This window comes from Ochlerotatus camptorhynchus, unplaced genomic scaffold, assembly GCF_037179485.1.
Source record: "Ochlerotatus camptorhynchus isolate MF236.1 unplaced genomic scaffold, CSIRO-AGI_Acam_v1.1 ptg000022l, whole genome shotgun sequence".
In the NCBI taxonomy this organism is placed as follows: Eukaryota; Metazoa; Arthropoda; class Insecta; order Diptera; family Culicidae; genus Ochlerotatus; species Ochlerotatus camptorhynchus.
The window spans coordinates 7,097,845-7,674,560 of NW_027040514.1; the positions used below are offsets into that span (position 1 = coordinate 7,097,845).

A 576,716-nucleotide genomic window follows, 5' to 3' on the forward strand; every position below is an offset into this window, starting at 1 on the left:
AATGAAAGAAGATTTTTCGAAGATTGATTCGCTAGTGTGAGATTTGTTGAGCATCTAGACTTGAGATTTAGATGTGTCGCCCTCGCATTTTTTATTTAGTTTAAAATCGATTTTATATCACACACGAAGATTTAAACAAAAGGCAACACTGCATGCACGAAGGTGCTTTGTGAGTCAGTCGATCTAAATGACGTACGTTCTCCCTCCTCTTGGGGAGGGGAAGAATATTGACTAAGTGAAATGCAAATAACTTTTTCAACAATACTCGTCAGCAATCCATCGTCATCAATATTACCTTTTCAATAATATTGCCAGTATGTCAATTTATTGTCAATATATTGATCTGTGTAACGAGCGCTCAAGCGTGTTATCATTCATGTTGTCAATATTTATGTATTGATAATATTGTAAGGAAAATTGACAATACGATGTTTGTCAATAAATTGATACATGTAATGGGCGCTATATATCAAAGTAGAACGGTTGTCATACAGTTCCCCCCCAGCCTGTACCGTGGGAATTAAAATCTCCCATAATCAACCGTGGAGTAGGAAGAACTGAACAGATATCTGAAAGTTGTTTTTGACTAATCGAAACTCGGGGAGGAATATACACAGAAGCAATACAAAAGCTCTTGTCTTTAACAAAAGCCTGACATGCGACAACTTCAATACCTGGAAATTGTGGAAGATTCACTCTATAGAAGGAATGGCACTTTTTGATCCCCAAAAGTACTCCTCCTCCACGCGAATCCTCACGATCCAGTCGAATAATGTTAAAATCATGAAAAGGAAGATCGATATCTGAAGATAGCCAAGTTTCACACAGAGCAAATGCATCACAATCATTATTGTGAACCAAAAACTTAAACGATTCTATCTTAGGAATAAGACTTCGACAATTCCACTGTAGAACAGTGATCAAATCCCCGACCTCGTTTGGAAAATTATCCATCGAAGGAGATGATTGCTGCAAGGAGGGGGTATACACACACACACGTAGCATATGGGATTAGAGCTAATTGGGACCAAACACTGATTGTACGGCAATTTGAAGAGATAACTTCCTGATGTCTTTGGAGAAGTTGTGAAGTCAGTTTCTGGTAGGACACAAGTCCGGTCCTGTGGAAGATCCGTAATATCCGTAAAAGTGGTCAATTCATGAAACTTATCCTATAGAGCTCCGCGAAACCACTCATAGACGTTTTATCAGAAGAGAAGAGTGCTGTGCTTGTAGATGAAAGCAAAAATTTTGCTCCCGTCAAATTTTTGGATTTTGTAAAGTGATATTAGTGACGAACGGATACTTGAATTTCCTGAATCGAGTTCCACAGTGTGCGGATTGTTTCGGACGGCCAAGAGGTGTTTCAAGACTACATTCGGGACATTCCGTGCAAGCTCTACCACAAACCGGATTACTCCGTGAAGCGAACCGTCTACAATTGCGACTTCCCCTCTAGCACATCAGGCTAGCTGTTAGGTTCACTTGGCCAGATTTGGTGAGTTCGTTCCATTTTGTCCTTTATAATGTTTTCATACCTTATTTCCGAGTACTAGTGATACTACAAACCTTTCCAACTCATTAAATACGCATCAATCAAGCAATACAGCTTGATTGAAAGTTCCAGTATATTATTAATGATTCCCACATTGAAATGAATTGGAGCGGGGCTTACCGTATACGAAAATAGCTTCGAAATGCTTGTGTTCTTGAAATGGGCTTTTAGAGTTGCGATAAAGCTGTCACCTTCTAACTCCCGGATTTGAGCTTCTGGCAATTATTTATATAAAAGATGGTTGCATGAGGATTCTATCCATAATTCGGAGTTGTGAACGGAATATGGACGCTGGGGACAACGGGATGGCTCACCGGAAGATCCGGATAACCATAAAAGTGGTAAACTCATGAATTGATCCTAAAGTTCTGCGAATTTTTCGCAACCACTCATAAACATCTTGCCAGAATGTGGTTGTGATCGAAATATGGACGCTCTAGACTACGGGATGGTCCTCTAGAAGATTTGAAACGTCCGTAAACGTGGTCACTTCATTAAATTGATCCTCGTGCTCCTCTTTTTTTGTAACCACTCATAAATACCTTATCAGAATGGATTCGGGGTTGTGACCGGAATATGGGGCCTTATTACGGGTGTCACTACACGGTGATAAGCAAGTGATACTCAGAATAAGAGCCGTGATTACCGTACAAATCAAATGGGAATCACTTCACCGTGACGACAAGTGACAACTTTTCACCGTGATGTGACATCCGTAATAATCCCATGGAGACTGGGCACAACGCAATGGTCAACTAGAAGATCCGGAACATCCGTAAATGTGGTCAAGGCATGAAACTGATCCTAAAGCTCCACGTATTTTTCGAAACCAATCATAGACGTTTTATAACATTGAATTCGAAGTTGTGACAGGAATATAGATCCTGAAGACCACACGATGGTCCACCGGAAGATCCGGAACATCCGTAAAAGTGGTCAATTCATGAAACTGATCCTAGAGCTGCTCGTTTTTTTTTTTCAAAACCATTCATTGACATCTTATCAATACGAATGGAATTGTGATTGGGAAATTTACTCTTGGGCTAGCTCACGCTAGTCCACGAAATGGCCCTCCAGAAGAGCCAAATCATCCGTAAAAGAGGTAAATTCATTTTCTTTCCTTTGGTTTGTTTTTCGTCGATCTTGTTTTCCATGCTGAGCACCAATGCTACCGACGCCAGGGAGGCAGCTCCCACACCTGGACCCTACCTATCAACCCATCAACTCATGAACCGGGGACCAACGGCTTTACTTCCCTTCCGAAGGAAGGCGTGATCAGAGATGTTGGCCCTTATTACCGATGTCACTTCACTGTGAAGTGACAACTTATCACTCACGGTGAAGTGATTCCCATTTGATTTACACGGCAATCACTTCACCGTGAGTGACAACTGGTCACTTCACTTCGTTTTCACCGTGAACTGACACCCGTAATAAGGGCCTATGCCTCAGAACATTCCGACGGCGCTTACTGGGATTGAACCCCAGGCCTACTGGGGTGAGAGGTAATCACGCTTACCACTATACGCTTGAAAATGAGAGGAATGTTTTACCACAGACAAACAGACATAACACATTGAATATTTCTCATTGTAAAACATTGTCGCTAAAACATTACCGCCATCTGTTGAGTACACTGTGGTGGGTAGTATCAACAATCAATACGAAACTAACGATTTTAAATTGGCTCACTACTTGACTAGCCTATTGGTCCCAAGCAAACGATTAACGTACCCCATTCTAGTCGAAATTCTAGTACTACACAATGTTTGTTTTGATTCGCTATGAAAGTTTGACAGATAAAATGAGGGGTTATTGGTTTTTCCCGAGGGGGACGAAACTCCTAGATTTATTCAAGTTTTATGAAAAGATAATCTTTATTTTGGTGAATCTCTTCATATCTGAATGAATCCACTTTATCCGATATAATCTCCAAAATTAATAGTATCGTTTTTTATCGATCACATCTCTATAATAGCGGGTCACATCTCTTACTACCTCATGACAGATTACGGTATTTGAGGACGCTGTGAAGGAGCGTCTCGGCGCGGTCCAATGCGATGTAAACATTACCGTTTTGTCGTCTCTTTCATTCTCCCGCTGTTTGATTGATTGATGGAGTAATGGAAAAACAAACACATTGCCTCCCCTGCATGTTTACATCACATTAAGTGGTCGTATGGGGGAAGAAACCAAAAGATCTTTCGGTTTCCATAGTGGCTGTACAATTAAAAAAGGGAGCAAAACAATGGAAAACGAAAAGATGAGGACGATGATGCCACGGTTTGGAGGTGTTCCAAGTCGAAGGCGGAATTGGTTGCGAAGGCAAACAAATTTCTGGTGATGGCTGGACTTCGGAAGTATTCGGTGAGATCCTATGAAAGAAATTCGTTGGTTGGGAGCTTCATACGAAGAGCTTCGGAGTGTGCTTCTGCTGTAGATGGTTGGTGGAATGTGGCATTTGGGTGGGTTATGTTATTTCCGCAGAACTTTTTGAAAATATCAAAAAGCAGCTGCTGCAGGCTAGCTATAAGTATAGTCGCTATATTACAAATTGGAAACCATTTGGCTGTTAAATAGCGAGCAAATCACGACCAAAAACAGAAAAGAGCACATCAGCTATTGCGAACAAAACTTCGGAAACCGTTTTCTCGTGATTCAAGGCTCGCCTATGCAAATTTACACCATCTTTGGGTTGGGGAAAGATTCCTCTATCCGATGATGCCGGTAATTTGCGTTCGATCGTCGAGGAAAGAATAATCAACGTTTTGTTTATAAAAGTTGATAGGGCATTTTTCAATTCATGGTCTACAATATATTGAATTGGTTCCGTTTTTTATAGATCAAAATTCTATCCGCCAGACCGTGATACACTCTAAACATTCAGACTTATTCAATATTTTCGATAAATAGCGGATGAAATCGGATGATATCGGCAAGCGCGTGTTATTATTCTTTACTAATCGAAAAAATCCACAAAAATCGACTTTATGATGCAAATTTTATTGAAATCCGTTAAAAGAAATGTTGAATGGATTACTTTCGTCCCCCTCGGTTTTTCCTATGTTTCGAGGGGTGAATCGATTAGCTTGGGACCGAAGAGAGTACCAGGGCTGAGCTAAAAAGTTGAGCACGTTTCTTCGGGACCTTCTAGTCTTAGAGTTACCTCTATGGCTCTACCTCTCACTGCGTGACAAAAAGTTTTTTCAGCGATTGTCGGTTGATGTGTTGACGAGTGTCGAGTGAGTGTCATGATATTTTGCATCACTGGCTCAGATAGATCTATCGTTAATGCAATATCTCGACATTCAACAAGTAGGAAGGAGAAATTATCAAAATTCGTCAAGTCTAAGGGTATCTCGGTCAAGCGAATCGACCTAACGAAGAACCGGAAGTATGCCAAGATCGAAATCAACGGCTCAACCAAAGATGAATACTAAGATGAAACAGTCGGAAGAAAAACTTTCTATTTTAGTGTCCTCTTTCACGGTCTTTTTCATTCAATGAATACCCCCCGTATGCAAGGTAATTTTGGTGTTTTGCTGCCCCCTCGGTAGACATGAAATTTTGCGCTCTTTTTTATCAAAACAATCACACCAAAATCAGAGATGTCCCATTTTTTAAATTATTCGATTAACATCTAATCGAATATTTTTTGTTCGCTGTGCTGTCATTTTTCCACCAATGAGAGTGCAGCATATGTTTGAAACGATGGGTGATGATCCTCTGGTGAGGTTAATGCTTATATCAGCATGAATATAACCGATTACAAATATTTTAATTTTCGGTTCGTTAATCGATTAATCGATTATTCGAATGAAAATCGGCCATCACTGGATGAATGTGAAACGTCATTTCAAATTTTAGGTCGTACATAAATAATGATACAATTTGAAAGGGACCGGGGCTAATCACAAATTATGTCCCCATGGTAACTGAAATAAACACGAGTGCGAACCGGCTGGCTCAACAGCGACATTGCAGCTCGATTGTGCTTCAGACATCACCATTATTTCCAAGCAGACTTGGATTGCCGTGGGTCATCGCAGTGAGTGCATCAGGTGACAGCATCGACATCAGGTGACAGCATTGACATCCGGCTATCTCCGAGATGCCACCACCGATGAATGTATCGCAACTACGTTCGTACCTTGGTGTGATCAACTATTACGGACGATTCGTTGGCCAGATGAAGGAACTTCGAGCGACGCTTGACTGTCTACTAAAGAAGGATGCTCCTTGGAAATGGACCGCGGACTGCCAAAAGTCGTTTGACCGTTTCAAAACTATCCTGGTCTCCGATCTCCTGCTGACTCATTTCGACCCCAACAAGGAAATCATCGTCGCTGGAGTCGCTTCCAAGAATGGTTTGGGCGCTGTAATCCTACATCGCTTCTCCAACGGCTCCGTTAAAGCCGTAGAGAGCCTCCAGGTCACCCAAGACTGCGTCATGTTCGCTGACAGAGTTGTAGTTTCAGAACGATTCCGCAAGCGCATCATCCAACAACTCCACCGTGGACACCCCGGAATAGACCGAATGAAGTCACTCGCAAGAAGTTTTGTTCACTGGCCCAACATCGACGACGATGTTGAAACGTTTGTGCGCCAGTGTCGCCCCTGTGCTGTTGCAGGAAAATCGCCCCGTAAGAATCGTGGCCGATACCAACGAAACCGTGGTAGAAGATCCACATCAACTACGCAGATCCAGTTGATGGTTATCACTACCTCGTCGAGGTCGACGCCTATTCGAAGTGGCCGAAAATCTTCAGGTCCCGCAGTACAACTACTACAACGACATTGGAAATTCTGCATAACATTGCAACCCACACACCCTCGTTTCGGACAACGGTACCCAGTTTGTAAGTGCTCGATTCAAGCAATTTTGTGAAGAAAATGGGCAAGCTGAACGCTTTGTCGACACCCTTAAGAGAGGACTGAAGAAACTCACCGAAGGGGAAACCATGGTAACATTCCAGAATCTCCAGACGTTCCTCTCATTTTTCCGGTCAACTCCAAATAAAAGCGCTCCGGATTGTAAGACACCTGCCCATCTATTTTTAGGAAGACCAATACGAACAACGCTGGACCTATTGAAGCCCTGTGTTCAGAGTCCAACCTTGGAGAACAAGAAGCAGAAGGCTGAATTCAACAGACGGCATGGCGCAGTGAAGAAATCATTCGATCCGGATGATTTGGTCTACGCTCAGGTCCATCGTCGCAACACAATCGATTGGATTCCAGGACAGGTAATCGAGCGCAAGGGCAAAGTGAACTACACTGTTTTGCTCGAACATGGACGCTTGGACATGGACACACCAACCAGCTAAAACAACGATATCCGGTTGAAAATGATGCCGATCAATCTCCAAATCCACGCAATCAACTTCCCTTGACCTTGCTAGTTGACGAGTTCCACCTACAAGCTCCGAAACCGTTGGTCCCAGCAGTGCTGATACTTATCCAGGCCTCTTCTACAACGGGAGTCCAACAATGAGTGGTTGTCCCGTTTCCTGCTGTTTTTGCAAGCCTTCCGGACTGGTGAGCTAAGATCCTTCAAGTTTCCTATTTCCGTTGCTTCCAGTTTTGTCAGGTGCTCGTTTATTTGTTTTTTGTTGTAAATCCATCGTCGTTCTGAGTCGTTGATCCTAGGCTTGACTGATAATTTTCGCAATTAAAATTCAATTCGACAGTGAGCATGCATAAGGGCGAATATGCGATGATCGATTCTCTTCATCGATTTTCTCTTTGCATTGCTACAGCTAACCGAAACAATTTTCTAGAATTTGTTCAATGCAGAGTAGTAACAGGTTGTCTTGGCTATCAAAAGTAACAGCAAACGCACCGAGAAACGTTAAATCTAGCGAGTTATTAACAAAAGAGATAATCGACGAAGAGAATCGATCATCGCGTGTAGGCCCTTATGCATGCTCACTGTCGAATAACCCGGTGAACCGTCAAGATCCGATCTGCGGAAGCACTGAATTTAGAAAAGACCTCCCACTCACATACGGCCAGTTCGAAGCGGTTTTTGTAATGAAAGTCACGAGGCTTGTTCTTGGAGGGAATATCTGTCTCTTCTCTATTTTTTTTTATTATTTATTGTTGATTGGTTGAGCTCACAACCAAGTTTACTACAATGAATGCCGGCAATTGGGAATGATTGATGAAAGAAAGAGGAAGTTGACAGAAGAAGAAAAGTTGAAGTTACTTACTCAGAGTAGTGCCTACTATGCGATACAACGACGACGACGACGACGACGACGACGATTGAATGCATGGATGAACAAACACGAACAGGAAACAGACTCCGGATGGTAACTAAGGGGCGGTGGAGGGTCAGGGCAGCTTAAATTGACTTGATGCTTAATCTAATTCAATTCACTACTGCAGCAGCAGTCTCCATCAATTCGCTAGGTTCTCGGCGTCTTCGTCCAGTTTTTGCTTCCTGCTGCGTCAGCTGATTGCATCGACGAGATTGCCTTCTGATTGGGCTGAGTTCACTGGATCTTGGCCGGGATCACGACGCAAATGACGTCCTTATCGTCGAATTTCAGTTCCCATTTCACTTCCACTGCCACCTGTTGAAAAGGAGGGAAGATGCTTAGTTGGAAATTGGTGATTCGGATTTTTTTTAAGTGGATTGACCACATACCTTCGGGTACTGCTTCAATACTGGCAACGTGGTGCTGTACTTGTATTCGGTATCCTTAGCCAAGGGGCACTCCAGACCACTGTCTTTGCAGCCATCGTTGTTGGGCAGCTTGAAGGGGACTTCCATGCCAAGGATGATTCCATGGACGACTGCTTTCAGCTCGGTGACTTCCTCATCTAGAGAGAGGAGAATATTCAATGATAATTTTACAGTTACAGGTGTTCTTCACTTTAAAGAAAAACAAAGTTCTGTCAATCAAAGCAAACGTTAAATATTGATTATTGGAAACTGTATAGAAATCGCAATGCTGGACACAATTCGCAAATGAACGTATTTCCCACCGAACAGCCAACCACAACCTTACCGCATTATATAGAGGGGAAAAACGAAGCAAAAGTACAAAACGGACGTAGAAGCTTAGCAGATTATCAGTGTAGTGTTCTAGGGGTTCTTTTTCATATTTACGACAACATACTACCTAGATAGTAGGTAAGAAGCTAAATATCTAACAAGTTAGTGATCGCGCTTCCCCATTTAGAATCAAGTCTAGCATTTAAAGGTCGCGAAGCAGGTCAATCATAAACTGCGTAACGGTTGGTGTTTTTTTTCTTCGAATTTGTGCCTAACCATTTGATAATGCTTGACAAAAAATGGTGTGATAATATGTATTAGCAAGATTTTGCGTGTCATAGTTCAAGGATGATCCCTATTACAACTATCACATATGCTACTGCGAATGTTGAAATAATAATAGCATATCAGTCGGAAGCGTAATTGCAAAAAATAAAAGCATGACGTCCAAACATAGAATCCATGAAAGCACATAGCTTATTCTAAAACGTAAATTTGTTAGAAGAGATCAGATCGAATCACGCGCAATTGGAGTTATCATTCCGGAAAACGCAAATGTAAAATGATTCATTGACAAAGCGAACCGACTGGAGCAGAAAATGAACTCATTTTGAGTTAACGATGATACCCCGTTCAGAGCGAGTGCGCATAGTGTACTATATCATCATCGGTCGGATTAATCATAGGGCTTGACCGTGGCACAACGAACGTGAATTGGTAATTATTCCATTAAGATCAATCCCCACATTGTACACAGTGTCACTTTTGCTGGCAGATCGCAGTAGCTGATGAGTGAAAGTGCGGTAAATATCGTTGTTTACGTCGCGCGGCAATCTTGATGACAGTTTTAGATTTTTCTTAATTGTGGGTGGCTTGGATCCGATGTCAAAGGGAGACATTGAATGCAATTTAACTGAAGGGTTAGGTACTTACCACTGGTGAACGTAATCGAGATGGTGGCGTTGCTGTTTCGCTTCAGAATGCATGTTGGCTGCGCCAAGTCACAGTTGGACACTTCCACCAGGGTGAAGTTTCCGATTGTGTCCGAGTTGCCTGGAATGATGACGGAGAGGAACGGTATCAGTTAAAATTGAAGATCGTCACCAATATTCTGAACACAAAATATAAATTTAAATTTTTCTTATGAAACATACCACAATTCTCAAACTCCACTCCTCGTACGCCGAGGCAGCTGCTGGTCAATGCCAAAGCCAAAAGAAGGCCAACCGTGGAAGCTGATAGCGTTTTGTACATGATTTAGGCTGTCTGTTATTGTCTTCCTTATCACTCAGAACTTAAATCTTTCTCTACAGAATCACTTTGGCGACCGTTTCACTGCTATGACCACTCGGTTCGGCTGTCGGCTAGGAACTGTCGTCACCGTCGGTGTTCTGATGAGCGTTGTGAGCATTGTTCTGAGTCAACCACACCGACAAACAGTATGCCATGTGCGTTTGGATTCGTGTTGTGTTGTGATCTGATTATAATCGAGTTTTGCATTACTGGACAATACTCGTCGACTGCAGAGCAGAATGGGTATGGAGAACAATGAATGGGACTGTACTAACCTACGAAGCTCGTCGGTGGTCGGATTAAATTTACACAAACGAAATTTGAACTTGCGATAAGCCGTGTACGTAGATGGGCTGTTTGTGACAGTGGGGTGAGTGTGCCATTGGCTGGATATTTGCGTTCATGTTGATTTTATTTATGCTCGCTGGTATTTGTTATACTGAAGGTAGAGACATCAATAGGATGATGCTGTAAGAAGAACCATTGTGGCCTTGAAAATCAGCTAAACCCGCGCGATATGAAAATCTCAATTCTAAATGCTCAACAAATCTCACACTAGCGAATCATTCTTCGAAAAATCTTCTTTGATTTCTCGCAACTACTTGCATTGCTCATAATCTTTTTGCAGGAAATCTTCAGAATCGTCATCAATCTTCTTTCTATCTACTCAGCGTGAGCGCAGCTAACCGCAACAAAACACAATTTTTCCTGCATCGTAGATAGAGTCGTTCCCCTCGTCAAAAAGATAAGTGGCCCTTCTCGAGCGCAGCAGAAAAATACTGATCTAACACAAATCGTTTAATAGCTTCGATGAATCATGAATAGTTTTGCTACAAAATTAAAATAACTTATCTTTTGTTAGAGCCTTTTTGAATATATGATTTACACGTTTTTTTTTTAAATATCTTGACACTTTTGGTACTGCAACAGGCATTCGAATCTCGATTCGTGTAGAGCTCACCCGAGGAATCGAATTAATTCTAGGTAAATATAGCCAATCATGTATTAAAGGGTGGTCACTCTTAACATTTTGCGCCAACTTTTTTCTCAATGTGCCTCAGTGTGCCGCAGCTGTGCTGGCAGTACCGAGAAGTCATTGAACTGACTTTTGCTTGCCTGTGAATAATACCTTGTTCAATCATTAGTCAACCATGGTCTTAAGCCAGCCCTTCTGGGAGCCAGCGGAGAAAACGGATTTGTACAGAATTTTTCACCGCCCGAGTATCATCCGTTCGAAAACAGTCGAACGCAGCATCCAGCACTTGAACAACATTCCAATCGGAAATGATGGTAGCAAAATTCAGATAGCATTTTCCACACAGAACTACTCGTCAGAGTCCGTCTCCTCTAAAATTCGTCAAAAGAATGTTGCAAGGCAAAGACAAAGAGTTTCTCATCAGCAAACACGAACTCCTGACCTGAGTGCCGCGTATCAGTTTGGCTCTATTCATCCTCTTCTTCGTTGTAGCCTCCGTTACCCCGTGAACATTGCATTCCTTGTACGGCTTGTATCCCAGGTCCTTCGTCATGATGGTGAGGGCAGTCCCGATCGACACATCCAGGTCAGCAGCGGTCTTCCGGATCGAGCGGTTCATTTTTCGACAAACCCGCTCCCCCACCACCTTGATGCCGCCCGGATCTCGAACGGTCCTTGGCCGAGTCCGTCTCCTGGTACCGACGTATGGTGGTATAGATGAAATTCCGCTTCACCCCGTGGGATTTCAACTGCCGGAATATGTCGCCGGGTCGCTCACCTCTCGCAAACAACTTTACTACGACGTCGCGGTACTCCTTCATCGTGCGCGGTAAACATACAACAAATGACAGCAAGTCGACACCGTGCGCGTCGGTTAGCCTGTATATCGGTGATGGTATCGGGGGCTTCCGGCCTGCAACCTCAGGCGAGTATGATTGCGATTCCGAGCTTTCGGTACCAGATGTCCTTTCGATTTCCAGCTCCCGTGATTGCTCCTCGAATGGTCTCAGGATCTACTACCAAAACGTGCGTGGGCTGAGAACTAAAATCGACTCATTTTTCCTGGCTGTTGGAGAGGCCGAATATGATTTGATTGTGCTGACGGAAACGGGGCTGGACGACCGAATTTACTCATCGCAACTTTTCGGGTCACTCTATTCCGTCTTCAGAGCTGACCGGTCTCCCCTAAACAGTCAAAAATCGCGCGTTGAGGGAGTCCTGATTGCAGTATCAACGAGACTAGCCAGCTACGTTAGTACGTCACCCATTGCCGGTTGCTTGCTGTGCTCTTTTGAACGGTTTTAACTTTTGCGGGTTCACACAAGCGAATACTTTTCCGAACCGAAATAGACGTTTGCTAGATCTTGTCCTGGCAAATAATTCCGCATTACTGGACACTTCTGTTTCCTTGCCGGTCGAGCCACTGATTGATCTAGATGCCGATCATCCCGCTCTCGTCGGGTCATTTAGTTTACCTTCGCCGATTGTTTTTACGCCGTCATCTGAGTGCTACTCTTTGGACTTTCGCCGGGCTGATTATGTTGCATTGAACAATGCGCTTGCGGAAATTGATTGGTAATTTAGAGAAATTAGTGGATTTTTCCAGTGCTGCACTGGGAGATGCTATTTTCCGCATTGTCCCGGCACGACGATCCCCGCAAAAGCCTCCATGGTCTAACCCACGCCTACGTGTGCTAAAACGTCAACGCTCTGCTGCCCTCCGAAAGTATTGCAACTCTCGCTACACATACGGCTGTTCAATTTTACGAGTCGTATTTATCGAAATTACAATCGTTTTCTCTATAATCGACACGTGAGATGCACTGAAGCGAACCTTCGCACGAATCCGAAAAGTTTTTGGTCGTTTGTCAACTCCAAACGGAAGGAATCCGGGTTGCCTTGTTCCATGTTTCTCAGGAATGACTCGGCTCTGCGTTTTCTATGCAGACGATACGAAAATCTACAAAATTATTAAAAGTCTTTCGGACTGTTGGGAGTCTAAGCATAGAAAAATGTAACATTGTTTCCTATCACCGAAAAATCGAACCAATCATGTTTGACTATGTTTTCTACGGACGCTGTCTTGCTCGTGTAGAGCACATAAAGGATCTGGGCGTTACCTTGGACAGCAGACTCACTTTCAGAATCCACTACAATGACATCATCTCCAGAGCTAATCGATAATTGGGCTTTATTTTCAAAATTGCCGACAAGTTTGTGAGATATGCTCTTCGTTTCATCAACTGGCGTGACCCAACAAACTTGCAACCGTACGAGGAACGTTGCCGTCGCCTGGGAATCGAACCATTAGAGGTGAGACGGACGGTCGCTCAAGCTATGTTTGCTGGAAAGCTGCTTACGGGTGACATTGACATTCTTCGTCTAGGAGGAAATGTGGACGCGACTGCCCGACTGATGTAACGATTTTGATAACAGAGTGTTGCTATGCAAGCGATTGCCCTGATTTCTTCATGCTGGGTGGTCGGAATGATTGTACGCAGTCAGGTGAGAAATGATGTACCTACACAGCAAAAAAAAAATGTAATATCGATCAATGTAATTCAAGCTGATGTATGAAATAATGATGTAATAGCAAAAAGCAGATACAATATTACATCAATGGATGTAATTTTGTTCGCAAAATCGATGTACACCGTACAACGTAATATTACATAACCGTCGGAATGATCTCTGTGTAGCTGTTTGGATGTAATATTCAACAACTTTTTTTTTCTGTGTAGTTATTCGGACAGGCATTGGGATGTGCGCTGACAAATCGATTTAGGAGAATCCATGATGAGACTTGGTGGAGATTCTCGGTTGTGTATTGAAAATAATTCGATTATATTGTGGCAACATCAATAACAAATTTTGACACATGCACACTGCGCAGGCGCAGAAAAAGTTCAGTGTTGCCAGAGTGAGATCAGAAAAATTGTAACCATGGGTGCCAATGACTGTGCCCAGGGTGTGCCCAAGCTAGTTTTGACTTTGACAAAATCTTTTGACAGATCAGAGTAGAACTGGCAGCTTATTTTCATATGAATTTCTGCTTTATTTATGTTTACATTCAGCACCATTAACACCAGATCACTCACACACTGTAGATATCTAGCTGTCAGTTCCACAGAGAAACGTCTCTTGGATCACCTGTTTCTCCACTTTATTTTTAAGCTGCGGTCGAAGATCTGGATGAGGAAGGAGGTGGGAAGACACCTAAAGCTGCAAATAAAGGGTGTTGCGATCAACGATTATGTAGGTGTGTGCGTGAAGAATGAATATTTTGATTTTGCCATTTGCTCTTCAGTTATCAAAATGGCGTCCAAGCAAGAGGAGCAACTCATCAAAATTTTGCATGTGCACCGCAAAAATCCGAACTACGCGCAAGTTGAGTTAGCGAAATCGTTAAAAGTGGCCAAATCTACTATCACGAATTGTCCATGAAGCCCGGATTGGGGGGAAATCGAAGCTGGAAGTCGCAGTGACGACAAAAAGAGTGGCCAGCGGTTTCAAGTGGAACCACAACCTCTCCGCACCGACGAACCGATATGCCACTGGAGCATTTCATTTGTCCGCTATTCGATTTGTCAAATGAGCTGTTCAATCTATCAAACGGGTGATCAGATCTGTCAAACGAGATGAGACGCAAACCAAGTCAATATAAACTTTACGTGTGTACGTGTCCTTGCTTACGATATGACGCGATCGGATGAGTAGATGGCGGTAGTGTTTAAGGTAATTTAAATATGGTGTCTTGGGCAAGAATTTAAATGTGGCTTCTATGAGCTGTCACGTCGGTTCGTCGGTGCTCTCCGTCCGAGATGTTGCAAACATGACGAGGCTCGGTAGCTCAGTGGTTACCGTTTCTGCTTACTGAGCAGAAGGTCGGGAGTTCAATCCCAGGCCCGTCCCTTTCCTTGCAATTTTTCACTTTGCCTTATTCTCTATACCCACTAGATTTTAATGAAAACAAATTCTTCTTTAACACCGATCGCATCACTTACCACAGTGTGGGTCCTGATCTAAAAATAGAAATTGGATGAGTGCGCGCGCGTGTGTGTGTGTGTGTGTGTTTGTGTATTATAATCGCTCTACCAAAAAACGATCCCTACGTGTGCGTGCAACGTTTCCCCACATCCAACATCCCAGTGATTTCTCGTGGAAGCGTAGAGGATTTCTCGGTTTCCTTCACAGCGAGTACCACGTCAACACATTCCTTCCCATTCCCTAGTTGACCTGCATTCGGACACGGCCGGCGCTGGTATTGCTAAATATTAGATCTCCAGTTCTTACACATTGAGGATGAATGTTAGTCCCAAACATCATCTGTTGGTTCTCTGTGTAATTGCAGCTGATCTGGTAATAACAGAGCAGCAACCGTGGGTGGTCAATAAATCATGCTGCTGCGCCGTCCGAGATGTTGCAAACAAGCTGGGAGTGTCGTCGACAACCGTGCATCGAGCTAAAATATCGACTTAAAAGAAGGTAGTGACTCCAAATTGCGACGATAATCAAAACAAGACGGCTAAAACACGATCCCTGAAGCAGTAACTACACGACGATGCTGACGAAGTTCGATTGCGTAGTAATGGACGACGAAACCTACGTCAAGGAAGAATTCAAACTGTTTCCTGGGCACGAGTTTTATACGGCAACCGGAAGGGGAAAGTACCGATGCCGGTGGTGTAGTGGTAAGCGTGACTGCTTTCTAACACCCCAATGGGTCTGGGTTCAATCCCAGCCGAGGTCGGTGGGGTTTTTCTGAGCCATAAAAATCTCTGGTCTCGTCTTCCTTCGGAAGGGAAGTAAAGCCGTTGGTCTCGGCCCATGTGTGTTTGAATGGCTGCGATATCCTACGCAGGTGTGGAAGCTGCCTTCCTGCACATTCGATTGCCGTCAATGGATGGCAAGAAGAAGATTGATGACGATATTGAAGATTTCCTGCAAAAAGATGATGCACGATGCAAGTAGATACGAGAAATCAAAGAAGATTTTTCGAAGTTTGATTCGCTAGTGTGAGATTTGTTGAGCATCTAGAATTGAGTTTTAGATGTGTCGCCCGCCTCGGATGTTTCCTACATTACAATTTCTATTCGAGTGGAAACAACCATTGGCTTTTTCTCAATGTTGTGACTATGGCACGACCAGACACTCCCGGGTAACTAGATCAGTGGCATGAGACCCCTGAACTGTGTCGCAGGGCCGGCATGTTACTGGGTTACTGGGGCTACGCGGACAAAGTATGAAAACAGGAATATCCACATTTTCTATAACCCTTTTCTGTGGCGTCTGAGTGTGGGTTTTCACATATATGTGGCGTGTATGCGAGGGTTTAAAATTGGCACTATACTCACTGCTGCAGCGGGATCTCCTACGGCGTCGCGACGCTGGCGTTGGCCCACACGGCTGTTCCTGCACTACCGTGTGGCCGGAAACTTGCGACGCGAGCTGTAAATAGCGTTTCGTTGCTGAATTGGGAGAATGGCGGATCTGGTAGCGTACATCAGCCACATACGGCTCAGCAGGCGTTGCTGGCTCGTTTGGCTGACAGGCGTCTTCCGTCGTTGACAGCATCGGCTGACCGTGACAAGGCCACCTTGGTCGAGCCGAGACGGAACCCTCCTTGGCAATTAAGGCCAGCGGCCTGAGGGAATCGTCCCTGACGGACGATCGGGGTTAATTTGCGATTAGGCTCGGAAGCCATCTTGACTTTGTTACACTTTTCGAAGTTATGCCGACAAAAATGCGCCAACAATTATCGAAATTACCTTTCATATCAGCTTTAAAATAAAACCACATCACCAACGCAACATTTTAAACCCTTCCTCTCGCACGGCGCCACTGCATTGATCCATAGGAATGGATTTATCCCACTCTCGCACGGTCGCACCTAGAGAACAATCAGTCCGGGATGGGACAATAGAACGGTATTGTACCATTTGTGAAGCTGGCCGGTGGTAGGAAGAATAAAAGTGCCTGTGAAAAGTGCCCACAAATCGGAAATTATCCCAAATTAAAACTGATAGTGGCTTGACGCATGAAGGGACCAGTTCAGTGTAGAAGATAGAGTTAGTGTTGAATAAATAATGAGTAGAATCAAGTGAGCGTGAAGCGTGATAGTTCGTATGTAAACAGAATCTCATTGGTTAGAGAATTTTGATAGGTTAGCAGGTATAAATATCCTAAGCTCGTTGAAGTCATTCTTGTAACGAATTTTGGAGGTGACGGACCACCAGCAGCAGCAGAAACAGCAGCAACAGAAACCTCAGCAGCAGAAACAGCAGCAGCAGCAGCAATAGAAGCAGCCGCACCCGTGGGAGCTGCATCGCTAATTCGTGTTGCCGTGGCCGAGGCTGGAAACCTCGGTCCAGTCACGACAATGGCGCAGTTGAAGAACTGAAGAATTATTTTGAAAAAATTGCCATGACCTGATGGATGATAGATAGAATTACCATGACCTGATGGATGGTAGAAATAATTACCATGACCTGATGGATGGTAGATAGAATTACCATGACCTGATGGATGGTAGATAGAATAACCATGACCTGAAGGATGGTAGAAATAATTACCATGACCTGATGGATGGTAGAAAGAATTACCATGACCTGATGGATGGTAGATAGAATTACCATGACCTGATGGATGGTAGAAAGAATTACCATGACCTGATGAATGGTAGACAGAATTACCATGACCTGATGGATGGTAGAAAGAATTACCATGACCTGATGGATGGTAGATAGAATTACTATGACCTGGTAATTCTGGAACGGATGGTAGATAAGAATTTCTATTACCTGATGGTTGGACTGAAGAAATTTAGAAATAGTTGGAATTGCCATAACTTGATGGAGGAAATTTTTAAATAGTTGGAATTGCCATGACCTCATGGATGAAATATCTCTGAGATGGTAGATGAAAGTCCCCCGAGAGGGTGGATAAAATTCCACCAAATGGGTGGATATAATGCCCCCCTTCCTCAATTAAGGAGAGTAGAAGAGGGGAAGAATGTAGAAGATAGAGTTAGTGTTGAATAAATAATGAGTAGAATCAAGTGAGCGTGAAGCGTGATAGTTCGTATGTAAACAGAATCTCATTGGTTAGAGAATTTTGATAGGTTAGCAGGTATAAATATCCTAAGCTCGTTGAAGTCATTCTTGTAACGAATTTTGGAGGTGACGGACCACCAGCAGCAGCAGAAACAGCAGCAACAGAAACCTCAGCAGCAGAAACAGCAGCAGCAGCAGCAATAGAAGCAGCCGCACCCGTGGGAGCTGCATCGCTAATTCGTGTTGCCGTGGCCGAGGCTGGAAACCTCGGTCCAGTCACGACATTCAGCATTTAAGATTCACGAACCAGGTAAATGGTATTAGTTTTCACTAATCTCTGATGACTAATATAGTCCCATCCACCAGAGGAATGTACTATCTGCCGAATTAAGGACGTGCGTGACAAATTCGGAGGAATCCTGAAATTCCACCCAAATAGTTGGAATAGCCAGAGCCACTCAACGGAATAGTATTCGGAGAATTCCAATCCAACCACAATTGGACAGCGATCGGTTCAAGCGACCTAACGCCACCATTGGTAATACACCTTCGCATTTTCAATATTGAGTTGGTTGTAAAAACCCACTTTCCAGTGCAGGTGTTACACTCGTGTATCGGGCAACGTCTCACTTTACGACGCACATCTCCAAAAGGTTCTCAGAAGGTAAATACAATTATAAGCGGTTATGGGAACGTCTGGCTAACGCTGTGCCACCTCAGAAGAGGGCCTTTTATTGCAGTTTCCATTTCCCCTGCAAAACCGATGCGACGATGATCGAACTCGATCGAGAGGACCCACGAGAGCCGTTCCCATCGCACCCACAGTCATCCTCGTAGTGTCTACGAATCCTGGGCGGTTGCCATTGAACGTAGCGAGCTGTGGTGCATCGAATCGGCCAAGTGCAGCGTGGAACATCCATAGGTGGGGCGATAGTATCGTGCGACACAACGGTGCAACGTGCATGGTCAGTGAGACATCACCGTGCGACGTACATAGCCGGTGCGACACTACGGTGTGAAGCGACATCGCAGATGCGGCAAGTTGCTACACCAGTGCAGTGGAGTGACGGAGGCTGGTGCAGCGTGCGGCGATTGCATACCGCGCACTAAAACAACGTTGATTCAACGGTGCATCAGCGCAACAGTGACGCAGTAGATCTACGGTGCAACGAAGGACAACGACCTGGTAGAGTTCGTGCGATCAGCGGTGCATCAATCAGCATGCAGGTGAGACAACATCACGGGGCCTCCAACGACAAGCGCAGTGAAGAACAAATACTGTGAGAGGAGTTTAATCAGACCCCCTTCACTCTTGGGAATTTATAGAGACAGATAACAGCGCCAAACGGTTTGTGACGAGACAACGTTGAACTGCAGCTTTGGAAGAAAACAAGCACACCAACATCACGAACATGTACGAACCCACACAACTGAGCGGACCGTACAGCGCAAATCAAAACACGAAGCGGTGTCATCACTCATCGTCATCATTCACCTTCGGCTACTTCCGTTTGCCTTTGCTTTGACCGGCGTTGACAAATACTTCCTACGTTATAAAATAAGAAAGTATTGATTATTCCAACGTTATTTTTGAATATAATGCGTGCTGCGTTGCCCAAAGAAGACGGCATATTTTATTACGTTTAGCAATGATTTCGATACGTTTCCAGTGGCTGGGGTTTTGGAATAATTCTTGAGAGAGAGTGAATGTTTTTCCCATGTTTACTTCTATGCCTATTAAGATTATTTTGGGCACCAGCTCCGCAAATCATCAATTCCTATTAGAGATTTGCATCTTACAGATACCGGTGGTATATTGGAAACTCTTTCGCTCGAAAGCAAAACATATTACAAGCACATCATGATGCGCGCTTGGATGTATGATTGTTTTCTCAAGTGTTTCGGTGATTGAAAATCGGAGCAATCACAAACAAGTAAGAATCTTGCTATTGCAATATAATGATGATGACTTCGAGGATGATATCGTCTTTCCTCGGCTGATCCTCAACCTCGTCCTCAACGTCCGCGTTGACATCTATCATGCTGACACCTGTCAGTTATTGAGCCCTGGTGGTGAAGTTGGCGGGAAACTTCCAACAGTTTCAATGTGCACTCAACAGATGGCACTGCGAGAACATAAGAGTGGTCATTATATGACTTGTATGAGGAATTGCTTAGTGGGATATCTTGTTAATAAGATAGCTTTGGTTTAATGTATGTATGCATGTAGACAATAGGAATGAGATACAACCTGTACCATTAAGCAGCAAATATTATTTTACGCTATCGTTTTGAGATTGAGTAATTTCTTTTCAATGAAATTCACTGCATTTCATTCCCGGTCATCGATTGCTAGTGCACGTTATTCACTGTTAGTGACTAGCCGACCTGAATAAGAGTTTGAGCAGTGTTTTTACACCGAAGGACCACTTTTCTCTTTTGTGGTGCCAATTCCGTCATTAGCACTTTTGATTGACTTGATCGTTCAAATTATCGACAATTCTCCATTTCTAATCGGAAATTGTCGCAACTTCCGAGCCGAGCCGCGTGAGACCGTTTTATTTTACGGGGGGTATAAACTATTTCACTGCACTTCACTATGCTCTTGTTCACACGGACGCCTCTTTACTTCTGCCTAATTTTCCATATCTAAGATGGCTCTCTTCAATCAATTTTGCCAATCCTCTTTTCAGCATATGCGCATCCATTTTTAGCTTAAGGTTCTACAAAGGGTAAGTAATTTTGTGTTCTTCTTCTTTTTTAAATATCATAAAATCATCATCATTAGTTTACACATACATTCATATATTATGAATACGAAAACTTAAAAGATGTATTTCGTGGGTAAAACACGAAAATTTCCTGGGGAAAACACATTCACTGTATTTACTTACTTGTGTTCTTCGAAGTATAGCACAATTAAACGCAATCGAATACACGAAACTCAAAACAACTGCTTCACAAAACTCTTGGTGAACAAAATTCATCACAAAGAAAACCATTTCAAGAGCAAATTTTCATTACGTCGAATGTAACAAAGGTAAACAAAGTCGAGCTATCAGTGTCAATCGATTCTCCTGCTATTACACTATATACTGTCCGAATATAGGATCAAATCCCATTTTTAAATTTATTTACCAGTCAAATTGCTTTTTGACGTAATCACCTTCGGATCAAAATAGTTTTCGATGTTACTTAAGTCACCCAATTTCTATGGAGATGCCGTTTGACTTAAGTAACAGCGTGAAGAAACCCGTGAAAAGTGTACGTTCGTCGTTTCGCTTTCTCATTATTAAAGTGAACAAATCGAACTGTTTGTTGCTAAGATGATTTCGGTGGTCCTAAAATGATGAATGGGCTGCACGTATGGAGACGTAATTGATAATTCTCCCGAATATCCTGGTAAATACATTTTGACTTAAGTAACAATAAGGGCCACCAAACGACGTATAATAACTTTTGACTCAAAAACCAGTATTTTTTAGCATGAAAGCTAGCGATTTGCATTTGTATGATTAAAACCCTGCTAAATATGTTAAACATTGCTATCACTATGAGATTATATGTGTTTACTTGCAAATAGGAATAACTTTTCGGTCATCAAAACAAAACTTTATTTTTCTCGGATTGGTGCGAATGTTACTTACGACATAATGAAAATTTGCTCTTGATTTCTACTTTACTGCTTTGCTAGCAATCGTGAAAGTATCATTGAAACAGCGGTGCCAGATGTATTGCCTCTAGCAATGAATTTAAGTTTATTAAAACAATTAATTGCGAAGTCTGCCTTATTAACATAGATAAGTGGATGTATTTAATGGTGGATAAATATCAAAAACTGATTAAATAAAACATAAATGACCATTTTAAACATTTTACCGGTCTAATTAAAAAAGTCACAGAAGATTGAATTCAACACTAACAAGGTTGATGGCAGCAGTGCACGTAGCCTGTTATACACTTTCCCGCTCAGGGGTGTAAACAAACTTGCATATAGAGTTCTCCAGATGCACAAAAGTGTGCGTGAGACCGCGCGCTACCTTTTTAAGTAGTTGTGATATCGCGATACCTTTTTGTTTCTTCTTCTTCTTTGTTTTTATGTATGGATGTTGGATTTTAGTGTTCGTGAAATTGCGCTTGGAGATCTCTATAGCGCAGTCTGGCAGTGCTTATGTTTTGTCTGCTACATTCTTATCCACTAGATAGTGTGACATCACATTTGCTGTTGTATTGAAATGAAGGAAGAAAAGAGATGGTTAAGTTTTCCTCACCATACCAGTTGATATTTATGAAAAAAGGGCAGTTTTGGCGTGGGTACATGCACTTCCAATGAATTTTACCAATACATTTAGAAAATGATGATCGAAGAATATTTCAAAAAGAAGAAGTAAACAAAATAATGACCCTTTGTAGAACCTTAAGGCTTCGATTTTCCTCCCTTTAGTATCGTTCGAGTGTTTTTGCAGCGGTACTAACCTCTCGCTGTTGTGCGTTGCCTTCTGTCTTTGATATTAAAATACGTGAATTTTCCAAACAACAACTCATACAAATGAAAATCCACGGATTGTAACCAACTGGTTACAACGTACCGTATGCGTGATAATGTTTGCACCATTGAGCAATGTCAATTTCGTTCCCGAGTTTTTTTTATTTATTCAAAGAGGGGATGTTTCTCAGAGTCTTAAACTATGTTAATCATCGATCGAGTTTCCACTTGCTGCGATTACGGCCTCCACCCGCTTTCGGAATGCACGGCAGGTTCTAATAATGTAGTCTGGATCCATTTCTCGCCAGGTACGGGTCAATGTTTGTCTGAGGCTTGCTGTACTCGGGTGGCGTTTAAAACAGGCCTTGGCCTTCATGACGTGCCATATTGAGTAATCCAGCGGATTCAGATCGGGGCTGGATGGCGGCCACATATCCTTCGCCCAGAACGGAAGATGTTCCTGCAACCTGAGTGCGGTTCGAGGTGTGGCACGGAGCCCCATCTTGTTGAAATACAACATTTGGCTTCGGACCGTACTGTTCTTTGATCCACGGAAGAACATACTTACTTAAAATCCCAATGCAGACCTCCGTGTTGACCTTGTCGCCTTCTGGAATGAACACCGGGTCCATTTTTGCCATCGGAAGCCACCAATCCAAACACCATAACGCTAGCAGGATGCTTGGTCAGATACACGTTCTTGTGCTCGTTGGCCACGTCTTTTACCGGAAGAGAACTAATATACCGGTCGGTTCTGGAATTTGATACGGGATCGACGGTAAACATGCTCTCGTCGGTGAACAGGATTACCGGATTTTTTCGCTTAAGGAAGTTCAAGATTTTCTTGCATCATTCGACTCGTAGCTCCCGGATGCGGTTGGTAGTCATGTGAGTATTTTTTGCGTGCCCTCGACTTCACCCCGCAATCTTCTTTTACGATCTTCCGTGCCGTAGAGTCACTGATCCCGTGTTCCTTTGCCATTTTCCTTATTGAACGCACTGGATTCACCGCACTGATAGCAGCGATAACCCTCGGAACCCGAGCTGACCTCGGACGACCAGTGGCAACCTTCGCGGATAGTTGTCCTTTCTTTTCTCGATCTAAAACCATTTTGACGGTTCACCGGGACACTTCCACGGCGATTGAAATGTCTTTTTGCGACATTTGCGCGTGAAACAAATCACGAATACGCTGCCACTTCGTCATAGTGCAACTGTCAAACTAAGTAAATAATTTTCTTTTATACACAGCCTACTACGGTATGAGCTACAGGTTACGTGCATGCAAAGAAAACCAAGGCATTTTATGCACAGGTGAAACGGGAACCTTATTTGCACGATGGTGCAAACAGTATCACGCATACGGTAGAACAGCAACTGTTGGTCAAATTAAGTAACCTTTTGATAGTACGCTTTGTTGCGTAATTTTTGCTTTCATCAGAACTGTCATAACAAAGAACCAGAAGATATCATTCCATGCTAAGAAGGCATTTACAATTCACTGCTATCCTGTGGCTGTGATATCTACCACCAGGGCAGCGAAAGCGGTCCCGTGTATACTTCATTTTTTAATCTAAAATTTTTTCTCAGTGCATTTCGTTCACTCGTATATACATTCTTCTGCTCATGCTCCACAGGTTTCTTCTCCGTCTTTCTTTGTTTGTTAACCCATTTATAAGTTTTGTATTTTTTTCTTCTGTTCTTTTGCTTACTTCAAACACGTTATCTTTGCTCGATCTCTTCCTCTTTGCTTCTAAACACAGCTTAATAAAAAAAAATGTTGCTTCATTTTACCGTTCTAACTTCAGTTTGCTTTGCTGTCGTCCGTCTTCAACTTCCACCGGATTTTGTTTATTTAGCTTTTAGCATAATTCTGTTCCACTTTAGTAATTGTTACCTTTGATTTCCACTTTGCTTCCTTCGGCCAAAGCCGCTTCTTCTTCTTCTTCTACGTTGGTTTTGATGTACAATTTATAAAAATCTCTGCACTTTCCCCACTCTTGTTAAACACTAATATGTATACAAACAATAAAAGTCGCGTTTTTACTGTGTTTACGTGTTGCGGCTCCTGGGTTGAAGGATTTGCTGGTGGTGGTTGTGGTGGGGCGGGACTCGAGGGGGGAGAATAAATGCAATCACTATTATTTGTTTGTCTCTTACCATTAAATATTATCATCATTTATGAAACGATCAACTACGATCAACAGGGATGCGTGTGTCTCTACCAACAGCACACGGCACTTTCTCTAACTTCTATGAATGCGTGTGTTTAGTTGTTTGTGAGTGTGAGTGTGAGTGTGTGTACGTTTGCAGTTGACTGCCTCTTATTGTTGTTGTTGTTTTGTTTTGTTCAGTTAAAAATTTGCATGCTTTTCATTTGTTTAGAAAACATCGACTTCCATCCATGTGGGTTAATTGCGTTCTTTGTTCTAGAGTTTACCTATAGCCATTACAGTGTTGCGGTTTGTAAATTGTAATACTTCTCCTAAATACAATGTGTGTACAATATGCTGCCTCTCAGCGTTGTGTAACAGTGTGTAATAGAGTGTTAACAATACTTATTTTTTGTTTTGTTTTGCTTTCATCTATCATCGAGTGAAAGAGAGAAAAAGCACACAGCACTTTTCAGAGCCTGCTTCGTCGTCTATGTGCAGCTTACACGAACTCTTCTGCGGTTGCTTTGATTCTTGTTTTTATTTTTTTTTAGAAATATCGGAATACTTTAACATTTATCTATACAGGTTTTCTTCATTATTTTTTTCACGTTTATGTGTGCATATTTACAGTTATAATCGAAATCAGTATCAGTTGCAATGGTTAAAAGTGAATAAAAAGTGGTTTGTATGTTTTAAAATAGGCAAGTTAACTTTGCAGTATCTTGTTCAGAATTGTTCATACGATGAGTAATATAAGTGTTAAAGCTCCGTCATATTCATGTGCAACAACTTTTAATAAAGTTAATATTTACTCTTTGAATTTTGTCGTCGTGCTTTGTACGATTGTAGATTTTTGTGAAGAATTTTTCAAAATTCTAAAACTGAACTCAATTCCAACCGAATTTACGAATACTCGGAAGTAATTTCAAGAGCCGGAAGGCAGTACTTTTTCTTGGGAATTGGATGATTGCATTAGAGGAGTTTTAGTTGACCGTTTGTTCTTTTGTTTTTCGTTCACTGTGATGCTCTTTTTACCGAAGAACTAATGGATAAATATCACTTGGAGTTTGGAATTATCTCAACCGAGGGAACTTGAAGTGAGAGAGCAGTGTTTTGACAAACGTAAATTTTCAACTATTCATTAAATTTTTATGTGAGCATCATCTTACGCACACACAGAAAAACTATTACCAACAATCAATACGAAACTAACGATTTTAAACTGGCTCGCCACTTTAGTAGCCTATTGGTCCCAAGCAAACGATTAACGTACCCTATTCTAGTTGAAATTCTATTACTACACTATGTTTGTTTTGATTCGCTATGAAAGTTTGACAGATAACATCAGGGGTGTGTGGATTCATGCAGAACATGCAGGGGTGAGTGAAATAGCTTGGGACTGCTTGGGACCGTTGTTCTGGTACTGAGTGAGCCAAAAATAATAATGATTTTCTTCGGGACCCAGTGGTCTTAGAGTTACCTCTATGCTATTACCGTGGGCCCCGCTAATTTGACCGTTTTGAATCTGAACACTTTTTAGTTTGAACCCCGCTAATCTGCACGGCGTGCAAATTACAAATAGCTCAAACGTCATTGAGCACATGGAATAGAGAAAAGCGAAATGAAACGATGCGAAACGGAACGCAGAATCAAAACAAAAATAAGGCTACCAGCAACTTGCTTTCGTGATGGTCGTACGGTTACTAGGAGTTCAAATTAAAAATGAACCCCGTTAATATGCATGAAGTGTCGTTTGGATTAACGGGGGTCCACGATACAATTTGGAATGCCGTCCACAGCTTTCCCTACACGGTAGGATTTGATTACAAAACTCGTTAAACAAATTCCCAAATTCCAATTCCGAACCACAAGATCGATATATCTTATTGAATGTTGGCGTTCTCCCTTACGTTGTGATGTTCAGAAACCCAAAACCGCTCTCAGCCGATTACCAAGCTAATAAGGTGATCCAGTCAGTTTCACGATCCATGAACCTCCAACCCTTTTATGCAGATCTGACAAAAAAGGATTGCTTCGCTATCCAGATTTCCATGCTCGGTAATGGCGGCCTGTTTGTATGAACAAATTTATCCTTCACTGTGATTTTTGACACTAACTGGAGGGCGTATGTTGTTCCATTCTTCTGTTACTGGGAGAGGGAAAGGGAGGGGTCAAAACCCGAACATCTAGATAGTGTAAAAAGCACAGTGAAGGATACATTTATTCATACAAACAGGCCGCCATTACCGAGAATGGAAAGCTGGATAGGTTCAAACGTCGACATGAGCGGAGCTCCCGAAAACTCCAAAACAGGTCAACTCCGGGCTTCGTCCCAGACCATAGCATATTACAAATAAGAGTTTTCGCCATTACACAACACAGCATTTGAACATTTCCTTGCTAATCCTGATCATTCCTCTTATCCCTCATCTTTTCTACACAGTGCACTTTGTTCCTTGATTCACCGACTTCGAGCCATCTCTTCTGATGATGTTCCTGGAATTGCCCTGAAATTAATTAAACTGCCCTAAAGATCTCCGTGAATTCCTCGCAACTTCAGCGAAAGTTTTGAGATTTTTCATAAGTTCTTTGTCAGTAGTTTCCTGAATTCATTGAAACTGCCCTAAGGTTCTCGAAATTTACCTGGAGTTCACAGAACTTCCCTAAAATTTCCGCAATTTGGCCTGAAGCTATCCTGAACTTATCTAAACGGCCTTAAAACTTGCCCGTATTTCTGGACGTTCTTGAAGTTTTCGTGACTACCCTCAAGTTTTCGAAACTCCCTTTAAATTCCAAGAAATTCCCAAGATCATTTTTCCGATCCTAATGGAACTAAGATAAAGTTCTCAAAATTTTCCTGAAATTCAATTTTTCTGACGTTCTTTAAAGTCTTCTGGACTGTGTTCTTAGAAAATCGGTAAACTTTGCATTTTTTCTGAATTTGATTTAAGTTCTCGAAATTTTCGCAGAAATTCTATGCAGTCTGCAGAAATTTCCTGAAGTATGCATAAACTCCTGAAAGTTTGTAGAGCATCCTTCAAGTTTGCAGGACATCTCTAAGATTGGCAAAAAAAATCTGAAGTAAGCAGCAATTCCTTGAAGTTCGTAAGTTTGCAGAAATTCGCTGAAGGTCTAAAAAATTCTCTGAAGTTTGCACAACTACCTCAAGTTCCCTGAAGTTCGCAGAAATTCTCGAAATTTCGTAGAACTTCTCTGCAGTTCGCAGAAGTTTCCTGAAGTTCCCAGAAATTCCCTGAAATTAGCAGAAATTTTTTGAAGTTCCCTGAAGTTTGCAGAGCATCCCGGAAGTATACAGACTATGTTCATAGAAGTTTCCGAAAATTCCTTGTAGTTCTCAGAAATTACCTGAAGTTCTCAGGAATTCTCTGGAGTTCGTAGAAATTGCCTCATGTTCTCTGAAGTTCGCAGAAATTCTATGAAGTCTGCAGAAATTTCTCGAAGTTCGCAGAAACTCCTGAAAGTTTGCAGAGCATCCTTCAATTGCAGGACATCTCTGAGGTTTGCAAAAGGAAGTTAGCAGCAATTCCTTGATGTTCGTAAGTTTGCAGAAATTCCTGATGATCTAAAAAATTCTCTGAAGTTTGCACAACTACCTCAAGTTCCCTGAAGTTCGCAGAAATTCTCAAAATTTCGTAGAACTTCTCTGCAGTTCGCAGAAGTTTCCTGAAGTTCACAGAAATTCCCTGAAATTAGCAGAAATTTCTCGAAGTTCCCTGAAGTTTGCATAGCATTCCAGAAGTATACAGACTATGTTCACAGAAGTTTCCGAAAATTCCTTGTAGTTCTCAGAAATTACCTGAAGTTCTCAGGAATTCTCTGGAGTTCGTAGAAATTGCCTCATGTTCTCTGAAGTTCGCAGAAATTCTATGAAGTCTGCAGAAATTTCTCGAAGTTCGCAGAAACTCCTGAAAGTTTGCAGGACATCTCTGAGGCTTGTAAAAAATAATCTGAAGTTCGCAGCAATTCCTTAAAGTTTGTAAGTATGCAGAAATTCCTGATGATCTAAAAAATTCTCTGAAGTTTGCACAACTACCTCAAGTTCCCTGAAGTTCGCAGAAATTCTAGAAATTTTGTAGAACTTCTCTGCAGTTCGCAGAAGTTTCCTGAAGTTCACAAAAATTCCCTGAAATTAGCAGAAATTTCTCGAAGTTCCCTGAAGTTTGCAGAGCATCCCGGAAGTATACAGAATATGTTTACAGAAATTCTGATGTTCACAGAAATTCTCTGAAGTTTCCAAAAATTTCTTGTAGTTCTCAGAAATTACCTGAAGTTCTCAAGAATTCTCTGGAGTTCGTAGAAATTGCCTCATGTTCTCTGAAGTTCGCGAAAATTCTCGGAAGTTCGCCGAAATTCTATGAAGTCTGCAGAAATTTCTCGAAGCTCGCAGAAACTCCTGAAAGTTTGCAGGACATCTATGAGTTTTGCAAAAATAATAATCTGAAGTTCGCAGCAATTCCCTGAAGTTCGTAAGCAGGAATTCCCTGAAGATCTAAAAAATTCTCTGAAGTTTGCACAACTACCTCAAGCTCCCTAAAGTGCGTAGACATTCTTTAATGTCTGCCCCGAAGTTTGCAGAAATTTTTAAAATTCGTAGAACTTCTCTGCAGTTCACAGAAGTTTTCTGAAGTTCACAGAAATTCCCTGAAATTTGCAGTACTTTCTCGAAGTTGCCTAAAGTTTGCAGAGCATTCCGGAAGTATACAGAATATGTTTACAGAAATTCCCGGAAGTTTGCAGAAATTCTCTGAACTTCGCGAAATTGCCTCAATTTCCCTGAAGTTCGCAAAACTTTTCTGAAGAACACAGAAATTCCCTTTAATTTTCGGAGATCCCCGAAATTCGCAGAAATTCCTCGCGAAACTTCATGCAAATCGGAGAAGGTCGAGTAAACAGTGAAACTGTTTCGGATCAGATCGAAATTCTAACCTAGGCTTTCTGCGGTTTTCCTAAACTTTGTTGAACATCATTCATGTTGTCTAAACTTGTCTGGGATTTTCTAACCCTCGATGAACTTTCCCAAAGTACCTTGTGTTTATCTAAAGTTCTCGGAAGTAACCTAAATTTCTTTCAAACTCTCTAGTGCTCCTCTCAAGTTTGCTGGGACTTTGCAGCAGAGTTAGTTTTGCTAAACGATAAGTTTAATTGATGTCCTATCGATCATATAACGCGAAGGAGCTTGGGTTTGAACCCACGGTCTTCTGCTTAGTAAGCGGCAGACGAGCTCCTTTTTAATCATCGAGTTGCTGTTATTACCATATAGTCATGTTAACAAATAAAACGATTGACGAATCTTGAATGTGGATGGGCTTGAGATTAGACTCATGATGTTCTGCTCAGTAAGCAAAGACGGTTGCTCTAAGGCCACCGAGCCCTCATATTACATTATACAGTTACTCAAGTTGTTATGAATAGTTATGAACTCGGCACCGACGACAACGAAAAGTTTTACAAAATACACGATAAACAAGCGATCATCGTCGTCGACTTCAATGGGCACCATCCGGACTGGGGCAGCCCTCGCCCAGACGACCCCAGAGGTTCTACCCTGGTGAACATCTTCGAGAGTGAGGACCTGGTGGATCTGAACGACGGCGCTCCCACCTTTTTTAATGGACGACACACCACCGCGATCGAAATTGCCACTGCCAGTCGATCTATCGCGAACAGGACTTTGTGGAATATCAGTAACGACCTGCACTGTAGTGACCATTACCCGATCCGCATACAGCTTTCCGTGGGTGCGAACCCTCCAACGATTCGGAGACCCAGATGGCGCTACGAGGAAACCAACTGGGACGACTTCAGGGAGAAATCCGACGCTCTCCTTCTGCAACGCGATCCAAACGACATCTCCAGCTTCACGGAAGTACTCTACGAAGCTGCAACAGTATCTATCCCAAGGACAAATTGGTTCCTGATCCAGAACTGTGTTGGAGCTCGTCGTCAAATTGATAAAGTGACGTGAACAATAAATTACAAAACGAGAACTAATAAACAGTTTGGAAAAAGACATGGCATCGAAACAAACATTACCAAAAGAAAAATTAAAGTAGTGTTTAGATTTCTTTCTCGTGAAGTGCAACACTGGAGACGATTAATCGCAAAAAGAAGACAAGTGAGTGAGGAGGAAGTCCTCGCGAAAAAGGAGATAATCGACGCTGTGTTCCGGGTCGCGGCGGTAGCTGTCCAAGAGATAGGATCACCGGGAGAGATGCTGACTCTGGATTTTCACCACAGAGAGCTGATCATGATGCTGGAGTAGTATAAAACCATAATCGGTCTCTAAAAGAAAAAAAAGAAGGAAACGGAGAAGAAATGGTGTGAAGCAGACAGCAGCAGTATTCAACAACGGCCAGGTATAATTTTTTTTTTTTTTTTTTTTTTTTTCTTTATTAGAGTGACTTTCAGCCACTGGCTGGTTCGTAGGTATAATTAAAAATAAGGTAAAATAAAAACAAAAACCCGAAAATGAGTGGGTAATAGATAAGAAATATGGAATGGATAGATTTTTTGAAGTGGAAGATGCAATATTTAAGCTGCACCAGGGTTTGAAAAAATTCAGCAATTGAAACAAAAGAAAGGAAGGCAGCTGATTTAACAAAAATTTAAAAGAAGAGTTGAAGGCAATTGTGAGAGATAGTTCCATAGATTTTGCGTCAAGAATTCACTTGTTTTCTAGATACAAAAAATTAAGATCGGTTATCCATGATTGTCTGAAAATACTTCAAGCGCCTTTGGACGAATCGACGTTAGGGAATTTATTCAGTTCAGAAGTTGAAGGTCAGGAAAAGGAATTTGACGGAATTGAAAGGAGCAGCGCACGGTGCGATTGATAACTCAACAACCGTTGCTGATGCTCTGCAAAAATTGCGCCAAAAATGCGCCATTAAAGTCACCCCCAGAGCGGTTCAAAATGAGATGAACGCTCTAAAACAGAGTCAAAAGTCAATATCTGACTCAATGGGTATACCTTTCCAAATGAGGCTGCAGCTGTAAACATTGTGGAGCCAATTGCGGTTCAATCTATTTATTGCTGGGTTGAAAGACCCGTCGACCAAGTTTTTCCTGAAAGCGAGAAATCCGTCGGCTTTAAATAAGGCAATTTCCGATGCATTGGAGTGTCAGACGACAAATGCTGATACTAACAATGATAATATGATAGCACTGTGGTGCACATCAAATGGAATGAGCCTCAACAGTAGCTTTCATGCGAGAGGTCGCAGAGTTTACGGTAGATATCGCGGGTACCAAAATACTCGTGGTAAAGGTTACGGACGTGGTAGAGGACAATACCAAAACTACCACCAGAGAAATTTTGACCAAAATTACCAGCCTCAATTCCATCATAATGGAAGAGGGAGCAGAGGCAACCAACCACAACGTTGCGGAAATTACAGTAATACTGGTAACGGTCACAGGGTACATACGGCAAATGTGGCTGAATCCGTCCCAGAGCAACCACGTGAGCGTCAACATGTTAACCAAAATCAACAACCCAATCAGCCAGCAGAGGAGGCTAATTTAATTGATCTCTTTCGCTAATTTTAGCGCAAGGAAAGCTCTTCGAGCAAAATTTATGCTGTTTAGCAATAAATTAGAATTAATAGTATATAGCGGAGCGTCCTGTTGCCAACTTGATAAAAAGTATGTTCCAGAAGGTATCAAAATTGACAGGTCAGTTACCATTGATTGAACAGTTACCAGTTAGATTGAATACTTTTACGGATGTTCCGGATCTTCCGGAGGACGGTCTGATGGCCATCCGAGTCCATTTTTATGTCATGAACCCAAATTCTTTCTTATATCACAGTTCCTAATGTTTTCGAAAAAACCGCGGAGTTCTAGGATCAGGTTTATGGATAGACCACTTGTACGGATGTTCCGGATCTTTCGAGGACCATTCCGTTATCTCCAGGTTCATTATATGTAGGAACCATGTCTGTAATCTGGCTTATTATGAACATTTGTGCCCATTAATCTAAATTATGGATCTTAAACCACTTGCAAAACCCAAAAACACACCTTTAAAAAAAAACGTGTAACGACTCTTTTCGCTTTTGAAAAAAGTAGAAGGGTCTGGCCTAGGGGCACGAACGGAAGCTTGACGTAGGACCGCTAGTGGACGGAATAAATGTGAAGAGCATTTAGTTCTTTTAATTGATCAATTATCTATTATCTCAGCTCTTTCCGTTTTTGAATTGTAGGCGTACCAAATTTGTAGTATTTTTTTTAAAGAGAAAGTTGATACAGAGAATCAATCAAAATCACTTGCACCCCTGCTTCCAAGTTTGGTTACAAGATTACAACTCTGGAGAGCATTTTGTGTGGTCGTTGGGGGCTTGTGGTTCTGAATATGGACAAACAAGCACAGATAAATTCTATTCCAACTCTTTACTGATGTAAGCTTGATGGCCCTGAAAAGGGCCGTTTTGTTGAAGAGGACATCCATGGCCACTAACGCTTGGCGTGTTTAGTGTAGGTGATAGCCTCACGGACCTCATTTTCCAGGAACACCTTCAGCACACCTCGTAGATCAGACCGGAGATACGTTTGACACCACCACGGCGAGCCAGACGACCGATGGCGGTTATCTCGAAGAACTTTGCGATGACGCTTGGCACCTCCTTTACCAGACCTTTTCCTCCTTTGCCACGACCAGTCAATTGTTGCTTGTTAGGTGTGAAGGAGTGGACTAGCCACCACCTTCCTACTGCTGCTGCTGTCCGAAGCAAAAATGAGCTAATGCCATACGGCAGCGCTCTTTTATATCTTTTCAGATTAAAGCAGAATGTGTGCAACCAAGTGGTATAAAAGCTACAAAGACTCCTCCCATTATGAGTAGTTTGCTATCAAGTAGCGACACTGGCTCTTTTCCTTTTGCCTACACGGCGAATGAGAACGACCCAAATTTGAGTTTGGTTTACTCATAATCGCCAAAAGTGCAGGAACTCAGCGATGAGTAAATTTGCCTCATGGTTTCCTGTGGAAAACCTAAAAAATCTGCCAGAAAACGAGGAAATTGACGAAAATTTTATTTAGTTTCGGAGTAGTACCAATAGACTGAGTGAATCCAATCTTAACTTTTCTCAAATTCGGGAATTTTTCTCTGGAAAATACTGGAAAAACCTGGGAAAACATGAGGCAAATTTACTCATCACTGAGTTCCTGCATTTTATTTCTTATTTCTGAGATAACTAAACTCAAATTTGGGTCGTTCTCATTCGCCGTTATATCACCTTGAAAGGTATCGGCGCCGGTGATTAGCGTAATTACCTCTCACCCCAGCAGGCCTGGGTCCAATCTCAGTCGGCGCCACCGGCATGTTCTAAGGCATAACATCTCTGATCACGCCTTCCTTCGGGAAGTAAAGCCGTAGGTCCCCGGTTGAGTTGATGGGTCGATTGGTAGGGTCCAGGTGTATCAGTTCAATGACTTTTTGGCACTGCCGGTACAGCTGCGGCACACTGAGGTACACTGATAAAAAAGTTGGCGCAAAACAAGTGTGTAGAGTGACCATCCCTTGTCATCAGCAGCGAGTGTAGCGTTTTGCTTGTGAGCAGTGACCATTACTAATGATTGTTGTTGGCCATGGCTCTAACTGTCACTGCGTGACAAAACGATCTGTCAGCGATAGTCGGTTGGTGCGAAGACGAGTGTCACGTGAGTGTCATGATATTTTGCATCACTGGACACTGGCAAAGGGGTAAATAACTGTGAAAGTGCATCTATTGAGAGCCGGAAAAACGCTCGTTAAAGAAGCGGCGTAAAAAAAACCTAGAAGAAGAAGAAGGGCTTATTGGTTACTTGGGTAATAATTCGCGAAGGACCATGCTCCTTCTCCGACTTTTAAAAACCCGTGATTCAAAGTTTAGACTAAACACTGATCGCTCGACTTCAAAGTCCCCCTTGATTGGCCACCATGAACGGAAAGATTGAGATCATTTTCAATTACAAAAAAAAATCTCGATATTCTGCTGTAAATCTTCTGTAAATTGGGAAAATAAGCTTCCGTTCTTCAACTCATTACCCTTCTCTCATTGGGCTAGTTGTGATCCATTGGATGAAAATATAAATTCGACATCGTTTCAGTGCCACTCGCGATGATGATGTGTGTATGCATGCATTTTTTTTTCGGTATAGGTACATAATAATGCAGTTCGGTTAGACGTGGGTGTGTGAGTGTGTGTGTGTGTTGAGTATGAGAAAGAACCGAAATCAAATCTACTCTAAAGTTTTGGTGTTGCATAACAGTGAGCTGCTGAATTATTACGACTTTTAATATTTCGATTTCTTCTTCTTTATCGTTTGTTTTCGTTTTTATTCTTTGTCGCATTGCTGGTTACTTTAAATCTTCTCATTGTTTTAAATGTGTGTGTGTGTACGTAATGCATATAATAAACTTTGAATCAATTGTTTAAATGTGATTATTCTCGGTATTTAACAACATTTTTCTTCACTGTTTTTTTTTTGGGCTGTTAAATAGGGCTTTATCTGTGTTTTGTCTTCCGAGGAAAGGTTTCTATATAGGTTGTTATTTGTTTTGCTTTCGCTAGATTGACTCTCTTCCTAGTAACAGTTGTAAATAAGAGTGAGTAGAAATTTGTTCTTCTGTTAAGTGTCAAAGTAGAACGATTGTTCGTGCGCTTCTCTAATTTATCTGTTCTAATAAAATTCATTTTACGTGATTTTTACTTGGAGAGAGGAAGAGCTTCTCGGTTTCACCCGTACGTTTGTTTGTGTTTGTGAGTGTGACTTCAGCCTGGAAAACCAGGTTGCTACGATCGATCGATCGGAGAAGATGCATTTGCTATTGTCATTGTTGTTGATGTCATTGTCTGATTGGAAAAGAATACTAATTTCACACAAACTCAAACCGCTATTGCTCGCAATTGGACCTAACATTGTTGTTCGACATCCTACTTAACGATAAACGGAACGATTATCATTACAGCTTTTGGAAAGGGGAAAACAACTAGATGACACTCGTGATCTTTAATGTTAAAGATTGTTTCATTTTTGGCTTACTCAACAGTATTCATTTAGTTCATCTAAACGATTACGCTTTTGATCGGCTTAATTTGCATTTTTTTTTCTTCTTTAAATATACTCCACACACATACAGACAGACATATAAAAGGCTTAGTATTGTTTGTGTTTCCTCACTTGGATTCTAGATTGCTATACAAATATATATAACAGTAGTAGTTTGTTGTAGTAGTAGTAGTAGTAACACATACCAATTTTCGTGAGGGTTGGATTGACATTGAATATAGTTTGACGTTTTCCCGAATCGCTACATGAAAAATATTTCACAACAGAAAAAAGAAACTGAAACAAACAACTACCATTTTACTTCTTTTGGTTTTTTTTATACACGAATGATGAACGACGCCTACGATGACACATGTCATCGCGTTGCCTTTGTCACATGGTTGCTGTGATTGTTTTAACAATACTTTAGGATAGCTACGCCTAGTTTTGTTTGTTCTGTTCTTATCTTAATAAACGACTCTGCGCAAACCATTTGCCTATCGTATCCTAGTAATTAAGGTTAATTTTTCTTCATTTTTTATTGTTTTCTTCCATTAAATCTGTCCGGTTGTATAAACATCGCTAAGTTATTACTTTCATGATTTCCTTCTTCGGATATAAAGAAGTACAATACTAAATTGACACATTTATTCGCTAACCCTAGGAATTATTTTTGCTATAATTTGTGTTGTGTGTTTCACGACTGCTCCACACCGAGTCCGAAGTGGCGATTTTTCCACTTTCATGTACCTCGGGTTACTCCATTACTAAATCGGTTGATCCAATTTAATCATATAAAGTGCCATTTGTCCCCGATCGAATATTTGAAAATCAACCGATTTAGGAATCCAAGCGGCACTTCGGCCTCGGCGTGTGCCCCAATACTGACTTGCCTTCTTCGCGTTCCAAAGCAAAACAGATGAAAAACCGAAACTAATACTCAAACGAATAAAAAGTACAACAATGAAATGACCGCACGACGCGACGGACACAGCAAGCCGTTCCGGTTAACGAAACGGTTTGCTTTGTTTGTCGCTTGCGGAACGAAATCAAAACCGCATCCCATCCAAGTCAGCACTGACCGCGTCCTGTCATTTCGAAATAGGAAAAACAAAACGTGGACCTCCATCGCTTATTGTATGTGTGTGTATAATTGTTATAACTCCTAAGGATTAAAATATTTCTTTTGTTGTTACTTTGTTCATATCACTGTCAAAAAACAATTGTTACTTGTTTTCTGTCCCTCATATCATATTTAGCAGTACGATTTTTTTCTCTCTTTAGAATTTCGTCACCGAAAATGTCCCGCGGTTTAAGCCAATTCGTTCCGATTGAACCCGTTTGTTGTTGCTTGCCTAGGTGCTACACTAAGCAAGAAATGCTTTCATAAATACTCACGAATAATAAGAAAAAAAAAGAAAACGAAAAACACAACAACTAACTAAAGACTGGTATTAAAATTGATGTGAACTAAACCGAAATATCGCAAAACAACAATACTTGAAGAAGAATACTGCTGGAAACTTAGGTGTCCTTGCACTTCATCTTCAGCAGCGGTTCCTTGAGACGACTCGGTTCTATGAAGCAGGACCGAGATCGCAACAGTAACCGCTAGTTGGACGATCCATTCGCGTTCCGTTGGCCACTGGCGGCGGCGGCCGAGGCATTGGCATTGGAATTGGCATTGGAGGCGGCCGACGATGAGATCAGAACGTTCGCTTTCGAGGCGTCCCGTTCGGTGCCGTAGATTTTGCCGGCCTTCTTGGCCATCGAGCCGAGCAGTTCTTGGCTTTCCTTGTGGGCACCGCGCAGCGACAGGAACCACTCCTTGAGGCCGATTTCGTCCTGCGAAAGGGGGAGAAAAGATCACATTAGGCGAATGGGAACAATGGCAATAAAGAACAGTTCCACGCCAAAAGACGGCTCGACGTTTTCCGATTTGCATTAATCTCTAGTAGTAGCAGAAAATCAAGCTAAAAATATTTTTAAAAAAATTGACGTGTGAGACAGAAATCCAAAAAATCCAAATCCAAATCCAAAAATCCAAAAACAAAAAAGTTACTTATTAAATATTTTCGATTTTTTTTTTATTAAAAAGCTCATGAAAAATTCAATTTTTTGAATCATTGAAAACCATGGACACTAAGACATTTACAAAAAATCGTAGAACTTCAACTTTAAGCCAAATTTCAGATGTTTGTTTAAAACCTTTTAAATCGTTTTTTGTGCAAACATTTCTAAAATTTAGACCAAAAAAATAAGTTGACCAAAAGTTGTTGTTCTACAATTTTATTCAATTTTTAGGAGTTCATGGTTTTCATTGTTTTTGAAGTTAGGATTTTTATAGTAAAAAAAATCCTAAATATTTGAAGATGTAGGTAAACATCTTTTTCAAGCTAAATATGTCAATTTCTTCTTCTTATTTTTCTTCTTCTTCGCATTTCAAGCTTATTGCATATCGCATATTAGCTTATTGCGTGCTCTCAACTTAGTGTTCTAGATGCACTTCCACAGTTATTAATTGAGAGCTTTCGATGCCTGTACCATTTTAGCATTGATATAATTGTGTGGCAAGTCCAATCATACTTCTATGCCTAGGGAAGTCGAGAAATTTTCCAACCCGAAAAATTCCTAGACCGAACTGGGAATCGAACCCTTGCATGGTCTTGCTTGGTAGCTGCGCCTTTACCGACTGAGCTAAGGGAGGCCCCAAAAATATGTCAACTTATCATACCGAAATTGAGTGAAAGTCCCGCGTAATCAAATAAACAAAAAATAAATGATAGTCACAGTTAATTTCAAACAATTTTTACTCTATAGATATCTCTACAGTAAAAAATACTCTGAATAATATTCTTATACATCATTGCATGAAAAAAGTAATACTTAAACAAAAACATGCTCCGATTTCACTCAAACCTTGCACATTTGTTAGTTATCAAAACATTTTAGACCGGTAACCTTCTTGAGTTAGGGTGGTCAAAAAAAAACAACTTTTTTACCTATATACCCGACCTAGAAAAGTCATAACTTTTGAACTACTGAAGCGAATCAATGGTATTAACATGAGCTATCTAGAGAAAAAATTGGAAACTGAAGGTCAAATTAGTTTTAATTTTTTTTTTCCTTTGGTTTGTTTTTTTCCGTCGATCTTGTTTTCCGTGCTGAGCACCAATGCTACCGACGTGCCAGGAAGGCAGCTCCCACACCTGGACCCTACCTATCGACCCATCAACTCATGAACCGGGGACCAACGGCTTTACTTCCCTAAATTAGTTTTAAAATACTAGAATATTTTTTTTATGGATTTTACAGTTTTGAAACTAAAGCGTGTTTATTTTTTTTTAAAAAGCTCATACTTTTTTACTTAACATATAACAAATCCAGGAAGGCAGTATATTGCGTTTTTGAAATATATTTTTTTTATAAAATAATAAGTCTTATGTTTTTGCTTCAAAACTACCATGCGCCTCCATAAACCTTTTTAATAGAAACTAAGCGATCGATTCAACCTCTGGTGGGGAATAGGAGAACGTCAACAATAGTGACATAAACATAGGAAGCGGAACACTTTTTATTTTTCCTGATAAATTGATTCATCTGAGATGCTGAAAAAAAAATGGCTGAATAAAACGGTCCCCATTAAAATTCTCAATATTTCATTTATTCCAAAAGTAAGTTTTACGATAATTGATCATAATATTCGAGAGTAAGTGTAGATTTATTCAGCATCAGCTTATTTAAAATGGGAGCTTTTTGCTAGAATAAGCTTCGTCAAACAATCAGCAACAGTCGAGCAGCTGGCTCGAACGATTTCTTCAGAAACATCGTCTCAGGCTCTTTGTATAGCGTCCTTATTGCTTCTTGGTTTAGCACTACTCGCCCTTTCTACGATGCCACACATCGCGATATCTAGCGGGTTAATATCCGGAAAAGAAGGAGGCTTTGCTCTGAGTTGCTTTTTTGCAGCGAGTAACTCGCGAGTAACTCACTATACCTCAAAATTTAATCGACGTTCATCGATGTTTTTGTCTGGTTACTCCGTTTATCGCTTTAACATATTAGACGTAAGTCTTGTTTGTAAACAAAATAGAATTGTTCGGCTATTGAAACGATGTGAATTCCAGATTTTGTTCTGAAAATGGCTTGAACGATGCTGGAAAAGCTTCGAAATGCATTGGCCATGGCGTAGCTAATGGGGGTGCCCCCTCCAGAATGATCTAAGCCCCCTCCAGAATTTTTTGAAGATTTATATAACTTAAATTGTTGGTATTAGCATCTCAAAAAAAAAATCTGAAGCGAGCGTGGATCATTCTGGAGTGAGCCAGGCACCCTAGGCACCCCCATTAGCTACGCCAAGGCGCATTGGCGTGGATTTTCATCTGCTTCTCTGTGCTGATTGGCTGCTGTTGCTGCTGTTATTGTTTTGGAGCTGCTTTTTGTTCGTATTCCTCCGTTTCAAAACATTGAATATGAATTAACTGTAGGTATATACAATTTGTCCTCGTAAAATAACCACACGAATCGTTTTCAGATGTCCACCGAGGAGAACGTGAAATCGTTGTGGGAAATCACTGGCATACATAGGAAATATCTCCCCTGTTGGATAAAAACCGATTAACACCCGATTTACAATTCCAGCTCCGAAGGAAACGCTGCCAACCTGCTGAAGTCGAAGAGGAGGAGGACGATGAAGACACAGCTGCCAATGTTTCCGGTGAGTACGATCCTCATCCGGACTTAAAACCCATTATCGATATACTCGATGAAATCGAAGTGAAAACCGGTGTTTGCGTTCGGTCCAAGCTACTGCAGATGGTTCAGAAAGAGTGGTAGGAAAGGGTTCTTGGCGATCTGAAGATTCTTAAGAGTAAATCCGATCCAACTAAGTACAGAATAATCGCTACAGAATTTGCTTCCGAGAAACCGAAGAACGAAACATGCTCCGAATGTAATTTCTTCTGGATGAAATATTTTCTTTTTTTTTTCTTCTGGATGAAATATTTTCTTTAAAGAAGTTATGTTCCACTTCAACGGAGACTTCCTTTGACGGCAGTAGCAGAATCTCGGTGGTGTATCGCAGAAAACGGCCCATTTCACGATCGCAGTTTCATCTAGTGGCATGTTGTTGAGCGATGGGAACGGGATCGCTTCGACGAGTATCGGAGGTCGGCGGTGTACGTATAATTTGGCGGATCTTTAGTATTTGGTCAGGTGGATCGAGTTCTTCTACCACATCAAGTCGGTTGTTTGTTGTTGTTTTGCTTGACAGCAGCTTTTCGGCTTCGCACCTTCATATGTTGCTGCGGTGTGAGAAGTGGAGAAAGCAAATGACAGTCATTTTGCTCACTGAGCAAGGTGAGTTACTCGAGGTGCCTCAAACGCAGCTCTAAAATTGCTCATGATTAGCTGTCTTACCTTGTAACGTTCTTGTCTCGTCTAAAGAAAACGGCTTATGCGCCACCTCCAGATAGAAGGACCGTTATCTCTGACCAATAGCCCGGCATGAGACTGCCTTCTCAAGGCAGGTCAATACAGTTTTTAAGCGAACCGAACAACTACAAATTGACCCAACCGATGAAGCAAACTTAACCGTATTACTCGAGTGATTACTGTACCAAAAGAACCAATTTAGCTATTGCAATAATATCGAGCAGTAGTGGTGTGTGTCTTAGCGAAATAGACCAACCAATTCACCAATAATCATACAATTCGCCGCGAACAGGTGAAGTGTGTACTAAAATAGAAGTATTCAGTCTTGTTTCATAATTTCAACGCAAAAATGGAAGAAAAGAAAAAGATAAGATTATCAGGTTTGTTTCAAGCTTTACAAGTAAGCAAAAGAATTTAAAATTTATTATTATTTACTTTATCAGGTTTAATATCCAAAGGAAAACCCTATCTTCTAGTGGGTGACGTCACGTCTAGCTCTGAATAATACTTTTCATTCGTAGGAAAATTCAAACAACTTTCTTCGGTCAATTTATTCTTCGGAAACAGTACACTTCTTCTGCGCGGTGACGGTCCCACGTGGTCCGGCGACGAAGACCGACGACGTCTGGAAAGTTTCAACTACGATAGCTACGGGCCCGTTTTTAGAAGCGGATTATTTATCTTGACCGTTATCGAATGGACTCGGCTAAACCCGTGGGTATCGACTGGTTCAGGGTGAATGCGTCCCTGTATTCAGCGGAGTGACGAGCACGTTGACGAGGCTCGATGTCGTACCACTTGGCAAAACGGGCAAAAATTGGGAACTCGAGCAGTGCTACACGCTCGAGTAAGCCTGAACGCAAACCGTAGTTTCGTTCACCGACAGAGGTCCAATTAAAATCTCGAGTATCAATTTATATTGCGCGCGCAAACGGTCGTTGGACGGGTATAAACCTTCCGTCACACAGGGTCTACTAAACAGTGACTTACCGCTTCTGTTCCGACTTGGGTTGCAGACAAACCTTGATTCGCCTGGGAAGGTGACCCGAGGTACTTCGGTCAAACCTTCACTCGACTGGGAGGTGACCAGATACGGCGGTCAAACCCTCGAATATCCGGTCTCGATGCACTCCGGACGAACTTTCGAGTTTCCGGATTCGCTGACTCCAGACAAACCGCCCTCGTTGGATGGGCAGGGCCTATTCAACGCAGGTAATTAATTTTCTTCCCTTAAGGTCGAACTAGTTATAGTTTTTTTTGGCTTACCTGAACCAATTTCAATAATTTTGCACAATTGGTTTTGAACTGTCGATTTAACAAAATAACTTAAAAAAAACCTGTAATTAAATAAATCGCACTGAATCACTGAATCAAATTTAAATTTACTGTCCCGGAAATTACTTCGATTTTAGACTTCGACTAAAAGAACTTTAAAATATTTTCCAATAAGAATCACTTTTGATCTTTTCGATTCGAGCACTCCACTAAGATTAAATGTTCGATCGCGTCACGAATTGGTTTAGACTCAAAAAGTAAGACGCAATTTACTACGCTCGATGTGCAGGAGCTTTACTACGCGGTTCCTGATTGGAATTTCCGAAAACGATGGAATTTTCCGTTGATCCTGAAGTTTGATTGGTGGTGAGAAATTGCGCAGTAATTAATTAATTTAGATCAGGTCAATCCGCCAACAGGTATGCTACTTTAAGAACTTGAACCTTAATCGTCTTTTTATCAAAGCTTTTCATGCCGAAATATTTCTCAGGTTACTAATTTCAAAGATAGGTGGCGCAGCGCGTAAAAATAGAGCTTTACGTAATAGTTTGGATACAGCGGCACACCCATAGAAGTAAGCAATTTTTGGTAAGTGGTATCCGTGCTTTAATTGAATTTAATTACTTTATTTAGAAATACAACTTTTAAAGATTAATTGATGTCAAAATGTCGTTACAACCTTTTGGAAGCCACCAAGGGGCAAGACAGCTCATGAGCAATTTCAGAGTTGCTTTTGAGGCACCTCGAGTAACTCACATCGCTCAGTGAGCAAAATCAGTGTCATTTGCTTTCTCATTTTTCGCTTCCGCCGGTCAATCCGCCGGACCAAATACTTCCCGTACGTCATATGTACCCGTACGTCATCTGATACTAGTTGAAGCGATCCCGTTACCATTGCTGAACAACCTTCCCTGTATAAAACTGCGATCCGAGCTCTGGATTACTACGGTGACGTTCTGCTGCCAGCAGGCACTATCCCATTTCTGGTGCTACTGATGTGCCTTCTGGATCATCGTGATTTTTTTTTTATCTAGTTCGTTTATTTGGAAGGCTCAATCGCGTTAGCTTTACGGAGCCGATAATTCATTGTTCACTGTGTGTAACAAAATTCACTTAATTCTATGTCTAGTAGGAGTTGGGCCGATTACTCGCGGCTTACTCGAGGTTAGAAGGGTACATTTTCGAAGGATAGGATCAGGGGAGGAGCTTGGGGTAGGGTTTCGTTGTCTCATCAGAGCGTTGTCGCCAGTATGAACGGTAGTGCTGTTCTAGCTTCGTCCGGTGTTCGACCGGCTATGGTGGGTGACCAGTGGGCGACGATGAGACTCATCGAGACGGGGGGACAAGACAAACAAAAACTAATAAAGAGAGACAAAAGACTAAAGGAATTAAATTCTTATACTAGACATTTGAAGAAAAACATAAACGGACTGCATATAGCAGAGATCACGGGTTGCCAGCACGTCTCTGACAGGAACATAGGGTTGTCTTCCTTGGGCCTCGAGGGTATTCAAAAGTCGCTCTCTGGCGGCGTCATTATCCGTACATTGCCAAACTGCGTGTTCGATGTCATCGTAACCGTTTCCACACCGACAGATGTTGCTGTCCACGAGGTTTATTCTATTGAGATGAGCATCTAGCGAGTAGTGGTTGGACATAAGTCTACTCATCACGCGAATGAAGTCACGACTTAAGCCCAAGCCTTTAAACCACGCTCTCGAAGAAACATTAGGAATAATTGAATGTAACCACCGTCCAAGATTTCCAGTGTCCCAATCGGTTTGCCAACTCGAAAAGGTACTCTGACGCACTAAATGGTAAAATTCATCGTGTGAAATTTGCCTGTCATACAATTCGCCTTCCTGCGCGCCCATCTTTGCGAGAGAGTCCGCCTTCTCATTGCCTGGGATTGAGCAATGTGAGGGGACCCATACAAAGGTAATCATATATGATCTTTCGACCAGCACACTCATCTGCTCCCTTACCTTTGAAAGGAAATAAGATGAGTGCCTACTTGGTTTCATCGGCCTCAATGGAACCCGAGATGGTTCTGCAGAGTGAGGGCCACACTTAATTGAAATGATGATTGGCAAATGATCGCTACCATGGGGATCATTGATAACCTTCCACTGACAATCCAATGATAGCGATCTTGAACACAAAGATAGGTCGAGTCGGCTTTCTCGAGCCGGAGGTTTTGCTATACGTGTCGCTTCACCAGTGTTCAAAATAGTCAAATTGAAATCGTCACATAAATCGTAAAAAATAGCCGCTCTATTGTCGTCATATAGATCGCCCCACCCAGTACCATGGGAGTTCATATCACCCAGAATTAATACTGGGGATGGAAGAATCGAAACTAGATTCCAGAGTTGACTACGGCTAATGGAGGTTCTTGGTGGAATGTATACTGAAGCTATGCAAAGATCTTTGTTCTTCACATTTATTTGGCAAGCAACGATTTCGACGCCGGATAGAGCAGGAAGGGAAATTTTGTAGAAAGGGTAGCACTTTTTGATCCCTAAAAGTACTCCTCCATAAAAATCGTCTCTATCCAGGCGAATAATGTTAAAATCGTGGAAGTTGAGTTCTTTATCGGAAAAAAGCCATGTTTCACAGAGAGCAAATATATCACAATCAGAATTGTGAAGTAAAAATTTGAACGAGTCTACAGGGTAGGCCCAAAGAAGTGACGCATGAATTAAGGATCGGATCTCCCAAGGAAAGACAAATGATTTTAATGGTTCTCTTCTATTCGCTTTATTACATTTTATAGTTTAAATGTACATATTTACTTTTCGATTTTATCACCTTTTGCTTTAACCATTGCCCTTAGTCGCTTCGGAAAGGCGTTACAAGCGGCACGCACCTGATTTTCGGGAATTTCATCCCATATCTTCTGTATAGTAGCCTTGAATTTTTCTATTCCCATTGGCTTAAGATCCCGAAAATGTGCTTCCATGATTCCCCATATAGAGAAATCCAGAGGGTTTGCATTTGACGAAGAAGCTGGCCATAACTCCTTAGGAATGAAATCTGGCAAATTTGCGGTACACCATGCTTGGGTAATCTTTGCTCCATGGGACGGGGCAGAATCCTGCTGGAACACCCATTTGCGGTTACCGAACATCGTTGAAGCATGCTTCTTCAAATGGTACTCAAGAACCTCTCTTACATAGTAAGCCGCGTTGATTTTCACTCATTTGTTAATAAAAAGCAGTGGTAGACGACCTTCTGCAGAAATCGCTCCCCGCACCATGACAGAAGTATGATTTTGGAATCGTTGAACTCCGCGAATTGAAGAAGGGATATCCTGAATCGTCGCTGCATAACCCTGTCGTTTTGAGCGTTGAAACTTTGCTGCAATACGAAGTTTTTTTCGTCCGAATACACGATCAAGGAATCACCGTGTTGGCGAAGCAGTTCACGACAGCGAATAATTCGGTTCTTCTTGTTAGCTTCTGAAAGTCCATGAATTCTTCTTTTCTTGTACGGCACCAATCCCAAATCGTCTTTGAGAACTGATCTGATAATTTTCTTGGAAACCGCCAGATCCTGAGCGAGTTTATATGACGATCGACAAGGATTTCGTCGAATTTGTTCTCGTACTACCTTCACAAGCTGTTTAGTGCGTACGCTGCGCGGACGACCAGGTTTTAACTTCGGAACGATGGTCCCCTCCGTCCTCCATCTTCTCAACGTCCGGTCGATTAATGTGCGACATATTCCTTCCTTCCTGGTCTCAGCCAATATCTGGTAAGGACGCTTACCCTCCAAATGCAACTGCAAAATCCGTTTTCTTTTGAAATCCATCTCTAACTGAGGCACTTCCTGTTAATGTAATATAGCGCACAGTAGTTGGTTTACATTTTAATCAGTCACTCTTTCATGTGTTAGCCACCAGATAGCTCTCGCATAATCCAGAAGAACTTTACACTGAAGCAAAAAAGTGCGTCAGTTATTAAGGCCTACCCTGTAGTTTAGGCACTAGACTACGGACGTTCCACTGTAGCACAGTCATCATATCTTCAACCTCGTTCGACGAATTATCCATCGAAAGATATGATTGATGCAAGGAGGGGCCATGAAACAGTCAATTGCTTAAGATATGATTCTAACGTTGGAAGCAAGGCAGAAACTAAGCTTCTTAGAGGGTCTTGTATGTTGAACATGTTTAATATGAATTCCACAATGTCCGAAAAAGCTAGCAAACCTCGTTCGGACTTGGATTTCTTTTGAGAAGTTTGAGGAGCAGCTTTTTTATTTTTTTTATCTTTGTTGGACAATGGCGGATAATTCTTGCTGCATCCAGGGATTGGATCAGCAGGAGCCTTCGATTTTGTTTTTTCATCCCCATTACCCTGGGAATTTGGCAATCTTCTGGAGGTGATTTTAGTTTTCTTACGGCGCACTTTCGGGGAGGGGCATTTTCTTTTTGCGGATCTGTCCATTTTTGAAGGTGCGTGTACCACCGTAGAATCACCTTCATCCGATGAGTCAGAGTCCGATTCTTCAGCTGACAAAATCGAAAATTGATTTTCATCTTGGACGGCTGATGCAGCCTTCACCATTTGTGCATATGACTGCTTGGAGCGACCAGAGATTGAACGCTGCACTTTAACGGAGTGCTGCTTGTACATCGGGCACTCCTGCAAGGGGTGAGGATTCTCGCCACAATAAGCGCATTTTACTGATTCTTTGTGGCAAGAATCCTCTTTGTGGTTTTCACCACATTTGCCACAACGAGTTTTGTTGCCGCAATGGCTGGCTGAGTGTCCCAGCCTTTTGCAGTTGGTACAATTATATACCCTCTGTACAAACAACCGCACCGGAAAAAAAGCACCATTAACTTTGACAAAGTTTGGGAGAACTGAACCAGCGAAAGTCACCCGAAACGAGTCTGAATGCTGATAAACTTTCTTGCCATCTTGCAAAGATACTGAATGCAGTTGCCTAACATCCAGTATCTGTACCTGCTGACCGATTTTCGAGTTTTTGAAGCAACCCGATGCTCGTTTTAAATCCTCGACACTCAGACTCGCGTCGGAGACCACACCTTCTATCTCCACATCTCGAGAAGGGATGTAGATGTTGTACTCAACACTAAACAGCTCATGTTCAGCAATTTTATTTGCCACATCATAAGTCGGTGCTTCTACACGCAGTTTATTGAATCTCTTCTTATGTACCAAGATTCCCGGATACTTCCGCAGCAAGTCTCTCGAAATGTCGAGAGTTTTCAAAGGTTTATTTTTAGGCCGAAAAAAGACAACCCATGGTCCTTTCGAAGACGGTTGGTAGTATCTAGTTCGCGCAACGTAGGTATCCGAAGACGCCATGAATGTTGCTCAAAAGCGGTGCACAACCGCTTAAAAAGGAAAGGAAAAAAAACTACAAAAAAAAACCCTTCACCAATTAAACTACTTAACTACTAGATGTTAATATTTTGTTGCCCAGTGTATAAACAACCAAGCAAAACAAAAACAAAATTATCAAAAAAAAAAAAAAAAAAAACGTTTCACTAGTTGCAAGAAGTTGCACCACTATAGCCCTCACAACCCTATCAGGGGAGAGGGCAAAGCCACGCGCAAAATTTTATAACAAAAGCGCGGCAATGGGCTAGAGAAGACTATTGTATAGTATACTTAACACCGGCCGGTGCCGGCTGTGTGAGCTGGTGCAGCCACTCCGTTTGCTGCTTTGTTGTTGTTGCTTGCTGCTTTGGAGTGGTGATGAGACGATGACGGTGAGATGATAGTCCACCTATAGCGTCGCTAAAGGTGGCTACTTCCTCTGCTGACTGCGGTTGCCTTGGGCACTGAACTTCGTCCACGGTAGGTAAAACGCGCGATATAAAAAACCACTATGGTGGGAAAAAAAACTCCACCGGCTACGAAACCAATACCCGCAACGGAGACACGAACAAACTACGTCCGGCTACTTCAAGCTATCGGCGAGGAATGGTCATCGTGATATGGTGCGATACACCACCAAGATTCTTCTGCGGCCGTTGACGGAAGTCTATATTTTCTTTCAGAAAAAAAAACAATGTTTTTTTTTCGTTAGTTCAATTCTTGATAGCGCTGGAATTAGGGCGTAACAGCTTTTGTAAACAATGACTTCTCTCGATGATTTCTCGAAACTCAAGGCACGCCTACGAAAACATACATAACCAACGTGAAGGGGAGGTCTTCCTCTACACGATGGTGTCGTTGATTTGAGTAGGCGAGCCTTGGTTTTCTAGAAATCATCGAGAGACGTCATTGTTTACAAAAGCTGTTACTCCCTAATTCCAGCTTAATCTAGAATTGTGTATTTTTTCTATTATGTATTATATCCGGAGCATGTTTCTTTTTCCAGTTTCTCGTCGGCAAAGACCATAGCGATGATCCTGTAAATGGTCAGATCAGATTTACTATTGAAAATCTTCAGATCGCTCTTTCCTTCCTCTCTTTCTGAAACATATGCAGGAATCGATTTCGTCCAGTAAATCAATGATGGGATTAAAGTCCGGACGACGATCGAGGATCGTACTCACTGGCTTCGGCAGTGGCGCCTGCACTGGATACTCTGGTCTCTTCTATACCGGTGATTTCGCGTTATCTTCGGTGTGCATCTGAAAACTATTCCTCTGGTTGCCTAGCCTGCCTTCACCTACCTCCAGCTCCAGCTTTAAGAGACGGAAGAATACCAACAAATATCACTTCCAAAACAGTTGCAGCAGCTGTTGACGGAGGCCCCCTGTGGAATCATTCTTTTGATCCAAGTGGTACTGGAGTTCACATCGTTTGAATAGCAGATCTGAACAATCTTACTATGTTTACAAACAAAACTGACGTCTATTATGAGATAAATCTTTTCAAAGAGAGTAAAAGGAGTAAGCAGAGAGAAAAAAAAATCTATGAACGTCGATTGAATTTTGAGGTACATTGAGCTACTCGCGAGTTTCTCGCAGCAAAAGAGCAGCTCAGAGTAAAGCTTTCTCACCCCTTGGAGGCCACATTTCCTTCAACCAAAAATGATCGAAGTTCTGTTGACGCCACGCTTGAACGCGTTTGGGTGAAGCAAAGCTCTGTGCCTGTGAACTCCGGCTGGACCTGTTACATTCCGGTATATATACATATTTGCTTCACCCCCTTCACACCTTTTTACTACTATCTTGATTCCCGCTCCAGTCAGTATAATAAAGCTCTTTGTGAAGGAAAGACTCACAAAGCCTTTTACTCTGAACCATATACGAAACAGAACCCACGGCAACACCTTCTGTTGTAAAAAGTCCAGATATACCTCCTGGTTTATTTTTACCCCACCCTGAATGCGAAAAACAGGAGATTTTTTTCCCATTCGATGCAACTGCTTCCCAATTCGTCACCAATTCTGGTTTTTGCGCTCTGTAGACGAATTTGTTGTTGCGATCAGCCAAACTCCGATGCTTGCATAGCACACTGTCATTTTGCCGGTTGAATTTGCGACGTCAAATAGTTTCTCATCCGAATAAATCACCACGACGTCAGGGTTATCCACGAGCCACTTCTTCAGGATTTTAATTCTTTCCAGCAGCTCCTTTTTTGCTGCTGAAAGAAGTTGACGTTGTTGCAGTTTAGAAGGATAGAAGCCAAGATCCTTTTTAACCACGGTTTGCATCGTCATACGCGACACCTGATAGTCCTTGGTCATTTGGTTCATATACCTTACCGGACTCCAACGAATTTTTTGACGTTGGATAACGTCTTTCGGCAACATACGGGGGTACAAAATTGAAAACAGTCATTTTGAATGCGTTACGAAAAATTAAAAGATTTTGAACGATAATAACGCAACCGTCTCTCAATAGATTTACGAGATAATGGCATCAATCGATTGGAAATATTTCTAGCAATTTGCTGAATGTTTCAAAACTATTGATTTCATTCTGTAAACTATTGAAAAATTGTTAAAAGTAAACCATTGTCTAAAGATGGTGAAAATCGATTGATTTTTTTTTATATTCTTATACCGGAGATGAACCAGCCTGCGTCTGAAAATCTCCTAAATAGAGATAATAATAATAATAATTATATTCTTATACTTTCTCCAACCAAGACATCAGATGCGAGTATCTGACACCTCTGATATTTTCTGTTCTACTATATAAGCGTCAACCCAACAAAACGGCCCTTTACAGGCCACCAAACTTTCGCAAAAGAGTTATTAAGGAATATTCCTAAAATATAATAGGGTAAATGTTGGCTTCGGCACCCATTGACTGTTTTCGGCAACCAAAATTTAAACGTTAATTTCACTATGTTTTCCCATCAACGCACTTCCCTGAATGTGTCCAAACGATTGTTTAGCCTTTCAGCTTCAATCTGATTATATTTGAACGATCGAGCAATCCAGTAATGCTACATTTTTCTTCAAATAAAGCATACGCACTACAAAATGAGGTTGATTTCGAGTTGCCGATAATAGAACAGCTGGTTAACACGCAGTTCTAATGGGAAGGTTGCCGAAGAAAAAGAGACTGCCGACAATAGTCACACTCACCTGAGAAGTTTGGAGCGTTGTAAAAACGCTTTCAAAACGTTTTGAAAAATTCTGTCGATTGGAATGGATAGAGAAGCAAGCAGCAGATGAATGTAAACAAACAGACACATCATATATGTGCGTGACGCTGAGAAAATGCTAGTAGAAGTGCAGACGCTGCTTAGATTGACGAGAATACGTAAATTCCCCTATACACAATTAAGTACAACACATAACAGACGTTATCCAACGCCAACCATGCGGTCGTATCTAGTATACAACCCTTCCAACTGTTTGGCCACCCCCTTTATCAACGCCCGTGTCCGAACAGAACGGGGTCTCCCTGACACAGATCTTCTTAAAGCTCCACTTCCATCCTCAAATCGTTTTTTTGCATCGCCAGACAAACTTTCGATTCACACCAAGCAGCTTGGTTATCTGCCCTAGTAAGAAGGCCCAAACGGATGCCAGCGTGCTTCGGATGACGCAGCAAATCGGCTACTACAGAGCAACCAATTGTCGGTGCTCGAGGTAGAAAATGGTGGTGGTGACGCCGCTGAAATTGTCAAAAAAGAGTGGATTCCCCCGCTGTTTACCCCGTTGAAAGACGTCGCCCAGCTTAGGGATGAGCTGGCAAAACGCAAATTGTTCCCGCGATTCAAGATCTGTAGCGTTGGAACAAAGATCATGTGCTCCAGCCTACAGCAATACAAGTCTGTCGGTGACCTGCTCAAGAACAGCACAGTGGAGTTTTACACCCACGATTTGCCTTCGATGAAACCATTGAAGGTTGTTTTACGGGGACTGCCATCGTATGAAGCGGCTGCCGTAAAAGATGAACTGGTGAGGCTCGGATTAAAACCAGAGGCAGTCCACCCAATAAATCGACGGACTATGCCCAATACCAACTATCGTGACCAGCTGTTTCTGGTCCACTTCATGAAGGGCTCCACCACCCTTGCTGCGCTGAAGAGCAACATACGTGACCTGTTTCAGGACATTATCGACACGCAACACCGTGATGTGACCCAACGCACAAGCTGCTTCTCCTTCGTCCATGGCACGAAGAACTGTCATATGAAACCACGCTGCGACAAGTGTGCTATGGCCCACACGACACTACTCGAGACTTCCCCAAGCGAACAGAATTCATCAACATCAGAAAGAAGGTGGCAACTAGCAACCAGCCAGGCCGACATCGAAACAAACGTACACCACCAGCCATCACGGATGAACAATACCCGGCAATCCAGCCTCGTCGCCTGGTCCCAAATCTCCCACCGCTACCCATCACCCGGTGCCTGATCTATCGTATGCCCGTGTTGCCTCAAGCGATTCAGTTGACGAATCTCCTTTCACATTGGAAGAACTAGTAATGCTGGTTGCAGAGGTGATCGTCATCCTGTGAACCTGCAAGACTCGATCTCAACAGCTTCATGCTGCCTTTTCACTCGTCACCAAGTATGGACCGTGAAGCTATTAATTGCAAATTGGAACGCTTGCTCGCTTGACGAACAAGCATAAAGAGCTACTCGATTTCCTCAACACCAAGGAAGTCGACATTGCTATTATCACCGAGACTTTCGGCTCGTCAGACTTGACCGCACCTGCTCCGGTGGTGGAGGAGTGGCCATCGTTGCAAGACGTAACATCAGTTGCCGGCTACTACCAAGCTTCCAGCTGAAAACAATTGAAGCCATCGGAGAGGAGGTGAGCACATCACTTGGCGCAATCACCATCATCGCGGCCCAATGCCCCAAGCAAACCAACATCAGGGACGGGTGGTCAGTGGCCCTCCGGTAAGACATCATCAAACTCACCCGGAGGAGCGGGAACTAAATGTCAAACATCAAGCTTGGAAAAACAGTCGGAGCAATCGAAACGGCACCATCCTGAACGAGGACCTGCAAGAGGGGCATTACACCATCTTGGCCTCGAACACTCCTACCCGGGTGAGTCGAGTGAGTTCATGCAACCTCACAACCTGTGGCCTACCAGGAGCTGAGCTCGAACCACTATCCGGTGGTGACTGTAAGCTAACCAAACTCCTTAAAAATAAGCCAAGACCCATTGTGCCGTTGAATCAACCCAATGATTCAGTTGCTCATCTGATAACCCCTGAAGAGAAGGCTGATGCTATAGGTCAACACTTCGTCAGTAAATGCAACCAACCTCCATCAAATTCCCAACAACTTTTCTGTGGAATCCAAGATTACGGCTGATGAACTGTTGACCTATACCAAATCATCTAAAAATTTGAAGACCCCAGGTTTCGACCAGATCCTGAATCTGGAACTCAAACATTTGAGTTCCAGATTCTACAACCAACTGGCACTGATTTCCAATCAGTGCCTAAGACTTGGCTACTTCCCCTTGAAAACAACTTGTTGCTCGAGGAACAGTTTGGCTTCCGTGAAGGTCGCTCGACTGACAAACATCTAACTCGAGTGACAAACATTCTCAGACGGAACAAGTCTATATCTAAAGCATCTGCCATGGCATTGTTGGCCGTTGAAAAAGCGTTCGACAATGTCTGGCATGATGGCCTGGTCTACAAATTGCAGCGATACGGTCTTCCAATCTTCCTTGTGAAGATCATTAAAAACTATCTCTCGGGCAGGACGTTCCGAGTCTCTCTGAATGGCATCACATCGGATGCTTTCCACACTGGTGCGGGTGTCCCACAGGGATGCATCCTTGGCCCCATATTATTCAACCTGTTCACCTCCGATATGCCGGCTCTCCCTGAAGATGGATCGCTGTCTCTGTTCGCAGATGACACATCCATCATATTTAAGGGTAGGGTCATCGAAGCTCTGACCGCCAACTTCAGAGAGGCCTAAATGTTCTATCAGAATACTTCAACAGCTGGAAGATCCGTATCAACTCGGCAAAGACCCAGGTCATCATCTTTCCTCATTCCAAATCACCCAGACTTGTTCCGTCTGAGAATAATAAGATCAACTTGAACGGTACAGTGGTCGAATGGCCTTACATTCGACAGCAACCTGCTTTTCACGTTGATAAAACTCATCAACAGGAGATCCACTCTGTCTCTGAAAAACAAGCTTGCTGTCTATAAGCAAATAATCCTTCCCGTGATAGAATACGGGGTCCCAATCTGGGAGAGTACCGCGGAGTGCCATCACCTAAAATTACAAAGGGTCCAAAACAAGATCCTGAGGATGATCCTCAACTGTCCTCCACGCACTCGGAACTCTGAGGTCCATCGTCTGGCTGGTCTTCAGACGCTGGAATTACGGAGAACTGCTACCATCGAAAGGTCCAGAGATTGCTGTAGGCGATCCGATCAGCAGATGATCAGGGATCTGGCACGTTAGGTTATAGGGTATAGGTTATAGGGTAGGTTATCAAATTTTTAAAACTCAAACTCAACAACTCCTAAGGCTAATCAAATGTACTGCAAAACCAGTGTTAAAACATAATGAATCAACAAATAAATGTAAATTTTACTACTACTACATGATTGTTACTTCGGTCATTTGGACTGCCTAACATTATTGGTGCAGCAAAAAAGGTTATCTTCCATTTAATTCCACTTAATTAATTTTGGTATCCATGACAGATACGTATTTCGACTACAATGTGCAGTCTTCATCAGTGTCATTCCCACTAAAGAACTTATCAAAATCTAACCCCCTTAAGTACTCATCCCCTAGGTAAAAAAGTCAAGATCATAGGTATAAAAATGAAACTACAATGTGTTGAATCGGAACCTACCTAACTAATAAAAACCAAAGATTTAAGTAAGCTAAAGGAGAAAAATCTATACAACTCTCTAATAAGGAAAATCCCAAAGGCTTGGTAGCCATCATAATGAAGTAATGAAATTGGGTTGTTAGCGGAATGCTAAATAAAACAGCAAAAAAGGTTATCTTCCATTTAATTCCACTTAATTAATTTTGGTATCCATGACAGATACGTTTGTTTTATTTAGCATTCCGCTAACAACCCAATTTCATTACTTCATGGTGCTCATTTTCTAAACGTGGGGCCAATCTAAAGTTAAGTACTCTACTCTGAAATCTGTGGAAGGGAATCTAGTACCATGTAGAACAAAACGTCACATGTAACACTCATTGATTATGTCATTGAGAAAAATCGTCCAATGTAACATGACCGATGTACATCTTGAATAGTCAAAGCGTCCTATGCGGTTTTCTATATTGTAGCGTGAAATTCAAAGTAAAATTGTGATTTTACCATTTCTACTGAATTTTAAACGTTATTATCCACTGACTACATTGAAAATAGTATAGGAAAATGTATTGTTTCTAAACAATTAAAATAATAATCTGTCGAACTTTGTTAGAGCGAGAAGACAAGAAGTATCGATGCCACAGTTTTGCATGTGCATCCCTAGAAAACTGTATATGAGAGAGAATCTCTCAGGCCGGGCCGCTCTTGATCTCTATGTACATACAGCTGACGATCGATCGCTACCGATCGGGTCAGCTGTGTGGCACATAGGTACGTAGATTGAAAAATATCAGTTACAATAAACCGTCGCGGAGGAAACATCTCCTTAGTAATTTCGTACTCTAATAAATGTATTTTTGTGTTCGCGTAATAAAAGGTGTTTGTATGTAAACCGCGAGTTCTTTTATGTGTGTCCGAAAGATTTCCCGCGACGGGCGCGAACAAACTTCAACTTCGATTTTCTCAAAATGGTGGATATGTAACATTGGTCTATTTGAAAAGTGACGCGAGAATTCATTCATGGAGCGCCCCGTCGTGTGGCTGTTTTTTCGCTTCGCTGTTTTGTGCGAGCATTCCAAATCACATTGTTCTTCAACCTGAAGCATGCTGACGCACAGATACATGCAAAAGCCAGTTGATTGCTTAGGAAAACGAAATCTAATGTTTGGAATTGCGTTACAAAAAAAAAATTGTTTGCATTGAAATAATACATTTTACAGGTATGTTGTCTTCAGAGGAAATGTTCCTAACAATATTTTGAAACGATCTACGCGAGTGAAATATGACCTTTCATACGAACTATTTGTGTAAATGATGAGCAAAGTTAGCGACCACTATGATTGTGGTCCTAAAATTTAACTTAGAAAATGGTTTTCAGTCAATCTTGTAGAAATTGCTAGAGATAGAAATTTCAGTTCTTTAATTTTGCACGGAAGAGTTTTTTCGATTGAGCGCTGCGTTATTTTGTTAAAAAATCGATAAGGTGAGTCATTCTAATCCAATCCACTTCCACCTTAACACACAGGCATGTTCCGGGTAACTAAGCAACAATTATCAGAATGTTGAATACCAGCTATTTAATATTACACAAGAAAGGCACTTGACACCGGTAGGTGGATTAATCGGAGTTCAGTTATTCAAATTTTTAGTTTTTTTTTTTAAATTGACGAACATTTGTTGATTTTTTTTAGTGTGTATTTTTTTTCTGAAAAGACAATCTTGTTTCCTAATAAAGACCGGCGCACAATAGATACGTTTTCAGGTTTTTTGACAGTTAGCCCATGCATTATCTGTCAAAAAACCCGAAAACGTATCTATTGTGCGCCGGCCTTTACTCGTCAACAACAAATGAAGTCAAGTGAGGGAAGCGATGATTCTTCATTTCCACCCGAAATAATTTGCATTCTAGAGAAAGAAATCGATGCTGTATTCTAAAGAGCCTAAATTTATAAAGAGGCGACATATCAAAATTGGAACAATCGATTGTCTGTCAAAATCATAGGAAAAGTCATTCCAATCGAGCAGAAGATCTGTCAAATTGAAAAGATGTCTCTTTATAAATTCAATAATAGTGTATAACCGAGACGGGACTTGACAATCGAGCTTCTCACTCTTCTTAATGTTTTTAAAGAATGCCCTTCGGAAAGTTGTGCGTGATGTTTGACGTAAAGAGCCTGAATTTATAAAGAGACGACATCTTATCCATTTGACAGGTCTTCTGCTCGATTGGAATGACTTTTCCTATGACTTTGACAGACAATCGATTGTTCCAATTTTGACACGTCGCCTCTTTATAAATTTAGGCTCTTTAGTTTGACGGAGTTGATGCCAATGATGCCAGGAATGTAAAATAGTTTTTTTTTTCTATTTTTATTTGGATTTTATTCTGAGTTTCTACCTCAGGTTAGCAGCTTGATCATCATTTTTGCTCAACACAATAAAAACAACCATAAACAAACATCAATATCCTAGGGGTGAGACAGCTTTTGATAAAGTAAATTTTGAGACGCTCTGAGTATCTCGAGTTGCTGAATATTATATGCACGGTGACATAGCAACCTGTTAGTTTTGACTTCATTCCACGATTGTCAAGCAAAGACGTTTGACGAGGAAAGTCTACGGTCATCATTTAACAACATTACATACCGGATTGCCAACCACAAAATCCGTGTCGCAACCTGCAAACCCTGTGTATGCTTATCATTGGTTGACGATGATAATAATTGTATTTTCAAGTGAATATGGAGTTGACATAATTTAACGTATTGATGACAGCCACCAACAAGATTCCAAATGTGTCAGTGCCCCTTACAAGTTTCACTTCACGTGGCGTCAAAGACGACTGTTTTGTGATTCCAGGACTGTATTGCTGAATGAAAACGGAAGTTTTTGATGGTAGTTTGTCTCTTCCTGCAGTTTTCACAAAGTATAAACCGAGATTATTGGAAAGATCATAGTCTAGTCACATATACAAATTTACTGCTCTATCAGAACAATTCAAACTAGAATTCGCAACTCATGTTGACTTATTTATATTTAAGATGCTGAAATTAAATCATGCATTTGAAGTGGTTTCAACTCTTAATCTTGATCGATTTTGCTTGATTTATCAAATCTTGAACAGGTTTAAAACTAGGATTAGGTCCAAGCAGCACTTTTCCAATGTATGATCATTATAAGAGACAATGCCAAAACTGTTAATAGAATGCTAAATTAACCATCGAAAGAACACACCCTTTGCAACCCGTAATAAAGCACGCCAAATAACGGGTTCGTTTCTCTGGATCATATCGGAAATGTCTTTTGCTGATTTGTCAAATTGTTTTTTGCCCACGATAGTAGAGACCACGCATATAAGAGTAATTCATACTGAAAAGAAGCACGCACGGATTAATGATTATTTGATGTAAGAATACAAAAATAAAATACTGATAGGATCACTCTGACACTCTGACAGATAATGTATGTTTATATTGATATAATTTTTAATTTCTTGACGAATGTGAGACTACTTTGATCACTTTTGAGTAAATATGAGTTACTCAAATCAGCTCGCTGTGAAAATATTAACTCTGAGTACAGCCGTCTTGCCCCTAGCCTATATCCATTCCTTAAAACAGGCAGGGCACTCAGTTGGTCAACTTTCCTTTCGCAAAAATAAACAATTAACAACGCCATTGAAGTCAACATTGATTCCGGCATCACTGCCAGCCAGATTGATGCGATCCCTCTATCCTTTTTATTCCATGGATTGCTACTGCCAAATCGACCAATCAGAAACTATAGTCGCTATATTCATAGTCTGGCGGATATAATCTCGGGAACCAATTGAGCTGTCAAATAGCGGAACCCATCGAGCAAATCACGACCAACAACAGAAAAGAGCACATCAGCTATTGTGAACATAACTTCGGAAACCGTTTTCACGTGACTCAAGGTTCGCCTACGCAAACCACAATATATTGAATTGGTTCCGCTTTTTGATAGATCGACCAGACTATAAATATAGCGACTATATCAGAAACTGGCTCGAATTTGACAGCAAATTGGCTTGAAATCGCTACCCGATTGTCAAGTCCCGTCCCAGGTGTATAATAGAACTTCTATTACAAAACATTGTCAAACTTATCAAATTTATTGCTCAATGTCTCGTCTTGCTTCTACTACAAGCCTTGCAATGTTGTTTAATATCACTTGGAAACATATGATCTGGGTCTTCTATGGCCATATTCTGAATAACATATAACAAGGCTTGCAGTATGAACAAGGCAACACGGCGAATGAGAACGACTCAAATTTGAGTTTAGTTCACTCATAATCGCCAAAAGTGCAGGAACTCAGCGATGAGTAAATTTGCCTCATGGTTTCCTGTGGAAAACCTAAAAAATTTGCCGGAAAATGAGGAAATTGACGAAAATTTTATTCAGTCTCGGGGTAGTACCAATAGACGGAGTGAATCCAATCTTTACTTTTCTCAAATTCGGGAATTTTTCCCTGGAAAATCCTGGAAAAACCTGGGAAAACATGAGACAAATTTTACTCATCGCTGAGTTCCTGCACTTTTGGCGATTATGAGTGAACTAAACTCAAATTTGCGTCGTTCTCATTCGCCGTGAATATATTTATTTATGCTACCGCGAGGCAATTAATTTAAAACCAAAACCATAAGATAACCACATAGTTGCATCCCGTTTGCATAGCCCTAGCTGACGTTGATACCAAGGCCAAGAATATGAAATGAAAAGTAGGGCAAAAGGAGCGAGAGCTCGTTTTACATAATCTAACTGCAGTATTTACTTAGGAACGTTTCTGCGTTCAAGTAGGATAAACACGCCCACGCATGGCATGCTTGCGCATCTAGGTTACGTTTAGCTTTCCCTCTCTGTTTATCCTTAACGAAGGATATAATTATAATGTTTAAACGTTACAAATGTTTCATTCTTATTTGTAGAGCCATATCAGATCTGAGTTACAAAAAGAAATAAACTTACAAGATAACCCGAGAAATCCCAGATCTGAGAGGGCATAGTATATAAGATCCAAATAACACAAATTTACCCTTTCAAGGGCGATCGAAATCCTAGCTAATAGAATAGGCAAAATTAGGTCAAAAGTCCGGTATTGAAAGGGATATGTAAAACCCTGGACGAACCAAGTAAAAGTTTTACATAATTACAAGTTGCTAATGCAACACGTAGCTGTAAGATCACTTTGTACAATTTTGTTGAATAAAATTAAGTTTCATAGGTTACTCCAGATTCTTCTCTTTTTTGAATCCGAAAGAACTTTCGGCCTAGAAGTGAAAACTTCTCTCCTTAACCGGGGAAAAAAGTAGCTCCTAGAATCGAGAAACAGTGTCTGACCTGAAAGCGAAAGACTCTCCTTAACCGGAGAAGAAAGTAGCTTTTGGCGGCGACAATTTAAATCAAAGATATCTAATTAACAAGATATCCCACTACTCAATTCCTCATACAAGGCATATAATTAACACCCGTATATGATCGCAGTGCCATCTGTTGAGTGCACATTGAAACTGTTGGGAGTTCCCCGCCAACTTCACCACCTGGGCTCAATAACTGACAGGTGTCAGCATGATAGATGTCAATGCGGACGTTGATGATCAGCCGAGGAAAAAGGACGATATCATCCTCGAAGTCATCATCATTATATTGCGATAGCAAAATTCTTACTTGTTTGTGATTGTTCCGATTTTCAATCATTACCACTTTATACGCAACAGAAACACTGGAGAAAACAATCACACATCCAAGCGCGCATCATGATGTGCTTGTAATATGTTTTGCTTCCGAGCGAAAGAGTTTTAAATATACCACCGGTATCAGTAGGATGCAAATCTCTAATAGTAATTGATGATTTGCGGAGCTGGTGCTCAAAAGAATCTTAATAAACATAGAAGTAAACATGGGAAAAGCATTCACTCTCTCTAAAGAATTATTCCAACACCCCAGTCACTGGAAATGCAACGTATCGAAATCATTGCTAAACGTAATAAAATATACCGTCTTGGTCTTGGCCAACGCAGCACGCATTGTATTAAAAAATTACATTGGAATACTCATTACTTCCTATTTTATAACATAGGAAGTATTTGTCAACGCCGGTGAAAGCAAACGCAAAAGGAAGTAGCCGAAGCTGAATGAAGACGATGAGTGATGGCACCGCTTCGTGTTTTGATTTGCGCTGTACCGTCCGGTCAGTTGTGTGGGTTCGTACATGTTTAGATGTTGGTGTGCGTGTTTTCTTCCAACGCTGCAGTTCAACGTTGTCTCGTCACAAACCGTTTGGCGCTGTTATCTGTCTCTAAAAAATCTAAAGAGTTAAGGTTCAGCTGTGGCGGCGCACACGACGGCCTCCAATCATCAAATTGATTGGAAAAGTGCGAAGCTCATCAAAACAATACGAAAACCCTCACACCTCAATGCATGGGAATCAATGCATATCAACAACACACAGGAACCACTGATGAATGAAGATGATCCTCCCATCACATCATCTTTGTTCAACTTGACGAAGCTGAAAATACAGTAACAACTCTCTTCTCTGGACGTCTACACAACAGCGTAGCAATCCTATTGTAACCAGTCGGACATTGTCCCGTAGATGGGCAGCATCGCGCCCGAAACCGGTCGACAGAAAGGTAATTTTTAATCCGTTTTAAATGTTGTAAGAACGAAAAGTGTTGTGTCTTGTCTCGCGTCGCGTGTTATGTGTGTGAGTTAAGGGGGTCTGTTTAAATCCATTTTCAGCATAAATGAAATCCAAGGATAAATTAGTTAAACTTAAAGTGATAGATTGTTAATATGAGTATGGTTGATATTTCGAGTTCAAAGCACTGCACATCAACAACGATGTGTAATACAGTCTAAAACGAAGTGATTTGCTGTTGATTTAATTGTGCTTCGATATGATCTCTTCCAAAGGATTTGCACATCGAATTGCAATGTTTGGCAAGTAGTGCAAATTCAACAGCAAATCACATTAATTACATTAACATGAGGTTTTTTTTATCGTGTATAATAAATTGAAAAATCGAATAAACCATTTTTAAAAAAATAGGTGAGAGTCAAAATCGATTTGTTAGTCGGCTTTGCTCAATTCTCAACAGAGTCAACTTTCATACTATTCTGCTACGGTGAGTTAGCTTCAAAAATACACTTTCCAAGGAGACGCATGGTAGTTTACAAAATCACATTTCTCATCTACAGGCACTTACCACCATCGTCAGTGTCAGCTTCCCATCCCGGATGCCGTCCCGAATCTTGACCTGTATGCACTGTTCGTTCTTGAACTGCACATAGTCCGGCGCCACCTCCTCGATCTGATCCATAAACACTAGATCCGGCTTCGTACTACTGCTTTCCGTATGCAGTTCTAGCCTGTTTGCGACGAACGCGAAAAACAAAAAAAGAATCTATCAGTCAACGAAAGCCCATCGATAAATATAAGACTGCATACCTATTTGGATAAAGCTTCGCGTACCGCGTCTGCCAAACCGTCGCGAACGAACCGCTGTACTTCTTGAGATACCCGTGCAGTATGCAGTCCGAGTCCTTCTCGTCCGCATCGAACTTCTGCTTTTGCTTGGCTTTCCGCTTCTGCTCCAACCGATCCGCTTCCAGATTGACGGTTTCGAATACTGTTTCCGCTACCTCCTGCTGCCATCTGCCAATGGAGGGGGGTTTTCATGTGAAAGTGTTAAGATCGAAAAACGTATTACGTACCTTTCCGAAATGGTCAGCGGGAAGTACTTGTAAAGCTCTTGATCCTGTTCAGTCAGTTTGATACCTTTGGTGTCCTCTTCGTCGAACGAACCGATATCGAAGGCGTCCGCTGCGTTGACCTCCCCCCGGGGCGGTATCAGTGGTGGGGTGTACTTCTGGTAGTACACCTGGTTCCAGTCGATGCCGGCAAAGAACGGATGGGCTTTGACTTCGTCCGCTCTGAAAGTTAAAGTTCAGTTGAGTGTTTTACCATTTGATTCCGAGGACAACCTACCCTCCCCCTTTACAGCCTAATCGTTTGTCTATGTCCCGTTGTAGCAGTCCTTCCAGCAAGTCCCTCAGTTCTTTGCTAAACGATTCCGGCAGTTCGACATTCTGTGGAGGACAATCACCGAAATCAAATGTTATCTGGAAAATATAGCAAGGCATCCGCACACAAAGGCTCACCATCGTCAGTGTCATCCGGTCGATTTCGTGCTTGTCCTTGGTCTTGTGCTGCCGGAAGGGCGAGTGGCCCTTGAGCAATTTGTACAGCATACACCCGAAGCTGAACCAGTCGGCACTGGAATCGTACGGTGTGCCCTTGGAAAGCACTTCCGGTGCCATGTAGCCATGTGTTCCTACCGAGGCGTGGGGCTTCTTTTTGCTGAAATCGCACGCCAGCCCCAGATCCGAAATCCGCACGTGACCGTTCTCGTCCAGCAGAATGTTGGCCGGTTTCAGGTCCCGATATACGATGAACCGCTTGTGCATGTGGTCCAGCCCGAGAATGACCTACATTAGATTCGATGGGGGGGTGGTAATAAAAGAGAAAAGAGATAAGTGAAAATGGAGAAAATTAAAACGGAAATGAAGCAGATAAGGTTTCGTTCGATTTCTCGCTTGGACAAAGTGGAACAAATGGGAATTGTTGAAGGCTGGGGTAGGGCAGCAGCAGCAGTAGCATTTCGCATTCGATTACATTGTCGAACGACACTGTTGTCATGTAAGGAAGGAATTGTGCGAGTGTATGATTGCATCCCAACGGATTTTGAAAACTTTTCCCCTCATTCCACAAGGAGCAGGAAATTCGATTCCATTACTCAAACCGTCTCCCAATGAATAATGAAACCGATAGCCGCTGCTACTGGAATTATGTCTTCATCCATTTCCCACATTTCGCCAGCAAAGCTCGCGGCAACCCAATTTCCGATCGCGTTTCACGGGAAGATTAATTCATTCTACCCTTGACAGTTCTTTTCCGTGTGTTGGCACCATCTTATATGTAAACGGTGCACTAGAGGCAAGCAGGCCGTGCCATATTCTGCATTCATGGCGACGACGACGACGACGAAGACGTCGCAGGCTGCTTTTTTCTTCCATCATCGAATATTAATATCCTAAAAGTGGAAAGGAGGCGCCGCTGCAGCTCACGGCCAAATTGATGAAGAGAAAATGCATCCCTTTTTCTGGTTTTCTTTATCGGAGTTCAAATTGGAAGTGGAAGGCACCTATCCATTGCCTATGGAAATTTTTCTAATAGAGCTAAAACGATTTCAGAAGAAGGCACTGTCGTCCTTAAATTTGGTATTTCGTTAACTACTATAATGCAGCTTTAATAGTTAAAGAGGATGCATCTGACCTTAATAATCAACCTTAAGGTCCGTTTTGACTATCTGATTTGTTGGTTTGGTTTTGGCCGCTGCCGTTGGACCAAGTCCAACTTGGTGTGTTACTCTGTGCTCTAAAAATTGACCATGAGCCCGGAGATTTTTCTATAACTTCTGGGAACTTGGTAAAACTTCAAGGACTTCTAAGAAATTCAGGGAAACATCGTAGAAATTCAGGAAACTCTGAGGCGCTATGTAACCTGCACAAATTCCTGAGACACTTCACATTTCAGTTAAGCAAAGTTGCCTATTTTGTTTGATCCAGTAAGTTTGCAAACATTGACTAACTAATTATGTATCTGCAGTGGGAAACAGTCCTGACGCACCCACCTTTGAATCCATCACCAAAAACTTTTCCCGCTCCCATCAGCTGGAACGACAGAAACTTCTGTTTCTGTTCACGGAAGCCCATCACGAGTTCGTCTGACAGCGGAAATTACGACACGCGGTGGCTACTAATCGGATTAAACTTATTCCTACCCATGACGACGCCGAACAACGCAACGATACCCCTTCTCATATCCCAAGCTCTCTATCTCTCCGAAATCATGATGGATTGGATAAAAGACACCGCCGCAGCGAAAAGAACGAACGGCAGACAGTGCCGGGAAGAGGAAAACCTTCCAATGTAAGTTAGTGACGCGTAAAGTTCGGTTCGCTTTCCTCAGACACGGAGGACATGGAGAAGTCCGCTAGTCGAACAATCATTTCCGGTTGGGAGTAGTTTTGAATTGGGTTGGAAAGGGGGGGGGGGGGATTTCCTCCTTTCTACAATAAAAGTAACCGACCACCGAGCAAGGCAAGGTGGAACTTTGTGCGGGTTCGTCGTGAAAAATTGCTTGATGCACAGTGGGTTCGAGATTGGTTGAGAAGGTTGCTCATTTTATCCTTCGACAATGTATCCTTCTAAGCTAGAGTAAGCCGCGCGTATTTGGCCAAACTCCTACTAGACGCAAGGGGTGGTCACTCTACAGTTCAATACTGTTACGCATTTGACCACAAACGTTTGGCTACTGGGTACAATATCAAAGAGCTTTGGGAGTGAGCCACATCACAGCAACGCGAGCAAAAGTTCAATGAAAATTTACTCTTAAACAACAGCAATTTATGGTGGTCCTGAAAAGAACCGTTTTGTCGTGATGGTTGGAATAATGCTGAGCTATAAGGGTGTTCAACACGGATGAGACTCGCGAGCTGTATGTTGTTTGGAACGCCGGTGAAGCGCTTGGATTAGATGGCCCACAGCGGCTCACGACGAGCAACTGAATCCGATCAGTAGCGGTGTGGCTTCCTCGGTGAATCGAGGGCTCTTGAGGGCAGCCTTGATAACTAGCTACTTGTTGGCCTTTATTTTTTTCTAGTACACAGTAGAAAAATGTACAACGCTTCGCGCCGAAAGCACTGTTGCTGCTGCTGCTGCTGCTGCTAGTGATGACGACCGACCGGACACCACCACACACGGTGATTTAATACGCAACATTTGACGACATTGGATGGAGTTAGATTTTGAAATCTGTTTTAGGGAAAAAGCTTTTTACAGTGATAATTTCAATCACCAAGGCAACAGTTCGACATTTGTGTAATTTTAACTAATGATCTATTGAAGATTAAAAAAATTGTAATTTTAGCAGATTTGTAGAAAAAATTCCAATCGATTGGCTTGTTTAGAATTAAAATCCATCCGCTATTGACAGAGTTGTAAGTGGTCAAAACCTGACCACTTTTCGTGACGCAGTCGATTTTGGTTTTTTGAAATTGCACCTCCCATATAGTACCGAATGACTTAATCCTACGTCAAAAAACTCAGTTGGAAGGAAATGCTGTACAGGTTGGACTCGATTATCCGGGGGTTCGATTAGCCGAGGGTTCAATTATCTGGTTCTCGATTATGGGGAGAAAATGGCTCGATTATCTGAAGTCATAATTTTTTTTCCTGCAGTATTGGATTTGACTGAGTAAAAACAAGAAGCAAAGGGTAAATACAACAACTATTGATACATTCTAACCATGATGAGCCAATTCGTGCTTTTTGGAGATAAACAAAGTGATATAGAAAGGTAAGGTGACGAAAGCATCCTGTAGTGACCATACCACACCATCAGTTTGAGATCTTCAGTACTATTTTAGTACCTGATCAACCTGAAGTCTTGAAAAAATATCCAGACGACTTTATGAAGATCTTAAAACTCACGAAGGACTTAGGAATAATTTATAAGCTGCCGTGTTTCATGTGAGAGAAAATCTGAAAAATGCGATATGGATTATGGAATACTTGGATATCTTTAAAATGATAACTGATCGATCTGAAATCTTGAAAAAACCCTGAAGTTTTCAATGTGATATCTTATTACTGGTTGTTATTTTAAATAATGTATGATGCCATGTTGATCTTTGATCATATCTTGGAGATATGATTTGAATCTTCAGAATGATGCCTGATCAAACTGACGTTTAAAAAAAAATATTTTGAGTATATTTCGGAGATCTATGATCACTTGTAGGTCTTTGCAATAATATCTGAGAAACCCTGGACCTTGAGAGGATATCTGGGAGATATGATTTGAATTGTTGTGCAGTTGAAGATCATCAGAATAATACCTAATCAAACTAAAGTCTTATTATTTAATATCTGAGGACTTTTGGAGATGTACGATCACCTGGAGGTCTTTAAAATAATTTCTGAGCAACCTGCTATTGGAGAGATTATCTAGGAGAGGTGATTTGAAATGTTGGGCCAATTAAGATCTTCAAAATTATACGTGATCAAGCTGAAGCTTAGAGTAAATATTCTGAGAACTTTTTGAAAATCTCCAATCACGTGGCAGTCTTTGAAATAATTTCTGACCAATCTGGTATTTGAGTGGTATAGAAGATCACAATCGACAATGTTCAGGCAATCTTCCAATGCGGGTGGTTTGATAAGAGCTTCCTTTACCGTAAACGTGACACCTGCCGAGTGGACCAATTTCAACTAGCAATACTCAGAGGGAGAGATGGGCGGAGAGAATGTTTTGAGCCAAATGAACTGTCAAAATCTAAGCCGATCGAACATTTCCATTAGAATTTTTCCGAGGATTTCTTATTCTTACTACATTAAATTTGAGAGTATTGCAATCGAGCAGAAATGCAATAACCTTTATGATTCGTGTGCTTCTCAAATTCAACTAGTATTTGGAATCAAAAACAATGTTCTAGCTCTATTGATTAATTGATCTTAGTTTATTAATTAATGGCACCAAGAAATTTGCCAAATCGGAAAGGTTGACGTGAGTAGATTTTACGGCACGGTACTGACGATGATCGAATTAAATAATCCACTGGATTCGATTGGCTCAGGGACCAGGTTGAGGGATTTGTCAACGAGGGCGGAATTATCCTACTCAACTATTTCATTGCCCTCGGCTGGTTGATTCCAAAAAGCTCGGTCGGTCACAATCGGCATAACAAATCCTTTCCAGTTCCATGTCGCAGCTTCGATCGGTGTACTTCCGATATTATACGCTCGCTTTTGGTTTGCAACATTTCAGCAAGCTATACAAAACATTTGAACTGTCAAAATACCGGGTTGCCAAACATACAATTATTCACAAACGGACTGCCTGGCACTCTCGGCACAGTGCGGCACACTTGAGGCACACTGAGAAAAATGTTGACGCAAAATAAGTGTGTAGTGTGCATACAAATTCTCGCAATGACCGAATACCACATGACCTTGTCAATTAACCAGAAACACTTCGAATTAAGGTAAGGTTTTCTGCAGGACGCTAGGAAAAGCAAAAAAATCTTGAATTCATATGATTGATTGCGAATCTTCCACAATTGGAAAAATTTTAGCAGGAAATTTCTCCAATAAATTCTCGCTTTTTAATACCTATTGAATAAGCCAGAAATTCCGTGCGTTTTTTGCACGAAAATGCGTAATTTCCGTTTCCGTGATGGGAAAAGTGATTTCCCTAACACAGTCACCGAGCACGTAATCCTACGTCAAATCTACGGTCGTGTCTTGGATAAAACCTCTTACTTTTTCTAAAACCGATGATCGTCATCTTGGATTCCAAATTGGCAACGATTTAGATTTTCAACCTTTACACGTTGTCTCCACTTCTAAAATTTCCATATTGTAGGATATTTGACAGCTTTTTCAAAAACCAATGATTCTAAACTGGCAGGGTACGTCAAATTTGGATATCTACATATCGTCCTCGTTCCGGAAATACCCATATTGTGGGTATTTGACAGTTTTTGACGTAGGACTACGTCTGTGATTTCTATATGGGGGTTCACTTTGTGAAAACCGAAAATGGAACATGTAACAAAATTACGAAAGACTTTGAACGTTAATATCTCAGCTGCCCCTGGACCAATTCCAATAATTTTAATGCCAATCGATCGGCAATATTTTTACGCTTCTTCGCAATGCTTTTGACTGTTGATTTTCAACAAGAAACTTTTAAAAAGTGGTAAATGTTAGGCATTGTCCAAAAGCGTCAAAAAAACAAACAAATCCACCAATTACGTATATGCATATGCTGCTTCCCCAAAACAGTCATCAGAGAATCGTTTCTAGACGAAACATGTCGATGTAGGATTGCTGCTTCCCCAACACTGTCATCGGAGTGTCGTTAGTAGACGAAACACGTCGAAGTGGCATTTGCCTCCGATCTTCGGGCGTGTGCGAATAGAGAGGATGCAATTGCGTAACATTTTGCACACTCATCGCCATATTCAGAACCACGAGCTCCCAACGGCCACACAAAATGCTTTCCAGAGTTGTAATCCTGAAACCAAACTTGGAAGCAGGGGTGCAAGTGATTTTGATCGATTCTCTTCATCGATTTCTGTTTCGTTAATAACTCCACGACAAACACATTCATTGATACGTTTGTTGTTCTGGATGATAGAAGAGCATAGCAGAAATAGTGCGGAATAGGTTAGTGAAGCCATGGTCATCAAAAGAGAATAGACTTTCACCCCTCTGCTTCTAAGCCCCTTAAATTTAGTCGTCGTTCTTGGGTTACACTTGCTGGTTACAATTCTGCTGTTCGACATTTCTGAAGGCCCACCAAAAACATGAAATTACACTATTTTCTAGGGATGCCTAAAAGTCCAATTATTCGATTAACGATTAATCATAAAGATATGAAAAGCTATTCGATTAAATATTTATCGAATTTTCAATTATTCGAGCGCGTAACCGACATCCCTTCTTATTTCTACTCGTTTGATTTAGGGAAGAACCATGACGTAAAACAGGATCATAAATTCGCTGAAAAAAATGTTAAGTGTCTTTCTGCTAAGGGCTAAGATTTACCAACTTGTTGAGAGAAGGATTTTAACGAGAAAAACTAAAAAGGGGAGGAGCTTTAGTTGGGTGGACACTCATATTCTAAGGCCTTCCAACCTGTCGCAGTTCAACCCATGTCCAGCAGTAGACGGGCAGAGACTCTTGCGAGTGCCCAATCATTGAACCGAAGAATATGGGATTGTGCGGTCCGATTTACTGATCCAACTGCCTACACGTCATCATCATCTTCCAAAGGCTTTAAGCCTGTACTACCATCGGTCCTTTTCAGGGTCACCAAGATTTTCCAAAACAGTTAAATTTCTAAACATGTCCCAACTACAATTCATATCAAAAGGTTCTTTTCAGGGCAATCATAGAGTATAAACAGAGAAAATCCCTCTCAAATTTCTATTCCTACACAAAACACAAGCTCCTGCAAATAACATTTATTATATAAGAACACGTAGTCCTACGTCACCATTGCGCACAACCCCATAGGGCTGTCCCTTGTAGCTTTTCTATAGAAAACCGATAACCGATATCGACATCTACACGTCGTCCTTGTTCCAAAATTACCCATATTGATGGGAATTTGACCGCCATCTTGCTTTCCAAAATGATGTCCAACATCGATTTTCGACCTCTACACGTCATCCTCGTTTCAGAAATATCTATATTGTAGCGTATTGGAGAGTTTTTTCAAAAACCGACGGATTTCAAAATGCCGGTGAACATCGAATTTTGACATCTACACCTCGGTCTCTCTCCGAAAATACCCGTATTGTAGAGCATTTAACAGTATTTCAAAAACCGATCGCCGCCATCTTGGATTCCAAAATGGCGTCAAACATAAATTTTACACCACTACTCATCGTTCCCGATCGGAAAATACCCATATTGTAGGGTATTTAACAGTGTTTCAAAAACCGATGGCCGCCATCTTTGATTTCGAAATGGCGTCTTGCATCGACATCCGCTCTCCATACGGGCCCATGTTCCGGAAATACTCACATTGCACAGCGACATCCTATATGGTCAGGCTTTCAAGACATAGCATATTCAGGAAGTTCACATGTGCACTAGCGCTACGTACTGAGAGAGTTCTGAACTAAATCTCGATGACTTTTTCGAAGGGACGTATCAGCTTTAGTAAACAATGCATTAGATTGTCAATTTGGTGTAGCTGGTAGCTCGTCCACGCATACTAACATTACCATCATTACCTGATAGTGGTGTTTAGTTTGCGTAGGTGAGCTACCAGCTAGGCCAAACCGACGATCAAATGCATTGTTTACAGAAGCTGATACGTCCTTTCGAAAATAAAAACTGCAAGGGAGAGCCCTATGGGATTGTACGCAATGGTGACGTAGGACAACGTGGTCTTATATAATAGATCTTATTTGTTAACTTCAGCAGGGGCTTGTGATTTGTGTAGGAATAGCAATTTGAGCGGGGTTCTCTCTGTTTATACACTTGCGCATGACGCGCTTGACATAGGTGGTCTACAGCGACTCACGATGAGCAACTGATTCCGATCAATAGCTGTGCGGCTTCTTCCTCCTTTTATGGATGGTCATGTGGGCTGCAGGTCGCAGCTTGCAGGCAGCCTTTCGTTGTGGACTGGAGAACACCACCACTCACCACGCGGTGATTGAATAAACACCATTTGGTGAGACCGGAAGGAATTCATCTTTGAAATCTGTGCTAGGGAAATCGCTTTTCGCAGGCAATCGGTGATTATTTTAATTATCATAGCAACAGTTGCACATTCGTGCAATTTTCAATAGTGACATTTTGAAAAATGATAAAGCCTTAATTTTTTTGGATGCGTAGGAATATTTCTGATCGATTGGTTATAAAATTATTTAAATTGGTCAAGGGGCTGCTGAGCTATTATCGTTCAAAATCTTTCATAATTTCGTTACAGAATCCATTTTCAGTTTTCACAAAGTGTACCCCCATATAGAAATCACAGACGTAGTCCTACGTCAAAAAAGTAATCGAGACGTAGTTGTAGGAATTTGAAGCATTTCGAACCACTGTGGAATATCGAAATGGAAGAAGCTGATGTGTGATTACAACCGAAAAGCGGAAAAACGAAGAAACGAAGAAACGGAGTGCCTTAGGTTCGTCTTAGGGTAGGAGTACGGCAGAACAAATGAACGATGATACCCGGGGCCCGGAAATGGGACCGAACCAATCGTCGTTCCGTGCAGCCAAGATCCATCGAACGGATGTGCTCCGCTATACTGACGGCGGCGGCACAGCACAAGACAAGTTTAAGAAAAAAGGCAGAAGCTCCACAACCAGTCAGGATGCAATAAGTTTCTTTTTTTTTTCATGGCGGTGGGTGGTAGATGTTCGATTTTTTTTTTCTGGCAAGGAAACATAAAACGACGGGCAAGAATCGTAAAATTCACCGTTTTCATGCAATTTGCGCCAGAGGCGTAGAAGTAAGAAGGTGGGGTGGGGGGGATGATGGACGGTTAGGGGGTGAGGAGAAAGCGGTTTCTTTTCACAAAGTTGGAAACCAAGAAGACTAACTGCCGGAACGTTCCTGCGGAAGCATCCTTGGCCTGCTGGGGGTGGGGGTGGTTATTGGAGTTTTTAAGTTCGATTTTCTGTACGTCGTCGCACTCAGTCAGTCCGTCAGTCCGTCAGTCAGTCAGTCAGTGGTGGGTGGTGCCAACAAAAGTGGAGGAAGACTCAGATGAGATGTCCTGGAACAACCAAAAGGAGCTTCTTTGTTATAGTAGCTAGCATGACAGAAGCAGCTCGGTTGATTTATGACTCTCGATATAGAGGATAATTGAAGGGGGGGGGGGGATCTGGCTGGGAGGTACGTTGAAGTTAATTGTGCGCGCTCCTCCGATGACGATGATGATGGTGGTGGGACGTGTGTATAATAAACGGTTGCCAGACTGCAGTGGTTGAAGGTCAGACGGATGAAAGAATTTATCCTGCTTGAGTTGTTTAGAACCGTATAAATCGTGTCCGACTGATGGGTGCTTTATTTTTATGATTGCAGGGTGAAGATTTAAGATGATTGTAGTGCTAGATTTTATTATGCGTTAGGCTTTTCGTCGTTTTATAGAGCAATTTGTGGAACAGCTCTCCGTACTAAAATGGAGCTGAATTGTGGTGTTTTGCCTATACACATGGCTAGATACCGACGAGTAACAACGGGTTTTGGTTTACAGCTGAATAAACCGAAGAGAATTGAGTCAATTACCGTTGGCACTCAACTCTTGGAAAACATGTCTAGAGCTCTTTTTGAGTGAAATATTATCCGAATTGTTTTAACGTTGATGGCCGCAGATTAGCTCGTCAGTTGAGGCACGCAGGGTGGCCTGTGGATTTTCATTTATAAATTCCCGGTAGAATAGATGTTTCCAGCAGAACATTTATGACAAAAGGTCCAAAGACAAAATGTCGTAAGAACAAAAGCCGAAAGGACAAAAGGTCGAAATTTCAAAACGAATTTTTTGAACAATGAGTGTAATTTAAAGAAGAGTAAGCTTTTTTGAAACTGACATGGTTCGCTTTATGTATTCAAAAACAAACAATTATTCGTTACAATTGCATTAAAATTTGTTTTGTGATATCTTGAACTAAATGCAAATTAGATCTAGTAAACATTGTTGGTGATCTCAGAGCAAGAAATTGTTTTTATACTGCGCTGTCTGTACTATCAGAAATTTTCAAAATTTTAAGACAACTTACAAAATTCTGAACATTTGTTTAGAATTTAACGATTTTTTTTTTCGAAATTATCGTCGATTAATCACGATCCACGTAAAGTGAATACACCATCAGATAGAGCAAAATTCCACTTCCAGATGCTCCTCTTGGTTTGCCTGAGTAAAAATTCATCCGCGAGGAATCGTTGTTTAAAGTAATTATTTACATGTTCGTCCAGATTTGTGAATTTTAAAAATCTTCGATACCCTAGAATAAAAAAACAGAAGGGAAATGAACTAGCACAGACAAACAGATATAAAACATTGAATATTTTTCAATACATAACATCGTCGCTAAAACACTACCGCCATCTGTTGAGTATACTGTGAAGGGCAGTACGCTGAACAGATGGCGGTAGTGTGTAAACGTCAAACGCAAGGAAATTGACTATGCGCACCACACGTGGCGGTACTATCAACTAAAAAACCTACCAGGGACAGCCCTATGGGGTTGTAGGCAATGGTGACGTAGGACTACGTGGTCTTATAATAGATGTTATTTGTTAACTGCAGCAGGAGCTTGTGTTTTGTGCAGGAATAGGGATTTGAGCGGGGTTCACTCTGTTTCTACTCTTTAGTATGACTATGATTGCGCTGAAAAGAACCTTTTTATATGAATTTTAGTTGGGACATATTCAGAAATTTAACTCCTTTGGAAAATCTTGGTAGCCCTGAAAAGAGCCGATGGTAGTACAGACTTAAAGCCTTTGGAAGATGATGATGACGTGTAGGCAGTTGGATCAGTAAATCGGACCGCACAATCCCATATTCTTCGGTTCAATGATTGGGCACTCGCAAGAGTCTCGGCCCGTCTGCTGCTGGACATGGGTTGAACTGCGACAGGTTGGAAGGCCGTAGAATATGAGTGTCCACCCAACTAAAGCTCCTCCCCTTTTAAGTTTTTCTCGTTAAAATCCTTCTCTCAACAAGTTGGTAAATCTTAGCCCTTAGCAGAAAGACACTTAACACTATTTTCGGCGAATTTATGATCCTGTTTCACGTCATGGTTCTTCCCTTAATCAAACGAGTGGAAATAAGGAGGGATGTCGGTTACGCGCTCGAATAATTGAAAATTCGATAAATATTGAATCGAATAGCTTTACAAATCTTTATGATTAATCGTTAATCGAATAATTGGACTTTTAGGCATCCCTAGAAAATAGTGTAATTTCATGTTTTTTTTTTGTGGTCCTTCGAAAATGCCGAACAGCAGAATTGCAACCAGCAAGTGTAACCCAAGAACCAAAAGCGATGCTAGTTTTCATTGCTATGACGACGACTAAATTAAGGGGTTTAGAAGCAGAGGGGTGAAAGTCTATTCTCTTTTGATGACCATGGCTTCACTAACCTATTTCGCACTATTTCTGCTATGCTCTTCTATCATCCAGAACAAAAAACGTATCAATGAATGTGTTTGTCGTGGAGTTATTAACGAAACAGAAATCGATGAAGAGAATCGATCAAAATCACTTGCACCCCTGCTTCCAAGTTTGGTTTCAGGATTACAACTCTGGAAAGCATTTTGTGTGGCCGTTGGGAGCTCGTGGTTCTGAATATGGCGATGAGTGTGCAAAATGTTACGCAATTGCATCCTCTCTATTCGCACACGCCCGAAGATCGGAGGCAAATGCCACGTCGACGTGTTTCATCTACTAACGGCACTCCGATGACTGTGTTGGGGAAGCAGCAATGCTACATCGACATATTTCGTCTAGAAACGATTATCTGATGACTGTGTAGTAGTCAATAGTTTCGTGTTTATAATCAACAGTCAGAAGCATTGCTATCGATGCGTAGAAATATTTATGATCGAAAGGTGATAAAATTATTAATATTGGTCCAGGGGCAGTTGAGTTATTAACGTTCAAAATCTTTCATAATTTCGTTACATGTTCCATTTTCGGTTTTCACAAAGTGTACCCCCATATAGAAATCACAGACGTAGTACTACGTCAAAAATATTTAAATTGACCGTGTTCGATGAACAACTTAAGAGTGTTGTGTTTGTTTATCTAAGGAACTAGCCCACGTCTGAAATAATCTCGTTAAGAATGACGAAACCACAGAATCGAATTTATCTTTCAAGAATCTGGTGCTAAGAAAAATACTTAAAATGTGAAATTATTAAAAATTTACAAGATCCCGGATTAGACAAAAAATACGGTCGCTGGATAATTTTCAGAGTTCTAACAAGTCAATCAATTCTTCGTAGAATTCTACCTAGAATAGGCATTTTGAGGTGGCATCAAAAAGAAATGAAGTATTAAGGAGGATCCGAAATTTAAAGAAGTTCTGTCCAGAATTGCAAGTTAATTCTGAGATAAAGTCCTAAGAAATTTTTGCATACATTCCAACGGATTTCTGGGTAGAGGAAAAAAGGTTCTGAATAGCACTCCAGTTTATTCTTGGAAGAATTCCAAAGCAGTTGTGAAGAGAACTTCAAGGATAATTGCTAGCTGATTCTGAGAAGAATTGAATGGGGATCGTGATGAGAATAGCTTCCGAGAGTAATGCTGAGATTTCTAAGAGAATTACAAATAGAATTTAAACAGTTTTCAGAAAATAACTTCAATGGAATACATAAGAGAACTTCGAAGAAATTTCGAGAAAAATACCAAAGGAATCGTATTCTGTGGTAAACTAAAAAAAAAAATGAGAAAAGTACAAAAGACTTTCTGAAGAATGTTTCAAGAAAGCTCAGAAGATAATTCCAAGGATTTATGAGGAAAATTCTTAGGGATTTCTGAGAAGGCTTCATGACTAATTCAGAGGAGATATTTGACAAGAGTTCAAATTTTTTGAAAGTGATCGAGTTCAAAGGTTTCTAAAAAAAAATTCCAAGTAATATTCTTAGGAGAATTTTCAAGGGAATTCTAAGGAGAACTCCAAGGCAATTACGAGACGAGTTTTTGGTAAGGCTAAGAAAAATTGCATGTAAATTCGTTTCTCAATCTATGGGTCACGAACCACCTCGTGGGTCACGAACTGCTCTTAAGGTGATTCCTCGTAGCGTCCACAAATGACCGCCACGACACAAATGGCCGCACTTCCACTTCGAGTTTTCAATTACACAAATCTCGGAAATCGGTGCCCTATTACACCTGAAATTGCTACTTCATGTATGCTGCAGTGCAGCAAACGTGGAGTAAAAATTCGAATGTTGCACGAGTCGTAGAAGCTGATATTTGTGCACTTGAAGTTTCGAAGTGGTTCCGAGAATAAAGATGTCACAGCGATTCACCTTAAGGTTCAACAAACCATCATTGTTTTTTCTATCATCATCAAAAAATCAACGAAAATGCCATCATTGCATTCTACTTGCCTACCGAAACACAGTGATGACATTTTCATTGGCAGAATTTTGAATTTGAACGAAAAAACCGTTTTTGATGATTGAAAATTCAATGGTGGTTTTTTGAATCTTAAGTGGGTCGCAGAAATTCAGACAACTTGGTCGTAAGCAGGGCTGGAAAGCACCTCAGAGCGTTAGCAAAGCAACTTTGTGCATGCATTTCACAACAGTCGACAAAGAGTGTGTGGCTCTCCCATTTACTTCGCACACTCTTTTCCAACTAATCTGTGAGCAAGCAATCCACACAATGAGCGGTACACTCCATGCGTCGCAGGGAGCGAATATAATACAACAAGTGCTAATGTCTTCTTTGAATTCTTTGCAGACTTTGCTTACCACGATTGAATGCATATGAGAGATGAAGAAGAGCATGACAAAGAAGCATTTTGTCTTTTTGCTGGGTTTCCCATTTACAACCCTACACTGAGTGGCGCTCTTTGCGTCGGAGCCATCAGAGCGATGGCTACACATTGAGCTTTCGTTATTTCTGGGTCTGTGTGTCTGTCTTCTCTTTTCCGCTGCTTTACACTTGCGCAGGGTGAAAGACAAGCAAACTTTTGATGTAGGACTACGTCTGTGATTTCTATTTCGGGGTACACTTTGTGAAAACCGAAAATGGGACATGTAACACAATTATGAAAGATTTTGAACGTTTATAACTCAGTTGCCCCTGGACCAATTTCAATAAATTTATCACCAATCGATCAAAAATATTCCTACGCATCCTTGAAATTTAAGACTTAATCATTTTTCAAAATATTAATATTGAAAATTGCACGAATGTGCAACTGTTGCTATGATAATTGAAATTATCACCGATTGCGTGCGAAAAGCGATTTCCCTAACACAGATTTCAAAGTTGAATTCCTTGCGATCTCATCCAACGGTGTTTATTCAATCACCGCGTGGTGAGTGGTGGTGTGTAGGGGCCTCCCTTAGCTCAGTCGGTACAGGCGCAGCTACAAAGCAAAACCATGCTGGAGGTGGCTGGGTTCGATTCCCGGTCCAGTCTAGGAATTTTCCGGGTTGGAAAATGGTGTTGTATAAACAGAGTGAACCCCGCTCAAATTCATATTCCTACACAAAACACAAGCACCTGCTGCAGTTAACAAATAAGATTTATTATATAAGACCACGTAGTCCTACGTCACCATTGCGTACAATCCCATAGGGCTGTCCCTTGTAGTTTTTGTTTGCTTGATTCTCATTTTGCTTATTTCAGAAAATCAGTACATTGCGCGCATTGAGTGATCAGATGACAGCCCTGGTCATAAGTATAGTAATTTGCTTAAACTGATTTTAATCTCTTAACGGAATCTTGCACACTTAAATATTTCAGCGTTTCACAATAATTGACGTCATATTTGCGATTGGGTTCATTTGTTTGACGTTATGTCATTAAATTTCAGGACTATTATGGTGTTGTCCGGAAATGTTGACATATAGAAGCCACTTTAGAATGTTTAATTTTGACTTTATTGGCCTTTTTAGATTTAGCGCCTTAAGGATAATTATGACGTTTTAAGGTTTTTATTAGAGCTGTCGTTTACAGGATGATTATAAAAGATTGTAGTTCTGAGCCAATTTGGAATTTTCGATATTATTTTCAGAGTTTTTAGGATGTTTTAATGGTTTTATAAGCCATTCTGGTATTTTGAGTTCATTTTTCATTCCATTTTTAGTTTTAATACTTCTTAATTGTTTTATGACTACTCAAGCTTCATGATGACTTTTAAGTGTTTTCAGACCATTTTTGCACATTTTTTTCCGCTTTTTGACTAATTTTGAGTTTCAGCGTAGTTTTGTTGGTTGTATGTATATTATCTTGTCTGGCATTTTTAACCAATTTCGTCGTTTTTTTTTTTAGCTATTTGGACGATTCAATGCCTTTTTGTTTTTGAGTTTCAGGCAAAAATGAGGGGTAAATTAGCCAGTATTTGTCCCTTATGGTTTTCTAATTAATTCTAAATCTAATTAATTTTCAAATTTATCTGGATGCCAGGATAAACATAGATTGTGTCAATTTACAATTGCAAATAAAACCAGAAAAAAAATATTTGATTTAGGTCCTAGGGCCAAAAACTGCCACACTAACCTTAGTTTTTGGGCATTTTAAGCATATTTAAGACACTTTTTAGGATTTACGGTCATTCTGGCCTGACAACATCTGTGGGTCGCGAGCTTATTGTGGGTCGCAATAAGGATAAGTTTGAGAACCGCTGCAATAGACGATGTATTCGCATTTTTATGAGCTCCTGAATTTGGTCACCTTTTATTAAGTATGAATTCCAAAATATGTACATAGGCCCGATATAATAGGTTACTTCTACTGTACTTTAAATCAATATCAACAAAAGTGTACAAGAAGTTCACTAAACAGTTTAACGTAGTCTACGTCAACCGTCAACAAAGCAAGACCATGCTGGATATTGTTTGGAACGAGGGTGAGGCGCTTGGCATAGATGGCCCACAGCGGCTCACGACGAGCTACTGAATCCAATCAGTAGCGGTGCGGCGTCTTCCCCCTTCTTCGGTGAATGAACGCTCAAGTGGGCTGCAGCTCGTTGCTTGCGGGCAGCCTTTCGTTGTGTACTGGAGAACAATGTTCAACGCCATGCGCCAAAAATACTGCTGTTGCTGGTGATGACACACGGTGATTGAATAAGCACCGTTCGGCAAGACCGTATGGAATTCGATTTTGAAATCTGTGTTAGGGAACGTACTTTTTGCAGGCAATCGGTGATAATTTTGATCACAATTGCAACAGTTGGACATTGGTGTAATTTTCAATAGTGATCTATTGAAAATTTATAAAGACTGAATTTTAACAGGTTTGTAGAAAAATTTCCAATCGGTTGGCTTGTTTAGAATTAAAATCCATCCGCTATTGACAGAGTTATAAGTGGTCAAAACCTGACCACTTTTCGTAACGCGGTCGATTTTGGTTTTTTGAAATTGTACCCCCAATATGTTGCCGAAAGGCGTAATCCTACGTCAAAATAAAACTAGCTAGCTAGCTATCGGAATTGTTTATGAAAGATCTCAGGAATTCATAAAATCGATGAACTTCATTTCACAAAATCCCTGACGAGATGTTGAAACATTTGACATCTTTACAATAGCGGACTAACAAACAATCCTAAACTTTTACAACCTAGAATGTTTTCAATATATTTTAATTCGAGAGGTGTCCGACAAAGGAAAACATTAATTATGTGTACCTAAATGCAGAATTTGTTATAAGATCGCTCGCTTGATCCTGTCTTGGCTCTGGAGATTTGTTAAGATTCTGGGACTTCAATTATTTTCAAGATTTGGAGCTTTGTGGAAATTTGAGAGATTTTGAAATTAGTTTTAACCAATTCCAGATTATTTATCTATTAAATTTTTAAATTCTGTAGTCAGACTCGACACCTCCAACAACAACACATTAGGCAAATTATTTTCAAAAAAAAAAAAAAAAAACTGCAAGATGCGGGAAATTTAAAGTTTATACGGATTTTTCAAGTTTTCTCAATTTAGAAGATTTTGATTGATTTTTTGCCTAATGCTGAAAGTCTAAAACAGTTGATAAATTTAATGTTTGCAATCTTAAAACATTTCGTTGTGTAGGACGACCCCGGAATAGTGGTTAAAGTCAAAGTCACGAGTTCAAATCTCATCCCCGGTCAAGTCAAGAATGACCAAGAGTGTTAAACTGACACTGTTAAAAAAAACACATTTCGTTCTAAATTGACTGCTGAGCGTTGTTGTTCAGCATTTGGAATAATTCTCTTGGAAACCTCTCATGTTCCAGAATCTTGGAAATATCCTTAATCTTGAGTTTAAATTAAAACTTATTGAAACAAATCAAACTATATGGATTTTAATCAAGGGTAGGTCACTCCGCACACCAGTCATGGGTCATCTTTTTTGTCAGTGTGCCGATTGTGCCAGTCATAGAGCAAGCTGCGATTGTTTGTAAAATACCCATCCCGGCAACCCGGTATTTCTGACACCTTGAATGTTTTGGTTTGAAATCGCAAGGATAAATCGGCTTGAGGATAACGCGGGAAGTTACAGGTGTGCGAAATTTTGGTGTTTTGTGTTCATAGGATAGTAAAAGTCCTGTGTTTTAGAGTTTTATAATGCCCTCAAAGGCAGACCAGCAGCCTAGCCTTTCGTGATGTGAAAAGCAATGGTCTATCAGGCCGGAAAGAGTTGGAACCGGTGGGGAACATCGTTGGAGACTGACTATAGAGGATGATGAATAGACTTCTGTAGTTTGTTTTGTGTGAGTTGCAGCATTATTTGAATTAAGGGTGCTAATGGGGTCTGAATAATTGCATCTTTCTCTTCAGCCCACTGTAGAACCTACATTTCGTATTAAGATCTATAAGTGAACTGCTGGCCTGAGTTCCTCAGTCAGTCAAACAGCACGTAATGTTGTGAACAACTTCAATGACAGTTGTCCAGCAGTGCTCCCATTTTATTTACAACAATCCAATGCCTACGAGATTGTGCTGAAAGTGCTTTTGTAACTTACCCCTTGATTTTAATTTACTTTTAAATCCCGGATCTTAATTATTTTTTCAGTGTCCAGCAACTCGAAAAAATATCAATGTTTGAATCATCTTGATACCCTTGGAACTCTGCAGGATTTCTGTAGCATATTCTGAAAAAAATGTTTAGAATCATCTCAGAATATCCTCCTTAGATGTCTCTCTGGTATTCCCTTATAATTTTCTCCATAATACTCTATGAACATCTTCTTAAGAACTCTATTCACTCTTCAATGCTCATCAAACTATTAATAATTCTTGCTGTTATTGCTAGGATTTCCACGAAGAATTGTACTGAAAATTTACATGGAGTTTACCTCAGCATTCACTTACTGTTGCGTGCAAGCCCCTCGGACAAGTGAGCCAAAAGGATGACCCAACCGGTACAACGAACGAACGTCAAATGTAGGGAGTATACATAGGTCTATTGTTTATTGTCTGATTGAAATTTGTTGATATTGTATGTGAAGTGAAATACTCGAGTGAGGAGAGAAAGAATTACCCTTAGCCGAATTTCGTAAGATTATTTACTAATTTGTTCCTATGAAATACCTTAAAACTATTGAATTTACAGACTAAACCTACAGATTAAAAATAGATCTTAAAGATCCGTATATTGTTCGCACCTAGAATTGTTTGGGCACTAAATTGTAAGTACGAATTTGTTGAACTATTCAAGCTGGTTAATTAATCAATAAAATTTACAGCTTGAGCCTGTCTTGAACCATAAAAGGACTTTGCTTCAAGAATCCCTAACGTTGCGAACACTTACTATTCTCCTGAAATTCCCATGGAATTATCATAGAAATATTGTTTTAGTTCTGCTAGGAGTCCCAAAAAAATCATTGAAATGCTACTCCTGTTGAATTATCTAAAAAAAATATCACCGTAATATCCCTCGAAAACTCATTGAAATATTCCTCAGATTATTTGAGGAAGATTCTTAAGAAATCCTTTAGTATCATTCTCAGAATTTACATTGAATATACAGCGAACTCTCTACAGCTCGATATTCAAGGGACCATCGAGTTATAGAATAACAATCCGATACAAAATCGCTATCACAGTAGCCATGAAATAATTTTTACTATGGTTCTATAACTCCAATGGGTGTCTATGTGATGTTTTGCTGTACCTGTTGTGAACATTAGTACATCCTTTTCCTTAAACTTGTTGAGGATGCCTTGTCTTACCTCAAAAGTTATCCTTTTTAAAGCACTGATCTTCATAACACAAAGGGCATCATTACGGAGCATTAGAGTTGATCAAATTATTCACAGTTCTACATATTTGACCAACGTTGCCAGCTGGGTTAGGGGTAGTGGATGACACACACACACTGCTATTTAATTCTTGACAATGGTCTAAACCAAAATATAACTTTTCACTAGCGGTTCCGTGATACAACTGCAGTAAATATGTTGTAGCGATTTCATGCAATAAGCCATAGCAAATTTTTAAGATTTGTACTACCAAAGTCGTCAAAGTCAAACGTAAAGATCTCATCATTTGCGGCAATCTATAGAACAGCCTTCTGCCCTACCAGTTTCATTCTTCTCGATGAAAATCTACGGAGATGAGACTGGTTCTGGTTCATTCGTCATAAGGAGCGGTTTGTTGCCTTTACAGATGTGTTACGTTTTAAATTATACGTGGCGATCCGCACTCGAGAGCATTGTTGAAAACATAAACAAGGAATGCACTCCTTTTGGACTGAACTTGTTCCAGTTCCAACAAACAAGTTAATCGCGAATTTGTTTATCATCCTGGTTGGAACAAGTTCTAATCCAATCCGAAACCGTTTGTCAGAAAACAAGCAAACCCGATCCAGGTTGGAATCTAATCAAAAACAAATTCAGTATAAACCAACTTGCTCAAGTCCGAGTTTGATTGAACAGTCAATCGATTCAAATTCCCAATCAGCAACTTGTTGCCACCTTAATTGAAAACCAGTGATTCAACGAATCATTAACCATCAACTGCAGTAAATAGTTGTTTTGTTCGCAAAACTTTCCACGCCGTCTGTCCATCACAGTTTCGTCAACTTTGTCGTTCGAGAGCAACCTTTTTGCTTTTTTCCCCGGTAAACGAGATTATCATTAAGGGGAGCGTAGTAGGCGGCGATGGGAGTAAAATGGCTCCTCAACTTGCTTGCTTCGATGCTTCTGCAAATGTCACTTTGTCAACTACTGCTGCCACCCACGCCAAGAGACAACAATGGAGCTACCACCCTGTGCTACCGAGCAGGGTGGAATAATGACAGTGATGGTAATAATGGATGGAAGGAGAAGCAAAGTCAACTTACTTCCGCCGCATAAAACTTCATATCGGACTCATTAAATACGCCATGCTGGGAGAGATGATAGTGCAGATCGCCACCGTTCATTAGGTCCAGGATGAAGCACAGCTTGTCGGGGGTGTGAAATGCATACGTCATGCACACGATGAACGGGCAGTCGACCTAGGGAATGAAGAGAGATTACACTATTATTATCAGATTGGGATTCAGGTTCGACGAAGGGGGTTGAGTAATTAATTAACTGCGTAAAGTTTCTCCGGAGAATGGTCGTCACTACCAAAAGGTGGTGGCAAAAGTGGGCCATAAGGTTGATGTACGACGTTTATGCAGCCATCCGCGAAAGCTGCAAAATCGATTCTGGTAACCTTTTCGAAGCCCTGGGCTGACCGGAGGGTTACAGAATAGAACCATTGTAACGAGATTGCTGCATTTCATTTTTCACAGCTCATTAAGTTGACTCTGTTTGCAACTCGGTTGAAGAGTTTTCCACTCTAGGAGACCGAAAGTCGCCACCGCTGGCTGGTTGCTGCTGAGATGGAAAATCGTTCCAGTAAATGTCTTCGTTCCGTCCGTCTCTCGAGGAAATGTCAGCTAGAGGCAAGATTTCGACCAAGCAAGCGGCGACGACGCTCGCTTGCTGGGATAAAAAGGAAAGCTGGAGCTGGATTTCTTAATGGCCACTGTGTGGAAACAGAAGCGTAAAATGAGGCGAAACAGTGAAGAAAGAAATGCACTTTACTCTCCGCGTGGTGATCATCATTACAGCTCATTACTTCCAGGGCACTGGAGCTTACAGGGGCCAGTCGGTGGGAAAAATTCGTCTGACTTAAGGTCGTGGGATAATGCTCGGCTAATCCTGGTGCTGAAACCGCACTATCCGAAATTGAAAACTCCTGCTAAGCTCACGGCAAATCCCCCGCGAAAATTGATAAAGAATACTCACCCCGGTACTGACTAGCGAGAGCATCGTCCGCTCGTTCAGCGCCAACGTTTCGCCCTGTTTCATTTTGATTCGCTTCTTGTCTAGACACTTCATGGCGTACATCTTGCCGGTGTCGGCCTTCCGGCAGCCGTACACCTCGCCGAAACCGCCCCGGCCGATGATCCGGTGCACACTGAAATCGTTCATCGTTAGCTGCAAGAGGAAGAGAGAGAGAGAGAGATGGGGGAAAAATTAAGAAACGTATGTAAAATGGTTGAATCAAGGAGAGGGGCACGCATGGCAATCTAGATGGAAACTTTCTGGAGCTGGGTCCATCAACCTCTGCTGAGTTGTTTTTAAGCAAGCCATCAGCCTTCCGGGAAAATTGGTTTTCGATTGTAGAGGTGTTCATTTTTTTTTACTTCATTCGATCAGCAGATAATCGATTTTTTTAATTATATTTTCAATTATTAGATCCAATTAATCCATTAGTCGTAACAATATTTTTTTTACGGTAGGATTACGTCTTTTGGCAACATATTGGGGGTGCAATTTCAAAAAAACCAAAATCGACGGCGTTACGAAAAGTGGTCAGGTTTTGACCACTTATAACTCTGTCAATAGCGGATGGATTTTAATTCTAAATAAACCAATCGATTAGAACTTTTTCTACGAACCTGTTCAGTTTTCAATAGGTCACTATTGAAAATTACACAAATGTCAAATTGTTTAATTGTGATCAAAACTATCACCGATTACCTGCAAAAAGTGCTTTCTCTAACACAGATTTCAAAATCGAATTCCATCCGGTCTCACCGAACGATGCTTATTCAATCACCGTGTGTGGTGGTGTCCAGTCGGTTGTCATCAGCAGCAGCAAGGCTTTCAGCGCGTGTTACTTTTGAACCAACCTAACACGGAAATCGTCACCCCAATGACAAAATAAAAAATTAATGGTCTAATATTTTGCTACAAGAAACAAAACTACAATTTTTTACGAAATTCAGAGAACCCCTATATCGCTTTTCTATGGAATGCCTGTATATACCGGGGACCCCCGGTAATATGACCGGTTTTAATCTGAACACTTTTTAATTTGAACCCCGCTTATCTGCACGGCATGCAAACTAAAAATGGCCTAAACGTCATTTTGCACATGGAACGGAGTAAAGCGAAATGGAACATTGCAAAACGGAACGCAGAATCAAAACAAAACAGCAAATAAGGCAACCAAAAACACGCTGATAGGGTTACTAGAAGTTCAAATTAAAAATGAACCCCGTTAATATGAATGAGGTGTCGTTCAGATTAGCGGGGGTCCACGGTATATATATATATATATATTTCAGAACTTTAGGAGGAAACTTCAGCTAAGCATAGAAAATTAATGATTTAAGGCAAAGTTCCGTGAGCGCTTATAAAGTTTTTTAAAACTTAAGGAAAAGCGTGCAAACCTCAAGGCAATTAATTTAAGTAAAATTGTGGGTTCTTATAAAAAAATACTGAGAAATTCAGGGCAGTCCAAATAACTTTAAGGAAATTCCGAAATCTTTTGGGCAGGTTTAATGACATCAGGAAAGTATAGACTATTGAAGAAGTTTTGAAATAATGGAAATAACTTAAGGGAAATTCAATGAACTTCAGAAACTCTTGAGAACTTCAGTGATAATTATAGATCACGCTTTGATTCCAAGAAACTTGCGGGAGCTTAAAGAAGTTCTAGAAGAACTTCAGGAACTTTCATGACCATATGCAAAATTCTGGAGCATTCCAAAGAAGTATATTAAGCTCCAAAAATAGGGGGGCTGCATTCTGGACACCCTCATGGATCATTTCAGTATAAGAGAACTTGTTATTGCAGACTTATGAACTTCAACCCAAGACAGAATTCTGGTCGCCCTTTGGAATCAATGATTATGAAAGACCTGTGAATTTCATCCCAAGAGAGAATTTTGGCCACCCTCAGGAAACACAGATTATGAAGACCTTTCAACACAAAAAAGAATTCTGGTCACTCTCAGGAATCATTGATTATGAAAGTTCTGTGAATTTCACACCAAGAGAGAATTCTGGTCACTTTCAGGAATCTCTGATAGTTCTCTGAATTTCACTCCAAGAGAGAATTTTTGTCCCTTCCAGGAATCACTGATTATGAAAGACCTTTGAATTTCAACCCAAGAGAGAATTCTGGTCCCCCTAAGGAATCACTGATTCTGAATGACCTTTCAATTTAAACCCAAGGGAATTCTTGTCGCCCTTAGGAATCACTGATTATGAAAGACCTTTGATCTTCAACCCAAGAGAGAATTCTGGTCGCCTTCAAGAATCACTGATTATGAAGATTTTTGAATTTCAACCCAAAAAAGAATTCTGGTCACCCTCAGGAATCACCGATTATGAAAGACCTTTGAATTTCAACCCAAGAGAGAATCCTGGTCACCCTCAGAAATCACTGATTATGAAAGTCCTGTGAATTTCAACCCAAGAGAGAATTCTGGGCGTCCTCAGGAATCACTGATTATGAATTACAACCTAAGAGAGAATTTTGGTCATCCTCAGAAATCTCTGATAGTCCTCTGAATTTCACTAAAAGAGAGTTTTGGTCGCCCTCAGGAATCACTGATTAAAGATCTTTGAATTTCAACCCAAGAGATTTCTTGTCGCCCCTAGGAATCACTGATTATGAAGACCTTTGAATTTCAACCCAAAAAAGTATTCTGGTCACCCTCAGGAATCCCTGATAGTTCTGTGAATTGCACTCCAAGAGAGAATTCTGGTCACTTTCAGGAATCACTGATAGTCCTCTGAATTTCAACCCAAGAGATAATTCTGCTCACCCTCAGGAATCACTGATTATGAAAGACCTGTGAATTTCAACCCAAAAAAGAATGCTGGTCGTGAATTTCAGCCTAAGAGAGAATTCTGGTCACCTTCAGGAATCAATGATTATGAAAGACCTGCGAATTTCAACCCAAGAGAGAATTTTGGTCATCCTCAGAAATCTCTGATAGTCCTCTGAATTTCACTAAAAGAGAGAATTTTGGTCGCCCTCAGGAATCACTGATTAAAGACCTTTGAATTTCAACCCAAGAGAGAATTCTGGTCGCCCTAAGGAATCACTGATAATGAAGACCTTTGAATTTCAACCCAAAACAGTATTCTGATCACCCTCAAGAATCACTGATAGTTCTGTGAATTGCACTCCAAGAGAGAATTCTGGGAGCCCTCAGGAATCACTGATTATGAAGACCTTTGAATTTCAACCCAAGATAGAATTCTGGTCACACTCAGGAATCCCTGATAGTCCTCTGAATTTCACTCCAAGAGAGGATTTTTGTCTCCGCCAGGAACCACTGATTACGAAGACCTTTGAATTTCAATCCAAAAAAGAATTTTGGTCACCCTCAGGAATCACTGATAGTCCTCTGAATTTAAAACCAAGAGAGAATTCTGGTCGTCCTCAGGAATCACTGATTTAAAAGATCTGTGAATTTCAACCCAAAAAAGAATGCTGGTCGTCCTCAGGAATCACTGATAGTCCTCTGAATTTCAGCCTAAGAGAGAATTCTGGTCACTTTCAGGAATCACTGATTATGAAAGACCTGTGAATTTCAACCCAAAAAAGAATGCTGGTCGCCCTCAGGAATCAATGATTATGAAAGACCTGTGAATTTCAACCCAAGAGAGAATTCTGGTCACTCTCAGGAATCTCTGATAGTCCTCTGAATTTCACTCCAAAAAATAATTTTGATCGCCCTTTAGGAATCACTGATTAAAGATCTTTGAATTTCAATAAAAGAGAGACTTCTTGTCGCCCTCAGGAATCACTGATTATAAAAGACTTGTGAATTTCACTCCAAGAGAGAATTCTGGTCACCCTCAGGAATCACTGATAGTCCTCTGAATTTCAACCCAAGAGAGAATTCTGGTCACCCTCATGAATCACTGATTATGAAAGTCCTGTGAATTTCAGCCTAAGAGAGAATTCTGGTCAATTTCAGGAATCACTGATTATGAAAGACCTGTGAATTTCAACCCAAAACAGAATGCTGGTCACTCAGAATCTCTGATAGTCCTCTGAATTTCACTCCAAGAAAGAATTTTGGTCGCCTTTTAGGAATCACTGATTAAAGATCTTTGAATTTCACTCCAAGAGAGAATTCTGGTCACCCTCAGGAATCACTGATTACAAAAGACCTGTGAATTTCAGCCCAAGAGAGAATTCTGGTCACTTTCAGGAATCACTGATTGTCCTCTGAATTTCAACCCAAGAGATAATTCTGGTCACCCTCAGGAATCACTGATTATGAAAGTCCTGTGAATTTCAGCCTAAGAGAGAATTCTGGTCACTTTCAGGAATCACTGATTATGAAAGACCTGTGAATTTCAACCCAAAACAGAATGCTGGTCACTCAGAATCTCTGATAGTCCTCTGAATTTCACTCCAAGAAAGAATTTTGGTCGCCTTTTAGGAATCACTGATTAAAGATCTTTGAATTTCACTCCAAGAGAGAATTCTGGTCACCCTCAGGAATCACTGATTACAAAAGACCTGTGAATTTCAGCCCAAGAGAGAATTCTGGTCACTTTCAGGAATCACTGATTGTCCTCTGAATTTCAACCCAAGAGATAATTCTGGTCACCCTCAGGAATCACTGATTATGAAAGACCTGTGAATTTCAACCCAAAAAAGAATGCTGGTCGCCCTCAGGAATCAATGATTATGAAAGACCTGTGAATTTCAACCCAAGAGAGAATTCTGGTCACTCTCAGGAATCTCTGATAGTCCTCTGATATTCACTCCAAGAAAGAATTTTGGTCGCCCTTTAGGAATCACTGATTAAAGATCTTTGAATTTCACTAAAAGAGAGACTTCTTGTCGCCCTCAGGAATCACTGATTATAAAAGACCTTTGCATTTCAACCCAAGAGAATTTTTGTCGCCCTTAGGAATCACTGATTACGAAGACCTTTGAATTTCAACCCAAAAAGAATTCTGGTCACCCTCAGAAATCACTGATAGTCCTGTGAATTGCACTCCAAGAGAGAATTCTGGTCGCCCTCAGGAATCACTGATTACAAAAGACCTGTGAATTTTAGCCTAAGAGAGAATTCTGGTCACTTTCAGGAATCACTGATAGTCCTCTGAATTTAAACCCAAGAGAGAATTCTGGTCAATCAGGAATCTCTGATAGTCCTCTGAATTTCACTTCAAGAATTTCAATTTGAATTTCACTCCAAGAGAGACTTCTGGTCGCCCTCAGGAATCACTGAATATAAAAGACCTGTGAATTTCACTCCAAGAGAGAATTCTGGTCACCCTCAAGAATCACTGATAATCCTCTGAATTTCTATCCAAGAGAGAATTCTGGTCACCCTCAGGAATCACTGATTATGAAAGACCTGTGAATTTCAACCCAAGGGAGAATTCTGGTCACTCAGGAATCTCTGATAGTCCTCTGAATTTCACTCCAAGAAAGAATTTTGGTCGCCTTTTAGGAATCACTGATTAAAGATCTTTGAATTTCACTCCAAGAGAGAATTCTGGTCACCCTCAGGAATCTGATTACAAAAGACCTGTGAATTTCAGCCCAAGAGAGAATTCTGGTCACTTTCAGGAGTCCTCTGAATTTCAACCCAAGAGATAATTCTGGTCACCCTCAGGAATCACTGATTATGAAAGTCCTGTGAATTTCAGCCTAAGAGAGAATTCTGGTCACTTTCAGGAATCACTGATAGTCCTCTGAATTTCAACCCAAAAAAGAATGCTGGCCGCCCCATTAATCACTGATTTTGAAAGTCCTGTGAATTTCAACCCAACAGAGGATTCTGGTCGCCCTCAGGAATCACTGATTATGAAAGTCCTGTGAGTTTCACATTCTGGTTACCCTCAAGAATCTCCGATAGTCCTCTAAATGGCACTCCAAGAGAGACAAAAGACCTGTGAATTTCACTCCAAGAGAGAATTCTGGTCACCCTCAAGAATGACTGATTATGAAAGTGCTGTGAATTTCACCCCAAGAGATACATTTTCTGGTCGCTCCGTCTCGTATCGCATTGCCTTTGTTCACTGCAGATCAGCTGTAGCAGCGCGACGGTAATAGATATCCAGGGTTGAAGTTCTTTGGGTGGTTCTGTCTCGCACATCCTCATCCACTAGACGCCATTTTGAAAAAAAATACAACATCCAAAATGGCTGAATTTTAGCATAACATTTTTGAATGATTGCCCATTGCAAACAACTATCCGAAGTTTCATGCAATCCGGTGAAGGTCGACTTTTTTTTTTCTAAATACACCTGACATCCCTGGTCAAGAGGAAAAGTTTTTCCCCTACGTTTGATTAGTTTTGAAACTGATGCTTTTTTAGGTACACTTCACATGTCAGTTTTTGATGAGTTTGGGAGCCGAAAATTATTTCCCATTCACTGGATGAGGGTTGTTTTGAAATGTTTCCTCGAATGGTTCCCATTCGCTTAGTTCAACTTCGACAAACTCATTTTTTTAGATCCTCGGAAAACACAGTTTTCCATTCAAACGCCGCTTGCATTGGAAAAACGAACTTCCTCAAGTGCATATCACTATCGGTCGCCCGCACGCAGACAGCCGGGGTTCATTTTCCGACGTCCTCATCGTTCAGGAAACTAGGGGCGGAACCACTTCGGAGAATCGACATATTTTTTTTACATTTCTAAAGAAAGCTTTAAAAATCAACATATTCGTAGAACCAACATTTGTCAGTACAAAAAGCACTACCATTTAGATGTGATAGCTTCGATGAGTTGTCTTGCCCCTTGATTCCGACGAACCTTTATCTCGTTTTCGCAAGAAACTCTTTCGCGTTCGTCGCTCAATTCTCGACTAAATGAGATTTTGATTTGATTTTCCTCAATCGAATCACTTCATTTCGGCATCTGCCCCATTTCCCTTCCCCCGCACCAGCTGAATCCGCATCCGTTTCGATTTGATTTTATTTTTATTGTATGCGTGCGATACTCGGCTCAGCCTCAGCCTTCTTGACTGACAACATTATCCTTCTCATTCACTCAACCTTGCATCCGAATTCGCCGTGCTCGAATCGATGGGGAGCAGTAGTAGGCTATGATATTGTCATTTTCCATGCGATCGAGCTCTACCTACGCACCATAGCCAACTGCGACGACGACGGTGATGGCAGCGAAAGCGAATCGTAATGGCGACCCAGCACGGAAGAAGCGATAAATTGAGATTCAATTAATTACTTTGTATCTAATCGGGTTAGAGCCTTCCCCCTCGCACCCCCTGAAAGGTGAAAACGAGACAGGTGAAAGGAGTACACTCAAGTTGCCGTCCTTCGGGGGTAGTTTTTTTTTTTGGCTTTTCGACTGAACACGGCTGCACAATTCGAACACGTGGTCGTTTGGTAACGTAAATCTCCACTGTCACGTGAATCGTGTGGGTTTGCCCGGATGCTCTATCTCCGGTTCCGTTCCGTGAGTTAAAGCCATAAACGATAGGAAAAGAATAACGACGCCAGAGGTTGACAAAGAGGGGATGATTGGGCAGAGTGACATTTCTTGTCGAATGGACGACTTCCTCGGAAACGGATCGAAGTAGGATCCTTATCCGTTTGCTTTCGAACAAATTAGCCTACCTTTGCACCGTGGGTCATTTGAAGGAACATTTTGCATAACCATACCATTAATAAGTTATTTCTATAGGTTTCCGTCCAGGGGGACCAACAGAGCGTTCCATTGTTAGATATTCCCAATACCCAATTTAAAGCCGAGCGTGCGTACACACATATGGACGTGACTGGAAAACTATCTGGCCCATGGCCCCCGTTTTCCATTTCACATGTGCACACGTTTTATCTTATTCACAGCTCAGTTACCCCTTACTTTTTGGCGTTTTTAATGGACTATTTGAAAAATTCACGTTGATTTATTTGCAACTTAAAACGCACACGTAGTTAACGGTACGGTAGATTTGGTCTTACAGACGTCAAACATTTTTTTTTTTATATCTTTATTAAGGAGACTTTCAGCCCTAGGCTGGTTCGTCTCCAACCGTCAAACATGTTGTGCAACTTGTCGTGAGACTTCTGCATTTCTCAAACTCATTCAAGGATGTCATACATTCTCGACATTCCACGCGATTTTGACGGAGTAACCAGGTGCAGCCAACGAAGGTTCCAGACTTTCCCGACGGAGGGTAACGATATTGACGAAGATTCCAGACATGGTCAACGGATTTTCTAGACGTTCCAGCAAACAAAGGTTCCAGCCATTCTCGACGAATGAGGTTCCAGACGATTGTGACGGTTATTCTAGACGTTTTCGAAGAAGGTTCCAGACGTTCCCGACGGGGAAGACCCTAGACAACTTTGACGACGATTCCAGATGATGACAATAAACGACGTTCCTCACTAGCGTGCACAGGAATCTTGTGAAGGAGGGGCAATTGTTTTTTCTATGGTGCATTTAATCTGGGGATGGAGAGTTTTCCAAAGTGCGTGGGAGATGGTGATGTCCACCCACCGCTGATACCCTACTGTTCAATTTAGCTAATTTTATTTATTTTTACTCCGGTGGTGGTTCATCCTCTTCAATGGAAACTGCTAAGCCAATGGAATTGGCAATTTAATCCCATCGACAATGTCGATGATGATCAGTTCGTCAAATGGTTGCAATAGTAAGGCTTTAACCGAAATGATACATTTGCTGCAATGTTGTTGCCTTGGTGGTTGGATTCAGCTGAAGTCACTTCAGATGGTGGTGATAGCACCGACAAACCGACATGAATGACCAATAAGAATCGCATTCTCTTTTCGCATGCACACTGCGTCGACAAGTACAAGGTTCAAACAGTTCGTATAGCTGTGAACAAACAGTATATTGCTCTTGATCAATCCAATCTTGATCAGTGGTGTTGGGTACTTGGCACTGATGAAGTCTCCAATATTAGACGAAATAAGCGTATCTGTCAAAAGAAAATAAACCAACACACTCAAAGCTCTTCATAAAAGTATATTGCTGTTTTCGTCCTTGCACTTGACTTGTACTGCAGCAGTGCTGCCAGCCATTGGGCTGGCACCATCAAAATATACTGCCAACACCTGCTCCCAAGAAATCTGCATCGTTTTCAGGACCTCAGCAATAGCATTGAAGATGGTCGTCGCGTCTGTTTTCAACACCCGTCTCACACCCACGAATACTTCCGTCGGCCGATCATTATCAATATACCTGATGACGATCGCCAACTGCTCGTGGTGCCCACAATTGCTCGTCTCATCTGCAATGATTACCACTGGTTTTCCTCGCAAGAATTTCGCAATGTTCCGCAACATTACATTGTGCAACGATGTAATCATGTCATTTTGAATACGGTTACTTGAGTACTGGCAATTTTTGGCACCTTCCGCCAAGTGTTTTTCCAGCACAAGATCGTAAATAGTTAGCCACCAACTGAGTGGCACACTTTCCGCTCCTTCCGAATGTTCACGAAGTGGTCGGCCACCTTTGCAAAGTGTGCGCATAATATCGATGAAACGTTCCATTATATAGCGATTTTGTAACCGCTCTGCCTTACTAGCAGCAATCATACCTCTTTTTTATGGGCCAAGTCCTTCGTCAATACCCTTCCTGATTTTGAAATTCTTCCACGCGTCCATACTACCAACATGGGTATCACTGCGATTGTGTTTGCCCAGCATCTCGGTCGCTTTCTTCCAATTTCTGAACCCTGTATGAATCGTTGTAATAATGTTTTGCGGCATGCTCTTCTTTACAGGTTAAAAATATAAACCAAAGAAAATATATTCTTCAAGGCACTGGTATCATCTTTTATGCAGTTACGTTTCTGAAATTTTGTGCAGTACGTTTTTTGTATATTTTGAAGGTATCGTTACAGTTTATTTTTGACTATTTCAAGGTTTTGTATGCTCTTATATGCTGTTGTAGTTACACTTAACTTTTACCGTTGCTAGTACGTTGAACTTGGTCATTTTCAGCGAAAATTGTAGTTCTAATTTTTTTCAAATTTTGATAATACCAAGACTAATACGATCATTAAATAGGTTTAACAAATATGTAACGAATGGAACAAACGCGCACAAAACTATTTTGACAAGCGAGTACATGATTGTTAACGGAATGACGACTTGTGCGAAGGATTGAGCATGTCAACCCTAAACCCAACCCAAACCCGAATTTATTGCAACGCACATAAACAGCTGTAACTTTTTAACCACGGTAACAAATGACTTTAAATTTTCAGAGAAGATTCTTAGACGTAACACAACAATAGACCAAAGTTCAATGGCAAACTAATACCCACTTTTCAATTAGGGAATCCAAAAGCTGTCTTCAGACTTTGTACAGTTGCGAAAAAGTCCATCCTCAGAATTCCTTGAGGTTCTTTTCGAAATTTTTAGAACTCTATGTGCTTTTTTGAAATTCTTCTCAGAAGTCCTCTGGAATTGTTTTTAGAACTCTTCTTGACTCAGAACACCTTGGAACTAAAATTTCCATGGAGTTTCAGAAGAATTTCCTCAGTATTATCCAGAGATTATTCTCGAATGAGCTAGAAATTATCGGTACTCTCTTGAGATTTTCCTCAAAATCCCTTTAGAATTTCACTCGAAATTTAATTTTCTCGGTATTCTTTTCGGAATTATGTTGGAACTATCTGCAGGACTCACTAGAAATTATTCGCAGAGTTTTCTTGGAATACTCCCCAGAAATCCTTTGGAACTGTCCTCAGAACTCAATATCCTTGAGGTTCTTCGCGGATTGTTTAGAACTCTCCTAAGAGCTCTTTTGAAATTCATCTCAGAAGTCCACTGGAATTATGCTTAGAACTCTTCATGATTTTTTCTCAGAACCCCTTGGAACTCAAATTCCTTTAGAGTTTCAGAATTTTTTCCGGAATGAGCTAGAAATTATCCTCGGAATTAGCTTGAAATTTTGTTTGAAATCCCTTTGGAATTTCACTCAAAATTTGATTTTCTCGGTATTCTTTTCGAAATTATATTGAAACTATCTTTAGAATGCACTATAAATTATCCGTAGAATTTTCTTGGAATCCTTCCCAGAAATATTTTGGAACTGTCCTAAGAATTCAATATCTTTGAGGTTCTTCTCGGAATATTTTAGAAGTTTTTTTTTCTCAGGACACTTTGGAACTGAAATTCCCCTAAAGTTTCAGAAGAATTTCCTCTGTATTCTCCATAAATTCTTCCCAGAATTAGCTTGAAATTATCCTCGGAATTCCCTTGAAATTTTCCTCAACATCCCTTTGGAATGTCATTCAAAATTTAATTCTCTCGGTATTCTTTTCGAAATTATCTTGGAACTATCTGCATGATTCACTAGAAATTATTAATTAATAATTTGGAACTGTCCTCAGAATTCAATACCCTTTAGTTTCTTCACGGAAATCAAGTTTAATTTGTCCGTCCATTCACCAAAACGTTGTAGTTTTTCTACCAGAAATGTTCAATAAAGCTTGCCCCTCCATTCACCAGAACTGTGCAATTTTAAGATTAGGAATTTTCAATTCAGCTTGCCCCTCCATGCAGCAGTACCTATGTTGCAAATCATACACCAGAAATTTTCAATACAAACTTGCCCCCAGTAAATTTTACACCAGAAAATTTGAATTGACCGGAACGATGCAAATTTTCCACCGTTAATGTTCAATTAAAATTGCTTCTCCAATCTTCTGATTGGTGCCGATTTCTTTTTTCCATTTTCCACCACACATTTTTAACTAAAACTTGCTCCTATTTCCATATTTTTCATCATAAATTTTCAGTAAAGCAGCTTCCCTCCAATCATCAGAATGGTGCAAATATTACACCAGAACCTATTATTAAAATTTGTTTCTCTATTCAGCAAATCTAAGACCAAACATTTTCCGAAAAGCTTGCCCCCCAAACGATCACCAGAACGGTGCAGATTTTTCACCAGAAATTTTAAATTTAGTTTAATTTTAAATAAAGCTTGTGCCTTCATTTTCCAGACAAGTGCAAGTTTTCCATCAGAAATTTTCCATCATTTCATTTATCAGAGCGATGCATATTTTGCACCGGAAATTTTCAATAGAACATGCTTCTCCATTCACCAGAACGGTGCACCAAAAATTGTCAGTGAAGTTTGTTTCACCATGCACCTTTGTGGTGCAATTTTCAGGCTTGGCCTCTTCATGCAGAATGGGGCAAATTTTCCACCATAAATTTTCAATGAAGCCTGCATTCATCAGAACGATGCAAATTATGCACCAGAAAAATTAATAAATCTTGCTTTTACATTCACCACAGTGTTGCGAACTTTGCACCAGAAATTTTTCAGTTAAATGTGCACCTCCAAATTTTTAGCGCGATTCAATTTTAGAACAAGAGTTATTCATTTTGATTAGTCCCTCCATGCACCACCTTGATTTACCACCACGAAGGTGATTTTTTTTAACCTTAAATTTACCCTTTTCTTTTAACCCTCCATGATCAACCTTGAAAAAAAAATTACACCAGATTTTTTTTGTATTCACCAATGTGGTGCAATTTTTTGACCAATAAATGTCATTGAAGTTTGTCCCTTGATGCACCTTTGTGGCACCACCTCAAAGGAATTGACGCAATAAATGGGTTTCAATTTTGCCTTCAAATCAAGTTATCAAGAAATCTAGATATTTTTTAACATAACTTGGTAATTGTGGAAATAAAAATCTTATTTATAAAAGGTGGGGCAATTGCGTTCCATACGATTTTGACCGAGATTTCAGGCATTTTCGACGGAGATTTCAGATGCTTCCAACGATACACAGGGGTGGGCCTCCATACAAAAGTTGGACAAAACCTAAAATGTTACTAAATCTGGCTTCCAGTACTTATTTGACGTTTATCTTTGTTTACTTCCGAAGTTTTCTACAAGCGTTTTTGATAAACAGCGTAAACTATGTACGTTCGAGAGATTTCAGTGATGTAAAGACATATTTCAGAGGATTTTTATCTCGAAACCACCGTAGAATTGAAGTTTAAGGTATGTATTTTAGGTTTATAGGTTTATATTATCAAGTATACAGTTTTCCATGTATACAGATTCGTGAATGCTTTATTTGTATTGTTGACAAACATTCAGCTTTTTTCTTATAAAAGCCATCCGTAAATTTATTATTCCGTGACCCCGTGATAAATTGGCTTCCTTGAAGCATATTCGTTCGTGTGACAATCAGTTTATCAGTGTTTAGTGATACATTTCGAACGTTTTTGCTTTTCGTCATTCGTGGTGATTGTTTCCAGTGTACTACTGTACTACCATGACGCTTTCGAAATCTTCATCTACTTAGCTGGTTACCGCCCAAGCTTTTTGCTCGTCGATTAACTTGAAAGCATATCATACGGTCTAAGCAAAGGCGCATTACCATGGCAAAACACTGCGCTAATACGAAGACTACCAACCAAGAAGACTGGCAACTCTGCCAAAAATCAGGAGACAGTAACGGCAACACCTCTTCTGAGCAAAAGTGGGACCAGTGTATGATGGTGTGTGTTAATTCACGAGTGCATTCACACACATAGGTAGAAATAAATAGCTGTCAATTATTGGTTTTGTTATGATTGTCGTAAAAAGTGAAACGTTTCTTTGTTTGCTTTATGCTGACAACGAGTAAAATTCAATCTGAAATTGAACAGATGCGTAAGTACCAGTGCTGAGATTTGTCATTGTCATTGACAGACTTTTGCGCGATATTGACAAAATTGTTTACACATAGTCAATGATAGACTTGATCCTCAAAAAAATCTTTGTCAAAATCTCATTAATTTTTTCGTCAATGACAAAGATTCACCTGGTAACAGAAAGTGTAATTTCATGCATTCTGAGACACATTATTGTTATTCAAGCGGTTCAGGACGTAGATGCTTATTCACTTTAATGGCTCCATGTAATTGTTTTGCTCAAGCCATTTAATTTCATTTCAAATTTAGCTAATAAACAAATCAGCACATGTTCGTCACTGACAAAAATGCTACTGACAATTGACATGGTTTGCCTTGACGATGACTGTTAGTTCAAACGAGTGACCAAAGCAGAATTTTGAGTATCACCGTGTATTGTCGAAATTTTGCAGCACTGGTAAGTACATTTGTTTAGAAAATTAAAACTATGGCAATGATGCCATTCAAAATGATGGTGGGACCTTCGTCGGTCATTAATTTGCTATCTCAGAATTATCTTCCACTTTTCCTATGCCCTTTAGTGATGCATTAATGGACATTCGTATGGTACATTAGTAAAATGCATGCTCGTTTTGGGGTTAAAGTTGTGACGCTTGCCAACTTGGCACGGTACTCGCTGACCATTTGAATTTCACTGACCAATTTTACACTGTTGTTATCATTCTCTGGAAGGGGTCGGTCGATTCCAAGAATTGTTAAAGCATACAGATTATCACTATCCGGTGGTTTCATTACCGATAAACCGACATGAAACTTAAAATGAACTCTTGATCGAGAATCCATAGCGGCCGATTCAAATGTGCAGCGATCCCATCTGTCAAAACCATAGAAATGTTTTATCTAGATAAAAATAATTTGTCCGAAATAGATTATACCCCGTTCACAATACAGCCTATATCACGTAATATAGACTGTCTTCTAATGAGCACTCATACATAGAGTTCTCTACCACCGTTAGTATGAGTGAGAAGTTTCACTAATAGGGTAGAGAACTACTTCGGCCTAATCGCCCATTTCGGGTCTATCGAGCAGAAAACTTCAAATAAATCCATGATGTCAACTGTAGCAGCAACCAGGATTAAATAGAATGCTCAATTTGCAAAATAAAAGCATTTTAAGATTGCATTTGTATACCTCCCCGTGGAAAATTTTGAAACCATCATCACTTTCATCGTTCTTCTATTCTCCACGAGTGCCAACTTTGATTTGCCAATAGCTTCAGAGCACTTAGCCGAAGACTACAAATCAAGAAGACTGGCAACTGTTCCCTTCTCCCATACAAATGTCAAACGTCACTGATAACAGCGCCTTTGTCAATCAAAGGTGGAACTTTGAAGCACAAGTGTTAGTGCGACTGTTCATAAACAGTGACTGTGTGTGTGACATAATGTCACCGATGGGGTTGTACGCAATGGTGACGTAGGACTACGTGGTCTTATATAATAAATCTTATTTGTTAACTGCAGCTGTTTTGTGTAGGAATAGGAATTTGAGCAGGGGTTTCTGTGTTTATACTCTTTAGTATGACGCGCTTGACATAGATGGCCCACAGCGACTCACGCAGATCTACTGATTCCGATCAATAGCGGTGCGGCTGCAGCTCGTTGCGTTGTGTACTGGAGAACACCACCACTCACCACGCGGTGATTGAATAAACACCGTTTGGTGAGACCGGATGGAATTCAACTTTGAAATCTGTGTTAGGGAAAACGCTTTTCGCAGGCAATCGGTAATTATTTTAATTATCATAGCAACAGTTGCACATTCGTGCAATTTCCAATAATGACATTTTGAAAAATGCTTAAGTTTTTAATTTAACAGATGCGTAGGAATATTTCTGATCGCTTGGTGATGAAATTATTGAAATTGGTTCAGGGGCAGCTGAGTTATTAACGTTCAAAATCTGTCATAATTTTGTTACATGTTCCATTTTCAGTTTTCACAAAGTGTATTCCCTTATAGAAATCATAGACGTAGTCCTACGTTAAAAAATCATGCGATTTACTGACACCTATTGTAACTGATTTGAGGCAAATCGAGACTAATTTCGAACAATTGAAGATAATTTTTGAGTTCAATCAACTCAACCATTCTTGGCGAACGATAACGTTAAATAGAAAGAGGTCACAGTAATATAAGAACAGATCTGTAATGAGGCAATATTGTCGGTTAATAATAAGCTAATAATCAACATTAATCAGCGTCAGTTAGCCATTTGGAAACAATCCTTAACCGGGGAACGCTCGAGAACTCATGTTTTAACATCTCCAAACTTTACTGAGCAACAGGGTGTCTTAAAGCACCATTGCCGGCGCACAGGTCTAATCCAAGGAAAAACAAAGCAACGTCTCTCGCTTATATGGAAAGACCACACATTCGTATTTTTGCAGACTCTTGCATTAACTCATCATAAATAAGACCCTCATCTCGCCGTAGCCCATTATGGTTATGGTGCTCTTCACAGAATAGTAAAAATCCCATCAGCAAAATAAGAATCATTTCCATTCTTTCACGCCAGCCACTCCCAACTCCATTGCCGTGTTGCCACAACATAAAACCGCAAAATTTGCACAACCACTGGTCATCGACGATTTCCCAAAGTACCCATTTCCGTGCTCGTGTGCCCACCCACGCATATTCGAGATTATATTCTTTGTCCCGCACTCAGCCCCTACCCACCCCTCCCTACCTGCCGCTCCCATCCTAATCCTTCCCAATCGACGACGTCGATTTGCGTTCAGAAAATCGTGCTGACAGTGCGAAAACGGATTTTCTTCCCCGGAGCTCATCTTATCCTTAGCAACAATCATCCCATCATCGTCGCCTACTGAGGATAAGGAGCGGAGAAAGTGCCTTCGTCGCGTGTGTTGAAATACGACCGAGTGAGTGAGTGAGTGGGTGAGCAAGCGAGCCAGTGAGACTTTCGTTTAATATTTCAAGAAAATGGAACAGAATCACTTGAACAATAGCAGTCATCATCTTAGATATTGGCACCAAATCCCTTCACCGTTTGCTGATGCGTGCGGAAAAATTTCCTCCAGAAGGGTAACAGTGAGGTTACCCCCTGGAGGGCTCTTTCTCTTCTGGTTTCCCATTTTATTACTTTCAATCGATTTGCTGTAAGATTTCCATTGGTTTCCAATTCCTATTCAAACGAGTTGCTGCCTCCTCCCCTAAGCTCATCTTCATCAATTTGCACCTCTGATCTCCGACTCCGAGAGCACTTCGGAATTAGATTATGACAACAATGATTGCGAAGCATCGCCAAGTAAACCGGTTGGGGGGGGGAGGGGTTGTAGGGAATGGATAAATGGGAAAATTTTCCCAGAATTCGATCTCCGAACCCAGACTGCTAGCAGGAAAGACAAGTCAATTGAGCAAAGGAGAAAGATGCAAATCTGACAAATTTGAATAACTTTTCAATTTGGCCAATAAAATTCCGTCCGTGGGGAGGGGGGTAGGTCAGGTAAAGAAGTTTGATTTGCACCTTTCTTTCAATCGGTCTCGAGATTTTACAGTTGATTTCACCCCAGTCAAACAACAACAACAACAAATCAACGCTCACCTGGATGTTGAGCTCCAGGTTCTTCCACTGACAGAAGCGGGTGTACTTGTCACTTTCGAGAAAATTCCGAAACGGCTCCCCCCGAAGATGGTGGAAGATCTCGTCGATGTACGGCTCGAACAGATTCACCGGTACCTCGTTCTTCATGAGGTACTTTTGCACGTGCGCCACCGCCTCCTTCGAGTATTCCTGTAATGGGAGGAAAAGAGCAATGACAGCATATCAGTATGGCGGCGTAGTAGGCGGGGGTAAATACGGAAGATGCTGTGCGCGCCGGTAAATATAGCAACAACAGTAACAGCACCAGGTAAATGGTGTGGGATGGACTAAATCTTGGCTAAACATGACTGATTTTTTTTTTCTTTCTCATACGTTCAAAACGGTTATGACATGGAAAGCTGTGTTTAATAGCATTGGTGGCAGGGAAGGACGCAGGTACATTAAAGCGTCCACCTACGCATATTCCGTTCCGTGTTTCACTCGTCATTCCATTCATTCTATTGGGTCGTAGGTGGAGTCAGGTTTCAACGGAATATGGGGGTGATGAGAAGGTTAAAGAATCCCGGTCAAGCCTTAACTGGTTCCTGAGAAACTTTCTCGCAAAGGTTTGATATGGTTGAACAGCTTTTCCCAGAAGGTTGTAATTTTTTTTTCAGAACCATGAAAAGCGTCTCTCACGTAAGAAACGAACCAGCGTACGGCTGATAATCTCTCAGTTAAAGATAATAATAATAAAATTCTCCCAGAGTCTTGAAAAGCTTCTCACTGAAGCTTGAAAAGCTACTCGCAAAAGCTTTAACTGCTATTCAAAGAAACTTAACAAGCTTTTTACAAAAGTTTAAAAAACTTTTCACAGAACTTTATACAGAAGCTCGAAAAACTTCTTCCACAGTCTTGAAAAGCTTCTCACAGAAGCTTTAACTGCTATTCAAAAAAGCTTAAAAAGTTTTTCGCAAAACCTTGAACAACTTTTCACAGAAACTTGAAAAGCTTTTCGCAGAAGCTTGAAAAACTTTTCACATAATCTTGAAAAGCTTTTCACAGAAGCTCGAAAAGCTTTTCGCAGAAGCTTTAAAAGCTTTTCACAAAAGCCTAAAAAACTTTTCACAGAAGCTAGAAAAGCTTTTACAGAAGCTGTTCAAGCTTCTCACAGAAACTTGAACAGCTATTCATCGAAGCTTCAAAAGCTTCTCACAGAAGCTTTAAAAGCTTCTCACAGAAGCTTGAAAAGCATCTCACAAAAGCTTGAAAAGTTTTTCACATAAGATTTAAAAACTTTTCACTGAAGCTTGAAAAGTTTCTCACAGAAGCTTTAACTACTATTTTAAGGAGCTTGAAAAGCTGCTCACAAAGCTTGATTTTTTTTCACAGAAACTTGAAAAGTTTTACACAGAAAATTGAAAAACTTCTCCCAGAGTCTTGAAAAGTTGCTCACAGAAGCTTGAAAAGCATTTCACAGAAGCTTGAAAGCATTTCACAGAAACTATAAAAGCTTTTCACAGAAGCTTGAAAAGCTTCTCACAAAAGCTTTAATTGCTATTCACAACTTGAAAAGCTTTTCACTGAAGCTTAAAAAGTATCTCACAGAAGCGTGAAAAGCTTTTTACAGAGGCTTGAAAAGCTTTCCACAAACGCCTGAAATTTTTTTCACAGAAGCTGGAAAAGCTTTTTATAGAAACTTAAAAAGCATTTCGCAGAAGTTTAAGAAGCTTCTTATATAAACTTGAAAAGCTCCTCATAGAAGCTTGAAATGTTTTTCACAGAAGCTTGAAAAGCTTTATACCGAAGCTTGAAAACTTTCTCACATAAGCTTGAAAAGTTTCTCACAGGAGCTTGAAAAGCTAATCATATAAGCTTGAAAAGCAACTCACAGAAGCTTGAAAAGCTTCTCAAAGATGCTAGAAAAGCTTCTTACAGAAGCTTGAAAATCATCTTACAGAAGCTTGAAAATCTTCTTACAGAAGCTTTAAAAGCTTCTCACAGAAGCTTGAAAAGTATCTCACAGAAGCTTGAAAAGTTTTACACATAAGCTTTAAAAACTTTTCACTGAAGCTTGAAAAGTTTCTCACAGAAGCTTTAACTACTATTTTAAGGAGCTTGAAAAGCTGCTCACAAAGCTTGATTTTTTTCACAGAAACTTGAAAAGCTTTACACAGGAAATTGAAAAACTTCTACCAGAATCTTGAAAAGTTTCTCACAGAAGCTTAAAAGCATTTCACAGAAACTATAAAAGCTTTTCACAGAAGCTTGAAAAGCTTCTCACAAAAGCTTTAATTGCTGTTCACAACTTGAAAAGCTTTTCACAGAAGCTTGCAAAAACTTAAAAAGCTTTTCGCAGAAGTTTATGCTTGCAAAGTTTCCCTAAGAATCAATGCTTCTCACACAAATAGAAAAAGCTTCTAACGGAAACTGAAAAAAGCTTTACACAGATTATAAAAAGTCTCCCACAGAAACTAAAATAACTTCAAATAGAAGCTTAAATGCTTCTCACAGAAGCTTAAAACATTTTAAAAAGGTTTAAAAGCTTCTCACCGAAGCTAAACTGCTTCTCACCGAAGCTTAAACGTTTCTCACAATAGCATGAAAATGCTTCTATCAGAACCATGAAAAGCTAATCACAGAAACTTGAGAAGCTTTCCCCAGTAAAATCTTCTCTCATATACTTAAAGAGCTTCTAACAAAAGCTAGAATCGCTTCTCATAGAAGCTTGAAAATCCAGCAAACAATTTCAGCTGTAGAATAGAAGCTTTAGCAGAAACTAGACAAATTTTACACAGAAGCTCGAAAGGATATTTAATATTGAAAAGCTTCTTTCAAATGAATGAAATGCTTCTCACTGAAGATTGATATTGTTTTCTTTGAATAATGAAATGCATCTCACAGTAACGTGGAACAGGTAACAGAAGCTTGAAAAGCTTCTCACAGAAGCTTGACAAGCTTCTCACAGAAGCATGAAAAGCTTCTCACAGAAGCTTGTAAAGCTTCTCTCCGAAGCTTGAAAAGCCTCTCACAGAAGCTTGAAAAACTTCTTACAGAAACTTAAAAATATTTCCATAGAAGCTTGCAAAGCTTCTCACAGAAGCTTAAAAGCTTCCCACTGCAACTTAAATTCTGCTCAAAGACGTAAGATAAGCCTTTACAGCTAAAATAAAAGCTTTTCACAGTTTAAAAGCTTTGGTAAATGCAAGAAAAGCTTCTTACAGATGCTTTTAAACTTCTTACGGAAGCTTGATAAGCTTCTCACAGAAGTTTAAAAGCTTCTTACAGAAGCTTAAAAAACTTTTCACAGAACCATACAAAGTTTCTCATGAACCTTGCAAAGTTTCTCACAGCAACTTGAGAAGCTTTTCAAAGATGCTTGAAACGCTTCTCACAGAAGCTGGAAAAGTGACTCACAGAATATTAGCAACTCACAGATGCTTGAAAAGCTTCTCACAGAAGCTTAAAAAGCTTCTCACAGAAGCTTGAAAATATACTGACAGATGCTTCAAAAGCTTCTCACTGAAGCTTGAAAAGTTTCTCACAGAAGCTTTAAATGCTTCTTACAGACGCTTAAAAAGCAATTCACAGAAGCTTGATAAGCTCACAGAAGCTTGAAAAGCTTCTCACAGAAGCTTCATAAACTCACAGAAGCTTTGAAAAGCTTCTCAAGAAGCTTAAATAGCTTGTCAAAGAAAATTAAAAAGTAGCTCAAAAGAGGTTTGAAAAACTTCTGACAGAAGCTTGAAAAGCTTTTCACAAAAGCATAGAAAGCTTCTCAAAAAAGCTGAAAAAGTTGCTAACAGCAGCTTGAAAAGCTTCTCACAGAAGCTTAAAAAGTTGCTAACAGCAGCTTTAAAAGCTTCTCACAGAAGCTTAAAAATTTCTCAAAGAAGCTGAAAAAGTTGCTCACAGAAGCTTAAAAAGCTCCTCACAGAAACTCTAAAAGATTCTCACAGAACCTTTGAAAAGCTTCTCATATAGCACATAGCTTAAAAATCTACTCACAGAAGCTTGAAAAGATACTGACAGATGCTTCAAAATCTTCTCACTGAAGCTTGGAAAGTAACTCACAGAAGCTTGAAAAGTTTCTCACAGAAGCTTTAAATGCTTCTTACGGACGCTTAAAAAGCAATTCACAGAAGCTTGATAAGCTCACAGAAGCTTTAAAAGCTTCTCACAGAAGCTTGATAAGCTCACAGAAGCTTTGAAAAGCTTCTCAAGAGTTGCTCACAGAAGGTTGAAAAACTTTTCACAGAAGCTTGAAAAGCTTTTCACAAAAACGTAGAAAGCTTCTCAAAGAAGAGCAAAAAGTTGCTAACAGCAGCTTGAAAAGCTTCTCACAGAAGCTTAAAAAGTTGCTAACAGCAGCTTTAAAAGCTTCTCACAGAAGCTTAAAAAGCTTCTCACAGAAGCTTAAAAAGTTTCTCACAGAAGCTTAAAAAGCTTCTCACAGAAGCTCTAAAAGATTCTCACAGAACCTTTGAAAAGCTTCTCATACAGCACATAGCTTGAAAAGCTACTCACAGAAGCTTGAAAAGCTACTCACACAAGCTTGAAAAGCTACTCACAGAATCTTGAAAAGCAACTCACAGAAGCTTGAAAAGCTGCTCACAGAAGCTTGATCAGCTCACAGAAGCTTTGAAAAGCTTCTCACACAAGCTTAAATAGCTTGCCACAGAAGATTAAAAAGATGCTCACAGAAGCTTGAAAAGCTTTTCACAAAAGCTTAAAAAGCTTCTCAAAGAAGCTGAAAAACTTACTAACAGCAGCTTGAAAAGCTTCTTACAGAAGCTTAAAGCTTCTCACAGAAGCTTTAAAAGATTCTCACAGAACATTTGAAAAGCTTCTCATATAGCACATAACTTGAAAATCTACTCACAGAAGCTTGAAAAGATACTGACAGATGCTTCAAAATCTTCTCACTGAAGCTAGGAAAGTAACTCACAGAAGCTTGAAAAGTTTCTCACAGAAGCTTTAAATGCTTCTTACAGACGCTTAAAAAGCAATTCACAAAAGCTTGATAAGCTCACAGAAGCTTTAAAAGCTTCTCACAGAAGCTTGATATGCTCACAGAAGCTTTGAAAAGCTTCTCAAGAGTTGCTCACAGAAGGTTGAAAAACTTTTCACAGAAGCTGGAAAAGCTTTTCACAAAAACGTAGAAAGCTTCTCAAAGAAGAGCAAAAAGTTGCTAACAGCAGCTTGAAAAGCTTCTCACAGAAGCTTAAAAAGTTGCTAACAGCAGCTTTAAAAGCTTCTCACAGAAGCTTAAAAAGCTTCTCATAGAAGCTTAAAAAGCTTCTCACAGAAGCTTAAAAAGCTTCTCAAAGAAGCTGAAAAAGTTGCTCACAGAAGCTTAAAAAGCTTCTCACAGAAGCTCTAAAAGATTCTCACAGAACCTTTGAAAAGCTTCTCATATAGCACATAGCTTGAAAAGCTACTCACAGAAGCTTGAAAAGCTACTCACACAAGCTTGAAAAGCTACTCACAGAATCTTGAAAAGCAACTCACAGAAGCTTGAAAAGCTGCTCACAGAAGCTTGATCAGCTCACAGAAGCTTTGAAAAGCTTCTCACACAAGCTTAAATAGCTTGCCACAGAAGATTAAAAAGATGCTCACAGAAGCTTGCAAAGCTTTTCACAAAAGCTTAAAAAGCTTCTCAAAGAAGCTGAAAAACTTACTAACAGCAGCTTGAAAGCTATTCACAGAAGCTTGAAAAGCTACTCACAGAAGCTTGAAAAGCTACTCACAGAAGCTTGAAAAGCTCTCACAGAAGCTTGATAAGGTCGCAGAAGCTTTGAAAAGCTTCTCACACATAATCCTTAAAAGCTTCTCACAGAAGCTTAAATAGCTTGTCACAGAAGATTAAAAAGTTGCTCACAGGAGCTTGAAATGCATCTCATAGAAGCTTGAAAAGTTTTTCACAAAAGCTTGAAAAGCTTCTCAAAGAAGCTTAAAATGTTGCTCACAGAAGCTTTAAAAGCTTCTCACAAAAGCTTGAAAAACTTTTCAAAGAAGCTGAAAAAGTTGCAACCAGCAGTTTAAAAAGCTTCTCATAAAAGCTTTAAAAGATTCTCACAGAAGCTTAAAAAGCTTCTCATATAGCACATAGCTTGAAAAGCTTCTCACAGAAGCTTAAAAAGATTATCAATGAAAAGTAGTTTGTGAGTGAGAAAATAGAGTCGCGAGAAGCACACACAATTTAATCTGTGAAGAGTGTTTCGGTGGGCTTAAATGTCTCTATATTTTAGATTGAGTTGCTCTTCTAAGATCTGAACATCTTCTTGCAGCGAAATGCATCCAAAGGGCGCCGCTAGTGAATCAAATATATTGTGAATCAAGACTAATTTTGAATAAATGAGTATCATGTTGTGAGAAGCGAGTGTCTGAATAATAAGCGAGAAGCTAGTAAAACAAATATGTGAGTTGTGGGAAGCAAGTAGTTTAAAACAGAGTAGGAAGAAGCCCGGATGCGGAGGAGTGAGAAAGCAGTAAAGAGTGGTTACCATGAGAAGCTAGTTGTGATCAATGAGTATGAGCTGAAAAAAGTAAGTCGATAATGACTCACATTCACTTGATTCATATTCACCTCACACTAAACCACTCACTCATCGCTCATCTTATATTCTTCAAATTATTTATTTGGAATGTGTGTTTTAAGATTTATTTCCAACCTCATTTTCACTTACAGATTAGATAGAGTTTCGAGTTTTAAAGAGTTACTCAATCAAGGATACGTTAGAAAACCTTTTCATATAAACATGTGAGTCTGAATTGTCACGACGATTCCCCCCGCATGACTCCACCTGTGTATCCTTCTGGGGAATGACACCGACAGACATCGGAACAGACAGCCAGTCACAACGCTAAAAACGAATGGGAAATATACTCACGTGTGTATGCGATAGCATTTCTTTCATAATAAAATTGTCGTAAATGTCTCTGGCCTGCTTCCGCCGCTCGTCGTGGCACTCTGTCTTTTCGTAGGCTTTGATCTGTCGAGAGAAGAGAAGAGAAAACGGAAAAACAAACCGTTAGTGGCTAACGACTATTGTTTCAATCGGGGAATAAGTGCCGGAAAAAAACGGAGTAGACGCTTTCCCATCATCATCATCATCATCGTAGGAGGAGTCGCTCGTTTTATGTCGTAGTGTAGTAGGCTGGTTCGTCGGGTTGTCAAGTGAATGTTCTCATCTTCGCTGTCCTAAGCCGGTCTAACGCGATTACGGTTATTACGAGACCAACCAGGGAAGGATAATTAAACTGAGTTCTCCAGAAATACACACTCACACATAGAGAGGATGAAAAAGCGATACAGAAGCTAGTTAGCAAAAGGACATGACTTAATCATCAGCGGGTGAGTTATGTAATTCAGTTGAAACACACTTGTTGAAGAGTAACCGAATTTGATCATTTAATTATAGAAACTGATTTTTTTTTTTTTTGAATTGGGGACGTTCAGATCGAATTATTCGTTGCCAAGGATTTGGTCAATTGTGCTCGTCATTAACAATCGCAGCAAGCTTTGTCTTTGCTTTGTCCCTGCTTAAGCAGCAGCGAACGGTGAGGGGTGAGAAGCGAGAAAAGCGAGCCAGAACAAAATGACAATTTTTGCTCGTTAGTCCACTCATTCTTACTTCGGGGCTTGGCCTGGAGAGAAGCCAAGCTTCATGATTATTATTATCGTTGTTTCTGTTTCGGGGAGAGTAATCAAAGAAACGTGTCGCCAATAAAACCGATCCGGTGCGAGGTGGTACGGGGAATTGGAATTTTCCTGCCGGGTTGCGGGGTGAGCTGGGTGTGCGGTGAAAATTATGATACCGATAAAAACAAACCCGAAGGAGATGGGACGAGTTTGGGGGTGTGGCATTGGGAAATCATTATGATTGCTTTTGTATTGAAGGAATCGTTTGATTAAGTGCAGAACTTGAAGAGACAGGAAATGTTTGTGAGATGTTTGAATAATGAGCCAAGTGCCTAAGTACAGAAAGTGCAATCATCCAACTCCTCAAAGAGCAATCTATCAAAGCGAACCCTTGATGCTATTGATTTAGCTTCCCACGCAGAAGTCGGATCGGATGTTTTATCCCGAACGAGCCCTGGGAAGGAGGATTAAATTGACCATTATGAAGTTTTCCACTGATAACATAAACGATCACCATTGGAGCTGCGAGGACGGAGCAACTACGCAGAACTTCAATTACATCCAGTAATTCTGCAGGTTTTTAAAAGCATCCCACTCGCTGCCCCTTCGCCATGGTTCGGTAGAACAAAGTGAAACTTTTTCCATCAATCACATACTTTAGCTTGACATCAACTCGAGCTGAAGGTTCCTTAAAATGTTCACACTTGCTCTGGCTCTTGAAGTTTGAACAACTTTTGCCCCAATTGTAGCGAGTGATTGTGCAAAACTGGAGCATTTTAACAAAATCTAGTTTGCGCTTCACTCTTCAGGAGAAAATTGCGTTTCCCACCAACATAGAGCATAAGGAAAAAGCGCCGGAGCAAAAAGTGCTTTGCGAACATTAAAAGCAAGCTTTCATCCGAGTAGGCGCCGTGCAACTATTTACTCACAGCTTGCTACGATACTCGCAGCACCAAGAATAAGCAACTCACTGCTTGAAGATAAACATCGTCTTCGTCCTAGCCCTCGTGGAAAAGCAAAAATACTGTGTGAAACATTCCTTGGCAACCCCTAGTCCTAGTGCAATTCACATTCCGCAGCGGTGCATTTCCGAAGCACCGTAAAAACGGTTGAATTAAGCAAAGCGGTAAAGTTTTCAAAAAGTTGCAATTAATGTTGGAAATGAAAATAAACGACGGTGGTTACGTCAATCCGGTGCAGTGTGTTTTGGTTGGGAGAATGGTGTTCGGAGCGCTGGAGATGAATGATTCCAACTATAGGGTGTTCCACATCAAATTACATCAGGGAAAAATCGCTGTAGAAAATTAGCTAGTTGACCGATCCTTTTCAAACTTTCAGACAAGAAAATATAACCCATTAGTAAGATTTTTAATCATGTCTTTCTCAGATTTGACCTCCTTGGGATGCTTCCGTAGTGCCTGCTTCATACAGTGGTAGACATTCGTTTAGCCGAGACCCAGTTTTTCTATGTATATCGAAAGTAATACACAATGAATGCTCGGATTTGGTCTTGTACGATAGATTTCATTTATTTCTAACAAATTCATTAATAAAACTTAAAATTACGTTACGTTTGGATAGCAAAATTGAAAAAAATATCGGTACACGGGTAGACATTCGTTTAGCCGAATTGTTAAATTTCACCATGAAGATGACTTTTAATAAAGAATTTGGAAGAAAATCGATAGTTAATACTTAGTATGGCCGCCATTGTTACGAATCACTTCAAAAATACGGTTTGGCATCGAATCAGACAGCTTTTGCAGTGTTGCCATGTCGATTTTGGCCCAACAATCTTGAACTGCTGTTTTAAGACTGGAAATGCTGTCAAACTGACGTCCGTTTGCGTAAACCATTCCAGCCAAGATTCCCCATAGGTTTTCTATGGGATTACAATCAGGACTGCAAGCTGGCCAGTCCAGCAGTGGAATGTTTTCTTCATCAAACCAAGCCTTGGACTGTTTGGAGACGTGGATAGATGCATTGTCCTGCTGAAAAACGATGTCCTCATTTGCGTCGTTTTCAATATGACCGATCAAAACGTCATCCAGTAGCTCCAGGTACATTTCGGAATTCATCCGGGTTGAGATGAAACAAATTGGAAGCTTTGCATGGTAGGATAAGCCAGCCCATACCATCAAACTTCCACCACCAAAGTTTCGCTTCGATCTAACGACGCTGGTTTGATTCAAATCGTGCCAGTAGCAACTATAACAATCAGGCCCGTCTAAATTAAACCGCGCAATTTGTCGGGAAGTAACCGGAACATCGAGCTTTTGCTTTATTTGGGAACAGGACAGTCGATTTTGTGTTGCTTCATGCCTGATTTGACCTTTCATCCTTAACGATACTTTGGTGCGCCCTTTGGTGGCACGTTTAATGCCATATTTCGAACCCATTTTGAGGAAATTCCTTACTGCTTTCTCAGATCGACCAATTTTTCGGGCGATTGAGACATTCGAGTGGCCCTCTTCCTTGAACAATCTTATAATCCGCCGTTCTTCCTCCGTCAGTTCCTTCGCCATTCCTGAAACTATTACATTTGTCATTAATCAATAAAAATTAAACACCGCATTATTGACGCACCTTGTTGATTTTAAGTTGTTTTATCGAAATGCTTTAAAACACACTTGAAAACCGCGAGATATTTGTCAAAAACAAAACTTTTTCGCACCTCGGCTAAACGAATGTCTATGGTGAAAACGCTGTTTGAATGTTTACATCCGCCGCTACCGGTTTGGTGAGTGTGTGCGTGTGACTCGTTCCTCTCTTATTAAAAAGATGCAGATACACTACCACTACGACAAATCACATCCCGGATAAAAACATATTTTAAATATAATTTTTGAATATTTTCAAAATTTTTAGCTCTCGGCTAAACGAATGTCTATCACTGTAATAGCCCAAGACAACATTTGAATAGTGGCACGAAGCTAAATCCAGCCAAAAGATCGTAGGGTAGGGCCCTCAACAGAGGAAGCAGACGCTTCTGTAGACACTCCTTGAGGTAGATCTCCCCGTTCACAGTCCCGGTACTCACGAACGGCGCACTCCGTTAGCCACATGAGCAGATCGCTTGCCAAATCATGTATTTCTTGGCAAACTTTGAAAGTTTCTGCTTCCTTACTTCCTCCGGAACATCAAACTTGTGCTGGGCGGTGAAGAACAGTAGCCCCGGAAGCTGCCAGAGGTCCGCCTTGTCGTAAGACTCATCATCCATGATGAAACAATGGGGCTTCGTCAGCTTCTGGGTGTACAGTTTTCGGGCCCGTGACTTTCCCACCGTATTTTGCTGTTCGTCATGATTTGGTGCCTTCTGCACTTTGTACGTATGTAGTCCCTCCTGGTCCTTGGCTCTCTGACCGAAGCATTGTCGGGTGTTAAACGCTTCCACAACACGCTTGTGATCCTGATCACTAATAGAAAATCCATTCTGACCGCATTTCTCCTTCCGTTCGATGCCCAGAGTTTCGTAGTAACGTTTAATCACACGACTCACCGTTGACTGCACGATTCCGAGTTGTTTTCCGATGTCCCGATGACAGAGTTTAGGATTTTCCAGGTGCTTGCGCAAAATCAATTCGCGCATTCGCCATTTTCTCCAACTTTCCGCAAACTGACAGCGATAAAAATACAGTGTAAACAATACACTCTAAACTACTGCTACCCAAATTGTCAAGAGAATATACCCAATGGGTAATTTTCTACACCGTTTTTTTCGTGATGCAATTTGATGTGGGACACCCGTAAAAGCCCGGGACAAACTTTTTATTTTCAAAAATGTGTATCTTAGAATTGCCATGACCGATTAAATTGAAATATTTTTAACATCAATCCGGTGAGTGGTTGTTACATCTGTTGGATGGTACTCCCCCTCAAGCCCCTCCCTCTTTGTTATATAATCAAGGATGTGCTGGCATGGGGGTGTTTTTTTAAATGTTTATCATATATCTTACTTATCATTGCGACAACTTATTGATATTTTTTTTTTAACTCGAGAAAATAATAGAGAACAATTATAAGAACCTATGTCTACCTTGTAATCGATCCCGGATGTTCCGGATTATGGTCCTATATGGTCAAATTTATTATCTATCACAAACATATCGTGCGACATATCAAATCACATCTATTAGATGAAATAAAGGGTGATACGGTCAAAATTTGGTCAATATCAACTTGACGTATTTCTTTCAATTTTGCATTTAAAAAACCTGAACACCCCTCATTTTGAAGGTGTGTGTGTGTGTAGAATGTTGCTCCTAAAATGCCGTCCAAGCAAGAAGAGCAGCGTATCAAAATTTTGCTCGCGCATCGCGAAAATCCGAGCTACTCGCACGCAAAGTTGGCAAAATCGCTAAAAGTTGCCAAATCAACCGTTACAAATGTAATTAAAGTGTTTGGGGAACGTTTGTCGACAGCCAGGAAGTCTGGATCGGGGGGAAATCGAAAACCGGAAGCCGCTGAGACGACAAAGAGAGTTGCCGGTAGTTTCAAGCGAAACCCTAACCTCTCTCTCCGAGATGCCGCAAATAAGCTGGGTGTATCGTCTACAACCGTGCATCGAGCCAAAAAACGAGCCGGACTATCGACTTACAAGAAGGTAGTGACTCCAAATCGCGATGATAAACAAAATACGACGGCCAAAGCGCGATCCCGGAGGCTGTACACGACGATGCTGACGAAGTTTGACTGCGTGGTAATGGACGACGAAACCTACGTCAAAGCCGACTACAAGCAGCTTCCGGGACAGGAGTTTTATACGGCAAAAGGAAGGGGAAAGGTAGCAGATGTTTTCAAGCACATGAAACTGTCAAAGTTCGCAAAGAAATATCTGGTTTGGCAAGCCATCTGTACCTGTGGCTTGAAAAGTAGCATTTTCATAGCTTCCGGGACTGTCAACCAAGAAATTTACGTGAAAGAGTGTTTGAATAAACGTCTGCTGCCTTTCCTGAAGAAACACGGTTGTTCCGTACTGTTTTGGCCGGATTTGGCATCTTGCCATTACGATAAAAAGGCCATGGAGTGGTACGTCGCCAACAACGTGCAGGTGGTTCCCAAGGACAAGAACCCTCCCAACACGCCAGAGCTCCGCCCAATTGAGAAATACTGGGCTATTGTCAAGCGGAACCTAAAGAAGACCAAAAAAACTGCTAAGGGCGAGCAGCAGTTCAAGGCAAACTGGCTTTCTGCGGCGAAGAAGGTGGACAAGGTGGCTGTACAAAATCTGATGGCAGGGGTCAAGCGTAAGGCCCGGCAATTCGGATTTGGAAAAGCGGAAGCCTAACTGAATATTTTTCCTGAATTTTATACTAATTGAACTTGAAAAAGAAATTTAATTTGATTTTTTAAATAAACGATTTCACCGATTTACACGCGTTTTCCCTTGACCAAATTTTGACCGTATCACCCTTTATGACCAATGGCAATCAAAATGACAACCATAGAACCATATGGTCACCGCTAAACCGGTTCCAGATATTCCGGATCATGGTTCTACTTGGTCAAATTTGATATCTCTCATATCCATATCAAATCACATCTACTCGACGAAATATGATAAATGGCATGCAAAACGACATACATAGATATGGCCATCGCAGAACCAGTTCCAGATATTCCGGATTATGATTCCACATAATTTAATATGTCCAATTTGACATCTCTCATAACCATATCAAGCTACATATCAAATCACATCTACTCGACGAAATATGACTAACGGCACACAAAACGACGTCCTTAGAACCATATGGCCTCCGTAGAACTGGTTTCGGATATTCCGGATCCACATGGTTAAAGCATAGTCATAGCTACTTTAGAAACGAGTCTGGATATTCCGGAATGTTGTTCCATATGGTCGAAATGATTGTCTCTATCAAATCACACCTTCATGAAATATGACCAATGACACTCTAAACATTATGACCATCGTAAAACTAGTTCAGATATTTTTGCTTATGGTGGCAGTGGAAACATGAATAGGTTTTTGATGATCCAGGTAATGGATTTACATTCTAAAAATTGATTTTTAATCATTATCATATCATACCAAATCATCAAATCATATCTACTCAACGAAATATTTATCACCACTTGTGTTTGGCTGTGTGTGACTTTACGCCAGTTCTCAACTTTGTGTTCTATGAGCACTTCCACAATTTTTCCAACGCGAAAAATTCATAAACAGGACTGGAAATCGAACCCAACCACCTTCAGCATGCTCTTGTTATATAGCTGTGGCTTAACCGAGTGAGCTAAGTCAATGACATTCAAATAAAAAATCATTAATCAAAATGGACACCGTGAGGACGTCTTCAGATGCTTCAAAAAAACGTTTGGATACAGGCAAATCCATTGTCTATACTTTATTGGTTCTAATATTTTTTATTTTCATTTTCATTTTGCAGCGTTTGGTGGGGCAATGGGAGCGCAAGTCAATCCAAAGCCGAGGATAAAGGACGGATAATGGCTGAATAGTCTATGCGGACCACTTGAACGCCATGGGAAAAGGAAGGGATTGAAGAGGTCTGTTATTGGGGGGTTTTAAGGAAATGACACATAGTGATGCTAAATGTAAAGAAACCGAACATCCATCTCCCACTGATTCATCCTTTCACATATATACCAAATTGATATTTTAAAGCAACCATCAAAATAAACAGACAATATATGAAAAGGCTAGTTGCCAGTTGCTTCAAAGGCTAGTTGCCTCCCTAAGCGGACCTTCCGCATCCTAACTCTTCTGTTAATCCACTTAATGCTACTAGGCTGTCTAAATTTTCTTATTTACTACCAACCATGCTTCTTTATTAAGTACCTGTACTTGTGAATGTAATCTAAAATTTAACGTGTTTCAAGTTGTTTTTGACTTTGACCTATATTTAATATATATTAGTTCGTCCCATGTGACACCTTCAAGTGACTAAAATGCTTCACTTTGAAGTTAGTTTCATAGCTGATTTTTAAATTACATAGGGTATATGCTTCAACTACGCTCACACGTTTCCACTATGTCGCACCACAAAAATACGTATGGTTACGTCACAATAGAAGCACGCCACAGTGGAAATCCCGAGCCATAGTTCAAACACTTATCCCAAATCAAAATGAAGCACATATAAGATTAGGGCCTGTTCATAAACTACGTAGACAGTTTTTTGGAATTTTTGACCCCCCCCCTCCCCCTGCGTAGACAATTGTCCATACAATTTTTTTTTAATTTGTATGGGCTGTGGATAATTGTCAACCCCCCCCCCTAAACTGTCTACGTAGTTTATGGACAGCCCCTTAGTTGCAATACCATGTACAAAAATGGTGTTTACATTTGTTCCCTGAGTAATACCTCAATGAAAACAACAACGAAAGCTTGTCACGCAAATAGAAGGAGCACTGTTGGGCACTTTCTGAAATATTCAATAGTATAATTCCCTTGCAAACTCAAATAAATCTATCTGCGTAAAAATAAATAAAATAAGAGTGATTTGCGGCAAAACCCGCCAGTATCGCACCCAACGTCAGTGCATAAACGTAAGCGTACTACAACGCGGCTTTCAAATAAAGGAGTAACAAGTGTGATACTATACTATACTATCACTTCAGCTCAGTAATCCTCATCGCATGCTCATGACGCTATTCTGTCACGGCATGAGCCAACGATGCCGGACCTGAATCAACCGTCTCCAACGCTCCACTATGAAGCATAAGATTAGGCCCGCCCACCACCGTCCAGGTTAAAGAAACTAGCCAAGGGGAGGGTCTATACTTTATTGGTTCTAATATTCGAAATATTTGGTATCAACGATCATTATTCGGGGGTTTGCAAGTTGGTTGAAATTCTGTTGATATCGACTCCGGATCTGTCGGATTCAGTTTAGCTATATTATGCCATATTTATTCGATACATCTTTAATCGGCTTTTAGGTGGCTAAATGGCACTGTGATAGTTGTTTTGAGTGCCATTGGCCATATTGCGTTGAGTAGATGTGATTTGATATGGCAATGATAGATAACGGAGTTGACTATGTTGAGTCATCATTCGGGATATCTGGAACCGGTTCTACGGGGGTAATAAGGTTTGGTTATGAATTGTTAGAGCTATTGGTAATATTTAGTCGAGTAGATGTTATTTGAAATGTCGCTTTATATGGTTAACATAAATAACAAATTTAACCATTTAGAACCATAATCCTGAATATATGTAACCTGTTCTACGGTGGCCATATGGCTCTATGGTTTTCGTTTGTGATTTTATTTGTCGCTTGATATGGTATCAAATTTGATCATATGGAACCATAATCCGGAATATCCGAAACCGGTTCTACGGTGACCATATGGCTCCGTGGTTGTCATTTTGAGTGCCATTGGTCATATTTCATCGAGTAGATGTGATTTGATATGTCGCATGATATGGTTATAATAGATACTAAATTTGACCATATGGAACCATAATCCGGAACATCCGGGATCGATTCCAAGGTAGACATGGGTTCTTATGATTGTTCTCTATTGTTTTCTCGAGTTACAAGAAAAAAAAAATCAATATGTTGTCGCAATGATACGTAAGATATATGGTAAAGATTGAAAAAACATCCTTGAATATATAACAAAGAGGGAGGAGCCTGAGGTGGAGTACTACCATACACATGTAAGAACCACTCACCAGAATGATGAATGGTGAATGAATGATTTTACAGGTTAAAGTGTAGACAGCTATACTTAGGTGCTTCTGGTTAGAAATTCTAAATTTGCGAGCTTGATGACTAATTAAACAAGTTAGATCGAAAATAGGGTTTTCTTCGAAAAAATACCAACTGCCCAATTCTGATCCTATTATCTATTAGGGACGTTCCGATATTTTTGATATTTCGCAATATCGACATTTTTCTTTCGATATCCGATATTTTGATATCGATATTTTCAAATAAATATATCGCCAATATTGATATATACTTGCGATGGTTCAAATATCGAATACTTCTAATATTTCATATTGCAAAATAGATGTACAGTACTTTCAAATTTTAGATCAGCCGTATGATTAGTCATTGTAAAAATGGCAATTAGAGAGCATGATGGAAATTTGGCTAGTTCGTATAATCTATATTTTGACGTAGACTAGGACTGTGATTTCTATATAAGGGTACACTTTGTGAAAACCGAAAATGGAACATGCAACAAAATTATGAAAGATTTTGAACGTTAATAACTCAGCTGCCCCTGGACCAATTTCAATAAATTTATCACCAATCGGTTAGAAATATTTCTACGCATCTGTTGAATTTAAGACTTCATCATTTTTCAAAATGTCACGGGGGGAGAGGTAGCACATCGATTCTTCCGGTTCGCCTCCTAGCATCGTGCTATAAGGTACCAGGCGATAACCAGGGTAGTTGATCGATAGCTCGATGACGTCATTTCGTTGGCGTCTGCAATGGGAAATTCTCATAGCAGGCGTTGACGATGGGACGTTGTCGAGTTGTTGAATAGCAACTATCGTGGTAACTCACCGAATACCTGTCGATCTGCCAAATTTGGAAAGACGTCTGCATTGAATTGTCTCATATAATAATATTCCGCCCACTATAACACAAGAAATTGCGAGTAGCTGAGTGGAAAGGAGATAAGTTAAGCATTGGGTATAGGACCAAGTCTCCCCTGGGTGGTGCCACAAGATGAGCGCAATAGAATCATCAAGTTGCCATAAGGCACGGAATGAGACTATTGCATGGCTGGGTAGTCAAAGTCTTCCATTCGTTAGTCATTTCAGGTGGATTAGAGCAGGTTTAGGTTTAGGGTGGGCGTTGGCCAGATTTGGATTTTTCAGATGTAGTCCTGGATAGGACCCTGTCATTGAACGTCGCGTGAAAGTTGAACTTAATGTAGGCCTAAGTACTTTTTCGTAGCTTTTAGTTTTCGGATTTGAAAAATCGTCGGTTACAGTGGCCTGCTTACTGAGCAGAAAAATGCGGTCCCAAGTCCTTACATATCAAAGAGATTTATGGTAAAATCGCTTGTGTATCGTGTATTTTGCCAAACTCGTTGTTGTCGTTGGTTCCGGGTTTGAATGGATACAAAAATTTGAGCAACGATATTATGTGATATGACGGGCTCGGTGGCCTTAGAGCAACCGTTTTTGCTTACTGAGCAGAACATCATAATCTCAGGCTCTTCCACATTCAAGATTCGTCAATCGTTTTATTTGTTAATATGACTACATGGTAATAACAGCAACTCGATGATTAAAAAGGTGCTCGTCTGCCTAGTGGCAAACGTTTTTGCTTACTGAGCAGAAGACCGTGGGTTTAGTCCCAAGCTCCTTCGCGTTATATGATCGTTAGGACATCAATTCAGCTTATCGTTTACCAAAACGAACCCAACCCTCTTATCCAACATCTCAGTGATTCCTCGTGGAAGTGCAGAGGTGTTCTCGGCTTCCATCAAAGCGAGTGTCATGTCAACACAATCCTTCCCATTCTTTTCTTGACCTGTGTTCGGGTGCGGCCGGCGCTGGTATTGCCTAATTTAAGATCACCAGTTTTTACACATTGAGGATGATTGCTAGTACCAAGCATCGTCTATTGGTCCTCTGTGTAATTACAGCTGATCTGGCAATAACAGAGTAGCAACCGTGGGCGGTCAATCAAGCTCAAGCTCAAGCTCAAGCTCTCAAAATGTCACTACTGCACGAATGTGCATCTGTTGCTATGATAGTTAAAATTATCACCGATTGCCTGCGAAAAGCGATTTCCCTAACACAGATTTCAAAGTTGAGTTCCACCCGGTCTCACCAAACGGTGTTTATTCAATCATCGCGTGGTGAGTGGTGGTGTTCTCCAGTACACAACGAAAGGCTACCGCTCACATGAGCATCCATAGAAGGAGGAAGAAGGTGCACCGCTATTGATCGGAATCAGTAGCTCTTTGTGAGTCGCTGTGGGCCATCTATGCCAAGCGCGTCATACTAAAGAGTAGAAACAGAGAGAACCCCGCTCAAATTCATATTCCTACACAAAACACAAGCTCTTGCTGCAGTTAACAAATAACATTTATTATATAAGACCACGCCCAAGTAACAATTAGGGTTTTATGAGGGTACTGTAGATCATGATTTGGACTTGTAGAGTGTTTTAAAACCTCAATAAAATTTAAAATGTTACTATGGCGTTGTCCTACGTCACCATTACGTACAACCCCATAGGGCTGTCCCTTGTAGTTTTTTAATAAAATTAATGACAGTAATAAATTGAACACCAGTTCTCTGCCAGATCCACATTATTGATGGTTTGGCATCCTATGCTTCCGACGATTAGCTGTTCCAACTGCCCATCGGTCTGAATGAACACCAGCTCTCTATCAGCATGGCATCCTACGCTTCCTATGTCTAGCTGAGACAACGCCCCCAGCTGCCTTCATCTGTCCTTTGGTTTGGTTCAACACCAGATCTCTGTCAGCTTGGCATCCAAGGCATCCTACGAATTCGACGTCTAGTGGAGTCGGTGCTCCCACCGGCCCTCATCTGTCATTCGATCGGTGTGAACATCAGCTCTCTGTCAGCATCATTGATAGCATGGCATCCAACGCCCCGACGTGTAACTGATTCGACGCTCCTAATGGCCATCATCTTCGGTCTGGTTGAACACCAGTTCTCTGTCAGGTAACTTAGACTGGAATATGTTTGGCCGAAGCCAGTGATATTACGCCCCTACTGGTTCGAACAACAAATAGATCCAGATCCGCAATGTTAGCTTGGCATCCTTCGTTCCTGACGTTTAGCTGTTCCAACGCTCCCAGCGCAGTGGTCCATATAGGAAAATGGTTGGCATCAATTATTGTTTCGCTCGAAGTTAACCCGTATGGCCTTGAATTCTTTAATAAACAAATTTTGCTTGTGAAAAACATTCAAATTTGCACTCTAGACTAACATTTCAATATGGCGTAAAGCTGAAAATTATGTGTTTTTCCCTTCTTACAAAGAGTATATAAAGGGTTATACGGTCAAAATTTGGTCAATATCAACTTGACGTATTTCTTTCAATTTTGCATTTAAAAAACCTGAACACCCCTCATTTTGAAGGTGTGTGTGTGTAGAATGTTGCTCCTATTTTGATTTTGGAATTCACTCTTCAGTTGTCAAAATGCCGTCCAAGCAAGAAGAGCAGCGTATCAAAATTTTGCTCGCGCATCGCGAAAATCCGAGCTACTCGCACGCAAAGTTGGCAAAATCGCTAAAAGTTGCCAAATCAACCGTTACAAATGTAATTAAAGTGTTTGGGGAACGTTTGTCGACAGCCAGGAAGTCTGGATCGGGGGGAAATCGAAAACCGGAAGCCTCTGAGACGACAAAGAGAGTTGCCGGTAGTTTCAAGCGAAACCCTAACCTCTCTCTCCGAGATGCCGCAAATAAGCTGGGTGTATCGTCTACAACCGTGCATCGAGCCAAAAAACGAGCCGGACTATCGACTTACAAGAAGGTAGTGACTCCAAATCGCGATGATAAACAAAATACGACGGCCAAAGCGCGATCCCGGAGGCTGTACACGACGATGCTGACGAAGTTTGACTGCGTGGTAATGGACGACGAAACCTACGTCAAAGCCGACTACAAGCAGCTTCCGGGACAGGAGTTTTATACGGCAAAAGGAAGGGGAAAGGTAGCAGATGTTTTCAAGCACATGAAACTGTCAAAGTTCGCAAAGAAATATCTGGTTTGGCAAGCCATCAGTACCTGTGGCTTGAAAAGCAGCATTTTCATAGCTTCCGGGACTGTCAACCAAGAACCTTTCCTGAAGAAACACGGTTGTTCCGTACTGTTTTGGCCGGATTTGGCATCTTGCCATTAAGGTAAAAAGGCCATGGAGTGGTACGCCGCCAACAACGTGCAGGTGGTTCCCAAGGACAAGAACCCTCCCAACACGCCAGAGCTCCGCCCAATTGAGAAATACTGGGCTATTGTCAAGCGGAACCTAAAGAAGACCAAAAAAAACTGCTAAGGGCGAGCAGCAGTTCAAGGCAAACTGGCTTTCTGCGGCGAAGAAGGTGGACAAGGTGGCTGTACAAAATCTGATGGCATGGGTCAAGCGTAAGGCCCGGCAATTCGGATTTGGAAAAGCGGAAGCCTAACTGAATATTTTTCCTGAATTTTATACTAATTGAACTTGAAAAAGAAATTTAATTTGATTTTTTTAAATAAACGATTTCACCGATTTACACGCGTTTTCCCTTGACCAAATTTTGACCGTATCACCCTTTATATACCGTTCTTGTTCCTCGACAATCACTGCACCAAATTGAATGCACCAGCCACAAAATGAAAGGTACAATGGTCCCATAGAATCGAATATTTTTGAAATCGGACAACTGGTTCAGGGGATTAGATAGGATTAAGTTTATGTAAATATTGACCTTCAAACCACATGTGACGAAAAACGGTTTAAAACTAACTGAACTATGCGTTCAAGATAACACTGAACCTTTCAATTAATTCTTTGTTTAGGCATGTGATCGCAGCCACTTCAGATGGACTCTCGAAAAATCGACGTGCGGTGATTCCGTCATTCGTACTACCGGATCCTTGTTTAATCGTATCCACTAGAATTCCAAATTACCGGCGAAGTTGTTCCTGAATTACGAGCTTCCGCTTTCTGTAGTCATCTTGCTTGGCACTCCATTTCTTGATGTCCATTTTGTAAGTAACATGTAATTAGCACTCGAAAAAACGAATTTTTGAATGCAGTACCGGGATACCATACGCATAAACGGATGTATTACTGGCCGTTGGATTGCTGACGTAACTGCCATTTTGCACAACATGTAGCCTAGACTGTTTCAAAATAGGTCAAATCTGGGATTTCAAACGCTAACCTCTGGAATGGTAGTTTTGGGGGTCAGAAACACCCTGCCAAAATTTGAAGTCATTTGGTTCACGGGAACCCCTCGCTCAAACGGCTTGAAGTTTGTATGGGGAAAATCGACAAAATGTATGCGGGAGCGAGCCACTTTCACATTCGCGGCTCAAGGTGGCGCTGTAGTGGGTCGATTTTCTTCGTGTACAAAATGTAGCACTTTTGAAGTATTGGGAACATCTTGGCTGAAGACCGGATGTGAATCCGAGTTACCTCCGAAAAGCGTTTCAAACGAACACCACCTGCTTCACTTCTGGGGAGGGCCTAACGCGCTTGTGCAGTTTTTATTTTTACGAACAGGTATACGAATAGCAATGTTTGCATAGGTATAACTTTTTTGTTTAACCATGAAATTGGTTGAAATTTTCACAGTGAGTAGAAAAATGTTCGAAATTTTGGTCTACTAAAAATTGGAACAGATTGGCCAAGTGGTTCCGGTTTTATTCCGGGTTTCCGAGAGGCCATCGGGGGGAGAAAAGGTACCAGTCGTCTACATCAAGGTGGTGCTGAAAATCCACAGCAACAGGCATCTATGGGTAGTGCTGATTAATATTTTAATAAAATCAACCCATAACCTGGTTCTAAATACTGAGCGTCCACCGGAAGGCCTTCCGATGGCCTGGATCAACCTTAATCTGGATTATTATGTATTTTTGATCAAAGTAGGCCTTGATTATTCTCTGCAACTATATGAAATGTAGTAAATTAATGATTTTAGATATATAAGCGTTTCAATGGCTCCAAGTGGTCACCAGATGATCCGCCGGAAGATCCGAAACATCCGTAAAATTTAGTGCTACATAAATTCGATCAAAGTAGGCCTTGATTTTTCTCTGCAACAATGAGAAATGTTGTAAAATGGTGATTTTTCATATGTTAGCTGTTCAATGGCTCCGAGTTATCACCAGATGGTCCGCTGGTAGATACGGAACATCCGTAAAATTGATTGCTGTGTAAATTTGATCAAAGTAGGCCTTGATTTTCCTCCGCAATTATATGGAATACAGTAAAATGGTGATTTCTGAAATATTAGCTGGTCATTGGCTCAAAATGGTTACCAGATGACCCACCGAAAGATCTGGAACATCCGTAAAATTGGTTGCTAAGTAAATTTCATCAAAGTATTTCTCGATTTTTCATTGCAACTGTATATAATGTAGTAAAATTATGATTTTTTATATATTAGCTGTTCACTCGCTCCAAGTGGCTCGCCGAAAGATCCGGAACATCCGTAAAATGTATTGCTGCGTAAATTTGATTAAAGTAGGCCTTGATTTTGCTCTGCAACTACGTGAAATGTAGTAAAATGGTGATTTTTGTTATATTAGCGGTTCAATTGTTCCGAGTGGTCACGACATAACCCGCTGGAAGATCCGGAGAATCTGATAAATTTATTGCTGTGTAAATTTGATCAAAGTAGGCCTTGATTTTACTCTGCAACTATGTGGAGTGTAGTTAAATGGTGATTTTAGATACATTAGCTGTTGAATGGCTCTGAGTAGTCACCAGATGGTCCGTGAGAAGATCCGTAACATCCGTAAAATTGATTTATGTGTAAATTTAATCAAAGCAGGCCTTGCTTGTTCCCTGCAACTAAATGGAATGTAGTAAAATAGTGATATTTTATATATTCGCTGGTCATTGGCTTCGAGTTATCACCAGGTGGTCCAGAAAATACGGAAAATCCGTAAAATTTATCGCTACGTAAATTTGATCAAAGCAGGCCTTGATTTTGCTCTGCAACTATGTGAAATGAAGTAAAATGATAATTATAGATACACTAGCTGTTCAATGGCTCTGAGTAGTGACCAGATGGTCCGTCATAAGATCTTTAACATTCGTAAAATTGATTTCTGTGTAAATTTGAACGAAGTAGGCCTTGATTTTTCTCTGCAACTATATGGAATGTGGTAAAATGTTGATTTTTTATATATTAGCTGTTCATTGTAACATCAGTAAAATTAATTGCTTCGTACGAGGACAGCTCCGGCGTAGTCGTTAGCAAGTGTGTAGGTGTGTAAGTCACACAAACATCGCATGTATTTAAATCGATTGGCAAACAGGTTGACACACATTTTCATCATCAAATAAAATATATCAGGATAATAAAAAAAATCTGTATCTCTGAGCCATACATCCAACGAAGCCTTAAGTTATCCCCTTTCATTTCAGGGGAAGTGTTCAAATGTAATTTCGGGGGAACATTTTGACACTACCCTTAAACTAAATGGGATAATCTAAGATTTTGTTTGGTTAGTGTTTCAGTGATACCGTAAGTGGAGGTGACATTGGGCTAAAAAATAAAAAAAATTCGTTCCCTACCTAACAACGTTCACATTTTAGCAAGGAAAACAATGTTAAGCATGTGAATCATCATCAATGATATATTTACGACTGTCATGGAAATGGTTGATTTAAATTGAAAGCTCATTTTACTAAAATTAATTAAAAAATAGACCAATGTAAAACCTTATGGCGGCTGACATTGGGCCAACACATAAATTTAATTAAAATATCTTAACATATTTTAAAATATATAAATTTATCGTAGCTATTAGGAGTACACTTGTTATGATCACAACGTACTTCGTATGTATGGTTAAAGATCGCTTGTAGCCTTCGTCTATTTTCATAAAAGAGTGTGCAAACATTTAAAAAAATCTACTACTATTTATGACATTTTACTTTACAGCACAAATTAAATAAAACAACTAGTTAATGTTATCTACACTTTACCTCAGAAGCTCAAGAAACATATACTAGACATCATTTTCTGTATATTGAAGATATTTGCATCAATAAACATTTTTCAATTTTGGCCCAATGTGACTTCCTAGTTTCAATGTCACCTCGTCTTACGGTACTATTTATTTAATCAGTCAGAAGACCAAGGGAGCAAAATGTATGACGATACTGCAACGCTGCATGACTGTCCCGTTATTGAGAACCATGCTTGTTCACAGCATCGTCACGCGCTTTGCATCCTCAGTACTCTGACTGTTAATTATGTTTCGAACAGAGATACCGTGTCCAAAACAAGTCACAAAATTGAGTTTTACAATCAGGTTGTAATGTGTATTAGTCCCACTAAGCATAATTTCCCAAGCAATACACTTCCGTCTCTAAAGGTTGAGGCAACTTGATTGTAACCGGAATAAATCACATAGGAGTTGCCGTTTGCGACAAGTGTGCTGCAGGGGTTACGTTTATTCAGGTAAATACATAAATGAGGGTAAGAGCTTCGCTAGTACATACGAGGAGGAGGGAATAAATGATCAAACTTATACCTAAGATGATGGATATTTCGTAGTCTGAATCGTGGTTATTGTGTGTGACTATTGACAAATGACTTCAAATTTTGGCAGGGTGTTTCTGACCCCCAAAACTACCATTCCAGAGGGTAGCGTTTGAAATTCCAGACTTTGACTTTTTTCCATATAACGCTGAAACACTCTAATGTAGCCATGGATGAAGTCTCTGTCAACATATTTCGTCATCGAAAGTTTGTGGTGAATTTTAATCGAATGCTCGTCATTAATCATGATAATTGTTGGATTAAGCGTTGCTATTTGATTTTCAAAATGTTCTTCTTCCTGAACCAACGAAGTTTTAGTTTCTTCAACAAACTGAATCCTTAATGGTTTACAAAACCCCGTGGATGCTGGAGCTGGGTTTGTGCACAAAATTTAAGATCCATCCAACTCCCTTAGTTGCAATTGAACAATTGCCGTTAGTAGCATAGATCCGTCACTAGAGTTTTCATTGTTGAAAGCCTGCTTATAAAGGGAATATCCTCCACTGCCAGCGCAACCCCATTTATGCAAAAACTCAAATTCGTTTATTGAAGTTAGAAGGTCCATGTTTTAATCTTCTATCAACGTTGTAACTAAGCGGTTGGCATCAAAATCCTTGTGCAATGCTTGTAAGTTCACCTCTCGCTATTGATTTGATCAAACAATACTGCGCTCTACTGAGATCTGCTTCAATGATCATTGAAACTCCTTCAGCAGGGCAAAGTTTTTCCGGTGACAGATCATCATTCTTTTTTTTTTCCTTGATTTGTTTTCCGTCGATCTTGTTTTCCGTGCTGAGCACCAATGCTACCTACACCAGAAAGGCAGCTCCCACACCTGGACCCTACCTATCGACCCATCAACACATGAACCGGGGACCAACGGCTTTACTTCCCTTGGATTGAACCCAGGCCTGCTGGGGTGAGAGGCTTACCACTACACCACCGGCGCCGCTACATTCTTATACCGATCAAGTATTTCGGTAGCTTTATGAGGACTTTCACAAATAATCTGCACCAATTTTGCAGCATGCTCGAATCCCTCAACTCTCAACTGCATGGATGCAGCATATAGCAATTCTTAAGCAGCAATTTTCAAAAGCAACAGCAGGACGACCAACCTTTTGGGAACAGTTACTAAATGATTACATAAATTCACAAAATCAGATATTAATGTTTACCTTTTGCGAATCCACGATTTTTTCCAAAATTTCAAAAGTTTCTGTCCCAATTAGCCATTTAGCGTTTTTTTTTTCATGAAAAAGGACAGGTTTCGGAGACATTTCTCCCAATTCCGGTAGATTTTTGCGGCAAATCTAAAGGTCTCTCGTTGTGTGTGCTTGATTTGTTTGTCATTTTCCTCAAATGAACCACGTTTCTCAATTTGCTTTATGACATATTCATACGGATGATGCCTTTGTTCCTCTCTGCTGCAGTCCACTTTTTCCCAAATGACTTCAAAGAGTTGACGCCTACACGCTACAAAATGGTTCATGAGGCACTGTAAAAATTGAACTATGATGAATGCTTAGTTCAATTAATTTAATTTATTTTTAGACTTACGTTGTGTATCTTGAAAACGAAACCGATCCTTTAATGGAGAGATGAAGACAAACACGTGTTCGGTTCACCAGTGTAAACAAAGCGATCACAAGATAAGCCTCCTTTGATGTGTATGCTTGACAAGTGATGTGCTTACACTCAAAGATAATTCAAATCAAAAAAGCAAAAATGCTTCACCTTAATGAGTCCGAGCCATGATTACTTTTTTTAATCTATCTATCTAACTATATATACAACCATTCCATAGCAAAACGATATAGTGGTTCTCAGAATTTCGTAACAATTGGCAGTTTTGTTCCTTATCGAAAAATATTAGACCCGTATTTTTTTTTTCTCATTAGAGTGACCATTTTCCTGTTAGGGTGGTCCAAAAAATCATTTTTTTCTATTTTTTCCAAAAATTGCCTTTTTATAAAATCATAACTTTTGAACCATTGAACCGATTTGAATGATCAAAATATCAAATGAAAGGTTATTAAAAATACATTTCAGATATTTTTTTTATATTGGAGTTTTGTATAGAAGAACTTTGATTGTATTTGTTTTTTTTTTTATGGTTTTCATGGTTTGTAGACAATGGGCGTAACACGTTTTTATATTTTTTTTTTAAATTTAGGCTTTTCTACACAATATATCAAAAAATCAACGATGTATTTGTCTTCGTTTTTGAGTAACGATTTTTTGAAATTATCATGTTTAGAAATTTCGCTAATTACTCCAATACGACTAGATTACCCTGCGTCTCCAATGGTACATAGCTGATATAGTCACATAATCCATATATAATTTTTAAAAAAATGCCATTTTTGGAAAAAAAAAAAAGAAAAAAATCGGTTTTTTGGACCACCATACAAGAAAATGGTCACCCTAATGAGAAAATAAAAAAAATACGGGTCTAATATTTTTCGATAAGGAACAAAACTGCCAATTGTTACGAAATTCTGAGAACCACTATATCGTTTTGCTATGAAATGGCTGTATATAAAATGAATTTCTGTCTGTCAGACAGTCTGTCTGACCCTTATAGACTCGGAAACTACTGAGCCGATCGGCGTGAAAATATTTTTTTTTTTTTTGTTTATTAATTTATTTGATAAGGCTCAACCGAATTAACTTTACAGAGCCGATGATTCTTGGTCACTATACAATACATTTTAATACTATAGTCAAAAGGTACAACACAATAAACACTTTATCTTCCGCTATCCAAAAAGCCTCCTCCATCAGAACTGGAGCCGCTTCCAGTAGTTTCATTGTATGGCAAATTGTTGTACGCCAACGAGGGTCAGAGCGCGTCCATTGCAGCAATGGACGCAAAACGTGGTCAGCACTCACACACTCATCACGAAACGGTTGCTTTCCAAAGTCGACGACGCATCGACCGAAAGAACTGCTGATGAAGAACAATGAGGAGGACCACACAATGGTTGCTGCCGAGAAAACAGACGATCGCGTAGCACACATCGAGAGTGGCCTGCTTTTGTCGACAGCCGAGTGAACATTGGCGTGAAAATATGTATGCAAGAGTTTTTGAGGCAGGGAAAGGTTCGTATGATGGTTCGAGACCCCTCCCTCCTCTGTAAGGGGGGGTTCCCATACAAATGAAACAATTTTTTATGCATAACTCGAGAACTAATCAAGCAGAAAAAGATCGCAGTAGGCCGGGCTTGAAAGCTGACGTGTTTTTCTTTTGCTGCGTATTTTTCGTAAGCGAAATAAACACTTGTTGGCTTTAAATTTGTTAATTTGCGTGCTGAAATTTAGTTTCAAGTGTTCATAAAGTTATCATTTAGTGATATATCGTGTTTTGCCCGTGTTTGTCTTAAGTGGCTCGGTTGACCTTGAATCTAACCTCCAAAATACACGACGCAGCTTCAGTTCCATTGTTCGGTGTCTCCCGGGAGCCCGGTTCTCCGAGTTCGGATGCTACACTTTCGGCGTGTAGTTCTATTGAGAGATCGCTCCGGTTGGTGAACTAGCCCGGGAACGTGTTGATTATGTGTCCGTCGCGAGTTTTGGTGGTGATTCGGTGGCCGACGTTGCCGTGAATCACGAACTTTTCCGCTTGCAAAAGTGCTGGACTGCTGGTCTCTCGACTGCAATATGAAAGATGCCTCGCTGGATACGCCCAAGACTGGATGGCAGTTGGTGACCGCGAACTGTTCCTGAGGAAAGCACTAGACGCGAACCTCCTCCCAGATGACCATGGCAATGCAGAGAGAGTTGGATGCGGTGAATAACATCCATGACTTCAAATGCACCGGATCAGATTATTAGCATGTATTAGCATTAGACTGATGCAAAATTTGACTTTTTCGCTCCACAATACTTAAACGATTCCAAATCGGATCCTGACTAACCTCTCAAAATTTGAACCCATTTGGTGAGAAACTGAGATGGCACAAACCATTCGAAGTTTGTGTGGGAATTACGATGGTAAAAGCAAGATTTTTGTTCATGTCTATCTAATAATTCACCATATCGGTCTGCTTCAAAAATTTTCAACTGTACTTGTAGGATTTCCAGCTACAACTATGCTCAAGACCACTTTTTAATTAAATGCAAGGATCGAAAGTTATCAATGGTTCAATGCACTGATGTCTTATGATCATGCACAATCAACTGCTCAGCAGGCAACATTGGTGTTTCTGGGGCGTTGAATAGGACACACAAATCATGGCTACTATGTCACACTGCAAAATACAGTGTTGCCTATAGAGCAGCTGCTTGATCATGTCATAAGTTTATCAATCTCTTAAATAAATAATAACTTTTTCCTGTCTCGTTTTACATAGAAACGATCTTCAGCAAAGTTGTAGCTGAGAAAATTTTCTTTAAGAATAGCTATCGAACCGTTTCGCAGCTCAATATAGAAAAATACTAGAAAGCAATGAACAAAAAGTTGAGATTTCCCATAGTAATTTACATGTAAACTTCAAATGGCTTGTGCGAAGTCTGTTTCTAACCAAATGAGTTGTAACTTTGGGAGGCTAATCAGGATCCGATTTGAAACCATTTAAGCACTGTGGAGCGAAAAAGTCAAATTTTGCATCAGTCTAATTAGCATCTAGAACCTTCAAATATCGTTTCTATATGTGTTTACCAACATTTTGGTATGAAACTCTTCGCTATTTTAATCCAAATATCTATATATTTTCATTCACTAATCTTCGAATGCACGTTTTCACAACAAATCGACTCAACAAAAATATTGTGATTGGAAAATCTAAATCTACATACTTTTGGTTTGATATTTGGATCGTTCCAGAATGGTTTGATATCGTTATCGTACAGCGTTTTAAACTCATATAATCTATGACGCTTTAAACTAGGTCATTCAAAAATCCACATCAACTCATACTTTCAACAGGTTTACTAAGTATAAGTGGGTGTTAAACATTAAATAAAACATGAAATCTGATCAATCTGATGGTAAAGAAACATGCTTTGCAGGTTATGCAATGATCTAAAGTTTTTTTTAAAAATTGGGTTTCCGCCAGCTTTTTTAAAATATGGACCACTGTGCAGCGGTCATCGTATGCCCTTCGGTCCGATTGATCACCAACTCTCTGTCAGCATGGCATCCTAAGCTTCGAATGTCTAGCTGAGTCGACGCTCCCACCAGCCCTCATCTGCTCTTCGGTCTGGTTGAAGACCGCTCAACGTTACCAGCGGTCATAATCTGCCCTTTAGGCTGATTGAACACCTGATCTCTTCCAGAACGGCAATACCTGCTACACTACGACATCTTTAGCTTGGCATCAAATACCTTCGACGTCTGGCCGATCCATCGCAGTCCACGTTCCGTTCACTAGCAACTGTCCACCTTCATCTATTGAACTGTGCACCAACAATCGTCCTTAGATACTACCTAACTGCTTATCGGTATAAATATTTTAAAAGATTTCATAACCTCCTCTTCTTAAAAGAGTGCTGGAGATGTCTCGTGTCATGTGAAAATATCATTGAATGTATTTTTGTAATTTAAGAAAAGATGAGGAGGTTTTATGCCTGTTGGTGGATCTATTTACAATCGATCGCTTAAGGATGGCGTTTTTCCGGATGCCTGGAAGCTCGCCTCAATTACACCAATCTTCAAGTCCGGTAACATGCACAAAGTGGAAAATTACCGACCTATCTCGATCCTGAACTGCTTGGCCAAAGTTCTCGAAAGTCTTCTGCAGAGTTTCAGCATGGATTCATGAAAAAGCGCTCGACAGTCTCTAACTTGATGACTTACACGAACACTCTTATAGGTAGCATCGAGAAGCGTCAGCAAGTGTACTCCGAATAACATCGACTTCTCTAAGGCTTTTGACAAAGTCCCTCACGACCTAGCCATTATGAAGCTAAACCGCCTTGGTCTTCCACAGTGGCCTTGGTTGAAATCATACTTATACTAATCATACGGATATTCCAGATCCGAGGTATTCCATATACCATCGGGGGTTCCACAAGGGAGTCACCTAGGACCTCTCATTTTCGTTCTGTTTATTGACGACGTGTGTGATATGCTAAGTTCCTGTAAGTTGCTATATGCGGATGATCTTAAGCTGTACCGTGTGTGATCAAATCGATCGTGGATTGTTGCGCACTACAAGCTGATATAGAGCGATTGTCATCCTGGTGTCAGATGAATGGAATCAGACCTCCTTCACTCTTTGGAATTTATAAAGACAGATTACAGCGCCAATAGGTTTGTGACTATACAACGTTGAACTGCAGCGTTGAAAGAAAACACGCACACCAACATCTATGCATGTACGAACCCACACCACTTAGCAGAGGGTACAGTGCAAATCAAAACACGAAGCGGTGTCATAACTCATCGTCATCACTCAGCTCTGGCAGCTTCAGTTTGCGATTTCGGTGGCGTTGACAAATACCTTCTTTATAAAATAGGAAAGTAATCATTATTCCATTGTTATTTTTGAATAGAATGCGTGCAGCGTTGGCCAAGAAAGACGGCATATTTTATTACAAAGCAATGATTTCAATACGTTGCGTTTTTCAAAGTATACTTCTATGCTTATAAAGATTATGTTGAGCAACAGATTCACAAATCATCAATTTTCGATTACTTTTTCGAAGGGATGTATCTGCTATTGTAAACAATGCATCTTACTGATACCGGTGGTTATATTGGAAACTCGTTCACTCGAAAGCAAAACATATTACAAGCCCAGCTTGGATGTGTCCTTGTATTCTCAAGCGTTTCTATTGCGTATAACGTGGTAATGATTGAAAATCGATACAATCGTAACAAAGTGAGAATTTTGCTATCGAAATATAATGATGATGACATCGATCATCTTCTTCCCTCGGCTGGAATCTATCATACTGACACCTGTCATTTATTGAGCCCTGGTGGTGAAGTTGGTGGGGGACTCCCCACAGTTTCAATGTGCACTCACTAGATGTCACTGCAATCACATAAGGGTGGTGTATCCATTACCTTGTACGAGGAATCGATTAATGGGATATCTTGTTAATTAAATTTCTTTGATGGAATGCAAGCCAATGCTGCCAAATGCAAAGTGATTACCCTTACCCGCTCTCACTCTCCGATCATTTTTGATTACTCTATGAATCAATCGCCGCTGGAAAGGGTTAATGCCATTAAGGATCTTGGGCTCATCTTGGACAGTAAACTACGGTTTAACGAGCACATATCCATGACAGTTGCAAAGGCCAACTCCATGCTAGGATTCGACGACGTGTACGCCCTGAAAGCGCTGTACTGCTCTATGGTCCGCAGTGTTCTTGAATATGGAGTACAAATTTGGGCTCCATATCATGCTGTTCATGTAATGCGCATCGAGAGAATCCAGAAACAGTTTATAAAGTTTGCATTACGACGTCTGCCATGGACAAATCCAGATAGCTTACATATATGTGCAAAGATGTGTGCTTATTGGACTGCAAACACTAACAAATCGCCGAGTCTTTCTGCAGAGGATGTTCATATTTGACATGATTAGTAATCATATTGACTGCAGTTGTTTGCTCGGGAACATCAATTTCCACACTCCAGCTCGCCGTCTCCGCAACTATTACTTTCTGTGGACTCCCGGACATCGTACTGCTTACCGTTATAACAATCCTCTCGATAGATGTTGCAGACTGTTTAATGATGTGTGTGACCAGTTTTTTAAGAATAGGATTAAGTCACTTTAAACAGTCTGTATGGCTAAAATGTCAAAGATGGTGGTTAAATAAATAAATAAATAAATTAAAAAAAACTGCAGGAAAGTTCAATGATATCTTCAGGATGAGGCAGAAACAATTTAATTGAAAGTTCCGTTAACTTCAGAGAAGTTTCAAGTATTGCAGGAACTTCAGGGCAGATCGTTGCAGTTTCATTAATTTCAGGAAAATTAAATGAAACTTTGAGAAGTTTCCAGTTTGTTAGGAAGTTCCGAGAACATCAGACAAGTTTAGAAAAATTTCAAGATTTTACAGAAGTTCTGAGAACTCCAAGTTAGTGCAGTGCCAATCGCAAGAACTACAAGTTTCAGGGAAGATCAATGAACTTCAGAGCAATTCTATTAACTTCAGGGAGAGAGCGGATTGTTTACCCTAGAATCGCGTGGAACTGTCACATTGAAAGTATGATATGCTCACTAACATCTACAGTGATGAAAACACAAACCAAGTGGCTCATTTGTGGTGAGTTAAGTCAAATATAAAACATCACACTAGCTGCTAAATGGAACCGCTGTAGAAAAATCGGAGTTGAGTTTCAAAAAATGTACTCTTCCATATTCCTCCCGCTAGCCATCCCATCGCGATGGGTGGGTGGTGGTGGAACGATTAATTACGGGCGTGTGATTTATGGATAACAACTTTTCAAATAAATCATACCGCGTCGTCTGTGGATTAGGATTTCCACTCGTGCGAAAAATTTGCTTTTTGATTCCCACTTGTTTGCCTCCCCCTTCGACCATGGCATTTGGGTGGAAGCGCATGGTCCCCGGTGACGAACCTTCCAAGCAAAAGCGATCCGATCACGTTCGTTCCACGTTTCCAAGCGACGGGGAAACGATATTTTAATTAAGCTCCAAGTGCAATTGCCTTTCTCTCGTCATCATCATCATCATCGTCATCATCGTCATAATTAGTGAGAATTTTATTGGCCATGCATGACCGGTTGACCCCCGCTTGCCCATCCATCCGGCCGACGTGCAGGCAGGGAAAGTGGCCATAAATTAGCAGCTTGTATTGCATCCAACAAAACGAGCTGCTTGAGCGCAACTAATTCGTGTCAATTAAAATAATAAAAGGGTGAATGGGTTCGAATCGAATGGTTTTCCGCTCGGTCGCATGCCCGTTAGGGTGGTCCCAATCAGGATTCCGGGATACTTTGTGAAACGGTGCGCTTCCTGCCGTGGAAAGTTCGGCACCCCAGCGGGGTAATTTGCATGCTGTCAAAGTAGATTAAAAACTGTATAATTACTGAAACTCAACCAATCGCATGGATGACAGCTCAGCGACAGTAGCATCGGAGGCAGCAGGTGCTTTATTATTCAAATGCAAATTCAAACCACTGCTGCTGCTGCTGCTGCGAATGTTTATATTTTAGGTGTTGCTATCTAATGGCGGTTAACCAAGCGGGAAATGGGCGCGCGTTCAGGGCAAACAATTCATGTTCTGCTGTTGTTTCTGATTGCTAATGTGTCTCTCGAGTGAGAGTAAACATTTGATCAATCGAAACTGTAATTATTTGGCGGAATTAATTAGCGCATTTAAACTAGAGTGATAATTATAGCATAATTCACTTCATTTCCTGATAAGGCCTTACCGGCGTACAGTAAACGATTTAAGGAGCATGTTGGGAAAACTGGATTCAAGGAACATTTGACAGTTGTTGTTATTCACATCGTCGTGATTGTGCGCTGCTAAATTTGTCGATTTTTTATCACACGGGCTATCGTTATTCGTTTTTTTCCGTTCGGTATACCTGTAATATTGTACTGGTTGTTAGTGGAAAGTGTAGTTCGTTGCGATAATCGTCTAATTAGAGCATATTTTGTGTTGTGAAAACAGTGAAAAAGTTATCCAATCAGACATATTGTAGTGTAAACTGTCTAGCATTGGGCGATCTTGAGAATCCAATTCCTCTTTGCGTATTAGAGCATCTCCACCGCAGTTTCTAAATCACTTTTGGAAACTGAGTCAGCATGATTTCCGCCTGTGACCAATGCGCTAAACCAGTTAAAGGCGATGAAGAATCCGTCTCCTGCATGGCTTTTTTGCGACACGATGATTCACCTAAAGTGCGGGTGCAGTTTCGAACGCCTTTGGATACGGTTGTGTTTTAAGTTTGTTCTCTGTTTTGTGCGTGCGTTCGCTCTCATAGTTTTCGGCTTCAATTCCGGATTATCGCTGGCGCTCTGCCTCCTAGACGTTTATACGTGTGTGATTGGTAGTTTTCTCGCTTTCCGGGAGGTTTTAGAATAGAGAAAGAAAACGTGATTCAACATGTTTGCAAGCATCAGAGGAGATGTCGCGATCTGCGTTGTTTGATTTTCTCCCGGACCAGAAATTAGTGGCATCGCGAGTGATAATTTTTAATTTCAGTTTATTTACGCGCTGCAAGGTGCGTGAAAGAGTACGGCACAATCGGTGTTGATGTTGGCTCGATTGCTACTTTTTTTTTTGTGTTTTCGAAAGAAATTGATCGAAAGTGTACCAAAAGTGCTTCTGAACGTGTTTCGCAGTTGGGAGTGGTGAAATTCGTCAATTCGCGGTTTATGTTCAGTGAAAATTTCGTATCAGAAAATTGCTCACCGAGTTCCCTTTTTTTGCCGTTCGACGACGACGGGCATGCGAGAGAAAAATAAGCATCGGGAATGTGCTCCCGGATGTATTGATTTGGTGAGTACGTTCCAGTTGAAGATTGTTCTTATACATATCTCGATTGCATTTTCGAGGGGATGTCCGGAGAGCTTTGAGATTTAGGCGTTGTTGCTTTTGCGGGCAGACGAGTTGGTCGCCGGTAAGGACCAGTAAGTGCTGCCAGCAGATGAATCAAGAGGTATTCGAAACAAAATTGGTAAGAAATGTCCATTCAAATCGATTTAATACAGTTGAACAAATTTCAAAACTATATACGTGCCAGATTTGGAAATAATATTTTTTTGAATCTGGAAGTGTGTTTATGATACCATTATCCATTTGATAAAGGTAGAGTGAACATGCGGGGATTATTGTAAGTAAAAGTGACCTCGGAGTGGTCGTGAATTACCAGGCATTCTGAAATGGGTCACTGGAGCTGCAATAGAGCTAACACCTTCTAACTCCCGGACTAAACCTGCTTTGATTTAAGGGTAATAAAAAGCAGTTTTCTTCCATAATAACACTGCCGGACAGTGGGGGTTAGATTGTACACACACACACACACACACACACACACACACACACACACACACACACACACACACACAGGCCAATAAAGGCACCAGCAGCACTTTTCGCAGAGATGGCCGAGAATCCATTATCGACGTTACTTTCTGCAGTCCGTCGCTGATGGCAAACATGGATTGGAGAGTGTGCGAAGGGTATACCCATAGCGACCATCAGGCGATACGATATGGCATCGGTCAACGGAATACTGTGGCAGTACGGAGGACGAGAACTTGTGACCGAAAGTGGAAGACGAAAGCTTTCGACAAGGATTTGTTCGTTGAGGCACTTCGTGTGGACGGGAGTCCCGTAGATCTAAATGCGGACGAGCTGACAGAAACTTTAGTGAGAGCATGTGACACGACCATGCCGAGGAAACTGGAGCCAAATAACAGACGGCGTCCAGTCTACTGGTGGAACGAGGCACTTAGCACTCTCCGCGCTAGTTGTCTCAGAGCCAGAAGACGTGTTCAGAGAGCAAGAACGGAAGCAGACAGAGAGGAACGAAGAGAAGTGTTTCGAGCGGCCAGGGCCACTTTTAAACGAGTTATTAAGCAGAGCAAGTCGAACTGTTTTAAGGAGCTGTGTCGAGACGCTGATGCCAGCCCCTGGGGCGACGCATACCGAGTCGTGATGGCGAAGATCAGAGGTCCAACGATGCCCGCTGAAATGTGCCCAGAGAAGCTGAAAGTCATCGTGGAAGGACTTTTCCCGAAGCACGACCCAACAACCTGGCCACCTACACCGTACGGAGAAGGAGAGGGAGATAACGTCGAAATCACCAACGAGGAGCTCGTAGTAGTGGCGAAAGGATTGAAGGTGAAGAAAGCTCCCGGTCCGGATGGAATCCCCAACGTAGCGTTGAAAGCGGCGATCCAGTCATCCCCGGACATGTTCAGGATGGTGCTGCAGAAATGCCTGAACGAGGGTCACTTCCCTGACAGGTGGAAGATACAGAAGCTAGTGTTGCTGCCGAAACCAGGAAAACCGCCGGGGGATCCAGCATCATACAGGCCTATATGCCTGCTGGATACACTCGGAAAACTCTTGGAGAGGATCATCCTAAACAGGCTGACGAAATACACGGAGAGTGAGCACGGATTGTCGGAGAGGCAGTTCGGATTCCGGAAAGGGAGATCGACGGTGGATGCAATTCGGACAGTGGTCGAGAGAGCTGAAAAGGCGTCCAAACAGAAGCGGAGAGGAGATCGATATTGCGCCGTGATAACGATCGACGTCAAGAATGCGTTCAACAGCGCCAGCTGGGAGGCCATCACCGAAGCACTGCATAGAATGAGGGTCCCTGACTACCTGTGCAGGATCCTGAGGAGTTATTTCCAGAACCGGGTTCTGGTCTACGAGACAGACATGGGACAGAGATCGATTAGGATCACAGCGGGAGTTCCACAAGGCTCCATCCTTGGTCCAACGCTCTGGAACGGGATGTACAACGGCGTGCTAACGCTGAAACTGCCCAAAGGAGTTGAGATCGTTGGCTTTGCGGACGACGTCGTCTTGACGGTAACAGGCGAGACGCTGGAAGAGGTGGAAGTGTTGTCAACCGAGGCAATCGACATGATTGGTAACTGGATGAAAGGAGCGAAGCTGCAAATAGCCCACCACAAAACGGAAGTGTTATTGGTCAGTAACTGTAAAGCGGTACAGCGGGCAGAAATCACCGTCGGGGAGCACACCATAGCCTCGAAGCGTGTGTTAAAATACCTGGGAGTGATGATCGATGACCGGCTAAACTTCAACAGCCACGTCGAATATGCCTGTGAGAAGGCTTCGAAGGCCATCAACGCGATAGCTAGAATCATGCCGAACAACGCTGGGCCCAGCAGTAGCAAGAGGCGTCTTCTGGCCAGCGTGTCATCATCGATACTGAGATATGGAGGTCCAGCCTGGGTTCCAGCGCTGGAAACACAGCAGAACCACAGGAAACTGAGCAGTACGTTCCGGCTCATGGTCATGCGAGTCGTGAGTGCGTACAGAACCATCTCGTCGGAAGCAGTATGCGTTATCGCCGGTATGATCCCTATCGGCATCACCCTGGCGGAGGACAGCGAGTGCTACAGGCCGAGAGAAGCCGGAAGAGTACGGAAAGTTGTGAGAGTGGAGTCATTGGCTAAGTGGCAACATGAGTGGAACACGACGGAGAACGGTAGATGGACACATAGACTAATACCGATTCTTTCGACCTGGGTGAACAGAAAACACGGAGAAGTCAATTTCCACCTAACGCAGTTCCTGTCTGGCCACGGCTGCTTCAGGAAATACCTGCATCGGTTCGGACACGCAGCGTCACCCCTCTGTCCGGAGTGTGGCAACGTCGATGAAACGCCGGATCATGTGGTCTTTGACTGTCCAAGGTTCGAGGCAGTGCGAACGGAGATGCCCGTCCTTAACGTGGAGAATGTCGTCGATGAAATGTGTCGAGAGGAGGACTCTTGGAATGCCGTCAGCAGGGCAGTCACGCAGATTATGTCAGAGCTGCAGCGTAAATGGAGAGAAGAGCAGCGATCTAGCAACGCCAGCTAGCGCTGAGAGTACGACAAGTGCATGAGCACAGCCACCCCCCGAAGTAGTCGCTTCACAGTGGTCCCGGGGGGATCCAGGCAGAGGAGAGAGTAAGGAATGGGTTTTAGTGGAGCTGCACTAGGCAACTAGTGGATACCACACCGTGCCACCTTCACTACAGGCCAGGCTTCTTGAAGCTTTCCTAAACCTTACTATAAAAAAAAAAAAAAAAAAAAAACACACACACACACACACACACACACACACACACACACACACACACACACACACACACACACACACACACATACACACATACACACACACACACACACACACACACACACACACACACACACACACACACACACACACACACACACACACACACACACACACACACACACACGCACGCACACACACACACACAACTGGATTCAAAAGCTAGTTGTATGAGTTGAAACACCATATGGAGAATCCAAGTCCCCCTGGAGTGGCAGTGGCATTTAGGATAAAATCTAACTGTAAAACAAATAATCCAAGCATTCCGAAGCTATTTTCACTTAACATAAGCCCTGCGCCAATACATTATCGATGATGGTATTGCTCATGCCATGAATTTTTAGACTAGTGTGAGGATCGTAGTTGCCAGGTATTTTTTTCCTCAATCATCGTCTCAGTGAATGATCTGTCAAATTGCAATAAAACACAACAATATCCCATCATTACGCAGGTAATTTTTAAAACATTTTGACATATCAGGTCTATTGATTATCTGTACTACCCTGTCTGACATCTTGCTGCAAATTTCGCAGAAGCGGGCATCGGTGAATACAGCATATCATGCTGTCTATCCAAAGCTAAGCTTGCAATCATCTATCGGAAGCATAAGTCAACCATTTCCAAATGGATTTCCACGTATCAACAGAACGAAACCAACTTTTTATCTGGACCAAGCAAAACAGTTGTTTGAAGACACGTTCCGGATCGCCATTTCTGCATCATCAATTTGTCGAATCCTTCGCCAGGAAGGGCTTAGCTGGAAAGCACTCGAGAGACGAGCTATTCAAATACGTAACGAAGACGTCGTCCGGTTTGCCTCAGAAATGAGTGAAATCGAAATTTAAGCTTCCTGAATGAAGTTAGTTTTGATAATAGGTCAATGCTTAGATCAAGAGGATACGGAGTAAGAGGTGAACGTTGAATTTGTAGGGGTGAGTTTGTCAGAAAACCCAGAATGTCACTGTTATGCTTTATTGGGCAAGAAGGGTTAACTGAAGCATTCTCGACAGAAGGGTCTTTTTTTCGAATGCTGTAGAAAATTAGCTTTGAAATCTGGAACGGTTCAGTTGTACCCTGGGTTCCATTCTGTTTGGAGTCTTGATGGCGCTAGAATTCATTGCGACGCTGCGATAATTTCCTATCTCCGTTCATTGGGCATTTACGGCATATTCCTGCCATCCTACTGCCCTTATTTCAATCCGATAGAATTTGTATTTGGGATGATCAAACGAAAACTGAAGAGACCACAATAGAAAATATTGATCTAGCAGTGACGGAACAGATTTCTCGAAGTATTATGTGAATAGTTTATTCAAAAAGTGTGGATATAGCAGAGGAGGAAGGTTTGACCCAACTGTTGGATTGGAATTTGATCTTAGTTTTGATTCGCCAAAGCGGTCTCGCGCTTCAAATGCCTCAATGTTCTTTTTCAAAAGCCGCATTTGAGAAGTTAAGCATTCAACGGGTTTTCCAAGATTGTTGAATGTTTCTCTTATGAAGATGATTTCATCGTTCACCCTGCATTGACGTTGTGAGCCACGGTAAAGCTCTGATGAATTTGCCTCAATCTAAAAAGTGACTTAAGGGAAGAAAATTAGTCGTTCTGATGGCATACCAAATAAATGTTTGATGTTTTAGACTTATTCAATTAGATTCTCATCAACACTTAAATGTGTACTATAGGAACCTTTAAAGCGAAAGATCAAATAGAAAGTTTATGACTAAACATCCAAGCTTCTACTACCTGTAAAAAACATGAAAAGCCAGGAATTTGCAGGTAATTTTATTTTTCCTGGAAATACCTGGATGTATAAGGGAATCTTATCACTTCTCAGGAAATTTAATAATTTTCTTACTAAGAATGCATTTTAAAATAAAAACATTTAACATTCCTAGTTATTTTCATTCACACATTGAACTTTATAGATCCAGAATGGATTAATCTTCAGTAACAAATACATAAATTTATAAATTCTGAACTGAACAGTTATGATGCTTCAAGAAATTTTCAAGAATCTGGAGTCAAATTCCTTGCACAGTTTTAAGGCTCATGGAATTTTATTATAATTTCTAAGGACCTCATTCCACGGGAGTTCTGGGGAAAAAAATCTACGAGAAAAACGTCAACTGCAACCTGCTTTCATGGTACTTCTGAGGAATTTTAGACTTCATATGAAGCCTAAGCTTAAGATAGTAAACTCCATCCGAATTTTGATGAGAAATTTTCCGTTGAATATGGAATGGACTAATCTGTGGTCTTCATACTTACTTGAAAGTTCCCAAAATATCCAATCATTTGATTAAACTGTCTTGAAGTTCTTTTGTAGTTTGAGAAACTAGCCTGATGCTCACAATGCTTCTCATCATTTTTTTAACTTCTCTAAACTTTTTCGGACTTACTAAAGTTTCCACAATTTTCCTAACGATCATGAATCTTCTCTAAAGGATTAAAAATTCACTGAATTTCTCGAAACTTTTTTAAAATTTATGTAATTTCCCTGCTCTGGAATATCTCTGCTCAGAAGATATCCGTTCTTTCTTGAAGTTTTTTTTTTGTTTAGAGCTATATTAGTGAGATCAATATCTTTCTCGAAATTCTCGAAACTGCTCTAAAGTGTTTGCAGTTCTCATGAAGCTTGTTGTACTACCATGAATTTAATTGAACTGTTCTAAAAATGTTTAAGCTTGCGTGAACGATTGGACACATGTGAAACCTCAATAAATTTCTTAAAATCTCTAAAGTTCTCTGAAAATCTGGGAACTTCGTGAAATTTCCCGCTTATTTAGTGAAACTAATTAAGCAGAACTCCCTGAAATTTCCTTATGTTTTTGCAGCTTTACTAAGCTTATTTGAGATGCTCCCGAAATGTCCATAAAAGTTCCTGAAGTTCTCATATCTTCCGTAAGTTCCATAGAAGTTCTCGAAATGTTTTTGAAGATCTCTGTACTTCTGTGAAATTTTCGAAGTTATTCTGAAATTTCAGGAACTTCTTTAGGTTTCCGCTCCGCAGCGAAATAATTAATATATGATTTACACTGAAGTTCTCAAGATTTGTCTGAAGTTTAAATTATCGAAACTAATTCAAAACTTTTTCAATTATCTAGAGTTTCCTGATGATTTTAAAACTACCCAAAATATTTCTCTATTTCCTTAAAATTCTCTAGGCAGAGCACTTAGTATTTTTTAAAAGAATCCACCATTTTACTGGAATTGATTTAATTGCCTCTGGAATTTCTTGAAAATATCGGTGCTTGCTAAAAGTACTCTAATCAACTTAGCTAAATTTAAAAAAGTAAGAGGTTGTATCCAAGACTCGACCGTAGATTTGACGTAGGATTACGTGCTCGGTATCAATATTTGGCGACTCTGTTAGGGAAACCACTTTTTGCAGGCAATCGATGATAATTTTGATAACCATTTCAACAGTTGGACATTTGTGTAATTTTCAATAGTTACCTATTGAAAATTGATGAAGTATTCAATTTACCAATCGATTGGCTTGTTTAGTATTAAAATCCATCCGCTATTGACAGAGTTATAAGTGGTCAAAACCTGGCCACTTTTGGTAACTTGGTCGATTTTGTTTTTTTTTTTTTTAGTGCACCCCCAATATGTTGCCGAGAGACGTAATCCTATGTCAAAATGTAAGCTTTGCGGGAGACGATGTCATAACACTCGAAAGCAATTTTGTGAACTATGAAGTGAAACAAATCCTAGTTCTGCATGATGATTTTGATTGATTGTATTTATTTGTAAAGTCGACGGGAAATACCAGCTGGCGGATTGTTTTTTTTATGATAACTCCTTACTTGAAAATAGGCAAAAACTCACAAACAGGCTGCTTTTCTCATGGTACATAGAGCGCTAATTCAATAATCAATTAATTACCTCAACATTATGCCCCTAATTTTGGCTCATACATAAATTCAGCAATCAACTAAATTTTCAAAAGCAACCAAAAATATCCATTAGTACCGTCCCAATGACGCGTTCATCAGGATAAAATTGATAAATAGCAGATTTTTAGCGATGGGCCCAATCTTAAATCCATAGGCCAACATTAAAGCCAATTCCCCTACAAAAAATTCTTTAATCCATATTAAATTTCCTATGTAAGCGCCGATCGAAAAAAAAAAACATTTTGACGTCACTACAAGGTTGATTGTGTAAAAAACGAATCGTGCAAAGCGGAATGAAAGCTGAGTGAAACACGGATTAATCATTTTGTCAAGCTTCTGCTTTCATGTTCCGTCAGATGTCACTGCTGTTGTTGGCGGTGGCATCGATCGGAAACTACACATAATTTGTTTTCCAATAACTGTTCACAGAGGACAGTGCAGTGCAAAACATGTCTGGTACCTCTATATATGCATTTAGATTAACAACTGAAGTCCCTCCTTCTTTACACATTCTGCACTCAAAATAGCTCACCCCTCTCAGGATTTCCTTCTGAATTGTATGAATGGGGCGGGGCAGAAAGTAGCGTTTGAGCAGAATATGTAAAAAAGGAGGGACTTAGAATGTTAATCTAAATGCGGTACCAGACATGTTTTGTACTGTCAGATATACTCTATTTAGTAATCTATGAAAGGAAATCACAAATTGGGTGTCATAAAAAACATGGCAATTGAGAGATTGAGCTCGTGAGAGCTAATTTTCTCACAAATTTGAATATTTTTTGGCTTTCTGGGGATTGGTAGTAAAGCAGGTAAAACTGTATGAAGAAAAATCATTTTTATTAAACAGTATTTTCCAGGAAAACAAATGATTGTCCCTGACTAATAAATTTAACTTTTCACTTTTTTACCTGAATATGCACCTAAAGCTAATTATTCCCACTTCTTTCAAATTCTATATGTGGATTTTTATCACTTCCTACCAGCGGAACAGCTCCGTCTCTGGAAAATGGCCGGACGATATGATTAATCTCACCAATACAATCAGGCCTACAATTCCACACCTTCTATATACAGGTTGAGCCTTGATAGCTAGCTGGTTGTGGGAACTGATGACCTTGACAAATGTCCAAATAATACTCTTTAACAATTTTGTGGTGGTCCTGAAAAGAACCGGTTAGTCGTGATGGTTGAGTAATGCTGAACTATTAGGGTGTTCAACACGGATGAGGCCGCCGATCTGTTAATTGTTTGGAGCAAGGTTGACGCGATAGGCATTGATGACCCACAGCTTCTCACGAGGAAACTGATTTCGATCGCGGTGCGGCTTCTTCTTCCTTCTATGGATGCTCGCTGCTTTCAGGATGCCTTCCGTGGTGTACTGGATAACGATGTTCAACGCCACACGCCGAAAGCACTGCTGCTACTGATGCAGCTGCTGTGGACACCGTCGACCGGACACCACCACACACGGTGATTAAATGAGCACCGTTTAGTGAGGCAGGATCGAATTCGATTTTTAAATCTGTGTTAGGGAATGCGCTGTTTGCAGGTAATCGGTGATAATTTTTATCGCAATTGCAACAGGTGGACATTGTGTATTTTTCAATAGTGACTTATTGAAAATTAATAAAGTGTTCATAGTAGCAATTTGCCAGATAAATTTCCAATCGTATGGCTTGTTTAGAATTAAAATCCATATGCTATTGACAGAGTTATATGTATGTAATCAACACCTGACCTCTTTTCGTAATGTGGTCGAATTTGATTTTCTGAAATTGGACCCCCAATATGTTGCCAAAAGACGTAATCCTACGTAAAAAAATAGTCTTTACCAAATTTATGATGGTCCGGAAAAGGACCGTTTTCTCGTGATGGTTGAGTAATGCTGATCTATTAGGGTGTTCAACACGGATAAGGCTGGCAAGCTGTTTGTTATATGGAACTTACAAACAGGCTGCTTTTTCATGGTATACACAGTGTGATATTCAATAATCAATTAATTATCTCAACATTTAGTGGCAGACCATTCAAAAATTTTGATAACATACACAAATTCTATAATTCGTACTAATTTCCTATGCCGATCGAAACAAACATTATGACGCCACTACAAGGGTGACTGAGTAAACGAATCGTGCGAATCGAAATGAAAACCGAGTGAAAAACGAATTGCACCAATACATTCAGGCCTACAATTCCACACCTTCTATAGACCAGGTTGAGCTTTGATAGTTAGCTGCTTGCGGGAACTGACATCCGATTGATAACCTTTACAATATCCAAAACAGACTCTTTAACAAATTTGTGGTGGTCCTGAAAAGGACCGTTTAGTCGTGATGGTTGAGTAATGCTGAGCTATTGGGGTGTGGTTGGCGAGCTGTTAATTGTTTGGAGCAAGGTTTACACGCTTGGCATAGATGACCCACAGCTACTCACGAGGAAACTGATTTCGATCCAGCGGCTTCTTCTTCCTTCTTTGGGTGCTCATGTGGGCTCTGCAGCTTACTGCTTGCGCCTTTCGTGGGGGTACGCCACAAGCTAATCACTGCTGCTGCTGCTGACGTTGACGACCGGACACCACCACACACAGTGATTGAATGAGTACCGTTCAGTGAGACAGGATCGAATTCGATTTTTAAATCTGTGTTAGGGAATGCGCTGTTTGCAGGCAATCGGTGATAATTTTGACCACCATTGCAACAGTTGGACATTTGTGTATTTTTCAATAGTGACCTTTTGAAAATTAATAAAGTGTTCAATTTAGCAGATTGGTAGATAAATTCCCAATGCTTTGGCTTGTTTAGAATTAAAATTCATCTGCTATTGACAGAGGTATATGTGGTCAAAACCTGACCTATTTTCGTCCCGCGGTCGATTTTGGTTTTTTTGAAATTGCACCCCCCATATGTTGCCAAAAGACGTAACCCTACGTCAAAAAATTCTATAGGTCTTGAAATACTCTCACATTTTCCGGATGTTCATATAATTTTTATAGCGTTCCAGAAATTTTCTCTGAGCAAACCGGAAATTCCGCTTTCTGCAATTTCCTTGAAATTTTTTGAGCTACCTTTTAATTCTCTGATCTGTCTCTCACTCTGATGTTCTCGAAGCTTCCCTAAAACTCTCAACTAATGAAGATCTCAGTTCTCCTTTAAAATAAATGGAATTCTCGTAAAAACCTTCAAACTTCCCTGGAATTCTCTGGATTTCTGTGAAATTCCTGAAATATTTCTGAAGTTGTTATTAATTTTCTGAAAGTCTGAAGGTACTGAATCTCTCGGAACATCTTAAGGGTTCTCGATTTTATTTCAGCACCTCATGGAACTATCCTGAATTTGTCTAAACTCACGCTTATAGATTTTTATAGTCTTGGCTAAAGTTTCGATGACTTCCCCTTAAGATCTCTGGAATTCCCCAACGATCTAAATATCTAGCTTTTCTGAGATCATTAAAGTTTCCACATTTTTGATAGTACGAAACGTCAATACATTAAACATGTTGTGATCTTCTACTTAATTTTCACTTAAATTTGACAGATGGAAAATTTTCAAATAAACCTACTATTGTATCAGACTTATTTCTGACCGATCAGGAATCAATTTTGACAAACATTTTCTCGAAAATAGGAAGATCAACAACAGAGGGATTTTCGAACACCATAATTTATTTTCGAACTGTCAAATTTAAGAGAAAATCCACCAAATGGAACACAACCTAAGGCGCAAAATGCGCAATAATTCAAATTTCAATCAAACAATTTGATTGACGAGTTTTCAATGGACATGTACGGTAAAATTACAATAGTAAAAAAGTAACGAGCTCACCAAATGAGTTTCCAGACAAGCACGGCTTGACCAATGGGACTCTTACCTTTCCCAGCTGATTTCACGGTCTTAACTGACATAATCCCAAGCCATCGAAACTTCCTCAAAGTACCAAGGCTGCAAAATGCGTGTCAATTCATAGTTGACATGGCTGGTTCTCATGGTTATGATTCAGCCACCAATCAAAAGATATGGCTATCTTATTTTATTTTGAATAGATAGAAACCCAATTGGACCTGTAGTTGGCGAGCCGGAATGGAAAAACCCGGAAAAGTCCCGAGTAAAATGCGTGTCGATTCATGTTGACATGACTGGTTTTCGGCAATTTGGTTATCACATCTTAAAATTGAGCCACTATATGAAAGGTATGAGTATCTACTTTCAAACGGAACAGACAAGAAACCGATTGGAGTTGTGGGTGGCCAACCCGAACGATGAAACCCGTGAAGGTGGCTCTGTGGAAATTCGGATTCACCGGGAAAATGGTCAATTCCTGAAACAAAGGCCTAGAGATCCGCGTTTTTTTCCTAAATTGCAAAAAATTATGAGCATAGAGGAAATATACTAGGTCAACTAGGTCAACTTTTAAGAATTGACTTTTTTCCTGGTGATTCCGGATATCCAGAGGACCGTATTCCGGCCACCAAGTAGCAGAATCGATATGATGATGACAAATTTCTTCTATGCTCATAATTGTAAGCAAATCTAGAAAAAAAAACACGGATCTCTATGTCTACTTTGAAGAATTAACTATTTTTCCGGTGATTCCGGATATCCAGAGGACCGTATTCTGGTCACCCGATAGTAAAATTGATATCTTGATGTCATATTTCCTCTATGCTAATGATTGTATGCAATTTAGAAAAAAATCGCGGATCTCTAGGTCTACTTTCTGGAATCGACTAATTTCCCGGTGATTCCGGATATCCAGAGGACCGTTTTCTGGCCAGTTGGTTGCAGAATCGATATGGTGATGGTATATTTCCTGTATGCTCATGATTGTTTGCAAATTAGAAAAAATCTGGCAGCTCTAGTACTACTTTTAAGAATTGACCAATCTCCCGGTGAATCCGGATATCCAGAAAGGCATTTAATGGCCACCGGGGGACCAAATCAATATTAACTAAGGGTTCTTCACATTTTCTAAAAAAACCCGGATCTCCAGATCTACTTTTGAGAATTGACTATTTTCCCGGTGATTCCGGATATCCAGAGGACCATTTTCTGGCCACTTGGTTGCAGAATTGATACGGTGATGGTATATTTCCTCTCTGCTCATAAGTGTATGCAATTTAGGAAAAAAATCACGGATCTCTAGGTCTTCTTTCAGGATTATTGACCATTTTCCCGGTAAATCCGAATTTCCACAGAGCCACCTTTCACGGGTTTTATCGTTCCGATTGGCCACCCACAACTGCAATCGGTTCCTTGTATGTTCCGTTTGAAAGTAGATAGTCATAACTTTCATGTAGTGGCTCAATTTAAACATGTGGTAGCCAAATTGCTGAGAACCAGTCATGTCAACATGAATCGACACGCATTTTACTCGGGACTTTTCCGGGTTTTTCCATTCCGGCTCGCCAACTACAGGTCCAATTGGGTTTCTATGTATTCAAAATAAAATTAGTTTCGATTGGTGGCTGAATCATAACGATGGGTCATTGCATTGCTGAGAACCAGCCATGTCAACATACATCGACACGCATTTTGCAGCTTTGGGATTATGTCAGTTAATCACCATCACTGTCACAAAATGATTACAGAATACGTACAAAATTAACTGGAGAATAAATTTGGAAATAAATCAAACGAAAATTCTGCTGCATGGCGAAGCGCTACCAGTAAAAATGCTGACAGAAGAGGAACGCGAAAAAACATTGCGACAATAGAAAACAAACACGTCTAAGGCACACTTCGATCTCCTTTGTACACGACCAATGAAAACAACCCAAATTTGATTTTAGTTTACTAATAAATCGCAAAAAGTGCAGGAACTGAGCGATGAGTAAATTAGCCTCATGTTTTCCTATAGGTTTTTTCCAGGAAAAAAATCCCGAATATGAGAAAATTAAAAAATTGGATTCTCCTAGACTGAGTAAAATATTCGTAAATTTTCCACAGGCACAGGAGGCAAATTTTTCTCATTGCTGAATTCCTGCACTTTTTGCGATTATTAGTAAACTAAACTCAAATTTGGGTCGTTCTCATTGGCCGTGTATGAATTCAACCGCCATCAGTTTAAAACAGAACAAATCAGGAGCAAATCCGGCAGCCAGCAAAATTATGATTCTGGAGAAAAAAATTAACCAATTGGCAGAACAATTTAATTCATATCAATCGCGAAAACTTTATCCTATAAGGTACCACCTCGCCTGCTTTGCTTCGTTCCAATTCGAAACTTTTAGCTGCACGCTTTGAAACAATAACAATACACTAGGCAGTGGCAATGGGCGAGACCCACTTGAGTTTTTTTTTTCAGCCATGCTGAGACTCAAAGCCTTTTACAATTCAACCCCCCTCCTCACCGGTTATGGCTGTTTTCTTCCACAGCGACTTTTCCGCTAATGGATCGCGTGCTCCCTTTTATGCTATTTGTTTCAAGCCAGCCTGGCAAAGTTTCCCTCCGCCATTTTATTCCTTTTCTATCGTCGTCGTCGTCCTCATTTTTGCTTCCTATTCCATTCAGACGACTTTGGAATAAAACAAAAAAATGATTTCAAAAATCGTATCCATTAAAGAACCGTGCCGTGCCTTTCGCCATTGGAGAGGTTCTTTTGAGTTGTTTTCAATGGAAGGTGATTGGAATTCCTGAACAACAGCGGAACGTCACACAGTAGGAGTAAAACGGAGTTTTTATATTGATTGCGATCACTTAACTGTGATGTTCTATACTTTCATTAGAGTTTATCGATAAAAATGAACCGATGACGAGCAATGCCTGTACTACAAAAAATCTTACCGATTTTCAAAAGCGATTCCTCGAATAATTACCTGAAAGCAGAGAAGAAGAAATACATTATTAACTAAATCAACAGCATACAAGAATTACAAAAAAACACGTCAGAAGGATTTCATCAAGTCAGCTGTACTCAGAGCAAATAGGTTCGCAGCGAGTAAATTAGAACAACTCATAAATACTCAAAATTGATCAAAGTAGTCTCGCTTTTTTCGGTGCTATGTGACATCAATCCGTATAAGTCGACAATATATCATAAAAATGATCAGTGGGCGATATGTGGTTCCAAAACTAGCATCGGAAGTACGAGGCCGGGGATGCCTTCAAGAATAGATTGGCGAGAATTCATCAAGAGGAGATTGGAATGAAGTGTACCAATGTGCTAGAAGTGATGAGATACGTACGATATTTAGACCAGCATGGTTTGCGGCAAGGTTGCAAATACTCATTTCAGCTAAAATAATGTTTTTCGGAATAATAAAACCAAAAGATGGTATGATGGCATGTTTTACCTGTAACTTACAAGAAGAGGTTACAAAGTATGCGTTTGAAACATAAAACCTGTAAATTTTGCTTTCTATGAGTCACAATCAGCGATTTTCTGATCGCTGAGTGAGTGAGTGAGTGAGTGAGTGAGTGAGTTTGTGAAAAATCGCTGATTGTGACTCTCATGAAGTGAAATAAACAGGTTTAATATTTCAAACACATTCTTTGCACCCTCTTCTTGTATGTTACTAATTCAAAATATGATCATGGCATCTAATTATTTCATAATTTACAAAAACATTGTTTCAGCTGAAATGAGTATTTGCAACCTTGGTTTGCGGTAGCACTACACATTTTTGCCGTAAGTGAAATACCTATAGATAAGGTTTGCATTGTTGAACTAATTAAACAGCTGCAACGAATAACACAGTATCATCTGCAAAAAGATTAATGTCGCAAAATCGTAAAACACGTTTCATGTCATTAATATACATAATAAATAACAGGGGCCCTAATACACTTCCCTGCGGCACTCTAAGGTTATTCCACGGGACTGGAAACATAATCATTAAAAACAGTCCGTTGAGTTCTATCACACAAATAGCTTTCAAACCATTTATATGCAGTACTCGTAATTCCATAGCGCTTGAATGATCTTAATAGTAAGGAACTAGAAATTGTTTCAAAAGCGCGTTTTAGATCTAAAAAAACAGCAACAATCGTATATTTACACTCCAAGTTATTTTTCCACTTACCAAATTCAACGCGATTTCACAAGAATGACCTTCCCGATATCCCGATTGTTCTGGTATGAACAAACTATTACTATTTAAATACTCCAACAGCTGGCCTTTAACAACAAGTTCTAACATTTTTTCTAATGTTTGCAACATGTTGATGGGACGAAACTCTTCGACTTCAATCGTTCCAGCAACTTTTTGAATACGAAACAATAAAGGATTCCTTGCAAATTTGTGGCACATGTTTGTAATGATTCATTAATAAGGTCCAGCAAGATGTGGCCAATGACATGAAAGCAATCTTGAATAACTCTAGCACTAACATTATCTACTCCAGCCAATTTTCCCAATAAAAACAAATAACTCTAAGTTCATCTAATGTAATTAGATGAAAAACTTTAAATCTACAACTACTATTAACTGGCTGTTTTATTTCGTCAGGTTCATCGACCAATTCAATGGATTGATTAATCAATGAAAAAAAAGTCTACAAAATAATCATTATGCTTAGCTGCAATTACTTGTTCTGACTGTTCCAATGTGCCATTAAAAGTTATGGACCGCGGTTTGTAATTACTAGGTTTTAATAAAGATTTCATAATTTTCCATAACTCTTTGCTGTTTCACCAGAAACAACAGAAACACTCAGAGTGTTGCTATTCAAACTACACCAGAGCACGAACCAACGGCTGGATTGAGCAAGACGCCTGTTCATTCGATTTCCGCTGAATCTATCATACAAAATAGCATGTATTTCACATCTATACGGCGAATGAGAACGACCCAAATTTGAGTTTAGCTCACTCATAATCGCCAAAAGTGCAGGAGCTCAGCGATGAGTAAATTTGTCTCATGATTTCCTGTGGAAAACCTAAAAAATCTGCCGGAAAATGAGGAAATTGACGAAAATTTTATTCAGTCTCGGAGTAGTACCAATAGACTGAGTGAATCCAATCTTTACTTTTCTCAAATTCGGGAATTTTTCCTTGAAAAATCCTGGAAAAACCTGGGACAAAATGAGACAAATTTTACTCATCGCTGAGTTCCTGCACTTTTGGCGATTATGAGTGAACTAAACTCAAATTTGGGTCGTTCTCATTCGCCGTGTAATACAGTAAACAGAACCACTTTATGTGCGCTATCCGAGATACTTCAGCACCCATACACCAAGTTCTACTCAATCTATGTTCGCGCCACAGAATAAGCAACCAACCATACAGCAACAGCAACAGCAGCAGTCAACAATACAGTCAGCACCACCACAACACTACAAAATATGACTCTTTTTTATTTATTTTTTAACGTAGGACTACGTCTGTGACTTTTATATGAGGGTACACTTTGTGAAAACCAAAAATGGAACATGTAACGAAATTATGAAAGATTTTGAACGTTAATAACTCAGCTGCCCCGGGACCAATTTCAATAATTTTATCACCAATAGATCAGAAATATTTCCACGTATCAATAGCAATGCGTCCGACTGTTGATTTTCAACAAGAAACTATTGAAAAGTGGTAAATGTCAAGCATGTATGTATCAGAGAATTGTATCTAGACGAAAAATGTCGAAGTAGTATTGCTACTTTCCCAACACAGTCATCAGAGAGTGAAGTGGCATTCGCCTCCGATCTTCGGGCGTGTGCGAATAGGGAGGATGCAATTGCGTAACATTTTGCACACTCATCGCCATATTCAGAACCACACGCCCCCAACGCCCGAACAAAATGCTTTCCAGAGTTGTAATCTTGTAACCAAACTTGGAAGCATGGGTGCAAGTGATTTTGATCGATTTTCTTCATTGACTTCCTGTTTCGTTACTAAATCGACGGCAAACACGGCATAGCACAAATAGTGCGAAATAGGTTAGTGAAGCCATAATTTAGTACAGAAAGGCACAGCAGATGAAGTGTATGATAAAATACCTAAAATGGGTGGGGTTTGATTAACTAGCTTTCGAAAAATGATTATTTTTTCATGTCCGATTGACAAGCGACAAAACCTTAAAAAGAGGAGCAACTTCAGCTGATATGCCCTTAATTGTTGCTTTCATCCATACAGTAGCTGACCGAAGCTCCTCCCATTTGGTGGTGTCGTTAGCATCTAGTTTTTCGTTCGATGTCCAGTGCCGTATTATCAAAGTGAATCACATTTCATCGTCATTATTATCTTCAAATTTTTTGAAGACGACAAATATTACTCGCCGTTCGAGAGGAATCCGTGCTCCTGTCAGTTCTAGTTCCTGCATTTCCAGGCATCAAATTGCCGCTCTTATGGAGTCTTTTGTGGCCAACCGTTCGAGAGGAAGCTGCAATTGCGAGCAGGCTTTTGTGCACGACCATAAGCAGAGGATCAGCCGAACTCGCCAGAGAAAGCGGAGAAACAGCAAACTGTTCATGGACCGGAAAATTCGGGTACTTGGTAACAAATTGTTTGTTACATTCAGCGTGCCGCTCACCTGTCACCTGTCACATCTGAACCGGTTGAATCGCTGATTGAATGTATCTTCAAAAGAGAGGTTGGCCACCAATATTTTCCAAAAGAGTTAAATTTCTGAACATGTCCCAACTAAAATTCGTGTCAAAAGATTCTTTTCAGGGCAATCATACTCATACTAAAGAGTATAAACAGAGAGGACCACGCTCAAATTCCCATTCCTACACATAACAAAAGCTCCTGCTGAGGTTAACAAATAACATTTATTATATAAGACCACGCCCTAGTAACAATTTGGGTTTTATGAGGGTTCTGAAGACCTTGATATAGACTTGAAGAATGCTTTAAAACCTCGATAAAACTTGCAATGTTACTTGGGCGTAGTCCTACGTCACCATTGTGTACAATCCCATAGGTCTGTCCGTTGTAGTTTTTGATAACAGTTGCATCATACTAACCAGTGCACACTGGGCCAGAAATGCAATCTAGCGGAGCAAAATTAATAACTATGAAACGAAGCATTTTTGCGACTTGGTGTCTCCGGTTAAGTTTCTCAGCATAATAAGGACCATCTATTGACATTAAAAAGTAGTTCAAAACTCTTCCGCAAAGATGGCACCACAATATAACTTCTTTCGCTGACGTTTTGGAGACTTGATGTACTGGGCAAATTTGTTTGCCTTGACAAAATAAACAACTCTTTTGAAGACGTAACATTTCCACAGCCTACTGGTTCCGAGTTATATGGAGTTAAAGAAAAAATGTCGAAATTATGTGTTTTTTTTTTCTATTTCGGTTTTTTTTGCTGACCAACAATATAATGTTATATTTTTCTCTTAAGCATATGAATTAAAAAAATAACTTTTGAGAAGACACATATTGGTTTAAGCTTCAAATTTTAAAGATACAAAAACAACAATTTTTTTAACTTTAATATCTCCCTGTCTGTCTGTCTGTCCTGTCCTGTCTGTCCGGTCCTGTCTGTCCTGTCCTGTCTTGTCTGTCCTGTCTGTCCTGTCTGTCCTGTCTGTCCTGTCTGTCCTGTCCTGTCTGTCCTGTCCTGTCTGTCCTGTCTGTCCTGTCCTGTCTGTCCTGTCCTGTCTGTCCTGTCCTGTCTGTCCTGTCCTGTCTGTCCTGTCCTGTCTGTCCTGTCCTGTCTATCCTGTCCTGTCTGTCCTGTCCTGTCTGTCCTGTCCTGTCTGTCCTGTCCTGTCTGTCCTGTCCTGTCTGTCCTGTCCTGTCTGTCCTGTCTGTCCTGTCTGTCCTGTCTGTCCTGTCTGTCCTGTCCTGTCCTGTCCTGTCCTGTCCTGTCCTGTCCTGTCCTGTCCTGTCCTGTCCTGTCCTGTCCTGTCCTGTCCTGTTTGTCCTGTCCTGTCTGTCCTGTCCTGTCCTGTCCTGTCCTGTCCTGTCCTGTCCTGTCCTGTCTGTCCTGTCCTGTCTGTCCTGTCCTGTCTGTCCTGTCCTGTCTGTCCTGTCCTGTCTGTCCTGTCCTGTCTGTCCTGTCCTGTCTGTCCTGTCTTGTCTGTCCTGTCCTGTCCTGTCTGTCCTGTCCTGTCTGTCCTGTCCTGTCTGTCCTGTCCTGTCTGTTCTGTCCTGTCTGTCCTGTCCTGTCTGTCCTGTCCTGTCTGTCCTGTCCTGTCTGTCCTGTCCTGTCTGTCCTGTCCTGTCTGTCCTGTCCTGTCTGTCCTGTCCTATCTGTTCTGTCTTGTCTGTCCTGTCCTGTCTGTCCTGTATGTCCTGTCTGTCCTGTCCTGTCTGTCCTGTCCTGTCTGTCCTGTCCTGTCTGTCCTGTCCTGTCTGTCCTGTCCTGTCTGTCCTGTCCTGTCCTGTCTGTCCTGTCCTGTCCTGTCCTGTCTGTCCTGTCCTGTCTGTCCTGCCTGTCCTGCCTGTCCTGTCCTGTCCGTCCTGTCTGTCCTGTCCTGTCTGTCCTGTATGTCCTGTCTGTCTTGTCTGCCCTGTTTGTTCTGTCTGTCCTGTCCAGGCATGGAAAATCATTTGCATTCATTTCGTGCATTCATTTACATTCATTTGCCCATTTGTTATTAGCTACAACTTTTGTTAACAACTCAAATCCGTATCTCTTATGTATGACGAACCAGAGCGAACAGAATCCAGTACAGTTTTTCAGTGAATATATTTTACATTCTCTGAAAACAGTAACAAGTTCTGCCTGCTCTAATTCGTGATGCATAAGAGATACAGATTTGAGTTATGGGCAAAAGTTGTAGTTTATAACAAAACCTACTAAAGCTCTATAAATTATTTTGCGGAATTCTGTTGATGAAAAAAGTTAGAGGAAAAGGAATGTAAATGATTTTCCATGCCTGGTCCTGTCTGTCCTGTCTGTCCTGTCTGTTCTGTCTGTCCTGTCTGTTCTGTCTGTCCTGTCTGTCCTGTCTGTCCTGTCTGTCCTGTCTGTCCTGTCTGTCTGACCCTTATAGACTCGGACACTACTACTCGGCGTGAAAATTTGTTTGCAGGGGTCTTTTTGGGGCAGGGAAAGGTTCTTATGATGGTTCGAGACCCCTCCCTCCTCTGTAAGAGGGGGCTCCCATACAAATGAAACAGAAATTTTTGCATAACTCAAGAACTAATCAAGCAAATGGAACCAAATTTGGCATGTGGAGGTCATAGGGGGTAGCCCCTTAGATAAGAGGGGGGCGGCTAGTATTGAATCCTTAGCTAGGCCGGTCACACTCAGCTAGTAAGTGATAGAATATAATTATTGGAAGAAATTACACTCTATAACGTAGAACGTATCAACCAAACAAACAGTGTTGCCAGAGTCAAACTTATTCTGCTCCTGTTTGGATTTCGGGATAAGGGTTTAATTCCATGACTTTTGACACTTTTATGCAGCTATATTTCTGCTGTTCAGCTGAGTGTGAGCTTGAGAGCCACTTATTCCACATTTGCTCGACTGATAATCATTTGGTTGCAAAGTTGAGTCCAATAATACAAACATAAGGTGACGATCTAGTCGATTTTATTTTGTTAAGAATACAGAAGTAGTGTTTATTAACTACTGTTATACAATATGACTGGTTAGTCAGCTGTAATGGTTGTATAAAAGCTGAGTTGTTGCTGTTAAAATTATGTTTTCCCTGTTGCTGAAATCGCAGCTTTTATTCAGCTAAAAAACTGGAAAAAGTAAGCTCTAATTTCTTAACAATGTTGCATTATATCAATTAGGATCTAGATTTTTTTTTCCTTTGATTTGTTTTCCGTCGATCTTTTTTCCGTGCTGAGCACCAATGCTACCGACGGCGGGGAGGCAGCTCTTACACCTGGACTCTACATCCATCAACTCATGAACCGGGGACCAATGGCTTTACTTCCCTTCCGATGTTATGCCTACGAACATCCCGGCGGTGGCGACTGGGATTGAACCCAGGCCTGCTGAGGTAATCACGCTTACCACTACACAACCGGCGCCGCTAGAGATCTAGATTATAAACATTAATTTATGTTAAATCTGGATGATTCTGTTAGGTAGATTGTCGTCAGTGCGTGTATATGTGTTTTCGTGTGAATTGATGCATCCAAAATCCTTCTAACGAGCCACAATCTGCTTGCCATTTATTATTCCAACAAAGCATCCAATTCACCAAATCTCCAGCCACAACAACGAGTGCCAGCTGGGCCCGTTAGCTGACAGCTACAAGAAAATACAATCAAATCTAAAACTGCACCAAGCGGGAGATGGGTTGTTAGACCGTCAGATGAACCAGCAGAACAGAACAGACCGAGAGGCAGGGACAGGAACTGCATCTCGTAGCAGCCAGAGACAAACACAAATTGTAATCTCGTTATGAGGACGTCCCTCGCCCCCGCTCCCAAAAGCAGCCATAGCAACACCAGCAACATATGCAACGGCACTCGAACCAGTCAGTGAGAGAGGATGAGACAATGATGCAATTGCAGTACCCGTATACTCACGTTGTTCCATTCACCCACTTAGGTTCGCTATTGTGATGCATCCCCCGATGCAGCGTAAATGTTCCATCAAATTGGATTTGCATCCGCAAATGATCCAACTGGGACTTCACACCACAGCTACAGACAGCAATTCAAGGTACCAACAAACAACCTCCTCCCTATCCGTCCTGGATCTAAATCGCTTTAACGGGTGAAACGGATGCGGAAAATTCCCTCCCACCACACGGAGGGAAGCAGCAAATCGAATTTGCGATTTTAAACCACCACTTCAGGAACCACACCCACTACACTATCAGCAGCTGAAGAGCCGCCCGCGAAGGTGGCGAAACAATTGATCTCTTTGTTTGGATTGACTGAGACAATGGGACGGTGGAAGTAGAGCCGGAGAATAATAGCAAGATCAAGTAGTTTGAAGTGTTGGAGCACAATTACACTTTCAGCTCCCGGAGTTGTCGAGCGTAGTTTCAGGTTCAGCTGCAGCGTCGCTTCGGGGGTGGCTTTGAAGATGGCATTTCAGGGAAACCACCTTCTCCTTTGGCGCGGTGTTTAATTACAAAGAGACCAGCAGCGGGTTCCAGCACGCTTGTTGGAGTGTAGGAGTGTTCTGGCACAGGGCAGTGAGTGGATACAATTCGATTCCACTCGATAAAGTGGGGGGAGGTATCATTAAGGCGGTGGAATTGATAGCATTGCTATGTGGGGACGCTCGTTAGGGCTTAATTGAAGTGCAGTTTAAATAGGGGATGTCTTTGGAGGAGTCAATCTAAATTTTCAAACAAGTTTAAACCAGTTTTAAAATAGATAATATTAGATGCCAGTTTAGAAAGTATCCACACCATCAAAAAAATGTCTTCAAATTTTTAAGGTGTCGCTGAAATAGTGAAGAATCTGCTTGCGGAATAGTGCTACTTGAGATGTCTTCACCTCTAATTTTTCTGCAGAATATCAATAGACGACATCAACACATTTGCTTGATTATAGAGTTGTGAATCGTTGGCATGGCAATGTTCAAAGCTACTTAACTGAAATATCGCTCCTTAACAGCATTGTACCTGTGCCCTGACTATACCAGTTGAATTGTAAACAACAGCACACAGAATCACCCCCAGGCCAGAACAAATATGTCACACTGACTCTCTGGTCCCAGCTTCTTTCATCTTCAACTAATCATCCATGTCATCCAGGCAGCCAGCCAACCAACCAACCCGGATTGCTTGGTCCGAATGACTCAAAAAGAGATTATAAAATATTCATAATCACTCTCACATGCCTACTTTGGTTTGTTCCAAGTGCACTGAATCGAGATCCTAGGCACCTACCTACCTCCTACATCTCCGGTCCAAATAAATTGGAGCGTGATGGCATCGTCCGGATTCTATAGAAATCCTAGAGAAGCACTCAGATTTTACCATTATCCAAACAGATGCCACCGCACCAGCTCCAGTGAGTGTGGAAAACTACACACAGAAGATACGCAATCCGGATGGCACTTGTGCAAGGAGATTTGCTGAGCTATCATCTTCCGGTTCGGTTGCTTGGATCGAGCTCGGGCTCGGGCTAGTTTCAAGCGAATGATGACGGAAATCGTTAACCTAACCGGATCAAAGCGTATGCTACGGTGCAAAGAAGGACGATGACACCCGGCAGAGCTTTCGGCTCGGAATTAGATTAGGGTATTCAGTTTTAGCATCATTGAGCAGTGGATAAAAGCACCACCGCCGCACAGTGCTACCCGTTGTTGTTGTTGTTTATGGGTCCCCCCGGAGGGTGGAACAGAGGATGCATGCAACCGGATATTTCTGTGTACATGTGGGTGGATTGTGTGTACCCAGGGAGCTTTCTGCGTTTCGTGAACTTGATGAAGATTGGAGAACTTCATGACAGTTCCAATAACTTCAATAACATACATTTCAGGAACTTTTCAAAACTTTAAGAAAACTTCTGTAAAGTTTAAAGATCTTTGAAAAGAATCAGAGAGCTTCGGAAAAGTCCTTTTAAATTCAAGGCAGTTCCACAAAAACCCGAGGAATTGTGAAAAATTTAGGGAAATTCCTAAATACTTCCATGTTCCATGTTCAAAGCAAAAATTGCAGACAACTTCACGAAAATTGCGGGAACTTTGATGAAGTTCCGATAATTTAAATAAAATTGGTAAAACTAAATGTTAGATCCAATAACATGGCTCTTTTTAATTTTATTTAAAATTTCGGGAGCCGAGGCACGTTCTGAGAGTTTAAAAAAGATTCCAAGAATTTCAAGGAAGATCAGAAAACTTCAGAGTAGTTCTGAGATCTTAATGGACGTCCGGAACTGAAGGGAAGTTTGAAGATCAGATTTAAAGAAGCAATCCAATAAATTTAGATTAATTGAAGGAATTTTACAGAGGTTGCCAAAACATTAATTAAATATTTTAAAAGAAGTAACGGAAACTGTGGGCAGTTCTGAGAACTTCAATTTCCATGAACATCAGGAAAATTGCAGGAATTTCAGGAAATGTATGAGAGCAGATAAATTTAGAAAATTATAAAGCAAGAATTTGCAAGAAATGTCAAGAAATTTAAAAAATAAAAGATATTCCAGAGAACATCAGAGAAGTTAAAAAAAACTCGAGAAAAATTCAGGAAACTTCACAGAAGCTCCGATAATTTCAAGAAAATGCAGAAAACTACGGGAAGTTAAGAGATCTTCAGAGCAGATTCATTCATTTCAGGGCTATTCAAGAAACACCCTCAGAAGAATATCGAGAACTTTAGGGAAGTTCCAAGATCTTCAGGAATGATTAGAGAACACAGAAACTTTAAAGCAGATCCGAGGATCTCGGGAAAGATTCATGAACATTCTGCGGGATACTAAGACGAGATCTGTTAACTTCTATAAAACTTGGCCGCAGTTCAGGGAAGTGTCTAGAACTTCAAGGCTGATTGAATTAGCTTAAAAAAAACTGCTGGATCTTTTGAGAAGTTCTAAGAAATTCAGAGAAGTAATGAAAATTTCACAGAACTAGAGAAAAACCGAAGACCACAAATCAAGAAGACTGGCAACTTTGCCAGAATCCAAGCGACAGATACAATGGCGATGCGCTTGAGTAAAGGTGGAAGCAACGCATAGAAAAATTAACAAATACACAAACCATTCTTATGAGGATGTAATCTTTGGCATCAAATTCTTTCGAAGCATTGACCTTTGAGCGGCAGATAACGCGATTGTACCTGTCTCATAGCGTTCGTATGAGAAAATGGAAGAGTTGCCAGTCTTCTTGATTTGTTGTCTTTGGAAAAAAAAACTGTAAATGCTTTAAAGAAATTCCAAGACCCTCAGACAACCTAGGTCTAGATCTCCTCAGACATGTTCCAACAACTTCAGGACAGAATTTAGGGGAAGTTTTAAGGTTTGTAAGGGTTAGTTTTGATTAATTTTGGACAGCTCAATGAATTTCCCGAACATTTCGAGAAACCTTGATTGTTCTGGAAATTTCACGAAAGTCCAGACAACTCCTGAAAAATTTAAAAAACTTCTTACATATTTTGGAAACTTCACAGAAGTCCAAAATTTTTAAGGGAAAATCTTCAGGCGAAGAATTTTAAGAAAATTGCGCGAACTTCCGGGTAGCATTGAGAACATCAGAGATGGTCAAAGAAACTCAGTTCAGTTCAATTAACTTTACTAGAAACTCAGGGAGTTTCCGAAAACTGCAGTTCTGAGATCCTCAGGGAAGTTCAGAGAGCTTCAGATAAGTTTTGAGATTTTCAGGGATGATCAGAGAACTTCACATTTATTAGTTGCAGGAACATCTAAGAATTTCCGAAGAATTATAGAAAATTCCAAGGATTTCAGGAATGTTTAAAAATTTCAGGAATATTTCGTACTCTAGGTTCTCCAAATCGTCCAGGACATCAGTTGATTGATGTTCTACTGGATCAACCAAGACTGGGACAATATCTGTAGTATCGAAATATGTCCAAACAGATTCATAGTGATTATGTGGATCATGCACGTCCTATTTTCAAGCATTCCAGATGTTCTAGGTTCTCCAAATCGTCCTGGAGTTCAGATAATGTGATCTACTAGATCAATCAAGACTGGGATAATATCTGTACTATCGAACTATATCCAAACAGATTCATAGTGTCTATGGAGATCATGCATAACCTATTGTCATGTATACCAGATGTTCTGGATTCTCCAAATCATCCAGGACATCAGTTGATTGATGTTTTACTAGATCAACCAAGACTAGGACAATATCTGTAGTATCGAAATATGTCCAAACAGATTCATAGTGATTATATGGATCATGCACGACCTATTTTCAAGTATTCCAGATGTTTTAGGTTCTCCAAATCGTCCTGGAGTTCAGTTGATTTGTTCTACTAGATCAACCAAGATTGAGATAATATCTGTAATATTGAACTATGTCCAAACAGATTCATAGTGTCTATGGGAATCATGCATGACCTATTTCCATGCATACAAGATGTTCTACGATCTTCAAATTGTCCTGGAGTTCAGATAATTTGATATACTAGATCAACCAAGACTGGGACAATATCTGTAGTGTTGAAATATGTCCGAACAGATTTACAGTGACTATGTAGATCATGCATGACTTATTTCCAAGTATTCCAGATGTTCTAGGTATTCCAAATCACCCTGGAGTTCAGATAATCGGATCTACTAGATCAACCAAGACTAGAACAATGTATTTTGTATCGAAATACTTCCAAACAGATTCAAAATGTCTATGAGGATCATGCATGACCTGTTGCCATGTATATCAGATATTCTAGGACCTCCAAATCGTCATTGAGTTCAGATAATTTGATATACTAGATCAACAGAGACTGGAACAATATCTGCAGTATCGAAATATATCCAAACAAATTCATAGTAACTATGTGGACCATACAAGACCTATTTTCAAGTATTCCAGATGTTCTGGGTTCTCCAAATCGTCCTGAAGTTCAGTTGATTTGTTCTACTAGATCAACCAAGACTGGGACCATGTGTGTAGTATCAAAGTATATCAAATCGGATTCATAGTGTCTATGTGGATCATGCATGACCTATTGTCGTGTATACCGGATGCTATAGGTTCTCCAAATCGTCCTGGAGATCAGTTGGTTTGTTCTACTAGATCAACCAAGATTGAGATAATATCTGTAATATTGAACTATGTCCAAACAGATTCATAGTGTCTATGAGGATCATGCATGACCTATTTCCATGCATACCAGATGTTCTACGATCTTCAAATCGTCCTGGACTTCAGACAATTGAATATACTAGATCAACCACGAATGGGACAATATCTGTAGTGTCGAAATATGTCCAAACAGATTCACAGTGACTATGTAGATCATGCATGTCTTATTTCCAAATATTCCAGATGTTCTAGGTATTCCAAATCGTCCTGGAGTTCAGATAATCGGATCTACTAGATCAACGAAGACTGGGACAATGTATTTAGTATCGAAATACTTCCAAACAGATTCACAGTGACTATGTGAATCATGCATAACCTATTGCCATGTATATCAGATGTTCTAGGTTCTTCAAATCGTCCTGAAGTTCAGTTGATTGATGTTCTACTAGATCAACCAAGCCTAGGACAATATCTGTAGTATCGAAATATGTCCAAATAGATTCATAGTGATTATGTGGATCATGCACGACCTATTTTCAAGTATTCCAGATGTTCAAGGTTCTCCAAATCGTCCTAAACTTCAGTTGGTTTGTGCTACTAGATCAACCAAGATTGGGATAATATCTGTAATATCGAACTATGTCCAAACAGATTCATAGTATCTATGGGAATCATGCATGACCTATTTCCATGTATACCAGATGTTCTAGGATCTCCAAATCGTCCTGGAGTTCAGATAATTTGTTATACTAGATCAACCGATACTGGGACAAAGTCTGTAGTTTCGATATACTTCCAAACAGATACACAGTGACTATGTGGATCATGTATGACCTATTACCATGTATACTAGATGTTCTAGGTTCTCCAAATCATCCAGGACATCAGTTGATTGATGTTCTACTAGATCAACCAAGACTAGGACAATATATGTAGTATCGAAATATGTCCAAAGAGAATCATAGTGATTATATGGATCATGCACGACATATTTTCAAGCACTCCAGATAATCTAGGTATTCCAAATCGTCCTGGAGTTCAGATAATGTGATCTACTAGATCAACCAAGACTCATATAATGTCTGTAGTATCGAAATACTCCCAAATAGATTCACAGTGATGATCATGCATGACCTATTTCCATGTATATCAGATGTTCTGGGTTCTCCAAATCGTCCTGAAGTTCAGATAATTTGTCCTACTAGATCAATCAACACTGGGACATTGTGTGTAGTACCAAAGTATATCAAAACGGATTCACAGTGTCTATGTGGAGCATGCGCGACCTATTACCATGTATGCCAGATGCTATAGGTTCTCCAATTCATCCTGGAGATCAGTTGGTTTGTTCTACTATATCAACCCAGATTGGAATAATGATTGTAGTATCGAACTATGTCCAAACAGATTAATAGTGACTATGTGGATCATGCATCACCTATTGTCATGTATACCAGTTGTTCTAAGATCCTCAAATCGTCCTGGAGTTCAGATAATTTGATATACTAGATCGACCGAGACTGGGACAATGTTTGTAGTATCGATATAGTTCCAAACAGATGCACAAAAGACTGTGTGGATCATGCGCGATCTATTTCCATGTATACCGGATGCTATAGGCTCTCCAAATCATCCCGGAGATCAGTTAGTTTGTTCTACTAGATCAACCAAGACTGGAATAATGATTGTAGTATCGAAATATGTCCAATCAGATTCAAAGTGTCTATGGGGATCATGCATGACCTATTTTGAAATTTTTCAGATGTTCTAGGTTCTCCAAATCGACCTGGAGTTCAGTTGATTTATTCTACTAGATCAACGATGACTGGGACAATGTTTGTAGTATCGAAATATGTCCAAACAGATTTATAGTGTCTATGTGCATAATTCATAATGCGGGGCCTCCCTTAGCTCAGTCGGTAAAGGCGCAGCTACAAAGCAAGACCATGCTGAAGGTGGCTGGGTTCGATTCCCGGTCCGGCCTAAGATTTTTTCGGGTTGGACTTCCCTGCAAAAAATGGTACCAGCATCGAAAGCTCTCAGTTAATACCTTGTGGAAGTGCATCTCGAACACTAAGTTGGGAGCACGCAATAAGCTAATACGTGATAGACAATAAGCTTGAAATGCGAAGAAGAAGAAGAAGAAGATGATGATTTATTCTACACGGTGCAGCAGAAAACGTCGCCAAGTGTAGAGTTCAGTTTTAATAATTTCAGGGCAATTCCTGGAACATTATCAGTAGTGAGAAGTGCAGGAAAGATAACATAATTGTAAATTATAGGAAGTTCTGAGAAATGAAAGGAAATACCGAGGATTTTGAACAAGTTTCATGAACATCGGCTGCGGAATAGTAAGGAAACTGCTGTAAAATTTCGGGCACTTCAGGCAAGCTTCGAGCACTTCAAGGTGGTTTCATCGGAAACTGCAGGAGCTTTTAACTGGAACTTCAGAGATATCGATAGAGCTTCAGCAAAGCCAAGAAAACTTCACTGGAAAGTTGTGAAAACTTTAGAGAAGAACCAGTGTAGGTCAGAGATCTTAAGACTGTCACAATAACTTCACGTCCAGACTTTCAAGCAAGTTTAACGACCTTGAACGCTAGTTTCGACTGATTCAGGACAGCACCATCAACGTCAGTAAAATTTTGAGAAACTTTAAGAAGTTCCAGGAATTTCGGGGAAGTCCAGAGAAATCCTGAAAGTGTTAGTGAATTGCAAGGAAGGTCAGAGATTTTCAGGGAAGTTTAAAGATTGTTTGGACAGTTCCATTTACTTCAGGGCAGGACCAAAAACTTCAGGATGGCACCGGGATCCTCTGAGCAGTTTATTAACTTTAAGGAAATTACAGGAACTTTACAGAAGTTCTAAGAAACTTATGTAATTTCCGAAAACTTCAGCAAAGATCCAGCATCTTCAAAGAAGATCAGAGAGCTTAAGGGAAATTTAAAGATTTTTAAGCAGTTGCATTATTTTCAGAGATGTTCCAAGTATTTCTAGAAAGATCAGAGAGAGGAACTTTCAAGAACTTCCGAGAATTTCTGGAATGTTCTGAAAATTTCTGTAAATATATGAGGTCTTGAGGGAAGTTGCATGACTGTTTGGAAATTCGTTGGAACGCTAGAGAAAATTCGAAAACTTTGTGAACATTTGGGAATCTTTAGAGTGATTTTTAAGGAAGTGTCGAAAACATCAGAAAAATTGTGGAAGCTTCAGGATAGATCAAATAACATCAGGGCAGTTCAATTATCTTTAGGAAAATTTCGTCAACTTTTTAAAACCACTGAGAAATCCCTAGTCCGCACCCTAGTTTTAATTAGAGAGAGCTAATTTGTGTGTGGTGGTTTTTTGGATTTATACGGGTTTCAACGCTGATTTTTTGCAATTTTCTGAATTTACGAGGTTGCCTTTATTCGCTTATATTTGATCAGGCACGTGTTTTAAGAAAACATTAGCCTTCGCTTTAACCTTCCCGTTCACCGAAACCCATTTCCAATGTACTTATTGTTATCAAAATGACGTCACCGTAACCTATTTCCAACAATAGAAAAAAAATTCGCCGAAGGATCCTCCGCCAAACCCACAGCAGAAGAGAAAGAAACCCCCATAAGGAAATACATCTGAATTGGCTGGTTAAATTTTATTTCTATTTGCTTCCAGCCGGCAAGTGAACAGGAAAGTCAGAAGCGATCCACACCGAGAGATAGACACCTGACTGCTCCCCGTGGGGGCATTTCAGAGCATAGTTTATTTTTCTTCTTCCGATGGTAATCTTCTTGTTCTTCTTCTTTTTCTTCTTCGACTTCAATGGAGTGCTGTATTCTTTCACTTTCGCAAACTGCTACCGACAGATCCGAAACAACCCGCCGCCCTGCTATTCCTGTTCGCAGTTCAGCTGAAGTAACTTTCCCGGTAGCTCTGGTGCCAGAGAAGAATAAAAAAAGGAAGAAGAAATAAAAGCAACTCTGTGCCTTCGCTTATCTGATGTCAAAATAGAGGAGAATCGTGTACCATACCGGAAGGATTCATAATAAAAAAAATCTTTCCCATAAGCAGGGATGCCAGGCGTGTTTTGAAAATGTCTTCAACGAAATCGAACAAATGCCTTCACATCGTTACTTTTCAAATTTCAGATTTGTAAAACGGAGTCTTCACAGACGTTCAGGGAGCTTCTTAGTAGTTCGGGGGTAATTTGTAGAAGTTAAAACAATATCATTTGTTTTTGGAGAACTTCGAAAACATTCAGGGAGCGAAAAAGACTCTTGAAAAAGTTGATTTCAATAGTTCCAAGATTTCAAACAAAAAGCCCAAGTTTAAAAACTGTTAAAAATATCCATGTTCCAGAACTTTAAAAAATATAATTCCAACCAAAGAATATATGTTGTTACTGAGTAAATCCACTCCAGTATTATTATGTTCCACGAGTAAAAGGAACTAACGAGAACGATAAAGTTGGTTGTATTATAAAACATTTTATTTTTTTTTAATTAATATATTCGATTCCTGATGAATGTGGAATACTTTATTAATGTCCAGACTTCTTATGTGTCTTGTACTGAAACTCGACGAAATACGCGTATCTGTGTAAGTGGAATTAAATTGAAATTAGTAATCCTTCTCTCATTCTTTAAATTTCAATTCTTAAAAAATGCTCAATAAAGGAACTTGAAAATTTCCTAAGCATTCCAGGTTTTTCCAGATTTATAAGATTTTTCCAGGTAGTAAAGGTTGACTAAACGTAAATTCGTAGGTCCCTCGCGCACCGCTAGCACGCCTCTAGTGTTGGGAATCGAAAATCTTTGACAGGTATTTGTTTACCCTTCTAAAAAGAACAACTGGTGCAAGTTTGATCAAAGTAGTCGATCGCGTTCAGAAATAGCGTCAAATGGAACTCGAAAGCAGAACAAATATTGTGCACAAACAACGGAAAATGCGGAGTGGTCCGGTTCCAAACTGGCTAAAGTGTTGAAGATGCCGAAAACAACAGTTTATCGAGTGCTGAAAACCTAAAAGGAAACCCTAAGTGTGGAAAGGAAACAGCGGACCTACGAAAAAAACTGGAACCAGAGATCGTCAGGTGTTGAGGTGCGTTAAAGCCAACCCCGGTCTTTCGATCCGAGATGTGGCCAGAAGGTACAACGCCAACTTTCAAACGGTGCGGAACATCCTTGCCAGGGAAGGATACAAGTCGTATAAAGCCAATAACCGGCACATGAAGCAGAATTCGGTGGCCAAAAAGCGTGCAAGGCTCTGGTACGATCGTGTTTTGACGAAACACAAGAGCTACACTTTGATCGATGGCGAAACATACGTCAAACTCGATTTTAAGCAGCTTCCCGGTTAAAAGTTTTACATCGCGACTGGACGTGGGGATGTGCCGGGAAGAATCAAGTTCGTGTTTGCCGACAAGTTCGCGAAGAAGGCCATGATTTGGCAGGCGATTTGCAGTTGTGGCCAGAAAACGGAATCATTTGTCACATCCTCGACGATGACATCCCAAGTTTACATCGAAGAATGCCTGAAAAAGCGTGTATTGCCATTCATCCGCAAGCATAGGGACAAAGTCATATTTTGGCCCGATTTGGTCAGCTGTCACTACTCCAAAGTGGTTCTGGAGTGGTATGCTTTCAACAAGATTGATTTTGTCCCTAAGCTAATGAATCCTCCGAATTGCCCGGAGTTTCAACCAATCGAAAAATACTAGGCAATTTCAAAGCAGCGACTTCGACGAAGCGACGGGGCAGTCAAGGACATCCAGCAAATGCGGGCAAAATGGGAGAAATGCGCTGATTCCGTGTCCGTTTCCACTGTGCGGGTGCTGATGGGCTCCATCAAGAGGAAGGTTCGAGATTTCGTTCGAACTGGAGATATGGAACCATCTAATGCTGTAACTTTGCAGTTTTAATAAAAGTACATGTAAAGCAACCATTAATGGACTTTTTAAACTTATTGAATCACGAATCACAGGTATTCCTGTGCATACCAATTTACTTTTAGTCAACCTTTAGACATCCTGTAATTCCTTTTCAGGAAAAATATACACGGTAAAAAACGTCAAGAAGTTTGCTGACCTTCTACGATATTCCCTGAGTTTGTTTTGAGTTCCCCAAATGTCCATGAAATTTATTGAGCTTGAACTAATAAGAAGTTCCCTAAAACTTTAACAAAGTTCCTAGCTCTTCTATGAAATTTCTCTTTAGAGTATTTCCAGGAATAAAAAGCAAAACAAAAATGAATTTCAGACTCGTCCTTCTATGATTTGCATGACACTGTGCATAATTGTTTATTAAGGTAAATCATTCACATTTTAGCTGAAATTCAGCCATTTTCAGGCTTGTACTCGAAAAAAATGCACCATTTTTATCCGTGTGTAACTTTTTTATCCGTGGGTAAAAATTGATGAAAATTTCATAAACATCGGTTCAGTGGTTATTGAGATGTCATCGAAACAAGAAGAAAATCGCCGGAGACCGACGACCGAGCGGCGGACTGGAAGTGGAAGAAAATCGAAGACAGCTGACCCAGTGAAGGCCCGGAAGGTGTTGGATTATTTCAAGCGTAATCCGAACCTTTCGATTCGCGACGCGGCTCTGAAGGCAAAGTGTTCCGCCTGATTCGTTCAGCAAACCATGAAACGAGCTGGGCTTCGTGTATTCAAGGTCCGGAAGGCACCGAACCGGCGTGATCAACAAAACACGTCGACCAAATCCCGCGCAAGGAAGCTGTATCGAGAGTGGTTAACGAAACCGATGTGTGTGGTTATGGATGACGAAACCTACATCAAGGCAGACGCAAAGCAGATACCGGGGCTGGAGTTCTACGTTGCCAAATCACGGTTTGATGTTCCGGAAGACATAAGGAAGAAGAGAGTGGACAAATTCGTCAAAAGATACTTGCTCTGGCAGACCATATGCCAATGCGGTAAACTGAGTAAACCGTTCATCACAATGGGTACCGTCAACAGCGAAATTTACCGCACCGAGTTCCTCCAGAAGCGTCTGTTGCCATTCCTGTGGTCCCACGGAGGCGAGACATTATTTTGGCCGGACCTGGCATCATGCCATTACGCGCGATCGACGTTGGATTGGTACAGAGACAATAACGTTGTTTTTGTACCAAAAACCGCCAACCCCCCAAATTCACCAGAGATTCGTCCGGTGGAAAGATTTTGGGCCATATAGAAGGCCAAAGTTCGAAAATCGTCCAAGGTGTTTGAGAACGAGCTGGAGTTGAAGAAAGAATGGATGAAAGTGACCAAAAAGGTTGGCTCCACCATTGCACAAAATGTAATGAGGGGTCTTAAGGGAAAGGTGCGGGCTTTCAGCGATGCAAAGGAAATTGAATAAAGTAATTATGCCGAAACATAATCCATATTTATTAGTTCATTCCCTGAAAGTTTCAAGAAAATCCGACTTAAAATAAATTTTTGGCGAACACTTTTGTCTGGTGCATTTTTTTTCGAGTACAGGCCTTAAAACTTAAAAAAAATGGCGTGTTCGAAATTTTTCAACAAATCATAACCCGAAAACAACGCCTGTGAAAAAGAGGGTGGTATAAAAGAAACGACCGCATTATTGACGTAGGGACTACGAAATTTTTGTTCGATTTTCTAGTTTGTTGATATTGTTTTGGAATAAAGTGAATCTCATAATTCAATTCTTTTGTAGAAAGTTGTGGTGGCACTGAAAAGGGCCGATGGTTTGGGTGGTTTTGTATAACAGTGTAGTGTACAACAAAACGAACACCCCTGTTTATCACTCGGCAGTCAAACGATGACTGCAGTCAAACTTTCTACGTTTCCCTTACTTAAGCATTTAGATTAGCATTCTATACCCCTCCTTTTTTCTCTGTATTTTGCTATTTTGCGCATGCTGTTAGAAAACGTTGGGGTTGTGCTACCAGTTACGTCAAATTGTCGATCACATGCATTGTTTACAAAAGCTGATACGTCTTTCGAAAAAGTCGAGAATTCTTCCTTCTATGGCACCTGTACATAAGGCGCCTAGACCCTGAGTGATGCCTCATAGGTTCGTCCAGCTCGACTGTCTGCGGTTTCGGGTCGTGTCGTTAGGGATCAACTTTCTGATGGCTGTGTTAGAGGTGAGCACTTTGCGGTCATGGCAGATGTTTTCGAAACAGACTTGTTCCGTCTGAGAATGTTTGTTACTCGAGTCAGCTGGTGGACGATCGAACGACCTTTCCGAAAACCAAACTGTTCCTCGAGCAACGTTGTTTTCATCGGCAGATGTTAGGAGCCGGTGGTACACTGCTCTTTCGAACAGTTTTGATAACCCTGAGAGACCCTGACTTCCAACACGAGGGGAAGTAGCCAAGTCTGAGGCACTGATTAAAAATCAGTGCCAGATGGTTGTAGAATCTGGAACTCAAGTGTTTGAGTTCCAGATTCAGGATGTTGTCGAAACCTGGGGCCTTCATGTTTTTAGATGATTTGATATAGGCCAACAGTTCATCAGCCGTAATCTCGGAATCCTCGGGAAAAATGTTGGGAATCTAATATAAATTGGTTGCGTTTTCAGCAACCTCAGCTTCGTGAGGGTTGATAATGTTTTGCCCGAGATTATGGGACCTGACGAAGTGTTGACCTATCGCGACAACCTTCTCTTCAGGAGTTATTAGTGGAAGCGATTTGGCAGACCCTTTTGTAGAAGAAAATTTCGGCTGTTCTACCACTTCCACTATTCTAACGTAATCAGTTTTCACCAAGCTCCGATCAGATCGACCGCAACGTTGAATGATTGTGCGGGCTTCGACTTGTATCGTTAGGGATCAACTTTCTGATGGCTGTGTTAGAGGTGAGCACCTTGCGGTCGAATAAAATGTATGGGAAATTTGAATATTTCCATATTTCTTTATTGTTAACTTTTAAATATTTAACAATTATAATGTGTGACATACCAAACAAAACTGGTGAATCGATCGACACACTAATCATCAAAATCCATTGATTATTGGCCAAGTTATAAGCATTTAAAGTCTGACCTATTTTCGTTTCATTTCCCTGAATTGGCACCCTTCCCGAAAGACGTAGTCCTACGTCAAAAAAGTGTATAAAACTTAAATAAAAGTTAGCACAGGATTGTACATAGATGAAAATCTTCAACTTTTTGAAAATTCAAATGGCAATGCTCTGTTATTCTCAAAATATGACAGGTTAATTTGGAAGTGTTCAAAAGTTCTCCAGCGAATTGAAATTATCAGTTAAGCCCTGTGCACTGTTTTCACAAAAGCTGAAATGTCTTCAAAATGTCTCAACAGAATTATATTTAATTCTGGCATTCCTGCCCACGAACCGAGAGCAAAAGGGAATAAAACCTTCTTTTCTGTGTGTAACATCCTGCCGAGGGCAGGCTTTTCTTTCATTTTTTTTTATTCCCCTCTCTATTTGTTGTTATTCGATCGATTTTTTTTTGTTCGCTTCTATTCAGTGCTACGTGCTACCTCGGTACATTCATGGTCAGAGAATTTTTATTTTCTACGATGGGGTCGGCTTTATGGCTGCTATTACAACTTCAATAAAGTTGTGATTTTTTTGGCTTGTGGAACGGAATGCTTTCGACGGACGGTATCGTGTGCCATTCGGATACGTATGGTTGAATGGAAAATTGTTTTTTTTTTTCGATGGGGACGCACAGTAAGTAGTATGAAAGGAGGTTAGATTTGAATAGAAAGTAAACAGGTGGCCCACTGTATAACATGACGTTTGCTCGAGTATTAGTACAAGAAGGTGAAAAAATCTGCACATTGTAGAGGCGTTATCCATGCCAATAAGTAATTAAGGTAGTGAAATTAAACGAAAATTACTAATCCTTCTGTCTGAGCAGTTCAGGCAAAATAGCGAAAACATAATTTATGTTTGAATCGACCTCCGATTTGTATGAAACGTTACGTAATTGTTTGTTATGGTCAACGATTCACATGTTCTAAAATTCTCCAATTTTGAATTGGCTATACTATCTGCGATCAAATTGGAGCGGTATGTCTTGCTTCACGATCGGATTCATATGAGCGTTTCCAATTCTCGCAACTCATGGCGCTATGATTCATGAAAAGGGGCTCGAATGCAAACATCAAAAAATATAGTAGTATATATTTTACAAACGTTACTATTTTTGTAAGACCATTTTGTAACAATGTTTCGTTACCTCCAACCGAACCAAAAAAATATTGAGGAAGTAAATATCTTTTTCCAATGCTATTTGCAAATACTTTTTAAGCATCACATTTACGATGTTTTTTTTATATATATTTTACGATAACTAAATTCAAAAGTTGAAATCTGCCTTGGACCACCTTTTAGCTGTTTCCCTTCTGCTTACTTTTCTTTCCATTTAACCCTTCCACTCACACCTGTTGTTATCATCTGGTCCGTATGATCTTGGCTAAGTACTCATATCACAATCCGAACACTAATTTCACATCAGAGGCCTTTTACCTCACCGTCGAAGGAACATTTGACAGTTCTAGACTAACATTTGAAAGGGGCGGAAGAGCCAAAATGTAAACAAACCATATTTTGCCACATATAGAGAGAATAGTTCACAAACTACTAGATAAACACGAAAATGTAGAAGAAAATATCACTTCAAATCATCAAAAACGTTTCTTCTTACATGGCGTATTTCCAACTTTCAACTCTAAGATGCATCTGGTTGTTACGCCTTGGACCAGAACTACGAATTATATCGTTTTATTATGCCAAACTTATTGAGTCTGTAGTATCTAGTCACGCCCGATTCATTTGAAATGCATCCGATTGATAGTTCACGTGTAAACAACGAACAAAAAGAAGACAAAAAAAAATCTCCGGGCGTAATTCCACTCTCACAAAATTTGCGAACGAAGAACCAAGGCGGAACAACAAACAAAAAATCCCGAGGGTGTACTTCCACGGTGTATCACCAGTGTTGGCAGTTCAAAGGGTGGAAGGTCCGGGGGGTAACAACATGTATGAAATTATCAGGGCGTATGATGTTTTCTTCTCGATTTCACGACAAAGAAAACTTTTTTTGAGTTTTTAGTGATGCATGATGATAGATTACACTATTAACTATATGTCAAGCTTATAAAATCATCCAGAAAATGGAAAGTTGTGAAATAGGATTAATTTTTAGGTCATCAAAATTCAGAAGCGATTTTCTCGATATGGTCATTTTGGAATTACGCCCTTTTCAAATGTTAGTCTAAAGTTGTTGTTATTCACATCGTCGTGATTGTGCGCTGCTAAATTTCAAGACCAACAATTGAAATGGCGTTAACTCCATTTTGTAAACAAACCTTGTAAGGCCATTTTCTCGCGAGCCGAAACCTTCATTCGCAAACCTAAACCACAATCGGGTAGAGGAGAATTTTCCCTACCTGGTCATTATTTTTGTTTGCCTTTGTGGACTCCGGTTTGCTAGAAAATGGCCTTACAAGGTTTGTTTACAAAATGGAGTTAAGGCCATTTCAATTGTTGGTCTTGATTTGTCGATTTTTTATCACACGGGTTATCGTTATTCGTTTTTTTCCGTTCGGTATACCTGTAATATTGTACTAGTTGTTAGTGGAAAGTGCAGTTCGTTGCGATAATCGTCTACTTAGAGCATATTTTGTGTTGTGAAAACAGTGAAAAAGTTATCCAATCAGACATATTGTAGTGTAAACTGTCTAGTACTGGGCGATCTTGAGAATCCAATTCCTCTTTGCGTATTAGAGCATCTCAACCGCAGTTTCTAAATCACTTTTGGAAACTGAGTCAGCATGACTTCCGCCTGTGACCAATGCGCTAAACCAGTTAAAGGCGATGAAGAATCCGTCTCCTGCATGGCTTTTTTTGCGACAGGATGATTCACCGAAAGTGCGGGTGCAGTTTCAAACGCCTTTGGATACGGTTGTGTTTTAAGTTTGTTCTCTGTTTTGTGCGTGCGTTCGCTCTCATAGTTTTCGGCTGCAATTCCGGATTATCGCTGGCGCTCTGCCTCCCAGACGTTCATACGTGTGTGATTGGTAGTTTTCTCGCTTTCCGGGAGGTTTTAGAATAGAGAAAGAAAACGTGATTCAACAGGATTCAACATGTTTGCAAGCATCAGAGGAGATGTCGCGATCTGCGTTGTTTGATTTTCTCCCGGATCAGAAATTAGTGGCATCGCGAGTGATAATTTTTAATTTCAGTTTATTTACGCGCTGCAAGGTGCGTGAAAGAGTTCGGCACAATCGGTGTAGATGTTGGCTCGATTGCAACTTTTTTTTTGTGTTTTCGAAAGAAATTGATCGAAAGTGTACCAAAAGTGCTTCTGAACGTGTTTCGCAGTTGGGAGTGGTGAAATTCGTAAATTCGCGGTTTATGTTCAGTGAAAATTTCGTATCACAAAATTGCTCACCGAGTTCTCTTTTTTTTGCCGTTCGATGACGACGGGCATGCGAGAGAAAAATAAGCATCGGGAATGTACTCCCGGATGTATTGATTTGGTGAGTACGTTCCAGTTGAAGATTGTTCTTATACATACCTCGATTGCATTTTCGAGGGGACGTTCGGAGAGCTTTGAGATTTGGGCGTTGTTGCATTTGCGGGCAGATGAGGTGGTCGCCGGTAAGGGCCAGTAAGTGCTGCCAGCAGAAGAGGTATTCGAAACAAAATTGATATTCGAAACTAAATTGATTTAATACAGTTGAACAAATTTCAAAACTATATACGTGCCAGATTTGGAAATAATATTTTTTGAATCTGGAAGTGTGTTTATGATACCATTATCCATTTGATAAAGGTAGAGTGAACATGCGGGGCTTATTGTCAGTAAAAGTGACCTCGGAGTGGTCGTGAATTACCAGGCATTCTGAAATGGGTCACTGGAGCTGCAATAGAGCTAACACCCAGTTCGTGGAAACAAACTGAAGTCATCGCTTCTCAAACTCGGATTACTATCAGAATAAAACTTCTCGAAACCATTCTTAAATAATTCCATTCTTTGCCTATCTTCCCATACACCTGAAAGTGGTTCATTTTTATTTCTACTACTGTACTACTCTTCGTTTTCTGCATTCTTCATCTACTGTACTTCCTACTTTATCGGCCATAACCAGGGCTGGCAAATGTCATTTTCAATGAAAGATCTCACGAGATATTTACAGCGATACTTCTGTCATTATCATTGGATGCGAAAACAATGATAGAGATTTTCTTCAAAATCTCATCGAATTTTTTATCATGACAGAGCGTGACAGTGGTGTGATCATCGTAAGTACTAGCTCATTTATTGCTATTAATGTTCCTAGTTCCGAGGAAATCTTGCTAATATATTCACTCTACCGATTGCATACAGTTGCTTGCTTAAATTCATCTAAATCAGTTAGAAATGTTGATGTCAAAACCGCATAAAAATTATTCTGAGTGCTTGATCATTGGAAAATGACAAGAAAGTCGATGATAGGTAGTTTCGTCTCGTTACAGTGAGAGGGCCTGTTTTCTCTTTGTCATATGACGGCCGTGATATTTACCAGCTCTGGCCATAACTGTCAAGCTCGCATCGATGCCAAGAACAATCAGTTTCGCCGTGAATTCCTCATCGTATGTTCGCATGAACATTCTACTTTGCCTCCGCTTATCTATGGAATCTATAGTATCTATAGTCCGAAGTACATCTATAAGCGTACCCCATTATCGTACTAGAATACACACTTGAACAAATCCAATCTCCGAAATGAGAAAAATTACTCATGATTTCATGAACATAGCGTATTTTCCTGTTATGAAAATACACCATATAATAATATTCGCATGAGCTATGTTTGCGTAACGCACCCAAGATTCCCGAAATCATGAGTCATCCGAGTTCAAATCATGAACTAAATTCATGAATTTATCTTTTAACTTTTAACTATAATATGTAAAAAATAAATAAAATTAAGCATCCGACTGGAAGACTGGAATGACCATACGATCATTAAACCCATACTTTGACCACTACACTATCAGTACTTGTATAAGATGGAAGGCAAAAGGCGTATAAGAGATATCTATGTAGTGCGATGAACACGGTTTGCCATGAAAACGCTTGTAGCGGTCATGATTCCGCTGCATTATGAAATCATGAATTTCCATCACAAAATCATGAATCATTGCTATGATTTCATGGGATGGCAAGTTTTTTTCATTTCATGATTTTTTATTCGTGAAAATGGAATCGGATTTTTTGCCGTGTATGCCTTTATTTTGATTCGCTTTACAAATTTGACAGAGTTTAATGAGAGGCTCGAGGGTTTTCCTACGTTTCGAAGGTTGCTTTAATTAGCTTGGGACCGAAGGTCTGGTACTTCCTGAGCCAAAAGATTGAGCATGTTTCTTCGGGACCTTAGTGGTCTTGATGTTAGCAACAATCAAAACGAAACTAACGATTTTAAATTGGCTCACTACTTGACTAGCCTATTGGTCCCAAGCAAATCGATTCACGTACCCCATTATTGTCAAAATTCTAGCACTACACTATGTTTGTTTTGCTTCGCTATGAAAGTTTGACAGATAAAATGAGGGATCATTTGCGTGCACAGGAATCTTGTTAAGGAGGGGCAATTTTTTTCTATGGTGCATTTAATCTGGGGATGGGGAGTACTCCAAAGTGCGTGGTGTATAGTGCTGTCCACCTCCCACTATTTCCATACTGTTTAATCTAGCTATTTTTATTTATTTTTTGCTCCGGTGGTGGTTCATCTTCTTCAATGCAAACTACTTTCAGACAGCCAATGGAAATTGGCAATTTAATCCCATCGACGATATCGATGAAGATCGGTTCGTCATTATATTGTGCAACGACGTAATCATGTCATTTTGAATAAGGTACTTGTGTACTGGCTATTTTTGGCACCTTCCGCCAAGTGTTTTTCCAGCACAGGATCGTAGTTAGCCACCAACTGGGTGACACACTTTCCGCTCCTTCCGAATGTCCACGAAGTGGTCGGCCACCTTTGCAAAGTATGCGCACAATATCGATGAAACGTTCCATTATAGAGCGATTTTGTAGCCGCTTTGCCTCTCTAGCAGCAATCAGAGATGTTTTTTTGATGGTCCAGTGCTTCGTCGATACCCTTCCTGGTTTTGAAATTCTTCCACGCTTCCATACTACCAACATGGGTATCACTGCCATTGTGTTTGTCCAGCAACTCGGTCGCTTTCTTCCAATTTCTGAACCCTGTAGGAATCGGACAACTTGATCGCCCGAAAAGATCGGCAGCATAATGTTTTTGTGTATAATTGGCTTTGACAATCCAGAATAACATTGAAAATAGTTTTTAAAGTTTCTAAGATTTCTTGGAAGTTTAAGTTACAGTTCGATTAATATTTTGATAGAAAAATGTTTTGCGTCATGCTCTTCTTTACAGGTTAAAATATAAACCAAAGAAAATATATTCTTCAAGGTATTGGTATCATTTTTTATTCAGTTACCCTTCTGAAATGTTGTGCAGCACGTTTTGACCTAAATTCCAAGGCTAATGGGATAATTAAAAAGGTTTAAAACATAGGGGAAATGACGGCTTCGGCATGACAGACTATTTTCGGCAATACAAATTGAAACACTATTTTCACTGGATTTTCTTACGAAAACACTTCGCTGAATACATGCAAACGATTTTTTATGCTTTCAGCTTCAATTTAACTATTCTTTTACCACTTAGAAAAAGCAATCTAGCAAGGTTTTCTTGAAATGCAACACACGCACTACAAATTGTAGCTGATTTCGAATTGCCGATAATAGAACAGCAGATTTACATGCAGTTCAAATGGAACGGTTGCCGAAGAAAAACTGGTTGCCGACAATACTCGCTCTCACTAGAGAAGATTGGAGCTTTGTAAATGCGTTTCAAAACAGTTTTTGACAATTCTTTCGACTGAAATTGTTAGAGCAGCTGGCAGCAAAAGATTTTAAACAAACCAATACTGCATATGTGTGCGTTCCTTAGAGAGAAAGGCTATAGAAAGAAGGTCGCTGCTTCGGTTGCCGAGAATACGTAAATTCCCCTATGTAACAATTGGAACATGTTGCCGAACATTCAACATGTTTTAAAGATGACATAAAGGACAAACCCGAATTTATTGCAACGCACATAAACAGCTGTAACTTTTTATCCACGGAAACAAATGATTTGAAATTTTCAGAGAAGATTCTTACATGAATTCTTAGTGAGACAACAATCGACCAGGGTTCAATGGCAAACTAATACCCTCTTTTCAAATAGGGAATCCAAAAGTTGTCTTTAAATTTTGTACAGTTGCGAAAAAGTCCATCCTCAGAATTTCTTTAGGTTCTTTTCGAAGTGTTTAGAACTCTATGAACTCTTTTAAAATTCTTCTCAGAAGTCCTCTGGAATTATTTTTAGAACTATTCTTGACTTTTACTCAGCATACCTTGGAACTGAATTTCCCTTAGAGTTTCCTTAGTTGTATCCAAAAATTATTCCCGGAATGAGCTAGAAATTATCGGTACTCCTTTGTCATTTTATTCAAAATCCCTTTGGAATTTCTCTCAAAATTTTATTTTATCGGTATTCTTTTCGGAATTAAATTGGAACTATCTACAGGATTCACTAGAAATTACCCGCTAAATTTTCTTGGAATACTTCCCAGAAATCCAATATCCTTGAGGTTCTTCTCGGATTTTGTAGAACTCTCCCAATAGCTCTTTTGAAATTCTTCTCAGAAGTCCACTGGAATTATATTTAAAACTCATCGTGATTTTTTTCTTAGAACACCTTATAACTGAAATTCCTTCAGAAATGCTTTCCCGTTTCTAGAACTTATCCTTGGAATTCGCTTAAAATTTTGCCTCAAATCCCTTTGGAATTTCATTCAAAATTTGATTTTCTCAGAATTCTTCTCGAAATGATCTTGAAACTATGTGCAAAATGCACTAGAAATTATCCGCAGAATTTCCTTTGAATTCTCTCCAGAAATATTTCGGAACTGTCCTGAGAATTCAATATCCTTGAGGTTCTTTTCGGAATATTTTAGAACTTTTTTTTTTCTCAGAACACCTTGAAACTGAAATTTCCCTCAAGTTTCAGAAGAATTTCCTCTGTTTTCTCAAGAAATTTTTCCCAAAATGAACATGAAATTATCCTCGGAACATCCCTTTGGAATTTCATTCAAAATTTGATTCTCTCGGTATTCTTTTCGAAATTATCTTAGAACTATCTGCAGGATTCACTAGAAATTATTCGCAGAATTTTCATGGAAACATCCCCAGAAATATTTTCTTTTAGAACTGTCCTCAGAATTCAATACCCTGGAAGTCAAGTTTAAATTGTCCGTCCATTCACCAAAACGTTGTAGTTTTTCTACCAGAAATGTTCAATAAAGCTTGTCCCTTCATTGATCAGAACTGTGCAATTTTTACATCAGGAATTTTCAATTCAGCTTGCCCCTCCATGCAGTAGATTGTTGCAATTCTTCGCCAGAAATTTTCAATGCAAACTTGCCCCCATAAAATTTCAACTGACCAGAACGATGCAAGTTTTCCACCGTTAAAGTTCAATAAAAAATGCTTCTCCAATCTTCTGATAAGTGCAGATTTCTTCTTTCTTTTTTCCACCAGACATTTCCAATATAGCTTGCTTATCCTATCATCAGAGTGTTGCAGGTTTTCCACCAAATAAAGCTTGCCCCTATTTTCAAATTTTGAGAATGTTCAGCAAATCAGCTTCCCTCCAATCATCAAAATGGTGTAAATTTTAAACCAGAAATTATTATTAAAGTTTGTATCTCTATTCAGCAGATGGATGCAATTTCCAATGAAGCTTGCATTCATCAGAACGATGCTAATTATGCACCAGAAAATGAATAAACCTTGCTGCTACATTCACCACAGTGTTGCGAACTTTCCACCAGAAATTTTCAGTTAAATGTGCACCTCCAAATTTTTAGCGTGATTTAATTTTTCCACCAGAGTTATTTATTTTGATCAGTCCCTCAATGCACCACCTCCATGCACCACCTTACACCAGAAATATTCAATAAAAAGCTTTTTCTTCGATTTACCACCACGAAGGTGAATTTTCTCAACCTTAAATTTACCCTCTTCTTTTAGCCCTCCATGAACCACCTTAAAAAAAATTACACCATAAATGTTTTGTGCACCACTGTGGTGCAATTTTTTGACCAAAAAATTTCATTGAAGTTTGTCCCTTCAAGCACCTGTTAAGCAATTTTCAGGCACCATCTCAAAGGAATTGACGCAGTAAAAGGTTTTCAGTGCCCTTATATTATGAAATGAAGTTATTTATCTTCAAATCAAGTTATCAAGGAATCAAGTTATTTTATATCATAATTTTGTAAATGTGGAAATAAAAATCATATTTATAACAGGAGGGGCAATTGCCCCCCCCCCCCACCTTGCCCCACCCTGTGCACGCCAGTGTGAGGGATTCGTGGATTTTCCTATGTTTCGAGGGGTGCATAGATTAGCTTGGGACCGAAGATAGTACCAGAGCTGAGCCAAAAAGTTGAGCTCGTTTCTTCGGGACCTTCTAGTCTTAGAGTTACCTCTATGATGTTAGTGTATGTTAGAGAAGCGGAACATTTGTTACAGATCGTTCGCTCCTGTATGCTAGGCCGGTTGTCTGTGCAGGAGGGATGCCAGATATTTTTCAAATTGTCTGTGCGAAATGAAATTTCTATATTTGTCTGTAACGAGATTTTTTTTTAATATTGAGTGCAAGGAAGGGGCGTTATTTAAAAGCAATGTTGCAATTGCTTTTTTCACATAACATATTTTTCAATATTTCGTAATCATTATATTACATTCACATCCAATGAAAGCGGGATGAGAAAATGAAACCGGTGTGCCATTTTCAGGGTTGCCGCAAGAAAAAAAAAATACACGCCAAGTCCACTAATAAATTAGTTAGTAATTCAAAGGTTTAGTTTAAGGTAAACTTTGAAATTAAGAAATTTCAGCGAGATTTATTTGGAAGATCTGAAATAACCTCCTTGAGCCTATACTGAAATTTTCCAGAATTTTTCTAAAATTAATCGTACTATCGACCTAACAACGATTTCAAGGAAATTAATCAAATCAAATTGTTGTAGTTTAGCATAAATAAGATACTATTTTCTCGAGCTTCAAGAATTTTTTTTTTCAATATATTGTTCCACGGCAAACTTAGAGTGTAGGAAGCTTCACTTAAAACTGCTCGAAAGATGTAATCCATTGGCTAGACTTCTTTGGAATTAACTAAACTCTTCTGAAATTCACGCAAACATCCTTGAGGTCGTGAGTCTTTCCGAGATTTTTAAAACTACAATGAAGCAACCAAATTTAGCTAATTTTTTCTGGAACCTACGGATCTTCTTTGAAATCAAGCAATTTATCTAAAATTTGCATACTTCTCTATAGCTCACTTAACTTCTCTGTAGTTTTCTGAACCTCCAAAAGAAATGCAGAGATGACCAGGAAGTTAATGAAAAGAAAATGCTGCGAAGATTGAAGAGCTTCTGAGACTTTTCCCCAATGTTAGTATTTTGTTTACATAAAGTCTTTATGCATAATCAAATGTCAGTACAAATACATACTAGTATGTACGTCTGTCACCCCTGGTGTACCGACCGACAACTCGGTTGTGGTTGCATTGCAGTGAAGCGGAACTAAATTCAGAACGAGAGCGAAAATATAAAAATGTGACCGGCTTGCGAAACATTCAAGTTCGAAAATACTAGTTCTTTACCGTACTAGTTCTTCTATGTAGTTCTCGTTCTTCAGACCGGTTCATTCCTTTAGATTAATTCGTTCTAAAAGAACTACCATTCTTTTTTTAAAAGAACGATCGTTCGTCGATTCATTCAGAAGAACTCGTTCTTAAGAACCGCTCCTGAACGGATTGCCCATCTCTAATATCCACAGCTAAATAGGTTAGTGATAGTGAAATTACAATCACTTCCAACGTATAATCACCATTATGTTGCCCTATTATGCCCACAGGACCCCATAGTGTACCATCACTTCAACCTACGTTGTGATAAAACCCGAATGTGGACCGTGGTGCCGATATCGTAATCCGATACCTCAAACGATCGTCTTCAACCACAGTTAGACACCACGGAGACACAAGTCCGTGTACGTTGCCATCTTGGATCGTCTTGAGCGTCGCGGATTCGTGACCAGTACGCGAACGACTCGGAAAACGGTGCAAAGAATAGTCACATAACGAAGCCGAAACCCAACGAAGACAGTAGAAAGCGAAGAAAGCAAGTAAGATTAGCTTAATTATATTAGCTACGGCTAAAAATCTCAAAAATAAAGTCTAATAAAATAAATGTACACTGAAGTAAAGAGTTATTTAAATGGCATTCCAAGCATTCTCCTGATCCGCGGAATAGTAAAGGATAAGCGTTCCGATCATAGAGAAAAAAAATAAGAATCTCAACGGCCTCTGGGGGAAGAGTTACCCTTTGTGACAATCCCCTGTCCCCCTAAGTAAGGGTAATTTTTAGTGCAGCTGCGTAAAGTTGCCACTTGTATAGATCTTCCGGAAAGCTAGGTGGTGGCCGTCCAAAGTCTAAAACCAGATTACGATCCTTAATCAGTGTGGGGAAAACCTTCAATTATCAGGGTATTTGAAAACGCCTGGAAAATCCTGGAAATATCAGGAAATTCTCAACCTATTAGCTCTATTGACCTGCTGAACCTTATATTTTAATTTTGCTGATTTATTATACCTTCATGTCTCGGAGTCTTCAATGTCCATGTTTGTAAATCAAATTGTTGAAAAGTAAAAAAAAATAATAATTAAATATCTGGGTTCTCGAAGTTTGGGCCCCAGAATTATGAAGAGCAAACAAACACATTCGGTTACTCACAGAGTGGCGACTCACACCACTTGCATTGCACACTGGACCAGGAATGCAATCTAGCGGAGCCAAATTAATAACTCCGAAACGAAGCATTTCCGCGACTTGGTGTCTTGGGCAAAGTTTCTCATCATAATAAGTACCATTTATTGACATAAACAAATAGTTCAACACTCTTCCGTAAAGATGGCGCCACAATCTAACTTCTTTCTCTGACGTTTTGGAGCTTGATGTCTTCGGCAAAGCAGTTTATCTTGACAAAATAAACAACTCTTTCGAAGGCGTAAAATTTCCACAGCCTACTGGTTCCGAGTTATATGGAGCTAAAGACAAAAATGTTGAAAACAGTAGGCTGTGGAGTTTTGACTTCTTGAGAAGAGTTGTTTATTTTATCAAGATAAACAACTTTGCCAAAAACATCAAGTCTTCAAAACGCCATTTCAATGCAAGTTATAGAAAGAAAAAAACACGTTCCACTAAAATGAAGAAACCCCGAAAACACCAAAATATACCTTTCTCAAATTTCGATATTTTGTTTATCGAGTATTGCTTAATTTTTACTGAAAATGTTAGGTTGCGATTTTTGCGCTTTGGGAGATAATAAAGTTAATAAATTACTGTTTTTTTTTTCATTTTACCAACAATATCTTTCAAATTTGAAGCTTAAACCAGTATGTTTCTTCACAAAAGTTGTTTATATAATGTATTTGCATAAGCGAAAAATATAACATTATATGATTGTAAGAAAAAAAAAACCCGAAACAGAAAGAAAAAAACATATTTTCAAATTTTTTTCTTTAACTCCATATAACTCGAAATGAGTAGGCTGTGGAAATTTTACGCCTTCAAAAGAGTTATTTATTTTGTCAAGATATACAACTTTGAAGACATCAAGCACCCAATTAAAAAGTCGTGTCCTATTATTTAAATTGTTTAAAGCAAATCACATCGTTTTAAGTTCCTGCATATTTATGTGGCCTCTTTTAAAAATGCTCCGATTCTTCTGAATGGCCAGTTTTTGATCATTTCATGATCAATACAGGTCATAATTCATGACCTATATTGATTAAAAAAATTAACAAAGCAATTAAGTTCAATTTCACAATGTGGTAATTTTCACGTAAATCCCGGATCTTCCGTTTGGACACTTCAATGCCATTTTGTTTTTGGGTGTCAGGTAATCATGCAGTAAACATAACCTATAAAATTCTTAATCCGAAAGCAGAGAAAGTTCGTAATTTTACGAATGCACGTGCAAAATTTTAAAAGGCTGGTTCCCCAGCATAATTACACTGCAAACGAAGTTTACTCATTCGTATGGAGAAATGTCTAAAAGCGTCTGTTACTCATGCACTAAGAGTGACCTACGATTTTAGAAATTTCTCCATACGAACGAGTAAAAGTGACTCACAGCTCACATTAAAAAGGAATATAGAAACTAAGCGATCGATTCAACCTCTGGTGGTGAATGGGAGAACGTCAAAAAGAGTGATTTATCTGAGATGCTCCAAAAACTTGATCTACAGTTGAAAAATGTAATTCTGTATCGTTTTTGCAAGGATCTTGGTGGTGTTCATGAATATTTTTGTTGAGGAAAATGGAAAATTAGAATAATGCCTTAGTGGTTATGATCTTCCGGTTTTCTTGTGGTTGTGAATAGTTGACGTACAAATCAGTTCAGATCTGTGTAAGATCGTAAAATAAGACAATTACCCATGGAAATTGGCATAATGTTCAATGAAAAATGCTCTAATTTGCAGTGTGAAAAAAATCTTATTCTGATGTAAACAAACGGTTGACGTTTCCTCGTCTGGCTCACTCTACATTGGTGGTGTATTGAAAATGCCTATGAAGGAATATCAGGGCTGGTAGTGGGTATGTGATGTAATAGTAGTGACTTTAGTGACTAAAATTACGAAAGTAGTGACCAAATAGTGACTTTCAAACAATAAAAAAGTGACCAATAGTGACATTTATTGATCGGAAAGATACAGGGTGTCTGCAAATTATCCGTACAGACTTTGACAGCATGCCTCTATACAACCAAACGGATTAAACTAAGCATACCTATATGGTTTGATATCTTGACCTATTGTCTTTATACGCAGTAAGTTTGGTGAAGTTCGAGGTTCTTGGAAAATGAAGCTGAATAGTTTTCGCGGAGCTGTTGTTAAACTTCTTCGTCATGGAAAAACTGTGTCAGAGATTGCAAAGACGCTGAATATTGCGAAATCTACTGTGAGTGACTCAATAACACGACTCCAGGAGCTTGGAACGCTAAAGGACCACGTCGGGAGAGGAAAAAACGCACCGTTCTGACTCCACAAATGCGCGAGACAATCCGGCGACGAATCATGCGAAATTCAACAATTTCCATCCGAAAGTTGGTGAAATCACTGGAAATGTCGAAATCTTCCACTGCTGCCATAGTTCATTATGACTTGAAGTTTAAATCATATCAAGACCAACAATTGAAAAGGCCTCAACTCCATTTTGTAAACAAACCGCCAACACAAACCAACAAAATGATCAGGTAGGGGAAAAGGTAGGGTGTCGGTTCGTGAGAAAATGGCCTTAAAAGGTTTGTTTACAAAATGGAGTTGAGGCCTTTTCAATTGTTGGTTTGATATAAACTATACAAAAACCACTACTTGAATGACACCATGAAAACAAATGGGTTCAGAAAAGTTAAGGTTCTTCTGAACCGGTTGTCCGATCTGCAGTTGCTTCCTGTTACTTCTAAAAATAGAGGAAGTATTTCAATGAGTCATCATTCCGCTTCCGTCATGGTTTGGGCTGGAATAACTCACACCGACAAAACCCCGTTGATCTTCATAGACAAAGGGGTAAAGGTGAACCAAGCAGTGTATCAGAAGCTGTTGAATGACTCAGTAGGCCTGGGCATCACAGCATTTCGGCAAGAACGATTGGATTTTTCAGCAAGACTGGGCGCCGGCTCATAGAGCAAAAAAGACTATTATTCTTTTTCCGAGCTTTTTGACGAAAGAGGAATGACCTTCCAACTCACCGGATTTGAATCCAATGTACTATTCAGTATGGTCTATCTTGGAGCCAAGAGCCTGCAGAACCCCGCATAAAGCACTGGAACATTTGAAAGCATCTCTTCTAAAGGTTTGGGAAGAAATATCTGAAGAAGAACTTGCGGCCATAGTGGATAACTTCCCGAAACGTTTGAAGACGTGTATCTCAGCACAGGGCGGCCATTTTGAAATGAACAAACAAGACTGTTTTCTTCTATAAATATTGCTATAATACACAATGAATATTGATTTTTTAAGTTGTCAATTAAAGATTATGTCAACACCATTTTGTTGTACGGATTATATTCGGACACCCGTATGGTTCCAATCATCCGTTATTCCGGTATTTTTCATGCTTTTAAAAATAAAACAAATGATTTAAGGATCACATCAATTTGTTATCGAAAAGTAAATATGAATTGAATAAGCAAGATCACGTTCCAATTCTAACCTCCATTTCGTCACTCTGCAGATCACGAATTTGTTATTAGATCGCGAAATTGAGGCACAGAGAAAAATGTTCAAAGTACCGATTTTAGACATTTTTTTACAATTTTAGGACAGCAATTTTTGGAGATCTGGGATACATATATGAAGCGATGCATTTAGCAACATGAAGAACTGCAGTCTAGAATTAAATGTACATGGATCTAGGTTAGCCATGAGTATATTAATAAAAGATCCTTCTCTTCTTTGTGGTCGCTATAACGAACTGGTCGTCTTTTTACTTTGCTCAATTCCTTATAGCATAGCAAAAGAATCATAACTCTGGGGTGTAGACATCTTTTCTAGATCGCAGTTTAAGAAAAAATCTCATTATTGTGGCACGAGGAAAATTTTCCCAGATGGAATGATCACGGACATTAAACTAAATTGAATGTGTCTAGGACTTAAATTCTCGATCGTGAAAAATTAGAGATTAAGGAATACACTTTAGAGTTTAAAACAATCTAAGACCTGGACCTGGAATTTTTGTTTTTGTATTACCGGAATATTAGTATGGAAAAAAAGAATACAATTTTATGAAAAAGGAACTCAAGAATCTGTGACATGATATTTTTTTTTTTCAATGTTTGGACAAATAATGGGGCTAGCAATCATCCTCAATATGTAAAAACTGGTGATCTCAAACTTGGCAATACCAGCGCCTGCCGCGCCCTAACGCAGGTCAAGAAAGGAATGGGTAGAAATGTGTTGACGTGACACTCGCTTTGATGGAAGCCGAGAAATACTCAACACTTCCACGAGGAATCACTGGGATGTTGGGTAAGAGGGTTGGGTTTTCGCGTACAAGATTATAAAACGTTTATTAACAAACTTTTAATCCGAGAGACGAACCAGCCCAAGGCTGAAAAAAAAACTTTTAATCCACCTATTCCTTTGAAGGTAAATTTTACCAGTTCAATTTTGGAAACAAGCCCGAAAATTTAGTCTTGCCAAAATCGAACGGACTTATTTTCTTATTTTGAAATTCAATTTATGATTTGGTTGACTTCGGAACACTGCGAGGCATCGCCATGACATAGATGTTACTAATAATAAATCTTTTATTAAAAGTTGTAATCACAAGGAGCAAAACCACACTTTTTTCAAATTTCGTTCAATCTTGGCACGTTGCCAAAATTAAACCCCGTGCCAAAAGCGAACAGTTTTGTGATTTTGTTGCTAAAAACGAACTGTGTCTTAATGAAACGAATACTGTACAAATATTTAAATTAAATAAATGGTAACAAAAACAGCCTCAAACTTGAATAACTTTGGAAATCACTATCAGATTGGCTTTTTAAACTGTTTTAAAAATATGCCGAAATCGTTTCTCCGAAAAAATCACAGCAAAGAAAATGCACGTCAAACTTGTTCAAAGGCAGAGCCTTTGTGTAATCAAATGTAATCAAATGTAATCTCTCCCCCAAAACACGTAATATTGATCTGAAAAGTATGATGGAAAATATCTACGTGTCTATTCAGATAAATTTTACGTAACTTTTTACGTAACTTTTTGTTTGTATAGGCTTGGACAACTTTCAAGATCTCAATGTAAAATAGCCAAAATATTGGGTCTAGAGCTTTTTTCGAAACCTCTGAAAATTTATAATAGATCTACGACAATTTCAAGATAAAAATATCAAAATATTAGATTCCGTCAACTGTTAACGTTTCAAGTAACGTTTCCATATGTTCGCAACTCCTCTTGTCTGACTTTACTCTGAGTTTTTAAAGTCAAATTCTTTACCCTCAACATTGGTCGTAAAAAAGTGACTTTAGTGACTAAATTTTAAGGAATAGTGACTTAAGTGACTTTTTGAGGAAAAAAGTGACTTTTTAGTGACTGACTTGAAAATAGTGACCAAGTCACTAAAAAGTGACCTGCTACCAGTCCTGGAATATAGGCCAGTGCTGATAAATATCATTTCTTATACACACAAATTAGCCGAAAATGAAGACAAGCTTAACAGATAAGCCAACTACTTGCATAAATTTGAATTTTAACATATCAACATTCGTATGATCAAGGCAACCTCTGAGTATCGAAGTCAATATTTGTGTTTGTCCATTCGTGGCTGAATCTTTCTTATCGTCTGTGTTGTTGTCAAAATAAATATTCGTCTTCATCTTCGTGGGGATGATTATGAGGATCAATTGCAAAATTGTTACTTTCATGTTACACAAATATAGCGCAGTAGAACGTGATGGGTTGGTTTTTACACACAGATCGCTGGAAAAATATTGCCTCATGCTGAATTGATGATAATATCGAGGTTTTAGACTTAGGGGTAGACAATATTCAAAATAATCATTTGTCCAAAATGAAATTGATTATTTTGCTTTTGATGGTCACTTCTGGTTTTTTTAACAGCACTGGTGAATATCAAAAAACGCGTATTCACTAACGTATAATGAACTAATTTGTTCATTTGGCTGCGTGCGATGGTAAAAGATAAAAACATATACTGATAGACTGTAGTGTGAATGGGATACAATCATAAATTTCAATAGAACCACATGTAACCAGGAAGTTTAGGTCCCACCACAACAACAAAAATGCAAATCAAACGATCACAAATTATTTCCTCCGGAAGAACTCACCCGTTTCCCACGAAACGAACTCATTCGGAACGATAAACGCCACCCAACTGAACTCAAGTAAAACGTCAAAAAAGACGCAATTCTTGCTCGAATTTGTAGCCAATTTTTACCCGCAGCAGAACTAAACCAACAGTTATGTATACCCGTAACGAAGCTTCAAAGAGATTTTCTCGTTGCCTACTGGGACCGGCGATGGGGAAAGACAGTTACCGCTTATCATGACCGCCTATGATCTGAAAACGTAAGAACTTTACCAACAACAACAACAACGACGACGGAGACGACGGCGGCGCGGGGGAAGGGAACCCAATCATCATCGCTTTTGAAAAAGAAAGGATGATAGATAGAACTGCTGCGCTTCGCTGATTGACACTGAACGGAATTCTTTCAGGCTAAATTGGCAATCAACGAGGCGATTCACCGGAGGGCAAGTGGGATGAGATAAGGCATCAAACGAATCGGACTGCCGGATCCAATACAGGAATTCAATCGAGAAAAAAAAATCTACTTTTTCCCGTTAATCATTGCGTACTTGGAAGAACACGTAAGCAGAAACATGCATTTTCCTTTTAATCTAAAAAACCCCCAAGGGTCAGAAAAGCCGCAAACACGTATCGGATTTTGAATCCTACTGCCTCCCGACGAGCAGGGCCGGATTTAAAAAACAAATTTTAGAAGAAAAAATACGTTCACGCATTTCAAATACAAACTTCAAAAGCAGCTAATATGGGAGCCCCCTTAAGGATAGCTGCCCCGGATCCCCCGGATTCTAAATTCGGCACTGCCGACGAGCATCTTCTTAAGCCTCCAAACAACACCATGTTGCTGATTTTCCCATGTTTCATTCTTTTTTGGCACTGCGGCAGCTTTTTTCTCACGTTTTCCACCTCCTCGGGCAATCTCTAAATCACCCCCACCAGCTCTTCTGGTGGTGAGTTGGCTTCTCCTTCTTCTGTGAGCACCATTCATCATTCCCCATTCCCTCGACCATGTGGGCCCTAAATGCGGTAGTGCGAGAAAAACGATCCCCGTGCTTCTTGTTTTGATTTTTTTTTCTGATAACAGCCACCAGATCAGAGCGAAAGAACACAGCAAGCCATATATAGCAAAGGCATGTGTTTGTTGTCGTTTCCACATCGTAGTAGCTACGCCATACGAGACGTCAGATAGCAGCTTGAAAATTAAAATGAAACTGGGGAAAAGCCGAGATTAGCCTACAGGTTGAAGTCAGGAAGGAGATGCACGGACGATGAGATCGACTCAAAATTCAGTTGAATTCGACTACATTTTTAAAGAAAAAAAAGTGAATTTGCTCACAAAGTGAGCCGAATTTTCCGAGCTTTTCCAGGGAATACTTCTCGAATAAGAGGAAAATCAAGAGAGGTGCACACTTGGAAATGATTACCAACTTCAGTAATTTTTACCGAACTTTCAACAGCTGAACTGTTCGGTAAAAATCAGGCATCTTAATTCATTACTTTCAAAGCTTCACCACAAGGCAAGACTCGATTATTTAAACAAGGCTGACAGTGTTTTCAAATTGAAATTTAGTGAAACAGTTTTTGATATTAAGATCAAAGCTTTACCGAACGTTAAGCTGTTGAAAGTTCGGTAAAAGATTACCGAAGTCGGTAATCATGTCTAAGTGTGTAGCAAACTCCTACACAGTGCTGCAAAATATCAATATCATACCTACAAAATACTGACTTTTGCTAGCCACCTGATGTCAGTATCAGTTCACACAGTTAGAATTTCAATATCAGTCGCCTCAATGTTAGTGCTTAAATGACATTGACATCGTAAAGGGACCACTGATATTCAAAGTTCTGCCGCAAATGTTACTTATCCGATCATTAGAAAACTCATCAGTAATATTAAAACAATGCAACGGTTTACAAAAAAAGTTGATTTATTGAGATGAAAGTAAGATTTTCATCTTTTCCCTAGTGATATTCATATGGAAAGTAATATCAAAGACAAAATTTCCATCGATTTTCCTCATATTGGGAAAGTTTTCCCTGGAAAAGCTCGCAAAATTCTACTCACTTTGTGATTTTATCGTCCGTGGATCTTCTACCTGACTTCAACCTGTACACGGCGAATGAGAACGACCAAAATTTGATTTTAGCTTACTCGTAAATCACATAAAGTGCAGGAACACAGTGATGAGTAAATTTGCCTCATTTCTTCTAGGTTTTTTCAGGTTTTCCAAAAAAAATACCCGAATATGAGAAAAGTAAAGATTGGATTCACTCAGTCTATTGGTATCTAGACTGAGTAAATTTGTCGTCCAATTCCCTCATTTTCCGGTAGATTTTTTAGTCTTTCCACAGAAAAACACTAGGCAAATTTACTCATCGCTGAGTTCCTGCACTTTTGGCGATTATGAAAAAACTATACTCAAATTTGGATCGTTTTCATTCGCCGTGTAGGCCTTCAACCTGAAAAAGCTCGGAAAATTTTACTCATGTGAGTAAATTCACTTTTTTTTTTGCTAAGTTCAACTCAATTTTGAGTAGATCTTATCGTCCGTGTCCATTTCCGGAGGTGTGAGAACGGGAAGGCCGATTTCGGTCGTCATCGCTTCGGGGCTCTTGGTTTGGTGTCTATGTATGCGCTGTCTTCGTCGCCGGGGGCCAAATTGACAGATGGAAGGCTCTCAAGGCGATCGTGATTCAAATGGAAGACGTTTTGAAATTTATTTGCTGATTGCGTTCAACCAAGCTTCTAGCTATCCGTCCAAATGAATACTTTTACGGATGTCACGCAACATTCGAATCTGGCGAAGGGGAGGGCAATAAAATATAAATTTAAAAAAAATAAAACCTGAAATATGGAGTTGAACCAAAATGCAAAAGACCGCACCGGTTCACTAAATCACAACACGTGTTCTAAACTGCCGTACACCGTGTTTGGTTTTGCTGTTGGTTGTGTTTCGAACGAAGTTTGAAAACCAAACCGTGTTTCGTTTACATAACATCCCGGGTTAGGTTTAGTTTTCGTTTACCGGTGAACGAGTTTAGATTGGAAAAATTAAAAACACAAAACCGAACCTGGGTTGAGTTTTCGGGTTAATATTTTTCAGACGTGCAAGTTGTGCCAGAATTGTTATATACAGGATGATACTTTATGTAATTAATTTAAATTTAGCTCAAGACACCTTTCCCATACCAAAAAATTATGTCCACCATCGTTTCGATATCCAAGATGGCGATCTTTTCATGAAGATTTACCATCGGAAACCATGCAAAATGGGTATTTTGGATATGAGAGAGGTCAAAATCGAGGTCCGCCGCCATTTTGAAATACATGCTTTCGGACCGGAATTAGAGATGACATATTTCTCATGACTATTTTTCATCTAAAACCATACAATATGGGAATTTTTGGTAAGAGAAAAGTGTTTAAAAATCTAGGTTCTCCATCATTTTGAAATCCAAGATGGCGGACTGGAATTCAAGATGGTGGTCTTTTCATAACGATTTACCATCGGCAACCATGCAATATGAGTATTTTTGATATGGGAAAGGTGTCTAGAACTCGAAAGTCGAGGTTCTCCATCATTTTGAAATCCAAGATGGCGATCCGGAACTCAATATGGCGATATTTTTTTAATGATTTGTCAACTGAACTGCTAAAGTAATCAGAGTATTTTTGATATGAGAAAGATGTCTAGAAGATCAAACATCGAGTTCAATCGCCATTTTCAAATCCAAGACATTGCATGGCTTCAGGTGATAAATCATAAAGAAAAGACCAACATCTTTGATTTCAATGTTATGTAATTAATTTAAAATTAGCTCAAGACATCTTTCCCATACCAAAAATTGATGTCCGTCACCATTTCGATATACAAGATAGCAGACTGAGATCCATGATGGTGGTCTTTTTATTACGGTTTACCATCGGAAACCATGCCAAAAGGGTATTTTTATATGGAAAAGGTGTCTAGATGGGGGCGACCCTGGTAACATAACACAAGTAAAACACAAATTTTGCATTAAATTTCAATTGCAGGGAGTCCATTCAAATCCAATTTTCCAATTCCCGGTTTTTCCCGGTTATTTAAAAAAAACCAAAAAATCACCGCTGCCTTAAAGGCATTCAAAAATAACTGTTTATAGATAATCATATTTTTTCAGCAGAATTGCTTCACAATAACATCAATTTTGCAGAAAAATATGAGATAAGATTTGCATTAATATGTTGTTGATCTACATCTCCAAAAGCTCGTGGAAGCATGAATTCGTATAAAATCAAAGGGTCTCGTGCAAAAATTTAGCCTAAATGTTGTTTTGGTATGTTGAAAAAAGCATAAATCAATACGCAGTATTGAAAATTCCAAAAATCTTCCAGGAGTTTGGATCTATATGCCTAAAAACATTTTGTGAGATACAAAGATGTGTTACCAAAATATTTAAATTGTATTGGAGATATTTTACAGGTTAATACATATCTTGTTCGATTTCCACTTTTGAGCATTTTGAATCTCCGTTCGAAATAAAATTTAAGATTATCAATACGATGATTCGACTTAATGATAGAATGGGTAAACCTTCGGGAAGCCCCATAATATAATTGCCCAAGTAAGAATTTTGGGTTTATCATGGTTTTGAAGAGGCCTTATAGGTTTGAAAATAACTTAAAGACCACATTGAAATCGGAAATGTTGCTTGTGTGGTTTGGAATATTAGGTTTTCCAAAATTCCTGGAGTTCAGATCTTTTTATTATATATAATATTATTATGGTATATTATTATATATTATACTATGTATAATAGTAACTATAACAATCATGGATCAGTTGTGACTTATCCCCGTTAGATTTAAGTTCATGATAATGATGATTACCCCTAGGTTTGAGCTGGATGATTTATCTCTAAGATTATCAAGTACATTGACTTCAGCGTGAGAGGTATGGATTCAGATCTTTATATTTTACAGGCTGATCAAGGTATTCTACGATATCGTGACTAATCTGGTGTACCTGATTAGCACAAAGTGCAGAAATTATTTTTAATTTATCTCTGGACCAATCATCTCATGATTTTTTTTTAAGTTCGTTGATTGTGAAGGGCGTTGAACATTTGCAGGCCAAGGGACATTTTTCAATTGGCATGAATTTGCTTCTCTATCTTCAAGTAGCTGCGTGACAATATATGTCTCGGTTAGGCTTTATATTAACACTACTTTACTCGGAAAACTGTAAAAAAATAATTCAAAAAATGTTCATCCAATGACTACCAAAAGAAATTCTAAAAAAATACTCTGTAAGCTATCTTGTTAGCTCCAAATGCTCCAACAAGTGAAAGAAAAGAATAAATTTGTTTTGTAATTTTGAGGAATTTTGATATTTTACCACACTGAAAGCATAATATGAAAATTGTAAACAGAAGTGATAACAAATTAATTTAATTATGTATATTAAAAAAAAATTGTTTGATTCCATGTAAAATTGCAAGCTTTATAAGGGTTTAAATGATTCTTGAAGACCAAATTATGGCCTACAAGACTATGATAAAACCAAAATTGTTACTTAGGATAAGTATACATTATCTTTCCTGGTGCGATTTGGGTTTTCCCGTATTTTTCCCGGCAAATCCGAATTCACGGTTTTTTCCCGGACATCCTGCAATTGTAGTTGTTTATTTCAGATTCAAGGGATATGATTTAAAAATTCACGAAGGCAAAAATTTTCGAACTTGGCGCTTAACTCCATCCATTAGGGTTTTTTACAGACTCCTCAGATACCGTGGTGGCCATTTTTGTCCAAATTTGTTGCAAGTGTTTGCAAGTGTTTGATATCTTTGATTCTTTGATTCTTTCCAGAAAGCTTTCGATGAAAGCTTCTGATGAAAGCCCGATATCTCTCGATTGGGAGTAACTCTGGAGAATTGACTGGATTTGCGATTTTTGGTACAATATTGAATTGATTTGCTTCGTACCACTCCATCACAGTTTTAGTATCACAGCATGCCAAATCGGGCCAGAACAAAGGGTTTTCTTTGTGGCTTTTGATAAAGGGCAGCAATCGCTTCTGCAAGCATCCTTCTGGTAAATTTGCTTGTTGATTGTTGCTGTAGTGATGAAAGATTTACTCTTTCGGTCACACGTACAAATTCTGAAATACTCAGCTGTAGCATTATTGGCAGAATAGAAAGCCAGCCCCGGAAGCTGCTTGAAATCCTCCAGGGCATAAGTTTCATCGTTCATAACAAAGCATGAACACTTCGTCAAATATTCGCAGTACAAACAACCGGTGGAAACTAACGATTTTAAATTGGCTCACTACTCGACTAGCCTATTGGTCCCAAGCAAATCGATTAACATACCCATTTCTAGTCGAATGTCTAGTACTACACTATGTTTGTTTTGATTCGCTATGAAAGTTTGACAGATAAAATGAGGGGTTCGTGGATTGCCCTATGTTTCGAGGGGTGCATCGATTAGCTTGGGACCAAAGAGAGTACCAGAGCTGAGCCAAAAAGTTATGCACTTTTCTTCGGGACCTTCTGGTCTTATAGTTACCTCTATGGTACAAACGTCGAGCCCGTGAGTTTGCTGTCAAATTCTGTTTGTCGTTGCGATTTGGAGCTGTTTTTACAACAGCACTGCAACTGTATACTACTTTATACCACTTCAGCCCCAAACGCTGTTTTGATTTTTAGACAAAACCTGGTGACATTCCTAATTCACCAACCGGACCGATCTCTCAATAGAACTACACGCCGAAAGTGCAGCATCCGAACTCGGAGAAGCGGGCTCCCCGGAGGCAATGAAACCGACACCGAACAATGGAATTGAAGCTGCGTCGTATATTTTGGAGACAGGTAAAACACGATATATCACTAAATGATAACGTTTTGAGCACTTGAAACTAAATTTCAGCATACAAATTAACAAATTTAAAGCCAAAAATGTTTAATTTGCTGGCAAAAAATACGCAGCAAAAGAAAAACACGTCAGCTTTCAAGTGAGGCCAACTGAGATCCATCAGACTTCTTAAATGCACAGTTGCGCCTAAATGTAGGCAATTGAATTCACAATCACTGGTAATTTTGCTGGATTTCTTGTTATTTGAAACATTCTGCCGCAAGTTATTAAATAATTCGGATTCATTGACAGTTAGTTTAGCAAAATATGATAGTCGAATGGTAATGACATCAATCGTTGCAGTCCTATGATCGTTTGTTTGGATGTTGATATGGTATGCTACTTAACGTCAGCTCTAGAAAATTGAAATTTATGCAATAGTTTTGTTAGGAAAAACACATCAAGGCAATTATTGGATTCTTATGATGATATACTTTTAAGATTCTACTTGATATATATCACCGACCATGTTATACGTGACAATTAAAAGTGCAACGCATCACGGTGACGAAGTACACCGGAACCATCCCGAAGCGGCCCAGGCGAAAACCCCACCTAATCCCTCTCCCCCCACACCGCCAAAACCGTCTCCCCCTACTCCGCCTAACCCCGCCAAGAAAACAAAAACTGCCCCCCGCCATAAGTCATACCCAAACGCCTCGACAGGCCCATGGGTTGTTTTTTTCCGACCCAAACAAAAACCGCTTAACGTTAACCAGATCGAAAAAGATCTATTCAAACGTTTCTCGTCAGTGACCGACATTTTGAAGGTGAGGCCAGACAAACTGCGCGTCACTGTTGGTAACCGCAAGCAGGCGAATGAGATCGTTGCCTACGAGCTTTTTACGTTAGAGTACCGTGTTTACATTCCCAGTCGTGACGTGGAAATCGAAGAAGTGGTCACCGAAGCGAGTTTGACCTGCGATGACTTCTTGAAGAGGGGGGTTGGTGTCTTCAAGAACCCCGTTCTTCCAGAAGTCAAGATTCTTGACTGCACCCAAATGCAGTCAGCATCCCTCGACGGGACAAAAAAAAATCTACTCGCTGACTGACTCGTTTCGAGTGACTTTCTCCGGATCGACTCTGCCGGATTATGTCCGAATTGGGAGGATTCGACTTCCTGTGCGGTTGTTTGTACCAAGGGTGATGAACTGCACCAAGTGCAAACAATTAGGCCACACCGCCGCCTTCTGCGGCAACAAGCCACGATGCGATCAGTGCGGCGAGAAGCATGCGGAGGGTGCTTGCGGTGCTCCTCCTAAATGTGTTTATTGTTTGGCACCTCCGCATCCTCTCGCAGATTGCCCGAAGTATAAACAGCAAGGAAAAAAATTTGAACGGTCTCTGAAGGCGCGCTCTCAGCGTTCCTTTGCGGAGATCTTGAAGACTTTCAATCCTCCTCCCAAAATCACTCCGGAAAAAGAAAACAATAATCCGTTCAATCTTCTCCCAGTTGACGAGGACGACACTGACTCAGAGGGCAATGACGGAAGTCCTTTTGTTTTCAAAGGTCCTTCAAGCAAGCGATCCAAGAATGACTCGCAAAAACCTAAAAAAAACTGACTCCCAAGCCCACTTGGATAAATCAAGAGGTCACGGAAATAAACCGAAACCCAATCCACCGGGTTTTAAGCCTGTCGATTATGACAAAAAATTTCCGGGGCTTCCGGGAACATCTAAAACCCCAGATGTCCCAGTTTCGCAACCAGAACAGCAGAACGCCATGTTCACGCTTTCTGGAATTGTGGACAGCATTCTCGATCTGTTCAACATCACTGACCCTCTTCGGAGCATCATTAACATGATGTTTCCAATCGTGAAACCTTTTCTGAAGCAATTTGCTTCCAAGTGGCCCCTCCTTGCTTCATTCGTATCCTTCGATGGATAATTTTCCAAAAAATGATACGGTATCTCTCCTTCAATGGAATTGTAGAAGCATTTTACGAAAACTAGACATATTCAAATTTTTACTGCATAACATACACTGTGATGCGTTTGCTCTCTGCGAAACATGGCTCTCTCCAGATGTTAACCTTTCTCTTCACGACTACAACATTATCCGTCTCGATCGTGCAGATTCGTACGGTGGGGTGCTCCTAGGGGTCAACAAACAACACTCATTCTACAGAATCGACCTTCCTCCAGTGTCAGGTATTGAAATTGTCGCATGTCAGGTGAATATTAGAGGTAAAACCTTCAGTATTACCTCGTTATACATCCCTCCGAGAACGGCTGTTTCTCGGCGAGCGCTATCTAACATCTGCTCAGTGCTACCTGAGCCGCGGTTGATCTTAGGGGATTTTAATTCCCACGGTACAGGCTGGGGAGAGCTGTACGATGACAACCGCTCAACCATCATCTATGACCTATGCGACGATTTCAATATGACCATTCTAAACACCAGTGAAGTAACTCGAATAGCCAAACCTCCAGCAAGAGAGAGCAGACTAGACTTGTCACTCTGTTCGAACTCACTATCATTGGATTGCATGTGGGAGGTAATCCAAGACCCCTATGGTAGTGATCATTTGCCCATCAAAATTTCGATTTCCAACGGTTCATCTTCACAGTGTCCAATCAACATCGCGTACGATCTCACGAGAAACATCAATTGCGAAGAATACGCGAACGCGGTCCGTGACGGTTCAGAATCGGTCGACGTTCTCTCTCCGTTGGATGAGTACTCCTTCCTATCGCGGCTCATAGTGGATTGCGCGCTTCAAGCACAAACGAAGCCTGTTCCTGGCACTACCATTCGCAAACGTCCTCCCACTGTGTGGTGGGACCAGGAATGCACCGACGTGAATAACGAGAAGTCTACCGCGTTTAAACAGTTTCGTAAATACGGTTCCCGCGAATACTTTGAGCGGTATACGGAGCTAGAGGAAAAGTTTAAGAGCTTGGTCAAGGCCAAAAAACGCGGTTACTGGCGTCGGTTCGTCGAAGGGCTATCACGAGAGACTTCCATGCAAACGCTCTGGAATGTCGGCAGGAGAATGCGTAACGCAACATCGTCGGTCAACGAGGACAAGGAGTACTCTAACAAGTGGATTTTCGACTTCGCGCGTAAGGTTTGTCCCGATTCGGTTCCGGTCCGATGCAACACTCGCGATCCGCCGCTGGAAAACGATGACATGGACTCCCCGTTTTCGATGGTAGAATTCTCAATTGCTCTTCTTTCATGCAATAACTCAGCTCCGGGAATGGATCGAATCAAGTTCAACCTGCTCAAGAACCTCCCAGAAGTCACAAAGAGGCGATTGTTGAACTTGTTCAATCGATTCCTTGAGCTCAACGTTGTTCCGGATGATTGGAGACAAGTGAGAGTTATCGCCATCCAGAAGCCCGGTAAACCCGCGTCGGATCATAATTCGTACCGTCCCATCGCGATGCTGTCGTTTATTCGGAAGCTGTTAGAAAAAATGATTCTTCTTCGTCTGGACAAGTGGGTCGAGGCGAATGGCTTACTCTCAGATACGCAATTTGGATTCCGTAGGGGCAAAGGGACGAACGACTGCCTTGCGTTGCTTTCAACTGAAATCCAATTAGCCTATGCTGAAAAACAGCAGATAGGTTCAGTTTTCTTGGACATTAAAGGGGCGTTTGATTCTGTTTCCATCGACATCCTTTCGGACAAACTCCATGCGAGTGGGCTTTCTCCGATTATCAACAATTTCCTGTTTAATTTGTTGTCCGAGAAACGAATAAGCTTCTCCCATGGCAACACGGAAATTGCACGAATCAGCTACATGGGTCTTCCACAAGGCTCATGTTTAAGTCCCCTCCTGTACAATTTTTATGTCAAAGACATTGATGAATGTCTGGTCGAAAATTGCACGCTAAGGCAGCTTGCAGATGACGGCGTGGTTTCCGTGGTTGGACCAACAGCACCGGACCTGCAAGGACCATTGCAAGATACCTTGGATAATTTGTCTACTTGGGCAATGAATCTGGGTATCGAATTCTCTCCGGAGAAAACAGAGATGGTTGGAAGCTTTATCCAGCACAGTTTCAGCTTCAACTTATGGATAGAACAATCACTCACAGCATGTCGTTTAAGTATTTAGGTGTCTGGTTCGATTCCAAATGCACTTGGGGAAAACACATAGCGTATCTGAGGCAGAGATGCCAACAGCGAATCAATTTCCTTCGTTCCATTACCGGCACTTCCTGGGGAGCCCATCCGGAAGATCTGATAAGACTCTACAAGACCACCGTTCTCTCGATTTTGGAGTACGGTAGCTTTTGCTTTCAATCGGCGGCGGGGACGCACATATTGAAGCTCCAAAGGATTCAATATCGTTGCATTCGAATCGCGCTATGTTGTATGCAATCGACGCATACCATGAGTCTTGAAGTTCTTGTGGGCGTCCTCCCCTTAACAAATCGTTTTGCGGATTTATCGTTCCGGTTCCTCATCCGCTGTGAAGTCATGAACCCGCTGGTGATCGAAAACTTTGAGAAGCTGCTAGAGCGGAATCCTCAAACACGATTCATGAGCTTGTACTACGAGTACATGACTCTGGACATCGGCCCCTCCTCGTTCAACCCCAATCGCGCTGTCTCCCATCATTTCAGTGGTTCTTCCGTGAGATTCGATCTCACAATGAGGCAGGGATTCAAGGAATTCCAGAACCTCACCGTTCCCTGATTGTCCCAACTATTTTTGCGAACAAATATCGCCACGTCCCCACCGAGAAGAGATTTTTCACAGATGGGTCGGGGATAAATGCATCCACTGGTTTTGGAGTATTCCACGATCTTCATAGCACCTCATACAAGCTTCAAAAGCCGTGTTCGGTATACGTTGCTGAACTAGCAGCTATATCGTACACGTTAGACCGTATTGCCTCACTTCCACCTGACCATTATTTCATTTTTACGGATAGCCTAAGCTCCCTGAAGGCTATGCGTTCAATGAGGCCGATGAAGCACTCGGCGTATTTCCTCCAGGAAATACGATCGTCATTGAGTGCTTTATCAAACAGCTCGCATATCATCACCTTGGTATGGATCCCTTCTCATTGCTCTCTCCCGGGCAATGAGAAAGCGGACTCGCTGGCCAAGGTAGGCGCTATGGAAGGCGATATTTACGAGCGACAAATCGCCTACCACGAATTTTTCACGATTTCTCGTCAGCAAGTCCTCGCCACCTGGCAACAAACGTGGAATGATGGTGATCTGGGAAGATGGCTACATTCTATTGTCCCACAGGTGTCGATCAAACCCTGGTTCAAAGGGTTGGATATGAGTCGTGATTTTATTCGTGTAATGTCCAGGCTCATGTCCAATCACTGTTCGTTAAACGCCCACCTCTTCCGTATTACGCTCGCCGACAGCAACTTATGTACCTGTGGAAACGGTTATCACGACATCGAGCATGTTGTTTGGTTCTGCTCCTTGAATCATGAGGCGAGATCCGTTCAGTGTGATTCCCTTAGGGTCCGAGGAAAACAACCCTTTAAGCCAATTAGAGACGTCTTGGCTTGCCGTGATATTGACATTATGAAGCTTATTTACGACTTTCTTAAAGCTGTTGATGTATGTGTTTAATGTTTTGTGTTTTAGTCATCCTTTACGTTTAAGTTTTAAATTAGTTCAAAATGCTTTCCCTTGTCCTCCCTCCAAATGATCAATAAATGTAATCCCTAATCTCGATTAAACCGCGAGTAATCGGCCCCCGTTCTACTAACATTAGTTGTAAGAAAATGATATTCACACACAATAATGTAAAAAATATTCGGCTCCGCAAAGCTAACGCATTTGAGCCTTAACAAATAAATGGATTATTAAAAAAAAAAAAAAGTGCAACGCATAATGATCAATTTCACCCCGGTGATCAATTTTCCCCCCGGATTACGGTATTCCCTGAACAAACTACAGTCTTGAAAGAACATTGAATTTTCAAACAGTTGGAGATCCTCAGAACTTGATCAACCTGAAGCATTGGACAAGTATCCAGAGAACTTTACTAATATCTTTGTCTGTATAGAGATCTTTTGAATATTTCCTGCTGTCTAGGAAGGATTTTTGAAAGAATATCCTGTAACTTATAGAACGTTTCCTGAACATCTACAAAACTCCTAAGGTTTAAGGTTAAGTTTTACTAAATTTCCTCAACTTCTGCGAAGTTCCTTGAATTTATTCCAAATTCCATATTTGTTCCATCTTTCTTAATTCTACGAAGATCTCTGAACATCTTTGCACTTCTGGAAAAGCACCTATCATCTACAAATATTCTTGAACATCTGGAAAATTCCTTGAAATTTAACGAAGTTCTCAAGACCCCTACAAAGTTTGCTGTACTTCTACGTTTTCCGATGATTTTCCGCGAAGTTCCACGAACGAAATTTCTTGCATTTGTACGTAGTTTCCACAAGTGCCCTGAAATTATATATAGGTTCCCGATCATTAATGACCTTCCCTGATATAAAATAATGTCCCCTTATGAAGCTTCTCAAACTCTATTTTTTTTCACGCACTTTCCAGAACTTTTCCAAGTTCCTTGATTCTACGAATTTTTCTATAGATTTAAGAAGTTCCCAAAATTTATAATAAGTTTAGTCAATTTCTACGCAGTTTCCTGAACTTCTTAGAAGTCCTAGAAGATTTACGAAGTTCCCATAAGTTAAGGAAAAATCCCTGGGCTCATTACCAATTTGTAGGCGTTTAAATATCGATTCAATATAATTTATCAAAATTGCTTCTTCTAGTCCAGAACGTAAGAAAAGTAGTCAACATAAGAACTTAGAAAAGAAAAAATTAGTAACATCGAACTTGACAAGCTTGACAAAATACCAGTGAATAAAAACAAACACCAAAAGTTGTGGAGGAGGGGCCTAAATAATTCTGGAGGGGGCGTGGCCACCTTGACACCCCCAGTAGCTACGGCAATGCTCCTACGTGCAATATTTGAAAAGTTACAGTGATTTGAAGGTGTCCGGATTAATATGGATACAGACCTTAGTTTACACGACACCCTGGTGGTTTAGTTTTCGTTTACCGGTCAACGAGTTTGAATTGGAAAAATTAAAAACACAAAACCGAACTTGGGTTACGTTTTCAGGTGCAAACGATTTATCAACTAAAACCAACTAATTAGGGTATTTTTGATATGGGAAAGATGTCAAAAGAGATCAAAAATCGAGTTCAATCGCCATTTTCAAATCCAGGATATTACATGGTTTCAGGTGATAAATCGTCAAGAACAGGCCAAGACCTCCATTAGTTTAAATTGTATGTAATTACTTTAAAATTTCCTCGTCTTTCCCAAATCAAAAAGTGATGTCCGTCACGATTTCTATCTCCAAGATGGTGGACTGAGATCCACGATGGTGGTCTTTTCATGACGATTTACCATATGAAACCATGGCAAATGCGTATTGTTGATATGGAGAAGGTGTGAAAATCGAGAACCGTCGCCATTTTCAAATCCAGTGCATAACGAAAGGCAGCGAGCTGCAGCCCACATGAGCGTCCATTCACCGAAGAAGGAGAAAGAAACCGCACCGCTACTGATCGATTTCAGTTGCTCGTTGTGGGCCATCTATGCCAAGCGAAACAGTATTGAAGTGGAACATACAAATTCTCGCAATGACCGAATACCACATGATCTTGACCAGAAACACTTCGAATTAAAGCAAGGTTTTCACAAATATCTCGCGATTAGAAAATTTTAGCAAGTACTTCCTCCAATCAATTTTCGTTTTTATATTATCTATTGAATAAAATTCCGTGCGGTTTGTGCACGAAAATGCGTAATTTTGTCATCAGAAAACGAGGCGTTTCCGTGAAGGGAAAAAATCGGTGACGAAATCGAGGTGGTCGATGAGTTCGTGATTTGGGCTCACTGGTGACCGCCAAAAATGATACCAGCAGAGAAATTCAAAGGCGCATTATGGCAGGGAATCGGGCCTACATTGGACTCCAGAGGACGCTCCGGTCGAATAAAATTCGCCGTCGCACGAAGTTGACTGTCTACAAGACGCTGATTAGACCGGTGGTCCTCTACGGCCACGAGACCTGCACTATGCTCTTGGAGGACCAACGCGCCCTTGGTGTTTTCGAACGGAAGGTGTTGCGTACCATCTACGGTGGAGTGCAGATGGATGACGGAACGTGGAGGAGGCGAATGAACCACGAATTGCACCAGCTGCTGGGAGAACCATCTATCGTCCACATTGCAAAAATTGGGCGACTATGGTGGGCTGGGCACGGCGTAAGAATGCCGCACGACGTCCCAGTGAAAATGGTTCTAGAAAGCGACCCAACAGGTACAAGAAGAAGAGGCACGCAGCGGGCAAGGTGGATCGACCAAGTAGAGTGGAGACGACTTCTTCGGACAGCAAAGGACAACAAGGCCTTAGCCTGATTAGTAAGGTAAGGTAAGCCTTGGATACAACCTCTTACTTTTTTTAGAATTCTTTGATTTTTTAGGACTATCTTGAGGTTCGAAAATAAAAGACATCGATCGTTTAACGTTTAACGATTCAACATTGACCTACACCATAATAATCAAACAGATTGCCAATTGAATAAATAGCTGTTCAAGATTTCATCACGGTCATCTTCGCCGCTGCCACCGCTTCTTACATTGGTGATTTTCTATGTGTTTGCCCATTCATTTTTCGCTTCCTGGACCACTTCGCCACCTCTCATCTTGTTTGTTGGTTATGTCACTATTGGAGCAAAAAAAAAGCACACGAACCTTCGCTGCAAAGTGGGTCTACGTTTTCAACAGCGCATAACACGCGCGCGAAGAAAGTGATCCTGATTTTCCCAATTTAAATGCAAATTAGACCGACGGCACGGTGGATGGTGGATGGCACGGTCCAAGACCAAATGTCAAGCAAAAAGGCACCAACAACAACAGCAGTCAATTTCGATCTCGAGCAGTTCCACGCCAACTGACGAGTCGATTTTATTTTTCTCTGAAACATCGTCAGAATTCGGAAATTTTCATTCGCGTCTGATTTTTCAAAATAGCGAATTGGATATTTTTCAATACATCATAGCATGAAAATGGCTCATCTATTCCAAATGACGTATCAGACAAAGTTGTACACGGCCAATAATACCAACTCAGCGACTGAGAATAATTGACTCAGAGAACTTTCTTTCCATACGAAATTTACTCAGATTTGGAAGAAACTGCAGTTACTCATGGCCGTGTAGGAAACTGGTTTGTCTTTTCAGAAGAAAATATACACTGAAATAAAAATCACATCGAAAAAAAAAAAAAGCTTTTCAATGACTAAAAGAGCACAAATTTTCAAACTTATGATTTTTTGAAAGCTTATCAAAAATGCAAACTTTTCCATGAAACTTCACCTAGATTGTTCGTTAGGGGCAATGAACCAAGTTTGTGCCGGAATTCGGCCATTTTGACTGAACCTTAATTTTTACAAAATGGTGTAATCGACATTTTTTAACAAATCCTGACGGGTCATCTAATCGAAATGACGTCTGAGACAAAGTTGTAGGATGCTGGTTTGCCTCTTCAGAAAAAAAATATACACTTAAAAATCACATATTCTACTAAAAAATTAAATGAAAACGTCTAACAAAAAGCACATTTTTCAAATTCAAACTCGCTAACTTTTCTGAAAAGGACACAATGGACACTTAAAAATTGACCAAATTCGTAGAATATCATCTTTTATAGTTGGAGATGTGGTCGTCAGATATGTGGTAATTTTATTTAAAAAAAATGGTGGGGTTTGTTACAAGACTCGACCGCATGGTTGACGTAGACTACGTTGAGATGTCTAGTGAACTTATCGTGCATTTTTCTTAATATTGATTTAAAATACAGTAGAAGTAACTTATTTCCTCAATTTTCTCCATTTCCTCTTTTTGACATGTCAATTTCCTCACCCTTATTAGTTATTTTTCTGACTGTTTCTGGACTTTCCGTTAGGGATATTTATGCATATGAAACACTTGTTTTTAATCCTCCGTTATAAAATATATTCCCCGTGCACATTTCAATGCCCATTCCATCTCCGTTGAACATTTCTCGATTACTTTTTCAAAGGGACGTATCAGCTTTTGTGAACAATGCATCAGATAGGGGAAAAAATTCCGTACCTGATAGTGGTGTTAGTAAGCGTGTGCGAGCTACCAGTTACGCCCAATCAAATGCATTGTTTGCAAAAGCTGATACGTCCCATTGAAAAAGTTATCGAGAATTGTTGTGGTTAAAACTTTTAACCTAACGCTTGATCGCAGTGGGATACCTCCGGTGGGAAATCGTTCACAAGCACGTATTGCACATCCCAGCCCAAGTAACATTGTAAGTTTTATTGCGGTTTTAAAGCACTCTGCAAGTCTAAAGTAGTCTACAAGTCTAAATCATGGTCTACAGTACCCTCATAAAACCCAAAATTGTTACTTGGGAGGTAGCCAACAAGCCCACTAATTTGGATTGATTTTGTTAAATAAAACCAACATACGACTAATACAGGGCTTCGACTCATTATTAGTCGGATTATTACAAAGCAGGCTTGTTGGTTACTTGGGATTGCACAGTCACTTTCTTTCCATCAGTATAATCGAATTTGGAGTTGTGCTTTCACAAAATCAGAAAGTTTGGTCCATGTTCAATATTTTATCATAATTTGCTACTTCAACAATCAAAAATTCGTCTACCAAGCAGGATCATAATTCTAAATGTTCATTAGGAATTTATCCGCTTCTTAACCACATAATTAGGAACTAGAACTACAAGTATTCAGAAATATATCTCTTAACTTTTTGCCATTCTTGCATTTACACAAAGACGCTCCAACCCATTTTCAGAGGTTTAATTTTTGTTGGACCGAACTAAACACAGCACCACCCAGAAACTCGCTAATCCACTTGGTGTATGAATTTTGTAACAAACAACAATGTAAATGAATTTTTAACGTCCCTCTGGATCCCATTTCAACACAGGGACGGCCCAAAATCAACAAAATTCACTCTTCACACTTCAGACTCTCACGAACACTAGCGTGTAAATTCATAGGATTTTGATAGTTCTTAAGCTGGGTTTAGACAGGGCAAGTCAATTGATCAAGTCAGTGGAATTCAACTGACTTGAACGCGAATTGAACGTGTAAACCATGCCATTAAACTGACTTGATCAACTCACTTGAATTGAAACAAGTTGAACCAGGCTCAACTTTTCAAGCCAATTGTATTCAACTGAGTTGATCATTTGACTTGCCTTGTCTAAACCCAGCTTTACAGCAATGCATCTGTAATTTGTATACAACATCCGAAGTCGATCCTCTTTCACATATTCTGCACAAAAACTACTTTCTAAGCCCCGCCCCTGACAGGATTTCCCACCGCTTTTTTTTATGAATGGGGCGTGACAGAAAGTATCTTTTGTGCAGAATATGTAAAAACAATGGACTTCGGATGTTAATCTAATTGCATATAAAGAGGTACCAGACATGTTTTACACTATTTTGTAACTGTGAGAGGTACATGACATGTAAATTTTCTCTCAACTTGATTTTTTGGTTCTTTTGGCGGGTGAAAAAAATTAACGTCAATTCTGTTTAGGTTGTAATTATAGGAGGATGGGAGGTTTGTTATATAAACATAACATTTGTCGCGTTTCATATTGTTTGAGCGGGACCAATAACTCTTTCTGTAAAATATGTGTGGTCCTGAAAAGGACCAATTGTTCGATCTCCACAAATTCCACATCCTCTCCACCCCATCGTTGGTCGTCATCAAGGTGATCACGCTGACTGCTGCTATTTTACCACAACGACCGTCCGATGCAAAAATGAGCGGGTTCACAACAGCAGCGCTCTAGCCTGACGGCGGCAATGTTCAGCAGAGGCAGAGGGAAAAATTCCACCTTTTCCTGATTTGCTTCTGCTTCTGCTTGCCACGCCGTCCGAAGCTTTAATGGGCGGAGGAACGACAGCAGAGTTCTTATATAGTTTTACAAGTTCAAGCAAAACGATGCGCAACCAAATGGTACTCGATTATAACGACTTGGTTTGGGGAGAAAGTTTATTTCATTGAAGCAGTGATTTTTATCACGTTTTTTTTTATATATTTATCAACAATATTTTTTGGAGAAAATTAGCAAAGCATTTATTGTGAGTGTTATTTTCTATCGATTGGTGTACTTGGAGTTTAATTTCATCTATAAATGACCAAGTTATAAGCGTTCAAAACCTTACACCTTTTCGTGACGGTCGCAATTTTCGATTTACCCCCCGTACCTTCCCGTAAGACGTATTCTACGTCAAAAGTAGATAGCGAGCAAAGAACAATTTTGGGGAAGGCACCATCGCACTATGGGCAAAAATGGGTCAAAAATTACCCAAAATTCAATATCTCAATAGCACGCTGAACTCCGACCATTAAAAACAACTTTTCCGAAGGGAAATCGTCCGGAGAATCGATTGCACGTGGTCCCATAGACCGGAGAGCCTTGTAGGTATGTGTTTTGGACCATTTTACCCCATTTTCCTCTACTTTTTGGAGGAATTGTTTTTTCACAGCTCTATTTTTCGTAAAACATAAGCACTTTATGCATGGTTTTAAAATACTGTGTCTTTAAACAACAGTTCATGAGATATTAGGGGAATACGGGGATCACTTTATAGGGAAGAAAGGGGTAAAAGTGAACCCTCACTAAATTTATTTTAATTCATAAAAATGTTGAACGATGCGATTGTTTGAATGACCCCAAAGGTTGCCTGCAATAGTGAGATTTTTTTTTTCGAAATTGTAAGGTTAATTGGGGTTAAATAAGTTTTAAATTACTGCTATCTGTTTAAAAGAGTTTTCACTTTTTTTTGTCTGTATACAGCAAAACGATATAGTGGTTCTCAGAATTTTGTAAAAATTGGTAGTTTTGTTCCTTATCGCAACAAATTAGACCCGTATTTTTTATTTTGTCATTAGGGTGACTATTTATATATTAGAACGGTCAAAAAAAAAAATTTTTTTTTCGATTTTTTTCAAAAATTTATAACTTTTGAACTGTTAGGCCGATGACGGAACTCAAAATACCAAATGAAAGTTAATTAAAAGTTTTTTCAGAAAAAAATACTATGATATTAAAAAAAATGGATTTTGTATTAAAAAACATTGATTGTATTTTCACTTTTGCCCCTTACTCCCCTATAAAGTGTACCCCGTATTCCCCTAATATCTCATGAACTGTTGTTTAAAGACAAAGTATTCTAAGACCATGCATAAAGTGCTTATGTTTTACGAAAAATAGAGCTGTGAAAAAAACATTTCCCCAAAAAAGTAGGGGAAAATGGGGTAAAATGGACCAAAACACATACCTACAAGGCTTTCCGGTCTATGGGACCACGTGCAATCGATTCCCCGGATGATTTCCCTTCGGAAAAGTTGTTTTTCATGTATAATGAGAGAGAGAAGGATTAGTATTTTCCATTTAATTCCACTACTTTATTTGCTTATCCTTGACAGATACGCGTATTTCGTCTACAATGTGCAGACTTCTTCAGTGTCTTGTACTAATACTCGACTGCTTTTCATGGCCAGAATTCAGCGTGCTGTTGAGATATTGAATTTTGGGTAATTTTGGACCCATTTTTGCCCATAGTGCATCGGGTTGATCATCTCCTTTACCAAATTCTCCTGTTGAAGAGGGACGGTGAGCGGTATCTCCCCCCGGCACCAATGGCAAAATAGATGATTGCCAATTTGCTCACGTACCTTCGATGTGCGGAAACATTGTTTCACACTCAAGTCGTACTCTGACGGAAGCATCTAGTTGATAAATATGGAAATTCAGTGTTCACTCGGCTGTCGACAGAAGCAGGCCACTCTTAATGTGTGTCACGCGATCGTCTGTTTACTCGGCAGCAACCATTGTGTGGTCCTCCTCATTGTTCTTCATCAGCAGTTCTTTCAGTCGATGCGTCGTCGACTTTGGAAAACAACCGTTTCGTGATGAATGTGTGAGTGCTGACCACGTTTTGCGTCCATTGCTGCAATGGAAGTGCTCTGACCCTCGTTGGCTCTGCCATACAAGTAAACCACTGGAAGCGGCTCCCATTCTCGTGGAGGAGGCTTATTGGATAGCGGAAGATAAAATGTTTATTGTGATGTACCTTTTGACTATAGTTTTAAGATGTATTGTATAGTGAACAAGAATCTTCGGCTCTGTAAAGTTAATTCGGTTGAGCCTTATCAAATAAATTAATAGAAAAAAAAATATGGAAATTAAAGTAAAATTTTAGTAAAATTTTTGAACTTTTTTCTCATTACATTGGAAGCGATATTCTCGATTTTAGTCCAATAGTTCCACACGAGGGGCTGGTTACTCCGCACATTGTGCCAAAATACAGTCGGGCACACCTGGGCACGTTCATAGGCACCCATTGGGGCATGAAGTAGTTCGCCTCCTCGTGGTGTGCCCTGGAAACGTTAATTATCGAACCCAAGGGAGAGATATTGCGGCTAAACGAACTACAGCAGAGTAAGGACGCTGGAGCCCCATCCAGCTCGTCCCAGGAGGTCGATAAGCCCTGCACAAACCCTCGTTGTGCAAAGGCAGAAGTGACACCGGGTTCTTAGAGTGCTAAGCACACGCAGCTGGTAAGCGGTCACATCTGTCCTGTGCTGCCGTGGACAGTTGGCTGGCTATCACGTCTGCTCTAGAACTCAGGCGAACAATTAACAGCGAACAAAAAGAGGAAGGCCCTGCACAGCTGCTCACTGTGCAGTAGCGAGTGTCACGTCTGTGACACACCACTAGTGTGATGCGCCATAGCGCAACCGGCCCCCTCCCATGACGTAATGCTTTCGGGCGGTTCCGGGGAGGGCAACGGCCAAGAGCACAGGGTAAGGTTTAGTGGGTCGGGAGCGCTACTTCTCCCATCCCCACACCCTGAGTTATCTTCTCAGGTGCCTTGGAGCAGATTCCCCCTGGTTAAAAAAAGGCACCCATGGTTAGACATTTTCATGATATTTAAAGTTACTGGCAACACTGTACTATATCTGTGCCTGCTGTGTGCATGTGTCAAAATGATAATCATTGTTGTTGACACAATCCGATTTTTGATTTCATAACTTCAACCGTGAATTTCCTCACAGCGGACATATTGTCAAAACATTAGGATGAGCGAGGTCATCAAGGCGATGACCGTTGCCAACAGTAATCTGGGGGTCGTACTGGAATTCTTCCGGATGGTGCTGGAGTCGCTACCGGAAGACTGCGAGATCGGAGAACCTCCACTCAAGACGATCGATCGAACTGTTCGAGCATCTGGTGCGGAAGGCTTTGGTGTTTCAGAACAGTTTGATCGAAGTTGGGTAAGGGGTGGCATCGTTCCGGAAGCTGATTGAAAAGATGACCATGAAGGCACTAGTACTGGTCGAAATGCCGATTCGGAATGTGATTAGTGAGTTGGTTAGTGGGGAGAACGAAACCCTGAACGAGGAAGTGAAAGGAACGTTGAAGATGTTGGTAGATCGATTTGTGGCGCGGAGATTCGTGACGGAGATGAAATCACAGCCGAATGAGGTTAAGTGAAATTGTAAGATGTTGATTGGTCATTTTTTGAGCTTGAAGGTGAGCTCCTGAAAGTTGACATCGGTAAGTTGGTTGAAGTAAAGTTTATAGGCTTGGCGGAGAAGAAGTCCCGGCGAAGTGTAAAGTTGCCGGTGTTTTCCATGGTGCCCAGTGATTTTAGCAGTTCGCTAAGCATTTCAACATCGCGATGTTTGCAATAATCCTCGTAGTACTCACCCGAACGCAGATTTTCGAACTCTATGAGGTACGAATTAATTATGGAGTCCAAGCCGCACAGAAGGTCGTGAGGGGATGGGTGCCCATACAAAGTCCACCATCTGGCCGTAGTAATTTTGTCGATGGTCGTTTAGCATGTTCAATTCCGTAAAGCTTCATCATTTCGTTAATCAGCCAACCAACATTCCCTTCCTTGATTCGTTCCTCATCGTAACTGACATCGATGAATTCGTCCGCTGGTGACGCATCTTTGACTGCGTCGATGGCTTTCGGGAAAAACTCCTCCCGGAAGCGTTCATCAGAATCTGAAGAGCATCTGGACCAGTTTCCTCTGATGATGCACGCTCGCTTCGTCTACTTACCACCGTCACCTGTGGTTCATCCGAGTCTTCATCATACTCCAATCCAGTAGAAGCTATTGTCCTGTCGGAAATTAGAAGTGCCTCCCCCGGCGAATGTTATCGCTCCAAACTTCGATTCGGTGGCTGAGGCCGTTGCTTATGAGGTTCAGTGTAGTCCTTTTCCGATAGAATTTGGAAGCAACAACCGAGAGTCACGACAGTTAGGATCTGGGATAAGATTCCACTGCTTGTTGTTTTGTTTCTTCAAAGCAAAACATGTGAACTGTCTAATTAACCGGGTTGCCAAACATACCATTATACAAACAAACAAAAATCAGTCTGATGACACGCTCGGCACTGCTGGCACACTGAGAAAAAAGGTGGCGCATAATACGTGTGTACCCAAGTAACAATTTTGGTTTTATGAGGGTTCTGTAGGCCATGAATTGTACTTGTAGAACGCTTTAAAACCTTGATAAAACTTGCAATTTTACTTGGGTAGAGTGACGTTCCTTGGTTCTACATGAAAAACATTTTTTTCAGTGTGTATTTTCTTCTTAAAGACAAACCACTTTCCTAAAACTTTGTCTCAGTCGTCCTTTCGGTTAGATAAGCCATTTTCGTGCTATGAATGAAAATTTCCAACACGCGTTTTTTTTTTTTTTTAAATTAGGCGAAAGTCAAAATGGCCGAATTCCGGGCACGAACTTGATGCATTGCCCCTAGCGACCAATTAGGCGAAGTTCAAAGGAATTCGGAGAGGTAAAATCTAAAATTTGTTTATTTTATCACCATGGAACTACTCTCTCTCGCGAACTGTTTGTCTATTCGTAGCAGAGCTCTGATGCCCAAAGTCAATCATCAGAAGCAAGGACAACCATTCCAATCAAAATAAAATATAAAGTCTGCCCTTGCTGCTGGAGACCGAAATTCGTTGATAATAGAGTCCTTCGGACGGAAGTGATGGTGGTGGCTGCTCGCTTTTTCTATTTTTTTTTCTTTTTCTTTTTCGTGTTTAGTTTGGCCCTCCCGTTGTGCTTTTCATGGCCTGAGGGAGGACTGGGGTGACATGTCAAAAATGCGATTGAATGACGGTGGTAAATTTTTCCACCGCTGCTGCTGCTGTTGGGGGCGTGGGAACTTTCCAGGTTGTACGGCATTCGATTAAGGTTGGGTGCAAAAACGAGAACCCCGGTGGCGCTTTTAATAGCTTCTGATGAATGATTGCCATGTTGCTAATGGTGCTAGGTTTGGGCAACTTTTGGCAGGTATAATGGAAGATTTTTTTTTTCGCGACAAGTTTGCCAATCGTTGTGCGATTCCATTTCTGCGAAATTTAATGGAAGTAGGAAAAATGATCCAATTCAGTAGGACCTGTTGTGACATTTGGGCTGTTTTACTTCGGTGGATTTCTAGGTATTAGAACGGTTCAGAGAACGCCAAATCAGGTCTACAAGGTAAGGTCAGATAAGTCATATTGAAATTAAGCTAGGGTTACCATATGGTATCTTAAGGGGGTATTCCCGATCTTTTTTTTCAAAAAATCAAATTTTTTTTTTCACGTTTTTTTGTACTTTAGACTATATACTTTCATCCCCCCAAGCCGTTTTCCGATCAGCGAATTCGGTGTCCAGGCATAGCTGACTAATGGTAAGAACCCCCAAATGGTTTTAACTAAAGTCAAAACTTTAAACGCGTTTTTCTCGAAACCACATTTTTTTATCGGGCGAAGATTTTTCTCAGAAACTATAAGAGATATTGACTTGAATCTTTGCGCATTTTGTTCCTTATTAAATTCTTTGGAGCCACTTTCAGCCAAAAATATTAACATTTTACATTGTTTGAAGCACCTTAAAGCTGCAAAAAAGCGGGCTAAAAATCGCCTGTTTTTTCATATGGCCGCCATTTTGTTAATTTGCAAGATTTTTTGCTGCCAACGGGAGAAGCTCCAGAGAATCTTATGCAGATTATTAATTTCATCACGAAATCTGTTTCAGATGAAGCCGTTCCGAGAAAAGTCTTCGCCCGTCCAGGCGTTTGCGGCGAACAGGGGTCTGTTTGCCGCCATTTTGTGACGTCAATAATGTCTTTTTTTAAGTCGAAAAAAATTTATTTGTGAACTTTAATGTTCAATAAACAAGAATCCCAAAGAGTTAGGCGCATTACTATTCATTTTCCTTGAAAAAAAAATAATTGAAAAACAGGCCGAAAAAAGGCAAAAGATTGGGAATATCCCCTTAAAGGAGGACATGTCCTTCTTTTTCAATATTTTTTTACATGTCCTCCTTTCGCCTCAAAATATCCTCCTTTTTAATCCTTGAATATTTTCAAGTAAAATTTGGTTATGAAGGTTTTGAAGTTATTAAACTGACGTTTTCATGCAAAACAGTTCACTAGTTCATTTCCAAGTATGCACAGAACCGGTTATATTATAAAGGGTCTAGTATAAGAGATGAGCGGACTAGCTGGTTTTGAGCCACACGAACTGTCAAAACCAGTCCAATCGGGCAGCACCTATCTTGATTGCATTGGCAGTGTAGCAAGAATCCTCCCAGGCAGAGGTTTCCAAGGCAGTTTGTTTTTAATCCGCTCCTCTCTTAAGTCATATTAAAGGGCTAGTTGGCTCATCCACGCATTCTAATAGGGATGAAGTACACCCTGCTCAGTCTCGGCCTGAAAAATGAAGACACAGCTTGGATGGACCGTGTGCGGAGGATGGAGTTCCGAGAACGACGCAAGCCTACACCACTACCGCTTTCACGTTTGGTCCTAAGTCAGACGAGGACTTGCACCAGGCTATGAAGGACTACTTCTCGCTAGACAGTCTCGGAGTGACTTCACCGGAGAAGGCGATTTTATCCGTTGAAGATGAACGTGCATTATCACTGCTTCAGTCGCTGACCCATCGTTAAGATCAACAGTCAATCAATGGCGCTGCAGCGATTCCAGTATCTGAAGAAACGGATGGAGAAGGAGTTGAATTTAACTTAGATGAACAAAGGCTCGAATAGACAAAAGGTCGGAATGGACAAATGTCGAAGTGGATAAAAGGTCGAACTGCACAAAAGGTCGAAATGAACAAAACGTCGAATTGACAAGAGGTCAGAGGTAAGTACGATTTTTGTTAGTTTTGCACAGAAAACTATATTCAGGGCCGCCAGTGAATTTTCATTTTGAAATTCCCGGTTTTTTCCGGTTTTCCCGGTCCAAATTTTAAAAATTTCCCGATTATCAATATTCAACAAAAAACGAAATTGAACGACTTTGAAATTTGTGTAGATTCTGAAACTAGAACTTTCCTTAAAAATTTGTGATAAATAACAATCTTCGTGATGCAAGATTTGGAGCAAAACTAATTAAAATTAGAGATTTTGAAAAAATTACAAGATCACAGATTTGAAGAAAAAACTATAAGTGACAGTCTTATAGGGTTGTACGCAATGGTGACGAAGGACTACGTGGTCTTATATAATAAATGTTATTTGTTAACTGCAGCAGGAGCTTTTGTTTTGTGTAGGAATAGGAATTTGAGCGGGGTTCTCTCTGTTTATACTATTTAGTATGACGCGCTTGATATAGATGGCCCACAGCGACTCAAGAAGAGCTAATGATTCTGATCAATAGCGGTGCGGCTTTTACCTACTTCTGTGGATGCTCATGTAGGCTGCTAGCAGGCAGCCTTTCGTTGTGTACCGGAGAACACCACCACTCACCACGTGGTGATTGAATAAACACCGTTTGGTGAGACCGGATGGAATTCAACTTTGAAATCCGTGTTAGGGAAATCGCTTTTCGGAGGCAATCGGTTATAATTTTTATTATCATAGTAACAGTTGCACCTTCGTGTAATTTTCAATAGTGACATTTTGAAAAATTATTTGGTCTAGGGACAGCAGAGTTATTAACGTTCAAAATTTTCGTAATGTTGTTACATGTTCCATTTTCGGTTTTCACTAAGTGTATCCCCATATAGAAATCACAGACGTAGTCCTACATCAAAAATCATACTTATGAGTCGTGGAGTCATAATTGTCACGCTCTGAGACTTGGAAGCATTTTAAGGGTTATAACTAATTACAGAACAATCTATAGAATCTTGCGGGCAAACCCTAGAATTTTTAATAAAATTTAAAAGAATTCAAAGTGTTGATTTCAAACTAATATTGAGAAGGATTCCCACACAGTTTATGAAGGACAAGTTCTGAGCAGAATTCCAGAATTATTCTGACATGAAGTCCTTAGAAATTCTTAGATGAATTTGGAGGTATTTCTGTGGAGAAGAATGCGAGTTCTAAATTAAATTGTTGCGTCATTTTAGAAGATTTCAAAAGGAGTTGTGAAAAACAAAACTTTAAGCAAACTTCCTACGTGATTCTGAGGAGATTTGTATGGGGATCGTGAGGAAAATTACAGATGAATTTTAAGAAGAATTCCAAGAGAATTATGATTAGAATCCAACAAGAAACAGAGTTCTAAGAGTTTTCTGGCAATAATTTCAACCCTAGTGGGAAAAATTCATCACAGAACTCCAACAAAATTGATTGCAAAAAATTTGCTAATAATTAGAAAGAAATTCTTTAAAATACTCCAAAGGATTTCTAAATAAACTTTCGAAAGATTTCTGCTGTTTTGAATATAGTTAAAAGATATTTTTGAAAAGATTTTCAAAATAATCAAAGTCGCCGAATGGGTAATTATTACGCGGAGCGTTTTCTGGTTAATTTCAGAAGAATCCCATGATAATTCAGACCAGAATTCCAAGTTAATTCTGGAATTCATATCATGACAATTTTGAACAACGAAAAATTAAAACCCCGGAAAAGAATAATTCAGTTTTGGGTTTTACAAATATTTGTATCCAAAGTCATCAATATTTTCTTTTAAGGACCATGCACTTAACATCTGAAGTTGAAACGACAAAAATCAATTTGCAATATTGCTGAGTGATTAAATTCTAAAAACAATAAGACGAGAAACTGAAGAAAATTATGCAGCAAATAGATCAATAATAGAGCATTCATTTGGTACAAGATCACTCTATTTTAATAGTTTATTCTGAAATTCTGGTGTAAAAATTTGTTCTTATGGTATGGTTAATTTATGTTTCCCGGTTCACTCGTCGAATTTCCGGGTTTTTCCCGGTTTTCCCGGTTACTTTTCAAATTCCCGGATAATTCCCGATATTTCCGGTTTTCCCGGTTTGCTGGCCACCCTTTATATTTGAGACCCTTTAAATCGTTTTCCTTTCCTTTTGGTTTGTTTTTTTCCGTCGATCTTGTTTTCCGTGCTGAGCACCAATGCTACCGACGTGCCAGGAAGGCAGCTCCCACACCTGGACCCTACCTATCGACCCATCAACTCATGAACCGGGGACCAACGGCTTTACTTCCCATCCGAAGGAAGGCGTGATCAGAGATGTTATGCCTCAGAACATCCCGGCGGCGCCGACTGGGATTGAACCCAGGCCTGCTGGGGTGAGAGGTAATCACGCTTACCACTACACCACCGGCGCCGTTAAATCGTTTTCTGTAAACAAAATTTAAAAAAAAAATCTGTTCAAGAAAAAACGTCCAAAAATATGACCAAAAATTGTTTTACATTTTTGGGAAATTTTTAAGTGTCCAAGGTTTTCAAAATTTCTTTGCATTTTTCGCATTCTTTTTTTTAAATAAAATATCAAAAATATTTAACAAGGACATTTTTTGTTATTTAAGTTTTAAGCTCTTTTAATGATTTTTTTGACGTAGGACTACGTCTTTCGGGAAGATGGGGGTACAATTTATGAAAAGCGAAAAATGAAATTATGAAAGATTTTGAACGTTAATAACTTAGCTGCCCCTGGACCAATTTCAATTATTTTATCACCAATCGATCAGAAACATTTCTACGCATCGATAACAATGCTCTTGACTGTTGATTTTCAAATTGAAACTATTGAAAAAGTGGTATATGTCAAACATTGTCCAAAAGCGTCGAAATAACTAACAAATCCACCATTTACGTACATGCATGTGCTGCTTCCCCAACACAGTCATCAGAGAATGGTTCCTAGATGAAACAAGTCGAAGTGACATTCGCCTCCGATCTTCGGGTGTGTACGAATAGGGAGGATACAATTGCGGAACATTTTGATGCCAATTCAGCACCACACACCACACAAAATGCTGTTTTTCCTAGGATTTGTTTTCCGTGCTGAGCACCAATGCTACCCACACCCATGCTTGGCATACACAGTTTTGGTCACGAACTGCTCATTTGCTAATAACTTTGCACACAGTTGACGGAACATAGTTCTTTTTGAAGCAGTAGATATTTAGAATAGAGTGTAAGCTTGTTAAAGATATGTAAAATAAAGTAGATTTTAATGCTAGTAGTAAACTGTATTTGTTTTTGCGTTGTAAAAATGAGGTGAGAAATGCTCACTACACATCTCGGAATTTAAGTGTTAAATTGATTAGTGTTGATTGGCTTTAATGTTTAATCTTTGCATATCTATAGTAAACTATGGCAATAACTTTAAAGAAAAATAAATTTAAACATTTGAGTGAAAAGTTATTACCAAATGAGCAGTTGGGTGTGTTCAACTGTGCATGCCCACACCTGGACCCTACCTATCGACCCATCAACTCATGAACCGGGAACCCCGAAGGAAGGCGTGATCAGAGATGTTATGCCTCAGAACTTCCCGGCAGCGTTGACTGGGATTGAACCCATGCCTGCTGGGACGCTTGCCACTACACCACGGGCGCCGCTGCTCTAAGAGTTGTCATCTTGTAACCAAACATGGAAGCAGGGGATAGTCAATATAAATTCTATTCTCTTTTCTGAAATGTACTTGGTGGCCCTGAAAAGGGCCGTTTTGTTGCATTGGTGATAAGTTTTCTCCTCCGAAACCGTACAGAAAACTCTAACTCTAACTCTTTTCTGAAATGTACTTGGTTGCCCTGAAAAGGGCCGTTTTGTTGCATTGGTGATAAGTTTTCACCTCCGAAACCGTACAGAAAACGTCCCTGTCGCTTCAGAGCGTAGACGGTGGCCGTGACGGTTTTGAGCTTGGCGTGTTCAGTATAGGTGACGGCATCGCGCATATTGTCAGCACATCTCGGGTTTCCTCGAAGATCAGACCTGAGACGCTTGACATAACCACGTCGAGCCAGACGACGAATGACAGGCTTGGCAGTACCCTTGATTTTTCACCTAGAACCTTCCGATGACGCTTGGTGCCTCCTTTTCCGAGCACTTAACACTTGTTTCTCGTTGAACGGGTGAATCGAAACTGAGCCTAAAGCGTAGATAGCAACCTCTTATATAGACAACCACCCAAGCAACACACATCCATCAAAATAGGTTGCTGCAACTTGATTGTGACTGAAATAAGGTGTATACAAGTAACCACAACAGTTAAATGACAAGTGTGCTGCTAGGGCAGCTCTGCCGGTACCATATATTCTCACTTCCCATTGGCTATATTATATAGCCAATTGGAAGCGAGAAAATATGGTACCGGCAGAGCTGGTTGTCTATATAACAGGTTGCTATCTACGCTTTAGGCTCAGAAACTTTTGGAGCTCCCCATTCGCTGCCAGACTGTTGAGCAGTTCAGTCGATTTGAATTCCCTCTAGTTTCGTTCGTACGTTCGCAAGTCGAATTAGCTCCGCGTTGTGTAGTGACGCTCTCGCTGACCCAGCCATGGGTAAGAAATCGCGCGGTAACGCGAGTGCCGGCTTACCGGGAAAACAGACTCTCCCAGGAGACGGCGCGACCACCGAGCCAGCTCAGAAGAAGCAGAAGAAAACCCCATTGCCCGTCCCGACAGGCGTTGCGGACCCGCAGCCGGGGCCTCTCGGAACTAAACGACCCAGACCTGAAGACATCAGCGCCACCGCATCGGCAGCAAAAAAGCTGCTGAGCAACAATCCGTTCTCCGCCCTGCAGAACGGAGCCCAGCCGCAGTCGGACCCTGAGACGGTGCCTAAAAAAGTTAAGTTGCCACCCTTCTATGTGAAGGGCTTCCCTCCCGGGCTATGGGAGCAGCTGGATTTCTACATTAAGCAGGGCCTTCGCTGCACCATTCAACGGTGCACGGAAGGCTACAAACTGATGGTCTCGGCCGAAAATCACTACAACGCAGTCCAGGCCCTCTTGGACAGGATGAAGCTGGAGTACTTCTCCCACGACGTCGAGGCCACCAAGCCGCTGAAAGTGGTGCTGCGCGGGCTCCACGACATGGACACCACCACCTTAATGGACGAGATTAAGGCGAACGGCCTCAAGCCGGTCGAAATCCACAAGATGACCCGCAGCAAGGCCATCAAGTATCGTGACCAGCTCTACTTGGTCCATCTGCAGAAGAACTCCACAACCGTGAAGGATCTCCATACGACACGCACACTGTTCCACATCGTAGTGAAGTGGGAGCGGTATAAGCCAACCCACCGTGGCGTCACTCAGTGCTCGAACTGCCTATTGTTCGGGCACGGCACCAGGAACTGCCGCATGGCCAGCCGCTGCATCAAATGCGGCAAAAACCACAAGATCGACGACTGCGACAGCATCGAGGAAGCCGCTCCCACATGCGCCAACTGCGGTGCTGCCCACAAGGCCACGAGTAAGGCCTGTCCGAAGCGGGCCGAATACGCCGAGATCCGGAAGAAGGCCTCGTCCAACAACCAGCCCGGTCGCAAGAAGGTCCCGGAAAACAACGCGCAGAACTTTCCTCCGTTATCACCGGTCCAACCACGGCCAATTCCAGTGTTGGCGCCGCTCCCGCTCAACCAACAGTTGGCTGCTGCCCAGTCGGCTGCCGCTGCAGTACCCAGTCAAGCCTCCGGCCCATCGACGGATCCCCCTGCTCCGGGATTGGCCGGTACAACCGGTGAAGCTACAGACGATTCTCCGCTGTCAACGGATGAGATCGTCACACTGTTGGCCCAGGCCATCATCATCAAGCGCACCTGCGCAACAAGAACACAACAGCTCCAAGCTATCATCTCCTTCGTCGCTAATTATGGACCGTGAACCCATAAAGATCGCCAACTGGAACGCTCGCTCCGTAGGGGCGAAAAACATTGAGCTTGCAGACTTCCTCCGCAAGCACGACATCGACGTGGGCCTCCTCACCGAGACCCACCTCAAGACCGGTGACAGCTTCTGGCTGCCCGACCACAGCATTGTCCGGCTTGATCGCACCAGCTCCAGGGGGGGCGGTGTCGCGGTCATCATCAAGAAAGGCATCAAGTACTGCACCCTACCCCACTACCGCACTTCCATCATCGAGGCCGTCGGCGTAGAGGTGGAAACATCGACCGGAAACATCCGGTTCATCGCCGCCTACTGTCCCCGGCAATGTACCGTTAGCAATGGTACAGCACAACAGTTCAAGAACGACCTTGCCATCATAACCCGCACCAATGCCCGCTTCGTAATCGGAGGGGACCTGAACGCCCGGCACGAGGCCTGGCGGAACTACCAGCAGAACCAGAACGGCCGCCTGCTATTCGACCATTCCCAGCATGGTCTCTATTCCGTCTGGTTTCCGGACGAACCAACCTTCACATCACCGACGGGCAACCCATCGACGCTGGACCTGTTCTTGGCAAACACCAGATTAGCCAAGCCGGTTGCCGTCAACGACCTGAGTTCGGACCACCAACCGGTGCTGACCGAGCTGGGCTACAACGTGGCCCCTGCACCGTGCCAGCGGAAGGACTACCATCGAGTCAACTGGGTCCAGTTTCGACGCGTGGTCGACCGCCACATCGACGACAACCCACCGCTCGACACAGTGGAGGACATCGACCGGGCCCTGGAGGGTCTCCATCAAGCCATATCCGTGGCTGACGAAGAGTGCGTTCGACGAGTTCCTGTGAGGGGTAAGTTTCAAGCAATTGATTCCCACACCAAACTCTTGATTCGGCTCAGAAATGTTCGTAGACGCCAGTTTCAGCGGACTGGGGATCTGCAGCGTAAATACGAAATGGTCGATCTGAATCGGCAGATCGCTTCCAGAATGGTCTCAATCCGGAACGAGAGTTTCGGGCGGCTCGTTCAGAACCTGGACGACCGTTCCAGACCATTCTGGAAGGTTGCCAAGGTGCTGAAGTCTCACCCCAAGCCCATTCCACCACTTAGAGTCAATGACGAACGGCTTATCACCAACGAAGAGAAGGCCAATGCGATTGGGGAGCACATTGCCCAGTCGCATTTGCTTGGCTCTAAAATCCCAAGTCCACTCGAGAACCAGGTTGCGCAGTGCGTCCTGACGTTAGATGCCTCCCCTTGTGCCGTCCCTCCAGAAGAACGGATTACAGAGGAACAAATTTGCTCAGCGCTGAAATACAGTAAGAACATGAAGGCTCCCGGGTTTGACGGAATATTCAACCTAGCGTTGAAAAATCTCAGCCCGAGGGTGCACTCGCTGCTAGCTGCCACCTTCAACAGATGCTTGGAGCTGCACTACTTTCCAAGCATCTGGAAGGTGGCAAAAATCATCCCGATCCGCAAACCTGGGAAAGACCCTTCACTACCGTCAAGCTACAGACCGATTAGCCTGCTCTCAGCGCTGAGCAAGCTGTTCGAAAAATTGATCCTCAGCCGACTAAACAAGTTTGTGGAGGAACATGACATTCTTCTTCCGGAACAGTTCGGGTTCCGTAAGGGGCATTCCACCAATCATCAGCTAGTGCGGGTGATGAATAACATCCGGAGTAACAAAGCTGTATCCAAGTCCACAGCCATGGCCTTGTTAGACGTCGAAAAGGCGTTTGACAATGTCTGGCACGACGGACTTATATACAAGCTTTGTAACTCCAACTTTCCACCATACCTTGTGAAAATCACCCGTAACTATCTCCAGCAAAGGTCGTTCAGGGTGTCGTTGAATAGTTCCCTTTCGGGACAATTTCCGATCCCAGCAGGTGTTCCGCAAGGGAGTCTGCTGGGACCACTGCTTTACAGCATCTACACGTCGGACATCCCTCCTCTAGGAGACGGTTGCGTGTTCTTTCTGTTTGCAGATGACACCGCGATAGCCGTCAAGGGTAGGATGCCACGTGAAATTACGAACAAGCTCCAACGATGCCTTGACACCTTTACTGATTATGCCACCACGTGGAAAATCAAAATCAACGCCTCGAAAACCCAAGCGATCATGTTCCTTCACAGACAATCATTAAAACTTAAACCGTCTCCCTCCTGTACCGTAATAATGGATGGTACAAGGGTCGAGTGGTCCACTGATGTTACTTATCTCGGGATGTTGCTCGATGAGAAGCTCCTGTTCCGCTCGCACATAGAGAAAACCCTAGTTAAGTGCTCCGCCTTGGTTAGGTGTTTGTATCCGCTCATTTGCCGCAGATCCCGCCTCTCAAGGCAAAACAAACTGGCTGTTTACAAACAGATCATAGCCCCCGCGATCTTCTATGCCGCCCCGGTGTGGGAATCGTGCGCTCAGACCCACAGGAACAAAATCCAGGTTGCACAGAATAGAGTGTTGAGGATGATCCTAGATCGTCCATTCGACACAAGAATAGCAGACCTCCATCAAGAGGCAGAAATTCCCAAAGTAGATTCCAAAATTGATGATATGACAACTAAATTTATTCAAAAATGCAATCTTTCTGAACATGCTTTAATAAGCAATTTGTACATAGTAGGTTAAGTGTATATAGTAGAGTAGGTTTTAAGCTGTAAATAGTAGTATTAAGTAGTTTCTCTTCAAATTCTAAAAACAAAACAAACCAATCCCACCAAGGTGGTCGACCGTGTACTAAGTCTAGGACTAATTCTGTAAAACAAATTTTGAATTTTGCCCATACCTAAAGATGAAGAAAGCAATTAAATCACTTAGTAAAAAATTTATATGGTAATCGTCCAAGTTAAACTAAAATAAAGATCATTTAAACTAACTAAAAACTACGCTTTAGGCTCAGTTTCGATTCACCCGTTCAACGAGAAACAAGAGTTAAGTGCTCGGTAAAGGAGGCACCAAGCGTCATCGGAAGGTTCTAGGTGGAAATCAAGGGTACTGCCAAGCCCGCCTTTCGTCGTCTGGCTCGACGTGGTTATGTCAAGCGTCTCCGGTCTGATCATCGAGGAAACCCGAAATGTGCTGAAAATATGCGCGATGCCGTCACCTATACTGAACACGCCAAGCGCAAAACCGGCCATGGCTGTCGTCAACGATTTCGGAGGTTAAAAGTTATCACCAACGTAACAAAACGGCCCTTTTCAGGGCCACCAAGTTCATTTCAGTAAAGAGTTAGAATATAATATATATAGAGTAACCCATAATTCACCCATTCAATTGGGTTCTTTAAGGGTATTGAGGAAATGCATATTCGTAATCTGCATTAAAATCATCATTTCATCAATTTTGGTACACTGTAACTATTTTAAATAAGAACGATTACATTTGCAAAATTCACCTTATAAGCGCCCCTCGGTGTCACTTTGTATGGGAGCGAGCTGTCAGTTTCAAACAGTGAAGTTATTATTTTGCTTTAAATCTTGATTTAAAAATCGAGATGAAAGTGTGGGGGTTCGAACAAATATCGCTGTGCTCAGAAAACGGAGCTTTTTCAGATGATACATAAAAACCGATTAATTTTTCAAAATTTAAGAACCCAATTTTCACTAAATACATCAAAATGATTCAAAAATCCAATAATTTGTTCGGGAAATAAATTATGTTCATATGTCTTATCGGTGTATTAAATTTTTTTTCGTTTCACTTTCATCAACTGAGAAATTTTCCTGCTGCGCGACATCTTCGAAAACGTCCGAACCGTAAATAACTACAGATTACAGTGAGTACAAAAGGAGAGGAGCCAGTGTCGCTAATTGACAGCAAACTACTCATGATGGGAGGAGTCTGTGTACTTTACCGGCGTGTTCAAAAAGAAAGGCAATCAAAATTACATTTTTTGATTGTTTCCCAAACACAGACATCATAATCAAAGAGCATCTTGATTATTTACTGCTGTATCATCGCGCCATCCACCATGCCTAAGGTGAATCATTAATCCAACATCGTGTCATGTTCTCGACCGTATTGCAGGGCCTCCATATTGCCCAAGGCCTAACACTCCGAGGACAACATCAATCTCGGAAGGCACTTCATCAACCATCAACTGGTTATACAAAACCACCCAAAAACAATCGGCCCTTTTCAGGGCCACCACAACTTTCTACAAAAGAGTTGAGTTATGAAATTCTCTTAATTCCAAAACAATATCCGAAGCAACAAACTAGAAAATCGAACAAAAATTTCGTAGTCCTACGTCAACAATGCGGTTGTGTCATGTACACCACCCTCCAACTTTTTTTTCTCAAAAAATATATTTTTTTTTTCGAAAAAGACTATATTATTCCCTACAACTTAGTCTCTTTTGAAGATTTTATGACGATTTTGGCAGTTTTCAGTTTTAGTATTGAGCAACTTTGGCGTTTCATGGAAAAAACCTAGGTCACGTTCAACACGCAAAAAAAAAAAAAAATTAAGTCGCAGAATTTTCCATTCCACCAGTTGACAGTATCACCAACCAACGCTCGCTTTGATTGAAAGTTCTAATGGTTAATTTTCTTCCTTCAGCCAGATTCCTCCGAAATGATCGCCTAATTAGCCAACCAGACACAGTCCGGAGATTTCCTTTCCCAGCTGGCGAACGGAAAATTTTCATTCCACCGAATGTTTGAAATCAGAAAAAAAAATATTTAATTTTCGTGGGTCATTTGCTCCATCTACCGACAGACCGATCGAAATTAATTGGCTGCTGAGATCAGAGCTGGAAAAAAACGGAACTGGAATGGAATCCTGCTCGGAAGCTGAAAATTGCCCGCTTGCCACGGGATGCCACAGGAATTTGCATATTTTGCTTCTTTTCTTTCGGGCTTGAGGAAAATTGAAAAAAATTAAATGGAAAGGAAACCATTTACTAATAGTGGGTAGGTCTGTTCCCTGAACCATTACTGCTTTTCCACTTCTTCTTGGGTGAATCAAAGGAAATCAGTAGACCGACGAAAATGGGATCCGAAAGGTACAACAGGTTCCCATTCGGAGGCTTCGGGACGGACGTAGTTTTTTCTTTCTTTCTCTAGTTCCAGTTCGTTGGATCGTGTCTATGGGGGAAAAGGCAGATGATGTTACAGAGTAGTTAACAGGCGAAAACGAAGAAACAGGAAAATCCTTTCAATTCTCGCCTGCTGGGATTGGAATCGCTGCGCAGTGAGGCGTTTCTGAAGTTTTAAATAACGAGCTTCAACTGGAGGCACTTGAAGTCTTGAAAATCGTTGCCCAATGATGACGGTGTTTTCGACATATCTTGTCATCGCTGTCATTATGACAGCACCGAAATAAACATGTCAATCTAGACAATCAATCTCCCGCAAGAAACAGCTTGAAACGAACTTTCAGCTGATTTCGTAGTATTGACACGTGCGGGTACACGTGCCATTTCTCCTCCCACTTCAAATCGTTTGATTCAAATCACCCGGCCGGGCTGGGAAAGTGCCCCGGACGACACAAGTGGTAGCAGGATAGAAGGACTTACCTCTTCGTAGAATTTTAAATGTGGCACCGGTTCGTCTGAGACGTTGTCGCAGAAATCTCTGAACAGTAGATATCCTGGAATGAAACGGAGAATGGGAAGAGATCGTTCGTTAATGATAGGTAAACTGACTGGCAATTTGATTCTGTGTCTTGTGAAGGGGAAAAAAAGACGCCACATCAGATGATTATCGGTTCTCAGGTTCTCAGGTCGATCGTGATAACGAAATTGCCGATAATACAAACAACTTGCGGCTTCTTCTTGATTGAATCTAGCAGACCATGCATGAGTGGAAACCGACCGTCGAAAATTAGCACCGATTGCTTGGATTGTGGAAAGTTTTTTTCAATCAACGGACCGATTTTCGCTGAATCGTTCCGAAACGATTGCGCAAATTCTCTGCCCTCACGATAGAAGAGGAACAACGAATAAATAAATACTAGGATATAACGGATTTCGCATTCCGGTCGTTTCCTCGGTCGGTCGGTGTCGGAGTCCTGAACGCGATAAGGTGAGAACTTTCGCATGGCACCCGGTGCGTCGCCGTACTGCTCTGAAGAAGGATGAAAGTAAAAGCTATACGGAATGAATAATTCAGATCTGCCGGCTGAGGCTGTCTTGCCCTGTTTGCTTCCACACGGGTCGTAGCAGAAGAAAAAAAATGAATGAAATTGTAAGTGTTCTTACTGTGGATTTATTTGCCTCGAAATCGAACAGATGTCCACCGGGACGAGGGGGCGTAATTGAATGGTAATTGTATTTTGAGGGATTTGCCTCCGTGCGCAGCCATTCGTCATCGGTGTCGCTGTTGGAGTGGAAGAAATCCGGTGAGGATTTGAAGCTGAATTCTTGGTATTTAAAATCACAAGGCTATCTTGGATTCATATCATCACAAACAACGGCAATTAACGGCGGTACAGTCGCCAGGCATATCTTCAAGGCTTGCTGCTCTGATTAGGAAGCACAGGGATGCCAGATTTGAATATTTGTCTTTTGAAGGGATTTGAAATTCGGTGAAGACATTTGTTTCCAGTCGGAGCAGCTCCAGGCCAGATTGCAAAAAGAATGAATTTTTGACCATTTCGTGTCGGTTCAAATTGGAGAAATTCTAACTCTGTGTGATCCACAGGACTGGAGGTGGGTCCCATCGAAGAAAAACGTGTCGGATGTTGCCACAAAATGGAAGAACGGGCCAAATCTAGGATCCGACAGTCCCTGAAGAGAGAACCATATTAACCCTCCGTTACTCGCGCTGTTGTACTTTGTACAACACACATGAGTTTTCCATTGCCATTTTGTTGCTGAGTTACCAATCGATCTGAAACCAACGAGTATTCCTCAAAAAACTTGTTTTGATCTAAACAAGCTAAATTTTGATTACAGTAAACACCTAAAAAATGCGGATAATAGGGAAAATGTAAATGGAAACCGCGAAAACTGTGACCATACTACGTGGGATTTGACTTAATTGATTACAACATGGAATATATCAAGATTCTGACAAGATAGAAAGTTACTGTCTCTGACAAAGTTATTCAGGAGATCATAGCCTTGTCGCTGGCGGACAGTAGTTCAGCGTTTTCTCACTTTGCGGCGCTACTATAGATGTGAAACTCTTGCATATAAAATATCTCCAGATCCTGACCAGATAGAAAGTAAATGTATTCGGCAAAGTTTTTCAGGAAGTCAAGATCATTTTCTTGGGTGACAATAGTTTAGAATTTCCTCACTATGCGGTGCTAGTATATACGTGCGTTTCTCCCATATTCAATAGCTCGAGATCTTGATCAGCTAGAAAGTTGCTGTCTTCGGCAAAGTTGTTTCGGGGATCAAGACTTTTTGGCTGGTAAACAGTAGTTAATAATATTCTCACCACGTGGCGTTAGTATGCATGTACACTTCTCGCATATGGTATATCTCGAGATCCTGATCAGATAGAAAGTTGTTCAGGAGGTCAAGGTCTTTTGGCTGGTGGACAGCAGTTCAGAATTTTCTCACTTCATGAAGCTAGTATAGTCTTGAACAAAGTTGTTCAGGAGTTTAAAGCCTAGAGTTTATGAGAAAATTCTAAACAATTGTTCACCAGCCAAAAATGCTTTGATCTCCTGAACAACTTTGTCGAAAACAGTAACTTTCTATCTGGTCAGGATCTCGAAACAAACCACATGCGAGAATTTCACGTGTATTCTAGCGCTACGTAGTGAGAAAATTTTGAACTACTGTCCACTAGAGAAATCTATCTGATCAGAATCTCGAGATATTTTACATGCGAGAATTTCGCGTGTATACTAGTGCCACGTAGTGTGAAAATTCTGAACTATTGTGCACCAAGCAATAGGCATTGACCTCATGAACAACTTTTTCGAAGACAGTAATTTTCTACCTGTTCAGAATCTCGAGCTTAGCATACGCGAGAATTGTACACGTTTACTAGCGCCAAAAAGTCTTGACCCCCTGAACAAGTTTGCCGAAAACAGTAACTTTCTATCTGCTCAGGATCTCGAGCTATTGTATATGCGAGAATTGCATGTGTATTAGACTGCCAGCGAAAATGGTAATTTTTAATTTCGCCAACAAACCATATACAAAATGTCTGTTGCCTCGAAAAATGACCCTATGCAAAATTTGAGCTCAATCGGACATGATTTAGGGGTGGCGCAAACGCGTCAAAGTTTGACTTTTTTCACTCTCGAAAATCTCCCAAAGGGGGGGTACATGAAATTTCGGAAATCAAAAAAAAAATTTGATGCCAAATGTCTTAAAAATGCATGAAACATCGAGATTTGGTGTTATCTCGAAAAAAATTTTTTTTTTCATTAATCGACTTTCTGGGACTTAGAATTTTTTTCATGAGTTCTGTATGGAACATAGAAGATTGATGAATCGGCTTCTAAAACTGTTCACAATTGTCTCCAACCTGCTTATATATCGAATTAAACCACCATTTAGGATCTAATACGAAATAATTCACTAGGGCGGTCCAATTATTCTTCATTAGGGTGGTCCAATAATCAAAATAGGTATGTAAAAACCATTACTTTTTACCAAACGCATGTATCTGACAATATCATCATGTTGTGTTTTGGAATTTTTATGGTAAATGTCAGGTAAATGCTTTAGATGATACATTTGCATTTAATTTTCTAATGATTTTTTTTTTAAGATACTCATAAAAACATTACAGCCAGATCCATTGTTTTTTTTTCCTTTGGTTTGTTTTTTCCGTCGATCTTGTTTTCCGTGCTGAGCACCAATGCTACCGACGTGCCAGGAAGGCAGCTCCCACACCTGGACCCTACCTATCGACCCATCAACTCATGACCTTCTGAACAACTTTGTCGACGACAGTAATTTTCTATCTGGTCATGATCTCGAGATATATCACATGCGATAATTTCACATGTATTCTAGCGCTACTTAGTGAGAAAATTCTGAACTACTCTCCACCAGCAAAAAGATTGTGATCTCTAGAACAACTTTGCGCAAGACAGTAATTTTCTATCTGGTCAGGATCTCGAGATTTTCCATGTTGTAACCAATTATTCAAATCCCACGTAGAACGGACACCGTTTACGCGGTTTCCATTCACATTTTCTCTATTATCCGCATTTTTTGTGGGTTAACTTTGATAAAATTTTAGCTTGTTTAGTTAAAAACAAGTTTTTTAAAAAATACCCGTTGGTTTCATATCGATTGGTAGCTCGGCTGCAAAATGGCAATAGAAAACTCACACTGTTGTACAAAGTACAACGCGCGAGTGCTCGTGTTATAAAAGTTGGCGCGAGTAACGGAGGGTTAAAGAAAACTCGAGGTACTCCAGAGAATCGCCACCCTACCGTGTCCAAGTCGAGCTCCATCTACAAAACCTGGCCCTTCATGGATGAACAAGGTTGAATGCGAGGTCGTATTGGAGCCGCATCCCGAAGTGTCATCCAGTGACATTTCTCATTACGGATTGGTACCACCGTCGATTTCGTCATGCCAACCGCGACACAGTCGTGAACAAAATGCAACAGCGCTTCGAGGTGGCCAAGCTTAGATCCTTTGTTCAAAAGGTTGCAAAGAACTGCGTGTTTTGCAAGTTCTCCAAAACCATTCCCAGAGCACCAAGATTCCAAGTCAATTCTGAGGAGCAATGCCAAAGAATACTGGCTAGGAATAGTGAGAGTTACCGGTGAATTTAAGGGAGAGTTTTAAAAAGAATTCTGAAGAAAATTCCATGGGAGTTCGGGCAATAATTACTGGGGAATTATAAGGAGAATTCGGTGAAAGTTCTGGTGATAAATCAAAATTAAATTAAAGGTGTATTTCAAAGAAATTCTGAGGAGGTTTCCAAGTGGAATTCTTAGAAGAACCTGAAAGGAACTCGCTGGAGTATTCCAATGCAATTCCTATAAGAATTGAAATACCATGGGAATCCTGAGCAAGGATTCATAATCCATGTTATGCAGCTTATAAAAGTAATTTAAGGCATAATTCCATCGAAGTTTTGTAGGAATACTATGAAAAATCTTAGGAAAATTCCAAAAGTATCAGAAGAATGCTGAGATGAATTTTAAAGGTAATTATGCTACAATTATTAGAAATTCGAAGTGAATTGTAGAGCAAATTTCAACAGCATTCTTTGGATGATGATGATGATGATGATGATGATGATGATGATGATGATGATGATGATGATGATGATGATGATGATGATGATGATGATGATGATGATGATGATGATGATGATGATGATGATGATGATGATGATGATGATGATGATGATGATGATGATGATGATGATGATGATGATGATGATGATGATGATGATGATGATGATGATGATGATGATGATGATGATGATGATGATGATGATGATGATGATGATGATGATGATGATGATGATGATGATGATGATGATGATGATGATGATGATGATGATGATGATGATGATGATGATGATGATGATGATGATGATGATGATGATGATGATGATGATGATGATGATGATGATGATGATGATGATGATGATGATGATGATGATGATGATGATGATGATGATGATGATGATGATGATGATGATGATGATGATGATGATGATGATGATGATGATGATGATGATGATGATGATGATGATGATGATGATGATGATGATGATGATGATGATGATGATGATGATGATGATGATGATGATGATGATGATGATGATGATGATGATGATGATGATGATGATGATGATGATGATGATGATGATGATGATGATGATGATGATGATGATGATGATGATGTCATCGTCATACTCCTGTATGAAGGGCCAACAACGGTGGGACGGACCCATGGGCAGAGACACTTACGCGGGAGTGATAGAGAATCTCATTCCAGAGGTAAGTTCATACAACCAGAAACCAAATCAAGCCATCGTGTGGAAGAACGTCCCAATAGATGGGGAGAAGAGCCCGCTCTCTATCCACGAAATGTTAGAAACTTACGCCCATTCTCCTAAAAACCATTTTCTAGAAGCTGCTTAATAAGCCAAATCTACTTCAATCTCCTAGTGGCTTCAAAAGTCTTCACAAAACATGGACCGTCTTCAAAATGTCGGCGGAAAATAAAAGTCTTCAAAGGATTTCAAATATTTTCAAAATTAACGCGCTGTGCGGTAGATCAAATCTCATTCATATTAAATCATTTGTGATTATATTGGAGCAGAACCTTTCGTATTTGTATGCGTATTTTTATTCAAATTCAAATTAACTACTTAGAACTTCCGTAAATGGATTCTTGAACTCTTTTTCGAATTCATATGGATAAATAGGAACAGATATTACAGTAGATGGAATAATTCAGGATTATTCCTAAAATAAGACACGATAATATCGATAACTCGATAACTCGATGGCCCCTTCAATATCGAGATATGGAGAGTTGACTGTATATCAAAATGTTCTTGCCCGATTTATTAAAATTCAAAGTGTTTTTTTTTTTTAATTTTACTTCATACGTGATGTTTACGATTTTCAGAGTTCGTTGGAAATGCTTTACTAATATCAACATGAAGCTTTAGTGTGATAATTTATAAACTAGAGAAAGTTCTGAAGAGGATATATTGATAGTTCCGCTAGAGTATGGCAGTGTGAAAATTGAATAAAAATTGGAATTGAGCGAAGGGCCATTAAAAAAAAACTAGTCAAACGCACACTTCTTTACCTTACTCATACATTAATACTTGAAGTATTTCTTTAAATCTACAGGCAAAAAAGTGCGCATTCGACTTGCTCATATACTGTATGCGGCTGTAGAATAGTTTAGTGACGTTCATTACTGCCTATGCAACCCGATGTTTTGACGGTATGCTTTTAATCATATCTACTCTCCCTCTGCCTCATTTGTTTACTCTGTGTATCTTTCTAGACTAACATTTGAAAAATGCGTAACTCCAAAATGTAAACAAACAATATTTTGCCACATAAAGAGGGAACAGTTCACAAACTACTCGATAAACACGAAAAAGTAGAAGAAAATATCACTTCAAATCATCAAAAACGTTTCTTCTTCGTATTTCCAACTTTCCACTCTATGATGCATCTGGTTGTTACGCCTTGCAACAGAACTACGAATTATATTGTTTTAATATGCCAAACGTACTGATTCTGTAGTAGGGTAGAGAACTACTTCGGCCTAATCGCCCATTTTGGACCTATCGAGCAGAAAACTTCAAATAAATCCATGATTTCAGAGTTAACAAGTCAATTATGCATTTGGTACGATACTTTAGTTAATAAGCTACCGAACGAAGTCAATGAGAACGCGTGGTATGAAGGTTTGCACCCATAATTCCCACAAACAAAAGAAGTTCTTTGACCGAATCAATTTTTTTCTTTATCCGATAGGCCGAAGTGAATTCATTGGCGGTTTCAATGCGTAAGGCCGAGTTTAGAATTCGTAGGCCGAGTTTGACGTCAAAAAGCAGTGTTAGATTTATAACAATATCTAAACAATTTGTTTCTCTTACGGTACGTACAGAAAGGTAAATAAATTTGGAAGCCATTAGTAATAATAACATTCCGTTTGGTGCTAAACTGCGCTAGATTAAGAAAGACTAAGTGCGGGTTGTGCTTAATAAGCCGGAAATGGGGTAGTTAACCCTATCTAGTCACGCCCGATTAATTTAAAATGCATCCGATTGATATTTCACGGGTAAACAACGAACAAAAATAAGACCAAAAAATCTCCAGGCGTAATTCCACCTCTCACCAAATTTGCGAACGAAGAACGAAGGTGGAACAACAAACAAAAAATTCCGAGGGTGTACTTCCACGGCGTATCACCAGTGTTGGCAGTTCAAAGGGTGGAAGATCCGGGGGGTAACAACATGTAAGAAATTATCAGGGCGTATGATGTTTTCTTCTCAATTTCATGACAAAGAAAACTTTTTTTTTTTTTGAGTTTTTAGTGATGCATGATGATAGATTACACTATTAACTATATGTTAAGGTTCAATTTACTTTGATGCATTTTCGAAAATTCACACGCAGTTTTTTTCGACGCATCATTTCAGATTGCAAAAAGCTCGCGCCATTTTGTGTAAAATAGCGAGCTTTTTGCAATCTAAAATGATACGTCGAAAAAAACTGCATTTGAATTTTTCAAGCATGCTTTGCTGAAGTTTCCGGAAATTCTCTGAGTTTCACTAAACTTACTTAAAGGTTTCTAATATTTCCTTGAAATAATTTGAACTGCCCTTTGATTCTCTGATCTGACTTGATGTTCTCGAAGCTTCCCTAAAGCTCTCAATTCAATTGAAGATCTCTGTTCTGCTTGGAAATAAATGGTACTCCCGTAAATACCTTTAAATTTTTCTGAAATTCTCTGAACTTCTGTGAAGATCCTGAAATACTTCCGAAGGTTTTCAACAGCTTTCTGAAGGTCTCTGAAATTCTCGGAACATCTTAAGGGTTCTAAATTTTGTTTCAGCATATCATGGAACTATCCTGAATTTATCTAAATTTACGATTAAAGATCTTTAAACTGCTACAAAAGTCTGGACTAAAGTTACGGGAAAAAGACCTCTAGATCTAGCTTTTGTGAGGTGGTTAGCATTTCTTAAAAATTAGCGCAATACCCCTCAAATTTTCTATTTTTCTCAAGTTTGCTTGGCACCTGTGTAGTTCTCTGAAATTCTAGGAACTTCATAAAAATTCCTGAAAATTTTCGGATCCTAAAAAACCGCTTTGAGGTTCCTAAAACTTTCAGTAAGTTCCTCATATTTTCAACGTATTAACTTCCCTTATGTTACCGCAGTTTGCTTTTGAAGCTTCACTGAAATTTTCAGCATTTCCTTTCATTCCTCAGAACTTCTCTAAAGTTTGTACAATTGTTGTGAAGTTAATGAGACTGCAATGAAGCTCTAATCTTTCATAAAGTTAATTACGATCTTGAAATAAATGAAAAAAAATCTTAATTCTGGCACTTTGAAAATTTTCAATATCTTGAACTTGTATATCTCGGCCCATCTACTGCTGAACAGGGGTTGAACTGGTGTCTGCGACAGGTTGGAAGGCCACAGTATATCAGTGTCCACCCAGCTAAAGCTCCTCCCCTTTTTATTTTCTCTCTCGTTAAACTCCTTCTCCCAACAAGTTGGTAGATCTTAAGCCTTTAGCAGAAAGACGCTTAACACTTTTTTCGGCTTTCGGCGAATTTATGATTCTGGTTCACGTCATGGTTCTTCTCTTTGCCTGTTCAGATAAATTAGGGGAAATGGCTCTAATGTTGGCCTATGGATCTAAGATTGGGCCCATCGCTAAAAATCTGCTATTTATCAATTTTATCTAGATGAACGCGTTATTGAGACGGTTCAATGGATATTTTTGGCCGCTATTGAAAATTTAGTCGATTGCTGCATTTATGTATGGGCCCATATTAGGCCCATTTAGGCCGACTTTACATTCATTTCCCGAACGAGTAGAAATAAGAACGGATGTCTTATTTCATGTACGTAATTGGTGGGTTTGTTAGTTTGACATTTACCACGTTTCAATAGTTTCTTGTTAAAAATCAACAGTCGGATGCGTAGAAATATGTCTGAACGATTGGTGATAAAATTATTGAAATTGGTCCAGGGACAGCTGAGTTATTAACGTTCAAAATCTTCCATAATTTCGTTACATGTTCCATTTTCCATTTTCACAAAGTATACCCCCATATAGAAATCACAAACGTAGTCCTACGCAAAAAAAATACAAACAAATTTATGTCGAAAGCATATAAGCTCCAATTATCTTACCAGACGGAGAGTTCTGGATTGGATTCCTGGTAGAAGCAAGAATCGAATTGAATTGCCGTTTTCGGAAAGAATGTAATTTCTGGCACCGCAGGAAAACGGACAGCATTTCGGTCACGTCACCGTCGTCATCGTCGTTTTGAGGATTAATTTATTCATACACTAATGATCAGTTGGCTTCCGGGGATGAGGGAAATTAATTGCACAATTAACGAGCAACTGGTGAAATTCGGTGAGGATAAAGACGGGTGTTGTCAGCAGTGTTCTTCTGAACTCGACGCTCACGGTCGTAAAAAGTGGATTTACTCAAAAGTTAATTGAATTTTCCGGGCAAAAGCCCTGGAAAATCCATGGAAATTTTATTCTACGAGTATACTAAAAGACTCATATTCGGAAAGTTTTCCTGGAAAAGCCCGGAAAATCGACTCAATTCTGAGTCGGTTTGAACCGTTGGCAAAACGACCCACTACCTTACCAACGACAAATTAAAAATCTTGATAATCACTAGTTGCCACCAACCGCTCGAAAAGCTTTTACTGAACCAGATAAAAATGATTATCTTCCCCAGTCCAGCACCCCAACCGAGTGGCATTCCTCGCTCATCGTCCGACTGTCCAACGGTGGTGCGGCCATCTGAAGTGCCATCCCCCCACCACTTCGGACAATTTCGGTTTCAATTTGGCTTCGCGTAATTCGGTCACCGGCAAATTGAATTAAAACGGATCCACTTGTGCTGATCCGGAAGCCTAATGGCGCGGCACGAGCCTAAAAAAAACATAAAGCTTGTGAGCTTTCACGTACGTACATTTTCCTCGCTGATGTTGTTTTGCGGTTGATATAAAAAATCGCAGATAAAATTTCTGAAACCAGAACGGAATGGCGGTGGACTTCCTGTTCGTAGTGTGGCCATACACCTTCCACTGCTCCCCTTCGCTCCACGCACAGTTGGTCCGAAATAGTCCCCAAGGGAGATCTGTGCTAAATGTGAGTGCGCCTTCTCCGCTTCATCGTGGTCGGTTTGCAATTTGGAAGATCTGCGCTGAGACGGAGCCGAGGCAGGACAGGGAGTTTGCGGAAACAACGCGATAATGGCATCGTTTTCCGGACCATCAATCATATACTACCGGGGCTGCAGCGGTGGCCGGGGTTGGTGTTGGACGAAAAAAAAAAAAACAACGAGTTTCGTGGCAAACCGACAGTGGCGAATCATCATGGTAGTGGGGCCTGGAGGAGAAGAGCTTTTGCCACTAGAGCAATACTTTAAGCGGTGTGTTGCTTAAAGGTTGCTTGTGATTTTCCGTTCCCTGTCGATATTATATTTAATAGGATGCCAATGAAAATGGTCACTTTTTCTTCGAATCCTTGTCGTTTTTGAAGACCTTCCCTGTTTCCCTTCATAATCGCCCAGAATTTCTCTATTGGGCGAAGTTCTGGCGAGTTTGGCGGATTTGCCTCCTTCGGCACAAAAACAACATCGTTGGTTTCGTACCACTCCATCGCCGGTTTCACGTAATGGCACGATGCCAGATCCGGCCAAAGAAGAGTGTCACCTTCGTGGGACCGGAGGAAGGACAGCAGGCGCTTCTGGAGGCATTCTTCTTATTATATTTGGTGGTGACGGTCGTTGCTGAATTTTCCGCAACCACAGATCGCCTGCCACACTAAGCACTTCTTGGCAAATTTGTCGACCTTCTTCTTCGGGAACTTCTCCGGAACATCCAGGCGGGACTTCCCGACGAAAAACTCCAGGCCGGGAATCTGCTTGGCGTCCGCTCTAATGTACGTCTCGTCGTCCATTACGATGCATTTTGGCTGCACCAATCACTCGCCACTGCCAGCTCGCCGCTGGGTCGTCTGGGTCTCCTTGAACGATTTTACCACACGGGACACGGTCGAATTGACGATTCCAAACTGTTTCGCGATCCATCTGTGAGACTGGCCTGGATTTTACACGACCGCTTTCCATAATTTTGTGTCGAAGCACTTCTTGCTTGGAAGCCATCTCGTTAACCACTTGACAGATTGTGACGAGATTTTGTACATGTAAACACTGCACTCTAAACTAGTTTTACTCAACATTTCACTAACTTTTATCCATGCAATAAAAAGTTATACACCAACCGGTACGTATGTAGAATTTTTTCCCCGCTGACCGTTGTTAACAGCAGAGGAATTGGTACCTGCTCGGAAACGTGAAACGTTTCCCACCTGTCGCTTGGATCGAGATTATAGCATCGCTTTGCGAGTCTTACATCCCTAAAACTTGGATATGTTGTTTTCACCACAATTTGAACATTTAAATTTCTTAAGATCTTCCTTCACAGGACAGTCGTCTTTTGCGTGAAAGGAATCACGACAGCTGGCATGTAGCATTTTTTGGTTCCGTGACCCCATCCCTGGCACTTACGGCACTGGGTGAGGTTTTGGATATTTCCTCCAGTCTTCCTAAAGTGTTCCCACTTCACTCGGACATGGAGGATAAGGCTAGCTTTTTCTAAGTCCATAAGGTTTTTTAGTTCACTAGACTTAAAGTGCACTAAATAAAAATCATTAGAAATCCCGTTGCACAAGTCACCCGGACGGGATTTCATTTTCATTTTGATTACTTAGACAGGCTGAACTCCATTGATCTGATCCAGGGATTCACCACTGAGCAGACCTTTGAAGACAACCTTGAACAAACGTTCCATTTTGTTGTCGTAAGTGAAAAAAATGTATTGCTTCTCAGTAAGCTACTTCAGAAGACGTTTGAATCCGTCCAATACACAACATTTACCCCGGCGGCTAATTTGAAGCGAAAACTTGAATTTAACGATGTTCAAAAATTCCATGCACAGCGCATGGAAATCGGAAGTGGTTATCACAATAGGGGGGACCTTTTTCTTCTTGGCATTAAGCCGGGAATGTTTAATGGAATGTTGTCATTCTCATGTCGCCGGAGGCCAAAGAAAATGCATCCACTGATGTTTGAGAGCTTTATTTATTACGCTTCAAAGCTGAAAATGTAACAATGTTTATTTAACAATATTGCCAAATGTATTTTAAATGCAAATCTTACAAAACAGTGGGCTTTATCCACTTTGCAGGCCTCCAGAGAATGAGGTTATGTAGTTGGGAATTATGTGTCTCACTAAAGTTATTAATATGTAATAATTACTTGTCAAACAAGCTAATGATTGTTACTTACATATGATGCGAATGATTGAGATGTACAAAGTTCAAATAATCAAAGTATTACAAATTTTTAATAATAAAAAACTCAATCGACACGTTTCTTTCTTCGCTTTTGACAGCTCTAGCGGCTAGCTGCTAGCGGCTAGTACATACTCATTCCCGCAGGACTTCTACACTCGGCAGGGTTGCCGATTCAGCTGCTGCGGAGACATCCTCTCCCGGGTGCATCTTGTCATCTCCCAAGACTGTACTAGAATCGTTGCCTACGTCCAAAACAGCTAGTTTGGACGCTGGGCGCCGCAGCATACCACTGGATGTCCTAACAAAGGCTTGTCAAACGCGTCCCCTCACCCATCCATTACGAACGCCATCTTCGGCTATCATCACCAGGTCACCCTCACGACAAACCATTTGGTTTGTCGGTGGATTACCGGCAAGTATTCCTTTAGCCATCGTTGCCAGAAAACATCGATCTGGCGTTGAATCTGCCGCCACGTTTCTCGCTGGAACCTAGCTTGATCCTTGATGGTAACCGCAGGCTGCTTAACTTCAGTTGAATTTCCTAGCAGGAAGTGGTTTGGGGTTAGTGCTTCCGAATCTTCAGAATCGAGAGGCAGATATGTCCAGTGGTCTAGAGTTTACTATGCCTTCCGCTTCCACTTCCAGAGTTTGCAATCCTTCCTCATCCAACTTTCCGTCCGAATAAGCCGCACCCATTGCTGCTTTGACCGACTGAACGAGACGCTCCCACGCACCGCCCATGTGTGGGCCACTGGTGGAATGAAAGTCCACTTCGTAGAGGCGTTGGTGAAGGTTGCAGATAGTCCTTGGTTGATCTGATCTCGAAGGATTCGCTCGGCACCTTGGAAATTAGTTCCGTTGTCTGAAAAGAATTCTGCTGGTGCTCCACGACGGCTGACAAATCTGCGTACACATGAGATAAATGATGCAGTTGACAAGCTGTGCGCTATTTCCAAATGAACAGCGCGCACCGTCTAACAGGTGAATAAAGCAACCCATCTTTTGCAGCTGGATCTCCCTATCTTCACCAGAAGCGGACCAATAATCCACTCCAAAATAACTGAAGGGACGGACATGATCGGTGAGTCTGACTGCCGGTATAGGAGCCATAGGAGGAATTTGTGGTAGCGACTTGCGAATTTTACAATACTGGCAATTGCGGGAAACCTTCTTCACCACAGAACGGAGTTTCGGGTTAGCATACGACTGACGAATCTCATTGACAACCGTCTCCATGTTGCCATGCCGATATGTACGATGATACCAATCAATAAGTATCAGAGTGACTGGGTGATCCTTAGGGAGTAAAACTGGATACCGTGTGTCGTACGGAATATTTGCCTGCTGTCCTAATTCGACTTTTCTGACGTATTACGCCTTGATCATCAAGGCAATAATACAGGACACAGGACAATACTGGTATTACACGCTGTATTTTTCTGTCAACTTTTGTTCCCCTGTCGGTAGAGTTACATTTTTCGTCAGAGTGAGCAATTCGTCCGTGTACGCCTCAGAATTGTCACCGTTGCTGCTTGGAGTTCATACTGTTGAGGGTTTCCAGAGTATTTTTGATGATTTGATCTGAACGCTTAACATAAACCATCATTCTGAGCAGCTTTTCCCAGCGAGAGAATCTTTCGTAGTTGACTACAGGCTTGTATTCTTCGTGGTGCATTACTGACGGCCGCATCTCTTCAGTAGTAGACACTGTTTGTTTCACGGAACGCGGCCACTCTTCTTCTGAAAGCAGCGGAAAATTCGGTCCATGGAACCACTTACTTTCAGTGCTAAAATATGGTCCACTTCCTCACTTGGTCGCTTCGTCCGCTGGATTCAGTTTTGTCGGGACCCATCTCCACTCATCAGCATTAGTAGGCTCGAGGATCTCTCCGACCCCCTATGTTGCACGTAAGGACGGTAGTTGTGCGGATCCGCCAAAATCCACGACAGAGCAGTTGAAGAATCTGTCCAGAGAAACTTCTTGGAGATTTGGACGCATTGTGCATATCCGTCGTCATCAATCGTCCTAAAATATGCAGCGCATCAGTAGGCGTTCTCACTGGTGTCAACGAAGACATGAAGTTGGGTGTTGGCGTACGTTTTTCTGGTAGCTTGGTTGAAATAACAGCGCGGAATTCGAATAGCTGAAATGCACTCGATCATTTTTACCCATTCTCGCCAAAACTGGTAGGCAGCATCTCCCACTGCTTCGTCCCAATCAGCACCGCTTCGTCACAGATTTTGGATAAGTATCTTACCGTGGATTAGGATTAGGTACTAGCAGTCCCAAGGGGTCGTCATACAGAGTCATAACACACCTTAGTACCTGCCATTTTGTTGGTCGTCTGTCACTGTCGATGAGTGCGCGAACTTCGTCGCTCATTTGTGTAGAAAAACTGAGTTCGTCGCTTATCGGCGTCCACATCATACCTAGGATGCGTTCAGGCCGTTCTCCATCTATCAAGCTCTTCACTGCTGTCACGCCAGTCGCTCCCAGCGACTGTAGAACGCGTTCATTATTCGACACCCAGCCACGCAAGTTGAATCCTCCGTTACGATGTACCAGACGAACCTGTGCAGCAATATTTTCAGCTTCTTCTTCGCTCTCGAAACTTTCAAGATAGTCATTAACGTTATGACAGTTGTGTTCCCAATGTTTGTCGGTCGAATATGTCCCACGGTACGATTTCTTCGAGCAAATCACAACGACGGTATTTGTGTTGTAACGTAGGTTTAGCTGTAAGTTTATTTTAACGTTAGTTTTAGAGTAGTTTTCTAGATTTAGGGCTACAAAATGGTGAGTGACAATCTGGAAGGAGCGATATACCTAGCTCCGGTCCTCACAAGTTCCTACCTCACGCCTCCACGAGTCATATGATCACAAAAGACTGCCAGCTGAAACATGGACACAGCTGGTTGGCGTAGCCTGGGCAATGTTGTCAATCCGACAATAGCAGAGTGAGGAGGTGCGACGTGAACACTGGCGCGGTAACCATAGCACGGTGATAGAGGAAATGCTTCGCCAACCCGAGCGTCTGTTCACCATGGAGGTGCGCCTCAAACAGCGTCTGACTGGCATCCAGTGGCTGAATAAGAAATGCTCTTCCCTGGAAGCTACACCTAAGATGGCAGCCCCATCACGGCGGATAGGAGACCTTAGGCCAACCACCTACTGTCTCTGAAACCTTTACAATTGTTACAGAAACCAACAGAGAAAGACATCGAACTGATTTAACGGCAACGACTTTTAGCGCAAAACAACGGACACGAATTGGATCATGGAATGTATTGACGTTAGCCCAGCAGGGTAAACTGGCACAACTCGCCAACGAGGCGCGACGCATGAAGCTAGAAATCCTGGGACTGAGTGAAGTTCGTTGGCCAAACTTTGGAGAACACAAACTGCCGTCGGGACAGGTACTACTATACTCTGGTATTCGAGGTGAAAACGCTCCCCGCCATCGTGGAGTTGGTTTCCTACTTAGCGTCCAGGCAAGTGCTGCGCTCATCAAGTGGGAGCCTGTTAATGAGAGGATAATCGTTGCCAGATTTAGAACACGGGTTCGTAACCTTACCATAATCCAATGTTATGCGCCAACCGATGCTGCCGAGCTACAGGACAAGGAGAATTTTCACAGTCAACTGAATGCCGTCGTGGATAAGGTTCCAAAGGGTGACATCAAGATCTACACTGGCGACTTCAATGCAAAGAGATCGGCTCCGATAACACGGACTATGAGCGTTTTATGGGACGCCATGGTCTAGGCGAAATGAGCGAAAACGGTGAGCTGTTTGCAGAATTTTGTGGGAATAACGACATGGTGATCGGGGGCCAGTGCACAAAGTCACGTGTGTTTCCCGTGATGGACATACCGAGAATCAGATCGACCACATCTGCATCAGCCGAAAATGGAGACGGAGCCTTCTTGATGTCCGGAATAAACGCAGCGCCGACATCGCGTCTGACCATCACCTTCTAATCGGTGAAATCCGCCAACGCATGGCGCGGATTCAGCGACGGGAGGAGAGACTCGGGCGGCGGTTTAACACACGCCGACTTGAAGATCCACTTGAAGGTCTTTTGTTGAAGAGCTTGAGACTCGAGCTGCGGACGTTCCATAACGTGGCAGCGTAGAAGAACAATGGACGGCCATCAAAAATCCCTTTATAGAAACAAGCGAGAACAACCTGGGTGAGCTGCGCACCCTAATGAAAGAGTGGACCACAGATGAAACCTGGTGGAAGATTGAAGAACGTAGAGAAGCAAAAGCCGCCATAGAGCGGGCGAGAGCCAGAGGAGCCAAGAACGAAGCCCATCAACGGTACTCGGCTCTATAAAAGGAAGTCAAGCGCTCTTGCAGACGGGACAAGCGAACGTGAGTGAACTCCCTGGCCGACGAAGGGGAGAAAGCCGCAAATACTGGCGATATACGCCTCCTCTACGATATCTCACGACGCCTGAGTGGAGTAAGGATGAACCCGAGGATGCCAGTGAAGGACACGACTGGACAGTTGCTTACCGACCCCACTGACCCTGGTTTTAGCACTTCGAACAACTTCTTCAAGTTTCGACGGCCAACCAGCCATCAACGGCATGATCCGCGTAGGGTGCGGCGCTTCACTCGCGTCAATTCCGTCAACGTCAACAGCAGGAGATTGAAGCAGCTATCCGAAGCAATCCAACAAGGCTCCAGGGGTCGATCGCATATCAGCTGAGATGCTCAAAGCTGATCCCATGATATCCGCTCAAATTTTGCATCAACTATTATGTAATATCTGGGACACCGCGACTTTTCCGGCCGACTGGATGCAGGGCGTCTTAGTGAAGGTCCCAAAGAAGGGGGATCTGACTGTGTGCAATAATTGGCGAGTCATCATGTTACTGTGTATTGTCCTCAAAGTTCTGTGCCAAGTTATCCTGAATCGGGTACAGGATGCCAGAAAATCTTGTGTGGACGATATTGTCACGCTCCGCATCATCTTGGAGCAGGTCAATAAATTCCAAGAGTCCCTTTATTGGGTATTCATTGACTACGAAAAAGCTTTCGACAAAGTCAATCACGAGAATCTGTGGGGCACCCTGAGACGTAAGGGAGTCCCGGATAAAATCGTCAACCTCATCGAAGCGAGTATCAGGATGTATACTATCACCGATACTGTTCCTCATCCTAATCGACTAGATCATGGTGGGTACAATTGACCGTGTACCGAGCTGTGGGCTGCTTTGGCAGCCCATCACTATGGATCATTTCAACGACTACGATTAGGCTGATAATGTTGCTCTACTAGCACAACGCCGCTCTGATATGCAGAGTAAGCTTAATGACCTAGCCGAACGCTCCTCTGCTGCGGGTCTCACCAACAACGTCAACAAGACCAAATCGTTGGATGTCAACACGGGCAACCCTTCCAACTTTACGGTAGCGAGGCAAGCAGTGGAGAAGGTCGAAAGTTTCCAATATCTTGGCAGCCAAATAGCGTCGGACGGCGGGACCAAGAGCGACATAGGTGCACGAATCAAGAAGGCTAGGGCTACCTTTGCGAGTTTACGAAACGTTTGGAGATCCAACCAGATAAGTCTACGCACCAAAATTCGAATTTTCAACTCGAACATGAAATCTGTGTTGTTATACGCCAGCGAGACGTGGTGTGTATCAGCGGAGAACACTCAGAAGCTGCAGATCTATAATTCGTGCCTGGTGGCCTCACAACTGGATCTCGAATGCCGAGCTCCATAGTCGATGTCATCAGAAGCCGATAGCAACAGAAATTCGAGAGCGAAAGTGGAGGTGGGTCGGCCACACACTTCGACGGGCGGAAACGAAATCTGCAAGCAAGCGCTGGATTGGAATCCAGCAGGACATCGCAGCAGAGGCAGACCCAGGGGCTCATGGCGGTGGAGCCTCAATAAGGAAATTAAGCAAGTCGATAGAAATCTGACCTGGGCCCAGGTCAAGGCAAAAGCGAGCAGCCGCCCAGGATGGAAGTCTTTCACGTTGGCTCTTTGCACCGCTGGTGGTGCACAGGACCCTTAAGTAAGTAAGTAAGTTTCTAGATTTAGTTTTGCTTACAAAAATCGGTGTGCATGTGTAGTTTTAAGGACAATTAATTTGTACTAGACAAAACAATTCACTTTTTCCTGCATGATTAAAGTAAGTTAGGTTAGGTTCAAACAATTTAGATTAACAACTGCATGAATTTGTATAAAACTTTAGGTAGGAACAACTAATTTCAATAATAGGTTTAGCGGTATGATTATTAGCTGCAAGGAATATTGTAATGTAATTTTAAGCAAATTTGATCCATTTTTTATCAATTTTTCACCTTCTGATAGCACGTTTACTAGATTGACTTCAATAGAATGATCTACAATAAACGAGACAATGTAGATCTTCACACTCTATCTCCCTCCTCTCTTTCGGTTCTGTCACTGTGACAGTTTCGTTGACAGTTCACCCGAGCCGCTAGTGTTCCGTCACAAGCAGTGTTCCCAGTTCCAACAAGTTGATTATGCTGTTTGATACCTCCGGGTACTGCTCCGAGTGCTCCTTCGCGTTCAAGTTTTTTACAAACTGGGCAGAGACAGGCGAGCATGTGGAGCCCAACATTGCGACGTCCATTACGTAGATTTCTGGTTGACTCGTAGGGGTACGACGAAAAAGGAACTGCTAAGTTTCCTGGACGTCTGCGATTACTGCGATTTGATACAACCGAAATCCAAATAGAACTGCAATAAGTGACGTGAATAGATCAGGTCCTTTCAGCAGAAATGAATTCAATGATACGCCTTCCACTTTCGCACGAGCATCACAAATTATACGCACTTTCCCGGGTTTCTCCTAGTGGGCCGTACCAGACCTTCCGTGGATTCGCATTCAATAGTTCTTCCGCCGAAGCCTTGTGTGCATATCCCTTATCCAGGTTTTCTTGGATTTGGCGATGTAGATTCTCCTTGAGTGTTGAGTTTCGTTCCATACGTCTCTCAAGACATTTCAATCGTCACAACGCCAAAGGAAAACTATCCGGAAACTCGATGTCGTCCTGCTTCCAAAGTAATCCGGTCTCAAATCGATCTCCAACGCACTTTGTTGTACTCTCCAATAGATTCCATGCTCGCAGTTCTTCCTTTGACAAGGCTGTTTTTGACTGCGCCACGCTCACTTCTTCCACGGCGAAATACTGCTTCAATGCTTCGTGTATGTTACAGTTGGTGGAGCACTCACACACGTGGAAGCTGTAAGCATCGTTGGAAGAAGCACGTTGTTGTCCGTAAACACATCAACCAAGTCTTGTCTTTACAGCTACCGGACCGGATCCATCACCTTCCTTCACCTTCAATGGTAGAGTGAGCCGCAGATTATCAATCCCAATCAGGAGCTTGGGACTAACATCCTGATATCCTTGCACCGGAACTTGCTTCAGATATTCATATCGTTTTAATGCTTCTTCGAAGTTAAAATTCTGCGAAGGCAGATTCAGTCGATCGACGGTACGAGCATCTAAAAGCGTAAAGCGTATGTTTTTGCTCACGCCAGAAATCTCAAGTGAAACTTTTGGTGAATTCTTCTCCTTCCGCGATGTATTTCCTGTCCAGTGGAGACAGAGAAGTTGTGGATTGCCATTCAGTCCCAATTGTGAGATCAGCTCATTTTCCACTAGAGTAATGGAGGATCCTTCATCAATGAAAGCGAAAACATCAGAGCCCGACTTTCCGTAAAGTGTGACTGGAATCACCCGAAAAAGGAGATTAGACTCAAGAAACCGGTGAGCATGCTTCTCAGCAATGATCGGAGATGGAGTGTCAGACTTCTTAGCGGAATGAAGAAGTGGATGATGTCGGAATTGACATCCATCGATATTGCATCGACTGCCGCTACGACACGAACGTCTACCATGTCCGAAGAGACAGTTCTGACAAAGTCTCAGTTCACGAATCTTCCGCCAGCGCTCATCCACGTCGAAGTTTTTGAACGTTTCACATTCGCGCAGATAGTGATCTATCTCACTACAACAAAGACACTTGAACCATAGAGGTAACTCTAAGACCACTGGGTCCCGAAAAAAATCATTATTATTTTTGGCTCACTCAGTACCAGAACAACGGTCCCAAGCAGTCCCAAGCTATTTCACTCACCCCTGCATGTTCTGCATGAATCCACACACCCCTGATGTTATCTGTCAAACTTTCATAGCGAATCAAAACAAACATAGTGTAGTAATAGAATTTCAACTAGAATAGGGTACGTTAATCGTTTGCTTGGGACCAATAGGCTACTAAAGTGGTGAGCCAATTTAAAATCGTTAGTTTCGTATTGATTGTTGCTTGTACTGCCATCCCGTACTCGAAGAGTCCCTCCAGTTTGTCAGATTTCGGAATCGGAATCGATCGTACCTTTTGAAGAAGTGCGTTTATTAGCACCTCCGGTCGACCATACCACAAACGGAGCGTCTCGTCAAGTGCCTGTCCTTTTAAGCAGCATTGCAGCCGAACCATATTTTCCCCACCCGTGTAACCACATGCTGCAGTGGTGTAGGTGTAGTTTGAAATAAATATCGGCCACTCCGACGGATCGTCAGAGAAAGTCGGAAGGTCACGAGTCAACGACTGCCGCGCTGCAAGCTGCTGATGGGTTGGACCTTGGATCAAGGGTGTTCGATAGTGTGGCGTATTGGACTGGACTAAGGGTCCATGTGGGTTCAGCTTATCCTGGACTTCGACGCTGCTGCCCATTGGCACCGAAATCGAAGCGCGTGCGATCACTGCGCTGCTGCCGGTTTGCAGGAGGAAAACTTAAACTGGGGTGTGTGCAATCATCCCGCTGCTGCTTGCTGGGACAAGAATCGAAGCGCGCGCGTTCATATCGCTGCTGTTCGTTGGTATCGAAAACCGAAGTCGAAACTCACTCGTTCCTCGCGCTTCTGCTTGCCTGCACTAACACCAAAAAGCGCGTGTCCATTACGCTGGTACTTATTACCGGTCGGATGCACTTCAGGATCGGAAACGATACGCCAATCTTGTTCAGTATAGATTGATTGGGTTTTTGGAAACGCACCAAGCGATCGCAACGGTTGTCCATTTTCCGCGACATCAATCCAGCTAGTTGCTGCTTACACTCCTCCAATTGACTCTGCAGCTCCAGAAGCAGCTTCTCGGCTTGTTTCTGTTTCTGCTGGCAATGCTCACGTTGACTTTGTTGACGTTGGCGTTTTAAACCTTCGTTTTCATCACGGGAAATCTCCAGTAGTGGCCACAGCTGCTGGATCTGAGAGGCTGCTAGTGGCTTCATTCCGCCGACGGCGCCTTCTTCCTGTTCCAGGTTACACCGTACCCATTCGTGCACTCTTTTGAGGTTATCTTGGCTACTGACACGACTCTTCAAACTTTCCGTTTGTGCTTCCACCGTCGCATCCAACAACTTTTGTTGTTCATCCAGGAATCTTTTCTGTAGATCTAACTGCAATTGCCGTTTTTCCAGTTCTTGCCGATCCTTCAATCGAGTCATACTATCGGCCAATTGGGAGCCCCCCGCCCGGATACTCCACTTTTAAAGGACACGCTGCCATCACTTGCACATTTGATGCAGGTTCACGATCGATCGCTGATGGAATCCATGACCTTGGCACAAGAGAAGTGCCACCAGGAATCGCAAGCGTCGCACTTGACAAAATTGTCCGCATCATCCGGTCTGTCACAGGCCACACAGTTGCTTTCCTCCAACGGGAAAGTCGTTCGAATCTGTTTTGGCATTGTTGTTTCATTTGAAGAATGTCGCCGGAGGCCAAAGAAAATGAATCCACTGATGTTTGAGAGCTTTATTTATCACGCTTCAAAGCTGAAAATGTAACAATGTTTATATAACAATATTGCCAAATGTATTTTAAAAGTAAATCTTACAAAACAGTGGACCTTATCCACTTTGCAGGCCTCCAGAGAATGAGGTTATGCAGTTGGGAATTCTGTGTCTCACTAAAGTTATTAATATGTAATAATTACTTGTCAAACAAGCTAATGATTGTTACTTACATATGATGCGAATGATTGAGATGTACAAAGTTCAATTAATCAAACTATTACAAATTTTTTATAATAAAAAATAATACGAGAACTCAATCGACGCGTTTCTTTCTTCGCTTTTGCCAGCTCTACACTTGCTAGTGGCTAGTGCAGGACTGGCAGCGATCACTGGTGTCAAAAATAGTGATTTTAGTGACCATGTTGAAGAAATAAGTGACCAAATAGTGACTTATAGTTGTAAAAATAGTTACTAAAAAGTGACCTAAGAGAAAATAAATGTTTGATGTTTTAGACTTATTCACCAAGTATCTCATAAACACTTATGTACGATATGAACCTTTGAAATGAAAGATTCAATAGAAAGTTTATGGCCAAACCCACAGCATTAGTCAGGGTGTCTACTAACTGCAAAAACCTGGAAAACCGGGAATCCTCCCTGAAGTACCTTCAAGAAATTTTCAAGTTTCTGGAGTAAAAATCCATGGACAGTTTTAAAAGTTCGTGGAATTTTACTTTAATTTCTAAAGACCTTCTTTTAAGGAAGTTCTGGGAAAAGAATCTTTCAGAAAAAACATCAAATGCAATCTGCTTTTAAGGTAGTTATGAAGAATTTTAGATTTCTTGTGAAGCCTGAAAGTTTTGACAAACATTTGAAGAAACCCTGAATTGAATTAAAAGTAAAATTTAATGAAAACTCTGAAAATTTCTGAGGAGCACAACTCCTTCAGAGAAAAATTCCAAGGACCTTCTGAGGATAATTTTATACAGTTTTGGAAGAAAACGAATCCGGAGCATAAGTCCTTGGAATCTTTTTGAAAATACAAAAAGGAGGATTACAGTTAAATCTGAGAATAACTCCAGAACATCTTCAAAAGAATTCGGAAAGTAAATTCAGAAGGGTTTGCCAAACAAATTATGCGAAAAAATCTAAGGAATTTGTGGGGAGAAATGCCACTGAATTCTTAGGAGACTTTCAATGTGAGTAGAACTCCAAGGGAAGGATATCTGAAATGAATTCAATTAATATTTGGAGAGTTTTTTCAAAGGGTTTCTTATTGTGGAGAATTTCAAGGTTATTCAGAGGAAAATTAAAAGAAAATTGAATTAGGAGGATAGGTCTGAGGTCTGAGGTCTTCCGAACTACTTGAAAGTTCCCAAATTTTTCCTGAAGTTAATGAAACTGCCTTAAAATTCTTTTGTAGTTTGAGAAACTATGCTCACTGATGCTCACAATACTTCTCATCAAATTCTAAAACTTCCCTGAACTTTATAGGCCATCCTAAAGTTTACTCAATGTTTCTAACGTTGCCTTGAAATTTCGACAATTTTCGTTAAGTATTATAACCATTATAAACGATCACTAATTTTCCCTGAATTTATCTATGGTTACCTGAAGTTCTCTAAATTTTTTTTTAATAATCCGGCAAATTTTCTGATATACATTCATAATTCCCTGACGCTTCTGACGTTTTCGTATCAATCATAGAATTCATAGAATACCCCATAACGGAACACAAGTCTCTGCAAATTTGCTTAAATTAGTGGTATCATTCTGAAGCTTTCTGATCGTCCTTGAAGTACTCGGAACTTCGCTGAATATCATGAAACTATCTAAAAGTATCTAAATTTATAATAAGTTCTCTGGAATTTCTTGAAGATATCACCGATTGCTAAAAGTTCTCGGAAAGCTGTTTCTTTAAAACTGATTACCATGTCTTAAAAAAAGTTTGAGTAAATTGCTGTTGTTTTTGATCTACAAAAAAAGCATATTTTAACGCATTTAAAAAATAGCTTTCTTAACCAGGAAGTTATCCGTTTAAGCACTGGAAAAATTTGGAAAACTCATGTAATTCTATTTAGCAAAATGAGTAGACGCCCTGTAGATAGAGAAATACGCTTAAACGCCACAAAGCAAATAATGATCTTGAAATAAATTCACGCTAAAATAGTTGAAAATAGTGACTGATTATACGAAAAAGTGACTTTAGTGACTTGGCCTTAAAAAAAGAGACTTTTTAGTGACTGGCTTGAAAAAAGTGACCAAGTCACTAAAAAGTGACTCGCTACCAGCCCTGCTAGTGCATACTCATTCCCGCAGGGCTTCTACACTCGGCAGGGTTGCCGATTCAGCTGCTGCGGAGACACTCATCATCCGTGAACATATCAAATTGATTGCTCAAAGAAATTTCATCAGTAGGGGGGTCATTGCCCTTTTATTTTGCGTTTCAGCACCATGGCGGCAGAAGAACGTTTCTCAGATTCGACTTCCAAGCAGATTTCTATAAGAATCCGAAGGATCGAAGCGAAATTTTCCAAATTGATATCCAAGCATATCGGATAGGGTCCTAACAAGGATCGAACAAGGTAGAATATTTGCAGGTAATATTTAGCACTGAGGAAGTGCTGTTTAAATTTGTTGTAGCTTCCCTCAGCAAAAAGCAAATAGATCCGCACGGCAAGAGAGCCTGAATGCCAGACACGAATCATGGGGTGGTTGCTTGCTGTTCGAAGAGTCTCTGCTAGGATATTTTGTCGTTCACGCTACTCATCAACCAACATTTAAAATTGATCAACTATCTGCTTTTTAATTAAAAAAAGTTACAGTTTAAAATTGTCCTGAATTTTAGTCTAAAAGTTCAACCAAGTCTTGTACGATGCCCTGATTTATTATATGAATCCGTAGAACTTCGTGAGACCTCAACAAAATATCTTTGAATCTCCACATCATCCTGGATCATTATAAACATTTAAAAGGATGTTGTCCAATGTCCTGGCTAAATGTTTGAACCCATATAGCTTCGTGGAGTCCCATAATATCATACGGGATACAAAGTTGCATTGACTTGCCCTCCAAATTATCCTAAACATAAGATCAAGATGTTCTACAAGCTCAACGAAGTCTTGACCGATGTACTGGTCCATTATACGTATCCGTAGAGCTGTAGCATGTATTAGTAAAGCCCGATTTAAAGTAAATTTGGACGCATTCAAGTGATCATAACTCAACCATTAAACAATATACACGGTTGATCAAAACGTCAAACAAAAGGGTATTTATTCAACTTTCAAACGATAGATAACAAGTTATTACATTTCACCGTTTCTAACTCGGTTACGAACGAACTGTCGTACTTTACTTGTGATCGATGCCATCATGATCTGCACAGTAGCTGGTGACACTGTACCGGCGAACTTATTCCACTTTAAACGCATTTGTTGTGCATTTGTCACTTCTTTACCGCATCCTCGAAGTTTTCGCTTGACAGTTGCCCAATATTTTTCGATCGGTCTGAACTCAGGGCAATTCGGAGGATTAATCTCTTTGGCGCCGAAATTAACATTGTTTGCAGCATACCATTCTAGCAACCGGTGAACACTCGTGTTTATTTCAGTTACCATGGAGACGTAATTTGTGATTAGCCCCGGTCCCTTTCAAATTGTATCATTATTTATGAACGGTTCTTATATTTGAAATGACGTTTCACATCCATCTAGTGATGTCCGATTTTCATTCGAATAATCGTTTAATCGATTAACGAACCGAAAAGTAAACTATTTATAATCGGTTAGATCATGCCGATATAAGCATTAACATCTCCACAGGATCATCACCGATCGTTTCAAACATGTGCTGCACTCTCATTGGTATAAAAATGGCAGCACAGCGAACAAAAAATAATCGATTAGTTGTTAATCGAGTAATTAAAAAATGGGACATCTCTAACTTTGGTGTGATTGTTTTGATAAAAATGAGCGCAAAATTTCATCTCTTCCGAGGGGGCAGCACAACCACAAAATTACCTTGAATACGGGGGGTTCTCATTGGATGAAAGGGACCGTGAAAGAAGACACTAAAATAGAAAGTTTTTCTTCCGACAGTTTCATCTTAGTATTCATCTTTGATTCTAGTACCTCCTTAGAGTAGTGGCAGTTGGCTAGATCCGGTCAAAACATAACGTTGGTCTTGTGTTGCCGAATGAAGGGTAAAATCCGCTTTTTCAGACACTATTTAATGTAAACCTTCGACGTCATTGTGTGAGATGTGATGAAAACCTTGGTTTTAAGACCACAACTGCAGATTCCTTGCCAAATCATTAGTTTCCGAGCAAACTTATCAGCAAAAACAAATTTATACATGGAAGGGACATCCCCACGACCAGTTGCCAGGTAACATTTTTGTCCGGGGATTTGTTTATAATCCATTTTGACATATGCTTCGTCATCCATTAAAATACAGCCATCAAATTTCGTCAAAACTCGTTCGTATAGTAATCGTGCTCGCTTTTTGGCCACTAAATTTTGTTTCAGGGAGCGATTCGGATGTTTACTGGCACAAAAAGACTTATATCCTTCTCTCGAAAGGATGTTACGAACGGTGGAAAAGTTGGAATCGTATTTTATGATAGATGCGCTGTGCTCTATCCACACTCAGAGTATCCTTGCAACGTTTGATTACAAGACTCACCGTTGACTTTGGGAATTTTAACACTTTTGCTATTTTTGAGGCAGACCACGAAGGGTTCTCTAGATGTTTGTGCACAATTAATTTTCTTTTCTCAGGTTCCATGATCCTTAATTTCGGGATGCGTCGATCAATCGAGAAAAACTTTTCACCAATTTCTTCGTCAATGAAACATCAACAAATGCCTGTCAAACGTTTTTTGTTCCAACCACCAGGGGCGCGGTAGTGTATTGAACCGTGCGTCCAGATTTACTTTGAATCGAGCTTTATTAGCAAAATATATTTGATTCTCCAAGCATGAAGCTGGAACTCACATCTTGGAGCACTACAGACTCAACAAAGTCTTGCCCGATGTCTTGATTGACTGTACGAATCATCCTGATTAAAAAATAAATGTTTTGAATGAAGTAAACCACTAATGTACACTCACCTAACACTTGATTGAAGATTTTGTCGAAGTTCACCTCGTTCTCCTTCTCCAGGTATTTGTGCATCACACTTCGAACACTGTAAATAGAAATAGGAAAAAGTACGAAAACCAGAATTATTCAACCGCACTTCATTCGACAAGGCAGAGAAAGACTTTTAATTAACCGTACCGGAGCCACAATATCCCACTCTGCTATCCCTCCCGTATCTAATGATGATGATGATGATGATGATGGAGACTTTTCCGAGGCGAAGCTTTGCTCTGTGCCGTCCTACCGACCGGATCTCATTCTTCATTTCATTCGCTAGCATTAGATATTCATGGAATATCTTAACGACTGCTTTAGAATCGTAAATTATTGACAGACCCGCCACCCTCTAACCAGGGGCGGTGCTTCTATTCAGTTCACTGGTTGCATATGGTCACCTGCTCCCTCGAGGGAGCCGGTGGCATATTGTGGGAAAAATTACTCAACCCAAGTTTGGAAAGGGGAGCAATCTTTCGGTTTTGCCCGATGTTGTTGCTCAACCAATCAAGATTGCTTGTATCATTTTTAATAATTAAATTGATTATACATCACCTGTCGACTGCATTGCATCGGACTTCTCTCCGATGAGGTTATGTGACCTTTGAAAGACGAGCCATCTGCCAATATAGGGACAATAAAAAAAAGGCAAATCGAAGCAATCCAAGTACCTACACGTGTTGGCTAATCGAAGTGTACCGTTCCAACCGCGTAGACGGATGGCAAAAAGAGTGACTCGGTTGCTTGCACAGATTGACGTCAAACTGGCCCCGTGCGCAAAGTTCTAAAGTTCCCATAAGCCATTTTTTCCCCTCTCTCCACCGTTGTTGGCTCACTTCAGCTCACAGTATTTACTTTTGCTACGATAGGTGAGTGGAAATCTTGGTTTTGCCTACCTGCTCTTTGCACTCGAGTGATCTGCTTCTGCAAACGAATGCGAATGCAAATAAATTCCTTGGAAGCCACCGACCATCGACCGGCAACGGTGATGACGTGGTACAGAGTGCGCTGTTGCTACGCAACTGACGGTCGGTCTCATCTCTTCTCGGAAAACCATTTCGATTTCCCACGAAATTCAATCACAACAGTTTGACACCTGAATGAAATTTCCAATCAAGCATTCCCCACCAGCTGGGCAAACAAATAAAAAAATAAGGGAAAATGTGACAGTTTTTTCTCCCCCCGAAATTCGATCGCAGTAGACGCTGTCTTCGGAAAGTATTAAATCTGAATTCCGTCGCTAATCCTTCCCGGAACGGTTTGTGTCAGTGGGGTGTCGTCGATGGGGGCAGCACGTGCGCGGGGAAAAAACAAGAACCTTTCAGCTTTCGCCTCAGTCGGGGGCAATGGAAAGTTGGAGCAAAAAATCGTTGGTATGTTTTATGGTCGTCCTTCGCCGGGTCCATTCATCATAACACCCACCCACCGCATAAAAGGATTAATTTGAAGGTGTACCTACACTGCACCAAACAGCACAGCGCAGTGTCGAGCCCCTTTTTTTCGCGCGCGTTGTTGCGGCAAATAAGGGGAAGGACAAAGTTTTTGTTTACGGGCTGGTTTTTCCCGATGACTTAGGGGCAGCTGCGGGAGCCTGGCTGTTGTTGAGAAGTAATTAAATTAAGGTGCTAGTGACGGAGGAATTTGCGTGAGACGGAAGTGAGCACGGTGAATTTGTTTCAGTACGTGACTCGGCAGAGCTTGAGTGATTGAACATTGACGAACGGGATCGGGTGGGATTTTACTGCTTAAATATTTTCCCTTTAATCAGTTTAAGAGAAATTAAAGAGCTCTACAATACCATAGAGGTAACTCTAAGACTAGTAGGTCCCGAAGAAACGTGCTCAACTTTTTGGCTCAGCTCTGGTACTATCTTCGGTCCCAAGCTAATCGATTCACCCCTCGAAACATAGGAAAATCCAATAACCCCTCATTTTATCTGTCAAACTTTCTTAGGGAATCAAAACAAACATTGTGTAGTGCTAGAATTTCGACTAGAATGGGGTTCGTTAATCGTTTGCTTGGGACCAATAGGCTAGTCGTAGAGAGCCAATTTAAAATCGTTAGTTTCATATTGATTGTTGACAATACTGCCTTTAATCGCATATCAGTCCCATATGGATTTTCGTCAATTTTCAGATTACAACGCACCCGGTATCAATTGTCATCCACTTTCATAATTGGGGAAATGGCTCTAATGTTGGCCTATCCTGCTTTCCATGCTCGGTAATGGTGGCCTGTTTGTATGAATAAATGTATCCTTCACTGTGCTTGTTGACACTAACTGGAGGGCGTATGTTGTTCCATTTTCTTCTGTTCCTGGGAGAGGGAAAGGGATGGGTCAAAATCCAAACATCCAGATAGTGACAAAAAGCACAGTGAAGGATACATTTATTCATACAAACAGGGAAATGGATGTAATGTAGGCCTAAGTATCCCTAATGTGGGCCCATACATAAATTCAGCAATCGACTAAATTTTCAATAGCGACCAAAAATATCCATTAGTACCGTCCCAATGACGCGTTCATCTAGATAAAATTGATAAATAGCAGATTTTAAGCGATGGGCCCAATCTTAGATCCATAGGCCAACAGTAGAACCATTTCCCCTATTTATAAATTTACTATGCTTTTTTTCAAATATTTAGATCGGAATCACACTTCGTAACTTCAATTGCCATTTTCTCAACGGCTACTTTTTCAATATGGGACTGATATGAGATTAAAGGAAGAATACGTCTACTATGCAGAAACAAATATGAAATGGGATTTTCATGAACACGTTGAAGACCTAGATCTCCTAAACCTAATGGAATTATGAAATCGCATTCAATCAATGATTTGTTATGTTCTATAACAGTTTATATAACCTTTATATTACTGGATTTGGTTGTAAAGAAGTTTACTCAACATAATTATATGAATTGGTTTTACTTGGGGTTGTCTCTGTATGATGAGAAAAGCATGTATCTATAAAAAAAAGACCAGAGCAGAAGTAACTCGGTTTTAACATTTCTCCAAATTTTCCTGGAGTTTAGATCTTGAAATGAAGTCTCTCCTTTAACCTCGAGACAACCGCAAGTATCCGGTCCAGCTCCTTTAACTTTAAATAATCAATAATGTATTACGAAAATGATAACTCGGCTCTGGAAAGTTTATTCGATTGAGCCTGTACAAATTAAGTAATTAATAAAAAAAAAAGATCTTGAAGTTGTACAGAAGACTTAACAAAGCAATAATTGGAACACAAAGTTGTACTGTATGTATGTATGTAAGGTAGCCACCATCCCTTCAAAGATCTTGTCTTGTATGCAGCTCCACTTAATAGCAAGATCAATTTGAGCTACCGATCTGAATTCACAATATCGCTGTATGAAGGGCCAAAAACGGAGGTGCGGACCCGTAAGCAGAGACACTTACACGAAATCCACGGGAATTTAAGAATCTCCTTCCAACGATACGATCCAACAAATCGAATAACACAATTCGCAATACTTATTAAGCTTCCTACAGGATGGTTTGTTAAGAAGGGCGCGTCAATCTCCATGAAACTGTTGGAGTAGAATTTACACCACCACAATCGAATCGGTAGGATAAAGAAAATGATAGTGTTTATTCCCTCCTAGACTCCGGTTGTCATACCACTCCATCGTCCAGTCCCAGGTCAAATGATACCCTGATGCTCCCTCCCAACCCAGTATTTATTTATATAATGAAAATATATGTAGTGGAGAAATGAAATATATCAAAACATGAAATATGAAATAATGAATATAAAATTATATAGATAAAATAGTTGATATTCTGCAATGAAAACAATAATTATTTTACATATAATAAGATGCAGCTCTATGTTTCTTCAGCTCACAATATCAAGTGGATGTAACACTGAAATTTCAAGATTATATTAAGCATATAGGGGAAATGTAGGTAATGTCGGCCTACATGTCCCTAATTTGGGCCCATCGCTAAAAGTCTGCTATTTATCAATTTTAACTAGATGAACGCATTATTGGGACGTTACTAATGGATATTTTCGGTTGCTATTGAAAATTTAGTTGATTGCTGAATTTATGTATGGGCCCAAATTAGGGACACTTAGGCCGACATTACCTGCATTTCCCCTATATATATTTTTATCTCTAATTACTAATAATGTAAGGATGTAAATGTAAAGTGTAAATGTGATGTGTAATTAACATGACTAACAATAAAATGGAATTACGAGAAAAATAAAGGAAAGATCTCACCCGATATGTTGCAAATGAATCCATGACATCACGATGATTTCGAAGAGCTCCAATAGATATGCTGCTGCTACTTCTTCAAGCGGTGTTAAAAACAGCACTCTCGCCTTTCGGTTCTCACACAGCAGAGCAAACCCCATCAACCACGAAATACACTCTAGAGGGATATCAGCAGAGGAAAAAAGGACTGCATCCACTTTCCATCACCAATCACTTGCGACGCCAGCTCCGATCACTTTTGTAAGCCGTAAACTACTGATTCACGGTAACGTCGACCACCGAATCACCACCAAAACTCGCGACGGACACATTATCTGCACTTTGCCCGGCTAATTTGGCAACTGGACCGTGTTAAACTCACACCCGGTGACGGCAAAAAAAAGGAATCGATGGGCAATTTTGTGATACGGAATTTCCACAATAAACCGGGAATGCACAAATTTCACCACATCCAACTGCGAAACACGTTTAGGAGCACTTTTGGTACACTTTCGATCGAACACACTAAATTTTTTTTTTTTTTTCAAAAATAGTTGCGAGTGAACCAACATCATCACCGCGTAAATAAACTAAAATTAAAATTATCACTCGCGATGGCACAAGTTTCTGATCCGGGAGAAAAAATCAACCAACGCAGATAGCGTCAAATCTTCTGTTGCTTGCAAACATGAAGAATCATGTTTTCTTTTTCGATTCTAAAACTTCTCGGAAAGCGAGAAAACCAATCACACACGCATAACCGTCCGGGAGGCAGAATGCCAGCGCTAATCCGTCAAATGCAACCGAAAACTATGAATGCGAACGCACGCACAAAACAGAGAACAAACTTAAAACACAACCGTATCCAAAGGCATTCGAAACTGAACTGTGTTATGAGAAACGAATATTTCAATATTACAAAATACAAATATGGAAATGGCTCTAATGTTGGCCTATGGATCCAAGATTGGGCCCATAGTCAAAAATCTGCTATTTATCAATTTTATCTACATGAACGCGTCATTGGGACGGTCCCAATGGATATTCCTGGTCGCTATAGAAAACTTAGTCGATTGCTGAGTTTATGTATGGGCCCAAATTAGGGGCATTTAGGCCGACATTACATCCATTAACCTTATATTCCTGACAGAATAATGTATGTATGAGGTAAGCTTAAAATAGAAAATCATAATGGTAAACGTCCATTGATGTTGCATAAACAAAAACCTGAAAATAAACTATAATGATATAAATCGATGGGTTCCACATTGTTTTTGTAATACTGGTATCCAATAGATTCTGCTGTTCTTCTGAACTCTATATGTGTACAAAATTTTATTGTGGTTTATTAACAATTAGAATAAATAGAAATAGATGGCGACATGCTGGATTAATATTCACTAAAGAAGTATTATCGGATAATTTTGCAATTAAGACGGATAATACTACAGCTTTTTTTTAATAATTTGGGTATCATGTAACAACGCATGCTTGGCTTATAATTAGATTGATTATGACAAACGAGTTAGTTCAACTAAGTTTACTTGAAAATGCAATCCTATCATCGTCAGGGAATAACTGAAGTTCCAAATAAAGCAGCGTTCAGCCCAGCTCTCAAGGGCTTTATTTGTTCACATATTGATTTGCCTTCGAAAATTACTAAGAAAATTTGGGATTAATTTAGATCTTAATTTGATAACACAATTGAAAGCTTTAATCACTTGACTAAGATCTAACCAATTCGTTTTACAGCAAGCATTTAAGGATCTTTTTTTCCACCCATGATCCATTTGTTTGTATTATTTACAGAAAATGAAATACCTGTAACAATGAAAATTATGGGAAAATATACATGCAGCCTGGTTGAAAACCTAAATGAAAAAGTGGATTTAATAAATGTATCATCATTTGCACCACTTGTTTTTTTTTAATTCAGTACATAAAATAATAAGATTTCATGACTCAGACCTGTTTATAGAACAGCAGAATACATTTGATGACGAATTCCTGCTACTTGCTGCCCTCTCGCGTAGCTGTGCACCACCAATATAATGTCGACTTTCCTGAACGGTTCAAAATAGACCTATGGTTTTGAGTGCTAACACAGTTGTGCGCAGAACCGGGTCTAGGTTTCAAAATATTATTTAATAGAAGCATGAATAAGGAACAAAAGGAAAAGTAATTATAAAACCAACCAACAATTAATTTAAATGATCATGAAATTAGAAGTAGGTAACAGAAATGAGAATAAAAGTTTGAAAAATGATAGTTTACAAAATCACGACAGCACTGTGCAACTGAGACCCTAACGCACCAACACCAACATAGTTCTCCAAACCTAAAACACTTCTCTGAACGCTCAAACGTCAGCGTACAAAGTAAGCAACTCCAAGTACATACCATCGTATCTACACTCTAACCAAGAGCTCCAACCAACACTTGGAGAATCCTTAGTCCAATCCTCGCATTCCATTCTATACTGTTCTATGTGAATCCAGCTCTAACCGCCGTGCCACGTACTCTGTCACTGTATGCTAAGGCCATCCATAAATGACGTAGCATATTATTGACGAATTTTAAACCCCCCGTCCCACCTCGTAGCGTATTTAACATAGCCGATCACAACAACTAATAGCGGCTCTCCCTCCTCAAATGCTAAATCATTTATGGATGATCCCTAAAAAGAAAGGGAAGGTCACATCGTTTTCTTTTTATTCCTCTTGTAATATCTACTCTCTCTGTTTTCGCTTTCAGCAAATAAACACGGCTCGAGCCTCACACTCTCGAGTCCTCAGAATGATTCGGTCTAAACGCGCACCTACACAAACAACCAACCCATACACTTTCACGCAAATTCTTACATACACTTGACGGTGTTGCGGAAGTCAATGGTCTATGGTGGTTTGAGATAAATATACAAAATCTGGTCTTGCAATAGACGAAACACTAGGGCACTTCGTATGAAGCACAACCTTTAAAATATAATAATAATCAATAACTTATCTGTGTTGATGTCATTCCGCTTGTTAGCCACGTCACTCCGCAACACCCTCATAACAGCCCGTTCAAGAATACACATCCTTGGGCTTTGCCAAAGAAAGTGAAACAGCAAATACCACTTAACGGAATGCTTTTTAACACTAACACGACGTCTCTGCCGCAACCGTGTATTTTTTTTTTTCGGAAGCAACGCACTCACACCAACATTCCAAAAATCATGTTTAGCCCTGTTTTACCATATGCACTTCTTGATTTTCTTCTTCTTTAGTTCCGTTGGCTCAAGATTAGCTGTAATCAAGCATCTATTCTTTCCAATGCTAACATGATCAATTATCTTCTGAAACACAATATCGAATCCTAAAACCACAAACCAAACCAATGTTTCGCATTTCAGCATCAATCAGATTCTAAACCTCTCAGTCCGTTTTTTTTCACACACACAAACTAGAACAAAATGCGCTTTGCTACGTGCATGCATAGAATGCTGAATACTATTTAATTTAACTTGAATAGGCGTGTAGGTATAAATTTATTGATTGAAAAAAGCACTCCAATACAAATCACACTGCAGGACACCAGCTGAACTGCGACGAACCTCGACAAAACAACGCATCAAATCAGGAGCAAGACCGACGCACACCCTCTTTCCTCAAAATCTGAAAGCTAACTGAATTGGAACACAAAGTTGTACTGACGTAAAATATCTAAATCTACAAATCATTCTGAAGTTCATATCTTGACGTTCTACAGACTCAATGATGTCTTGTATCATTTGGATGATCTTTTTAAACACTAACCGCTTCATCAAGCGCCGTAACATCATGTGGAGCCAAGGGCTAGGCCACTCCACACACCAATCTTGGGTCATCTTTATTGTCAGTGTGCCGCAGGTGTTCCGATTGTGCCGGTCATAGAGCAAGCTGCGATTGTTTGTAAAATACCCAACCCGGAAATCGCAAGGATAAATCGGATTGAGGATGACGCGGGAAGTGGCGGGTGTGCGAAATTTTGGTGAATTAAGGGTACTAATGGGGTCAGATGAACTGCCTCTTTCTCTTGAGCCTAGAACCGTCATTTCGTATTTAGATCTATAAGTGAACTGCTGGTCTGAGTTCCTCTGGTATATGGATGTTTCTGAATATACAGTCTAACAGCACGTAATGTTGTGAACAACTTCAGTGACAGTTGTCCAGCAGTGCTCCCATTTTATTTACAACAATTCAATGCCTACGAGATTGTGCCGAAAGTGTGCCGAAGGTATGCCAAAGGTGTGCCGATGAATGTGCCCAAGCTGTGCCGAATCTAATTTCGGCACAATTTTGCTGAGTGACTCACCCCTTGTGTGGAGCTTATAATCGTGCCATCAAATTGTCCTGGATGGAGTTAAGCTCTGTTAATGGCTAGCCAGATGGGCTAGTTTAAAGAGATTCCCCTAACCTCTGGTCTAGCCACGGAGATCGTCTGGGGTGGGCTACACTTGCCTCTTTTGTTGGCTAGCTCGAGCTTGAAACCCTGGAGCTTCCAGGTCGGCTCCTGACTTACGATTTCGGTGTCTGTAGTGTGTATGTGTGTGTAGTGCTGGCCAGCGATGACGGGATTCTGCAGCGGGTGGGGTTTTTCGGCGGCGGATGATGCCGGTGGATGCCAGTACTCGACGGTTGTCACCGTGTGGCACGATGGATGTTGCACTGGGACTCGATCGGGTGATCGACGGTGGTCTCCAAGTGGTCGTCGGTGTATTACCGATGGACGCTTGCTACACGGGTGTTGGCGTGTTAACGGACGCCCTCGTGATTTAGCCCGTAATTAATGGGTCCTGAAGGGAATATGAGAGGTGGTCTTAGGGCTGGGAATTCCGCTACCGGGTTATTGATTGGGTCCTACCTGACTCCGTATTCGGTGGTATTAGCCGGTATTTGTTGGTAACTCTTCACTATTTTTTTAAAACTTAAAGCAAACTTGGCAGATCGAACTATCTCGCGCAATGGCTGAAGTGAAAGAGAACCTTCTCTTCAGTTTGACCCAGTAGCTTCCCCCTTGACCTAAGCCCATTTCCACCTCCCTCCCACTTTTCCACCACCCCTTGTCCATATCCTTCTCCTGTTTCCAACGCCCACCTTCATCCTTACTCCTTCCCGTTATGTGTTACGTGTTATGTGTTGTTGGTGTGACTGGGTTACAATTTTTAATTGGACCGTTGGTTTGGGAGTACATATTTACTTACATTCAAAACATGCAATATTGTGCATACAAGAAACTGACATACAGATTGAATTCACAATGAACACACATATACCCTATTCCTCGCTATCTCCTGATTTTTCTCGCTCGAAGAGAATCAAATGGGGTACAGGAACCAAAACGGTAACAGCTCTTGATATTGAACAGGCTCTTCGAAATCTTGTTCGAGGTCTGCACTGATTTTTAATCCAGATATGTTGAGTTTATGAAAAACCAGACAACCTTGGTAACAATTTGGGATTTATGCGGGTTCTGAAAACCATGATTAAGACTTGTGAAATGCTTTAAAACCACGATAAAACTTGCAATGTTACTAGGGAAGGCCATCTTGTGTCCAAATTGAGGTAGTCAGCTTAAATCTTGAACACATATAGTTAAACCTAGCGTCTTGGTTCAATTTACTTTGTTGTATTTTTGAAAAATTCAAAAGCAGTTTTTTTCAACGCATCATTTCAGATTGCAAAAAGCTCGCGTCAGTTTCTGTAAAATAGCAAAGAGAAAAGAATGACGCGAGCTTTTTGCAATCTGAAATGATGCATCGAAAAAAAACTGCTTTTGAATTTTTCGAAAATGCATCAAAGTAATTTGAACCTTAAGTGTAGATGCTATGCTCATTTTTAAGATATTCACACTATTTATTTCCCGTCCTGGAAATATATTCAGCAAAAACCAATGCAGAGATGAGCTGAAATTGAAGCTCCATGATGTTTTCATTGTTCAGATGAACATATCTATGAGAGCGGTGTCTTGAATAGGTCATTTAGCCGAATGCCGTTTGGTCAAATACTTTAGAAAAAATCCTACATTTTCGAACAATACTTAATTCCTGAATTGAAATATGAACCCAATTTTTGGTGAAATTTTGAGATTCCAAACTCCAAGCTTACTGGAATTTTACGATCCGAGAATTTCAAGATCCTGTTTGCATTTACAAATTCAAGATCCTGTTTGCTTTTACAATTTTGATATTTTAATAAGTTCTGAAGAAAGCAAAATTTTCAAAATAGCTCATCGTGGTTACTCATGGTTACTCCATGAGTAACTAGCTGCGCAGAATGATTTTTGAGCGCAGAGTTGGTGTATGAGTCGATGGCCATCCAGAGTTGCCATGGCAACACTGCTCGAGTAGGCTCAAATAAGGCTCAATATCTCGGTTTCGTTTTCTAATAACGAACTAGAATATTCAGCAAAGTTGTATAATGTTTCAAGAGCCAGCCAGAGTTGCCATGAATGGGTCTAAATTCTACAGAAAGATGGAAACTGAAGGAACTACGTGGACAGGACGGGGCAACAACGAACAGGCCGAGACTTAACGAACAAAAGAATGTTTCATTAAAGCAAACTTGAATTGCTCACATCGAGCTCTTGAATTGGAATGACAGCGAAAAATAACAGGAGTGACCAGGTCAGGTAATCCAACGACTACTTTGATTTCACCCCAGTATCGTCCGACGTTCCTCAAATCGTCCGACGTCCAACGATTTAGTGAAGAAGTCAGCCAACTGGTTGTTGCTGGCAATCGGCTCCACCAATAGCTTACCAGCAGTGACATGATCACGAAGAAAATGGTGCTTAATGTCGATGTGTTTGGCTCTCTTACTCTCCAAGTTCTTGGTCATACCAATGCATCCACGGTTGTCCTCCACCGACTAGCCATAATGCTTACGATGCTGCAGCACTCAACGCTACCTAAAGGGTGATACGGTCAAAATTTGGTCAATATCAACTTGACGTATTTCTTTCAATTTTGCATTTAAAAAACCTGAACATCCCTCATTTTGAAGGTGTGTGTGTGTAGAATGTTGCTCCTATTTTGATTTTGGAATTCACTCTTCAGTTGTCAAAATGGCGTCCAAGCAAGAAGAGCAGCGTATCAAAATTTTGCTCGCGCATCGCGAAAATCCGAGCTACTCGCACGCAAAGTTGGCAAAATCGCTAAAAGTTGCCAAATCAACCGTTACAAATGTAATTAAAATGTTTGGGGAACGTTTGTCGACAGCCAGGAAGTCTGGATCGGGGGGAAATCGAAAACCGGAAGCCGCTGAGACGACAAAGAGAGTTGCCGGTAGTTTCAAGCGAAACCCTAACCTCTCTCTCCGAGATGCCGCAAATAAGCTGGGTGTATCGTCTACAACCGTGCATCGAGCCAAAAAACGAGCCGGACTATCGACTTACAAGAAGGTAGTGACTCCAAATCGCGATGATAAACAAAATACGACGGCCAAAGCGCGATCCCGGAGGCTGTACACGACGATGCTGACGAAGTTTGACTGCGTGGTAATGGACGACGAAACCTACGTCAAAGCCGACTACAAGCAGCTTCCGGGACAGGAGTTTTATACGGCAAAAGGAAGGGGAAAGGTAGCAGATGTTTTCAAGCACATGAAACTGTCAAAGTTCGCAAAGAAATATCTGGTTTGGCAAGCCATCTGTACCTGTGGCTTGAAAAGCAGCATTTTCATAGCTTCCGGGACTGTCAACCAAGAAATTTACGTGAAAGAGTGTTTGAATAAACGTCTGCTGCCTTTCCTGAAGAAACACGGTTGTTCCGTACTGTTTTGGCCGGATTTGGCATCTTGCCATTACGGTAAAAAGGCCATGGAGTGGTACGCCGCCAACAACGTGCAGGTGGTTCCCAAGGACAAGAACCCTCCCAACACGCCAGAGCTCCGCCCAATTGAGAAATACTGGGCTATTGTCAAGCGGAACCTAAAGAAGACCAAAAAACTGCTAAGGGCGAGCAGCAGTTCAAGGCAAACTGGCTTTCTGCGGCGAAGAAGGTGGACAAGGTGGCTGTACAAAATCTGATTGCAGGGGTCAAGCGTAAGGCCCGGCAATTCGGATTTGGAAAAGCGGAAGCCTAACTGAATATTTTTCCTGAATTTTATACTAATTGAACTTGAAAAAGAAATTTAATTTGATTTTTTAAATAAACGATTTCACCGATTTACACGCGTTTTCCCTTGACCAAATTTTGACCGTATCACCCTTTATTCAGCTTCGCTTAAAGAAGTTGCAACTGTTGTTTGCTTCTTGCTTGACCACGCAACAGTACATCCGAAAACACGGAAAACAAATCCGCTTACTGATTTCCGGTTGTCAGTACCGGTGGCCCAGTCTTAATCAGCAAACCTGATGAGTGGCGCCGCTTGATTGTCTCGAGTTAACGTCAAGCAACACTTCATCGATCCTTTTAAGCATCGTACAACCCGTTTCGGAGCTGTCCAATGTTGTTGTGCAGGTTGAAGTTGGAATCTCCCCAGATATCCGATAGGAAAGCAAATGTCCGGCCTTGTGGACATCATCACGTACATCAGATTTCCCAATAATTCACGGTACGGTTCTTGAACACCTTCAGCCACTTGATGATCCAATTTCAATCCTTTCTCCACTGGCGTCCTTGTTGCATTGCACTCCGCCATGCCGAACTTCTGCAAGATCTTTTCCAGGCTGATTTCTTCAGACAGCATCATTCTACCATTTTGTTGATCGTACCGTATCTTCGTCCCAAGAAAGTGAGTCAACTCTCCACAATCGGTCATTTCAAACATCGCCGACAGTTCGCTCTTGTCGATACGGGTGTATAGGCTATAGTCGTGCTTGGAACGTGTGAAACCTAGCTTCAGCAGCGCTTGATTGAATTTTTCGTTCCAACAACGAGGAGACTGCTTCAGACCATACAACGATTTCTGTAGCTGACACACCAGCCCAGGGTCTGCCTTGACGCCATCCGGAACAGCCATGAATAGTCTCTCTTGTAGTTCACCATGAAGGAACGCCGTCTTGACGTCCATCTGATGGAACTGGAATCCCCTTTGTACGCCTACGGCCAGCACAATTCGAATCGTCGTCAACTTTGCAACGGGCGCATATGTTTCATCGTAGTTCAAGTCAGCCTTCTGCAAGAAACCTTTGACTACCAGTCTTGCCTTGCATCGCACATGGTTTCCTTCTTCATCCTCTTTCACGCGAAAGACCCATTTTGACTGCAAGGGCTTGACGTCTCTAACTGCGGTCATCCAGAGCTGTCGATCTTCTCGATCTTCGATTTCGGCGTACGATTCCGGGGGATCTGGGAGCCTGCGCTCCCGTTCACTGCACCTAGAGTCAGACTCTGAATAGTCATCACCGACGAAGGGATTTCCGGATGGAGCTTCTTCGGTTGGTTCTTCATACAGATCAACGGTGCTTTGCAACGGTATCCGGATCGACTTCATCTTCGGTTTCGCTTTCGATAACAGCTACTGCTTCTTGTTCGACCGACGAATTGTCCCCCTCTGGCGGATTCAGCATGGGAATCATTAAGTGTTATATCCGTAACCAAGGCCAACAAGTAAAACAAGCTGTTGTTAAGAGCTAATATTTATTACGTCTATCTTGGTTGGTGGTCGGGTAAAGAATCCATCTCTAACTTATGACAGTCAGGCAAGGCCTACTACATCTAGGCCTACTACACTAAAAGAACCTTCGAGCCTTCATCTTCTTCATTTGCGTATGGTAAAGAAGCTTCATCGAACTTGATGTCACGAGAGATGAATACTTTTCTTGATTTTCTGTCCCATAAGCGGTACCCATTTGGAGCATAACCAATCATAACCATATGACCGCCTCCCGACTCTTGTTGTCCAACTTCTTCCTCAGCTGGCTTGGAACCCACGAAAACGCTTTATATCCAAAGATACGCAGCTTGGAGAGATCAGGTTTCGCACCTGTCCAGTGCTCAGCAGGTGTACGATTATTCGACAGAGCAGCAGTAGGACATCGGTTCAACGAGTAGGTTCCAGTAAGTGCTGCCTCCGACCACATGAACTTTGGCACATTTGAGTCGATAAGCAGTGAGAACCATGTTTTTCTACTAGGGTTCGGTTGAACCGTTCAGCCGCGCCGTTTTGTTGAGGCGAGTATGCAACGGTTGGCTGAATTTGAATTCCCTTTCGTTTGTAGTACGCTTTCTGTTCCCCGGAGCAATACTCACGTCCCTGGTCGACAGTTAGCTTGCAAATTCGTTTTTCAAACTGGGTGGTTACCATGGCTTCATACTCTTGAAAATGTACGAAGACTTCGGAGTTTCTCTTCATCAGGTAGATGCACGTAAAATGGCTGTAGTCATCTCGATCCATCCCAAGATTGGTCCGCACACATCCGAATGTATCCGCTCTAGCAATCGACTGGCTCGCTCACGAGTTCCGTTGAAGAGTTCTCTGCACTGCTTTCCAAGCACACATGTGTCATAGAATCCAATTGAATCAACTTTTGGGCCAAGACCTTCCACCATATTGTATTGAACTAACGTATTCATCGTGGTCTGACTAGTTTGACCCAAACGACGATGCCAGAGACTTGACAGAAAGCAGGTTGCCTCGCAGCTCTGGTACAAAAATTACATTATTCATCTGGAACAGAATACCTTCTTTGGAAATCCCCTTGACTTCGCCTTCATATTTTCCAACAATCGACACACCATCTTTGGCCACATCAATGACGAAAGGTTGTTTGAGCTTCCGGACCGACTGCATGCAATCTAAACTGTTAACCAGATGGTCGCTGCTACATCCGGAGTCCACGTAGAAGATGGTTCGCTTGTTCTGCACCTTCGGTTGCTTCTGGTTCACCATGAACGAAACTGCTTTGCTTCCAACCGCTGCGTTGACGTTGACATGACAATCTTTCATCATGTGGCCACATCGATGACACTTTCCGTTGAACTTTCGTTGCTTCTTATTTCTGCCTCCAACAAACGCTGCTGCCTTGTCTTCGCTCGAATCTTCCATCCTATCAGACCGCTTGGATTCTTCAGCCAGTAACCGCCGTTTCACAGTCTCCAGTGTGGAGTCGTTCTCGTTGATATTCTCCAGAGCCGTTACAAGGGAGTCGTAGCTATCGGAAAGGGTGAGAAATAATTGCGATATCGTCGAACTGTTGAAAATGATGCCGCATCGAAGTTCCTTCTTTCATACGGAGCCTGGCTGACAGGGTCCGCAACAGGGTCTGACTTCGCATATGTATCTTCCAGTGCCTTCCTCATTTCTCGAGCAGTCTCCTTGTCCCGTACTATGCCTAGACATTCATCAGAAAGGAATCCAACTAGCAAGGACTTCGCTTTCCGATCTGTCTGTAAAAACTTCGCCCTTCCCTGGTCCGATTCACCGGAAACTGGCTTGGTTAATACGTCCGAAACTTCTGCCGCATCCAGGTACAGTTGAACTCGAAACCGCCAATTCTCGAAGTTCGTTCCATTCAACTGCAGAATTCCTGAGCCTTCCTTCGTAGACGAGCCCATAACCTGAAGGAACTACGTGGACAGGACGGGACAATAACGAACAGACCGAGACTTAACGAACAAAAGAATGTTTTATTAAAGCAAACTTGAATTGCTCACATCGAGCTCTTGAATTGGAATGACAGCGAAAAATAACAGGAGTGACCAGGTCAGGTAACGACTACTTTGATTTCAGAAACACTGCTCGATTAGAATCAAATAGAGCTCGATATCCCGGTTTCGTTCCAGGATAGCGAATTTGAATGTTCAGCAAAGTTGGAGTGGACGTCGAGAACCATCCAGGGTGGACTCAAAACGAACGTAATTCATCTACACTGGGGTTGCAGCGCTACTCGTTGCGTGTGATGGTAAATGATAAAACCAGACACTGATCTGTAGCTCGAGGTTGATGACGATTCCAAGAAGCTACCGACGATCAACACTCATCGTGGCTTGTCCCGGTTCAATCACCTTGCTCCAGGAGTGAAGTCAACACCGGGAACGTTCCAACGCCTGGTGGAACGTACCTGGCGTTCGCTTTTTCATCGACGATGTCATCGTGTTCGGAAAGGAAATGGAGTCGCTACAGCCTCACTCAATCAACTTTTCCGACGACTCAAGGAGTATGGTTTCCACGTTAAAGCCGAGAAGTGCCGTTTCTATCAAACACAACTCCGCTACTTGGGGCACATAGTGGACGCACAAGGCAATCCCATCCTCGTCGTCAATTATTATGCCCGGATATTCCGGAATAAAATGATCTGGAGTGGTTGTAACAAGTCTATCTTTATTGGAAGTCTAATTAGGAATGATCCGTCAGGTGACATATATTTAATTCAAAGGTTACTTTGATTGGATTGTGCGTGTCCAATGATAGCTGCGATCCCACAGAAAGTAACAAATAATCAAATTAAATTCAAAGAAAACCGATTCCAGCAGAAGCCAGACAAACAATCCGAGTCTGGCGCACACACACACACAAACTCTGATGTTGTTTTGACGCTAAATATCACCACTTCAGTAAGTTCGATTGGCTATACTGCGACGGGTTTAGGGGTGAGTTGTGGTTGGTGTTCGCTATAGCAACCAGAAAATTTCAACATGTCAGAAAGTTCACTTAACCTGTCACTGTCAATTAGTGGTTCGGCAATAAATTTTATTTCCCCAACGGAGAGACCACGCAGAGTCCGCTGGCCGGTCTGCTGGTCCCGGTCCGAGGAGGTTTACGACCGTGCTTCGACAGACAGAACTACATAATGAACAGAAATTTGATACAAAGTTCTACAATTTAGTTGCGCTTTGTGATGGTATGGGTTGCGTGTGTGTGTGTGTGTGTGTGTGTGTGTGTGCGCGCGCGTGTTTTTGTTTGTTTGTGCAAGATAGAGGAGACAAACGAATCGCCGGTTGATGGCAATGGCGGCGTCGCGGTCAACTCGAGTGGAATGAGTGCATTTTTTTTTGTTCGCCCAAGGGAAGAACAGCCATGGCATTACGTAGCCGGGTGGAGTTAGTTCTCGTAATAAATATGTAATATTTTATAGTCACCGCAGCTGTGCACGGGGGGGGGGGGGTGCTAAATGAAGCGCACTGAACTGTGGCATTCGGATGCACATACGTAGATTCACTTCGAGCAAGCGACCACACCAGCTCTTCTAAGCGACCGTTGTTCCCATGGCGACTGAAGTTCGCCTTTAGTTGGCGGCAGCGTTGTCAGGTTAGTTTCCGGGAAAACTGGTCCAGTTGAATTAGAAAATCGGGAATACTGTGGACACCAAGGGGTAGATTACTCCGCACACCAATCTTGGGTCATCTTTTTTGTCAGTGTGCCGCAAGTTTGCCGATTGTACCGGTCATAGAGCAAGCTGCGATTGTTTGTAAAATACCCATCCCGGCAACCCGGTAATTCTGACACCTTGAATGTTTTTGGTTTGAAACCGCAACAATAAATCGGATTGACGAGTGCACGGATGGATTTGAGTTCACTCACTCGACAAAAAGTGACACAACAGCGGGGCCCTGTTTACTAAAAATGAACACATATGTGTTCATTTTTAGTAAACAGGGCCCCGCTGTTGTGTCACTTTTTGTCGAGTGAGTGAACTCAAATTCATCCGTGCACTCGTCAATTGAGGATGACGCGGGAAGTGGCGGGTGTGCGATTTTTTTTTTGTTTTGTGTTCACATGATAATAAAAGTCCAGTGTTTTAGGGTATTATAATGCCCTCAAAGGCAAACCAGAAACCTTGCTTTTCGTGATGTGAAAAGCAACGGTCTATCAGCGGCCGGAAAGAATTTGAACCGGTGGGGAACATTGTTGGCGACCGACTATAGAGGATGATGGAAGACTTCTGTAGTTTGTTTTGTGTGAGTTGCAGAATTATTTGAATTAAGATTACTAATGGGGTCTGATTAACTGCCTCTTTCTCTTGAGCCCACTCTAGAACCTATATTTCGTATTGAGATCTATAAGTGAACCGCTGCGGTTGCCTGAACTCCTCTGGTATATTCAATTAGAGGATGTTCCTGAATATACATACAGTCAAACAGCACGTAATGTTGTGAACAACTTCAATGACAGTTGTCCAGCAGTGCTCCCCTTTTATTTTCAACAATCCGATGCCTACGAGATTGTGCCGAAGATATGCCGATAGATGTGCCCAAACTGTCCCGAATCTAATTTCGGCACAATGTGCTGAGTGACCTACCCCTTGCTGGACAGCTTGGTTTGCCTGTCCTGGCAAGTTGGTTTTCGGCTCCGTCTTTTAAAAGCTGAGTTTTGATTGTGAATTTAACTTTGATTTTGTCGAGAATTGCGCGTACTTTAAATCTACCTCACGTATGGGTTCAAAAAGATCCATTCTATAAAATCCAAGCCTATCTTTCAAAAGGCGGTGCCAAAATACAACTTGACAGAACCAAATTCCCATGAAAACACGTCCATTTGTTAATTTAAATCCGTTTTTCCCAGAAACTGTTCGTGTTACAAAAAATCAGAGTAGGGTTAATGTCCCTAATGTCGGCCCAAGTGTCCCTAATATTGGGTCCATCCGTAAATTTCGAAGGAAATCATGCTTTGACAATTTCTCACTAACAACCAAAAATATCCGATTTCATTGTCCAGATGACGCATTGTTCTAAGAAAAATTTAAGGCCTCCATAGGCCAACATTAGAGCTATTTCTCTTACTTACCGTAGATCCCCGTTAATTTGAACTTGTGGTAACCCTACGACCATCAGAAAAGCAAGTAGCCTTATTTGCTTTTTTATTTTGATTCTGTGTTCCGGAAGGGAATTTAACTTTGAAATCTGTGTTAGGGAAATCGCTTTTCGCAGGCAATCGGTGATTATTTTAATTATCATTGCAACAGTTGTACATTCGTGGAATTTTCAATAGTAACATTTTGAAAAATGATAAAGTCTTAATTTTAACAGATTCGTAGAAAAAAAATCCTATCGACTGGGGTATTGAGAATTAAAATCCATCATCTCTGGATCAAAATCAGACCACTTTCATGGCGCGACCGGCTTTAGTTTTTGAAATTGCACCCCCATGGTACGTTAGGATTAAACATATCTAAATAGAGCTGGAATTAGACGTAACAGCTTTTGTAAACAATGACTTCTCTCGATGATTTTTAAGAATTCAAGGCGCGTCCACGCAAACCAACATTACCGCCGGGTAGAGGAAGTTTTACCCTACCTGATGGTGAGCCGATTGATGACCTTGACTGCCACACACGGTGATTGGAACTGGATTCGATCAACGGATGAGGCCAACCTTGCTTGCTAGCTGCTTGGCGGGAGCCTTTCGTTTTGAACTGGAGAACACCACCACTCACCACAAGGTGATTGAATAAACAACGTTTGGTGAGACCGGATGAAATTCAACTTTGAAATCTGTGTTAGGGAAATCCCTTTTCGCAGGCAATCGGTGATTATTTTAATTATCATAGCAACAGTTGTACATTCGTACAATTTTGGTAGTGACATTTTGAAAAACGATAAAGTCTTAACTTTAACAGATGCGTGGGAATATTTCTGATCGATTGGTGATAAAATTGTTGAAATTGGTCCAGGAGAAGCTGAGTAATTAACGTTCAAAATCTTTCATAATTTTGTTACAAGTTCCATTTTCGGTTTTCACAAAGTGTACCCCTATATAGAAATCACAGACGTAGTCTTACGTCAAAAGTTTCCAGATTAAAACCGGTCAGATTACCAGGGGTCCACGGTATTTGAATTCAGCGAGCCAAATCTATTAAATTCATTGCAAATGGTCGAAGGGCGTAAAACACGGCCGACTAGTGTAATAAACATGATATTTCACGTTGGCTGTGGGGCAGTAATTTCATGAACGATTTTCCAATATTGTCTGAGATTTGTTCTACAGAAAGTAAAAACTGGTACAGCAAGTCATTTTTGAATCTTTGTTTAAGTTTTTGGAACTTTGTTGACGCTCTTGGGTCGTTGCTAACACTCTTCTTGGTGTTTATTACAAGTAATTGAACTTATTTAAAATTCTCGGAATGTAACCGAAGTTCTGAGAACTTATTCCATTTTATTAGAACTTCGCAAAAGTGTTTTGAATTTTGCTGAAATGTTTGGAGCTTCAGTTATATTTTGAAAACAAGAAGTTTGACAAATCCGGGAATAAACTATATTCCATCATTCTAATCTAATCTAATCTAATCCAATCCAATCCAATCCAATCCAATCCAATCCAATCCAATCCAATCCAATCCCAATCCAATCCCAATCCCAATCCCAATCCCAATCCCAATCCCAATCCCAATCCCAATCCCAATCCCAATCCCAATCCCAATCCCAATCCCAATCCCAATCCCAATCCCAATCCCAATCCCAATCCCAATCCCAATCCCAATCCCAATCCCAATCCCAATCCCAATCCCAATCCCAATCCCAATCCCAATCCCAATCCCAATCCCAATCCCAATCCCAATCCCAATCCCAATCCCAATCCCAATCCCAATCCCAATCCCAATCCCAATCCCAATCCCAATCCCAATCCCAATCCCAATCCCAATCCCAATCCCAATCCCAATCCCAATCCCAATCCCAATCCCAATCCCAATCCCAATCCCAATCCCAATCCCAATCCCAATCCCAATCCCAATCCCAATCCCAATCCCAATCCCAATCCCAATCCCAATCCCAATCCCAATCCCAATCCCAATCCCAATCCCAATCCCAATCCCAATCCCAATCCCAATCCCAATCCCAATCCCAATCCCAATCCCAATCCCAATCCCAATCCCAATCCCAATCCCAATCCCAATCCCAATCCCAATCCCAATCCCAATCCCAATCCCAATCCCAATCCCAATCCCAATCCCAATCCCAATCCCAATCCCAATCCCAATCCCAATCCCAATCCCAATCCCAATCCCAATCCCAATCCCAATCCCAATCCCAATCCCAATCCCAATCCCAATCCCAATCCCAATCCCAATCCCAATCCCAATCCCAATCCCAATCCCAATCCCAATCTAATCTAATCTAACACCAACACAGCCAGTTCTTGAAAGCATCCTGGAAAATGATGGATATACCTCCATAATTTTTCTTGTCCATTTGATATATGTTTCACATCGAAGATACGTCACACATATCAAAACGGTCAGGCCTACTGTGCAGCATTTAAGGGGCACGATGATTCAGAATCCAATAAATGGATGAAACGTGGACATCTCGTCGTACCGTACGTTCCTATTTTGGTAATTTTATGATTGGTTGGTCGTTGGAAGCATCAAAGCTAGAAAGGTTAAGTGATGCTCTATTTTCCTCTGACGGTTGGAACATGAGCACTAGCTCTTGTCCTAGCCTTTTATGACTTTTAGCTATAGCGCCATTACTCGCTTCCTGAAAAGAGAAGATGGAAAGGAAAAGGAGAAGGACAAAGGGAAAAGGATTATATGAAATCTATGAACGTAAACAACATTTTTGATTTGAAATAGGGGAATTTACGTATTCTCGGCAACCTAAGCAGTGACCTTCTTTCTATAGCCTTTTTCTCTATGGAACGCACACATATGCAGTATTGGTTTGTTTACAATCTTTTGCCTCCAGCTGCTCTAACAATTTCAGTCGAAAGAATTGTCAAAAACTGTTTTGAAACGCTTTTACAAAGCTCCAATCTTCTCTAGTGAGAGCGAGTATTGTCGGCAACCAGTTTTTCTTCGGCAACCGTTCCATTTGAACTGCATGTAAACTCGAAATCAGCTACAATTTGTAGTGCGTGTGTTTCATTTCAAAAAAACCCTGCTAGATTGCTTTTTCTCAGTGGAAAAAATATAGTCAAATTGAAGCTGAAAGCATAAAGAATCGTTTGCATGCATTCAGCGAAGTGTTTTCGTAAGAAAATCCAGTGAAAATAGTGTTTCAATTTGGGTTGCCGAAAATAGTCTGTCATGCCGAAGCCGTCATTTCCCCTATACATTATAGGAATGAAGAACGCGGTGGTCACTACCCGAATCTTGTCACTATTATCAAGTCATAAAAGTAACAAGGACTAAAATGTGATCCTTTGATTACTGGAAATCTTGATTCCCTAGTTTGAAGTTGTCACGACTAGGGTTCGGTGGTAAATCTTATACCAGTATCGCACCACAAAAAGGTGATCTCCAAACGTTACTGGTTTGAAAAGATAAAAATTTACAAAATGGAACGAACTCACCAAGTTTAGCCAATTGAACCTAAAGGCTGCCTGACATGTGTTGATCTAGAAGTCCAAATGTTCGGATGTATGTAGTCGATTTTTGATATGCATTGGCAAGCCTTTTCGTGGCCAATAGTCAGGTTCAACGCTGCGACTCAACGAATGATGGAACTAATATAGGACGAATGATGGGACGCCTCGTGGCGGTTCTACTTGGCTTCGGAACAGCTTCTCAGCGGCAAATAATAGAGACTGAGGAACTAGAAATTGTCTCCTGGGCCTGGTTTTGGCCAGATCAGCAACCGATTATAGATAAAAAAAAAACTCCTCGGAAAAACAAACGTCAGATTAGATCACACGCACAGCCTACTTCTTTAGTTTTCATAACTTAAATTTCAACATTCTGAAAATTAACGTACTCTGTCTGTGCATCTGACAAGATGGCTAAAAATCCGCAATACTGGCATCGCTGGTTGGACGCCTTTCCATGGCATGCTTGGGCGAGTTCTGGGAAATTTCCATCCCATGAAACCGCACCAAATTGGTGCAAAACTTTGACGAAGTGATATCCGGAAACAGCGCCAGGTTCAACCCTTCGCCGAAGGAGCTGTGTAGCCTGGATGTCTGCTTCCGCTGGTGGTGAAAAATTATGCGCTTGCTGACCCGAATCGATTTCTGATTGTTTGTGTCTCATGTTCCTGGAGAAGTTGCCTCGCCCCGTGGTGTGTAAAATGCTAATGCCTCGGTCAAACTTTTTGGCTCTTCCAGTTGATTTGCTGTTCCACCGAAATGAGCATCGCAGCTCATCAATAGATAATGCGGTTTGTGCTCCACTCATGCGGTAATAATTCAAGGCTGCGCCGCCGTCGCCGTCGCCGTTGTCATAGATCATTAACGCCAACATAAATCAAGCCCAAGTTTTCCTCTCCAGCAGACACGGCAAGGTCGATGAGTGCAGGAACGGGACGAAGCGGTTCATTATAATCCCATATCACATCACCGGCGGGATCCATCACCGGGAAAAACTCCGACCGACAGCCTCTACTAAAAGTGTCAAACTTTTCCGGGAGAATTTGACAGAAGACAGACAACGCCTCCTGCTCCTAAGCCGTCATATTATTCCATGTCTTCGAACGTCCTCGTAAGGTGGATGTAAATATACATGCCCGTCACGGAGCGGTGAAATTTTTTAATGATTCCATTTTCGCACCAGGACAAAGTGCCATGTCCACGTGCTAGAGCCGCAGCACCTGATCCTGGAGCCTGTGAGCAAGACCAACTTCACATACTCTCAACCTGTCTTTCCGGACAGGGCACTTCTCAGACGGACGAAAGTGAGTGCTCACTCCGACATCAGTCACCGGCGAGCGAAAAGTTTAACGACCTCATTTGATTTCCATTCGCGTTCCAGGGCTATTAGCCGCGGAAGCAGAGGGGTGCGGTGGAAACTCTAAAAAGGATGTCCGCCTGCGCTGCCCTTGGAAAAGTTGTTCTCGCCGCTCCTCGCATTTACATTAATCTGCATGGCGGCAAATTCTTGCGCATCGAGGCAGGCGGATTTGCTGTCACCGGCACAATCTTATTCTTGAGTTTACAATGTTTAATATTCTGAATCCGCTCAACGGCAGCAGCGGCACCACAACAACAATCCAGCTACGGGCGAAAGATGTCGTAACATTGCGGTTACGTGTCACCGCATTTCGGATTATCGCGAGATGTGAGAGATGGTGGCAACATTTCACCGCAATCAGTTGGATGGAATTTTAAGCCAGGCTCTTCAAGATTCTTCGATACGGCAGCAGTAGGCGTTGAAAAGTGGGTTAACAGATGAGGCATAGATGGTTCAAGGATGATCCATTAAGGTAAAAGTAAGCTGACGCATAATCGCTATTAGTCAAAATGGGCCGCATTTCAGAATTTTATGAAATTTTGCTTAACGGTAGTTACGTTTTCGGATTTTGTGTAGAGAAATGATAGGGAAATTATCTCCGCAATCCATGAAACCTTTCACGATGGAGAAAATATTCTGGGAAGATCTCCATCCGAGGCGGCTGCTTGCTTTTGCTTCAACCTGGGCCGCAGCTCAAATTCCTATCGACTAGTAAACAAAAATTGAAAATTGAAAATTGAGCAACGAGCAAAATGAGTTCTGTCTGGTTGGAAAGTGTGAAGAATTTGATTCATCAATCGGTTGTTGATACCCGCGCGGCCGGGGTAAACAATTAAAGTTTACAGGAAAATGTTTATCTGTGGAAATTGTTGAAGATTTCTCGTTCTCAGGTAATTTTCACTCTCTCCCTCTCTCTCTCTCCCGCCCTAGCCAAAACATCGTTTGCCGTATCTGTTTCTGCTTTCTATTTCCATTTTTGTTTAATTCCAACTGCTTTTTGAGAACCAACATTTTTCAACTTTTCAATGTAAATAAATAAAATGGCCATAAAATGGGTCATTTCAGCGCGGTCGGTACATTTGCATAGACAATTGCGAATCCCTTCGGATGCAGCTATTTCATACGGAGAACGCCACACAGTGCACGTGCAGTTCACAACGGTGTAATAACTTTAGCACTTGTGTGGGTGCATTAGAATGGTTGAGAAATTGGTATTCTCGAGTTAAAACAAATCGTACTTGATTAGGAGTTTAGTTTCGAACATTGTCGGTCGAATTGGTTATATTATTGAATTGCCAATGGCCGGTTTGAAAATTGGGACTTACTTTCAGTGTCATCCAGGATGTTTTCAAAATATCAGGAAACTTACTGAAAAAAGTCATGGTAAGTCAGGTTGGGGATCAGGGACCAGGTGTTTTCAGGAAACTCGTCAAATGTCACAAATTTTGAAAGTTGTGTGAAGAGAAGTTATAAAAAATCAGGATAATTCAGGTTATTTTTCCATACAAATCTGGGTTAATGAGACGTTCATCTTTTTATCAGGAAAGAGAAAAAATGTATCGGAATATGTATACATGGTAGCCGGCACCAGTGGTGTAGTGGTAAGCGTGACTGCTTTCTCACCCCAAATGGGTCTGGGTTCAATCCCAGCCGAGGTCGGTAATGTCCTGTTATCACCGATTGCCTGCAAAAAGCGCTTTCCCTAACACAGACTTCAAAATCGAATTGCATCCGGTCTCGCCGAACGTTGTTTATTCAATCACCGTGTGTGATGATGTCTGGTCGGTCGTCATCAGCAGCAGCAGTGCTTTCGCCACTTGGCGTCTCCAGTACACAACGAAAAGCTGCACTGCAGCCCACATGAGCGTCCATTTACCGAAGAAGGAGGAAGAAGCCGCACCGCTACTGATCGGTTTCAGTAGCTCTTCGTGAGTCGCTGTGTTGAACACCCTAATAGCTCAGCATTACTCAACGATCACGACAAAACGGTCTTCTTCAAGACCACCATAAATTTGATAAAGAGTATTTTCTGGACATTTTTCGAGGTCATCAATCGGATGTCAGTTCCCATAAGTTTAAATCTAACATAGGTACCATGTATTTTTAAGGCAACATTGGGGGTGCAATTTCAAAAACCAATGTTAGTCGGGGCATAAAAGTGGTCTGATTTTGATCCAGAGATGATGGATTTTAAATCTTTATACGCCAATCGATGGGACATAGACCGGTGTACTGGTGTAGCGAGTCGATTGCTATCCTCAGGGCGTCTTGCCTCCAGGCGAGAAGGAGGATGCAACGAGCTCGTACGACTGAATCTCGGGAGGAACGCCGCGTCGCTCTCCGAGCGGCTAAGGCAGCCCTCAATAAAGAGATCGCCAGACGCAAGCGCGCGTTCTTTGACAGCCTATGCCAAAGTGCCAACACGAACCCATGGGGGGATGCTTACAAAGTGGTCATGGCAAAGACCCGCGACGTGGCGGCACCCCCGGAGAGATCACCAGCGGTACTGGCTCCGATCGTTGGGTTCCTGTTCCCGCGTAGGGACGTAGACTCCTGGCCGCGGATCCCAGGCGCGGATCAGGGAGAAGTGTCTAGAGTGACGAACAGTGAACTTGGCGGTATTGCCAGGTCGCTGGTGGTGGGCAAGGCCCCGGGCCCAGATGGGATCCCGGTTGTGGCTCTGAGGGCGGCCGTTGCGGAAAATCTAGACATGTTCCGTTCTGTTTTTCAGACTTGTCTGGACGTAGGCGTCTTCCCAGACGCGTGGAAGCGGCAGAAGCTGGTGCTGCTTCCGAAGCCAGGAAAACCCCCTGGGGACCCGTCAGCATACAGACCCATCTGTTTGCTGGACACCACTGGGAAACTGCTTGAGAGGGTCATCCTCAACAGGCTGTCGGCCTACACCGAAGGTGTAGACGGCCTGTCAAGCAGCCAGTATGGGTTCCGAAAGGGCAGATCCACGGTGGACGCCATCCGCGACGTCATCCAGACGGCAGAGGTGGTCCATCGGAAACGAAGGGGCATTCGCTACTGCGCGGTGGTAACCTTAGACGTGAAGAACGCGTTCAACAGCGCGTGCTGGGGGGCGATAGCCCGCTCGCTACACCAGCTCCAAATTCCCGGAGGGCTGTATAAGATTCTGGAAAGCTACTTCCAGAATCGTGTGTTGACGTACGACACAGAAGATGGCGAAAAATGCGTTAGAGTCACCGCAGGTGTGCCACCAGGCTCCATCCTGGGCCCGGTGTTATGGAACGTCATGTACGATGGACTGTTGAGGATAAAATTCCCGGTAGGCGTGAAAATTGTAGGTTTTGCCGACGATGTCACGCTGGTAGTCTGCGGGGAATCCCTCGAGGAGGTAGAGCTGACAGCGGCCCACTGCGTCAGGCTTGTGGAGGAATGGATGAGAACCAGGAAACTGGAGCTCGCCCATCACAAGACGGAAGTGGTCGTAGTCAACAATCGCATATCAGAACAGCATGCGACGTTGACAGTCGGTGGAAGCACAATTAGGTCTGTGCGCTCTCTAAAACTCTTGGGGGTCATGCTCGACGATAAGCTCAGCTTCGGCTGCCACGTTGAGTACGCCTGCAAGAGAGCGTCTATGGCTGTGGGGGCATTATCCCGTATGATGCCAAACAGCTCGGCAGTGAATGCCAGTAAGCGCAGGCTCCTCACTGGGGTCGTAGTATCTATCCTCAGATACGGCGGCCCTGCGTGGGCTGCGGTACTGGATATTGACTGCCACAGGCAGAAATTAGAGAGTACACACAGGCTAATGTGCTTAAGGGTGGCCAGTGCATACCGCACTATCTCGAGAGAGGCCGTCTGTGTCATAGCAGGGATGATGCCAATCAGCCTTATCATTAAGGAGGATGTGGCGTGCTATGACGCGAGGACCGTTCGAGGGGTGCGCAACAACGCGCGAGTTGTGTCGACCGCGAGATGGCAATCGGAGTGGGAAAACTCCACAAAGGGGAGGTGAACTTACCGCTTGATACCTTCCGTATCAAGCTGGGTCAACAGGCGCCATGGGGAAGTAAACTTCCACCTGACACAGTACCTGTCAGGCCATGGCTGCTTTAGGAGCTACCTGCATAGGTTCGGACATGCAAGTACTCCCATCTGCCCCACTTGTGCTGGTGTCGAGGAGACCGCCGAACACGTCGTGTTTGCCTGTCCACGTTTCGAGCCAGGCTTTCGGGGAAGTTGAAAGATCTTTAAACGCTAGTTTTAAAATATGAACAGCTTCGAGAAACTTTTTACGAAGTTCTGATAATTTCAGGAAAGTCCAGAGTTTTAGTAAAGTTCAAACAAATTTTTGGAACTTCAGGATTTTTTTCAGATTGTCAGGAAATGCTAAAGAATTTTAGGACAGTTCCATTTAATTCAAGGTAGTACCAAGATCTTCAGCCTATTGTCAAGCATCAGATAGCCTATTGTCAGGCATTCGCTTCCAGATGGAGATCGATTGTTATAAATTTAAGAAATGTTCCACTAGTGACCCATTTTTCCAAAATGATTGACATGGACACATGCCAAATGTTGCGCTAGGATACACTGACCAAATTGATGATCTAAAATTATTTACAACTCAATAATGTCCAATCAAATGGCACTTTGACACGGACAGATTCCGAAATGGTCCAAAATTTGGGTCAATCTTTAGCCTCGTAAACAGTTAGACTCATCGAATTAAACAGACCCGATGTTTTCTGAACCATCTTGCCCCTTAAATGCCGCACAGTAGGCCTCACCGTTTCGGTGTGTGTGACGCATCTTCGATGTGAACCATATACCAAAAAGACAAGATTAGATTAGAAACAATTGAAAACTGGTGACAAATTGTGGAATTGTTCCAGCAGTCAGCGTAAATTCCAAATGGTCCGAACCAGCCTAGTCGCACTTATGGGGCTTTGTTAGGTGGTTTCAAGTTATGGCTCGCAATATATTTCACTGAGCTGTTATGGAGGAGCATTCTACACAATAAGCCACAGAGTGTATCGCAGCTTCAGCATAAGTGTGGACGTAGGTACTTTCGCTCGACAGAGCACAGCTGACACTATTAAATATGGAGCTGCTCGGAGGTGAAACCAGAAATGTGAACAGAGCACAAAATAATAAAATCCATCTAGATCTAGGACTATACTGCTCAGTTGAGAGTTTGTAAGCTTTGTGCATTGTTGGTTAGTTGTTGGTAGTTGGATGTGGGAACATGCGTCATAACGGTTTCATGTGGGGGGAACTGCAGAGTCACCGACAAACTGACGTAACACTAAATTTAAATGTTTCTTAGGCGCATAGCCAATTCCCTTGCGTTTGACATTTTCACACTGTGTACTCGGCAGATGGCGCTAGTGTTTGAGCAATATTCAATGTGCTGTGTCTGTTTGTCTGTGACTGGATGCGAAACAATGGCAATGCTTGATCGTCCGAGTGAGAAAAGTTTCGCCCATAACTCAACTTGATTCTGCAGGGAGATTATGAAGAGTTGCACAATCAAGCCATCGTCGCTAGAAGAACGCTAGAACAGGCCATCGATTATCTAGGAAATGTTAGGAAAATAGAGGATTGTTACGCTTACATAGCTAAGGTGATCCAATTAGCGAAATCCAACAGCAGTCGATGTCATGCTATTCTACAGGATTGTGTTACTCAACGAATGGGATTTGGCAATCGCCTCACACCATTAATCCCTTTGATCGCTTTCGCTAAAATGGAAACCCCACCGCAAACCTAAAACAATGCGAGCAGCCACGACTCGGTTGACTCACTTTCCGAAGTCAAAAAGCAGCAAAACCGCCACAGCCCCGCACTGCCAGCGAACGGAACTCCCGCAACGCACGTTGTCGTCTAACTGCAGGGATGCCAGATTTGAAGATTCGTTAAAACATGCTTTTTGTTTTGGTTTATTAATTTGTTTGATAAGGCTCAATTGTTCTTTCTGAAGTGATTTTAAACTTTTTTAGCGTAATTCAGTTCTTTCCAAAGTAATTCAGTGATTACAAATTTTCTGGATTGATTCAGTACTTTCCGGAGTGATTTCAAAGTTTTCTGAAGTGATCCAGTACTTTATGAAGTGATTCCGAAGTCTAGTACTTTGTGAAAAGATTCAGTAATTTTCGCAATGATTGTGGCTTTTTCTGAAGCGAATCAGTTCTTCCGAAGTAATTCTGGACATTTCTTAAGTGATTCAATTCTATTTCGGTTCTTGCGGAAGTGGTTTGAAAACTTTCTGGACTGATTCATTACTTTCCGGAGTGATTTCAAACTTTTCTGAAGTGATTCAGTACTTTCCGGAGTACTTTGTGTGAAATGATTCAGTACTTTCGGAAGTGATTCCAATTTGTTTATGAAGTGGTTCCTTGTGAAACGACTCGGTACTTTTTGAAATGATTGCGACTTTTCTGAAGCTATTCAGTTCTTCCGAAGTAATTCCAAACATTTCTGAAGCGATTCAGTGCACTCTTAAGTAATTCAATTATTTTCAAAGTTATTCAGTTCTTGCGGAAGTTATTACAAACTTTATGCATTGATTCAGTACTTTCCGCAGTGATTTCAAAGTTTTTTGAAGTGGTCCAGTACTCTCCGTAGTGATTCCAAACTTTTCTGAAGTGATTTAGTACTTTATGAAGTGATTCAGTACTTTCCGGAATGTTTCCAAAATGTTCTGGCATGATTCCGAATGTTTCTGAAATGATTCAGTAGTTTCTTATAGTAGGTTATACACTTTCCGAAGTGACAATGAACTTTTTTGAAGGGATTCAGTACTTCCGAGGTGATTCCGAATATTCCTGAAGTGATTCCATTATTTTCGAATTGATACCGTTCTTGCGGAAATGGTTCCGTTCTCACGGAAATGATTACAAATTTTCTGGAATAATTCAGTGCTTTCCAAAGTGAATCCGAGCTTTTCTGAAGTGATCTCAAACTTTCCGGATTGATTCAGTAGCTTCCGGAGTGATTCCAAACTTTTCTGAAGTGATTCAGCAATTTTGGAAGTGATTCCGAATTTTAGTACGTTGTGAAAAGATTCAGTAATTTTCGCAATGATTGTGGCTTTTTCTGAAGCTATTAATTTCTTCCGAAGTAATTCCGGACATTTCTGAAGTGATTCAATTATATTCGAAGTTGTTCGGTTCTTTTTGTTAATTACTTTATTTGTACAGGCTCGTGTTGTTCGGTTCTTGCGGAAGTGGTTTGAAAACTTTCTGGACTGATTCATTGCTTTCCGAAGTGATTCCAAACTTTTCTGAAGTTATCCAGTACTTTGCGGAGTACTTTGTGTGAAATGATTCGGTACTTTCGGAAGTGATTCCAATTTGTTTATGAAGTGGTTCTTTGTGAAACGACTCGGTACTTTTCAAAATGATTGAAACTTATTCTGAAGCTATTCAGATCTTCCGAAGTAATTCCGAACATTTCTGAAGTGATCCAGTACACTCCTAAGTGATTCAATTCTTTTCAAAGTTATTCAGTTCTTGCGGAAGTGAGTACAAACTTTCTGTATTGATTCCGTGCTTTTCGGAGTGATTCCAAAGTTTTCTGAAGTGATCCAGTAATTTATGGAGTGATTCCAAATTTTTCTGAAGTGATCCAGTACTTTATGAAGTGATTACGTACTTTCCGGAATGATTCCAAAATGTTCTGGCATGATTCCGAATGTTTCTGAAATGATTCAGTACTTTCTTAAATGGTTATGCACTTTTCGAAGTGACAATGAACTTTTCTGAAGCGATTCAGTACTTCCGAGGTGATTCCGAACATTTCTGAATTGATGCCATTATTTTCAAATTGATACCGTTCTTACGGAAGTGATGATTACAAATTTTCTGGAACAATTCAGTGCTCTCCAAAGTGAATCCGAGCTTTTCTGAAGTGATCTCAAACTTTCTGGATTGATTCAGTACCTTCCGGAGTGATTCCAAACTTTTCTGAAGTGATTCAGTAATTTTGGAAGTGATTCCGAAGTCTAGTACTTTGTGAAAATATTCAGTACTTTTCGCAATGATTGTGGCTTTTTCGATTCAATTCTTCCGAAGTACTTCCGGACATTTCTGAAGCTGTTCGGTTCTTGCGGAAGTGGTTTGAACATTTTCTGAACTGATTCATTACTTTCCGAAGCTATTCCAAACTTTTCTGAAGTGATTCAGTACTTCCGGGAGTGATTCTGAATTTTACTGAAGTGATTCAGTACTTTCTTAATCCATTCAGTACTTTCTGAAGTGATTTTGAACTATCTGACGCGTTCAGAACTTCAGTGATTCGGAACATTCCTGAAGTTATTCAATATTTTCCGAAGCTATTCCGAACATTTCTGAAGTGATTCATCAGTGCATTCCTAAGTGATTCAATTCTTTTCAAAGTTATTCAGTTCTTGCGGAAGTGAGTACAAACTTTCTGGATTGATTCCGTGTTTTTCGGAGTGAATTCAAATTTTCTGAAGTGGTCCAGTACTCTCCGGAGTGATTCCAAACTTTTCGGAAATGATTTAGTAAGTGATTCAGTACTTTCCGGAATGATTCCAAAACTTTCTGACGTAATTCCGTATGTTTCTGAAATGATTCAGTACTTTCGTACGAATATTCCTGAAGTGATTCCATTATTTTCAAATTGATACCTTTCTTACGGAAGTGATCCGTTCTCACGGAAATGATTGCAAATTTTCTGGAATTATTCAGTGCTCTCCAAAGTGAATCGAAGCTTTTCTGAAGTGATCTCAAACTTTCTGGATTGATTCAGTACCTTCCGGAGTGATTCCAAACTTTTCTGAAGTGATTCAATAATTTTGGAAGTGATTCCGATTTTTTCTGAAATGAGTCAGTACTTTTTGAAAAGATTCAGTATTTTTCGCAATGATTGCGTCGTTTTTGGAAGTAATTCAGTTCTTCTGAAGTAATTCCGGACATTTCTGAAGTGATTCAATCCCATTCCAAGTTATTTGGTTCTTGCGGAAGTGGTGTGAAAATTTTCTGGACTGATTCATTACTTTCCAAAGGGATTCCAAACTTTTCTGAAGTGATTCAGCACTTTTGGAAGTGATTCCAAATTTCGCTGAAGTGATTCAGTACTTTCTGAATAAATTCAGTACTTTCTGAAGTAATTCAGTATTTTCTGAAGTGATTCGGAACATTCCTGGAGTTATTCAATATTTTCCGAAGCGATTCCGAACATTTCTGAAGTGATTCAGTGCATTCCTAAGTGAGTTAATTATTTTTGAAGTGATTTAATTTTTGAATTTTCCGCAATGATTCAGTGCTTTCCAAAGTTATTCCGAGATTTTTATGAAGTGAATCCGAACTTTACTGAAGTTATTCTGTACTTCCTGGAAGTGACTTCAAACTTTTCTAAAATGATTCAGTTCTTTTCGAAGTGATTGCAAACATTTCTGGGATGATTCAGCACTTTTCGAAGTGAATCCAGAATTTTCTGATGCATTTCAATACTTTCCAAAGCGATTTTTTACCCTCCTGAAGTGATTTGGTAAAGTCTGAAGTAATTCCAATCCATTCATAAGTTTTTCAATAATCTCCAAAGTTATGTTATGTTATGTTATCTTTATTAAGGAGACTTTCAGCCGAACGCTAGTTCGTCTTCAGAGGCTCTCCAAAAAGATTTTTACCCTACTGAAGTGATTTAGTAAATTCTGAAGAAATTCAGTACTTTCCGAAGTGACTCAGAACATTTCTAAAATGATTCAGTACTTTCTGACGTGATTTCAAACTTTCCAGGTTGTGCCTAAGTGATTCCGAACTTGTCTGAAGTGATTAACTACTTTCCGAAGTGATGCAATTATTTTCTTAAGTGATTCAGTACTTTTCTAATGTGATTAAATGCTTTCCGATGAACAATTCCAATCACTTTCATAAATTTTCTTTGAGTGACGCTAAACTTCTCAAAGTGATGCGATATTCAAATTGAGTGACGCATTACTTTTCTATGCGAGTCCATACTTATGACGGGTAGTGTATTTCAGATTTTCAAACCAATTCCATTAATGAATTATATCAATCATCAAGAGGTTTCCGAAAAATTATGGAATACTCCGAAAATTTCAGGAAGTTCCGTTGCAGAAGCTCCGAGAACTACTCGAAATGTTAGGAAACGTGAGAGAAAATTCCACAAATTCTTGAAAATTTCCAACACTTCAGCGAGATTTTCAAACGACATCAGTTATTTTTAAAGTCACTTCTTACCAAGAACAGCTGGCATCTCTGCGTCTAACTGGCTGCCCAAAAATTAGCACACCTTCGAATCTGCCTGTATCGGAGAATCGAAAGTTCACAGCGAGCAATTTTCGCATGATGTGCGCTAAAAATAGATTCCGGTTCCGCAAATTTCCACTCGGCAGCGCCTACTGAGCGCTTCTGGTATGTTATGGTTTGGTGTTTTTGTTGTTTCAATTTGGCGTGGCGTTTTGAGCCGTTCAAGTTGCAAATAATCGATGGTTTTACGACCACTTTCGAGTTTTTCGACTGCTGATTGCTTCTTCAAATATACACATCCTCGGTGCAGGGTAAACAATCGGCCAAACGAAGTGCGCGAAAAGAGAAAGAATTTCCCATAATGTAACTGATTATTCTAACAAATCAACAGCAGCACACATGCCGGCGGCCTAATGACGACGTGCCACACTTTGACGGTAATTTCTAGCACCTGTCAGGCGCGAGGTAAGACGAGAGAAGAAAAAAAACCCGTTTCGAAAGACATGGGCAACTCGGCACCCAAAACAAGACAAGATCGATTAGTGTCACACGCTCCTTTGCCGGCCACACCAGCGCCGGAGGCACAGCCGTCTAGTTGGCTATGCAAAAAAAAAGATACTCCGCTACTAGGCGACGGGGGCATCCAGGGTTGCTACGATTAACCGAAAGTCATTAGCAGACACGACATTGTCACTCGACGACAACGACGACGACGACGATGACGCCGGGGCAGATAATTGCTTCTGTAAGCGCCCCCGATTGGACAGAGACATAACCTTGCCGAAAAGGGTGTTCCTTGCACTAACTTGCTGTAGGTACTACATTTTGCAAACACGCGTCAAAGTGAAGACTGAGGAAAGCTTGTCAACGACGCCGACGACGACGACGACGAGTAAAGTTGTAGTGCTCTAGGCGCCCACTTGGCCCCTCCGTTTCGCCTGCTCTTGGTCCACGGTGCGCCAATTGGCGCTAGTCAACCTACTGTCAGCACCATGTGTGGACGCGCGGACGACGACAGTGGCAATTCGGTCTTGCTCGTTTGCTTACTTTGGATCAACCTCGTGACTTCCATTCCGAAAACCGCACATGTGAGCGAACACCGCTGAATTGGAATTCGTTTGCCTTTGGATTTAAGTAGTTCGCTAATTTCAATACCTTTCCCTCTTTCTTGGACGGAAAATTGTTTTTCCTGTTCAATCCCATGACAAAGTATGCATATTATTACCAACGGTAGGTACCTACCTGACTTCATTGTGTCAAATTAAGATCTGAACCCCTTCGTCAGAACACACAAAAAGAAAACAGCAAAACATTGTCACGCAATCAACCCCTTTCTCTCCCTCCAAGAACAGTGCAGCTACTTTTTTTCCTTCTTCTATTTCCTCCTACTCAAAGCGCCTCCCTGCCTACTAAGACTGTCAAAATGTTGCCCGCCCAAGCAAATTAGTTCCGCCCTGTTTCGACCGCTGCCTATACTTCCGTTCGACCGTCCGTCTCGTTATGCTTATCTTATTTTGGCCCCTCGCTCCGCCCTACCTCCTCCCACGCATTCATTCATTCGTCTGTCCGTACCGCATTTATGGTGGAGCCTGTCGCATTAGGATCCTCCGAGGAAAACCGAAATCTGTCCGAGTGACATGAATTGATTGTTTTAATTATTGCCATCTCCACGGAGCCAGAAGAGCCTGACGCTGACCTAACAACTTCCCGGCCCCCCTCCCTTTTCCTGGAAAAACAAAAGGACAGCGAAAGAGTTTGACAGCTGCAGAGGTGGACGGCAGCGTTGCCAGATTGTTTTCAAGCTGAGCGGTATCAAAGGTTTTTTAATTAATTTTATATTTTCACCGTTTTTTAAGGAAAAAAAATTAAACTTTTGGACTGAAAACGGAAAATTTACTTTCCAACGGAATTGGGAAGAAATTTCCGAGGAAAGTTAGAATTAGTTTTTGCAGGAAACCGAAAAAAAACTTCTTCTGCAGGAACTCTAAGAAAAGTCGGGAAAATATCCGGGAACTTCCAAAAAAAATATTCAGAAACTCGGAACAATCGGAAGACATCGGAATATATCCAGAAAAGCCAGCAAAGCTCCAAAATTCGGAAGAAAATTTCAGGAATAATCATTTTAAGGGGAAGCCAAATGAAGCTCAGGAAAACATTCCAATATAGGTCGGAAAAAACCTCTGGAGGAAGCTTATGGAGAAGCTTCCAGAAGAAGACCAAAGAATCTTCCTAAGGTAGTTTGGAAGACATTTTTTGAGAAAAGATAAATTACTGAAAAAATAAAGAATGCAACAGCTGCAGAGTGCACGGCAGCGTTGCCAGATTGTTTTTGAGCTTATCGGTATCGAAGGTGTTGACAAATCTTTATATTTTTGGCGTTTTTGAAGGCGAAAATTTAATCTTTTATTTAAAATTTAGTCGAAAGGAATTTCAGATGAAATGTTTGAATCTAGGGGTAAGACAACTGTACTCAGAGTAAATATATTTGCAGTGAGTAAAATTGAGTTAATCATATTTACTCAAAAACAAACAAAGTAGTCTAATATTTTTCATCACATAATGTTCAAACAATCCTCGTCTGACAGAATGTTCTGATTTCAAGATTTAGTTTTCATTCATTAAAAGATCCAAGTTAGATGGCTCTTGTCCAGGCCAGGTGATGTTTAGGTTTCTTTTGCTTTCTAAGATGGGTTTTTAAGTGTAATGTCTTTGAAGTTTTTGGTGATGAGGTGGTGTTAGTGTTTCCATATCCCAGCCATTTCAATAGCTGTAGGCTCTTCCCGGGAATCGGGAAATATTTTCAGTAGTTATTTATTAAAACTTGAACTTCGTCAGGATTTCTCTCGGAAGATTTTTCCGACAATTTCTGGAAGTTTCTTCCAGCTTCCCCTTGAAGATTTCGACCAGCTTCTTCGGAAGTATTCTTATGATTTCTCTGGGAGGTTTCGTCTGACTTTGCACGAAAGTTTCTTCCAACATCTCCTTGAGGTTTTTTTTTTTAACTTGCCCTGAAAGAATCTTCCACCTTCTCCCGCAAATTTGGTCCATTGTTCAACTGAAGTTTATCTTCTTTTCATTCCAACAGTATCAGATTACAATCAGAAGTCCTACTATTTCCCATTTCATCCGGACTTCCCACGGAAAACTTTTCTGAATTATTCTGAAAGTTTCATCCGGCTTCTCGATCGTCGACGGGATGTAGGAACCACCACATACCAACTGGGATTGTCCAGAATCTACCTTTGGATTGAATGGATTATTTGGAATCCCCCCTGGATAGTCATGAATCCCCCTCAATATTGAGTTAAATTCTTCCTGTGATTTTCCGGAATCCTCCCTGAGATAGTTCATATTCCTTCTTTGGATTTTCCGAAGTTACTTTTGATATTGTTGGGAAACCGAACTGGGATCGTCTGAAATTCCCCCTAGGCTTGTTCGGAATCTCTACTGAGACTGTCAAAAATCCCCTTTGCGATTGACTGGAACCCTCCTAGAGATTGTACAAAGCCCCCCGGTAATAGAACCTCATCGGCATGGCAGTAAAGCAAGACAACTCTGACTGTTCCGTAGGTTACCATAAAAATCTTCCATCGATTTTGAGGGGGCAGCTTGAAGTTCCTTTTATACACGTGCAATTGCCCTTTCATTGCTGGAAGATCTTCCCAGTAAAGCATTGAAAGCGCACCGTTTAAAATGTTGTTACTTTGCTTTGCTTGACAGGTTGCTATGTGTATTTTATGTTGAGCAACGCGAGCTACTCAGAGTTACTCAAAATTAACTCCGATTTTACTCATGATCAAAAGCTGTCTTGCCCCAAGGTTTGAATCAGTTTCTGAACGAAGTTAAACGTCCATAAAATAAAGAAAAGAGATCTTCTGGAGGAAGTTTGCCAAAAAGTCGAAAAAACATCCGGCGAACTTCCAAGAAAAATATTGAGAATCTTGGAACATTCGGGAGAAAATCGGATGACACATCCAGAAGAAGCCAGAAAGGCTCCGGGAAAAAACCTCCGGAGGAAGCATATGCTTCCTGGAGACGCTGGAAGAAACCTACCTAAGGTATTTTGGAATAAACTTCTGGAGAAGGTCAGAAGCTTTTTCCGGTGAAAGCCAGAAGGTTTACGCGACAGTAAAGAAACTTTTTAGGATAAATTGGGGAAAAATTCCGGAAGCGACAGATTTCTGGGGGATGTTCAAACAAATTTCCGGTGGAAACCGGACGAATCTTCTAGGGGAAAGTTATCACAATATTCCTGGAGAAGTTCGAAATAACTGGCGGGAGAAGACGAAAGAACCTTTCGAGCGAAGTCAGAAGAAGCTTCCGAAGGAAGTCGAAATAACTTTCCGGCAGGAATCGTAAAATAACCTCTGGGAGAGCTCAATAGATACTTCCGGTAGAAGATTAAAGGGACTTCCTGGAGATGATTCGATGAAAGCAAAGTGGGGTCTTGAAAGAAATTTCCAGGATAACTTTGGAAAAAATTCGGAAGAGAGAGATTTCTGGGCGATGTTGAAACAAACTTCCGGTGGAAATCGGAAGATTCTTGTAGGAAAAATTTGCACAATATTTCGGGGGAAGTTGGAAAAAATAGGCGGGAGAAGACGAAAGAACTTTTCGAGCGAAGTCAGAACAAGCTTCCGAAGGAAGTCGAAATAACTTTCTGAGAAGACGGAAGCAAATTCCTGGAGACGCTGGAACAAACTTCCTGAAGACGCTGATAGAAATTTCTGGAGAAAGTCGGATCCTTCTTCCAGTGAAATTCAAAGGGGTTTACAAGATAGTCGAAAGAAACTTCAAGGATAAATTGGAAAAAAAAATCCGGAAGAGAGAGAGATTTCTGCGGGATGTTGAAACAAATTTCCGGTGGAAATCCGTCGAATCTTCTAGGGAAAGTTATCACAATATTCCTGGCGAAGTTCGAAATTACTGGCTGGAGAAGAGGAAAGAACCGTTCGAGCGAAGTCAGAAGATGCTTCCGAAGGACGTCGAAATAACTTTCCGGCAGGAATCGGAAAATAACCTCTGGGAGAGCTCAATAGATACTTCCGGTAGAAGATTAAAGGAACTTCCTGGAGAAGATTCGGTGAAAGCAAAAGGCGATATTCCATGGGAAGTTGGAATAATTGACGGGAGAAGACGGAGGAACCTTTCTAACGAACCCAGAAGAAGCTTCCGAGGGAAATCGAAATAACTTTCTAAGAAGACGGAAGCAACTTCCTGGAGACGCTCGAACAAACTTCCTGAATACGCTGAAATAAATTTCTCGAGAGAGTCGGATCCTTCTTCCGGTAAAATTCAAAGGGGTCTACGAGATAGTCAAAAGAAACTTACAGGATAACTTGGAAAAAAAAATCCGGAAGAAAGAGATTTCTGGTGGATGTTGAAACAAATTTCCGGTGGAAATCGGACGAATCTTCTATTGAAAGTTAGCACAATATTCCGGTGGAAGTTGGAAAAATTGACGGAAGAAGACAGAGGAACCTTTCGAGCGAAGCCAGAAGAAGCTTCCGAGGGAAGTCGAAGTAACTTTTCGGGAGGAATTGGAAATTATCTTCTGGGTGAGTTCAATAGATGCACCCGGTAGAAGTTTAGATGAACTTCGTGGAGAAGATTCGGTGAAAGCAAAAGGGATTTACGAGACAGTCGAAAGAAACTTCCAGGATAACTTGTGGGAAAATTCCGGAACAGAGAGATTTCTGGGGGATGTTGAAACAAATTTCCGGTGGAAATCGGACGAATCTTCTAGAGAAAGTTAGCACAATATTCCGCGGGAAGTTGGAATAATTGACGGGAGACGACGGAAGAAACTTTCAGGCGAAGTCAGAAGACGGAAGCAACTTCCTGGAGACGCTGGAACAAACTTCCTGAATACGCTGAAATAAATTTCTGAAGAGAGTCGGATCCTTCTTCCGGTGAAATTCAAAGGGGTTTACGAGATAGTCGAAAGAAACTTCCAGGATAACTTGGGGGAAAATTCCGGAAGAGAGAGATTTCTGAGGGATGTTGAAACAAATCTCCGGTGGAAATCGGAAGATTCTTCTTTGCACAATATTCCATGGGAAGTTGGAATAATTGACGGGAGAAGACGGAGGAACCTTTCTAACGAACCCAGAAGAAGCTTCCGAGGGAAGTTGAAATAACTTTCTGAGAACACGGAAGCAACTTCCTGGAGACGCTGGAACAAACTTCCTGAATACGTTGAAAGAAATTTCTCGAGAAAATAGGATCCTTCTTCCGGTGAAATTCAAAGGGGTTTAAGAGATAGTCGAAATAAACTTCTAGGACAACTTAGGAAAAAATTCCGGAAGAGAGAGATTTCTGGTGGATGTTGGAAAAAATTTCCGGTGGAAATTCGACGAATATTCTATTGAAAGTTAGCACAATATTCCGGTGGAAGTTGGAAAAATTGACGGAAGAAGACAGAGTAACCTTTCGAGTGAAGTCAGAAGAAGCTTCCGAGGAAGTCGAAATAGCTTTCCGGGAGGAATTGGAAATTACCTTTTGGGTGAGTTCAATAGAAACTTCCGGTAGAAGTATAAATGAACTTCCTGGAGAAGACGGAAGTAACGTCCTGGAGACGCTGGAATAAACTTCTGGAGAAAGTCGAAAGCTTCTTTCGGCGAAAGCCAGAGGGTTTACGGGACAGTCAAAAGAAACTTCTAGGATAACTTGGGTAAACCAATTAGGAGATTTCTGTGCGATGTTGAAAGATTAATTATTCATTAATCAAGGTAGTTAGTTGATGAATAAAAATAGTAGATTAAAGTTATTATTGATCATGGCCAATTATCCATCAATTCAAATTGATGATCGAGGTAAACAATTGATCATGACAAATGATTGATCAAACTAATTGTTCATAACAGTATATCATCATCAATTCATATTGTTGATCAAAGCAGAATGTTGATTAAGACACTCTTTTCATTAATACAAGTTATTGATCAGGAACATTGTTTGTTAAAATAGATTGATGATTAAGATAGGTTGTTGATCATGCCAAGTTGTTGATCAAAGCAGTTATTGATCAAGGTAAATTATCCATCAATGCAAATTGTTGATCAATCTATACTGATGATCAAGGCAAGATAGTATGTTTAAAAGATTAAGGCAAGTTGATAATCAAGACAGATTATTAAAGCAATTTGCTGATAAAGCCAAATTATTCTTTAAAGCATATGTTGCTCAATGATCATTATTGATCAAGGTTGATTATTGATCGACACAAGTTGATGACAGATGGTAGATGAAAGTGAAATGTTGATCAAAGAAAATTTATGAACGAAATCAAGGAATATAGTTGATCGTAGTAGCAATATATAAATGAATAAGCACGTTCTTCTACAACGCAGATTTTTGATCAAGGCAAATAATTCATCAACGAAAATTGTCGATCAAAGGACATCGTTCTTCAATAAAAGATTGTTGATCAAAGTAATAATTGATCATGGCAAATTATTCATCAATGCAAAATGACGATAAAGGCAAATAGTTGATCAAGAAAATAAGCTCATCAAAAATCTGTTCATAAAACTATTATCAATGCAAATTGCTGATCAAGGCAGATTCAGACTAACTATTCATTAAAGGGTGTCCACGATGAAATTGCCACACACAAAATTGATTCGCAAAATTCGAGTTTTCATTCGATTGCCATCAAATTTTCAGGGATTGAGAAATAACTATTAAACTTCAATTTACCATTTTACTCGTATTTTATTTACAGTCCATACGCAAATGCCCGCACCTTGGCCTTAACCCCGGCCATAAGATTCTGCACAACCTGTGAATCAACCGTTTTTTGCATGTAAACCCATACTTTCTTCAGTTCCTCGACTGTCTTCACTACCTTAGGTCGTTTAAGAAGGTGCTGCTTCATAATCGCCCAGTACTTCTCGATGGGGCGGAGCTCCGGAGTGTTGGGAGGGTTGAACATTTTCGGCACGAAATTGACCTTATTGTCCGCATACCACTTCAGCACGTCCTTGGAGTAGTGGCATGAGGCCAAATCCGGCCAGAAGATTGTTGGGACGTTGTGGGCCTTCAGGAGAGGAAGCAGCCGCTTCTGGAGTCACTCTTTTATGTACACCTGTCCGTTCATCGTGTCCTGGGTCACGAAAGGTGCACTCCGCTTCCCGCACGTGCAGATGGCTTGCCAAACCAGGAATTTCTTCGCAAATTTGGACATCTTCTGAGTGCGGACATGCTCCGGAACGCTGAACTTATCCTTGGCCGTGAAAAACAGGTTGCCGGGGATCTGTTTGAAGTCGGCCTTCACATATGTTTCGTCGTCCATGATGCAGCATTCAACTTTCGTCAGCATGTTGAGGTACAACTTCCTGGCACGGGTTTTGGCGGACTTGTTCTGCTTCTCGTCGCGATTAGGGGCCTTTTGTACCTTGAACGTTCGAAGCCCAGCCTTAGTTTTGGCCTTCTGGACAAAACTTCGGTTTAGGTGCAGCTTCTTAGCCACATCCCTAACGGAGGCGTTCGGATTTCGGTTGAAGGCCCCAACTACGCGGTTGTGATTTTTGGTGTTGTACGGAATACTTTTTCCTTCACTTCTGGGCTTCCGATCGGTGGTCAACCGTTCCTCGAACCGCTTAATCACTCGTGACACCGTGGAATTCGCGATCCCCAACGTTTTAGCGATGGAACGATGCGAGAGATCCTTGTTCTCGTGATGAATGCGCAAAAATTTTATCACGCACGAGCTGTTCTTTCGACTCCATTTCCGCGAGTTTTGATCACAGGACTTTAAAACTTGCAGGATGTAAATAATGCACTATGAACTAAATCCACCCAAATTTTCATTAAATTCTACCCAACGGTTAAAAAGTTAGAGCAATTTCATAGTGTGGCAATTTCATCGTGGACACCCTTTAATACAAATTGTTAATCAAGGAAGGTTTTGTTAAAACAATAGATTGACAATCGGGATCGATTGTTGATCAAGCTAAGTTGTTCATCAAAGCAATTATTGATTAAGACAAATTAATCATCATTTCAATTTTATGATCAAGGCAAGTTGATCAAAATAATGGTTCATCAAGGTAATTCCAGTGTTTGATCAAGGTAGATTGTTGATTAAGACAAACTATTCATTAATGCAAATTTTTGATCAATGAAAGTTTTTGTTCAAAACAGTTTTATGATCGAGATTGATTGTTGATCAAACTATGTTGATGATGAAAATCCTTATTGAAATAGACACTGAAGAAGCTTGCAAGTAGTAAACGAAATACGTATCTGTTATAGTTTTCGTTTTCAAGTGATAGTGAAAGTTAATTGTAAATTAGTGAAGGTGATGTGACGACCAAGACAAACAGTTTATCAAATTGTTGATCATGGTAAGTTATTGTTCAAAATAAACTGCCGATCAAAATAGCTAAGAAGTTGTTGATCAAAGCAATTATTAATAAATTATGTTCAAACCAGATTGATGATGAAGATAAATTGTCGATCAAGCCAGTTTGATGATCAAGGCAAATTATTGATCTCGGCAGAATTTTTACCAAGGCCATTTTCAAATTAAATCGAGGCAACTTTTTCTTCAAAGCAGTTGAGTTTGATGAATGAAAAATATTTATCAATCTTCATTCAAAGGCAAATTTGTAGATCAAAGGAAACTGATGATCAACCCGAATTGATGATCAATGCAGATAGAGAGAGCGAGACAAATCACAAATCAAGGCAAATTGTTGATCCAGGCAAATTATTTATCATGAAATGTACACTGATAGGCAAAATAAAGTGCCCACCCCATCATTTTTGAAATTTCTCTCATTTATTTGGTTCAAATTCAAATAAACACACCGTAGTCTGTTTCGATGTCTTACCTTTATTATTCTTTTAAAGTTACACCTATGGAATACTGAAAATATAAAGTTTTACTTGAAGTAAAAGAAAATCAATTTGGATTGAAAAAGAAAACAGTGACAAAAAAAAGTGCCCACTTCAAAAATCGGTATGTTTTCGATAAGTTTCCATCGGAAAACCCCTCGATTGTTTTTGTTTTGAAAGTTTGACATGTATTGAAGCAAACGGGTGGAACTGGTGCATTTGTACACGTGATCGCATTTGAATCAGTTGAAAAAAATGGAGGACGTAGTGATTTCGAAAGCAATTCCCGTGTGTATCCGAAAATTGGTTGTTCGTGATGTGCAAAACGGTGAATCGCACCGGTCTGTCGCTAGGAAGTACAATATCAGCAAAACAGCGGTCGGGAAAATTCTGCAGAAAATGAAATCGTTCGGATCAGTGGTGGATCGCCCTGGCAGAGGCAGGATGCGCAAAACGGATGCGAGAACGGACACCAAGATCATGCGTGAAGTGAAGAAGAACCCGAAGGTAACTGTCCGCGAGATCCAGGAGGCTCTTCAGCTAACAGTTTCCAGTCGAACTGTTCGTCGCCGTCTCGTAGCACAGGGGTTGAACAGCAAAGTTGCTCGGAAGCGCCCATTTATCAGCAAGGCAAACAAAGTCAAACGGCTTAAGTTTGCTAAGGAGCATGCTGATAAGCCCCTAGAGTTCTGGAAAACGGTTCTCTGGACGGACGAATCAAAATTCGAACTGTTCAACCGGAAGCGACGGGTTCGTGTGTGGTGTAGATCGGGTGAGGAGCTTCAGGAGCGCCACATACAAGGCACGGTGAAGCATGGAGGAGGAAATGTGATGGTCTGGGGGTGCTTTTCGTGGGGTGGAGTGGGAAGCCTGGTGAAAATCGACGGGATAATGACGGCAGATTCCTACATCGACATCCTGCGGGAAAATCTGGAAGTTTCGCTGATCCAGACGGGCCTTGAGGAGAAATTCGTATTCCAGCAGGACAACGATCCGAAGCATACTGCCAAGAAGACTAAGTCTTTCTTCCGGTCATGTCGAATTAAACCACTGGAATGGCCTCCACAAAGCCCGGACCTCAACCCCATCGAGAATTTGTGGGCGATTCTCGATGCCAGGGTTGACAAAACTGGTGTTACAAATAAAAATAACTATTTTGAAGCCCTGGAGCGCGCCTGGGAAGAACTAGATCCACAGCACCTGAAGAATCTAGTGGAGAGCATGCCGAAGCGCCTGCAGCTGGTCCTGAAGGCCAAAGGAGGACACATTAACTATTAGGCTGGTATTCTTTTACTTTATTTTATGTTTTCTGGAGTTAAAATGCAGTGGGCACTTTTTTTTGTCACTGTTCTTTTTTACACCCATTTTGATTTTTTTTTCTTCGAGTCAGTCTCTTCTTTTTATCTGGTATTCTATAAGTGAAACTTAAAAAGAATATAAAGAATAAGATATAAAAAATACTACAGTGTATTTACTTTAATTTGAACCAAATAAATGAGAGAAATTCAAAAAATGATGGGGTGGGCACTTTATTTTGCCTATCAGTGTAGTTGAGCAAGGGAAATTGTCGATAATCAAGGCAAATTGTTGATCGAGGCAAATTATTCATCGATGTAAATAGTTTTTTCAATACAAAATTATTCATCAAGCCAGATTATTGTTCATAGGAGATTGATGATCAAGACAGATTGTTAAGCGAAGGAGACCGTTGATCAAGGAAAATTTTTGATCGTGGCAAATTCTTGATTTTGACAAATTGTTCATGAAGACACGTAGTTGATTAAGGGAAATCGTCAATCGAGACAAATTGTTGATCAAGGTAGGTTATTGATCATGGCATTCATCAATGCAAACAGTTTTTTCAAAGTAAAATTATTCACGAAGCCTAATTGTTAATCAAAACAGATTATTGATTCAGGAGAATTTTTGATCAAAGCAAATCGTTGATCTAGGCAAATTATTCATCAAGAACCATAGTTGATCAAGTTGAATCGTTGATCGAGACAAATTTTTGATCAACGTAGATTATTAATCAAGATATATTATTCACCATTAGTGGCGCCGGTGGTGTAGTGGTAAGCGTGATTACCTCTCAATCCCAGTCGGCGCTGCCGGGATGTTCTGAGGCATAACATCTCTGATCACGCCTTCCTTCGGAAGGGAAGTAAAGCCGTTGGTCCCCGGTTCATGAGTTGATGGGTCGATAGGTAGGGTCCAGGTGTGGGAGCTGCCTTCCTGGCATCGGTAGCATTGGTGCTCAGCACGGAAAACAAGATCGACGGAAAACAAACCAAAGGTAAAAAAAAAATATTCATCAATGTAAACAGTTTACCAATGCATATTTTTTCATCAAGGCAGATGGTTGATCAAGACAGGCTATTGATTAAAAAAAATTATTGATCAATTCAATTTGATGATCTAGGAATTTGTTCATCAGGACACTTGCTGATCAAGGGAAATCGTTGATCGAGATAAATTATTGATCATGGCAAATTATACATCAATGTAAATAATTTTGCAATGAAACATTATTCATCAAGCCAGATTGTTGATCAAATGAGATCGTTGATCAATGAAATTTGTTGATCAAAGCAAATCGTTGATCCAGGCAAATTATACATCAAGACACATAGTTGATCAAGTGAAATCGCTGATCGAAACAAATTTCTTGATGAACGTAAATTATTGATCAATGCAAATTATTCATCAATGCAAAACAGTTTTCCAACGCAAAATATTCATCAAGCGATAGTGTTGATCAAGAAAGGTTGTTGATCTAGGAAAATTGTTGATCAAAGTAAATTGATGAACTTGGAAAATTATTCATCAAGACACAGAGTTGATCAAGAGGAATAGTTGATCGAGACAAATTGTTGATCGTCGTAGATTATTGATCATGGCAAATTATTCATCAATGCAAATATTTTTGCAATGCAAAATTATTCATCAAGCCAGAATGTTGATCAAAGGACATTGTTGTTCAAGGAAGATTGTTGATCATTGATATGAGCAAATTATTCTTCAAACACATAGTTGATCCAGGAAAATCGTTGATCGAGACAAATTGTTGATCATGATAGATAATTGATTATGGCAAATTGATTTTTCAATGCAAAATTATTCAGCAAGCCAGATTGTTGATCAAAACAGATAATTGATCAAGGAAAGCTGATGATCAAATCAAATCGTTGATCCATACAAATTATTCATCAAGACCTATAGTTGATCAAGGAAAATTGTTGATCGAGATACATTTTTGATCAACGTAGATTATTAATCAAAGTAAATTATTCATCAATGCAAAGAGTTTTCCAATGCAAAATTATTCATCAAGCCAGATTATTGATCGAGACAAGTTGTTGATCAAAGAAAATTGTTGATCAAAGCAATTTGATGATCTAGGAAAATTATTCATCAGGACACTTACTGATCAAGGGAAATCGTTGATCGAGACAAATTTTTGATCAAGGTAGATTATTGATTGAGGCAAATTATTCATCGATGCAAATGTTTTTTCAAGGCAAAATTATTCATCAAGCTAGTTTGTTGTTCATAGGAAATTGGTGATCAAGACAGATTGTTGAGCGAAGGAAACTGTTCATGAAGGAAAATTGTTGATCGTAGCTAATTGTTCATGAAAACACGTAGTTGATTAAGGGAAATCGTTGATCGAGACAAATTGTTGATCAAGGTAGATTATTGATCATGGCAAATTATTCATGAATGCAGATAGTTTTTTCAAACCAAAATTATTCATGAAGCCTGATTGCTGATCAAGACAGATTATTGATCCAGGAGAATTGTTGATCAAATCAGTGATCTTAGTAAATTATTCATCAAGACCCATAGTTGATCCAAGAAAATCGTTGATCGAGACAAATTTTTTGATCAGCGTAGATTATTAATCAAGGTAAATTATTCGTCAATGTAAACAGTTTCCCAATGCAAAATGATTCATCAAGCCAGATGGTTGATCAAGACAGGCTATTGATTAAAGAAAATTGTTGATCGATTCAATTTGATGATCAAGGAAAATTGTTCATCAGGACACATGCTGTTCGAGACAAATTGTCGATCTAGGTAGATTATTGATCATGGCAAGCCAGATTGTTGATCAAATGAGATCGTTGATCAAGGAAAATTATTGTTCGAAACAAATTGTTGATCAAGGCATATTATACATTAAGACACATTGATCACCGTAAATTACTGATCAAGGCAAATTATTCATCAATGCAAAATAGTTTTCCAATGCAAAATATTCATCAAGCGATATTTTTTATCAAGGCAGGTTGTTGATCAAGGAAAATTGTTGATCAAAGTAAACTGATGATCTAGGTAAATTATTCATCAAGACACAGAGTTGATCAATAGGAATAGTTGATCGAGGCAAATTGTTGATCGTCGTAGATTATTGATCATGGCAAATTATTCATCAATGCAAACAGTTTTGCAATGCAAAATTATTCATCAAGCCAGAATGTTGATCAAAGGAGATTGTTGATCAAGGAAGATTATTGATCAAGGAAGATTGTTGATCAAATCAAATCATTGATAGAAGCAAATTATTCTTCAAGGCACATAGTTGATCCAGGAAAATCGATAATCGAGACAAATTGTTGATCATTGCTGCAGATTATTGCTCATGGCAAATTATTCATCAATGCAAATAGTTTTTTTCAATATAAAATTATTCATCAAGCCAGATCGTTGATCAAGGAAAGTTGTTGATGAAAGCAAATCGTTGATCTATGCAAATTATTCATCAAGACCCATAGTTGATCAAGGAGAATCGTAGATCGTGACACATTTTGTGATCAACGTAGATTATTAATCAAGGAAAATTATTAATCAAGGAAAATTATTCATCAATGCAAAGAGTTTTCCAATGCAAAATTATTCATCAAGCCAGATTATTGATCAGGACAGGTTTTTGATCAAAGAAAATTGTTGATCAAAGCAATTTGATAATCTATGAAAATTATTCATCACGATACATGCTATTCAAAAGAAATCGTTGATCGAGACAAATTTTTGATCAAGATAGATTATTGATCATGGAAAAAAGATTTTTCAATGTAAAATTATTCAGCAAGCCAGATTGTTGGTCAAGGCAGATTATTGATCAAGGAAAGTTGATGATCAAAGCAAATCGTTGATCCATGCAAATTATTCACCAAAACCCATAGTTGATCAAGGAAAAAAGTTGATCGAGATACATTTTTGATCAATGTAGATTATCAAGCATCAATGCAAATAGTTTTTTCAATGTAAAATTATTCATGAAGTCAGATTGTTGATCAAATGAGATTGTTGATCAAGAAATTTGATGATCAAAGCAAATCGTAGATCTAGGCAAATTATTCATCAAGATCCATTGTTTATCAAGGAAAATCGTTGATCGAGACACATTTTTTTTATCAACGTAGATTATTTATCAAGGCAAATTATTCATCAATTCAAACAGTTTTCTAATGCAAATTTATTCATCAAGCTAGTTTATTAAGCAATTTGATGATCTAGGAAAATTATTCATCACGACACATGCTAATCAAGAAAAATCGTTGATCGAGATAAATTTTTGATAAAGATAGATTATTGACCATGGAAATTATTCATCAATGCAAATAGTTTCGTAACGCAAAATTATTCATCAAGCCAGATTGTTGATCAAGAGAGATTATTGATCAAGGAAAATTTTTGATAAAATCAAATCGATGATCTTAGCTAATTATTCATCAAGACCTATAGTTGATCCAAGAAAATCGTTGTCCGAGATGATTTTTTTAACCAACATAGATTATTAATCAAGGCAAATTATTCATCAATATCAACAGTTTTCCAATGCAATATTATTCATCAAGCCAGATTGTTGAGCAAGCCAGATTGTTGATCAAGGAAAATTGTTGATCAAAGCAAATCGTTGATCTAGGCAAATTATCCAACAAGAAGTTGATCAAGGAAAATCGTGGATCAAAACAAATTTCTGATCAAGGTAGATTATTGATCATGGCAAATTATTCATCAATTATTTTCAATATCAGCCCAGCCAGGAAATCTTTTCGAATATTCTAAGAAATCCATACACTTTTTCAGTGGTCCTATTGCAGCAAATTATACTTTAAACATCCATCTTGAAGACAAATAAGTAAAATTTGGAATTATTATTGTGTGAAATTATTGAAAGATAAAAGTCTGATGCGCCAAGGGATTTACAAACTCGGGTCATTACCAGTTCAATGCTAAATTTTTGATCAAACCATTGATTGTTGATCAAGACCGATTTTTTATCAAGTTAAATTGTTGATCAAAGCAAACAGCTAATCGAAACAAATTGTTGATCATGGAAGATTATTGCTAATCACGGTGGTAGTAGTAAAATTTACCCAAACATCAGTTAATTTAAACCACCAAAAACTTCCCTGTAATTGGCATAAATGTTCGTTTCGCAACAATAATCCTGGATTGGAAAGATATTTCCATAAAAAACCTTATCCGAGTCATTTTCTCCCAAGGCTAGTTCAGAGTCGTTTCTCAAACTATCTAAATCAGTCTTGCGGTAGTCAGCTTCCATTGTACCGTGCTAATAGATTCAATTACGAAAAGCAATAATTCTCAGTGCTCCACCACTTTTCCACTCCCCGTTCGAAACCCGTCCATTCCAATTGTCAGCCAGAACTTGCTGTCGGGCGGACGGTTTATTGTATTTACTAGCTTCTAGGGTAGATAGTAGTGGCAAGTAGTGGCAATGATGACGCTTGTTCTTGTTCCCTTGAAGCGCAAACCATAATTGCATTTTATCGTTTGTCCCCCTCCCACAGTGCAAGGCAAAGATCTTGCCAATGGCGAAAAGGTGATAAATTTTAAGCTTGTTAGTAAATAGAACCCATCCCGACCCCGGTTCACAATTCAATGGCGAAAAGAAATTGCTCGTTTGCTGCAAGAGTCTAGTAGTCATCAAAGTGGGCCATCGGGCACCAGCATGGCATGCTGAGAAATTGTAGATGTGCGAAAAACCTCGACCGCCGCCCGCCATCGTCGAACAACATTAATAATCGCGACAAATGGTGTTTCTTTGAGCCGGGGGAGGTTCCTTGACATTTGAGGGTGTCCCACCCTCTTCGGTGTGCCATCTTTTATTCACTCGGCGACAGAGTTACAGCTTTCCACCTCGTCCACAATACCAATAGTAATGGGTCCCTCTCGTCTTCGTCGTCGTCGTCGTCGTCGTCGTCGTCGGAGTGGGTGAGCTTTCTTCTGCAACATTTTTCGAACTTTCTTCCCGCAGTCGGAATGGACTTAGGTGATGTTTATTCGCCGCATTCTACGATCTAGTGCTCGTTTGCCTTATCCGATGGTTTATGGGCACAGTGGGCCGCGAAGAAGGGGCCTACTTTGTTTGTAATGCGAGGCTTTACGATCTTCACTGCCATGAAAAACTAGGAACCACGCGGCTTACTGAGATCAGCCAGTAACTGAGTTACCAAATTCACCCCATTTCGACTGGAATGATCCAGTTCCTACCCGTAAATGTCATCACGAAAAAGAAAAATATGTCGTTACATTCCATTCGCTTGCTTTCGTGGAGTTTGGTGGAGACTGTGTGTCTTCTGCTGGTAGATGTCTCGAAGGCACTCCCTTTGGGTTTTTTTTTTTTTGGTGATATTTTTCGCCGCCAACAATGGCAATGGCACCATGGCGGTGGTAAATGGAGAAAATTTATGGTAACGCACCACGAGAACAAATAACAAAGATGGCAAAAGTTGGGAATCGTACTTGGGAGTGCTTTCCTAGCTGGCTCAATGCGATGATTCAGACTCTTATGACAGTGCTGGTGGGTGGCAATTGCCCAGAGGCGAGTTTCTATGTACGAGCGTGTGATTGGCAGATTTAAGACTGTGGTTTTGACAAGTTAATTGAATTTTCAGCATTTTACCAAAGTCCTACGATAGGTCGTAAAATTAAAAGTTGGAAAGATATCACCATGGGGAGTGTGAGGGTGGATGACTGTTGCTGGTTACTGCGCATCAAGCAAAGATCGAACTTTAGGAAGTTCAATGGCCAAAAAAAGTAACTTTAGTCATGGGTCGTAATAATCCTTAAATCATTTTTTGTTATAAATAACCGATTCAAAACCTCAAAATATGAGTCTGTGCAAAAAATGGTAAAGATTGATGAAGGCAAATGCTCAGTGGGCAAAATAGAGCCATATTTTTGCCGCTGTTTGAGGTCTTTAAACATCACGACAAATTGACGGTTTCATCGACGGCAGATGACGGGAAATGGTGCATTTTGCCCCATATCTCCTAAATCTACCATTAATCGGAGGAAATCATCTTATAATGTCCCGTTCCTTAAAATTTCATGGGTAACTTAAAGCATTTAATGAATGAAAAATGTCTGGGACAAAAATTTCCAAGTGGAAATTTGTTACCAAAAACACCATCGTGTAGTTTTGAAACAGTATCGTCATTATTTCGTAGGTTGTTTGGATGAATTCTCGATCTTTTTGAAGATATCCCAAGCAACAATTTGGGTTTTATGAGGGTTCTGTTTGAGGGTTGGGGCCTCCCTTAGCTCAGTCGGTAAAAGCGCAGCTACAAAGCAATACCATGCTGGAGGTGGCTGAGTTCAATTCCCGGTCCGGTCTAGGAATTTTTCGGGTTGGAAAATTTCTCGACTTCCCTGGGCATAGAAGTACGATTGGACTTGCCACACAATTATACCAATGTAAAAATGGTACAGGCATCGAAAGCTCTCAATTAATAACTGTGGAATCTAGAACACTAAGTTGAGAGCACGCAATAAGCTAATATGCGATATGCAATAAGCTTGAAATGCGAAGAAGAAGAAGAAGAAGAAGAAGAAGAAGAAGAAGGTTCTGTAGTCCATGATGTAGACTTGTAGAATGCTTCAAAACCTTTATAAAACTGGCAATGGTACTTGGAATTGAACAAAAAATATGACCACCATTGACCTTAGCTCTGAATGACTATGTTACATGATATATCGAAAATAGTGACCAAATAGGGACTTTAAAGCAATGAAAACTTGACTAATAGTGACATTTATTGATTGGAAAAAATGGTTCCAATATTTCGTTGACTGTGATCCACTTAGAGGTATTTTATAAACTCACAATCACAACTCTTCATGAGCATTTTTCATGCTCTTTTAAAATAAAACAAATGATGGTTTAACGATCCCATAAATTTAATCTCGAAGAAGTATTATTTGCTTAATTATGCAGGGTGATCACCCAAGTAACAATATTGGTTTTATGAAGGTTCTTTAGACTATAATTTAGACTTGTATAATGGTATAAAACCTCGATAAAACTTGCAATGTTACTTGAGCGGAAAATCAGGAAACTAAGTTTGAACCTTTCAATAATTTCAAGACCCTTTTGCTGGAAAAGGTTTTCAGAATACAGTCACTTTGACAGGGCTGGTAGTGCTGATGCGATATAATAATAGTGACTTTAGTGACTAAAGTTACGGAAATAGTGACCAAATAGTGACTTTTAAATAATAAATAAGTAGCCAATAGTGACATTTATATGATGACTCAGAAACTCAAATAAGGTTTAATATTGAAATAAACAATTTTTTTCATGGAACTTACAATCACATTTCATGAATTTCTCTAATTATGTATCGAAACGCTCAACGGAATCTCTTATAAAGATCATTTGAAGTGATTTGAATAATTTCTTTTTGATTACGTTATTCATGGTGACCAGCAAATAGCAATTTCCAGATTTTCCCAAAGTTTTTTTTTTGTATGTTACTGATTGAGCGATATACGTTAAAATTAATGTATAAAGCAATAAACCAAAATAAACCTGTTTAAATAGGGTTAAATAGATCATTACAAAGACAACCTTTTTATCCGAAGAGCTTGAATTTGATTCTGCCCTTGAAATATTTAAAATTTTGATATAACTTGGATAATTCGATAAGAATATTTCATATATTTTTTTTCGAAATGATCTCAAGAACTTTTTTAGAATTATTCCACTTCTCTTAAACTTCCTTTTAAAACAAGCTTAACAAAAATAATATTGCATTCTTGAAATTCTGTGCAGAACAATGGACAACATTCTTGGAAATAGATTATTTTCGTAGATGGAGATGCTGAACGTTAAATATCAGACTTAAAGTGGACATTTTAATAAATTATAGAGTTAATAGTTCTGTTGTACTACGGCAGTGTGAAAATTGTATATAGAAAGTAAAAAGCGAGCTTAAAACAATTTTGAGGAAGGTACGAAGCGGGTAGAGCATCCCTTTTTACCAAACTCATCCCTTAATGAGGGATAGTGAGGGGTGTTTCACCACACTGGAAAAAGGGATGATCGCCGATTTGCTCATGTACCTTCGATGTGCGGAAACAGTTCTATCAATTGTTTCACACTCAAATCGCCATCTGACTTAAGCACCTACCTGATTCGTACCTTCCTAAAAAATGTCCTTTGCTCGCTTTCTACTTTCTATACACAATTTTCACCCTACCGTACTGCAACGGAAGTTAATCATCTTCAACTATGTAAATCGTATGTAAATAATTCACGTATGAATTAATAAAACATAACTAGTTAAAGTAGATTATATTCGATTTTTTGATTATTCTTCCGGGATTTCCGTGAAGATTCTTTCCATAAATCCATTTTGAATTTACTTGATTTCTCCATAGAATTTCCATGTAATTAACCTAAGAAATTTAATGAATTTCTGCTTAGATTAATCTTGGACTGCTCCCCTGAATTATATTGGAAATTCAATTCGTATTCTCCTCAGAATTTCCATGGTATTTTCTCAGAATTATCAAAATAAAAATCCATCTCAGAAATCCCTTGAAACTCTTCGAAGAATTCTTTTGAGATTGAACCCTCAAAAGCCGATTCCATTGGAATTCTTCTCGGAATTTATTTCGAGCTCTTTAGAGGTCTCTTGGATGTATCCTCAGAAATCATCCCAGAATTCTTTTATAACTTCCTTAGTGCCAAGTACTCAATTTAAAAATGTTGATGATATTTTTCCATTTCACTCTATTTTAGTTGTGAAAAAGTGACTTTAGTGACTATTTTTAGGGAAATAGTGACTTTAGTGACTTTTTGGTGTGAAAAGTTAGTTTTTAGTGACTGACTTCAAAATAGTGACAAAGTCACTAAAAAGTGACCTGCTACCAGTCCTGAACTTTGATGAACTAAATATAATGAGAATTTTGAAGAGATTTTAGAATGAATTCTGGAGATAACAACAATATTTTTCAGAGAAAAATACCAACAGATTTTGTATAAGAACTCTAAGAGATATTCGACTAGAACTCCCCAGTTGGAGAGGGATGGAGAGGAGATTCGTACCTTCCTCAAAGTTGTCCCTGCCGTACTCTAACGGAACTATCAACTCTATACTTTAATCTCCTGATATATCGTATAAAAATGACCACTTTAGTCTGTTAGTTGAAATTAGCATCTACTATGTAAATCGTTAACTTCACGCAGAAGTAATACAAACAAAATAGCTAAAGTGTTCTTTCGTGTTCATTCGCGACCAGGAGTGACCTAGAACATTCGGCTGAAACATTAATGCGAATGCTGAGTGGGGGGGGGGGGGTGGTGATGATCTACTGGCAGCAGAGATTCTTCAGCAGCATATACCACAGCTCAACTGTTCTAAGGTGCGAGAGTGCGACCTAATTATTCAGCTGTACGTTAACTTGATTCAGGTTCAAGAAGTCCATACCATCGATTAAACCTATACCCGCCGGAGTCAAAAGCGTCGATTTTTTAGCCGAATGCCATTTTCATCTATTGACCATGCCAAACGAGGCTGATTGTAGTTGCCAACGAAGACAGTGTCATCCTGAGAAGCGTTTTCCTAGAGTTCACGAACGGTGGCAATGTGCTCTTCAATCAGATCGATTTGGTGGCTATTGTCCGGAGGAATGTAGATATTACACATGAGAAGTCGACGACCACGAATCTTAGAAGAAACACACACCTGCACTAGCCTTCTGCTTTTGTGCGTGTCAGTCAATGAGTTACCATGTCGTGCGGCAACAGCTGTAAGCGCACCATCAAACCTACGCTTGTCGCTGTTCAAATGGCACCGGTTACAACGGAAGACGCTGAACAATGTTCCGAAAATCTGCATGGAATTTAAACTGTCTTCCAATCCTGTCTCCGTCCGCAAAATTGTAGTCACTGTCGATAGATACCAGAAAGAGATCTCCAGCTTAGTCCTCAAACCTCTCAAGTTTTGGTACCAAATCCAGGTTGCCCCATCGACGGCAGTTGAAGCACGCTGCAACACTGGGTGAATGAGTGTTGGAATAAAAGAAACTGAATGAAAATACTCGCCTGTGATGGGAACCAACAATGTACGGTTTTCAAAACTCAAAGTAATGCGTATTTGATTTCACATATTGCATTGGGAGTAGTCTGTGGGACTGAGGGACCAGTCGGATCTCTGGTAAATTGATACAGAAAACAAAATATTCCAGGTGGATGACGATTTCGAGCACCAAGCATTTCAAGAAGGATAAATTTATCAGGAAAGGTTAAAATATTGTCCTCTGCCTATGCTTCACGGCGAAAATTTCAGCCCTCATCACTCTTTGGAGGGTTCCCTTATTCACCACCAGAGGCTGAAACGGTCGCTTCGTTTCTATTGGATTCGCCTATAGGCCTTTTTAATGCACCACCAACGTAGAGAGCGCCACGCGCGTTCGAGAAGAAACGTCAACCAAACCGTTTGTTTACATCAGAATAAGTATTTTCCCCAAGTGGAGGCGAACCAGCCCCAGGCTGAAAGCCTCCCTAATAAAGATAAATGAATTAATTAATTATTTTCCCCACCGCAAATAACAGCATTTTTCCTTCAAAATCTTGCCAATTTCCATCGGTAATTGGCTTATTGTACGATTTTCCACAAATCTGAACTGATTTGCACCTTAACTATTCACACACAAGAAATCCGGAAGATCATAACCACTAAGGTACTTTTCTAATTTTCCATTTTTTTCAACAAAAATATTCCTGAACACCAGCAGGATCTTTTCAAAAACGTTACGGAATTAAAATTTTCAACTGTAGTTTAAGTTTTGCAGCATCTCAGATGAATCGATTTATCAGGAAAAGTAAAAAAGTGTTCCGCTTCCTATGTCTCAAGGCAAAAATTTATGCTCACAACACTCTTTTTGACGTTCTCCTATTCACCACCAGAGGTTGAATCGATCGTTTAGTTTCTATTAAAAAGGCCTATTGGGTTAGCCTATAGGCCTTTTTAATGCACCACCAACGTAGAGTGCGCCACGCGAGTTCAAGAAGAAACGTCAACCAAACCGTTTGTTTACATCAGAATAACTATTTTTCACAACGCAAATTAAAGCATTTTTCATTCAACATCTTGCCAATTTCTATCGGTAGTTGTCTTATTGTACGATTTTCCACAGATCCGAACTGATTTATACCTTAACTATTCACACACAAGAAATCCGGAAGATCATAACCACTAAGGCACTTTTCTAATTTTCCATTTTTCTCAACAAAAATATTGCTGAACACCAACAGGATCTTTGCAAAAACGTTACAGAATTAAATTTTTCAACTGTTTATTAAGTTCTCGAGCATCTCAAATGAATCAAATTACCAGGAAAAGTAAAAAAAGTGTTCCGCTTCCTATGTCTCAAGGCAAAAATTTATGCTCACAACACTCTTTTTGACGTTCTCCTATTCACCACCAAAGGTTGAATCGATCGTTTAGTTTCTATTAAAAAGGCCTATTGTTTTATTGTACGCTTTTCCATAGATCTGAACTGATTTGTACTTTAACTATTCACACACAAGAAACCCGGAAGATCATAACCACTAAAGTATTTTTTTCATTTTTCTCATCAAAAATATTCCTGAACACCAGCAGGATCTTTGCACGAGCAGAATTATATGTTGCAACTGTAGATTAAGTATTGGAGCATCTCAGATGAATCAATTTATCAGGAAAACTAAAAAAATCTGCTCACAACACTCTCTTTGACGTTCTCCTATTCACCACCAGAGGTTGAATCGATCGATTAGTTTCTATTAAAAAGGCCTATAATTTTCATTTTAAAATTCCCGGATTTTTTCCCGGTTTTCCCGATTCATATCTCAAAATATTCCCGGTTTTTAATATTTAGTAAAAATAATGCTTGCAATATCACGTCATTTTCGAGGTACTTAGAATCATTTTTTTAGGGTCGCATAGCCAAACGCTATCGGGCTGAATGGGTCATTTTAACGAATTTTAGGGTATAGTTATATCAGGAAATTGTTTTAAAAATCTTGAACTTGAAACTTGATTTATTTTTTAAAGTATCGTGATTTGTACTAATATAATGCTTTAAAACAAATAAAATCATCAAAACATTTTTAATTTCTATGATTCTGAGGCTTTGACATGTGTTTAGAGTCTTAGAATATGCGATGTTTTAGAGATTTGGGATTTATGAAATCTATCCTAGATTTAGAAGCGAAAAACAGAATTGGATTTTTTTTTTCAACAATATGCAACTGAAAAAAATAGTCAAAATGTGAAATTTTCAATTTTTTTCTAGATCCCTGATTTAGAAAATTGTTCAAGATTTCAGATTTGGAACAACACAGTCGCTGGAAAATTATGTGGTGTTGGAAAAAATTCAGGGTTCTAATAAGAAGATTTTTTTTAAAGAATTTTGAAAATTCAAAATTCTGAGAAGACTTGACGAAAAATTCAACGGAGCTCTTACAAGAATCCTAAATTAATTGTAGGATTAAGTCCTGACAAACTCCTAAAAGAATTACAAGGGAGTTGTGGAGAGAACTTCAAGGAGAATTTCTAGGTGATTCTGAAGAGAATTGTATGTGGATTGTGAGAAGCAGGTAAATTTTAACGAGAATTTAAAAAAAAATTCTGTTTATAAAGGGTTTTCCGATAATAATTTCAAAGGAATATAAATAAAATAAAAAATGCTGAAAAATTTATATTAAATTCTTAAGAAAGTTTCACTAAAATTCCACACAGAATTCCAAAGGATTTCTGAGGAGAGTTTTGAAAAAGGTCATATAATTTCTAATATATAAGATCATTAGAAGCTGAATAAACCTATTTGTAAGCTGAAAAAACATGTTTGCTTGATTAATCTCAAGTTGTTGCTCAATTTAAATTTTTGTTGGAATATGTTAGGGTATATTGATTTTTCCCGGTTCTCCCGTCAAATTCCCGGCCTTTTCCCGGTTTTCCCGTTTTTTTTTTCAAATTCCCGGTTATTTCCCGGTTTTCACGGTTTTCCCGGTTCGCTGGTCATCCTGCTATAAAGAAGGAGCCAACTTCACGATTCAGAAATAGCTTCCGAGCATTTCCAGTTGGATTATTCAATGGCAGATAAACCAAAGCACGGCTCATATTTTGAAGACGGCATTGGGTCCAACAGAGGGAAATAAATTTCGATAAATTCAGTTCGGTTACTCAAAGCCTAAGCTCAATTGACTTGTTTTACCCAGCATTTTGCCTTTCCGACCTTTTATTCTTTTTATTTTTTGATCCACTGACTTTTTGACCTTTTGTCCATTTCATCCTTACGATCATCAGACCTTTTGTTCCTTTTAATTTGTCTCGCCCTTTGGCCTGTTCAAAGTTTTGTCTATTCGACCATTTGCCTATTTTGACCTTTTACCAGTTCGACCTTTTGTCTCTTTTTTTTTTCCTCTGTGGTTGTCTTTACAGACGGCTAAGACCATAGTTTGGTCCATCTCGCCCCTTTTGTCTCTTTAAGTTTCATTCAAACTTTTTTCCTTCGACCTGTTGTCCATTAAACCTATTGTCCTTCGACCATTTGTCTTTTGACCATTTATTTTTTGACCTTTTGTCCTTCGACCTTTTCTTCTTTTGACCTTTTAGCTTTCGATCTTTTATCTTTTGTCCTTGGACCTTTTGTCCTTGGACCTTTTGTCCTTGGACCTTTTGTCCTTGGACCTTTTGTCCTTGGACCTTTTGTCCTTGGACCTTTTGTCCTTGGACCTTTTGTCCTTGGACCTTTTGTCCTTGGACCTTTTGTCTTTGGACCTTTTGTCCTTTGACCTTTTGTCCTTGGACCTTTTGTCCTTGGACATTTTGTCCTTGGACCTTTTGTCCTTGGACCTTTTGTCCTTGGACCCTTGGTCTGTTTAAAGTTTTGTCTATTCGACGTTTGTTTCATTCGAACTTTTCCCCTTCGATCTTTTGTTCATTCGACGTTTTGTCCATTTCTAGACCAACAATTGAAATAGGAGGAACAACCAAACGTAAACAATGGCTTTAAACGCAAATTCCTGGAGAATCAAACCACTCCCACGCAAACTAACCATGCCATTCAATAAAGGATGTTTGCTCTAACAGATGGTGGTGTTAGATTGCTTCTATGTGTTTTGATTATCGAGGAATTTGCGTTTAAAGCCATTGTTTACGCTTGGTTGTTCCGCCTTTTTCAATTGTTGGTCTAGATTTGACCTATTGCTTATTCAACCTTTTGTCGTTCAATCTTCTTCTTTTGTTCTTTTATCTTTCGACTTTTTATCTTTCGACATTTTGTCCTTCGACCTTTTTTCTTTTGGCCTTTCAGCTTTCGATCTTTTATCTTTCGACCTTTTATTTCGACCATTCGTCCATTCGATCTTTTGTCCTTCGCCCTTTTGTCTGTTGACCTTTTATCTTTCGACCTTTTTTTCATTCGACCTTTTATCCTTCGTCCTTTTGTCTTTTGACCTTTTATCTGCCGACCTGTTGTCCTGCAACCGTATTAGGTATGGAGCTAAGGAGCTGAAATTCACCCATTACATAGCAAAACGATATAGTGGTTGTCAGAATTTCGTACAAATTGGTCGTTTTGTTCCTTATCGAAAAATATTAGACCCGTATTTTTTATTTTGTCTTGAGGGTGGCTATTTCCATGTTAGGGTGGTCCAATAAACCGATTTTTTTTTTTCAAAAATATACTTTTTTCATAAATTTATAACTTTTGAACCACTGGGTCGATTGCAAAAATCAAAATATCAAATGAAGAGACGAACCAGGTAAAGGCTGAAAGTCTCTATAATAAAGCAAAAAAAAATCAAATGAAAGGTAATTAAAAATACTTTTTTTGAAAAAAAAAATTGATTGAATTCGTTATTCTTATCGTTTTTATGGTTTGTAGACAGAGGGCGCAACATGATTTTATATTCTTCCTTGAAAACTAAGGCTTTTTTACACAACATTTAAAAAAAAATCAGCAATGTATTATTTTCGGTTTCGAGCTATACATTTTTTAAGTTATCAAGCTTTGGGTTTTCGCTGTCTACAAAACCATGAAAACCATACAAAAAAAATTATTATTTTTCAATACACGATGCCAATTTAAATTTCGTCATATTTTTTCTAAAAATAATTTTCAATTACCTTTCATTTGATACTTTTATTTTTGAAATCGGCCCAATGGTTCAAAAGTTATATATTTAAAAAAGTCATTTTATGGACCACCCTAACTTGTAAATTATCACCCTAATGACAAAATAAAAAATACGGGCTTAACATTTTTCGATAAGGAACAAAACTTCAAATTTTTCTGAAACTTTGACAACCACTGTATCGATTTGCGCTTTGATTTATTTAAAAAATGTCGAACACAACATTTTGAATTTTGAATAAATTGACCGAATTTTAGTTCAAATGTGAATAATTAACCATAACAAATAATTACTAGAAGAAATCCTTCCAGATACCTCTTCTGTGGCTAGTGGCTATTCCAAACCTCCCCTGGAAGTACCTCAAATTTCTTCCAGAAAAATCTGAATTTACATCTCAAACTCCAACCCGGACAGTCCCAAAGGAACTTATTATGCCACAATAAAATCATTCACCGTAATGCCCTCAATCAACATAATTGATAAGCGAAGCCAATTTCAAAGGCTTTGGCACGTAATCAATTTTCGGAAAACTTCCCACAATTACCATCAAACAGATCTTTACAACTCGCTCCTCCGCCTAACAAGCTGATGACAACCTGTCTTGGGAAAAAAACATTCTCCCTCTCTCTCTCTCGCTCTCTTTCGCTCTTTTCTGCGCCGCATCTCCCCGAAAGATTAATACGGGAATCAATTCTACGTGGTTGCTTCGATGTCCCAACAACTTCCAACTCCCAAATAAGCGACACACACACACACAGACACACGCACATTTCTCATTCCTTACCGGCGCCGCCTACCTTGTTGCCTCCCCCCTCCCGCTCACCTGTTGTCACCCAGCACAAATTTAGAATTTTTCCCGAAAACCCATTGAACCGGAAAGCCGAGGAAGCCCCGGGAAAAATTACGACTATTTTGGGCTCCGCGCGGATCTACGCCCGAGTGCATGCCCAAAGTGCCGTATAAATGTCAACCGGTGTGCGGTGGAATGGAAAAATATAGACGCCACGCCACCCCACCGGTCCTCCCGTGTTTCGAGCCGAACTTGTTTTCTCCGCAGTTGTTTTGGAAGCGAGAAAACTGAGGTTCGCGTTCTGTTGCCAAAAAACTTGAACCGAAAACTTTCCCGGGGCGGCGAAGAAATATGGAAAAAGTTTCCCACGTCGTTGGCGTCAAAAATTTGGCACAGGACTCTCGGTCGAAGGGAAGAAGTTTTCCCTTTTGCCCGCAATTTTCTGTTATGACATGTGTGCTCCAAATTTTCGGTCGTTTGCAAGTGAAGCTTCACTTGAAGCATGAACGACCGATTTATCGTCGAATCATTCAGTGTGAGCTCAAGTCTCAATGGACTTGATGGCATCTTTTTGGCGGTTAGCGAAAACAATGGGATAAGTCGGAAAAGAAACTATGAAAAGCGGGAATTTCCTGCTTGGAAGCACACAAGAACAAAACAAAGTTGAGCTCTTAAACAGACTGGAAATGGTCCCATTTGGGGGAATCGGTAATCGGATTTCCGCTAGGCTCGGGATGAATGACCGGATGAAGTTTATTTAACGACGACAATATGTTGGACGTGTGTTGGCGAATGGGATTTTGGGAGGTTAAGGGGAGAGACAACTGATGGGAGTTTAATTGAAACATAAAATTGAGACTTGCTCGGGTGAGTTAGCGAATTCCGGGGTTTCCGATAGTGGTGAAATTGATGCAATCGTACTTACCATTAATAAGTATAGCAGTTTTTCGCGTCAAAAATTGAATTAGACAAGTTGAAAATGGACATCGTAAATTTGACTAACAAACTGACATCTGGAAATTGCCATCTCAACAAGTCACGATTCTTCATTATTCTTTTAACAATGAGCTGTTCTTCGGAGATTTGATGTTCTAGTTATAATTTTGCCCAGAAAATGAAGCTTGTCATAAAAATAAGACAAACTAGAATTAGAAATTTTAGAAGACGTTTCATTCTTTTAACCATGAGCAGTTTTTTGGAGATTTGATGTTCTAGTTAAGGGTGGGCAAAACAGCTCATCTGGCTGAGTGGATCAAACCTATCCAGCTCACTAAAGGGAGTTGATTCTTTTGAAAAGCTCTTCAGCTCAAATTATAGAAATTATGACACAAATTCAAACCCGGAAAATTAATTAGTGGCTTTAGTACTTGAAACTGCATAAAATCGTAATGTAGTCTAAACCACTAAATCCGTACCTTACAACATGGTTCTACTTTTCAATGGAAAACGCCACTAACGCAACAACTGATCAAGCATCGCATAAACATACATACAGATTTTATTTCTGATGTTAATTCTCCAGCAAAATTTCACTCGTTATGCTCGGCTTCAGCTCCAGATCATCAGCTCAGAACCGGATCCGGAGCTGAATTGTGAAGAATCGAGAGAGAGAGAAAAGATCCGAAGAGAGTTGTCATCCTAAACAGCTCCCAGTCAATCATTGGAGTCGATGATTCGGATCCGGAGCTGAGCTGTTAAGCTGGAGATCTGCATTTCGATTTTCAGTTATTTGCTTTTGTGCGGGTCTTCCGCTCCCCCAGAGAATGGTGGGAGGAGAGGTGAGAGCACATATGCTGGAGGAATAACACCAGCAACAAGAGTCGAGTAAATCAATAAATTCTCGATTACTTTTTCAAAGGGACGTATCAGCTTTTGTAAACAATGCATTTGATCGTCGATTTGGCGTAACTGGTAGCTGGTAGCACACGCTTCCTAACACCACTAGCAGGTAGGGGAAAATTTCCCCTATCTGATGGTAGTGTTAGCATGCGTGGGCGAGCTACCAGTTACGCCAAATCGACGATCAAATGCATTGTTTACAAAAGCTGATACGTCCCTTTGAAAAAGTTATCGAGAATTTGATAATACCAGTAGAAAATTAACATCGTGTAGCACATGTACATATGTCTCTCTCTCTCCCAAACAGCCGCTTGGAAGTTTACTTTTACCGTTGGTGCTGTCGATCAGTCGGCACATTTTGTATTGCACGCGCGTCTTGGTTTACGCGGTCCTTTTTTGAAAAGTTCCGCTATGAGTGATGGATTGAATGGTTTAGACTTGTGATATCAGTGAGCTGATGAGCTGCGGTTCCTAAAAAATGAACCGCGGGTCATCAGCTCACTTTAGAGAATCGGGTCTATAGAACAGCTCGGGAGCGGATCGCCCATTTCTAGTACTGGTCAGGCTCAATTTCAATTTCGGTTATCAATTTGCAACCAAACGGCATTCGGCCAAATGATCCGGAACCAATTTACCCAAGTAACCAACAAGCCCACTAATTCGAATTTTGATATACAAGGCTGATCCACGGCTAACATAGGGCATGCTAAGCTTTATATTAGCCGCATATTAGCCTTATATTTGTTGGTTTGTTGGTTACTTGGGTACCATACCTCGTCTCAACTCATTTCACTTCTCGTCACCTTACCTTAAATCCCCTCATCTCAACTCAATACCCTATGGAAATGTCCGAGTCCCTTAGAGTTGACATGGCATGCTTTTCGGAATGGTTCTGAAATCTTACTCAGCAATGTCTTGGAATTCTCCTGAAATGTTTTTTAGAGCAATCATCAAAATTCGGTTCTCTTGATTTTATTGTTTATTTATCGGAATTCCCTATACATTCGGTTTAGAATTGCTTATAAATTCTCATCAGAAGGCTTTCTAATTCTAATCACAATCAAAATTCCGACTCCACTCCTCCGTGTTTTGATATTTTTCAAAAATCCAAGAATTTTGAAGATTTAAGTATTTTGATTTAAGCGAAGACAACAAATCAAGAAGACTGGCAACTCTTCCATTTTCTCATACGAACGCTATGAGACAGGTACAATCGCGTCATCTGCCGCTCAAAGGTAAATGCTTCGAACTAATTTGATAGCAAAGATTACATCCTCATACGAAGGGTTTGTGTATTTGCTCATTTTTCTATGTGTTGCTATCACCTTCACTCAAGCGCAGCGCTACTGTATCTGTCGCTCGATTTTAGGCAAAGTTGCCAGTCTTCTTGATTTGTTGTCTTCGATTTAAGACAATACTACAGGTTCCATGAATCACTGCTCTCTGAATGCTGTTCAGTTCTCTTCGTAGTTCCAACTCTTCAAGGGATCGTATAATGGGACCGGGAAACAATTCCGGTCGCCGAGATTACTACCGGAACTATACGCACATCCTTCAGGTGCCACATCTGCTTCAACTCCTCCGCCAAATCGTGGTACTTCAGTATCTTGGCCGATAACGTTGAACGAACATTGCGATTTAACTGTACAGCGATATCGATGAGGGTTACCCGCTTCATCCTTTTGCCGTAGACCACAATGCCAGGGCGATTGGCACGAATAAGGACATCCGTACTTCTGCCAACGCTTGGCAACCAGCAACAACATGTTCGATCGTCTCCTCTACTGCATTGGATTTTCTACACCGGGTATTCTACTTCTTCGTGGCATTATGTACCTACGGTAGTTCTTCGTCACAGTAACCCGATCATGGATGGTTACCATGAAACCTTCAGTCTCTGAGAAGAGTTCACATGCAGCTCCTTCAGCTTCCACGATGCGACTTTATCTTCGACAGTTTGTAGGTCACAATCCAACTGGTAGTCTTCCTGCGCCAGATACAGGGCGCTGAACCCGTGGTCTGCCTCACAAACAGCACGGTAGACTTGGTGGCGGTTCTGGCTTTCTACGAAGTAGCTCCACAACTGCTGAATCTGGAGAACACATAGCGCTTGGATATCAGTGATGCCTCTTCCTCCTTCATTACGTAGCAAGGAGACTCTCTCGACGGCCAACTTTGGGTGATGAACGCGATGCCTAGTGAACGCCACTCGTACTGCTCGTTCTATCGCCTCCAAGTCTGTTTTGGTCCACTTAATCACCCCAAAGCTGTAGGTCAACAGGGGCACGGTAAACGTGTTTATCGTCTTTATCTTGCAGCCAGCCGACAGGAACGACCTCAGAACACGATTGATTCGATACAAGAACTTTTCCTGCAGGAACCACAGGTACTTGTAGGTTTTGCCTTCAACCATATTCCGAATATCCTCCTTTTCGTTGATGCGGAAACTGCCAGTATCCACTACTTGACCCCGACGGATATTGACTGTTCGACATTTATCGACTCCAAACTCCATCCGGATGCCATTACTGAACACCGTTACAAGCTGCAAGAGACGGTGCAGCTTCTCCACTGTTTCCGCAAATAGCTTCAAGTCGTCCAAGTAGAAGGTGTGGGTAACATTTGTGCTTCTTCCTCCACTTTTCAAATGGTAGCCATAGTTGCATTGGTTGAGTGCTCTGCTGAGGGGATTCATCGCAAGGCAGAACCATAGCGGACTAAAGGTATCACCTTGGAAAATCCCCCTTGTTATGCTGATAGTTCAAGTTTTATCGAGGTTTTCAAGCATTCTTATCTAAATTATGGTCTACAGAACCCTCATAAAACTCTAATTGCTACTTGGGACCACTGCTCCGTCAGTAACGTGGAGAGATGCGTGCTGCATAAGCCGGATGACTCCATCGTCCACCTTGTACAACTGCAGTACCTTGAGAAGGTACGAATGCGGTACTGAGTCGTACGCCTTCTTGTAGTCGATGTACGCCATGCTCAGGTTTCTCTTTTTCTGGCTCGCCTGACGTCGGTCTGCATCGATGATGATCTGATCTTTGCAGCCTTGAATGTTTCGCCGGCATCCCTTGTGTTCTTCGGCCATATCGTTGTTTACATTGCAATGGTTCTGTATCTTCTGATTTATTACTGATGAGAGCACTTTGTACACTTTGTTACCCTTCTGGTAATGAATTCTGGTAGCTGTTGGGGGTCCTCTAGTACCATATTGAAGCATTCCGCCATCCGCCCATGAATTGAGGCCAAACTATTATACCAGATGTTGTGCACAAAATCTGGTCCTGGTGCAGCCCAATTCCTGATTTACCGGGGTAGCCTCCCGAATATCTTGGGCGGTTACAACGACCGGTGGGCATCCTTACAATTCCATTACTCCTATCCTCTTCCTCTGCCAACCACATCCCATCAATGTTATGTTGAACAGGATTCTCCCACAGATCGGCCCAAAACTGTGTTACATCGCCAATCTCCGGGATTCCTTCGCTATATCGGTTTTGTTGCTACGGATGTGGTTGTAGAACTCCTTTTCGTTAGTGTTGAACATTCGATTTTCCTTCTTCCGCTTCGAACTTTCTCCATAACGTCGCATCCGTTTAGCAAGAGCACTCAACCGCTGTACATGGGTGTCGAGGACCTCAGTGAGGTCAATTTCAGCAACGTGACGAACTTGCCTCGATGATCGGTTTTCCCTCTTTTACTGTGTCAACCGACCAACCTTAGTCCGAAGTGTGACGATTCGGCCCTTGGTTTTTGTGCGTTGGGACGTGTGCGACTTTCACGCGTCTTCTTGCGGGTACGTCCGCAATCCCAACGTTTGTACCACGGCCATAGTTGCACAGTACACTATGAATTGCTTCTCAACGACTTCCAACTGCTGTGGCAAAATATCCTCGTTAAGAATGCTTACTGCACTCGTTAGCCGATAGGAATACTGCAGTTTTGGTATCCTGTGTCGGGACATGGGGTCCGTCCCTTGGAACTGTGTAGCCGCTGCGTCCATACGAAAAGCTATCTCATCCGGTAGTTGCTGTCGTTGCTGGTCCACTGCTCGTCCAGTAGCAGTTGGCTCCTCCGTTGACGTGTTTACCACTGCAATCGACTCACGTATCTCACTCGCAAGTGATGCATTCAGCCCAACAGAGCTCCTTCTCGACGTTCTCGCTCGATCCATTCCCTTTCCTCCACAGTTCCCTCCACACTTCCAGCTTGATGCATTCTACCTCGGCCGGTGCGAGCAAGTTGTGTGACATGATTGCTCGCTGCCTAGTATACAACTTGTTCCGGTCAAGCTGGTTGGCAAATCGAGGGAACCGCTCATTGAACATATCCAGCTTCTTTGTTCTGCCGAACATATCCGTCTCCAACCTCATGCAAACGTAGTAGTAGCGCATTACGTACTGGTTCATCTTCCTCGTCCACATGATCCGCTGTCTTTGCCTTGGTGTCTCCAGTAAGGGCTCCCTCCTCGGGCGATCGCATTGGTCTTAATCTTCTTGTTCTTAACTCCAGTTTGGTGTTGCTTCTTTCCCGGAAGCTACGGGTTTTTAAATGGCATTTCCTCCATTACAGTGCTAAATATCAAGGTTACCGCGGCCTTCCTCGCCCTCAGCGCAGTAGCTGAGACGTTAGCCTTCATTTTCAACCACTCGTTTGAGCAAGGAGAATTCCCCATGAGCTGGAAACTGTCACCAGACTTACTGCCGCTTCGAAGCTATTAGCGATTATTGTCAGCGATCATTGTCAGCGATCATAGTCTACGTGCTACAAAGACCCAAATCTCGACCGATCAACACGGATTCATTCCCGGCAGGTCCGTAGTTTGTTTGAGCTAACTACCACCGGCTTTACGACTATGGAAGAAACAGCTCAGGTATACGTAATCTACACGGACCTGAAGGCGGCTTTCGACAAAATCGATCACAAAATGTTACTCAGCCAATTATCACGATTGGGAGCCAGGGTGCTGCATTTTAAGCACGGATCTTGTGTTTCATCGCCATTTGCTAGCACGTCCAGCATCACACAAGGAACCAATTTGGGGCCGTTATTATTGGTCATATTTTTCAATGACGTTGTATCTGTTAGTAAAGAGCCTGAATTTATAAAGAGACGACATCTTATCCATTTGACAGGTCTTCTGCTCGATTGGAATGACTATTCCTATGACTTTGACAGACAATCGATTGTTTCAATTTTGACATGTCGCCTCTTTTTTTAAATTTAGGCTCTTTATCTGTTAGCAATAAGTGTGTGCCCCATCGATGTTTTTCACGTTTGACAGCTTTGCTGACGCAGCCAACTACGATGCGTGCAGCGAGCGACCGACATCAGCCATTTCGTAGGTTGATGTAATTCATTCGGAAGAGAAAGACGTTCAATAAATTTTCTTTTAAGTTGTTCAATAAACCAGTTATTCATTTATCGAATCAATTCCTTCAGTTTCCTCGTCAGCCAACAGGTTATGGGCCCAGTTGCGCGGCGGAGTCCATTATGTGTTGGCGAACAAAATGGCGGAAGCGAAAATCCTAATGGAACGGTTGAATAACTTCAACCGGAGCAGTTGGAAGTTCCGAATGGAGCTACTGTTGTTGAAGGAGGAACTCCTTGAAGTGGTTTCGTCGGTAAATCCGGATTCGCCTACAGCGGAGTGGACTACAAAGAATGGTAAGGCTAGGGCCACAATTGGTTTGGCTCTTGAAAACAACCGGTTGTGTCACGTCATGGGAGCCACAACTGCAAACGAAATGTGGCTAGCGCTGAACAATTATCACGTGCGGGATCCCTATGTAACAAGATTCACGTTCTTCGGCGATTGTGTTCCTTGCACTTAACAGAGGGAGGTAACATGTCGCAGCATCTCAAGGAAGCGACAGAACTCGTACATCGTTTAACTGGTATAAGCATCCGGTGATGCAATACTTAAACGATTCCAAATCGGATCCTGACTAACCTCTCAAAATTGGAACCCATTTGGTGAGAAACTGAGATGGCATAAACCATTTGAAGTTTGTATGGGAATTACTATGGTAAAACCAAGATTTTTGTTCATGTCTATCTAATAATTCACCATAACGGTCTGCTTCAAAAGCTTTCAACTTTACTTGTAGCAAGCTACAACTTTGCTGAAGACCACTTGCAAGGATCGAAAGTTATCAATGGTTCAATGCGCTGATGTCTTATGATCATGCTCAATCAACTGCTCAGCAGGCAACATTGGTATTTCTGGGGCGTTGAATAGGACACAAAAATTATGGCTACTATGTCACACTACAAAATACAGTGTTGCCTACAGAGTAGCTGCTTGATCATGTCATAAGTTTACCAATCTCTTAAATAATTAATAACTATTTTCTGTCTCGTTTTACATAGAAATGATCTACAGCAAAGTTGTAGCTGAGAAAATTTTCTATAAGAATAGCTATCGAACTGTTTCGCAGCTCAATATGGAAAAAAGACTAGAAGGCAATGAACAAAAAGTTGAGATTTCCCATAGTAATTTACATGTAAACTTCAAATGGCTTGTGCGAAGTTTGTTTCTAACCAAATGAGTTGTTACTTTGGGAGGCTAATCAGGACCCGATTTGAAACCATTTAAGCACTGTGGAGCGAAAAAGTCAAATTTTGCATCAGTCTAATGAGCATGAGCATGATTGACCGCCCACGGTGGCTACTCTGTTATTGCCAGACCAGCTGTAATTACACAGAGAACCAATAGACGATGCTTGGGACTAGCAATCATCCTCAATGTGTAAAAACTGGTGATCTCAAACTAGGCAATACCAGCGCCGACCGCGCCCGAACACAGGTCAAGAAAGGAAGGGGTAGGAATGTGTTGACGTGACACTCGCCGAGAACACCTCTGCACTTCCACGAGGAATCACTGGGATATTGGGTAATAGGGTTGGGTTTTCAGCAGGGTTCGTTTTGGTAAACGATGAGCTGAATTGATGTCCTAACAACCATATAACGCGAAGGAGCTTGGGATTGAACCCACGATCTTCTGCTTAGTAAGCAAAAACGTTTGCCACTAGGCAGACGAGCTCCTTTTTAATCATCGATTTGCTGTTATTACCATGTAGTCATGTTAACAAATAAAACGATTGACGAATCGTACATCGTTTAACTGGTATGGTTCAGAAGCTGGAGGATCATTGGATCATCGCCATCATTCTGTCGAGTCTTCCGGAGAACTACAACACGCTGATTACGGCACTGGAAAGCCGTCCCGTCGAAGAGCTCAAGCTAGAGTATGTAAAAGGCAAGCTGCTTGACGAGTGGAGGCGGAGGTGCGAAAATAATACGTTGGACAAGGTGTTGAAAGTGTCGACCCGCAGTGACGATAAGATGAAGAATAAAGGGTGTCATTATTGCAAGCTAGAGGGGAATTTTAGAAGGGATTATCCCAAAGCGAACAAGGAGCCGCAAGAAAAGTAAAGGTACTCCCAGGAGAAGTCGCAGAAGGCGACAGTGTCAGTGGCGAAAAAGGAAGAAGAAGACTTCGAAGTGTGTGTTTCAACGACGAGCCTTGAAGAAAACTGTTACAGTGCTAATGCAGAAGAGTCTGGAAGCGATAAGGTGGTAATCACTGGTGAACGAAAAGGCGGTTTGTACTGTATCAAGCAGGTGGTTCAGCAGTCGGTTTTGTCAGCGGTGAGACATTCAGACTTGTTCCAACATCTTTGGCATCGGCGTCTAGGGCACCGGCACCCGGATTCAGTGAAGCGAATTTCAAAGTCACAAGAAATTCTTGATGTGATGCACTCTGACCTTTGGTGTGCTATGGAGGTCGCTACTCCGAGTGGTAACGTCTACGTCATGACGATGATAGATGACTACAGTAAATACACGGTCCGCTATCTGCTGAAGGCAAAATCTTTAGCTTTTGATAAGATTCGTCATTATGTCAGCTTGGTGGAGAACCTGTTCGGCAGAAAGCCGAAAGTTTTGCGAACGGATGGTGGAGGCGAATATTCGAGCACGAGACTCAAAGTGTTCCTACTGGAGAATGGATTCACACTTCAGCAAACAGTGCCGTACAGTCCACAGCAGAGCGGCAAGTCGGAGAGTGCTAACCGTACGTTGATTGAAATGGCACGTTGAAGTACTGGGGTGAGGCGGTGATGACGGCATGCTACATCTGTAACCGTTTTCCGTATGCTACAATGGAATACACTTCCTTCGAGTTGTGGCATAGACGACAGCCTAAATTCAACCATATTCGGGTGTTTGGTTCGACTGCTTGGGTGCATGTTCCGGATCAAAAGAGAAAGAAGCTGGATAAAAATGCAACCATTTTGACGTGCGTAGGCTACGCGGAGGACAGGAAGGCGTATCGTTTTGTGGACACGGAAACGGATCGCGTTTCATAAGTCAACAGAAGCCGATGTCGAGGTAGCACTAGATAACCGTAAGAAGCAAGGGGATAGGCAAGAAAATTTCGAGGATGACGTTATCGATCCGGAACAAGAGGCAGATGACAACCTTATGCTAATGTCCAGTTACGACAGTGCATCGGAACGAGATTCTTTTGAAATGTTCAGGGGATTTCCTACCGAGCCTCGACGATCAAATCGAGTTACTAAAGGAAGACCACCGGAACGTTTTAATGCTGGGGACGAGTTTGAACCAAAAAGTTTGTAGGAAGCAAGGAATCTGAATGGGAACGAGCGATGCAGGAGGAGATTATGAGTCATTCCGAGAACAACACTTGGGAGTTGATGAAGCTACCTCAGGGAAGGAAGGCAGTCGGAAGCAAGTGGGTGTTTAAACTCAAGCGTGATGCAATAGGAAATGTGACTAAATATAAGGCGAGGCTGGTAGCGCAGGGATTTTCTCAAAAGCCCGGTGTAGATTTCGAGGAAGTGTTTGCTCCAGTCACCAAGCAAATTACGTTTCGCGCACTCTTGGCAGTGGCTAGCATGAAAAATGTAAAACTTGTTCAGCTGGATGTGAAGACTGCCTATCTACACGGCGAGCTTGACTATAGATGTGGTGATACGCTGCATCGAGGATTGTTTTCACCTGCAAATGTTGCTCTACATGTTGGTTCACAGGTGTCGCTCAAATTAACTTGTCATCAGCATCGAAAAATGTCACGTGATGACCTACTGTATGAATACCACATCGATGATACTGTGTTTGATAGGGTGGATAATGTGACCGATCTTGGTGTTGTGTTGGATTCGAAGCTCTCTTTCCATTCCCATTATGCATCGATTATTTCCAAGGCAAACCGTCAACCGGCTTTATCTCCAAAATTTCCAAGGGCTTCACGGATCCACACTGCTTAAAAGCGCTATATTGTTCCAACGTGTGACCGATTCTGGACAACACTTTACTCGTATGGGCTCCAAACGACGTTACATGGAACCTAAGAATCGAGCGAGTGCAAAATAGGTTCATACGGCTTGCTCTCAGGAATCTACCGTGCCGTGATCCTTCTAGCCTTTGGGCTGGTCTCACCATGTTAATTAATACTTCCTTCGATGGACACAATTTTTCTTGCATTGCCATGGTCATCTGGGAGGAGGTTTGCAGCTAGTACTTTCTCCAGGAACTTTTCGCGGCCACCAGTCCAGTCTTGGTCGTATCCAGCGATGGATCTTCCAGATTGCTCGCAATCCCCGACACCAGCGAGAGATCAGCAGCCGAGCACTTGTGCAACCGGAAAACTTGCTGATTCACGGCAACGTCGACCACCGAATTATCATCCAAACACGCGACGGACACCTTTTCAGCACGTTCCCGGGCTAATTAACCTACCAAACTCGCCCACGGTGACGAATCTCTCAATCGAACTACACGCCGTAAGTATGGCATCCGAACTCGGAGAACCAGGATCCCGGGACCGACACCGAAAAATGAAGCTGATTTTGGAGGTTAGATTCAAGGTCAACCGAGTCACTCAAGGCAAACACCGGCAAAACACGATATATCACTAAACGATAGCTTTATGAACACTTGAAACTAAATTTCAGCACACAAATTAACAAATTAAAAGCAAAACACGCAGCAGAAGAAAAGAAGCGCGGCCTACTGCGATCCCAAAATTACAACAAGCTACGTTTGTCGTTAAATTACTCAACGGTGACGTCGATTGCTCCTATCGTCTATAGCTCCTTGACTTCCGTGCGTCAGGTAGGATTTTACGTCAGCGGTCACTGATGCAGCCCGGATTTCATCGTACTATGTTCAGCCTATACCTGAAATGGTTCGTTTGTTTGCATCCGTTGAATCCGCTTTCGATTTTGGTATGTCCACGCCTCAATTTGTTAATAGAGTAAATCGATTGAACATTATTTAAGATATTAATGAGACTGTTTAGTCAGATGATTTACTGAGCAATAAATAAATAATTAAATAAGTAATTTTGCCACTACGTCATCTGTCTGCAAACATTCCTTAGCGAGGTTTTCAATGTCCACCTCAGAAACTTCGGGTGAAATGTGTCATCTGTCCTTTCTGCGGCTCTCTGAGATGCTCCGTTAGCTTACAAAATAATTTATTTGGTTAAAAATGATCAAATAATAAGCTAAACTTGGACAACGGCAGGACAAAAACTTCATGGACAACAAATTTGAGCTTGAGCTTGAGCTTGGATGACCGTACATTTCAGTAGTTGCTACTCCGTGATTGACAAGAACCAGCGAAATTGCACATAGATCCAAACGAATGGGGCCTGGGATGAGCTATCCATTCTCTATGTACACGTTTCGAAGGTTCAATACTTTATATGGTCAATAACGGCGCCGGCCACGTCCTTACGGTCATCGGGGGAAGGGAAGGATTGTTAGTTCGACAACCGTTGTTACTAGAGACCGAATACACCTCTGCATCTCCACGGTTGTCACAGGAGGGACGTTTTGTTAGTAGGGAGGATAAATGAGATCTGGAATCACTTTGGAAAGTGACGCGATCTTTTAAAGCCTGACAATAAAATTGGGATTAAACCCATGATTTTCTGCCTAGTAAGCAAAAACGGCTACCATTAGGCCACCGGGCCCACTTTTATCACATAAAACTAATACGACCGACAACAGTGACGCGATCTTTTAAAGCCTGACAATGAAATTATGCAATCCTACGAGCTCAATTGTGTAAGGAGCTTGGGATTAAACCCATGATTTTCTGCCCACTAAGCAAAAACGGCTGCCATTAGGCCACCGAGCCCACTTTTATCACATAAGACTAATAAGACCGACAAAAAAAAAAACCCATATAAACAAATGGCTTACAAAATGGATAGACAATCAGCGAACCATAAGCGCCAGTTAGCTGAGGCAAAGTGAGACGCGCTGTGTCTTGCAACCTCCGAAGTAATACGATAAGTGGTCCCGGAAGATTACGGTCAAGGTGTCCAAGGCTTCTTGAAGCTTTCCTAAATCTTACTATACATACATACATATACATACATGTATATATAGTCATAAATAAATAAATAAATCAATAAATAAATTAATACATTCATACATACATACACATACTTATAAATGCACATAAACATACACACATACATATACATATACATACCCAACATATATACATTATTTGGCAACCTTGTCTACCCGGAATCAGAGATGTGCTGCAATGCCTGAGCCGACCCTAAAGACCCATCATCATCACAAATACTTTCAAACTCTTGACAGCTCAATTTGCGCCAAAATTACTACCAATCTGATTTCAATATACTCGGTGCTTTTCTCAGTTAACACTTGTTAAGCCACGCAGTCAGTTCATTTTGGTTTTAGATCCCTTATTGCTTTTACGAACAGGAATGGATTTTGAGAGAGATAATAACGGAACACGTTTTTGGTTATTAAAAATCCCAGGAGATGGAAATTGCCTTTTTGGGTCGATTGTTCATCAAGTTTTCGGGATGCCCCCGAGTCACAAACTCTATGCTTTGTACTGTCTACAAATGAGACAAGCAGCCGTCGAAGAAATTCGCAGAAATATGGAATACTACTTCGTAACACTTTCTGAATTCGCTATGGAAATCATAAAGCCTGGTATTACCATCAAGGAAAAGGTGCATATCTACATGGAAAATTTACAAAGACCAGGATTTTGGGGAGGAGCAGAATCAATTTCAGCCCTTTCTAATCACTTCAAGGCAATTATTGTTATTCATCAGAGTGACGGTGAGGTCGAATTCGTTCCCACAAATTACGATACTACTGCTGCTCCACGGTACCATTTATTCTATCGTGGCGTCTTGAATTCAAGAACCCACTATGACAGTGTGGTGTGCTTCAGGCCTCATGCGCTAGATTTAGTTCCTCCAACTGGCTATCAATCCGAAAGAATTCGCACCCTGGAGTCTGATGCTTTGTTAGTTCGGTTTAACGGTCCAAACTCTTCCGTTTGTTCTGTAATGCATCAGTTGTGTGGTAGTTTGCCATCTGAGGAGACTCTAACTATCGTTAGATATTTGATAGCCGAAGAAATTGAGAGACACCCCGACTCTATAGTTCAATCGTGTGGGTTGCCCTATGAATCACAGGAGGAGGTATCCCATTTTGTATTCCTACTACGTATAGGATGCCAGGACGGAGGCATGGCCACGCTTGTTGTGCTTTCTGCGCTGTTTGGAATAAGAATATATGTCCATAGTCCTTCACGGAATACTTTCCGTTACGATCCAGCAGCCCGTGACCCTGTTCTCACTATACATGTACTTGAAGATTTGGGCAGTATTACTGGTGCTTATGGCAGCATCTTGGCCTTACATCGATACTCTGAAGCCTCTGGTTCACGCTGTCGGCGTCTTCCTGATCCACTGATAGTGGCACAAAAGCTAGCGCGTAAAGAGATTTCCGATTCACAGCTGACTCAACATCTTCCGGTCCTGATTGACGCAAAGCATGGTATCCGCTTCGCATCATGGAACGTTAACGGTTGTCGAAAAGTGAGTAAGCGTGAAACTATTGACGCTGCATTGCTGGTTCAGAGAGTCGTTGTTGCAGCTCTACAGGAGGTTAACTTGGATTGCCAAATGATGAGTACTGCGAATTATCGATGGATCCTGGGGCATCCTGCATCCAGCAGGAAGCGTGGCTTAGCCATTCTCATACGACACGGTGTTGATATGGAGATTATAAAATACGATGATGCTGGACCATCCCTACAGTGTTTAGAGGTTTCTTACAAGGTATGATATAGAATAATATACCATAAGTTATTATTAACTTCATTTATATATTGTATCTCATTCTATGTAGATTGGATCTGCTCGACGGTGCTTGTTAGTAATAAACGTTCATGGTCCAAATCGAAACGCTGAATGTTTCTTCGCAGAACTAGGTAGATTGTTATGCCAACAGTCTGACACTCGTTACTTGATCGTCGCCGGAGATTTTAACAGCCATTTGACTAATGTCAACCTGACTGCAGATGAAGCTCTCCTTATTGGTAGTTTTGCAGGTCATGAACAATTCAATGAAAATGGTCAACAGATGAGGATGTTTTTGAGTTTGTACTCCATGGCTGTTCGATCAACACAACACAACTCAAACAACAGCTTCAAGTGGACGTGGGGTAATGAATTTTCCAGAAGTCAGGTTGATCATTTACTTACTCATCTCAATTCCAAACTATATTTGAGAAAGATGTGCTGTGTTCGACCAGGTACAGTTTCAACTGATCATAAGCTATTAATTTGTAATATAATCGAGACTCGTACTAATACAACCACTCCTGATGATCGAGGGACTATATCATTCAAGGCATCCAGCATGCCTAGGAAGAACCTAAATGTAGCACTTTTGAAGAATACAGGTGTTCAGAAGAAATTTCGTGAAAGATTGGGTCTGCAAGAGGTAGCCATTTCATCACAGGACAGCTTGGAAGATAATTGGAATTTCTTAAAGGAGAAGATACAAGGATCAGCATCTGCTGTATTGGCAAAAACGTCACCTATTCCACCGGATAGAGTCTGCCGATTCGCTTTCGCCAAGGTTAAGAAACTCTTGTTCTGGGCAAATCGATCTTTTAATCCAAAATGGACTTATAAGCTCGCTGAGGCAAATGAAGAGTATAGAAAAGCTTTGAGAAACTGCGAAGAGAAAGAGATCGAGAAGTTCTTTCGAGACCTTAACCAGTACCCAGCCGGAGAAAGGATCAATCGCACTTTCAGGTATCTTAAGAGGTTCAATAAGAAGAACAAACGTCGGTCGCATAGGGTTCAAATTCGTTTGGATGAGTGGATACCTAATAGCTCTGGTCCCTCAATGATTCCTGGAAATCTGCCTGAAGATTCTACAAGTGTCGTTCCTAACCCTCCTACCTTGAGTGAGGTGCAGCAGATCATCAACAGTATGAAGAACGGGAAGTCTCCTGGAATAGATGGTCTCTATTCCGAATTTTTCAAATACTGCGATGAGCGAACGATTCAAGAGCTCCACAGCCTTCTAGTGAGAGTTTGGAACGAAAACAAGTTGCCCGAGGAGTGGAAGAGAGTTCTGGTAGTTCCAATACCAAAGGTTAGGAACGCTAAATCGGTGGATGAGTATAGGCGTATTAGCCTAAGCTGCACAGCATATAAGGTGTATGCGTCTTGGATTCTACAGAAACTTCAAGGATCAATTGAGTCAATAGGACTTCACCAAGCTGCATTTCTTCCGGAACGGTCAACAACTGATCACTTACATGTGTTGCAGAGGATTCTGCAGGAACGATGGAATGGTGGGAAACCTCTTCTATTGATGTCCCTTGACATTGAAAAGGCGTTCGATCAAGTGTCTCTTGATGCACTACCTGCCATTTTAAGAGGTATGTTTTATTGATGTGAATGACGTATGCTAAATTTGATTTAACCTCTAGTTTCCTCTCCTTTTCTTCTCCCTTTCAAGGCAAGGGTGTTTCGGACCTCTTCATAAATCGGATTATGGAATGTCTTAGAGATGAACAGCAGCAAGTGTTGTGGGGAGGGCAGCTGTCGCGACCTTTCCACCGCAGAAGGGGCATCAAGCAAGGTTGTCCCTTATCACCATTCATCTTTAACTTGCTGATGGAATCTGTGCTCGAGTCAGTTGAGGATGAAATAGAGAATCTGAAACTGAATCAGTCGGAGTGTTTTACGCTTCCCATGATTTTAGCGTTTGCGGACGATCTAATAATCATTGCGGAATCGAAGGAGGATGTTGAGAAAATTTATTCGAAGCTGCAAGAATACCTATCCTACGTCGGACTCAACCTGAATGAGAAAAAGTGTAAGGCACTTATACGAGAGCCAAATGGCGAGGCTTTTTCGGAAATCGTCATCAACAGGGCAACGTACAAGACGACAGAACCTCTGCGATACTTGGGGATATACTTAACCTCCAGATTAGAAAGGCCAATGACTACGCGCACGAGATGCCGAAATGCAGTTCGTATCTCTAAAGCCGTTATGCAATTTCTTAAAAAGTATCAACCAGACTGGAGAATTGGGCGAATCATCTATGAAACTGTTATAGCACCTGTTATGCTGTACGGCACACAGGTTGCCGTACTAACGAAATACAGTCGAAAATCGATACGGGGATACGAACAACAAATCGTGAAAGGGATGTCCGTTCTATGTAGCAGTTCGGATGGATCTGAACTTCCACGGTCTGTAAATCAATTGCTGCAGAAACGGCGGATCACCAAGAAGGTACGCATGTACCAGATGCGGTGGTGGGGCCATGTACGGAGACGACCCTCATCTCATCCACTACGCTGTGCAGCTCGTCTGAGAGCACAACATTTGCGTCGCTGCAGACCTAGTTTTACTTGGTGGGACAGTATCCATCAAACAATACAACGCTACGGCGATCTTACATACGAGCAATGGAAGGAACTAGCGATGAACAAGGAGGCATTTCACAAAAAGTTACTTGAAATCTACAATCAGGAAGAATCCGATTCCAGCGATTGGGGTATGGCCCTGAGAGATGAAAAAAAAGAGTCACTGTATGTTTATTAACACTCTCCTTTTCTTTTTCAGAAACTACGCCAACCTCCGGGTAAAAAGCTCATCAGAACGTCAAGTTAAGATGTATAATTTTAACTTTGCACTTTTGCTTATAACATTGCTGATACCATTTCTTCATCTGTTTTATTTTTCTATAAACTGACGAAACTCCAATTTTCTGATTGCCATTCAACAACTTGACTAACAACTGCTTCATGGACAACAAATTTCGCAAATAAAAACTCACTCCTTCAAATGAGCAATGCTAGCTGGTAGAGGAAACATTCATCTACCTGTTGGTGTAATAATTTTTTATGGGTGAGCTTTTATTTGCGAGAAATAGACGGCCAAAGGCATTGTTTACAAATACAATTATGTTGACACTGAATTCTTTAGGCGTTCGATAAAACTTGTTTTGTTACTTGCAACGTAAAAATGTGGAAAGTAATAAATCCCACCACAGCCCATAAGTTCTGACACAAGCCGTAACCATGGAGACGCTTGGTCTTCCACCATAATTTCCGCCTAAATCCATCCACTGTTTACGGTCAATTAACAAACCTCGCCCATCTCGTAAAAATAACACCCCTTTGGGTCTCTTATCACTTTCCCCTCACCGCAACGACATTACAGTCACCGCAATTTGTTACATCTCCCCCCCCCCCCACGTTCCCGTGTGAAAAGGAATGAATTACGCTCAGTTTTCCATCTTGTACTTTGATGAGGCTGAATCGTGTTTCTCCGTCGTTGTCGTAAAATTTCCAAGGCTCATAACCACTTTTTGCGGTTTTTACGACGCGTCCCTGCCGCAGCAACATTGTTTTCCTTATTTAGCACCCGGCCAATCTGAGTAAACCAGTACCGGCGTCGAATTCAGTTCAAAATTGCAAAAAGTTAGGTTACTCAGTGAGTGAGTCAAATTGTCCTCATTTTCTCTGGGAAATATTGCTTGAATATGAGGAAAATCAACCGAATACTATTATCATGAAATTTTCCTGGAAAATCGAGGAAAATTTTTACTAATTCACTGAAGTAACCCCCACTTTTTGCAGTGTTGAGTCAAATTCGCCTCAAGTTTGAGCTACTCTCATCGGCCGTGCATCATCAGTTTTGACGGATTTCGGTGTAATATGCAACGCTGCAAAGCAAGCGGTGCTTTTAAGACTTTCGACGCCTCCTGCTTTGGGTGGAAGAGTAAGAAACAACGCAAGATGCTTGCACTGAGTTTCGTTTCTTATGCGAAAAGATGCCGATGGTGGGGTGGGAGCTATGGCAACAAAGTATATCATTTTCTAGAGTGTGGTGGTTGGTGTTTTGTGTGTGTGAAACATCAGGTAAAAAGAACGTAAAATTTATCACTTACTCGTCGAAAGGGATGTAGAATGTTCACGCTTTTTCGACAAAGGAGATAAAGCAGCACTGTTGCTTTCTCATGTTGGAAATAAATGAAAATTCACAAAGAATCGATTTTATTCGAAACAATGAGCATTAAGCTCGTCAAAATCGATTATCGTTGACACAAACACACTGAGCACAATCCTTGTTTCCGTTTATTACATACTCTATGAGCTGTTTACCCATTCAATACACCCCAATTCGACGAACCTAATGGAGGAACAATAAATCAATAATGGCCTCCGCATTCCCCGCTCCGGTCTCTTGGGCCCAAATCATCGAAGCACTTTCCCTTTCTACGGCACCGCAAAGACAGACACTCGACAACGACCCCCCCCCCCCTACCCTCCTCCCACTCCGATCCATCCTTGCATCCTTCCATCCCGAATTCAATCAAAAAATGGGAAACCATTTCCCATTCTTCATCAAGCGGAATCCTACCACATCAAAAGTTGGGGAAAACATGCCCCCCGGCAAAACCTGCCCCTCCCCTCCTTTACATGCAGTCAAAGGCAGTCAATCGATTTCCGGGTACCTTCCCGCCCTCATTTTCACAAATCGAAATTGCTCCGGCTCCACCATTATCGGTGCGATGCGGAAACACACATTCGTAGAATCCTCGAATGGTGCCATGAATTTGATGCACGCAATCGCGGTTGGTATTTACGTTTTATTGTCACCATTTTTCCTCGACCGACCAATAGCAATAGATGGCATCAGAGGGATCAACGACTTAGCAACACATTACTTGTATATTTCTAGTGCTTTCTTCTTCTGCTTTTAGGCTTTTACGCTTCTGTAGCGAGCGCTTTGCCGGCTCTCAACTTAGTATGCTCTAGATGCTTTTCCACAGTTCTTAATTAGGAGCTTTCTATGTCAACTGCCAACCAATGCATGAACTTTGGCAAGGACAATGATTCTCTATGAGATTCCCCGAAATATTTCCTCGACCCTACCGGGAATCGAACCCGCCGCCTCCGGCTTGGTAATACCTCATCAAGCGAGAACGACACTTTTGAAGTACGGGAAGGTACAGGGGGTAAATCGAAAATCCAAAATTGCGACCGTCACAAAAAAGTGTTAGGTTTTGAACGCTTATAACTTTGAGATTTATAGATAAAATTAAAATCAAAGTACGCCAATTGATGGAAAATTAGTCTACAAATATGCTGAAATGGATATTTTCCAATTTACCATAGGAAACTTTAGAAAAATCTACAAATAAAAAATTATATTTTTTCCACTGTTTTTTATGATATAAACGTTTTCCCCAAACCCAAGTGCAGTTTCGAACGCCTTTGGATACGGTTGTGTTTTAAGTTTGCTCTCTGTTTTGTGCGTGCATTCGCTTTCATAGTTTCGACTGCATTTGCCGGATTAGCGCTGGCAATCTGCCAATCTGCCTCCCGGACGCTTTCCGAGTAGTTTTAGAATCGAGAAAGAAAACATGATTCATCATGTTTGCAAGCAACAGAAGATTTGACGCCATCTGCGTTGTTTGTTTTTTTCTCCTGGACCAGAAATTTGTGACATCGCGAGTAATAATTTTAATTTTAGTTTTGAACTATTTTTGAACAAAAAATTAAGTGTTTTCGAACGAAAGTGTACCAAAAGTGCTTCTGAACGTGTTTCGCAGTTAGGTGTGGTGAAATTCGTGCATTCCCGGTTGATTGTGGAAATCCGTATCACAAAATTGCCCACCGATTCCTTTTTTTTTAACCGTTCGACGACGACGGGTGTGCTTTCGCGAGAGTGACGTTTATTGGATCCGTTTCTTTGCACGGGTGTGTTTTTTTTTTGTAACTAGCGTAAGTGTGCCTGCGATTTCCATTCAGTGTCGGAGATTGTAAGTAAGCTGAAGGATGCTTCGCTGGATACGCCCAAGACTGGAGGGTGAACGGTTCCTGGGGAAAGCACTAGATGCGACCCTCCTCCCAGATGACCATGGCAATGCAGGAAGTATTACAACAAAGGTAATTGCTATTAGATATGTTTGCAAACAGTGACAGATAGCGAACATAAAGAACCAGTAGAGGTGCCGGGCATAGGTGTTATATCCTAGACAAATGGTAAGTTACAAATTCGCTGTTGTCGTTGTCGTAATCGCCGTAGGCAGTACCTTTAGTATATTTAAAATTAACCATCAACCGCTAAAAATATGAATTATCGCGTATTTCTGTTGTTCATTACATGCCAAGTGAAATTCGAGAATGTAATTTCATTTGAATAGCTTGTTTAACCAGGTCTTAAACAATCGTCACGTCGGTCATAGCTTGTTATGATTGCCTGAACCATGCGTAAAGAGAAAATTGAAACATTGAACGTCACGTGAAAGTGGATCTTAATGAAGGCCTCTTTCGTAGCTTTTAGTTTAAGGATTTCAAAGATCGTCGGTTGCAGTGGCTTGCTTACTGAGCATAAAAACGCGGTCCCAGGTTCTTTCATATTAAAAATGTATGGTAAGATCCCTTGTTTATCGCGAGGGGGGCGACACATCTAAATCTCAATTCTAGATGCTCAAAAAATCTCACACTAGCTAATCAATCTTCGAAAAATCATCTTTCATTTGTCGCATCTACTTGCATCGCTCATCATCTTTTTGCAGGAAATCTTCAAAATCGACATAAATCTTCCTTCTATATACTCAGCGTGCGTGCAGCTAGCCACAACAAAACACAATCTTTTCTGCATCGTAGATAGAGTCGTCCCCTTCGGTTTATCGTGTATTTTGTAAAACTTTTCGTTGTCATCGGTGCCGGGTTTGAATAGTTATAAAAACTTGAGTAACGCTATAATGTGATATGAGGGGCTCGGTGGCCTTAGAGCAACCGGTTTTGCTTACTGAGCAGAACATCATGAGTCTAATCTCAAGCCCATCCACATTCAAGATTCGTCAATTCTGTTTATTTGTTAACATGACTACATGGTAATAACAGCAAATCGATGATTGAAAAGGAGCTCGTCTGCCTAGTGGCAAACGTTTTTACTTACTGAGCAGAAGACTGTGGGTTCAATCCCAAGCTCTTTCGCGTTATATGATTGTTAGGACATCAATTCAGCTTATCGTTTACCAAAACGAACCCTGCTGAAAACCCAACCCTATTACCCAATATCCCAGTGATTCCTCGTGGAAGTGCAGAGGTGTTCTCGGCTTCCATCAAAGCGAGTGTCACGTCAACACATTCCTATCCCTTCCTTTCGTGACCTGTGTTCGGGCACGGCCGGCGCTGGTATTGCTTAGTTTGAGATCACCAGTTTTTACACATTGAGAATGATTGCTAGTCCCAAGCATCGTCTATTGGTTCTCTGTGTAATTACAGCTGGTCTGGAAATAACAGAGTAGCAACCGTGGGCGGTCAATCATGCTCATGCTCATGCTCAAACGTTTTCCCCAAACCCAGTCATAATCGAGGACCACTTGGTTGCACTTCGTTCTGCTGAACGGACTAAGGTACAGCAGCAAGCAGTAGCAGCAGCATCACCAGCAGTAAAAGGTGAAATTTTCCCTCTCTCTGCCGTCGTTTCTACTACAATATCAAGAAAGAAGACTAAACAGCTTAACGTAGTCTACGTCAACCATGCGGTCGTGTCTTGTTCCTTAACCCCATCATTTTTGACGTAGGACTACGTAGGACTATATGGGGGTACACTTTATGAAAACCAAAAATGGAACAAGTAACAAAATTATGAAAGATTTTGAAAGTTAATAACTCAGCTGTCCCTGAACCAATTTCAATAATTTTATCACCAATCGATCAGAAATATTTCTACGCATCTGTATAATTAAAACTTTTACCATTTTTCAAAGTGTCACTATTGAAAATTGCACGAATGTGAAATTGTTGCTATGATAATAAAAAAAATATCACCGGTTGCCTTCGAAAAGCGATTTCCCTAACACATATTTCAAAGTTGAATTTCATCCGGTCTCACCAAACGGTGTTTATTCAATCACCGGATCGGATTCAGTAGCGCTTCGTGAGTCGCTGTGGGCCATCTATGCCTAGCACGTCACGCTCGTTCCAAACAACATACAGCTCATATGTGTTTAACACCCTAATAGCTCTGAATTAGTCAACCATCACGACAAAACGGTCCTTTTCAGGACCACGATAAATATGTAAAAGAGTATCGTTGTCGTCAGTCGAAAACAAATAGAAGAACAGGTAGATCATACGGGTGGATTAGATTCATTGGAATGGTAATTACCTGGTTTCTACTGACATGAGCCTCGAGCCAGTTTGGTACTGCTCTTATGGTCTCCGACTGTTGCATCGGACTGATCGTTGGGTATTGGTAGCAAGGCAATCCGCGCCACGGAGAAAGGACGCGTCGGAGTGACACGGGATGCTGGTAGATCTGCTACAGTTTGCTGAATCAATTTCGCATGCATTGATGGTACGTGCGTTTGACGGGGTTTCGTCCGCCCAGAATCCAAAATTTCTGGCGGATGGTAACCAGCATCAATTGCGGGCCATCGTGAAGCAACGTTTTGTGACAGTGCACAGCGAGCATGCTGGCTAACGGATGTTTAGCGCTTAGGATGATATGGTGCTTGGTAGACTCAGGTAGTTTGGCATTGTCGAGGCGTCCTCCGACGCGGATCAATCCGAATTAATCAACGTAGGGCTTCAACGAACTCGATTTCGTTACGTTTGTACGAGCGACAAGATCGTTTCACTCTTCTTGGAAGTTATCCAGCTGCGCTAGTCGACAGAGGACAGTGACAGTGGAGTTCATCGGAGTTGAGTGGCTGGCATGACTCAGTTGACCTGTGGAGCACACCTGAATTGATTGCATTCGAACGACGAAGAACCACCATGCGACCGTACGGCGAAGCTTGGAAAAGCTGGAGTATTTGGAGAACAAATCTTCGTGGAATGTGCTTTGGATGGCTGTCATCGCTACGATGGGAATCTTGCGGCATTCTTGGGACACTTCTGTTGTTTCTTTCGTTGGTAGCGCTCCTGCAGGCCAAAGTTCAGGTGGAACCTTTAACCAGGATGGACCATTCCACCACCTTGCCTAGTGGAGAAGTTCAGTTGGATCTAATCCTCTGGAGATGTCGTCAGCGGGATTGTCGGAACCAGCTACGTGATTCCACTTAACGACTAGGGTAGCAGATTGGATTTGGCTCACACGGTTGGCTGCAAACGTTTTCACCACCGATTATCACCGATTATCTGCGAAAAGCGATTTCCCTAACACAGATTTCAAAGTTGAATTCCATCCGGACTCACCAAACGGTGTTTATTCAATCACCGCGTTGTGAGTGGTGGTGTTCTCCAGTACACAACAGAAGACTGCCTGCAAGCAGCAAGTTGCATCCCACATGAGCATCCATACAAGGAGGAAGAAGCCGCACCGCTATTGATTGGAATCAGTAGCTCTTCGTGAGTCGCTGTGGGCCATCTATGTCAAGCGCGTCATACTCCTACACAAAACACAAGCTCCTGCTGCAGTTAACAAATAAGATTTATTATATAAGACCACGTAGGGCTGTCCCTTGTAGTTGTTTGGTTCCATTTGGAGTCCCAAACAACTGTGCACAATTTAGAGACGATTGGTTGTAACTCAGCTTTTCGCATCGCGTTTGAAATTTGTATCCAAATTAGTATGGAAAAACCTACCTTTTTCACGTTCATCCCTAGAGACCACGGTTCTGGAATGTCGGTAAAAAATGTTACAACTGTTCAAACATTTATGGTTTGAATTAAATGCCAAAAATCAGTTTTTCTGCCAACACTGCCGGTGTGTAAATGCACAGTGGGCCAGAAATTAAATCTAGCATGAAAAATACATAACGTTCTGGGATTGCATCCAATTGAGTTGACGTCTTGAGTGAAGTTTCTTGGATTAATTAGGACTACAATTTGGTGGACAAAAATTGTTCAAGTTTCGGCCGCAAAGATGGCGCAGTGATACAAACTTTTTTATTTCGCAAGATAGAGGTTTGCTATCTTGGGAAAAGTTATAAAACGTAGAATTTTATCAAAAGTTGCCGAAGACATGAAAGCTGTACATCTTCGTGAATTTTATTTGCCGCCTTCGCACGGGAGTTGATTCTCGTAGGAAGACTCAGTGAATGAGATTTGGGAATGATTTCCTGAACAGTGATCAGAAAAATAACAAAGACGCCATTTTAAAAAATAAATAAGATCCAAAACAACCTAATATTTGCAAAAATGTGAATGATTTCCCAAAGCAAAAGTTATATGCAAATCGCAGAAGGTCGAGTTTTTCCGATTCGTCATTTGGCGTGGAACTGCTCTACATCAACTATCAAGTAAATCGAAGATATTCAAGTCTGAAGCTAATTTTTTCTCAACTTGGCCTGGATTTACTCATATGTTAATAAAATCATAAGATAAGATGACGTGAATATGGTATACATTCAATGCAGATGCAAAGCGAGATCTTTGAGCAATCGCACATTTCAATACTAAATCCTCCAGAGAAAAAGACACTTTCCGCATCGCTTTAATTTTCCTGTTAAAAAGAATTCCGCTTAATGAACGTGCTTACGACTAATAACACTTCCCCCCAGAGACGTTTAGAAGTTCTCACTCTTGAAAAAAAAAACACAGAAACATACAATCTCGTTGCAATCTTCATCCTCATCCTCCTAATCGTCGTCGTCGTCGTCGTCGAACCCGACGAACTGTGACATCATTAGGGTGCGCAAAAATTTCCCGTCGCATTCTCGACAAGGACGACTCGACAAGTCGTTTGTTATCCCACCGGCCCAACCCCCACCTTTGCTGCACAGCGCCTGCTTTGCGCCTGGAAAAGCGGTTGCTGCGATCTCTCAGTCTTCTTGGCGTCTTCTAAATGTGTCAAAAGTTTTCCCATCCCTGCTCTCGAGTGTGCCTGTGAGTATGTGTGTGTGTGTGTCACACAATTTAATGTGGGAAATTTCCGTGGAAAAGCATACGCTCACCGTACGAATTCGCAATTTGCCGAGCTTTTTTTTTCTTCCGCTGAGATGGTTCATTAATTCGACGAGAAGATGAAATTTGCGATTGCCAGCGTAGTACGAGATGTGAAAGTGAATCGCAGGTAAACAACGATTTCGCATGATAAACAAATGGGATTTGTAGGGAAAATTCCTTGAACCAGACGATTCTTCAAGCTGTGAGAATTCCCTTGCATACTTATCTTCAAATGAAGTTTTTCCTCCGACAGTTCACAATGCTCACCTGAAACGAAAAGAAAAAAAAGAAGAAGCAGTCAGTAAAATCGGTGCAACATTGAAGCGTGCGTTTCCCCAGTCTTTGTGATCCTAATGGTGCTCAAAGTCTAATCCTGCACTGCTGCAGGGCAGCAACCTGCTGCACCCGTCAAACGGTAGCTATGCTGAGTGTAATCCAATTTACAACGGCACTCTGCTTCAATCATTCATAAAGTAATTAACACCCTTTCTTCGGAAAATGGGTTTCTCCTACCGGATTGCAATCCTTTTATTCACCCGGTCCTACCTTTAAGAGAAGCCGACGACGCCCGGCCACAGCAAGTGGCTCGCCAGGTGCATCGCATGAATAATTACTAAATTTACATAAACTTTGCCCCTTTGCAGGTCAACTGCACTGCTCTGCTGCACAACCAATGAAGTCATTGACCTGACCTAGATTACCGCTGCTGAGCCTACTGAGACACAAACACACCTAACCTGGACTGCTTCACGTGAGGTAAATAATTTATGCTCACTTCAGCAGGCGATGCAGCTGCAGAGTGGGAGATCGACCGGTTGTTGCAATGAAGCTAGATTTAGAACCCTTGGAACTACAACGACGATGGTTCAGACCAGCGCAGTGAGCGATTCGGATGGACGTAGAAGACACAATCGTTTGGTATTCCAGTGCAGACCTGATGTAGGTGTGAGGCAGTTTAATGATGGAGCAAATGCAACTTGAGCATAAATGCGATATTTAGAATATTAGATGCGTTGCAGTGCAGGTTATCATGTTTACCAAACAGTGTTTGCTGCTTGATTGTATTAAGCTGATTGGTTACTTCGTGCACAGGAGCTGCAGTATTGCATAAACTCAGGCTTACAGCGAAGACAATATCACGAAGTGTAACCACACTTCACTGTCGCCAACTTCCGCTCCAATGTAGTAGCTTTGACCGAATGTAATAGCAGTGCCACGTAGTGAGAGAATTCGGCTGGAAAGCTTTGGTCAGCTGAACTACTTTACGGAAGACACCTGTTTCCTAAATGATCAAGATTTTGGAAAATAACACATTGACTAAACAGGAGGCTCTTTTTTCTGTGTTGGGTATTTTGATCACTGCGACCAGTACTTAGATCTATTGTGATATTTTCTTCGTTTTAATATTGCTTTATCAGCATGTCGTATCAACATTTTGTGAAGCGACCGACATAGACTGATGGAAAGCATTTTCCCAGTCAGGTATTACATTTCAAATGAATTGCACTACTTGGTTGTGAACTGAATTCCAAATATCAGAGGGTTCTGACAGCCCCTTATCCAGAAAAATACGCCTCTTATTGAAGATTGCTGTACAAAGAGCTTAGTAGGTGTTCAGAGTCTTCTTTTTCTATGCCTCATAATCGACGCATGTCCTCTTGAAGTTTTACTACTAGCTTCAAGAGTTATTTACATGGACACTGGACAGTGTCCTGTTATTAATGGGGTGTTTACACTTATGCTATTTCACTAGCGCTAATGAGCTAGCTGCTAGCATAAAAGCTCACTAGCATAATGTAGACAGGGCATCAGCGTCTACCAGCATGAGATTTCAGGAGCAACCAGTGTACATACTGAGATCTTTCTTTGATAGTTCAAAAAATTTGCTAGTCATTGAAATGCTCGGATTAATAAACCATTTCGACTGCCTAGCAATGAGAGTGTTGTTCCCATTGTTCTTCACTTTCAATTTTTTCCCATTTCTTGAACCCCATTCTAAGAGAGCAAGCAGAAGCTCCACAGAATGGTTCTGGTCCTATAAATTGATGAGATGATCCAAGCCTAGCTAGTGTGTCGGTTTTCTCATTCCCTTGAATTTCGCAGTGACCAGGAACCCAAAATACCAAACCCAAAGGGGCATTGCACATTCCCATACAAGTTTAGAATTACATGCTGCTGATTTCATGTTCATATCAAACATAATGCAGATATTCGAATGTCTATAATTTCTGCGCAAACAAATTTTAGAACATTCAAGAATTGTTTGGACTTCTGCTTTGAACACCGTAGGCCAGTAGCCCATAGATATTGATATATTTATTCCTGGACCTGTTACCCCTGCTCCTACACGATTATCCAATTGGTCCCCCATTTTCCCACAAATCGCGATCCGGATCTGCTACATTGTAAAGACGATCGAAGTGGGGAGGCTCACATGCGCACCGGAAGTCATCAGTCACCCGAATAAGTTTGTCGAAGACAGCAACATTCTAGACTATCAGTCATCAGACTAGACTTCTTTGACATTTGTGAATTGCACAAGTATAAGTGCAGAACTTTGGGTATATTCAAAGGTTTTCTTGCACTATTACTTATAACTTACCCCAAGTTCTGCACTAATACGTGTGCATTTCACAAACGTCGGGGAGAAGTTTCCACGTCTTACGGGAAGGTACCAAAAATCTACAATGGTGACCGTCACATAAAGGTGTAACGTTTTGAACGCTTATAACTTTGTCATTTATAGAAGAAATTAAAATCAAAATACGCCAATCGATTGGAAATTACTTTACGAATCTGCTGAAATTAATACTTTTTTAATTTACTATAGAAAACTTTAGAAAAATGTACAAATAAAGATACAGCAGCAAGCAGGTACTCTCCCAAACTATATGCCGCCGTCTGTCACCATATGTAAGAGAGTTCGTGGGGCAATACCAGGCGGGATTCATGGGTGCCCGCGCTACCACGGACCAAATTTTCGCGATTCGGCAGGTTCTGCAGAAATGCCGCGAATACAACGTGCCCACACATCATTTGTTAATCGATTTCAAATCCGCATACGACACAATCGATCGAGATCAGCTATGGCAGATTATGCACGAGTACGGATTTCCGGATAAACTGACGCGATTGGTCAAGGCGACGATGGATCGAGTGATGTGCGTTGTTCGAGTATCGGGGACACTCTCGAGTCCCTTTGAATCTCGAAGGGGGTTACGGCAGGGTGATGGACTTTCGTGTCTGCTGTTCAACATCGCTTTAGAAGGTGTGATCAGAAGAACTGGGATAGACACGAGTGGCACGATATTCAGGAAGTCCATCCAGCTCCTTGGTTTCGCCGATGACATTGACATTATGGCACGGAACTTTGAGATGATGGCGGAAACGTACATCAGACTGAAGGCTGAAGCTAGACGGATTGGACTTGCCATCAACGCATCAAAGACAAAATACATGAAAGCAAGAGGTTCTAGGGAAGACAATGTTAGCCTCCCACCCCGAGTTCAGATTGACGGTGACGAAATCGAGGTGGTCGATGAGTTCGTGTATTTGGGCTCACTGGTGACCGCCGAAAATGATACCAGCAGAGACATTCAAAGACGCATTATGGCAGGGAATCGTGCCTACTTTGGACTCCGGAGGACGCTCCGGTCGAATAAAATTCGCCGCCGCACGAAGTTGACTGTCTACAAGACGCTGATTAGACCGGTGGTCCTTTACGGCCACGAGACCTGGACTATGCTCGTGGAGGACCAACGCGCCCTTTGTGTTTTCGAACGGAAGGTGTTGCGTACCATCTACGGTGGAGTGCAGATGGATGACGGAACGTGGAGGAGGCGAATGAACCACGAATTGCACCAGCTGCTGGGAGAACCATCCATCGTCCACATTGCAAAAATTGGGCGACTACGGTGGGCTGGGCACGTCGTAAGAATGCCGCACGACGACCCAGTGAAAATGGTTCTAGAAAGCGACCCAACAGGAACAAGAAGAAGAGGCGCGCAGCGGGCAAGGTGGATCGACCAAGTAGAAGGTGACCTGCGGACCCTTCGCAGACTACGAGGCTGGCGAACTGTGGCCATGGATCGAGTAGAGTGGAGACGACTTCTTCGGACAGCAGAGGACAACAAGGCCTTAGCCTGATTGGTAAGGTAAGTAAGCAAGCAGTAGTAGCAACATCGCCAGCGGTAAAAGGTGAAATCTTCCCTCTCTCTGCCCTCGTGCAGATTATTCAGCAGGAAAAAGCCGGAAATTCGAAGTCAAAATCGGTTAGTTTCGATGAATTATCTAACTGTTAGTGTTACTGTTTTTTAGAAAACTACAGCAGGAGCTTGACTGATGTGTAGGAATAGGAACTTGAGCGGGGTTCGCTCTGTTTATACTCTTAAGTATGACGCGTTTGACATAGATGACCCACAGCCACTCACGAAGAGCTACTGATTCCGATCAATAGCGGTGCGGCTTCAGCCTCCTTCTATGGATGCTCATGTGGGCTGCAGCTCAATGCTTGCAGGCAGCCCTCCATTACTGAATAACACCACCACTCACCATACATGGAATTCAACTTTGAAATCTGTGTTAGGGAAATCGCTTTTTGAAGGCAATCGGTGATAATATTAACTATCAAAGCAACAGTTGCACATTTGTCCAATTTTCAATAGAGACATTTTGAAAAATTATAAAGTCTTAAATTTAACAGATCTTCTTCTTTCTTGTTCGCATTTCAAGCTTATTTCTTAGCGCATATTAGCTTATTGCGTGCTCTCAACTTCGAGCTCAACTTAGTGTTCTATATGCACTTCCACAGTTATTAATTGAGAGCTTTCGATGCCAATACCAATGCATGAATTTATATATTTTGTGGCAAGCTATGCCCAGGGAAGTCAAGAAAATTTCCAACTTGAAAGATTCCCTTGACCGGACCGGGAATCTTGCTAATACCATACCTTTACTGACTAGGCTATGAGGCCAGATGCGTAGAAATATATCTGATCGATTGGTGATAAAATTATTGAAATTGGTCCAGGGGCAGCTAAGTTGTTAACGTTCAAAATCTTTCATAATTTTGTTTCATGTTCGATTTTCGGTTTTCACAAAGTGTACCCCCATATCGAAATCACAGACGTAGTCCTACGTCAAAATAATATTTCGGGCTGTGACAAATTTTAAGATTCTTGGACCAGACGAGATTTTTTTGTTTTTTTTTTGCTACGAAGGAATTTTGAGAAGATTTTACATTTTAGAATGAATGACAGGGATAACACCAAGGTATTTCAAAGAAAATTAAAGGGAGGTTTAGAAATATTTCTTAGGGATTTTAAACTTTAACGTGTGTGAGTTCAGATTCAGAGCAGAATTTTTTAGTAGCTCTGGAAAAAATGCAAGTCGATTGTGAAAAGGATCCCAGAGTTCATGAAAATACCAAAAAGATCTTAGTTTGAGGGTTCAATTCCAAAGGAATTCTGGGACATCCCGAAACTAATTTCTATAGAATTTTCAGGAAATATCTAAGCAAAATTTGTAGACAATTCTGAGGTGAATTTCAAATAGAATTCAAGTGAATTTTAAACAGAATTATGAAAGGAAGCTTCAAAGAAAATCATAGGATGAATTTCATGCTTTTTACATTGATCTGCAGAGAATTTCTAGACTGCTACAAAAACACTCTCAAAAGGAATCTCAAACTTATTTAAGAAAAATTCTGAAATAATCTCTATGAAGGGAAATTATTCCAATGGAAAACCCAAGGTAGCTAAGGTAGAAATTTCTTCAGAACGCAAAAAAAAACACGCACACAGAAATGGGGTGCACATATTTGCACCTATTTTATTTGGAATTCGTAATTGATCGTGAATATCTCGCGATTAGAAAATTTTCGCTTGGAATCCCTCCAATCAATGAATCGTGTCGTCAGGCCTTTTTCCACAGAGATGGCGCTCCATATAGAAACTGAGAGCAGTGGGAATAATTCCCCTTCAATATATATTCAAATCAAAAAAAGTGTACGACAGCTTAAAGAAATCATTCGTGGACTTTATCGTTCACTCATTTCTCGGAAATATTGTTAAACAAGCTACAATTAAATAAAAACGATTTTTTCCCGCTTTACTACTAGCCCCGAGAGAGCCAAAACATTCAAATTTGAGAAAGAAAATCTCTCAACATGCCATGTATTTTGATGACATTCTATTTGTGCTTTCCCTCTCACAGACTACAAAATAGAGTACCTGACACTGCAGAACATTCTGGTACTTCTATATACAGGGTGTTTGGTTCCGGGTTTTACATATTTTCAGGGTAGATAGGGCTCCTAAAGTTATGAAAAAATCCCCATGAAACATAGGGTCGGAAATGACTGCTAAGTGAGTTATTCAACATTTTATGTTTTTTTGTTTTGCCAACTTTGGTTAGCTATATTTTTTTAATCTTAATGTGGTTTTCTCATTTCAACATACCAAATGAAAGATTAAAGTCTTAGCTATCAACGCTCTTTGAAAAAGAACTCGATTAAAGTTAATTATCATACATTAAAATTGAAAAGTATGTTGAAAGTACCAAAAAAACTGGTGAAATTTCATACATTTAAGTGTTTTTAAGTTGAAAATTTTCATTTCTGTTTGTTTAGTTGTTCTACAAAACATTCTCCATGCAGTTCCCTAGATTTGTGCCTTTGGTAGTAACCTTGTAGGCTTTATGGTTTCTTCGTAATTATTGATTTAAAACAGCCATAAAAACTTGTGACGTTTTCTTAAAATGCGCTATAGTCACCCTATTCGTTCGTACGTTCGGCTGTTGCAGTGGACTACGCACATGAAAATTTGGTAGAATGTTATTGTAATGTTTAGATACATTCTTAACTTGTGATTACCGCACATCTCCTGCGCCCAAAGAAAACATAACTGCGGAGATGTTTCGCGGTATCGAATATTGCTCAGTCTCAGCAGAAAACACAACGAGAGACACCGAATCGGCGAATTCTGAGAGCGGAAGGGAGAGAAGTAGGTAGTGGTAATAAGTCGATGTCCCTTTTATTTCATAGCACTCGCAGCTCAGCTGCGGTGCTGATTCGATGGAGGAGTATGCAACTCCACTGCTTCTGTATACACACTTAGATTTTTTTACAGGTATCAGTATTTTTTACTAGATTTTTGGATTACTAACTCGGTTAAAATTCAAATGCCTGTTATTCGTAAAGATTGGATAAAATCGATAAATTTTATTTTTCATCATTACACGGGGAACAGAAGTTAGTCTGTAAATTTTCGTAACACATTTCCTCAACTTTGAATTTTTCACAGATTTTTTAAATTTAACCGACGAGTTCAGCAATTTAAAAACTCGGTAAAAATTACTGACTCGATGAGTGTGTACTAGAGTGATGCAAAATTTGAAATTTTCGCTCCACAATACTTAAACGATTCCAAATCGGATCCTGACTAACCTCTTAAAATTTGAACCCATTTGGTGAGAAACTGAAATGGCACAAACCATTTGAAGTTTGTATGGGAATTACTATGGTAAAACCAAGATTTTTGTTCATGTCAATCTAATAATTCACCATATCGGTCTGTTTCAAAAGCCTTCAATTTTACTTGTAGGAAATTTTCCCAGCTACAACTTTGCTAAAGACCACTTTTTGATTAAATGCAAGGATCGAAAGTTATTAATGGTTCAATGCACTGATGTCTTATAATCACGCTCAATCAACTGCTCAGCAGGCAACATTGGTGTTTCTGGGGCGTTGAATAGGACACAAAAATTATGGCTACTTTGTCACACTGCAAAATACAGTGTTGCCTACAGAGCAGCTGCTTGATCATGTCATAAGTTTACCAATCTCTTAAATAATTAATAACTATTTCCTGTCTCGTTTAACATAGAAACGATCTTCAGCAAAGTTGTAGCTGAGAAAATTTTCTAAAGGAATAGCTATCGAGCTGTTTCGCAGCTCAGTATGGAAAAAGACTAGAAGGCAAGGAACAAGAAGTTGAGATTTCCCATAGTAATTTACATGAAAACTTCAAATGGTTTGTGCGAAGTCTGTTTCTAACCAAATGAGTTGTAACTTTTGGAGGCTAATCACGACCCGATTTGAAACCATTTAAGCACTGTGGAGCAAAAAAGTCAAATTTTGCATCAGTCTAGTGTGTACTGATGTATGGTTGGTGAACAGGCTAGCATGTGGAGCATGCTTGACATGCACAGTTGTACACACCAACTGCTCATTTGGTGATAACTTTTCACTCAGATGTGGAAATTTATTTTTCTTTAAAGTAATTGATAGATTAGGCTCATAGTTTACTATAGATATGCGAAGATTAGGTAAAGCTTAACATTTGAATCAACACTAATCAATTTAACACTTTAATTCCGAGACGTGTAGTGAGCATTTCTTACCTCATTTTTACAACTCAAAAACAAATACAGTTTACTACTAGCATTAAAATCTACTTTTTTTTACATATCTATAACAAGGTTACACTCTATTCTATCTATTGCTTCAATAAGAACTATGTTCCGTCAACGGTGTGCAAAGTTATTAGCAAATGAGCAGTTCGTTACCAAAACTGTGTATGCCAAGCATGATGTGGAGGGTATTCTCGGGCTAGTGAATGCCACCCATCCCCACTTATAATTCAGTAATACACTATTTATTCATTTCTGTTTGATATGTTTACAAAGTTTGCAAACAGAAATGAGGATTGCAGTGTAGTTACCAATTTTCCAATTCATAGACTTAAGATAACTGTTCAAAGTCCCAGATTTTTTATAATGAAATCATGAACAAAAAACCAAAGACCACTATGACAAACGTGATCGGTCTGAAGGGATCTTTACATAGAAATTGTTTTAAAGTGATATGATCCAGAACCTCGGGCTCTGGTTCCACTTCGCTTTTTCCAGGAGTCCATTATCTACTACCGGAAAACATACAATAACAAAACTGTCATGATAATTTAGTGTCTCAAATCGCAATAGTGCCCGAGATTAACTCCCTAGAAAACTCGAAGTGGCAGTGAAAGTGCCTATGATTTGTGGACGCTGAACCATACCACCTTAAGAACTCAGTATGCCTTAAGAGCTCAGTCACAGTAATTAATTGAAAGCTTTCTATGCCAAGTATGACTGTGTATTATGAATCTGTATTATTAAGCACAGTGATACTCTATGCCCAGGGAAGTTGAGAAAATTTCCAACCTGGGAATGGAACATACTGAGTTCTTAAGGTGCTACGATTCAGCGTCCACAGGCACTTTCACTGCCACTTCGTGTTTTCTAGGGAGTTAATCTCGGGCACTATTGCGATTTGAAGCACTAAATTATCATCACAGTTTTGTTATTGTATGTTTTCAGGTAGTAGATAATGGCCTCCTGGAAAAAGCGAAGTGGAACCAGAGCCCGAGTTTCTGGATCGTATCACCTTAAAACAATTTCTATGTAAAGATCCCTTCAGACCGATCGCGTTTGTCATAGTGGTCTTTGGTTTTTTGTTTATGATTCCGTTATAAAAAATCTGGGACTTTGAACAGTTATCTGAAGTCTATGAATTGGAAAATTGGTAACTACACTGCAATGCTCATTTCTGTTTGTAAACTTTGTTAACATATCAAACAAAAATGAATAAAAAGTGTATTACTGAATTATAAGTGGGGATGGGTGGCATTCACTAGCCCGAGAATACCCTCCACATGCTAGCCTCTTCACCAACCATACATCAGTACACACTCATCGAGTCAGTAATTTTTACCGAGTTTTTGAATTACTGAACTCGTCGGTTAAATTTAAAAAATCTGTGAAAAATTCAAAGTTGAGGAAATGTGTTACGAAAATTTACAGACTAACTTCTGTTCCTCGTGTAATGATGAAAAATAAAATTTATCGATTTTATCCAATCTTTACGAATAACAGGCATTTGAATTTTAACCGAGTTAGTAATCCAAAAATCTAGTAAAAAATACTGATACCTGTAAAAAAATCTAAGTGTGTATACAGAAGCAGTGGAGTTGCATACTCCTCCATCGAATCAGCACCGCAGCTGAGCTGCGAGTGCTATGAAATAAAAGGGACATCGACTCAGTGATGCCACATTTTTTCGATTTACAATCTGTATTTTTATAGCAAAAATCTTTTTAATCTGTATCTGACTGACAAAAATCTGTAAACAAATCTGTAAAATTTCTTTATTATGATCTTAGTGGAGCTTTACGGAAATCTCCATTGAGTTAATTCATAGTTCAAAAGGACTGTGTTCAAAGTTAAGAATCTCGAAAAATTACTAATGTTTGCCTTCTAAAGAATTTGACTATTTGAAAAATCTCGAAATCCTACAATATTTTTTTAATGAAGTAACCACAGACAAACAGACATAAAACATTAATTATTTCTTACTGTAAAACATAGTTGCTAAAACATTACCACCATCAGTTGAGTACACTGTGGTACGCTAAACAGATGGCGGTAGTGTGTAAACGTCAAACGCAAGGGAATTGACTATGCGCACCGCAAGTGTCGGTACTACCAACTACGATACTTTTAAATTAACCGTTAAATGCTTATTCGATGAACATCTTGCGAGTGTTATGTCTGTTTGTCTGTGAAGTAACTATCACAATTTTCTAGAATTTTATTTTTTGTATATCTGTAATTACGAAAACCTTTATCTGGACGTTTGTTTTTTTTTCAACTCCGTAATTTTTCAATAAGTTTTAACACAAAACTTTTACTGAAAGTTTAGTCGAATTATGCAATATTCCAAAGGGTGTTCAACTCTGCGTTATTAGTTGTGTCAAAAGCTGTGCCAAGCGCTCTGCCGAAAGTACCTATCAAGGACAATTAAAGTATGCTTATAAAGGTGTTTGGCAACCCTGAAAGTTATGACATTTGGAATTTTGTTTACATTCTCAATTTCTCTGATGGATCATGGTAGACATTCACCTCTATTCTCATTAGAGTGTTAGCAGGTCGGGAGATGGAAGAAGAACTGCAAACCATCAAACCAATACGGTATTCAAGCATAGTCTAATCCCACGCTTGTAGCAACATCGTCGAACCAGTTTTAAATCATCTGATCGACTCAGAAGTGCGTGTCCTCAAAGATATAACCCAAGTCTATCGTATCACTGATTATTATGCCTACCTCTGAAGAACTGTCATCCTTTGAAAATAGGATTCTCAGTCACCGCAGACTTCAGCGGAAGCGCTTTATCAGGCGCCTTAGATCTGTATAGAACTCGAGAAGATTCCGCCCAATCCAGTCCACACCAATTTTGACTAATGACTGACAATAATATCCGAGAAAAAACGCAAGAGAAAATGTGAAAATTTCCGTCCCGAAGATACTAGTGAAGACCGGGAGCCAAAAAAAAAAGGAAAAAGTTCGTGAGTCCTAGTGCGTTTATGTGAACTTTGTCAATAGTGAATATGAAGATTCATCAAACTATAGATGCTCGATGCTCGTCATTCCACAATTAAATCCAATCTACGCAGAATGCACTGATAGAAGCTTTTCTAGATGAAAGCACGATCCGTGTGTTTTTTGCTGTGATTCGTAGTTTCGCTAGGTTTGAAGAGATTCACGATTCAGACAATACTTACAGAATTTTTCGAATGATCCCCAACACCGGTGGGTATCTGTTTGTCGTTTACAACTTCTTGATTGAATCCATGTATTGACCCGAGTAGTAAACCTTAGAAACGATCGGCAAAATGTCAACACTCAACAGTGATGCCGTTTTATATTATATTGTTTGTATCCAAATTGTCAAAGCGTGCCCTTATGTGCCGAACAATGTGTCATGCTGTGTTTCAGCACAGTGTGCAGAGTTGATAGCCCCTTGCAATATTCTTCATTTCTGAAATTTTGCTAAGCAAATATCAATATACTCAGTTGACTCTTCGACAAATAAAAAGGGAAACTACTATTTCTTCCAACGAGAAATCAGAGCATCTGAACATCAGAAGTTCATTCAAAAGATTCCAAGTCCATTCGAAGCTAAAACAATAATAATTTATTTAGTGAAAAAGACGATTTGGGTTTGATGCTCAGATTGAATTCAAGCTGTTCAAAAGAAGGAAAAGATTATTATTCGCAATTAAAAAATATAAAAAAATAGCATAACATATTTTCCCCTTATTTGAAAAATCTAAAAAATCTGTATATTTTTCAAAAATCTGTAATCTGTATATACAGATATCTGTATCAAAATATTGACAAAAATCTGTATGATTACAGATAAATCTGTATATGTGGCATCACTGCATCGACTTATTACCACTACCTACTTCTCTCCCTTCCGCTCTCAGAATTCGCCGATTCGGTGTCTCTCGTTGTGTTTTCTGCTGAGACTGAGCAATATTCGATACCGCGAAACATCTCCGCAGTTATGTTTTCTTTCGGCGCAGGAGATGTGCGGTACATAAAAGTTAAGAATGTAGCTAAACATTTACAATAGCATTCTACCAAATTTTCATGTGCGTAGTCCACTGCAACAGCCGAACGTACGAACGAATAGGGTGACTATAGCGCATTTTAGAAAACGTCACAAGTTTTTATGGCTGTTTTAAATCAATAATTACGAAGAAACCATAAAGCCTACAAGGTTACTACCAAAGGCACAAATCTAGGGAACTGCATGGAGAATATTTTGTAGAACAACTAAATAAACAGAAATGAAAATTTTCAACTTAAAAACACTTAAATGTATGAAATTTCACCAGTTTTTTTGGTACTTTCAACATACTTTTCAATTTTAATGTATGATAATTAACTTTAATCGAGTTCTTTTTCAAAGAGCGTTGATAGCTAAGACTTTAATCTTTCATTTGGTATGTTGAAATGAGAAAACCACATTAAGATTAAAAAAATATAGCTAACCAAAGTTGGCAAAACAAAAAAACATAAAATGTTGAATAACTCACTTAGCAGTCATTTCCGACCCTATGTTTCATGGGGATTTTTTCATAACTTTAGGAGCCCTATCTACCCTGAAAATATGTAAAACCCGGAACCAAACACCCTGTATGCATTTAGATTAACATAACGTCTCTCATCATCGACTCTCAGCTTCCCGGTTAGTCGGTGGTGGTTCATGGGGACAGTGGTCGCTTCGCCCATGCAGCAAAACACCTCCATCACCGCTGTGCCTGACCTTATCTGTCACAGTAGAAGTGACGTTATAGAGCTATCTATCTTAACAACACTGACCCTACTCTTACACCAGCTGAATCAAATGTTACCAACCGGTAACACTGTTTTGTAGGTTGTGTAGCTTTGCCCTAGTAACATGATCAAAATGCAGAGAACATGCGTCTTCCATTTGCCAGAATGATGCTCGGTAATAAAGTTTCTTCTCCAGCATGGATAGCTTCTGGCATCATCCTTTTCCTTCTCGCCGAGAGACTGAACTTCCAGTGTCACTTCCTTAAAGCCAGAGCTCGTTGAATATTGAAATTTATCTTGGAATTTATGTTAACAACATTTCTACGTTTTTAACTAGTAAATGTAAACAAACAATCGCAAAAGTCATAAGTGCAGGGTGGCCAAACTCATACGATACTGTGACTGATTCTTTGAGTTCAACACTTCGGCACGTTCGGCACAGTTTTCGGCACAGATAAAGTATTCGGCAGAGCTTGGGATGTGCAGAGTTGAACACCCCTTGGTTTTTCTCGAACTTGGAGAACAAAGAGGAGGGGCTTAGATCACCGCGTAAGATCGTTATATCCCTTCTTCCCCTACTTCGCTGAAATATAAACTAAAATTTTGTTCAATATTGACAGTACCGTCTTCTGATAAGCAAAACACAACTGCCTGTTGCTTTATCATAAAATGCAGCCTTCACGCCACTCTTTGCTTCAGAGACCGAATTTAAAATTTAAATTCGAAGAATTTAAAAATTAAGCTACAGGAAAAAAATATAAACCCAAATTAATGGTTTATTTAAACTGTATTTTAAATCAATATCAAGAGAAATTAAAAATCAAGAAGTTCACTAAACAGCTTAACGTAGTCTACGTCAACCATGCGGTCGTTTGTTTTGCCAAAAACTTTAACTTTCTAGCTGGTCAAGTACCGCGTAGTGAGAACATTCTGAACTTTTGTGCACCAAGCAATAGGCTTTGTCCTACTGAACAACTTTGTCGAAGACAGTAACTTTCTATCTGCACACTTAGATGAATTCATGTAAATTTAGGTGCTCTGAGACTGACATATACGAGCGTCAATTTTGACAGAAAATTGAGTCATAACAGACGCGAAATTCAGCTCAATCAAACGTACTTTTCGTCGAGTAACGATCTTTCAGTCTCGGCGCACTTAATTTTACATGACATGTTTGTTTACGTCTCAACCCGTATGTCAAAGATAAATTCCGTCACGTGTAAAATTAGTTATTTCTAAGTGGGGCTATGAAGTGAGAAAATTCTGAACTGCTGCGAAAAGGTTATGATCTCCTGACAAGGGGTGTTCCACTAATCTGTGCCGAATGATTTAGCTGTGCCGAATAAGTCGAAATCTGTCAATCAAGGCGGAAATATCCCATGAGTTTGGCAACCCTGAATTTATAATGACTTTTGGCAGCTTTCCTCAGGAGAAATTTAATTACGGTAGAATGAATTACCCCGAGGAAGACTGCCAAAAACAAACGAAACGTTGGGCAGTTAAAAAAAAGCTAGGTTTGAACTCGCCAGACTTCATAGCCGAAACTCCAATTATTTTATTTTATTTTATGCTGATCAAGGGGAGGTCACTCTACACCCATATTATGCGCCCACTTTTTTTCTCAGTGTGCCGCAGCTGTTCTTGCAGTGCCGAATGTGCCAGTTATTGAACTGACTTTGTTTGGTGGTGAATAATGGCATGTTTGGCAACCTGGTTAATTTGACAGCTCAATTCATTGGCTCATTGTTCTTTTATGTTGATTTTGAACAAGCAGTGAAATTCGAAGAATCCGAACCAAGACGACGATACTTTCGGCGAGATTGACCGTGAGCGGTTGAAACCATGCATCAGGAAACAACAAAGAAACAAAAGTAGTCGATACACTCCAGCTGGACAAGCTAATACCGGTCAAACTAACCCGACTGGAGGATGCCCTCGCGAAGGCGGTCGAGTCCTTCCAATCGCTCGACGAAGACAACATTGAAACGGGTCTGTATTTACAGACGCTGGGACAAACTGCTGCTGATGTTACCTGCCATTGCTGGAATGGGTTTACGCTACCAATGACAGAAGGAGATCAACGATGGCTGTCTGTCAGCGAATTGGGACAAGGCGGAGCAGCAACGGACGACTTTACCGGGACGACAGTGTACCCGGCACCGGAACGACCATGTACCCAGTGGAGCAACGCTCATTGGAAGTCACCATCCTACAGCTATATCGAAAATCGAGATCAACATAAACGCCAACTAAAACTGGCCTAGCCTTTTCGAACTTTGGACGGACGCTTTGTCAGACACATCATAACACCTGTCGGAAGCAGTACATCATTTCACGCTGCGTTCACACAATCAATAGTGAATCCAAAATCTTTGAGCAATTAGGGCAACCGGAGCTGATCCATCGTGAAACCGAGCCGTTATTTTTCGCCCGACTGATCACTTCCATCCACGGCGGCTCTTGTTGCTGCTTCATTGTATTTAATCGTTCATCAGCATAGAAAACTGCAACAACGGTCTTGGAAAATTCATCCCGGTATCTGTATTATCCGATACCGATGATATTGTGAACCCTAAAATTGATTTGACATTTGCGCAGCGCAAGCGCAGAGATAGGGCAGTGTTGCCAGTAACTTTAAAGATAATTACAATTTCCTACAATGGGTGCCCAACAGTGTCGATTAGTGTGCCCAGGTGCGCCCAACTGTATTTTGGCACACTGTGTGGAGTGACCAACCCCTTGATACTGATGTAATTACTATTTTCCTTTAGAACTACGAACTCAATTAAAACAATATTTTTGTCTCTGATTTTGCAAGGCCTTCCAAATGACATGATAGCATTCTTCCGACCGCGAAGGATGCGTTTGTCTTGAAGTGCGAATGAACCGAAAAGCGTTGCATAGGGGATTGGGAAGCGAAACGTGTAGAGGAAGTTCACAAAGCAGCTGATAAGGACGTGACGGCGTTTGTTCAACGGGAAATCAAACCGGTGGATATGTTCCACGCCGATACGGACAAGTGTTCCAGCAGAAGAAGTGCTATTTAAAGTTTTTGGAATTGTCGAACATTGGATATAATTGTTTTAGTTTCATCGTCCTTCTGGTTTGGTTGGATCTGATCTGGAGAAACTCCCTCATATAAGCCACCAATTCCCGATTACCTCGCGCAATATGGGAACAATTGTCCGGATAAGTTCGGATAATTTGTGATTTGTTGCTGCATACTATGATATTTATTTATTTATTTATTTAATTGATTCCATCAACAGGCTTCAATAAGCCCCAATGATGTTAAGTAATACAAAAAACAACATGATTGTCTGTGCTTAAAACTTAAACATTACACTGCTATTCACGGTTACCTGTGCCCGAAAATATCGAGGTGAAACTACGGCGAAGCGTCTGACGTGGTACGTGAAAATCGAACACTGAGGCAACTCTGTTGAAAACTCGCTGCAGTCCGTTTATTGCTCCATTCATTCCATAGTTCGTGCGACGAAAGGGAAGTCTCAGCATAAGACTGTTTCTTAGTGCACGTGGTCGTACATTCAAATCGATTTTTCCAAGGATAGTAGGACAATCGATTCTCCCTTGCAATGTATCGGCAACAAGTAAAGCCCTTGCAGCGTCTCTTCGGGTCGAAAGAGTTTCCAAACCAATCAGCTGACATCGGCTTTCATAGCTAGGCAAACGGAAAGGATCTCTCCAAGGCAATCGCCGAAGGGCGAAGCGTAAGAATCGGTGCTGGACTGATTCGACTCTTTCAACACCATTGTTGTAGCTTGGATTCCAAACTGCTGAGCAATATTCAAGGACTGATCGGACCAGTGAGTGACTTCAGTAAAGTTTTTGGTTATTCTAAAGATAAAGCCTAGTGTTCTGGAAGCTTTATCAACGACATACGAAATATGCTGCTTATATGTGAGTTGCGAATCCAAAATGACTCCCAAATCCTTCACGTGGCTCACTCGTTCAATTGCTGAACCCAATAGGTTGTAGTTGAAGATGATTGGTTCTTTTATCCGAGAAAAGGAGATTACTGAGCATTTCGCCGGGTTAACTTCCATTCGGTTCAAGTTGCACCAGTCAGCAAAAGCATGAAGCTGGCGTTGAAGAAAGTGACAGTCGCCAATGGAACGAATCCGAAGGTAGATTTTTAGATCGTCAGCATACGATAGTCGAGGTCCGTCAAGCACATAATTCACATCGTTGAAGTAGAGCAGGAAGATCAAAGGTCCAAGGTGGCTACCCTGGGGTATCCCCGATGTAGCAGGATAAGTATCAGATCGGTAATCGCCTATGGCAACCATCAGTTGGCGACCGGTTACATACGATCGAAACCATTGTAATAGGTTACCATTGATCCCAAGTCTGTCTAGTTTAGCAATAGCAATAGCATGGTTTAGCTTAGCGAACGCTGCTGACAGATCGGTATAAATCACATCCGTTTGAGCTCGGTCAACCATGCTATCAGTTACATAAGATGTGAGGCATAGCAGATTGGTGGTGGTGGAACGACCTGACATGAAGCCATGCTGATCATCACTCAAAACATGCTTGCAGTGAGAAAGTAGCGGTTCCATTATGACTAGTTCAAAAAGCTTCGATACGGTGCTCAGTGAGGTAATTCCACGATAGTTGTTGACATCTCGTTTGTTTCCTTTTTTGTGAACAGGAAACATGTGAGCAAACTTCCAGCAAGAAGGAAAAATACCACAGCGAAGCGATAATTGGAACACGTGACAGAGCGGAGTCAATAGACTATCGATATTCTTCTTGAGAAAAACGGACGGGATACCATCGGGTCCAGGGTTGCAAGAAGATTTCAGCTTGGAAGCAGCTCTTAAAATAGTCATATCGTTGATGTCGATGCCATTTAATGTATCGCCGTGCATTGAAACGTTGCTTGCTGCGAGGTTAACATATTCGTCAGATAGGCTCTCGTCAGTGAAAACATCGGCAAATTTGAGAGAGAAGAGTCGGCAAATCTCCTGATTTGTCGATCCCACTTCGCCATTGAACACCATGACGATGGAAGACCGGATTCCTTTCGCTGCTCGTTTACATAGTTCCAAAAGGATTTCGGATGTGATCTCATCCTGCGCTGAATTCCCTGCTGATATCGCGAATAGCTTTGGCGACTGATCCGTTTGAATGGATGGTTTAGTCGAACATAATAGCATTTTAATTGGAACGTACGGTACTTGGTGTATTTGCGTAGTGCAGCTCTTTTAGTAGATTTCAGTCTACGGAGCTCCTTAGTCTGCCATGGATGATGAGCTGTTTTCTGGTGACTTATCTTCGGGACATGTCTGTCGATAGTATACGCCAAAATGTGTGAAAACGTTCTTGCAGCTACCTCAAGATCGTGATGATCGAGGATGTTTTCCCAGTCCAAGCTGGAGAGCAAGTCTGAGATGCTGCGGTAATCTGCTTTTCGAAAATCGTAGGAAACAGCAACGGGCGTTTCGTCGAAATCGTGAAGTAACTTGCTCTCCACAGTCACAATCAAAGGAAGGTGATGTGGAGTTGGTTTCACTAGTGGAGCGGGTGCACAGGAGATGAATGGAGCGACATCCTGAGAACTGACGAAACAAAGGTCCAAGCTGCGGTTGTTCTCGTTGACTACATGATTGATTTGCGATAACGTAGACGTACTGTAGCTATCAAGAAGCATAGTGGCTCCACAATGGAACACTGATCGTTCTGGATCCGGATACAGAAAACCGCTATGGGATGGTTGCCACGAGATACCAGGTAAATTGTAGTCTCCCAAGACAATAACCTCGTCAATAGCAGTTGCGCTTTCCAAGACAGCTTGAATTGAACGACAATGGGCGTCGATGAAATCTATATCTCGAGCTCGGTTTGGAGGTATGTAGACCACACATACAAACAACGTGCGATCCGCTATCCTACTTGGAAGCATTTGTCCGAAAGAATCGAGAGAATCCGAATTTATTCGTGGCACAGTACAATCCATCCAGTGCGTAGCCATCTCAATAGGAATCATGTTGCCCCAATCCGTGTCCGTCCGCCAAACGTCTTGAATATTATGCAGTATTTTCCCTGCAATCGAACCGGCAGCGCTATAGGTAACGTTAGACGACCTCCTGCAGAAGACTCCGAGATGATTCAGTCTGGATAATTATTCACCAGAGGCGGGACCGGAATTCAACTGTCCATAGATATTTTTTTCAATTTTGTTTTCAGTATCTGAAGTAAACAAAGCAGTAACCATAGTAATGAGTACGATCGGCAAAACTCAACAGTGCTGCCGTTTTATATAATATTGTTTGTGTCAACGTGTGCCCTACGTGCCGAAAAGGGTGCCATGCTGTGTTTCGGCACAGTGTGCAGAGTTGATTACCCCTTGTCTTCTGAACAACTTTGCCGAAGACAGTAACTTTCTATCTGGTCAGGTATCGAGATATTCCATGTTGTAACAAATTAAGTCAAATCCCACATAGTATGGACACCGTATACGCGGTTTCCATTTACATTTTTCCTATTATTCGCACTTTTTGATGGTTTACTGTAATGAAAGTTTAGCTTGTTTAGTTCAAAGTTGGCGCGAATTACGAAAGGTTAAATCTTCATTCTTCATTCCTTTATTTAACGTCGGTCTCTGTTCCACAATCTAGTACCAATCACCGACGGACATCGATTGCCATCCATTGACGGCAATCGAATGTGCAGACAGGCAGCGTCCACACCTGCGTAGGATATTGCACCCATTCAATTTAACACATATGGGCCGGGACCAAGTTTAAATGTACTAAAACAATATTTTCATAAGTACCCGTAATCAACCCGAATCCTTTGAATTCCATTGCTGAATTTTGTTTGAATCGAAGTCGGTCACCAGTCGAGATTTTCAGTAATAAAAACAAACAGCATTTACATAACATATCATAAATAACTCAAAGTCCCCTTAATTGACTGACGCAACAGCCGGTTTTTAATTCCCATGCGGATTAAATTTGCGTGTCGCACAAAACCGTTGAACTCATTTCCCATCGTTGCATGATCCATTTTTCGGGTCAATTTACCCAAATTGGTTTCGCTTTCTGGATGGGCGGGCAATTCCCCATATCCGTTCGACGCAATTTGTAATATAATCACCATATTACACAATGAAAATTAATGCCCCAAACAGTAATGTTGCAGCTAGGAAACTGGCGAACAATAATAACAACAAAATAACGACAACGACGACAGACGGCGACCAGACCAGAATCAAATCCCTCTTGCTTTGCACTTTTTTTTTTCCCCGAGTGGATCAGGCAGCGAGATCAACATGCATAATAATGCCATAAAAATGAAGAAGAATGTAAAACCCTGGTCCGTGGGGGATGAAGCGCTGTTGGGTGTTATTTGTGCACATATGGGCGGAAAACGACAGAAAGTGTATAACGTTTTGTGCACTTATTGCAACTCTGTGCTTGGTGCCAGTGTAGTGTAGTGTACGGAACAAAGGAAGCGATGATCCACCACGGGTTGCGGGCGGGTTGCCCGGGCTACGGACGACGGCTGGTATGCTTTTTTAACACGGTCGTGTACGGTGTGTGTATTATCATAAAATCGATAAACATGACCATTAAAATTTTACGTTGAAGCGAGGCACAGTCGGCAAGTGTCGTTGCTGCCATGTTCGGCTTATCTGGCGCATTTGCTTGTTTTACGGTTTGAGTTATTAAATTTTAATTCTGCCAGATGCGGTTCTACTTCACTGGGCGGTCGAGGCAAAATCCTTGGAGTTTAAATTTAAATGGCAGCGGTGCACTTTGATTGCGGTTGATGATCATCATCGGTTTCAATTAGAGATCGGGATTTCGAGCTAAATTATTTTCCCTCCCCCCCAACCGATCGTGGCAGGCCGTGGCGATAAAATGTCAACCGGTGTTGTTATTATCCCGCACACAGCTTATAGAATGATGTTATCGACTTTGTGACAGCTCGACTGCCCGGCCTACTATACCCTACACGTCGCAAGCCGAGAAATCGAACCGCTGCTGCTGCGTTGTAATTTGCAAATGTGTGAGTACATGGAATTGAGGCAGTTATTAATAGTTTCATTTATTTTTATCAGCACTCACGTGTGCCCACATTTATCGAAATTTTACCGCAAACATTCGCACCTGATGGTCACCACAAATAGCCTCTGCCGAATGGAAGGCGGGTGCCGAGAGATTTAATTATTGCCGCAGATAGGTGTAATTTGCTGAATATAAAGGAGACACATACCTATACCCCCTAAAGTGAGAGACAGAGAAATTTCCGGCATGTTTGGACCTGGTCAGCTATTTTTATCGTAAGCACCCTCTCTTCAACACACCACCCGAAGGTAATTTAATAAGTTATAGTTATCCTCACTCCCATAGGCCCGCTTTTGGACATTGCACATGTGACATTGTTGTTGTTGTTGTCGTCGTCGTGCAGCAGAGCGCCATGGTAGGAAAGTAGGAATGTTGTTGTTGTTTGGATTTGGTACATCAGTTGAAATGTTATTTGTATGTGCATATTCATTGTGACATTAATTTGATAATTACATTGTTGGGATCATTATCATTACTACAATGTAGGGGATGGCAACGCAGACCGTCCAGTTCCAGTTTGAGTGGTATTATTTTCATCCTACAAGAGCGCGCACACACACACAATTGACACGTTAATCGATTGGATGCGTTAGTTATTACAAGCGATAATTGAAGTTCAATATAAATGTTATCCAACTTTTTACGCTCGCCATAATTTCAATTAATCACCCCCCGGTTTGACGTTAGGCTTTTACCGGTTTTAAGTTGTAGGAGGCTGATTTAGAAATGAAAACATTTCAGTTGATACACAATTCCAGAACAACATGTGAAAAGGGCATACAAGCTTTTTGTAAACAAACCTTCTTATGCCCTTTTCTCGCCACCCATATGACACCAACGCAAACCTTTAACATCAGCGGGTAGGGGACACTTTCCCCTTCCCGATGATATTGCTGGTTTGCGGGGGCGACCCTCGGTTGGTGAGAAAAGGGCATACAAAGGTTTGTTTACAAAAAGCTTGTATGCCCTTTTCACATGTTGTTCTGGAATTTTCGTAAAATCTCCAATATTTATCTTCAACAAAGAAACATACTAATAATGAAGAGCTTTGAGTGGGTTGGTTCATTTCCGTCCCATTATCTTTTGACAGATACGCGTATTTAAAGGAAATAAACCAACCCACTCAAAGCTCTTCATAAAGGGATTCCGTTAAGAGGTTCGACAAATTTAAAGGATACTAATAATATCATGATGACCAGCAAATACCGAATTTTTGGAATTTTGGAAATTTTTCCGGAAGTGCGATATACATTTAAATCAAGCATAAAACCAAATGCAATTGAGCCAAACTTTTTGCACAAAATTCGAATGTTGTGTTGTATAGTTTTCTCAATCTAAGACCCAGGTTTGGTAAAAATTGATCATTTTTTTTTAGTTTTTGACAAGCAATTTGAACTGTTTCGGACCGTTTCCCATACATTTTTCCATTCAAACTATAAAGCTGTCCAGCAAATCCAGATCGTAACCAAAATCGTTCAAATTTGACACAGTTGTTGGGGATCGCAATACGAATCGAGGTATCTGTGGGGAGTAGGGAGTTGTAAAGTTGACCCACCCTAATGGCAAAGTTGCGTTTGATGTCTTTACTCTTGTGTTTGCATTTTCCACGAAGTTTTGGAGGTTCGTGGATAGTTTGCATACGTTTGCAATACTAAATGACAGTGGCGTCGCGTAACCTCACACCAACTTTCAAAAACAGATTTAATGCCATATTCATATTGGAATCGGTTGAAAAATACACTTAATCTTCTAGTTAACTCGATATCTATCCATTGCAAGCAATATTTTGATAATTGCTTATGTTTTAAGAGTTGGTGCACAGGTAGATTGAGGTTAAGGCGACGGCACTGCTAAATGATGAATGAACACCTGAAGTAACAGAAAGTGCTATCATTGTTACATACTTTGCTTCGTGTGGGCTGTGTTATTTAGCCGAAGGACGTTTCGCCAAAGAACATTTCGCCCAATGGGTCATTTCGCCGAATTTTAATAATGAATCTATATACAATTAAAATGATTTTGGAACGAATTTAAATAATTGGTATTCCCATGTAAATGATGTTTGTTAATGCTATTGCTAGAAAAGGAATAAGAATTAGAATATGGATTGGATTAGAAATATGAATAAAAAATATAAATCGATAGAAATGCTGGTTGAAATGAGCTCAATACAATTTTAATTCAAGATCTGACAGCCGATAACAGTAGCTTCAAGTTGTTTTAAAAGAATGGACACGAATATTTCATCTCGGAAAAAAACATTTCATTCAATGAAAGTGAATCTTTGCCGAAAAAAGGAAAAACAGCAATGGTTGAATGTTTTAAACAACGATTCAAAAATAATGACTACCGGGTGAATACTTACTAGACCAAATAACTAGCGGGTTGAAATTTTCGATATTTACTTGAAAAAAATACTAAAATGTCGAAAGAACAGCTCATGTTTAAAATTTAATGTTTAGATTTTTCACAAACTACTGTGAGTTGTGTCATTTCTTCAAAAAGGACATTTTGTTGATTGTCCATAGCCTTAGATTGTGTATCATAAAGCAAAACAAGTTGGAAAATATTGAGATGCGTGTATCTATATGGTTGTTATAATTAATATTATTAATTTCAATATGTTATTTATTTAACTTAATCAGTACTATTCGAAAGAACTGCTCATGTGTAAAAGAAGGAAGCATTACATGAAAAAAATGCACCTTCTTAATCTTTTTTCGAGACTGATATAAAAATTTACTGAGCTTTGAGAAAAGTTCAAAACCGTAGAAAAGGGCTTGCTCTTCGGCGAAATGTCTCGCTCCCTGCATTGTGTAATTTCTTCAAAAAATTTAAAGTACTTTTTTTTAAACATGTCAATATTGGAAGATGTTTGTACATCGTTTCTATACACCATTAAATTTAATTATAATGTTATTGACTTTGGTTTATTTCAAGACGATTGCATTGATTATTATTACTGTAATAATGCATTGTTGGAAATTTGAACTCTGTTCTGGTGTGTTTATACAGGGTATCAACTACCTGGGAAGATTTGGAAAATCTGGAAATATCAGGGAAATCATGTTGGACCTGGAAAATCAGGGAATTTCATTCAAATTCAATGAACTATTTATTTACAACAGAAACTCAATTAATAAGTATCCCAAGTAACATTGCAAGTTTTATCATGGTTTTAAAGCATTCTACAAGTCCAAATCATGGTCTACAGAACCTTCATAAAACCCAAATTGTTACTTGGGATGATTGACTTCGCTAGTTTCAAACAACTTAATTACTCGGTGTGGTTTAAGGATGGGTTTTCATTTAAAATTTGAGAGAATTGCGAACTCTGGGTTGTTCAATGATTAATGTTGCACAAGTTGAGCAAAAGTTACTTAAATAAAATGGTATTTCGATGAGCCTATCCAGCTGTGTCCAACAAAAATCAATCCTTCGAGCGCATTGGAGCGCCTTTGAGTAAATGCAACAAATGGTAAAGAGTTAAGCTGGGTTTAGACACGGCAAGTCATCGATCAACTCAGTTGAATTCAATTGGCTTGAAGCGTTGAGCCTGGTTCAACTTTTTCAACTCGAGTGAGTTGATCAAGTCAGTTTAATGGCATGGTTTCAACTGAGTTGACGAATTTATTTGCTTTGTCTAAACCCAGCTTCAAGAGAAGATGATGATTTTTTCTAAATACTTCTAGTAATTGTTCCATAATTTGTTCCTAACAGCTTGATTCAAGTCAGAGAACTAACCAAATAAGAATTTAGGATAATTGTCTTGCTTGGTAGGACTTTTTGTTTTGCTTGGAGTAGCATTGCCTTGACAGCATATTTATTGAGGCTTTATTGAGAATTCTAGGTCTTCATTGAAAACCTGGTTAGCTCGTAAAATTAGCTTCTCAGTGAAGTGTTAGTATTGGAATGTTGCTGCTATTGCAATTTTTTTAAACTAGTTTGTTTATTTACTAGGCTCAGTCGTGTGTGACACTTTGCGGAGCCAAAAATCCATAATTTTTTAATTAACATTTTAAACAGCAGTAATCCAGGTTAGTATTACTCAATTACTCGTGGCGGGCTCGAGGTTAATGGGCAACAATTTCGATTGGAAGGATCTAGGTAGGAAACAGGTTTCTGAAGCCTCCTTCAGATACTACTCTCGAACGGTTGACCAAATTCTGGCTGGGCAGGGGCAAGGACACCTCAAACTCTAGCATCAAACAAACAAAGGTATTCGTAGATCGCCTGCATGTAGGAACATCACGGGTTCCCAATACATCTCTTACTTCACGGAAGGGTTGTCTACCTCGGGCCACTAGGGTATCCAATACTCGTGCTCTGGAGGCGTCATTACCCGGGCAATGCCAAACTGCGTGATCGATGCCATCATAACCGGTTCTGCACCTACATACATTGCTGTCAACGAGATTTATTCTGTAGAGATGTGCGTCTAGTGAGTAGTGGTTGGACATAGGTCTTGACATCACTCGAATGAATCCCCGACTTACATCCAGACCTTTCAACCACGCTCTCGAAGAAACATTTGGAGTAATGGAATGTAACCACCGCCCAAGAGAATTATTTGTTCAATCATTTTACCAACTTAAAAGAGAACTCTGACGTACTAATGGGAAAAATTCATCATGTGAAATTCTTCTATCATAAATCTCGCCTTGTTGTACGCCCACCTTTGCGAGAGAGTCTTTGAGACCCTTTGAAAGGAAATAAGTTGAGTGCCTACCTTGTTTCATCGACCAAATGGCCTCAATCGAACTGAGCCAATCCGAGAAGATGAAGTAATGTTCTGTTGGCATGTCGAAAATCATCATCGATGCCAAGTTGATTGCTGCTAGCTCAACAACATAAGCGGAACAAGGTTCCTGACGTTTCCGGAAGGCAGTTGAGTGTTCATTGAAGACACCGAAGCCAGGGGATCCATTATTGAAAAATCTTCTATTGCAATTGACTTGTTGGTACTTTTCAGCAAAAATACGGGGAATTGAGATAGGTCGAAGTTGATCTGGAACTCCTTGAATAGCCTGTTTCATGGAGAGATCATAGTCAATGGGGGAACTGTAGTTAGTAAAGCAAACACGAGGGGGGTTATAGCATGGAAGGCTAATATCCGATGAAATATAATTTAGGTAGAATCGCACGAATCTAGACTGGGTGCTCAGTTCGAGCATTGCTTCGAAGTTTTCTATCACAAGGATATTACTGACACTACATTTGATCAATACTCTTAATGAGAGCTCCCAGAAACGGTTCTGCAGGGGTTTTACGCCCGCTAGAACCTCTAAGCTCATATTGTGTGTTGAATGCATACAGCCAAGGGCAATGCGTAAACAACGATATTGATTTAATTAGGTGGCTTTTTTCTTGCCGAGAGGAAGCAAAAAGAGCCATACTCAAGAACTGAAAGAATAGTCGTTTTATATAGTTTAATGAGGTCTTGGGTGAGCATCCCACCATGTCCCTTAAATTGAACGTAGAAAGTTGATCCTTTGTTGACACTTTTGTTTCAAATACGTAATGTGAGTACCCCAAGTGCATTTTGAATCAAACCAGACCTATTGCAATTTAGACGAAATTAACTTACAGAATTTTGGAGGTGAAAACGCTGTTTTTATGATTTCCCACTGGTGGAATCCACCCGCGAAATAGCTTGTGGTTAAGCGTATTATCCGGAATAATTTTCTTGCCGAGCTGGGTGTCAAAGTGTGATCAAGGTAAATAAAATATAATGGGATTAAAAACAACTGTTTCATATGTAAAATGCAGAGTGACCAGTGAACCGTGAAAACCGGAATAAAGCTGGGAATTTGAAGTCACCGAAAAAATAACCGAAAGATGACAAATCTGGAAAAATATATCTCGTCTTCTTTTCGTAAGCAATAAGATTTCAAGACCCTTGGACTGGACTAGATTTTCAGGATAGAGTTACATTGAAGAACTATTAAAAGAATTTTACATTATTTTTTTCCAAAAACAAATTTGAGCGAATTTTAGAATGAATTAAAGAGATGACCAAGGTATTTAGAGAATATTTCTAGGGAGCGCGAATTTTGAGGGTTTTTTTTCACTTGATTTGTTTTCCGTCGATCTTGTTTTCCGTGCTGATGCTACTGACGCCAAGGAGGCAGCTCCCACACCTGAACCCTACCTATCGACCCATCAAACTCATGAACCGGGGGCCAACGGCTTTACTTCCCTTGTGTGATCAGAGATGTTATGCCTCAGAACATCCCGGCGGCGCCGACTGGGATTGAACCCAGGCCTTCTGGGGTGAGAGGTAATCACGCTTAACACTACACCACCGGCGACGCAATATTTTTTGTTTTTTGTTACAGTTCCAGAATAATTGTGAATTTCTAGACAATGAGAATTCCATGCAATTTCCAGTAGAATTCAAACGAGAACTCTGAGCAAAATTTGAAAACAATTCTGGATGGGATAACTTCCCCTACCCGTTGGTGTTGGCAGCGAAGGGGTATTACAAGTTTTGTTAATAAAAAAAAACTAATAGGCCCTTTTCAATTGTTGGTCGAGAATCTGAGGTGAATTGCATGAGAACTCTACGGAGAATTTCAATCAAATTTTAAACAATGAAGCTCCATTGAATTCTTAAAAAGAGTTTAAAATTCGAAGAGAATCTGTTATAAAGACATTTTCAAGCGACTTCCAGAGAGAATTTCAAATTTATTTTGGAAGAATTCTGAAAAGAACTCTCAATCAAATGAAAGTCGATAAACTTTTGAGCGACGACTTCCAACGTATCACAGAACCAAATTCACGATACTGGTGATGTAATGAAACTTGTAACTTTTTCAAAATGGTATCTTTGACATTTTTCGAAAAATTGTATAAGGTAAACGTCACTTCTGATCGAAATGGCATCTGAAACAAAGTTGTTGAGATGAATAATGCCTTAGAAAAACATACACAGTATTTTTTTTTAAATTTTGGATGATAAAGGCTCAAATATCTCAGAATTTAATGATAAAAGAAATCTATGGACACTTGAAAATTGACAAAAACCGTTGAACAAGAACATTTGCTCAAATTAATTTAACCTTTTGATAGTACACTTTTTAAAGTTATTTTTCCACAGGAGACGGCTCAGAACGTCGCAAAAATTGTTTCCTGTGTTTAAATAAAATAAAAACATACTAACAAAGAATTAAAAAAAAAATTATCATAACTTCTTGTTTTACGATTTATGTCCATGGTTTTGAACATTCCAAAAGTTTACATTTTTTGTCGTAGACTACGTCATACGGTAAGGTACAGGGGGTTTATCTAGAATCTAAAATTGCGACCGTCACGAAAAGGTGTTAGGTTTTAAACACTTATAACTGTGTCATTTATAGATAAAATCAAAATCTTAATATACCAATCGTTAGGAAATAACTCTACGAACCCAACGGCGCCGGTAGTGTAGTGGTAAGCGTGATTATCTCTCACCCCAGCAGGCCTGGGTTCAATCTCTGATCACGCCTTCCTTCGGAAGGGAAGTAAAGCCGTTGGTCCCCGGTTCATGAATTTGATGGGTCGATAGGTAGGGTCCAGGTGTGAGAGCTGCCTTCCTGGCGCGACAGTAGCATTGGTGCTCAGCACGGAAAAAAAGATCGACGGAAAACAAACCAAAGGAAAAAAAACTCTACAAACCTGCTGAAATAAATGATTTTTCATTTTTTCATAAAAAAAAACTTTCGCAAAATGTACAAACAAAAAGTGATAATGTTATCACTATTTTCATGAAATAAACTTTTTCGCCAAACCAAGTCGTCATAATCGAGCACCACTTGGTTGCACATCGTTCTGCTTGAACCTGAGAAGTTATAAAAGAGCGCAGCAACAGTCAGTGCCTCCGCTCATTTTCGCTTCGGACGGCGTAGTGAGGCTATCAGCAGCAAGCAGGAGCAAGTCAGCGGTTAAAGGTGGAATTTTTCCATCTCTCTATGCAGACGTGCAGAACATTCTCGCAGGTGGGCGAATTAAAAGAGCGTTGATGTCGTGCCTCCACTCATTTTCGCATCGATTGGTACCAGCAGTCTTCAACAAGCTGTTTTTGCATTAAGTTCAATTCGCACCTACCGCTACCACTTGTTTCTATATTTATCTCGCTCTCTCATTTCAAGCTGAACAATGCATTAGGTCCTAAGTAACATTGATCGATTCTCTTCATCGACCGTTTCTTGTCATGTTTGTCGTATTAGAAGTTAGATAATAGCTTCTTTCATCGATCTATGTGCATCGAGCAATACCATTTTTGTGTAAGTCATTGTGTTTCTTGTTATTGCATATTTTGCCCCCAATTAGATTCCCAGCAGAATAATTTTGTCACACCACAAAATGTTCACACCGTTTTCAGCATACATTGGTTAATTTCGATGCTACAGTTTCATGTAGCGAGGGCGCATTCTAGGGTGGCGTATCGAATAATTGGTTTGTTTACCTGCTATTCCTTTTGTACTTTGATGTGTGATCATATGTTTTCAACTATCAAATATTTTCACATCAGTCTAAAAACCAAGGCAACCCGCAATATCACGATGAACATCCCTCCTGTCAAACATGACTTGGCTATCGGTTGTTTCGTTCGTCAAGTTCATCAGTTCATTTCATTTGAAGCAACGATTTGTTTCAATTGACGCAAGTAATGACTCGAAAACTGCTTCCTTCGTTTTTTCCACTTTCACTTCAATTCGGGGCTCATTCGACTTGTCACGCGACGCGTCGTTCCTTGCTTCATTCTGACTTTCGACCAAGCGCCCACCGATGGATGTGGTGGCTGTGTGGCATCAAACATGTCGATGTCGTGAAGTGAAGTGATGTTTTGACATACTAGCGGATGCCACACCGCCGCCACAAGACTGGTGTGACGGCGGTATTGCATCATACCACATGTCAAAACATCACGTCGAAGTCATGTGCCGTGTGGCGAACGTTGACATGATATTATACATGGTAGCAGATGTCACATCGCCACCACATCAGTGAGTTAAACTAAGGCAGGGTAGTTTGTGTCAGAGAATTGGATGTCGACCATAACTTAGGGGTGATGCATATATTATGTCATACTCTAAGGGGAGAGGAGGGTGTAAGATTTTGTGACAAGCAATGTATTAGGTATAGGAGAAACGTGACGAAAAGGAGGGTAAATGTTTCCTCAATTTAGAGTGCCATCATTAATGCATGACCCCTAACTCGCAACCTGCTTAAGATGTCATGCGCGCTAGCAGCAGCAATAGGCATGTCGTTGGACACCAGCATATGGAAGCATGATCCTGAACCTCACATTTTGTTCTCGGAGTAAAAGTGACAGCAATAGGTGAAAACGAATGGAATCCAAAACAAACCACCCGAAAATGATAAAATTTGACATCCACGTGCACAGATCTTTGCGCATGCGCTAAAATGAACCAAATGAACAATCAACGGAAGTCAGAAAAACTGCGCGAATTTCGATCGAATAGTTTCGGTTCAATCCGAAAGTAAGTGAAAGACGAAATAAACACGTTTCAAGCCAAAATGGTTCTGTTAAAGTTGAAGGGGATCTGCTCGAAGAGAAAACAGAAAAGCTTTCAATTGAAAGTGGCCGTGAGAATGCAAAGATAAAGTCGACGAAGAGAATCTGTCAATGTTACTTAGGACCTATTGCATTGTTCAGCTTGATTTGTGGAGAGTCGATCGGATGATATCGGGTAGGTGTGGCATGAGCTTTAAGTTAAGAACGATGTCGTACCGAAGTTCATTTTCGTAGTGGACCGATCTCCTGAGCAACTAGCAGCAGCAGTATCTCCAACGGTAGGAGGTGGAGCCTTCTGACTCGGATCGACCACTTCGGTCACGTTCAATAATACGAAACGCGGAAAATGCCATCATATCACCTCAAATTACAGCTTGATTTGGTTAATTAAAAATCACCGTGTAAAGTCCGACGAGAAGAGTTGCGAACAGACCAGAACTAATAATAAGATTCTTTTTTCAACTCCGTCATCTAGACATTCAAGTCCGTTATCATTAAAAAAATCTCCAGGCCAGATTATACAATTTCTAATGTTTTCCCTTGTCCGTGATCTTGAAATAGCCTAGAAAATTTCATCACAAATTGACTGATGTTTCTACAACAAAACTCTGGTCCCAATATTTATCCTGCTTTTTTTTACTTCGTGACCTTGAATTTTTTCCAAGGCTTAGGTTTCGAAAAATAGTCTAGGAAATGTCATTCTCTGGACATTTTTTCGTAGACTAGAATTTTGAAAAATCTTTGAAGCTCGGTAGCTCTTAGCGGTCCAAGCCCCGAGATAAATCATGTAGCATAATCTTGAATCCTTTTCTTAGTCCGTTCAATTAATCATATCGTCCAGCCATTTTTCACAGAGATGGCGCTGTTCCGCTGATAAAAATCTCCATATAGAATTTGAGAGAAGTGGGAATAATTAGCTTTCGGTGCATATTCAGGTCAAAAAAAGTGAACGACGACCTAAAGAAATTAGTCAAGGACTTTGACGTTCAGTTTGTTCCCGGTAATTATTTTCAAACAAGCTACAATTAAATAAAAATGAGTTTTCCCCATACAGTTCTACCTGCTTTACTACCAGTCCCCAGAGAGCCAAAAAATTCAAATTTGAGAGAAAAAATTCTCTCTCGCGAGCTCAATCTCTCAACATGCCTTGTATTTTGATGACAATTGATTTGTGATTTCCCTTTCACAGATTACAAATCAGAGTACCTGTCACTACAAAACATATCTTGTACCTCTATATATGCATTTAGTTTAACATTTGAAGCTCCTCCTTTTTCACATATTCTGCACAAAAGATACTTTCTGCCCCGCCCCATACATAAAAATCGGTGGAAAATTATGTGAGGGGTGAGCTATTTTGTGTGCAGAATGTGTTAAAAAGGAGTGACTTCGAATATTAATCTAAATGCATACATAGAGGTACCAAACATGTTTTGCACTGCACTGTCCTCTGTGAAAAATTGATGTTAAACAGATTATGAGTAGTTTTCTATAGATGTCACCGCAAACAACATCAGTGACATCTGATGGAACATGAATGCCGAAGCTTGAAAAAATGATTAATTGTATTGCATTTATTCCGGACTTAATAAATCTAAAATCAAAAAATCCAGGACCAGATTTTAGATTCTTGATTTTTTTTTTTCTTGGACTGTGAACTTACTTAAATTATGTTGAAAATATGAAAATTGTTCCAAACTGCACCATTTTCTTAGAGACCTCGAATTTTTTAAGTTTCGCTATTTAAAATATTGGACACAAATCTCTCAAATTTATTCCAGATCTATATTTTCAGTCCTAGGCGCATGCATCTGGGAAAATTTTCCTCCCTTCAGAATAATTAGATTTTTCTAGAACTGCTATCTAGAGCAGTAAATAGTGTAGGTGTAGCGGCGCCGGTTGTGTAGTGGTAAGCGTGATTGTCTCTCGAACGTACCGCTAATCATATTTCCAAGAAAAGGACCATATCAGAAAATGAAGTGCGATCTTGAGGTAGAATTGTATCTGATATCTCAAGAACCTATTGGAAGTGCTAAGCTTTTCAAGTCGCATTTCTCGCATAGACGAAAGCGCATGCGAGGTGGCTCCAAAAAAGAGTGTTTCCAGTGATGATATTGAAAAACGTACAACCGGTTCAAGTTAATTCAAACCGAGAATCTTACACCGTCATGATGGCTGGATCGGCAGACTGGATGGCTGGTTCCACCGCTTATGCTCCTTCCGTATGAAGAACGTCCACACCAAGAGATTGTCAAAAGTGTCCCAAAAGATTGGAGAGAGGTTGGATAAACAGTGCCCAAGTAACTACAAGTTCTTATAAAAGGCTATTTGTGGATTAAGCAGCTTGGTTGGTCTATAGAATTCTAAGCAGCTTCATTTTTAAGTCGTTAAAAGAACTTGAATGTTCCGGTATCATAATTGAAGAGCATTATAAGTAGCTTCTGGCGGAACTTGAACGCAACTTTTAGAACATAAATTAAAACAGGTTTTTGTCCTCTACACCAATTTCATATATTTAGTTCGCACTTTTATGCTAGTTAATTCTAAAGTCAGGACTTTATGAAAGTTATTTCTAAAGGCAGGTATGAAGTGAATTAGTTTATCAGTATTAGTATTAGTAATGGAGCTGTTTGAAGATTTAAACCAAGTCCTTCTGCGTGAGAGCAACAGCATGATAACCGCTACGTCATCTGAGATATATTATAGTGAGCTGTTGTCCCGCCTACTGTTGGAGTTTTAAGTGCCAGCTGACTGACTTGAATACGAAACAGAACACCTTGATGAATTTTGAATTGGTGTTTGCCCACATTGTATTCCAACACACTTGTGCTGCAGTGGTTAGTTTTCGTAGATCGCATGCCGAATACATGGGTTTGAAACCAGGAAATTGCTCTTTAATATTTTTTATATGTATGGATGGAATATTGATGCACTGATGATAATTTGAGCCACTGATCATTTCATATTTACGTACATTAATTTATGTTCCTAAAAACTACTTGTGCTGATTGCTTCATGTGGGCTATGAAGGACCTTTTTAGAAACTTTCAAGTTGCTAAGAAGTTCTGCTGGGAACTTTTAAGATACTTTCAAGTTGCAAAAAAGTCCCGCTGGGAACTTTTAAAATACTTTAAAGTTGTTAAGAAGTTTCGCTCGGAACTTTTAAGATGCTTTAAAGTTGCTAAGAAGTTCCACGGGGAACTTTTAAGATACTTTAAATTTGCTAAGAAGTTCTACAGGGAACTTTTAAGATACTTTAAAGTTGCTAAGAAGTTTCGCAGGGAACTTTTAAGATACTTTAAAGTTGTTAAGAAGTTTCACAGGGAACTTTTAAGATACTTTAAAGTTGCTAAGAAGTTTCGCAGGGAACTTTTAAGATACTTTAAAGTTGTTAAGAAGTTTCACAGGGAACTTTTAAGATACTTTAAAGTTGCTAAGAAGTTCCGCTGGGAACTTTTAAGATACTTTAAAGTTGTTAAGAAGTTTCGCATGGAACTTTTAAGATACTTTAAAGTTGCTAAGAAGTTCCGCAGGGAACTTTTTAAAATCTTTAAAGTTGCTAAGAAGTTCCACAGGGAACTTTTAAGATACTTTAAAGTTGCTAAGAAGTTCCGCAGGGAACTTTTAAGATACTTTAAAGTTGCTAAGAGGTTCCGCTGGGAAATTTTAAAATACTTTAAAGTTGTTAAGAAGTTTCGCTCGGAACTTTTAAGATGCTTTAAAGTTGCTAAGAAGTTCCGCTAGGAACTTGTTCGGATCTTTGTTGTGGCCATGTTTTCAGCTTTGCCTGAAGTTCCTAAGAAGTGCTTAGGGATGCTTTTTGGAACTATTTTTAAACTTCAGAGTCTGAAGTTCCTCGTGTGCTTTCTATAGCTTCTAAAGTAGCCAGAAAGTTGTGTTGGAACTTTATATGCACTTTATGGAACTTGAAAGTGGGTTTTATCGTTGAATGCGGAACTTTTGGTTGCTTGGGAAGTAAGTACTGTCGGAACTTTATTTGAACTTGGAAGTTCTGTAGAAACTTTATTTGAACTTTATGGAACTTGAAAGTTCTGTCAGAAATTTATTCGAACTTTATGGAACTTGAAGGCTCTGTCTGAACTTTATTTGTACTTTATGAAACTTGGAAATGAATTTTATCGTTGAATGCGGAACACTTGGTTACTTGGGTGGATACTTCTATGAATAAATGTCTAAAGTGTTTTATCCGTGGCTGAAAAAGAAAAAAATGTTGTTTCCCCAGTCACCATCTTTGTAGATGGTCACCGGTCACACGCCACTTACAAAAGCAACCCACTTCATCCAGCCACTGGACGTTTCCTTCTTCAAGCCAATGAAAAGTTCATGGAACATTGTGCTTTTCAAATGGCGGTTTGATAATGGAGGTGCCAGAAAGGATGTCCCCCTTAAGGACGGTTTCCGGAAGTGTGGCCTGGTTCCCTGGGATGCAAATGCAATTGACTACATTTCATTGCCGAACCCGTATGCATTTTCAAACGAAAAAAGCACAACATTCCAGTTCCTGCACACGACCAAGAAGCCGAACCAAGTCTGCCTAAAGAGCTGTTAAACGAAAATCTTTCATAAGTCACGCTAAGTCGAGTCTTATGAAATTCTTAACTTTATTTGCCTTAGTTTAGTAAACTTCAAAGGGCCAATGCAGTGTGAAATCGCAACCAACTGAGCTCCAATTTTGCGAAAATGATCAGAACCAGATTTGGAACGGATTGAGCGGGGTGGAGGAGCTTAATGCCTCTTTTGTCCCAATCGCTTATTGGTTAAGCACATGTTGTTTATACTTGTTTACCATAAACCAACAACGATCCCAACCGCCCGTCATCATTCGTGGGCGATGAAGAATCGCACAGCTGGAATTTTAAACATTTTTTTCTGCAGCATCCAGCCAGGCTAGGCAGCATCAATGAAGCGAATTGAAACACTCTAACAGTGACGGTGGAGCATCATGGTGGTTGGTTGGTTGGTTGGTTGGTTGGGTGGTAAAGTGTGTTATCGTCATCGTCATCGTCGCTGAGCAGATGTCGAAAACAGACGAGTGACTACTTGTGGCTTGTTGGCGTAGTTTGTAAGTGTGTAATAATAATGTGTGCGAAAATAATGATTAATATTTGATTCCGGCACTCGACTCGGGCAAAGGAGCTGCAATATGTTCTGCCGTGGCTTCGTTATGAGAAATAGAATGGAAATCATTGATTGAGAGTGAATCGAATTGAAGTGGTTTTCTCACGTGCAAGTCGTTGAAAAATGATGTAATCATCATTCTTCACTTTTACTGACTTCTCATCTCAGTCGCATTACGTCAGAACCAAATTGACGGAAGTAACAAATAGCAATTTATGCATGACGAATAAACAGTAAATTTCCTGGCGGAAATAGTAGGCTTGTGCAATTTCAACAGTTCACCTTAAATCACGACCTAAGACAGGACGAGACACCTGGGTATCGATTTGTGATCCAGTCACTGATTGGTTGATTTTGATAAAATTGGCGTGGTGACGGGTTTGATTTGGTTTTTGGTAGGATCATGTTTCACTCTCGTGAAGAGAACATAATTAAGCAACTTCGACTTCAACAGCATAGTCAACAGCTGCGCTCTTTTCCTTTGCATCAATTTTGCCAATTTTGCTACAACTGCTGAGAAAACATCCAATTTCCCATTGAATGTAGCTTCCTAACGTTGTGTTACATAACGTTACGTACCCTTTCGCTACTGTTGTAAGTTAGTTGAGTTGTGTGTGCGACCGAGAAGTGATTGTTTGCCTTCCATCGCCATCGTTTCGCCAATATTCAGGCAGTGACAGTGTAGTGACAGCCAGTTAGTTGGGTAGGTATAGGCCGTGTGTAAGTCGTCTTCGCCATCGTCATCTGTTTGTTGACTTGCCTGCCACTCGAAAGATGGATGAGGATGGCACTTTCCAAGATGCACATATGTAAGAACGAACCCCCATCGCACATCATTACCAGAGTACACACATATGTTGGGCTTAGGTAGCTATGGGTATGTAACGTATGGCGTTGGGAATGCCAAGGATCTAGTTTACATAAACAAATTTTGCGGTTTCGCAACAGCGGCAGTAGGAAGGAGAGTTACATGATCGATTTTCCTGCAGGTTACGTGTCCGGTTCCCGCCAGGATGGGCTAGTAGGGATGCCAGCTTTGAAGACATGTCTTCGTTTCATTCTCAAATTCTGTGAAGACATTTTTTTATCCGCAGACATTTTGAAGACATTTCATGTTTTCTGAAGGTTTTTGAAGACTTCAACTCTTCTCTGGTGGTTAAAGATACTTCGGCTCAAATATTTCTTATTAAAGCCTGTGTTAAGTTAGTGTCTTAATTCTTCTTATATTTTGTTGTTGCTAACAATTGTTTGTTTACGTTTAAAAATAAAGTAAACGGTAAGGTGGAACATCAACTGCAGAAAATAAGTTTCAATATTGGTGACCGATCTATAGGAAGTGGTGTTGTTGGTGTTGTTGTATTGTTGAAGATTGTATAGTGTTATTGCTTTTGTCGTGGTGACACTTCTATCACTGATTCTGTGGCACGTAAACCACTGTGCTATTGATCTCATTGCTCATTCTAGTACGTCACTTTGAACACTGTTGTGGTTCGGTCGTGGCAGGCAGTTTTCGCTGTGTACGCTTACTTACTTATCCTGGTTCGACATCCCTCAGGATTGCACCTGCATCACAATGCATTGCACACTGGGGACAAAATCGAAACAATGTGTTAAAATTCAATAACTTCGGTGCTCGCTGGAACAAGAGACTAAAAAATAGTCATTCTCATAGAAAAAAGTCTCAGAAATCGATTGGAGTGGGTTTCATCTTGGGCACGATAGGGTAAGTTGGGGTTTTTCACAGTTTTGCCCTAAAATCTCCTATTTTGCATGATTTGAATGCTGTATCTCAAGATACCGATGATATAGACGGATGATTTTTTCAGCAAAGTTGATCAGGAGGTCAAGGACTGTTGGATGATGGACAGAAAAATTCGGAATTTTTCCACTAGGCAGCGCTAGTGAGCATTCGAAGTGTATATGTTTGTGCTGCTGTAGCTCAAGATCCTGACTATTTAGACGAATGATTTCTTGGGCAAAGTTGATCAGGAGGTCAAGGACTGTTGGATGATGGACAGAACAATTCGGAATTCTTCCGCTAGGTGGCGTTAGTGAGCATTCGAAGTGAATATGTTTGCGCTGCTGTATCTCAAGATCCTGACTATTTAGACGGATGATTTCTTCGGCAAAATTGATCAGGGGGTCAAGGATTGTTGGATGATGGACAGAACAATTCGGAATTCTTCCGCTAGGCGGCGCTAGTGAGCATTCGAAGTGAATATGTTTGCGCTGCTGTTGGTAGTTTTTGTCTAGGATTTTTATAAAATATTCATACAAATATCAACGACAAATCTTCTTCTAATCGCGGTTGATGCTATTGATTATTTAGTAACATGAACAAAAACAGATTTCATCAGTAGTTTACATTAACGCATTTCCACGCTTTTACTAATTTTCATTCAAGTTAAATTTAAATTGGTTTGAAATCCGAATTTAGCACTTCGCTCAACAGGTACAATTTTTCCGAACTGTTAATTTTTTGAATGTTCGACGGTATTGTATTAAAAACGTTTCTTCGTTAATTTATGCTGCTTTCTAAAATTGAGCACGCCCAGGGATTCTTACCTCGAATATGCTTTCAAGCCACTCTGCATTCTTCTTAAAGAACCGATCTTTACTGTGGGTTTTTGACCATCGCCGATTAAATTGACCAATCCAGTTTTTAACACCTTGCGCAACAGCCGCAGGTGCTTTCGACAGTGCCCTAGACACAAAGTCAAGTAAACGGTTTATATCTCGACCAGACGCAAAATATTCCTCAACGATATTTTTATTGGACAGCATTTTGCTTAATGAAATTCAGTGGAACACACTTAACACCACGTAAGAACTGCACTACACTGAGCAAATGTCACGCAAGAAACAACAATAAACAAATAATTGGATTGGGTTTCGATGACAACATTTCACATTTTCGCAATGTTACGCCAATTCACTCGGTCCGAGGCTGCTTGTTTCCAATTTCTTGACCGTCCCACACTTCCAAACCACCATGCTCGCTGTGCTCCTCTTCGTCTTGTACCGGCCGGATTCGAGGATTGTTGTCCGGTATTCTTAAAACGTGTCCCGCCCATCGTACCCGTCCAGCTTTCGGAACTTTCTGGATACAGGGTTCGCCATAGAGTTGTGCTAGCTCGTGGTTCATCCTTCGCCTCCATACACCGTTCTCACATATCCCGGCAAAGATGGTCCTAAGCACTCGTCGTTCGAAAACACCCAGTGCTTGCAGGTCCTCCTCGAGCATCGTCCACGTCTCGTGCCCGTAGAGAACTACCGGCCTTAGCAGCGTCTTGTACATGGTACATTTAGTACGGATGTGAAGTTTACGCGACCTCAGGGTCTTGTGGAGTCCGTAGTAAGCACGAATTCCGGCAATAATACGCCGACGAATTTCTCTGCTGCAGTTGTTATCCGACGTCACCAATGATTCATCCACCACCTCGAACTCATCTCCGTCGATTGTCACGCTTCTGCTTATGCAAGCCATATCTCGCTCGGTTCCTACAGCTAACAGATACTTTGTCTTCGACATATTCACCTTTAATCCAACCTTCTCTGCTTCACGTTTCAGCCTGGTGTAATGCTCCGCCACGGCCTGATACGTTCTTCCGACAATGTCCACGTCGTCAGCGAAGCAGATGAACTGGCTGGACTTATTGAAGATCGTGCCCCGCATGTTAAAGCCCATACGTTTCATAACACCTTCTAGCACAATGTTGAACAGGAGGTAGGAAAGACCATCGCCTTGTCGAAGTCCTTTGCGAATTTCAAACGAGGGCGATAACGCACCCGATATCTTCACGCAGCCATGTAGCCCTGATCAGTCTGGTCAGCTTCCCGGGAAAACCGTTCTCGTCCCTAATCTTCCATAGCTCTTCACGGTCAATAGTATCATAAGCGACCTTGAAATCGATGAATAGGTGGTGCGTAGGGACTTGATATTCACGACACATTTGGAGGATCTGCCGCAACGTAAAGATTTGGTCCGTTGTCGATCGCCTGTCCACAAAACCGGCTTGATAACTTCCCACAAATCTGCTTGCTAGCGGCGATAAACGGCGAAAGATGATCTGGGAAAGCACTTTGTAGGCCGCGTTAAGAATAGTGATCGCTCGATAGCGATAGACATTCTAGTTTGTCGCCTATTTTATATACTACCTCTTTCCACTCCTCCGGTAGCTGTTCTGTATCCCAGATCCTGACTATCAGTCGGTGCAAACAAGTGGCCAACTTATCCGGGCCTATTTTGATAAGTTCCGCTGCGACTTTCCCAGCTGCTTTGTTGTTCTTAAGCTGTCGGATAGCATCCTTAACTTCACCTATCGTGGGAGCTGGCATGTGCCCCTCATCCGCTGTATCGACGAAGCCATTTCTCCTGCCGCCTTGGTCCTCCGCCTCTGCGCCGTTCAGATGTTCATCGTAGTGTTCCACCTTTCAATCTCCTCACGTTCGTCCGTTAAGATACCCTCTTCCTCATCCCGAAACATTTCGGCTCGCGGCACAAAGCTTTGAGCTTCTTGTAGAACTTGCGTGTTTCTTGATTTCTTCGCACTCCAGCTCTTCCAGGCGGCGCTGCTTATCCCGGAAAAGATGGGTTTACTGTCTTCGCTTCTGTTTATATCGCTTCACATTATAAAAAGTTCCTAGCTGCAGCATCGCCGCCCGCGCTGCGTTCTTCTCGTTGAAAACCGTCTGACACTCTTCGTCGAACGAATCGTTCCGTCGATTCTGCTCCACGAACCCAACGGCGCCTTCAGCAGCGCTGTTAATGGCTGCTTTCACGTTGCTTCAGAAGTCCTCAAGAGGGGCTTCGGTGAGCTCTCCCTCATCCGGCAACGCTGCGTCGAGGCATTGCACGTACTCAGTTGCGACTGCGGGCAGCTTCAGTCGCACCAGATTGTACCGCGGCGGGCGTCGGTACCGAATGTTGTTGGCAACGGAAAGTTTTTGGCGCACCTTGACCATTGGAAGGTAGTGGTCCGAATCGATATTTGCGCCGCGATAGGTCCTGACGTCGATAATGTCCGAGCAGTGCCTTCCGTCGATCAAAACGTGGTCGATTTGCGATTCTGTCTGCTGCGGCGATATCCATGTGTACCGATATGGGAGGCTATGCTGGAAGTATGTACTACGAATGGCCATGTTCTTAGAGTCGGCGAAATCGATGAGTCTAAGGCCGTTGGCGTTCGTTAGCTGGTGAGTGCTGAACTTTCCCATAACCGGTCTGAATTCTTCCTCCTGGCCGACCTGAGCGTTAAGATCTCCAATGACGATTTTGACGTCATGGCTTGGGAAGCTATCGTATTCCCGTTCCAGCTGCGCGTAAAAAGCGTCTTTATCGTCATCGTCACTTGCTAAAAGTGAGGGGTGTGCACGTTGATTATGCTGACATTGAAGAAACGGCCTTTGATCCTGCACATTCTGCTATCGATTGGCCACTACCCACCACCCACTCCTGCAGCACTACGATGTCGAACTTGCGGGCCCTCAATAAATCGGAAAGAATGCGGGTACTTTCCAAGAAAATGAGAGACTTGCAGTTTCATGTTCCAAGTTTCCAATCGTTAGTCCGTTTCCGTTGCTTGGGTCTATGCCGATTGTTCCGGTCCGTATTTACATTACTTGCTTCCTGTACTTTTGTTTTTTTTTACGGCTGGCTTGTAGGGCGTGCACCAACCCCCATTGTATCGCCGGGGGACCATCGTGCACAGCACTGTTTAGAGTCCCACGCTGGCACCAGGACGTTGATCAGCCGCTCCTAACATGGAGAACAGACGCCGTTTTGAGTCGCACCTCCATGGTGAACAGACGCTCGAAGACTGCACTCTCTGGAGACAGGAGTCCCCCCCCCCCCACTTCCCTGTCAGCATTCGACCAAGGTCCCACCGGGGTTGGTTACTCGTACCCCAGCCGGTACCGCGGGGTGGTAGGGATAGGAGTTACTGGAAAAGAAGCTAAGGACCGCCGCTAGTGGGGTCTATTTTATACCTGCAGATACGCGAAGTACGAAGGTACGCATTGTCCATCCGTATACCAGCCAAGCTGTGTACGGCTATGCTCAGATAGCTTGTATGCATACAGAAACGGCTGCGATCAGTAATGCGACTGATTTGGTGAATACTGAACGAAGCGTAATTGCTTTTGCGAACAAACATGACAATCTCCGATTTCTCGCGAATAACAAACAAATATCCCAAACAAACTATACTAAATGATAGAGGAATCATTCCGCTACCAAATTGTGTTATTAGAAGAAATCGGTGATTTAAGTGATTGTTCCCAAAAGCAACCACGCCCAAATCTCGAATCAGTCCGGCGCTAACGGAAACACCAGCACTTTATTCCATCGAAGAAGAAAAACACAAACCGAATTAAACCCATGATATTCTGCTCATTAAGCAAAAACGATCCCTCCAGGGTCATCGAGCCACCACAACACTCCACGACAAAATATAACATTAAATAAATATAAAATAAATATTTAAATAATATATATAAATAATAAATATAAATAAAAATATTTATTTCTTGACCAAGTTTTTCGTTTTAATCATCCGGACATTATTGTTAAAAAATTGTGCTCGTAAAGTAGTTATTCGAAGTACAATTTAACTGTTTTTGTCCGCGCTGTGCTGTGCTATAGAGTTGTTTTTGTTCATTCTTCACCTACGTGCTATTTTTGAAACAGCACTCAATCATCCTGAGCTTGTTTGTCATCACCGTCCTACCGCCAACTTTTGTTCCTGCAAGAAGTCTAATTAAAGGCGTTTGACCGTTCAACTGCCAGCATGGAGACAAATTGTGCCAAGTGCTCGTTGGAAATTACTGGCATTGAGTATGTGACCTGCCGAGGATACTGTGGCAGTGTGTTTCACATGACGTGTTCCGGAGTGTCTCGTGCCCTGTCTGGTTACTTCACATCCCATCGGAAAAACCTCTTTTGGATGTGCGATAAATGTGCGGAACTTTTTGAGAATTCGCACCTCCGATCCATCACCAATTTGGCAGTTGAAAAATCACCGCTGCTTTCTCTCACGGAAGCTATCACGAATTTGCAGACGGAAATTAAACAGTTGTCATCAAAGCCTGTCCCGTCAATTCTGCCACCTGCTGTCAACCGATGGCCAACACTTGAAGCAACTCGACCATCAAAACAATTTCGTGGATCCGACTCTGTGGTGCCTAAAACATCTGAGTGTCAGTCTGGTTCAAAACTGTTGGGTCAGAACGTCATCTCTGTACCTACATGTGAAAAACCGGCGGCAAAATTCTGGCTCTACTTGTCCCGTATCCAACGTGATGTGAGCAACGAAGCAATCTCTGAAATGGTGAAAGCCAACCTGGAACTCGAAAATGAACCTGATGTTGTGAAATTGGTCGCCAAAGGAACCGACACCAGTAACATGACCTTTATTTCATTCAAAGTCGGTCTAGACCCAGCTTTGAAGAAGAGAGCTTTGGATCCGTCATCTTGGCTCGAAGGAGTTCTATTCCGTGAATTCGAAGATCACTCGGCTCAAAAATTTCGGAGACCATCTGGTGTGAATCTAACACCCACGCCAGTGACACCGCAGACGACGTTTACAGCAAATCAACCGATGGATGGACTCCGGGACGCGCAAAAATAAGCATTTTGGAAGCCTCTTATCCACTCAGCACAGTCGCGCCGATAAATGGTGAATGCAGTCGAAGTCGTCCCGGCCCTGTGTCTGATGTGCGAGAAGAGGTCTTCCAGCTTGCTTGTCTAGGCAAGTATCAACATAATTTTCATAATTTCCTGCCTGATGATGATTCCCTCCTCAGATCACCAACTTGTTCTGCCGGGAGTACCTCCAGCCAACATGGACAACGCCTTGAACGTCCCCTACCTATGTCGGGACGCGCCGAAAATAAATTCCTACACGCCGGCATCTCGTGACAACAGTTGTGGAATTGCTGGTGACAACGATGTTTGGCTTTACTTCCAAAACGTACGTGGTCTAAGAACCAAAATTGACGACCTGGTTGTAGCGGTATGCGATTGCAATTACGATGTCATCATATTGATATAAACGGGCCTTGACGACAGCATCAACTCACTGCAACTTTTTGGTACTGACTTTAATGTATTTCGCTGCGATCGCAGTGCTCGTAATAGCCAGAAAGCGAAGTTTGGAGGAGTGCTTATTGCCGTGGCCAGCATTTACAAGTCTGTTGTTACCATGTAGTTAATGGTAGTAACCTGGAACAAGTAAGTGTGTCTGCCTGTATTCGCGGAAAGCGGTTCGTGCTTTGCGCTGTATATATTCCTCCAGATCGTAGTCGGGACGTAGGTGTTATCGATGCCCATTTAGCTACTCTTCGTGAATTACGTGATGCAACTCCAGATGGTGACCTTTTGCTTGCTTGTGGTGACTACAATCAACCACACATAGCATGGGATTGTCTTGATGATGGAATCTTAAACCTTGATCCTTCCACGACGTCTGCTGCCAGTGCTGCTCTGATGGATGGAACGAGCTTCCTGAATATCCGGCAATACAACTCTATTCGCAATCACCTGGGGCGCATCCTAGATTTGGTTTTCTGTGATTCCGATTGCAACATTGTAGTTAACGAAGCGGTGTCCCTATTGCTGGCTATTGATTTGCATCATCCACCGATTTTATTCTCCTTACCAACTCAATCCGATTGTGTTGACCGTGTGGAATCCCTTGATGCTGGTGAACATACGCTCGACTACTCAAAAATCGACTTCGTCATGCTCAACGAGTTCCTGATGAGCTGTTATTGGAGCAGTATTCTGGCAACAAATGACGTCAACGATATGGCAGCACAATTTTGCAACATAATTTGCAATTGGCTCACCGATAACACTCCAAGACGAAAACCTCCTATATCTCCTACTTGGAGTTCTCCTCTCCTGCGGCTTTTGAAACGCGATAAAAATTCCTGGCAGCGTAAACTTCGCCGACATCGAACTTCTGAAACGAAACGCAACTTTCATCGCGCTTGCAACGCCTATCGTAAGCTTAATTCAACCCTATACACGTCATATGTCTTGCGTGTCCAGACCAATTTACGTAGAAATCCCAAGAGCTTCTGGAAGTTTGTGAACTCCAAGCGAAAATCGTCGAATATTCCTTCATCCGTATTTTTTGGCGATTTGGAGTCTACTTCTATGCTCGAATCGTGTGATCTATTTTCCCGCCACTTCAGTTCTGTTTTTTCGGATTCAGCCGCCAACGCAGATGAAGTAGAAAGAGCGGCTTGCAATGTTCCTGAGGGTCTCATCGATTTGCGTACATTTGTGGTTAGCAATATGTATGTCGTTAAAGCTGTTAGGAAGTTGAAGAAATCTGTTTCACCGGGTCCTGATGGTGTACCTGCAATAATTTTTTGCCGCTGTGTTGCTGTTTTAGCTGATCCCCTAGCTCGCATCTTTACTGCTTCGTTGCACCAAGGAGTTTTCCCCGAAATATAGAGACATTCCTTTATGTTCCCTGTCCATAAGAAGGGCGACAAACGTGACGTGACAAATTATCGTGGCATAACAAGTCTATCTGCAGCTTCAAAATTATTCGAGATCATTGTGAACGATGCTATCTTCTTTCATGTCAAGAGCTACATTTCAGCAACGCAACACGGATTTATGCCAGGACGCTCAGTTACATCAAATTTGCTGGAGTTCACCTCAACATGTATAAATCACTTGGAAAATAGGGCTCAAGTAGATACCGTTTATACCGATCTGGAAGCGGCATTCGATTGCATCGATCATGGTATTCTTCTTCGGAAAATGTCTCGCCTGGGAATTTCGAATGGTTTGGTTGATTGGCTGAAATCATATCTTTCCAACAGAACACTTCGTGTCAAAAAAAACCAAAAAACATTCATTCGTCGAGCATTAAGACAACTTCCTTGGAGAGATCCACTAAACTTAGCTCTGTATGCTGAGAGATGTCGCTTGCTAAGCATGGACACGTTACAACGACGGCGACAAATTCAACAGGCAACATTCGTCGCGAAGTTATTAAGTGGTGAAATTGACTCTACCCACTTACTCTCTTGCTTGAACTTTCGTGCGCCAAGCAGATTTCTACGCTCAACGTTCCTATTGCGTCAAGACTCACACCGCTCTTCTTTTGGACAACATGAACCTGTTACGAGTATGATTCGCACGTTTTCTACAGTTGAAGAGTTGTTCGAGTTTGGGGAACCTGCTGCTCAATTCCAGAGACGTATTATTAACTCCAGATACATTTAGTATTTGTTATGGCTTCTGGTTCATTAAGACTTATTGTCAGATGGATGTATTAAATAAAAATAAAAAAAATAAAATAAAATAACTCTGACAGTTTCGACGTCTTCCAGCAACTCTGTTCAACGTAATCTCAGAGACAACTGAGTCGAAGGAAGCAAGTTGCAAAAATGCTTAGTTAAAAAAAAACAAAACTGCTTTAACATGAATCCACTGAACTGAACAACTTTGCAGAACACATCAAATTCCAACGACGTCATCTCGAGGAGTTATCAATTTTGGCCAGCAAGATTTCATATCTGACCCACTGTGCTCGGTAGAAGAGTCACATTTACCGAGGACTACATATCAAGAAGGCGAAATGACCAAACGTAAACAATGGCCTTTGATCGTCTATTTCCCGAGAATAAAAAACACATCCAAGCAATCTGGGTGGGTGTGTTTTGATTCTCAAGAAATTTGCGTTTGAAGCCATTGTTTACGCTTGGTTGTTCCGTCCATTTCAACTGCCAGTCTAGTGTTGTAACCACGCACGATAAAACGGAGATTAAGCGAAGATTGATTATGCCAAGAGCTTGCCACTGCCGGAGCGGAAACACTCAGTTCATAGAGCTGAACCTCGCATGGAAAACTTTGCATAAATCACTTTCCTCTCGACAGCGGCAGAAGAAGGAAAAAAACTGGCTAACTCGGTTTCATATTCAAATTACATCCCTTCTCGTGTGGATTTTGTCCTTCCCTTTTTTCCAAAACCACTGGGGAACGTGTGGAATAACCAACACCACGCATCATTTCGCCAGCTCGTCGTCACTTTCGTCAACGACGACGACGCCATTGACGACGTGTTGGTTCAGCCAGACCACACTGAACGGAAAAGGAAAGAGCAAAAAAATCAAGAATCAATCCATCCAATTTCCTCAGCAAACACTTGCGGGCTTATCAAACACAGCAGTGGCAGCAGCAGCAGCAGCAGTGGAGTAGTGAACTGGGTATTTTTCTCCTCCATGCTCATCGACTCACTCTCGGGTCGTATGCAAAGAAGGCTGGGTGGTGGCACTTGAGGTTGATGTACTACTTCCCGAATAAAAAAAATCTTCGAAAAGAACCTTGCGAGATGTCAAACAGCCAGTCAGCTGTTTACAATTATCGATATGGGTTCAATTTTGACATTGCCATCGAAAAATAACGTCATATTAGTGATCAATTTTACTCGGGTTGGACTTTCCTTCCTTTCCGAGGAAATCATAGCTCCCCGAAAAAAAATAAATAAACATGGATGGAAATTTCAAAGTCGACGCCTGCTGTACCCCGAGCGAGAGAGACCGACTGCTTGGGAAAAATAAATCGATTGCTTTCCGCGAAATTTGAATGAAGCCAGAAGCCGAAAACAACAAAAAGTAAGCGTTGGACGGAGCGGTGTAAATCACAGGAACCTGTTGAAGGGCGAACGGGTTCCTAAAAGGAGGAACAATTTGATTGTTTACTTTACCGAGTGCTTACAGTGTTACATCTCTAGACTGCCGATAATCGCATAACAGTCCCATGTGGTTTTTCGTCAATTTTAAGAAAGCAACGTTATCCATTATCAATTCAATTAGCATCTAAAAACTAAGGATTTTGATCATGAAAAATGTGAAAACAACATAAAGTCAGTTTGTCCCATTAAGCAAAGTAATCGCATATCAGTCCCATCCTGAAATTCCGAAGTCATATTTTTCACTGATATAACAAAATATGCATGCGTCATTGTAACTGATTTCAACTTGAAAAAACTACAAGGGACAGCCCTATGGGGTTGTACGCAATGGTGACGTAGGACTACGTGATCTTATATAAGAAAACTTATTTGTTAAATACAGCAGGAGCTTGTGTTTTGTGTAGGAATAAGAATTCGAGCGGGGTTCTCTCTGTTTATACTCTTTAGTATGACGCGATTGACATAGATGGCTCACAGAAACTCACGAAGAGCTACTGATTCAGATCAATAGCGGTGCGGCTTCTTCCTCCTTCTATGGATGCTCATGTGGGCAGCAGCTCGCTGCTTGCAGGCAGCTTTTCGTTGTGTACTGGAGAACAATATTCAACGCCACGTACCTGGAGCTGAATCCGATCAGCGGTTGAAGTCAGCCTTGATAGCTAGGTGCTTGCGGGGAGCTTTTCGTAGTATACCGGAAAACACCACGCGGTGGTTGAATAAACACCGTTTGGTGAGACCGGAAGGAATTCAACTTTGAAATCTGTGTTAGGGAAATCGCTTTTCGCAGGCAATCGGTGATAATTTTAATTATCATAGCAACAATTGCACATTCGTGCAATTTTCAATAGTGACATTTTAAAAAATGATAACGTCTTAAATTTAACAGATGCATAGGAATATCTCTGATCGGTTGGTGATAAAATTATTGAAATTAGTCCAGGGACAACTGAGTAATTAGCGTTCAAAATCTTTCATAATTTTGTAACATGTTCCATTTTCGGTTTTCACAAAGTGTACCCCCATATAGAAATCACAGACGTAGTCCTACGTCAAAATAGGAGGTTTTTCAAATATTTACATGGGAATTGCACTTCGTAACTTCAACTACCATTTTCTCAATGCTTACTTTTTCCATATGGGACTGATATGGGATTATAGGCAGTAGAGGTGAGGTGCTCAATTTTTTGGTACAATTGTTGGATATGGAAAGTAAATTCAAATGCATTTTCACAATTCGCAAGCAGCAATGGACAACTACTACGGTGGACCGATGTCATTCGCTCAGTTGGACAAGCCGCCAAAAGCAGCGGATCGAGGAAGATGAACCAGTCCGCGAGCGCACCTTGCTACTACTTTTGCACGAGAATTCCGAGCCTTCCAAACGCCTTCCAGAAGTTGTACCCTAGAATTTGAACATTCTACGACAAATCCGCGGAACAACTGGAACTGGAATGACTTTTGGAATCGCGTTAGACTCGATCGGAAATTGAACGGATCCCAGACACTCATGGACCGCTGTAACTAAATTCGAAATTGAGGTTAGCGTCCGAAAAATCCCAGCAAACTTGAGAGCAGCACTACAGAATTTGGAAGAAATTTGTGGTACTTCCGAGAACTTTAGATAAACTCAAGGTACTTTGGGAAAGTTCATCGAGGTTTAGAAAATCCCAGACAACTTTAGAAAGCGAAGCTCAGGAAAAACAACAGTAAGCCTTGGTTAGAGTTTCGGTCTGATCCGGAACAGTTTCACTGGTTACTCGACCTTCTCCGATTGGCATGAAATTTCACGAGAAATTTTTACGAATTTCGGGGTTCTCTGCAAATTTAAGGGAATTTCTGTGTACTTCTGAAAAGTTTTGCGAATTGCAGAGAAGATATACGAAATTTAAGGAATTTACTTCAAGAAACTTGAGGCAATTTCGCAAACTTCAGAGAATTTCTGAGAACTTCCGGGAATTTCTGAAAACTATAAGACATCAGAGAACTTCTGTAAACATATTCTGTATTCTTCCGTATGCTCTGGAAACTTCAGGGACTTCGAGAAATTTCTGCAAATTTCAAGGAATTTCTGTGAACGTCAGGAAACTTCTGCAGAGAAGTTCTACGAAATTTTGAGGATTTCTGAGCACTTCAGAATGTTTTTACAAACCTCAGAGATGTCCTGCAAACTTGAAGGATGCTCTACAAACTTTCAAGAGTTTCTGCAAACTTCATAGAATTTCTGCGAACTTCCGAGAATTTCTGGGAACTTCAGATTACATGAGGCAAAATCTACGAACTCCAGAGAATTTCTGAGAGCTTCAGGGAATTTCTGAAAACTTCAGAGAATTTCTGTGAACATCAGAATTTCTGTAAACATATTCTGTATACTTCCGGGATGCTCTGCAAACTTCAGGGAACTTCGAGAAATTTCTGCAAATTTCAGGGAATTCTTGCGAACTACAAAGAAGTTCTACGAAATTTTGAAATTTTCTACGAACTTCGGGGCAAACCATTGAGAATGTCTACGCACTTCAGGGAACTTGAGGTAGTTGTGAAAACTTCAGAGAATTTTTGAGATCTTCAGCAAATTTCTGCAAACTTACGAACTTCAAGGAATTGCTGCGAACTTCAGAATATTTTTGCAAACCTCGGAGATGTCCTGCAAACTTGACGGATGCTTTACAAACTTTCAGGAGTTTCAAAAGTTAGCACTTTTGCCTTCCGAGAATTTCTGTGAACTTCAGAAAACATAAGGCAATTTGTACGAACTCTAGAGAATTTCTGGGAACAAAAAAGAATTTTTCTGCAAACTTCAGAGAATTTCTGTGAACATCATAATTTCTGTAAATATATTCTGTATACTTGCGGAATCCTCTGCAAACTTCAGGGAACTTCGAGAAATTTCTGCAAATTTCAGGGAATTGTTGTGAACCTCAGGAAACTTCTGCGAACTGCAGAGAAGTTCTACTAATTTTGAGATTTTTTGCAAAGTGCAGCGCAAGCATTAAAGAATGTCTACGCAATTCAGGGAACTTTAGGTAGTTGTGCAAACTGCAGAGAATTTTTAAGATCTTCAGCGATTTACACGATTTACATAAACATATTCTGTATACTTCCGGGATGCTCTGCAAACTTCAGGGAACTTCGAGAAATTTCTGCAAATTTCAGGGAATGACTGTGAACTTCAGGAAACTTCTGCAAACTGCAGAGCAGTTCTACGAAATTTTGAGAATTTCTGCGAACTTCAGGGCAAACATTAAAGAATGTGTACGCACTTCATGGAACTTGAGGGAGTTGTGCAAACTTCAGAGATTTTTTTAGGTCTTCAGGGAATTTCTGAAGGATGCTCTACAAACTTTCAGGAGTTTCTGTGAACTTCAGGAAATTTCTGCATACTTCATAGAATTTCTGAGGCAATTTCTACGAACTCCAGATAATTTCTGTGAGCATATGCATACTTCCGGGATGCTCTGTAAACATCAGGAACTTCAAGGAATTTCGGCAAATTTCAGGGAATTACTGCAAATTTCAGAGAATTTCTGTGAACTTCAGGAAATTTCTGCAAACTACAGAGAAGTTCGACGAAATTTTGGGAATTTCTGCGAACTTCAAGGAATTACTGCAGACATTAAAGAATTTCTACGAACTTCAGGGAACTTACGAACTTCAGGGAACTTACGAACTTCAAGGAATTCCAGCGAATTTTTGCAAACTTCAGACATGTCCTGCAAACTTGAACGATGCTCTGCAAACTTCCGGGAATGTTTGCGAACTTTTGGGTTATTTTGCAAACTTCAGAAAATTTTTGAGATCTTAAGGGAATATCTACAAGCTTACAAACTTCAAGAAATTGCTGCGAACTTCAGATTTTTTGCAAACCTCAGAAATGTCCTGCAAATTTCCGGGAATGTCTGCAAACTTCGGGAAATTTCTGCGAACTTCAACAAAAATCTGCGATCTTCAGAGAACATGAGGCACTTTCTACGAACTCCGGAGAATTTCTATGAACTTAAAAGAATTTCTGCGAAGTTGATAGATGTTCTGCAAACTATCGGGAATATGTGCAAATTTCAGAGAATTTCTGCTAACTTGAAAGAATACCTGAGAGCTTAAAAAAATTTCTGCGAAATTCAGGAAAGTTCTAAGAAATTTAGGGAATTTCTGCGAACATCCGGGAATTCTGCAAACATTAAAGAATTTCTGTGAATCTCGAAAGAAGATGAGGCTTTTTCTCCAAATTCTCTTGGAAATATTTTCTAGCTAAATATAATTTCTGTGAAGTTCAAAGAATTTATGTGAGCTTGAGGCAATTTCTGCGAATTTTAGATAATTTCTGGGAAACTTCTGTAAGATATTAGAAGCTACGGAGATCATGACTTTCACATTGTTGTAGTTCTTTTGCATTGCGGAAGTAATTGCGACAGACAGGTAATCTTTATCTAAATCCGCAATATTTCCACTCGAGGTCGTTCAAAAATATCCGAGAACATCAGAAGATTTTCCAACTGCTTTACCTGACTCATACCGAAAATACGTTGCATTCGCAATAACATGAACTCGTCAATTAGGTGAGTCTTTGTTGTATGTGCGCAAGAACAACGTCCCGATCACTGCACATACTTTTAACCTAACTTCAGGTCTTCCAACCAGGGTTCTGCTTTTTCGAAACAAAGAAAAGAAAATGAACTCTCCGCAAAATCGCTTTATTTCGAGCAGCATCATTTTCATGTCAGTCATTGTGTTTCTTGTTATCGAGTCACGATGAGCATTGCTCCTGTCAAACATGAATTGGCTATCGTTTGTTTCGTCCATCAAGAGCATCAGTTCATTTCATTTGAAGCAAAGACTTGTTTCAATTGACGTAATGAATGAATGCTTCCGTCGTTTTTCCACTTTCACTTCAATTCGGGGCTCATTCGACTTGTCCCGCGTCACGTCGTCAGGCATCGAAATATAGTATCCGGATAGTATCCACACAATATCGATTGCCGATAGGGATGGCATCCGAATTATATGTAGTAATAAATTGATTTCATCTGACATCGATTTTCGGCATCTACGTCGGCATTCTCGTTCCGAAAATACCGATATTTTAGGGTATTTGACTCTCTTCCTCAAATCGGATATCGATTTCCAGCTTCTAGACGTTAACCCTGTTCTAAAAAAAAATGTATGTATGGGTATTTGATGGAATTTCCCATTTTTTCTTAAACCAGAAGCCACCATAATGAATTTAAAAAGGTCGTCGGATATCGATTTTCGTTATCTAGGCGTCATCTCGATTTCAATAATACCCATATTGATAGGTATTTGACAGTATTTCCCTATTTTTCTTGAACCGGAAGCTACCATCTTGGATTTAAAAATGGCGTCGGATATCGATTTTCGATCCCTAGATGTCACCGCAGTTCCAAAAATACCCATATGATGTGTATACGACAGTATTTCCCACTTTTTCTAAAATCTAAAGCCACCCTCTTGGATTTCAAAATGCCGTCGGTCATCGATTTCCAGTCTCTAGACGTCATTCCGATTTCAAACATACTCATATTGATGGGTATTTGACAGTATCTCATTTTTTTCTGAAATCGGAAGCCGCCATCTTGGATTTCAAAATGGCGTCCAATTGTCTCTAATAAATAGAGTTTTTTTTTTTTCCTTCGATGTCCATTAATTATCTTTAAATTTTTTGGTACCGGTAATTTACCAATATTACCGGTTCTGAAACTCCCAGTACCGAAATACAGGTACTCACAAAAATATTCCGGTGCTGATAACCTTACTCTCTGCCATTGATAAGTCACATACAAAAGCTGAGTGCTGAAAACTTTAGGAATTCTGAAAACTCTGGGAGTTTCAGAGAACTCTGTGAACTTAAAGAAGACTGCAAAATTTAGGGAAATCTATGAATTTCTGAAAATTTTACTGAACTTAAGAAAGTCTGCGAACTTCAAAAATATTCAGTTAACTTCAGTGAAGTTAGCGTACTTAAGGGAAAATATTGGTAACTTGAATTAATTCTGCTTATCCCAAGAAAATTCTACGAACTTCAAAAAATCTCTGAATATATCAGGGAAGTCTGTAAACTTCCAGCACGTTCTACAAACATGCGAAAAATTCTGTGAACTCCAGAAAAATTCCACGGACTTTAGGAAAGTTCTTAGAACAACATGAAGGTTTAGTAAACTTCAGGGAACTTTTCTGAACTTAATGAAAATTCTGTGAAGTTCGGAAATTTTAAACGAATTTAAGATAACTTTATCTTTAGGGAAGTCTATGAACTTCAGAAAAAATCTACAAGATTCATTAAGGTTGTATTTTTTTTTAAATTCTTCAAAATTCAAGAGAGACTGCAAACTCTAAAATTATCCTGCCAATAATTCAAAACAAATCTGTTAGTTTCCTACAGTAGGGGAAATGGCTCTAATGTTGGTCTATGGATCTAAGATTGGGCCCATCGCTAAAAATCTGCTATTTATCAATTTTATCTAGTTGAACGCGTCATTGGGACGGTACTAATGGATATTTTTGGTCGCTATTGAAAATTTAGTTGATTGCTGAATTTAAGTATGGGCCCAAATTAGGGGCATTTAGGCCGACATTACATCCATTTCCCCTATATTACATAACTACCAGAAAGTTCTAAAAGCTATAATAAAATTGTGTATACTTCAAGAATATTCTGAGAACTCTAAGCCCTTCAGGAAAATTTTGGGAAAATACGGCAAAATCAGGGTTCAGTGAACTTCAGAAAAATTCTGATAACTTCAGGGAAGTTCAGCAATCTTCAGGAAATTTCAGGAATATTCTGCAAACTTCTGAATATTTAATTAAACTGCTGGAAAGTTTTGAAAAATTCAGAAAGTTTTTATTATTTTGAATAAAATTCTACCAGCTTCAGGAAAGTTCAGCACATTTTTGTAAAATTCTTCAAACTTCAGGAAAATTCTACAAATTTCTGGAAACATCTGGAAACTTTAAGGAAGTCTGTTAACTTTATGAAATTTCAGAAAATTGTACCAAATTAAAGAAAGTCTGCGAGCTTCAGGGATATTTGCTTAGCTATGGGAATTCCACGAATTTCTGAAAAAAATGTGCGAACTTCAAAAGCATTCTGCCAATTGCAGTGTAGTGGGTTAGTTTGAGGAAAATTCAGCGAACTTCAGAAAATTTCAACAAACTTCTGGAAAGTTTAGAAAAATTCGGAAAAATTTCTAGAACTACAAAAAATTCTGAAAATTTCTCGAAAATTCTGAAAATTTTAGGAAACATCTGGGAATTTCAGGAAAGTCTGTGCACATCAGGTAAGTCTACGAAGTTCAGGAAAATTTTACTAAATTCAAGAAGGTCTGCGAAGGTCCTTTACAGAAGTTGGCAAAATATTTTTCAAAATCGAACTTCATGAAAATTCTGAGAACTTCTGTAAAGTCTGTTGCCACCAGGAAAATTTTGCCAACTTAAGGAAATATTTGCAAATAACAGAAAAGTCTGCGAACTCATTAAAAATCTTTAAAATAATACCGGATCAACCTGAGCAGTGGCGTCGCGTAACCTAACTGTTTACCTATTCAACAACATTGAAAACGTACTTTGAAGCCTTATCTATATTAAAATCGGTCCCAAAATGCATCGGGTTTAGTAATTTCACTGATTTGCAATGAGGTAAAGCTATATTTTTTTTATTTGTTTACGTTTTGAAAGTTGATGAACAGGTAGATTGAGGTTAGATTAGGCCGACGCCACTGAACCTGAGGGATTGATATGATCATTTGTTGGGTTTTTTTTTATAATTTCAGATCATCCTAGTATCATGGATGAAAATCAGAGAGACTTGATTTAAATTGATGGACATTTGAAGATCTTCAGAATAATAATTGATAAACCTGAAAACTTCTGATATATCCTGAGGATTTCTGAGAAATCTCTGACCATCTGTAGGTTTTAAAAAAAAATCTGATCATACTGGGGATCATGAGATCATGGATAGTTGAAGATCTTCAAAACAAAACCTGATCAACCTGAAGACTTGAAACAATATTATAAACTTGGTTAAAATTCTTCCCAGAACTCTAGAAAAGTTCTGCATACAACTAGAGGCAAGTTTTTCCCAGAACTGAAGGGAAGTTCTGCCGAGAATTTTAGTAAAGTTTTTCCCAGAACTCCAAGGAAATTTTTCTCAGAAGTTGAGGGATGTTCTTCCCAAAACTGCAGAAACTTTTTCCAAGAACTCCAGGGAAGTTTTATCCAGAACTACAGAGATGGTCATCCCAAAATTTGATGGTAGTTCTATACAGAACTTGAGAGAAGTTCTTCTCCGAACTTCAAAAAAGTTCTTCTCAGAGCTATTCCCAGAGCTCCAGGAAAAATCATCACAGAATTTCAATAAAGTTCGTCCAAAAACTTCAGGGAAGTTTGTCCATGAACTTCAGGGACGGTCTTTCCAAAACTATTGAAAAGTTCTTCCAAGAGCTTTAGGGAAGATTTTTCTAGAACAGAAGAATAATTCTTCCCATATCTTCAGGGAAGTTCTTCCCAGAACTTTAGAGAAGTTCTACCCAGACCTATAGGGAAGTTCGTTCTAAAAATTTCAGAAAAGTTTTTTTCAGAACTTCAGAAAAGTTCTTCCAAGTATTCCAGTAAAACCTTTTTGAGAGAAGTTTGTCTTAGAACTTCATTGAACTTCTTCCCAGAACTTAAGAGAAGTTCTTCCCAGAACCTTAGAAAAGTCCTTTCTTGAAATTCAGGGAACTACTTCCCACAATTCCAGGGAAGTACTTCTCAGAACTTGAGAAGAAGTTCTTCCAAGAACTTTAAATAAATTCTTCAAATAGCTTAAAAAAAGTTCTTCCTAGAACTTTAGGAAAATTTTCCCCTCTAAGAACGTTCTCAGAACTTTAGGGAAGTTCTTCCCAGAACATAAGAAAAGCGCATCCCAGAACTTTAGGGAAGTTCTTCCCAGACCTATAGGGAAGTTCGTTCTAAAATTTCAGAATTTTTTTTCTCAGAACTTCAGAAAAGTTCTTCCAAGTATTCCAGTAAAACCTTCTTGAGAGAAGTTTATCTCAAAACTTCATTGAACGTCTTCCCAGAACTTAAGAGAAGTTCTTCCCAGAACCTTAGAATAGTCCTTCCTAGAAGTTCAGGAAACTTTTTCCGGCAATTCCAGGGAAGTACATCTCAGAACTTGAGAAGAAGTTCTTCCCAGAACTTTAACTAAATTCTTCAAATAGTTTCCTAGAACTTTAGGAAAATTTTCCCCTTTAAGGACGTTCTCAGAACTTCAGGGAAATTCTTCCCAGAACATAAGGAAAGCTCATCCCAGAACTTGAGGGAAGTTCTTCCCAAAACTTCAGAAAAGTCCTTCTCAGAACTTCAGAAAATTTCTTCCTAGAACTCCAGGGAAGCTTTATCCAGAACACTACAGAGATGCTCTTCCCAAAAATTGAAAGAAGTTCTATAATGAAGTTGAGAGAAGTTCTTCTCAGAACTTCAGAAAAACTCTTCCCAGAGCTCCAGGAAAATTATATTCGTCCAAAAACTTTACGGACGGCCTTTACAAAACTATAGGAAAGCTCTTCCATGAGCTTTAGGGAAGATTTGTCTAGAACAGAAGAATAATTCTTCCCATGTCTTCAGCGAAGTTCTTCCCAGAACTTTAGGGAAGTTCTACCCAGACTTATAGGGAAGTTCTTTGTAAAATTTCAGAAAAGTTTTTCTCAGAACTTCAGAAAAGTTCTTCCAAGTATTCCAGTAATACCTTCTTGAGAGAAGTTTGTCTCAAAATTTTATTGAACGTCTTCCCAGAACTTTAGGGAAGTTCTTCCCAGAACCTTAGAAAAGTCGATCCCGCAATTCCAGGGAAGTACTTCTCAGAACTTGAGAAGAAGTTCTTCCCAGAACTTTAAAGAAATTCTACAAATAGCCCTAGAACTTTAGGAAAAATTTCCCCTTTAAGGGCGTTCCCAGAAATTTAGGGAAGTTCTACCCAGAACTTAAGGAATTCTCATCCCAGAACTTTAGGGAAGTTCTTCCCAGAACTTAAGGAAAGCGCATCCCAGAACTTTCGGGAAGTTCTACCCAGACCTATAGAGAAGTTTTTTTTTCCCAAAAATTGAGAGAAGTTCTTCTCAGAACTTCAGAAAAGCTCTTCCCAGAGCTCCAGGAAAATTCTTCCCAGAACTTCAGTAATGTTCGTCGTAAAAAACTTCAGGATAGTTTTTTCCATGAACTTCAGGGACGGTCTTTCCAAAACTATAGGAAAGTTCTTCCAAGAGCTTTAGAATTTTTTTCTAGAACAGAAGAATAATTCTTCCCATATCTTCAGGGAAGTTCTTTCCAAAACTTTAGGGAAGTTCTTTCTAAAATTTCAGAAAATTTTTTCTCAGAACTTCAGAAAAGTTCTTCCAAGTATTCCAGTAAAACCTTCTTGAGAGAAGTTTGTCTCAAAACTTCATTGAACGTCTTCCCAGAACTTTAGGGAAGTTCTTCCCAGAACTTTAGAAAAGTCCTTCCTAAAGTTCAGGGAATTACTTCCCACAATTCCAGAGAACTACTTCTCAGAAGTTGAAAAGAAGTTCTTCCCAGAACTTTAAATAAATTCTTCAAATAGCTTAAAAAAAGTTCTTCCTAGAACTTTAGGAAAATTTTCCCCTTTAAAGACGTTCTCAGAGCTTTAGGGAAGTTCTTCCCAGAACTTAAGGAAAGCGCATCCCAGAACTTTAGGGAAATTCTTCCCAGACCTATAGGGAAGTTCGTTCTAAAATTTCAGAAAAATTTTTCTCAGAACTTCAGAAAAGTTCTTCCAAGTATTCCAGTAAAACCTTCTTGAGAGAAGTTTATCTCAAAACTTCATTGAACGTCTTCCCAGAACTTAAGGGAAGTTCTTCCCAGAACCTTAGAAAAGTCCTTCCTAGAAGTTCAGGGAACTACTTCTCGCAATTCCAGGGATGTACATCTCAGAACTTGAGAAGAAGTTCTTCCCAGAACTTTAACTAAATTCTTCAAATAGTTTCCTAGAACTTAAGGAAAATTTTCCCCTTTAAGGACGTTCTCAGAACTTCAGGCAAGTTCTTCCCAGAACATAAGGAAAGCTCATCCCAGAACTTGAGGGAAGTTCTTCCCAAAACTTCAGAAAAGTCCTTCTCAGAACTTCAGAATATTTCTACCCAGAACTCCAGGGAAGCTTCTATAATGTTCTATAATGAAGTTCTATAATGAAGTTGAGAGAAGTTCTTCCAAGAACTTTAGAAAAGCTCTTCACAGAGCTCTAGGAAAATTCTTCCCAGAGCTTCAGTAATGTTCTTCCAAAAACTTCAGGGAAGTTTTTCCATGAACTTCAGGGACGGTCTTTCCAAAACTATAGGAAAGTTCTTCCTAAAGCTTTAGGGAAGATGTTTCTAGAACAGGAGAATAATTCTTCCCATATCTTCAGGGAAGTTCTTCCCAGAACTTTAGGGAAGTTCTTTCAAAAAATTTCAGAAAAGTGTTTCTCAGAACTTCAGAAAAGTTCTTCCAAGTATTCCAGTAAAACCTTCTTGAGAGAAGTTTGTCTTAGAACTTCATTGAACTTCTTCCCAGGACTTCCCTGAACCTTAGAAAAGTCGATCCTAGAAGTTCAGGGAACTACTTTCCACAATTCCAGGGAAGTACTTCTCAGAACTTGAGAAGAAGTTCTTCCCAGAACTTTAAAGAAAATCTTCAAATATCTTTAAAAAAGTGCTTCCTAGAACTTTAGGAAAAATTTCCCCTTTAAGGGCGTTCCCAGAAATTTGGGGAAGTTCTACCCAGAACCTAAGGAAATCTCATCCCAGAACCTAAGGAAATCTCATCCCAGAACTTTAGGGAAGTTCTTCCCAGAACTTAAGGAAAGCGCATCCCAGAACTTGAGGGAAGTTCTTCCCAAAACTTCAGCAAAGTCCTTCTCAGAACTTCAGAAAATTTCTTCCTAGACCTCCAGGAAAACTTTATTCAGAACACTGCAGAGATGCTCTTCCCAAAAATTGAGAGAAGTTCTATAATGAAATTGAGAGAAGTTCTTCTCAGAACTCCAGAAAAGCTTTTCCCAGAGCTCCAAGAAAATTATATTCGTCCAAAAACTTTACGGACGGCCTTTCCAAAACTATAGGAAAGCTCTTCCATGAGCTTTAGGGAAGATTTGTCTAGAACATAAGAATAATTCTTCCCATGTCTTCAGCGAAGTTCTTCCCAGAACTTTAGGGAATTCTACCCAGACTTATAGGGAAGTTCTTTGTAAAATTTCAGAAAAGTTTTTCTCAGAACTTCAGAAAAGTTCTTCCAAGTATTCCAGTAAAACCTTCTTGACAGAAGTTTATCTCAAAACTTCATTGAACGTCTTCCTAGAACTTTACGGAAGTTCTTCCCAGAACCTTAGAAAAGTCGATCCTAGAAGTTCAGGGAAGTACTTCCCGCAATTCCAGGGAAGTACTTCTCAGAACTTGAGAAGAAGTTCTTCCCAGAACTTTAAAGAAATTCTACAAATAGCCCTAGAACTTTAGGAAAAATTTCCCCCTTAAGGGCGTTCCCAGAAATTTAGGGAAGTTCTACCCAGAACTTAAGGAATTCTCATCCCAGAACTTTAGGGAAGTTCTTCCCAGAACTTAAGGAAAGCGCATCCCAGAACTTTAGGGAAGTTCTACCCAGACCTATAGAGAAGTTTTTTTTCCCAAAAATTGAGAGAAGTTCTTCTCAGAACTTCAGAAAAGCTCTTCCCAGAGCTCCAGGAAAATTTTCCCAGAACTTCAGTAATGTTCGTCCAAAAACTTCAGGATACTTTTTTCCATGAACTTCAGGGACAGTCTTTCCAAAACTATAGGAAAGTTCTTCCAAGCGCTTTAGAATTTTTTTTTTCTAGAACAGAAGAATAATTCTTACCATATCTTCAGGGAAGTTCTTTCCAAAACTTTAGGGAAGTTCTTTCTAAAATTTCAGAATTTTTTTTCTCAGAACTTCAGAAAAGTTCTTGCAAGTATTCCAGTAAAACCTTCTTGATAGAAGTTTGTCTCAAGACTTCATTGAACGTCTTCCCAGAACTTTAGGGAAGTTCTTCCCAGAACTTTAGAAAAGTCCTTCCAAAAGTTCAGGGAATTACTTCCAACAATTCCAGGGAAGTACTTCTCAGAAGTTGAGAAGAAGTTCTTCCCAGAACTTTAAATAAATTCTTCAAATAGCTTAAAAAAAAGTCCGTCCTAGAACTTTAAGAAAATTTTCCCCTTTAAGGACGTTCTCAGAACTTTAGGGAAGTTCTTCCCAGAACTTAAGGAAAGCGCATCCCAGAACTTTAGGGAAGTTCTTCCCAGAACTTAAGGAAAGCGCATCCCAGAACTTGAGGGAAGTTCTTCCCAAAACTTCAGAAAAGTCCTTCTCAGAACTTCAGAAAATTTCTTCCCAGAACTCCAGGGAAGCTTTATCCAGAACTATTCAGAAAAGTCCTTCTCAGAACTATAGACAATTTCTTGCCAGAACTCCATCCACAACTACAGAGATGCTCTTCCCAAAAGTTGAGAGAAGTTCTATAATGAATTTGAGAGAAGTTCTTCTCAGAACTTCGGAAAAGTTCTTCCCAGAGCTCCAGGAAAATTCTTCCCAGAACATCAGTAATGTTCGTCCAAAAACTTCAGGGAAGATTTTCCATGAACTTCAGGGACGTTCTTTCCAAAACTATAGGAAAGTTCTACCATGAGCTTTAGGGAAGATTTTTCTAGAACATAAGAAAAAAAAACTTCCCACATCTTCAGGGAAGTTCTTCCCATATCTTCAGGGAAGTTCTTCCCAGAACCTTTAAAAAGTTCGACCCAGACCTATGGGGAAGTTCTTTCTTAAATTTCAGAACTTCAGAAAAGTTCGTTCCAGAATTCCAGTAAAATCTTCCCAGTACTTGAGAGTAGTTTGTCTCAAAACTTCATTGAACTTCTTTCCAGTACTTTAGGGAAGTTCTTCCTAGAACCTCAGAAAAGTCCTTCCTAGAAGTTTAGGTAACTACTTCCCACAATCCCAGGAAAGTACTTCGCAGAACATCAGAACTTTAAAGAAATTCTTCAAATAGCTTTAAGGAAGAATCCTAGAACTTTAGGAAAATTTTCCCCGTTAAGGGAAACGAGAACTTAAGAGAAGCTCATCCCAGAGCTTGAGGGAAGTCCTTCTCAAAACTTGGGGGAAGTTCTTCTCAGATCTTCATAAACCCAAGTAGCACAAAGCTGTGGCAGGATCTTGCAGCAACATGATCGTGACTAAAATAAGTCACATACATGCTGCCTTAACCGTTTTACACTAAGTGTGCTGTCCTTCTTAGAAGTTCAGGGAACTACTTCCCACGATTTCAGGGAAGTACTTCTCATAACTTGAGAAGAAATTCTTCGCAGAACTTCAGAGAAATTCCTCACAAAACTTCAGAAAAACTCCTCACAAAACATTCAGTATGTTCTTCCCAGAACTTGAGGTCAGATCATCCCAGATCATGAGGGGAGTTCTTCCAAGAACTTGGGGAGAGTTCTTCCCAGTACATGAGAAACTTTCAACTCCAAGGAACTTCTTCCTAAAACTGCAGGGTCATCCCATTTTTCTGAAGTTCTGGCAACTTTTCCACGAACTCTAGAAAACTTCTTCCATGAACTTCCAAAAAGCTCATCCCATAACTCCGGGGAAGTACTTCCCAGAACTTTAGGAAAGTTCCAATAAGTTTAGAAAAAAATCCAAAACATCTAAAATCCCCGAAATTTTAGAGAAATTTCCCAAGATTCATAGAAGCAACAAGGACTTTAAAAGTGTTTCCAGAATTTCAACAGAGTTCCCACAAATTCTGAAAACTTCGATGAACCTACACTTCTTCGACATTTACAGAACTTTTTAAAACTGGACTTAATTCTTCAAAATTTAAAGAGCTTTTGTAAACGTAAACATTCTGCGAATTAAAAAAAAAATAACGAACTTTTGGAAACTAACCGATTTTTTTTTTAAGAGGAAAATTGTGCAAGCTTTGGGGGAAAGTTCAGCAAATTTTTGGAACGTTCTGCAAACTTTCTGTTACTAGAAAGTGCTTGACCTTTAAAAAAAATTCTACAAGATTCAGGGGAGTCTGCGAACTTCAGTAAAGTCTGAACTTACTGCAGGAAAATTTTGTGAACTACAAAAAAATCTGTGAATTCCATAGAAGGCTATAAACTTTATAAAGGTACTACTCAAGGAAATTTAGCAAACTTCTAGAAAGCTCGGCTAACTTTTTGGAAAGTTAAGCGAAGTTACAAAAAAATACGGAGACTTCCAGGAAAATTCTGCAAGCATCAGGAAAGTTCTAAAAACTACAGAAATTTCTACATAATTCAGAAAACAATAGGGAGCTTCGGGGAAGTTCAGCGTACTTAAGTGAACAAATGCGATCTTACAAAAATCTGTGAACTTCAGAAAAAAAAAAATATAGCAAACTTCTGAACAGTATTGATTGTTTTGCGAACTTCAGAAAAGTTTGGCAATTTTTTGGAAAAATATGCGATTTAGAGAAAAGTTTTGCAAACTCCAGGAAAATTTCAGAATAGTTCTGCAACATGCATCATGTCTGTTGCTTATTAAGTGTTAAATTCTATTTGATTATTGAAAATTGTGGATTTTTGATTATCGTTGAATTTAAATTTTTATGAGTATTTGATTTCTGTTGATTCTTGTTGATTGTCGTTTTCTGTTGACCCTAAACTCCCGACGATTCAGAATCATCTTAATTATAAACTTCTTCGCAGAATGACTGACACATGCACTGATCAGCTGGTGGGCAAATCCCTCTTTAATAAATATTAATGAGACGATCCCTGTTCATTAAGCCATGGGAAATGATGAAACCCGAACCCCACAATTTACGACCGTAAACAGTGAATTGCTAATGGCCTCTCGCTAACTCATGGCTTAATTTTCCATCCCCAAATCCCGTGCCGGCACATAAACTCATATAACATCATCTTTCGTCCCTTTAAAATTATAATTTACTCACATCTCTCCCCAGCCAGCGGCCAGCTGCTACTAAATCATGCCTCATTCCCATCCAACAACATGTGCCGTCAACCTTCCCAGCACCGAAAAATCAACGTCCAGATTCCGTACATTCCATGGACCCATCTCGTCGTCGAATGTAAATCCTTTCCGATGATGACACTCGGCTCGCTTGCAGATCAGGGACCCGAGCAAAGTAGAATAACAACCCGATATCATCTAGATAACAAGTCTTGTTATCCCAGATATCATTTTGTTTTCAGTTGTTATCGCATAACTTATTTAGTTATCAGCCTTGATCAATTTTGTTATCAGTTGTTATCATGAAAAATTCACTATATATTTATTAACGATGCAAGGTTAGATCAAAACTTTAAATATTATTTGCAATGAAACAATAAAAAATAGTGCTTTTAATCCCTAATCATATTTAAGTTATCAGCGTAAGGCTTTGATATCAAAATGATAACATGATTTGAAATTTATGGAATAAATTTGTATGGCTTACAGAATTTGTTATCAAGATATTATCAATGATAACAAAATTAGTTATTTTTGTGATATCCAACGAGCAATTTTTTGTTATCATTTTTGTTATGTTGGCTGTTAATTCAACCATAATGATAACATGTTCAGTTATCAAAAAGTGATAACCGGGTAATAGAACTTGTTATCAATTTGATATTTTACTTTGCTAGGGGAACCATCCACACTCACACACACACCCACCGACCCACACACGCTTGCATCGCATTTCGGTTTCGTATAGTCATCGAAACGCCATCTCCTACCATGGATGGGCAATGTATCATCCCACGCGACAACTAGGTTAGGTATCCTTTTGGCAGATATAAAATGAATGCTCTTTTCTCCGCTCAAAACTCAGCAGGCGAGTTTTAGGGGAGACACACTGACACACTGAGTACGAACGAAACAAACCAGTGGCAGCGAGCGAGCGAACGAGCGAGTGATGATTAATCTTTTTCACTGTCAACTTGTCTCGGCCCGACTCGTGCGAATAGGATAGGCGGCTATTATCGCAAAAATGCCTCCCATCCACTCCCCCTCCACCCCTCGAAGGGGATCCATGACCGTGTGTCGTAACTGTGCTGCACAACAACATGGAGCAAGTGTCATAGAGATATTAATGGTGAAGGGCTTGAGGGCAGGAAGCTCTCAGTAGGCGGCGAGTTTTGTAACTGGTTTTGGTGCAAGGGAAGAATGAAAACGGTGCCTGAAGTAACCCCGCCAGCTTGGATTGATTTTATGTAGTTTAATCGATTTCATCGACCTTCTCTAAACAATTCATCTGGTCGCGCGGGTGCACGGTGGGGGCAAAAGCCTCCAGACAAGATTGCCTTGAACGAGTTGACGACGGCGACGATCGGTCTCTCCTGGTCTGGCCCCGGCTAGAAGAAGGGTAGTCACGTTTTGCCACCTCCTGCCTGACTCGCAAATGCTGCGAACGCGAGTGAGTTACGGTCTTTGTTCTTTCAAGAAGAAGCTCATCTTTCCCCGAGCAGCAATAAGTTAAGGGACTGTGCGTGCTTTTATTACACGAGCTTTTGGGAGCTGGCAGTGACAAAAATTGATGACGTTGAAGGGGTTCAGCCGGGGAAGAATTATAGACGGCTATTAATAAAGCTTGTTTTAATTTGTCAAATCATGTCCGACGACTGCCGGGTGTGGTGGCGTCCACTAACGACGACTGACCGCGCCGGTCCAGCTGCTGTACTGGCGGTATCAACCGGCACAAAGGATCGGACTTGAAGTTGATGAGCTCACTCTTGATGGGTGGTAAGTCCGGTGATTTCTTTTGTTCGCTTCGGAGCATTTTCGAAGACGAATGACTCGACTCCGTTGCTGGGGTGCGGTAGAAAAAGATTCATTCATGTAAACACACGCCAATTTGAGGTCAAGTGTTTGTGGGAACTGTTGGAACTCCGAGATATTAGATTCGAATGTTACAGTGTTAAAGTGCACCGAATCCTAGCTACGAAATACCTGCAGATGATGGAGAATCAACGCAACCTGTAGCGTTCGAGGTACTCAAGAAGGACATGTTTTCAAGGAGCTTCTCCGACAAAGAGGAAATATGCGTGATGCTGTTGACGGCGAAGTCACGTGTCGCGCCACTCGATCGAGGAACAAGCAGCTCTCCACTCTGCAGCTCTAGAAAATTTCATCAGCGTTGTTGCAATGCCACCTGTTCGTGAAAGTCATGCGCAATATTGGCATCGAAGCGAAATGTTTGTTTTGAGCCGATTCCACCATCGCCGACTAAATTTTTATACCAAATATATAACAAGTTCTGATACCGGGGTATTCTGTGGTTTGATAACTGAATATGTTATCAATGTGGTTGAATAAATAGCCAACATAACAAAAAAAAATGCTCGTTGGATATCACAAAAATAACAAATTTTATTATCATTGAAAATATTTTGATATCTGGAATAACAAAACTTGTTTTCAAGGTTATATAGGGTTGTTAGTGAACTTTGTTCGGAAGGTTAGTTCAAATTTGCTTTACACCGCTAATCATATATCAGTAACTAGCGTAAGGCTTTAATACCAAATCGATAAAATAATTTGAAATATGTCCAAACAAAATGCATGGATAACAGGATTTGTTATCACGAATGATCACTAAATCAGTATTTTTTTAGATATCCAAGGAGTATTTTGTTGTTGTAATTTGTGTTTTGTTGGCTATTTATTCAACAACAATGATAACATCTTCATTACCGAGTGTTATAGTTATATCTGGAATAACAAGACTTGTTATCGAGATGATATCAGGTTGTTATTTTACTTTGCTCGGGATTCTTCGACGTCCGACGTCCAGGTGGAAGCAGTTTGTAGCGAGTATGGTTTAGGTGATTCAGCATATCGTCATGGCATGGCATGGCGTCTGGAATTACGTGCTAGAATTGAAGAATCCTGCACACATGATTTCTCGTAATGTGCGGGTGGCCACTGATCTGGGAAAACCGCGACAACCGGGAATTACCCAGGAAATAACGGGGAACGTCTAATTTTACACAGATTTCAAAATTCAATTAGCTCTAAAAACATAATTTCTCGATTTTTTCTGTACATAATATTTTCTCACTCAAATGATGTAATTGGACCAATGGCAGCTATACCCATGGTCCATGATCACATTAGGAATCCCAGGCGTCTTCCGGTGCCCCCGGAAAAGAGGCCAATTCTCAACAAGAACCAAAACCCGTCGTGCGACATATCAAACTTCATGATTTCACAAAACTTGGCCTCTAATGGCCTTATTGACAGTCCACGGTCTCACTAGTCCTCCCGGGCATGTTCCGGTGCCCCCGGGGAAGTGGCCAATACTCAACAAGAACCAAAACCCGTCGTGCGACATATCAAACTTCATGATTTTACTAAACATGGCCGGTAATGGCCTTATTGACAGTCCTCGGCCACACTAGCCCTACCGGGCATCTTCCGGTGCCCCCGGGGAAGTGGCCAATTCTCAACAAGAACCAAAACCCGTCGTGCGACATATCAAACTTCATGATTTCACAAAACTTGGGCTGTAATGGCCTTATTGACAGTCCACGGTCTCACTAGCCCTTCCGGGCATCTTCCGGTGCCCCCGGAGAAGTGACCAATTCTCAACAAGAACCAAAACCCGTCGTGCGACATATCAAACTTCATGATTTTACTAAACATGGCTGGTAATGGTCTTATTGACAGTCCACGGTCTCACTACCCCTTCCGGGCATCTTCCGGAACCCCCGAGGAAGTGGCCAATTATCAACAAGAACCAAAACCCGTCGTGCGACATATCAAACTTCATGATTTTACTAAACTTGGCCAGTAAGGGCCTTATTGACAGTCCACGGTCACACTAGTCCTCCCGGGCATCTTCTGGTGCCCCCGGGGAAGTGACCAATTCTCAACAAGAAGTAAAACCAGTCGTGCGGCATATCAAACTTCATGATTTTACTAAACTTGGCCAGTAAGGGCCTTATTGACAGTCCACGGTCTCACTAGCCCTTCCGGGCATCTTCCGGTGCCCCCGGAGAAGTGGCCAATTCTCAACAAGAACCAAAACCCGTCGTGCGACATATCAAACTTCAAGATTTTACTAAACTTGGCCAGTAAGGGCCTTATTGACAGTCTACGGTCTTACTAGACATTCCGAGCATCTTCCGGTGCCCCCGGGGAAGTGGCCAATTCTCAACAAGAACCAAAACCCGTCGTGCGACATATCAAACTTCATGATTTTACTAAACTTGGCCAGTAAGGGCCTTATTGACAGTCTACGGTCTTACTAGACATTCCGAGCATCTTCCGGTGCACCCTGGGGAAGTGGCCAATTCTCAACAAGAACCAAAACCCGTCGTGCGACATATCAAACTTCATGATTTTACTAAAAATGGCCGGTAATGGCCTTATTGACAGTCCACGGTCTCACTAGCCCTTCCGGACATGTTCCGGTGCCCCCGGGGAAGTGGCCAATTCTCAACAAGAACCAAAACCCGTCGTGCGACATATCAAACTTCATGATTTTACTAAACTTGGCCAGTAATGTCCTTATTGACAGTCCACGGTCTCACTAGACATTTCGAGCACATTCCGGTGCCCCCGGGAAAGTGTCCGATTCTCGGCAAGAACCAAAACCAGGCGTGCCACATATCAAACTTCATGATTTCACAAAACTTGGCCAGTAAGGGCCTTATTGACAGTACACGGTCACACTAGTCCTCCCGGGCATGTTCCGGTGCCCCCGGGAAAGTGTCCGATTCTCAACAAGAACCAAAACCCGTCGTGCGACATATCAAACTTCATGATTTTACTAAACATGGCCGGTAATGGCCTTATTGACAGTCCACGGTCACACTAGTCCTCCCGGGCATCTTCCGGTGCCTCCGGGGAAGTGACCAATTCTCAACAAGAACCAAAACCCGTCGTGCGACATATGAAACTTTATGATTTCACCAAACTTGGCCTGTAATGGCCTTATTGACAGTCTACGGTCTTACTAGACATTCCGAGCATCTTCCGGTGCCCCCGGGGAAGTGACCAATTCTCAACAAGAAGTAAAACTCGTCGTACCACATATCAAACTTCATGATTTTACTAAACTTGGCCGGTAATGGTTTTATTGACAGTCCACGGTCAATTTAGTCCTCCCGGGCATGTTCCGGTGCCCCCGAGGAAGTGACCAATTCTCAACAAGAATCAAAACCCGTCGTGCCACATATCAAACTTCATGATTTCACAAAACTTGGCCAGTAATGGCCTTATTGACAGTCTACGGTCTTACTAGACATTCCGAGCACTTTCCGGTGCCCCCGGGGAAGTGGCCAATTCTCAACAAGAACCAAAACCCGTCGTGCGACATATCAAACTTCATGATTTTACTAAACATGGCCGGTAATAGCCTTATTGACAGTCCACGGTCTCACTAGCCCTTCCGGGCATCTTCCGGTGCCCCCGGGGAAGTGACCAATTCTCAACAAGAACCAAAACCCGTCGTGCGACATATCAAACTTCATGATTTTACTAAACATGGCCGGTAATGGCCTTATTGACAGTCCACGGTCACACTAGTCCTCCCGGGCATGTTCCGGTGCCCCCGGGAAAGTGACCAATTCTCAACAAGAATCAAAACCCGTTGTGCGGCATATCAAACTTCATGATTTTACTAAATTTTGCCGGTAATGTCCTTATTGACAGTCCACGGTCTCACTAGACATTTCGAGCACCTGCCGGTGCCTCCGGGAAAGTGTCCAATTCTCGGCCAGAAGCAAAACCCGGCGTGTAACACATAAAACTTTATTGTTTTGCAAAATACGACCGGTAATGGCCTTATTTACCGGCGTCCACGGTCACACTAGCATGTTCTGGTGCCCAAGAAATTTGTTAGTACCCCCGAGAAAATGGCCAATTCTCGACCAGAATCAAAACCCGTCGTGCAACACATCAAACTTCATGAGTTGGTAGAATTCGACCGGAAATTCGATAACAACTGAACCTAATTGGACAGGTTGCTAGTAGAGTAAGACCTTGACAAATTGACATCGCATTACAACTTAAAAAGCGGCAAGATGACATAACTAAATGTCTTTAAAGCACTCTTTTTAGTCCGCAAAGGTGATCAAAAATTATGTAGTTGTTGAAGCGTGAATCCAAGGGTAGGTCACTCCGCACACCAGTCTTGGGTCATCTTTTTTGTCAGTGTGCCGATTAGGCCGGTCATAGAGCAAGCTGCGATTGTTTGTAAAATACCCATCCCGGCAACCCGGTATTTCTGACACCTTGAATGTTTTGGTTTGAAATCGCAAGGATAAATCGGATTGAGGATAGCGCGGCAAGTTGCGGGTGTGCGAAATTTCGGTGTTTTGTGAACATAGGATAATAAAAGTCCTGTATTTTAGAGTTATATAATGCCCTCAAAGGCAGACCGGCAACCTAGCCTTTCGTGATGTGAAAAGCAATGGTCTATCAGGCCGGAAAGAGTTGGAACCGGTGGGGAACATTGTTGGAGACTGACTATAGAGGATGATGAATAGACTTCTGTACTTTGTTTTGTGTGAGTTGCAGCATTATTTGAATTAAGAGTGCTAATGGGGTCTGAATAACTACCTCTTTCTCTTCAGCTCACTGTAGAACCTACATTTCGTATTTAGAGCTATAAGTGAACTGCTGGTCTGAGTTCCTCAGTCAGTCAAACAGCACGTAATGTTGTGAACAACTTCAATGACAGTTGTCCAGCAGTGCTCCCATTTTATTTACAACAATCCAATGCTTACGAGATTGTGCTGAAGGTGTGTCGGTGGATGCGCCCAAGCTGTGCCGAATCTAATTTAATTGCAATGTGCTGAGTGACTTTCCCCTTGCGTGAATCACACTTTACATGGTCATGATCTAGAATTCTTTCTCTATTTAATGTTTGGCGGGGCGACATAAACCAAGTATATTCGTAAACGAACAAGAAGAGCTGTCAAATTAGTATCGGAGCCAGCGTTGCCAGAATGTTTTAAAGCTTATCGGTATCAAAGGTTTTAAAAAATCGGTATTTATCGGTATTTTCTATTTTAATTATTTAAAAATAAAAATTTTTACTTTTGGACTATGATCGGAAAATTCCGGAAGAAAATTCCGGGGAATGCTTGCATTAGCTTCTGGAGGAAGCTGAAAACAACATCCAGAGAAAGAAGAAAGAAGCTTTCCTGGAGTTTGAGGAAAATTCTGAGAGAAGTCGGAAAAACATCCGTGGAACTTCCAAGACATAAATTGAGAAACTTCTGGCGAAAATTTAAAGAAACTTTCAGAAAAAAAATCAGATTTCACATTCAAAGGAAGACAGAAAAGTTTTGGAAATCGGAAATAAATTCCATTTCCAGGGGAAGCCAGAAGAAACTCGGAAAAACCTTCTTCTGGACAAAATTCCAGAACTAGACGAATGAAATTTCTGGGAGAAGTTTAATTGAACTTTCTGGAGAAGAACAAAGAAACTTCCTGGAGACGCTGGCAGAAACTTCCTAAGGTAGATTGGAAAAAAATTCTGGACAAAGGCGGAAGCCAGAGCGCTTACGAAACAGTCGAAAGAAACAAGGACATAATTCCGGAAGAAAGAGCTCTTGGGGGATGTTCTAATGATCCAGAAAATTTTCCAAATGGTCACAAAACATCCCTGAAGACCCCGCAATGCCCCTGAAGTTTTTGGAACATTCCTGAAATGTACTTAGGAATATTCCATATTCCTCAGGATGTTTTGGAGTACTCTGATCATCTTTGAAATACTTGGAACTTCCCTGATACGTTTATTGTTCTGGATGATAGAAGAGCATAGCAAAAATAGTGCGAAATAGGTTAGTGAAGCCATGGTCATCAAAAGAGGAAATCAATTAAGAGAATTGACGTTCACCCCTCTGCTTCTAAGCCCCTTAATTCAGTCGTTGTCATAGCAATGAAAACTAGCATTGCACCCGTTGTTGGTTCTTGAGTTACACTTGCTGGTTGAAATTCTGCTGTTCGACATTTTCGAAGGACCACCAAAAAAACATGAAATTATCCTATTTTCTAGGGATGTCTAAAAGTCCAATTATTCGCTTATTTAGCGCAGTAGAGAAAATAAATAAACTCACAAACCACGCAAACTAACAATGCCATTTGATAAAGGAAGTTTGCTTTATCAGATGACGAATTGCTTGGATGTGCTTTGATTCTCGAGGAATTTGCGTTTAAAGCCATTGTTTACGTTTGGTTGTACCGCCTATTTCAATTGTTGGTCTAGAATTTATCTGAACAGGCATAGAGAAGAACCATGGCGTGAAACAGGATCATAAATTCGCCGAAAAAAGTGTTAAACGTCTTTCTGCTAAAGGCTAAGATTTACCAACTTGTTGTGAGAAGGAGTTTAATGAGAAAAACTAAGAAGGGGAGGAGCTTTAGCTGGGTGGGCACTGATATTGTACCAGCTGTTTCTATACAACACATTATTTAATGTAGAATGGCACAGCAGATGAAGTGTATGATAAAATATCCAAAATGGGTGGTACATCATTTTCTAGCTTTCGAAAAATGGGCCAAGTCAAACAATTGAAATAACAATTTACCTGATATTTCCGAAGCCTCAAAACTCAAAACCTTTAAAATAATTTCCCTTCACAGAGTTCTTTTCAGAACTCTTCCAAAAAAAATTGAGATTCACTCTGTGTGTCGCACTCTCTGCAGAACACTCCAAAAAATTCATGAAATTCGTCATTATATTCTTTAGAATTCTAATTTTTTTCTATAAATTCCCGTAAGCTACCTTCCATTTTTTTTTAATCGCTTGAATTTTCCTTAGAATTCCCATGCAATTCACCTCAGAAGTCTCTTAAAATTTTGCTCAGGAATTTTCATTGAAATTATCTAGATATTATTTTCGAGATTCACTTGAAATTATCGAAATTTCTTTAAGACTCTTCGCAGAATCCCATTGAACCCTTAAACATAAAAATAAAAGTTAAAATACGATTCCCTTGGTATTGCTCACGGATCCTGGACTCCTCTTCACAATCACCATGGAATTTTCCACAGAGCTGAACTCAAACAATTGACTTGGAATTCTTGTCAAAACTCTCTTAGAGTTTGCTGATCCATCCTTCTCAAAGTGCGTCGCAATGAAAGAATGTTAGAGAATCGTTCTTCCATAGAAAAAAAAACCTAAGACGTTTGTGTTGGTGAATTCCCATCCTGGGTAATACAAAGCTCGGAAGCCCTATATTATCCACACATTGCAAAACAAGCAACAAGCCTGCTATTGTTAGTTACAACAAAATTCCGAAGTGATCGAATTTTCCCATTTACGGCCTGCTTTTCCGCTCCTCACTCAGTGGGGCCAATGCACGGCCAACTGCGAAGTAAGAAATGTGACACAAACAGAAACAGGAACCGAAGGCAAAGGACAAGGACCAGCATCAGCACAGAGTCAAGTGTGCTGCCCCAACGTCCGACCCCGAAGCAGGCTGGGCTATTTTTATCCCGGGCGAGAGAGGTGGGTGTGCGTTCGAGTTCGAATTGCAGAAGACCTCACCACGCCCACACCCACCCTCGGCGTCTGCCGACAATTTCAATTAGGTGTGCGTACTTTGCACTCTTGGTGATGGTGGTGCTGCTGCTAGCCGAAGCCCGGTTTGGATTGCAACCAAAGCGCCAAACTTCACACGCCCATTATGCCTACTGCGCTCCTGCTACTGGACCCGTGAAGGAAAAAGTTTCTCATTCAATTTCCTAATTACTTGCGAATGGCGCAGTTCGCTTCTTCACCACCCACACCCGAACCCGAAACTCCCAACGACTGACTTCAGTTCAGGGTAGATGCTCGTCCGGGTCGTATAAGTTGTGCACGAAGCGAAATTTATGTCTATCTCTAGCGAGCGTTTAATTACCCAATGCGAGCTCGCTCGGTGCCTGGCCTATGCCTATAATATTAACCGAGAAGGAAGAGATTAGTGGCAGCCAGCAAGTCGAAATAGAATGATGTTTGCCAAATCGGGGTCTTGGCGAGGGATGGGGGTGGGGGAGGACAAAATTTACGCAAAATCTACGCAATGAAGCCGCCGTCGTCGTCGTCGTCGTCCCGTGGTGTTATTGCCTTTAGGTATTGACCTATAATTTTTTCGAAGCTCTCCCATTAATCGCACTCGGACCGACGGACGGTGTGTGTTTGTACAAACAATGACGGCATGTGTGTGTGACGTTATTTAGCGCGCACCTCGTGGAGCAACCCCACTCCGCCTTCGGTTTGTTTGTTCGCGTGGTGTGGCCAGCTGAAATACGTCCGTCTGTATAGGTACAGGTATATTTATAAGCGGATTAATTAATGGGTTTTTGGCCTACTACTCGGTTCGGAACATGGTGTAATCTGCTTCTGCTCGAGCGATAGGTTGCTGCGATTGATTTGTTACTCGGCAGCTGCTAGGAGCACAAAGCTCCTACTGGTGAGATAAAGTGATTAGGACTGGATCGGATCGAGGGGGGGGGTATGTTTCGGGGCTTATAGATAGATATACTATCTGTTTGGACAGCTAACCTTTTGGCACCAGCGGAGTTGTTTTGGAATGTTTCTTCAATGTACCGGCTCTCTATGATCACTCTATGGTTGACCGTGTGGATGAACTTGAAATGCCAGAACGTACAGTCCACCCACAATTATGAAACACTTCGATTCGATCAACACCAAATGCAAGGGTTTCATAATTGTGATTTGTGGGTGGGGGAACTGTATTTAAGAACCGATAGCATATGAATATTTTAATTAGGTTGTTGTTGTTGTTGTTGTTCTTTATTAGCGACCGTTTAACCATTTGGTCATTCGGGTCGTTTTTGATAAATTACAGTTTAAAGCTTAAAAATTAGTATTTGAATTTATCACTTCTTAACCTATTTCCGGTTGCCTTCTTGGATCTGGTCATGGTCGGGTCTTCCTGAATTAAACGTTGAGGACTGCTACAGATTTGGCAGCTTTGAGTGCTGCTTTCTTCCATTGTTTCCTTAGTATGTTGATGATACCGATGATTAGCTGGATTGACACTATAACGAGGATAAGTGAGAGCTTCCAGTTGTTTTCTTCTAGGTATCCCGTGTGGACTTCTTGATTCTCGATTATGGTGACGTCCTGGTCTGCGTTTCCCATTATATGAGTGCTGGATGTATGGTTGTACTGTAGTTGAACCGTGGAAAGATTTGAATATGACTGTTGCTTGATTGCCATTTGTCGGCTTTATAAGTATGTATTGCATTTTGCTGACAGGTCTCTTTGGTGGTGAATTTTGTTGCGTTCTTTTTGTGTTGAATCAGCATAGGTTGTGGTTGTTTATATTAGCGTATGGATTTTGCTATCCTTCAAGAACTTGATTGTTTTTTCTATGGAATTTGCATCGTCTCCTAGTATTTCATGTAAAGGTGGCCATGAGTTAATTTGGTATGTCCAATTCTTAGCCTTGTTATGATTCGGCTTGCATGTCGATCTTTATTGTATGAGGTGCTCCATTCCGAAATTGTGTTCTTGATTTGCGTGAGCTTGCTGTTGTTCATGAACCATTTGTTTTGCCAAGCTTGGTTTATATGTTCGTCAACCATTCGTTTGAAATCTGCGAATGGTGTGTAAATGTCGATTGGGGATTTTAACATAGCCCCATGTTTTGCCAGGTCGTCTGCTTTCTCGTTGCCCGTGATGTTGGCGTGAGCTGGGACCCAACAAAGTTCAACTGCTAGATGATTTGCGATGTCGGTGGGGTTGGTGATGGAACCGTTATCTGTTCCGATCGCCCAGGTCCTGGCCGATGATGAACTTTTTTTTTTTTATATGGCGCGAATTTTATTCCAGATGTCTTTTATTGGTGTGTCTTTATTTATTGAGGATGCTATTGTTCCCATGATTTCCGTTTTTCTTCTTCTATGATTTTCCTTGCATTGTTTCTGGCCTTTTGAAATTCGTTTAGTATAGCTGGGTAAGAAGGATCGTCGGGGTGACATTTTTGTTTTTTCCTAAGTGTTTTTCGTCTAAGTTTGATTGCTTCTGCTATGTTTTGGTTCCACCATGGAACGGTTTTTTGGGGGACTTCAGTAGATGTTTTTGGTATTGCTGATGAAGCTGCAGATTTAATTGCGTCTGTTAGTTCTTCTATTGTGTATGATTGATGTGATTTGATTGATTCTTCAAGCTTAGCTTCAAATATGTTCCAGTTTGCTTCGTGCATTTTCCACCTGGCTGGTCTTGATCTTTTGGAAGATATGGTGGTTCCAATTAGAATTGGAAAGTGGTCACTACCGTGTTGGTCCTCGTGGATTGACCAGTTAATTCTGTTAGCAATTTCGGCTGAGGATAGAGTAAGGTCCATGTCGATGCGTTTACCGAATGTATGAAAGTTGGGCTGCCGTCATTCAGTAGCATAAGCTCTTGTTCCTCTGCAATCATCTCTATTTGATCCCCATAGACTATGGTGAGCGTTGAAGTCTCCCGATATAATAAATGGCTTGGGGATAAGGTTAATTATGTTGTCAAGTTCTTTTTTGTTAACTATCTGATTTGGTGACAGATATATGCTGCAGAGAGTCATTTTTCGAGATATATTTTCCATTTTTCCATCTTGACCTATAGTGCAATAGATGGCATTTTTTGTCCCCTAAAACATTTCAACAAATAAAAAAATACAAAAAATCCTTTTTTAAATGTTTTTAAGATTTCATTTGAAATTTAAAAAAAAAAAGTAGGGTAATTTTTTTAGAGTGCATATGTTTTCGAATAGTCTCATCCAATATCTGCAATATTGCCGAGGACCCCAAACCGATCGGGCAAACAGTTTTCGAGTAAACTTTTTCTGAAGATAAGCTTGATATTTTTCTATATGCCCCTTTCAAAAATAAGGCTTTATTCAAAATGGTGATATTAAAATGCAAAATAGCATTGTCGGTCATAAGAAAAGTTTCTGCAAAATTTCAACCAAATCAAAAAATACAAAAATAAACCGATTTGCGAATTCGTAGGAAATTGCTCTTCTGTCATAAAAACAAATCGTTTGTTATCTGTCAGTTATTATAATAACTACAATATTTATTAGATCCTTATTCGTAGAACTTTTTTGAGCTATTGTTTTTGGTATTTTACCTCTTGTGTAAGGCTCGTAAATACCATATTTAGGTTGTCAGTTATGCTATTTGCATTCCTGAATTTGGTATTAATAAGGTATTTTCTCCTGCTCAGGTCTGCTCTCCCATAAACTCTTTGAAATGCTCCTCACAAGTTCCGTGGAACTTTCCACGATTGCAATTCCCTTGAAATTCGTTGGAATCATCCTTGGAATTCAATTCCCACGGAATTTTCATCGAAATTATGTTGAAATGCTCCTCAGTAAGAAATTCTTTTGCAACACTTTGAATTTCACTCCATCCCTTGGCATTCTACTCACTACGAGATCGCAGTAGGCCGCTCCTTGAAAGCTAACGTGTTTTTCTTTTGCTGCATATTTTTCGTTAAACATTTTGACGTCGGACTACGTCTGTGATTTCAAAATGGGGGTACACTTTGTGAAAGCTGAAAATGGAACATGTAACGAAATTATGAAAGATTTTGAACGTTAATAACTCAGTTGCCCCTGGACCAATTTCAATCATTTTATCACCAATCGATCAGAAATATTTCTACACATCGATAATAATGCATCCGGCAGTTGATTTGTCCGTCGCGAGTTCTGGTGGTGATTCGGTGGCCGACGTTACCGTGAATCGGCAAGTTTTCCTCCCAGAACTCCCTTGGAATGAGTTCCTTTGAAATTATCATCCAATTTCATGAGCCTTGAAAATTCTGCAAGGTCCTTAATCTTGATGTTTTTCAAATCTTTGATCTTGGAAATAACCTAAGCAATAGGTTCTTGAAAATTTCTCCAAGTATAATTATTTCAGAATTTCAAAACATTTATGATAAATTTCCTTATTCTAGAGCTTAAAAAACGATTCAAACATCTGAATTTAAAAAAAAATGCTACTGAAGATAAATCCGCTCAGGATCTATTAAGATCAATGAGGGAAAGAAAATAGCGAGGAAAATTGAATGTTGGCATGATGAAATGTATTATATTCTTTAAAAAAAATCCTTAAGGGCTGAACACAATGAAAGTGGCATAACGCGTTGTGGCAAAAGCGGAAGTGTACTAAAACGCATTTTTTTCAAAATTTTCGTAAAACGCGGTGCGGTTGAGAGGCAACCTGAGAAGTTCTCAATGTTTTCATTTGTATTTTTTTGTAATTTTGAGTTAACCAGAACCTTCAAGACGTGAACCAAATAATCATCCAAGGTCGTAGTAAGCAGTCAGAATCATGCATCCGGACATGTTCCGGGTACCCTCGGGGAAGTGGTCAGATTCTTCTTGAACCAACACCTACATGCGACACATCAAATTACATGAGAATTGAAAAATATGATCATTGGTGGCCGATCTGAAGACCAGATCCAAATATGTTTCGGGTACCTCCAGAGAAGTGAAACTTGAACCTGCATCCTCATGTGGCAGATCAAACTACAAGAGAAATAAAAAATAAGAACAATGGTGGCTATATTAAGCACTCAGGGCCACGATGGCCAGACATGTTCCAGGTGCTCCCGGGGAGTTTCATAAATTTCTCGAAATCTTCCTGAGGCCAATGGAACTTCCCTGGAGTTCTCTGAACTACTCTGAAGGTCTCTTCAGAACAACTCTGAAGTTCTCCTCAGAACTACTCTGAAGTTCTCCTCAGAACTACTCTGGAGTTCGCCTCAGGCTTACTCTGAAACTCTCCACAGAAATACTCTGAATTTCTCCTCAGAACAACTCTGAAATTCTCCTCAGAATTACTCTGAAGTTCTCCTGAGAACCACTTGAAGTTCTCCTCTGAACTACTTTGAACTTCTCCTCAGAACTACCCTGAAGTTTTCCTCAGAACTACTCTGAAGTTCTCCTCAGAACTACTCTGAAGTCCTCAACTACTCTGAACTTCTCCTCACAACTACTCTGAAGTTCTCAACTACTCAGAAGTTCTCCTCAGAACAACTCTGAAATTATCATCAGAATTACTCTGAAGTTCTCCTTAGAACTAACCTGAAGTTTTCCTCAGAACTATTCTGAACTTCTCCTCAGAACTACTCTGACGTTACCTCAGAACTACTTGAATTTCTCCTCAGAACTACTTTGAACTTCTCCTCAGAACTACTCTGAACTTCTCCTCACTACTTTGATGTTCTTCTCAGAACTACCCTGAAGTTTTCCCCAGAACTACTCTGAAGTTCTTCTCAGAACTACTCTGAAAGTCTCTTCAGAACAACTCTGAAGTTCTCCTCAGAACTACTCTGAACTTCTCCTCAGAACTACTCTGAAGTTACCTCAGAACTACTTGAATTTCTCCTCAGAACTACTTTGAACTTCTCCTCAGAACTACTCTGAACTTCTCCTCAGAACTACTCTGAAGTTCTCCTCAGAACTACCCTGAAGTTTTCCCCAGAACTACTCTGAAGTTCTCCTCAGAACTACTCTGAAGGTCTCTTCAGAACAACTCTGAAGTTCTCCTCAGAACTACGCCGAAACTCTCCACATAACTACTCTGAAGTTCTCCTCAGAACTACTCTGAAGTTCTGCTCAATACTACTCTGAAGTTCTCAACTACTCTGAAGTTATCCTCAGAACAACTCTGAAACTCTCCTCAGAATTACTCTGAAGTTCTCCCCAGAACTACTTGAAGTTCTCCTCAGAACTACTTTGAACTTCTCCTCAGAACTACTCTGAAGTTCTCATCAGAACTACTCTGAACTTCTCATCAGAACTACTCTGAAGCTCTCCTCAGAACTACCCTGAAGTTTTCCTCAGAACTACTCTGAAGTTCACCTCAGAACTAAGTTCTCGTCAGAACTACTCTGAAGTTCTCCTCACAACTACTCTGAAGTTCTGCTCAATACTACTCTGAAGTTCTCAACTACTCTGAAGTTCTCCTCAGAACTACTCTGAAGTTTTCCTCAGTACTACTCTAAAGTTCTCCTCAGAACTACTTTGAAGTTCTCCTTAGAACTGCTCTGCAGTTCTCCTCAGAACTACTCTGAAGTTCTCCTCAGAACTACCCTGAAGTTTTCCTCAGAACTACTCTGAAGTTCTCCTCAATACCGTTCTGAAGTTCTCAACTACTCTGAAGTTCTCCTCAGAACAACTCTGAAATTCTCCTCAGAGTTACTCTGAAGTTCTCCTCAGAATTACTCTGAAGTTCTCCTCAGAACTACTTGGAGTTCTCCTCAGAACTACTTTGAACTTCTTCTCAGAACTACTCTGAACTTCTCCTCAGTACTACTCTGAAGTTCTTTTAAGAACTACTCTGAAGTTCTCCTCACAACTACTCTGAAGTTCTCCTCAATACTACTCTGAAGTTCTCCTAAAAACTACTCTAGATCTTCAATGAAGTTTTCAACATTTTCCTGAAATATACGAAATTTCTGATTATTCTCTTGAAGATCTTTAAACTTTCCCGATAGTCGGAACTTCCCTAAAGATATCTTTACTCCTCCAGCAGTTCTTTTAACTTCTCAATAAATTAGAGTTCTCTGGACTCAAATTCACGGTACTTTCCTTAAGCTCCCGCAGATTCAATATTCGATGATATTCGAAGCTCTCGATATTTCCATACGGTTCATGGTACTTCTTCAAAGTGCTTCATTTTTTTTTAAATAATGGAAATTCCGAGACGATCACTGTACTTCGGAGAATTTTAAAGCCCCTTGGATATTTTTACAAAAATTCAGATTGATTAGTTATTCAGAAGACCTTCTACTGATCAATTATTCAATGAGATAATCCCTCACATATTTCTTCACTCTGTCAGCTGAATCAGAGATTATTCAAATAACCATATGAATTCATGGCGATTAGCCAGTTTGAAGATCTCAAACTGTCATTGTGTTCAGCCCTTTAGTCAGAGAATTTGAAAATTCTCTGAAAAATGATGAAATTCCCTGAGAGTTCCAGGTTTTTAAAGGAAAAATACCATTTCCTAAGCATTCCCGGTTTTCAGGTTTTTTTTTTCGGTAGTAGATACCCTGAATTTCTTTAGTAGTTTTCTTCTTCTTCTTGTTGACATGGAACTGAATAATTCTAAATAGAGCTGGAATGAGGGCGTAACAGCTTTAGTAAACAATGACTTCTCTCGATGATTTCTAGAAAATCAAGGCTCTTGCACGCAAATCAACATCACCAGCGGATAGGAGAAGACTCCCCCTATCTGATGGTTATGTTGGTTTGCGTGGGCGTGCCTTGAATTCCTATAAATCATAGAGAGAAGTCATTGTTTACAAAAGCTGTTACGCCCTAATTCCAGCTCTATCTAGAATTGTTGGCGATTTGAGTCCAATATGCAGGCTATTCTCATTTTCAAACCAGCAAATTTTCTACGCAAGTGTAACGAAACGAATTTTTGGAATTTGGCCTACTGATCATTCGGCCTAGTGACCATTTGGTCTGATAAACCAGCATCCGCCCTGGGCATTCAATACAACATGTTTGATATATCTTATGATAGGTCCTGGTATACATTAAAGGTACGGACCATTTCTCCGAAACACCAGGAACATGTTCTGATGTGGTCGATGGATGCTGGGTACTCAAAATGATCACCAGACCTTTGACATATCGAGTTATAGAATCAAAATAACACTGCATAGATCATCGACCAAAGCAAGCATCGACTTAAGACATGGCCAACCTGATATCTTTAAAAAATATCTGAGAGACATGACTTGCATTGTTGAACTGTTGAAGATCTTCATATCGGACCAACCTGACGTCTTGAAAAAATATATACAACGGACGTTATGGAAATCTCTGATCAACGGAAGGTCTTTGGAATAATTCTTGGTCAACCTGATATCTTCAGGTTCAACATCTGAAGTCTAGAAAAATATCCAACGGACTTTATAGAGATCTTTGGCCAACGGAAGGTCTTTGAAATAAAGCTGATATCGTGAGAGAATATCTGAGAGACATGACTTGAATTGATGGACAGCTAAAGCTCTTCAGAATAATACCTCATCAAGCTGAAGTCTTGAAACAATATCTAAAGGACGTCGTAAAGATTTTTCACCAACTGATGGTCTTTGGAATAATTTCTGGTCAACCTAATATCTTTAAAAAATATTTGAGAGACGTGACTTGAATTGTTGAACAGTTGAAGATCTTCAGACCATTATCTGATCAACCTGAAGTCTTGAAAAATTATCCAAAGGACTATATCTATATAGAGCTGGAATTAGGGCGTAACAGCTTTTGTAAACAATGACTTCTCTCAATGATTGCTAGGAATTCAAGGCACGCTCACGCAAACTAACATAATCGTCGGGTGGGGGAAGTCTTCCCCTACCCGATGGTGATGTTGATTTGCGTTGGCGTGCCTTGACTTTCTAGTAATCAACGAAAGAAGTAATTGTTTACAAAAGCTGTTACGCCCTAGTTCCAGCTCTATCTACATATGGAGATCTCTGATCGACTGAAGGTCTTAGGAATAATTCTTGGTCAATCTAATATCTTGAACGAATATCTGAGAATCATAATTTAAATTGTTGGACAGATGAAGATCATCAGAACAATATCTGATGAACCTGAAGTATTGAACAAATATTCAACAAATGACCAACGGAAGGTCGTTGGAATAATTCCTGGTCAAGCTTCAAAGATTAAAGATCTTCAAAATAATGCTTGACGAACATGACGTCTTGAAAAAAAAGAACTTGAATTACTCTACTGAAGTTCTTTGATCAACCTCATATTTTTAAAACAAAATATCTGAGAAACGTGACTTGAATTGATGGACAGTTGAAGATCTTCAGAACAATATCTCATCAATCTGAAGCCTTGTAATAGTATTTATCAATCTGAAGTCTGGTCAACCTGATATCTTTAAAGAAGATCTGAGAGACGTAAGTTAAATTTGTGGACTGTAGACTTCAGAACAATATTTGACCAGCCTGAAGTCCTGACAAAATATCCAAAAGGGTTTTATGAATATTTTCATGAGCTGAAGCTTTTTGGAATAATTCCTGGTCGATCTGATACCTTTAAAAAATATCTGAGAGACGTGACTTGAATTGTTTGACTGATGAAGAGCTTCAGAATAATACTTGACTTCTTGAAAAATACTTAGATGACTTTATAGATCTTTACTCCACGGAAGTTCATTGAAATATCTCCTGATCAACCTCATATCTGTAAAATATCTGAGAAATTTGACATGAATTTATGGACAGTTAAAGATCCCAATATCTCATCAACCTGAAGCCTTGCAAATCCAAATCCAAACATACAAAGGACTCTATGGAGATTTGTGATCAACTAAAGGTCTCTGGAATAATTTCTGGTCAATCTGACATCTTTGAAGCATACCTGAGAGACGTAATTTAAATTTGTGACTACAGAACTACTACTACTTAAATTTGTGAACTACAGAACAATATCTGGCCAACCTGAAGTCTTCAAAATGTATCCAAAGGGCTTCATAAAGATCTTTGGTCAACTGAAGGCCTTTGCAATAATTCCTGGTCTACCTGATATCGTGAGAGAATATCTGAGAGAAGTGACTTGAATTGATGAACAGTTGAAGATATTCCGAATAATCCCTCATCAACCTGAAGTCTTAAAAAAATATCCAAAAGACTTAATGGAGATCTCTGATTAACTGAAGGTCTTTGGAATAATTCTTGGTCAACCTGATATCTTTAAAAAAATATCTGAGAGACGTGACTTGAATTTTTGGACAGTTGAAAATCATCAGACCAATATCTGATCAACCTGAAGCCTTGCAAAAGTGTCCAACAAGTGACATTGCAAGTTTTATCAAGGTTGTAAAGCATTCTACAAGTCTGGTCTACAGAACCCTCATAAAATCAAAATTGTAAAAAATAAATCAACACACTCAAAAAGTTCTTCATAAAGGGATTCCATTAAGAGGTTCGACAAAATTCAAAGATTAAAAAGTTACACATTGTGCATTAGCGGGTCAAAAAAGACCCAAACTGCAACTCGCTCCCAAAAATCAATTTTTGAACCGATTCTTGATCTATTCGCCTCAAATGAAAGATGAAGGTTTCTGAAGTGGCATCCTTCCCAGGATTTCTCCAATTTGGTTATTTACGCTACCTGGCACCGGTTCCGGTAGGACTCATAAAGGACACTTCCTAAAACTGGTAAATCTGGCCACATCTGGATACCCGAAACTGGTTCCGGCAGGGTCCCACAAATGACAGTTTCAATACCTCATGTACTGATACCGTCCGACGGCTCAAAATTTATGATTTTCCATCCAGAAGTAAATACACACCATACCATGGACCAACAGGTGGATCTGGCCACATCTGGATACCCAGAACTAGTTCCGGCAGGGTCCCAAAAAGAACACTTCCCAAACCTCATGTACTGATACCGTCCGACGGCTCAAAATGTATGATTTTCCAACCAGAAGTAAACAGACATCATGCCATGGACCAAACGGTGGATTTGGCCACATCTGGATACCCGGAACAGGTTCCGGTAGGGTTAAAAAAAGACACTTCCAAAACCTCATGAATTGGTATCTTCCGACGGCTCAAAATTTATGATTTTCCATCCAAAAGTAAATACACACCATACCATGGACCAACAGGAAGATCTGGTCACATCAGGGTACCAGGAACAGGGGCATGAAGTAGTACGCCTCCTCGTGGTGTGCCCCGGAAACGCTAATTATCGAACCCAAGGGAGAGATATTGCGGCTAAACGAACTACCGCAGAGTAGGGACGCTGGAACCCCATCCAGCCCGTCCCAGGAGGTTGAGAAGCCCTGCACAAACCCTCGTTGTGCAAAGGCAGGAGTGACGCCGGGTTCTTAGAGTGCTTAGCACACGCAGCTGGTAAGCGGTCACATTTGTCCTAAGCTGCCCTGTTGGACAGTTGGCTGGCTATCACGTCTGCTCTAGAACTCAGGCGAACAACGAACAGCGAACAACAAGAGGAAGGCCCTGCACAGCTGCTCACTGTGCAGTAGCAAGGCCCCCTCCCATGACGTAATGCTTTCGGGCGGTTCCGGGGAGGGCAAGGGCCTAAAACACACAGGGTACCCAAGTAACCAAAAGTTCTGATAAAAGGTCATTTGTGGCTTAAGCAGCTTAGTTAGTGATGGTCTTTAGAATTCTAAGCAGCCTCATTTTTAAGTCGTTATAAGAACTTGAAAGTTACGGTATCATAATTGAAGAGAATTCTAAGCAGCTTCTGGCGGAACTTGAACGGAACTTTTAGAAAATAAATTAAAAAAGGTTTTTGCCCTCCACACCAATTCTATGTTTAGTTCGCACTTTTATGAAAGTTATTTCTAAAGGCAGGTATTTATATGTGTATTGATTTATCAGCATTAGTAGTTTTGGAGCTGTTTGAAGAATTAAACCCAGTCCTTCTGCGTGAGAGCCCCAGCACGAACCGCTGCGTAACCTGAAATATATTAAAGCGAGCTGTTGTCCCGCCTACTGTTGGAGTTTTCAGTGCCAGCTGACTGACTTGCATACGAAACACAATACCTTGATGAATTTGAAATTGGTATTTGCCCGCATGGTATTCCAACACATTTGTGGCGCAGTGGTTAGCGTTAGTAGATCGCATGCCGAATACACGGGTTCGAATCCCGGAAATTACTTTTTAATTTTTTTTTATGTTTTAATAGAATGTTGATGCACTGCATAAATATAAGAATTATGATTTATTCGGACCACTGATCATTTAATATTTACGTACATTAAATTTTGTTACTAATAAAGACTTGTGCGGATTGCTTCATGTGGCTTGAAAGTTCTGTCGGAACTTTATTTGAACTTTATGGAACTTGAAAGTTCTGTCGGAACTTTATTTGAACTTTATGGAACTTGAAGGTTCGGTCGGAACTTTATTTGAACTTTACGGAACTTGAAAGTGATTTTAATCGTTGAATGCGGAACTTTTGGTTACTTGGGTAAGGTTTAGTGGGTCGGGAGAGTTATTTCTCCCATCCCCACACCCTGAGTTATCTTCTCAGGAGTCTGGCAACAGGTAGGGCTCAAAAATGACACTTCCAAAACCTCATGTACTGGTACCGTTCGACGGCTCAAAATTTATGATTTTCCATCCAGAAGTAAACATCATGCCATGGACTGGTTTATTGCATTGTGTACCAGAAGTTCTAGTTAGCTGCAACAGGACATGCTGGTGCATTCGTACAAGTGTACTTAAGGCAATCGACTTTAGATTCACGTTAGGACCCTCTCGAACGAACGTTCCTTGCTTACACAATTTTCTAAAGCTTTTCAACGAGAAGAATAATCCAACAACCACATCCAACCACACCAAGTAACATGGCAAGTTTTAACGAGGTTTTAAAGCATGCTATAAATCTAAATCATGGTCTACATAACCCTCATAAAACCAAAATTGTTACTTGGGATGTGGACTAATTCACTTGTCTGCAAGGTCTATCGAACTTAGTTTCATCAGCCACCAGGGCTGGTCAAACACTTCGCAGATCAGAAGTTCAACGTCTGTATCATGAATGAGGACAATATGGGAGACAAGCCAGATCTGCCAGAAAACGTTCATCAAATCGAATAACCTGGAAACCCACATGAAGACGCACATATTCCAGGATTCGTTTCAATATTTGACTCCGCGTTCGATTCCAAACGAGGAAGAAGTCAGCCTTCATTCTTTGGTAATTTCATCACCGAAGCCGTTTAACTGTTCATACTACGGAAAATAATTTATTTAACTTGAAGACTCACGTCGGGACCCACACGGGTGAAATTATCGTTTTCAGTAACATTCTCCGTTTGTGGCCACTATCTGGAGTTCAATTTGACGGCGTTTCGTGTCCTTGTGTGGGATCTGGATCATAACCATGACTGATCTGTGGATATTCCGCATCGGTCCATACACTTTGCTATAGGATAGCGATTCCACGGTGGACTGGTTGATCAGGAACATTCACAGGATGCATTTTGCTAGTTTTTTCACCCTTCAAATGCTCAAATCGCCTCCAGCAGTTTTTCAAAATTTGCCTTGTTTTTGCCGTTCTTATCCCGAACCAACGGTACTTCACCGACGGAATGCCCTCCTCAGCGTCCTACTCAATATTCTTCTTGCTGGTCAGGAAAAAGATGAACTTTTCACACAGCACCGTAATCGTATCGATCAACAGGTATCCCAGCAGCTAGGCCAAAACATTCAAGCTGTCAGAAATACCGGGCTGCCAAATATACCATAATATTTGTATTTTACAAAAAATCGCAGCTTGCTCTCTGACCACCACAATCGGCACACCTGCGGCACACTTGCGGCACACTGAGAAAAATGTTGACTCAAGATTGGTATACGGAGTGACCTACCCCTTGGGATTTGGTCACTTCTGGATACCCGGCAGGGCCCCAAAAAGGACACTTTCAAAAGCTCATGTTCAGGACTGGTAGTGCTGATGCGATATAATAGTAGTGACGTTAGTGACTAAAATTACGGAAATAGTGACCGAATAGTGACTTTTAAATAATAAATAAGTAAACAATAGTGACATTTTTTGTCATGGAACCTAAAATTACATTTGATAAATTCCTTTAATTATATCGATTTTAATAATTTTCCTTTGATGACCAGAAAATGTCACATTTTAGGATCAATCATTTACTTGAGTTCTCCTTAGAACTCGCATCCAATTAACCTTAGAAATGCCTTAAATGTCTGCTCTGGATGATCTTGGGCTCTGAATTTGTATTCTTTTTAGTGTTCCCGTGGTATTTCCACAGAATTCTAAAAACAAAAATCCACCTCAGAATACCCTTGAAACTCTTCTCACAGTTCCTTTGAGTGCTTGTATTCGCAAAACTTTGATTATATTGGAATTCTTCTTGGAATTTCTTTCGAACTTCTTTAGCCTCAGAATTCTCCCCAGAGTTCCTGTACAACTACCCGCTGTGATTGGAGACCTTTGGAGTTCTCTCTTTAAAAAAAAAACTACAAGGGACAACCCTATGGGGTTGTACGCAATAGTGACGTAGGACTACGTGGCCTTATATAATAAATCTTATTATTTAACTGCATCAGGAGCTTGTGTTTTGTGTAGGAATAGGAATTTGAGCGGGGTTCTCTCTGTTTATACTCTTTAGTACGACGCGCTTGACACAGATGGCCCTCAGCGACTCACGAAGGGCTTCTGATTCCGATCAATAGCGGTGCGGCTTCTTCCTCCTTCTATGGATGCTCATGTGGAATGCAGCTCGTTGCTTGCAGGCAGCCTTTCGTTGTGTACTGGAGAACACCACCACTCACCACACCGTGATTGAATAAACACCGTTTGGTGAGACCGGATGGAACTCAACTTTGAAATCTGTGTTAGGGAAATCGCTTAGTTATCATAGCAACAGTTACACATTCGTGCAATTTTCAACAGTGGCATTTTGAATAATGATAAAGTCTTAAATTTAACAGATGCGTAGGAGTATTTCTGATCGATTTTTGATAAAATTATTGAAATTGGTCCAGGGGCAGCTGAGTTATTAACGTTCAAAATCTTTCATAATTTCGTTGCATGTTCCATTTTCGGTTTTTACAAAGTGTACCCCCATATCTAAATGACAGACATAGTTCTACGTCAAAACTTATTTTTAATACTTATTAGAATTTGGACCAAGAATATTTATCCGATAGTCATAGATTTTTTTTTCAGAACTCTCATTAAAATGAACTTGGAGCTTGTCCCTAAATTATCTTGGAATTCTCCCAAAAATTGTTAAGGAGCTGAATTTTGAATTTTTAATCATTTAATATCAAAAGTGACGCTTGTATGTGTCAGTCTCGGGACCGATTTTTTCACCTCCGCGCAAGCCTTAAAATAGTTTTAAGATTTAAGCGGAGGTGAACAAATCGGCCTACAGAGCACCTACATTTACGTGTGACTTTCCATCCGTAGAATTCCTTTGATTCAACATTTCTTTGGAATTTTCATTAAAATTTCTAGATAATTCTTTAAAGACTTCTGAAAATCTAGCACCGACCAATATCCTTGAAAAGTTTCCAAGGTTCAGAATTTATTTTCCCGAAAAGAAAGTATATTTTCCCCAATTTGTCATCGAAACTAAAAGCTTTTCCCAGTTTTAAACCTTTGTAGCAGAACGGTTACAAAATGGCCGCAAATGATCATACACTTTGATGTGGTTTAATTCGACTTAGGTTTACGTCAGATTCTGGCCAATTTCACTCTGGGTACTCAATATTCTCGTTATTGAACTTTCATGCGTTTGATTTGACCGATCTTGGTCTGAGAACTCAATATGACCAAAGGACGATTTTGTCGAATTAACGAGAAGGAACTGAGTATTTATTCAAGTACAAATTTCAAATCACAACCTCCGTCAAAACTTCATAATCACCACGCGTTCCCATCGATCCTGATCCGAATCACACTGCTGCGCAACAATTGAAACTTCAAAAGCTGTTCCCAATTTTCATCCGTGCAACCAATCAAATGGCGCTCAGACATTCCTTTTTTCCATTTTCAGTAAGACTAAAATCAATCCCGCATATGACGATGTGATGAAGATGGGGGATTACAAAAATCTAGAAAAACACGACTCACCATCAGAGCATGACCCGAAAACTCTACACTGACTGGGGGGAACCGGCCTACTACTCTGTATTATGTTGATGATGTGATGACATGAGAAAGAAGAGCAAAACCATCATCTCGGCTTGCCATGAGCTTGACCATCAGATGGCATATTGGCGTCCTCGCCTCCTCATCTTGCTTTTTTTTTACAAGAGGCGGCCTTTATTTTTAGAAATATTATAACGATTTTATACCATTTTCACAGGGGGGAAGGGGCGATTTTTTTCGGGAGCTCAACACGGTGCACGTCACCATTATCGTCGTCATCGATCATCACCCGAGGAAACGTGATCCGCGCTAAGCAGACAGCTGGACCTTAGCAGACTCACGCGGCATATCAATATCGCACCCGATGTGTGTATGTACCTATATAAATGTCAACAGTCAACCAACAACATCCGTCAATCTCCACCGGAGCGTGTAAACACAATGAAAACAAGTGTTCTTCGTGGACTTACCTTGGATCGGGCAGGACAATCTTCTTGCTGGCACGGGCCGCTGGCATGCACTTGGATTTCTCCATCGCCATCAGATAGCTGACATCGGCCAGCACTGCTTCGAGATCCGCCATTTTGGTTGGTGGATTTGTTGTTGTTTTGCTTCTCAACTAACCAAACTAAACCGACCGACCGACCGACTGACAGACCGAACTCAGGGATTTGGCTCTGTGTCTGAGGGTGTGTGTGTGCGTGTCTTCTCTCTTTCTTTTATCTCGTCGTCGAAATCGCGATTCCTGTCGCCAGGGATAAACTTTTGCAGATCACTTTGACCCCAGCTCGGATTGACGGAGAATTTGTCACCACTAAGTTTACATAGAAACGGCAAACACTCGCTTCTGATTACACACTCGCCTACTGCGCTCTCGTTTGGGGAGGACTCGTCGAGGACCTCTTTTCCCGGAACTCGTTGAGAATCACTCGCTCTCGCTGTTTCTACAAGATGAGAAATGATAACATCAACAACAGTGATGGATTACAACAACGACAACAAGTGGGTCTTCGGAAAATCTTCTCCTGAAGCTATGAAGCACAGTTTTTTTTTCTTCCGTGGCCTACTGCGATCTCGCAACGTCTTCAAAGTATGCGAGCAATTCTTCCTCGCCTCGTCGGCTATCTTCACTCCTCCAAACAAACAATCGAATCGAGGCAGCTCTTTCTGGTTCGTATCGGGTGGCAAATCTTTTCACCCCTTTCTAACCGCACTTCACCACCTCGCTTTTCACCGTAGAACAATCAAGGAAACCTCAAACGCGCGCCTGGCGCTCTTCATTTGCTCTGGATAAACACACGCGCGAGATACGAATCGATTTTGGCCCGATTGCGAAGATTTTTCCTCTCGACTGCCGCCAGCGCGAGCTCAGCGGGAAAATCCCTCCGAAAAGAAACAAATTCTGTGGAATACCCGCTCGTTCCCCGGCTAAGCTCACCAGCACCACCCACTCCTACGTCACTCGCCTTTTTCTCAGCTGACTCGATTGCTTTCCACCGAGGAGCAGCACCTCTTCCGGCACTCTCTCTCTCTCGCTCCACGGGTGTGCGTGCAAATTTTAAACGATGTTTAGGCGAGCAACAATTTCTTTCTCTCGCCTTGGCGCGGCATAAACAAATGAATGAATGGAGGAATTTAGATCTGCTTGTTATTGAAAGAGGAGGCAAATGGCATGCACAGCACAACAACGCACAAACCCACCCGCCGCGAGACTATCAACAACAACAACAACAACAAATCTGCGAGCAGAAAAAATAAACACTCATTTATACGAACGAACGACCGTGCGCGCACTCACGCTCTTCCGATCGCAGTAAGCCGAACCGTTTTCACGCGAGAAAGAGAGTCACTCACTACCTACTACTGACTGGAATCGCTGATATTTTTTTTCCCGAATGCGTCCGTTCGAGTGTGCGTGCGTCGGATGACAGTAGAATAGCAATTTTTTTTCTTCTTCTCTAGCTCCCTCCGAGGATCGAACCCAGGGTCAGATGCCAAGAACTCACTGCAACCGAACCGCCCGTCTGCCGTGCGTTACTGCTGATTCACAACTTCTCACAAATCAATTTCAAATGCGTTGACATTTTCTTCCTTTCGATTATTTCGCCTTCTGAAACGACGGGGGCTTATCACTGCTTGATTGATAAATTCATTACTCACTCCACACAGTCGGGCGGCCAGAAAAGCGAGTCATATTCATATACACTCTCTCAACAGTAGTGGCCTTCTCGCGTCCCACACACAGATGAACTGGAACAAGTGAGCGTAGCGAAGTAAAGAAAAAAAAAATCCCACACCTCATAAAACCAGTGCACCGAGCGTACGTAGGTACTGGCTGACTGGTGGAGCTTGATTGGCAAAGAAAAAAACCTGTCCGTCTGCAAAAGAACCGATGGTGACCGGGTCCAGAGTGCAAAAAACCTTGTACCTTAAGGCCAAACCACAGAAATGGCACACATCCGCGCGTTCTTCTACCGCTCCTCACACTCTTACCACTTTAACTTGGGAACACTTTTCAACTTCACACCGCACGAAAACCTCCGGAAATTTTCCCCCAAAACACCAATTCAACCGCCGTGCACCTCAATTAATTTTCCTTTTTATTTTTGTTTTTTTTTTGCAACTTTTATTCTCCTCCCTTCTTCAATACAACCGAAGAAACGCAGAAGGCCGTGCCGTGATGAGGGTTACCTTCCAAACGCAACAAACTCTGCTCACTCACTGAACTGTTCGACTGTGTTGGATGGATTCTCCACCGATTTGGAGCAGCGGAGCAGGCGATGCGATTATTTGGAGTCGACTCCCGCGGAATGGAACTCTGGCTCTGGCCTCTCTGGGCGGGTGTTTGCGAGAGTGAGTTACTGATCCCCGTGCGAGGGGCCGAAGAATGGGGGTGGCTGGAAGTGGAGCTTTTTGTTTCGTTTTGTGATGGATGATTTTGTACCACTTTTCCGTCAGTCGGCATGGGCGAGCTCCGGTTCGACTAGGATGGACATTTCAACATTGGTCGGCATGTTTTTCAATATTTTCTGAAATTTTTAAGACTCGTTTCTGAAGAGGTTTTCGGATGGGCAAACAAAGGAAAAACTCACGGATTGATAGAGAGAAAATAAAAACAACGTGTATTCACTTGGTTTGATTTGGTTGTAATTAAAACGGAAATACAACTGTCAAAACGGCCGCAGCCGAAAATACCCCAGTGGTGTGGAAAAACAGTGGGGGCACATGGAGTGCAGTGGTTGCCATCTCAACACCCCTGCTCAACCACAGCACGTCTCCAATCCTAGCTTGGACCGAAGAACCTTGAAGACAGCTGCCGGTAGACCCTTAGTCATAAGGTCCGCCTGTTGCTCTGCCGATCGCACGAACTTGATTTCGATCTTACCTTGTTGTACCAACTCACGCAGGAAGTGGAACTTGGTATCGACGTGTTTCAGCCGCTTGTAGTCCTTAGAATCCTCGGCGATCTTGATCGTGGACTGGTTGTCCTCATAGATTGGGACAGCTCCGTTCAACGGCTTCCCCAAATCTGCCAGCAACCGCATCATCCACATGGTGTGACACGCAGCTGTGCATAACGCCGCTAGCTCCGCCTCCGTCGATGACAATGATACGGTCTGCTGTTTCCTCGTAAGCCAACTGACGGTACTCCCATACAGCTTCATCACGCAGCCGGAAACCGAACGGCGATCATTCGAATCGTTCGCCCAGTCCGCGTCACAGAAGACTTGCAGCAACGGTACATTTTCTTCCACCTTAAACACTAGACCAACGTTCGTCGTTCCCTTGATGTAGCGGAGAATCCGTTTCAGGTGGATCCAGTGTTCTTCATTCGGGCACGACTGGAACTGGCCGAAAAAGTTCACAACCGCCGCCAGATCCGGTCTCGTTGTGATCGACGCGTACGTCAAACACCCCACCAGTTCACGGTAGGGCTTCGACGTTCTCTGCTTCTCGACTCCCTTCAGCAGTCTCAGCCGGTTCTCCATCGGCGTCGAAACGGGTTTGCAATCCACCATGCCAAAGCGTCGCAACAGCCCTTCGAAGTAGTCCCGCTGACTGATCTTCAGAACTCCTGCCTTCCGGTCACGATCGACTTGCATACCAAGGAATTGTTTGATCTCACCTTCGTCGGTCATTTCAAACTCCTCCGCCAACTTGCGTTTCACCGACTCCAGCATCTGCAACGACGAGCTGGCCAGCAAAATATCGTCAACGTAGATCACAAGGATCATCTCCTTCCCAGTTCCACGCGTGTAGAGGCACATATCGTTGGCGCTCCGAACAAATTCCAGCTTGCTGATAAAACTATGGAACCTGTCGTTCCACGCTCGGGACGCTTGTTTTAACCCGTATATAGAGCGGTTTAGCCGACAGACCAGTTCACTTCCTTGCTGGAACTCTTCCGGCTGGGTCATATAAATCTCCTCTGCTAACTTGCCGTTCAAAAACGCGGTCTTGACATCCATGGTGTGAACGAACATCCGGTTCTCGTTGGCCAACGCAAGTACAGCCTGCAGCGTGTCGAGCTTCACTACTGGAGAATACGTATCTGTATAATCGAAGCCTTGCTTCTGTGTAAAGCCTCTCGCAACGAGCCTTGCCTTGAACCGATCCGCCTTCCCGTCGCCGCCACGCTTTACCTTGAAGACCCATTTACAGGTGATCGCCTTCCGCCCAGGTGGCAGCTTGACCAGCGTCCAAGTTTTATTCCGCTTCATGGAACTCATCTCCTCGTTCATCGCAGTCTTCCACTTTGGCCAGTCATCACGCTGCTTCAACTCGGCGATCGAATTAGGAATGTCCTCAATGAAGTTCATGGCGTTCAAAGCAAAACTGGCGTATTCCACGTCAAAATCCTTATGCCATGCGGGTGCGACCGTACTCGTAGAGGCCGTCCGTCTCCAGTTTGACCAGGGGCTTCATCACCCAAGTTGTCATCATCAGCTTCTTCACCATCAGCGGAGTTGTATTCATCGTCTGAAACGTCTTCTTCCTCAGGACCAACGTCGCAGTCGTCGTCGGTCTCCTCGACGCTCGCCGGTGCCTCTTCAATCAACTGCTTGTCGGCATTGATCTGCTTCCGCTGCGGACGCCCTGTTTCGATGAAGTCTACATCGCGCGCTGTCACGATTGCCTTCTTTACAGGATCCCAGACACGATATCAATTGTGCGCATAGCTGACGAGGAGTCCTTTCCACGCCTTGGGATCGAGCTTCCGCCGTAGTTCCTTCGGCACGTGAACGAACACATCACAGCCGAAAACCCGAATGTTCGACACATCAGGCTTTCTCGATTCCCACAGCTCGAACGGAGTTTGCTTCTTATCGAGCGCTGCAGTCGGACTCCTATTGACTAGGAGTCAACACAGCTTGCCCCCAGAACCTCTTGTCCACCGCCGAATCGTCCATCATGGATTCATTCGCTCGCTCAGCCCGTTCTGCTCCGGCGTGTATGGCACCGTCCACTCGATTTGGATGCCTTTGCGTTTGCAAAACATTGCCTCGATATTCGCCGCCATTATCGCACTTCAGCCGCGTGATCAGTCGCTCAAACTTCGCCGTGACGAATGCCTCGTACTCCTCGAAACACTCCGCTACATCGTCTTTCGACTTTATCAGATACACCACCGTGAAGTGGTTCCAGTCATCGATGAACGTCACGAAGTATTTAATTCCGTCAAGTCCAACCGGCGTCACCGGCCCACAAACGTCCGTATGCACAAGCTCGAGCACTCGCGACGATCTTCGTTCTTCACGCGACGAGAAAGGCTTCCGCGCACTACGCACGTTTCACAAACGATGGTATCACCGGTCACACCAGTTGCATTCAACTTCAGTCCCGATACCATTTTGTTCTGCACCAAACACTTCAAGCTTCTTTCATTTAAATGTCCATACCGACGGTGCCACAGTTCGAAACCTTTCTGCACTCGACCACACGTCAACAACGAGGCATCATCCGCACTGTGCCTTTCGGAGTAAAGGTCTAGTCCATACAATTTATTCTTCAACGAACCGCACGTGACGATTTCCGAACCACTGTAAATGTTTACTTTTCCAGCCTCAAAAACGACGCGCATTCCAGCCTGCTCGACGCGCAACACCGAAAACAAATTGCAACGCAGCTGCGGAACGTATACAGAGCGTTTTTAATTGTACAGTCTACTGGCTTACCTTGAACCACCGCTACCACCTTCACCATGCCGGAGTATTCCGCTCGAATCGTTTCGCCATCCTTAGCCACCGCAATCTCGATGGGCTTCTTCAAACGATGCAACTCACAGAATAATCCTTTGTCACGCACAAGATGATCCGTAGCTCCCGAGTCGATGAACCACTGCGTTCGGTTCTCCTCGGAAAGGTTCACTCTGTTGACACTCACGAAACAAACACTCTTCCGTTCGCCAGACTCCGCCATATTCGCCTTCGAGTTCTGCTTCTGCTTCTGAGTGGACTTGTTCTTCTTCTCTGGACACTCGGCCAGCTTGGGGCCTTCCTTTTTGCAGCCAAAACATTTCAGCTTCCTTGCCGGCTTCGATCCGTAGAACGCTGCACCCGATTCGGAATGGGAAGACATATCCATGCCTTTCCTCTTCGTCTCTTCGTCAAGCAGGCGACATTTGACGAATTCGAGAGACAAGTTCTCCTCGGGCATGGTCTCCAATGCCGTCACAACACCGGCGTACGGCGATCCCAGCGTGAGGAGCAGGTGACACACAACGTCCAAGTCATCCAAAGCAGCACCAGTAGCACCAACCGGTGAACACTCGTGTTTATTTCAGTTACCGTGTGGACGTAATTTGTGATGAGTCCCGGTCCCTTTCAAATTGTATCATTATTTATGTACGGTCCGTATACTTGAAATGATGTTTCACATTCATCTAGTGATGGCCGATTTTCATTAGAATTATCGATTAATCGATTAACGAACCGAAAAGTAAAATATTTGTAATTGGTTATATCATGCCGATATAAGCATTAACTTCTCCAGAGGATCATCACCGATCGTTTCAAACATGTGCTGCACTCTCATTGGTGGAAAAATGGCAGCACAGCGAACAAAAAAAAAATCGATTAGTTGTTAATCGAGTAATTAAAAAATGGGACACCTCTGATTTTGGTGTGTTTGTTTTGATCAAAATGAGCGCAATATTTCATCTCTACCAAGGGGGCAGCAAAACCACAAAATTACCTTGAATACGGGGAGTATTCATTGGATGAAAGGGACCGTGAAAGAGGACACTAAAATAGAAAGTTTTTCTTCCGACAGTTTCATCTTAGTATTCATCTTTGGTAGCACGGTACTCTCGGACCAACTTGTCAAACAAGAGGAAGTGATCCTGCAGTTTACCTCCTTCGAACCGCATCGTCAGCATTTGTCGCTTCAAGTGCATCCGGCTGGCGATGCTGCGACGCTCGAACTCCCGGTGGAGTGCATCCCAGATGTCTTTCGGTGATTGCTTGTCGTGGATATACTCTAGCTGCGAGTCGTGTATCCTCGAAACGAGCAGCGATTTGCAGCGGCGATCTTTCTTAATTCGCTTTTCCAGGGCCTTTTTTCATTTCTTCCTTCCTCTGCGGCGTGTCGCCCTGCTGCTCCTGCAGCTCGTCCAAATCCGCGACGTCAGTCCGCACACACTCCAAAAGCTCGTGCTCTTCTAGGAGTATCGCCATGCGGAATTTCCATGCCGCGAAATTAGAGCCATCGAACAGCGGCAACAGCAACACCGATTTTTCCTCCGTCATAACGCCCGACGAAACCGATAATTACTTTCGGACAACAAACACGCGAAACGCAACCTGGGCCCATAACCTGAAGAGGTTTTCGGATGGGCAAACAAAGGAAAAACTCACGGATTGATAGCGAGAAAATAAAAACAACGTGTATTCACTTGGTTTGATTTGGTTGTGATAAAAGCGGAAATGCAACAGTCAAAACGGCCGCAGCCGAAAATACCCCAGTGGTGTGGAAAAACAGTGGGGGCACATGGAGTGCAGTGGTTGCCATCTCAACAAATCCTACTGTAATATTGTTCGAATAAGTAAAATAGCGGTTCAAGCGAGACTACAACCATAGAGGTAACTCTAAGACCACTGGGTCCCGAAGAAAATCATTATTATTTTTGGCTCACTCAGTACCAGAACAACGGTCCCAAGCAGTCCCAAGCTATTTCACTCACCCCTGCATGTTCTGCATGAATCCACACACCCCTGATGTTATCTGTCAAACTTTCATAGCGAATCAAAACAAACATAGTGTAGTAATAGAATTTCAACTAGAATAGGGTACGTTAATCGTTTGCTTGGGACCAATAGGCTACTAAAGTGGTGAGCCAATTTAAAATCGTTAGTTTCGTATTGATTGTTGCTACAACCAAGCCAAGTCGAACCATTTTAAATTGTTAAAAACAAAGAGCCTCTTACAAAATTCCAACATGTTGATGCTAAAACTCTATTTCGAAAGTGCGGACATTAACCAGAAGGACAGTTCATACTAAACTTACAATACTGTATAGAAGTCCGTTAATTTGAATAACTAAAATATAAATTGAACAGCGTTCATTATAAATTAGAGTAACTGCTTGTTTCATTGAACGTAGCAAATTCTTAATGAGCGCGGTTTAATTGCAATTTTAGTGTCTAATTAACGGGGATCGAAGTATACTTTGGTTACAGTTGGCGATCAAGTAATCCATGATCATCAGGCATGGAAAATCATTTGCATTCATTTCATACATTCATTTACATTCATTTGCCTCTAACTTTTTTCATCAACAGCATTCGGCAAAATAATGCATAGAGCTTTTGTAGGTTTTGTTATTAGCTACAAGTTTTGCTCATAACTCAAATCTGTATCTCTTATGCATCACGAACTAGAGCGGGCAGAACTTGCTACTGATTTTCAGTGAATTTAAAATACATTCACTGACAAACAGTAGTGGTTTCTCTCCGCTCTGCTTCGTCATACATAAGAGATACGGATTTGACTTATTTACAAAAGTTGTAGCTAATGACAAAACCTACAAAAGCTCTTTACATCATTTTGCGGAATGCTGTTGAAGAAAACAGTTAGAGGCAAATGAATGTAAATGAATGCACGAAATGAATGCAAATGATTTTCCATGCCTGATGATCCATTGATTATCCACCAAAAATAAAATATAATGAATTTTTTATTCAATTTATCCATGTTTCACACCATATTCACATAAAACACGTATCAATTATTGCAGTTTTAATATTTTCCATTAGTTTGGAGTTATTGTCTTATTGCGGTGAGCAATATTTTATTTCGGTACATTTTTGAGCTGCAAATTTGTGGCATCAATTTGTAATTTTTCAGAAGGCGCGTTTATTTAATTGAAGTAACATGTTACATTTCACCATAAAACTTGATGTGTTTGAAAATACGGACTAGATAGAAGTTTTTTAAAGTCAATTATTGTATATGGTTATTCAAAAGACTTTTGCTATGATTGACAACTCTGTGGACGATTTTTCAGTCTAGATAAAAACACTAGTGTTCCTTTTCCATATTTCCACTTAAAAATATTCCAATGCATTTATTTGGTAAACAGGAATGTCGATCACAAGTATAAGAAAACATCACAGTACTGTTTTAAACACTTCAGTAGAACATTTCAATTAAGTCAGTCTAAACCTCATTTGCAACTTTTGTCATCAAAATATCATGTTACTTGCAACTGAATTGCAACATGTTTTGCAACAATCATAAGTTGCAAAGAGACTCCACCTTCTACGCTTTTTAAGGTACAATGAAGTTTTATATGCGATGCGTTGTCCATAATTTGGACCTTCATTTAGTTACACTAAGGCTGTTGTTACTCGCTGAGCAACAAATGGTGTTGCTTGGGATAGCAACTAGAGTTTGGTATTCAGAACAAATTTTCATTCCACTCAAGGGGTGGTCACCTTACACTTATTTTGCGCCAACCTTTTTCTCAGTGTGCCTCAAGTGTGCCGCGCTGAACCAAGAGTGCCATGTCAGCGTACTGATTTTTTTGTATGTTTGGCAACCCGATATTTTGACAATTCAAATGTTTTTTATTTGTATAGATCAGTGCACGAAGATTTGCTCACCTCAGTAATCTGCGCGTGTGAACGAACATGACGTTCGTTTTTTTTCTCAGAGTTTTTTATGCTTATTTGATTTTTAATCCGGGTAACATTTTCGACGATTGGACACTTCAAAATGGTTCTACATAGGACGGGACTAGTTTATGTCGATCCTTATCAAGCGAACCGTCTTTGATTGGAATTACAATGCAACAATAGCACGGATGCTTCCTGTGGATTCATTTGGACTAACTTGGTGAGATCGTATCTGATTTTATCTATTTAAACTAAATTTACATGGTTCTCTTAAATTTGGCAAATTCTTATTGGAGTTTTCTCCACACATCCCATTTTTTGTGTATTTGAAATCATCATGGAACGCCAAATGTCTGCACATTTTTGAACATGTGGTGGAACACTCGGTGGAACATTACTGTAATTCATATATTGTCGTTCAAGTTGGACACTGGAAAACCCACACGCGACATTCGATTCTACCCTCGTTCTGCACGTCAAACACAACGTCGGACACAGTGCGCTGAATAGCGCATCATTGTGCGAATACAGCGCACTATGTCCGACGCTATGTCTAACGTACAGAACAAGAGTAAACTCAATTGGCGGGTGTGGGGTTTTCCGGTTTTCAACTGAAACGATAATATATTAAACGGATATTGGACGAGGGTTCGTGGATTTGCCTGTCCCTTGTCACGTGATTACAGATGGCCATCTAGTCGTTTTGTCATGCATTCAATGAAGCTGATTCACCCTGCTGCAACAAACCATCAGGCAGAACTTTACAACCGGTAAAGTATCTGCAGACATTGGTAATCCTTGCACTGATGGTGGGTTCCATTCCCATCACATCATTGCACGTAGATTTGCTACACTCTTCGCTCACCCGTAAATTTTGACAGTTTTGGATGGTTTGTTTTGGCTCCCATTCTATGCCATCTCTTTTACTCTGAGACAAAATGATTGGAGCCAAAAAGTGCACTGCTCTATATCAAACCGTACGAGCTGTCGAAGACAATAGTCACATCAACGCCAGATCAACAGAATGGGCAGCCCTCAAGAATACTGCTGCTACATAGCACTCGGATCAGCCCAGTTCCGTCTCCCGTATATCGCAGTGCGATGAAGATTTGATCCACGGAGAGTACAGCAAACATTACACGCTGGTGAGGAACATTGGGAATGTCATGGATCTCCATATCAAGCTTACCCAACAAACAATTTTAGCTGCAGACTAGCTTATACAGGAAAAAATCAGCTGTATAAGCTAATGTGCAGCTAAAATTGTTAGTTGGGATTGACTTCGGATTGGCGACGTTCGTACAGGAAGGGCAACTTTTTTTGCACGACCGAGTACTGCAGTCCGGAAGTGTTGGTAGGCAACCGCTACTGCTACCCTGGACTGGAAATGTAGGCTCTCTGTGTGACACTGTACGTCTTGTTATTTTTCGAGAACCCATTCGTGGACGTTGAGGAAATCCGTTGACAAGAATCCCAAAACTCGGATCACCATCCAGGAGCTACTGAAGGCGGAATGGCTGACGCAGGAAATCAATTCGTCACAGTTCAATTTTTTTTTTCCAAAATCACCCCCTGCTAACCGTATGAAATCAATCCAAAGAAGTGCTACGTAGATGCAAATATCTGCTCCAGCCAGACTGGACTGTCCACGTCGCCGCACAGCCTTTCGATATTAGATGGTGTCAAGTCAATTCGTACTCTCTTCGGGCCCAAGCTAATCGATGCGCCCCTCGAAACAAAGGAAAATCCACGAACCCCTCATTTTATCTGTCAAACTTTCATAGGGAATCAAAACAAACATAGTGTAGTACTGGAATTTATACTAGAATGGGGTGCGTTAATCGATTTGCTTGGGACCAATAGGCTAAATAGTCAAGTAGTGAGCCAATTTAAAATCGTTAGTTTCCACTATAAAGGGTGATACCAACAATCAATACGAAACTAACGATTTTAAATTGGCTCACCACTTTAGTAGCCTATTGGTCCCAAGCAAACGATTAACGTACCCTATTCTAGTTGAAATTCTATTACTACACTATGTTTGTTTTGATTCGCTATGAAAGTTTGACAGATAACATCAGGGGTGTGTGGATTCATGCAGAACATGCAGGGGTGAGTGAAATAGCTTGGGACTGCTTGGGACCGTTGTTCTGGTACTGAGTGACCAAAAATAATAATGATTTTCTTCGGGACCCAGTGGTCTTAGAGTTACCTCTATGGTGATACGGTCAAAATTTGGTCAATATCAACTTGACGTATTTCTTTCAATTTTGCATTTAAAAAACCTGAACACCCCTCATTTTGAAGGTGTGTGTGTGTAGATTGTTGCTCCTATTTTGATTTTGGAATTCACTCTTCAGTTGTCAAAATGCCGTCCAAGCAAGAAGAGCAGCGTATCAAAATTTTGCTCGCGCATCGCGAAAATCCGAGCTACTCGCACGCAAAGTTGGCAAAATCGCTAAAAGTTGCCAAATCAACCGTTACAAATGTAATTAAAGTCTTTGGGGAACGTTTGTCGACAGCCAGGAAGTCTGGATCGGGGGGAAATCGAAAACCGGAAGCCGCTGAGACGACAAAGAGAGTTGCCGGTAGTTTCAAGCGAAACCCTAACCTCTCTCTCCGAGATGCCGCAAATAAGCTGGGTGTATCGTCTACAACCGTGCATCGAGCCAAAAAACGAGCCGGACTATCGACTTACAAGAAGGTAGTGACTCCAAATCGCGATGATAAACAAAATACGACGGCCAACGGCCGACTACAAGCAGCTTCCGGGACAGGAGTTTTATACGGCAAAAGGAAGGGGAAAGGTAGCAGATGTTTTCAAGCACATGAAACTGTCAAAGTTCGCAAAGAAATATCTGGTTTGGCAAGCCATCTGTACCTGTGGCTTGAAAAGTAGCATTTTCATAGCTTCCGGGACTGTCAACCAAGAAATTTACGTGAAAGAGTATTTGAATAAACGTCTGCTGCCTTTCCTGAAGAAACACGGTTGTTCCGTACTGTTTTGGCCGGATTTGGCATCTTGCCATTACGGTAAAAAGGCCATGGAGTGGTACGCCGCCAACAACGTGCAGGTGGTTCCCAAGGACAAGAACCCTCCCAACACGCCAGAGCTCCGCCCAATTGAGAAATACTGGGCTATTGTCAAGCGGAACCTAAAGAAGACCAAAAAAACTGCTAAGGGCGAGCAACAGTTCAAGGCAAACTGGCTTTCTGCGGCGAAGAAGGTGGACAAGGTGGCTGTACAAAATCTGATGGCAGGGGTCAAGCGTAAGGCCCGGCAATTCGGATTTGGAAAAGCGGAAGCCTAACTGAATATTTTTCCTGAATTTTATACTAATTGAACTTGAAAAAGAAATTTAATTTGATTTTTTAAATAAACGATTTCACCGATTTACACGCGTTTTCCCTTGACCAAATTTTGACCGTATCACCCTTTATTGTACTATAGATTCCATAGGTAAGCGGAGGAAAAGTATAATGTAGCCAAAAAAACTGTCAGTTAGTATAGCCAAACGAGCATGACATCATCATGGTGTTGTTTGAGGGAGAAGTGTTGTAATATTTTGAGCACAAAACGCATTCCACACTCCACATTTCGATGTATTTCATGGTCAACGCAAGAAGAAAATATAAAGCAAACCATTCCTCGACACATTTTTGCAAAGACTTGCATTTCATTTTGAAGTTTTACGCACGAAACAAAACAAAACTGCAAAACGAAGAGCTCTATGATGGCTTGAACTTTTTTCACGGATGCCAGAAAGATCATATATTTTTCATAGTTGCCAAAACAACTTTTTGTGCCTCCAACTTTTATCTATGGAATCTATAGTATCTATAGTATTACGACGCGTTGTTCAGAGGTGGCCGTGATAGTTGATCACTGTAAAATAACATTAACGCGCCCGTAAACGATAAAACTACATTTATTAAAATACGCGACTATCGTGGTAAAAGGTTATAACTAGACAATCAAAAGGACAACCTAAATTTAGGACGGTATCCGGTTATGCTGGCGATGACGTCTATCGTATGACAGCACAGCTGTCAACGATGAGCCCAGCAGGAAAGCGATGGAACGTTATGGCACAGGCAGTGTTCCCAGCGCTTCTGTTTCGGTTGCCCCAACATCTCCCCTCTAGAACCGATGATACAGGTTGAACCTCTGGGGCGGTCTTCTAAGTCTTGAAGAACGCCTTGATAGCTGTACTTTTGGCTGCACCGTTGGTGTGCTTGCAGCAGCCGATTCGAAGCTGGAAGATGTGGTACTCGAAGACGAGGACGATGACGACATGTCCGTACTGGTTGCCGGACTAGTAGGTGGAGACAACGTTGGCGTTCGAATAATGTCGCTTGCAGTCGTAGTTGCTGGATTCCACGTATCGAATAGAGCTTGCAGAGGAAGTTGCTTATGGTTCGATGACTGGCTGGATCCAGGACCTTGATTCGAGCAGACTGACGTTCTACTCCTCAGCTGGTTCAGGTGCGATCGGACTAAGCGACGACTATCGGTCAACACGTTGTACATCACTCGTCCAACTTTTTCGATAACCGTTCCAGGAACCCAGTTCCAGGTGTTCTTGGTGTAGATCTTGGCGTAGACGAGATCACTTTGACTGAAGGACCTCATACTGGACTTCTTCAGGTCGACCGGTGACAATTCCGGCGGTGGACGTTCTGGTGATGGACGTAGCAGTTCGAGACAGGTGCGTAAACGTCGTCCGAACATGATCTCCGACGAGCATAGACCTTCTGGCGCTGACCGGTTAGGTGTGCTTCGGTAGGCCAGCAAGAACGTATCCAAGGCTTCATCGGTCGAACTTCTCCCCTCTTGGCCGTTTGATTGTGGGTGAAACGGTGCAGTTGTTACGTGGTCGATTCCATTCGTCTTGCAGAACTGAGCGAATTCCGAGCTTGTGAATCGGGTGCCATTATCTGACACCAACGTTTCCGGCATCCCCAGGCGCGCAAAGATACTGCGAAGGATGCTGATCGTTGCAGACGCCGTGATGCGACGTGTACGGATGACTTCCGGCCATTTCGAAAATGAATCCACGGCGAGAAGATAGTAGTCGCCGTCGATAGGACCGGCGTAGTCCACATGAACACGTTGCCAAGGATGTGTAGGCTTGGGCCAGGGCACAGGGGTCGCTGCTGCTGGAAACTTTGCTGTCAAGGCGCATGGTGAACACGCCTTCACGTAATCGGCAATCTCGCTATCGAGCGATGGCCAATAAACGTAGCTGCGGGACAGTGCCTTCATCCGCTGGATTCCGGGATGCCCCCGGTGGAGTTCTTCGAGGCATCGCTTGCGTAGAGGAGACGGAATAACAAGCCTTTCGCCGAAGAGAATGCAGCCCTGTACCGTGGTGAGTGATTCACGACGAAGGTGAAAGCGAAGAAGTTTTCGATCAGCGTCACTGGCCAGGGAATTTGGCCAGCCTTCCCTAATAAAAATGTTATGGTTAATTTGCTTAACGACGTGTTCGGGGTATCATCCAAACCATTTGTGGAATAGTTCAATCATTTGGATAATCGTTCGTTTATGGTAATTTTTTATTAGGGTTCCTGGACGTATCGGTGGACCTTCTTGAGCACCGGATCCGTCTTGGTGCTTTGTTGTACCAACAATCAATACGAAACTAACGATTTTAAATTGGCTCACCACTTTAGTAGCCTATTGGTCTAGTTGAAATTCTATTACTACACTATGTTTGTTTTGATTCGCTATGAAAGTTTGACAGATAACATCAGGGGTGTGTGGATTCATGCAGAACATGCAGGGGTGAGTGAAATAGCTTGGGACTGCTTGGGACCGTTGTTCTGGTACTGAGTGAGCCAAAAATAATAATGATTTTCTTCGGGACCCAGTGGTCTTAGAGTTACCTCTATGGTTGTACTGTGTTAAAACTCAAAGAAAACACTGTCATTTATTGAGCCCTGGTGGTGAAGTTGGCGGGGGACTCCCCACAGTTTCAATGTGCACTCACTAGATGTCACTGCAATCACATAAGGGTGGTGTATCCATTACCTTGTACGAGGAATTGATTAATGGGATATCTTGTTAATTAAATATCTTTGATAGAAGTATACTTCGAAAAACTCAACGTATTGAAATCATTGCTTTGTAATAAAATATGCCGTCTTCCTTGGCCAACGCTGCACGCATTCTATTCAAAAATTACAATGGAATAATGATTACTTTCCTATTTTATAAAGAAGGTATTTGTCAACGCCACCGAAATCGCAAACTGAAGCTGCCAGAGCTGAGTGATGACGATGAGTTATGACACCGCTTCGTGTTTTGATTTGCACTGTACCCTCTGCTAAGGCTGTGAACCATTTGCCGAGTTAAATTTAACTCGTGGTTAAAAGTGACATTTCGAAAGTTATTTCTTATGTTCGAAAATCCCCGTGCTGTCGATCGACCGGTTTTCGAGCCACGGTCGTCAAAATTTAACTTCTTGTCTGTCAGAAGTAACCACGCTCGGATAGCAGGGTTAATCGATAACTTTTCATCTGTCAAATTTTAACCAAAAGTTAAAATAATCCACCAAATGGTTCAGAGCCTAAGTGGTGTGGATTCGTACATGCATAGATGTTGGTGTGCGTGCTTTCTTTCAACGCTGCATTTCATCGTTGGATCGTCACAAACCTATTGGCGCTGTAATCTGTCTCTATAAATTCCAAAGAGTGAAGGGGGTCTGCATTTATGCCAGTTCTTTTTCACATCTAGATAGTAGATGTCAGCTCTTGACAATGATTAGTGGTCAAGGCATCCCACTGGAGACACATACCACATCTGACGAATACAGAAAAAAAAGTTGTTGAATATTACATTGAAAGTGCTGCACATTAGTCATTTCGTTCCTTATATTACGCTGCACGATTAACACAGAATTCGAGAACAAACCATTTTGATGACTGTAATATTCTATCAACTTTTAACCCCTTTTACCAGTTCAATACTTCACCATAAATTTCATTGATTGATACATATTATATTTTTTTTGCTGTACACACATTAAAGTGATGAGTGGTGGTAGAAAGGGCACTCATTAGTGATGCATTACCTCGTTTAAAAACTCGTTTCTAGCAAAAGAAAAAGTACACTAAACAAACAAAACAAATCCCTAAAAAAAAGTCTTAGCTTCTGTGAATTTTTCATACGGATTCGTATTTCTGCAGAATTCAATCAATTCTATAGATCTACGGAAAATTTAGTAGAATCGACATCACTGACTTCCATCTGTTTGGTTTTTATTTAACACAGCTGACGCGTTGACCGAACGAGGGAAAAGCAACTAGTGAAAAAATTGCATGCTCGAGGGATTCTCCGGTTGCAAAACATTGCTAGGGAATGTGGATGATAGATGGTGCTAGTGCACATGCAAAATACGCTGGACGATATTTTTAGAAGAATTTTCTTCTAAGAGTTATGTCTGTTTGTCTGTGATCAAACGTTGGGCTAATGTAATTTTTTTTTCGGGTGATGTCAGTTTTGTGCTTGGATCAGAAATTTCTTTGTAATTTGTATGTCAGTTTGTCGGTGTTATTATTCTATAACTCGATGGTCCCTTCATTATCGATTTGTAGTGAGTTCACTGTATTTGGCAGATCCTCCAATCTGGGTCGGTATTAAAAAGTTAATCCTAGTTGGAGCTTACCGCGAAGAGTCAGTTAACACTGTTTGATAATTCCAGGGTATGAAATGACGACCATCACTGCACCACCAACTGATGAGTTTTATTGCAGCAGCCCTGCCCCTACTATACGGTGTCGGTGAGCGAAAAGCTTCAGTATTTTTGAGCTTTCCACACTGGTGTATCACTGGAAATCACCAATACACATAAACAGAATTAAAGCGGTGTAATATTAACACGAAAATTGATAAAGACCCAAATAAGGGTTAAAATGCATGGTGTACAATCAGAGCAAAAAAGTGGTTGAAACTGCTAAATCCAGAGGTCATTCCATCAGTTGCGTAATATTACGTTGTACGATCTACACAGTTTTTGCAAATAAATTTGCATACACCGATGTAATATTGCATCAGATTGTGTGGTAATTTACATAAATATTTGATACAGCGGCACGAATTACGTCTGACTAGAGCACCATCTTTGTTGTTATGATATTGTTTCTCCATATCCTAGGGGGGATAATTTAAAGTAAGCATCATTTTAGAGAGCAACAGCCGGAGAACAAAATCATACGATGTTTGGTATTAAATTGTTTACCGTGCAGTTGGAAAAATTCTCACCACTCCAAGTGCAGTGCGCTGTGTGAGTTTATGATGGTAAAATTAAAAATCATCATCAGTCGTCAGTGTTTTGTGCAACTTCGAAACGGAATGGTTTTCTTCTAGTGCAAAGGCAATCGCCGGGTGAAGTAGATTACCAAACTTTTCGGAGTGTTTTTTTCCCTCGCGAATCGCAACAATTGCCCACATTCAACTCTGCTTTAAATCCAAATCATGTATGCGTAATTTGTGTAAACCATAATAAGGTGATCTGGCTAATAAAATTTACGCGCATTTTCTCTGTGAATTGAAAACAAAAAAGTTCGGACCATTTTGAACGCTTCGCCTGCTGTTGTACCAACGGATCGTTTTGCTCGCTCCCGCCGCCTCGCATCCATGCGTCGTGCATGTGTGTTCGTAAAGCATTGCACAGAGCTTTTTGACGTTTAATCTGCGCACACTACTGCACCATCTATATCGAACAAGTGCGAGCAAGAGGGAAACAGAATGCATTCATCCTCGTGTGCTAGATAGAGAAAAACGATTAAACGTCAAAACAGCAGCAGGAGGCGCCGAAAAACGTCAAATGAACGGTACCTACTCATCGTCATCAACAATCATCGGGCATCGAATCGAACCGTCATCGTCATCCTAGAAAAGAGTGGCGGAGAAGGAAAATGGCGCGTGTTTGCGGACGGTCCGATTAACCGTGAAAAATCCCTAGCAAACCGAATCGAATCCGGTCGGAACCGGTGCGATAGTGAAGTGCTATTAACGGTGCAGTGGAACGTGTCGAAATTCGCCGGGAAAGTGCCCGATCCGGGACGAAAATCGACGATTGAATCTTTCCGGGGAGGTCATTTCACTTGGCTGGCTTCTTTGCTGTCGTTTTCCTGTTGATGTTGCGCGACCGTCGGTGGCGGCTAGTCGGCACCAATACCATCGTGCCCCGGGTCGGTTCGGGATGACACCCACACCATAATCGTCCGTAGGAGGGTTTTGTTGTGAAAACGAATGACCTCTCCCAGTTGATAAACAGAAAGTTTGTTCTGATGTTTTGTAAACATGGAATTCTGAAAGTGCATTCGGAGGTCTGAGAGTGTTCTTATCGCTCGGTTTTTTTTTGTCATATGAAAACGGGCAAGGTGTTCGGTCAAATGTAAAAGTTATTAAGTGCTTCGCAGTTAGCAACATATTGTAGGAATTACACTGAAAATATCGCATGATTTGAGTGCAAAAGAAGAGTGCGATTGTTCTTACGAGTAACATGACTAACAGAGGCACAGGCGCGTTGCTCGTGTGAAGGAAGAAAGCCCCCGGGTTGCACCTTAATGTCGGAGGCATGGTATCGCCCTCCAAGACGAAATATTCGAGGGTCGCAGCCAATCAACAGCAGAAAACGGCTTCTTCGAGTGAGTAGAATCTTGCCTTTTATTTGGATCCAGATTTTTTGGGTTTCTATTGTTCCATTGTGTTTTCTGCTGTGCTCTTGTGATCAGGGTAAATTTGCACATGAAAGTCAGCTACAGGGAGGAGAGATATGTTTTTTGTTTGTAGGGTGCGTCAAAGGGAGAACGATTTGCAATGCAGTAGCCAACTAGGCGTCGTAGTGAGGGGTTTGCTACATTCTTGGTAAATCATGAAAATGACGCCCCAATAATTAAATTAAATCAAACGGCAGGATTAAAATCAACGGGCATTTTTTGGTTTCTCTTAAATAATTGTTCACGTCCGAGATTCTTAACTGAGTGCGGGATATCAACGCATTTCCCGAAAAATGCAACATCTCTACGTGAGAATTGCCCTTAAAATCCAATTATGTTTTTTAGCCTGAAACAATAAGATGATGATTTACCAATGTAAACTCACTTATTTAAAATAGTTCCAGTGTACCAAAATTTATGGAATTTTGGATTTGGATTCAATTTGTAATGCTGATAACCAATATGCATTTACTTCAATACCATCAAAGAACCCATTAAACTAACTCAAAGATTTTTCGAAATCCATCATCTCGAATATTTTTGTTGGTCTCAGAATCATGAAGGTTTTCCCTTATTGAATATTTTATTATATTTTTTCCAAGGTTGACATCTCACAAGACATACACACTTAATTTTTTTTCGCCAAGATTCCAACAGTCGAGCAGTTCTGCAATTTATTTTGCTGAGATTCAGTAAAACAATTGCCGAGACTCAGCTAACAAATATTATTTTGCTGAGATATCAGCTAACAAACAGATATTGTGCAGATATATCAGCAAAAGTAAATTCTGAGGTATTCGGCTGTTGGAGATTTTATCGAGTTAGATTAAGTGTGTACTCGAAAACTACTCTCTATAATTATCTGAAAAAAATTCATCCTTTTCGCAAGAACTTGCTTAAATTTGTCTCCAGTATATTCTCGTTCGAATTCTGCTCAGAATTCTCCTATAAATTCCTTAACACTCCGAACACGATGCCTCCGGTAAAATGTGTAACGGAAAACTTGCTATGTTTGTAAAATCATAACTCAGCCATTTATTGACAAATTTCAAATCTATTGTTGCCATTTGAAACTTCAAACTTTAAAGATTTATTCGGTATTAATAAATTTAAAATCTATTGATGAATTGCTGAGCAATGATTTTTCAAACATTGCCGATTTGCCGTTACACATTTTACCGGAGGCATCGTGTTCTGAGTGTTAAAAACTCTCCTCGCCATTCCCAAAGTATTCTTCCAAAATTCACTAAAAATCATCCACAAAACTTCCTTGGCATGCTTCCATAGACTAATTTAATTTCTTCTATAAATTGCCAAGGAATTGTCTTCAGCATTCCCTAAGTAGTTTCTCGTTCCCTTGGTATCTCCCTCGTGTTTCTCGGGAAGCCATCCTCAGAACTAGAATTATTGTGGAACAGGGTTGATAGAGGGTTATTTTTTAGTGACTGTCAGTTTTTTTTTTGTAGGTGGTCACTTCAATCAAGGACTCAAGGCTGTCCCTACTGTGAAGTGAACTTTTAACTCAGAAATTCCCATCAACCAGCGGGTTCGAATGTTTAGCCATCCAAGTAAGAATCGATTATATAAACACTTGCATCATCGTGGCATACAACCCCTTCAACTACAAAACTGTGTTTGCGCAGCAATACGAAAAGCTTCTCCTGAATCTACTAGAGTACTTTCCTGGTCGGTGATTACAACTTTAACGTCGCTGCGAGACAACCTTCCACGACTACCATCGATCTAATGGTAACCGATTACCCGCTATTCATAAAAAAGCCAAGGCATTTTCGGCGAACATCATTTCGGATCACGAGGCTGTGTATCTGATCGCCGATGTGCGCATACCAGAGGAACCAACTCGGCGTATAAAAATACGAAATCTTCGCATGATAGACCCACTGCAAGAGATCTGCAACAAATCTACCAGAAAGGGGATGTCAACAGTAAAGCGCAGCTCATCGCACTCCATGCATAACGAATGAAATCCAAACTGAAATCGCCTCAAGGAATCCTCTAATCGTGTCAGAAGTGATGTACAATGACAAGACTAACATCTCCAAAAAGAGTCGGGCTAACACCTTTATCGCCGCAGCAAAGAAACGCTTACGACACAATCGATCGAGATCAGCTATGGTAGATTATGCACAAGTACGGACTGACGCGATTGGTCAAGGCAACGATGGGACACTGTCGAGTCCCTTTGAATCTCGAAGGGGGTTACGGCAAGGTGATGGACTTTCTGCTATTCAACATCGCGTTAGAAAATGGCATGATCTTCAGGAAGTTCATCCAGCTTCTTGGCTTCGCCGATGACATCGACATCATGGCACGGAACTTTGAGACGATGGCGGAAACATACATCAGATTGAAAGCTGAAGCTAGGCGGATAGGACTTGCCATCAACGCATCAAAGACAAAATACATGAAAGGAACAGGTTCTAGGGAAGACAAAGTTAGCCTCCCACCCCGAGTTCAGATTGACGGTGACGAAATTGAGGTGGTCGATGAGTTCGTGTATTTGGGCTTACTGGTGATCGCCAAAAATGATACCAACAGAGAAATTCAAAGACGCATTATGGCAGGCAATCGTGCCTACTTTGGACACCAGAGGACGCTCCGGTCGCATAAAATTCGCCGCCGCACGAAGTTGACTATCTACAAGACGCTGATTAAACCGGTGATCCTCTACGGCCACGAGACCTGGACTATGCTCGTGGAGGTGTTTTCGAACGGAAGGTGTTGCGTACCATCTACGGTGAAGTGCAGATGGATGATGGAACGTGGAGGAAGCGAATGAACCACGAATTGCACTACCTGCTGGGAGAACCATCCATCGTCCACATTGCGGGGGGGGCGACTACGGTGATTTGGTGTGGAGGATGATCTTGGTGCCAATCCTGCACAGCTTGTACTCGGCAGCGACTCCGAGGGTTGCCACATCTTGAGCCAGCTTGTCGAGTGGTACTGACTTCACCATCAGAGGTGGGAGTTTCACTCCCGGTCCGTTCTGGCCGCCCGTGGCCCTGTTTTCAATGGACCCGCCGAACGTCACTACCGTTGATTGCTGTGGCGTCATCCTGGGGACCACTGTTCTTTGGGGTATGGACACTGCCACGGTCGGATGTGTCTCTCTTAGTCTTTTTGCCGCCTTGGGCAACGTTAGACTGGGTTGCAGGCACTAGCGTTCACAGGAATCTTGTTAAGGAGGGGCAGTTTTTTTTCTATGGTTCATTTAATATGGGGATGGGGAGTACTCTAAAGTGCGTGGGAGATGGTGATGTCCACCCACCACTGTTTCCGTACTGTTTAATTTAGCTAATTTTATTTATTTTTTGTTCCGGTGGTGGTTCATCTTCTTCAATGCAAACTGCTTTCAGACAGCCAATGGAAATTGGCAATTTAATCCCATCGACGATGTCGATTATGAACCGTCCCAAAGTACCGCTAGTCGGCGTGACAGAAAATGATGCCGAACATTCAACATGTTTTAAAGATGATATAAAGGACAAACCCTAATTCATTGCAGCTGTAACTTTTTAACCACGGTAACAAATGACTTGAAATTTTCAGAGAAGATTCTTAGACGAACTTTTAGTAAGGTATTCTTTTCGGAATTATATTGGAACTATCTGCAGGATTCACTAGAAAGTATACGCAGTATTTTCTTGGAATACTTAGGAACTGTCCTCAAAATTCAATATCCTTGAGGTTCTTCTCGGATTTTTTTAAAACTCTCCTATGAGCTCTTTTGAAATTCTTATCAGAAGTTCATTGGAATTATATTTGGAACTCTTCATGATTTTTTCTCAGAACACCTTGGAACTGAATGAGTTAGAAATTATCCTCGGAATTCGCTTGAAATTTTGCTTAAAATCTCTTTGGAAATTCACTCAAAATTTGATTTTCTCGGTATTCTTTATTAAATTATCTTGAAACTATCTGCAAGATGTACTAGAAATTATCCGCAGAATTTTCTTTGAACTCTCCCCAGAAATATTTCGGAACTGTCATAAGTATTCGATAATCTTGAGGTTCTTCTCGGAATATTTTAGAACTTTTTTTTTCTCACAACACCTTGGAACTGAAATTCCCCTAAAGTTCCAGAAGAATTTCCTCTGCATTCTCCAGAAATTCTTCCCAGAATAAGCTTGAAATTTTCCTCGGAATTCCCTTGACATTTTTCTCAACGTCCCTTTGGAATTTCATTCAAAGTTTGATTCTTTCGGTATTCTTTTCGAAATTATCTTGGAACTATCTGCAGGATTAACTAGAAATTATTCGCAGAATTTTCATGGAATCAACCCCAGAAATCGTTTCTTTTAGAACTGTTCTCAGAATTAAATACCCTTGAGGTTCTCCTCGGAAGTCAAGTTTAAGTTGCCCGCCCATTCACCAAAACGTTGTAGTTTTTCTACCAGAAATGTTCAATAAAGCTTGCCCCTCCATTCACCAGAACTGTGCAATTTTTACATCAGGAATCTTCAAGCTTGCCTCTTCATGCAGCAGATTGTTGCAAATCTTACAACAGAAATTTTCAATACAAACTTGCCTGCAGAAAATTTTACACCAGAAAATTTCAATTGATCAGAACGATACAAATTTTCCACCGTTAATGTTCAAGAAAAATTGCTTCTCCAATCTTCTGATTGGTGCAGATTTCCTTTTTTTTTTCATTTTCCACCAGACATTTTCAATATAACTTGCTTCTCCTATCATCAGAATGTTGCAGGTTTTCCACCAAATAAAGCTTGCCCCTATTTTCTGAGGAGTAGGCTCTGCATTTCAACAAGTTTGACGTGCATTTTCTTTGCTGTGATTTTTTTGGTGAAACGATTTCGGCATATTTTCAAAACAGTATAAAAAACCATTCTGATAGTGATTTCTAAAGTTATTCAAGTTTTGGCTTGTCTTTCCGTGACTCTCAACGAAACCCGTGTCATGAAGTTTTTTCAGAGCTTCAGAGGGCAGCAGCTCCGAAAACAAACGCCTCCAGTGAACCCCCGACGTTATTTCGTTTGCGACGACGTCACGGAGAAGCGAACCACAAGGGCTGATCCTGGTGACTCTTTTAGTGATATTTCATATTAGCTGATCTGGATGAAAATTACAAAAAGATAACAGATACAGGACTACAGGAAATTCTCCCTGAAGAAAAGGAATCACTAGGAATCAGGATGTATTTAAGGAGAGGCAACATGTTAATTCTGTTGAATAGTACCCAGGGCTGGTAGCGAGTCTCTTTTTAGTGACTCAGTCACTTTTTTCAAGCCAGTCACTAAAAAGACTCTTTTTACCCTTTGTTGCGGAATTTGGACGATAGGCCCTTTTGATCGCTTCAGCATCGACTCAGCTCGGACGAATGTCGACTCGCAACGTCGAATATTTTTTTATAGCGAACCGATGTAAACAGAATAACGCGTGCAATTACAGATAAAATATTCTATGGAAGCACCAATAGAATTAGTTTAAACTTAGTGAATCGTACGCGAACGTGAGTACTTAACTGCAACTATTAAAATACTTGATAAATAATTTGACCCATATCATCATTAGATAACCTAACCTTAAAACTGAATAATTGGCTTGGAATTCTCACGAACCGAATTGCTACTGTTAGAAAACTAATTTGTAAGTCTAATAATTGTTATGCCAGAATGTAAAACTAAAGCTAAATATAATTACAGTCGAGTTGCGGAAAACCGAACTACGGAAAAGTTTTTGTAACAAGCTCGAAAATTACGATATTCGAAGAGGATTCCGAAAATGAGCAATACATCTTCAGATTTTCACTGCAAGGCTTGCAATCGGCAGGATGACGCAGACGATATGGTGGCATGCGACATATGCGGAACCTGGTTCCACTTTTCGTGTGTGGGAGTACAAGCCTCAATATGCAACAAGACTTGGCATTGTGGTTACTGCCTCAGCGGTAGATCTAGTTTCCACGGTTCCGAGAGTTCTGTGCAAACCAGTAGCACTAATGTTCGCTTGCGCCTAAAGCATTTGGAGGAATCTAAAGCGCTGGAAGATCGGCTCCAGCTGCAGCAAGCGGAACGGGAACGTGTGTATTTAGCACAAAAACATCAGCTGGAACTAGAATGCTCATCGGGTGAAGGAAGCTACCAAAGCGTTCGGAGCCGACAAAGCTGCTCGAGTCTTCGCAGTGAAGTTCAAACCTGGATAAACCAGACGAGAAACCAGACAACGGATACCGTGCAGCAAAGCAGTGCTTCAAACTCAACACCTTTAAATCAACAAATGGTAGTGCTGGAAAATGGTGTTCCATTTCCACTCGTACCACCAATCGCTACTCATGCACTGACAGTTCCATCCGCAAACATAAACATACAAAATATCGTTCCGCCCGGCGTGTTGGTAAACAATAAAAACCAACTAGTTCAGAAGCAGTTCGGAAGAAATCCGCTTTCGCCGAATGCGAATCAGCAAATACCAGTTACTGCTAGTCAGTTAGAGCAGACACCTTTACAGTCATCGCAACTGCTGGCTACCGTTATCCGAGATCAACGGGAACAACATCCACCGTTTCCGTACAAACAAACTCTCCCACGGACAAATTTACCAGGCCCAAAGGAGTTGTCATCGAACGTGCCAATTGTGGAAAGTTATGTTCCTATGCAACCAAGTAATGAAGGTCGAACTGAAACGGAAGCCATAGAGATTCAACGTACGTGGAGACGACCAAAGCAGTCGCAGCAGCAGCAGAATACGTACGATCATCACACAGCCCAGCCGACAGCGGATTCCATTCAAAATATTCCGTCACAACCAAAATCACAGCCAATTCCACAAATGTTCCACACACAGTGGTCTCAGCAAGGTAATGGAAGATTTGTCGGTGATCAGCAGCAGATGACAGCCGGGAATTATGTACCGATCTCTTCGACCATGAACGTTCCACCTCTCATGAGCTTTCCTCAGCCATTTCCTTACGCCGAGTGGCCTGCAAGTGAAAGCGCTGCTGTTCTGCAGGGTACAGTTAATCAGCAATCAAAAACGTATCCATCGAGAGGATCAGCACCCGGGGGATTGCCGTACGTGCATACACCACCAGCACATATGGAATTTGGTTGGAATCCTCGACAAACAGTTCCGCTGCCAGCTTCTTATCAGCAGTGGCCCGTATCTAACACGGATGGCATCGTTTTAAGTGCACAGCAACTTGCAGCTCGACAAGTCGTGTCCCGTGAACTACCGAAATTCTCGGGTGATCCCCTTGAGTGGCCAATGTTCATCAACGCATTCGACTCAACAACATCTATGTGTGGAATTCAACCGGATGAGAACTTGGCTAGGCTTCAAAAAAGTTTGATAGGAAGTGCCAGAGAGAAAGTGCAGAGCATTCTTACATTACCAGCAGCGATTCCCGAAATCATCGAGACCCTGAGAGACGAATGCGGACGGCCAGAACAGCTAGTTTATTGCTTGCTAAGTAAAATTCGAAACGCTGCTGCACCGAATGTCAACAAACTGGACACTCTGATAACATTTGGTCGGGAAGTCAGAAATCTGGTAACGTACATTGAAGGTGCACAGCTGCAGGATCATTTGTCTAATCCGATGATGTTATCGGAGTTGGTTGGAAAGCTACCACCAAATCTTCGATTGGATTGGGGTCTTCATACGCAGCGAATTCCTCAAGTTTCGCTGAAAGCGTTCAGCGAGTACGTCTCCAACATAAAGACCGCTGCTTGTCATGTATCGTTGCCAGCAGAATGGAGTCACTCGGACGACAGCTACCGCAAGGGTAAGAAGAAGGAATTTCTGAACGCTCATACCATGGAAGAAGAGCAGCATCACGATACGGATGGGAAGACGGATTACAAGTCCAAACAGGAAACGAAAAGTGACCCCAAGCCATGTCACGCGTGCAGCAAGATTGACCACAGGCTTCGAAACTGTCATACGTTCACTGGTTTCAACGTGGATCAAAGGAAGCGTTTGGTAGAGCAGCTTAAGTTGTGTCAACGTTGCCTTGGAAGCCACGGAAAATGGCCGTGCAGGGTAAAACAATTCTGTGGAGTCGATGGATGTGAGGAGTCACACCACAGGCTGCTGCATTCCGTCAATCCTCAGACATCGAATGCCACTGAAGGTGTGAGTTCGTCAGGTTTAATTTCTGCCCACTGTAATCACCATGCCAGTACGTTATTCAAAGTAATTCCCGTCGTCCTCTCCAACAATGGGAAAACCGTCACAACTTTTGCTTTTCTGGATGATGGGTCTAGCCTCACGTTGCTGGAACAGGATATCGCAGACGAACTTGAATTGGCAGGAGAAGAAAGTTCGCTATGCTTACAGTGGACTGCAAGTGTAACAAGAAGGGAACCGGCATCGCAACGGGTGCGATTGAGCATCAGAAGTGTGAACGGGGGCCCAAAGTACACAATCTCGGACATCCGAACGGTATCAAGTCTGGATTTACCACAGCAAACTCTTGATTACGATGAATTATCCAAACAGTATCCGCATTTGCAAGGAATTCCTGTGCAGAGTTTCACCGGTGCAGTGCCTCGTATATTAATTGGATTGGATAATGCCAAGCTGAACATGACGTTGGACAAACGGGAACGACGCAGTGGAGAACCAGTAGCGGCAAAGACTCGACTCGGATGGACCATTTTCGGAGGAGGACAAAAGCGAACGCAAGAAACACAGCGGGTCATGGTTCATGCGTGTGACTGTTCTTTAGATGCGACGCTTCATGATCTTGTCAAAGATTATTTTGCTGTTGAAAGCTTGGGTGTAAATCCTACTCTAACTCTGGAGTCATCAGAAGATCAACGAGCTAGGCTGATCCTGCAGCAAACCACCAAGCGTACTGAAACTGGTAGGTTCGAGTGCGGATTATTATGGAAGAGTGACAAATTTGAGTTTCCCAACAGCTACGTGATGGCTGAACGGCGATTGGTTTGCTTGGAGAGAAAACTTAAAAAAGATGCCGATTTAAACAGGAAAGTGGCGGAACAGATTGAAGAATATCTCGAGCGCGGTTACGCTCACAAGATTACAGACGATGAACTGCGAAATTCGGATCCTCATCGTGTGTGGTATCTTCCATTAGGCGTAGTACAAAATCCACGTAAACCTGGCAAAGTCCGTATTGTCTGGGACGCGGCAGCACGCGTTGGCGACGTATCGCTCAACTCCATGCTTCTAGCCGGACCGGATTTACTAACTCCACTGCTGAAAGTCATGTGTGGATTCCGTCAGCGGCAGTATGTATCAGTAGGCGATGTCCGTCAAATGTTCCACCAGATGCTTGTCAAGGAAGCTGACCGTCAGGCTTTGCGTTTCCTATATCGACAAAACGCAGCTCAGAATCCAACTATCTATGTAATGGACGTCGTAATCTTTGGAGCTTCATGCTCCCCTTGCCTGGCACAGTACGTAAAAAACTTGAACGCTAGTGAATTTGAGCATCACTACCCAGAAGCGGCGGCAGCGATCATCAACAATACATATGTCGATGACTTCTTGGACAGCAGAGATACGATCGACGAGGCAGTCAAGATAGTTGAAGAGGTACGCATGATATACGGCAAGGCTGGATTTGAAATCCGGAATTGGCAATCTAATTCCGAAGAAATTCTGCGACGGGTCGGGGTAGACGCCAACGACGCAGCGAAACGTTTTTCTGTGGAAAAGTTAACGATAGCAGAACGAGTTCTGGGAATGATGTGGAATCCTGTAGATGACATGTTTGTATTTACTGCACAGTTCCGTGACGACCTGCTTTCTCTACTATCGGGGGAAATTGTGCCAACAAAAAGGCAAGTTCTCCGAGTGGTCATGAGCCACTTTGATCCGCTTGGTATAGTGGCAACCTACACAGTACATGGCAAAATTTTGATCCAGGACGTGTGGAGATCAGGTGTGAAATGGGACGACCCGATTACGGATGAGGATTTCGCAAACTGGAAGCGCTGGGTAAAGTTGGTGCCGAAACTATCGGAGGTTCAAGTACCGAGGTGCTACTTTCCAAACTATAGTGTGGAAAGTTACAAGTCCCTCGAAGTTCATATTTTCGTTGACGCGAGCTTGATGGCGTATTGTGCAGTAGCGTACTTTAGAATTGTCGACGGTGGGATGCCACGTTGTGCACTCGTGGCTGCAAAAACGAAAGTGACTCCGCTGAAACCTCAGTCGATTCCACGCAACGAACTGAATGCCGGGGTGATTGGAGTAAGACTTCTGAAGAGCGTCGAGGAGAATCATTCAATACCAATTAGAAAACGGTACATCTGGACCGATTCAACTACTGTTTTGTCTTGGTTGAAAGCGGATCCACGAAAATACAAACCATATGTAGCCTTCAGGGTAGCAGAGATCCTATCGGAGACTAGTATCGATGAGTGGAACTATGTCCCCTCGGGAGTGAACATTGCAGACAAAGGCACCAAATGGGGAAGCGGTCCATGTTTCGATCCTGAAAGTCCATGGTTCAATGGTCCGGAATTTTTGAGTCGACCGGAAAGCGAATGGCCGAACCAGAAGATCACGTTGTCGGAACCTCAAGAGGAAGTTAGGGCTGTTCACCACCATGGAGCGGCACTTCAAGTACCGTTCGACTTCACGGAATTCTCTCGTTGGGAAGATCTACTGAGAAACATAGGTTACGTGTACCATTTTGTTAATCGCTGCAGAGTGAAGGAAAGAAAGCTGACACATAGTAGAGTTACATCGTTAGAGCTGGAAGACTACTCAGCCGCTGAAGCAAGTTTGTGGCGTATGGTTCAAAGCCAAGAGTATCCGGAAGAACTCGCCATTATACAGAAGAAGAACTCAGAATTGCAGGAGGATCAGCAGATGTTCCTGAAAAAATCCAATCCACTTGCCAAGCTATCGCCATTCATAGATGAAGAAGGTGTGCTGCGGATGCAAAGTCGGATTAACGCAGCTACGGCTTATTATTCGTTCGATTTTCGGAACCCGGTGATCGTTCCAAAGAATAACCACGTTACCAAGCTACTGATCCACAAGTATCATCAACGTTATGGTCATGCCAACGCGGACACTGTTGTTAATGAACTACGACAACGGTATTACATACCCAAAATACGCTTCGTCGTTAGGAAGGTAGTTAAACAATGCATGTGGTGTAAAGTTTACCACGCGAAGCCGGAGGAGCCGAGGATGGCTGCCCTTCCACATCCGAGAGTTAAGCCCTATGTTCGGCCATTTACATTCACGGGTCTGGACTATTTTGGACCAATGATCGTCAAGCGAGGACGGAGCAACGAAAAACGGTGGGTGGCGCTATTTACCTGCTTAACCGTTCGCGCAGTACATGTTGAGGTGGTGCACTCTTTGTCAACAGCTTCATGTAAGATGGCTATTCGTCGGTTTGTGGCACGAAGAGGCGCTCCACAGAAAATTTACAGTGATAATGGCACCAATTTTCGAGGAGCTGCCCGTGAATTAGCGAATGAAATCAAGGTCATCAATCATGACATTGCAGTAACGTTTACCAATGCAGAAACTGAGTGGATTTTCAATCCTCCTTCCGCCCCACATATGGGTGGGGTATGGGAGCGGAAAGTACGTTCCATTAAGGAAGCCTTGAAGTCTCTTTGCCACAATAATCGACTAAACGATGAAGAGTTGGTGACCTTCTTAGCGGAAGCAGAGATGATAGTGAACTCTCATCCTCTTACATTCGTTCCGTTGGAGGATTCGACGGAAGAAGTGATTACTCCGAACAACTTTCTCCTCATGAGCTCAAGTGGCGCGAATACCCCAGCAAGAATTCCCGTCGATGATGAGGTTTCTTTAAGAACAAACTGGAAATTGATGGAGAATCTACTAAATCAATTTTGGAAACGGTGGATTCAGGCGTATCTACCAACAATAGCCAGGAGGACAAAGTGGTTCAACGACGTTCGTCCACTACAGGATGGAGATCCAGTCGTCATTGTGGACGAAACGGTTCGCAACGGATGGTTGCGAGGTCGGGTCGTTAAGACATACCCGGGAACGGACGGTCAGGTGAGAAAGGTCGATGTTCAAACTTCGTCGGGAGTTCTACAAAGGCCAGCGATCAAAGTAGCCCTTCTGGACGTCCTAGATAGCAGTAAAGCCAATCAAGGGTAAGGCATTACGGGTCGGGGTGTTGCGGAATTTGGACGATAGGCCCTTTTGATCGCTTCAGCATCGACTCAGCTCGGACGAATGTCGACTCGCAACGTCGAATATTTTTTTATAGCGAACCGATGTAAACAGAATAACGCGTGCAATTACAGATAAAATATTCTATGGAAGCACCAATAGAATTAGTTTAAACTTAGTGAATCGTACGCGAACGTGAGTACTTAACTGCAACTATTAAAATACTTGATAAATAATTTGACCCATATCATCATTAGATAACCTAACCTTAAAACTGAATAATTGGCTTGGAATTCTCACGAACCGAATTGCTACTGTTAGAAAACTAATTTGTAAGTCTAATAATTGTTATGCCAGAATGTAAAACTAAAGCTAAATATAATTACAGTCGAGTTGCGGAAAACCGAACTACGGAAAAGTTTTTGTAACACCCTTCTTACAAAGAAGGGTATAGATATCACTTGAAAACCCGACTATCGATCCGAGGCCCGGAGGGCCGAGTGTCATATACCATTCGACTCAGCTCGACGGTATGTGTGTGTATGTAACGAAATGAATGCGCTAACGTTTCTCAGCAACCGCTCAACCGATTTGGACAAACTCGGCGCCAAATGATAGGTCTTGGGGTCCCATTGAACGCTATTGAATGGTTTTGGAATCGGTGAACCGGTTCCGGAGATATGGCCGGAATAAGATCCGGTGAATATGGGCCTTCACGCTGGATTTAACGGAAAACGTATCAAAACCATCATGCGACACATCAAATTACTACAGAATTCAAAAATAAGATCAATGCAAGTCGTGTTAAGTGTTCCAGACCACATTGGACACACTTGGACATGTTCCAGGTACCCCGGGGAAGTTGCTTTAATATGAATTGAATTAAAACCCATTAAATCACATTAAAATACGATGATAAGGTGATTGGTAGCCTCACCAAATAGACTACACCCGGATATATTCCCTGTACCCCCAGGCAGTGGCGTAGCGTCACTGGATGACACGGGGGTGGGGGGCTTGGTCACTGATAATGACAATAAAATAAATAAACTTGAATAAGTAAGAAGGGTCTGATCACACCATAGGTGGATAAATTCGGGTTTTAAAAGACAAGTCACTAAAGTCACTATTCCTTGTAATTAGTTACTATTTTCAACTTTTTTAGCGTGAATTTATTTCTAGATTGATCATTCTTTGCTCTAGGCTTTTAATCGTCTGTCTCTATCTACAGGGTGTCTATTCATTTTTCTAAATAAAATTATCTGACTTTTCCAGGTTTTTCTAAGTTTTTAAATGCGTTAAAAATATTCTTTTTTTTTGTAGATCAAAAACAACAGCGATTTACCCAAACGTTTTCAAGACATGTCAATCAGTTTTAAAGAAACAGCAATAAAATCCATTGAATGTTGAAGTTTATCACTTACTTAATTTCTCATTTAATAAAGTTGTAAAAAACTTACCCAATTTGAGTAATTCCAAGATCTAAAATTATTCAATATCTGGAAGTTTCGTATTCCATGTACAAGTTCAAGATATTGAAAAAAGTGCCAGGATCAAGGAAAAAAATAAATGATATATTTCAAGTTCGTAGGAACTTTGGCGAAGTAATGAGTAGTGAATAGAAATGATGAGAATTTCAGTGAAGCTCCATAAACAAACTGCGGGAACAAAAGGGAAGTTAATACACTGAAAATATGGGGAACTTACTGGAAGCTTCAAGAACCTCAAAGCGGTTCTTTTAGCAGCCGAAAAATTTTCGGGACCTTTTATGAAGTTCCTAGAATTTCAGAGAACTTCACAGGAGTCAAGTGAACTTGAGAAATATAGAAAACATGAGGGGTATTGTGCAATTTTTTAGGAAGTTCTTAGTACCTCAGAAAAGCTAGATCTAGAGATTTTTTTGGGGAATTTCAGACCTTAAGAGCAGTTTCCGTAGCGTTAGTCCAAACTTTTGGAGCAGTTTGAATATCTATGATCGTAAGTTTAGAAAAATTCAGGACAGTTCCATGATGTGCTGAAAAAAAATCGAGAACCCTTAAGATGTTCCGATAATTTCAGGGAAGTACAGAGTCCTTCAGAGAATTTATGAAAACTTCAGTAATATTTCAGAAACTTCACAGAAGTCCAGAGAATTTCAGGGAAATTTAAAGGTTTTTACGGGAATTCCATTTATTTTCGAGCAGCACAACCGAGATCTTCAATAGAATTGAAAGTTTTAGGGAAGCTTCGAGAATATTAAGACAGATTATAGAATCAAAGGGCAGTTCAAACAATTTTAAGGAAATTGTAGAAACCTTAAAGAAGTTGCGAGAAACTCAGGGAATTATGAATATATATCAAACAAATTGCCGGATAATTAAACGAATTAAGAGAACTTCAGGTAACCACTGATAAATTCAGGGAAAATTAGGGACCGTTTATAATGGTTACAACACTTTAGGGAAATTGTCGAAACTTCAAGGCAAATACTTGAATTTCAGTAAAGTTGCTGGTTCTTAAAAAATACTGAAAATTCAGGGCAGTCTAGAGAACTTTAAGGAAATTCAATATTCATTTAGGCAGTTTAAATACCACCAGGAAAGTCTAGACTATTGAAGGTTTTAAATAAGTGTCGATAATTTAAGGGAAGTGAACTTCAAAAAATCTTGAGAACTTCAATGAAAATCATAGAACTATATTAATTATTTCGTTCTAATTCCAGAAATTTAGAAAAACTTCGAAAACTTCACAGAAGGACTGTGGTCTTCACAAACATTTCGAGAACTTTATAGAAATCTATGGAGCTTAAGGAGAGATCCGCGAACTTCAGGATTTTTTATGAACATTGGGGAGGCCAGTTCCTTTAGTTTCGGAAAATTAGTGGGAAGTTTAAAGCAGTTCCCAGATTTTCAGGTAACTTCAGAGACGTTAAAAAGTTAATTGAGGTTTTCGCATACGTTCAGAAGCTCACTGAAGCTTAAACATTTTTAGGGTGGTTCAATTAAATTTAGCGCAATACAACAAGATTCATGAGAACTGCTAAAACTTTAGAGAAGTTTTGAGAATTTCAGAAAAGAAAAAAAGAATTTCAGAGCAGTTCCGTTTACATTAGAGAAGTCACATAAATTTTAAAGAAGTTTAGAGAACTTCAGCGAATTGTTAAACGTTTAGAGGAGATCCATGAACTTTAGGAAGTTCTAAAAAGTTCAGGGAAGTTTATGAATTTGATGAGAAGTAATGTGAGTCTCAGGCTAACTACAGTTTCTCAAACTTCAAAAGAACTTCAAGGCAGTTTCATTAACTTCAAGAAAAAATTGGGAACTTTCAAGCAGGGTTACTTCCACTCACTTGCTATAAAAAACTGTTTTCCGAATTATGAAAACATTAGATGTTATAATGATAATTAGTACTTGTAAGTAGCAAGTAGATGGTGTAAAGTATGTGTTTGACACATAAAACCTGTCAATATTGCTTTCAGTGCATCAAAATCAGCGATTTAACGATTCGTGAGCGCTCACTCTGAGTGAACGCTCGCGATTTATAAGATCGTTGTTTGTGACGCTCTGAAAGCGCAATTGACAGGTTTTATGAGTCAAACACATACTTTACATCCTTTTCTTGTTACTTACAAGTACAACATATCATTATATTATCTAATGATTCCATAAAACCGAAAAACATTGTTTCATAGCAAGTGAGTGGAAGCAACCCTGCTTTCAAGTAGTTCTGAAAACCTCAGTCCTAAAAATTTATCAGATCAGTGGCGTCGCCCTAACCTGAATCTACCTGTTCAACAACTATTATTATTATTTAGCTTTATTTAGGAGGCTTTCATTCAACAACTACCAAAACATAAATAAATTAAAAAAAAATGCTTCCAATGGATACGAATCAGTGAAACTAGGAGACCCTGTGCCTTTAGAAACTGATTTGAATGTAAACATGACTTCAAATAACGTTTTCAAAGTGGTTGAACAGGTAACAAGTGAGGTTACGCGACGCTACTGCCTCAGATAAGTCCATTCCATATTCTACGGAGATTTCCATTGAAATATTCCTCAAAATTTTGGTGAAGCTATCCTCCGAATTCAATTTTCCAGAGGCGTCGCGTGCCTCATTTGTTTACCTTTGCACCAAGCTTTGTTCGTTATAGTTTACCACCACATAAGGGAAATGGATGTAATGTCGGCCTAAATACCCCTAATTTGGGCCCATACATAAATTCAGTAATCGACTAAATTTTCAATAGCGACTAAAAATATCCATTAGTACCGTTCCAATGACGCGTTCATCTACATAAAATTTATAAATATCAGATTTTTAGCGATGGGCCCAATATTAGATCCATAGGCAACATTAGAGCCATTTCCCTATTAGTTTTTGTTTTATTTTTCAATGCTCCATGAATTTGAGGGACAAATTCTCCATCACTATATTAATCACTACCTAACGTAACATTTGAAGGGCCTATCATCTTGTATAAACAAAACTTGTATGGCCCTTTTCGCGCTAACCGAAGTAGGAGCAATTGCAAAACTTAACTAATTCCAGCTGAACATTGCATTAGGTTCCAAGGAATATTGATCGATTCTCTTCGTCGACTTTCTATTTCGTTAACAACTTGAGCAAATAACCATTTCTTGTTGTGTTTGTCGTATTAGATGCTAGATAAAAGCTTCTTTTATCGATCTGTGTGCTGAAAATACCTGGGAATGTATTCACATGGCCGTGGAGATATAAAGAGAAAGTTGACGAAGAGAATCTGTCAATGTGCAGTCTAATCTGTCAATTTCCGACTAAAGTTTAATAAGGAATATTCGTCAAACACTTCCGAAAACATTTTTTGATACAAAACAGTGTCAAAATCTAGAAAAAGTTCATAGTCCCCTGGGTAGCAAACTTGAATCAATCAACTCTTTATTCATCAGAACAACACTATCAGAATGAACCAGGGGAAGCTCATAAGTTTTGACAGGCGCATCGGCGCAACTATCGGTAATTGAGGGTTTCACAACTGACAATAGAGTGAGAGCGGGCTTTTGCTCTCTCTTACTCCATTACTCTCTTTGTCTGCAAACACATATCCAAGTGCACAGCGAGAAATGCACACTTTGGGCACCCATACATCACAAATTTTCTTCTAATTAAACTCACACATTCAAACCGGTCTGCAAGTATGATAACGTCCAAAGCGTACCAGACTGCTGTTTCCGTGTTGCTCCCGTTTGACGCATGACTGCTGAAAGCTTCAATTCTAGATAGAGCTGGAATAAGGGCCAATGTCGCAATGGGCTTGAACTGAGAAAAATGAATCTGAAATTTTGAACAAGAATAATCAAATATAAAATAAACTATAAACCCGTTTCAAAAACTGGAATATTTTTATATGTTGTGTTTCAAGGTTAGCATTATTGTCAGATAAACAAAAAAATGTTTCCAATTAAATTATAACGTGAAAAAATTAAAATGTTTCATGCGCCCTTTTGTTTGGTAACATCTTGTATCGCCCTGAGGTAATTCGCCCGTTTGCTTTGACAGAATCCATTTCGCCCCTATGTTTTCGCCCGCTTGTTTTTGACATGGTCTGTATCGCCTTAATGTTTACGTTCTTTTTCTTGATGGTTTGTTGGTATCGACCTTTTGGCTCTTAGTTAACACGAAGCCGGCAAATTTCGGATTGTGGTTAGTTAAATCCATTTGGGGTTGAATTAATGAGTGTTATTCATTCTGGCGGCGCTGAATCTTCCGGAACCAACCTACTCCGGACCGGAGAATGGAAAATACTTGCAGATGGAGAGCGGCCTCGAAGATGAAATGTAAAAGGATAAGAGGGTCTCAATTGGTTGGTGACGCTCTACACGGTAATGAATTTGGTTGTGTTAATTATGTTTCGATTTTTACAGAATTGTCAACGGAATATGATTTGTCCAATTTGCGATTCAGAAAGCTTAATATCGAATAATTTACAATATTGGAAAGGAGTATCACGTATCGGGCAGTTCTCTCAGTCATCAACTTCCATCGGTCATAGTTACTGAATGGAAATTAGGCAGCCTGACGGTCGTATGCCGATGCCAATGGTAAACCGATAATGGATGTGATCGTGATGTAACCGAACGAAATTGCCAGCCACTTGAAAGTATTAATTGCATTAATGCCGTTATCAAAAAGAAAACCCGCATCGTTCATTTCTGATAAGAAGCATTATTGAATGAAGCCATTTATTATGATTGGAAAATTACAAAAACGGAATAATAAAGAAAAATACAATCATTTACGAATATGCATATAACGTTTGAAAAATTGCATATTGATTTTATATTCCTGAGATCTAGAGATGGTAGCGGAAAGCCTATATAGGTTATAATAATCAGCCATTTATATTGAGACGCATTGACTTTTTTTTTGCTAATCTGACTGCACTTTATTTGATTCTAAACTGAATTCTCTGGACGTCCTCCGAAATGTTCGGCATATTTAGTTGTAACCTGATACGCATATAACGCAAGTCAGCTTCATCTGACTTTTTAGTTATCTGGCTGTTCACTACGAGGTATTAATCTCGGTATTAATATAATATTGCCTGTAACCATATATCAGTTTAATCTTTGCTTGATTTTCTATACAAATGCTTGTTCGATGAACAACTTGCGAGAGTTATGTCTGCTTGTCTATGGTACTATTATACTGAGGATAGTGAAATATATTAATGTTTTCGAATGTTATTTCTATTCATGGAAATGAATCTGTATTAACTAGAATGGTTTTATTGAAAATGATTAATTATGCAAGATACAAACGATAAAATCAATTATTATTGTTAAGAGATGATTTCTTTTTTTTATATTTCAGCTTCGATATCAGCTTCCTCAAGGTCCAAATCATTATCGAAATGATCAATTTTGTCCAATTTTGATCGACGGCCTCGTTTTCTTGGTACTATTTCTTTGAGGAGAGTTGCATAGTAAGCCTTATTAGAAACAAATACCATAAGCTCACGAAGATCTTGCAGTTTCTCCTCGGCCAAAGGTATTGGCTCATCTGTAATCGGAGGTGGCAGGGTAACTGGAACACTACAGTCTTTTCTCATTTCAAAGCTCTTAAATTCGGCATCACATAGATTATTTTTGTAAAATACAATCCCGGGATGATCGGTGCAATATTTAAATGCAGATATGTCCTTAAACTTAATCGGTTCATTCTCACAGTTTTTTTTAGGGCGAGTGAAGTATGTGTCCAAGCTTTTGAGGGACAGGAACTCGGATTGTACCATTTCATGTACAGAAAATGGAACCTTGCGATGAATGGCACCAATAAAAACTGCCCAGTCTCTGGGAGTCTCTATATTTCCAGAACATCTCTTTTTAGCCTTTTCGATTGCAGCATGTGCTGAATCTACCTCCATGTGGCTGTGACCGGACGTCATAAATTTGTGAACAATTGTTATTTTCCGCCCTGAGGTTCGACATTGCTCAATGAAAGCCAGTAAAGTCATACATATTATGAAGTTGTGATTTTGTCCAGAGCATCTATCCGAGTAATACACCATTTCCTCTACGCGAGGGTCCATACCGTTAAGATCCTTTAGCAGACACGATCCAATCTCTTGCGAACCCCGTTTTGCCTTCGACTCATCCCATAAAAAACAGTTTACGGTATTACTACCAATGTGGGTACTGAAGACTGTCAGATTCAGTGTGTATAGTTGTCGTTTATAGTATGCGATTCCACTGTTTAAATGTGGTGTAGCGAGGCACTTCTGTAAATCAAACGAAGCTGTTCGGAAGCGTACATTCGATTTAGCGGCATTTACATCGGATTTTTTCTGGCGATATGCCTCCTGAGCTCGGTTATGATGCATATCTCGTAAAGCTTCGATTTCCGCTTTTTGGTCATCGTTAGATAGCTTGAGTGCGGTGGCAAATTTGTCACAATCGCCGCACGTGTCCATTTTTGGTTTTCTGAAGCTTACGTTCATTTTTTTGAACACTCTCCGGTAGGTTGTGTAATGCACCGGTTGTTTGTTGTCCTCCATACATTTTTGTTTATACAAATCATGTATCTTCATCACTGACAAATCGGAATTTAAGTAAAGCTTCGATGACTTCTCTCGGCCATAATGAGAAGAATAGGCAGGAAACGAACGTATGTGCTGGGAAACATATTGTAGTTCTTCTTCAGAAAGAGCCTTGTGAGTTCCATTTTGCAATCTTAAATCATCTGCTGAAATGCCTCGACCAATAAGTTGCTTCTCTGCCAACAGTCGAAGTTTTTTATCCTTGACATCCAATGTTGACATGAACATGTCTTTGCAGACGCGAATCCGCCCTTTGAAAGCAGGTAGAAAATATGATCGCGTAAATATGCGCCTTGAGTTTAAAACCTGTGGATGTAAACCGAGAAAATTTACATGTAAAAAATATTTTTTCTTTTACATCATGAAAAATGTTTAAACAAAATCAAAAGGTCGATTTTTCGGGAGTTTGATTTCAACTTGTGTCATGATGACCGAAATGAAAACATAGAAAAAATGTTTTCAGAATTGAAGAAAAAAAAAACGAATTTTTAAAGATTTATTTTTATATTGTTTTTCAATATTTTTAGAAAAATTAATACGTATTTTTTCAGGGTTGTAAGCTTCCCCTTAAGTAAAGACTCTATATTTACCTTTGGCCTTGCAGTTGTCCGTATCGCCATATGATTGCTCAAAAACTGATTTTGTCCGGAACTTGAAAGCTTCAATAGATTTTCTAATAATTTCTTTCGAGTGTTCTCATCATATTTCTTGAAACATTTGAGCTTCGTACAACTACACGGTGGTTTCACTCTGCGAGCAGCAACTAAATGGCCGTTAGATTGTATATACTCTAAGCCTCGCATTCGTGCATGTTGTACAATCTTTCGTTTATTGGTCTTCGGCTTCTTGGACGGGACATAAGATGTGTCAATTTCATCAAATCCTAAATCTCCATCTTTCAGCTGTACTTCACCCAGAGGTTGTCGTGACGGAGAGTCTGTAAAAAAAGAACTTATTTTAACTTGCATATTTGCAGTGATTTTTGGCCACAAATACAAACATTTTACATTTTGACACAAGACAACAAGGTTGTTAGACCGAAGACATTTAATGAGACGAAATGTGTTCAATGCTTACCAATATTTGTGTTAACATATCTGAATCCATCTGGATAATTTATTGCATTGCCAGCCACTGTCAAATAAATGTTAGATTAATAGTTTTCTAAAATAAAAATTCTGCGTACCTTGATTTTCTTTGATATTAACCGGTTCGTCATCGTCGATCATTAAGGATAGATTCTGATACTTCTCGTAATATTCTTCAACAATAAATTCGTTAAACAATGTTAAGTCACCAATACACACTTCCTGATCTTCGTCGTCGACATCTCCGCATTCTGATTCCTGATCTTTGTCGTCGACATCTTCGCATTCTGATTCAGAAGCTAACGTTTGCGCCCGTGGCATTTCACTGTCGTGAACTGACGTTCGATATCTACCACAATGACTAGCTACAATCATGTCATATGGCGATTGAACTATCTTCCGATCGTGTCCAACACGAGTCGATTCGACGTCACTAGAGTTGGAAGAGCATAAAGACTTTTTGTGAGGGTCATGGGCGATCTTGCCATATAACGATTCAACTGTTGTCGGGTCTCGTTGGACAGCACTGTTAGAGACGGAAAATTTGTTTTCCGGATCGTGTACAACACTGGGCGTTTCAATATCACTGGAGGGAGAAGAACTACAAAGTTTGTTGCGAGGATCGTGGGCGATCTTTTTACGTGGACCGTGCTCAACTCGAGGCAAATCTACGTCATCAGAGGTGGAAAACTTGATAGATTCGGTGCGAGGATCGTAGGCAATCTTTTCACATGACGATTGACTTGTCTTCTTGTCACGTGGGCCGGCTCCGGTGGATAACGAAGATTTGTTTTGCGGATCGTGCTCGACACGGGATGATTCGATATCAGAGGTAGATGAATTATAATACTTGTTGCGAGGATCGTGGGCGATCTTGTCACGACGGCCCTGCTCGACACCGACGGAATACCTGAACGATAAATACGGAAAAATTATTTTGGGGTCTGTGCTCGATGTTACTAGAGTTGGAAGAACAGAAATACTTGTTGCGAGGGTAATGGCCGATCTCATCACATGACGCTTGAACTGTCTTCGGGTCTCGTGAGCCGGATCTGATGGAAACGGATGATTTATTTTGCGGATCGTGCTCGACCCGGGACGATTCAAAATCACTATAGGTGAAAGAGCAGGAAGACTTATAGCGAGTATCTTGGCCGAGTTTGCCATGCAACGATTTGCAGGTTCTTAGATCTTGTGCAGCCAGTTCCTGACACTTTTGTGGCCATATTTTGTTGCTGGTAATGCTTTCTGTAGATTTTTGTTTACTCGTTGGACAGTACCTCAAATCAAGTGGCTCATGGTTTAGCAGCATTGGTTTCTTTGGAGTAGATGTATGTACCATTTTGAATGAAATGTCATCCAAGGGTGTAGAATCTGGTTCATTAACTACAGACCAGGTCACAGATAAGTCAAGGGGAGTTTCCTGAGGTGCACTGGTGCATACTTCTTCGTAACATCCTACCGACGGCATCGAATTAATTGGTGGGTTTGAGTCATTCCGAAGAGCTTCATCTTTGATGCATTGTGAGATATTTGTACATTCGGATACCAAAACAGCAGCATCTAACAAAATTTTAATTTTACTATCACGTTTCAATCTGTTTTTTTTTTCTTACCGAGAAGCAGCTGGATTCCAGATAAATCCATGTTTTGTACTGTTTGTGTTACTTTTTTATGTCTCTCGAACAGTTAAGCAGTGGTTTCTTTTGATTATGATTTTTTTAACAACCGGTAATTGCAAAAAATAGGAAAAATAACATCTTTCGCCTTGTTTTGAAAAAATATGACAGTTTCGCCCCAAATGTGTATACGCAACGAAGCGGGCGAAAGTGAAAACGCAATTTGTTAACAAAAAAAACTTGTTTCCGCCCTTTTGTTTTTTACATATTTGAGGGATGTGTATTAATTTTCTCATTTTTTTTTCACATTGTTTTATTGCATTTTAATAGTAATACAATGTGAAGCATTAATCTCAGTTTGTTTACATTTGCGACATTGGCCCTTATTCCAGCTCTATCTAGAATTACAACCAGTGGTGCAAACCGCCATGTATTGTGGAAAATTTGTGGGATGTTCAAGAGGTGATAGAACGTCTGCTTGGCTTACATGAGGCATTTGACCATTCACAAACATGCCACCCGCCACCCAAAAAAGCTCGCTTTTAGGTGCACTATTTAACGAGTTTTGTCATGGTGGTGTTATCGACATGCTTAGAAATCAATGCATTAGGGATTAGGCAGACCATCCGAACTTAATTTAACCGTTTTTGAAGCAAACCAAGGTCGAAGATTTAATTGAACCACACTATAAAATAGTGTATTTATGGTCACTTGTTGTCTGGAGTAAAGAAGTACAGCTATAATGTGACCATAAAATCTATAAAAATCTAAACGCATTTTTTTTAATTTTTTACACCTGTGTCGTGCACAGGTTGCACATGTGGACGCGACACCACTGCAATTTTCTGTTACTTTTCCTTGGAATTCTCCACAATAAGAAACCCTTTCGAAAGATTCTTCGAATATTCATTGAATTCATTTCAGATTTCCTTTTCAATCTCACTCCTTCCCTTGGAATTCTACTCACATCGAAAGTCTCCTAAGAATTCATTGGCATTTCTCCTCAAAAATTACTTAGATTTCTTCTCATAATTTGTTTGGCAATCTCTCCTGAATTCATTTTCCGAATTCCTTTGAACATGTCCTGGAGTTATTCTCAGATTTAATTGCAATCCTCCTTTAGTATTTTCAAAAAAAAAATCCAAGGACTTATGCTCCGGAGTCCTGTAAACTGTATGCAATTATGCTCAGAATGCCCTTGGAATTTTCCTCTGAAGCTCCTTAGAAATTCCTAAGAGTTTTCATTAAAATTTACTTTTAGGTCACTTTTTAGTCACTATTTTTACAACTATAACTCACCATTTGGTCTCTTATTTCATCAAAATGGTCACTAAGATCACTATTTTAACAGCAGTCAGTGATTGCTACTAGCCCTGATAGTACCAGGTGGATATCATCCTGATTCAAGCAAGAAAGGTGGACCATAAAAGTACCAGTAGCACCATGCAATTTCATTCTGTTGACATTTCTCATGGATTCATTTGGTGAGTTCGTTCCTACTTATTAACACTTGTGATTATGATGGTCAACAGTGTTGAATGGTCACAAACAACTGCAGAATCTGGTGAGAGCTTACCATTTATTGCAACGTGCCAAGATTGAACGGAATTTGAAAATAGTTTGTTTTTGCTCTTTTACCCTCGTGGAAGTTGCAGAGGATTTCTCGACTTCCATCAAAGCGAGTGTCACGTCAACACATTTATACCCATTCCTTTCTTGACCTGCGTTCGGGCGTGGCCGGCGCTGGTTTTGCCTAGTATGAGATCACCAGTTTTTACAAATTGAGGATGATTGCTAGTCCCAAGCATCACGATTTTCTAGTAATCACATTTTAGTCCTTGTTACCTTTTATGACTTTCTAATAGTGACAAGACTCGGGTAGTGACAACCGCTCTACATTTCTATATTTTATATTTCAAATCAAAAATATAGTTTGTGTTCATAGATTTCACATAATCCTTTTCCCTTTGTCCTTTGCTTTTCCTTTCCCTCTTCTCTTTTCAGAAAGCGAGTAATGGCGCTATAGCCATAAGTCATAAAAGGCTAGGACAAGAGTTAGTGCTCATGTCCCAACCGTCAGAAGAAAATGGAGCATCACTTAACCTTTCTAGCTTTGATGCTTCCAACGACCAACCAATCATATAATTACCAAAATCGGAACGTACGGTACGAGATGTCCACGTTTCATCCATTTATTGGATTCTGAAGCATCGTTGTTTTTGGCCCGATGTTTTTATTTATTTATTTAATTTGTTTTTCTTCATCGGACTTAACGCGTCTAAATGAAGCCTGATGGGGAAAAGCCTAGAAAAGGGGAAAAACCCCCTATCTTTTCGAAATACATGAATCACAATAATACAATACAATTACAACGAACATTAATCAAGTCTATAGCATAAAAAAGTTATCCTCCTATGGCATAGAGTTGTCCGTGAATCAGGTAGAAGTCCTCGTCATGCAGTTGAACCGGAAACAAAAAAAAAATAAACAGGTAGCACAATCCTTCACGTGTACATTAAATGGACAGCTACTCACCTTCTCAGGAGTCTGCGTTGAATACGGTGACGAAAGGTTTTCGCTGCACAGTTGAGCTTGAGCTTGATTGACCGCCCACGGTTGCTACTCTGTTACTGCCAGATCAGCTGTAATTACACAGAGAACCAATAGACGATGCTTGGGACTAGCAATCATCCTCAATGTGTAAAAACTGGTGATCTTAAATTAGGCAATACCAGCGCCGGCCGCGCCCGAACACAGGTCAAGAAAGGAATGGGAAGGATTGTGTTGACATGACACTCGCTTTGATGGAAGCCGAGAACACCTCTGCACTTCCACGAGGAATCACTGGGATGTTGGATAAGAGGGTTGGGTTTGCAGCAGGGTTCGTTTTGGTAAACGATAAGCTGAATTGATGTATAACGATCATATAACGCGAAGGAGCTTGGGACTAAACCCACGGTCTTCTGCTCAGTAAGCAAAAACGTTTGCCACTAGGCAGACGAGCACCTTTTTAATCACCGAGTTGCTGTTATTACCATGTAGTCATATTAACAAATAAAACGATTGACGAATCTTGAATGTGGATGGGCCTGAGATTAGACTCATGATGTTCTGCTCAGTAAGCAAAAACAGTTGCTCTAAGGCCACCGAGCCCCTCATATCACATAATACCGTTGCTCAAATTTGTGTATCCATTCAAACCCGGAACCAACGACAACAACGAGTTTCGCAAAATACACGATACACAAGCGATTTTACCATAAATCTCTTTGATATGTAAGGACCTGGGACCGCGTTTTTCTGCTCAGTAAGCAGGCCACTGTAACCGACGATCTTTCAAAACCGAAAACTAAAAACTACGAAAAAGTACTTAGGCCTTCATTAAGTTCCACTTTTACGCGACGTTCAATGACAGGGTCCTATCCAGGATTACATCTGAAAAATCCAAATCTGGCCAACACCTGTTCGAATTCACCTGAAATGACTAACGAATGGAAGACTTTGACTACCCAACCATGCAATAGTCTCATTCCGTGCCTTATGGCAACTTGATGATTCTATTGCGCTCATCTTTTGGCACCACCCAGGTCCTGTACCCAATGCTTAACTTATCTCCATTCCGCTCAGCTACTCGCAATTTCTTGTGATATAGTGGGCGGAATATTATTATATGAGATAATTCAATGCAGACGTCTTTCCAAATTTGGCAGATCGACAGGTAATCGGTGAGTTACCACGATAGTTGCTATTAAACAACTCGACAACGTCCCATCGTCAACGCCTGCTATGAGAATTTCCCATTGCAGACGCCAACGAAATGACGTCATCGAGCTATCGATCAACTACCCTGGTTATCGCCTGGTACCTTATAGCACGATGCTAGGAGGCGAATCGGAAGAATCGATGAGCTACCTCTCCCCCCGAAAGGTTTCCGCTGCACAGTTAAAGTCGAAAAACTCGTAAAACTCGTAGAAACGCCCAGACATGAACCGTATTGGGTCATGCAAGCTGTAGTTCGCAGCACGAGGTCCAAGATGCAGGAAACTCCTCGACCGAAGAACTCGTTCGGGTGCGTAGATTTCGAATTCAGCCAAGATTCCTGGAGAGTCGATGTCACCAATAAGTACTTTCGCTGCGAACACGGCCTGACTAATCGTCGGCCTATGTTCTAGTGTTTCACCCAGGAGTTGACAACAATCTTCGTACGGCGGAAGGTTCACATGGTCATTCCAAGGAAGATGACGAGAGGCATACCGAACAAATTTCCTTTGAACAGATTCAATCCTCGCTATCCAAACTGCTTGATACGGGCACCATACTACCGAGCTGAATTCCAAGATCGATCGCACTAGAGAGCAGTATAGAGCTTTTAGACAGGCAGGATCGCGAAACTCGTCAGCGATCTCGAAAAAGAACCCGAGTTGCCTGTTACCTTTCGCAACGATGCCCGAGTAATGAAGCTTGAATGTTAAGGCGCAGTCCAGCGTGATTCCTAGGTCACGAACATTGTCCACAAGGTGCAGAAGTTGGTGATTTACCAGCTTGCAATTAAATGAGATAATATTACATTTTTGTACATTCAACGTGAGATAGTTTCTTGAGCACCACTCTTCGAAAGTATCGATTAGGTGCTGAAACCGCAAGCAATCGGCGAAGCTACGAACAATCACATAGACCTTCACATCATCCGCGTAGAACGATCGGCAACCAGTTGGGAGGATCAGTCCGGTCTCATTCACAAAAATCGAGAATAGCAATGGTCCCAAGTTGCTACCTTGAGGAACACCGGAGCTGTTTGTAAAACAGTCCGATTGCTCTGATCCGATTCTAACACAAAGTTTCCGATTGGTCAGATAGGACTTGAACCAACGAGTTAAACCCGAGGATACACCGAGTTTTTCAAGTTTAGCTAGCAGTATGGAGTGGTCAACCCGGTCGAATACAGCCTTAAGATCTGTATATACAACGTCCACCTGCGCTCCGAACGGAGCTACATTTGTTGAAACTGATCTCTTGGGATAAAAACCGTGTTGGTCAGGTGAAATGTAATTTCTGCAGCTAGAGAATAATGCGTCCAACTGCTGTAATGAAATATTGAACAGCTTCGAAAGCGGTGTTGTAAGCTCTGAACAGCATCGCTTCAGGATGCTTGAGGGGATCCCGTCAGGGCCAGCAGCATTAGAAAATTTCAGCTTCTTGATGGCGGATTCGACGAGGTCTACTGTAACCGAGGTAATCGAAAAATTGAAAGGTGTCCCTCACCGCTTCAGCAACTTGGGACAACGAAGACGTAGTGTCATTGAAAATGCTTTAGAAAAGTTCTGCCAGAAGGTTACATTTCGCTAGGGAATTGCTGGCGATTCTATCACCCAGGTGAATTTCGACTGGTAGCCCCTCCTCGTTTCGTTTGGTATTCACGAATGACCAGAACTGCTTTGGATTAAGCCGTAAATTAGCCTGTACACGCCTTGTGTAGCTCTTGTAAAGAATGCGGTTATATGTGCGATATTCATTGCTCGCTGTTGAAAATAATCGTTTGGTGAATGGGTTCCGAGTACGACAGTATTTACGGAGGGCCTTCGATCTCAGACGCTTCAAATTCCGTAGTCGAGCATTGGACCATGCGGGTTTGGGAGAGGCTCAATGGGACAGAATCAGTTATTGCCCGGCCAACGACCTCAGCGAAGTAGTCGACGGCTTCATCAATAGACGAACACGTGTCAAGGAACTGCCAATCTGCCTGGGCAAGCGAGTGACTCAGCGCGACGAAATCTGCTCTACGAAAGTTGAGCTCATGTACATCAACAGGGGCGTTATCGTAGCGAACAGGAACAGATAGGTTGATGGAAACTTCCAACGCAGGATGATTGGTGTCGATGCCAATCAAAGGCTCTGGGGCTTCTAGGATAGAACATTGCAGTCCTGCAGCTTCGTTCGCCAGAACGAGATCAAGTAGCCGAGAGTTGCTATTCAGTATCGAGTTGATTTGCGTTAAGCCATGCAGGTTGAAACCATCAAGGAGAGCACAGCAGGATGCGGGCATGTTCGAGCGAAGAACATCAATGCTAGGAAGATCGTTTGCAGGAACGTTCCATGAGAGCCCAGACTGATTGTAGTCGCCAAATACCAGAGCTAGGTCGTTTTGTTCTAGTCGAGAGAACACGGTACCAATCGAACTGATGTGGTTTGCAATGCTGCTCGAATCAGATTTCCGGTCTGGAGGTATGTAGATACATAGCGCCAATACTTATTGATCTACGAGGCGTCGTTATTTTGACCCACAGCTGCTCTAGAGAAGTGCAAACTGGAGCAGGATCGATGCAGGAGCTTTCTGAATCATCTTGCCCCTTAATTGCTGCACAATAGGACTGGCCGTTTTGATATGTGTGACGCATCTTCGATGTGACACATATATCAAATAGACAAGAAAAATGATGTAGGTATATAGGGTATACGTCCCTAACCTCGGTCTAATATGCAGCCATAGATTACGTTTTTAATCATAACTCATCAATTAATTTACCTGCAAACGATATTCTACTGCTAAATGGTATGCTTAGATATGCTTATCATGTCGTTTGCTATCAGGAACCGCAAAAAGTTGAAAAACTTACTTTTTTTAAGACAAAAACTCACCAGGGAAATGTATGTAATATCGGTCTATTGTCCCCAAATTGGGTCTATTTATGGATGCAACTTCGTCCTATCCTGTTTGATTCTCAAAAAAAACGCTCTTGGTAACGTTTTCTTATGTATTTTTTTTTATCACTATCACTGTTAACTTAATACTCTTCATTCCTCAAAACATTTCTTAGAGAAAATTTTACGAAAACTACATTAAATCACTCAAGTTAAAAATTAAAAATTAAAAATTTCGCTTATCGTCTTTCGACCGCAGAATATCTAAATCAAAACATTGTGATGTTCATTATACAGATTTGGCAGAAAAAATCTCCCTTCCTGTTCGTTCCTTATCATCCAAATGCAAACCACATTGTTGACGTTACTCTTATTGCTATATGCTGTCAAATGAATTTCATGGGCCAAAGTTAGGAACATAGAAAAGAAATGTGTCCCTAAAGTTGGGTCCATGATTTACTTGTGAAAACGTTGTTAAACAATTAAAATAAACATAAAATATTCAAACAGTAACTGTGAGTTTTACGTCTAGTGTGTATTATCAGGTAATTCCATTCAATAAATGCCATAATCAGGCCATTTGATGATCGTCAGTGCAACCTTCCCATCTTAACCTTAGAAGTCATGGCGGCTAAAAACTCCGAACAGAGTGATATTCTCAACCAGTTTTATTACTTACGAGAGCTGAAAATGTATTGAAATGTTGTGATATAAATTGATTTGTGTGTGGTACACATTTATCAATCATCAGTGATCAATATTTTCCTTATTTTTTGTGTAATATTCCTTAATTAATTATTTATTTGCGTGATAGGCCGAATGAAAGGACTAGACCCACATTACATACCGTAACCCTATATATCATTTTCCAGGATGCTTTCAAGAACTGGCTGTGTTGATGTTAGATTAGATTAGAAATAGAACTTGCCCCTCTTTTCAGATTTTTCAACATAAATTTTCCAATCATCATCAATCAATTTATACTTATTTTTCGATAACAAATTTATGTGATCCTTAAATCATTTGTTTTATTTTTGAATAGGGGAAATGTCGGCTTCGGCAATACCTTAACCTATTATCGTCAGGCGGTATTTAATGTTCTAGAGCACTCAAATTTGGCCAATAAATGCTCTGAAACACAATGTATCCACATGCCAAAATTGAGCTCTCAAGGATGTTGTTTACCCCCTGACGATAATAGAATAAGGTATTGCCGACGCCGTCATGTACCATAGCATGAAAAGTACCGGAATAACGGATGATTGGAACCATATCTTTCCGATCAATAAATGTCACTATTGGTCACTTACATCACATACCCACTATCAGCCCTGCAGGCTCACATGCACTGGCGAATCAGCATAAGTGTGAACCGGGCATTAACACCGCTACCAGCTGTTTGGTCTAAGTTAGTAAATGGTTCTAATGAAACTGTTCGCAATAGTCTATTTTGTAAACGGAAATCACTACCATTTGCCTAATGGTTTGTAATTACACTCTGTACTGTGGAAAATAAACATCAACGTTCCCGCTTAACACGTTAATTTTTTATTGTTTTTCTGTGTATACAACCCATTCACCATGGAAACCTTGGCCATATTGGTTCTCCGAGCTGTAAACAAATCTTCTTTCCATTGGGCAACAGTCAGTCACTTGTGACACTCTTCACATTCATTTGTGCATATTTTGATTCACCCCCACATTTGTGCTGAACACCACTCATACACACACACACACAAACACACACATCCGCTTAACTCTCTCAATTTTCTGCGTTTGCAAGCGACTTTTTTTTGTATGATTGTTATTCGAGTTTTTGTTTTTGTTATCATTTTTCTCTCACGCGCGCAAGGTTTACGAATCAACAATCATAAACAAACAAAGCGCATGGCCTACTTGGACCACGGCCCTCGGTATGGGTGCGAGCAAAACAAACTGATAGTACTTGCCTACTATGTATTTATCTACCTACTGCTGAGGTAGCTTCGATTGTGATTTTTTTTTCCTTTTCGGAACGAACGATTGCTTGAGCGATTCGAAACGTGGCAAACCCACCGACGACATATTTGCAGCTAAAAAAAAATTTAACACGTCCGGTTCTTTCTTCTTCCTTTTGTTTGCAGATAAAGTGAAACTCGTGAAAGGCCCGAGACCCTTGATATATCACCGTTTCTACTTGGACATCCAGCGGCACCAGCTAGCGAACGAGATCGAATCCACCATCAAGGAGCTCGGCGGTGTAAGTTGATGACTGCAACGCAGCAGAACAATAATTGCATTTTTCAGTTTCTTTTCTTTTTTGTTATGTGGTTACTGCGGTAACAGACTGAGCTCGCTGTTCCAGTCTGTTTGCTGCGACTTCGGTGCCTTTTTTTCCCCGTTCGTTCCAACAACGATGACCAAATCGCTCCCTTTGCTTGCTTCCTTTCCCACTTGGAAAGAAGCAAAATACGAGTAACAGTTGCTGCTAACTGAATCGATTCCACATGAACAAAAAATAAAGGAAACACAAAAGGAAAAGTAAATTAATACCAGGGAAACGAACCTAAACTAACGAACGAACGGACCGGGCGGTGTGCGCGCCTGGAATGGGTACGGGAGGAGAAAATCGACACTGGGGGACACTGGGACTGAGTTCAGGTTCGGGTGAGCAGTGCCGTGCGCGGGTGATTGTCGTGTCGGTTGGAGTGCAGGAATTGGAACTCACCCACATCTATGGGTTTCAGTGTGTGTGTGAGGCTGATGATGATGGTGGTGAGAGAGTAATAATGCAGTAACAACGAGTAAGAAGGGCCTAACTCGAAACGTAAACAACGACGTCGATTTCTCATGAATGACAACACACCCACGCAAACTCTGTTCTATCCGATGGTGTAGTTAGTTAGCGTGGGTCATTGTTTACGTTTCGAGCTAGGCCCTTCTGATATGTTAGTACTGAATTTATGTCCGATAACATGAGAAAATGGGAATGGGAAAATGGTCGAAAAGCGTACGAGCATGGGCAGCAAAAAAGACGACTGAGGATGGGAGAAATCGATTGCGGTGAGTGACGACCCAAGTGGGGTCTCACTGAATTAAGCTAGCGTGGTAGAGAGGTAGCATTCAATGAAATTGTAATAGGGTCTGTTTGAATCATCCATTATACAGTATACATTAGTAAGCTCCATAAATAGGAAGAGTTTCAGGGGGAATTCAGTTTCATTAGTTTCAGAACATTAGCGGGAAATTTTAAGAAGTTCTGAGATTTTCAGAGAACGTCAGAGGATTAGGACAGTTCAATTAAATGCAGGGCAGTGTACAACAAGCTTAATGGGAACTGCATTTTTTTTTAGTTCATTAACATTAGAGAAATAACATCAATTTTAAAGAAATTTCGAGAACATCAGCGTATTGTTAAAACTTTAGAGAAGATCGATGATCGTTAGGAAAATTAAGGAAACTTTAGAAAGTCCGAACAAGCTCAGGGAAGTTCAACAATTTGATGAGAAGTATTGTAGCATCAGGATAGTTTCTGAAACTACAAAAGAAGTTCAAGACAGTTTCATTAATTTCTGGAATTTTTGGGAACTGTCAAAGAGTTCTGAAGACCTCAGAACAGTTCATTCCATATTCAACGAAGATTTCTATTGTAACTCACATGGAGTTCTCCTGAGCGAATGCTTTGTATTCTCCCGAAACTCTCATAGAATTATTCTAGAAATTCACTTGGAATGCTTCCCTGAATTCTCTAAAAAATATCAGAACATACTCAGAATCCTGCTCGCAATTCCATTGAAATATTCCACAAAATGTTTTTGGAACCAACCTCCGAATTCAATATTGTTTGAATTTTCCTCGGAATTACCTTGAAATTCTCCTTAACAAGAAACCCGTCGGAAAAAATCTCAGAATGTTCATTGAACTCATTTCAGATTTCCTTTTGAATCTCCCTCCTTCCCTTGGAATTCTACTCACATTAAAAGTCTCATAAGAATTCATTTGCATTTCTCCTCATAATTTGTGTGGCAAACTCTCCTGTAGTTATTGTCCGAATTATTTTAAAGATCTCGCGGAGCTATTCGATATTCGACGCCATTTTGGAATCCATCGGTTTTCAGAAAAAGTGACAAATGCCCTAACTTATAGGTATTTTCGGAACGGGGATTATGCGTAGATGCCAAAAATCGATGGAATCCAAAATGGCTCCCATCCGTTTTCAGAAACCCCAATTCTTAAAAAAAAAACGTATTGATGGGTATTTGATAGAATTTCCCACTTTTTATTGAACCGGAAGCCACCGTCTTGGATTTCAAAATGGCGTCGCATATCTATTTCCAATCTCTAGACGTCATTCCAATTCCAAAAATACCCATATATTAAGTTGGCAGTATTTCCGATTTTTTATAAAATCAGAAGCCACCATCTTGGATTTCAAAATGGCGTCGCATTTCGATTTTCATTCTCTAGATATAATCTCGATTCCAAAAATACCTATATTGATGGGTATTTCTAGACAAACATTTGAAAGGGGCGGAAGAGCCAAAATGTAAACAAACCATATTTTGCCACATATAGAGAGAATAGTTCACAAACTACTCGATAAACATGAAAAAGTAGAAGAAAATATCACTTCAAATCATCAAAAACGTTTCTTCTTACATGGCGTATTTCCAACTTTCAACTCTATGATGCATCTGGTTGTTACGCCTTGCACCAGAACTACGAATTATATCGTTTTAATATGCCAAACATATTGAGTCTGTAGTATCTAGTCACGCGCGATTCATTTGAAATGCATCCGATTGATAGTTCACGTGTAAACAACGAACAAAAAGAAGACCAAAAAATCTCCGGGCTTAATTCCACTCTCACAAAATTTGCGAATGAAGAATCAAAGCGGAACAACAAACAAAAAATCCCGAGGATGTATTTCCATGGCGTATCACCAGTGTTGGCAGTTCAAAGGGTGGAAGATCCGGGGGGTAACAACATGTATGAAATTATCAGGGCGTATGATGTTTTCATCTCGATTTCACGACAAAGAAAACTTTTTTTGAGTTTTTAGTGATGCATGATGATAGATTACACTATTAACTATATGTCAAACTTATAAAATCATCCAGAAAATGGAAAGTCGTTAAATAGGATTAAGTTTTTGGAATTACGCCCTTTTCAAATGTTAGTCTAGATTTGACAAAATTTCTTGATTTTTCTCGAACCGGAAGCCACCATCTTGGATTTAAAAATGGCGTCTCATTTATATTTCTAAACTCTAGACGTCACACCGATTCGAAAAATACTCATATTGATGGGTATTTGACAGTATTTGCCATTTTTTTATAAAATCGGAAGCCGCCATCTTGGATTTCAAAATGGTGACGGATATCACTTTCTAGCCTATAGACGTCACCCTAATTCCAAAAATACCCATTTGAGATGGTATTTGACAGTATTTTGCACTTTTCTCAAATTGGAAGCCTCCATCTTGGATTTCCAAATGGCGTCGTATATCGATTTTCATTCTCAAGATGTCATACCGATCCCAAAAATATCTATATTGATAGGTATTTAACAGTATTTCCCACTTTTTCTAAAATTGGAAACCGCCATCTTGGATTTCAAAATGGTGTTGGATATCGATTTTCTTTTATTAGACATCATCCCGATTCCAAAAATACTCATATTGATGGGTATTTGACAGCATTTCTCACTTTTTATCGCGATAAAAATAAACCGAGTGCACAATCAACAACAGTCAGAAAAACTGCGCGAATTTAGAGCTTCGCTTCAATGCGAAAGTAAGTTAACTTGACAATGAAAGACGTAATTAACATGAGTCAAGCCAAAACAAACAGCATGGAAACTGATCGAAATTGGTTCTGTTGATGTTCAAGGGGATCTGCTCGAAGAAAAAACAGCATGACTTTCAATTGAAAGTGATGGTTGCCAGTTTCGTCGCCGTTTGACGATTTTCGAATGAAAGTGACTTTGTTGGGCCCTGCACCGAACACGATGCCTCCGGTAAAATGTGTAACGGAAAATTGTCAATCTTTGAAAAATCATTACTCAGTAGTTTATCGATAGATTTTGAATCTATTGATAACGAATAAATCTTTAAAGTATGTAGTTTCAAATGGCGTCAGTAGATTTTAAAATATTCGAATTTTTCGAACATTGCCAATTATCTGTTACACGTTATCATAAAGCGATAATTTTTTTTAAGGTCTTGAAAATTACTCCATATTCGATATTTAAATTTGTCGGTGTCTGAAATTTCGTTTTCTTAATAAATTGCCAAGTTCAATATATCATTTGGTTCAAAGAGCCATTCGGCCTTCGAAAATATTATCAAGTGGAATATATTTAATTCCGAGACTCTTAAAAGCTTTTACAATTTCGGTCTTATGTTTACTAATTTATTTAAATTATGGAACATAATTTGATGCAATTTTGAAGCATTTTGTGAGTATTCAATTTAACCACTTGTAGCTTTTTATATAAAACTGGGAAAACTATGATGGGCAACTGGGAAAAACCGAGAATTTCTAAGTTGTCGTTGGTATAAAGCAGGTTGAACTGTAACATCAGTGTTAAACATTTTTTTAAAATTGAACCATTATATACCAGGGTCAAAGAGCGATCAATACACACGACAAACATAAATTGAACAGAGTTAAAAAAAACCATTGTTGATTTTGCAATCCGTAGGTGAGCACATTACCAGCAGAGACATTCACAGACGCTAATGGCAGGGAATCGTGCCTACTTTGGACTCCGGAGGACGCTCCGGACGAATAAAATTCGCTGCACCGCGAAGTTGATTATCCATAAGACAGTCTTCTACGGCCACGAGATCGAGGACTATATTCGTGAAGAACTAACGCGCCCTTGGTGTTTTGGAAGGTGTTGCGAGCTATCTACGGTGGGGTGCAGATGGAAGACGGAACGTGTAGGAGGCGAATGAACCACGAATTGCGCCAGCTGCTGGGAGAACCATCCATCGTCCACACTGCAAAAATTGGGCAACTACGGTGGGCTGGGCACGTCGTAATAATGCCGAATGACAACCCAGTGAAAAGGGTTCTCGAAAGCGATCCAACTTGCACAAGAAGAAGAGACGCACAGCGGGTTGGGTGGATCGACCAAACAGAAGGTGACCTGCGGACCCTTCGCAGACTACCTGGCCATCAATCGAGTAGAGTGAAGACAACTTCTTCAGACAGTAGAGGACATCAAGGTCTTAGCCTGATTGGAATGGTATGTAGGTGAGCACTTTCTGCACCGGCGTTCTGTGATATGGATGCTCATCAGCTGACAACGAATTCAACCACAAGGCAATCATCCAAAATTCGAAAGCACATTGTTAAAGGGCTCGAGCAATGCAATAATCATACGAAGTGTTGCGGATGTTTTCGTTCAGTGTAGATGAAGAGACGCACAGCGGGCAAGGTAGACCACGCTATTTCTAAACAAATCATATTCGTCAAAAGTAGGGCTACCCATAAGTTGGAGCCGACAAGATGACAAATGATCAACACCGTTCGGAGTTAGGTAAATGTTGTCCACTCATCATCTTGTCAGTCCCAACTTTGTTTACTCAATTTTGGGTAGCCCTACTTTTGATGGATATGAGTAGCGTGAAGACGAAGTGTTGAGCCTCCGCAGACAACGTGGCTGGTGACATGCAGTCATGAACTACATCACCTACCGGTCGCCTAAGAACTCTGGGACGCATTGAAGTTGGCACTACGCCACAGTCGAGTTAATCCAGTCATCGTCCCGCAGTCGTCCCGGACCTGTGTGTGGGCTTGGAGAAGGGGTCTTCCAACCTGCAATTCAAGGCAAGTATGATCGTGTCATGATCTGTCCCGCTCCTGATTCGTCCATTGCTTCCAGCGCCTCACCGCCTCAAGAGCGGGTCTGGGTGTACTACCAAAATGTACGAGGTATTCGGACAAAAATTGATGATCTATTCCTGGCTGCTGCTGATTCCGAGTATGATGTTATCATCTTGATTGAAACCGGACTTGACGATAGCATCAATTCGACTCAGATTTTTGGACCTGGCTACAACGTGTTTCGCTGTGATCGCAACTTACGCAACAGCGATAAAACATGCTTTGGTGGCGTGCTGATAGCTGTGACGCAACGTTATGTCAGCTCATTTGCGAATTTCAGACACGGTACTAGACTGGAACAAGTCTGTGTATCACTGGACTTACATGGCTATAGACTATATTTATGCGCTGTGTACATCCCACCCGACCGAAGTCGCGACGTCGTATGGAAGCGCATATTGCCTCAGTCAAAGAGTTGTGCGAAAAGGCATCTTGTGATGATAAGATTCTTGTTTGTGGCGTCAAGCCTCACCGAAACATCTTCACTGACCGCTGCAAGTACTGCTCTCGTTGATGGAATGGATTTCGTTAATCTCAGTCAACACAATAAGTCCGAAATGAACTTGGCCGCACGCTGGATTTGGTATTTTGCAACGGTGACAATGATTTCGATATCGACGAATCCGCTGTGCCGCTTTTACCTATTGATGCTCACCATCCTTCCTCAATTATGTCGCTACCTGTTCCACTTGACTGGTCATCTCACCCAGCTTGCAACGTGGATGATAGAGCAGGGCTTCTAGACTTCAAGAAAATTGATCATGTCTCATTACTGCAGTATCTTTTTGATCAAGACTGGGCCAATGTGTCTGAATGCATTGATGTTGATGAGATGACTGTGCGTTTCTGTAGCATTATTCAACACTGGTTGGAAACAAATGTTCCTCTCAAAAGACGACCGATTTCTCCAGCTTGGAGTACTCCTCAGCTTAGAGTGCTGAAGCGTGAGCGTAACGCAGTCCAGAGAAAACTACGTCGTCACAGAACAGCTGAAGTCACGCTTCGTGTGCCAGTATCGCTTACATTAAACTTAACAGTGCCTTGTACAAATCACACGTCCTCAGAGTCCAGTGGAATTTGCGGCGTAACCACCGAATTTTTTGGAGCTTTATCAACAGCAAAAGCAAAGATGCGAGTATACCGGCCAACATGCTAATCGATGGGAAAGAGTTCACTTCTCTTAGCGAAGCGTGTTAGATGTTTGCTAAACACTGCATCTGTCTTCGATAAAAATTTGACAAGTGACGTTGAAGCTGAATCTGCTGCCTTTGATACGCCTAGTGACTTAGTGGAACTGAGCACATTCGAAGTAACTCGGGATATGGTACATTCAGCAGCAAGGAGACTGAAAACCTCACTATCTCCTGGTCCAGATGGAATTCCGGCAGTGGTCTTCTGCCGTTGCTCAGCTGCCTTAGCAGAACCTTTAGCAGCCATATTTAATGCATCCTTTGAGCAAGGAAAATTCCCAACATTGTGGAAGCAGTCGTATATGTTTCCTGTTTTCAAAGCTGACAATTTCGGCAGCGTCCAAACTGTTTGAGATCATCTTGAGCGAATTGGTCCTGAATCGCTCGAAGAACTACATTTCAACTGACCAGCATGGATTTATTCCCGGTAGATCGGTAGCTACTAACCTTTTGGATTTCACCAGTACATGCATTACCGCGACGTCATATATACTGATCTGAAAGCCGCATTCGACAAAATCGACCAGAAGGTTTTGTTATGCAAGCTTTCCCGACTGGGAGCGTCTGATCAACTTAGGTCTTGGTTACGTTCCTACTTGACTGGCCGAACTCTTCGAGTACGACTAGGATCTTGTGTCTCTTCTACGTTTACCAGCACCTCTAGAGTACCTCAGGGAAGTAATCTGGGTCCACTTTTGTTTACGTTATTCTTCAACGATGTTACAGCTTTTTTGGAAGTTAAATGCAAGCTCGTTTATGCAGATGATCTTAGCTATACGTCATAGTTCACTCGATTGAGGATTGTCATCGTCTTCAAGCTCTGCTAGATTTGTTTGTGGATTTATTTTGAAGATTGCACGAGATTTCAAAGACCCTCACTGCTTGAAGGCACTATATTGCTCTTTAGTCCGGCCCATACTTGAGAATGCATCTGTGGTCTGGTCTCCATATGAGCTAGTGTGGAATCTCCGAATAGAACGTGTTCACGCAGCTTCTTGGCTTCGCCGATGACATTGACATCATGGCACGGAACTTTGAGACGATGGCGGAAACGTACATTAGACTGAAGGCTGAAGCTAGGCGGATTGGACTTGCGATCAACGCATCAAAGACAAAATACATGATAGGAAGAGGTTCTAGGGAAGACAATGTTAGCCTCCCACCCCGAGTTCAGATTGACGGTGACGAAATCGAGGTGGTCGATGAGTTCGTGTATTTGGGCTCACTGGTGACCGCCGAAAATGATACCAGCAGAGAAATTCAAAGACGCATTATGGCAGGGAGTCGTGCCTACTTTGAACTCGAATAAAATTTGCCGCCGCACGAAGTTGACTGTCTACAAGACGCTGACTAGACCGGTGGTCCTCTACGGCCACGAGACCTGGACTATGCTCGTGGAGGACCAACGCGCCCTTGGTGTTTTAGAACGGAAGGTGTTGCGTACCATCTACGGTGGAGTGCAGATGGATGACGGATCGTGGAGGAGGTGAATGAACCACGAATTGCACCAGCTGCTGGGAGAACCATCCATGGTTCACATTGCAAAAATTGGGCGACTACGGTGGGCCGGGCACGTTGTAGGAATGCCACACGACGACCCAGTGAAAATGGTTCTAGAAAGCGACCCAACAGGAACAAGAAGAAGAGGCGTGCAGTGGGCAAGGTGGATCGAGCAAGTAGAAGGCGACCTGCGGACCCTATGCAGACTACGAGGCTGGCGAAGTGTGGCCATGGATCGAGTAAAGTGCAGACGACTTCTTCGGACAGCAGAGGACAACAAGGCCTTAGTCTGATTGGTAAGGTAAGGTAAGTTTGCGCAGCCTGCAGACCGACGCATGATATTGGACCTGGACACATTGGAACACAGAAGAAAAATGTAACAAGCCTTATTTGTAGCGAACCTTTTAAATGGCGATGTGGACTGCCCTCAACTGCTTTCACAAGTAAGCTTCCGTGTTCCTCAAAGGACGTTGCGGCAATCATCCTTACTACAACCAAGATTCCAGTGTTCACTCGGTTGTCGACAGAAGCAGACCACTCTCAATGTGTGTCACGAAATCGTCTGTTTACAACAACCATTGTGTGGTCCTCCTCATTGTTCTTCATCAGCAGTTCTTTCAGTCGATGCGTCGTCGACTTTGCAAAGCAACCATTTCGTGATGAATTTGTGAGTGCTGACCACGTTTTGCGTCCATTGCTGCAATGGAAGCGCTCTGACCCTCGTTGGCGTAACTGCCATAAAATGAAACCACTGGAAGCGGCTCCAGTTCTGATGGAGGAGGCTTATTGGATAGCGGAAGATAAAATGTTTACTGTGTTGTACCTTTTGCCGATAGTTTTTAAGATGTATTGTATAGTGAACAAGAATCCTCGGCTCTGTAAAGCTAATTCGGTTGAGCCTTATCAAATAAATTAATAATAATAATACAACCAAGATTCCATATGGATACCATGAGCCAACGTCTAGATGATTCATCGAACCAATTTCGAAACCGATTGAGAAGATTGCGATTATTTTCGTAATATGTTTATCTGTTTCTGTTTTGTGTATTATCTAAGTTTTATTCATTAAGACAACTACTGTCAGATGAATTACAATAAATAAATAAACTAAGTGTAATGGAGACGACTTCAATCAAGTGGGTGATTTACCCAACAAGTAACCATAGTAGCCGTTGGTTGCCAACAAGATCAACCAATTGTGGCTATAATACGTCAGCGCAAGTTTCTGTACGACCCTATTGCATCGGCATTCACTTCCAACTAGACCGGCACGATCACGTTCACCCATCCCATCAACCCAAAACTGAGAACCCCTCCCTTATGCTACTCACTCATAAAAATCAGACTTTCTTCCACACTATTATGAAGGCACTCACTCGCCTTGAGCAGATGCGCGCCCCGCAACACCATTGAGTGAGTGAGTGAGTGAGAGAGTGCCGAATGGACACCACCATTTGCCAGCCTTATTATACATCGGTGAAGTGAAGTGAAAACATGATGATGAACAGAGGAGGCAATTTTGCTCGCGTCGCGTTCGCTGAAACTGCGTGAAAAGGTTGGAAAAGAACCGAGACGACGGTCGCCATTTGCCGTTTGCGCGAAGTGAGTTGAAAATTATCGATAGTGCAGCCTTTGCAAAGTGGCGACGAGGACAGTTTTTCGAAATTTGAATTTCAAAGCTAAGCAATCAGAAGTACCTACAGTGGCAGAACGAACGATAGACAGAGAAAGAAGTAAGTGAGTGTGGTAGTTGTGTGGAAGAAGGAGATACCGTACAAGACGGGGAGGGAAAAAAAGAAGTCAGCCCCCACCTTAAGTGGGACGTCACTGGACTGGTGATTTTGAAACATTGTGTTTTCTTCCGAGAGGATGTTTACTATGCATACACACGGCTCATGGATGTTGCGTTTTTTTTTTTCGTTTGTAAGAAATGGTGATTGAAATTCTTGAGCGAATTGGTTCCAAGCAGGCGACGCAGAGGTGAAGTGAACGGTGCAATCCAAGCAGGCGTACTAATGCGGATGAAATTTCGATGCAGAGCCGGAGTCAGAGTCAGAAACAGAAAGGGAGCAGCGAGCGCGCAACGGACAGGAAAAGAAATGTAGAAGATGGTCGGTGAATATGTCTGTCTTGGCAGTTGGATGGACGGTCAGGCCCCAATCCATTTTCGAGCGAATTGTGAATGCGAATACGGTGGTGGAAGCACAAAACCATCATCAGCAACAGCAGCAGCGGAGACTTTGCCTGCCTTCTTCGTTCAGAGTAGCAGCAACCAACCCAAGCAACGAACAACGGCAATGGTACTGAACTGAGAGCAGCATCAACAACAAGAACAACAACAACAACAACACCAGCAGCAGCAAGCAAAGTTGCCCCGTTTGCTATGATTCTCGTCGTCATTCCCCATCTCTTCGTCACTCCATGACCGCCTGCTTCGATGCCTCGCCGCCTGTCCCCTGGTCTCTCGCCCATCGTCATCGCTGTCGAAGCAAGCTCTGCTGTGTGCGCTGCCTGTGCCAGTGCCAGTGGTGTTTGCTGGCAGAGAGCGAGTTTCCACTTTACTTTGCATCGAGAAACGCGCACGGATAGACCGTGTCTCGGGAGTGGTTAGCTCGTGTGTGAAACGTTGAAATTTTTCCTAGAATTCTGCTGAAAAATTAAGCGAAAAAGTGTCAATTTCGTGTTAGGAAAGTTTAGCTCACTCGGAATAGTCAATGAATGCCGTTGAGTAGTGAAGGCTGAAGCCAGTGCCATCTGTTATCATTTGCCTTTGTCGTAAGGCGAACCCAATCGGGGTCTGCTATGGATGTGTGAGTGCCAATAATGCAATTTTCTGATCCGGGAAAGTGTCAATTGCAGTCAATTTCACCAATATTCCCCAAGCGAACGAGCCACCATTGCGTAAATCAAATATGGCTGAAAATACTTCCATTTATCGGAAAAAGCCAGAGTATCGCAGCCGCCGTCGTCGTCGTCGTCGTTGCCGTTGCCTGCTTGCTTATTGCTGCTGCTCAGCTCACATATCGTGTTTTTTTCCCTCTTTGCTAGTCTCTTTTGGTCTCTTCTACCTTGCGTTGCGACCGACGACCAGCAGAGGGCGCTCAGCGCGGCACACAAAAACATACATAAGAACCCCCTGCTATAGCATAGCCTACTGGCTGCTCTGTGTGGTTGTGCGGTGAAGTGATAGCGAGCTCGCGCATGCGAAGAAGGCTGTGAATGACAACACCGTTCTATCGTTTCACTGTAGTAGGCCGTGAGTGAGTGAGTGCTGAATGAGTCACCAATACACGCGAGAGTGGCAGAGGCGAATGAGAAATAGCAGGGGGGAAAAAAAGAGCAGAACTATACGAGGCCAACATAAACATAACGAAAACAGCAACAACAATAACAATAAGCAACTGAATAAGCAGAATAATGCATTTTCACCTGAAATAAGTGCTGAAATGAAGTCGAAAGTAGGTGGGAAGGGATGACTTCGACTTGGTTTTGTACTTTTATTTTTTTTTCCTATTGGACTTCGGTAACTGTTAACTTTTGAAGTGAGAATGATAATTGGTGTTTTGCTCGGCAGACTGAAGGTCATCCGAGTGTGATTAGTCTACCTGGTTGTGGTGGAATATTTGCAAACTAGTTGGACGGCACATTTGGATTTTCCTATGTCAAGCTTGCTGTGGTTGAATTATTAGGGAGCCATTTTTAAATAACGGTCTTCACATCTGAGAGAATGTTCTAAAATTGATTTCATTGTGTCTAGTCAACAGGGCTGGTAGTAAGTCAAGTGACTTGGTCACTGTTTTCAAGCCAATCACTCACTTTGAATTTTCCAGGTTTTCCAGAATTTTAACGGAAAATTGCTATGTTTATAATATGAATGCTATTTTTTATACATGACAATCAGTTTTAAAGAAACAGCTTTACAATAAACTTGATTGAATGTTGAAGTTTAACACTTACTTAATTTTAGTAAGTCTAAGATTGTATTCCATGTACAAGTTCAAGATATTGAAAATTGCAGCAAACTGCGGGAACATAAGGGAAGTTTACATTATGAAAATATGGGCCACTTTCTGGGAGCTTTAAGAACTTCAAAGGGGATCTATTAGCTTCTGAAAAAAATGCCGGAACTAAAATTTCCTAGAATTTTAGAGAACTTAAGAAATATACAGAATTTAAGAAAAAGTGTGGAAACTTCAAAGAAGCTCTATGTACCTCAGAAAAGCTAAAACTAGAGATCTTTGGGGAAATTAAGAGACCCTTAGGGCAGTTCCCGTTACTTTAGTACAGACTTTTGGAGCAGTTTAAATGTCTATTAGCGTGAGCTTAGAAAAAAATCAGGAAGTTCTATGATATGCTGAAGAAAAACAAATCGCAGGGCTGGTAGCGAGTCACTTTTTTCAAGCCAGTCACTTCAGTCTCTTTTTTTAAGGTCAAGTCACTAAAGTCACTTTTTCTTGTAATAAGTCACTATTTCAAACTTTTTTAAACGTGCATTTATTTCAAGATTGATCGTTCTTCTGGATAGGCCTACATTTTGTTCTATTTTTGAACAATTCGAAGTTGACGACCTGGTATAGAGTTTTTTTTACGTTTAATCGTTCTTCTCTATCTACAGGGTGTCCACTCATTTGGCTAAAAATAGTTCCCTGAGTTTTCCAGGTTTTTCCATAACTTTGGCAGATAATTTCCAGGTTTATAATAATAATGCTTTTTATGAAATGCGTTAAACATATGTTTTTAACGCAAACGTTTTTAAGACATGACAATCAGTTTTAAAGAAACAGCTTTAGCTCAAATCCATTAAATGTTGAAGTTGAACACTTACTTCATTTTAGTAAGTCTAAGATCACAACATGTTTAATGTATTAACGTTTCGTACTATCAAAAATGTGGAAACTTTTATGATCTCAGAAAAGCTAGATCTTGAGATCTTTGGGGAATTCCAGAGATCTTAAGGGGAAGTCCTCGAAACTTTAGCCCAGACTATTGAATTGGTCTAAAAATCTATAAGCGTGAGTTTAGACAAATTCAGGATAGTTCCATGAGGTGCTGAAATAAAATCGAGAACCCTTAAGATGTTCCGAGAGATTCAGTCCTTCAGACTTTCAAACAATTAATGACAATTTCAGAAATATTTCAGGAATTTCACAGAAATCCAGAGAATTCCAGGGAAGTTTAAAGGTTTTTACGAAAATTCCATTTATTTTAAAGCAGAGCTGAGATCTTCATTAGTTGAGAGTTTTAGGGAAGCTCTGAGAACATCAGAGAGAGACAGATCATTAAAAGGTAGTTCAAAAAATTTCAAGGAAATTGCAGAAAGCGGAATTTCCGGTTTGCTCAGAGAAAATTTCTGGAACGCTATAAAAATTATATCAGCATCCGGAAAATGTGCGAGTATTCATGGAAATCTCAAGATCTATAGAAATTTTTCAAAATTTAGCTAAGTTGATAAGAAAACATCAACGAAGTTCTATTAATTTAAAAAAAAATCGAGAACTTTTAGCAAGCACCGATATTTTCAAGAAATTCCAGAGGCAATTAAATCAATTCCAGTAAAATGGTGGGTTCTTTTAAAAAATACTAAGTGCTCTGCCTAGAGAATTTTAAGGAAATAGAGAAATATTTTGGGTAGTTTTAAAAGCATCAGGAAACTCTAGATTATTGAAAAAATTATGAATTATTTTCGATAATTTAAACTTCAGACAAATCTTGAGAACTTCAGTGAAAATCATATATTAGTTATTTCGCTGCGGAGCGGAAACCTAAAGAAGTTCCTGAAATTTCAGAATAACTTCGAAAATTTCACAGAAGTACAGAGATCTTCAAAAACATTTCGAGAATTTCATAAAAGTCTATGGAACTTAAGGGAAGATCCGAGAACTTCAGGAACTTTTATGGACATTTCGGGAGCATCTCAAATAAGCTTAGTAAAGCTCCAAAAACAAAGGGAATTTCAGGGAGTTCTGCTGAACTAGTTTCACTAAATAAGCGGGAAATTTCAAGAAGTTCCCAGATTTTCAGAGAACTTGAGAGATTTTAAGAAAATTATTGAGGTTTTCACATGTGTCAAAACGTTCACGCAAGCTTAAACATTTTTAGAACAATTCAATTAAATTCATGGTAGTACAACTAGCTTCATGAGAACTGCAAACACTTTAGAGCAGTTTCGAGAACTTCGAGAAAGATATTGATCTCACTAATATAGCTCTAAACAAAAAAAAAACTTCCAGAAAGAACGGATATCCTCAGCGCAGAGATATTCCAGAGCAGGGAAATTACATAAATTTAAAAAAAGCTTCGAGAAATTCAGTGAATTTTTAACACTTTAGAGAAGTTTCATGATCGTTAGGAAAATTGTGGAAACTTTAGGAAGTCCGAAAAAGTTTAAAGTTAAAAAAAATGATGAGAAGTATTGCGAGCATCAGGCTAGTTTCTCAAACTATAAAAGATCTTCAAGACAGTTCAATCAAATTAAGGAATATTTTGGGAACTTTCAAGTAAGTATGAAGACCACAGATTAGTCCATTCCATATTCAACGGAAAATTTCTCATCAAAATTCGGAAGGAGTTTACTATTTTAAGCTTAGGCTTCATATGAAGTCTAACATTCCTCAGAAGTACCATGAAAGCAGATTGCAGTTGATTTTTTCCCCCATAACTCCCGTGGAATGAGGTCCTTAGAAATTATAATAAAATTCCATGAGCCTTAAAACTGTGCAAGGAATTTGACTCCAGATTCTTGAAAATTTCTTGATTATAACTGTTCAGTTCAGAATTTATAAATTTATGTATTTGTTACTGAAGATTAATCCATTCTGGATCTATTCAATGTGTGAATGAAAATAACTAAGAATATTAAATGTTTTTATTTTAAAATGCATTCTTAGTAAGAAAATTATTAAATTTCCTGAGAAATGATAAGATTCCCTTATACATCCAGGTATTTCCAGGAAAAATAAAATTCCATGCAGATTCCTGGTTTTTCAGGTAGTAGAAGCTTTGATTAAGTGTTGATGAGAATCTAATTGAATAAGTCTAAAACATCAAACATTTATTTGGTATGCCATCAAAACGACTTATTTTCTTCCCTTAAAGTCACTTTTTTACAACTATAAGTCACTATTTGGTCACTTATTTCTTCAACGTGGTCACTAAAATCACTATTTTTGATAGCTTTGATCGCTACCAGCCCTGAAATCGAGAACCCTTAAGATGTTCCAAGTATTTCAAGGAAGTACAGAGACCTTCAGAGAATTTATGAAAACTTCCAAAATATGTCAGGAACTTCCCAGAAATCCAGAGAATTTTAGGGAAGTTTAAAGGAGTTTCATTTATTTCAGAGTTGAATCGAGGCCTTCAAAATAATTGAGAGCTTCAGGGAACCTCCGAGAACATCAAGTCAGATCAGAGAATCAAAGGGCAGTTCAAGTAATATCAAGAAAATTGCAGAAACCTTTTCGAGAAACTAAGGGAATTTTCGGAAACTTCAGAAAAGATCCGAGAGAACTTCTGGAACTCAGTAAAAATTATATGAAAATCTGGAAAGTGTGAAAATATTTTAAGAGTGATATATCATGGAAATTTCGAGAGTTTCAATGAACTGCGAAAATTAAGCTAAGTTTTTTTTTTTTTTTATTTATATGATAAGGCTCAATCAAATTCACTTTATAGAGCCAAGCATTCTTGTTCATTATACAAAACATCGTCAAACTATATTTAAAACAGCACAGCAAATGCTTTATCTTCCGCAATCCAGTAAAGCTCCTCCATCAGAATGGGATCCGCTTCCAGTGGTTTTATTGTATGGCAGTATCGGAGGCAGAGAGCTTCCATTGCAGCAATGGACCCAAAACCGTGATAATCACTCATCACGAAATTCCATAACTTCAGAGCAATCCCATTGACTTAAGGAAATTCGCAGTGGCTAACAAGGAGTTTTGTGATCCGAAAACTTCAGAAGCGCCAAGGAATTACGAATATATTAGAAAATTTGCCGGAACATTCAGCAAATTTAGAGAACTTCAGGAAAGCATAGAAAACTTAAGGAATGTCCAGAAAAATTCAGGGAAAATTAGTGATTTAAGGCAAAGTTCCGTGAGAGCTTATAAAGTTTATGAACCTGAATTCCAGTCAAAGTTCAATCCCAGTCGGCACCGCCGGGATTTTCTGAGGCATAAAATCTCCCATTGCGCCTTCCTTCGGGAAGTAACTCCTATCCCTACCTCCTCGTGGTGTCTCCTGGGATATGAGCAACCTTAGCGAAGATCGGGTAACCAACCCCGGTGGGAGCTTTGGTCATATGCTGACAGGGAAGGGGGCCCCTAGCGGGTTCGGCCTACACGGCCTGAGCGTCTGTTCACCATGGAGGTGCGGCTCAAACAGCGCCTGACTGGCATCCAGCGGCTGAATAAGAAATGCTGTATTGTGTCAGCTAAATCTAAGATGGCAGCCCCATCTACACAATAACTGAGCGTCTGTCCACCATGGAGGTGCGGCTCAAACAGCGTCTGCCTGGCATCCAGCGGCTGAAACAAGAAATGCTTATCCCCGAAAGCTATACCCAAGATGGCAGCCCCATCACGGCGGATAGGAGACCTTAGGCTAACTACCTACTGTCCCCGAAACTTTACAACTGTTACAGAAACCAATAGAGAAAGATCACGGACTGATATTACGGCAACGACTTTTAGCGCAAAACAACGGACAAGAATTGGAACATGGAATGTACTAACGCTAGCCCAACAGGGGAAGCTGGCACAACTCGCCAGCGAGGCTCGACGCATGAAGCTCGAAATCCTGGGACTAAGCGAAGTCCGTTGGCCAAACTTTGGAGAACACAAGCTGCCGTCGGGACAGGTACTACTCTATTCTGGTATTCGAGGTGAAAACGCTCCCCGCTACCGTGGAGTTGGTTTCCTGCTTAGCGCCCAAGCAAATGCGGCGCTCATCAAGTGGGAACCTATCAATGAGAGGATAATCGTTGCCAGATTCAGAACACGGGTTCGTAACCTAACCATAATCCAATGTTATGCGCCAACCGATGCTGCCGAGTTACAGGACAAAGAGAACTTTTACAGTCAACTGAATGCAGTCGTGGATAAAATTCCGAGAGGTGACATCAAGATCTACATCGGCGACTTCAATGCGAAGATCGGCTCCGACAACACGGATTATGAGCGTGTCATGGGGCGCCATGGTCTTGGCGAAATGAGCGAAAACGGTGAGCTGTTGGCAGAGTTTTGTGGCAATAACGACATGGTGATCGGGGGTTTGCTCTTCCCCCATCGACCAGTGCACAAAGTCACGTGGGTTTCCCGTGATGGACATACCGAAAATCAAATCGACCACATCTGCATCAGCCGAAAATGGAGAAGGAGCCTTCTTGACGTTCGGAACAAACGCAGTGCCGACATCGCGTCTGACCACCATCTCCTCGTTGGAGAGATCCGCCTTCGTATCGCGCGGGTCCAGCGGCGGGAGGAGCGGCTCGGACGGCGATTCAACACACGCCGATTGGAAGATCCAGCAGTAAAAAGGTCATTCGTCGAGGAACTGGAGACCAGAGCTGCGGATATTCCTGATGGTGGCAGCGTAGAAGAGCAATGGACGGCGATCAAGGATGCCTTTACTGAAACGAGTGAAAACAACCTGGGCGAGCTGCGCGCTCAGAGAAAGGAGTGGATCACGGATGACACCTGGAGGAAGATAGAGGAGCGGAGAAATGCAAAAGCCGCGATAGAGCGGGCGAGAACCAGAGGAGCGAAGAACCAGGCCCGCCAACTGTATTCGGCTCTCGAGAAGGAAGTGAAGCGCTCGTGTAGGCGGGATAAGCGAGCGTGGGTGGACTCCCTAGCCGATGAAGGTGAGAAAGCCGCAGCAACAGGCGATATCCGTCTCCTCTACGATATCTCACGACGCCTGAGTGGAGCAAGGATGAATCCTAGGATGCCAGTGAAGGACGCGACTGGTCAGTTGCTCACCGACCCCACTGATCAGCTGAAACGCTGGTTTGAACACTTCGAACAGCTTCTACAAGTTTCGTCGGTCAACCAGCCATCAACATCTCGGCATGAACCGCCAAGAGTGCGACGCATCACTCGCGTCAATTCTGAGGCGCCATCCCTACCGGAGATCGAAGCTGCTATCCGAACCATGAAATCCAACAAGGCTCCCGGGGTCGATCGCATATCAGCAGAGATGCTCAAAGCTGACCCCATGCTATCTGCACAAATGTTGCATCAACTATTCTGCAATATCTGGGACACCGCGACTTTTCCGGCTGACTGGATGCAGGGCGTCTTAGTGAAGGTCCCAAAGAAGGGGGACCCAACTGTATGCGATAACTGGCGTGGCATTATGTTACTGTGTTGTGTTCTCAAAGTTCTATGCAAAGTTATCCTCAACCGGATACAGGAGAAGATCGACGCGACTCTCCGACGGCAGCACGCGGGATTCCGTGCTGGAAGATCCTGTGTGGACCATATTGTCTCGCTCCGCATAATCTTGGAGCAGGTCAACGAATTCCAAGAGTCCCTTTACTTGGTTTTCATTGACTACGAAAAAGCTTTCGACCGACTCAACCACGAAAACCTGTGGGGCGCCCTAAGGCGCAAGGGAGTTCCGGATAAAATCGTCAACCTCATCGAAGCTCAGTATGAGGCTTTCACGTGCAGGGTGCTGCACAACGGAGCCCTATCTGACCCTATTCGGGTAGTCGCTGGAGTGAGGCAAGGATGTATTCTATCACCGCTACTGTTCCTCATCGTAATCGACGAGATAATGGTTGGTGCGATCGACCGTGTGCCGAACCGTGGGTTGCTCTGGCAGCCTATTACAATGGAGCATCTAAACGACCTAGATTTGGCGGATGACGTTGCTTTAGTATCACAACGGCGTTCTGACATGCAGAGTAAGCTCGACGATCTCGCCGAACGCTCCTCAGCGGCAGGTCTCAACATCAACGACAGCAAAACTAAATCGTTGGATATCAACACGGGAAATCCATCCAATTTTACGGTAGCTGGTCAGGAAGTGGAGAAGGTTGAAAGTTTCCAATATCTTGGCAGCCAGATAGCGTCGGACGGCGGAACCAAGAGTGACATAGGTGCACGGATCAAGAAGGCAAGGGCTGCTTTTGCGAGTTTACGAAACATCTGGAAGTCAAATCAGATTAGTCTCCGCACGAAGATCCGAATTTTCAACTCTAACGTGAAATCTGTACTGCTGTACGCTAGCGAAACATGGTGCGTATCAGCGGAGATCACACAGAAGCTGCAGGTGTTCATCAACCGATGCCTGCGGTATATAATTCGTGCTTGGTGGCCTCACAACTGGATTTCGAATGCCGAGCTCCATCGACGGTGTCACCAGAAGCCGATATCGACAGAAATTCGGGAACGTAAGTGGAGGTGGGTTGGCCACACTCTACGGAAGAGCGGAAATGAAATCTGCAAACAAGCGCTGGATTGGAATCCAGCCGGACATCGCAGCAGAGGCAGACCCAGGGGCTCATGGCGGCGAAGCCTAAACAAGGAGATTAAGCAAGTCGACCGGAATTTGACCTGGGCCCAGGTCAAGGCGAAAGCAAACAATCGCCCAGGATGGAGATCTTTCACGTTGGCCCTTTGCGCCAGGGATGGCGCTCAGGACACTTAAGTAAGTAAGTAATAAAATCTCCCATTGCGCCTTCCTTCGGGAAGTAAAGCCGTTGGTCCCCGGTTCATGAGTTGATGGGTCGATAGGTAGGGTCCAGGTGTGGGAGCTGCCTAACTGGTGTCGGTAGCACTAGCACTAGTACGGTAGCACATAGTACTGTACGGAAAACAAGATCGACGGTAAAAAAAATCAATAGAAATTGTGGAAACATCGAGGCAAATCTATTAATTTCAGTAAAATTGCGGTTTCTTATAAAAAATACTTAACAATTCAGGGCAGTCTGTGCGCAAATTCAGAAGTCTTTTGGGCAGTTTGAATAGCGGAAAAAAAACAACCCATGCGCCTTTCGAGGCCTCTGGGTAAGCCTTTAGGCGGGGGAGCACAGAGGTTTTCGGGGGCGATCAAGGATGTCCATTTCAACAAGGTTCTCGAAACTTTCGTGTGAGGGAAAGCGACCATAATAACAGTAGTGTCGTACAACCATAGAGGTAACTCTAAGACCACTGGTTCCCGAAGAAAATCATTATTATTTTTGGCTCACTCAGTACCAGAACAACGGTCCCAAGCAGTCTCAAGCTATTTCACTCACCCCTGCATGTTCTGCATGAATCCACACACCCCTGATGTTATCTGTCAAACTTTCATAGCGAATCAAAACAAACATAGTGTAGTAATAGAATTTCAACTAGAATAGGGTACGTTAATCGTTTGCTTGGGACCAATAGGCTACTAAAGTGGTGAGCCAATTTAAAATCGTTAGTTTCGTATTGATTGTTGGTACAACGAGACCAGTACGTCTTGACCGGCTCTGCGTGCGAGACGGAATGACTTAAAACTCTGTCAATAGCGGATGGATTTTAATTCCAAACAAGCCAATCGGTTGGACATTTTTCTACAAATCTGCTAAAGTTAATCAAAATTATCACCGATTGCCTGCAAAAAGCGCTTTCCCTAACACAGATTTCAAAATCGAATTCCATGCGGTCTCGCTGAACGGTGCTTATTCAATCACCGTGTGTGGTGGTGTCAAGTCATCAGCAGCAGCAGCAGTGCTTTCGAAGCGTGGCGTTGAACATTGTTCTCCAGTACCCAACGAAAGGTCAGGGCCCCACAAAGTCACTTTCAATCGAAAATCGTCAAAGGACGATGAAGCTGTCAACCATCACTTTCAATTGAAAGTCATTCTGTCCTCTTTTTGAGTAGATCCTCGTCAACATCAACCAGAACCACTGTCGATAAGTTTTCATACTGTTTGCTTTGGATTGATTCGTGTTCATTTCTTCTTTCATTGTCAAATGAACTTTCTTTTGCATTGAAGCGAAGCTGTTCGATCCCAATTCGCGCAGTTTTTATGACTTTTGTTGATTTTTCACTCGGTTCATTTAAGCGTATGTGCATAGATCTGTGCACGTGGATGTCAAATTTATCATTGTCGTGTGGTTCGTCTAGAGATCGAAAATTGATATGCGACGTCATATGGCGGCTTCCAGTTTAAGAAAAAGTGTGAAATACTGTCAAATAATCTTCAATAAAGGTATTTTTTGGAATCGGGATGATGTCTAGAGGATGAAAATACAAATACAAACTGTTTTTTTAAATCAGGGTAACGTCTAGAAGCCGAAAATCGATATCCGACGCCAGTTTGTAATCCAAGACGGCGGCTTCCGATTTGCGGAAAAGTGTCAAATACCCTAAAATATGGTTATTTTCAGAATGTCTCATTCCCATTCCGTAGATGCCGAAAATTGTTGTCACGTTATCTTTAAATCCAAGATGGCGGCTTTGGTTCGGAAAACCTGTGAACTACTGTCAAATACCGATCAATGAGAGTTTTTTTGGAAACCTGCTGACATCTAAAAGACAGAAAACGATGTCGGACGCCATCTTGAAATTCAATTCCGATTTCAGAAGAAGTGTCAAAAAGCCTACAAATGACATCGAACATTTTCAGCATGTCCCCGTTCCGAAAATACCCAGATCTTACGGTATTTGACACTTTTTGTTAAACCCGATGGCCGCCATATTGAAGTCGAACATAGCATCGGATATCGATTTTCGACAGCCACGCGTTCCGTTCCGAAAATACCCACATCTTAGGGTATTTGACACGTTTTATGAAACTGGATGGCCACCATCTTGGATTCCAAAATGGCGTCAAATAACACTTTCTGATTCCTAATGGCCGCCATATTGGATTCCATCATTCCGTCGGATATCGATTTTTGGCATCTACGCGTTGTTTCCGTTCCGAAAATACCCTATTGTAGGGTATTTGACACTTTTTCTGAAACCCGATGGCCGCCATCTTGGTCTCCAGAATGGTCTCGTCGATTTAATTTTTGTTTAATACAAAATAATATATTATTACTACATATAATCCGGATGCCATCCCTATCGGCAACCGATGTTGTGCGGATACTATTTATTGATGCCTGCGTCGTCAGGTCGTGACAAGTAGAATGAGCCCGAATTGAAGTGAAAGTGGAAAAAACCGAAGGAAGCAGTGTTCGATTCATTCATTGCGTCAATTGAAACAAGTCTTTGCTTCAAATAAAATGAACTGAAGCACTTGACGAACGAAACAAGCGATAGTCCAGTCATGTTGGTAAAGAGGAATGTTCATCGTGACTCGATAACAAGAAACGCGATGACTTACACGAAAATGATATTGCTCGAAATGAAGCGATTATGCGGAGAGTTCATATTCTTTTCTTTGCTTCGAAAATGCAGAACCCTGCGAGGGCAGCCCACACGAGCGTCCATTCACCGAATAAGGAGGAAGAAGCCGCACCGCTACTGATCGGATTCAGTAGCACTTCGTGAGTCGCTGTGCCAAGCACTTCACTCTCGTTCCAAACGACATACAGCTCGACAGTCTCATCCGTGTTGAACACCCTAATAGCTCAGCATTACTCAACCAGCAATACAAAACAGTTCTTTTCAGGACCACCATAAATTGATGTTGTTTAAGAGTTAATTTTCATTTACACTGCCAACCACATCACCCCCAAAGCTCTTTGGATAATGTACTCAGCAACCGAAAATGGGGCCTCCCTTAGCTCAGTCGGTAAAGGCGCAGCTACAAAGCAATACCATGCTGGAGGTGGCTGGGTTCAATTTCCGGTCCGGTCTAGAAATTTTTCGGGTCGGAAAATTTCTCGACTTCCCTGGGCATAGAAGTACGATTGGACTTGCCACACAATTATACCAATGCAAAAATGGTACAGGCATCGAAAGCTCTCAATTAATAACTGTGGAAGTGCATCTTAGAACACTAAGTTGAGAGTACGCAATAAGCTTGAAATGCGAAGAAGGAGAAGAACCGAACGTTTGTGGTCAAATGCGTAACAGTATTGAAGTGGTACATACAAATTCTCGCAATGATCGAATATCACATGCCATGACATGGGGTAAGGTTTTCTCCAGAAAGCTAGAAAAGGCGAAAAAATCTCGATCTTATATGATTGATCTCGAAAAAGTGGTTTCCCTAACACAGTCGCCGAATATTGATACCGAGCACGTAATCCTACGTCTAAAAAATATACGGTCGGCTCTTGGATACAACCTTTTACATTTTCATACAGGGTCATTGCAATTGCTCGGTCACTGGAGATGGAATGACCCATATCCAAGTATCTACCCACAAAAGCATGACAGTCCCATTTACGTACCTATTATAGGTGGGACTGCTATGGTCATATGGTCAGTTTAGTATGTGCCGCAAAACCATTCGTGAGGATGATTATAATAAAAAATCCCATATCAGTCCCACCTTCACTTGATGTCCTACTCAAATAGGACAGTAATGGGATTATGGGTAGTTGATAACATTGTACTGCAGTTAATACCTTGTTGCTTCACGAATGGACCGATTTATTCCGAAAGCGAAAACCTGTACGCAACGCTGTGATTTTCAAATAGCCATGACTAAACGAATGCGAATTTCAATGTAGAACTCCTTCGACTCGCAAAATTAATTCCGTATTCGTATATTCTCTTCCATGAATCCGAATTGATCAGAATTTGCACTCTCGCACACACAGAATGTCAAGCCCCACTTTACATTTCCTCACACGGAATCTTCTCGTCGGAAAGCAAGCAGCAGCAGCAGATCTTGGCCGAACCGACCATTTCGGTTTGCGTTGGATCGATATTCCAGTCTGCCTGCTGCATGGCAAGGCAGAATTTCGCAAAGAAGAAAAAATAATCCAGCCAAACGATTTCAGTTTAGTTCTAGTCCGGGTATTCCGTTCCTCGTTCGTTCAACTGCACTTTTCTGCACAGAAATATGACAGATCCGACCCTCTCCCGGTCCGTTTCGTACGTACGTGTGTGTGTGGTTGTTAAGGGTGTCGATGTGTTGGTCCAAACTGTGAGTTCTCTCGGTTGTTCCGCTTTGAAGAACCATTCGTCGGAGCAGAGTGGTATGCGCGCGCAATGATCCTCTCCCCCTGTGAGTTCCGTTAGATGTTAGGAACTCACGCTAGAGGGCGGTTACCACCCACCCACACATCCCTCCGCACTTCGCGTGGTATCACTTTCCTTGTATGCTATTAGTTCTCCCGTGTTTGTTGTGCCGGATACCTAGCTATAGTCGGGACGACCAGCTTTAGTTAAATTGTTTAAATGCTGCCGCGTCGTCGTCGTCGTCGTCGTCATCGTCATCGGAAGAGATGGATTCGTTCTGTCTTGTAAGAGGATTCGCATCTTAAAATGGCTCCCCATCGCATGATTTTCGTTATTCGCTACGACGGGCGGGGACGGCGAAAGCTGAATCACGCAACTGGTTGCCCATCATCGCAACGAACGATTGCCCTCTTCTCTGTTGTTAGTTGTACCGTACCTTACTACATACAGACGCCGCAGCACTGCGCGAATTCCGTTCCGACAGACACACTAACTGGTTTTCCTACCTTTTCTCCACCCCGCACAGAAAATAGAATTCTTCCTGAACAAAGAGATCACCCATTTCATCACCGATAAGGACTATCAGCAACAACCGAGACAGCAGCAGTATCAACAGCGGGCTACGGAATCCGACGGAGGTCCATCCAGTCAGCAGTATCAGCAACTACAGCAACCGGCAACGCCGACGACCCCGCAGACACCGAGGACTCCACTTTCCTACGCCTATCACCCGCATCTGCAGCAGTATCTAAACGAAGCATCTCCCTCGTCACCATGTGTCGGCGGTACACCGAATCCGACTCCGTCGGCCAGCGGCTCGGCTGCTGTAAGTAGATAACTTTCCCCCGCACCTCCCCCCTCAAACACCATTCTCAACCACGTGTCCATTTCCAGATCAAACCATCGTTACCCCGCAGCCGTGCGGATGCCATGCTCCAACGTGTCCGACAACAGCAACAGCAGCAGCACCAGCAAAAGCACAGCAGTAACAACCCGACGAGTGCACCACCGAGCAGTCCGTGCAGTCCGGCTCCGGCGAGCCACAACACATTCCGAACGCAGCTCGATCGCGCCACCGGCCAGCAATCGCCGGCCCATCTAGCCAAGTCCTGGGGTAAGCCCATCTGGACCACCGAATACGCGATCAAATTCTTCAAGAAAGTCATCGAAACGTGCCGCGGCGGTGAGCAAGACCCGCAACAATCGCTAGGAAAACCCGGCGCGGGAGGAACATCCTCCACCACTTCGGACGCGCAGCGCAAAGCCGCCAACATCCAGCATCTCCGGGGGGATTTCCTGAAGATCGAATCCTACCAGCGGCACTACCGCCCCGCGTTTCAACTGTTCAAAAAGTGGCCCGTACTGAACCTCAACACCCGGTCCAGCGCATCGCCCTTCAACAGCGATCGCGACCGGCACGGAGGAGCGGCAGGGAAAAGCGTGAAAACAACCACCGCGACCACTAACCAACCGAAGACCACAACCGCCCACACCACCACAACCACCACCACCAACACCAACAACACCAATGCCCGGGCGAAGGCAACCCAGCAGCAGCAACGGTGCGGGTATTGCGAAATCTGCCGGATCGAGTACGATGTCCTGGCGAACCATTTGGCCGCCGAAGAGCACAGTGCATTTGTGAAGAACGATGCCAACTTTGTGTCGCTGGATAAACTGATCAGTGACGGTGGAGTCGATTTGAACACGTTTCTGACCGGGAATCAGACGTTTGTGGAAGAAGAAGAAGAAGAAAAAGAAGTGAGTGCGAAACGGGACGCTGAAAGTGAGACAGAAATTGGTGAAAAGGACACTGTTGTGAAATGTAAGGAAGAAGCAAAAGAAGAAGAAGAAGAAACAGAAAAAGCAAGTGAAAGACGGGAGAAAAGTGTGAAGGAAGACAAAGAAGAAGAAAATATACGGATAAAGGAACAAGTGGAACCTAGCAGGCAAGAGTCGCCAAAAGAGGTTAAAACTTATTCGAGAAAGCTTAAAGGTAAGTTGAGATTGAACGCTTCCCATTTGCTAGGTAAACTCAAAGCAGAAAATGTTCTGAAAATACCAGACTCGTTCGGCATATTATTAAATTTCTAAAAGTGTTAGACCGATCCTTGATACAAAGAGGCCTATTTTGCGCCGCGAAAGAGGTGAGGTGACTTTCCGTGTAAATCAAACCCTTACATGAGCTCAGAGCAGAGGCAAAGTCTTCAAAGCGATGGAAGAAAATGTCTTCACATGTCCCCTGAACATCATCTTCAGTCGTAGTACAATCGCCTTCAGAACTGGTACAAACATGACCAAAGCGTGGAAAACCAGAAATATAGGAAGGTTGACCATGGATGATTCCCAGTTAAAATGTTTGGTGCATATATTCTGACATACAGAACTGGCAATTCTTATTTATGAACTGGTCTCCGAATTTAACTAGCATCTCTCTTAAGTAAATGTAACATACATTTCCTATCCCTACCAGTTGTACGGACGTGGCCAGAACAATCCTTAACTGTTGGAGCGGGATATGTCTATCTGGGAGATAGTAATTATTTCCTACCTACTAGGGTTAACTACCCCATTTCCGGCCTATTAAGCACAACCCGCACTTAGTCTTTCTTAATCTAGCGCAGTTTAGCACCAAACGGAATGTTATTATTACTGATGGCTTCCAAATTTATTTACCTTTCCGTGTGTACCGTAAGATTTGATAAAGAGAAACCAATCGTTGAGATATTGTCAAAAGTCTAACACTGCTTCTTGACGCCAAACTCGGCCTACGGATTCTAAACTCGGCCTAACGCATTGAAACGCCAATGAATTCACTTCGGCCTATCGGATGAAGATAAAAATTGATTAGGTCAGAGCGCTTCTTTTGTTTTTGGGAATAATGGGTGCAAACCTTCATATCACGCGTTCTCATTGACTTCGTTCCGTAGCTTATTAACTAAAGTATCGTACCAAATGCATAATTGAATTGCCGAACTCTGAAATCATGGATTTATTTGAAGTTTTCTGCTCGATAGGCCCAAAATGGGCGATTAGGCTGAAGAAGTTCTCTACCCTATCTGTCCAGTAATAGATATCCGTCGTGCTCTTAATAGTTTTGAATTCGTTCCACCTACCATACTGTGCAACTTGTTCGATGCTAATGCTAATGGTCTCCGAATTTAACTAGCAACTGGTGTTCAGTTGGGTTGTGTAGGAACTGAAACCGAGACAAATAAAAACAAACATTAGGGCCTAATTTTTGTTCTAGACAATATCAAAAACGTGATGGTCAGGCCAGCGAACAAAGAAATAACCGGAAATTTGAAAAGTAGCCGATAATGAACCGGGAAAAATGAATAAACCTAAACAGACGGCTATATTTTTACGCCACAGTTTCAGAATCAATAATTCGTGAAATAATGACTAGCTCTTTTTGCTGCATTATTACTGCATCAGTTGTTCGGCTTTTTTAAGGATTCAATTGCTCAACAACTTGAGTTACGGTATGATGTGATATGAGGGGCTCGGTGGTCTTAGAGTGACCGTTTTTGCTTACTGAGCGAAACATCATGAATCTAATCACAAGCCCATTCACATTCAAGATTCGTCAATCGTTTTATTTGTCAATATGACTACATGGTAATAACAGCTACTCGATGATTTAAAAAAGGAGCTCGTTTGCCTAGTGGCAAACGTTTTTGCTTACTGAGCAGGACCATGGGTTTAATCCCAAGCTCATTCGCGTTATATGATTGTTAGGACATCAATTCAGCTTATCGTTTATCAAAACGAACCCTGCTGCATACCCAACCCTCTTACCCAACATCCCAGTGATTCCTCGTGGAAGTGCAGAGGATTGCTCGGCTTCCATCAAAGCAAATGTCACGTCAACACACTCCTACCAGTGGCGTCGCCTTAAGCTCAATCTACCTGTGCATCAACTCTCAAAACATTTAATTATCAAAATATTGCTTGCAATGCATAGATATCGAGTTAACTAGAAGATTAAGTGTGTTTTTCAACCGATTCGAGTATGAATATGGCATTAAATCTGTTTTTGAAAGTTGGTGCACAGGTAAAAAGTGAGGTTACGCGACGCCACTGACTCCTACCCATTCCTTTCTTGAGCTGTGTTCGGGCGCGGCCGGCGCTGGTATTGCCTAGTTTGAGATCATCAGTTTTTACACACTGCTAGTCCCAAGCATCGGTTTTCAGTTCTCTGTGTAATTACAGCTGATTTGGCAATAACATAGTAGCAACCGGTGGAAACTAACGATTTTAAATTGGCTCACTACTTGACTAGCCTATTGGTCTCAAGCAAATCGATTAACGTACCCCATTCTAGTTGAAATTCTAGTACTAGAAATACTAGTACAAAGCGAATGTTGAGGAGAACTCCAAGTGAAATTTCATGAGAAATCTCCGTTGAATATGGAATGGGCTATTCTGAGGTCTTCAGAACTACTTGACAGTTCCCAAAATGTTCCTGAAGCTAATTAAACTGTCTTGACGGTCTTTCGTAGAAACTTATCTGATGCTCACAATACTCATCAAATTTTAGAACTTCCCTGAACTTTGTCGGATGACTTCCTAAAGTCTCCTCAATTCTCCTAACGATCATCGATCTTCTCTAAAGTTTTAACAATTCGCTAAAGTTCTCGAAAGATTTTTAAAATTTCTATAACTTCTCTAATGTTAACGGAACTGCTCTAATGATCTCCGTTCTTTCCTGAAGTTCTCGAAAGTTTTCTAAAGTTTTTGCAGTTGTCCAGAAGCTTGTTGACCTTCCCTGAATTTAATTGAACCGTCCTAAACATGTTAAAGTTTCGGTGAATTTCTGAACTTATGTGGAGGCCTCAACAGTTTTCTCAACATCTCTGAAGTTCTCTGAAAATTTGGGAACTTTTAAAAATTTCCCACTGCTTTTCTGAAACTAATGAAAGTGAACTCCCCCTAAAACTCCCCCTATTTCTGGGTGGCTAGGAAATATCCGGGAATTCGAAAAGTAACTGGGAAAATCGGGAAAATCCCGGGAATTCGACGAGAGAACCGGGAAAAATAAATTAACCATTCCATGGAACAAAATTTTACACCAGAATTTCAGAATAAACCATTAAAACAGAGTGATCTTTTACTAAATTAATGTCTTGCTCTATTTGCTGCATAATTTTCTTCAGTTCCAATAAGATGGTTTTACAATTTAATCACTCAGCAATATTGCAAATTCATTTTTGTCGGTTCAATTTCAGATGTAAAGTGCATGGTCCTTAAAAGAAAATATTGAAGATGCTGGACTTGGGAAACAAATATTTGTAAAAACCGAAACTGAATTATTCTTTTCCGGGGTTTTAAGTTTTCGTTGTTCAAAATTCTCATGATATGAATTTCAGAATTAACTTGGAATTCTGCTCTGAATTATCTTGAAATTGTTCTGAAATAACCAGAAAACACTCCGCGTAATAATTACCGAAGAATTTGATTGAAATCCTTCTTCGAATTCCCTTGAGCCTATCCGGAGACTTCGATTCCTTTGAAAATCTTTTCAAAAATTTCTTTAACTCTATTCAAAACAGCAAAAATCTTTCGAAATTTTATTTAGAAACTCCTTAAAGAATTTCTTTATAATTATCAGCAATTTTTTTGCAATCAATTTTGTTGGAGTTCTGAGATGAATCTTCCGCACTGGGGTTGAAATTATTGCCAAATCACTCTCAGAACTCTGTTTCTTGTTGAATTCTGATCATAATTCTCTTGAAATTCTTCTTAAACGTCATCTGTCATTTTCCTCGCGATCCCCATACAAATCTCCTCAGAATAATAAAGTAGGAATTTTCCGCAAAGTTTTGTTTTCACAACACCTTTTTAAATCTTCTAAAATTACCTAACAATTTAATTTAGAACATGCATTCTTCTCCACAGAAATCCCTGCAAATTTATCTAACAAAGGATTTCATGTCAGAATAATTCTAGAATTCTGCTCAGAACTTCTCCTTCGAAAACTGTGTGGGAATCCTTCTCAATATTTGTTGGAAATTAACACTTTGAATTCTTTTAATTTTACTAAACATTCCAGGGTTTGTCCGCTAGATTGTATAGATTGTTCTGTAATTTGTTATAACTCTTAAAATGCTTCCAAGTCTCAGAGCGTGACAATTATGACTCCACAACTCATAAGTATGATATATATATATTTTTTTTTCAAATCTGTGATCTTGAAAAAATTTCGATTCCTCACATTTTAATTATTTTTTTCTCCAAATCTTGCATCACAAAGATTGTTACTAATCACAAATTTTGAAAAAAAAGTTCTAGTTTCAGACTTTACACACATTTCAAAGCCCCAGAATCTTGGGAATCTTCTTAAATCATTTTTTTTTTTATCCTTTCCTTTTTTTTGTTGAATATTAACAACTGGGAATTTTTTAAGATTTAAACTGGGAAAACCGGCAATTTCAAAATGAAAATTCACTGGCCACCCTGCCTATTTTTTGAGCTTACTAAACTTCTTCCGCATGAAAGTTCCTGAAGTTCTCGGATCTTTCCTTAAGTTCCACAGAAATGTTTCTGACGATCTCAGCAATTCTGTGAAGTTATCTGAAATTTCTGGACTTCTTTAAACTCACGTCATTTTCTTGGAATCAAAATGAAATAGTTAATATAATTGTATGATTTTCACTGAAGTTCTCAAGATTTTTCTGAAGCTTATGGAACTGCCCCTAAATTATCGACACTAATTCATAACTTCTTCAATATACCAGACTTAAATGGTGTTATTAAAACTGCTGAAAAGAGTTCTGAACTTCCTTAGACTTCTCTAGACTGCCGTGCTCAGTATGTTTATAAGAACCCGCAATTTTATTGAAATTCAATGAATTGCCTTGAAGTTTCCACAATTTTCCTTCTGTTTTATAAACATAAGAAACGCTCACGGAATTTCGCCTCAAATCAACTCAAATGTTCTGGCAACTTTTCTGATATACATTCATAATTTCCTGACGGAGTTGGGCACCCGGGCAAAAGCCGGGAATTCAATTTCTTTAAAAAGTTCATAATCTCTAAAATTTGTCCAAGACTGAGATCTCAAATTTGATTTTGAGATTTTTTCAGGATCTAAAAATTGGAATTTTGAGGTCCTAGAATCTTGAAATATTAATATTATCTCTTGGATCTTAGAACCGAGATCTGCAACTTTTTTAAAGCGTTGGATTTAAAAAAAAATGATTTTTTATTGTATTCTAGAGTCTTCAATATTTACCAAGTCCTGGAAATTTAGTTAAACCCGAAATCATTATTTTCTTTTGTTCTGGTTGTTTCTAAATTCAGGATCTACAATTCAAGTCAAAATTGAGGACTTTTAAAATTTGTCTTAATGCATGATCTATCCGGGATCATGAAAACAATTCCTTCCGAAAATATTATAGATAATGTAGATAGAAAATATAGAAATTGAAATATTTTTCCCAAGTTCTAGAATCTTCAAAATATGTAGAATTGCTAGAAGGAATAGCTCGTAAGCAAGGGGGAAAGTTACGCTGCCACTTTGTGCTAAAACCCACAAAAACACACTTCGACACACTTCAAACGCCCTTCCACCACATCGAAAGCTGATATGTTCATCAATTCTGGCACCACTGCCAGTAATGCTTAAGTTTGATGATCAATTTAGTTGTTTTTTTTTTTGCAAAGAAGAGAGAACCACGGCAGTCCGTTTGTTGGATTGCACCGGACCTCGATGAAGAAAATCACTCGGGATACGGAAGTGACACGTACACCGTATTCCGTGACCTGGAATATCAATGGCTGGACAGACAAACAGACGTAACCCCTTTGAAAAAGTTTTTCTTGAAAACATAGTATTTCAAAACATAGAACCTTAGGGTTCTCGCGGAAAACAAGCTTGCTCGCTAACTCGTAAACAATATTGCATAAAAGTTCTATAGAATGTATAGAAACGTCAAAATGATCCGATGCCAGCGCTGCGGCGAGTAGTTAGGGGAACTATTCAAATCAACCGTTAAATACGTGAACGAAGATAAACAATGAAGAGATAGTCTGTTTGTCTGTGGTACTGGTATGTAGGCAGTTGGTAATGTAGCGTTTCGGTATTCGTTGAAATCCGATGGGCCTGGGCACTTTCATGGGTGTGAATGCTAGTTCTTTTATTTTGCGCAATGTAATCAATCTCAACTGTGGAAGAGGAATGGATGAATCATTCTTGGGAATGAGTGACCGTGAACGTCTCCACCAGGATTACGTTTGACTATATAAATTACAATTTCAAAAAATAGAAAAGTCTGTCTACCGTGTATGCGTGATAATGTTTGCACCATTGAGCAATGTCAAAATTTAAAAAAATTCTCAAAAATTTCGTTCTCGAATTTTTTTTATTTATTCAAAGAGGGGATGTTTCTCAGAGTCTTAAACTATGTTAATCATCGATCGAGTTTCCACTTGCTGCATTTACGGCCTCCACACGCTTCCGGAATGCACGGCAGGTTCTAATAATGTAGCCTAGATCCATTTCTCTCCAGGTACGGGTCAATGTTTGTCTAAGGCTTGATGTACTCGGGTGGTGTTTAGAACAGGCCTTGGTCTTCATGACGCGCCATATTGAGTAATCCAGCGGATTAAGATCGGGGCTGGATGGCGGCCACATATCCTTCGCTCAGAACGGAAGATGTTCCTGCAACCACTTCTGAGTGCGGTTCGAGGTGTGAGACAACATTTGGCTTCGGACCGTACTGTTATTTGATCCACTGAAGAACATACTTACTTAAAATCCCGATGTAGACCTCCGTGTTGACCTTGTCGCCTTCTGGAATGAACACCGGGTCCATTTTTTGCCATCGGAAGCCACCAATCCAAACACCATAACGCTAGCAGGATGCTTGATCAGATACACGTTCTTGTGCTCGTCGGCCACGTCTTTTACCGAGAACTAATATACCGGTCGGTTCTGGAATTTAATACGGGATCGACGGTAAACATGCTCTCGTCGGTGAACAGGATTACCGGATTTTTTCGCTTCTTGCATCGTTCGACTCGTAGCTCCCGGATGCGGTTGGTAGTCATGTGAGTTTTTTTTTCCGTGCCCTCGACTTCGCCCCGCAATCTTCCTTTACGATCTTCCGTGCCGTAAAGTCACTGATCCCGTGTTCCTTTGCCATTTTCCTTATTGAACGCACTGGATTCACCCGAATCTTCCTTTTGATAGCAGCGATAACCCTCGGAACCCGAGCTGACCTCGGACGACCTGTGGCCACCTTCGCGGAGAGTTGTCCTTTCTTTTCTCGGTCTAAAACCCTTTTGATGGTCCGCCGGGACACTCCCACGGCGATTGAAATGTCTTTTTGCGACATTTGGGCGTGGGACAAATCACGAATACGCTGCCACTTCGTCATGGTGCAACTGTCAAACTAAGTAAATCATTTTCTTTTATACACAGCCTACTACGGTATGAGCTATAGGTTACGTGCATGCAAAGAAAACCAAGGCATTGTATGCACAGGTGAAAAGAGAACCTTATTTGTACGATGGTGCAAACATTATCACGCATACGGTATAGCGTTTCTCAAATGAGAATGATCCATTTCTCTATTTCTTCTAGCAATCATGGACATAGAAAAAAAATATATCGTGGCGAATTGCCGAGATCTCGAGGAGAGAAATTTATTGCGGAATCGAACTTCTACATATTTTGAAGATTCTAGAACTTGGGAAAAAAAAATTCAATTTCTATACTTTCTATCTACATTATCTTGAAAATTCAAAACTTCAGGGAAGCATAGAAAACTTCAGGAATGTCCAGATAAGTCCAGGAAAAATTAGTGATTTAAGGCAAAATTCCGTTAGCGTTTTTTTAAGTTTATAAAACAGAAGGAAAATTTTGGAAACTTCAAGGCAATTAATTGAATTTCAATAAAATGGCGGGTTCTTATAAAAATACTGTGAAATTCCGGGCAGTCTAGAGAAGTCTAAGAAAGTTCTTTTGAACATCAGGAAAGTCTGGTATATTGAAGAAGTTATTGATTAAAGGCTGACTAAAAGTAAATTGGTCTGTTCGGGACCATTTTGCCGGGTTTTCCTCCATACTCCACTGTCGTATATCAAATGATAGTGAGTGACTCAATTGACAGTGACAATGAGCTTCGAATGAGAAAGGGACTCTTCAAATTATGGTCATGTGAGAAATCGTTTACATTGATTGAATGGTTGGATTGGTTCATCTTCAATCGAATGATATGAAAATTTACAGCACTGGCCTCGACAGCCGGCGTTTGTTGGTATTTTCAATGAAATCCTTTGTTGCGTTGGATGAGCTGGTGCTAGAGTTTTCGTCGTTGCTTTCAACGCTTGAAGTGTGATGGTCCTCGGTTTGATTGTCGGTGTTTCGCTGTTGTTCTTCTACTGAGAACCCGGTGAAAGCAGGAGATGATTGACCCGATGTCGTTGCCTGGTTTTGTTCGATATCCATCGACGGGAAATCAGTGAGACTGAATACCAGACCGTAAAATTATTGACTGCTTAGGCTGAGTGTGAAAGCACTGATCTATTCAATTCATTGCTCTATCCAGATCGTATGTACCAAACGGTAAAGGACGAGGCAACAAAAACATTCAGTCTCTCACGAACAGGCGACTCACATCGCTGGCCTTCGCTCACACAGCATGTAATTGAGGCATTTTTCCATCGAAAATGTACGCTCAGTCATTCAAAACAAGGATTGGGTACCATGACGGAAGATTAAACGGGTTGACTGAGCTACTGACTGAGTGCTCTGCTGTCAGTGACTCGCTTACTTCCGAATCATTCTGACTCTCACGAGGCAGTGAATGATGAGGCGGATGACTGTTCATATTCATATGAAAATGACTCATTGAACCTTACTGTTTTGCGCACTGCTGAATACCCTCTCGGTTGGTGGAGCTGCTGGAGCGGTGCTATTGTTCGATGTGGCTACATCCAAACATTTCTGTTTGGGATGTTCTGCTCGGCCACAATGGTGGCACGTTTTTGGTTGCTTGTCGTACGTCACCAACGTTGTTTCGTTGTCGACCGATGGAATGGCGCTTTCGAGTCGCATTCGCATAACTCGAACACCGCTCAGGAATCCTGGGAAGTAGTGCTTCCGTTTCTCATGTCGACTGGAAATCACTGTCCCGTACTTTGCCATGTGGTTCATGACAGTGGCTTGTATCCATGCCAAAGGAAGGTCATGCACTCGAACGGTCACTGCTTCACAATCCACATATACCGAGATTCTGAACTCACTCTTCGCACAGAGAAACGCGTGTTTATAGTTGTGCACCTTTTCTTAGGTTAAGGCAACTGAATGCATCTAACGCCCGAATATTGAAGCTTAATATTGTTCTCGAAGGATTTTTGCACTTTTACCGCATTGACGCGAACTGGAAGGACACTGAAGTCAACAACAAGTGTGTTTTTACGAACTACACTCATTTTCGCTACAATATTTCACCAAGTTAAGCAGAGCAGAAAGAGCCCTCCCCTTGGCTAGTTTTTGCACCTTGCTGTTGGTGGGCGGGCTTAATTTCATGCTTTATAGTGGAGTGTTGGAGACGGTGGGTTTATGGTCGGCGTTGCTGGCTCATGCCGCGATAGAATGGCGTCATGGGCAAGCAATGGGGATTACTAAGCTTCCCCTCTCTGATGAACCACTGCAGGAGAAAACCAAAGATCTAGTCTAGCAGTAATAGTATCACACTTGTTACTCCTTTGATTGAGAGCCGCGTCGTAGTACGCTTACGTATAGGCACTGACGTTGGGTGTGATAGTGGCGGGTTTTGCCGCAAATCACTCTTATTTTATTTATTTTTACGCAGATAGATTTATTTGGGTTTGCAAGGGAATTATACTATTGAAATATTTCAGAAAGTGCCCAACAGTGCTCCTTCTACTTGCGTGACAAGCTTTCGTTGTTGTTTTCATTGAGGTATTACTCAGGGAACAATGTTAAACACCATTTTTGTACATGGTATTGCAACTAATCTTATATGTGCTTCATTTTGATTTAGGATAAGTGTTTGAACTATGGCTCGGGATTTCCACTGTGGCGTGCTTCTATTGTGACGTAACCATACGTATTTTTGTGGTGCGACATAGTGGAAACGTGTGAGCGTAGTTGAAGCATATACTGTAATTTAAAAATCAGCTAGGAAACTAACTTCAAAGTGAAGCATTTTAGTCACTTGAAGGTGTCACCTGGGACGAACTAATATATATTAAATATAGGTCAAAGTCAAAAACAACTTGAAACACGTTAAATTTTGGATTACATTCACAAGTGCAGGTACTTAATAAAGCATGGTAGGTAGATTAGAGATTTCAATTATTTATTAAATTAGACTAGAGATATCATAATCATCAAACGAACTTAAATAAGAAAATTTAGACAGCCTAGTAGCATTAAGTGGATTAACAGAAGAGTTAGGATGCGGAGGGTCCGCTAGCCTTTTTATGTATTGTCTGTTTATTTTGATTATTGCTTTAAAATATCAATTTGGTATATATGTGAAAGGATGAATCAGTGGGAGATGGATATTCGGTTTCTTTACACTTAGCATCACTATGTGTCATTCCTCAAAACCCCCCAATAACCGGCCTCGTCAATCCCTTCCTTTTCCCATGGCGTTCAAGTGGTCCGCATAGACTATTCAGTCATTACCCGTCCTTTATCCTCGGCTTTGGATTGACTTGCGCTCCCATTGCCCCACCGAACGCTGCAAAATGAAAATGAAAATTATTATGAATGGGGCTTTGAAATTCTCCAAAGTTCAGTGATCGTCTCTGAATTTGCATTAACTTCAAACAATTTGGGAGCACTTTGAAGTAGTGGGTGGGGCACCGTGGGGAAATATCGAGAGCACCCCAATAAAATTGTTATGGTTAGTTTGCTTAACGTATCATGCAAACCATTTGTGGAATAGTTCTATCATTTGCCATTCTTCTATGGCATTTTATTATTATTAGGGCTTCGCAGAAGAATTATGAATATTAGGAAAACTGCTAGAGCTTAAGGAAAATTCCATGAGTTTTAGGGAAGTCCAGAGAACTCTAATTTATTGAGAAGTTTAAAGAACTTTGGCGAGTAGTGATATCTTGAGAGAAGTCCCGAATATGGGGAAAGTTCAAAGATCTTCAAGAGAACATTCAGTTAACTTCGTACATTTCAGGAAAATGTTGAAAACTTCATCGAAGATCTAGAGTAGTTTTAGGAGAACTTCAGAGTTGTTTTGACGAGAACTTAGTTCTGAGGAGAACTTCAGAGTAGTTTTAAGGAGAAGTTCAAAGTAATTCTAAAGAGAGCTTCAGAGTAGTTCTGTGGAGAGTTTCAGAGTAGTTCTGAGGAGACCTTCAGAGTAGTTCTGAAGAGAATGTCAGGGAATTTCTGAGAACTCCAGAGAAGTTCCATTGGCCTCAGGAAAATTTCGTGAAATTTATGAAACTCCCTGGGAGCACCCAGTACATGTCTGGTCAGCGTGGTTTCTCAGTGGCCACCAATGTTCTTATTTTTGAATTCTCATGTAGTTCGATGCGTCACATGAGGATGTAGGTCCATGTTTCACTTCTCCGGGGGTATCCGGAACATGTCCGGATCTGGCTTCAGTAATTAATATGGACAAAAATGGTCATATTTTTGAATTCTCATGTAATTCGATGTGTCGCATGAGGGTGTTGGTTCAAGGAGAAACTGACCACTTCCTCGGGGGTGCCCAGAACATGTCCGGATGCGGCCAACATTTTTCTGACTACTCACTTACTACCTTAGATGATTATTTGGTTCACGTCTTGAAGTTTTTGGTTAATTCAAAAATACAAAAAATACATCTGAAAACATTGAGCACTTCTCAGGTTGCCGCTCAACCGCACCGCGTTTTTCCAAAATTTTGAAAAACAAACAAATTTTAGTACAAATGCCGCTTTTGCCGCAACGCACTCACTCAACGAATTTCAGTGTATTGGAAAATATGCGCTTGCCGCTATGCCGCTATCATTGTGTTCAGTCTTTAACTTACCCCCTGATATAGGTAGGGTAGAGAACTACTTCGGCCTAATCACCTATTTTGGGCCTATCGAGCAGAGAACTTCAAATATATCCATGATTGCAGAGTTATCAAGTCAATTATGCGTTTGGTACGATACTTCAGCTAATAACCTACCGAACGAAGTCAATGAGAACGTGTGATATGAAGGTTTGCACCCATAATTCCCAAAAACAAAAGAAGCGTTCCGACCGAATCAATTTTTATCATCATCCGATAGGCCGAAGTGAATTCATTGGCGTTTCAATGCGTTAGACCGAGTTTGGCATCAAGAAGCAGTGTTAGACTTTTGACAATATCTCAACGATTGGTTTCTCTTTATCGAATCTGACGGTACGTACGGAAAGGTAAATAAATTTGGAAGCCAACAGTAATAATACCATTCCGTTTGGTGCTAAACTGCGCTAGATCGAGAAAGACTAAAGCTGTGTTCCATTTGGTGAATTTTCACTTAAATTTGATACTTCGAAAATAAATTAAGATGTTCGAAAATCCCTCTGTTGTTGATCGGCCGATTTCCGAGAAAGCGTCTGTCAAAGTTGATTCCTTGTCTGTTAGAAATAAGTCTGCTGGAATAGCAGGTTTATTTGAAAATTTTCCATCTGACCAATTTAAGTGAAAATTCACCAAATGGAACACAGCCTAAGTGCGGGTTGTGCTTAATAGGCCGGAAATGGGGTAGTTAACCCTATTTTCGAAATACCTGTAACGTCTTGAGGTCAGAAACCGATGTTTGACGCCATTTTGGAATCTAAGATGGCTGTTTTGGTTCAGAAAAAGTGGGTTTTTTTTTGAATCGGGGTGACATCTAGATGCCGGAAATCTATGAATCTATGAATGGCGCCATCTTGCAATTCAAGATGGTGGCTTCTGATTTCAGAAGAAGTGTCAAATATCCCACAAACACGGATAGAAATCTCCTTATACCTTTTGGCAAATTTCTATTGCTGATTATTCATAAAATGTATAAGTCAACAGACGCCTTGCAAAACGTTAATGAAGATCATGTGTCAAATGAAATGTAGGGAAGAGCGCTACTTCGTCGTAATCGCCCATTTCCGTTCTATCGAGCAGAAATCATCAATAATATCAATGATTTCACAATGCACAAAACAATAATACGTTTGTTCCGATGCGTTACTTCATTAGCTACAACATAAATTCTATTAGAGCGCATTGTATGCATATTTACACTCATTGTTCTCAAAACAAAAGAAGCGCTCCTAGCGCATCCCCTTTTTCTCCGTTTATCCGTAGGACGAAGGAAATCTAATGGCGTTTCAATGCGTTTGGACGGAATTGAAACTCGTAGAACGAATTTAGAATCAAGAAGCAGTGTTAGATTTTAGACAATATCTCATCAATTTGTGACTCTTTATCAAATCCAACGGTACGTATGGAAAGGTGAATAAATTTGCAAGTCATCTTTGACAAAAATATTCCATTTTTTGTTTAAATTCGTTCAGAAAAGAGAGGTAAAGCGCGGGTTGTGCTTAGTAGGACGGAAATTAGATCAAAAGCCCTATAAGCGGTTACACATACCTTTTATGCATTCTTATAGGACCTATGTGGTTTATCTTATGGAATGTATAAGGCTGATGTTGTATAAGTGAAACACATGGATAAAATATTTGATTTTCGTTTCGTGAATGGCGTCGAATATTGATTTTCGGCATCTACGCATTGTCCCCGTTCCAAAAAATACTCATATTGTAGGGTATTTGAAACGTTTTCTGAACACGATGGCCGTCATCTTGGACTTCGGAATGGCCTCGTTAATTTAATTTTCGTTTAATATAAAATAACAATTAATTATTGCTTATAATCCGGATGGCATCCCTATCGTCGACCGATATTTTGCGGATACTATCCGGATACTATATGTTGATGCCCGACGACGCGACGCGTGACAAGTCGAATGAGTCCCGAATCGAAGTGAAAGTGGAAAAAACGACGGAAGCATTCATTTATTGCGTCAATTGAAACAAGTCTTTGCTTCAAAGGAAATGAACTGATGAACAAGCGATAGCCAATTCATGATTGACATTAGGGATGTTCATCGTGACTCGAAAACAAGAAACGCATTGACTTACGCGAAAATGTTGCTCGAAATGAAGCGATTCTGCGGAGAGTTCCTTTTCTTTTCTTTGTATCGAGATTGCAGAACCCTGCTCTCTGAACACTCATTAAATTCTGTTTGTAATTCTCTTTGAATTCCCATCAGGATTCTCTTCTCTCTCAAATTAACCTGCTGTTCACCTCATGATTGCCATACAATTCTCCTTAAAGTTCGCCTCACCTCTACCTTAGCAATAATACTCAGAAATCTAGACCAACAAATGAAATAGGACGCACGCAAACTAACAATGCCAATCGATAAAGGAAGTTTGCTCTATCAGACGACGGTGTTAGATTGCTTGGATGTTTTTTTTTTGATTCTCGAGGAATTTGCGTTTAAAGCCATTGTTTACGTTTGGTTGTTCCGCCTATTTCAATTGTTGGTCTAGAAATAATCTCAGAATTCCTTAGCACTTCTTTCAGAATATATCTTGTAGTTCTCTGATCAGAACTCCTTAGAATTTTTGTCAGCATTTATTTGACATTAACATACTAAACTTTCCACGAAATTCCACAAATATTCTCGTTAGAATTCTATAGAATATTCGAGAAGTGCGACACATCCAAATCTCGATTTTGGATGGTCGAAAAATCTCACGCTAGCGAATCAATCTTCGACAAATCCTTTTTCATCTCTAGCATCTAAATCCATCTACTCACATCGCAAGAAATCTTCAAAAAATCGTCTTCAATCTTCTCTCTATCTATTAAGCGTGCGTGCATCTCACAATTTCCAGCATCTTGGATAGAGTCGTCCCCCTCGAGAATATTATTCAAGTTGTTATAAACTTTCAATTTTTCGAAGTTCCACATTTTTGAAAATTTTCAAGGCCATTGTCTACTCCCGTGGCGCACAAGATCTCACCTTTCATATTTGAGCAGCATGCATTAATCAATTTCTCCTATTTCTCTGTCCTCTTTCTTGCAGACAAAAACCGCATCATCTGCGCTACCGAAGATCCCGAATCACACGGATCATCAACCAGATCTCCTCCTGCCAAACGCACGTACGCAGGTCGAAGGCAAGCCCGTAGAGCAGCAGCACTAGCAGCACAATCTGCACCAGCACCGACTTCGTTAGCACCAGACGACCCGCCAGCAGCCGGAAGCGCCGACAACGACGACGACGACGACCTTCCGCCGGAACCATCCAAACCACCAACGGACGCGGCCGAAACGCAAATGTTTGGGCGACGATCAGCGATCCACCATCATCCTCACAATACACTGAACCATCACAATCATCAGAAGGTGAAAGCGGCCCGCCAGCTCCAGCAGCAGACGATCCTCAATCTCAACAGCGTCGTGGCAGTTCCCGTTCCGTCGACGGTGGTAGTTCCAAAGCCACCGGCTGATGAGATGAAAGTGCTCAACAACGAACCAATCAACAACGGCCCGAGCGAAAAGGAAAAGGAGAAAGATCGTCAATCGAAACGCGGTGCAGCGGACAGAATGGGACTGAAGGGGTCCAGCCTCAAACCGGCGGTGGTGCATCATCCGGTGGAAATGCTCGAATGCGAAGGGCTGGATCCGAAGAATACCAAGAGGATCAGTTTGGGCTTGCGGCAGAATCCGAAGCGGGCCAATCTGAACGAAGATTTCACCAGTCTGCTGGACGAGACGCTCGGACCGATGCGGAAGCCAAGAGTTCGGAGGGAATCGGCCAAACGGGTCAACTACTCAGAACCGAGGGAAGACGAAATCGCTTCCCAGGAGGAGATTATGCAGAGTATTCTGGAAAAGACCGCCAAGGAAGCAAGTGAAAACGAATCCAAGAAGAAGAAACCCGCATCTCCGAAGCGACCGCTGGACGTTAAAATCCGCGGCATTCAGTGGCGGGCACCTTCACCGCAAGCCCGGCCACCGGTCAAGTCTCCCCTGCTCTACAAGGTCATTGAAGATCCCAAACCGAAGAACAAGAAACCGGCATCTCCGACGAAGGGTTCCAAGGAAGGTAGCAGCCCTAGCAAATCCAACAAAAATGGACTGATTGTGAAAATCCGCCGAGTTCGGCAGTCTGAACTAAGTTTACTGAACGACGAAGCAGAGAATTTCATGTTTCCGAAGAAGGACGACAGTTCCGACGACCAGACGGACGAAGATCGTCACACGACGTCCGAGATGGGACCGGGAGATTTGAGCCAGGACCTTCCGAGCAGTGAGTTGGACCACCGGAATTCGTTGAGCATGCGAAAACAGGCTGGCACTCCTTCGTGCAGGAAGCGGACGACGTCGATGAAACTCCTACCACCGGAATCGCCCAACAAAAAGGCAGCTAAGGATTCCGATCAGGAAGCTGCTCCGCGATCGCGACGAGTGGCCCGTGGACCGGCAGCGCTTCTCCAGGACAACGCCGAGTATTACAAGTTTCCTGATCCGGGATCCAGGTTGCGATTTCCGGAAGCCCCCATCCAGCCAAGCCCCGCAGCAGTAGAAAATGATGCCGATAGAGCCAACGACGGCAAACAACCATCGTCGTCGTCGTCGTCGTCGTCGAAGGCCCGTGGCAAGCGGTGTCGGGCCAAAACACCGGCACCGGCTACGATGACCAGCAGTACCAGTCACAAGCAGCACGAACACGATCTTCTGCTGGCGACGAGGTCATCGCCCAGTTCGCCCTACCAGCACCAGGAGCAGCTGTCGAACTGCGGCAAAAACATCATCAACTACGTCAACAAGGGGAAGGAGGATGGGATGGGGGTGTTCCGATGGAGTAATTTTAGGAAAAACTGTAAGGAAATTGAACCGTATCGGTTCGCGTTCGAACGGGTCCCGTCGCTGGAGCCGTGGTACGAGACGTTCCAGAGACAGGACGACTGCTCGGAGATAGTGTACGAGTACTTTGGAAATACCGGTGAGTTGCGTTTTAGGAAAATAACTTTGAAGCATCCATTACGGGATCAGCAGCTTTGAATAAATTCTGGAAAAAAAACCTTTTGAAATGAAGTCTATTGGGGGGGTTGTCCATAAACTACGATCCTTTTTGTTTTAATTTTTGTTAGATAAAACAATTCAAAACTAATAAATTAATCTTTGGCAAAACGATATAGTGGTTCTCGGAATTTCGTAAAAATTTGTAGTGTTGTTCCTTATCGCAAAATATTAGACCCGTATTTTTTTATTTTGCCATTAGGGTGACCATTTCCAGTTAGGGTGGTCCAACAATTGCATTTTTTTTAATCATAACTTTTGAACCACTTATAATTAAAAATACCTTTTAGTGATATTAAAAAAAAAACTAGGATTTCGTATTGAAAAACATTGATTGTATTTGTTTTTTAAGCTTTGGACGGTTTGTAGACAGAGGGCGCAATATGTTTTATATTTTTCCTTGAAAACTTAGGCTTTTTGTTGTGTAAAAAATCGGCGAAGTGTTTTCGAATTATATTTTTCTGAAGTTATCATGTTTTGGGGTTTCACTCAATACTCCTATGAGACTAGACTACCATGCGTCGTGATGGAGACGCAAAAGCATCGACAAATTTAAAAAAGGTGCCACAGCGGACCATAACTAACTCGACCCATTCTCTTCTCCCTTTTTCTGCAGCATACCGGAAACTGCCATACGAGATGGGGCCGCTGCCTCCGGTGAAGCAAAACTGCTGCATCCTCAACTACCGGCTAAAGTCGAAAACGCCGGAAACGGCCGTTCCCGTCAGTTCTGCCAGCAGTTGCAGCAGCAGTACTTGCAGCAGTAGTGGTGGCCACAACGCAACGACAACCGCCACCTCGGGCGGCGTCGACGATAAGCAACCGTTGGCCCTGCCGCTGAAGAAGCGGAAACTCCTCGTCGATTCGGACCGCCCGAGGAAGAGCCCCCGAGAGCATGCCTCAACACTGGCCATTCTCAGTCTGCTCCATCAGCAGCAGCAGCACAACCGACGGCGCACATTCAGCGGATGTTCCAGCGTGCCGATCGTCACCACCAACCTGCCGCCGCCAAGTCCGACGCCGTCCGCCTACAGCCCGAAAAAGGCAGCCATACAAGCGCACCACAACAGCAGTCAGGAAGCGGACTCGGCGCTGGGCGATGAGATACGGTCCTCGTGCGGAAGTGATCCCGTCACGGAGAAGGAAGATCACGGTGCCAAGAAGATCAAGTTCGATCCTCCAGTGATGGAGGATACCTTTGTGAACTACAAAGCCATGTGCCAAGAGCTGGACGACTTTCTGAGCAGTGTGGGTAGCGAGGAGGACGAGCCGTTATTTGGACTGCGGAAGAAGACGGTACCAATTGGGGTGAAGCAGCCGCTGAAGCAGAACTTGGCGGATATTTTACGAACCTGTGATAGGGAACCGCCACTCAGTTTGAAACAGGTCAGCCGGCATGAAAGTATCGTGCGGAAAATTGTGCAGTACGATCGGAAACCGCGACCCCTGAGTGCCGTTTCGATCAAGTCGTTTGACGGGGGAGGAGGCGGAAACTTGGGACTGTTCCGGAAGAGAATCAACCGAACTGGATGGCCCAACGTGAAGAAGCGCATTGTGACCAGGAAGCAACAGCAACAGCAGCAGCTGAAGGTGAAGAAGGAGGATGAGGGTGAGGTGAAGAAGGAAAACGGGGAAAGTGTGATTGTTGTGGATGGGGAAGGATCGAGGAAGTCATCGACGGAGGAGTCGCAGATCAGTGCCCTGACGGCGGATACAACGATGGTGAAGCAGGAAAACGAGGAAGTGGAGGAGGAGGACGATGAGGATGAGTTCGAAGACACGATGACCATGTTGGACGACGAGGAACCAAACGGGAAGATGGATTCGCTTCTGACGGAGGATGAGGAAGAGGAAGGAGTCGTTGAGGTACCCAAGAAGGAAGAACGCGGACACACTCCCCTTCCTAGCAAGGTGGAAGAAGCTACTATTCCCCGGTCGGTTAGTCGCCTCGGCAGCAGTGGCAGCAGCAGTAGTCGGGTCTTACCGAGTAGCAAGTACGTCACAAAGACCACCACCACGATGACCCGGGTCGATTACAACGTTCTGCCTTCGTCGTCGAGCTCAACCACCATCGTCACCAACTCCAGCAGCGAAGCTCTCCCGGTACCAAATCACATCGCCACCGGAAAAGGCAGCAAATCCACCACCAACAACAGCAGCACCTCCTGTCCAGCTACTGTGACGGTAGAAGACGACGACAAGGAGTGCGACTCGATCAGCTCCCGGAGCATCTTCGTGAGCGATGACTGTGATACGACGTCGTCCACTCTGATCAACATGCAGTGCATCGAAGACCCCCTGGCCATTCCCCCCGGATCTCAGCGGAACAGCAGTGCAACACCGCAACCGGCCACGACGGAAGCACAGGACGAACCACCACCCGAACCACAACCGACGCGACAGTCTCGACCAGCCTCCCGCGCCCGCCAGAATACCACCCGCCATCTCAGCTACGGGGCGGCCGGTCCTCCCAGCAAACGGAAATCCGACACCCTCCAACCGGTCGTTTGCCTAGAAAAGCTCAACTGTCCGACCACCATGCGAACCCGATCATCCTCGCGGACTCCCGTCAAAACGTACAAACGATCGATATTCACCAGCGCCCATGTCAATTCCTCTGGGAAGCCGCTGAAAAAGAAGAAGAAGAAGAAAAAGAAACACAAGCTCAACGGAGTCACTTCCGGGGCTTCCATCGGTTCCCCGTCGCCCAGCTGTTCGGAAGAACTGAACTCGGCCAGCTCGTCGCTGGAGTGCGAAGATCCGACGGCGTTGGAATGTGATACCCCCACGCAGCGGAAGTCCATCAAGGACCGACCACCGACGCCGGGTCCGATCAAATACTCCCCGCGAAAGCTGCGGAAACCCCGAGGCAGGTGGTACAGGGAACGATAGGAGGTAAGCCCATGTGTAAATCCAAATGTGAATGAGGTCTGTTAGTACGCTTGTATCAGCATCAGTTGAATCTGGAGAACAGTTAGACTCTACCATTATTAGCATACTGATGATATTCTAAGGACCCCTTCCGGCGGTTCCCCGCAGCGCATTCACACTGTTTTCATAATTTTGATTCGTTGTTGACTACTATTATGATGTAAAAGAAAAACCGAATTGGGGAACGCGGAATTGGGTGACTGAAACTGTTGTGCTTCGTTTTGGCTTTAGAACTACCTGGCAACACTGCTCTGCTGATCGATGTTCTTTTCTTTTTCCTTTTTATTTAGTTTGTACTATTACGTTTACTGTCAGTTTGAATCCGGTTCTAATGCTATTTAAATTTTAGACTGTAGTGCAAATGTCCCCCCTCTCCCCTCCCCTCATCCATCCCCTCCAACTGACGTCGCTGGGTCTTAGCAGTTAAAATAATAGTGGCGCGAAAAAGGATCCCATTATTAAGTTGTATATTCCTCCCACATCCCACCCCCACCAAACGTTAAAGTAAAATGCCCGTAGCTAATTTAACGCAAAACACGATAGTGTAGTAATAATAACAATTGTAAAAATATCAGAATTCTGCTGAGAATACAAGTAAAATCCAATTAGGAATTTAGGAACGGAAATCATTTTAAATTATAACCATACAAAGCAGGAGAAAACGAAAAGAAAACCCACTGTACTCTTGGACAAATGAAAAGAAAACATTGAAACAAAACAAAAAAAAACTATCTTCGATCATAAAGTGTAATAAAGGAGAAAAGATGTTCAAACAAATTAAAAACAGACGAGGGGAACGCTTTACCGCGAAGTGGAACGAAAGAACAGTGTCCCTTGAAAGTGCAATTTCTCAGAGCGTATCATTCTCTATACTCCGCAGAGAACTTTCTTCGATAACGATTTAGCTGCCTTTACACCTGAGACTCAGATAGGTACTTACGTTACCAATCAGACTAAGGCCTTGTTGTCCTCTGCAGTATGAAGAAGTCGTCTCCACTCTACTCGATCCATGGCCACATTTCGCCAGTCTCGTAGTCTGCGAGGGGTCCGCAGGTCGCTTTCTACTTGGTGTTCCTGTTGGGTCGCTTTCGAGAACCATTTTCACTGGGTCGGCGTTCGGCATTCTTACGACGTGCCCAGCCCACCGTAGTCGCCCATTTTTTGCAACGTGGACGATGGATGGTTCTCCCAGCAGCTGGTGCAATTCGTGGTTCATTCGCCTCCTCCACGTTCCGGCATCCATCTGCACTCCACCGTAGATGGTACGCAACACCTTCCGTTCGAAAACACCAAGGGCGCGTTGGTCCTCCACGAGCATAGTCTAGGTTTCGTGGCCGTAAAGGACCACCGGTCTAATCAGCGTCTTGTAGACAGTCAACTTCGTGCGGCGGCGAATTTTATTCGACCGGAGCGTCCTCCGGAGTCCAAAGTAGGAACGATTACCTGCCATAATGCGTCTTTGAATTTCTCTGCTGGTATAATTTTCGGCGGCCAAAATACACGAACTCATCGACCACCTCTTTTTTGTCACCATCAATCTTAACTCGGGGTGGGAGGCTAACATTGTCTTCCCTAGATCACCTTCCTCTCATGTATTTTGTCTTTGATGCGTTGATGGCAAGTCCAATCCGCCTTGCTTCAGCCTTCAGTCTGATGAACGTTTCCGCCATCGTCTCAAAGTTCCGTGCCATGATGTCAATGTCATCGGCGAAGCCAAGAAGCTGGATGGACTTCCTGAAGATCGTGCCACTCGTGTCTATCCCAGCTCTTCTGATCACACCTTCTAACGCGATGTTGAATAGCAGACACGAAAGTGCATCACCTTGCCGTAACTTCCTTCTAGATTTTAAAGGGACTCGAGAGTGTCTGATTTCTGCAGAACCTGTTGAGTTGAAACATCACTTGTAGGGACTCGTAGTGAATCAGCCAAAATGAAGTGTCAGATGAAATACTGCGGCCGGAACAGCAGGAATTATCCTGGATTGGGTTTTTTGCGCTTTCCTACTGATTATATCACAAGATCCCAATGGATTAAGTTCTGTCGGATGGATTCCGGAACCAGCGAAATTAAACCAAGCTCGCGAGTCCGTAGCGTAAGTGTTGACGGTACAAGTGTTTTGCATTTTATCAATGTTGCTATGATCTTTTTTTATTATTTGCAGGCCCATTTCTTAGAGGACTGCTTCCGCGTCGATAAAAATGGGAAGAAAACGAAAAAAAAAAAGATGCCATTCCGTCGATTGAAGCTTTCTTGCTACCTCCTGAAGACGAACCGGAAGAGAGCGATCGGTTGTTGAACTTTTATAAATCCCGTCCCCTCTACTCTTCGCCGGCTCTTCTGGATCATAACTACGCGAACTTTGCTGCTGTGGTGCCTGAATGGGTTGCTATTGGAGATGAAAAAGATGAACAGAACACTGAAGAGGATTCAGATCCGGAAGTCGCCAGGAACGATCTAGATTTGGAGGAAAAGTTCGAACCACAAAGTGAACCGGTCTGTGGTACAGCGTGTAACGAAGGAACTCATTCGGGCTCAAGGATTAGTAGTGTAATCCTTCAGGCACAAAAGACATTGATGACGCTGCCGCTGCAAATTCAGAATTGCCATAATATCAAATTCAAACTTGTTAAAAGATTTTTGCTCTTCAAAATGAAAACTAACAGAGTTCGTAAAATGAGGAAAAGAAAATTTGATAGCCGAAGTGTGTTGACTTGATTTGAGCTGAAATTTTGTTGTTACCAACTGTTATGAAATGATGAATAAATGTGTGAATATTTTAAGCATTTCCTTTATTTACCAATAACAATACATCACATTAACAAACAATCCCATAAAGATGGTCAGATATAGACATTTGAATACCCGAGCCAAACCCGTACCCAATTCATAAAAATTTCAAGAACCCGAACCCGACCTGACCCCTGTAATTAATGCAATTAATTTAATTACGGCTGCTTCCTGTGCTGGAGTTGAAGTTTTTGCGTGCCCCTCGATGCTACCCGTACCCAATAATACCCCTTACTCGAACTCAAAAATATTTTCTTCGTATACTCGTACCCGACACGAACCCGAAAATTTAGAGTAACCGTACCTGAATATCTCTACAACCCCCTCCATTTTGAGAAAACTATCAAATTTACGATATAACATGCTTGATACACTACAATTTAGCTAAATTATATACCGATTCCTGAACTGAAGAAACGAAAATTTTGCAGTGCAAATTGTTTTCAAGCAAGAAAATATTTTGTATTTGATATCAATACTTCCCATTGATTGATGTTTTGTACTGCTGGCTCCCACTGACAGTTTGTGACAGCTCATTTCTGGCTTCACTTGACATTCACATTTTCCGAGTCTGTTTCTCCCTCCCAGGTTGCAGCAATCCAACTTGTCGCCCTTTTTGTAGATTGGGCATCCACTCCTCCTCCCAAATCTTGACAATTACCCAGTGCAGCACTCTAGCCAGTGCTTCACCACCGTATTTTAATGATTTTAATAGCTCACTTGGCAGTTGATCTACACTAGTTGCTTTGTTGTTCTTCAGCCGACCGATCTCCTCCTCAACTTCTTGAAGATCAGGGAACTATTTAGCTTCTCGTAGAACTTCCGTGTGTCGTTTACGCGGTACAGATTTTCCATCCCCTCGCGATCTCGGTCTTCCTGCTGACGCTTTTTCCTTCGGAAAACCGAGTTTTGTCTGTATCGCTCCACATTAAATCTCGTGTGGTGTTGCAGCATTCTCGTCCGTGCTGCATTCTTCTCCTCTACTAACAGTTTGCATTCGCCGTCAAACCAGTCATTTCTTCGGTCCGGGATTGCAGTACCTAGTGCCGCTGCAGCAGTACTACGTATGGCTGAACGGATGTCCCTCCAGCCATCTTCAAGAGAAGCTGCGCCAAGCTGCTCTTCCGTGGGTAGTGCACTTCCAGCTGCTGCGCGTAGTCCTGGGCAACTCCGGCGTCCCGTGCTCAATGTTGGGTCGAACTACCATACCCTGAGAGGCTGCAAAGTTCACGCATCGTTGGCCGTTGTCATTCGATACGGCCTGCAGGCTGTTTGGCATCCCGTCCTGCCTGAGCGTTCATGTCGCCGATGACGATTTTGACGTCCCGTTGCAAACAGCCGTCGTACACCTGCTCCAGCTGCGCATAGAACGCTTCTTTCTCGTCGTCGGGTCTCCCTTCGTGTGGGTAGTGCACGTTGATGATGCTGTAGTTGAAGAAACGGCCCTTAATCCTCAACTTGCACATCCTCGCGTCGATCGGCTGCCAACCAATCACGCGTTGGTGCATCTTATCCAGCACTACAAAGCCGGTTCCCAGCTGTTGGTGGTGCCACAGCTCTGGTAGAAAGTAGCCGCTCGATGCCCGCTTTTCCATACCTTTTGTCCCGTCCAGCAAAGTTCCTGCAGTGCTAAGACTTCGAAGTTGCGTGGTTTAAGTTCGTCATAGATTAACCTATCGCAGCCCGGGAAGCGGAGCGATTTGCAGTTCCATGTTCCGAGTTTCTAATCGTAGTCCTTATTTCGTCGCTTAGGTCTGTACCGATTGTTCCGATCCGCATTTCTTTCTACAGTATTTGCAATTTTGTGTTTTTTTTCCAGGGCGGCTTGTTGCGCTTGCCCCAACCCCCTGTTTCGCCGGGGGACCATCGTGCCCAGCTTTGTTTAGAGTCCCACGCTGGCACTAGGACGGTGATCAGCCGCTCCTAACATGGAGAAAAGACGCCGTTTTGAGCCGCACCTCCATGATGAACAGACGCTCAGGTTTGGTGAAGCATTTCCTCTATCACCGTACTATGGTTACCGCGCCAGTGTTCGCGTCGCACCTCTTCACTTTGCTATTGCCGGACTGGCAACATTGCCCAGGCTACGCCACCCAGCTGTGTTCATGTTTCAGCTGGTAGTCTTTTGTTATCATATGACTCGAAGAGGCGTGAAGTAGGAACTTGTGAGGACCAGGGCTAGGTATTCCGCTCCTTCCAGGTTGTCAACTCACCATTTTGTAGCCCTATCTACCCTGAAAATATGTAAAACCCGGAACCAAACACCTTGAGGGTTATTCTGCGTGGCGAATCAGGTGAGACGACAATTGTCACCTCGCAGGCCTCGCAGTCACATGACTCTTCTCACTCTATTCCGACAGTCGACTCGGGTGACGTGAGAGGTTCATTCTTAGGTGAGTTGCAAAGTGACTCGGTGTTCATTCGCCGAAATGTCAGTTTGCTTTGTTTTTCGAAAAGGGCCTACGCAGTTCTTGTAGGTTCATTTATCAGTTTAATCGCAGGTTTTTATTTTTTACTATGAACATGCGCTTCGAGTCGTATTTCACGTCAAACAAGGTAGATTAATTTTTTTTATTATTTTCTTAAACATAATCCGCGTTCACATGTTCGAAATCATGCATAAAAACATCATTTAAATGGATTGAAAATGTTCGGCCTGTGCTAGGCCCTTTCAGTTTTGGCTGTTTGTTGTTTTCGATTGCGGACGAAGATTTTTTTTTCCAATCGTGGTTTTTTTTTAATTAGGTTCCAGGTTCCAATGTATACCTCCATTTACGAACCACACCGGCGGTTCGTAAGTCGAAACAGACGTAAAAAAAAACATTATTTGCGATTTATTTCCTAAAAAGTTTTTGGAAAATTTGGTCGAATACCGCACAAAATGGGTATTTTTTGGTATCTGGGTGACGTACGGGGACCGGAAATCAATGCCTGACGTTATTTTTATTTCAATATGGCGGCTTCCGGTTAGAGAAAAGCTGGGAAGTACTGCAAAATAACCAACAACATGGGTATTTTTGGAATCTTGGTGACGTGTAGGGACTGGAAATCGATGTCTGAAGCCTTTTTGAAATTCAATATGGCTGCTTCCGGTGCGAGAAAAACTTGTAATTTCTGTCAAAGACTCCTCAATATAGGTATTTTAGGAGTCAGGGTGACGTTTGAGGACCGAAAATCGATGTCTGACGGCATTTTGACATTTAAGATGGCGGCTTCTGGTTAAAGAAAAACTTGGAAATTCGGTCAAGTACCCCTCAATATGGGTATTTTTGGAATCAGGGTGACGTGTAGGGACCGGAAAACCATGTCTGACGTCCTTCTGAAACTCAATATGGCGGCTTCCGGTTAGTGAAAAACTGGGAAATACTGCCAAATTACCCACAATTTTGTTATTTTTGAAATCTTGGTGAAATGTTGTACCGGATATCGATGTCTGACGGCATTTTGACGGAGAAAAAAACTTAGAAATTCTGTCAAACACCCCACAATATTGGTATTTTTGGAGGGACCGGACATCGATGTACGAGGCCGTTTTGAAATTTAAGATGGTGGCTTCCGGTTAGAGATAAACTTGGAAATACTGCAAAATACCTCACCATATTGGTATTTTTGGAGACGGGGTGCTGTGTACGGACCTCAAATCGATGTCTGGGGCCATTTTGAAATTCAATATGGCGGCTTCCGGTGCGAGAAAAACTTGGAAATTCTGTGAAATACCAACAATATGAGTATTTTTGGAGTCTTGATGACGTGTAGGGACCGGAAATCGATGTCTGAAGCCATTTTGAATTCAAGATGGTGGCTTGCGGTTGGAGAAAACTTGGAAATTCTGTCCAATACCCCTTAGTATGGGTATTTTTGGAAACGGGGTGCCGTATATCGACCGGAAATCCAAGCCCGGTGCCATTTTGATATCCAAGATGGCGGCTTTCGGTTAAATAAAAACTGGGATATTCTGTCAAATACACCGCCTTATGAGTATTTCAGGAATCTTGGTGACGTGTTGGGACCGGAAATTAATGTCTCACGCCTTTTTTGAAATTCCAGTTACAGAAAAATTGAAAAATACTATCAAATACCCCTCAATATGGGTATTTTTGCTTGTGGTGATGTGTAGAGACATTTTGAATTCAATGTGGTGGTTTCTGTTCGAGAAAAACTTGGGAATTCTGTCCAATTGAGGGGTAAATATGGGTATTTTTGGAATCGGAGTGACGTGTAAGGACGGAAAACCCATCCGTATTTTTCTATTTTTCTGTATTCGGAAGCCACCAAATTGAATTTCAAAAAGGCGTCAGACAATGCATTCCGGGCTCTACACGTCACCTCGATTCCAAAAATACCCATATTGTGGTGTTTTTGACAGTGTTTCCAAGTTTTTCTTCTACCGGAACCATCATGGATTTCAACATATCCTCAGACATGAATTTCCGGTCTCTACACATCAACACAATTCCAAAAATAATCATGTTGAAGGATATTTGACAGTATTTTTATATTTTCCTCTACCTGGAAACTGCCATTTGGATTTCAAAAAGGCGTCCGATATGGTTTTACGGACTCTGCACGTCACCTAGATTCCAAAAATACCCATATTGTAGAGTATTTGACAGAATTTTCAGGGTTTTCTCCAACCGGAAGCCACCATCTTGAATTTCAAAACGGCGTCAGGCATCGATTTCTGGTCCCTAGACGTTACCAAGACTCCAAAAATACTCATACTGTGTGTAATTTAGCAGTAATTCCCAATTTTACTACAAGCGGAAGCAGCCATATTGAAGTCAAAATAGCGTCAGACATCGATTTCCGGTCCCTACTCGTCACCCCAATTCTAAAAATACCCATATTAAGGGGTATTTGACAGAATTTTCAAAATTTTCTTCAGCCGGAAGCCACCATCTTGAATTACAAATTGACCTCAAACATCGATTTCCGGTCCCTACACGTCATCCAGACTCCAAAAATACCAGTTTTGTGGGATTTTTGGCAGAAATTCCAAATGTTTCTCCAACCAGAAGCCGCCATATTGGGTTTCCGATTCCTACACGTCACTCCGATTCCAAAAATACCCATATTGAGGAAGCCGAAGAAACAAAAAAAAATGATTGAAACAAATTTAGAAGTAATAAATTACCGAAAACCGCAACCATCGCTTATATAACTCTAAGGTTTTCCATCCAGTCGACTGCAGCGTAGGTTACGACTCTTGTCACTTAAAATCGTCACTTCAGTACGACTTTTGTCACCGAAATTAGGTTTTGCACCGTCGGGGTTAACCTCAATCTGATGACAGTTCAGTGGTACTGTTTACGTGGACTTAGTCGATTTTTTCTTGGGTGGATTTTCTCGATAATTTTTCAGACTGCAGTGAGATGTAAACCGAACTTCTGCAATGTCCACGAGCAACATCCTTTCAACGTGCTGTTCCTCGACAATTTTCAAGATAAAATTTGGAAATTTTAAAATATATATTTTTCGAAAAAACGTGGCACATGGTATAAGTACCACTGAACTGTCAAATAGGTTCAGCCGATTAACACTGAGTACATTTGTGACGTCACGCTGCAGTACCTAATACGACTGTGAGAATAAGGTGAGAGTTCATCGGGTTCATCCCAAGTGACTTTTCTCACCTCTCTCGCCAGCTGGATAAAGAAAACTCGTTGTGAATATGTTCAAAGGAAGATTGATCAGCATCAAAACAACAGCAAAGAGTTATGGAAAATTTTGAATTTTTTATTAAAACCTAGTAATTGCAAACCGCGGTCCATAACTTTTAATGGCACATTAGAACAGTCAGAACAAGTAATTTCAGCTAAGTTTAATGATTACTTCGTAGATAGCGTTTCATTGATTAATCAATCTATTGAATTGGTCGATGAACCTGACGAAATAAAACAGCCAGTTAATAGTAGTTGTAGATTTGAAGTTTTTCACCCAATCACATTAGATGAACTTAGAGTTATTTGTTTTTCATTAGGAAAATCGGCTGGAGTAGATAATGTTAATGCTAGAGTTATTCAAGATTGCTTTCATGTCATTGGCCACATCTTGCTGGACCTTATTAATGAATCATTACAAACTGGACATGTGCCACAAATTTGGAAGGAATCCTTAGTGATTCCTATTCAAAAAGTTGCTGGAACGATTAAAGCCGAAGAGTTTCGTCCCATCAACATGTTGCACACATTAGAGAAAATTTTAGAACTTGTTGTTAAAGGCCAGCTGTTGGAGTATTTAAATAGTAATAGTTTGTTGATACCAGAACAATCGGGATATCGGGAAGGTCATTCTTGTGAAACCGCGTTGAATTTGGTATTAACGAAGTGGAAAAATAACTTGGAGTGTAAAGATACGATTGTTGCTGTTTTTTTGGATCTTAAACGCGCTTTTGAAACAATTTCTAGGCCCTTATTGTTAAGATCAATCAAGCGCTTTGGAATTACGAGTACTGCATATAAATGGTTTGAAAGCTATTTGTCTGACAGAACTCAACGGACTGTTTTTAATGATTCTGTTTCCAGTCCCGTGGGGAATACCCAGGGAAGTGTATTAGGGCTCCTGTTATTTATTATGTATATTAATGACCTGCGACGTGTTTTACGATTTTGCGGCATTAATCTTTTTGCAGATGATACTGTGTTATTCATTGCAGCTAAGGATTTAGATGATACCGTTTTACACTTGAATGAAGATTTGCGTTCTCTAAGTAGATGGTTGAAGTATAAGCAGTTAAAATTGAATACAAGTAAAACTAAATTTATGGTAATTTCGCGGAATCGAGTAAATGAGAACGTCTCTGTTGTAATTGATTATGAGGCTATTGATCGCATACGGGAGACCAACTTAAGTTCAAGACATTGACAATGTCATCAAGAAAATTGCCAAGTAGTATGGAATTCTATGTCGACTGAAAAACGATTTAACTATTGCCAGTAAAATACAGCTATACAAATCAATCATCTCTCCTCATCTTGACTTTTGCCCTTCCATTTTATTTCTGGCCAATGCAACACAAATATCGAGATTACAGCGCTTGCAGAATAAAATAATGCGTTTGATTTTGAGATGTAATAGATTCACTTCCTCAACTTTGATGTTAGACGCCTTACAATCATTGTCGGTGAAGCAAAGAATTGTATATTTGACTATGGTGTTCATTTTTAAAGTAGTTAACGGTTTGCTGCCTCGATTTTTGTGTGATCGAATTGAAAGAGGAAGTGACTTTCATAGATATAATACTAGAAACGTGGTTGAAATAAGAACACCACATTTCTTGACTTGTGCTTCACAAAATTCATTATATTATAAAGGAATAAATGTTTTCAATTCGATGCCTACCCTAATAAAAATTGTATGGTTAATTTGCTTAACGACGTGTTCTGGGTATCATCCAAACCATTTGTGGAATGGTTCGATGATTTGGGTTATCGTTCGTTTATGGTTATTTTTTATTAGGGTAGACATATCAAACGTTTAGCAACACTTACAGAATTTAAAAGACACTGCATTTCACACGTTAAAACTGTATTTTGAACAGTTATCCAGTGATTTTTTTATGAATTGACAAATTATGTATCTTGACGAAGTTATCTCTTACGGATTTTTTTATATGGATAGCTGTCATAATGACTTTTTAATAATTATTGTAGCACTGTAAAAACTATTTCTGTTCGCCACGATGGTGATGATGGATTTTTAATATTTGATTTAATAGTAGTAGATTTACAAATAAGTAGTCTACAAAGGTTTGAGCCTCGCGCGCGTTTTACGGATATAGAGGACTGAATTTAACATTTGAAAAAGTAGTAAGTTTTCTGGCAAATGTTAGGGGTTCGTGAGCTTTCCTGACATTGCTGAAAATTATGATAGCATCAGATTGCGGGGTTACTAGTGTAATAGGATGCTTTGTTGATTGTTCATTAACTCTTGATTGCTTATAATACTTATGAATATTTTAGGTGGACAAAAAGGCGAACTAAGAGGTGGATGCCTGAGCTTTTCCACATTTATATCGCTGTGAAGCAACTGTAAACTCTAGAGGGAATTTATATCTGTAACTGAAACCAGTTCGATTTTGTTTGCCAACCTGGTTAAAATGTCATATTCAATTATCTTAAAGATAAATCGTCCAGCTCAAACCTTTGTAGGGGTAAGAGGTGGGACCATCATCATCATCATCATCTATCACCTTTTGAAACATACCACAAATTTTCCACAATACATGGCGGTTTGCACCACTAATTGTAATTGAAGCTTTCAGCAGTCACGCGTCAAACGGGAGCAACACGGAAACAGCAGTCTGGTACGCTTTGGACGTTATCATACTTGCAGTCCAGTTTGAATGTGTGAGTTTAAATTAGAAGAACATTTACGATGTATGGGTGCCCAAAGCGTGCATTTCTCGTTGTGCACTTGGATACTTGATTGCAGACAAAGAGAGTAATGGAGAAAGAGAGCGCAAAAGCCCACTCTCACTCTCTTGTTAGTTGTGAATCTCTCCTCAACTACCGATAGTTGCGCCGGTGCGCCTATCAAAACTTATGAGTTTCCTCTGGTTCATTCTAGGATTGGGCGATCTTCAGAGAAAGATCGATCTTGACGGATCGATCTTAATTTTGGCTCTAGAACCGATCTACTGATTAAATCGATACCAAAGAATTGATCTTTGGTAGATCGATCTTCGAATTTTTATTTCAATACGCTTGTTTACGTTGGTACCCCGAGAAATTGTTTCCTTTATAATATTCAATTAAATGTTTTCGCGACGGTAAGCAGTAATAAGCACAGGAAGGAGGTAGCACAAACCTTCAAATGTTGCTGTATTCGTAAATATCGGAGCAAATAGTGACGCATTGTAGGGAGCGATGCTGATGTTGACGTTATGATCGTTAAATTTACTACGCAGTCTGTAGTGAGAGTAAATCGTTTTTTTTTTTCTATGTAAATACACTTTAAAAAATTTAACACCTTTTTTTTTGAAGATCGAAAAGATCGAAAGAAGAGATCGATTTTTTTTTGCGATCTTTTCGTGGACAAAGAATCGATCCGAAAAATCGGAAATCGGGATGAAAAAGATCGATCTTCCAAAGATCGATCCAAGATCGCCCAATCCTAGTTCATTCTGATAGTGTTGTTCTGATGAATAAAGAGTTGATTAATTCAAGTTTGCTACCCAGGGGACTATGAATTTTCTCTAGATTTTGACACTTATATTACTTAGGACCTAATGCAATGTTCAGCTTGAATTAGTTAATTTTTGCAATTAGGTTTTGCACCGTCGGGGTTAACCTCAATCTGATGACAATTTAGTGGTACTGTTTACGTGGACTTAGTCGATTTTTTCTTGGGTGGATTTTCTCGATAATTTTTCAGACTGCAGTGAGATGTAAACCACACTTCTGCATTGTCCACGAGCAACATCCTTTCACCGCGCTGTTCCTCGACAATTTTCAAGTTAAAATTCGGAAATTTTAGAATTTGTTTTTTCGAAAAAACGACTAAGTGCCTGTAAACAGTACCACTGAACTGTCAAAAAGGTTCAGCCTATTAACACTGAGTTCATTTGTGACGTCACGCTGCAGAACCTAGTTCCTCCTACTTCGGTTAGCGCGAAAAGGGCCTTACAAGTTTTGTTTATACAAGATGATAGGCCCTTCAAATGTTACGTTAGGTAGTGATTAATATAGTAATGGAGAATATGTCCCTCGAATTCATGGAGCATTGAAAAATAAAGCAAAAACTAATAGGGTCAATGTCGGCTTCGGCACCCATTGACTGTTTTCGGCAACCAAAATTTAAACGTTAATTTCACTCCCCCTTATTCTGCGAGTCACGTGACTCTCTCTCACCGGTGAGGTGACAATTGTCACCTCGTGTGAGGTGACTCTCCATGCAAATCAAATGGAGAGTCACCTCACCGGTGAGAGAGAGTCACGTGACTCGCAGAATAGGGGTGACTATGTTTTCCCATCAACACACTTCCCTGAATGCATCCAAACGATTCTTTAGTCTTTCAGTTTCAATCTGATTGTATGTGTACGTTTGAGCAGTCCTGTTATGCCAGATTTTTATTCAAATGAAGCATACGTACTCTAAAATGGGGTTGATTTCAAGTTGCCGATAATAGAACAACTGGTTAACACGCAGTTCTAATGGGAAGGTTGCCGAAGAAAAAGAGGCTGCCGACAATAGTCACACTCACCTGAGAAGTTTGGAGCGTTGTAAAAACGCTTTCATACAGTTTTGAAGAATTCTGTCGATTAGAATGGATAGAGAAGCAAGCAGCAGATGAATGTAAACCAACAGACACGTCATATATGTGCGTGACGCTGAGAAAATGCTAATAGAAGTACACTGCTTAGATTGACGAGAATACGTAAATTCCCCTATGTGGTGGTAAACTATAATGAACAAAGCTTGGTGCACAGGTAAACAAATGAGGCACGCGACGCCTCTGGTATATACGATCTTTCCCGGTGCAATTTGGGTTTTCCCGTTTTTTTCCCCGGATTTCCCGGTTAGATGGACACCGTCCTATTGTATAAAATAAATTAGGAGTGATCGTTTCTTGAGAATGGATTCGTTGGTTAGACAGTAAGTAATGAAAACGATGTTTACTGTTTTGAAAGTTCACATTTATTGCAGTCATTGTACTGCCACTCTAGGCAAGTCCGTCCCATAGCACAAAACAGCAAGCCGAGAAAAAATACATTTTAAGTTTGCTTTGTACCATTGTTTCTAAGGTGATGGAACAACCTGTCTGACAGAACAAAGTTGTTTATTTATGAAAGTTAAAAAAACACAGTTGTGACAAAAACGCAAACGGGACCGACTTGCGAAGAGCGACAGTGTAGCGTGGGGTTCGGATTCTTAACTTAAAACTATTCGATGGGTCCGGAGAAGGTGTCGCTTATTTGCTCACAGACCATCGAGCTCAGTCTAACACAGGCTCAATCAAATCTGTGATCGTTCCAAGATGCGCTTTCTGAAAGTAAAAAGTCTAATGCATTAACGTGGTTTAGTTTAAAAAATAGAGTTAGAACACAAGGCCTTTCTTTCCATTCCGGTTATCTTGGGGGAGGTGCTTCAAAAAACCATGCAAAGATATTTTTTGTTTTGTTTTCTGTTCTCGTTTCGTCGAGATTTCATCTCCTCGCTATTGTTTATTCAAATTATTTTAGTTTTGTTTTGCTTTCGTATCGGTTCACTTTATCTAGGAATATTACGGTTTACGCTCACTACGTGTAGAAGAGTACTTACGTCCTAGTTATGGTCTCTCTTTATATTATTATTTTTTTTTACTTATACAACTTTGTTCGTCCTGTTTTGTTTTTGTTTTACTTTATATCATTGTTATTTAAACAGCTATTTTTTTTTTGTTAGGTTTACTAATTTATTTATACGTGCGTGTCTTTTCGTTTATTTTTTATTATTCTTTCTTAAGTAAATCACTAGGTAAAAATGGAACCTTGTAAATATACACAAAATTTCACACCGCTGATTTGTAAATTTGTTGCGATCTTCCTTCCCTCGGGGATCTCCGATTGATTTTTTTTTGTTTTTGTTTTTAATAATTATTGAAGATTTTGGGAAGAATTAAGTCTCTTGAAGAGTCTCTTGACTAATTTCGATACAAATATTTGGTGGTGAAAGGACTTGAAATGGTGCTTACAGTAACAAAAATAAACAAATTTTAAATGCGAATAAAAATGGAAATGAATCAGGTAGATTTTTTAAATCAAAATGCGATGAAGTACTTCGTAACAAACATTATCACTTATACAAACACTAGGAAACTAAAAAAAAAACATTTCGCTTAAGGTGGTCATGGCCAACACTAGTTTTGAAAGCTTTCGACTAAGTCGCAGCAGAACAAAAAATAAAATAACATGGGACACACGGCGTGATGAGAGGGAGAAAGGAGAGGAATCCATTGCTGCCGATGCGATCGATGCTGTTATTGTTGCTTAAAGGGCCATCTCATTGAGCTTTTTGGTGACGAATTTGGAATCCAACGAACCGGCGACCTGCGAATTCATTCGAAAAATGTTAGTCTACAATTAGGGTCGATTAGCACTTGAGGGGGAGGGGGGAGGGGGGGTTTAAGGAGAGTGACGTTGACCCTTTACCCTTTGGTGGTGCTCATGAAGGTGTGATCATTATCAAAGAACGTTTTTGGTTTACTGATGTGACATATACTTTATTAATTAAACTTTACCACTAAACCGATATGATGAACGAAATAAAATTTGAACACTTATTAAAAACCTTTGCACTACCATTACCTTAAATATTGAAATTTGTGCCCTGCCCTCCGTCGAAGAGAAGTTTTTCAACAACATAGTTATTGTGGATTTACACTAAACACATATCATCCATATTACACGTATATCAGGTTAGCACAATTTTATTGAGTTGCATAAATTCTTAGTGATGTTTGAGAACAAAAAAAAATATAAGTGGAATAGACTGTCCCTCTGTCGTATTTTTATCAATAGATTAGATTGCCAATCAAACTTGCTCTCGCAAATGTTTATCTCGAGCAAGTGCCATTCTGGGGCGAATCGTCCGGAGTGACGACAGTGCTACTGGCGTCGTCGGGCATCTGGAAGAGAGGGAGGAGGGTTGTGTTACAAACTGCTGGGACGCAACAAGGGGGGGGGGGGGGTCATCGAAAGTGTCGGTGAGAGGGGGGTGATGAGAGGTGTTAGCACAACTTCGAGGATGGATTAGTGGTTGGGTGATTCATTAGTGACGTGGAACCACTGCGAATAGCTACGTTTGCTAGCACCAAGCGTTCCGATGGCAGTTTTAGCGTGCATGAAGCGGTGAATATTAGACAACAATTGTTTTGGCGATGCACTACCCTCTGTGCGGCATAACTGTCCCATTAATGTTTATGGCGAAAATTAGTTAAACATTGAAATCGATTGTCAGGTACCATCACTTTACAATGTACACGAAAAGCGTCTTACTTTGGTACAGAAAATACCTAAACTCTAGATAGAGCTGGAATTAGGGCGTAACAGCTTTTGTAAACAATGACTTCTCTCGATGACTTCTAGAAAGCCAAAGCTCGCCCACTCAAATCAACGTCACCATCGGGTAGGGGAAGACTTCCCCTTCCAGTTGGTTATGTTGGTTGGCGTGGGCGTGCCTTGAGTTTCGAGAAATCATCGAGAGAAGTCATTGTTTACAAAAGCTGTTTCGCCCTAATTTCAGCTCTATCAAGAACTATGTTATCTTATCCATAAGAACCCATGGAGAAATAAATCTTCAACGCAGTTCTTCTAGGCTTGCTGTTTTAACAAAATTTAATGGTCTGTTTTGACATCTGTGCTCTGAAAAGAACAGTGCACTTAGATTATAATTTCGAATTTTTTTTAGAGAGAACTTTTTAAGGTACATTTAGACTATCTGATTTGTTGGTCTAGTTCGAGCAGACTGCTCGATAATTTTGTCGGATGCAATGTTTGAATGCGTTCACACTTTTTCGACATGATGATTAGATTTGACGTTTGATTTGTCGAACGTAATAGATTTGTGGTTAGTTTTCATTCGACTCACTCAGCAAAATAGCCGCAAGTGAAATGAAAATATTGATTTTTTTCTTCTAAAATTTCAAGGATTTGATTTGTGTTTTGATGACATCCAGCAGTAAGGTAAACCGATTTCATTATTCATTATGTATGATTTGACTGATTTCTACTTTCCAGTGTGATTGGCCGTCAACAAAACAGTGTTTATATCATACGAAGTATGTACGTGTTTGTTAGAGCTTCAGAGAGGTTAAGAGATCTACTGAGACATTTTTTGAGCTTAAGGGTAATTCGTAGATCTTGAGAACAGAACTACAAAACTTCAGAAAATTTTACAGAAATTAAAAGAAATTTTCAGAAATTCAGAAAATTTCACAAGAGAGAAAGTAGATCTTCAGAAATATGTTCAAAGAAATTTTCTAAACTTCAAGCAAGCTTAAAGATTTTCAGATCCATTTTGGGAAAGGGAAATTTTGGTAAATGTTCAGGGAACTTCGCAGACCTTCAGAAAAGTCCAAGAATCTACAGTGAAATGTAAAGAATTTCACAGAAGTTTGGAGATCTACTGAAAAATTATTGCACATCAGAAAAGTTCCTAGATTTTCAGATCAAAGCTACAGAACTTTGGAAAAATCACAAGAATGGTCATAGATCCTCGGATAAATTTTTAGGCATTTTTAGAATGTCAGACATTTTAATGTATCTTCAGTGAAATTTGCAGAACTTCAGCGGTTAAAGAAAATATTTATACGATTTCAGGGAAATTTTTAGATCTTGAGAGAAACATTTAAAACTTCAAGGAAGCTCAACTATTTTCAGATAATTTTTAAGAACTTTGGGTAATTTAGAAGATCTGCAGTGACATTTTCAGATGTTCAGGGTAGCCCGAGAGCCTACAGAGGAATTGACAAAACTTCAGACAAGTTTGCAGATCTACTGAGAAATGCTTTGAGCCTCAAGGTAATTCGTAGATCTTGAGAATAAAACTACAGAGCTTCAGACAACTTTACAGAACTTTAAAGATATTTGCAGAACTTCAGGAGAGTAGATATTAAAGAAATCTGTAGAACTGCAAGGAATTTTGCAGATCTTCTGATGCATTCAGTGATTTATACTTCAATTCCAAAAAACAAATCTCAGCGAAGTACGAAAGTCCAAGATTTTGCAGGACTTCATTTTAGAAAAAAAAAATGCAAAACTTCAGAAAAACTCACAGAACTTCTGGAAAGTTCGCCGATCTTTAGAAGTATTTACACAACTTCAGAGAAATTCAAATATTTTCAGATAATTTGTACAGCTTTAAGAAATTTAAAAGAATTTCAGATAAATCTGCAGAACTTTATTGAGATTCTTGGATTTTAAGTATTTTAAGTGAAATTTACAGAACGTCTGGGAAGTTCGCTGATCTTTATAGATATTTGCACGACTTCAGAAAAATTAGTAGATCTTCAGAGAACTTTCTTAAATTTCCGGGAAGCTCAAAAATTTCAATCTACATAGAAAATTATATAACTTTCGAGAAGTTCGTAGATTATTAGACGTTTAGTGAACATCAGAGATAATTGTTGATATTTAAGGATCTTAAATCTGCATGGATTCAGGAACTCTGTAAATTTTTAGAGAAATTTGCAGATCCTCTAAAGAACACACAGGACTTCTAAGAAATCTGCAGAACTACCGAGAAATTTGCAGATCTTCAGGAAAGTTTGTTGATGATATTCAAAGATATTTTACCAGAGAACAGAAATAAAACTTCAGGGACGTCCGAAGGTCTTTAGAGAACTATGCAGATTTGAGAGATCTTAACAGAAATTTTCAGAACTCAAGGAATCATGTAGATGTATAGAGAACCTTTCACACTAGCTTATCGAAAATTGGTATCGACATCCTGGCGAAGTTTTGAAAGCCTTTTTCGATCGCTGTTCTTGAAAGACACGATGATCCAGATCCCTGCTGGTGTTCCTGCTGAGCAACCATTTCCTACTCCACAAAATTCACCTTCTCCTTCTCATTTTATTGTGCGCCTGCCAAAGCTAGAGCAATTTTCCGGAAATTCATTATGGAAGCATTTACTTTTGAGACCGGATACAATTTTGTTTTGAAATATAAATTGACAATTCTTTCGACTTGTACAAGCCGTGTGAACACCAGCAAACTGGGGGTTCGACAAAGTGTGTCGAAAGTAAAATCGATAGTCTGAACGGACCTTTAGCTACTTCCTTTGACAGATCTCCACACAGGGGATCTAGGGGCAAGTCAGCTGTACCATAGAGGTAACTCTAAGACCAGAAGGTCCCGAAGAAATGAGCTCAACTTTTTGGCTCAGCTCTGGTACTATCTTCGGTCCCAAGCTAATCGATGCACCCCTCGAAACATAGGAAAATCCACGAACCCCTCATTTTATCTGTCAAACTTTCATGGCAAATCAAAACAAACATTGTGTAGTACTAGAATTTCGACTAGAATGGGGTACGTTAATCGATTTGCTTGGGACCAATAGGCTGGTCAAGTAGTGAGCCAATTTAAAATCGATAGTTTCGTATTGATTGTTGGCTGTACTCTGATAACGATGTAGCCTCAATTTTACTTTTTTCAAACTGTTATGTTTACAAACACACTAACGTCAGCCATTCTGAACAAATTTTTTAAATTGCAAGTAAGGTATTTTTTCTTTATAATAGCCTCTAGGTAAAACCATTTTTCATGTGTAGATGCTGATGCAAGCTGAAAACGTTTGTCTATGTTTAAACATCGGCATCCTTTTATTTGGACATTCGTTAGTAACGAGAAGGATAGTGTTATGACGTAGGTAAAGGATGATACGGTCAAAATTTGGTCAATATCAACTTGACGTATTTCTTTCAATTTTGCATTTAAAAAACCTGAACACCCCTCATTTTGAAGGTGTGTGTGTGTAGAATGTTGCTCCTATTTTGATTTTGGAATTCACTCTTCAGTTGTCAAAATGCCGTCCAAGCAAGAAGAGCAGCGTATCAAAATTTTGCTCGCGCATCGCGAAAATCCGAGCTACTCGCACGCAAAGTTGGCAAAATCGCTAAAAGTTGCCAAATCAACCGTTACAAATGTAATTAAAGTGTTTGGGGAACGTTTTTCGACAGCCAGGAAGTCTGGATCAGGGGGAAATCGAAAACCGGAAGCCGCTGAGACGACAAAGAGAGTTGCCGGTAGTTTCAAGCGAAACCCTAACCTCTCTCTCCGAGATGCCGCAAATAAGCTGGGTGTATCGTCTACAACCGTGCATCGAGCCAAAAAACGAGCCGGACTATCGACTTACAAGAAGGTAGTGACTCCAAATCGCGATGATAAACAAAATACGACGGCCAAAGCGCGATCCCGGAGGCTGTACACGACGATGCTGACGAAGTTTGACTGCGTGGTAATGGACGACGAAACTTACGTCAAAGCCGACTACAAGCAGCTTCCGGGACAGGAGTTTTATACGGCAAAAGGAAGGGGAAAGGTAGCAGATGTTTTCAAGCACACGAAACTGTCAAAGTTCGCAAAGAAATATCTGGTTTGGCAAGCCATCTGTACCTGTGGATTGAAAAGCAGCATTTTCATAGCTTCCGGGACTGTCAACCAAGAAATTTACGTGAAAGAGTGTTTGAATAAACGTCTGCTGCCTTTCCTGAAGAAACACGGTTGTTCCGTACTGTTTTGGCCGGATTTGGCATCTTGCCATTACGGTAAAAAGGCCATGGTGTGGTACGCCGCCAACAACGTGCAGGTGGTTCCCAAGGACAAGAACCCTCCCAACACGCCAGAGCTCCGCCCAATTGAGAAATACTGGGCTATTGTCAAGCGGAACCTAAAGAAGACCAAAAAAACTGCTAAGGGCGAGCAGCAGTTCAAGGCAAACTGGCTTTCTGCGGCGAAGAAGGTGGACAAGGTGGCTGTACAAAATCTGATGGCAGGGGTCAAGCGTAAGGCCCGGCAATCCGGATTTGGAAAAGCGGAAGCCTAACTGAATATTTTTCCTGAATTTTATACTAATTGAACTTGAAAAAGAAATTTAATTTGATTTTTTAAATAAACGATTTCACCGATTTACACGCGTTTTCCCTTGACCAAATTTTGACCGTATCACCCTTTATAATACCGTCGTTAAGTTTTACTCTGATCAAATCCCGCATTCTTATTCCCAGATTATCAAGAACTAAAATGTTATATTCATTTGCATGAGCGTATAAATAAGGAGAGAAACCTGTTCAAATTTGTTGTTCCTATGTACATGTAGTGACGGCTCTGAAGCCGAATGAACCACCTGAACATCCCTATGAAATAATCACCCATCGAAACAGTTCCAGTGCAACCTCAGAATTTGAAACGAATTTTGACAATAAGCTGACTCATATATACTTCGTCTTTCGAATGTGTTCATTATGTCGACATTGTCGAAAACTTTGTACTTCATGAGGAAATAAATGATAACTTATTCAGGGTGTCGACTCAACCCTCCTATATTCAATGATTTTCCAGTAATTTAAAAAAAATCCAGGTAGGCACTGCACCCGGTTTTGGAAACACAACCCCATCAGCTATAATTTTCCTCAGAATGCAATAGTGCTTTATGGACATTTTTTCATGAAATACCACCCGGACCTCTAACTCATGAAGAGTGGGTCCAGTACAATTTCAAATTAAATAAAGCGTTCCATACATTTTATAGAATGCAAAAAAAGACAGAAATCTCGTGTTGACAAAAACGGGAAGGATCCGCATTCTACCCTAGGGGCATACATTCATGTTGAAGCGAAGCTGTTAGCAATCGAAGCAAGTCTTGACATTTATACTTAATTGTAAACGTCTTAAATAAATTAGTTCTTCTCTAACCACTACCAAAGACCGACGTCTTTAGCTACTACCCATAGGTTATGGGCCCAGCACGCTTCCACTGCGCGAAAGAAGATAGAAAAATGAGTACAAGTTCGAATTCCAACGGAGTTTCTCAAGGCGGTTCCTCAAGTATTCCTCCCATCGAGAGATTGACTGGACGGGACAACTGGTCCTCATGGAAGTTCGCAGCGAAAACTTTTCTTTAGCTGGAAGAACTCTGGGATGCAGTGAAGCCGAAGCAGAAACCAGACGAAACATTCGAACCGGTGGATGTGCAGAAGGATCTGCGAGCGCGGTTGATACTGATCCTGCTTCTCGATCCGCTAATCTACGTGCACAATGAGGACGCGAAATCGGCCGAAGCTGCATGGACCAAGTTGGAAACGGCATTCGAGTGCAAAGGACTTTCTCGGCAGATCGGTTTGCTCCATAAGCTCCTCTAGTCCGGATCTCTGGATTGGCATGATTTTGTTGGCTGACCTCCCGGACGATTACTGACCCATGATTATGGCCTTGGAAAACTCTGAAGTTGCCATAACCGACGATTTTGTCAAGACCAAACTTCTTCAAGAGCAACCGTTGCTAGGCAGCAAGAAAAACAACCAGGCCTTCGCAACCAATAAACGGCATGAAGCCGCCTACTTCATCCAAGGGCCCGAAATGCAGAAAATGTGCTCGGTACGGACACATCGCCAGGGACTGCAAGGATTCAAGGAAAGGTGAAACATTTTGCACGGTTCTATCTACGTTTGACAAGAAGGATGCGAACGACTGGATTTTCGATTCTGCGGTGTATGCACATATGACGAGCAATCGAGAGCTCCTCACAAATCTGGATCAAGCAGACGGTTAAGTTGTTGCAGCTAACGGTGACATGATGGATATCGTTGCCTGCGGAACGGCAAATCTTCGATCTGTGTGCAGGGATGCTCAAGACAACGTTGCAGTGAGTGACGTGCAGCTTATTCCTGGGTTCAATTCAATTCAAGCTGGACCAGCCGGCGAATAACACACAGATTTTGTAGTGCAATGCTGCTGGAAGCCTCGATCTCTGGCACAAACGCATGGGTCATCTTGGTGTCGGAAATTTGAAGAAGCTTGCTGTTGAGGTTTGGGATCCGATCCGGACGAACGTAAGTCAACCAGCGGCAACGTTTTCATGGCTCAAGGCGGCGCTATTTCGTGGTCATGCAAGAAGCAACCCACGGTGGCGCTATCGAAGTGTGAGGCGGAATATATGTCCGTTTAGGCTGCGGGCATGAAGTAGTTCGCCTCCTCGTGGTGTGCCCTGGAAACTCTAATTATCGAACCCAAGGGAGAGATATTGCGGCTAAACGAACTACCGCAGAGTAGGGACGCTGGAACCCCATCCAGCTCGTCCCAGGAGGTTGAGAAGCCCTGCACAAACCCTCGTTGTGCAAAGGCAGGAGTGACGCCGGGTTCTTAGAGTGCTTAGCACACGCAGCTGGTAAGCGGTCACATCTGTCCTAAGCTGCCCTGTTGGACAGTTGGCTGGCTATCACGTCTGCTCTAGAACTCGTACGAACAACGAACAGCGAACAACAAGAGGAAGGCCCTGCACAGCTGCTCACTGTGCAGTAGCGAGTGTCACGTCGGACACAACACTAAGTGATGCGCCATAGCGCAACCGGCCCCCTCCAATGACGTAATGCTTTCGGGCGGTTCCGGGGAGGGCAAGGGCCTAGAGCACAGGGTAAGGTTTAGTGGGTCGGGAGAGCTATTTCTCCCATCCCCACACCCTGAGTTATCTTCTCAGGAGTCTGGGAGCAGATTCCCCCTGTATATAAAAAAAAAGGCTGCGGTACAGGAAGCGTCCTGGTGGCGAGGACTTTCTGCGCTATTCAACGAAGAAGGAGAAATGGAAATCCGCTGCGACAACCAAAGCTGTATTACAATCGCCAAGAGTGGTGGTTATAATCCTCGCACGAAGCATATCGACATATGCCATCACTACATCAGGGACGCTTTGGACCGTGGTGTGAAACTGGTTTACGTTGGCACGGAGGAGCAGATCGCTGATGGATTAACCAAACCATTGCAGAGGACGAAGTTTGAAGAGAGCCGTACGATGATGGGAATCTCTGCGGCTTGAGAAGTAGTGTTGAAGCGAAGCTGTTAGCAATCGAAGCAAGCCTTGACATTTATATTTAATTGTAAACGTCTTATAGCGAATTCGTTTATTATTCAGTTCCAACCTGGATCGGGTATCAAGATTGGATCTGCTTGTTTTCTGACAAACGTCAGTTTGCTCGTTTGTTTTTAAAACCTAGCTCAGGTTGAGGTTCACACTGACAAAAAGTTCGGTTTCGCACTGGGTTGGCACTGGTGTTAACCCCGATAATTAACGAATTCGCTATGAATTAGTTCTTCTCTAACCACTACCAAAGACAGACGTCTTTAGCTACTACCTATAATTCATCCAAATCTCCAAATCATCTTCATGGTTACCAGCAAATCTCGATTGGCAATTTTCCCGTTTTTCTCCCGGAATTTTGGAAATTATCGCGGTTTAGGTATTTTAATTAAGCACAAAACTGAAAGCGATAAAGCCGAAGGTTAAATGGGTAATTTCCAAGTCAGCAGCACCTTTTTCTGGATCTTGAATTTGGATCTGCGACAGGTTCGAAGTCTTCACAATTTGTGTATGAAAATTTCGCTCAAAACTTTACAGGCTTTTATTTGATTATTCTCAAGCCTTTCCTTTAGATTAATTTATTTTTCACAGAGATCTTTCCAGAATTCTTCTAAAATAAATTATTGGAATCTTGAAAATCCCTTGAAATTGTTTTTATAATAGTACAGAAATTATCTGTAGAACACTCCGAAAAATTCTTAAATTTCATCCTTTCTTCGAATTTTGAACTATTTCTAAGAATTCACTGGAGCTTCAATTTTTTTTTTAATTTGCATGAAATTCTCCGTAGAATTCACCTCAGACCTACAATTGAAAAGGGCCAATTAGCTTTTGTGAGTAAAACTTGTAATCTCCCTTCTCTGTCAACACCATCTGGCAGGAGAAATTCTCCCGCCGAGAATTGTCCTAAAATTTTGGAATTCTCATTAACATTCTCTAGAAATTCCTTTAGAAATGCGCTTGGAATTATACTCGGACTATCCTTATGGATCTTTGCATAATTATTTTGGAATTGTATCCTCAAAATTCGCGTTTCTTGGTATTTTTCAAGAATCCTGAAATTCTCTTCACTCTTGGGAGATCTAGCAAATGTTCTCTGAAATACCTTGCTTTGGAAAAAAAATTCTATAATTCTCTTAATAGTTCTTCAAAGTGACTGTAGTTATCCTGAAAATCTAGACCAGTCCAAGGGTCTTAAAATCTTATTGTTTTCGATGAGAGGACGAGGTATACTTTTCCAGATTTGTCAACTAAATTTATGGGATCTTCCCGGTGACTTCAAATTCCAGCTTTTTCCGGTTTTCCCGGTTCACTGGTCACTCTGCATTTCACATATGAAACACTTGTTTTTAATCGGGCTGGGTTCAATCCCAGCCGAGGTCGGTGGGATTTTTCTGAGGCATAAAAATCTCTGATCACGTCTTCCTTCGGAAGGGAAGTAAAGCCGTTGGTCCCGGCCCATGTGTGTTGTTGAATGGGTGCGATAGGTGGAAGGTGGAAGGTGCCTTCCTGCATATTCGATTGCCGTCAATGGATGGCAATCGATGTCCGTCGGTGATTGGCACTAGACTTGCGGAACAGAGAGCGACGTAAAATAAAGGAATGAAGTATGAAGGTTATGGAACTTTACATGAACGTTTGCGTGATAAAGTTTTAAGCTTAGGTATTATGGTTTTTTTTAAGTGAACCTTACAAATAATGGGTTGTCAAGAACCATTACCATTCTAAATTCTTGTGTTCTCCATACATTTTCGGAAGAAGAATTACATTAGAACCTTTTTATTTATGATTTGAGAACTTTAATTGTAATGGTTATGGTAGTCATTAAGGTCCATGTATGGTTTTGTAACATCGATCAACTTTTTGTGGAATATATCGCGAATTGGATGCCTTTAAATTAATGATTATCAATTCGCGATATATTCCACGTAAAGTGGACCGATAATACAAAACCATCTATGGACTTTACTGACTACCCAGACAACCAGAAGTCGCATAACAATGTACAGAGAGTATCGTAAATAACTACAGTTTAAGTCAACATCGCATATAAGTATGATATACATCGCATTGTGTTTAAGTTAAATCGTATATAATGCAAATTTGCGACTTATATGCGATTTTCCATTGTACTGTACCACAAATTAAATCGGATTACATCGTAAGACTTTTCAAATTGAATTTGTTATGACAGATTAAATCGTATATGATGCCAAATCAACTCGTTTAATAAGAAATAAAAATTTGCACGTATATGGCTTCCACTTTTGTACGTATAAGCCCTTTTTTTGCATTCTATATGATTTGATTGTTTGTATATATGTTTTCATATCACCAGTGTTGGCAAAATCAGAAATCAATTGATATTTTTCCGCTCTCATGCGCTCGCAATATGACGCGTGATATTGGAACAAAATATCATGCTTGATATTGATTTTACAAACTCCTTTGATATTGCGAGACTATTCAAAACGTTCAAAAATCAAGCTGAGAGTTGACTCGACACAAAAATGATTCAATTGCACATCGTTTTCTTAGAAAGAGAAAAACTAGTTTTTAATCTTCATCGATGACAGACGCGAAGGGACTGCTGCAAGCCATTATGGAAGTTTCGGTTGCATTCGGGTGTAAAGCAAAAATCATTAAACTCAATCTCACTCCAGTTTGGTGAGATTTGCAGTTGTTGAGTTTTGTTAGCTTGATATTCCGAGCTGCAATATCGCAGCTTTCAAAATCAACCGCAGTTGTTTGCTTGTTGATTTTTGTCTACGAAAATCAAGCGTGATCTTGGGCGTTGGTGAGATTTGATTTTTTGATATTTTCCCAACACTGCATATCACAGAAACAACTTTGAATATACGTGCATTCTGGTTGTCTGGGTACCAAAACCATTACCATTAAAGTTCGCAAACCATAAGTAAAAAGATTCTAATAAAGTTCTCTTTCCGAAAATGTATGAAGAAAACAACTATTATGAATGGTAATGGTTTTTATAACAACCATTAAAGTTCCATAACCATTTCAGTTAAAGTTTAGCAGGGATTATAAACAATTTTTAACCATTTTCGGTAAGGTCAAGTAATGGTTCGCGTTTATGCGGGGAGCGCAGAGTGCTAGGTGGTTGGACCAAGTGGAGCAAGATCTAGGAACTGTGGGACGCTCGAAGAATTGGAGACAAGCAGCCAGGGATATAGTTAGTTGGCGCAACATTGTCGTGCAGGTTAAATCCTGAGGGACGTCGGACCAGCAAAAGTAAGTAAGTAAAGTAAAGTAAGTCGCTACACTAAATCTGTCTACGTGAATATACGGTCGATTTCACCAACATTTTTAGTGAACATGACGTGTAATGCAGGTCAAAGTTGCTAACGTACCGTAACATTTGAGATTTTCTACGTACAGATAAGTTACGTGATATATTTCACGTAAATTGGACGTGAAGATTTTTTAGAGTGTACAGCCCAGTTAGCGAACAAATCGACAGTGAGCACTGAGCATCCATACGAGCCTAACTACAGTCAAGATTCCTATAGTACGGTTAATAGGGACCGCACAACAGGAACTGGCATTAACGAATACACGTACCATTTGGGATTAGAGCTTATTGTAGGGCAATTCAAATTGATAACTTCCTGGTGTCTTGTGAAAAATTATTAACTAGATAGATGACCTCCTTTTGAGACAATTTTGCATCCGGAAAGTTAGAAGTCTGGAAAAATTTTCGAAACCACTCATAGACGTTTTATCAGAATGAATTCAGAATTGTGACCGGAATATGGACCCTGGGGACCACGGGATGGTCCATCAGAAGATCCGGAACATCCGTAAAAGTGGTCAATTCATGAAACTAATCCTAGAGCTCCGCAAATTTTTCGAAACCACTCATAGACGTCTTATTACAATTAATTCGGAGCTTTGACAGGAATTTGGACTCTGGGAACTACAGGGTGGTCCAATGAAAGATCCGGAACATCCGTTAAAGTGGTCAGATAATGAAACTGATCCTAGAGAATTTTTCGAAACCACTCACGTTTTATCACAATGAATTCGGTATTGTGACCGGAATATGGACGCTTCGGACTACGGGATGGGCCACTGGAAGATTCGGAACATCCGTAAAAGTGGTCAATTCATGAAACTGATCCTGCAGCTGCGTCGTTTTTTTCAAAATCACTCATAGACGTTGTACGCGATGAACGCTTCCAATAGGAAAACGAACGACGTCATCGAATGGCGCATCCTGATTGGCTGACGCAGCCGATGAAAGAGTATAAAAGTAAACAACATTGCATTTCATGTTTCATTCTGTATCCTGCATTTAACCATTGAAGAGGAAGCAGCGAATAAATAAAGGTAGAATTAAGAACAGTGTCTCATTCTTTTCGTCCGAGAACGGAGATTTCCAGAGCATTCGTGCTTCGTCCAGTTGCTGTTCGTTCATTCACTGGTTGCATGTGGTGATCGATTTATCTTCCATAAGTTCCACCTAGTGGACACTTTAAGGCTCTGAACCATTTGGTGGATTATTTTAACTTTTGGTTAAAATTTGACAGATGAAAAGTTATCGATTAACCCTGCTATCCGAGCATGGTTATTTCTGACAGACAAGAAGTCAAATTGTGACAACCGTGGCTCGAAAACCGGTCGATCGACAGCACGGGGATTTTCGAACATAGAAAATAACTTTCGAAATGTCACTTTTAACCACGAGTTAAATTTAACTCGGCAAATGGTTCACAGCCTAAAAAGAGTTGAACTTTCCTGTTTCCCTGCTCATCGGAGCCTTGTGTTCGGCAGTTTTGCCGTGGTCCTTCGAGAGAGAGAGAGGTTTACTGCGCTGGTGGCTGTAGTGGTTACAGCTGTTGGCAGCTCAACGACTGGTGGCTGAAGAGTTATCAGCGACCCATCGTTCCTACGCTGTCCGCTGTGGTGTGCGCAGCCAACGGTGGTCCTTCGTTCGAGAGAGGCATCCCGTCGCTGGTGGCTGTAGCGTGTACAGCCAACGGTGACTCTTCGATCCATACGCTGGTGGCTGTGAAGTGCATAGCTGTCGGTGGCTCGATCACAAGGTAGGTTTTCGTCTGTGCTGTTGTGGTAAGGGAAATGAATCTACCCCAAGAGCACAGACGAAAACCTACCTTGTGAAATTGAGTACATAACAGACGTCTAATCAGAATATTAATTCGATATTGTGACCGGAATATGAACCCTGGGGTCCACAGGATGGTTCAACGAAAGATCCGGAACATCCTAGAACTGATTCTAGAGCTCCGAGGTTTTTTCGAAACCGCTCATAGACGTCTTATCAGAATGAATTTGGAGTTATGATCGGAATTTTGACGCTGCGGGTGGGGACTACGGGATGGTCCACTGGAAGATCCGGAACATCCTTAAACGTGGTAAATTCATGAAACTGATCCTAGAACTCCGTAGTTTTTTTTTTTCAAAACCATAACTAAGAAACCGTGGCTCTCTAGGATTAGTTTCATGAATTGACCACTTTTATGAGTGTTCCGGATCTTTCGATGGACCATCACGTAGTCTCCAGAGCCCATATTCCGAACACAACTTCGGATTCATTATGATAAGAGGTTTATGAGTGGATTTAAAAAAAAAACACATCGTTCTAGTATCAGTTTCATGAATTGACCACTTTTACGGATGTTCCGGATCTTTTAGTGGACCAACCCATGGTCCTCAGTTTAAATTTTCTGGTCAAAACTTCGATTTTATTGTTTTAAAACGTCTATGAGTGCTTCCTAAAAAACCGTGGAGCTCTAGGATCGGTTTCACGAATCGATCACTTTTACGGGTGTTTCGGGTCTTCTTGTGGACCATCCCGTAGTCTGCAGAACTATTAATTAATTCTGATAAGATGTCTATGAGTGTTTCCTAAAAACCGCGTAGCTCTAGGATCAGTTTCATGAATTGACCACTTTTACGGATGTTCCGGATCTTACACAGGACCAGACTTGTATCCTACCGGAAACTGTTTCTTCCCAAAAGGTGGCCAACTATCTGTTCAACAACTTCTCCAAAGACATCATTGCCGTACAATCAGTGTTTGGTCCCAATTAGCTCGAATCCCATATGCTACGTGTATTCGTTAATGCCGGATCGACCGTACTATAGGAATCCAGTGGCATCAGTACTATAGGAATCCGGCAAGAACGAATCCGCACTATAATAGGAATCTTGACTGTACGATGATCGATTCTCTTCATCGATTTTCACTTTAAATTTCTGCAGCTAAAGCTAAAGGAAGCAATTTTCTGAAATTTGTGCAATACAGTGCTGTAATAGGTTGTATTGGCTATCAACAGCAACGCGAGTTATTAACAAAAGAGAATATCAATCATCGCGGTTACGCCCTTATGCATGCTCACTGTCGAAATACTGTATGTTTAAAATATAGCAATCTGAGTTCCTTGGTCATCTGATGTCATCGAAAGGAATTAGACCGACTGTTAGTAAGATTGATTCACTACAAACATTCCGGGAACCAAAGACTCCCGAAGAAGTTAGAAGTTTCCTTGGTCTTGAACCGACCCGACCAAACAGCACGAAGGAACGAAATCTGCAAGCAAGCGCTGCTTTGGAACGCAACCCGGCATCACAGCAGAGGCAGATCCAGGGATTCATAGTGGCAGAGCCTCAACAAGGAAATCAAGCAAGTCGATAGGAATTTGTGCAGCAAAAGCAAGTAGCCGCCCATAATCAATGAGGTACAGAGAGAGGTTAAGCTGATCGTGAAATATTGTTGTATTAGTAAACCAAAAAATCAACGTAAACGCAATTAGTGACGTCACTAATTGCTTGCATCGTACAAGGGTTTCACTCAAACAACTTAACCGATAGCTTCACCTCGGTAATCCAGCTCATTGGCCCAGAATAGAAGTCTTTTACGTTGACCTTACATCATTTTTCGAAAGGGGTTGCGTGTTTTCATATGAAGTTTTTGGTATTAGCTTCAAAAAGGTTCGCAAATTTTGATTAATCAGTAGTAAAAATCAATCGTTTCCGTAGACAACGCATACTAAGCCACGTTTCCTTACCTTCTTAAACCAAAATTGCTACGAAAGCACATTTGGGTGATACCAAATTCAATCCAAATTATCAACCAATTACTTTTTCCAAACTATGCGAAATTTCTATTGTCAGCTACAACAGTGGTTAGTCCTTCCCTACACCAATGCCCAATCAACTTTCTTCTAATCGGTACCTTCAAACAACAACACCAAAAGTCAAGAGTGCAGTCAAACGTGTTAAAACGAACCAAAACCGAACTACGAAAAAAAAAACTCCGTCGCACTCACCTCAGGCCTCGCACGATGCGTATCCACTGCGTCGATGGGCAGCTTGATGTGCTCCACCTTGCACCCGTACGCCACCGGCGTCAGCTTGATGATCGTATGCAGAGGCACCTTCAGATATGGGAGTTCATCTGCAAAAGACAAAGACGGATTTTAATGCGTTGTTCCTGAATGATAAAATTTGCTTTGCAACAAACCCGCAGGCTTGTCCAGGAAGTATGCCAGCACACACCGCAGGACGGCCTGATGTGATACGACTAGAACGTTACCCTGCCGTTCCAATTCCATCATAACCGGTTCCAGTCGCACCACCAGATCTTCGTAGCTCTCGCCCCGCGGGTAGCGGTAGGCAAATTTATTCTGATCCCGTGCCTTGAACTCTTCCGGGAACTTGGACTGGATCTCCTCGTAGGTCATTTCCTCGCAGATGCCCTATCGAAACGGAAAATATTAATTAAACTATTCCAAGCGGCGTCCGCCGACTTCGGATCTTACCGCATCGATCTCGTTCAGGGCCTTCCAGCGCTCTTGCGGTGCCTGGACATTGGTCACTGTTTGAATTGTGCGCTTCAACCACGAGGTCCAAACCCGCAGGCCCTCGATCTGTTGCTCTTCGATGTACTTGGCTAGGGCTTGCGAGTACCGGCGGCCACGGTCACTCAGGTCCGAATCGCCTCCGATTAGTCCCTCGAGATTGTGATCACTTTCTCCGTGCTGTTTTTGGATGATGCACGACAGGTTTTAGAGAAATCTAGGAAATTTCGTGCTACCACAGATCTTACTCACCCGCGTCAGATAGATCGTCCTCGGGGTGATGTGAATGTTCATCAGGTAGTACACGATCCGGGACTGGATGTGTCCCTCGTGCTTGTGGACGACCACCTTCTCGCCGGTGTTGTAGATCTTCATGTACGACAGGTCCGTTTCGATTTCCTCGACCAGCGGTTCGTAGCGTTCCTGGTAGTGTTCGATTCGCAGGCGGAAATCGTTCAGCGCTTCGTCCATGTTCATGTTGCGATAGTCCGGGCTGCTCACTTTCACTTCCTGCCATTTTTTTGGGGGGTGAATTGAACGAAACCGGAAACGACACAGACACGGTTAGTGTTACGAAGGGGAAAGAGAATATGCTGTCTCGATGGTCGAGAAATGGCAAAAGCAAGACAACGGTTTTGAGTTATGCACACAGCTCTGAGCTGCTTCGAATTTCGAGGGATACACAAATAGATGGGACAAAGTCTACGACATGGTGGAAGTAATCCATTCACCCGCAGTAAGTAATTGTGATTAGAAACGTACATTTTCAACGGGGGAGTCAAACACATGAACGGATGAAACACGTAGGTGGTGCTGCTATTCACAAGGGGATCTGATCGAAACGCAAAACGTTAGAGATGGAACAAATGGTTCGAGTGCTTTTCCTTTTCATAGTCACCTGGATACCGTTAAAGGACACCAGCGGTGGCAAATACTCAAGTCCGCTGATTTTTAGCTAGCGTTTAGAATTTGAGTTAGTTCAAAGAGTATGGGATCGCAAAATTGATCGAATCGATTTGGGTTGTTACGGTGCAAAAAGATGTAGAAAGATAGAAAGAGAAAAAAAAAACACCGGATGAATGACCAAGTGGTTTTCGCTTTAAAAAACTGAGAGTAAAGTTGGAGCGAATGCCGCTAGGTGCTGGACGGCACTTACCATGATGTTTTGTTCGATGATCTGGGGATCGTCGCAGATCGATTCCACGAAGAACAGCTTGTAGCCCATCTTGTGTACGATGATGTCCTTGATCATGCGACGGCGCTCGCGGGTCGAGTTGGTTGCATCGAACACCTGGAATATTAAAAAATGCGGTTAGGTTTCGGTTTAGGATGTGTCGAAAGCCAATACTGGATTTGACCTGAAGCCACGGAACTTCAATGAAATCTTCTAAGGACCAACGTCGTTTGAGTTTCTGAAGAGTTGAGGATCCTCAGAACAATACTTGATCAAGAGGACTTTATTGAAATCTTTTAAATACTTCCTGACCAACCTGCCATTTTGGAAGAATATCTGGGAGACGACATTTGAATTTTTGAACAGTTGAAAATCTTCAGATCTTCATCTCGATCAACCAGAAGTATTGAAAAAATAATCAGAGGACTTTATTGAATTTTTCGACCGGCTTTTGAATAATTCACCATATATGATCAACCCGAAATCTGGGGAGAATATCTGAGAGAGGCAATTTCAATTTTTAGATTATAGGGTGTCCCAGAAAGTATAAGCACACTTTCAACTCGTCGCCATTTCTACCCCGATTAAATTTAACAGCTGTTCATCGATGTGCGTCCCCTGCCTTGCCCTGGTCCTCACAAGTTCCTACTTCACGCCTCCCCGAGTCATATGATAACAAAAGACTACCAGCTAAAACATGGACACAGCAAAGTGAAGAGGTGCGACGCGAACACTGGCGCAGTAACTATAGTACGGTGATAGAGAAAATGCTTCATTAACCCCGAGCGTATGTTCACCATGGAGGTGCGGCTCAAAACGGCGTCTGTTCTCCATGTTAGAAGCGGCTGATCACCGTCCTAGTGCCAGCGAGGGACTCTAAACAGAGCTGCGCACATGGTCCCCCGGCGAGACAGGGGGTTGGGGCAGGCCCAACAAGCCGCCCTTGAAAAAAACATAAAGTTGCAAATACTGAAGAAAGAAATACGGATCGAAACAATCGGCACAGACCTACGCGACGAAATAAGGACTACGATTGGAACTCGGAATATGGAACTGCAAATCGCTCGGCTTCCCGGGCTGCGATAGGTTAATCTATGACGAACTTCAACCACGCAACTTCGAAGTCGTAGCACTGCAGGAACTTTGTTGGACGGGACAAAAGGTATGGAAAGCGGACATCGAGCGGCTACTTTCTACCAGAGCTGTGGCACCACCAGCGAGCTGGAAACCGGATTTGTAGTGCTGGGTAAGATGCGCCAACGCGTGATTGGTTGGCAGCCGATCAACGCGAGGATGTGCAAGTTGAGGATTAAGGGCCATTTCTTCAACTACATCATCATCAACGTACACTGCCCACACGAAGGGAGACCCAGCGACGAAAAAGAAGCGTTCTATGCGCAGCTGGAGCAGGTGTACGACGGTTGTTCGCAACGGGACGTCAAAATCGTCATCGGCGACATGAACGCTCAGGTAGGACGGGAGGCAATGTATAGACCGGCAATCGGGCCAAACAGCCTGCATGCCGTATCGAACGACAACGGCCAATGATGTTCGAAGTACCTTTTTCCCCCCGCAAGGATATCTACAAAGCTACCTGGAGATCACCTGACCAACACACAGAAAACCAAATCGATCACGTTCTAATCGACGGGAAATTCTTCTCCGACATTATCAACGTCCGCACGTACCGCAGTGCGAACATAGATTCGGACCACTACCTAGTTGCAATATGCATGCGCTCAAAACTCTCGACGGTTCATAACACCCGTCGAAGTCGAACGCCGCGACCCAACATTGAGCAACTACGGGACGCCGGAGTTGCCCAGGACTACGCGCAGCAGCTGGAAGTTGCACTACCCACGGAAGAGCAGCTTGGCACAGCTTCTCTTGAAGATGGCTGGAGGGAAATCCGTTCCGCCATAGGTAGTACTGCTGCAGTGGCACTAGGTACTGCAATCTCGGACCGAAGAAATGACTGGTTTGACGGCGAATGCAAACTGTTAGTAGAGGAGAAGAATGCAGCACGGGCGAGAATGCTGCAACACCGCACGAGATTGAATGTGGAGCGATACAGACAAGCGCGGAACAGACAAAACTCGGTTTTCCGAAGGAAGCTAAAGAAGCTAAATAGTTCGCGCAAAGGCTACGTGCCGCAAGTCGATATGTGCAAGGACTTGGACGGTAACCTTCTCACGAACGAGTGTGAGGTGATTGAGAGGTGGAAGCAGTACTATGACGAGCACCTTAACGGTGAAGTAGCAGAAAACGAAGGTGGCACGGCAACAGATCGGTCGACTGAAGAACAACAAAGCAACTGGTGTAGATCAACTACCAAGTGAGCTATTAAAATACGGTGGTGAAGCACTGGCTAGAACGCTGCACTGGGTAATTGCCAAGATTTGGGAGGAAAAGATATTACCGGAGGAGTGGATGGAAGGTGTCGTATGCCCAATCTACAAAAAGGGCGACAAGTTGGATTGCTGCAACTACCGCGCAATCACACTTCTGAGCGCCGACTACAAGGTACTCTCCCAAATTCTATGCCGCCGCCTGTCACCATTTGCAAGAGAGTTCGTGGGGCAATACCAGGCGGGATTGATGGGTGCCCGCGCTACCACGGACCAAATTTTCGCGCACACATCATTTGTTCATCGATTTCAAATCCGCATACGACACAATCGATCGAGATCAGCTATGGCAGATTATGCACGAGTACGGATTTCCGGATAAACTGACGCGATTGGTCAAGGCGACGATGGATCGAGTGATGTGCGTTGTTCGAGTATCGGGACACTCTCGAGTCTCTTTGAATCTCGAAGGGGGTTACGACAAGGTGATGGACTTTCGTGTCTGCTATTCAACATCGCGTTAGAAGGTGTGATCAGAAGAGCTGGGATAGACAGCTTCTTGGCTTCGCCGATGACATCGACATCATGGCACGGAACTTTGAGACGATGGTGGAAACGTACATCAGACTGAAGGCTGAAGCTAGGCGGATTGGACTTGCCATCAACGAATCAAAGACAAAATACATGAAAGGAAGAGGTTCTAGGGAAGACAATGTTAGCCTCCCACCCCGAGTTCAGATTGACGGTGACGAAATCGAGGTGGTCGATGAGTTCGTGTATTTGGGCTCACTGGTGACCGCCGAAAATGATACCAGCAGAGAAATTCAAAGACGCATTATGGCAGGAAATCGTGCCTACTTTGGATTCAGGAGAACGCTCCGGTCGAATAAAATTCGCCGCCGCATGAAGTTGACTGTGTACAAGGCGCAGATTAGACCGGTGGTCCTCTACGGCCACGAGACCTGGACTATGCTCGTGGAGGACCGTGGTGTTTTCGAAAGGAAGGTTTTACGTACCATCTGCACTGCATGGAGTGCAGATGGATGACGGATCGTGGAGGAGGCGAATGAACCACGAATTGCACCAGCTGCTGGGAGAACCATCCATCGTCCAACTTGCAAAAATTGGGCGACTACGGTGGGCTGGGCACGTCGTAAGAATACCGCACGACGACCCTGTGAAAATGGTTCTAGAAAGCGACCCAACAGGAACAAGAAGAAGAGGCGCGCAGCGGGCAAGGTGGATCGACCAAGTAGAAGGCGACTTGTGGACCCTTCGCAGATTACGAGGCTGGCGAAGTGTGGCCATGGATCGAGTAGAGTGGAGACGACTTCTTCGGACAGCAGAGGACAACAAGGCCTTAGTCTGATTGGTAAGGTAAGTTAGTATGCTTCTTCGACTTCGGCAGTTCTGTTCAATTTGATTTATCCATAACGCGGGAGATTCGTGAGATCCCAGAGCCTCATCGCTCCATGATTGTTCCGTTAATTTTCGCTGCACAGTTTGACCAAGTTGATTCCGCAAGATCGTTCCAATATCTATCTAATATCTAATATCACTAATAGAGGCGTCCGCTGGTTTTGGTACTTATAACGAATTTCATAGCGCCTCTCGAATGCTTCAATCTCTCTGTTCCGTATATGTTGCTGAGCTGGTGGCAATACATTTACGCTTGCACCAGATCACTACTTTATTTTTACGGATAGTCTCAGTTCTGTCGAGGCTATTCGCTCCATGAGGCCGGTAAAGCACTCCTCATATTTTCTCATGAAAATACGAGAGCTTCTAAGTGCTTTATCTTTACGATGTTTTGTCATCACCTTTGCATGTTCGATTCCGGGGGCGGGGAGATCGCAGTAGGCCGCGCTTGAAAGCTGACGTGTTTTTCCTTGGCTGCGTATTTTTCGTAAGCGAATCAAACACATTTTGGCTTTAAATCTGTTAATTTGTGTGCTTAAATTTAGTTTCAAGTGTTCATAAAGTTATCATTTAGTGATATATCGTGTTTTGCCTTGAGTGGCTCGGTTGGCCTTAAATCTAACCGCCAAAATGTACAACGCAGATTCAGTTCCATTGTTCGGTGTCGATTTTCATTGCCTCCCGGGAGCCCGGTTCTCCGAGTTCGCATGCTACACTTTCGGCGTGTAGTTCTATTGAGAGATCGGTCCGGTTGGTGAATTAGCCCGGGAACGTGTGGATAATGTGTGCGTCGCGAGTTGTGGTGGTGATTTGGTGGCCGACGTTACCGTGAATCAGCAAGTTTTTCGCCTGCAAAAGTGCTCGCCGGTGTCGGAGATAACGAGCAATACGAAAGATGTCTCGCTGGATACACCCAAGAGTGGATGGATGGCAGTTGGTGGTCGCGAACTGTTCCTGGAGAAACCACTAGACGCGAACCTCCTCCCAGATGACCATGGTAATGCAAGAAAATTTGTGTTCGTTAAAGGAAGTATTACGACAAAGGTGCATCACGAAATGATATGCAAAGCTGGGTTTGGAGGTTGAAATGAGGTTTGGGTAGAGATAATAGTCTGAGGGAGCCAAATCGGGCGAATACGGTGGATGCGGAAGCAATTGGAGCCGTAAGCCATTGATTTTAGCCGTGCTTTTTTTTCGCTTCATGTGAGCCCGTTTTGCAGCGATTTCGGCCTTCAATCACTCCAATAATGCACAATAATACTCCTTGATTGTTTTCCGTCGATCTTGTTTTCCGTGCTGCCGACGCCAGGGAGGCAGCTTCCACACCTGGACCTTACCTATCGACCCATCAACTCATGAACCGGGGACCAACGGTTTTACTTCCCTTCCGAAGGAAGGTGTGATCAGAGATGTTATGCCTCAGAACATCCCGGTTGCGCCGACTGGGGTGAGAAGTAATCACGCTTACCACTAAACCACCGGCGCCACTTCAATAATACTCGTTGATAGTTTTTCCTTTTTCGAGGTAGTCCACGAAGAGTATGCCATGACAATCCCAGAAAACCGACGCAATAACCTTTCCGACCCATCGAGCCTCCCTCGACGGCTTTGGAACACTCGTGCCGGCTTCAGTCCATTGCCGGGAACTCATTCTGTTCTCTGGGGTGTAATAGTGGATCCAGGTTTCATCAACAGTTTCTAATCGACGCCCAAAGTCCACTAGATTCCGCATCAGCAAGTCCAAACACTCTTTTGAAGTGCTCTAGCGTTCGTGTTTTTGGTCAGGAGTGAGCTTGCGCGGCACCCAGCGGAAGGATAACTTTTTCATATGCAGAATCCCAAAATATGGCGTGTGCGCTCAGTACTAATCTTTGCGGTATCTGCTAGCTCGCGCACCTTCACTTTCCGATCAGCCAACACCATTACATGTATTTTTTAGACATTGTCTTCTGTAACCACATCGGAGGGCCTGCCGCTGCGGACTTGATCGGTAGTGGAGTTGCGCCCACTACGAAACTATCGAAAGCCCGGCGACAACAACTCAGCAGCACGAGACTCCTTGAACTGTGTCTCAGAGTCGGCGCACTACTGGGCAAACTGGAGGGGCTACGCGGACGAAAAGGCACTCAAGCTTTCAAATGAACTGAAACACAGCGCGGATCAACTTAAACACTGTATATTTTTTTCTCCAATTAACGATAGTGTGGATTGTGTGGTGTTGTGATCGATTTTCTGGCACATACCCTTGACGACGATGGTGACTACGAATGATTCTGTCGATGAAAGGCCGATCTTGTCGGCAAGATGGCGGTACCACCGCTCGATGAAATTCCGGTACAATTCCGACAATGGCGGATGAAGCAAGGTTGACCGAACGTCGGCTGTAGTGCGATGGCGGGTTGGTTCTACCGGGGCTGGTATAGCGGTTTGTGGAGATGGTTCCGATGCACAGGCGCTTCCTTCTGACGAAGCCGGTCGACGACGGCAAGGCCGCCCTTTGTCGAACCGGGAAGGGAAATTCTCCTTGGCCTTGAGCCCGAGAACGATGTCCTTTACGTTTAGGTCAAGGTAATTAAATGTCACCTAGACCGTAGCGTGCAATGGCGGTTCTTGACTCGCCAACCAGAAAGCAATTTGATTGGTTCTTCGATCAATTACAAGGAAGGCTTAGACTTTACCTGAATCAGCTGAATTGGTGATTTACACTTCACCTTGATTGACTACTCGCACCGTTTAAAATATACTCCACAGACACTTCTGGTCTACACGCTCGCCTGAGATAAAGTCAACGATGGCCGTTCTTTAAGCATCGGAGAACTCTTCAGCTCATCACCCGTGACTCCGTGTCACCATTTTGCCGCGGCCATGCACGCCTTATTCAGCAGTCGGCCGTTAAGCATGACCGTATCGTCTGCCCAGTGGGTTTCACCGCAAGTGTTAAATTTAAAATGCTGTATTGGAACTTTGTAACAGGACGGTTACAGAATTCTGAAGTAAATTCCAACGACATTTTAGAATAATACTTTTCTAAATTCGGAATGGCATTCTAATAGATTTATAGACATATTTCAAGTGAATTGTAAAGAATATAATAAAGGAAAACTAAAGCACATTCTCACGAGAATTTTTATGAATACAAAGATAAAATGAAGAGTGAATTTCAAGATGTTTTCTTGGAGGGAATTTCTAAACTGTTTTGCATAAAAGTCCAAGACTTTTATGAAGAATATGAGGTATTCCCGATATTGAACAAAATTATGAGATTATTGAGAGGAATCCTGCAAGTAAAACTAATTCTGATGACATTTTGAAATTATGCCAAAGTACGGAAAACTAATCAAGGGAAAAAAATTGAGCTGGGTTAGAAGGAAAGGGGTGTAAGTGACTTTGATCGATTCTCTTCATCGACTTTCTCTTTTGATAGCAAAAGTTTTATAAACCGATTTTGTACTATTTGTGCCATTCATTTGATAAAGGAGGTTCTCATCTTGCATCGAGAATGGCACACGAATCAAGGAATGTGTTTGCAGCTGAATTATTAACGAAAGAGAAAGTCGATGAAGAGAATCGATGAAAGTCACTTACACCCCTTTCCTTCTAACCCCCTCAATAACATTTCTTAGATATGCACTCATAAATCAAGTCCGCTGGTTATTTGCTCAAGACTTCAGGTTCATCAGATACTATATTGAAGATCTCCATCTGCCGAGCAATCCTAATCTCATCTGTCATATATTCTCTCATAATATCATGTTGCTCAGAAATTATTTCAAAAATCTTTAGGTGGTTAAAAATCTCTGTAAAATATTCTGGTTTTTCAAGATTTCAGAATCATCGGCATTTAACGGTTAGCAGTTGCAGGTATCAGCGATAACAACAAGTTCAGCATTCACTTTTGATAAATACTATCTTGCTTGAAATGTACAACGCCCAATACTGCACTCACCGATACCGCCTAGAATATAAGACAGTCCTCTATTGGTTGTCTTTCCCTTCGTCATGAAGAGGCCTGCACACGCCCACCATTTTGAGTGGATCCATGTACACTCTATGCGCTCAACTGATGCTTTGATGCAACCCATAATTTTGAATGGAACCATAATTTGGGATGGGTCATGATTGTAGGGTGAGTTACAACTAGCTTCCCACTGCTCTTATGATGTGTGTTGAGGTCTTCAACAACTGCCAAATTTGAACGAATTTGGTTATGATCTGGATATGTGGGAGGATTTTTAATTTTGTATGGGAAACGCGCAAACCATTCATGAAAAAAAAAATCAAAAATGGTTTAAATTTGATCAATTTGGTAATGCTATGCAGAGCAACTTTGTCTAAAACGCTGTCCAGACTGAGCAGTTATAACATGTTATAACGGTTGTCAAATAATTGCAACACAGAAACCACCATCAAGATAGTGCTATAACATGTTATAACTCTGTAGTTTGAACGTACTATAAGATCGCAAATCAATTTGACTTCGGGGTAAAAAGTTATTATTATTTTACATTAGGTCAAGTATTCCGCAAATACCTACAAGCGTATATATGAGCTTGTAGGTATGTGCGGAGCACTTAGTCGAATCGAATCGATTTACAGTTTTGGACAAAGTTGTTTCGCTTAGTTTACTCAATCTATCTTTTTTAACTTTTGAGCAGTTTTTTTTCTATTTCTCATACATTTTCCAATACATATTTTAGGGCTATTCCGCAAATGCAGATCTTAACCAAATTCGATCAAATTTTGCACAACGGTGGGGAGCAGGAGGTTGATAAGTTAACCCATCCTTGTGGTCATGGATCCAACAATGTGGGTGGCCTCACTGCCCATAAAAGCATAACAGTCACATCTTTGCTTGATTTCATATTCTAATGGGACTGTTATGCGTTTAGGGGTAATTCAGCAATTGTTGAAGAAAGTTAGATGAAAATAAGCCGCCAAACATCAGATCGAAAGTTGCTTTTCAGTAATTGCCATATGTGACCATCATCAGGAAAAAGGAATGAAATAATTTTAAACTGTTCAATTTGGGCACCTAAACCCAGTTCAATTAATTTTCAATATCTATTAAACTGCGGGAAGGAAAAGAAAATGACTCGATTATCCGACGACTTTCACCCCAGAATAGTATGTTTGCTTTTTTGAATAACATTTTAATTGAAAAATAGGCATTGGACGGAACCGATATGAGAGGCTTTCCTAGCTATATGTAACACCCTCCGTGGTAGAAACATGACAATTAGTTGTTTTTATCTAAAAACCACTCATCACGTGCCAATTTAGCATCAACCTATTTCCATTTCCTGCTCACTTATCACTTCCTAAATTACCGTGATAATCACCTTCCTGACATCAGCGACATCGACCGTTCACACTTACCGCCACTTCGCCGCCATTCTCCAGCCACTGGCAAACGTCCTCCAGTGCCATCTCGGCGCAGTGCTGCCGGATGGCCATCGCAACCTCGTTGTCCGGTCGGAAAAACTCGTGACTTCGGTAGGCATCGGTGGCATGTCTCCGGTACTCGCCCAGGTTGAATACCTTCGTGTTAATCCCGATCCAGTTCAGGTAGCGCGAGAGTTTCTTGGAAATGTATGTTTTGCCTCGCGCTGGCAACCCTACCATCGCAATAACATGTGGACTGTTTACATAGTTGGCACGTTCACCTAGAAAAAAAATGCCGAAAATCGAGAAAAGCGAAGAGAGAATTAGAGACGGTGGTACTCGCGTGAGAACATTTAGGGGGAATATATATATCGATTACTATGGCTGGACCACACTCGTCATTGCGTCGCACATTCGAAAGCGATTTGAAGATAAAATCGAAATGAAATGAATTTCCTTCTTTTCTGTTCTGAAGCAGAAAAACGAGTCGTACCATTACCGAAGGTTTCCTTGTTCAAAAACTTCCACCCGAGCGATTTCATGGGGTTACTAGTTTTATCATCTGCGGCCGCCATTGTATGCAAAAGTATGCAAAACCTCGTCTCGGTACTCAGGTTTCTTCTCTTTGCTTGGAAACGCACTTTTTATCCAGAATGTATCGTCCACTTATAAGGGGTATTAAACAACCATTAACTGTAATCGATGTCACTTTTCTAACAGTAGGCCCTGGATTAAGAACACTGCACAGCTGATGCACTCGTGGCCTACTACGGCGACCCGGGTTCAATACGTAATCGCTGAAACTGTTATGACTATTTATGGCAGTAATGCAATAATTATTTATTTGCTTATCAGCTAGAGAGTGGTTGCTAATTTACAAAATTGACTCCTCTGTAGTGCAGGTCGCTTCGTCGCTGAACAGGTACAGGTTATTGCTTTTCCATATGACCATAAAACCACTCAAGTAAGAACGAACGGAAAATCAATAAATTCCACTTAGTGCACAGTTTAAACGAATCTTATAACAAGCTGACAGCCAAACAATAGAATTCTGTGTCACAATAATTCTCATTTAAGTACAAACGGTGTGTATCTCGTCGATATGCCACGAAAGACGATAGGGAACAGTTATAGTGCAAGACTACTGGTATCAACTCTTTGCATCCGAGGCAGAAGAGAGAATAGCTCGTTCGCTACCTCTCGGCCCAGCCAGTGATGGCATTCCTCGGTACCTAGGTTTACGGCCCGGAATCGTCGGGGGAGGGGATCGGACCGGAATGACGTTCTGAAATTCGTTCCTCAAGTTGGCAGTTCGAGTCTTGAAGTCTGAAAAATGTTTACGAAAGTACAATCTGAAAATTCTCGTTCGTCACTTTCGGACGATCCCTTTGTATGATAGTCATCATCGATGAGGGAGCTACGGTACCGTCATTGTTCATCAGCGCTGGTAGTTTGCTTTGATGATGGAAATGGAACCACTACTATGAGATTTGTTTGCCTCTGGAGCTCGTTGGTAGTCGTGAGAAAACTTGATTGCCTTCACCGAGCAACAGATGGCAGCAGGAGAAAATTGTGTAGGGTGACCGACTAGCTTGATAGGAGTGACCTTAATGTTATTTGAATCAAGTTCAAACGACCTCGGAATCCAAGTGGAAACTTTGATTAGTTTCAATTTCCGATGCAGTCTTGTTCCTCGTGAAACTCACTTGAACAAGTGTAAAAGACAGCACACGAGCCCCCGTACGTCAATAGTAGAATTATAGAGCAGCACCACTCAGCGAGTAGTGCAGTCAGGAATGCAGTGCAACTGCATTTTTCTTTTCTTCAAATGACTAGACACAGATCTCTTCTGCTGGTCCATAAATTACTATCGCTGTCAATCGCACGTCCCATGCGTGCTCAATTATTCTGCCGGTCCGGGGCGGTCGTGTGCATGAGATGACGCTTGAACTTGTAACAACAAACGGCAATTGACGCTTCGTGTGATTTTGCATCACAAATTTGTCAGGGAACTATCGTTGACTTATACCTATATATATACGAAAGTAGTTGCTGCCGGTAGCAAGATAGAGACATGCAAAGCTTTTGAAGTTGTATATATTAGCAGAATTTGAATTGCTGTTCATCGTGGATTGCGTACATAGGGGGAGATGGGGTAGTAAGAAACAGTTTCGATTGCTATTGGCAAATGATTACGATTTAATTTTTGATTTTCTTCGAATGATACGGTCAAAATATGGTTGTGTATTTTTCAACAGTTTTTTGTTATAGTTGCTCCAGAAAGTTTCCAATTATTGTCTGGGGAGCGTCTGAATCTCGTCTCAGCAGAGCTGTAGTGCAGTATTACCCTCCAAAACATCACCAATAAGGGTAAGTGTTTGGTAGCTGCTCCTAACGTGCATTTCAATATTTTAGGGATCGATCTGATGGATATGTTTGGATGTTCCACAACCAGTCAATCACGTCGTTCTGTAACCAAATTGCCGGATCACCAAGCTCATTTCCCAGACGCTTTCACCACGAAATTGGGCTTGTACAACAAAATTCCTGTCCAGTTGGTGCTGAAGGACCATCCAAAACCGGGTTTTCGACCCAAACGACCGGTAGCATACAGTATGGAAAGTGTTGTAGAAAAGGAACTTCATCGATTGGAAAGTCTTGGATTCCTGAAGAAGGTCGTATTTTCCGACTGGGCGGCTCCGATAGTCGTCGCTCGAAAGTTCAACGGAACGGTTCGTATAAGCGTAGATTTTTCAACGGGACTGAACACTGTGCTTTAGCCAAACTGTTATCATCTTCCTCTGCCCGAGGATATTGGCTAGATGGCTAGCTGGCAGTATCCGACGCGTACCTTCAGGTGCAGGTCGATGAGATTATCACCCGGTGTCAAAACAGCCCCGAGGGCCTTCCAACAGAGTATGGACGCTATGCTCGCTGGTCTGGTATACACTACTGGTTATTTGAACGACACTTTAGTTGGCGGCAGGACCAAACAAGAACATCAACGCATAGAAACATGCAATTTCAACATGCGCCAGCTGAAATATCTGAGTCAAATACTGGATTCAGACGGCATCAGACTAGATCCGGACAAAGTGGCAGCAATCATCAACATGTCACCCCCGAACGACGTACCTACACTACGGTTGTATTTGGGATGTATCAGCTGCTCAAGACCAGTACCAAATTCGAGTGGTAGTCCAGTTGTCAGAGATCATTTGACCGGTTTCGGAAGCTGCTGAAACATTACAGTCCAAGTATGGCCATTGTTGTATTGGCGGATGCATCATCGGTCGGGCATGGACCCCGCATCGCCCATAGGTTCCCCGATGGATCTGTGAAAGCCATCTACCACGTGTCCCGTAGCCTGACAGCAACAGAAAGCAACTATAGTCAAGTGGAAAAGGAGAGCTAGTTATTCAGTAGAAAATTGGTCTTGGAGATCGATCACCAACCACTAATACAGATTTTCGGTTCGAAGAAGGGTATCCCCACCTACATCGCAAAAAGGCTTCAGCGGTGGGCCCTCACATTCCTCCTGCTTTATGAATTTGAAATCCGCTATATCTACCTACACAGACAATTTTGATCACGCAGACGTCCTATCCAGACTGATTAACCGTCACGTGACGTCTTCTTCTAGAAGAAGAGTACGTGATAGCCAATCTGGAGCTGGAGTGCAGCATTTGCACTGTAATCAACGAATCACTGCAGATTTTCCCGCTCTCGTTTAAGGTCGTACAGTGCGAGGCCAAAGATAATGACAGCTTGCAACAGGTCATCCACTATGTCAACTCCCCGTAACGTGGGTAGATCACCTTTTCGTGGTACGTTACGGGATGTAAGATCTACCACCGATTCCTAGTCCTAACTACTTCAAACTAGGGGAACATGATTTTTCAGTAATCCAAGGAACACATCTTAGTCCTTGTTACTTTTTATGCCTTGTTGATAGTGACAAGACTCGGCCTTGTCTACCGAGGATGATCTTGAAACAAGGAAAAAAATGAGTTAGTTGTTTGGTAGCTGTTTAGTTTGAAGTGGTTAAGACTAGGGTTCTGATGCGTGGTCATTATCGGTGTCATACCTTAATTTTGTTGCTAAGAAATCCAATTTTGACTGGCAAAGGGGCGCGCCTTTGGAGGGTGTTTCAACACTCCGAAGGGTATAAATAGCGGGACCTTTCAATTAGACTCGGATCCTTGCGATAAATGCAAGAATGGCAACTGTAAAAACATCGAATACTTCATCATTTTTCAATAGTGATGGAGTAATACGACATGCACTAAACTAAGGACACAGGATATACTACAATAGATCAATTTACTGGTCGCAGTAGTGTTAGGTCCCGAACAGAGGAAAAAAAAATGTCAACAAAGGTTGGCCGCCAAAGAAAGCAAGCATTATCGTTCCTGGAATTCAGCAATTCTATCTACGTCGTGAATGTCTCTCCGTCGTGGCTGGATGCATCATGTACGGTGACAGGTTGGTAATTCCGCCAACTTGCAGGAAACGCGTGCTCCAACAATTTCACA

General features: G+C 41.2%; 5 protein-coding genes across 16 annotated transcripts in view; 1 reads left to right on the forward strand and 4 right to left on the reverse strand.

The window, feature by feature from the left end:
- Positions 1-7,606: 7,606 nt before the first annotated feature.
- Positions 7,607-9,877, reverse strand: Npc2a (Niemann-Pick type C-2a). Its single transcript, XM_065225893.1, has 4 exons — positions 9,713-9,877; positions 9,492-9,611; positions 8,208-8,383; positions 7,607-8,133 (listed from the first exon to the last, which is right to left on the reverse strand). The coding sequence occupies exons 1-4, from the start codon at positions 9,810-9,812 to the stop codon at positions 8,053-8,055; spliced, it is 477 nt and encodes a 158-aa protein (XP_065081965.1). The 5' UTR covers positions 9,813-9,877; the 3' UTR covers positions 7,607-8,052.
- Positions 9,878-34,988: 25,111 nt separating this feature from the next.
- Positions 34,989-435,350, reverse strand: LOC135705403 (G protein-coupled receptor kinase 1). 6 transcript variants are annotated; one of them, XM_065227160.1, is made up of 13 exons: positions 435,333-435,350; positions 433,112-433,585; positions 255,157-255,233; positions 227,793-227,866; positions 108,188-108,289; positions 101,316-101,504; positions 84,057-84,248; positions 83,120-83,275; positions 62,523-63,022; positions 62,249-62,467; positions 61,983-62,189; positions 61,741-61,903; positions 34,989-37,418 (listed from the first exon to the last, which is right to left on the reverse strand). In XM_065227160.1, the coding sequence occupies exons 2-13, from the start codon at positions 433,222-433,224 to the stop codon at positions 37,185-37,187; spliced, it is 2,226 nt and encodes a 741-aa protein (XP_065083232.1). In that variant the 5' UTR covers positions 433,225-433,585; positions 435,333-435,350; the 3' UTR covers positions 34,989-37,184. The 6 variants fall into 6 exon arrangements, with proteins under 6 accessions (XP_065083232.1, XP_065083224.1, XP_065083219.1 ...); XM_065227152.1 differs by having other exon boundaries at positions 435,135-435,347; XM_065227147.1 differs by having other exon boundaries at positions 435,070-435,347.
- Positions 435,351-446,897: 11,547 nt separating this feature from the next.
- Positions 446,898-448,022, reverse strand: LOC135704859 (uncharacterized protein K02A2.6-like). The gene has a single exon (XM_065226376.1). The coding sequence runs from the start codon at positions 448,020-448,022 to the stop codon at positions 446,898-446,900; it is 1,125 nt and encodes a 374-aa protein (XP_065082448.1).
- Positions 448,023-451,131: 3,109 nt separating this feature from the next.
- On the forward strand, positions 451,132-531,459 carry chif (chiffon). The gene is made up of 6 exons (XM_065226913.1): positions 451,132-452,413; positions 484,140-484,255; positions 509,175-509,474; positions 509,543-510,644; positions 525,740-527,665; positions 528,359-531,459. The coding sequence occupies exons 1-6, from the start codon at positions 452,344-452,346 to the stop codon at positions 530,632-530,634; spliced, it is 5,790 nt and encodes a 1,929-aa protein (XP_065082985.1). The 5' UTR covers positions 451,132-452,343; the 3' UTR covers positions 530,635-531,459.
- Positions 531,460-544,291: 12,832 nt separating this feature from the next.
- Pfrx (6-phosphofructo-2-kinase) overlaps positions 544,292-576,716 on the reverse strand; it is a 98,663-nt gene continuing 66,238 nt past the window's right edge. The window contains exons 1-9 of one of the 7 annotated variants that reach the window (XM_065227294.1): positions 572,681-573,361; positions 572,176-572,462; positions 563,015-563,149; positions 562,757-562,813; positions 562,111-562,368; positions 561,820-562,038; positions 561,522-561,756; positions 561,328-561,455; positions 545,702-546,068 (exon numbers count right to left, since the gene is read on the reverse strand). In XM_065227294.1, the coding sequence (XP_065083366.1) occupies positions 545,997-546,068; positions 561,328-561,455; positions 561,522-561,756; positions 561,820-562,038; positions 562,111-562,368; positions 562,757-562,813; positions 563,015-563,149; positions 572,176-572,462; positions 572,681-572,756 (1,467 nt within the window). In that variant the 5' untranslated portion in view covers positions 572,757-573,361 and the 3' untranslated portion in view covers positions 545,702-545,996. Of the gene's footprint in view, positions 544,449-544,671; positions 545,491-545,701; positions 546,069-561,327; positions 561,456-561,521; positions 561,757-561,819; positions 562,039-562,110; positions 562,369-562,756; positions 562,814-563,014; positions 563,150-572,175; positions 572,463-572,674; positions 573,362-576,716 lie in introns of those variants that run through there. The other 6 variants (XM_065227286.1, XM_065227267.1, XM_065227257.1 and 3 more) reach the window with 6 other exon arrangements.

Excerpts from the sequence above, each read along its gene's own strand:
- LOC135705403 (XM_065227160.1), bottom strand. The coding sequence starts at position 433,224 with ATGGCGGATCTCGAAGCAGTGCTGGCCGATGTCAGCTATCTGATGGCG. Across the intron at positions 108,290-227,792 it reads ATTTAAAATTCTACGAAGAG|ATCAAAGCCTACGAAAAGAC; the intron begins GTAAGTCCTTCT and ends TTCTCTCGACAG. Across the intron at positions 37,419-61,740 it reads AGCTGACACTGACGATGGTG|GACGAAATCGGCCTCAAGGA; the intron begins GTAAGTGCCTGT and ends CCCCTTTCGCAG.
- chif (XM_065226913.1), top strand. The coding sequence starts at position 452,344 with ATGGTATCGCCCTCCAAGACGAAATATTCGAGGGTCGCAGCCAATCAA. Across the intron at positions 510,645-525,739 it reads TTATTCGAGAAAGCTTAAAG|ACAAAAACCGCATCATCTGC; the intron begins GTAAGTTGAGAT and ends TCTTTCTTGCAG. Across the intron at positions 527,666-528,358 it reads CGAGTACTTTGGAAATACCG|CATACCGGAAACTGCCATAC; the intron begins GTGAGTTGCGTT and ends CTTTTTCTGCAG.
- LOC135704859 (XM_065226376.1), bottom strand. The coding sequence starts at position 448,022 with ATGAAGGCACTGTCCCGCAGCTACGTTTATTGGCCATCGCTCGATAGC.
- Npc2a (XM_065225893.1), bottom strand. The coding sequence starts at position 9,812 with ATGTACAAAACGCTATCAGCTTCCACGGTTGGCCTTCTTTTGGCTTTG. Across the intron at positions 8,384-9,491 it reads CTCGATTACGTTCACCAGTG|ATGAGGAAGTCACCGAGCTG; the intron begins GTAAGTACCTAA and ends TCCTCTCTCTAG. Across the intron at positions 8,134-8,207 it reads TATTGAAGCAGTACCCGAAG|GTGGCAGTGGAAGTGAAATG; the intron begins GTATGTGGTCAA and ends CCTTTTCAACAG.